Source organism: Pinus tabuliformis, chromosome 2_2 (genome assembly GCF_031772625.1).
Source record: "Pinus tabuliformis cultivar Carrire ecotype Pingquan chromosome 2_2, CPIR1, whole genome shotgun sequence".
Taxonomy (NCBI): Eukaryota; Viridiplantae; Streptophyta; class Pinopsida; order Pinales; family Pinaceae; genus Pinus; species Pinus tabuliformis.
Window position 1 is genome coordinate 269,988,565 of NC_142300.1, and position 576,716 is coordinate 270,565,280.

Consider the following 576,716-nt stretch of genomic DNA (forward strand, 5'->3'; position numbering starts at 1 on the left):
AAGCTAAGGCTTTGAAAAGAGGGCAGAAGAGAAGATAGATTTGGATCTATACCATCTCAAAGAGTACAATTACCCTAGACCAAATTAGTGAAGGCAAGAAGAACGAATTTTTGGGCAATTCATCAAGCCCTAATTACAGAGATAAGGCCAAGGCTAGTGAGAGCATTTGGAGGGCATACAAGCCTTGTTCAAGGAGACCTAAGGGCTAATATAATAGCCCTCTATAGACCGCATTCATTGAAAAAATGATCAAAGCTCTTGGACATCCTTTTCTAGCCCTAAAGCCATATATCTATTCTAGGAGAGCGAAGGTAAAATAAACCTTATTTTTTGAAAGGATGAAAGTATTTTCTACGAGCCCAAGGGAGGTTGCACTTCTTGGTATAAGAGCGAAGGTCAAAATAAACCTCACAATGTCTACAACCTCCAACCAAATTCCTCAATTTCTGTGCAAAACTCCAATCTCTACCCTAGAAAGTCAATATCCAAGGTATCAAAATTCTAAGCTCTAAGATACTCACTCTACACTTGTCCACTAAGGAGAACCGATATCAAATTCAATGGAGGGCTATTTTGAGCATAAGTTATATTCGTAGACCATTGTAAAAAGTGCCAAAGTTTTAAAACAAAGTCTCTTTGAAAAATGAAATCCATACCCAACTTCTGTGCATATATATCTACAGTGAGCATATATAAATACACAGTCTGATCATAAACAAGGAGACAATGAGCCGACCTGTGGAGCCTCCTCCCTTAAACACTAAAAGAATCTCAGTCTTGAAGGAAGAAGTCTTCAAACAGTAAATATGTCATGCACCAGCTCATGGAATAATCCTTAAAGATTTCATCAAGATCATGTAAGCATTGTTTTTATTTTCATACATCTAGCATTATGTCTTCAGTTTGTAATAGGAGAAATAAGCTCAATGGAGTATCAAACAAAGGTATGTATGTCTTAAGGTATGTATAACCTGCTCATTTGATAAGTTTGATATCTTAAGGTTAGTTGATTGTATGATTAAAATATTGCTAATATCTAAGATAAAACTCACTCTCATTCAATTGGTCTCCATCTAACAAATGTTTAGGATTTGTAAATAGTCCAAGATATATATCAATCATTGAGGTAATGGAAATCCTAATCACCATGCTAGTGTACTTGTATATTTTGATTATGCTTGTCAAGAAATATTGTAGGTATATATTAAGAATGGTAATGAAGATGATATCATATTTCAGAGGAAGCCATTCATTAAGGAAAACTTACCAGGTTTGTAAAAGGAGTAACTCAAGGTATGTATAAATATTTATAGTAAATCTTCTTCATATTACAAGGAGCAGTGATTTTGAAATTTATTATATATTACTAACTCTTTCATGTCTAGGATTTTGAATCTTAAAGATTCTTGTTAGGGTGATTAATCATTAGATTTAAACTACCCTCATTATAATGTCTCTTGTCATTTAATCATTTTTTGAAACCCTAACCTTTAGGGTTCACAATAAAACCCTAGCCTCCTAATGCTAAGGGTATGTCGATGTTAATATTAAAACCCTAGTCTACTTAAGGGTTATTGATAAAGTCTAGAACATATGATGAAATCCTATTCTTTTGATGTTTAGGGTTTTGGTAATGTTGTGGTAAAAACCCTAGTCCTTTAGAGTTTGTTGTTAATATCTAGGTTATAAAATGAAATCTTAGATCTTTAGGGTTTAGTGAATTAGGGTTTATGAAAAAAACCCTTGTAATAACTAAAATCTTGGGAATGAAACCCTAGCCTAGTAAAAAATTGTTGTATATCTAACTTCGATGTATTGATGTTTGTAGCTTAGTAGATGTTGATATGAGATGCTAGTGCATGAAAATTAAATCCTAGATAAGAATATGCGAGTATGCTAACTTAAGTATTGATTAATGAAATCTAGGGTTTGTAACAAAACCCTAGTAGAATCTATTATGAATTGTAGGAAACAATATTGAAGCCATAGATGTATGGTTGGATTGATATCTTGATTGAGTTGCTTTAAGTCTTGATGATGGAGTCTAGGGTTCGTGACAAAACCCTAGCAGATTGTTGAAGTTTAGAATATAAAATATGTGACCCTTGCTAAATATGAACCTAACTAGATTTAAGTATTTCATGTCTAAAAATTGAATGGCTTGATGCTACCATTGTAATGACATGATTTTGATATAGTTAAATTCATGCTTCTATATATTTGTATTTCATAGTACTTGCTATTAATTTTTTTCATGTACATAATCTTCAAGATGTTGAAGATGTTCATGATAATAATGATGAACATGATGAAGGAAGCTATAAGAATGATGATGATCAAGATAACCTTGATGCCATAAATCCATTAGATAAATTTTGAGGTCTAAAATGGGCCTCCTAGGGAATATTATAAATAATAAAATAAGATTAGATTACATCATCAAATTTTAGAGGGAATAAAATAAACTACTTTTTCAACTCATATTTTCAACTTATCTCCCGGTTGAACTCAAATTTTGAGCGGAAACACTAATTGGATGCATAATTTAATTCCTCATCCAAGGAGTACCCATGTTGCATACTTTTGATGGTTCATGCTACACAAAAAATGAGAAACACATGAAAAAACATGATTGCAATCACGTTTTTTCATGTATTTCTATTTTTTCGTGTCGAATGAACCATCAAAAGTATGCAACATGGGTAGTCCTTCGATGAGGAATTAAATTTTGCATCCAACCAGTGCTCCTTGTCAAAGAGTAAAACCATAGGGAGATAAGTGGAAAATATGAGTTGGAAAAATTAGTTTTTTTTTAACCTTTTTACTCCAAAAATGGTGAGCCATCCCCCATGGTTGACCTCATCATCTTGAATCATATTGGTTCTTATAAATTTTATTTTGGTTGTACATTTTTGTTTTGAGGCCCATTTTAGACCTCAAAATTTCTCTAACGCTTGAAGAATGTTGAACACTATAACTAGTGTCGGTCTTCATAACTGTATTTAATGAAAATAAAGAAAAGAAATTTTTTTATAAAGAAACCGACTTATTAAAGCATGGGTTTCATGCTTGGGTCAATGATTTTTAAGTCAAAGCCTCCATTGAAGGCTCATAGGTTTTGTCTTGAGTCAATAGAGTCATTGTCATTTTTTATTAGACTCTTCTTTCGATTTGGTATCATGTAAAGAGAATTATTTTTGAGTCAAATGTGTCAATTCTCACCTCCACACCAAGTCGACCCTTTCCTCACGAAGTCAGCTTGAATTAGGGCTATTCGACCTAGCAGAAAGGCTATATATAGAGGCAGCTTGACTCATTTGAAAAACACACTCAATAAGTTCTATCTACAAGAGAAAGAGGCAGAAAAGAAGATCGAAGTTGCAGGAGAAGGAAGAAGTTGGGAAGACTAAAATCGAGTTCCTGGGTATATCTCTCTCAAACATGCGAAGTTTCTAGATTGAAGTTGGACGATGAAATTTTTGAATTAGTTGCAGGTCCGAAATTCTAAAGTTGGGGGTTGAAATTATGGATTCAAGTTGCATTTGATCAGATGATACATGGAAACTTTGACAAAGATCATTTACTAAAAGGAAGGGTTGACTTGGTGATTGGAGGAAGTTTTTGTCTAGGTCTAAAAGGTCTTAGATTGTCTCATCTTGATTTACTAGTGGGAGAGTTGGACTGGGTTTTCCACAAGATAGGGGTTTTCCCTTGGCTAAGTGTCTATATCTTGTGTCCCTTGTTGTGCTTCTTTGTTTGGAATTTGTCTTGATGAAAGGACATAATAAATTGAAAGAAGAACTAATAAGAAGAAAAAAGAAATCATAAGAAAATGTCAAAGTCTAAGAGAAATCTACCTAAAGGACCTAATCTATATAATGCCCTAGATTTCTCAACAAGGAAAATCATGGGTTCCTTAATGATGCAGAGGGGCCAATGTGAGGGGCCCTAGGAACCAGGGTGATGGCCATGATGATAAGGGTAGAGCTCATGATGGCTTTTGCCCACATGCTAAATTAGTATGTCCCAACCATCTTTTGCATTTTATGGTGCATTTCCAGTTGGGAGTGGCCAAATTATGCTTTTAACTTTATTTTTAGCTGCATCAACCTTTGGGGCATCGTTCTAGGCCAGCCCAAAGTGTGGAAAAGGAGAGGGGGACGCTAACTCCTTGTGGACCCAATGGAAAAATGTGGACCCGAATGGGAAACATGTGAAAATGGGTGATAGTGAGGGGAGGGGAGTGATGAATGTGGTGTCAAGAAGTGGGACTACGCAACCAAAATCGGGATTTCCTATGTAATGGCACTCCTAAAGCTAGTAACTAATAAAGGAGATCCCATGGGACTAAGATACAAGGTTAACCACCAAATTGGACAAGGGGGCAAGAGTACAAGCCAAGCCCATTGTTTCCGTTGAATCCCCCCACTAATCCATGTATAGAGGTGTCCATGATAAATAAGAAGAAATTCCCAACTACATAATGAAATCCATACCTTCGGGGTTTGAAGACCCACCTTCAAACATGTGATCATAACAAATGGGCGAGGAATCGTAATGGATGGCTCATGTGGTGGAGATGGTGGCACATCGAGCTATCTGGTGGTTGCAAGGGGCTACTGGTTGTTGACTGTGGACCATCTAGGAGAAAAATTTCTCTTATGGGTGTCACCCACAGGTGGTAGGTAACATTTGGCTCCAACTAGGACATGGGCCCTCAGTAGAGTGCATGAACATACTCGAACGGGGAGGTCATGGGAACACCAACAATCTCTTGGGACCGTACACATGTTACTTTCACATAAAAGACTAGGCACATGTGGCAACATGTTTTTGTGGTATCTTATGATCACTCATGCTTAACATTAGGCCATAAAACCAACAAGAAATAAAATTTATTCTAAATGGAATTTAATCTAAATGCAGCTAATCTAGCATGATAAAAGAATATGATGTTAGTTCTAATGCGACAATGAATATGCAATGCAACCTTCTTTAACATGCATATGATATAATGTCAAGCATCCAAGAAAGGGGTGATACGACTTAACTTGATCAGTTGTGGCCAAAATTCGTCACACATTTAACAATGTAATAATAATCCTCACTGATCTCCCCATGAATCTTGATAAGAATGGGATTTTTGTCAACCAACACAACGTCCCCAAACTTGAAATCCCTTTTAGGCATCCATTCCTTGTTTTTCTTTTGATTTGGCCTTTTAAGGATGCAAACTTCTTGAGAGTGAAGGATACGGCATGGTTTCTCAGCCTTAGGGATCTTGTAATATGGAATTGGGCCTGGTTTTACCACATGAGTCGGGTATAAAGGTTCTCTATAGAGGATGAAAGAGGTTCCATTGGATTGTGGAATGGTGACATATGATAGATCCATTTGAAGTTGACCACCTACGGTAGCACCCCATTTCCTAGACAATGACATGCCCCATATATCAGGTATATCTACAACATCCATGAGTAGTAATATGTCAAGAGTCATAGATAAAGACGCATTGAGATCCTTAATAAGGCCTTCTACTCTATCGGGCTTGGAGTTGAAACCTATACACTTTTTTACCTCCTGGAAATGCTAAGATTCAATTTCTTCATGAATTTTAATGGCATGATGTTTACGAAAGCCCCTGAATCAAACATACAATTATGCATTAGGAGGTTATTAACAGTTAAGGTGAGTAATAATGGCTCGTGCCCAGGTTAGTATTAGAGAGATGTATGTTTTCCAATGTTATGGGTGTGTCCTCTTCTTCAAACCCTAAAGTTTCCCTGGCTTGCCATTGTTGACGTGGGAGTTTCACAAGCTCTTTTAATCAAACTTGCATAGTCATTTGTCCTATGGAAGTGCCTACATCAATATCAAGATCAACCTCCTTACCTTTAGTTTTTTCTTAGGTTCCCTTTTGGGAGGATCCTTTTGGCTTTTGTTCTTTTTAGGAGGATCCTTCTTTGAGGGCTCTTTAGGAGGAGGTTCTTTGGAAGGAGATTCCTTAGGAGGAGATTTTTCCTTGTTAGGTTCCTTTGCGATAGTGGGGGTATATTTTCTCTTTCGTGAATATTGGACCCCCTTAAATCTCCCACTATCATCAACATTTAGGATTGGCTCATCCTTTTCTTCTTTGAGAGTTACTTCACTAATCAAAGGATGATCATATGTGCCACCTAACATAATGTTGAAGGCATGGGAATCTACAATATTAGCTTGCTCATCACTCTCCTCATCTTCACTTTCTTCTTCATCACTTTGCTCACTTTCAGAGGATGATTCTTGTTCCACAACATTAGTTGGGGCTAATGTGTTAGGAACTTGGGAAGAGCTTGGCTTGCCTTCATCATTAGTTTTCCTAGGAAAAGGCTTGTTTTTGGGAATGAAGCTTGCCTTTTGAGCCTTTTCAAGGGTAGTGAACTTATTCATGTAAAGCCTATCCCTTGAGTTCATTTCCTCAGATAGCTTGTCAAGCTTCTTAAGGACCACCACAAGGGTTTCCTCATTTTGGTCTTTGGGCTTATTCTTCTTAGTCTCAACCTTGGCTTTAGGATGCTCATCCACATCCATTTTGGAAATTCTTAGGTTTTTCTCAACTTCCATAACAATCTCTTTGGCCTCAACAAGGGTCTTAGGTTTCTTATCTTTCAATGCATATGTTAGATGACCACCCACAACCTTAATGAATTTTTCAAGGATATTTGCATCAAGAGGCCTAAGGTTATCAAGGATGTCTCTAACTACCTTATCGAATTTTTGGATGAACTCTTTAATATCTTCTCTTCCCCTACTTATGTGGTAAAAATTTTCTATGTTGAAAGTCCCTTGGGCATCAAATGACCATCTCTTCATAAAAACATCTTCAAATTCGTTAGAGTCCCCTATACTACCCAAAGGGAGACTAAGATACCATTCCCTTATCTGTCCCTCAAAGGATAAAGAAAATAACATCATGATTTTGTCTTTGTAATCAATGAATCTAGGGGAGATATTCCAATAGAAGTCATCAATGTGATCATGAGCACTTTTGGTGGCATCTCCTTTGAATTTGGGTGAGCAATCATTACACTTCTTGGGAAAAGGTTCAGGATTGTCACCCAATTTCAAAGGTCCAAAAACACTAGCCCGTTGCCTCTTACTTCTTGAGATTTTCGATTGGTTTTGATTTTGGTTGGTATTGGCTGTGGTCACCATATCAAGAATTGAATTTCCAACCTTTTCAAATTTGGGAAGAAGGTTAATTGTAGTAGGTGATGTAGTTCATTCTCCCCTTCTTGCAACAGCCCTAGTTAAAGAAGGAATGTTGTCACCTTCAAGCAAACTTGGGGATTGGACAATGAATGGAGTCACGATAAGAATGTTTGAAATGTCGTCAATCAATTCTTCAATGATTCTCAAGGGAGGAAAACCTCCTTCCTCCTGAGCAACAACACCAAAAATCTTACTGCTTAATCTAGCAATAGTCCTATGAGGGGTTCCAAAGCGACTACTACAAGACCAAGTGACAATAATGGGACAAGGAAGCACTGTCACCTCAGTCGATGTCCCCTAATCTTTACGCACTTTCACCGATGGAAGGAGTCCCGGTATGGAGGAAATTACTTGAATGATAGGATCAATGGCAAGGTATATTGTGATTTCCTAGGGTCATTCAAAGGAGACAGTCAATTAATGGTTCAAATACTTAGAAAAATTGAAAGGCTCCCTAAGAAAGACCTATGAAGGATTACTTCGGGCTTAGGAATATTAAAAAATGATGAGTGCCTAAGATCAAGACTTCCAAAATCCCTCACTTGTGATTAATTTGTTTATACTAGGATTTAAAGTGAGGTAAGGATGGCTCATTCAATGGAAAGATTCAATTAAAGTGTAAGCTTTAGGAAAAGATAGGGTGACTTTCCACGAAAAACCCCTTGAGAGAAATATTATAAGATACCATGGGTTGAAAGATATACCATGGTAAAGGCTCATCCAATGATCACCTATAGTTAAGAGAAAAGGTTTTGAATGATGAACTACAAAGTGCAAACCTTACAGAAATCCTCAAGTCAAAGTAGCTTCAAGGGTTCCCTCTTGGTGTGATAATTAGGGAATTGATTTAATTGAAATTCCACCATCAGAATTAGTTCAAAATCGAAGGATTCCTAGAGGATACATAAATGAAGAAACTTGTCCAGGCATAATCTTAAAATTCCTCCTCCCTAAAATTTCGCACCAAGCCCTAGAAAATCTCCTTATCCTTAGGGGACAAAGAAAAGAGGAAGAAAAGAGGTGAAGGAATCTATGTGATCACCAAGGATCTGGGACCAATTCCTAACTATTGGGAAGATTGGAGTCAAAATGATCAACATTTAGGAACTTCGCTCTTCAAGGAGGCCTAAAGAAGTAGTTGCTCTCTCTGTGGATGTAGCTTCACAACTTTAGACTTTTATACTTCAATATGCAATATTTGATGGAGTTTCAAGGTAAAAGGTGCACAACCTACCCCTAGGAAAATTCTTTCTTCTCGCCAAGATAAATAACATATGCAATGAGCCAAGATTACAAGTGTTTCATAAATTCACATTAATTTTTTAGGGCACAAGTAAAATCATGACATAAAATTCCATACATTAGACATGAACCATTATGAAATTCGCGTCAAAATATCACTTGTATGACAAAAAGAGTATATCCATCCATAAAATTTCCAAATAGAAGCTCCAAGAGAGATAAAAAAAATATTCAATACATCAAAATGCATTTAATCATCCAAATCATTCCACAAATTGCAGGTCTAAAATCTTTAGAAAGATATATCCCAAATCCAAGTGATGATGAATGAGAGAGAATGCCTCTCTTATATTTATATGATCCTCCAAGGGATTCAAATGGCCTAATTATGCCTAATAATGTCCCTATAATAAAAATAATGTGCAAAATAACATCCTTTTAGTGACAAGCCCACTAAATAACTCCATAATAAGACCAATTAGCTTGTCAAGAGAGTCGAAATGATAGAAAGATAACTAGAAGGGTCGTTGGAAGGTCAAATGAAGTCCCTCATGTGCCAAGATGAGTAGGAGGGATCCAATAACAATGATGAAGGGGGTGGCCCCTTGATCTCCAAGAAAATGACCTGTGGTGCTCCCAAGTGGTTATGGGGGCACAAAAGCATCCTCATGGGTCTCCAACTGAATCGAACAAGTGTGTATCCCATTTGCAGGGGCTGGAACAATGATGCAACCCTCCCTTGTCTCCCATGGTGAGACAAAACCTCTTTTGGGCCCTGGATCAACTAACAAGCGTGTGGTGCAAGTGTGTAGCTAGTTGGGCAAGGTGGTTCAGGTGCATCATCATCATCAAATAAGTCAGACACGAGCGAGTGATGAATGGTGTTGAAGGATCCTATGGCATGGATATCTTCTCTATGTTATAGCGGAGATCCATGGCTCTCAACGCACGACCTACAAATGCCAATATGACCCTCTGGAGGGCTTGGACCTCGTATAGAGAGACCAAACCCCAAGATGAAGACTCATCTACAATCTTGTATAAGATCCAATGTGTCTCCTCATCTTCCAGTAAAACAATTCATTAGTGCAATTGAGCAAATGAGCTTACAAATCATGGAACCAAGTGGGCACTTCACAGTGGCATGTCCTTCCATAATGGGCTTTAGAGCATACAGGTGTCTCCAAGTTTAGGAAAGAAGTTAAACCCCATTAAGTGGTTTCAACTCTAAGGGAGTGACAGGTCCATGGTACATCCGTCATATGGTAGGTGTCATGTGATATGATGATGGAATAGAGTGGGGCATCAAGGGAAGGCTCCAAGCCACATGCCATAGTACAAGGGTAGCTAAGATAAGGGAAGCTTGTTAAAATATGAAATTGTGGTCAAATTCCACCTTGGTTAGCTCATATCATGGAGATGACGATGACATTGAATTCCTCTTTTTGAGAGGACCAAAATCGACCTAAATATCACCTCGTTTGGATAAGCAGAAGTTGGATTTTGAATTTATGTACCCTCACATGCACATTTGGACAGGTCGGCCTCAACATCAAATGGACATTGTTGGACACCCATGGAAGCCTATAAATACAAGTGACCTAGAGCTCATTTGGACATCACCAACCAAGCATCTTCTTCTCTTCTCATTGATTGGTTCGCATAGGTCTAAGGCAAGGTTAACAAAAGAAGTTTGCAAAGGTCCAAGATTACAAGGTCCGAGGCTCACAACTGATCTAGGGTTTCTGGGCTATAGTCGCAGGCTTGTCACAAAGCATTTTCAGCTATAGTCATTGGCACATAGGCATCAAGGGAGCGACTGGGATCCTATAGTCACTCTCACAACCCCTCATGCATGCGACTAGGAGTTTGACTAAAGTTGACCATTGACCGAAGTTATCTACAACTGACCGAAGACTGGAGAAGTTGTCTCTGATATAATCTGACACTGGAAACTTGTTTCTGAATGTTATTGGGTTGTATTTTTGATGATATTGTATTGGGCTCATTATACTCTCTGCTAAACATTTTATGACAATCTAATAGAAGAAGAATTTCAAAGGGTTTCCCCCCTAGTGGGGTTTTTCCCTAGTTGTTGACCAAATCTAGTGTCTCTTGTTGATGTGTTGATTGTCTCCTTTGTCATTGCATTTATTGTTCTATCTTCAATTACTATTGATGAATGGAAATACTAATTGTAATTGGAAACATTGCTAATTGAAGTGTGGAATTGGGCTAAAGTAATTGATACAACATAGAACAATCTGAAAATTAACATGGTATCAAAGCTAACGTGGTGGACAATCCCAAAAGGAGACAAGCTTTGAAGCAATCATCTTTGGAAAGGTGAAAGAGTCGATCTAGTCAGAGTCAAGATGAATTCCTTCTTCAAGAGTGATATGAAGTTGGGTGACTCGTCCAATTTTGTTGCATGGAAAGTTAGGTTGGAGATCATAACTAATAACAATGATGTTTTGGACTACATTCAAGGAAAAGTACCCGAGCCTCCGAAGAATGCTTCTGCTGCTGTAAAAAACAAGCATAAGAAAGGTGAGTTAAAATCAAAGAAAATTATAGTTGATGGTTTACAAGATAATTTACTTGCATGTGTTGGAAACTAGATAAGTTCTAAAGACATGTATGATAGGATAATTGGCATGTATGAGGTCCACAATTTGAATGAAATCATCTCCTTGAAAGATCAACTCAAAGACACCAAGATGAACAAAGGAGAGTCTATGCAATCCTACATAATGAGGATATCTCGCCTTAAAGATCAATTGCAAAGAGTTGGAGAATCTATGTAAGACAGGGAATTGGTGATCGTCACTCTAAGAGGTCTCCCACCTATTTGGGAAACCTTCATTACTGCCATAAGCAACAACAATGTCCTCCCGTCATTTGATGAAATTGTTGGAAAGCTCACTCAACAAGAGTGAAGGATGATATCAAGAGGAAGGATTCAAAATAATGAAGGAGAGCCCATTGCATTCATCACTCATGATAAAAATAAGAAGAAAGGAAAAGGAGATCCATCAAATTCAAGAAAGCCTCCTCCTCGAAATTGAGGTAGAAGAAAGGAATATGTGAACATCGAATGCTACAATTGTCATAAGAAAGGCCACTATGCTCGAGAGTGCCCTGAGAAGAATAATGGACCACACTATAATACTAGAAGAAACAGCAACATGTTCAATGATCAAAGAAGAAGAGATGACCGAAGAAATGACCGCTATGGAAGAGATGAAAGAAGAAGAAGAGATGCTCCAAGTGACCATGAAGGAGATCGTCATCCTCAATAGAAGTAAAAGATTCTCCAGGTATGAAAGTAATGTTGCAAATCAATCTGAATATATTCTTATTTCTGCTCTTACTAGTTCATCTCCTTTGGATTCGTGGGATGGTTGGTTGATAGTGGGGCCACTCATCACTCCCCTGGTTATAAGGAATTTCTCTCAAATTTGGTAGAGAGGGAGTCAAATTTAAAAATCATTCTTGGAGACAACTCCACTCATCCCGTTAAAGGGTTTGGGTCAGTCAAATTTCATTTGAATTCTAGGGAATCTATTTTGCTACGTGATGCGATATATGTGTCTGCGTTGAAGAAGAATTTGGTATCAATATCCGCTTTGGAAGACAAAGGGATGAGGGTTGCCTTCATCAACGGAAAAGTTCTTTCTTGGCATGTTGGATCAAATATGAGAAATGCATTCACATTGGGATCGAGATATGAAGGACTCTACAGGGTCACTCAGAGACCACTACTAGCATTGGTTCATCACACTAATCATCTAGTCTCAGGGATTCCAAAGGTCCAAGATCAACATGATGGAGTATGTCCATAATGTGCTAGTGGAAAGATGACAAGGGTAGCATTCCCCTCTAGCGAGAACAAGACCACTAACATCCTCCATCTCATTCATTCTGACATATGTGGTCCGATGAACATGCACTCTATTAGTGGCTATCTCTACTACATCACATTCATTGATGACTATTCAAGGAGACATGGATATACTATTTGAAGCATAAGGATGAAGGCTTCGAAACATTCAAGGAGTTCAAATCATTGGTTGAAAATCAAGCAGGGAAGAAGATCAAAATATCCAGGTCCAATAATGGTGGAGAATACATGTCAAACGAGTTCATTGACTTTTGCAAGAAGGAAGGTATCAAGAAGGAAACAATTGTGCCATATACTCTCAAACAAAATGGTCTAGCTAAAAGGAAGAATAGGTCTATAGTAAAAGCTACCCGAGTAATGCTCCATGATCCAAAGTTGCCTAAGTTCCTTGGGGTCGAAGCTTCACATGCTGTCGCATATGTTCAAAATAGGGTCCCTCATCACGCTTTGGAAAACAAGACCCCCAAAGAAGTATTTACAGGTGTCAAGACCGACATTGGTCATATCTGCATATTTGGATGTCCCGTATATTTTCATGTGCCAAAAGACAAAAGCAACAAATTGAATGCTACAAGAAGAAAAGGTACGTTTGTTGGATATTGTGAAAATTCTAAAGCATTTAGAATATATATTCCTGGTCAAAGTAAGGTTAAAAATAGCAAGGATGTTACATTCGAGGAAGATGTCGCCCTTGGAAAAGCAAGGGACCTTCCTCTACCTCCTCCTCCTGAGAAAAATGACAATATGGATGGTCCTTTCGTGCTAGAGTCTAAGACTGATATTGTTGATGATCCCATGGAGCCTATGGATCCCTTAGATCCTCCTCCAAGTCATTAAGAGAATTTTGAGGTCTAAAATGGGCCTCCTAAGAAAAATGTACAACCAAAATAAAATTTATGAGAATCAATAGGATTCAAGATGATGATGTCAACCATGTGGATGATTCACCATTTTTGGAGTAAAAAAGTAAAAATATTAAAAAATAATAAAATAATAAAACTATTTTTTTAACTTGTATTTTCAACTTATCTCCCTAAGGTTTTACTCAAATTTCGAGTTGGAGTACTCGTTGGATGCAAAATTTAATTCCTCATCCAAATAATACTCATGTTGCATACTTTCGATGGGCCTTGCTACATGAAAAATGAGAAATACATGAAAAAGCGTGATTGCAATTACGGTTATCATGTATTTCTCATTTTTTGTGTAGCAGGGTCCATCGAAAGTATGCAACATGGGTATTGTTTGCATGAGTAATCAAATTCTGCATTCAATGAGTGTTGTCACTCGAAATTTGAGTAAACCCATAGGGAGATAAATTAAAAATACGAGTCGAAAAAAATAGTTTTTATTTTTTTCCTCTAAAATTTGATGATGTAATCTAATCTTATTTTATTATTTCCACTATTATTTTATAATATCCTTAGGAGGCCCATTTTAGATCTCAAAATTCCCCTAATGGATCCTCCTACTAGGAAGAGAACACTTTCGCTACATGACACTCTATAGGATGCTAAGAAACATGTTCTCGTTAGAAGATCATTTAGAGAAAGTAAGCAGCCATGCAAGTACCAAGGATATGTTGCAGCCATGAGTACTATGATTCAAGCCGAACCTTCCACATTCGAAGAAGCCGTAAAAAAACAAGTTTGGAAATATGTTATGGCCGAAGAATATGAATCAATTATGAAGAATGACATATGGGATGTTCTACTGAGATCGAAGGGGAAATCTGTGGTAACTTCAAAGTGGCTATTCTAGATCAAGCATGGAGTTGATGGTAGCAATGAAAAATACAAGGCGAGGTTCGTGGCTCGAGGATTCTCACAGAAATAGGGAGAATATTATGATGATATATTTGCACCTATGGCTCAATATATAACCATTTGTTCGATAGTTTCCCTTGCCGCAAGTCAAGGATGGACCCTTCATCAGATGGACGTAAAGACAAAATTCCTCCATGGCATGTTACAATAAGAAGTGTATGTTGAGCAACCACGTGGATTTGAAGTAGAGGATCGAAAGACAAATGTTTGTACACTGAAGAAGGAATTGTATGGTTTAAAGCAAGCCCCAAGAGCATGGTATGCCTGCATAGATAGTTATTTGATGAAGCTGAGATTCACAAGAAGCAATGCCGATCCAAACCTCTACTTCAAGATAGTCCAAGGTATGTTTCTTATTTTGGTTTTATATGTTGATGACATATTCTTGACAGGTAGTTAGCCTCTGATGATTGAGTGTAAGAGGGAACTAGCCTCTGAATTTGAGATGAAGGACCTTGGACTCATGCACTACTTTCTAGACCTTGAGGTGTGGCAAAGGCCTGGTGAGATCTTCCTTTCACAAGGAAAATATGTTGTGAAGCTATTGGAAATATTTCGAATGACATAATGCAAGTCCCTACAAACACCGATGGAAATGAACTTCAAGAAGTTATGTGGAGAAGCTGCAAGAAATGATTTGGCGAATCCAACTGAGTACAGATAGTTAATTGGGGCTCTGATGTTCCTAGTGAACACCTATCTAGACATATGCTATGCAATGAATATGTTGAGTCAATTATTGACCAAACCTCTCCATGCACACTGGGTCGTTGCCAAACACATTCTGAGATATTTGCAAGGATCAATCACAATTAGTTTGAGATATTCTACTAGAGATGTTTGACTTCATGGATACTTTGATGCTGACTTAGTGGGAAATGTTATCGATAAGAAGTGTACATCTGGATGTTGTTTTAGTCTTGGATCTGTCATGATATCTTGGATGAGCAGGAAGCAGAAGTCTGTAGCATTGAGTATTATCAAGGCAGAGTATATTTCCACTAGCATGGCTAGCTGTGAAGCAGTTTGGTTGAGGAAGCTCTTTGGAGATCTATTTGAGCAGGTCCTAGACACTACAGTGATATATTGCGACAACAAGAGTGGAATTCGTCTGGCAAAGAATCCTGTATTCCATGAAAATTATAAGCACATAGAGATGTGGTATCACTTCATTCAAGACATGGTGCAGAGAGGAGCCGTTCGACTCCATCATATATCGACAGATGAGCAGATTGTAGATATTCTCACCAAGACTTTACCGAAAGGAAAGTTCTTGGTCTTCAGAGAGAAGCTTGGACTGATGGATGTGCCCCTTCCTGATAAGGGGCATCGTTGATCGAGGACACTGAGCCAACTCTTCCCCCCTGTTTGAGCTCCCAGGGTGAGGAATTGAGATAGAGGGCTCATGGGGTTGAGGGATCTCTGGACAATAGGGTTTCACCCCTATCTGTTACCCATAGGGTTGGAGTAGTAGCTCACCCTATCTTGGTCTTTACAGAGTATACCCTAGTTGGCATCATACCCACAAGCTAGGCTTGTTGGGATTGTCCCTCCCCATCTGGCCAACGGGTTGAGGAGGCTTGGAGGCGTGTGATCCTTACCTCTTGGTAAGTCGGGTATCTCATCCAAGCTAGGATTATGATGCAGGTGTTCTACCACATGACTCTTAAGGGTCATTGCTGGGAAGATCGATAGGAAATAGGATGGGTTGAGTAGTAGCTCCCCTACATCACCTATTGCTCGATATGGGGTCGTAGTAGTAGCTCCCCCATGAGATTTTTGGGTAGTAGTCTACTGAAAGATATTTCTGGGTAGTAGCTCATTGGCATAAATTCTGGGTAATAGCCCGATGGAAAAAGGGTGGTAGCTTTTCCTCCCCGATGGTTCTTCTTTAGATTTGAGAATGTTTCAGTAGATAGAGTTGAGCAAGTATGGGACATACGATGATAGGATGACATATTGATAGATGGACAAATTTCGACAGGTGGAATCTTCCCTAGTTGAGAGGGAGTGTTAAAATATGCAACTGTGGTCAAATTCCACTTTGGTTAGCTCATATGATGGAGATGATGATCCCATTGAATTCCTCTTTTCGAGAGGACCAAAATCGACGTAAAGATCACCTTGTTCAAACAAGCAGAAGTTGGACTTTGAATTTATGTACCCTCACATGCACATTTGGCAGGCCGACCTCAACATCAAATGGACATTGTTGGACACCCATGGAAACTTATAAATACAAGTGAGCTAGAGCTCATTTGGACATCACCAACCAAGCATCTTCTTCTCTTCTCATTGATTGGTTCGCACAGGTCTGAGGAAACGTCGACAAAAGAAGTTTGCAAAGCTCTGAGATTATAGGGTCTGAGGCTCACAACTGATCTAGGGTTTTTGGGCTATAGTTGCAGGCTTGTTACAGAGCTTTTTTCGGCTATAGTTGTTAGCACATAGGCATCAAGGGAGCGGTTGGGATCCTATAGTAGCTCTCACATCCCCTCGTGAATGCGACTAGGAGTTTGACTGAAGTTGACCATTGACCAAAGTTATCTACAGATGACCGAAGACTTGAGAAGTTGTCCTTGATATAGTCTAACACAAAAAATTGTTTCTAAATTTTATTGGGTGATATTGTTGATGATATTTTATTGGTCTCATTGTACTCTCTGCTAAACATTTTATGACAATCTAATAGAAGAATAATTTCAAAGGGTTTTCCTCCCTAGTGGGGTTTTTCCCTAGTCTTTGACCAAATCTGGTGTCTCTTGTTGATGTGTTGATTGTCTCCTTTGTCACTGCATTTATTGTTCTATCTTCAATTACTGTTGATGAATGGAAAGGCTAATTATAATTGGAAAAATTGCTAATTGAAGTGTGGAATTGGGCGAAAGTGATTGATACAACATAGAATAATCTGAAAATGAACAAAGTCCACACTTGGGTGTATGAATGTAGGAGGGACCAATCGTGGTACATGAGTTACCCTAACCTTTGTTTTTTTTACCCTTCTTCATATTCCTTTTGCCTTTTATTGGTTTTTCTTTTGAAACTACTCGAGGCTCCAGGGGATGAGAGCATGATGTAAATGATATAACAATGAATACCCCCTTAAGGTTGGGCAGTTCATTGCCCACCAGGGAGAACTTTTTCCTTGGATTCCATGTTCAATGGTCAATAAAAGAATTTATTTTTTCTCAAACTAAATATCTTAAAGAAATATTGAAGAAATTTGGCATGGAGAACTGTGCACCTATAAGTATACCCATGGTAACATGATGTAAACTCAACAAGGATGATGAATCTCTAGAGGTATAGATCAGATCATGTGTAAGTCTATGATTGGCAGTTTGCTTTATCTAATAGCCTCAATGCCAGATATTGTGCAAGCAATGGGATTAGTTAGCATATTGTAGTCAAATCCAAAGGAAACTCATGCACATGCAGTGAACAAGATATTCAAGTACTTGCAAGGGACCATAGATTTTGGCTTATCGTATCCAAGAAGCACATATTTCACTCTTAAATCTTTATACATATGTAGATTGGGGTGGTAGTGTTGATGGCAAGAAAAGCATTAGTGGAGGAGCACTCATCCTGGGTAGTTGTCGTGTCTCCTAGATCAACAAGAAACAAACCACAATCTCTCTATCCATAGTTGAAGCAAAGTATATTGCAACATCATCATGTTGCAACATATTCTATAGATGAAGCAAAATATCAAGGATCTTTAGGTAAATTATGATCACCCTGTGCCTATTATGTGTGATAACACTAGTGCTATTGATATTTCTAAGAACCCTGTTAAGCACTCTAAGACAAAGCACATCCCCATCAAGTATCATTTTCTCAGAGAACAGGTTACTAATCAGATCTCAAATTAGAGTACATTTCTTCAAAAGAGTAGGTTGTAGATATATTTACGAAACGTCTTCCTAGAGAGAGTTTTAATTATCTTAGAGAGAGGTTGGGAGTGGCCTATCCTTCACTTTTCCAGTAAAAGAATTAGTAGATAACAACATTCCACCACACCATGTATTTTCACAAGGTTCCCTCCAGGAGAAAAGTGTTGTTCATCTACAATAGAATCACAAGGGGGGTTGTACAGAAAGAGCATTTGTTGTCATTGGGAGAGGTAAAGGAAATGATATCAACATAGCGCGAGTAGTAGCCACGTAGCCATCTTCCATTGATGTCAAAGGGGGAGAATAAAAGCTAGCCAACATATATGGGTAGTTCTTAGTTAAATTACATATATGACTAGATTATGTATGGTAGTGTTGCCATCAATGCTGAAGGGGGAGATTGTTGAATATGTGTCATTGATGTATCAACAAGGTATATTTTTGGCTTGTCATTTGATGGATCAACAAGGTATTTCTGTTGTCGCTTTATGAATTTTCAACAAATCAAGGATTTCAACAAATCAGAGTGTGTAGGTGTGCTCAATGCTTCAGACTCTATAACACTAGGGAGTGCATGATTGGTGAGATGATGAGTTGAGAATAAAGAAAATGTTGCAAATTTTGAAACAAACGTGAATTTCTAGGCTTCCCACCGTGGTAGAAATTTTAGGAAGAAAAAGTAGACATTCTACCATTGAGCCAATAATCAAGTATTAAACATCGTACATATTGGGAGTAGGCACGAGGCCTTGTGTTGCAAGGTTGAGGTTAAGTATCAACATGGAAGTGATTGGAGCATGAGCTCAACGTATATTGACATTATTATACTATGATGGGTTGTTCAAAACATTATGTATAATATTTAAGGATGGACTACTTGCAAATAACACCCCACATGAATTTTGAGCCATCAAATTGACATGCGTTACAGAGTGTTCAGTGAGTCATTTATGTGGGTGTTGTGATTGCCAGAGTTAAGTCTTGTCAAGGACCAAGTTAGATTTTGTAGAAGTCTCTTAGCACAAACAAGATGCTTTAATACGTCATTGATTTGGATCAATTTTGCATCCAACATGGATGGGTGTAGCATCCTCCTCCCAAGAATGGTGAGTTGGCTTCTTTATTTGGTTATCCTATTGCCTTTGTCATCTTCTTGTGTGAGGAGTGCTTCCTAATCAGACAACTAGAGTGCTAATTGTTGTGCTGGCAAGAATGGTTCAAAGTTGTAGCAACAACAAATTTGGGAATTACAATAATGAAATGGAAGTATGAGACTTGCCATAACTCCAATATGTCCAGGGTGTGTTGCAACATAATCATCGTCATGAATAGCAATGTCATAGTTGCAACAGTAATGACTGGGGTCAGAGTTGCAACTATGTCAAGCTCAAATAGATGAGTTGCAACACCTATGTGTGGAGTTGTAGTGCTTGCAGGGATCTGCAACAACTTTCTTTGCACCTGCTCAATAGTGTTAGCATAAAAGGTAACAATTTCACTTCGAAATGATAAGAATAAGTATAAAAGTGGCATAAAGGAGAACATTCATACCTTGGCCAAAAATGGGACAATACCATGAATCTATTTGGATTTGAGCATAAAGAAAATATAAATATATGGTCAAGTAAAACAAAAAGTGGGACTATAGGGGTGAATGTGCTAGCAAGAGAGTGTGAGAGACAGAAAACATGTATGTTGTGTGACAACAAATGTAAATATTGAGGAACAATGTGTGTGTGTGTGTGAGGATGAATGTTGTAGATGTGTGTATGCAGGGACAACAAGGTTGTTTGTTGAATGAAACAAGTGAGAGTGATTGTGCCAAGTGGTGTTAATGTTGAGGGACAAAGAAACTGCAGAATAGAGAGCAGGTCAAATTGTAGTGAGCAGAAGATAAAGTGCAAAACAAAGCACAAATAAGATTACAGTGAGCAGAAGTCAAAGTGCAGTGAGAGGGTGAATAGTTGCAGAGTAGATTGTTGTAAAGAGTTCAAACTAGAGAGCGGATTGAGTCAACAATAAACAATATACAAACCAAAGATCTAAAAGGGGATTCTAGTTCCTTGCGGGTGGGTGCTTACAAAACTTTAGCGATTGGTGTCTCCAATAAGTTGGAGCATGAAAATTTGAAAGGGGATTGGTGTTTTCAACAAGTGGGTGGTTGCAAGCCATGCATCTGTAGGTTGGTTCCTACATCCATTTACAAAGAAGAAATTGTTTTGTGGTTTTCTCACATATGTGTTTCCATGTTAAATCTCATATTCTGTGAGCTATTTCAACTTTGTATAGTTTATTTTCCACTCATTTAGATTGTGAAACATATATAATACTAAATGTTTCAACAAGATTTTCCTATTTCTTCGCTAATTTCTATCACTGATTTTCGTATTCATAATTAGCATAGAAATGAGTACTAACATGTCCATATATGATTGGAATGTTTGTTTTACAAATGTACTAATCCTTTATCCTCACTTGATGGTAGCCTCACCTTAAGTTTACCTTTAAAAATATCTTTGCTTCCCTCGTTCAAATAAATCATCAATTTTGAATAAAGGATCTTTATTTCTTATAGTGGTTCTTTTCAACTACGTGTAGGTAATGCATAACCTTAGAGTTCCATCCTTCCTCTTTAAAAATAACACCAATGCTCCCCAAAGAGAAATATTTGGGTGCATATACCCCCTTTCCTAGCAATTTTGCCAATTGCATTTGCAACTCTTTCAACTCTAGCATACCGCTAAGGGCAAAGATTCTAGCGATTCTTGGTTAGGCCATGTTACCGCTCAAACTAGTAGGGGTCCTAGGAGGGGGGTCCTATAGGGCAACTACTAGGTCAAGGGACACAATGGAGCGATAGCCCACTATCACCTCAACTAAGGCTCCCTGTACTTTACGGAATTTCATCGATGGGAGGAGACCGGGTATAATGAGGATTGCGAAGATGAATGGATCAATGATAGGGTGAAATGTGATATTAGAAGCCTATTCACAAGAGAGGTTCAAATATATGACTAGCTTGCTTGGAAAGCACGATGAAAGGCTCTCTAGGAAGGGCTTGGGAGAATCCCAAGGGCTAGGGTTTGAGCATATGACTTATCAAGGAGATTCCTAGACCCTAAGATCCTTGTGGAACTTGGATAACAAGTGACCTTTGTGGAATAATCTTCAAAAGGTTGTGGGACCACACAGGACCAAGTGGACCCAGAATTAGGTCAAGGGGATGGAATTTATCAACCAAGGGTGTGCTTGACCTAATTGAGGGGGGTAGAAAGGGATTAAAGGAGAAATTTTCTTTGAATTTGATGCAATAATCCCAATGAGGTCACTAGCCAAGGGAAACCTAGGGCAAGAAACAATCATCGAGCTAGGGCTTGCAATATCTCAAGATCCCACCATCGGATTTGCTTCAAATTTGGAGGGCCTCTAGAGCAAACTCCAACGCAATTGTGGACCAAAAATCAAAGTATTTGGATGGCTAGATTGTGAGATAAGTGATGCCCTAGGTGACCTATGTAGGCTAGGCCTAGAAAGAAAGAGAGAAGGTGCAAAAAATATGCTTTAAGGTGATCACCTATGGAGGACTAGTGCCTAATCCTTTGGGAGAGATGGAGTGATGGAAGATCAATATTTTGAATTTATTTGGTTTTGTTTAGCTTTTGTTGTGAGTTGCATTATGGATCCCTTGGAAGATCGATTGATTTTCTTGGACATTGACAAAGTTGACCACCCTTGCCTACCACGTGGATGGCTTAGGTGGCGGAGAAGTGGCACAACGAGTTAGTTGGTGGTTGCAAGGGGTCGCTGGCTGTCGGTTGAGGACTGTCTTGGAGAAAATTTTCTCATAGGGATATCACCCACAAAATGGTGGGTAACAGGCCCGAGAGTGAATGGAGGTGCATGAGTTTGGTGTCATTTGTCAAGTTTTGTTTGGATTTTGTTGTCAGTTGCACTGTGGATCCTTCAGACGATCAATTGATTGTATTGGACATTGACAAAGTTGACCACCCTTGCCTACCACCCTTTGTGGCCTCCTAGAGAGTGACTTAGTTCCTCTCCTTGGCAGTTTTGTGTGCTTACGTTTTCTTGCCCTCCATTATATATGGAGTTTGAGATTCTAGAGCATCTCTAGGCATTATATCAATAAATAAATTAATGTCCCTCTTTGGTGTTAATTCAAGTACTATATCTACAAACAAACCTTCAAACTCTTTTGACACTTGAAAATCCATACGATTTGGGCCTCTGGCTTTTGTTGTCTCCATAATATCCATTGCATACAATTGATACCCTTTTCTAATGCTTTTCTTTAACTATAGGATCAAAATCTACCTTATAGAGATCAAAGTTGAAAACCTTTCACTACCCATTCATTTCCTTCTTCAACAAGATAATTAAATATCTTGTTGTTGTTGAGTATGTTGTCATAGATGTTAAAGCGGGTGCAGGTGCAGGGTGTAGAATGAGTGTAGAGGTTGTCATTATTGTCCTCAGTATGCTGACCATCATGGATGAAATGATGCAGTGATGAAACCCTAACTCTAGGGTTTGGATTCTCTGGACAATGATCATACCTCAACATCTGTTGGAGTTTTTGAAGCAACAGATGAGTGAGTTTGCCTTGGAAACCCTTGTCAATCAATTCTACTCATCATGTTGGTTTTGTTTATGTGGAGCTCTTCACAAGTCCTCACAGTTTGTAAGATATGCCCAATGAAAGTTAGTAACCCTGACCAGTGGTCCAAAGCACCAAGGGTTGATGATGTGATAGATTCTCTTTGGCTCTAAGGATGACAATGTGGCAACAATCAGATGGTGTGGTATTTTTAATAATGTGGCATCGCATTATTGGTTGAAATTATGGCATCCATTTATTAGAAAGGGAGGAGATAAAATTAAGTTTCTTTTTGGGGATCAAAATAAATTTAATGATGGACCCTAACTTAATCGTTAAAATTATTTGTTTAAGAGGGAAATTTTGAATTTCAATTCAAATATTTTCCCTCCTTGATGTCATCGTACCCCACCAATAGGTCTATTCGACCTCTATAAATAATGAATGATTTCCCTCCAAAACATAATTTAACCCTATCTCTTTTGAAATATGTTTACAACTTCTATGGAGAATCATTACGTCAGATGAGGAGGGTCTTTGGGTTTTTACTGGAAAAAAGGGTTTCGGTGGAATGTGTTTTTTCACGTGCAACACTTCTGAGCAATGTAATGGACAGATTGATCTTCCCTTTGGTCTAAATTCTAAGGCTTGGTCCCTCCTACATATGCGGCCTTATGAAAATTAAAGACATGAAGACAGATCAATACTCTTGATAAGTTTTCAGTGATTTTCTCTTGGATCTACTTGGTTCTGTGCAAGAGATCAAGGAGATATGTTAAGTCTTGAATCCCATACCAATCTCCTCTCCCCTTTATTTTATCACAACATAATCACTTGGGGCATCTCTAGTCTGGTTTGGCAAGCAAGAAGGTGTATTTTGCCGTGGTTTTTCTATGGAGCGAAGATCATCTTGAAGGTATCACTTTTCCACCAAAGTTTGTGACAACTGTAGACTGCATACCGTAGGCCAAAGGGATTTACTGAGGTCTATGAGTCTATTTAGCGGCATCGAAGACAACAATTTGATTAGGGTAATAGATCATCAATCAGGGTCTTCCAAGAGCAGTGGCATGCCCAAAAGTCTATCTGGATTCAAGCAGCAGAATAACCATCCATCTCAAGAAGCGAGCAACCAGTAAGGCGAAGGTTAGGGAAACAAAGGGAAATTTGGGTGAAGAAAATGTTGCAAGCTTGCCTGAAGCAAATACTTGGGGACAGCAAAATCTCAATTAGCATTGCAAGGGAACCTAGTAGTCTTATAGTTCAAAAAATAATGATCATGTTGATGTTTGGTCCAATAGAACATCTTGATGATTGGTTGTGCATTTCCTAAGGATGAATGCAATTGAAGGCACTTTCACTATGGACTTTTGGCTCTGAGGCAACCCTCCATTACAGAGCCGTAGATATGAAGCTTGATGTGAATTCTTGAGAGTTTCGATGGTTTTCAAAGGACACTAGGCACCTCTGCACAAATCTTGAAGCAGCAAAAGGAAAGGAACATTATCCTGAAGAAATGATGTTGAAGGTGAATTAAACATTGATCCATCATCTGATTTGTTTTGAGGACATTACCTTGTAAAGGTCAAGCTTGGTTGACTATGTAAAAGAAATTCGATCCTTTCTCTGGAGAAAATCAAAGACTGCATTGTGGTCTGGTTAATGCATGCAAAATTGTTCATAAATTGAGTCAAGCAACGTAGTAATCCTACCTAAAGACAAGTTCTGAAAAATTTGGTGACCTGTATGATGAAGCATTGTCCCTTTATACATAAGACTTTCCATTTGAATACCTGAACAGAAACCACAATAGCACATTTGAGAGTTTTGGAAGATGTATTGTAGTTGTCACTGAACCTAAGACAGTTGTTGAGCTTGATGAACATAGGTCATTGTTGTTGATCACTAGTGCTACTTTAGCAGATGTATATGTGATGTGAAATGGTGACCACAACCTACTTATGACAATGACGTAATATGGCATAACATGTAACATTGATGTATTGCAATAACCCTATATGGAAGCAACCTTCATGACAGAGACCTATTGTGACAGTGAGGTTTGGGGCAAAGATCTTTTTGCTTGTGTCAATTGGGACATCCATTTCATATTAACAATGACCTTGTTGGCAGAGAACCAGTGACTGTGTTGACAGAGCTTATGATAGTGAGATCGTGAGGAAGTAATTTTATGACACTCTAACAGTGACCTTCAAATGTGTTTGATGACAACAATAACCTACAGAACTAGTAGATGAGCAACGTGCCCTGACTTGACCATGATAACAACAACCTTGAGGAACATTGATGCAACAATGACCTTCGTAATGACCAAAAACTGAAATACAGGAATCGTAAAAGATTTTGAATACCTACCTGAACTGTTGCCTGCTCTGGTGTAGTTGATGATGCTGCGGCTACTCTGATCCAATTTCCGGGAGACCAATTCCACCCAGCCAGACTCATCAGATCCTGGCTGCTCAATCTAGTAAGCTTCTCAACAGAAGCTCACTGTCCCCCGTGCCCAGAACCTCAGAATACTTAAAGCTCTTCCAATGGTCAATTTTCTTCCTCCTGGTTTTCTCCTGCTTTCTTCTACCGATTTTCTCCGCTCGTTCTCAGCCCAATCTCTATGGTTTTATAGCCTAGGCTTAGCGGTGGCCGCCTTGTACACCAGCGACTCCACCGCTTTCTCCCACGGTGACAGCTTGCCCATCAGTGTGAGTCACCCTCCCGTTACAAGTGTTTCTGCCTTACTTAGGGTTCAGCTTAATTTTAAATATGATGGTGTTCATATGTAGCATTAAGGTATTTTAATGTTTAAACTTTATATATGTGTTATTGTTATTATAACACTATCACGCCTCCATATAACCATATAACATATCCTTTATCACTTTATAACATTTAAATGTACTTTATCATATTTGTTTGTCTTTTGACTTTATGATATTCATGTATACTTTTATTTTATTTATGTTTGTTTATAATATAAATATAAACTTTATTTATGTTTGTTTTTAATATAAACTTTAGAACTTTAGATTAATTAATTATTGATACAATACTTAATCTTTATTCTATTTTATTAATATCTTTTTTTTTCTATTTTTTTTTTTTTAAATTCTGGAGCATATAATATATGTATTTAGAGATGGGTCGTTACATACACTCCCCCTTCAGAAAACTTCGTCCCAAAGTTAGAGTTTTAGGTTTAAGGTTTTAATGGACATGTCTTTCCCTATCCAGGTTCCCAAGCTATTCTAAAATCATCCTATCCTTCCTAATCTCTTCTGCTCCCATCCTATCCATCCTCTACTGGAGTATTCCATGGCGTCAGTTTTACTAACCTACCCATTCATAAACTCTAAGGTGACAGCGTCGGCTACACCGACCTGATTCCCAGTAGGCATCCGACAGTCATCATCACATGTCTAGGGGAGCGTGACTCGCACAGTCCTCCCATGACTCCAGGGTTCGGAGGATAAACGGTGGGCAACACCTCCACCTCTCCCAGTAGAACTTAGGGTTAACACCCTATCATAGAATCAATTAGAGCTTTAATTGTTCTGAGGTTCTGTCATCACGTGGTCATCCCGATAACTGTTTATTATCTGCAATCATACACTTACCCATGCATTCGTAAAATGTGCATCAGCATATTCAAAATAACTCATGTATTATTCACATATGATACTACAATATAACATATTTTACCATATTCTATGCATGTCTTTTGACTTCCATCTAAAATGTATTCACTTCCTGATTTCTATTCCATTGATCATATTGACATGTATAAATAAAACAGATTTACAATATCTTAATTTATATTAGAAGTAAAATCCTTTAACTGTCTTAACTTTCCTTTGAAAACTATAATTTAATAAAATGAACCACATATATCGTTTTGGTATCTATGTACCAACAGAAGTTAAACATATATTATGTCACAAAATTTCACGTTTATCTATAATCATTCAAAATGTTTCTAGCTCTCTGATTGCAGTGAAGTAAAATATATACTAAACATAGTTTAAAGTTCTTCAAAATTGACATAGACTAGGGTATCTTTGACATATGTCCTCTGTATTTTCCCAAGTTGCTGATCCAGGACTATAATTGTCCCATTGGACCTTAACTTGGTCCACTAGGCGGTTCCTGAGCTGTCGAACCCTACGTTCTAGAATACGTAAAGGTTCGACTGATATGACTCCCTCGTCCGATACCTGCAATTCCTTCCATTGAAGGTTATGAGATAGATCAGCTATATAATGTCTTAATACAGAAACATGAAATACATTATGAATTCTATGTAGGTGAGGTGGCAGGGCAAGACGATAGGCAATAGGTCCCACTCTTTCCACGACTTTAAATGGTCCAATAAATCGGGGTGATAACTTTGTCCCTTTTCCGAATCGAATAGTACTTTTATTTGGTTTGATGCGGATGAAAACTTGATCCCCTACTTCATACCTCCTATCAGTTCTGTGAGCATCAGCATAACTCTTTTGTCTATCCTGAGCTTCCTTTAATCGTTGTCTAATTTGTCTTACCTGCGCTTCCATTTCATGGATTAATTATGGTCCTATTATCACTCGATCTTCTAACCTGTCCCAACTTAACGGTGTTCTGCAAGGTCAGCCGTATAAAGCTTCAAATGGAGGCATTCCAATTGAACTGTGGTAACTATTGTTGTATGCGAATTCGACTAAGGGTAAATACTTTTCCCAGTGTGATTGCTGATCCATCACATACATTCGCAACATATCTTCAAGTACTTGATTTACTCTTTTAGTTTGCCCATCAGTTTCAGGATGGTAAGCAGTGCTTAAATTTAGCTGAGTACCTAAGGCTGTTTGTATGCAAGTCCATAATCTAGAAGTGAATCGTGAATCTCTATCGGATATAATCTTCTTAGGTACTCCATGAAATCTGATAATTTCATTTATGAATATTCGAGCTATGTCAGCAACATCGTAAGTATCTCTTATGGGAATGAAATGGGCGTTTTTTGTTAATTTATCCACTACTACCAAAATGGCATTGTGTCTTTGAGAAGTAAGAGGTAGTCCAGTGATAAAATCCATAGAAATGATCTCCCATTTAGACATAGGAATGTTGTGAGGTTGTAAGAGGCCCGCTGGGTGACAATGATCTGCTTTTACTTGCTGACATTCCAAAAATTTTGCAACAAATTGAGTGATATCACGCTTCATGCCTGACCAAAAAAAGAGTTTCTTGGTATCCGCATACATTTTCCCTACTCCAGGATGAGCACAATATACTGCTCTGTGGGCTTCCCCAAGGATAGTATCTTAAAGGTCTTTATTATCAGGAATATACATCTTTCCATGGAATCGTAAGATCCCATCGTTTTCTAATTCATATCCCTCACATTTAGGTTCTTTTACCCTTTTTCCCTCAAGACTCGATCTCACCTTTAAATACCAGCTGTCTTTTATAAGATGATCCAGTACTCGTTGTCCCAAGTCTACTTTAATGGGTATGAGAGAAAATATCCGAGGTCTTCTGCTTAAAGCATCTGCTACTACATTTTCTTTTCCCTTAATGTATGATATTCCAAAGTCATATTCACTTAGGAATTCACTCCATCGCCTTTGCCTGGCATTTAGGTCTTTTTGGGTGAACAAATATTGTAGACTTTGATGGTCGCTTTTAAGTGTAAAACTTTGTCCCACTAGATAGTGTCTCCAAATCTTTAAAGCTAGCACTACAGCGGCTAATTCTAAATCGTGAGTAGCATAGAGTTCTTCATGAGGTTTTAACTTTCTGGAAGCATATGCTAGCACTCCTTTATCCTGCATCAACACTGCACCCAACCCTTGTTTGGATGCATCAGTACATACCGTAAAATCTTTGTCCATGTCTGGGACTCTTAGGATTGGTGCACTGGTGAGTAGTCTTTTGAGTTCAGAGAATGCTTTATTACATTCCTCGGTCCATTCATACTTAACACCTTTACGCTGAAGGGTTGTAATTGGCTTTGCGATTTTGGAGAATCCCTCGACAAATCTCCGGTAATAACCGACTAAACCCATAAAGCTTCGTATCTCATGTGCATTTTTCGGTATTGGCCATTCCATGATCGCTTTTACCTTCTTAGGATTTACTGAAATCCCTTCACCTGATATGATGTGACCCAAATAATGAATCCTTTCCTGAAAGAATGAACACTTGGATAGTTTTCCATATAACTGACGTTCTCTAAGACAGAACAATACTATCTGCAAATGATCTTCATGCTCTTTCTTATTCTTGGAATAGATGAGAATATCATCTAAAAAGACTTGCACAAATTGATCAAGATATTCACGGAAAACACTGTTCATAAGATTCATGAATACGGCTGGTGCATTTGTTAATCCAAATGGTACCACAGTAAATTCATAATGTCCAAAACATGTCCGGAATGCAGTCTTAGAAATATCATTTTCAGAAATCCTTAGCTGATGATATCCTGATTGAAGATCAATTTTTGAAAAGACAGCGGCTCCTTTCATTTGATCAAAAAGATCGTCGATTCGAGGCATAGGGTATTGATTCTTTACTGTAGCTCGATTAAAGTCTCGATAATCTATGCATAATCTTAAAGATCCATCTTTATTCTTCACAAAAATTACAGAAGCGCCCCAAGGTGATGTACTAGGCCGAATATGCCCTATATCCAGTAGTTCCTTCAATTGAATTTGCAATTCTTGAAGTTCTGGAGCTATCATTCTATAAGGCGTTTTAGAGATCGGTTGGGTACCTGGTTTTAATTCAATAGTGAGATTCAGCTCTCTTACTGGGGGTAATCCTGGTAGTTCTTTTGGAAATACATCCGGGAATTCGGCTAACACTGGATATTGTCCTAAGGATGGTCCTTTTCCTTCGCTTACTTCTTGAATTACATAAGCCTGACAACCTTTCCTTAAACAACGCTTCATTTTCATTGCTGAAATGTAGCGTAAAGATACCTTCCTCTTGATTCCTTGAATTTGGATTACTTCTCCTTCATCATTCATGCTTAGAATTCTTTTCCCATAACAGTCTACCAAAGCTTGATGAGCTTCTAGCCAATCCATACCTATGATAAGATCATACGTTCCTAAGGCTGTGACATAAACTTTTAGTTTAGTCGTATAGACCCCTAGATCAATTTTGCATTGGTCCACACCCAAGCCCACGATTTGGAGTTCTCCTGAGGCCATTTCCACTTGATGGAAATAATTTTGTCTATGAGCTGCCAACCCACATTTGTTTAATGCATATGATGAAATGAAACTATCTGTGGCACCAGTATCCAATAAGATTTTGAGTTTTATACCATTGATAATACCTGAAGATTCCACTACAGTGGATTGATGTGCTGCTTGGTCGTTGCTGACTACTGCATGAATTCTATGATTACCTCGATTGTTTGATATCGGTTCCTTTCCAGTCTTATGCAATATATTCGACGAAGCTTTTGGGTAGTCATGTTGAAAATGCGGTCCCCCACATCCCCAACAATTAAGCTGCGTTGATCCTCTTGAATCAGGACGTGAATTTCTAGAGAACGAGCTTCGTCCTCTCATGTTGATTCCTCTCGAATTTCTTCCTCTACTGGCAGTCCCTCGAGATGTCCATGGACTGGTTTTTGATGATTTCACGGCTATAGTGTTTATTGCCATGGGAGCTCTTGTCCCTATATTTCTTGGGGTAAACCTATTACCGTAAGGTGGCCTCGAGCTACCTCCTCTGAAGAAGTTTCAGGGAGTCTTTCCTGGAAATCCTGATTGTAAAGGCCCTGCTGGCCCCATATCTTTTTTGATTCCAAGGTGATCTTCTGCATAATGACCACATTCGATTGCCTCGGCTACTGATGATGGTTTCCACATGCTTACCAAGGCTCTGATGTGAGGATTTAACCCAAATATGAAGCATTTAGCTTGACGTTCATCAGAATCTAAGTAGTGAATGTATTTTACAAGCTCCATAAACCTTATCTCGTACTCTTCCACCATTTTATTTCCCTGAATTAATGTATGAAAGGCTCTGGCTTGTTGTTGTTGAAAGTATGGAGGTAAATACTTTGCGCGGAACCTTTCCTCAAATAGTTCCCAAGGGACATTATCCGATGTAAGGTGCAGCTGCTTCTCCAGATTTCCCCACCAAATCAAGGCACTTTCCTTTAATTGAAACACAACAATTTTTGTTTTTGCCGAAGAAGAATATTCTCTTAACCTAAAACATTTGTTCATTCCTTCTAACCATGCTTCAGCGCGCTCACCTGCTCGACCTCTTGAGAATTCTGGGAGTCTAATTTTCTAAAGCTCCCTAGAAATGTCTTCTTTCGATCTTTTGGGCTCAAAATTATTTGGTTTCGTTGAACTGGTGGCTACATGTTGAAATTCCTCTTTGGTTTTGGCCTTAGTTGATTCTTTTAATGTCTCCAATAAGGCTTCCAAATAATTCATTATCACAGCCAACTCCGGCGCTGGGGCGATTGATGTTGATAATGGTCTTGGTGGTGACGATGGTGATGGTGGTGGTGATGGGGATGATGATGGCGACGGTGGCGGCATTAATGGTGGTGATGCTGCCCGATCACGTCGTCGTCACTCATACGTCCTTACCATTGTAATGGTTCCTAAACACATAATAAATTCTATATAAAAAATTTGAGGTAGACAACCGAATTTAACACATAATTTTCTTCTGCAACTTCACATTTATAAACGGGTATAGTTTTGCTATTTTTATCCGCTAGGCGGATCTTACTGGTACCTAGGTCAAGGAGGGTGGTCTCGCAACCTCCTTGTCCTAATGCGGGGTATTCTATCCTAATATGAATAATGCAGAAGTGTATGGTCATTAGCTCCTAAGGTAAAACATCTAAAGTTTATTTACTAATAGCATCCACAAAATGAAAATGTTAAATGTCTCGTTACAATGTACATCGGTAACATACCCGTCATACCTCAATCTGGCTATTACATTTAAAGAAGGTCATACATATTTATATTATTAAATAACCCTGAGTATATTGACAACGATGGTAAAATGAGAATCCAACAAAGAAATCATGTTTTGATTATTATTTCCAGTTGTGGTAGACAAATTATCTGATGCGAATGATTGAGTAGATTCTTTTTATCTTCACCAGTTAAGAGGTCTACTATCTATGTGACTAAATAATGTATGGGTAATTTTGTGATTTTCTTAATATCATATATATTTTACTTATTAATTCCTTCTATGACATGGTTTAGTATTTAGTATTTACTAAGTCTTCCAAAGGAAGGATGGGGAGGTGTTCTTGTACTCCAGAAGATGAATTAATAATACCAGGGTACTTTATGCATGGTTCTTCAAAAGTTGCACACTGAGAGAAACACCAAAGGAAGAAACTGTAAAATATGTGTTTTGGAACTGTATAGTTTCTTGAACTTATTGGGTATGGGTCTCTCAAATTACACCCCTCTTAGCTGTTCCTTTCAACTGGAACTGGCAATTCTAGGAGGCTATGAATGATCAAACAACATAACAGGGAACCTATCAAGTTAGAATTGATTACTGTCAAGGAACATAAAAAGGAACCTGTTAGAAGGGTTCACTTTCCTTTGGAAGAGGTGTATAACAACTTGCAATGATGACTAGTCTAATGCCTGTCTTGGACAGTTGACTGCATTTAAAGTTGATCTGGCAGAACAGATAACAACCACAATATATGTGTATAGAAAAGATGTAGACTCTGTCCAGACTGGTGCTAAGGTGAATGCATTGGCTCTGCTCACGTAAGTTGGGAGGGAGAGTTAATTGCAATATTATACAAGGCAACTGATGGTCTTGCAGTTTGCTGATGTAATCATTCTTTTTACTATAATATAAGATAGCTTTCCAGACAGAAGTTGCATAGCTAAGGCAGACACACTTGCTCTCTTCCCCTATGATAGTAGAGGGGACAATTGCAATATTGTCTATTTAACTGATGGCTTGCTGATGTAATGCTATTTCTACCTGTAATATAAGATGCATGCTTTCCCCAAATAAGCTTGCATACTTCAAAAGCATATCTTGATAATCCTCAACTTCATTTGACCATGTATTTGACACATTTATCACATGAAGGTTTTGTTTCAACCCTTTATAGGTGTTTCATTTTCAAAGCTATGCATGTTTGCTAACTCTACTTACGAAGTGTCTTTTGTGGCTAATCTTATAAAGTTCGTTCTGGTCCTTACCTCAATTTACAGTTGCTTGAAAATTATCATTTTTCTCTTTGTTCAAATGGATTCACTAGTCAATAGATGATGGCACATACTTTTAAGATGACAATTTCTAGGATACTTTATCTTTTGGCATTTTTCTAGGTATGCACATGCTTATTGGCCCCTAGCATGCAACCTTTATGAACCACTTATGATTTTCACTAGACCTAGTTTTTTTTCTAATTAATTTTTTTTTTCAAAATTAAAAGTATTAAAATAGAATTAATTGTTCTCAAATAATAATAAAAAAAAGAAGGAAAATGTGGCGTAATTCCTAGAGATACAGTAGAGCACAATAAAGGCACAGTTAACCTACCCGCTATCAAAAGATAACAGAAATATACATATATATCGAGCTAACAAAATATATATATATCGAGAAAAGAGGGGCTCAGAAAATAATTCTCAGAAAATTGAGCTCCGCTATGAAAGCAACACGTCTTGGCCAAAATATTAAAGAGGAAATATATGTAAATATATGGATATACAGACAAAGTAAAGAGGGCGCTAAAATTTCAGCAAGAAATCGTGGAACGAAAAGGCATTTTGGCTGGAATTTTAGGCAAGAACAAACATACCTAGAGATCCACACGCTTTAAAGTTTGGCGAAAGGAGCGTGATGCTATGAGAAGATATTTAGAATATATATACATAGAGAACACCCAGTAAAGTTTGGCAAAGGTAATGCAGTGATGCGAAAGCGAAAGGGAAAAAAATAAAATTTAAAAAAAAAAAAAAATATATATATATATATATATATATATATATATAGTCATTTCTCGCTATTCAAAGTTATGAGGAATCATAATAAAATGGAACACAAACTCCATGATACTCTGTAATGTATTACAGGAAAAATTGTATCTATTATTTTTAAAGAAAGGAAAATTTTGTTAATATATATAGATTCATGCATTATGCCAGATCGTTCTCTAGGAAATAATATTCAATTAGAAATACACGACATCGTTGCAAAGTCGACCCAGATTAGGGCATAAATGATAACTAATGAATATCACAAATCTCCCAAATTTGATGATTACAAATAAAATAGATTTGGTCATAGACTATCGTAAGGTAAACATGACAATTTGGCTAACTCTTCAGTCAACCCATGCGGCACCTTTCATTCGATGCCGTCCAAAAGAAGGGGTCCGACCGCTTCCGAGAACTGCTCTCTTGACATTCACTTGCTACTTGAGAGTTACGCTCAGTGGCAACATGCTAAGTCGACTAGCTAGAATTAACTTTTCTATTATGTTGCGTCAGTAAAACCTGGAATTTTAATGAATTTATTTCCATGGTCAAATCCTGGTAGCGCGAAAGTCAGTTATTCTAATGGGCATGTAGCAAAGTCTTTTATTCAAAACGTATCCTTTTACTTTTTCACACTTCTTAAAATATGTTCAAAACCGACAATGACTTTGGAGTGTCCTAAATCTGCCATTATTCGCCATTTGATGTATGATATTGCAGCTAGAAAAGCTTCGACATTAGAGGTGACCGCAACTATCTAGGATTTATGTTGTTTTAAATTATCTACAGAACTTTTGATTATCTTTCTCAGACGGTATTGTGCTGGTATTATTGTTAGGGAACTCCAATGAGAGAAGAAATTGTCACAAATTTGTGAACATTCACAGATACTCTGTGTACTGTCTTTGAGAAAATTCTTCTTTGGATTTGTCGGCGTGGCATAAAAACGTAATCACAGCAATGGAACTAAAAGGAGAGACGCTATAGTAATCTAAATAGCATATGACACAGTTTGCATACTCAGTGATAAAAATACAGTGGGTCTACAATAAGATATGATCTCAACAACCTTGGTAAGGTCTGAGAGTTTGCAAAGAGAGGCGGGTATTCTTCAGACAGGCGGGTGAATACACGTCAAATGACGGCAAAGAGAGGTTGTGCTTCTCACTCTACGCAGACCTTGGTTTTTAATATGATTCTATTTTTAACTACGTTGCAGAATTTGACAGCGCAATTTATATATATTTTCGGTTGTGTAGGGCCTGTGAGGTCCCGAAGGGTTTGAACGACAGCTCTGATACCATGTGTAATGACCAAAAACTGAAATACAGGAACCGTAAAAGATTTTGAATACCTACCTGAACTGCTGCCTGCTCTGGTGTAGTTGATGATGCTGCGGCTACTCTGATCCAATTTCCAAGAGACCAATTCCACCCAGCCAGACTGAGCAGAGCCTTGCTGCTCAATCCAGTAAGCTTCTCAACAGAAGCTCACTGTCCCCCGTGCCCAGAACCTCATAATACTTAAAGCTCTTCCAATGGTCAATTTTCTTCCTCCTAGTTTTCTCCTGCTTTCTTCTCTCGGTTTTCTCCTCTCGTTCTCAACCCAATCTCTACGGTTTTATAGCCTGGGCTTAGCGGTGGCCACCCTGTACACCAGCAACTCCACCGCTTTCTCCCGCGGTGACAGCTTGCCCATCAGTGTGAGTCGCCCTCCCATTACAAGTGTTTCTGCCTTACTTAGGGTTCAGCTTAATTTTAAATATGATGGTGTTCATATGTAGCGTTAAGGTATTTTAATGTTTAAACTTTATATATGTGTTATTGTTATTATAACACTATCATGCCTCCATATAACCATATAACATATCCTTTATCATTTTATAACATTTTAAATGTACTTTATCATATTTGTTTGTCTTTTGACTTTATGATATTCATGTATACTTTTATTTTATTTATGTTTGTTTATAATATAAATATAAACTTTATTTATGTTTTTTTTAATATAAACTTTAGAACTTTAGATTAATTAATTATTGATACAATACTTAATCTTTATTTTATTTTATTAATATCCTTTTTTTCTATTTTTTTTTTTTTTTGAATTCTGGAGCATATAATATATGTATTTAGAGATGGGTCGTTACAACCTTGATGAGTGACAGTAATCTATGCGACGATGATACACTTGAATAAACACAACCATTGACATATCAATGAAATGGATGCATAACAACATATGAGCAGTTGTAAGTTGTAGGACTGTGGTGAAAAAGAGCAGTGGACAGAGGATAGCAGTGGCAGAGGGAAATTGTGGACAAAGGACAACAATAAACAGTGGCAGAGGACAGTTGTGGACAAAGGAAAACAATAAACAGTTGCAACATAGCAGTAGTAACAAAGGTAGCAGTGGATAGAAGCAATGGACAGTGGTATTGCAACAGCGATAGTGGCAGTTGAAGTGGGCAATGTTAGCAACAACAACAACATGTGTTCGTTGGTTGATTGTAGGGGAGGTTGAAGACTCCTGCAGATTGGATCTGCGAACACCTTCAGACTTGGGGAGTTTTATGCTTCCTTCGAGCATAGTTGGTAAATGTGTACGTAAACCATACATAATGTAAAACACATGTTAGAGACAATTCTCTTTGTTTTGTCATAAATGTGATTATGATATTTTGTGTTTGATTAATGCTCTGAAGTTTTTATTGAATCTAAACAACCAATTGTGAAGAGAATGAAACACTGATTCAGCTGCCCACCCCCCTCAATATTTCCAACAATTATGACACTCTAAAATGGCACTTCAACCAATCCATTCCAATGAGAACATCATAAGAACCTAGAAGTAATTAAGTCCATAATTGTATGTATATGCAGTCCATTAATCTTTGCTGGATAGCCCTTCACCTTCTCACTAATTTCCCCTTTTGTTCTAGTAGCTCTTTGAACTAACCAAGGTGTTAGAAAATTAGAAAGGCAAAAAGATTTTCTTATTCTTGATAATTACTTGTGATGTTTCTTATTATTACGATTCTTTATATCTTCTTTATTTTAGTTCATCAAGCAATTACGAAAGCAACAACACATAAGACAATAGACACCAGATGTAGGCACAGTGCCAGGGGAAAACCCCCCTCGAGGGGAAAACCAATCAAGAAGTTGTTCCTTTCAATAGTATTCTTTGAGACTATTCACCCTAGAACAAGACAAGACCTCCCCCCTACACCATGTCAGCGTCACAGAATTTCGACCTCTTTCCAGCAACTTCGACTAGGCAGCAGCTTATGGTAACTAGCAGCATCCGGCACTAGAGAAACTTGGAAGACTTTGATCTCCCAATCCAGAGCTCTAAAAAGAGAAAGAGAACCACTAAAATTTCGATTTCCTTTCCTCATTAGACCTCTCCAAACTCGCATTCACGTCGGCTTCCCGGCAACAGATTTCGCACCTTTTCCCAGGTACAAGAGAACTTCGCACTTCTTCCTAGCTACAAGGGAATTTTGCACTTTTTTCCCGGCTACAATAGAAATCGAACTTGTGTGTGAGAATGATTTTCCAAATGAATTCGATGAGCTTGCTCTTATAGGCTCCATGTGAGGTGGAATAGGGTCCTTAGGTCGACTTGATCTTCTTCTAGGCCGACATGGTGTGGAGGATACATAAATCATATTTGACTCAATACTAACCTTTTTACATGATTCAAAAGCCTAAGAAGGGTCTCTTTAAAAGTACAATAATTCTATTAACTCATAATAAATCCTAGAAGTCCTCAATGGGGACTTTGACCTAAAACATGGTGACTGAAGCATGAAACCTATGCTTTAATAAGTCACAATAATAATAATAATAATTCTTTTCTTTATATTTTGACAATTACATTACATGATGACTCAAGTACATTAATGAAGATCAAACATAGTTACATTTTCCAACACTCCCTCTTAACTAGGGAGGTATTCATAATGTACAAATACAATGGAAGATCTCAAACCATATGAACCATGAAGAACTTTAGGCATCAAAATGCCATGGACTAGATTCCTAACCAAGGCAATCTATCAAGTGGTCTCTCGACAATTTAGGCACCGCAATGCCATGGACTAAGATGGACTTAAGCTTTTAGCCTCTCTAAGTACCATTAGGCTTACTTGCTAACCACCAACCCAAAAATCCAAGTGTGTAACCAAAATAGAGCTCAATAACCAACACCACTTTTCCAACTTCGGGACCCAGACATCAACACAAAGTGTCGACCAGATGTCTCCCCAGGCAATGCTTCACTCACAAAGCCTCAACGCCCCTTGACCCAGCAAATCAAGGATGACCAATCTCTCCCAATCAAACTAATTGGTAACCAACATGCTATCAAAACCTTCGAGAGATTCACCTGTACAACCCCAATCAATAATATACTTTCATATGTACATAATCAAATACAAACCTTCGCGGTCATTCTAGATGTTGCTTCTCAACTCAGTAGGACTATCAACCGAATCTTTGATAGAATATTCCTCAATTATACACTTCTCCTTTCCTACTCCTCATGCAGCAACATATCCTCTGAAATCCATTTGAAATCCATTATTTAATTAAAGCCGAGCTATGCCCTTCCTCTCAACCAGAAAGCATCTCTTCATCCAGACTCCCCTTTAATATTAGGAGATCTCTTCTATTCATGCTTCCCCAAGGAGATCAACTTCTTCTTTTCGTCATCAAAGAATCTTTCATGGCTTCCAACCACTTCATCAGGGTTATTATCATCCTCATCATGCTTATTACATCAACGAGCATCTTCACCAAATTGAAGATTGTGTACCTGCACAACTTAGATAACAAGTACAACCAAATCTATAGAAGCAAGATGCTAGCTATATCAGAATCATAGAAGCATTTCATCTTTATACATATCAAATACCCATACTCAATTACAAACAAGAGACATATACTCTTCAACATCTTTCTAGGGACTTTAGTCATAAACCCTAGACTACTTCATCACAATTTTCATTCCATCTAGGGTTTCAATGTTACTTCCAAAGGCATGACATACCTTACTACAACATATACCAAACCCTAGAAACAATTCAGACAAATAGAAAGCATCCAACAACCTTTCAAAATTCATATGTTAGACTTCTCACTAGGGTTTCATATAAATCCTAGATTTCATACAAAGGAATCAATCAAAACCAATGATAGCATAGTCACTAACATGACCAGCTTCCACTAGGGTTATTTGCAAACCCTAGATTTCCGATCAACCATCAATCCCAACTAAAAACTCAAATTTCAACAATCTTACACAAATCTCAAATTATCATATTGTCATCATACATCAGATATTTTTACTACGACTCAAAAACCCTAGAATTCCATTTTCACAATCTCAACAATCATTATATAAATAGATCTCGGATTATTATATCATGCATACTAGACAAATTTTAACTACTACTAGGGTTTAGCTGCAAAAACCTTAGATTCCCAAATATCATCATCCTAGAATCTCAAACAAGGACTTCCATTAAATCCTAAGACTTATGACCATCAATAACTAGGTCAATACACATATTTAGGAATTCATACATATCATACATAAGCATATCATATGTCTGACAACATTAATACATCTAACCTAGACCAAGCTAGGGTTTCAACCAAAAGGACATATCTATATATGCCTAGATTTCATCATTATGCAAAGACATTCATATGTGTTAGTCAAACCCAACTTCACAGTGGTCAATAAGAGTTAGATACTCAACAATCTTGATTACACTAGGGTTTGATCAGATAAATACACCCATACCAAGGAAAACATTTCTAAGACAATATAAGGGTCTTGCTCACACATTCCACCAAACCCTAATGGTCTAGGGTTTCAACATAGAAACATGGCAAAACCAACATTACCGAAACTTCAAAGGTTCGGGATTTTTGACCTTATCATTCAACCCTAACAAGTCAGGTTTTCCTGATCATACCAAAATCCCAAACATGATATCTTCAAATAACATTTCTCAATATCCCGAAGCAACTTAGGGTTTTGGACATTCACATTTTCATACCCTTCAGATAGGGTTTTCCAGAACCTATCTAGGGTCCTATATAGTCAGTGAAGAATATGAGTGAGGTGGATAGATTTATCAAGAGACAAATCGCCCAAAACAAGAATCATTATGTTTCAATATATCTAGACATAACAATGTTAGTAATAGATTATCAAATGAATAATCCTTTCAATTAATGTATTTAAAGCATACCATTGTTCCTTGACCAATCTTGTCTTGAGAGATCCTCTTTCATACTCCTTGCATATGTTTTCCCTAATCAAGACAATAGAGGGAGAATGGTGATTAGTATTAATATGATTAAAACTTGAATAAGTACATGAAACCAAAAAATGAAAGGAGATTAAATACTTATCTTTGGGAGTTGTTGGGGGCTCCCTCGAAAGATTGAGGGATTCCTACAAACTTATAAAAACAATAAAAATGTCTTTTCCAAAAATATGTTAAAACCTATAAATTCTAAAACATATAAAACAAGATATATAAAACTACAAGCAAAGGACTTAGTAGTGTTAGTCCCTAATGTCGGATTCTTCGGGCTTGACTTTCTTTGAGTCCCCTTCTTCTGCAAAGTTGGCTTGATCTCTTCCTGTCTTCTTATTCTTTGGATTGTTGGGATAGTCACTCTTGTAGTGACCCTTCTTATGACATTGAAAACACTCTATCTTGGACATGTCAACTTTCTTCCTTAGTCATTTTGATATTTTTCCTTTATATTGAGCAATGTAAGCATTTGATACTCCTTCAAGATTGGTAACCATTGAGATCCTTAGTTCTTCTTGACTACACGAGGTCCATAATTCTTCAAAGGTGGGAGCTACCTTCCAACTGTTGAGACCTGTAGCAAATGCACCCCAAGGGGGTGACAATCCTAATAGAGTAGTGATCACAAGTTCTTTGTCTAGAACAATTTCATCAATAGCCAAGAGATCATCCCTGAATCTAGTTATCTTCACAAAGAAGGTCTCCACAATATCTTTTTTAGTCATCTTCATGGTTCTTAGCTCATTCTTCAAACTTGCTACTTGACCAATGTTCTTAATAGTAAATAGCTTCGACAGGGCTTCATACATTTCTTGAGCATGATCGATGTTAGCTATGAATGGGACAAGGTTGTCCTTTTTTTCCTTCTACCATCAGAGTCATGGCTACCAATTCTAATTCCTTGTATTTTACTTTGTCAGAATCACTAGACTCCTCTATGGGCTTCTTTACTTTTTCTCTTACCAAGTTCAGTGCCTTGTTTTTTTCAAAGATTAGGTCAATCCTCTTCTTCCAAGACCTGAAGTTAGAGGCCCCTTCAAGTTTGTTCTCTCCCTTGATTGTGTTGGACATCTTCCTTGAATATAGTAGACTCGTTCCCTGAGATAGTCTCTTTGAATGATTCCTTGATCAAGTGCTTGAGACTGCCTTTTACTTCCTTCTTCACTAAAGCTCTGATACCATGTTACAAAAATAGAAAGGCAGAAAGATTTTCTTATTCTTGATAATTACCAATGATGTTTCTTATTATTACGATTCTTTATATCTTCTTTCTTTTAGTTCATCAAGCAATTACCAAAGCAGCAACACATAAAACAATAGACACCAGATGTAGGCACAGTGCCAAGGAAAAACCCCCCTCAATAAATTCTTCCTTTCAATAGTATTCTTTGAGACTCTTCATCCTAGACCAAGAGAAGACCTTCCCTCCACACCAAGTCAGCCTCCTAGAATTTCGACCTCTTTCCAGCAACTTCGACGAGGCAGCAGCTTCTGGTAACTAGCAGCTTCCAACAGTAGACAAACTTGGAAGACTTCGATTTCCCAATCTAGAGCATGAAACAGAGAAAGATAACCACCAAAATTTTGATTTTCCTTTCCTCCTTAGACCTCTCCAAACTCGCATCCACTTTGGCTCTCGACAACAAACTTCACACCTTTTCCTAGCTATAAGAGAACTTTGCACTTCTTCCCAGCTACAAGTGAATTTCACACTTTTTTCCCAGCTACAATAGAAATCAAACTTGTGTATGAGAATGGTTCTCCAAATGAATTCGATGAACTTGCTTTTATAGGCTCCATATGAGGTCGAATAGGGTCCTTAGGCCGACTTGATCTTCTTCTAGGCCACATGGTGTGGGGGATACATAAATCATATTTGACTCAATACTTAACCTTTTTACATGATTCAAAAGCCCAAGAAGGGACTCTTTAAAAGTACAATAACTCTTTTGACTTGGAATAAATCCTAGAAGTCCTCAATGGGGACTTTGACCTAAAACATGGTGACCCAAGCATGAAACCCATGCTTTAATAAGTCAGAATAATAATAATAAAAATTATTTTCTTTATTCTTTTGACAAGTACATTACATGATGACTCAAGTACATTAACGAAGACCAAACATAGTTACATTTTCCAACACAAGGCTCTATATGTGGGCTAGTTATACCTAAAATAAGAATTTGGCACCAAACTTTTTTTAACCAAACTTTTTTTGTGGGTGTGGCATCCATGTGTCATGTGCTTGTGTGGCAAGTGAGATGATGTCTACCTATATCATTCATGTCCTTGCCTCAACCTACCATGTCAACCAACCATTAAGCTACACACATGTTGCACTTTCACAAGGATTGATATGATCTTATTTGTTTTTTCATACTACATAGCCAAGGGATTTCTCCATTTCACACACACACACACAAGTACTTAATTTTTCTTTTGTGTGTGGGGCCTTGACTCTTATGATGCTCATGGGTTTTTTTCCATGTAGCAGATTTCTTGAAGTCAGAGAGATAGTGAGCCCCACTTTTTTTCTACCCCCAATGATAATGCTTTATACAAGGGATGACATTGTTGATGAGGTCTAGATTGTTGATCTAAATTAATAGGTGTGATCTCAACTATGCACAATAGGTAGGAGCTCCACTTTTGAGTTTTTCCCCAAAAATCGCAGATGAATGAGTCATTATATCATCTCTTGTGAGAAGATTCTCAATCACATTCATCCCCAAAAGAGTTTCCTCGAGTCTTTTCCCTAACCATTGTGAATGATTGTGAGTCATTGATCTGGATTTGTGGGCACAATCCTATTTGTTTGCAACAATGTTGTGCCTTCCACTTTATACTTCTCAAATTGTCACGAGAGCTTGTCAATCATCAAACTATTCCTTGCAGTGCGCTCCCAGCCATTCACAGCAAGACACCAACCATTAAGGTACATTCACATGAATTGTTTAGATTGACTGCTGGCCATTGATCTTGCGTGAGCAATGAAATCCAAGTCATTCATGACAACACATGACCCCTCCATGACATCCTTCCATTAGAACAATATATTTCTTCCTCCATGTCCACAATGGAGCTGGTGATAATGACTCCATGGTTGTTTTGTGGTTCTATTCTAATGCCACCAGCCAATTGCACAGATATGAATGCTACTCAGTAAAACTACCAAAATTGGCCCAACATTGAACTTGCTTGGACATCAACCACACATCCAAACTCATGATTCCTCAAATATTTTTTTCCCAACACTGAGTTTCATTTCATTACTAGCAATCGAAAATTTGTCATCTGCAAATTTGGGCATTTTTATCACTTTTTCACAATTTGATTCAGTTTTGCTAAAGTTTCCCATAATTGAACCATGAATTCAGATTAGTTTCACTTCCATAAAATGCCCACAGACTTGAATATGAACCAGTGTATGAATTGAAGCCATCATCTCATCATCGATGTAGGCCATAGCATTCCTCGGATCTATGGCGGAAGGTTGGAAGCTCGTGACATTTTTTTTTCTCAAGCTTCATTGAGGCTCTTTGTCAAACAATTGACATTCCATTGTAATTTCCATCTAAACACACACATTTCTTGCTCATTATAGCCCAGTGCTACAATCCTTTCTCTGAGACCACTCTATAATGTATTTCGTACTACTCTTGGTTGTTGAGGCACAGACATCAAAATCCTTTCTCTTATGTCACAACTATATTTGTTAGCTATGCACATCATTGTATGGAAATGTCAAATAACAACCACTGATGCATACTGACGTGGAATCAATGCAGCCGTAGAACATCAATCATAAATGAACACATATAATAAAATGCAATGCCAATGAACTACACATAGAACCTATGCAGCAATAAACTTCACCATTTCTAGGAATTAATACAATGGCATGAAGAACAGTGAAATGCTTAACACATACAATACAAGCAGCCCATCAATGCATTTTAAAAAATGAACTAGTATTAATTATCAAAAGTTGAAATTTATCACTAGGCATCAGCATGATGGCATGAATCTATCTTTGGAAGCAACAAGCTTGCCACAGAAACATCAGACTTCAAACCAAAATCCTGGCCGGCATATTGAACCCAAAGATATTTCTTTGGTCTCTGAGGAGGAAGAAGTTGAGAAATTTTTGGAAACTCTGGACCTGGTGGACTTGGAACTTCTTTACCATCCACTGAGTAAACTATGTCAGCCAAAAGTAACCAAACAAGGTCTGGGTCAATGCACGACAAACCAAGCAATGCATTTGTAGCAGCTTGCTGCAACATTTGACTACCACAAGCAAAACCCACACACGAACCAGCTATCTGTTTCAACACTGCCTCTAGAGCACGAGCAGTCTTCCTGTCCCTGGCAATGATTTCAATCATCTTAAAAAAGGCTTCTTGTATTTTGAATAGGGAGCCTTCTGCCATATCTGCTTGATCGGTAGACTTGCTATGCCTTCTAAAAGGAAGCAGCAAAGATTTCTCTGTCTGGAACTCAGCCCTTATTGAGCCTGCACCCATGGATAACAGCCTGAAAAAATGGGATCCATCTGTTTTAAAGCGGCGAATAAAAAAATCCCCTCCACAAACAAGAACCAGATGGCTTATCACACCCATACATCTAACTGCTACCTGTTACCAACACAAACAATAACGATCAGAAGCCTCATCAAGAAGCAGGCAAAAATTTAGAGTACAAATCAAATAAGACAAACTGAGCTGTTTCAACTTTCAACAAGGTTAAGACATCTTCAGGTATCTTGTCATTCACATCTTGTGCTTTAATACAGTCTATCTTGTAATTCACATATCATGTTTCCATGCAAGTGCTAATGCATGTGTGTTGCTATAGAAAAAAAAGAGCATGAGAGAATGTACACTCAAGCATGAATTTCAGTACATGAATATTTAATATTATCAGCTTAAACAAAAGGTACATAAGGTATGAGAGGTGCAGGGGAGTGTCAATATATATAGATATGCTTCAAATAATAATTAGAATGTAATGTGCACGATTTGCAAAATTTGCCTCATGGTTACATATGTATATGAAGCACATGCATGTTGAAAATTGAAATATTTTCTTACAGATGGAGATCTTGGAATGGCTCATAGGCCCAAGTAGGTATTTGTTAGGATGAGAGGTTATTCAAATATTGTAATTGAAGCACTGGGAAACATAATAAGTGGAGGCTTAGAAGTGACCCTTCATATGAAGACTAGCCTCCAAAACCAATCAGGACCCATTTGAGGTCTTAGTTATCATAGCTCCATGTCAACAGAGACCCAAAATGGATGTTGACCAGGAATACACCATTCTCATCATTCCTTGGCATGTATGAGAATTTATATTGTTGGATCTTTGGGTGTGCTGGATTTGTGTGAGCATTATTTCGCATGAATGCATTTATGGTAGAATTGTGAAAGGATGAAGAAAGTGTTGACCATTGAAGTGACATCTGAAAAATTTTGAAGACTCCATGCCCAAAGATATGTCAGAGGCTTCATCCACCATCAGAGTTTTTCAACTCTACTTCTTCTTCTCATCTTTTTCTGTTGTACTCAAATTCCACAAGCCCTGCAAGGACGATGTAAAAGTGATTCTAGTATGATGAGTTGAATAATGTAACAGGCCTAGATATCTTGGAACCTTGTCATCAAGTGAGTTTACTCTAGGAGGTTTTTATCACTTGGTTCATTATTAGGTCCTTATAAGGATTTAATAATTAATTTAGTTTTTCCCTTCAAGCATACCCTCAAAGCTGAAGTGCGGCTTGATGGTGAGGCATTGGGTGAGTCCTAGTGTCTAAGGTCATTGTATATTACCATACTACATCACACAAAAAATTTCATAGAATTTGATTAGGTCTAGGAGTCGTTTTTTAAAATTATTTAAATTTCTCACAGAGCGGAAATTTGAATAAAATCTGAATGTAATATGTAATAAGTGATGTCTAGAGAAGTTGTATGGGGTACGTGTGCTCAAAATTATCTCTCACCCTCAACTTTCTACTATGACACATTTTGAGGGGTAAAAAATAAGTTTTAGACCCTCAAAACCCATTTTGCCTAAGTTTGGTGGAAAATGTGGCAATAAAATTAGCCCAACAATTAAACAAATGGTGATAAATAAATATCCACACATGCTCAAATGATGTGGAAATGAAGTGGAAATGAAATCTAAGGGTCAAAGCTGAGTTACCAAGTGATATGGACTCCACATAAGCCACAAATCAAGAAATTCGAATTTTTTGTGGAGAAGAGTCAAGAAAACGAGTTCCAGTGACAAGATCCACGATTTGAGGAAGTTACCTCGAGCTTCAAGGAGAATTCATGAGTTGCCTTGAGACTGGATTAGAGTGTATTTGAGTGAGGTGGAGAGTGGTCTCCTACCACTCCACTTCACTTTCCCACATGTTCTCTCATCTAATTCGAGCTCCCTCATGAAGGATTGTGTGGGCCTCTAAGGGAGAAATCAAATTGTCACTTGGAAAATTCGAATTTGCATGAAGGAGCCTTGGGATTGTCACCTATTTGTCTTGGGATTGTCACCATTTGCCTTGGGATTGGCTCCCAAACTTCTATATAATAGAGCTATGGGATCTCACTATAGAAATCCAATTGTTACGAACTATTATGCTTGGGGAAGCTCTGCTCTAACGTACACTTGTTATCAGTTGCACTAAAAGATTTTGGGGTTCATTCATGAGTTTTTGTTCCATTGGAGAATGATGATTGGCTCACTATTGGTATAATTTCTTTCGCTCATACTTTGATTTGTGCTCTTTCCATATGCTCTTGTAGATTTCTTAATGTAAACTTATTTTGCATTGGTAATTGATTTAGGAATATGCTCTAGGTGTAGAAATCTGTTAAAATTGGAAACTAGGGCCAAACTCCATGTGGGTCTTCTTATTTATGGCAGCTGATATTTTTCTTGGATTCCTTTCATCGAGAGGTGTAGGATTGATCTAAATATCATCCGATTCCGACATGTATTCATGGAGATACGAATTTATTTGTGTTACTTGACAAATTGTCAAGGTCGGCCAGCAACCAAATAACCCCAACTCAATCTCAACGTTGCACTATAAATAGATATTAGAATAATCCTATCTTAGTGTTTAATGCTCATTTATGTATTTTATTCGGATAAGATCGTCTGTGATCTTATTAGCAGTTTCTTATTAGAAACTTGTTGTTTCTGTAAATACATTTGTATTATTTATTGAGCTTCATTGCTCATTGTAATTCAATTCATTCATTCATTATGGTATCAGAGCCAGGACCCAGGTTCGATTCCCCCGAGTTGGGGGTGTCGGAAGCATCACCACACCTCTATGGAATCTGTAATTTCCACCCTAGGGATCCTAGTTACTGGTCTGGAAAGTTTACCAACACCTGTGGGTTTTGGTGTAATGGAAAACCTCTTCATGGTTAAGGCATCTTGTGAGGCAGTTTGGCTTCGACGTATGCTCACGGATATGCATGTTTCCCAGGCAGGTCCTACTCCCTTGTTCTGTGATAATCAGAGAGTGCTCAAACTTGCCAAGAATCCAGTCTTCCATGAACGAACAAAGCATGTGGAAACCCATTGTCGCTACATTCGACAGCTTGCTGAAGACGGATCCATTCAGTCGCTGTATGTTCCCACAACGGAGCAGCCAGTAGACATCTTCACCAAGCCCCTTGGTCCTAATAAGTTTGTAAAATTCAGAGGGTCTATAGGTGTTGTAAATAGATTGAGCATTAAGGGAGAGTATTAGAATAATGCTATTTTAGTGTTTAATGCTCATTTATGTATTTTATTTGGATAAGATCGTCTGTGATCTTATTAGCAGTTTCTTATTAGAAACTTGCTGTTTCTATTTCTTAGTAGAAACTTCTTGTTTCTGTAAATACATTTGTATTATTTATTGAGCTTAATTGCTCATTGTAATTCAATTCATTCATTGATTAATAGAGGTGGCATTCAAGTCATTTCTCACACACTCATCTCTTGTGATCTCTCTCTCCACTTGTTTGGGTTTTGGTGGAAGGAGAGGTCTAGTAGAGAAAGCCTATACATTGTCCTAGAGGAGACATATAGCGGCAGAGAGAAGACACCTAACCACAGTCAAGGAGGCTTTTATATGATGCAGTCAAGAGGAGGCTCTTCTATGCAGCAAGTAGGAGGCTCTCCTACTTGTTCTTTACATTAACAAGTTATTTAATAACACAAACATCGAAGTATACACAATTGTAGCCTTCACAAATATACAGATCAACAACTGAAATAAACTACGACGAAACAAGGGACATCATTATTTTTGAACAATCGTCCCCGGAAAAACCCAATGTGGGAAAACCGATGCAGCATATATGAGGGTTTTATTATTAAGCAGATTTCTGAAAACAACTAGGGTGCCAAAAATGGTTCACCCTTCAGAGAATATCCTTGGCAGTAATACCTCTATCCGAAGGCAGATATTCTGGCAAATCAGCAACCGGATGAACAATCCCACAGTGACTACGGTTGTTCCTTGTGCTGGACAGCAAAAGCTGCTCCAAGCACTCCTCTAGAACTGCGTCACCCTTTAGGAATTGTGTCACCCTTCTTGTTTGGGTGGTGACTCCATTTATTCATTCATTTAATCCCAGACAAGGAGCCCTCCCTGAATATCATCTACCTCCATCCACTAACTTTTCGGTTTCGCCTTTGGAAACTTTATGAGAGATTCATGCTCAAGTGGCGACTCCACTTCTTCCATTTCTTACAAGAATTTCAGCTAGAAGCTCACTTCTTGTAGATGTTTTGACTTTCTTCAATAGGGATCTCTCTCTCTAATATCCATTTGGACCATCATTTCCGTTAAACAAGTCATCATGGATTTTGACTTGTTTGCTACTTGTGATTTTACTAACATTCAGGGGGCTTCACATGGTTATCCTTGTTTTTTTGGTGAAGCCATTGATGAATTTCCTCCTTTTCAAGGTAACAATGCTTTTACTACCAAGACTCACCTTCGGAATGTCAGCCTCTGTATAAGCAAGTGTCACCCATATTCTAACTATGAAGATGTGAAGATGAAGATTTTCGTTCTCACCTTATCTGGAGATGCTTTAGATTGGTTTATTAAGTTCCCTGATAACACTTTTGATTCTCTACAATCAATCATTGATGCCTTTGAAGATAGATATGGAGAAAAAGAATTGGTCGAAGCAAACGCTGAAGTAAAGGAAACTATAGAAGTTGAAAATAATTTCAAGGAGTTAATTCAAATGGTTAAAGACATACAGTTAAATCAGGCTCAAGTAATCAAGAATGCAGAAGTTAATCAGGCTCAACTTATTAAAGATATGGAACCTAATCAAGCAAGATTAACAACTGATAATGCCAGGGAAATTAATTTTATGCAAAGCAAGTTATTATCCCTAGAGGAAAAGATGATGATCATGGAATTCAATCATTCAAATCAAGTAACTACCATGAAAGCAAGTTATCAAGAGGAAATAAGTTTGATTCAGAACAAATTGTCAACTATGGATGAAGAAATGACCATCATGGGATTCGATTATAATAATTAGTTAGCTACCATGCAAGCAAATCATAAGAAAGAGATAAACTATATAAAAAACTGCTTCATGGGCATGAAAGCAAAGAATGATAAAAGTATAAAGGACATGGAAGTTGGTCAAATATGTCTTCAGAATAGGTTATTGACCATGGAGGAAAACCATGCCAAGGAAGTCAGTGCTATGAAGGTTGAACACTCTAACCAGATGGATGCCATAACAATGGAAAAGATACAGGTACAAAAATTTCAGCATCGGTCAGAGGATGAAAGAAACAAGGAAACATCAATAGATCATAAGCCTCCCTGTCTACTGCAGCAAGCTCCATCTTATTATGAGGAGGTCATTTGTTCCATTGAAAAGTGGCTAATTGAAGGTGACCCAAATAAAATGGAAATTGATAAGAATCAGGTTGATGCTTACATGGTTGATCCACCAGTCATAACAGATCAGGTTCATAAAGAAGCGCAAGTCACAAAAGTCTTGAACATTCCAAATTTTCCATATGAGTGTTTTTTGGATCAAGAAGGAAGTTGTGCGCCGACCACATCACATCAACATCACAGCCTGCCACAAAGAGAATGAAAAAGCATAGAAGAGCCTCTTCTATGGCATTAATATTTAGGCACCTTGTTGGTTTATTAAAGACTAAATCATTGATTTTCTGAGTTATTACAGACCTGATATACATCATTTTGAGGTATGATCTGAGCATAATAAATCAGATCTATAGTGTCTTTGCAGTGCTATAATCAACTAAAAATCATTGGAAGTTAAATGCATTGATTTTCTAGCTTATCTTTGGCATCTTGCATCACTTCTTGATTGCTGATATAAAATTGCAGACCTCTGAATACAAGGTTGCAGCGAAAGTAAATCTCACTTTAGTCTCTAAAATTGGGTAAGGAAATTTTACAATTCATAATCATTCATGATTGAAGTGATTTGGGCTAAATTTTAGTCATTGGTATCTTGTATTGGAAATCATTGGCTAATTAGATAAGTGCTCTGAGTTTCCTAAATTGCTATCATTGTTATCACTTGTTGGTCAATATCTTTGTGGGATTATTGTAAGAAGATCTCTTGTTGGTTGTTGGCACTTGTATCATTGAGCACTTGGTCTTGTTTAAAATTGTCTTTCACTATATTGTTAAGTACTCTTGTTATAAGATAATCAACATCAAGTACTGGAATCACATAAACAATCTTAACTCAAGACTCACTCATGACCTTTGCATATCATTATAGGAATATTCTTGCACCTAATAATTTACCTCCAAGCATAAGCTTGGTTGACAGACATTTAGAACAACCTTTCTCACCTAGCACCTCTTTAGGAGTTAACACGGTGACCTTGCAGTTGTCAGAGCCACAGTCTCTGCAGCACCGGAAGCATCAGGTGGTTAGAATACAAGGGGAGGTATCATTAATCAAGCCTCTGCTTGCTTCCTGTTGGCTTCTATCCCACGACCTACCTTGGAGACTAGTCCCAAAATAGTTAAGAGGAAGAAACCATCTAGAACAAGGATATAACTAAAAGTAACCAAGATTCTTGCATTTCACCTAAGTCTTAGGATTTGCATAGCATATAGGTTAGTTAAGCATTCAAACGACGGTTGTTCATCCCGTCATTTGGTCCTTATTGATATAAAGCAAGTTGACTCCATAAGGCACTAGTCTCATTGATAATTAAATTTAATCTCTAAAAGCTTGTTAAATCAACCAAGTGGCTAGGTCATTCAATCATGTCTCCCAAACTCGTTGGCTGCTAACTTGTCTTTCATTTCTATCTTCCATAGGGACTACCCCCCATAGTTTGTTGTTGGGAGACAACTAGAACGGAGTGGGCGGGGATCAGAGTGACAGCCCCCGCCCTAAATCGTTATCGCACTGTGATTATGCAATCTGAGCGACAGCATGTCCCTCCAAAAATCACTATTTTATGCACACAATTCAGACGTCTAATCACTTGGTGAAGGGATAATATTGTAGTTCAGAACTTCGCTTATCTTTGGAATGAGTTTGGTTCCTTTCAATGTCTTGAGCGAGATTCTTATGAATCCTTAGGACAGAGATATAGTTCAATGTAACTTCTTTGCTATCTTTAGATCAAAACTTCAGAATTTTGTGCCTAGAATTTGGTCCAAGCCACTTATGACTTCGCTCTTGGAGGATGCACTTCTTTGCTATTTTTGTAGCTTCTTCGTGATCTTCAATTCGCCCTTCTTACATAGGTGAACGCTGCTCTAATACTATGTTGAGAAAACTAAGGCAACAAGAATTAGGATTTTTTTTACTTGTTTTCTCTTATTACATTGACATTTCTTGTGATATTAATTTAGATCATCATCATTATTAATATGTGTTTATCATCATCAAGACAATGCCAATAAAGAAGATCACAATGCAAACAAAAACACCACGAAATTAGGCTCTTTGCCAGGGAAAAACCCCTCCATAGGGGAAAACCCCTCCATAGGGGAAAACCCAAAACTTCTCTTTCCTATAGAATTCTCAAGGAAGACTTCCAGACCTTAACCAAGATAATCCACCAAGTGAGGGCCAACCATCCAAACAAAAACTTCCTTCCAAAACTTGGATTACTTTTGTTCACTTGGCCAAAAATCTGAACCAAAACAGTGTCCCTTCCACACGTGTGAGTTTGCTAAAACAAGAAAAGATGCCCAAAACAAAATAAGAAGCCTTCTCTTCCTCCTTGCTGATCTTCTCCTCTTCTTTGCTCTGATTTCCCTTAGACTTCTTCAAGTGATGCAACTTTTTTTAATGCCTTTGGAGGTCGAATGACTCTTCTATATATAGCATCTTGGTGTGGTGCAACTACCTTGTTGTGGAGCCGACTTGGTGGGTTGGTTGTCCCATCACTTGGTGGTTTCTTGTCCTTTTTATATTCAAAATTAATTCTTTTACATTGATCCAAGAGCCCTTTAAGGGACTTTACACCACGACCTTGATCTTGACCTTGTCAAAACCCTAAGGCACTCAATGGGTGCCAAAATTAATAAAATAATCAAACGGCAAGAAACCCGTTCTTCAATTCTTTTGCAAGATATAATTTTTCTTTGACAAGTACATTGATTACATCAAGTCATGGTACATAAACAATTATGAAGGTCAAAACTGGTTACCATTTTCAACACTTACCACTATAGAATGTTAAGTGGAGCTTTTATACTTGTTCTACATGGTTGTAATAAGACAAAAATGCTTGCTATTCAGACCTGTAACTTTAATACTTTTGTATAGTGCAGCAGACAACCAAGCATAGGGCCACTTCAGGGGTCTAAAACTATCCTTTAGTGAACTTGAAACTCAAGGAACCTTGTTAAAGATATTAGTTTTATCAAACAGTTTTCCAATGAGCACAAGAACACCAAATTCCGGACTACTGGTCTGAAAGATATTAAATCTGCAATATGACTAACCCAAAATTGAGCTGACAATTGTGATGGCTGGAAATTGACTTGACCAAAAATAAATATCGGACCTATAAATCACTTTGGACACCCAATATATGATCTAATATAAATAATTAATCAATGAAACACTTGTTTAGATCAAGCCAATGGATACAAAAGATTTAACTTTGTCTTTCACATGTCCCTAGGCAAGGGTTTGCCTCCAAATATTTCCAATTGTTGTAAATTATTTCCAACACTGGTAATTAGCCTCAAAGCACTTGGAAATATGATTAGAATAACAATGCAATGCAAATAGGAGACCGTACAACCCTAGGGTTATAGAATATACTTTTTGAATTTTTTGAAATATAAAATTTAGGGGTTTTTATATTTAGGGCTAACTACACATTTACATAAAAATTACAAGGAAGATCGAGATATAATTTTGTGCATAAGGTGATTGCAAGTTATTGGAACATGGATATGATCCTTCTTCCACAAGAGTCAAGTACGGGGAATTATGTCCTCTCTTGATTTTGTATCCCAAGGTTTGAGGTTTTGGAATGCTAGGTGGAACACCAAGGATACAACTCTAGCATCAAAACTCAAAGAGGGCCTTCCAAGAAGAGAATCCTTCAACCAAGCAATTAACAATTATTGAAGATACGGTTATTTACCTCTATAGGAGAGAAAAAATAATGTCCCAATAGAGAACAATAATATGTTGAATGAATTAGGAAATGATGTGAGATGAACCTTAGACCTGCTCCTCCAAGATTCCTTGGATCAATTAGCTTAGCCTTGCAATAACTTTATGTTGCTCCAAAAATTGCCTTCGAAAATTATTTGATCAGCCAAACAAAAGAAGAGAATTCACATGTACATCCTTTTGTCTCCTGAAAAGAATTCACATTTTTGATAACAAAAGTTTACAATGATTTTCCGAGGAGAAGGTCTATATTAATAGATGAAGCTCTTCAAAATTTCCTCCTTGGTCTCACATAAAATAAGTAACTTGACATCCACAAAATGCTTAGAAGTTAAGTTAAAAGACTTGATTTTTCAAATTTGCATTGAGTAAACCCCAAAAGGAGGCAATATGCTACATGGATAAGGCAAAGTTGGGTCGTTTTGACTCTAAATGACCAAACGTTCCACTTGTAATTGCATGGTTGGCTTGCTTGTAAAATTAGCTCTGCATTGGAGATCCAACGACTTGATTTGACTTTGGTTTGACCCTCCAACGGCTAGGAAAAAGGTGGACGGCTCCTCAAAAAATAGCTCTATTAAAGGCTCAAATAATGCTTATTATCCTTCAAAACATGCCTTAAAAGAAGGCCCATGCCTAAACTATAAGTCAAGGCCCTTCCATGAGGCATGGGAATGACGTTTCAAGGTCAAAAATTGGTCATAAAACCCTCAATAAATAAAGTGGCGTCAAACATAGAAGAAACAAATTTTCCTTGAAGGTGCAACATTCCCTTGGATTCTCTCTTGACTTTGCTTGGAATAATTTTAGGAATGCTTGGAATATTGAAAACCTCCTTGACTTTGCTTATTTTCCTTGGATGATGGATTGGCCTTTCTCCAATGGTTAAAAATATCCAATGGCTACATTACTTCTTTAATATATGCTTGAAATTTGAATTAATTTGGCTTGATAATGCTTGAATTTTCCGTTGGGGGCTTGCTTCTTCATTTCTTCCTTCAACGTCTTGCCTCGAAATGCTTCTTTTGCTTGCTTGAAGAATTCAGCCTCTCTCTCTTCCATGGAATGCTAGTGGCTACCTTGACTTGAATCACTTTGACCCTTTCTTGGAGCAATTTGGAGTTAATACTTGAATAATTAGCCCTTGGGAGCTCTATTTTGCACAATAGTCTCCAACATTCCATTATTCGTCCTTATATTTCTTCTTTGCTCCATCCAATAGCCCCAAAGAGGATGATATCATGCCCACATGTGAATAAAATCTTGAAGAACTTGTCTTGATGTTACTTTGATTGAGTGTTGAGATGATTTGACTTAGGGATGATACTTGCTTGAACTTTGCTCTTTGTCCACCTCATCATTTGCCTTCAAATATTGTTGCTTGCAATGCCACATGGAAACCCCTTTTGCCCCAAAAGTGGGTCCACTACTATAACTAGAGATCTGTGAAGGTGTTCTGACTAATTCGAAAGACAAGTGGTTCATCTTGGCATAGAGAATCAAATGGACACCCTCTTTGCCTCAAAAGACATAGCATAATGCCTCAAGAGACACAAACACATTGGGAAAAGTGAGACTATTAGGATGCATGGCCAAGGCAAAAGTAGAGTGCAAAAATACATAAGACACATGGCACATGTGGGGTAGAGGGTGCACCAGGATCAGAAGGGATAATTTTAGAGAAAAATACATATGGTGATCATCGTTACAAGGCTTTATTGATGCAAGTGCTCCCTTAAACCATGAGTCCTAGTAATGTCCACTCGATAATACCCACACACCATCCCAAGGTATAAAAATACCCATCAAGGCAGGGAGTTACCACCCACCAGAGGGAAGTCAACAATGACATAGAGGTAAACATATCATGAAACAAACAATACCAGGAGTAGCCATGCTTATCCACACCAACAGGAATCTAAGAGTCACTTTCACAAGATAACACACACCCACACGACTTTACAGGGCTATAAGGCACATCCTTTGGGCTTATATGGCATGGCCCAAAAGTGTTAAGGTGCCCCTGCTGAAAAAGGGGTAACAAACGATAACCTTTTTCATTTAAGAAACGGGCATCTTTTTGTCCCTCGAGGCCGTCAACCAATGGATATCGAGCTATCGAACACTCGAGAGCAAACACCCACAGTTATATTGTTCAACACCCACGTCCTAATGGCAATGAGCACCTAGAACCACACATTGTGACCAAAGCCCATATCGAGTTCTGAGTTGTCAAGAAAACTTGAACATGTTTTCTTAAACATTACTCCATGATTCCAAGGGCACGGGATTGCTAAGCCCTCATGTGCTAAACACCATCCCTTGTGACCAAACCTTCTGACGGTGGCCCAAACATTATCAAGAAATCAAGCAATCTAGAGATCTTTTGCAAAAGATCTTTTGCAAAATGCCACCCGAGGACTCTTGGGCTATGGGAGCCCCATGATGCCAAAATTTTCATCGGTTGTTGGCAATTTATTGTCTTTTGAGATTTACCTGCCACCTCATTTTCCTAGCAACCAATCATGGTCTAGCATGTGTCTAATGCCAACAAGTCCTCTGCCACATGGCTCTACTGACACATGCCACGTCACTTATCTTTACACACTTGGCCATCGAAAAAATGCTAAATTTGGGAGACACGTGTCCTTCACTACCACGTCACCTACTCCACCTCGCACATCGTGTCACTACTCTGCCATTGTCCAGCTGGCATATTCCAGGTGTCAAGCTATTGAAAAAATCTTGTCACTTTTGCATACTTGACGTTCCGGGGGCCCAATGGGGCTTTTATCCCTTAGGCACTACTATTTAATTGCTTTATGGCCGAGAGCTTAGCCATGGGTTAATCATCTCGAGTATCAAAGAAAATTCGTGAACCATTGCATTTAAAACCATCTGATACACAGCGTTCCAAAGGAAAGAAGACAAGGGTGGCCCCAAATCCTTTTATCGAATACCACGTGCCCTTGGTGATTTCGCTACCTAACGTCATTTTGGACCCCCCCTACACTTAAGTGTTGGGCATGTTGGGACCCCCCAGAATGAATAAGGAATGCTAATATCATCCACATTGCATTGATGTGTTAATCTGATCTTCATCAATCTCCCAATTCACACCTTAGTCAAGGATTTTCCCTTATGCGTCGAACTACACTTCCCTGCTATTGACATCAATGATAACACATTGTATGTGCTCCCCCTGGCATTGATTGATCCAACTACACTCCCCCTTCTATGTTGACATCAATGAAACACATTTTCCTACAAAATACACTTGCTAGAAATTTAACTAGAAATAAAAAAATTAGTGAAAAATACACAGAAATTTCTACCTTTCAACCAAACTGGGAAAATATCCCACTAAGAAAAGAACAAAAAATTACAACAAAACCTAGATGTTTAGTGTGAAAATTTCTAAATCTAACACATCAGAAACCCCTACTGCAATATCTAGTTTACTATCTCCTACTTGTTCTTTACATTAACAAGTTATTTAATAACACAAACATCGAAGTAAACACAATTGTAGCCTTCACAAATATACAGATCAAAAACTGAAATAAACTGAGACAAAACAAGGGACATCATTATTTTTGAATAATCGTACCCGGAAAAACCCAATGTGGGAAAACCGATGCAGCATATATGAGGGTTTTATTATTAAGCAGATTTCTGAATACAACTAGGGTGCCAGAAATGGTTCACCCTTCAGAGAATATCCTTGGCAGTAATACCTCTATCTGGAGACAGATATTCTGGCAAATCAGCAACCGGATGAACAATCCCACAGTGACTACGGTTGTTCCTTGTGCTGGACAGCGAAAGCTGCGCCAAGCACTCCTCTAGAACTACATCACCATTTAGGAATTGCGTCACCCTTCTTGTTTGGGTGGCGACTCCATTTATTCATTCATTTAATCCCGAACAAGGAGCCCTCCCTGAATATCATTTGCCTCCATCCACTAACTTTTCGGTTTCCCCTTTGGAAACTTTATGAGAGATTCATGCTCAAGTGGCGACTCCACTTCTTCCATTTCTTACAAGAACTTTTGCTAGAAGCTCACTTCTTGTAGATGTTTTGACTTTCTTCAACAGGGATCTCTCTCTCTAATATCCATTTGGACCATCATTTTCGTTAAACAAGTCATCATGGATTTTGACTTGTTTGCTACTTGTGATTTTACTAACATTCAGGGAGCTTCACATGGTTATCCTTGTTTTTTTGGTGAAGCCATTGATGAATTTCCTCCTTTTCAAGGTAACAATGCTTTTACTACCGAGACTCACCTTCGGAATGTCAGCCTCTGTATAAGCAAGTGTCACCCATATTCTAACTATGAAGATGTGAAGATGAAGATTTTCGTTCTCACCTTATCTGGAGATGCTTTAGATTGGTTTATTAAGTTTCCTGATAACACTTTTGATTCTCTACAATCAATCATTGATGCATTTGAAGATAGATATGGAGAAAAAGAATTGGTCAAAGCAAACACTGAAGTAAAGGAAACTATAGAAGATGAAAATAATTTCAAGGAGTTAATTCAAATGGCTAAAGACATACAGTTAAATCAGGCTCAAGTAATCAAGAATGCAGAAGTTAATCAGGCTCAACTTATTAAAGATATGGAATTTAATCAAGCAAGATTAACAACTGATAATGCCAGGGAAATTAATTTTATGCAAAGCAAGTTATTAGCCCTAGAGGAAAAGATGATGATCATGGAATTCAATCATTCAAATCAAGTAACTACCATGAAAGCAAGTTATCAAGAAGAAATAAGTTCGATTCAGAACAAATTGTCAACTATGGATGAAGAAATGACCATCATGGGATTCGATTATAATAATTAGTTAGCTACCATGCAAGAAAATCATAAGAAAGAGATAAATTATATAAAACACTGCTTCATGGGCATGAAAGCAAAGAATGATAAAAGTATAAAGGACATGGAAGTTGGTCAAATATGTCTTCAGAATAGGTTATTGACCATGGAGGAAAACCATGCCAAGGAAGTCAGTGCTATGAAGGTTGAACACTCTAACCAGATGGATGCCATAACAATGGAAAAGATACAGGTACAGAAATTTCAGCATCAGTTAGAGGATGAAAGAAACAAGGAAACATCAATAGATCATAAGCCTCCTTGTCTACTGCAGCAAGCTCCATCTTGTTATGAGGAGGTCATTTGTTCCATTGAAAAGTGGCTAATTGAAGGTGACCCGAATAAAATGGAAATTGATAAGAATCAGGTTGACGCTTACATGGTTGATCCACCAGTCATAACAGATCAGGTTCATAAAGAAGTGCAAGTCACAAAAGTCTTGAACATTCCAAATTTTCCATATGAGTGTTTTTTGGATCAAGAAGGAAGTTGTGCGCCAACCACATCATCATCAACATCACAGCCTGCCACAAAGAGAATGAGAAAGCGGTTTGATCCATCTAATGGCCGCGAGCAGCTTGAATTTCGAATAGGAAAAAGTCCTACCATGTGCAGGATTGGACATGGCACATCCGAGAAACAGCGAACAGATTTGCCTGAAAGCAGGCAAATGCTCAGTATGCACTATATTGAACGCATTTGATGCCATGGGGCATCTTTGTATTGTATTTCTAACCTTATACCCTGTTATTTCAGTATTTCATTTTGTAGTTAGATTTGTGTTTTTCATGTTATTAGGATAGTTAATAAATGAAGAGCTTATATATTTCCTGTGTGTAATGTTATATGATGATTTTTGGATGGATGCTACTTATGTTATATTGTGTGTTGCGTGGATGCAGATTCTGAATTCTCACATTCCTCTGGTGCAGCAACGTGTCCTCAAGTAGAGCCAGATGTTGACCACTATATGTCAATGACCCATAGCAGTACACCCCCCTTTTTCGCAAAAGGGATAGCACTTGATCAATGTGTATGTGTCGTCCAAATATCATCATCAGCTTGACTTCCAGGATTTTATGTAAACCCTTTCTGCATGTGTATAATGTAAATAATCTCAGCAGATCTGTGTCATGTATGTAATGACCTAGGTAAACCTACTTTTCTAGTGACGATCTCCATTCTGGGAGGTTTTTTGTCTCATCGATCCATTCTTGGATGGTCGGCAAAGTTTTCCTCTAGTCTAACCCCAAAGTTGGAATGGATTTTGTCGCTAGGATCTTAGGTGATTCCTAGTGTTCTAAATCGAGTCTAAGTAAAAGTAATTTGGGAATAATCCTAACTATTTGGTTAGGTTATTTTATTACAAATTGCTTGGTCTGCTGGATTATATTTGTGTCGCAGAAATGTGTAGCCTGTGAGGGTCTATTACAAATGGGTTTTCCCCCTTATGATGTAAAAAATATGAAAATCATGATGTAAAGTGTCACGAGTGTTGGAAAAATAATGTATCCCCTCATAAGTTAATAAATTAAAATTTCTGGCCAAAAATTAATTAAAATTCTACGCCAGAAATTTAATTAATTCTAGGTCCTAGGCAAATTGAAATTCTCCAAAGGCAAAATTCATTAGTCTTAAAAAAATAAATTTTAAAAGGTCTCGAGACTAAGGTAAATTAATTATTTTGCTAAATTTTAAATCTTTGATCCCTGAGGGTTAAGTCAAAGTCAATTTTTTGGAGAAATTAACTCAAAAATTTTATTTTTAAGTTAATTAAAATGCATTTAATGAAAATTTTTGAATTTCCCCAAATATTTAACTATTTTGACGGATGAGATTAAAAGAGATTTTAATCTTCATCAACAATCAAGATTGCTTTGACAAGGATCACTCAAACTAGCCGTTGGAGAATTTATCTTTAAATAGGAAGTCATTTGTCAGTTGATCCATTCGACCTTTGAGTCCTGTGCTTAGCAAGAAGCTCTTGTGTAATCTTTTTGGATAATAAAGAAAGACTTTGGGGTTAAGTTTTGCTAGTGTTACTCTTCATGGGAATACTGTAAGATGTGTTGTTTTCATGCATAATTTTTTCTAAAGCCATTGATGATGGCTTCTAAAAATTGATTTCAGTACAAGTATCTTGCTCAGTCGCTGGAGTTTGAATCAATGTTGCATTAATCGTTATCGGGATAATATCGGCGCGAGGAAAAAATGGGAAAAAATCGTAATAATCGGGAAAAAAATAGTTTGGTACAAAAATATTCATTTTTTTCAATTTTTTTAATATCTAAAATTTTTCCTTTTAAAATTGCGCTACCCCGACCCTCCGCGATTTTTTCAAAAAATAGAGTATAAAAAGGGTCCGAGTACTACTCGCGATTTTATCTTTTTGCTAAAAAAATCGCGAAAAAATGATAATATCGCAATTTTAACAACAGTGGTTTGAATAATAATTGAAAATTTGAACGAAATAGCAGGTATCTCTATTTGTCTGAGTTTTATTATTATTTTCTCGCTCTATTTTTAATGGTTGGATCACGTTTTGCAGGGAAATCTTGATTTTAGATCCTCGGGCGTTAGGGGAAGTTTTCAGTTGGACCCGCCAACTCCTGATCCGTGTTTCCTGAAGAGCCCAACTAAATTAGCTTTGGGCTTATCATAATATTTTATTGGTGATAAACGAAGGGTTTCAAGTTAACACCTTTAAAATTTAAAAATCTTTTAATTCATGTGCAACATAATGATAGATTTGGTTGATTAGAGCCTACAGTTTGTAAATTTTGTAATTATTTTTCTAACATGGGTTTTTTTTGGGTTTTAGTTTTTATCATTGTATATGTCGTTTTGGGTGTTTTCTTGTTGTCGTGTAGCTACAAATCTGAGGAAGAAATTTGTGTAGAGTCCAGATCTAGGACCCAGGGGGTAAGATTTGGATCTCTAAGGTTTATCAACATAATTTTGCAGGGATATTATTTAAATTTTTGCAATCCAATGGTTGTAAAATTCTTAGATCTGGAAATTTTCATGAGGATTTCAGGGATAAATCTGAAGCAAAAGTATTCAACATTTTAATCAGAATTTCTGGAAATGTTTTAAAGGGTTTTCTAGCTACCATTTATCTGTAGACTGAATTTTTTCGATCTGCTGGCTTGGTTTTCGATTCGCTGCAAAATTTTGAATTTGTTTTTAGAAAAAAACCCTTCCTTTTCTTCCCTCTTTTTTTGCATGTGTTTTTCCATCAACGTTGCCCTCTCCTCGCATCTGCCTTTTTCTCCTCCGCGTTTTCCTTTCCCTACGTTCTTTCCATCCCTCATTCCTTTGTTGCCTACAAAACGCTACTCCAAAAGTTGCAACCTCTCCTACGACTCCCTTTGCTTTCTCCTGTCGTTGGTTGTCAAAAGCTCCAGCTCTTTTTCATTTCTCTGTGGCCTTCCTCACTCATCTATTCCTGTGTCAATCTATCTGCTCCCTCCATCCGCAGCCACACCAAACCTGCAAATAAAAAACGCAAATCCCTAGCCGCAGTTCTTGTTGCTCCCTCTTGACCCGTGGCTCCTGCTACTCCCTCTTGACCCGCGACTCTCTCCAACGCTGCCTCGACCTGTAGCATCCCATCTCTTAGCTCTCAACCTACGTGCCACCATCGCTTGAGCTCGAAGCTTCTCGCTCCGCCATCAAAGTCTACCTACACACATAGCAAACCAATTCGATTTTCTTTTCTTATTCATTTGTATGAGTTAGGGTTAGCTCTTCCTCAAAATTTCAATTTCATTTTTTTTTTAACTTTGGTTAAATGTTTGATGTTTTATAAAAAAAAAAAATTAAAAAAAAAAAATCTACTTTTTTGTTTAGGTTTCATATTTTTATTTTTTTATTTTGATTTTTTTTATGACGTTGATTTTCTTTTAATTTTTGCCTTTCCTCTTGGGTTTTGATTTTTTTTAAGAAAGCTAAAACTAAAAAATTTAAAATAAAATAAAAAATCATTTTTGTGACTATGAGATTACTAAGGAATTAAATCATAAGAGGACCTACACTTTTACATTTAAAAAATTTAATTTTTATATGGCCTATGGCCCATTAAAAATTTTAATTTATTAAAGTCCTTTTGTTTTTTTTTTTCGTAACATTAAAAATGTAATTCTTCATTTACCACATTAAAGGAATAATTAAATTGTTAATCTAAACTCTAAAGTCCCTTGGTGTCCTTTCGTGGTAGTGATTTTCTCTATTGTCAAGTGCAATTAATGTTTTAAAATCATTGACTATAGCAGAAAGATAATTTTTTCTAGATCTGGGTTATTGTAGAAAATCATTTTAAATCTAGAATCATTATTACTTAGCCTTTAAGTTTCATAATTCTTCATGGCATTTAATTGCTAGAAACTCTTGCATGATAAAGTTTTTGGCGTTGACGTTTAATTATTCATGATCATCGCTTTGCCACATTTATATCTTGCTCTGGATAACTTGTTTTTATTTAGCCTATGGTTAATTGAGTTTAAAGGCACTGGTCTATAATCATTTCTATCTCGTGGTTGTGTCTTATTTTATTAAGATTTATCCATTTCGATTAGCCAAGACTTGTTTACAATTCATCAAGTTGTCCATCTTTTAAGTCTCCCAAAGCATGTGTTCACAGGCTATCCTCATTCATTCATCTTAGGGACTACCCCCTTGACTTGTCTAGGAGAGAGTTTAAATGGAGTGAGTAAGGATTAGAGTGACAGCCCTTACTCTGAGCGTTATCGCAATGCCTAAACACTTTGTGTGACAACAATATTAATACACATTAATATTTTTATTTTCCTAAGTTTAGACTTAGGAACCCCATTTAAAATATTAATTATTTTAATATCTCTTCATCCGGGTGGAATTTCTCCAAACGATTTCTGGGTTTTGGAGATCTCATGTGCCTTAGCCTCTCCACTAAATTTCAGGGCTAGAGCACATTCGATGCTACCAAAAATCAACACTCCCTCTTAGCGAGGAATGTGCTCTAGCAATACTTCACCATAAAAGCATCACATTGATCCTCCGCATTGGTCCTCTATGCTGATGCTAGGCCTGCTGCCTCACATCCACTGCACTGTTGCTTCCTATACTGCTACCCATGACACTGCCACTACCACTACTACATCTGTACTGCAGCTCCCTTTCAACATGTTGCATCATGTTGTCCATAGCACTGCCACTACTAACTGTTGCACTGCAACTCAATTACTGAGAAGTAAGTAACTGACTTCACCCAAACACTAACATCCTGGTCAGTCTAGAAGCCTCATGATACTGAAGCTACCTCTACTGCTAACCTGTGCTCCCTCTGCTGCCACTGCGTTGCTACAGCCTCTTCTGTGCCTCTCGCGCTACTGCAACCTCCATTGCGCTGCTATAGAGTTCTGCACTCTAGCACTGCCTTGTCGCTCCATCACACCTTGCTCCACCCAACACCTGTCATCATGCTACTGTCATTAAGGGCTCCCGTAGCCATATGTGATCCAAGAGTTTGGGCACCTCAAGGATCCTGCCCCTTTTCTATAGTCCTCTTGACTACAACTCAATGTCTCCCCACCTCTTCTCTAGAGGTGCATGAGCACTCATGGCACAATCGTCATTAGTCTCGACATCCTTCTCTACCTTTGCTGGAGTTGCCTTTGAGTCGAAAGCTTCTCCCTTGCCTTTCTTCCTGGGGCACTAAGAGGCATAATGTCCCAACTCCCCACAGTTGAAGCACTTGACCTTGGAGATATCTTTCTTCTTCCTCTTTTGAACCCCCTGTTGTCCCACAGATGCTAGAGTTGCATCCTCCTCCTCCTCTTTCTTGATTCGAACTCCCTTACTGCTACTCCCCGCCTTAGTCAACCTCCTGATCTCTTCCTGTCAAAGAGCTGCCCACATCTCCTCCCAACTGGGGAGAGTCGCTCTGCCCAAAATGCTTTGGACAAACATCTCCCAGTCCTCGAAGACTACATTCAGAGCAGTCCTGACCATAAACTCTGGATCCGGTGTAGACCCCACGGAAGTAAGTTGGTCACGAATTCCTTGCAACCTGAGAAGGAAGTGATCTATCTCCTCTCCTTTCTACATCTGATATGGCCTTAGTTGATTCTCCAATAACATCTTCTGTTGCACGGAAGAGCCCGGTATAAGGTGGTCATGGTCTCCCACATTTCCCTTGCGGTTGACTTCTCAGCAATATGTGGTATTACATGATCCTTGACCCTGTCTAGGATCATGCATTTCGCCTTCGCCATGGCCTCCTCATACTTCTCATTTGCATCAGGGTCAATAGGGACAGCTATTGTTTTCAAGGCATAGTCCTTGATGCAATGTTTATCCAGGATTGCCAGGATCCTGGGCTTCCAAATGACAAAATTGGAAGCCCCGTCCAATCTGTCCTGATCCCTTAATCTGTTCACTGCCATCTCTGCTCTTCTCCACTAGACTCCCTCTAAGTCCTGATTTCCCTCCTGGAAATCCTCCTGCCAACTGTCAAATCACTCCTCTCCAATCCCCTATTATTGCTACAACTCGGATCTAGATTTCTTGGCTAGAAATTCGAGGTAGTGCTTCCCTCTACCTTGGTTCCGTCTCCTTAGACACTGTTCTGTACTAACAGAACCAGCGTCCCACCAGCTCCTCAAATCACAATCTACACAGCTCCCTTAGCCCCGGCAACTGAAGAACTTGAGCCCTTCAGGCTTTGCGCAATCACGGTGTAGGCTGAATCTGCTCCTTCTGGCCAACTGCGTCAATCCTTCCTAGCTGAGAAGGATGGCGTGGCTCTACGTGAGCCTGTTTTGCCCCTCTCTGCCTCTACACTGGCCCTTCTCCTGGCCCAAAATGTTTATAGAGGCTCTGTGTGAGCCTCTGCGTCACCCTCTTTGCACTGTGTCATTCCTCTTGCCTCTTCAGCTCTAGAACAACGTTGTCTCTCAGGACGGTTGCTTCTCTGTTGCAAATTCTCAAATTTCTTTAGTTGGTGTCTTCAATCCTCTTTGATCTGCAATCGCTCTGATAATCTGTGAAAATTTATGAATCTAACACATCAGAAACCCCTACTACAATATATGGTTTACTATCTCCTACTTGTTCTTTACATTAACAAGTTATTTAATAACATAAACATCGAAGTAAACACAATTGCAGCCTTCACAAATATATAGATCTGCAATTGAAATAAACTGAGACAACACAAGGGACACCGTTATTTTTGAACAATCGTCCCCGGAAAAACCCAATGCAGGAAAACCAGTGCAGCATATATGAGGTTTTTATAAGCAGATTTTTGAATACAACTAGGGTGCTAGAAATGGCTCACCCTTCAGAGAATATCCTTGGCAGTAGTACCTCTATCCGAAGACAGATATTCCGGCAAATCAGCAACCAGAGGAATAATCCCACAGTGACTACGACTGTTCCTTGTGCTAGATAGCGAACGCTGCTCCAAGGACTCCTCTAGAACTGTGTCACCCTTTAGGTACTGCGTCACCCTTCCTCGGCTCTACATCAGCTGATCATCTCCTAGTATGCCCCACAAACTCTCCCAGTCTGCCCCACAAACACTCCCAGCACTGCCTCTGAAGCCCTCTTCGACTTCTGCATCAGCCTCTGTAGCCCTCTACGTGTTGAAATTTCTAAGTCTATCCATTAGAAATTCTTCTTGGACTATCTTATTTATTTCTTCCTACTTGTTCAGTTACTTAACAAGTTATTTACCATGTAAACACTGAAAATAAATACAAGTACAGTATCAACACATACAGATCATCAACTGAAAGAAAAACAAGCACAAGTGACACTGTTGTTTTTGGACTAATGTCCTCAGAAAAACCCAATGCGGGAAAACCAGTGCAGCTATCAGAGGGTTTTATTATTAAGCAGTTTCAGAATACAATTTGGGTGCCAGAAATGGCTCACCCAACAGAGAATGCCCTCGGCAGTAGTACCTCTCAGTCGGAGACAGATATTCCGGCTAAATCACCAGAGGAACAATCCCACAGCAACACTGCAGTACTTCTGCTGCTCTCTGTCACCCTGATAGGGACTACGTCACCCTATCCAGCTCCAATCTGCCCCACGAAATCTCCCAGTTCAGCCTCTAGGGTCTACATCAGCCTCTCTGGCCCAGTGCCAACCCAATGTCAGTCTATTTGGCCCAACGTCAACCTCTTGAGGCTCTGCGTCAGCCTCTAGAGCCTTTGCGTCTCCCACGCTGGCCAACCTCAGGCTCTGTGCAGCTCCTAGCTACCTCTGCGTGGCCTCTAGCTGGCTCTGCGTCAACCCTCTCCCAGTGTCTGCGCTAATGCTCTCGGTACTATCTCTGCCTCTCTGCTACTGTATTCATTGGCCCTTAGCTGCAACTCTGATCACTCCTTCAATTTCCTCAGTAAGCCCTGCCCCAAAAAATCGAATTCTTGATCAACTCAATGTGTTCTCCAACTGACCCTCAAGCCTCCTCTTATACTTTTCTTGTTGATCCATCAACGACCGAGATTAAATCTCTAATCAACGGCTAAGATTAGATTTGGCTTGATCAATGACTTTTGGACCATTCTAACTCAATTTTATATTAATTCACATTAATATTTTATTTTTCATAAATTTAAACTTAGGAACTCCATTAAAAATATTAATTATTTTAATATCTTCCAAACTAGTTAGATTCTGCCCAAACCAATTCTGAGTCTTGGAGATCTCATGTGCTATAGCCTCTTCATCAATTTTCGTGGCTAGAGCACATCCAATGCTACCCCAAATCAACACTGCATCCTCTGCGTTGGCCTCCTTAGCCTCTGCAACAACCCTCCTAGGCTCTACGCTGCCTCTTTCGGCACTTTGTTACCTCTCTGATATGTATTCTTCAGCCTTGGATCGAAATCCCTTATTGAACTGCCCCACTACAACTAATCTCTAACTTGATTTCCTCAACAAACCTAGCCCCAGAAAATCGAATTCTTGATCTCTCTTGGTGTGTCTCCAACTGGCCCTGAAGCCTCCTCTTATACTTTTCCTGTTGACGATTCAACGGTCGAGATTAAGCCCCTAATCAACGGCTAAGATTAGATCTGGCTTGATCCTCATTATTTAGAACTTTCTCACCCATATTATATTAATACACATTAATATTTTAATTTTCCTAAGTTTAGACTTAGGAACCCCATTAAAAATACTAATTATTTTAATATCTCTTCATCCGGGTGGAATTTCTCCAAACGATTTCTGGGTCTTGGAGATCTCATGTGCCTTAGCCTCTCCACCAAATTTCAAGGCTAGAGCACATCCGATGCTACAAAAATCTACATTCAGTTCCATTGTACGACCTATACGGCCCTATTAAAACTAGTTGTAAAAACCCTCCCATTGTTGTTTTGCATGGTTTCCCTTCTCTTTTGTTGGGTTGTATGGCCTCCTAAGGTTACCTCTACACTTGCTATGTATGACCCTTCAATTTCTAAGAGTTGGATTAATCTCCTTTTGTTGTTCACATTGTTTCCTCTTTTCTTCTTTAAACTTGCACAATGAGTGAAAAGCCTTCATTACTCTCTCACTTGTGTTTTTCTAACACTGTGTCTTTTTCATTCACTTTCCCTTTCTTTTATAACATTGAGTTAATAACCAAGTCTTTGTAACCCTAATATCTCAATGAGATTAATAGTTGTTAACAGTTATTAGATCCCAATCAAAAATAGAGATTACATCTAAATCACTTATGTAAATACTTTACATTTTATTAGACATTACTCAACTCACTAATAAAAAACTCTTCACTTTAATAATTAAATTTTGATTAAAGTGAATTACAAAATAGAAATGACTTTTTCGTACTACTTCCACTTGTTTGACACTAGACCTATGCAGAATTCTTGTCTGATGCTAAAAACATCAACAACTTCGCTTATAAGTGTTGATGTCAACATCATATTATGCATTCCTAATAGAATGGTATGGCCTACCCAAGAACAAGTTAAAACAACTACCAAAAATGACAATACACTCCACTATGTCGTAGAAGGCTCAGATAGGAAAGGTAATGGAACACTTCAAAGTGATGGAGGTATGTTGGATGAAGTCCTCGACCCATCCAAGCTGACAAGGCTTGGGATGAGATAGTGTTCAAACCTACAGATATGCATCCTATTGCTAGGATAATAGATTCTTACCACTTCGATCGTCCATAACGATAGAAACTAATCAGTCCTTAATGTTGCAGTTTTCAATTAATAGAGCTTCTTCATCATTTCCTTATATAATATGCGGCCATCAACACTAAATATGGAGTTCCAGAGGTGGAATCAATGACCTCCACATCTACATCTTCAACAAGTTGTTCAGTGAGAGTATGAACCTTCTTAGCAACCTCACCCTATGGAACCTTGCACTTATCATCAAAATGCCCATACGTTTTGTGGTAGAAATACTACTTCCACTTCTTTTGTGTCCCAATAGCAAGTGTTGTGCTGCAGACTCAAAAGTCTACCCACCAACAAATAGCTTTTTACACTTGAAATAGAGATCCACAATTTAAAAGAAAAAATGAAAGAAATTTAGTAAAAGGGGGATAAAATCTATAACAAAATGCAATTTATATGTTCAGCAAAAAAAATTTCTACAATCATAGTTCTACAACTTGAAGAGCTTGAAGAAAGATTCCAAGTACAAAGAAAATCCAAAAGAAGACAAAATGGTAAAGCTCTAAAGAGGCATGTTACCCACCAAAAAGTACATAACCCATAGGAGAAAGTTTTTCTCCTCTTTGGATAGTCAACCAACCAGCAACACTATATCAATATGATCAACACATAACATAATGTCGCAATGCTCCACTTCTTGTTCCGGTCAAATTTCTCTCCCATTCGGCATAACTTCTTGAAGGAAGGTGGGTCATCCATCTGACAAGTACTTTAACCATTTTGCAATCGTGCCCTTTCACATAATGTTATAGGCATACTAATATGAACCATGAGGAAAATTGGTTAATTGACTAATCTCAACTATATTGTTGTTCCCTTACTTCACCTGGAAGGTTAGACTTTGACTCTAGTCTAGTGGGACCATGAAGCATAGTTTTACATCATAAGAGTATTTGTATGTAGATGATATATGTATGTGTAAGTAAGTAGTAATTGTATTATAAAAATATGAATGGTGGTTTACATTCCCTCGAACGGTGTGCCTAAATAGGCATTGACTGGTCACGAGGGTTGATTGGTCATGCCTTTTGACCTTTCACTTACATAATTAATTTTATTATTGTTAATTACTAATTAAATTATTATTATTGTATTATGAATTATTTATTCATAACATTGCCACCCGCTTAGAGATGCTTTGTCCTCAAAGCATAACCAAAAGGGTTTTCTCTAGTTGAATAGTGTTGTGATGGACTGGCATCCTTTCGTTCACTAATACATTCATCACGAGTAATTGTACCTTCCTTGGAACTGCGAGTGTTAACACTTTTTAGTTTTATAATGTCGTCCTTGCCAGTTAAACTCCATGAATTGTTCTTTAAGGTTTGTAGTATAGCTTCCTAATTGTATTAACCATTATGCACCTAGAACTACATCCATTTCTTTGAGTGGTAGGGTAGAGAGATTTGTTTGTAGCTCTAGTTCTTGTATTTGTATTGAAATTTTATGACATTCTGTTATTTCTTTGAACTTTTACTCAATAGGTGAAGTCCTTGATTGGGCATATACAAAGACCAAGTTGTTTAGCAAGATCAATTTTTATACAGTTGTGAGTATTACCAGAATCTATAACTATATTGAAATTTATGTCTTTTATGAGTTCTTTGAGCCTTAGGGTTTTAGGACATAGTCTCTTCCTCATGTTTGTTGACAGTACTGTAAGTTTAATGTTCCTTCTTGGAAATTGGCTCTTCTTTCGAAAATGTGGCGGAACGTATTTTGCAGTTGCTTGTTGTTCTTGATCTCCAAATGAGTTACTATTTTCATCAAAGTTTTTCCAATCACATGAGATTGCAGCTAATGACAGTTCCTCAGAATTTGAATCTTCACTATGTAACAACGATTCCTTCATCATGCTCTTGTACTTCAATTTGTTTCCCATCTACTATTTTATAGTAGTGTAGGGATGCGCCTTCACATTTATGGCCTAACATCCAGTTTTCTCCACATTCGCGACAACTTCTTCTTCTTCTTCTTCTTCTTTTTTTTTGGTTCATTACTTGAAGTGTCTAATTCCTTCTCGAATTCATAAGTATACAGTTTCTTGTTAAGGAATTTGTGTCCTGATGTCCATTTGTCTCCACAATACCTACATTTGTTAGTTTCTTTTCTTCCCAAGTGTTGTTGTTGGTCTTCATCTTCCCTGAATGATGACATTCTGAGCTTATATTTTCTCTCAATAATTATCGCAGCATGTCGGGCATCTTTAATGGTTTGGGGTTTATATAATTTTAATTCTTCTCGAATGCAATCCTTAAGGCCACAATGATAAATTTGTAATAGCTCTTCATCTAAGAATCCCCTTTTCCTTATCGCTAACACTTCCCATTCATGTGCGTATTCACTTACCGATCCCTTCTGTTTGAGGTGAACCTATATTTCGTAAACATCATCTTCTTCTTCGTCATGAAATCATTTTAACAAGGCATTTTTTAAATTTTGCCAATTGAACGAGTGAGCTGCACATTTGTTAGACCACCATAGGAACCAATCATACACTCCTACTTCCAAGTAGTTGGATGCGGTCATGACCTTCTCTTGTTCACCTACTGGTGGAACTCCAAAAATGGCATCCATCTTATTTACCCATAAAATGGCACCTTTATGGTCCTTACCATCGTATTTTGGTAACTCTGTTTTAATTTTGAGGTAATCTTTGTCGGAAAAGTTTGTGTGGTGTTGACTCCCTTCAAACAGTATATGCGGTATTTGCGGCTTTTCGTGCATCGATGGAATTTCATAATTTGAAAAAATTCTGCCAATCAATGGGTACGAGGGTTGGTCGGCCAGTCAACGAGCACGAGGGTTGATCGGCCAGTCAACGGGCACGAGGGTTTATAGGTTATCGCGCAGTGAATTGGTTAACGTGGCCCGAGCCCCTGTCTGCGGTATGACTGTCAAGCGGGTTATCACACAGCCTGTCCCTGTGGTATGGTTTTCGTTATCGCACAGTGTGTCCATGTCCCTGAAGGCAACAGAACAGTCAAACACCAAACCGGAACGCAGACTAAGGTCTGACAGACGGGTTGTCTACTGGCTCTGATACCACTGAAAGCATAGTTTTACCACATCATAAGAGTATTTGTATGTAGATGATATATGTATGTGTAAGTAAGTAGTAATTGTATTATAAAAATATCAATGGTGGTTTACATTCCCTCAAACGGTGTGCCTAAATAGACTCTGGCTGGTCACGAGGGTTGATTGGTCATGCCTTTTGACCTTTCACTTACATAATTAATTTTATTAATGTTAATTACTAATTTAATTAATTAATCATTAGATTATTATTATTGTATTATGAATTATTTATTCATAACAGACCATCTTTAAGGCCTTGGGGTTTTAGGAAGCACACTATTGTAGAAGCAATGATTAAAGTATTGTGTCCAAAATAATCCATATTCACCACTTTCGATCTTCCCCTTATTCATCTCCATTCTTCGGGTTGTTGGTTACTGGTCATTGGCATTGGCACCCTTCATTCTCATCCTTAGCCTTAGGCTCAAAAATTTAGCCCTAGAGGTTGATTGAGCTAAAAGAAAGGTAAAAACATAAGAAAGCCACAATGAAATGAAAATGAAAAATGCAAAAGATGGTTGGGACATTTACTTAGCGCGTGGGCAAAATCCTAACATGAGCTCTACCCCCCTCATTAGCCATCACCTAGTTCCTCAAGCATTTAATGCTTCATCCAAAGAAAGGAACTCTTTTATGTCCCAATCCTGATGAGTGATAAACTACTTCATCATAAAGGAGTAACAGCAAAGCTCAAAAGCAAGCTTGGGCTCCTGAGCTATGCACCCAAGTAAAGACAAATCGTAAAGAAGTAAAACGTGCACCATAGGGGTGGAAAAAACAAGCTAAGGAAAGGAGTAACTCATGCCTCCAAGATTTCTCCCTCCTTACATCTATACACTCAAAATGATAGAACCCCATTAGTTGATCACATGGTTATGGCACCTTGCCCTAAGGTCCTTCCCATTCACGAACCATCTGTTGGAAATACTGAGAGGGGGGGGTGGATCAGCGTTTCTTTTCAATTGTTATTTTACCAGTTAAAACATTTATATTCAGAACACAAGATGAACAACAAGAATAAATGTTTTTATTAATATAATCTTTGCAATAAAATAGATACAATATATATATGGTTCCAATCTGTTGCCAAGCACCAACTTGGACTTTTGTGAGGCTCCAACCTCTAGAGCACCAACTCTGTTTTGTCAAGGCACCAACCTTGGACTTAGGAGCACCAACTCCCAGGACACCAATCCTTCCAGTTCTGAGGCACCAACCTCAAGGACACCAATCCTTCCAATTCTGAGGCTCCAACCCCAAGGGCTCCAACCCAATCTTGTCAAGGCATGTTTGATAGTGATTCTCTGCTCCCAAAACTCTTCTTTACTGAATTTTGTCTGTTTACAGCTTCACTGTAGTCTCCATGCTACAGCATCAATGGCAACCAATCTTCATATGAAGAAGTCTTTACAACTCTTCATACTGTCCACACAGAGTCTACAAAAGTTATCTCATGATGATATCAAATAGCCATCATAATCTCTGATAATGTCTCCACACAGCTTTAGTGAGTCTACTATTAGCTGCACTAAGCTCTGATTAATTCATCACAGGTCTGAGTCTTTCACAGGGTAACACGATCAACAGGGTTGCTCATCCTTCGACTGCCTCCTATCCGGCTGGACCTTCATCTTCCTTCTGTCCTGCTGGACCTTCGGCCTCTTTCTATCCTGCTGGACCATCGGCTTCCTTCTTTCTTCCAGTTCGCCAACAACAACTGCATAAAGACAATTCTCTGTTTTCTTATCTTGATACGCCTGACCTTTGGCTTCCCTTTTGCTCACTTGAGCTTCGGCTTCCTCAACGCTCGCTTGACCTTCTGGCTTCCCTCCTCCAGTCGCTTTAGCTTCCTCTGCGCTCGCTTGACCATCTATGCTCGCTTGACACTTTGGCTTCCTGATCCATTGCTTCCTCTGTCTATTCGAGTGTTCCAATACTCACAAGACACATTCAGGAGGAAGAGAGGCCGAAATACAAAGAAATGTTGCTTATTAAAAAATATCAAAGAGGTCCTTTTTCCTTTAATAATATTCATACATTAGACTTCATTATTTACGGAGGATTTCATTGGAGAGACTGTACCAACAGGGAGGTCCCACATGCCACATCACAATCGCAATCGCAATCGACGGTTTGACATCCCTTAGAGACTAGCGATACAACGAATGCGATATTACATTTAGTCATGTTAAATGGTGCATTCGGGTCCATAATATATATCGCAATCGGCAGTCCAACGGTGTCAATTCTTTTGAACATTGCGATTCAACGGATGCGATATTTCAATAGGTCGTATTATAATGTTGCAGCAGGTCTGCATACATATCGCAATCGGTGGTTCGGGGGTGACAACCCTTTATAACTTGCGCTATGAGAGTTCCGATAGGCGGATGCGATATAACAATAGGGCAGTTTATAATGGTGCAGCGGGTCTGCATATATATCGCATCTATATATTATATACTCTTCTGCTCTTTGCTATAACCTGTTCGGGTCCATGTATTATCGCAATCGGCACTTTCAATGTGGCAAGGCTTTACAAGAGTCTTGCGATATGGCAGATGCGATAATATATTAAATCATATTGCAATGGTGTAGTTGGGTCTGCATACATATCGCTATCGCAGTTTTAACGTGACAAGGCTTTAAACGCTGCGATACATAACTCCCAATATGGCAGACATGATATACCATTAGGGCGCAATATAATAGGACCATCGGGTCCGCAACTGTATATCGCAGTCGGGGGTTTCAATGTGGTACTTAATAGAACCCGCCGATGTGATTTCTCTGATATATATATACTGCTCCACTCTTATCTGCTCTTGGCTTGTCGCTCCTATGGCTTCCGATACACTGCTCCAATAGCTCTTCTGCTGGCTTCTCCTCCTGATGCATGTTCCTCTTTGTTCCTTCTCTTTTGATGACTTCTTCCTCTTTGCGGGACTTCTTGGGCATATAATACATGCGATACTCTCGATATGGCTCCTCTTGCTCCAATAGGTCTTCCTTTGGCTTTGCAATGTCTTTCAATAAACTTCTCTGATACCTTCATACCTTGATGGCTTCTGATATCTTTTCTAATATGCCTCTCTTGCTCTAAAATTCTGCAATACTCCTCTGATGTGTTAACTCCTCTGATACTCTGCAATACTCTTAAGCATAAGCGATAGCTTTGATATGCCTCCTTTGCTAACTCCTCCGTTAACAGACTCTTACTCATGGCTTGGCTTTCCTGATGGCTTTGCTCCTTGGCTTCATATCATCATTTAGTATGCTAGAATATTGCCATATTGACATCAATGACAATCTAGGTCAACACCATCATTATCACACACACTTATGGATTGATGGGCTAACCTAGGACATGTCATTCCCTTGGGCCCTGGAAACTCCTAACAGGGATGTTGACCTAATTATCCCTAATAGAAGTGGGGTAACGTGTTTACATGTCCTGAGCCAATTAGACATTTGAAGGTGAGCTTTTGTGCGAAGTATTATTGTGCCCCAAACATAAGGTATTACCCACTATGATGCAGTTATGGTTATTGTCTCTAATGATAGCTGATTTCACTTAATCTTGAAAGGATTTTGTCAAGTGGTGTTATCACAACAACTGAGGCCTCTTGATAGATGATTCTCATCCCATTCAATAGCATCAAAGGTAATTTTACCCAGACCAGAGAGCAGTTTTGACCGTGTTGATGCAGTGTTTGCCACCTAGATGAGAGTGTTGGACTATGAGACGGTTCCGCATGGTATTTTACTCATTTGAGTACCCCTAGATGTTGAAATGTTGAACCACTGAGACTTGGTGTTGGATTTGTTGATGATGTGCCTAGATGGACCCAAGATGCCCTAGTCTGCCATTGATACTATTTGATGGGCATTACTTGTTCTAGGTATTGGATGATGATGGTTATCATTCAGATGATAGGGGAGGGCTTGCACAACAATGATAGGCCCCAACACCTAACTAGTGTGGTGCCATATCACCCCTTTTTCCCTTAGAAGGGTGACGTACGACACTTTGGTGATGACACCATGGTTTTGGGTGCACTTTTGGAAGCATACACAATTACTTTGAGCTATTACTTGGAATATGGAGCACTCATGATCGATTTGTCATTAGTTTGTGGCTTATTGAACACTTATGGAGGGTGATATCAGAGTTAAGGAGCTTATTTTCTCACATGTGTGGGATTTTGGGCATTTATTGTTATGTTTTTTAGCTATATTAAGGTTCGCTTCTAATCTCACACTTACAAACCTGCTTTAGGACTTTACTTGTAAAATTAATGCAAATAAGTGTTGGAAAATGTGGCTAGGTTCGGTCTTCATTTAATGTATTTGGACATTTTGTAATGTACTTGTCAAAAGAATAAAGAAAAGAATTTTTATTATTATTATTATTATGACCTATTAAAGCATGGGTTTCATGCTTGGGTCACCATGTTTTAGGTCAAAGTCCGCATTGAGGACTTCTAGGATCTATTCTGAGTCAATAGAGTCATTGTAATTTAAAAGAGACCCTTCTTGGGCTTTCGAATCATGTAAAAAGGTTAAGTATTGAGTCAAATATAATTTATGTATCCTCCACACCAAGTCGGCCTAGAAGAGATCAAGTCGGCCTAAGGACACTAATTCAACCTCACATGGAGCATATAAATACAAGTAAATCGAATTCATTTGGAGCACACTCTCTCACAAGATGTTTGATATCTCTTGTAGCTGGGAAAAGTGCCAAGTCTAAAGTCACGGAAGCCAAGAGAAGTGCGAGTTGGGTGGAGTCTAAGGAGAAGAAGAAAATCAAAATTTTGGTGCCTCTCTCTCTTTGTTTCGTGCCCTAGATTGGGAGATCGCAGTCTTCCAAGTTTCACTGTTATCGGAAGCTACCTATTGCCGAAAGTTGTTGCCTAGTCGAAGTTGTTGGAAGGGGGTCGAAATTCTGGAAAACTGACTTGGTGTGGAGGGAAATTTTGGTCTTTGTCTAGGGTGAAGAGTCTCAAAGAATACTATTGAAGGGAAGAATTTCTTGATTGGGTTTTCCCCTCGAGGTGGGTTTTTCCCTGGCATAGTGCCTACATCTGGTGTCTATTGTTTTATGTGTTGCTGCTTTGGTAATTGCTTGATGATCTAAAAGAAAGAAGATATAAAGAATCATTCGTAATAACAAGAAACATCACAAGTAATTATCAAGAATAAGAAAGTATTTTTGCCTTTCTGATTTTCTAACATGGTATCGGAGCTTTGGTCAAGAAAGAAAAAAAAGGCAGTCTCAAGCACTTGATCAAGGAACCATTCAAAGGATTATCTCAGGGAAGAAATCTAATATATTCAAGGAAGATGTCTTACACAATCAAGGGAGAGAACAAACTTGAACGAGCCTCAAACTTCAGGTCTTGGAAGAAGAGGATTGACCTCATCCTTGAAAAGAACAAGGTACTAGACTTGGTCAAATGAAAAGTAAAGAAGCCTACAGATGACTCTAGTGGTGCTGACAAAGTGGAGGGAACCCCCAACAACTCTCAAAGATAAGTATCTCATTTCCCTTCATTTTTTATGTATTCATTTAGTTTTGATTATATTAATACTAATCACCATTCTCCCTCTATTGTCTTGATTAGGAAGACATCTGCTATATCCTCAAGGAGTATGGAAGAAAGCCACCCAAGATATGGTTTGTAAAAGGAACAAAGGTATGCTTTAAAACATTGATTTCTTTATAATAAATGCTTATTCATTTGACAATCTATTACTAACATGGTTGTGTCTAGTTATAGTGAATCATATTGATTCTTATTTTGGGTGATTCATCACTTGATAAATCTACCCAACTCCTATTCTTAACTGATTTTATAGAACCTTAGACAGGTTCTCTGGAAAACCCTAACCTAAGGGTATGCTAATATGAATGTCTGAAACCCTAAACTACTTGGGGATATTATGGAATGCTATTTGAAGTTCTTGTTGATGATGTCATGATTGGGGATTTCGGTATGATCATAAAATCTTAACTTGTTAGGGTTGCATGATGTTTGTCAGAGATCTCGAACCTTTGAAATTTTGGAATAGTAGGGTTTGCTGTGTTATGTTATGAAACCCTAGATTTTTAGGGATTTGTTGGGCCTATAAGCAAAATCTTTGTTATGAATGCAAGATCCTAGGAATGAAACCCTAGGCATATATAGATGCGTCCATTTGATCGAAACACTTGCTTGGTCTAGGTCAGTATATGTTTAATGTATTAATGTTGTCTGACATATGATATATGATAATGAATTCCTAGATACATGTGTTGACCTAGTTATTGATGGCATAAGTCTTAGGATTTAATATAAGTCCTTGTCTGAGATTCTAGGATGATATTTGGAAATCTAGGGTTTTGCAGCCAAACCCTAGTAGTAGTTAATTTCTCTAGTATGTGTGATATAACAATCTGAGAGCTATTTATATAATTGAGATTGTGAAAATGAAATTCTAGGGTTTTGGAGTTGAACCTTAGTAGAAGTAAAAATCTCTTATGACAATATGATGATTTGAGATTTGTGTAAATCTGAGTTTTAGTTGGGATTAATGTTTGATTGAAAATCTAGGGTTTGCAATTAACCCTAGTGTAAGTTGGTCATGTTAATGACTAAGCTATGATTGGTTTTGCTTGATTCTCTTTTATGAAATCTAGGATTTGTATGAAAACCTAGTGGAAAGTCTAACATATGAATTCTGAAAGTTGTTAGATACCTTGTAGATCTATATTTGTTTGAATTGTTTCTAGGGTTTGCTGTATATTGTAGTAGGGTATGTTACACCTTTGAAATAAACATTGAAACCCTAGATGGAATGAAAGATGTTATGAAGTAGTCTAGGGTTTATGACTAAGTCCCTAGCAAGATGTTGAAGAGTATATGTCTCTTGTTTGTAATTAAGTTTGGGTCTCTGTTGTATGTAAGGTTGAAATGCTTCCGTAATTCTGATATGGCTAACTTCATGCTTCTATAGATTTGGTTGTACTTGCTATCTAAGTTGTGCAAGTACATAATCTTCAACATGGTGAAGATGCTCGTTGACATGATAAGCATGATGAGGATGATGATAACTCTGATGAAATGGTTGGAAGCCATGAATGATTCTCCGATGATGAAAAGAAGTTGATCTCCCTGAGTTAAGAGGGAGCCCAGATAGAAGAAATCTCCCTGCATTAAGAGGGAGCTTCGATAAAGGAAATCTCCATAATTGAGAGGGAGGGCATAGCTTAGTATTGATTAAAGAATGAATTTCGGAGGATATGTTGTTGCATATGAAGTAGCAAAAGGAAAGTGTATGATTGAGGAATCTTTTGTCAAAGATTCGGTTGATAGTCCTACTATGAAGAGTTGAGAAGCAACAATTAGAACTCGGAGGTTTGTATTTGATTATGTACATATGAAAGTATATTATTGATCAAGGTTGCGTTTTTACATGTGAATATCTCGAAAATGTTGATAACACGCTGGTTACCAATCAGTTTGATTGGGAGAGATTGGTTATCCTTGATCTGTTGGATCTAGGAGTGTTGAGGCTTTGTGAGTGAAGCATTTCCTAAGAGGACATCTGGCCGGCACTTTGTGTTGATGTCTAGGTCCCGAAGTTGGAAAGATGGTGTCGATTATATAGCTCTGTTTTTGGATACACACCTGGATCTTTGGGTTGGTGGTTAGCAAGTAAGCTTGGTGGTAACTAGAAAGGCTGAAAGCTTGAGTCCACCTTATTCCCACTTGGAGAGATTGCCTTGGTCAGGAATCTACTCTGTGGCATTGCAGTGCCTAAATTGTTGAGAGACCAATGGATAGATTGCCTTGGTCAGGAATCTAATCCATGGCATTGCGGTGCTTAAAGTTCTTCATGGTTCATATAGTTGAGATCTTCCTTGTACTTGTATATGATGAATACCTCCCTAGTTAAGAGGGAGTGTTGGAAATTGTAACTATGTTTGGTCTTCATTTAATGTATTTGATTCATCTTGTAATGTACTTGTCAAAAGAATAACGAAAAGAATTATTATTATTATTATTGTGACTTATTAAAGCATGGGTGTCATGCTTGGGTCACCATGTTTTAGGTCAAAGTCCCCATTCAGGACTTCTAGGATTTATTCTGAGTCAATAGAGTCATTGTACTTTTAAAGAGACCCTTCTTGGGCTTTCGAATCATGTAAAAAGATTAAGTATTGAGTCAAATATAATTTATGTATCCTCCACAGCAAGTCGGCCTAGAAGAGATCAAGTCAGCCTAAGGACACTAATTCAACTTCACATGGAGCCTATAAATACAAGCAAATTGAATTCATTTGGAGCACATTCTCTCACAAGAAGTTCGATATCTCTTGTAGCTGGGAAAAGTGCGAAGTCTGAAGCTGGGAAGCCAAAAGAAGTGCGAGTTGGGTGGAGTCTAAGGAGAAGAAGAAAATCAAAATTTTGGTGCCTCTCTCTCTTTGTTTCGTGCCCTAGATTGGGAGATCGAAGTCTTCCAAGTTTCACTGTTGTCAAAAGCTGCCTATTGCCAGAAGCTGCTGCCTAGTCGAAGTTGCTGGAAAGGGGTCGAAATTCTGGGAAGCTGACTTGGTGTGGAGGGAAGGTCTGGTCTTTGTCTAGGGTGAAGAGTCTCAAAGAATACTATTGAAAGGAAGAATTTTTTGACTGGGTTTTCCCCTCGAGGGGGGTTTTGCCCTGGCATAGTGCCTACATCTGGTGTCTATTGTTTTATGTGTTGTTGCTTTGGTAATTTCTTGATGAACTAAAATAAAGAAGATATAAATAATTGTAATAACAAGAAACATCACGAGTAATTATCAAGAATAAGAAAATCTTTCTACCTTTCTGATTTTCTACCAATAAGGTGAGTTATTCCTTGTATAAGGAGAAGAGACCTTACTCCACTTGTCATCATCACACATTCATTCACTCCTCTCTTCAAAAGAGTACGAATTAGTCTCCTTGTTTCGTCTTGCACAACATGTGATCTTTTTAAGGTGCAAGTTTCTTTTGGAGATGATTTTCTGAGATTTTGGAAAATTTTGTAAGTTTACCAACTATGTTCTATGTTTCTAGTTGTACCATTGTATAATTGCTAAATTTACTTGAAATATTGCTCCTATACTAAGTCACCTGACACGGGGATTCGGGACACGTAGGATTCGGGATTCGTGGCGTCGGATTCGGGACACGCTGACCCCCCGGAACAGGACACATTAGGACACGTTATATATTATTTTATTAAAATATATATATATATATATTATATTTATATATATATATATATATATATATATATTAAAAATTAGATATTATCATATTTCTTACACAAATTTTAATTAATGATACAAATTTATTGATTTCAAACATAGATCTTCATCTATAGCTATTAGCATGCATAGTACATACAAAATTCAAATAAATGTCAGTGGTACTGGTCACATAAATGATAAATCTATTAAAAATTTAAATCATGATTCATAATTCATAACTGAAAGACAACTTACAACTACAAGATAGTAAGATAAACACACTGACAACTGTAGTTTTCTCATTAAGTCATCAAATCAAAATGTGTTACATAGGTAGTGTTGGTGCAATGCCAATGGCAAATAGAAATAGAAAATATAAAACAACTACAGGTATCCAAGCCTCAAGGCATCAATCAACATCAGAATCAGCATCACTGTCCCCATCATCATGGTCCCCACTGCTCTCCTCTACATCCTCCTCCTCCCCTGTATCCATAGTCACCTTTGCATCTGCTGGTATGGAGGCTGACCCCTCTAAGTCATCAAATCTAACAAGCTCTAGCACTGGATCATTGAGATCCATGTTGGCCAATGCCAACTCAACAATGGTGTCCAGACCCATATCATCAGAAACAGTGTTACTTGGGAGCGGGAGCGAAAGCGGGGAGCGAGAGCGACATATTCAGAAGCTCTTGGTTTGGTGCTCTTGATTAAATACGAGTTCCATACCCTAATACATGAAAAAATTCAATGGAAACATTGCAATCCCCTAATCCTAAAATCCTGAAAAACTGATAAGTCTGCTGGATTTTGAATGAAATCTAAAATTCTACTTTCTCCATATGAAATCCAATGAGGCCTAGACTTGATTATGAAGCTGCCAAAATGCTCTACTCCTTGCTGCAACAGCACAAATCACTTACCAAATGAAAATATTAATGAGCAAACACGCCCTTTTCATACCCGAGCTGAGCTTAGCGAGTCCTGGAAACCGGACACGTGTCCTAAAATCGCGACACGCCCCTGAAAATCGCGACACGCCCTCGGACACGACGTGTCCGAAATGGACACGACGTGTCCTGTGATTTGGACACGAATCCGGACCGAATCGTGTCGGATTTGCCGGATTCGGGATTCGCAGGGGGTTTAGGACGAATCCGGTTTCCTAGCTCCTATATGACATGTAAGATTGTTTTCTATGAAATTTTCAAGGGAACTCTAAGTTTGCATCCCTTAAATTTAAAATCTCCCCTCACAAGAAGACAGAAAGGTATTAATTGATGTCCTAATCATCCTCCCATTACTTCATCAAGGCCATTCTCAAAGATTTAGCCCTAAGAAGACTCCATTAAGCCATTTAATACAAGGCACTAATCATAATTGTGTTGACCTTCCATCTAATTAATTAAATGTCTTTCTTTTTCCTAGATACCTATGGTTAGGGCCAGTGTTTTATGTGCAAATTTGCTAAAAAAAATAAATTTATGATTGATGCTTATGGTTCCAAAATTAGGAAACACATTAATAAATAATATGATTGTAAAATCTAGCATTATTGCATGTTTAAACCCTCCTCTTCAGGGTTGACGTCATCCATAGATTGCTGTTTATGCATATTTTCAGCCATAAAACTACAATTAAACCCCTAATACTTGTTGTCTATTTGAAGGCGTTGCTTCCTTTCTTGATTATTCATCAAAAGGCCTTTTCCCTTGGCTGTTATATGACATAGTGTACCCTATTATTGAAAATCAGAAAAACCCTAATTTATGACAGTCATCAAATTGGTCTAGGAATAGAGGTAATTGAACTTTGGCATAGAACATCTAGGTCTTCTAAGTCCTGTTGGTACTTTATCCCATCTTATAGACCTCATATCAATCACCTTGAGCCATAATCATTGAATATCCTTTAGGTGAGTTTCGGGAGTCTCCCTTGTTGTCAAATACCACTAAAGAGCAGGAGAAAGGTTGTTGAGGTGATAGTGGCAACCCTTTATCTTGTTGCCATAATGTTTGTAACTTTGGTTCTCCCTAGTGGAACTTTGCACTAGGCCTGCTAGATTTTGCAGCAACAAGGCCCCAATCTTAAAGCTTTGACACTGATTGTTATGCACAAAAATTGAATGCAATACTCACATAAAAGAAAACAATAGATCAAGTCCGAAAGAGGTTATCATGATGTATGCTCATTTGTATTACAGTGTACTATAAATAGAGAGTATAAAATTATGGGAAATGTGATCAAAGTGACCAATTCATATGACCATTGATAAAGTGGGAGAGTGATCTGTTTCGACTAAGTTGCCCAAAAGAGATAAGGAAAAAGTACAAATATAATAAATGTTTACAAGGTCTCATCACATTCCTATGAAGTACAAATAATTCAAAATGAAAATCAGAATGCTTAACAAGATGAAAACATTAATCAGCTATCTAGAGAAGTATAAGTTGTGTTTGGTTAGCATATGGAAAGTTTAGAGGGAAAAACTCTGAGCTCTTTCAGGCTCATCCCACTGATCCTCCAGTTTTATATTGCTGGTAGAATGAAGTTTTTATGAATAAATGCAACTTCAGTAAATTTCAAAAAAATTGAGATGTAAACCACAAAGCTTCACAAAAACAAGGGAAGGTATACAGTACCTGAGATTTTTTGTGTTTAAGGCAAACAAGCAGATAAGGCCATATTTTGTTCATTGCAGGTAAAAGCCTGTTTCCATCGTTCACTGCATCTACTGAATTTATGCTGTCCTGAAGAGTGTAAAAGGAAAATTGTTTTGCTACCCACTCAATCCCTTCTCTAGATTCCGCTTCATTTCTAAGTGCTTCCTCTATCATAGCAAGTGTAGCCATCCCATTCTGCAGCCAATCACCTCAAGTTAATTATCCCTCTTTCATTAACCAATCATCTGACACAGCTTCCATGATACTTTGCAATCTCTTCCAACACCATATTATAGTCTAACAAAATAGCAAAGTTAGAACATCGACAAAAAAATCAATCTTCTCATTTCCATATCATTAGGTGAATATTGGAGCATATATCAAGTATAGAAATCCAATGAAACAATTCTGTCACATTAAGTAACAAAAGAAAAGGGAGAAACTCATTTTCAACATCCATTTGGTGCCTTTTAAGTCCACTCAAACATGAGCAAAATAAAATAGTCGTGTACTCTATGATATATGCTTACCTTAATTAGTACTCATAAAACCAGACAACGGGGTTACTTTCATTCAGTTTCTTCTGATCGGTAACCAATTCCTGATCAGCATAAATCAAGATCTTGGTTCAAAACCCATAATAAATAGATATCCAATCGAAACAGACTTCAAGACCAAAAATTGGTCTTATCTCCCTTTAATCTACTATATCTGTGACCTTATATAGTAACCAGTTTTGACATAACAAAAAAAAAATTAATAGTTGCCAATGAATGCTCACCCATTGGTGAGGATGATGGACTATTTAGTCACCCACAAGGTACATAGTCTTCCCCAACCAAATCGCATGTTTCAAAACAAAAAAAATCCGAGTGCAAATCCTGGACAAATTTGATGGATAGATATTTGTAATATCCCTAAGGAAATTTTACAGTAATAAACAAAGCATGCATAGATAAAAAAAAACACAGAAAATTTGCCCAAATATCAGAACACAAAACAGAGCCAAAAACTGCATTGCTGAGCCATTTTATTTATAAAACATGAAGTTACAATGGGTGCTTGAAAAGTATGCATCTAGGCTTGCCCAAGGCATGCTAGCTAAGCCCAAGTGATGAACATGAAATCCCCCAAGTGTACTGGCTGATCTCCCTTTGGCTCTGTGCTGAAATGCCCAGAAAATGAGTTGTTGGCTGTGAAGAATAGCTGCTAGGGCCTCCTCTGGTGCTCAGAAAATTCTAGGAAATTAACCTCGGGCTCTCCACCAAATATCCACAAAAACCCACGAAGAAATTTGCCGATTGCTGATTTCAGAATTTCGGCCCAATTTCCCTCAATGGCACTACTGCTGGGTAATTCGACCCACTTGATAATCCTGTTGCTGAAAGCTCCCAAACGACTACAATCACCAACACATCTCCTCCCCGGACTCCTCCACAAGTTTCAGCGCAAAACTCCCTTCTCTCCTCAACCCCCATGTGTGACACCTCCAAGGACTATGCAATCCCTGCACTGCTACTGTTGTAGCTTCTCCACACTCACACTTCATTGCCCCCAAATCGAACTAAAAAGGACGAGACTCCCTCCTAGGGCTGGCACTCGAAGTCCACCGAAGCAAGGGGTGAGATTTATGCCCGGAAACCTCTTGTGCTCAATAGCACTTGCAGACTTGGCCTCAGCTCAAGCGTGCTAGTCTAAGAGAAAACTCAGATAATCACGAATGACCAAAAATGCTTGCCTCTTCCTCTTTTTGTCAAAGAGACTCCAAATGCCCATGCGGGCCCAACTTCGACTTCCCCCACCAATCTCCCTCCAATGAGTGCGAGTTTCCTTGTGGGTCGTATTTCTCTATGGGTGGACCCCACTTACCACTAGCATTTCGATTTATCTCCTCCTTCCTCTAATGTTTAGGCTTCCCTTTAGCTCAAATTCATATGGGATCTCTAAACCCACATTTCCTAAGTACAACTGCGAATTTATCCAAAATTTGGAAAAAATGATATCTCCCCTTAGCAATATTGCTAAATGGGAATATCACAGTCCTCCCCGCCAAAACGTTGTTTGTCCTCAAGCAACTGTAATGAAGGATGTTGAAGTATCTGCTCTCCCTCAAAAGTGGCATCCTCATCCGATAGGTTCTTCCATCTAATCAAAAAATTCCTTGATAACCTTGTTCTACAAGTGCCTCTCGCGGGTGTCCAAAATAGCCTTTGGCTCCAGAACTAAGTGCCCCTCATCATCCAAGTGTGGTAGCTTTGTAGCTGTGGTCACCTGCTACCCTAGTGCCTTTTCAGGCATGACACATGAAAAATGTTGTGTACTCGGCTCCCTGGGGATAGCTCCAACTCATATGCTACCTCCCCTACTCTCCTAGTGACTCAGTACGGCCCATAGAAGCAAGGATTGAGCTTCTCGGCCCCCTTCTTCTTGACTAATGACTGCCTGTACCACTGGAACCTCGAGAAGACTAAGTCCCCAACCTCAAAGTGCCTCTCTACTCGGCCCCTTGTCTGCATAGAGCTTCTACTGGTTCTGTGCAGTTTGCAGGTTATCTTTGAGAGCCTGCAAGATATCTTGGCTTTCCTATATCCAATCCTTGGCCCTAGGGGCCTTGCTGTCTCCAAACATCACGTCAGCAAAAGATAATGCATCGTAACCATACAAGGCTCTGAATGGGGACATACCTATGGACATGTGGTACGTGGTGTTGTAGCAGTACTCGCCCAAGTGCAACCATCGTATCCATGCACGAAGCTGGCCCATCACATAGTTACGTAGGTAACCCTCCAGCCATTTGTTAACTATCTGTGTTTTCCCATCAGTCTGGGGTTGATAACTGGTGCTCGGATTGAGCTTTGTGCCCACTAGTCAAAACAGCTCTTGCCAAAATCCTCCCATGAACCAGCTAACACGATCACTAACAATGGTCTTCGGGAGACCATGAAGTTGAAATACCTCCCTGAAAAACAATTTGGTCGCCTGTGAGGCTGAGGACCAAGATGAGATGGCGAAAAAGCGTGCAAACTTCATCAATCGGTCCACCACCACATATATGCAATCGTTGCCCTGCACTGTGGGCAACCCGGTAATGAAATCCATTGACACACTCTCCTATTTCCCCTCAGGAATAGAAGAGGTTGTAGTAACCCAGCAAGGTGTGTCTACTCAGCCTTGTTCCTTTGGCAAGTGTCACACTCCCGGACATGCCTCAAAACATCATCCTTAAGGCCCTTCCATGCAAAGCGCTCCCTGACGGCCCTGTATGACTTGGCAAACCCCTAATGCCCTGATAATGGTGAGTCATGGGCTACTTGCATGATCTTCTCCCTCAACTGGGAGCTGGGCACTAAATAAATCTGGTCCCAGAAGTAAATCACCTCGTTCATCACCCTGTACCGGTCATCCACCACTGCACCGTCAAGGACCTCACATGAAAAACAGTCCTTGGAATACTCCACCAGTAACTGCGCCCTCCAATCAGGTGCAATGCTCATCAATGCAAGGGTAGCTGGCCTCCGAGACAACGTGTCAGATACCACGTTCTGCTTCCCTTTGACATACTCAATGTCAAAGTCATATGCCTGGAGCTTGCTCACCCACTTCTATTGCCTCTCCTGCAACTACTTCTGTTCCAAGAAGAATTTGAGACTGTTGTGATCTGTTTTGACCCAAAACCTGTTTCCCACCAAGTACTGCCTGAACTTGGCTAGCGCATGCATGATGGCTAGCATCTCCTTGTCGTAAATGGAGTACAATCTCTCATGGGGCAGTAGCTTCCAACTCTCGAAAGCTATCGAGTGTCCCCCCTGCATCAAAACTGCTCCTACACCCTCCCCTGATGCATCACACTCAAGCACAAAGGGTTGTGCGAAATCGGGGAGTGCCAACACCGGGCAGCTGCTCATGACCTATTTGAGGCACTCAAAAGCCTCCTGCGCCCCATCTGTCCACTCAAACGCCCCCTTCTTCGTCAAATCGGTGAGGGGAGCTGCTAACTGCGAGAAGCCCTTCACAAAATTCTGGTAGTAGGTACAAATGCCCACAAAACCCCTCAACTCTGTCACATTTTGGGGCTCTGGCCAATCCCGGATGGCCATGATCTTCTCCTCATGGACTCTCACACTATCCTCGCCAATAATGTGCCCTAGATAGAGCATCTCTGTCAAACTGAACTCACACTTGGACAGCTTAGCGTAAAACTGTTGCTCCTCCAAAATACGCAACACTGTCTCTAAATGTTGCAAGTGTTCCTCCCAGGTCCAGCTGTAGATCAATATATCATCGAAGAACACCAACACGAACTTCCGCAACTGCCCACAAAACATGTGGTTCATGCAAGATTGGAAGGTGGTTGGTGTGTTGGTCAGCCTAAAGGCATAACCAAGAACTCGAAGTGCCCATAGTGGCACCTGAAAGTTGTCTTAGGGACATCCTGGTCCCTCACCCTGATCTAGTGGTACCCCGAATGCAAATCAATCTTGGAGAAGAACTTAGCCCCCTCAGCTCATCCATCAGCTCATCTATGCATGGGATGGGGTAACGGTTCTCCATGGTCTTCTTGTTGAGGGCCTGGTAATCTATGTACATGCGTAAGGACCCATCATTCTTCTTCACCAAGACAACTGATGAAGCAAAAGGACTGGAATTAGGCCTGATGTACCCAAGTGCCAATAACTCGTGAATGGCCCTCTCAATCTCATCCATGTATGCCTTGGGATGTTTGTAAGGTGTTGTGATCACGGCCTGTACCCCCAGCTCCAACTCAATAGTATGCTCAAAACCCCGATCAGGTGGTTGCCCGGGCGGTATGTCTCCAAACACCATCAGGTACTTGTCCAAAATAGCCTGTATGTTTGGGTGTGGTGGCTTGGGTTGACCCCTAGCCTCAGAAATCCTCAACTCCACAGCCCACTCAATATCACCATGCCTCAGATCAGCCTCCATCCTGTGGGCTGAAACAGTCTGTGGAGGGTAAGAGTGCATACCCCTCAGCAAAACCAATTTGCCATCCGACCCTGTGAATTCCATCTCCAACTTCCTCCAATCTGTAGTGACTCGGCCAATCGAATAGAGCCACCGAACACCCATCACCACATTGGTGTCTAACACATCTACCACAAAAAAGTGTTTCGTCACTGAATAGTTCACCATGGTGACTGTCAAGGCGAGAACATAGCGAGTGCACTACATGGTTCTATCTCTCGGCACAAGAACTGAAAATCCCTCAAACTCCTTGGTTTTGATGCCCCTCCTCTGAACCATTTGTGCATTGATGAAGTTGTGGTTAGCCCCACTATCCACCAAAACTGAAACATGCTTCCCCTGCACCATGCCCCTAATCCTCAAGGTCAAAAACTTGGGTACCCCTTGCAGAGATGCAAGGACCCTTCTTGCTGGTGCGAAAGGAGCTCCCCCTAGTGGTGGTGGTGTTGGTCCCCTCTCCACATGTGCTACGTTGTCATCTCCACCCACTTAAACTCTACATCGTCCTCCAAGTCACTTTGGAAAAGACCTCAATGTAATGGGCCTTTCCTGCAGTGCATCTATGGTCTGGTGCCCAAGTTTCTTGACATGTGAAACACAACTTCCTCCTTCGGAGGTCCCTCTTGGTCTCCTCATATAGCTGCCCTCACCCCTGGTTGGCTCTCGATGGTGGAGCCATCATGTCTCTTCCCCTCTGCTGGAATCCCTATCTAGGTGGTAACGGTGCTCTAGCCCTGGGTGGGGCATCCTATAGATCTCGGACCCTCCCCACTGTGTGCTGCAAGGTAGTGGGTATGTTGGACCTCACCAATCCCTTCAATGGCTCATCTAGCCCCTCTACAAACATGAATACCCTCCTAGCCTCCGATACGTCAAGTACCATCACTAACAACCTCAGAATGTTATGAATAAATATATAGGAAATAATGTAAAATAATGTAAATGATAATAATCGTAAATAATTATTAGTTAATTAGTAATTAGGCTGAAGAGTCATGTCTAAATGAGACATGACTCTCCATGAAGAGACACGTGCTTGATATATAAGCAAGCCTTTCGTTCTCATTGTAAATCATTCTTGTTCACACATTTTAATATATAATATTTGTATCCTCATGGATATCTTTATATTCCAAGTCTTTTGGAGCAATTAATTTAAAGAAGGAACTTTGTTCGCTTCATTTGGTATCAGAGCAATCGATCCTTTGGCCGCTTCACTGCTGCACAGAGCTCGTTCTCCGATCACCGGCCCTTGGCCATCAATCGTCATCAACCTTGTTGCTGTCATAATTGAAGTGTTTCGCTACACATTGTGAGATTCTCCATTTTCCAGGTCTTTGGCCATTTGATTAAAAAATTAAAAAATAAAAGAAAAAAAGGGAAAAAATAAATAACTACAAAATAGATCATATATTAAAAGAAAAAGAAAAACAAATATATATATATATATAGTAACAACGTACCTGTGGCAACCACCATAATCACCCACGCAACCCACCATAAATGCCGACAACGACGCCCTAACCACCGTAACCCTGTCATCAACCACCAACCAAAGCAAACACAGCTGAATACAATCGCCACTTCTGCGGCACTATATCTTCTGCCGCAGTTTCATAGTCAACCCTTGTCCTACCGCCAGAGCCCTACACATCCACCGTACCGTCATAATTATCGGTCGATTATGTTCTTTGTGTCTCCCTATCAACCGCTGCCCTAACCACGTTTCTTTCGTCTCCTCAACACTATCCACTCCTCTGTCCCGCCACCGATCCACGTTGTCTGCCTGCATTGCTTCCGGCTTCCTATCTGAGTCATTTTGCAACCTCAGAATCATCCGATCAGTTCATCCCATCATTCCAACAGCCTCCGTTTCTTTTGATTCCTTCCAATCAATTCATACGTCATTGCCAAAAGTCACGACAAATCAAAAAGTCGTGGCTATTTGTGAAGTTAATGGCTTATTAGGGAGAAGGGTTATACGTGAAGTGGATTTATTAAAAAGCATGGTTTTATAAAGTGAAGTTACAGATTTATTAAAGAGCAAGGTTTTAGAAAGTTCTATATTATATCAAAAAAGTAATATATAAAAACTTATAATATAGTTAATTATATGGTCGAATCAAAATAACCATTGAATACGTGGAAGATTAAAGAAACTTATATTATTAAACAAAAAGAAAAAATTAGAATATTATTGAGACGTTTTAAGTCTACATATAAGTCTCAATATATAATTATAAGAGGAGAAGGGTTATTCGTGAAGTAAAGAGTTTATTAAAGAAGAAGGTTAGCAAAAAGTACTCAAATAAAAAGAAAAAGGGTTTTGTATTAAAATATATATATATATATATTAAAAAAAAGTTAAGAGGAAATTAGAAGAGTCAAGGCTATTTAAAGGAGGAGAATATTTGGGAAAAAAATATATAGAAAAAAAGGGATTTATTTATAAAAAAAAAGTGATTTAAAAAGTATTTAATATTCAAGAAGCAAAAATGGAGTCTAATACAAAAAAGAAGGCCATAAGATTCCTAGAAACCTTACCCAGAGACGGTAAAGTGCCATTTAACATTAAAGGAACTCTCGCCAGAAAAGATGTTAGTATTTCTATTTCTCCAGCAGAAGATGCAAATTATATAGCACCTAAAATCGCAAACCAACTAGTGATCCCGTAGTCAAATATAACTAAAAAATTAGACTTTTTTCGCAATAAAATATATGATATAGCCAATTTACAGTTAAACATTGAAGATTATACATTTGTATCGCAATTCTCAGTTCAAACCAGTGAAACAGGAATCGCCGATTTTGGCGATTAATCGCGAGTCATAATCTGGTCGGCGGTGAAAAGATCCGATTTGAAACTCTGCGAGTCAACTCGCGTTGACCGAGTTTGACTCGTGGTCAACGCGAGTTTGACTCGCGAGTCTGGCGATTTACCCGATTATTGCCGGTTTCCCGAGTCCCGCCAGATTTCAGTTCCGCGTCCCGCCATATTTCTGTTTAGGTTTACGGGGTTCAGAACTTCAGGTTGTCGTTATTATTAATACATCTTACCTGACGCGCAGACTCGCACAGCCATTCCAGTTCCACACAGCCGCAGACAACCAGTTCGACGCGCAACCATTCCAGTTCGACGCGCAGCCATTCCACGACGCCGCAGAGCCGTCGACGCCGCAGACTCCAGCGCTTCCACTGTCCACGACTCAGCAAACAAGTTTTGTTATTATCCAAGGTTCGTGTCACGTGAAAGGATAGATGATCTGGGATCGAATGTGTTGTTATTATCTTCGAATGTGTTCACTGTTGTTATTATCTTCGTGTGGTTGGACCCTTAGATCCGAGGTTGACACAGTCAACAATGCTATCACTGTTCCATATCCGAGCTTCTACACTTCAATCTGAGCTTCACTACTTCAGGCTTGTCAGAGGGGTATAAGATCAATTTTCCCACAAAACTTATAACAGTCTGAGCTCACTGTCCACTCTTCTGTCCATTGTCCGAGCTGTAATGGAGGCAGTCGATATACAGTAGCTCGAATCAATGTGACATTGTTTCATTGGGTCGGTTTCACATTTTACAATGGATCATATTTATCATTTCTGTGGTACGTAAATACTACAGAGGCTCGTTCACTCCTCACTATGTCTCACATCTGTGTGACTCGCCTTCCATATATATTTTGAGGTTCACATACCCTATGTTATGATTCGCATACTTTATGCTATGACTCAAATCTATGTTATGGCTTGCTTTGGATCCGCTACATACTCCGTGACTCAGATCTCTTTCAGTGTGGGTTGATTAACTACAGCACACATTCATATTCAGTGGTTTGATTTCGATGGCTCACTATGTATAATCTCTGCGATGACAACGTTAATATCTCTGTATTAGAAGAAGACTATATCTCAGTAATGCAAGACACTATCTCAATAACATGAAGTTTCCAATCTCTGCAAAAAGACTATAGTGATTTGAGTAGTCTCCTATCTCGGTGATGCTATGACACATGATAATGATCTTGCTCGCTTATACATAAAGGCAGCTACCTTGTTCGTATGATAGTGGTGATACATGATGTATGATCTATGATATATATAATAGTGATTACAGTACTCTCGACGGCAACGTGATAATTCTATCTCAAAATGACAATGAGGAGGCATGACTATGATTCATATATTACAATGACCTTTGATACAACATGATCGAAACCTTCGTATAGTATTTGATTGAGTAGAAACCCTATATATGACAGTGATCATGATTTATCTTCATGACAGTACTCTAGATAAGTGACAATGATGAATGACATGGCAGAAGATTTGAGGGATGTGACAAATTATGAAAAGAATAAAATGACAAATTTAGGTGAAGATCTGAAAAACCATTACTCAGCGAGGAGAAGCTTGTGGTAGAGACAGAAAAATCATGTAGCAAAGTTAATTTTAAATTTTAGCCTTTCAACAAGCATCTTCAAGAATGCAACTTCAAAGACAGAATGCAGGGTATGGGCAATGAAGAAAAATGCAATTTTGGTCACAATGGGGCAAGAGAAATTCATTAGCTGGAGAAAATTAGAAACTGAAATACTAAAAGTCTAAAACAAGGAAAGTGCTGCAGGTTGCAGCTATAGCAATGCAGTTTCTAGAGCTAATTCTCTTCCTAACAGCAAAGAGAAAGAAAATTCTTCTGTCTTGCATCTGGCATCAGAGGTGGCTTGAAAGTTTGCATTTGAAAACTGGTCTCTACCCATAGCCTGTCTTTAGAATTGTCCCTGTTTTCATAACAGTGATCCTCACAGAGTCACACCTATGATCCTATGATCTATCTATCTCCTAGACTCCTAGTACCTTAGAATACTGCTCCATAACAGTGATCCTCACTCTCCTTTTGCATAATCTCTATAATATATATGACATATGTTTAGTTGACTGTTGTTTACTGACATCTGTCTTCATTTAATTTTTTAAATTTCTAGCATATTTTAAATTTTTGGATCATTTTTAAATTTGTTTTTTTGTTGTCTTTCACAGGAGCCACAAATTAAATAGAAGCCACGACTCCAAATCTTAACAGAAGCCACAAATTAAACACAAGTTCAAAGCAACAACAATGCCGAGAGAGATGGACTTTGCTTGGGCTTATTGTGACAAGATTCCCGGAAAATCCAAGCTCCTTTGTAAATTTTGCAAAAAGGAATGTAGTGGAGGCATTTATAGATTCAAGTTCCACCTTGCACAAATACCTGCCCATGATATAAGTCTTTGCAGCAAGGTTGACGATAATGTCAAATACCAGGCAGCCTTGGCCCTTGAGATGTTAGATCAGCATAATGCCAAGAAAGCAAAGCAAAATACTGAAATAGGAACTCTTGGAGTTGATAATTTTTGTACCACTAGCCCCATGTCACCTCACTCTGTTGAATCCTCAATGTCGTTCCCAAGTTTTCCACACATGCCTCCAAGGCCAAGTCAAACTCAAAGCCATACGAGTCCTTCGACTCCTTCCTTCAACACTGGAGGTGGAAACATAAACACCTTTTGTAAAAATTTCTCATTTCCTACCCCGGTTTTCAGTTTCACCTTATTTCTCCAAAATAATTAAATTCCCTTTCCCATATCCATACATTCAACAATTGGAAAATAAATTTTGCTGAAAACACAAATTCTGGAAAAATTACAAAATGCTGGAAAATGCAGAAATATAAAAATCAGCAAATATAAATAGCCATTTAACACATTTAAACACAATGATTTTTGGCAAGGTGACCCTGTAAAAACCCCCTACAACTCTTGGGGAAAACCAGTTCGAGAGCTCTTTCTTATTTCTGGAAAATGCTTTTTACAGTGAGAAATATTCAACAAAAATTAACAAGTAAACTTTTACAACTTATCTCGTTTTTCATGCCTCACAGCCAACTGGAAAAACTTGCAAACAGCAAAATTTAAACAGCAATAAATGTTGTACGTCCTCCTCAATTTCTGTGCCAATTTTCAGCCTTAAATTCTGCTATACGGCCTGCCTAGAAAATCGTGCAAGCTGCCAGAAATTCTGTTGTACGATTTCCTCGATTTCTATGCCGAAAACTATTGTACGGCCTCCTTGAAAATCTGTTGTACTGCCTCCTTGAAAATCGTGCCAGCAAACTCAAATTTCTGCTCCTCGATTTCTGTGCAAACTGCTGTATGGCCTCCTTGAAAATCGTGCCCAAAAATCTGCCTTTCACTATATGCTAACTCAGCTGTACGGACATGCTGGAATGTTGCCTTGGAATGTGTGCCAAGTTGCTGCCTCCTTCTCCTCCCTGTCCAGAAATCTCCCTTGCTCTCTTCCTCTCCTTCTCCCAATCTGCTCATGAAAGAATGAATGACCTCTTCCTCATTTTCCTCTTTTAATCTAACCCTAAGTGACTTTTGGGTGATCCCTAAATCCAATGGCTGAAATAGATTGAAATCTAGGGCTGAGATTAAATGCTCATTTAAATCTCACTTCCTATTTTTTAATTCACCCCACTTTAATAAAGACCCACTTAGTCATTTATTTCCAAAGTCACTTTTCCTTTCTAATTTTACATTGACTTTATTAAAGTCACTTTAAAATTAGACTTTAGTAACTTTATCACTTAAAGTCACTTTTAAATTAGATTTGACTTTATAAAAATTATAAAGTCACTTTAGGAGAAAAATTAAATTCTTTTGGACACTTTTCCCTAGGCCAAAGATCAAAGCCTTAGGTAACCACCTGTCCTCCGGTACCAAATTTCAACACTCCCTCTTACGGAGGAAGGTGTTCCTCACCACACCCATCTTGTCTCTAAAGTAGTCATGCTTGCCCCGTGGTAAGGCTTTGGTAAGAATATCTGCAACCTGCTCGTCAGTGGGAATATACTCAAGCTTCACAGCGCCCTTCTAAACACAGTCTCTGATGAAATGGTATTTGATCCCGATATGCTTTGACCTGTCATGAAACACTGGATTCTCCGTGAGTTTAATGCAACTATGATTATCACATTAAATCACTGAAGGTCTCAACGGTTGACCAAATAAGCCAAACAACATCTTGTGAAGCCAGATGGCCTCACAACTAGCTAGACTGGCTCATATACTCTGCTTCCGCTAAACTCAATGCTACTGAGTGCTGCTTCTGGTTGAACCATGACACTACTGCCGAACCCAACCCAAAACAGCACCCTGAAGTGCTCTTCCTATCAGAAGCACAACCTGCCCAATCAGAATCATTATAACCTGCCAATCTCACTCCATCCCCCTGCCTGTAGTCCAGACCATAATCCACTGTCCCCTGCAAGTACCACAAAATGTGTTTTGCCGCCACCCAGTGAACCTTCCTAGGCTCACACATAAACTGACTCATCGTGTTGACTGCAAAAAAAATATCTGGTCTAGTGTTGACCAAATACATCTAGGAACCAATCAGCTGCCTGTACAATGTGGGATCCACCAATTCGGAATCCGAAGCATGAAGCTTCTTCCAGTTGGTGATCATTGGTGTCAACATGGGTTTACAATCCTCCATGTGGAATCTGCCAAGGATGTCCACAATATACTTCCCCTGCCCCAGGAAGAAATGCCCCTCCTCCTGCCACACCTCCAAACCCAAAAAGTAATGCATCAAGCCGATGTCCTTCATCTCAAACTCTGCCGCAAGATCTCTCTTGCAGTGCTCTATTTGTCTCTCTGCACTTGTAATGACCAAGTCATCCACATACAGCACCAGAATGAGAGGCTCCTCACCAATCACAATAAAGTAAAGGTTCGGATCTGCCTCACTCTTTGTGAAACCCATCACCTGCAAGTATGTATCTATCCTGGAGTACCAAGCTCTGGGAGCTTGCTTCAAGCCATAAAGGGCCTTCTTCAGTCTGCACACATGGGACTCCTTCCCATGCACCTTAAAGCCCTGTGGCTACTCAATGTACACCTCCTCCTGTATGAAGCCATTGAGAAATGCAGTCTTCACATCCATCTGGTGGATCTTCCAGCCCATCTCTGCTGCTATCGATATAATGGAGCAGATCGAAGTATATCGAGCCACGGGAGCGAAGGTCTCCTCATAATCAACTCCCTCTACTTGGGAGAACCCTCTAGCCACAAACCTCACTTTGAATTTCTCAATGCTGCCATCTGCAGCATGCTTTAACTTGTAAAGCCATCTGGAAGTAACCACGGATTTTCCCCCAAGCCTCGACACTACCTCCCAAACATCATTCTTCATGATAGAAGAATACTCCTCCTACATGGCCTCTCTCCAGACCTGCTGGCTAGCTGCCTCCTCATAGCTAGAAGGCTCAGAGTCAAGGATGCTGGTAACCATTGCCATATAGCTACAAAACCTCTCAGGTGGTCTACTCTCTCTAACCAGTCTCTTAGGCTCAGCAACAGATGTGGCATCTCTCAAGGTGTCCTGAAGCCACTTGGGCTTCCTCTTCCCTGAGCGCACTTCTCCCATTGGAGAATGAAACTCCTCCTCCTCCTCATCATTAGGAGCCTGAACTCCTGACTGTCTGTCTGCTGTCCTCCTGCCTGCACCTGAACCTGTAGAAGTTGAGGTACCATGTGAACTGTCCATCAGTGGACTCCCTAGTGAACTGCTCTGTGGACTGCTCTGCATGTTGCCCGGAGCACCAACCCTCTGGCTCGGTCAGCCACTGCTCACTGACGGACCTGACATCCTCATAGATGTACCTCCGGATCCTCCTGATCCCTGCCCACTGGATCCCTGCGACTAACTCAACTGTTGCTGAGGGTCTAGCTGATCCAGATACTCTAACTCTCGTGACCTCCTAAAGGCCATGTCCTCCTCGAACTTCACATCCCGCCTGACAACAACTTTCCTCTGTGCAGGAATGTAAATCCGAAAGGCCTTTGAGGTCTCACTTTAGCCCACAAAGATACCCTTCTCTGCGGTGGGCTCTAGTTTGGTCCTCTTGTCCTTGGGTATGTAGGAGTATGTAATGCATCCAAAGATATGAAGGTGACCAATATCAGGCTTCTTCCCAGAAAAAGCCTCCTCCGGAGTCATGTGCCCCAAGGCACGATGCGGACTCCTGTTCTGCGAATAAACAGCTGTGTTGCAGGCCTCTGCCCACAAGAACAATGGAAACCCCTGATCATGTAACATGGCTTTGGCAGCTCCTACGATGGCTCTATTCTTCCTCTCTGCAACCCCGTTCTGTTGGGGGTTGTAAGGAACAGTGAACTCCCTCCTAATGCCTACCTCCGCACAATAGTCAACAAAATCTCCAAGGGTGTACTCTCCTCCATTGTCCGACCTGAGGGACTTGATCTTCCGACCTGTCTGTGTCTCCACAAGAACTCTAAACTCCTGAAACCGCTTGAAGACCTCACTCTTGGTCTTCAAGAAATAAATCCAGGTCCTCCTAGAGTGATCATCAATGAATAAAACATAGTACTCATATCCACTCAAGGAAACATGAGACATCCGACCGCTCACATCGGAATGAATCAAATCAAATATCCCAGTCGCTGTACTGTCACTGCTAGGAAAAGGGGATATGGCAAACTTGCCCATCGCACATCCTCTGCAAGTATCAAAGTGATCAATACTGAAATCTGACACACCTGTAGTGATCTCCCACAAAGTCCTCAAGGCTCCATGATACATATGCCCATCCTGCGGTGCCAAATCTCACACAGCTCAGAACTGCTAGCTCTGCTGTCGATACTACTGCTCAATGCCAAAAGTGGCTGGAATGCAAACTTGTACACCTTTGCATGGCGTACACCTATCACTCTAGCTGAATCAGTTGGAGTGCCCCTGGGATACATCAACACCTGTCCTCCCCTGAACAGTACCTCATATCCTCTGTCCTCCAAAGCTGAGATGGATATGAGGTTCTTCCTCATCCCTGGCACATAAAGAACATCTGACACCTTCAAGGGAGGTTTGGACTCCCTCTGAAATGTCAATGTCCCCACACCGACTGCTCTAACAACTCTGTCATCACCGAGTACTACCTCTATATCAGTGCCACTCTCTGAAAGCTCTGAGAAGTACTCACGGACTCCTGTCATGTGACGTGAAGCCCCACTGTCCACATACCAGATACCCGAAGATGCTCCGCTAATCGAGGGAAAAGCATGCTCCCTTTGAACCTGTGTGGCAGGTGATCCTGCACTAGAGGACTCACATGCAGTGAACCCAAACTCCCGGTCAAAACGAACTGCAAATTCCTCAACCTCTGCTGAAGCTGCCACGCTCTGGTTCTTCCCCTTCTTCTTCTTCTTCTCCGGACACACCACTGCATAGTGTCCCATCTTTTAACAATTCCAACACTTCACCTTGGAATAGTCCTTCTGTGTGTTACCCTGTTTACCTTTACCTTTGCCTTTGCCCCCACCATTGCTTGTGGAAGCCTGCTTCTTCCCTTTGCCTTTCTTGCCTCCTGCCGACAGTGCTACATCCCCATCCTGCTCAACTAGCTTGGCTACCCCAAGCTGACCTTTCCTGATCTCTATCTGAATGCAATCATCCTAAAACCTCTCCCATGTAGTAAGGGTCTCACGTGCACAAACCCCATCAGCAAAGTTCATCCATGAACGGGGGAGGCCATTCACTGCAATCCGCACCAACTCAGTGGGTGGAATGTCCTCTCCAACAGCTGCCAACTCATCTCTCACATTAGTAATCTTTGTGAGATATCCAGCTACACTATCATTACCCACCTTAATAATCTTCAACTTCTCCTTCAGGACCATTTTCCGGTTCTCGTTGGTACTCTGGTAGAGATTGGACAATGCTGTGGTCTTTGACTCCGTCTAGAATCGGTCTCTTACCCTTGTTGTTCTTTTTATTATACTCAGCCTACTGAGTAGCATCAGTAGGCACAACAACAGGGTTCTATGTGGTATGCACCATGATGTCCCAGACTTCTGCCTCCTCAAAGATACTTTGCATTCTCTCCTTCCAAACGCTGTAATTTGTATGCCCATCCAGCCTATCCTCCACCCTCAATCCCAATGACATCCTGCTGTCCTAAAACTGAAAAATAGCACTGTTGTAGTAAAGATAAAACTGTTGTTTGTGAAAAATCAGCTTGCTGGAATTTTCTGAGTGAAAAATCAGCAGGCTGTAATTTTCCTCCTTGCTATCCCAAGCTGCACTTCAGCACTCGAGCTCTGATACCATGTAAAAATTTCTCATTCCCCACCCTGGTTTTCAGTTTCACCTTATTTCTCCAAATTAGTTAAATGCCCTTTCCCATATCCATACATTCAACAATTGGAAAATAAATTTTGCTGAAAACACAAATTCTGGAAAAATTACAGAATGCTGGAAAATGCAGAAATATAAAAATCAGCACATACAAACAGCCATTTAACACATTTAAACACAGTGATTTTTGGTCAATGTGACCTGGAAAAACCCCCTACAACTATTCGGGAAAACCAGCTCGAGAGCTCTTTCTTATTTCTGGAAAATTCTTTTTACAGTGAGAAATATTCAGCAAAAATCAGCAAGTAAACTTTTACAACTTATCTCGTTTTCCTTGCCTCAGCCAACTGGAAAAACTTGCAAATAGCAAAATCTGAACAGCAATAAGGAATCTAGTAGAACTCAACAGCAAGGATGATAACCCTATTTAGTAAGTGACACCTATAAATACTCTTTCACCTAGGAACCAATAAATCACACTGACACCCCAAAACCAAACTCTTAATACTCTTTGACCTGTGCCAATTTTCAGCCTTAAATTCTGTTGTACGGCTTGCCTAGAAAATCGTGCAAGCTGCCAGAAATTCTGGTGTACGATTTCCTCGATTTCTGTGCCGAAAACTGTTGTACAGCCTCCTTGAAAATCTATTGTACGGCCTCCTTGAAAATCGTGCCAGCAAACTTAGATTTCTGCTCCTCGATTTCTGTGCAAACTGCTGTACGGCCTCCTTGAAAATTGTGCCCAAAAATTTGCCTTTCACTGTATGCTAACTCAGCTGTACGGACTTGCTGGAATGCTGCCTTGGAATGTGTGCCAAGCTGCTGCCTCCTCCTCCCTGTCCAGAAATCTCCCTTGCTCTCTTGCTCTCCTTCTCCCAATCTGCTTATGAAAGAATAAATGACCTTTTCCTCCTTTTCCTCCTTTAATCTAACCCTAAGTGACTTTCGGGTGATCCCTAAATCCAATGGCTGAAATAGATTGAGATCTAGGGCTGAGATTAAATGTTCATTTAAATCTCACTTTCTATTTTTTAATTCACCCCACTTTAATAAAGACCCACTTAGTCATTTATTTCCAAAGTCACTTTTCCTTTCTAATTTTACATTGACTTTATTAAAGTCACTTTAAAATTAGACTTTAGTAACTTTATCACTTAAAGTCACTTTTAAATTAGATTTGACTTTATAAAAATTATAAAGTCACTTTAGGAGAAAAATTAAATTCTTTTGGACACTTTTCCCTAGGCCAAAGATCAAAGCCTTAGGGAACCACCTATCCTCCGGTACCAAATTTCAACAAAACTCAAAGCCATACGAGTCCTTCGACTCCTTCCTTCAACACTGGAGGTGGAAACATAAACATCTTTTTTGCTCCCCACACAAAACCCGGTTCCCAACCTACCTTGGATGGCACTGGTTGGAAAAAAAATATCCATAGTTAGGCAAGGAAGGCCATTGCTAACTTTTGGTACTATTCTGACATACCTTTCCATTGTGCCAGAAGTCCTTATTGGCAAGCTATGATTGATGCAATTGCTATTGTAGGTCCAGGGTTCAGAGCCCCTACATCAGAGAGCCTTAGGACAGATATGTTGTTAGAGAGTGTTAAAGATGTCATGCTTGTGCTAGCTGAGTTTTGTTCATCATGGGTAGAAACAGGGTGCACCATCATGAGTGATGGATGGACAGATTAGAGGAATAGAACTTTAATAAATTTACTTGTATATTGTCCCGCAAGCACAATGTTTCTCAAATCAGTGGATGCTTCAAACAAGGTTAAGACTGCCCAACTTATCTGTGAAATGATGGAGGAAGTCGTTCAAGAAGTGGGAGAAGAACATGTTGTACAAATTGTCACCGGTAATGCAACTAATTATATGGCTGTTGGTAGACTTTTTGAGATTAGGCACCCCACTATTTTTTGGACCTCTTGTGTTGCCCATTGCATAGATTTAATGCTTGAGGACATTGGTAAGCTTCATTGGATACATGAGGTTGTGGAGAAGGCAAAGTCCATAACCAAATACCTATACAACCACACTATTGTCCTAAACGCTATGAGAATATACACTGAAGGTAAAGAAATTGTTTGACTTGCAGTGACTAGATTTGCAACAAATTTCATATCTTTGCAATCTGTGGTTGAGCAAAAGATAAATTTGAAGAGGATGTTCTTGGGACCTGAGTGGATGGGATCTAAACATTCCAAGACCCTTGAAGGCATCGAAATTGTTGCACTTGTGTTTAATGATGGTTTCTGGAATGACGCCGAAGAGATTATTGCTGTGACGGAGTCCCTTGTTAGAGTTCTCAGGTACTTCAAGTCTTTTAACTTTTTCATTTTTTAAATTTCATTTCGAGCTTCTTTTTATTTACAATGTTTCATATTTCTTTAAATTTGAATGCTTGAACTTTCAGGATGGTTGATGGTGACAAACCCGCTATGGGTAACATTTATGAGGCGATGGACCTCGCAAAGGAGGCCATCAAAAGAAGATATGGGGATGACGAGACAAAGTATATGCCTCTTTGGGACATTATAGATGCACGTTGGGATAGGCAATTGCATTCCCCCTTACATGCTGCTGGGTACTTCTTAAACCCACAATATTTTTATGATAAGAGCAAATTTAATGAGGATGGGGAGGTTGGCAGAGGACTTATGACATGCGTGGAAAGGTGCTTCCCTGATCCAAAACAACAAAGTCGTGTCTTTTCCCAACTACAAGATTATAGGGCACCATCTAAATTGTTTGCCTATACCAGTGCTATAAGACAAAGGTCTAAGATGTTGCCAGGTACCCAGCTTGAAGGCTTCATCAATTCATTAAATTTGTTTAAACTTTATTTTGTATGTTAAATGTTTTATTAAATTTTCTTTTCTTTTTAAGTTTTTACTATTTACTAATTTAGTACTTCTACTCACAAACCCTTATCACTTGCTAAGTCTTTGGTGGCAAAACTTTGGTAGTGATACACCAGATTTGAAGAGATTTGCCATTCGAATCTTAAACCAAGCATGCAGTGCTTCAAGTTGTGAACGCAACTGGAGCATGTTTGAGAAAATACATTCTAAGAAGCGCAACCGATTGACACAAAAACGCTTGAATGACCTTGTATTTGTCCATTACAATCTACGACTTCGCAACAAACAAATACTAGGTGAGACTCGAGAGCTTGAATTTGAAGGTTTCATAATCTAGTTCGTACTTTAAAGTTCAAACTTCAAACTTCAAAGTGAAACTTTAATTCACATTTCAATGTCTCATGATAATGACAAGAATGGATCATTCACCAATCGACCTTGAAGAGATAGATTTGCAAGTTAAAAATGCGGCAGACTGGGTTCAATTAGATGAGCCTCCTCTTTTAAGCCTTCATGACTTGCAGAACTTTGAGAGTCAAGCAAGCGAAGGAGTGGAAGGAATCGCTTCTAGTTCTCACTCTTAAGAGTCTTAGACTCTTAGTTGCTGATTTTTTTCTAATTAGTATGCAGTGTTTTGTAAACTTTTAGAAGCATATGCTTTTAAAGTTCTAAGGACTCAAGACTCAGTGCTTTGGATCATGTTTGGACTCATAACATATATGAGATACTTATTTATTCATGATATTTTGGACATCTATTGATATTATGCATTGTTTGGACATGCCTTTACCCAATATTAATGAAAAATGGTTTTTTTAATTCAATATATGTGTATATTTTTATTTAATGAATTCAACGATTTTTTGCCCATTTTTTGCCCATTTTTTCCCGATCCGATTAAAACTCTTCGCTCTTTTGCCTCGTCGATTTATTGCCGATTCCGAGTCTGGTAACATTGGTTCAAACCCTATGGAACAATCAAGGTGACATTATTTTGGGATCACCTTGGATGGAAACGATAGGATCTGTCATCTTAAATACAAAGAAAAAGTTTTTGAAATTTTCCCACAAGAAGAAAAAAATAACACTCCAAGATGTTACACTGAAACCAAATTCAGTAACATCGGAAGATATATCAGATATTTCAAAAGTAATTTCTCAAGAAGGTAAAAAAATATTACAAAATATGCAAAATGAAATTGACAAAATCACTGTTGACAAAAATGAAGAAGTTTCGCGACTTAAAACCATAGTGAAAAATTACTGACACAAATTAAGAAACTTAAGAAGGATAAGAAGTCATTAGAAAACAAGGTACAACAACTTATCGAGAAGGAAGCATCAAATGTAAGAATTCAAGTTGATGACAAAACAACAAATACCGATCCAGTGAATGTCACAACTCAGGAAGAAGACAAGCAAGTTGAAGAAAAGATGCGCTTGAATGTTGCAGTTCAGATGATAAACACCCCAAGTGAAGTTTTGGTAACGAACTCAACAACATCATCCCCTGAAGTAACTCAAAAAATTTGCACACACCTAATAAGGGAAAGTAAAGTCCCATATCGACATCTGAATCATGAGAGTAGACAACTCAACCAAGCTACGTATCGGGACCATTCAGACCAGAAACAAAAAATTGATGTTTCAGAGAATAATGACGTAAAATCAATCTCGTCTTATGTTGACAAGTCGTTACAAAATTCCAGTGATCACAATACCACACAGAAGATTAATCTAGGATGGTCTAATCCCTTCTCAGTGCGACAATTTTGTTTGTCACTTAGAAAATCATATCAGCTTGTATCGACTAAGATGATTGTTCTGAGACAGAAAGACATTTGAAGCCGAAAAAGAGATCAAGCCTTTTCATTAACAAGCTTTGAGGACAAAGCTTTTTGAGGAAGAAGGCAATGTTATGAATAAATATATAGGAAATAATGTAAAATAATGTAAATGATAATAACCGTAAATAATTATTAGTTAATTAGTAATTAGGCTGAAGAGTCATGTCTAAATGAGACATGACTCTCCATGAAGAGACACTTGCTTGATATATAAGCAAGCCTCTCGTTCTCATTGTAAATCATTCTTATTCACACATTTTAATATATAATATTTGTATCCTCATGGATATCTTTATATTCCAAGTCTTTTGGAGCAATTAATTTAAAGAAGGAACTTTGTTCGCTTCACAGAAACTCTGAGATGTAAGCTCCCCAAAATGCTCCTCCGAGCCTCTCCTATCGAAATGCTCCAGCACCCTCCTAGTGAAATCCTCATAGGTTTCCACTCTGGCATGACCCATCATGGTTAGACCATGGACCAACCAGTCATGGGCTTCCCCTTCTAAATGAGAAGTGGCAATTTTAATTGCCTCTCCTTCCGTCATCTGATTAAGCTGGAAGTAGACATCCCGCTTCTCAACCCATGCTTTCACTGAACTCTTGGATGACCCATCAAAATTCGGGAGGAACAATCTCCCCATGGTGTGTTGTAAATCGGTGCCATGAGTGTAGCTTCCTCCACCTTGTCCCTTTCCCCTGTTATTACCTTTCAGCTAAAAAAAGTCCCTGAAGGTAATGACCTCTCTAAAGTCAGGGCCATAGGACTGATACTCCACAAAATAGTCCCCCATGGGCATCTCCTCTTGCCCTTGCGGCCCTCCAACACCGGATGCTATAAATGTGAGAATAGTGGACTTGGGTGGTGTGCTGGGAATGAGGGGTGTGTTGGGGCCATGACCCCCTTGGTGATGTGAAGCACCAAAGCCCTCACCAATTTGGAATCCCCCTGGAACCCCTTTCCCCTATTGTTAATGCAATTTTGCTGCCTTAGCTCCGCAATTCCTTTGTACAAGTCCTGCATAGCCTTGAGAAGATGTTGGGAAAACTCCTCCTCTTTGCCCCTTCTATCTCCCTCGTTATCCACCATGTTTGGCCTTTCGATCTCTGATTCAGCTATCACTAGATCTGGGGTGATTTGTAGCTACCTCTCTCTTCTTTTGTACCTCTACCTCATGTAAGTTACGTTTTGTTGATCTTCTAGTGTCATAGACTGATGTTGCTCCCCACAGGTTGAGCAAGGTCTATGAGCTTTGATGCCACCGTAATATCTCTAAGGAAATTTTACAATAATAAACAAAGCATGCATAGATGAAAACACATAGAAAATTTGCCCAGATATCAGAACACGAAACAGAGCCAAAAACTGTGTTGTTGAGCCATTTTATTGATAAAACATGAAGTTACAATAGGTGCTTGGAAAATATGAACCTGGGCTTGCCCAAGGCAAAATCCCCAAAGCGTACTGGCATTCACCGGTGCTCAGAAAATTCCGGGAAATTAACTCTAGGCTCTCCACCAAATACCCACAAAAACTCCCGAAGGAATTTGTTGATTGCTGACTTCGGAATTTTGGCCCATTTTGCCTCAATGGCACTGCTGCTAGGTAATTCGACCCACCTGATAATCCTGCTGCTGAAAGCCCCCAAATGACTGCAATCACCAACACATCTCCTCCCTAGACTCCTCCCCAAGTTTCAACCTAAAATTCCTTTCTCTCCTCAACCCCCATGTGTGACACCTCCAAGGACTGCACTGCTGCTACTGTAGCTTCTCCACATTCACACTTCGCTGCTCCCAGATCGAACTGAAAAGGATGAGACTCCCTCCTAGGGCTGGCAATCGAAGTCCACCTAAGCAAGGGGTGAAATTTCCACCGGAAACCTCTTGTGCTCAACAGCACTTGCAAACTTGGCCTCAACTCAAGCGTGCTAGTCTAAGAGAAAACTCAGATAATCATGAATGACCAAAAATGCTTGCCTCTTCCTCTTTTTGTCAAAGAGCCTCCAAAATGCCCATGTGGGCCTAAATTCGACTTTCACCCACCAATCTCCCTCCAATGAGTGTGAGTTTCCTTGTGGGCCATATTTCTCTATGGGTGGCACCCACTTACCACTCGCAGTTCAATTTATCTCCTCCTTCCTCTAATGTTTAGGCTTCCCTTTAGCTCAAAAACTCATATGGGACCTCTAAACCCACATTTCCTAAGTACAATGCGAATTTATCCAAAATTGGGCAAAATCGATATTTCCCCTTAGCAATATTGCTAAATGGGAATATCACAATATCCCTCAAACATTGCACCTATAGAATGCAGCCACTGTCATCGACTCATGTTTCTCAAAGAAAGTTTCAGGTAAAAAAAAGCTGTTTTTTGTTAAAAAAATTATTAATTAAATATAAAATAAAAATATATAAACCATTATCCATTACTTGTATGTCTAGCTGCTATTTTATCAGAAATTTATTGTACCAAACTCAACTCTCTTCAAAACATTAGGAATGTCAGACACATCAGCACAGCTTAATAACTTTAACCAGAGGTAACATAACTTTTCTAAAATTCAATACTTCTTACTCTATGTTTGAAATTTCGAATACAAAGGGATCTTGCAACATGGTCTATACTGACAGATAATACTTAAAAAAAATGATATGCTTAATATCAGCTGGCTGTGCATGGCCCAAGGAGCAAGAAAATTGTACCTCAACTAGATCTAGTGATACCAGACACTCCTCTTGTTCATTTGAACCTAGAAGTGGAATCGATGCAGTCAAGCATGACCCTACAACGCTTCCCACTGACTGCTGATATCTTTTTCTATCGTCCAATATGAGCAAAACCTGTTCCCAGTGTTCCAAAGATGCATCACCCTTGCTGGATCCACCTTTGGAGTCCTCATTAAAATCTGTAACAGAACACAGTCAACTGGTCAACATTTGTTAACCTGGAATTATTATCTTTCACTTGCAATACCATTGAATAAACAGCATAAAGATTAACAGTTTATTAATTATTAACAGAAGATGCAAGAACTGTTAGAAAAAGATAAAAGGATGTTAAACGTTCCTGTTCAAAACACTCAAACAATCTCTACAACACAAACTAATAATTGCAATTATTGGGATCATGCTTCATGTGTAACAAACAGCATCAGTTTACCCCAGATCTTTTACCTGTATTCAGAGAAATATCAGTGTCTCTGTAACTAGAACCTGAAGATATGCTTGAAGACACTACAGAAGATCCTGACAGAAGCTTTTCGTTCCTCTCTTTGAGGAGCTGAATTTCAGATTTAATATGTGATTTATACTCCAAAGATTCCTGAGTTATCGAATGTGTTTCCTGCCTTGATGCCTTCACAATTTCATCCAAAGCCTGACATGCATAAACCAACCAAAACTTGAACACGAATCTCCAATTCTGTTATTAGTGAAACAAGAATCCATCTTTATGTACAACCTAATGACCAGTTACCCAAGAGCATTAACCTTAGAACCATGATTAATCTCACACTTTACATGAAAGTTAGAACCAACCCTATCATGAGAGAAAAATATAGATATTAAAAATAGATATTATTGTTCTTTAACTCATGTAAGAGTACATCTATATAAACACACAATATGGTAATTTATAAATAACACATCATATTGAAACTTGGAAAGAAAGCATTATAAATAAATGAGCAGGAACATTTAACAATAAAAAATGTCGAGCAATTTTCCACCATTGCTTGTATTGGCATCCTCATCATTAGTATCACCTTTGCCTCTACCTTAATCCTCTGGGACATCAGTCAACACCACCCAATTTTGATGAAACTATCCAATCCAAGCTTTAAAATATAGAAAAAAACTTAACATGCCTGATCAATGATTTTGGCTTGAGTGAAGGGTACATTTTTGTTAAGACTGATAGAGGAAACAATCAATATCCCCAACATCAAGGTACATAAAGGGTTCTTGATTAAATGTCAATCCCATACCCTCATACGCAATAGAATCTAAAGAAAATGTTGCAATCCTACCAATCTTGAAATCCTGAAAATTGTTAAGTCTGTTGAATTTTAAAATGGATATGAAATTCTACTTTCTCCATATGAAATCTGATGAGGTTGGAACCACTCTCAAACATCCTGAAACAATTAATGGTAGTGTTAAAAATTTAATACTACCATTAATCGCTAGCATTTTTGGTGCAAATTGACATTGAAACCCTCTTTTAAAGAAAAAAATCCAATCTTAAACGCTTCTAGAAGTCTCCTTACTTCATAATTAACCTCTAATTAGGCATTAAAACCAAAAAATTGGGTTCCAACAATCAAATTAAGGAAAAATCAAACAAAAAAAATTTTGGAAAGATGTACGAAAACTGAAACATCTTTCAGTCCGTATGATACAGTTTCCCACACGTGAAACATGTTTCATACAAATTGAAATGTGTTTCAGTCATGTTTCAGCATTTCAGTACTAAAACGTGACTGATACGAGGGGGGGCAAATTTCCTGCAACATAGTGTTTATGAATGGATCTGTATATATATGATACTGCTCTGCTTTAATGGATTTATGATACTGTAACCATTGCTAATGCATATACATCCTTTGCTTTATCCCCTTGTATCGCTGCTAGTGCAGAATAACTCTTATAAGAGCCGTGAGTACCCGCGGGTCTTGATGGGTTTTATAGCGAGACGGGTCACTTGCATAGAACCTGGGGTTTCTACCCATACCCACCAAAACCTGCATAAAACTTGGCTAACCACATTGAACCCATGAAGCACCGCATATGACCTGCATAAGACCCGTGGAGACCCTCAAAATTCGATCTTTTTTATTTTTAAATTTCTTTTTAGAGATCATGTGGAGGGAAAGGGGAAAGGGAAAAGGGAGGGAAAATTTTGCCGAGTCTTATACAAGTCTTATATGGGTCGTTCCCGAGTCTTATACAGGTCACCGAGTCAATAACCAGACAAATATTATACGAGTATGAGTTGTGCAGCGTGCTACATTGATTGCTCAATGTAAAGTTCTCCAAATGTTGAATAATTGATCATGAGTTAGCAACATCCCTGCACATTTCATGATCTCCATGCCTAAGGTCATCTAGACTTGAAACTCAGGAATTGTACTAAATGACCAGCATTTGTTGGTCAGTCCAGAAGTCAATACAAGTATTCCAGATCTTGGATGGTAAGAACATCAATCAAGATTAGAGGCCAACAAAAGGGTTGATGTAAACAAAGAATACAGTGTTGCAGAATCATGATGCAATGTTCTCCAGCTGATGAACAATAGGTGAGCAACACTAGTCCACATTTCATGGTATTTAAGTCAATCAATGTTCATCTATAAATGAGGCTCTGGAATTGTGCTCCACATCCAGCAATGTTGGTCAATCCAGAACATAATACAAGCTTTCCAGGCTTGGATGGTAAAAACAACCATCAAAATTAGAGGGAGACAGACAAGTCAAACTAAACAACAAAATTGATTACCCTTTGGATTGAGGATCCTTTTCCAACAACACTAATTGAACAATAAGTTAAATCCAATGGCAAGAGAATTGTACATCATGATGGACAGTGCAAGAATTCAATGTTGGCAGAACTCTGACTCAACAATGCCTTGGTCAGGGTCCGAAAAAGTTGACCTAAAAAAATCATGGCCAAAAATATGCAAAAATTTGCTGAACAATAAATATTAAAAATATATAAAATTTTAATTTTTTATTTCAACTCAATTAAAATTTAATATATAAATTTGAAGCAACATCAATGGCATTCCCTCCTTTCCCCTATATCTGCATGATGAGTCAATGCTCTCCCTCCATACAAAAACAACATGTGAAAATGGGAAAATTGAGCCTCAAATCCTGAGTTTATTGTGAGAATAGCATTACCTAGTCCTAAGTCATGCACCTTCCTTGAACTGCAAAATTCCAAATGGAAAAATACCATAGATAACAGAAGCAATGAACTAGCCACAGCAACTAAATTGAAAATCTCAGAAATGCACAACCATTCACATATGAACATGAAAATATGGGCATAAACTCTGAGCCATTGTATTAATTCTGACAAATATGAGTACAATAAATGAGATCAAATGGACCTGGGCTTGCTACAACAAGTAAAACAAAATCCCAAGTGAGAAATGCTAGTGCCCAAGTATCGGAAATGGCTCTGCCAAATAACTTTGCGCTGATCCAGAGATTTACTACCACTGCTGTTGTAGGTGTATTGAGATTTCGGCCCTCAAATCTGCTCCAAAAATTCTGCAAAATTAAATGTAGGCTCTCCACACCAACTCCAACCAAACCCAGAAATATCTCATGGACCCAAGTGGTGGAAATGGTCCAAGGGTACACTGTGCCCTCCTCCAACAATTTTTGTTGTTGGCTGCTGAATAGAACTAGTAATTTTGCCCTTATAAGTGCTCAGAAAATTTTGTAAAATTAATCCTAGCCTCCTCTCACCAAACCCACAAAAACCCAACAAGGCTTTCGGCTAAATCTAACATGCCCCGGTGAACCCCAAGAAATGTGTGTGGCTCCAACTGGCTAGAAAAACACCCTGTAAAAAGAATCCTACTGTAGGAGGCCAAATTAATTCCTAGCAAATCTCCTCCAAACCCTGCAATTCACTCCTCCAAACCTCCTTAGTTCTCCTTCGCCCAAACTCCCCAAATATCCCTGTCAAAATGTATGTGCAGTCGTTGTCCAGAAACACCTGTGCAAACCCTAAAATAGATCAATTTGGCCCTCTAAAATGCAGCACTCTCGGCCCTGCAAATCACCAAGGAAAAACTCGTCCTCCCTATGGATAAATCTCTGCAAATTCTCCAACAAAAACGCCATGCTTTGCAAACTTCTCTTAGCCCTTTGAATTTCCTTTTGTGCCCTAAGAGAAGGACACTCCAGCTGGAAATAGTTTGCAATGTAGCTCCTAGAGAAGCCTTGAGATGGACTCCTTCTTACTCCCCTATGGTGACACTCGAAGTTCACCAAAGGTAGAGGTGGAATTCCCACTTGGAAATTCCTTGAGTTGAACAACATGGTTGTCTTGGATAAGCAACTCAAGAGAACTAATGTTCAAATTGTAAAATGAGTAAAGATGCCAAAAGTGAGGCCCTCAAGTTCTATTTATAATTTGCTGGCCTCTTCTCCCCTTGTGGTCCCCACTCTCTCTCTCTCTCACCTAATTCACACTTGCTTTTCTTTTCTCTCCTCCAAGAGTACAAGTTCCCTCCTCGGGTCAAATTTCTCTTTCTTGTAGCCCCCACATTCCATTAGAGTTGCAATTTTCCCTCTTTCTTCGAAGTCCCAAAATTGGAAATGTCCCATTTCCAAAATTGCTCTAATATGGAAAATAAAAATTGGTGACATGACATTCCTCCTCACCAAAAATTGCTTGTCCTCAAGCAATGCCTAAACAAGCACCCTCTCTTACTGTCAATCACCACTATCATCGCCAATAATACCAAGGTCCCAAATGCACCATTGAGTCATCTCCGATCTCTGCATTGTCCTATCATGAAGGAATCTCTCAATACCAGGATCCCAAGTCATCCTGATCAATGTGAAGCACCCTTGTTGCACTCACCATCCAACTAGGTATAAGCTCCAAAAGCCCTCCGCATACCATCAATAAGTAGAGCATCATGATAATGTAGGACTCTGTCCAACTCTCCATGAAGTTGCTTTACCAAGTAGTCCACCTCATGCACACCGAGAGTAAACTCCTGAAAATACAACCTAATCCCTATGGGGACAAAATCTCTCCCACATGAGCTCCTCCTGATATCCTCCTATTGACCAACCTGCCATGCTAATGAAGTCCCCCACGCCATCAGCGAGTCACTGAAGCCCAATGGAAGATCTGAGTCACCTCCCCTTGTAGCAACGAGCTCATCCCTAAAAAGTGGTTGAGTTGTCAAGTGTTGTCATGCTCGGTTCCCATGCTAATCTCAGAAGGGTGCCACCATGTTGTCGCTACGCCACTCTGACTCTAACAGATTGCCCACCATGCGCACATTGTATCCTCCTCCCTTGAAACTTGATGGCGAAATATCGATGAAGGCCAAGCTCATCTTGCCCAGATATCTCTATGATGTTAATATCTACCCATCCATGGCTAATCCTGATCCTGAGCTGCAACTGGAAAAACCTACCTCGCCATACAATGGAGGCCTCAGCGATCCCCCATGTGTCAACCCCAAAGTGAGCTAGATCACCCTCTGTTATGGTCCTGCACCTCACGAAATGGAGTGTCCTGTCAGCCAAATGAATCCTTGGATCCCATAACCAAAACTATTGTGGCGTAGTCCTAATGACTATTGGAATCCAACAACCTCACATCTCTGCTTCCTTGCACCCGCCATACCACACCATGGGATCTGCTATCCTATCTCCTAGAAGCGCACCCCAATACTGCTCGGAGACTAGACATTCACTAGAAAGAAAGGTCAACCACCTGATGTATATGCTCCTCTGACACCTCAGAGTGCCTTGCCCAAAATGTGTCATGCATCCCCTTAAGTGTGAACTCAAGGTTGTGTTGAAGAATCTAGGGCATGCATAATTAGCGTGATTCTTCGTTACATGATAATAATTTGTGAAGTATTTAAACAATGTTAACTTAGTTTGATGTTTACTTCATTATTAACATGTGTATGTTAGCTTCATCAAACTACTATCAAAAAACAAAAGAGACAAGAACACAAATATTAGGCTTTCTACCAAGGCCAAAATCTCTCTTTCTTGAAGAGGAAAACCCATGCGTAAATTCTTCTTATAGAGATTCCATTGATGAATACCAAGACCACGACCCTTGAGACACTCTGCCTCTCCAAGACTAAGAAATCAATCCTCCTTTCTATTGTTGCTGAGATCATCGTCATTGTTGCACCATTGAAGCCATCACTACAGCATCGTTGAGATCTTCATTGTTGCTTCTTCACCATATCTATGAGATCCATTGAGATCTTCACTGTGATCTCTATGCCTTCATCGATGCACTGAGATCTTCATTATGACAGTCATCATGATAATTGTTTCATCATGCCTTCATTACTGTACTCTAGCTGAGACCATCATGTTGACTGTGAACATGTGAGAATGTATACCAAGACTATAGGATCATTGTGATCTTTTCGAAACAGTGAGACCATGCAAAGACAGTGAGTGATCCGAAGTTCTTTTCATCACACACATACATATACATTGACTGATAGAAATAGATCTACCAAAATGAGATACTATTCCTCGTTGTACTTAGGTTCTTTCTGTCTCATTTATTTAGAGACTGTAATGGTTACTGCAGCTCTTTATTAGGACTGTATCCTCCAAGAAAAATCATCTTTGCGGCTTGTTATTGTGTCACAATAGTATATATGTGTGTGTGTATGTGTGTGTGATTGAGACAACCTCTGACATCAATCTTATTAGGTCGAGAGAGAGTTTCTATCACTATTGTTCTTTGTCTAGACTTCTACATGAGTATCACCGAGACCTTGATATCAAGACTGCTGTGTGAGATCCATTAACACTTTGTCCAAATCTTCGCTGCTCCATTCAGCCGAGATCCTCACAGGTATGCCGAGATCACTAGCTGTGTAATTGTGATATGTCTAGGTAGATCCGTATGCCCAAAACAGAGATGCCGAGAATGTCTAATCCTTTGATCATTGCAGCGTCCACTATACAAGGTTACTCCTGCTCCATTAGGCCAAGGTCAAGACTGCACCTAAACCCCAAACGAGGTGCAATCAAGCCCTAACTGCGGCTCTGCTCCTCCACACAAAATTTCAGAGCCTTCCGAAATTTTCTTGTATGTTTTTCGTTGACCCTTCATGGGTATTTATAGTGGTCATCCCATATATGCAAGCCGACATGAACTTTCAAACCGACGTGACCCTTTCTTCAAGCCGACATGTCATATATTTATTTATTTAATTCATTTTGGAGCCGACATTACATTCCTTTGTTGTTTTGCTTGCAGATTTCGGTGAGCTTGCTCTTGGAGGATTCTTCTTGGTCTTGGAGGGCTGGTTTGACACCAATACATTTTACATAGGCTCTAAAGGAGCTTCTCCATTCATGACATGACTCTTTGACATAACAATAAGTCCTAAAGACATCAAGAAGAAGTCTTTTACCTAGAGACACTTCTTGCTCATGAAACCCATGTAGCAAGATTACAAAAATAATGTATTTCCTTTTATTACATCAAATACAAAGATCATGTCATCATGAAGACCAAACCTTGTTACACTTTCTTCAATAGGGTGGAACATATGCTACATCAGGAGCAAACCATGCAATCCCCAAACTTGTACCTGTCATCTCGTGCCCTGACCCAATGCCACCGCTGAGAAGTTGTTGGGTCCCTATAATACTAGTGATTACCCCATTACTATTGTAGTTGTACCCCTTATTAATATTGTTGTGCCCCTATTGTCCCCATATTGTTATTATTGTGCCCCATAGAATCCCACTATTGTTATTTTTGTGGCTTTATATTATTATTGTTAGGTCGGTTGGATTATATTGTGACTCCTTAGACTCCTATATAGAAATGAGGTTTTGTCATTTGAATCATCAAAGAATTGTTCATTTATGTAATGTAAAGAAGGTTGCCCCCTCGAACAGGCTGAATTCTAAGGCGTTGATCTATCTTTTCTATCTTTTTCTTGAGTTGGTTTCATAACATTTGGTATCAGAGCTTTGGATTCTAGGGTTTCGCTGCTCCAAACAGGTCATCGTGGCATTTTCGCTATAACTTTTTTCTGCGACGTTTCAGAAGCTAAAAAAAAACCCATTTGAGAAGACATCGCACTGAATCTTGGGTCCGAATTTCAGAGCTTTTCGCGCTATATTTGTGGAGATATGATCTGAGGAAGTTGGTATTTTTGCAGACTCCTGAATTACATTCCAAACAGGTGACATTGGGAAAATCGTCATAAATTTCTCTCAGCATCGGATTGAAATTTCGTAAAAAGGTACAGAAAGAGGATGGACTGTAGTTTCTTGTATATATTTTTCAGTGCCAAAGGTCGAAACAGTGACTCGTGGCACGTTGTACAAGTTCGCTCTACTGAACTAGTCTATAATCAGGTCACTGTGGGGGATTTCACATTACTCTTCCTTGGAGAATCCAATTTGGATCACACTGGTGGCATTGAAAAGAGGACACAGAGGGCTACTGTAGGTCACAATTTCAGAACTAGATGATTCGAAAGTACAAAGATACATCAGAGGCAATATCGAGCTCCTACCAAGTGAAAAAAGGTGTGTAGATTTTTTTTAAATTTTTGCTTAAGCTTGGTTTGAAAATTTATTTTGAAGGAATTCAAAGGGCTTAGTAGAGCATTATTATCGGTAACTGATGCCCCAAGGAAAGAAAATGCAAACACTTAGTAAGCAACCTGAAAGCTCTAGCATGACTCATGAAGAAGAGGAAGAAATGCTACATGATATATCAAAATTACAAGACCAGGTGCAACAAATGTTACTCTCACAAAAGCTAATAGAAGTTAAGATAAAGGGCATGGAAGCTAAGATGGACGATTTGAAGATAGATTTGAAGAGAGACATGGCAGATTTGAAGACAGATTTGACAAATTTTCTACAAGAAATACTTACTAATGGTGAAAAGGTAGTAAAGGAAACTCATGATGCGAACAAAAGAAATGTTAATCATGATTTCATAGACTCTAATGTGGGATCAAAGACCCACCATATTCCAAAAATCGATATGAGGAAGTTTGATGGCAAGGATCCCGCAACATGGATATTACAGATGGAGCAATTTTTCGATCTCAATAATGTGCAAAACACACAAAAGGTACGTATTGCATCTTTATATTTGGAACCAAATCAGTTTGTATGGTATGATGGAGCAATTTTTCGATCTCAATAATGTGCAAAACACACAAAAGGTACGTATTGCATCTTTATATTTGGAACCAAATCAGTTTGTATGGTATCAATGGCTTTGCTCTCGTAAACAAATTATCACTTGGGCAATTTTTACAGAAGAATTGACAGCACATTATGAGGATACAAAAAGCAACACTTTTTTTAGCCAATTGATAAGTCTCAAACAAAAGGGTTCAATAATAGAGCACATTAAGGAGTTCCAAAAATTGAACATAAGGGTAAAAAATATTCCAGAGGAGCATAGGATTGATGTGTTCATAAGGACTTTAAAGCATAATATTCAACATGATGTTCGCCTTTGGGAACCTAATTCATTAGAGAAGGCATTCAGATTAGCAAGAAAAATGGAAAGCAAAATTATGGCAACGAGGAAGCATACCACTCACAACTATAAAGATGGAGGTGTTGTTGCCCCTAGTCTTCCACAACCTATAAGGTTGACACCACAACAATTGGAAGAAAAAAGAGCAAAAGGGCTTTGTTATAGTTGTGATAGCAAATACACTAAAGGTCATAAGTGTGCTGAGAAGAAATTATTCTACATAGATTGTGAAGAGGAAGAAGAAATGGAGCAAGAAAGGTCAAAAGAAGAGGATATACTCCAGGAACAAAGCCTAGATAAAGAAGAAATGAATCCGACCATATCTTGTAGTGCATTGGCGGGAATTACCACTCCTCAAACCATCAAGATAGAAGGACAAATCAAGAAGAAAAAGGTAATAGTGTTGATTGATTCAGGAAGTACCCACAATTTTATTCATTGTAAGGTAGCAAAAGAATTGAATTGCTTCTTATATCCAGCACCAAAGTGTCAAGTGATGGTTGCAAACGGAGGAACAATAAATTGCTCTGGAAAGTGCCATAATATCAAGCTATCCATGGGAGAATATGTATTGACTAGCCCAATGCTTTCCATTCCAATGGAAGGTGTTGATGTTGTACTAGGAGTCCAATGGCTACAATCCTTGGGTACAATAGTTTTTAATTTTCAAGAATCTTTCATGAAATTTTCTGTGGAAGGAAAGGAAGTTGACATAAAGGGTATCGCAGGGAAACCGGGAAAGATAATCAGCTCTAACAGTATGACAAAGCTTCTAAAAAAGGAACAAAGAGGTGTAATTGCACAATTATGTTCGCTAGATGTTTCCACATTGGAATCATCTATTTCTCCAGATCTCCAAAAAGTCTTAGACAATCATTCCAAGGTATTTGAGACTCCCAAAAGTCTCCCACCTATTCGTAATCATGATCATGCTATTCATCTGATTCCAGGAAGTTTTCCTCCAAACATCAGGCCGTACAGATATCCCTATGCCCAAAAGAGTGATATTGAACATATGGTTGCAGAAATGCTAGACGTTGGTATAATTCAACTGAGTCAAAGTTCTTTCTCTGCTCCAGTAGTATTGGTGCACAAGAAGAATGGATCATGGCGCATGTGTCCGATTATAGGGAGCTCAACAAGCTCGCTATTAAAGATAAGTTTCCCATTCCTGTCATTGATGGATTACTGGATGAATTGCATGGATCAATTTACTTCACCAAGTTGGATGTTCGTACAAGATATCATCAAATCAAAATGAAGACTGAAGACATTCCGAAAACAACATTTAGAACTCATGAGGGTCATTATGAATTTTTGGTCATGCCTTTTGGCCTTACCAATGCACCTTCAACATTTCAAGGTTTGATGAATTCAATTTTCAAACCATTCCTTAGAAAATTTGTGTTAGTATTTTTTGATGATATACTAATCTACAGCAAGCCTTGGAAGGATCATGTTGAACATGTTGACAGGGTGCTACAACTATTGGAGGAGAAACAATTATATGCAAAAAGGTCCAAATGTTTCTTTGGAGTACAAGAGGTGGAATATCTAGGTCATATTGTATCTCATGAAGGAATTAAGGTAGACCCTAGCAAAATTAAAGCCATTAAGGAATGGAAAATCCCCACATCCATAAAGCATCTGCGAGGATTTCTCAGGTTGACAGGGTATTATCGCAAGTTTGTTAAGAATTATGGGAGAATAGCAACACCTCTAACAACATTATTGAAGAAAGATGCATTTTCATGGACTCCAGAAGCAACAAAGGCCTTCGAACATCTTAAAGAGGCAATGTGCCAAGCACCGGTCTTAGCTACACCAGACTTCACAAAAACCTTTATTGTGGAATGTGATGCTTCATGAAATGGAATTGGTGCTGTTTTAATGCAAGATGAAAGACCCATTGCTTTTGAAAGTCGTCCAATCAAGGGAAAGTTTTTACACAAAGCTATTTATGAGAAGGAAATGTTGGCAATACTCCATGCACTTAAGAAATGGCAACCCTACCTAATGGGAAGACACTTCAAAGTAAAAATGGATCATGATAGCCTTAAATACTTTTTAGAACAAAGATTATCCTCTGAAGAGCAACAAAGTGGGTTACAAAGATGTTGGGTTATGACTTTGAAATCATCTACAAAAAAGGGAAGCAAAATGTGGTGGCAGATGCACTCTCAAGAAAGGATGAGGATGTGGAAGCATTGTTGTGCGCCATTTCTATTATCCAACCAGATTGGATAAACGAAGCAAGAGAGGAATGGAAGAATGACGAAGAAGTGTGGGCACTTATTCGAAAGTTACAACAAGATTTCAGTACGTCTAATACATTTAGCTGGCAAAATGATTCGTTATGGTACAAAGATCGCTTATACCTCTGTAAGAATTCCCAGATAAAACAAAATATTCTTATGGAATTGCACACTTCTCCATTACGACGGCACTCGGGATTTTTAAAAACTTACCACAAGGTTAAGAAGGAATTTTTTTTGGATGGCCTTAAATCAGATATTCAAAAGTTTGTGGCGGAATGTTTGGTTTGCCAACAAAATAAAGTTGAAACAATTAAGACACCAGGTCTATTACAAATTTACAACCTTTATCCATTCCAAACCAATGTTGGGAAGAGGTTTCAATGTATTTTATCACAGGTTTACCCAAGTCTGAGGGAAAGAGTGTCATCATGGTGGTAGTTGACAGACTTACCAAGTATGCACACTTTTGTGCATTATCACATCCATTTAAAGCCAGTACAGTTTATACTGCATTTATGGAAAAAATACAAAAGCTACATGGAAACCCAAAGATTATTAGTGACAGAGATCCCATTTTCACTGGAAATTTTTGGACAGAATTATTTTCTTGTCTTGGTACTCAGTTAGCTCATAGCTCATCTTATCATCCTCAATCTGATGGGCAAACTGAGATAGTAAACAAATGTTTGAAAGGATATCTTCATTGCTTTGTATCTGATAAACAGACACAATGGGACAAATGGTTGCCTCTGGCTGAATGGTGGTATAACACTTCCTTCCATACAGCAAAAAAAATGACCCCATTTATGGCACTTTATGGGTATCAGCCACCATCCATCACATCATATTTAAGAGAAAATTCTAAGGTTCAAGTAGTGGAACATCACATCGAACATCAACAACAAGTCCTCCAACTCTTAAAGGATAACCTCATGTTGGCACAGAATATAATGAAACAACAGGCAGATCAACATCACAGCGAAAGAAGTTTTGATATAGGTGATTGGGTATTCCTACAGCTACAACCATATAAGCAAATGTCCCTCAAGCAAGCTAAGAAGGATAATAAATTATCACCAAAGTATTATGGTCCGTACAAGGTGTTGCAAAAGATTGGTACTATGGCATACAAATTGGAGCTTCCTGCAGCTTCTCGATTGCACCCAGTTTTCCATGTTTCATGTTTAAAGAAGGTTATAGGTGACAAGCTCCCAATTCAAACAATATTGCCAGAACTTGACGAGGAAGGAAAAATTATATTGGAACCGGAAGCAGTCACAGAAACAAGAACTCGATAGCTACGAAATTGATCAATTTCGGAGTATCTTATCAAGTGGAAGAACTTATCCGCTGAAGATTCCACATGGGAGGATGAAAATTTTATACAGAAGCATCCAGAACTACTCAAGCGTTGAGAACAACACTTTTTTGAAGGAGAGGAGCATGTTGGGTCCCTATAATACTAGTGATTACCCCATTACTATTGTAGTTGTACCCCTTATTAATATTGTTGTGCCCCTATTGTCCCCATATTGTTATTACTGTGTCCCATAGAATCCCTCTATTATTATTTTTGTGGCTTTATATTATTATTGTTAGGTCGGCTAGGTTATATTGTGACTCCTTAGACTCCTATATATAGAAAGGACGTTTTGTCATTTGAATCATCGAAGAATTGTTCATTTATGTAATGTAAAGGAGGTTTCCCCCTCGAAGAGGCTGAATTCTAAGGCATTGATCTATCTTTTCTATCTTTTTCTTGAGTTGGTTTCATAACAGAAGTCTCTCCCCTGGTGCATTGAGTTGCATTCAAATATCTAGGTGAGCTCCCTGCACCTTGCTCCCCATGCCCAAAGTGTTAAAGGACAACAGCCAAACCATATGTGCCTACAAGTCATGTAGAGGAGGGATAGGTGTGTGAGTCCCCATGGATACCAACAAATGTCGCTCGTTTATGTCCTCATCAATCCTGGGTGAACTACACCCAAAGGTGTGCCTGGTGTCCTCGTCCATAAGTCTCCTCGGAGGCAACACTCCAAGACCCTGTTGTGCATCACTATATGCCACTACATACCACCGAGTATCCTTGTACTCCTCGACATGCCACTGTACCCTGCGGCCTGTCCCTGTACACCACTATATACCTCGTGCTACTGTTGTACCATCCTGTACCGTCTTGTATCCTGCCTGTGTCACTGTACCTGACACTTTGCGCGTATACTCAATGCGATGTGAGTCGCTCCTACTCCACAACGCAAACCAACATGCTACAACAAACAATGCATCTCCACGCTCCTCTATAGACCACTGCTCATCATTGCATACCAATGTTGCACTAATCGTTATCGGGATTAATTCGGCGCGGGGAAAAAATCGGAAAAAACCATAACATACAAAAATATTCATTTTTTTTCAATTTTTTTAATATCTAAAGCATCTACAACATAAAATAAATACATTGACACATAAATATGATAAAAGAACTAATATATAAGATGTTTAATATCATTTCTAGTGCCACATCACACATAACAGTGAATCATGTCCTAAATAGTAAGTCCTGACTCATGACTCCCAACTCAGCCTCAAAATATCAACAAAAAATATAATAATGTATCTCATATCATGAGTCATAATGTCATATACAATGAAATGAACCAAATAACTAAAGTCTAATACTACTGATTTCCTTTGCCCCTCTAGATGTAGATGTCGGTGGAGTTGGCAGTAGACTCTGTTGTGCTCTAGAAGCTGAAGAACTAGGAGCTACAAGAGGTAGACCATGTCCACTACTGGTGACAGGGCTAGCTTGGCTCACCTCCTCCTCCTCATAACACAAAAAAAAAATCACGATTTTTCATAAAAATCAGGCAAAAAAAAAAAATCATTTTTATCGGTCGATTATATCGCGAAATTTAAAAAATCGCGATTCAACGATTTTATCGTGATAAAATTGCGATTAGTGCAACACTGTTGCATACAACATCAGATGTTAGGGTCTAAAATTCGGTTTGTATGCATCAGGTCGCATCCCTCTGCATAACAGTGGACTCTGCGACATGTTTGTGCACCCATGGGTACCACTGCCTACTGTCGTACCACCCTGTATCATATGCCATAATGCGTGTGCCAACACATCCACCACTCTACTAGTAAGCCCTCCACAACGTGAGTTATATCTCCTCATCTGCCATATAGACCTAAGCGGCTTAATTCCTCACATGCTAACATGAATGAAACTACCGAGCCTATCCTCAGTAGCTCTTGTGTCCAATATACCAGTGAGAGAGTATTGTCTCCATACTGTGGAAAAAGTCCCAATAACATCGGGAACTTGCGATTTTTTCAACTCGTCAATGTTATTGACAAAGTTTTTCACAATTTTTTCAAAAATGAAAAACTCAAGATTTAATCGTTAAACTCGGGATAAAATCAGGGGTTTATCCAAAAACTCGTGAGTGAAGTGTCAGGCCACATATAAGTAAAGAAAAGGGTGACTTTTCCACTCATTTTTCACTCTAACTGTTGATTTGTGGTAGCATCTAATGTGATCTAGCCATGAAAATTGGTGGAGAGGCTAAAGCACATGAGATCTCCATGACCCAGAAATGGTTTGGGGAAATTCCACCCGGTTAGAGAGATATTAAAATAATTAATATTTTTAATGGAGTTCCTAAGTCTAAACTTACGAAAATTAAAATATTAATGGGTATTAATATAAAACTGGGTGAGAATGTTCTAAATGACATGGATCAAGCCAAATCTAATCTTAGCCATTGATTAGGGACTTAATCTAAGTCGTTGAAGACTCAAGAGGAAAAGTATAAGAGGAGGCTTATAGGTTAGTTGGAGACACATCAAGATTGATCAGTCAGTTCGATTTTCTTGAGAGGGGCTTGCTGAGAAAATTCAAAGTCAGCGCAGTGACAAAAGAGGCTGACACAGAGGAAACTAGAGCTACGTAGAGGCAGCAAGAGCCACGAAGAGGAACCTAGAGACTGCGCAGAGGCTGAGGGGCATGTGTGGGTGATGCAAAAGGTCAGAGCGCTGACGTAGAGAGTCGGAACGATGACACAGGGGCTTCAGGAGTGACGCTGAGTCTAGCAGGGCTCACGCAAAGACTAGGAGAAGCGCCGGAAGGATTTTCGTGGGGCAAACTAGAGCTGAGAGGCTGAATATCTGTCTCCAAGAAGAGGTATTACTGTCATGCAACAATCCCTATTGGGTAAGCCAGTTCGGCACCCTAGTTGTACTCAAGAAATCTGCATAATAATAAAACCCTCAGAACAGCTACACCGGTTTTCCCGCATTGGGTTTTTCCAGGGACAATTGTCCAAAAATAACGGTGTCCCTTGTGTGTTTGTCTCAGTACTTTTCAGTTTCTGATCTGTATATGAGTTAAGGCTGCATTTTGTGTTTATTTCAGTGTTTATAGTCATATAAATAACTTGTTAATGTAATAAACAAGTAGGAGAAATGAACCAGATAATGCAGTAGGGATTTCTAACATGTCAAACTTAGAAATTTCGACATGGTATCAGAGCGTTGAAGATCATAGGAGGACTGAAGGCATCAGCGATATCGAAAATATGCAACCGTAACAGTCGTCCCAAGAGACAGAATTGCTCCTAAGCACAAGGCAGCAAAGAAGAAGTGACGCAGAAGGGCCTACGTCATCATTTTGAGCTAGAGAAAGGGCCAACGCAGAGGCAAAGAAAGGCAGAAGAGGCTCACAAAGAGCCACGTCATCCTACTCAGCCAGGTAGGCTTGACGCAGTTGGCCAGAGGAGTGATTCAGCCTTTGTCGGGATTGCGCAGAGCTGGAAGGCTCAGTTTCTTTAGTTGTTGGGGCCTAGGGAGCTGTGGGCAAATTGTGGATTGGGAAGTTGGTGGGGTGTTGTTTCTGTCAAAGCAGAAAAGTACCTAATAGGACAAAACCAAGGTAGAGGGAGTCGCTGTCTTGACGGATTTCTAGCCAAGAAATCCATATCCGAGTTGCAGTCACAAAGAGGATTGGAGAGGAGTGGTTCGACATTTGGTGAGAAGATTTTCAGCAGGGAAATCAGGACTTAGAGGGAGATTTCCAGGAGGGAAGTCGAAACTCAGAGGGAGTCTAGAAAAGGAGCGGAAATGGCAATAAACGGACTAAGGGATCAAGACAGGTTGGACAGGGCTTCCAACTTTGCCTTCTAGAAGGCCAAGATCCTGTCAGTCCTAGATAGACATTGCATCAAGGGCTTCACCTTGAGAACAGTGGCTATCCCAGTGGACCCAATTGATAATGAGAAGCATGAGGATGCAATGGCGAGGGCAAAGTGCATAATCTTGGATGGGGTCAAGGATCATGTCGTACCATATATTGCTGAAAAAAGAACACGACAAAGGAGATGTGGGATACTTTGACAACATTGTATCAAGGCACTTCCGTGCAGCGGAAGATGCTATTAGAGAATTAACAGCAGTCTCAGCATCAGGGGGGCTTCCAGACTGACAAGGATGTCAGAATTTTGGTAGATTAGTTACTTACTTTTCAGTAACTGAGTTGTAGTTAGCAGTGGTAGTGCTATGGGCAGCATGGGCAGCATGTTGAGAGGGATCTGCAATACATATGTAGCAGTGATAGTGGCAGAGCCATGGGCAGCAGTAAAGGAAGCAGCAGTGCAGTGGATGTTGAGCAATAGGCTAAGCATCAGCATAGGTAGCGGTGCGGAAGGACCAGTTTGATGTTCAGTGGTGGAGCATTACTAGAGCACATTCCTCGCTAAGAGGGAGTGTTGATTTTTGGTAGCATCGAATGTGCTCTAGCCATGAAAATTGGTGGAGAGGCTAAAGCACATGAGATCTCCAAGACCTAGAAATGGTTTGGAGAAATTCCACCCGGTTAAAGAGATATTAAAATAATTAATATTTTTAAATGGAGTTCCTAAGTCTAAACTTAGAAAAATTAAAATATTAATGGGTAGTAATATAACACTGGGTGAGAATGTTCTAAATGACATGGATCAAGCCAAATCTAATCTTAGTCGTTGATTAGGGACTTAATCTCAGTCGTTGAAGACTCAATAGGAAAAGTATAAGAGGAGGCTTGAGGGTCAGTTGGAGACACACCGAGATTGATTAGTCAATTCGATTTTCTGGAGCGAGGCTTGCAGAGAAAATTCGAAGAAGTGATCTGTTGCAGCGAGCGGCAGTGAGTACATAGCAGGGAGGCAGAGATAGTGCCAGAGGGTCAGGGCAGTGACAGAAGAGGCTGACGCAGAGGCAGCTAGAGCTATGCAAAGGGAGCAGGAGCCACCCAGAGGTAGCTAGAGACTGCGCATAGGCTAAGGGGCATGCATGGGTGATGCAAAAGGCTAGAGAGTTGACGCAGAGAGTCAGAAGGCTAACTCAGAGGTTCAGGAGTGACATTGAGTCTAGCAGGGCTCACGCAGAGCCTAGGAGAAGCACTGGAAGGATTTTCGTGGGGCAGACTAGAGCTGAGAAGCTAAATATCTGTCTCTGAGAAGAGGTATTACTGTCGTGTAACAATCCCTGTTGGGTAAATCCAGTTCGACACCTTAGTTGTACTCAAGAAATCTGCATAATAATAAAACCCTCAGAATTGTTCCGCATTGGGTTTTTTCGGGGACAATTATCCAGAAATAACGGTGTCCCTTGTGTGTTTGTCTCAGTATTTTTCAGTTGTTGATCTGTATATGAGTTAAGGTTGCATTTGTGTTTATTTCAGTATTTATAGTCATATAAATAACTTGTTAATGTAATTTAGGAGGAATGAACTAGATAATGCAGTAGGGATTTCTAACATGTCAGACTTAGAAATTTCAACACTAACCTTTGCAATTTGAGCCTATGGAGAGAGGAGGTGCTTGTCACTGCCCAAGAGGAGGAGATTTACCAATTTTGTTTCGTGGATTTGTGGTGGCAGAGGAACTCAGTGGTTGATTAGTTTATGACATGTAGATGACTCATGATCATGATCTACATTTACTATATTTTTTGTTGATATTTTGACTCTTGAGACTGAGTCAAGACTCAGGATTCAGGACTTGATTCACTGTTGATATGTGACAAAGCACTAGATTTCTTATACAACTTATATATTAGCTTTCTTTTCATATTTATGTGGCAATGCATTTATTTGATGTTGTGGATACTTTATATGTTAATTTCTTTAAATGAATATTTTGGTAGTTTTTAAATTTTGCCAAGTTTTTGTCAATTTTTTCAAAAACCTCTAGACTTTAACGAACTTTTCAATTTTCGGACCCTTGTCGATTTATTCCCGAGGTCGACTTTTTCCACATTGTTCCATACAATACCCTATCTAGTGGCTTGGCAATGCCACCTCCTCCTACCAACTCTTGCCAAAGGAGGCTAATCATCATACAATCCCATGTATGCCTAACATGCCATGACAGCTCATGAAATCTTCCTACCCCCTGTCAATCCATCCTGTCACTAGTGTTGTCAAGAACGCTGAAGGGGATATGAAAAGGTGTGTGCACCCAACCACCGAGTCCATCACGTGGCTACTACCATCACTTACCGACTACACGATGTGATGGAGAATCCCTCCTGGATCCCAACAATAGTCTAGCTCTCAAGCCCCTTGTTGAAAAGTGTAACTAGGTTCGATCTTCATAATGACATGTAATTGTGATTTTATGTAAGAGATGTAAAGAAGAAAAATAAAATTATTGTAATGCTTGCATCATGGGTTTCATGAGAAAGAGATTTTATTTTTAGTTGAGGCTCCCATTGAGAGCCCTTAGGGATATTGTCATCTAGTCATAAAAGTCTAAAGAGTCATTGTCATGTAATGAAGGCATGTTACACATTGTAAAGAGTCATACTTGTCTTTGTAAGTAACCCTCCAAGACCTTGTCACTAGCCCTTCCTCAAGTCGGCCTACTATGAAGGGATAATTCTAGAGAAGTGAAGTCGGCCTACTCTAAAGGTCATGTCAGCCTAAACAGTCATGAACCATACCCATGCTCAGCCTCATTTGAAGGCAAGCAATTCAGTGAAGAAAGTCTATCATCATAAGTGTGCAAATCATCTAGGGACCCTAAAGGGCAGCGAGAGGCAAAGGAAAGATAGCGAAAGGAAGTGACATCATTGGAGGACTGCTTTGGGGCCGGATTACCCTCACATTGCAAGTTTGAAGTTTGGCAAGGATAGACCGAAGTTTCTAGTCATACAAGGGTGATCAAGTTTGGGAAAGAACTTCGCTCAAGGAAGAGAAAGGAGTCTCCCTTTTGAGGAGACTATTCAAGGAGCAAAAGATCACCTAGGGTTTCGGTTGTAGGGTCGCAGACCTTCAAGAAGAAGCCGAGAATCTGAAGTAAGTCAAGAAGAGGAAGAGCAGCGTTGAAGAGGCTAGTGACTTAATCTTGGGAGGACTCTAGTGTCAAGGTCTTTATCATGGTCTTGGTATTCGTCAATTAAAGGTACTATAAGAAGAATTTCGTTTGGGTTTTCCTCTCAAAGAGTGAGAGATTTTGGCCCTAGCTGACAAGCCTATATACTGTGTCTCTTATCTCTTTATTGTTCATGATATGGTAATTGTCTTGAGGAAAAGAACATAATAATAACTCAAGAAGAGAAGATTCTAATCAAGTGAAAAGACTATCACAAGTAATTATCATAAGTAGAGAAATCACCTATCTATCGATGCCCTAGATTTCTCAACACCCCTATGGTAATCCACAGCCTCTGTTGAACTGTGGCCATGGATGCATCTAACCACCTAGCCAGCTCCACCGAATACCAACTCAATATCTCTAGCCATCCAACCTCGAGAGAGGGATTGAATGCACGAACAACCATACATGGAGCAAGTCCTCCATCCTGCGAATGTTGCACCCTGCGCAACTTGCGTCACCTCTTCTCGCTAGTCTTGCCAATCCATGTGATTTGCCTAGGTAACACGGCCTCTCTCTCACCAACATGCGGAGGCATCCCGACAATGCTGCAAGCCCCATCGATGTATTCCTGAAGAGAATTGTCATTTGAAAATACGACAACTTTGTTGGCTGCCAATGCCCCTGACTGCTCCTCATAGATTGCTGACTCCAAGGATGGTTGCTCATCCTCCTCCACCGTGGGCTCAACATGAGCCACTAAATGCCCTCCATAGATAGCTCATCATGCATAACACCCTCAACAATCAGTGATAGGTAGCTACCGTCTAGAAACTTTGTCTCCGCTTTGGATAACTTTGCGCCTACTGCACTTCTAAAAAATTAGATGTAGGCTCTCCACACCAACTCCAACCAAACCCAGAAATATCTCATGGACCACAATTGGTGGAAATGGTCCCACGGTAAACTGTGCCCTCCTCCAACAATTTATGTTGTTGGCTGCTAAATAGAACTAGGAATTCTGCCCTCATAAGTGCTTAGAAAATTCTGTAAAAATAATCCTAGCCTCCTCTCACCAAACCCACAAAAAACTAGAAAGGGTTTGGGATGAATCCAACATGCCCCGCCCCCTTCTCCAACTGGTTGGAAACACCCTGTAGAAATAATCCTACCATAGGAGGCCAAATCAATTCCTAGAAAATCTCCTCCAACCCTGCAATTCACTCCTCCAAACCTCCTTAGTTATCCTTAGCCCGAACTCTCCAAATCTCCCTGTCAAAATGTTCGCGCAATCGTTGGCTAGAAACCCCTGCGCAGGCCCTGAAATAGATAAATTCGGCCCTCTAGAATGCAGCAATCTCAGCCCTACAAATCACCAAGGAAAAACTGGTCCTCCCTATGGATAAACCTCTACAAATTCTTCGACCAAAACTCAATGGTTTGCTAACTTCTATCAGCCCTTCAAATTTCTTTTTGTGCCCTAAGAGAAGCATACTCTAGCTGGAAATAGTCTGCAATGTAGCTCCTAGAGAAGCCCTAAAATGGACTCCTTCTTACCCCCCTAGGGTGACATTCGAAGTTCACCGAAGATAGAGGTGGAATTCCCGCTCCGAAATTCCTTGTGCTAAACAGCAAGGTTGTCTTGGATAAACAGCCCAAGAGAACTAATGTTGAAATTGTAAAATGACAAAAGACGCCAAAAGTGAGGCCGTCAAGTTACATTTATAATTTGTTGGCCTCTTCTCCCCTTGTGGTCCCCACACTCTCTCTCTCTCCTAATTCGCACTTCCTTTTCTTTTCTCTCCTCGAAGAGTGTGAGTTCCCTCCTTGGGTCGAATTTCTCTTTCTTGTGCCACCCACATTCCACTAGAGCTGCAATTCTCCCTTTTTCTCCTAGGTCCCAAAACCAGAAACGTCCCCTCTTTCCAAAATTGCCTCTAATGCGGAAAATAAAAATTGGGGGCATGACATGAACACAGGATGCCAAATCTGGCTTTTCCTCCTGTAGGCTCTTCCATTAATTCTTATTTGGAAGAGGAAATCATTAAGAGCCACAAATTACAATAGATTTCACAACCTTCTTAATACATAGGAAGTTATTTAAATCCCAAATGTCTACATGCATCTCCATATTAAAAATGCATGAATCATTAAGCAAAGAACCATCAAAGTTCTAATCATTTTAGCTGCATAAAATAGATACAAAAGGTTAAAGCACATAGTACAGAATACCATACTTATCTTTGTAGAAATGTAAAGCAACAATTACCTAGAGGAAATTTACAATCCAGCCATAGAGTCTATAGTAGCAAAGCCAACTCCAAGTTGAGGGCTAAATTGTGACAAGAGCATCTCTCAAAACCCAACCACAAGAAATTGTTGCAAACAATTTGGAGCTATAAATCTCAAACCCTTGCTAGCCACTACCAGGTCAAGGAAAGGCTAAGCTAGCCACTAAGCCATAGCTAGGTCCAACCAAAACATGGCAGACCAATCAAAATTTAGTCAATCCACAAGGATATATTCCTCTTTGTTACCCCTCTTTCAAGAAGAGTGTGTGTGTGTGTGTGTGTGTGTGTGCATTGCAACAATCTTAGACACCATTGTAATCCCAATTTCACAAGTCAAAGCCATGTAACGACCATGCGAGGCCCTATAGACATCCTAGACCCAGTGTCATGTTGAATCAGTTTTCTCATGGTTAGACCATAGCTGGTCCCTTTGAGTTCACTTCAGGTTCCTTTTGTACTGTATAGGATCGGAGGTCCTTAGGTGAGGTTATATTTGCACTCATGGTTTTTGAGGAGCTTTCACTTTGTAGGGGTGATCACTAGTGTAAGGGCTAGTCCACCCACATCGGGTGCACGTATGTCTTTCCATATGGTTATAACTCTATCAAGTTTGTATGTGGCCTTGGCTTTGGTGTCACATCACTTAGATATTTCTCAGATATATTATGTTGAAGTTGTTACTAAGTTTGGTCTTCATAATGTAAATTTATCATTGATATTTTATTATATTTATATTTAATTTTGTCAAAGCATGTTCTTCATGCATAAAGTCAAAGAGTCAAAAGAAAATTTATTTGAGTCATGTCCTATTTGGACATTGAAAAGAAAAAGAATTTGAATTTTTATTTTGAGTCATAAGTCCACAAGATGACCAAGTCGGCCATCCTTGGACAAGTCGATCTAGTCCTCCAAGAGACACCTATTCGACCCTCCGAGACAGATATATATAAGAGGCAGTTCAACCTACTAAAGACACACATTCACAAGACAACAAGAAGTACATCTGAACCTAGTGAAGGAGAAGAGAAAGTTGAGTCAAAGAAGAGAGAAGACGAAGTCAAAACAAGAAGAATATTCCCTCATTTGACCAAATCTTTTACTGTTGCATTTCACATGTGTGAGAGGTTTATTTTCTATGGAAGAAGGCTAAAATTTCTGAGGTAACCACAGGCCAAATTTTGGCCCCTTGTTGCAGATCTGAATTTCAGAACTTTGACCAGATTTGGAGCAATTTTACCAGTATTGACTTCGACTTTGGAGGTGACTTGGAGGGTTGGACTTCGTATCTTGGTGGAAGTTTGGTCTTGGTCTTGGTCTTGGTCTTGGATATCTGTAAAGTTTTGTAGATGTTCTATGCTAAGAGCAATTTCACTTTTCTCACAGCAATCATACATGTAGATAAGCAAAATGCAGATAGAACATATAAGCAGATCTTACAGAAGACAAATCAGAAACAAGAAAAATGTATGTGTTCGTTTCGGCGGTCAACAGGATGCTTCAACCAGCAAAGTCTCCTTTGGTCAGCCAGCCCAGCATATGTCACAACAACCCTCCAGGTAGCTCGTACTTTTAGGATGAGAGAGGAAGATGTGAGTTGTGTTGTGTTCAAATTCTCTCCAACTTTTCCTGTATATATATCCATTAATGAGGGTGTGTGACACATCTGTTGGGCATGTGAGCCTACATTACAAAACTGGCTGACCTTGCACATATAATTTATTAAGAATAATAAATTCAAAATATAAGTTCTGCTCATCGGATTAAGACTATTTTTATATGGATTTTACACCTCTCAGAAAGAGGAATCCAACAAAAATATTAGCCTCTTAATCTGAGCATCAGAACATGGAGTTTGGACCTAGTTGTCCAATTTTAACACTCCCTCTCAACTAGGGAGAACTCCATCTATTAGTGCAATTAACATCGTGAGTCATCCCGCCGAAACTTGCTTTGCTGGCTTCTTTATTTCAGAACAGAAGTAGGTCAGTCACAAAGACATCATTCCCCGACTGACATAATCAGTCCAGAGGTCCCAGACCTCACAAATCTTGATCCCAGATCAAGTGGTTGGACCATGCCATCCTAGATAGAGAGTACGGCAATCTCTGATGCGTCCATCAGTCTTTGCTAATAGTCTCTAGCTTTTCCACACCTCATTGGCCAAATGAGAGGCACTTCCCATGAGCCCTGAACTCAATGGGTAGGATGCATACGGGGCACAGATTAAATGAGTGGCGAACCAGCTCAATAATCACAAGGGTGGGGCAGAAGCATTATGAGTGCTTATAGCTCCGAGAAGCTATCCCCAAAGCCCCCCAGAGCTCCCAGAGCTCATCGTCCAACAGGACCCACATCATAGGGTCTTTCCACGACACCAAGACTCTCACGGAAGGTTAGGAACTTGACCTTCCCCAGGGGCTTAGTGAGAATATCCGCGACCTGCTCATCAGTTCCTATATGATCGAGCCTTACGGCGCCTCGCTGTACCATATCCCGGATAAAGTGGTACCTGATATCAATATACTTGGATCGGTCGTGGAACACAGGATTCTCAGTCATACGAATCCCACTCTGATTATCACAGAGTATTACAGTGGTATCTAGCACATGTTGGAACAGCTCACTAAAGAGCTTCCTCAACCAGACTGCTTCACAACAGGCCATACTAGCAGCAATGTATTCGGCCTCCGCGGTGCTCAAAGCCACCGACTTCTGCTTCCTGCTCATCCATGAGATCGAAGCAGAACCAAGATTGAAACAGCATCCAAATGTGCTCTTACGATCCACCACACTGCCAGCCCAATCGGCATCAGTATATCCCCGGAGTATCACACTCCCGGCAGTGTATCTCAGCCCATGGTTTATCGTGCCCCGAAGATATCTCAAAAGATTCTTGGCACCAACCCAGTGAAAATGATGAGGCTCAACCATCTGTTGACTCAAAGTATTCACTGCAGAACATATGTCCGGACGGGTGTTCACTAAGAACATCAAAGCTCCTATGAGTTGACGATACTCAGTAGGATTGGCCAAGATAGGCCCTGCAGCGCTGCCACTCAACTTCTTAAAGTTGAGTTCCATTGGTGTCGACACGGACTTACAATCCACCATCCAAATCTTTCCAGAAGCTTCACAATATACTTTCCTTGAGAGAGGAAAATCTCTCCAGGTCTCTGCCAAACCTCCAGGCCTAGAAAATAGTACATCAGTCCTAGGTCTTTCATCTCGAACTCAGCAGCAAGCTCCCTCTTACATTGATGAATGAGAGGGTCATCACCTGTCAGGAAGAGGTCGTCCACATACAGCACTAGAATGAGAGGCTTTCCTTCCTCAACCTTAAAGTAAAGGTTTGGATCAGCATTGCTTTGAGTGAAGCCCAGCTTCATCAAGTAACTATCCATCCTCTCATACCAAGCTCTGGGTGTTTGCTTTAACCCATAGAGGGCTTTCTTCAACCTGCAGACATAAGTGTCTCGATCTTGAACTTCAAATCCCAGAGGTTGTTCTACATACACCTCTTCCTTTATTGCACCATGCAGAAAAGCGGTCTTGACATCCATCTGATGAAGACTCCATCCTTGCGTAGCAGCAAGGGCTATGATGGATCGGATGGTGGTATATCGAGCCACAGGTGCAAATATATCGTCATAGTCAATTCCTTCCTTTTGAGAGAAGCCACGGGCAACAAATCTTGCCTTAAACTTTTCAGCACTCCCATCAGATCCATGTTTAATCTTGTAGAGCCATTTAGCGGTGACAACAGATTTGTCCTTCGGTCTCGGGACCACATCCCAGACATCATTCTTCATAATAGCCTCATATTCTTCATGCATAGCATCCTTCCAGACTTGATGCTTGATGGCTTCCTCAAAAGATCCAGGTTCAGATTGTATAATAGTACTCATGGCAGCTAGATACCCTTGGTATCTACACGGCTTCTTGCTTTCTCGGAATGTTCCCCTTGGGGCAGCATGACCCTCAGCATCTTCGAGGGTGTCCCTGAGCCATGGTGGCCTCTTTCCTAGAGAAGGGGAAGGATCAATAGGGTCCATTTGCCCTTCAACATCAGGCATAGTCTCATCCTGGGGTTCTTCCAGATTTCCAGGTCTTTCTTCATGGTTTTCTTCAGATCTAGGAAGATCTACTACTTTCTTCAGGGAAGCATCTTCGTCAAAAGTGACATCATGGCTTTTCCCTTTGACCAGGTACATAGACTCTATATGCCTTAGAAGTCTCACTGTAGCCCACAAACATTCCTTTCTTCCCAGTAGCATCCAGCTTACTTCTCTTTTCTTTCGGCACATGAAAATAGACAGGACATCCAAAAATTCTAAAATGTGAGACATCAGGTTTCTTACCAGAGAAAACCTCTTCGGGTGTTTTGGAGTCCAAAGCGGAATGAGGGCATCGGTTTTGAATGTACACAGCAGTATTTGCAGCTTCTCCCCACAGAAACTTTGGAAGACCATGGTCACATAGCATGGCACAGGCAGCTTCCACAATAGTCCTATTCTTGCGTTCAGCAACACCATTCTGCTCAGGAGTATATGCAGTGGTAGTCTCCCTTTTAATGCCAGCTTCTCTGCAAAAGTCTTTGAACTCATTTGACTCATACTGCATCATGCATCATCATGCTGCTCTTGATCTCATGCATCACTGTGCAGCCCATACATCATGCTGTCCATGATCTACATCATGTTGTCCATGATCTGCATCATGCTGCCCATGCTCATGATCTCATTTATCATGATGCTGCCCATTACATTATTCACCACAGTTGCACCTTTACTGAGATCATGCTTGCTGTACCTTTTGAAGTTGTTACAGCAGCATCTTCCCAATGATGAGATCTATTGAGATCTTCACTATGCTTTTTGTTAGATAGCTTCATTTAGGGCTTCATTATTATAATGACAGTTTCATCATGATTACATAAACACTATATAGAAACTGTAATGATAACTGAGAGATTACCGTTGTGACAACATTTGAGAAGCTCATCCTTAAATTGATGCCGAGACATTACTGCTGAGCTTGCTGTGGTTAAGTGTCTCTATTTACAGCGAGTAACTATCTTCCTTACTGCGGCTACCATTGCCTGAGTGATCTTACTACGTCTTGCTGCGTTGTTTATTTCTTGCATAATTTCCGCATGTATGTTGCCTTCATTTCTTGCGAAATTTGCCAACGAGTATGGTCTCTCTACCCTGTGTATAGATGAGGGAATTACATTGACTGTAAGGTCTCTCTGCATATAAATGAATTACGTTGACCGTGCAGAGAGCGTAGAAATGTCTTGGTGATTGCGTATATATTACAACATATTGATATCTCCATGTCTGCGTAGAAGGAGTCTTCATTAACTACGTAGGTCAACATATTGTGGCTGCGTGCATTTGGCTGTGGCTCCATACGCTGACTTCGGCTTTGTGCATTTGCTGCGGCTTCATGTATAGATTGCATTTTATATGTCTCCATGTACGGTGTTATACACAGCGTATGAGATCTTCCATGTTGTGCGTATACCATGACGCTCAGCACATACATAACATATATTAATGTCTGCGTATACATGACAAATTATTCCCTGCGTACACATTTCCATGACTGCGATATTACTGTATACATGATAGCGTTGAATTTCCCTGTGTATACATGACCTCATTGAATTTCCGTAACTGCGTTATGACATCGTATAACCTCATCATGTACAACGTGTAATCCATCGTGGACAGCGTGAGAACTATATATAATCTCCAGCGTAACAATATCTTTGTTTCCTTTGCCTGCGGATCTTTATGACATGCGTATGTGTCTTCATTGTTAGCAGAGACTGCGTTTACTCCTTCCCTTACTGCGGCTAGGCTCCACTACAGCGTAACGTTGACTGTGGAAAGCATGACCATTGACGCGTTAATATTTCTCATGACGGCATGAAACCAGCGTATCCACTACAACATATAGGTTTGCATGCGTGACTGTAATTTAGGGCCTTTCCTCTGGCTGTATATATATAACCTCAGCGATGTGTACAGGACCTCTGTGACTTATATAATATTGTATAAAACTTCTGCGGCTGATATAACTCTTCTGCAATGCGTACAAGACTTCTGTGACGTGTACAGGACCTCTGCGTGTATATATATAACCTCATGCGATGTGTACAGGACTGTCTAGCGAATAATTGCACAACGTATATATAACTCCAGCTACACCTCAGGACTGTGGAATTTAGACTGCGGTTGACTGTGTCCTTTTATTACTGCGTCCACCATTTATCATACAGCGTGTAAGTTTCTTAAGAACAACGCATATATGTATATATTGTGCTCCATAATATTTCTACAGCGAAGCATATATATATTGCGTTCCCAGCGTATGGCTGCGTGTCATTATTATCTGCGTGTAAGATACTCTATGAACTGTGCTTTGACAACAATGTATATAATCCTTTATGAACAACGCATATGATCCTCTATATAAAGGCATCCATTAACTGCGTTTAGGGCTGCTTAGAACAGCGTATAAGTTCATGACTGCGTTCTCCGTTAGGGCATCATGTTAGGGCATCATACTAGGCCGGTGAAATCTAGTGTGAATCTCCTTCTCCAAAAACCCAAGACGTGGAGAGGAGATCACTTGAAGTGAGTTTGTCTTCACCTCAGCTCTGATACCATGTAAAGTTTTGTAGATGTTCTATGCTAAGAGCAATTTCACTTTTCTCACAGCAATCATACATGTAGATAAGCAAAATGCAGATAGAACATATAAGCAGATCTTACAGAAGACAAATCAGAAACAAGAAAAATGTATGTGTTCGTTTCGGCGGTCAACAGGATGCTTCAACCAGCAAAGTCTCCTTTGGTCAGCCAGCCCAGCATATGTCACAACAACCCTCCAGGTAGCTCGTACTTTTAGGATGAGAGAGGAAGATGTGAGTTGTGTTGTGTTCAAATTCTCTCCAACTTTTCCTGTATATATATCCATTAATGAGGGTGTGTGGCACATCTGTTGGGCATGTGAGCCTACATTACAAAACTGGCTGACCTTGCACATATAATTTATTAAGAATAATAAATTCAAAATATAAGTTCTGCTCATCGGATTAAGACTATTTTTATATGGATTTTACACCTCTCAGAAAGAGGAATCCAACAAAAATATTAGCCTCTTAATCTAAGCATCAGAACATGGAGTTTGGACCTAGTTGTCCAATTTTAACAATATCTCTCATATTGATCTGATTCTATAAGACAAGGATTGTTGGGTTTTCCCCTTGTGGGTTTTGCCTTGGATACTAGCCTAATTTTGGTGTCTTTTGTCTCTTTGTGATCTCTACATTTTCCTAAAAGATTGAACATTTGTATAATTGCTTGATGAAGAAGACATAAGAAGTAATAAGAAGACATCTAATATTCACAAGTAATTATCAAGAAGAGAAATTAGGTGTTAGACTTCATTACACTTGGTTTCTCAACATGGTATCAGAGCTAAGGTGAAGGAAGGAAGCTTGAAGATCATTCTCTTGAAGACATCATTATAGCAGTTATCACTCACTTGAAGACATCCTTGAAGATATTCTTGTAGCAGCTTTCTCTCTCACTTTCAAGTAAGTACTCTTCTATTCTATATGTCTAATACTCCCAATCAAATGGCATCTATCTGCAAGGAAGGAAACAAGCTTGATGGAGCATCCAACTTCAAAGCTTGGAAGAAGAGGATTGATCTAGTTCTTAAAGAAAATGAAGTCATGCAATTTGTGGAAGGCAATGCTCTTCTACCAGATAAAAACAATGCTCAAGAAGTAGCCAAATACAATAAGGGGGAAATTAGAGCTCAAAGAATTCTTTGAGTCCATCAAAGATCATCTCATTTCTTTTGTTTCAAATTTGTCTACATCCAAGGAAGTCTATGACACATTGGTGAAATTATACTCCATCAACACAACCGGTCAAAAGATATCTCTAAGGAATCAACTTTATGGAACAAGGATGTCAAAAGAAGAGAATGTGGCTTCATACTTTATGAAGATATCAAAAATCAAAGATCAACTTCAAGGGCTTGGTGAAACCATATCTGACTTTGAATTTTTCATTTCTGTAACCATTGCTCTACCTCCAGCTTGGGACCATTTTGTAGGAGGCATCTATGCTAGAAAAGAAACTCCAAATTTTGAAGAATTGTGGCTTCATGTGTTTTAGAGGAATCAAGATTGAAGGCTAAAAATGATACTCAACCTAATAATGAAGACTCTCAAGCTTTTGCAGCTAGATCAAGAAAGAAGTTTGGAAAGTTTGGATCTCAACACAAAAATAATGGCAAAAAGTCTCATAGAAACAAGGATATGTCCAAAGTTCAATGTTATGGTTGTCATGAATATGGACATTTCAAGAGAGATTGTCCCAAGAACCCTAAGAATAATAAGAGGAAGGAAATACATGAAGCATTAACAGCTGAAGATGAAGAAGCTCCAAAGAAACCCAAGGTCGAAGACAACAAGGATCTCTATTATTAACATTAATGAAGAATATGGCAGGTGTACATAGCTCTACAATCTACTTTTGTACCAGCATAGAAGATTTTTGGGATTTGTGAATTGTAAGTCTTTTTCAAGGAGATGTAATTTAAGAGGGAACTCATAGCCATCTATAATGGAGTGGCTGAAAGAGAGAATTGATTCATTGAAGTATGTTCCAAAGTTCTTATGAAGAGAATGCTCCAAAGTTCTTATAAAGAGAAGCCTCCTTGAGGTCAAAGCCAAGAAAATTTTGGTTGACTCTATTCAAAAGCATTTGGTTGCCTATATTTCTAATTTGGAACTTCTAAGGAGATATATGATAAATTGGTTGGGATGTTCAAAATGAACAATGCAAATCAAATCCTCTTTCTCAAAAACAAATTGAAGGACATCAAGATGGATAAAAGGGAGTCTATCCAATCCTACTTCATCAGGATCATACAAATCAAGAATGACCTTTTATCTGTTGGAGAAGTTATTGTTCACAAAGAGCTCACTCTCATTGCACTTGGAGGACTTTCAAAAGCACAGGATGTGATTAACACCACCATTCTCAACAATGACAGGATACACAGTTTCGATGAATTATTGGCTAGATGCACTCAAGAGGAGACGAGGATGATGGAGAGAGACAAACCTTCAAATAGAAATGAACCTATTGCTTTCTCTGCTCATGCTAAGAGGAAAAATAATGCTGGTCCAAGGAGAAAAGGTCAAGGATTCAAAGAAGGAAAGGAAGGTGTTGCAATTATAACAGGTTTGACCACTATTCTAGAGAGTGTCCTCACAAGAAGAATTCTCCAAGGGATGACGACAACAACAACAACAATTTCAAAAGAAATGGCAATCAAAGGAACAACAAGTTCAACAATAAAGGAAAGAGGAATGCTCCCACTGCTCTATGGGAAAATAGTCGACCTCCCAAAAGGATGAGAAATTCTAGGTACAAGGAAAGTAATGTTGTAGAAAAACAAAAGGAATTTTATCTTATTTCCACTCTATATATTGCCTCTCCTCCGGATACTTTGGATCATTGGTTGATTGATAGTGGAGCCTCAAGACACTTCACCAGGTACAAAGAGGCCCTCTTAAATTTGATTGAAAAGGAGACTAATTTGGAGATCATACTTGGAGATAATGCCACCTACCCCGTCAAAGGGATAGGTACCGTCACCCATCACTTAAATCAAGGTCAAGTCATTCATCTACAAGAAGTATTGTATGTGCCCGATTTGAAGAAGAACCTGGTGTCTATTTCTGCGATGGAAGATAAAGGCTTCAAGGTAGCATTCATTGATGGAAAGGTATGTATTTGGCAAAGAAACCCTAAAGATGCATTCACACTTGGATTTAGGGTTGATGGTCTCTATCAAGTTGGAGGAAGTCCTTTGGGAGCCTTGACTTGCGATGCTTCACTTCAATCTGAGCTATGGCACCGAAGGTTCGCCCACTTACATTACAAAGCCTTACCTGGGGTAAGGAAGATGGTCACAGGTATGCCTGATTTCAACATGAATCATGAAGGAGTTTGTCAGGGTTGTGCAACTGGGAAACTTACAAGGGGACCATTCCCTTCAAGTGAAAGCCAAACTATCAATATTCTTCAATTGGTCCATTCTGACCTATCTGGTATGTTGCCCATAACATCATTGGGAGGATACTTATACTATGCAATTTTTGTGGATGACTTCTCTCACAAAACATGGATCTATTTCTTGAAGAAGGATGAAGTGTTCAAATGGTTCAGTTCTTTCAAAGCCTTGGTGGAGAATCAAACAAGGAAGAAGATCAAAATATTGAGGGTCGACAATGGAAGCGAATATGAATCAATGAATTTTGCAGAGAGGTTGGCATTAAGAGGGAGACAACCGTTCCATACACTCCTGAGCAAAATGGAGTTGTTGAAAGGAAGAATCGAACAACTATTGAAGCCACCCTTGGCATGCTCCATGATCAAGGTCTACCGAAATTCTTGTGGGGAGAAGTTGCCAACACTGTCGTGTATGTTCAAAATAGGAACCCGCATCAAGCACTGGAACAGAGGTTCGCACGACAGAAGGAGAATTTGCACAAGGTTAAAGTCGTTTCAAACGTCAGGACAATCATGGTGGAGCATTGGGATCCTGGAGGTAAGCTCGTTGTCTTTCAATTCCAGATGTGGCTTTGGCTCAGAAAATTCTATAAATGGTGGCATAACGGTCTTAACTTTTGCAATATGAAAGTGACTGCCTTTGTCTTGATGGTCGTTGGAGCAACGACTCTTTGGTAGAGTCGAGGTAGTCAGGGGATAATTTTGGTTGTGGAAGGTAGCCCCTTCACATAGTCTGGAGAGTGTCATCTTTTGATGAGAGTGTCAATCACTGGTGAGGGTGTCTATTTATGTTTGGTGGAGCAGGGAGAGACAACTGCTGGTGAGTGTGATCAGTTCTACTATTGTGTGTTCAATCTGGATGTTGTTGGGTTCTCCGCTCCTTCTGGTCAATTGAGTCACTGAGCTAGATCCCAAAGAATCTTTGTGAATTGTCCCCCTGAGTTATTTCCCGCAATGAATTACATTCTCCCAAATGATTCAGACTTTGGCTCTTGGGGCTGTCGACACCCACGCTCAGGTAGGTTAGCGAGTCGTTCAGAAAGGAACTGGGAGAAGTGCCCACCTCTAGCTGCTTTCTCCCCACATGGCTGTGGGTCTTGTGTTCGTGAGCACTCCGCTCTGCGGGCGAGCTTGGTTGATCTACAAGGGAGTCTTCATCAGCAGCGTGAGGAAGCATATGAAATGCAAGAGAGGCAAATTGAGAAGAACCAAAAGATACGTCAATTGGAAGATATCTAAAGCCATGTCTCCACCAGCAAAAGCGCCCCCTGGTCTCACCCTCTAACCGTCCTTGTCCTGTCTCCTCCTTTTCAGGAGATCTAGTGCCCTAATCTGGTCAACTTTCCCCACACAATGTAGATGGTTGCACCCCCATGGCCTGCTCACCTCTAACGTCTTTGTTGTAAGGGTGAGGATGGGTTTGATCTATCACCCTCCTCAATTGGGCCAACCTCTCATCGTCCCAATGAATTCTACCCCAGAATTTCTGCATACTGGATTTCCCTTGAGCCATGGGTTTGTCTCCGGTTTCACCCATCACTGTGCACTCATACACAAAGCTTCCATGATCTGCTGGCTAATTTCCCACAGTTGGGCCAAGATCATGTTCTAATACCACTGTAATGTTCCAAACTTAAATAAATAGTGATATGCAAAGCAAAACACAAAAATTTTAAATAATCAGCAAATGCTCATAAAAAATATAGAATTAAGAACCAACCGAGCCATTTTATTAATCAATGGAGCAAGTACAATAGTATGGAGGAATGTGCATGGGCTTGCCTCAATGGCAAGCGTTACAGAACCCAGGTGATAATACAATGATCTCAAATGCTAGAAATGATTGCTCCTCTAATGCTTTGCGCTGCCTAGAAAACTTCACTACTACCTAAAAAGGGACTGCAAAAAACTCCTCCTCCGGTGCTCAGAAAATGATGAAACTTCAGCCACAAACTCATTGGCCAAAACCCACAAAACCCAGAAATGGTTTGGCCTGATTTTGACTTCCCAAAATCGACCCCCAAAGGCACTATTCAATTCCCAACAATTCTACACTGTCTGTGGCAAAGATACGGCTTAAAACCCCACCTCCGGTGCTCAAAAAATTATGAAACATTACATTTGGGATCCTTGTCAAAAGCCCAGAAAGGATTTTGGTTGGTTTAGACTTTTAAAATTCAAACCCCTTGGAGCCCAACCTCAGTTGCAATTGGAAAACTCAGCCTACTAGAAACTGCCTGTAAATTCTCCCAAAAATTCCCCCAAAGTGTTGGGCTGACCCTTGCTATCCAATCCCTAACTTCCCGAGTGAGCTCTTGGCCTAAGACACCTGCTCCTAAGCTCCACGAAAAATTGTTGAGTGGCCTTTGCGTTATCCCCTAGCCCAGCAATTTGAACTGCTGGAATTTTGGTTCTACTGGCTGTAAAAGTTAAAACTCTCTGACAAACAATCTGATCTCTGTTGGCCTCTATCTCCCTCTGCGTATTCTCTAGCTTCCCAGAAATACGCACTCCCTGCTTTGCGCTGGATGGTGGTGCTATGTCACTGCCCTAGAACTCTTGAAATCCTTGTAGAACTGCCTCTCTAGGGTGGGCTAGGATGGGCCCCCGAAATAGAGGTTGAATCTCCCACTTGAGAGATTCGTGGCTAAATAGCCAGGTTGACTCAGCTAAATAGCAGAGTGAACAATCAAGTGATTTTGTTTGCAAGATGTATGAATGAATCCCAAAATGAGAGTTGCTCCCTCCTTATAACTCCTTGGGCCTCCCTTGCCTCATGTGGGCCCCTCCATCCACCTATTCGACTTTCCCTCCAAGCTATTCGAATGGGCCAATTTGAATTCCCATGTGGGTGGCCCCCACATTCCACTAGCAACCAAATTAAGTCAAATTGCCTTTTAAGTCCCCAAGTCAAAAATGACGGGTTCTATTGCTTAGCCAAAATTGTGCAAAATTGTGTAGCAACACCCTGTTACAAATGTGTTTGAGAAGGGACATGACATACCATCCAAAACAAACATCTCAAAATCAAGTGACATAAACATCATTAGGAACAAAAAGCATTAAAGCATCATAATGGAATCTAATGCTAGGGGCATAGAAATACTTCACACAAGACTTACCTTCAAATGTCTTTCTAGTTCAAGACTTGTAAACAAGTTACCTCACTTAGGTTAGGGATGATTTGGTCAACAACCCAATTTGGTGTTTCCAGCCCATAAGGGGAGTGACATGTGCTAGGTAGACCCATCAATCCATAAGTGCATGTGATAATGTAGACATGGAGAGAGAAAGATTTCAGGGAAGATGCCACAACCATGAGACCAATTAATGTAGGTCCAACATTTTGAGTATAATGATGTGAGGAGGGAGCAATTGTAGAGGCATGAGTTACCCCTTTCCTTGGCCTATTTTTTCCACCCCTCTGGTGCACCTTTTACTTTAATGATTTTCATGCAAAGTCTGGGTGAACATTTTGCTTTTTGATTTTCCATTACCCCTTAGAGAAGTAGTAGTTCATTGCTCATCAAGGTTCAGAGATTCCACTGTTCATTTCAGATGAAGTATTAAATTCTTGAGGAGTTGGATAATGGCTAATGAGGGGGGTAAAGCTCATGCTAGGATTTTCCCACGTGCTAAATAAGTCCTAGCCATTTGTGTTTTTACATTTTCTATCCCTTGTCGCTTGATATGTTTTTATCATTCTTTCAACTGCATCAACCTCCAAGGTCAAGTTTTCGGGCCCTAACTCAAGGATGTGGATATAGGGTACCAATCCCAATGACCAATGACAATGAACCCAAAGAATGGAGATGAATAATAGGGAAGGATGGAAAGTTATATGTATGGATTATGATGGACATGTCACGCACTATATCAAATAATGACTTCTATTAGTGCCCCTCCGAAACCATAAGGCCTTAGAGGAGGTCCCCCACTGGGCTAGTATCAATGGCTAACCTCCCAAGTGAAGTGTGGGAAAAAGGATAGAATCAAGAGCAGTCAATCATCCAATTTTCCTTGTGAATCATATTATTATGTCCTTAACATTAAATGAAAGCACACGATTCCTAAAATGGTTAAATTACCCATCGATAGATGACCCATGTTCCTTCAAGAAGAATACTAGAAGAAGAATACTAGAAGGGAGAGAGTATCGACAAGAGCAATATGCGGAAAGCTCTGACATAAAGCTATCTGAAGCCCATCGTAAGATTGTTGGCTGGTTGGCTGTCAAATGAGGAGAAAAAATTTCTCCTATGGGTTACCCACATTTGGTGGGTAACAGTTTCCACATACCACATACTAGAAGAGAGAGAGTATCGACAAGAGCAATATGCGGAAAGCTCTGACATAAAGCTATCTAAAGACCATCGTAGGGTTGTTTCCTAGTTGGTTGTCAAATGAGGAGAAAAAATTCTCCTATGGGTTACCCACATTTGGTGGGTAACAATCCCCACATACCACATGGCACCCACTAATAGGGTCCCACTTGCCTTTATCTTGTTTCCATTGACCTAGGCTTGCCATGTGGCTACTACTAATTGGTGCTCATAAAGACTTTGGCTCACATGTATAGAAGAAAATGTGAAACAAGTCAAAAAAACCTATAGCCACATTTAATCTTTGTCCTTTCACCCTCAAGGGTTGGATCAGAGTGCAAATTGGTTGTCTAACATGCATTGGTACAAACAAAGGCTTTATGGTTTATATATGTTAACACTTTCCCACAGTGTTGTGCAAAAGTCAAAGTCACTATGCAAATCCTTCCTTATCCACGTCCATGGGTTAGTTTTAGGTCCACATCATCACACTAATGTGCCAACTCATAATGTAATCACCACCTATTATCCCCCAATCCAACTACAAACCACCTATCATTGCACGCACATGCCAAGTCATCATCTGATTGCCACCTTGTCAATTGTCGCCACACATATTGGCCCTAAGTCTTTGGTCTAGTGATCAGTTTCAATGTAGAATGTGGGGGAAAATGTGGAATGAGATGTTGGACATAGATAAAGTTTTGTTAATTTTAGGTAAGTTCTATGCTAGAGCAATTTATTTCAATTTTCACAGTTAGCTCAATATCTTTTCCAGATTAGAATTTTCATTCTATTTTGACATGCTTCACAACAATGTAGCTACATAAATGTTGGAAGAGCATGGAGCGATGGCGAGGGAGGAAAATGGCGCACTAAGGAACTATGGTTCCTGACAAACCCTTCCACGGCGCACAGTAGCAAGCAGCTTTTCAAGCCCAAACAAAAATTTTGTCAGGACTTGTTCTGTGATTCTGAACGCAGAGCACAATGAACAGTACGAAGGGGGAGGCATCAGCGCCTCCCCCCAAAGATTATAATCATGAAAACCCAATTGAGAGCAGAACTGAGAATACAGAAAAGCCAGAGGTATGGCCTACGCAGCAGCCGGAGAAGAATGAACAAGAAGACGTGGAATGCGAGAAGGCGGATAAACAAGCAACATTAGGCAAACTAAAGAAAGCTTCATCGCCGACATGCAAGCCTACAGCCACAGAAAGGCCCAAGATCGAGCTACCTAGTCACAGGATCAATGTGCAAATACAATATATGTAAGATCATGCCCTGATTGGCAAATTCATAGGTTACTGGCCAACTGAAAAAGCCCTGCAAGGCTGGATCACCTCGAAATGGAAGCCCAAACGTCATGTAACTCTACAGCTGGGCCCTAAGGGCTTCTTCACAGCCACTTTCAATTGCCTTGAAGATCGGAATCGAGTTCTAGATGGAGGACCTTATTTCTTCAATGCAGCAAGTCTTTATCTACGAGACTGGGTCGAAAGATTCAACTCAGATACATAAGATTTCAACTGGGCGCCAGTCTGGACCCGCATGTACTCGCCTCCACTGGAATACAAGGATGAGAACTCACTAACAGCCATTGGCAATGGATTAGGCGAGTTCATAAACGCAGCAGAGGAAACTAAGATTCGAATATACACATCCTACGCACGGATCTGCGTTTACATGAAGCTGGGCCACGTGCTCCCGGACACTGTAAGTCTTCTGCACGACGAATTTGAATGGATTCAGCGCCTTGACTATGAACATGTACCCTTCCGACGCAGGAGATGCCATGCCCACGGTCACCTCTTTGGTGACTATCCCTTAAACATGCCTCCTAAAACCTCAGAAACTGGAAACAAGTCTGATCCAGAAGGATTCACCAAAGTAGCCAGTAGGAAAAGGCATAACAAAAAACCTCCCTCAGCACCAAAAAACACTGCTCCATCATCTGATCTGCCATCCTCCAGCAACAGCTTTGATATTCTGACAAATCTAGAACAGCCTGAATCAGATACACCTATACCAGCAAAGCCAAGTTCCGTTCCATCCACCCATCTGTCCCCCACACTCACCCACTCTAAAACCAATCATCCTTTGAATGCCTTTTCCGCTGAAAAGCCTGACTCAGACTCGCAACTCAACACCAACCTTGTTCAGCACAAAGCCCTATGGTCGGATAAAATTATGGACATTGATGATACTCCGGCAGAACCTACTCAGCCACCAACCCATCATGAAGGAGGCGGTCAGCAAAGCTTAATGGAAGAAGAACGAGAAAGCTTTGATCTCGGTGAAATAGACATTTTCAGTCTAGAGCAAGTCTGCAAAAGGAAAGAGTTCGACACAATACCGGAAAGACAACTGGAAAATTTGGAAGTAGTGCTCACAAGAGTGCATCAGCATGATACTTTGGGTATACAGCAAGGAGGCAAATGGGATGGGAAACATATCATCAAAGATGGGAAGAAAAGAGGTAAGAAAACAGATCTACAACGTACCATATTAATTGGGGAAATGCTAGTGGAGTCGGGAAGATGCTCCAAGTTGACCAAATACTACCGATCCTTACCTACTAGTCATCCATGAAGCTCATCTCATGGAATGTAAGAAGACTTAATGGTCCTGGGAAGTACAGAATGTTAAAAAACATGATTCAGCAAGAACAACCATACATTGTATTCATGCAAGAAACAAAATGCAGCACTAGCACATTAGAATCCATATTATCCAAAGCATGGCCAGGATGTCAAACGATAACAATCAACACAACAAGTGCCTCGGGAGGGTTAGCCATAGCATGGAATACCCAGCATATATCCTTAACAAATTTCCATGCTTCACACTATTTCATTCAAGCAATGTTCCACCTGATCGACACCAACATACATGGACATTTAACCAATGTTTACTTCCCTCGGGAAAGTACGCAAAAAATTAGGCAATTAGAAACATTGGAGATTCTCAATGCTCCAAGAACTTATCCACTATGGATCACGGGAGGAGACTTCAATATGATCACAAGGCTGGAGGAAAAATTGGGAGACAGAAGAAAGCTGGACAAAGAAAGCAATAACTTCAAAGACTACATTCAACACAATGGTCTAATAGACTTACCCTTTGATAATGGCATCTACACTTGGAACAACAAAAGGGTCGGCACAGATTTCTAATTGCAGACAATTTTGTTCATCTTGGTGGTGATATATGCACCTCTATCCTACCCTTAGCTGGCTCGGATCACTAGCCCATTTCTTTGCAATGGAAAAATCTCAGAAAATCTAACAGAAGACCTTTCAAGTTTGAAGCTTTCTGGCTTACCCACCCTGAGTTCAACACAGTGGTCAAATCAACATGGGAAATTTTCAGACCCAATGGTGGCTCACTCATGTACCAATTCCAGCAAAGACTGAAGCATATCAAAACACAAATCAAAACCTGGAAGCACACCAACTTTGGCAACATCCTTCAAGAGAAAAAAGCTCTTGAGCAGAGCATGACAGAGCTACAGCAAAAGATTATCCTAGAAGGCAAAATAGGGGAATATGCCAGACAGGAACAAATCCTACTAACACAACTAGATGAAAGAAGCAGACAAGAGGAACTGCTCTGGAGACAGAAGTCAAGAATCAGATGGCTAAGAGAAAGGGAACGGAATACCAAGTTTTTTCATCGTACAACTATATAAATAAGAATGAATAATACAATCTCACACATTCAAAACTCATAGGGAGACAAAATGGAGAAACAGGAAGACATAGAGAAAGAGCTCACAAATCACTTCAAAACTATTCATCAAGAGCAGCCCATAGACAGACAGTGTGCTATCAGTGAGATACTTCAGCATATTCCTAAACTCATCACAGAGGAGCATAATCAATTATTGCTAAGACCAGTCACCATCATGGAGGTCGAAGAGGCTTCAAATCAACTGAAGGCTGGGAAAGCGCCTGGACCTGATGGCTTCACGTCCAACTTTTACCATCACTTTTGGGACCTAATCAAAGCTGACGTCTGGAATGTGGTTGAAGAATCAAGGGTAATGCATTGGTTACTTCCTTCGCTCAATGCAACTTTTATCACCCTTATTCCCAAAGTCGCGCAACCAAGCACTCTGGAGAAGTTCAGGCCTATTGCATTATGCAATGTCATCTACAAAATTATCTCGAAAGTCATAGCCAATCGCCTCAAACCGCTCCTCCCTCTTCTCATCTCACCAGAGCAATCTGGTTATGTAGAAGGTCGTCAAATCCTGGATGGTATTATACTGACTCATGAAACCATCCATTCTCTAAAGAAAAACAAACAAGCAGGGATGTTGTTGAAAATCGACCTTTCCAAAGCCTTTGATAAACTCAGCTGGACCTACATAAAACAGATGCTAACGGCCTTTGGATTCAGCCCGACCTGGGTGAGATGGACGATGACCCTAATTTCCTCCCCACTTTGCTCTGTTCTTGTCAATGGGATCCCCTCTAAACTGTACCACCCATCCAGAGGAATTCGTCAAGGTGACCCTCTGTCCCCTTTTCTTTTTATCATTATGGCTGAAGGTTTGGGCCGTCTTATAAAGCATGTCGTTCACTCCCATGATCTAAGAGGACTCTCTGTCCATGGATCCACTGCTATTACCCATCAACAATTTGTTGATGACAATATGCTCTTTGGTCATCCTTCTGTCAGTGAGGCCCGAACCTTTAAAGCTCTTTAGACACATTCTCAGAAGCTTCTGGCACCACCAACACTGCCAAATCTCAAATTTTTTTCTTCCATACTCCTATTCCCACCCAATGAGTCATTGCTCGAATCATTGGATTCTCTCAAGCCAAGCTTCTGTCTCAGTATTTAGGCGCCCCTCTCATAGATTCTGCCTTAAAGCATGCTTCCTGGCATCAACTCATTGAAAAAATGGAGAGTCGGCTCATGTCTTGGACATACAGAACTCTCAACATGGCAAGCAGATTAATCCTGATAAAGGCAGTTTTACAATCAATGCCCCTCTATCTCTTCTCAATTCTCACTGCACCGAAATGGGTGTTGAAGAGAATCAGGAATCTGCAACGCAATTTCTTATGGGGCTCCACAGGTCAAAACAGAAAATGGGCTTTAGTCAAATGGGAAAAAGTTTGTAAGCCTAAAAAGCAAGGGGGTCTAGGCTTACGTGATCCACAACACAGCAATACTTTGATGGGAGCACGGATTTGGTTGTAATGGGTATCCTGTCCACAGAAGCCATGGGCGAAATTATGGACTGCAAAGTATGCAAATAGTTGACCGCAGCAAGAACTAATCAGGTTAACTACCACACTCACAGGATCCCTAATTTGGAACGCGGCCAAGCAACACAAAGAGGTCATACATCAGCATAGCTTCTAGGAGATAAGGGACGGGAGGACCACCCGTTTCTGGACAGATTCTTGGTGACAGAGACCCAAAATTGCAGCACTCTTACCAGGCACCAATCATAATGGAAACGACATTAACCAAGAGGACAATGTAGCACATTTCTGGACTCTTAGCACTGTACAGGGATTCAGGCAATGGAAACCGTTAAGGCAAATAGCACAGCAAGAAACGGAAGCTCATAACATGGAGTTACACAAAGAGCTCACCAGCAGAAGAATCAGAGTCAATACAGGAAGCGATGTTCTAAGATGGGGATATACACCGAAAGGAACATACACCACCAAAGAAGCATACAAGCTAACTAGATAACCGGATTCGTCTTATAGGCCCCACGAATCCCAAATCCATCGTGTCGACACAATTCTCTCGAGATTCATGTCCAAAAACCATGTCACGTTGTGTCCTATTTTGACACGTCGAATCCGACTGCGTGTCACGATTTTGGCAGCGTGTCCTGTTTTCCAGGACTCGTTAGGCGGCAAAAGTGACCTGCACGGGTATGAAAAGGCCGCATTTGGTCATTACAGCCACGCATATTTTCATTTGGCAAGCGTTTTGGCAGCTTAATGATCAAGTCTAGGCCCTACTATTGATATGCCATTCATGGTAATGTTAAATTCTTAAAGTAAAAGTGACATTCTCTTTAATCTTCATTTTCATCCTTTTACTTAAATTTTTAACATTACCATGAAATGACTCAGGATGTTTGAGAGTGGTTCCGGCCTCATTGGATTTCATATGGAGAAAGTAGAATTTTAGATTTCATTCAAAATCCAGCAGACTTATCAGTTTTTCAGGATTTTAGGATTGGGGGATTGCAATGTTTCCATTGAATTTTGTCATGTATTAGGGTATGGAACTCGTATTTAATCAAGAGCACCAATCCCTCTATGTACCTTGATGTTAGTGACATTGGTTGTCGAACTCCTGTATCATGACCCTCCTAAAAATGTACGCATCAGTCAAACAAAATCTTGACTTTACATGTTATGCTTGTTCTATCTGAAGTGTAAAAACTTCTGGATAACAGAAATATATATAGAAAATACTTTTATTAATAAATGAATTACAGATGATGATGATTACAATGGGGCTCCTGGCTTAAATACCGCCATGGACACCCTTTGGGAAAGGGCATGATCTTATGATCGTGCCCTTTCATCTAACTAAACCTAAAATTAAACAATAACCTAAAATAAACTAATTTTTTACATAACATTGCCTTCCTCTCGAAAGAATGCTTTGTCCTCAAAGCATAAGTAACGACGGATGTTGTTGAAGAATGATTCATTCTCCCGGAAAGCGTCTTCTTCGGGTAAGTCCTTCCACTTGATCAGATATTCTAAGATGATCAAGGTCGCACATTTTAAAAGGTCTTGAATTAATCTCTCAAGTTTCGTTTTTTGGTGATGTGGATATCGGTATGGCTTGATGTTAACAGGGTCTGGTCTTGCCTTGACTTCTATTGTATGCTCAATTTCCCTATTAGGCGGCATCTTCATAGGTAGGTCTTGAAATACTTTTCCATGCTTCCGAATCAGATCTTGTATCTCTGGTGATTCTTCTCTGGTCATATTTGCAGATAACATTTCTAATTGATGACATTGTATTGCATAAGCAGGTGCTCTTCTTCGACTCAGCTTCATCATTTGAGATGATGATACAACATGATTTTCTGGTGCTTGGAATCCATGTAGTTTGTACTTCTGACCTCCCCACTTGAATTTTATAAATTGTACTTGATGGTTGGCGGCATAAGTACCTAAAGTTCGTAGCCATTGGATACCTAAGACTACATCTACTCCTCCTAACGGTACTGTGAAAAACGGAGACTCTAAACTGAAGTCTTGAATCTGCAATTTAACCTTATGGCATTTTCCCACCTTTTCAATCTTCTTACCGTTAGCTATCATCAATTTCATGTTTGGTAAGGGAAATGAAAATATATTGAGTCTCTTTGCCATGGTTGCATCTAGAAAATTGTGTGTGCTTCCAGAGTCGACGAGAACCACTACGTTGTTCTTCTTTATGTGTCCTTTTAACTTTAAAGTCTGAGGTTGTGATATACCTGTCATAGCTGATAATGATACTTGTGGAATACTTCCATCATCTAGTTCTGGTGAGAATTCTGGGGCGTCTTCTACGTCATAATCTTCACTGTTTAAATCATTGGTTGCTTCACAATTATATAGGTTCTTTGGTTCTTTTCCTTTAGCACATCTATGTTTGGGGTCCCACTTCTCACCACAGCGTTTACATTTACCCTCTTTTATCCTTTGCATTTCCACATTAGATTTTTCATCTTCACGACGATGTGGTGGAACATATCTTGTATTATTTGAGTCCACATACTGGGGTATCCTTCGTCTTGCATAAGCTTTTTCCGCTGTTGACCAAAATATTGGTTCGGATTTCTTTTCGACTGTTTTTGCTTTTCGTCTTGCTTCTTCTATAGATGTAATATCATGCATCTCAAGTTCTGCTTGTAAATGGGTTTTGAGTCCCGAGATGTATGACTGAATTAGACGAGATTCTGATAACCCAGGTACTCGTGTTACTAAGGTCTCCCATTCTTGAGTGTATTCATCGACACTTCCTTTTTGTCGTAGTTTGATGAGTTTTGAAAAGAACTCTTCTTCCTTTACACCTTGGAATCTTTTGAAGAATGCATCTTTAAATTTCCTCCAGCTAATGACATGTGTTGTCTTTTTCCACCACATATACCAGTTATATGCTTCTCCCTCCATTTTCATGGATGCATGTCTGAGCTTTTTGTCATCGTCAGTGATGTCATATATCTCAAAATATTCTTCTGCTTTATTTATCCATGCAACATTGTTTTTTTCGTCTCCATCGAATTTAGGCATCTCGACCTTTGCCCTTCGCTGGTATGTTGCCACTGGTTGAGCGAAAAAAGGGTGTTGATTGGTAAAGTTATCCCAGAGTTGCTTGTTTGTAAAGACTGTGTTACTCGCTTCTTGGTGGGGTGTCGCTGATTTTTTTGGGGATTCAACCTTGTCATGAGAGTCTGTGGACTTAATTGAATCCGACGAGACGTGTTCTTGATTCTCTTCACCTTCTTTCAGTAGTTGTTCGGGCGTACAATTCGACCTTTTACACAGAACTTTTAGCATTGTTAAGACCTCTTTGAAGTTTACTTCTGTTTGGACATGTTGACTTTCCATTTTTATCTCTATTCGATTTGTCGTATCTTCAAGATTTTTGATTTTGTCCGCTTGCTCCCCCAGCTTGCTCTCGACTTCATTTAATCTTTTACTGACCTCGTCGTGGTTGTTGTTTATCTTTTGCTCTACATCCAACAACCTTTTTTGGAAATCCGCCATTGTCATTGTCGACATTGAGCGGGTTTGCGGAGGCGTGTATTTATTTGCCAGCTAAAATATTTTTCTGCCCTCTTTTTTCTTTTTTAGCTAAAATAAATTGTATACATATAAATTTTAATTAATTAAAATAAATTTAATTAATTAAATTGACATATATATATAACTTTTAATTAATTAAAATAAATTTAATTAATTAAAATAATTTATATATATATATATATATATATATATATATATATAATTTTAATTAAAATAAATTTAATTAATTAAATTATATGTATTATATATAATATATAATATAATTATATATATATTATATATAAATTAATGTTATACACGTTATGTGTTTTGAAAATATATATGTTGGACGATTTTATAAATATTTCGAAATAACGTTATATATATTCGAAAATATATATTGAAATTTCGTTTCTCTTTGACCGTCACGTCCTTTGGTGGGATCACTTCCTGCGGATTTGTTCAAAACCTGTAAGCGGAATTACAGGCACGACGGAATGGACCGAGGGTTTAATGATTTGATGCGGACGGTGTGCAGGGAATGGCGTGTGTAATACAGTCACGTCAATTAAGGGAACACTTTGACTTATTCAATAAAAATTATATCGAATATCACCGCAGGCTGGCTACGGTCAACGGTGGGTGTATGAGACGGACGCAGCGGGGACGGGAAACAGAACAGCGGAAGCGGTGCGGAGGCAAGGTTTCGGGACGATGTTAACGCGGTGTGGGAAGCAGTTGAGGAGTCGCCGTGGGGGAGTCGCGTTTGATCAGGTAGCAGTGGCCCAAGTTTCGGTGGTGGACCACGTCAGCGGAGGATGGGGATGGAATTAGAACAGGTTTGCGCCTGTAAGTATGGGTTGCAGAGGCAGCGGATTGGGACCGTGTGCAGATGCGCAGATGACGGCGGACAACAGACAGTGTGCAGATAACGACGGACACCGAACGGCCAAGCAATACTTCGAAGAGCCGCAGTGATCTGATGGGGACGGCAGAACAGCAGGATGATGGGGACAGCGCTAAGACAGCAGAACAACGGGGTAATGGGAAGACTAGCGCAGTGACACAGTCGGACGGCGGAAGGATAGGGTGTGGGAGCACGACAGTGGAGTTGAATGAGTGAAGGAAACCGTTGGCAGCAGATCAATAGAGCCCGAGGAGCGAACTCGCTCTGATACCAGATGAAGTGTAAAAACTTCTGGATAACAGAAATATATATAGAAAATACTTTTATTAATAAATGAATTACAGATGATGATGATTACAATGGGGCTCCTGGCTTAAATACCGCCATGGACACCCTTTGGGAAAGGGCATGATCTTATGATCGTGCCCTTTCATCTAACTAAACCTAAAATTAAACAATAACCTAAAATAAACTAATTTTTTACATAACACTATCTTATGTTAATGCTTAAAGGGTGATATTAATGACAAAGATCCCTATACAGATACAGAGGTAATGACAAAGATACCTCTGGATATTAATGCTTAGAGGGTGATATTAATGACAAAGATCATGATTTTCCAACAAGACTAAAAAATTAGACATTTCTCGTGTTGGCAAGAGGGCCAAGCATAAGAAATAGATAATAGATTGACATGTATTTGAATTTTGTATGTACTATGCATGCTAATAGCTATAGATGAAGATCTATATTTGAAATCAAATTTGTATCATTAATTAAAATTTGTGTAAGAAATATCTAATTTTTAATATATATATATATATATATATATATATATATATATATATATATATTTTAAAATATATATATATATTTTAATAAAATAATATATAACGAATCCTACATGTCCTGTTCCGGGGGGTCAACGTGTCCGAATCCGACACCACGAATCTTGAATCCTACGAATCCCGAATCCCCGTGTCAGGTGAGTTAGCCAGCTAATGTTCCAAACTCAGGAACCATTAGATCCTGTATGGAATTGTATAGCCGGGATCTGGCCCAAAGCCTCCACCTTCATCTGGCTGTTGTATCATCAAAGAATCCTCACATGGGACAACTTAATCAAAAGAGGATTTCAAAGACCTTCTTACTGTCCCAACTGTCAAAACAATGAAGAAACTATTCAGCACCTCATGGACTCTTGCCACATGGCCAATCAACTCTGGGAAAAGCTCACTTTTAGATGCCAGAGACCCTACAGACTTCTTGAAGATATAAAAGGCACCATTCGCAACTAGACTCCTGAGCCATATAACAGCAAAGTTCTCAACAAGTTGTGGACTATATTGCCCTGTCTCCTTCTATGGACAATCTGGAAGGAACAAAATAAGCGAATTTTCAAAAATGAAAAAACTTCCTTAGAAATCATATGGACTAACTTATGTCAGAACATCAAGGAAACTCTAGCATTGCATCAATGGACAACTAAGGACTTTCCTACCCAGCCTCAGGAATTAAGCATATGGGCTAATTGGAACATCCAGCTCCAACAAGCACAACTGGATTCCAATAGATCTAGCATTACAACTACGCAGCTTTTACATTGGTTACACCCCCCAAAAAAAGTGATTAAGTTAAATTTCGATGGTGCCTCCAAGGGCAACCCGGGCAAAGCAGGATACGGGGGCATATTCAAAAATTATGAAGGCCAACCCCTACTACTGTTTTTTGGCTCCATTGGATGGGATACGAACAATTCTGCAGAACTGGAAGGATTGTGGCAAGGAATGAAGCTAGCTCAATGTTGCACGAAGCGGGAGCGAAGCGGAAGCGCAGAGCGCGGAAGCGTCATTTTCCAAAAATCTAGGAAGCGAAGCGTCCGCGGAAGCGTCTGCTATATATATATATATTTTTTTATATTTTTTTGCATTTATACTCAAAACAAACATCCCAAATACCAAATTAATTGTAGAAGACATGAAAACATGCATATTTTTGCATAAATCAAGATAGATATGGCATCCATGATTCCATTGTAGTTACTAGTATGTACAACAATCATCTATATTCTAGCTATTACAAACATACATCAAATTTTTAAGCATATTATAAAACATAAAACATTTAAACATATTATAAAACATAAAACATAGAGCATATTATGATTTATCTAGTAAGTGAGCAACTGTCAACATTTGTCATGTCCAAAATTCAAATAATAATGTTTACAAAATATGTCACTTGGTCACCGCCAAGCCAAAAAGGTTCAAAATTCAAATTCACAAGTCTACAAGTCTAATGAGTAATCTATGACAAAAAGAAGTAGATTGTGAATATATCTACTAATCTCTCCTCCTTCCACCACGAATAGAACGTGATGGCGGGCCTCCACGTGGTGGCAATGAAGAAGATGGTCCCTGTGTAAGTCGTGGCACTGGAACTGATGAAGAAGAACCCCCTGCCGTTGGTGTTGAACCATGGAACCTAGAAACCAAGGGACCAGATGGGGGTGGGGGTGGTGGCATATCAACACCCGTGTCATCATCCTAGAATCGCTCAAAAAATTCATGCAAAAAAAAAAACACTAGTTAACAAAAAAATTAAAAACATGAATTAGAGAAATGCTTTATAAGGGAAAATTGGAAAATTCATACCACAATGGACATACCTGGATAAGAGAATCCTCTAATTGCTCTAGTCGCAACACTCCATCCTCCAAATTGGGCTCCTCTGGATTCTTGTCCCAAGTCAACAAGTCTTTATTAGACTTTGCATCTTCACAGTAATGGGACAACAATCGCAAGTTGTAATGAACATAAACCAAGCTCTCTGCCCGGTCTAAATTCAACCTGTTCCTTTTAACACTGTGGATGAAAGAATAAGAGCTCCAACACCTCTCTGCAGAAGAAGTGTTTACCACCTGTGATAGCACCCGCAATGCCAAACTCTGTAGAAGTGGAGTACCCCCTCCATGCATGTTCCACCACTCAAGAGCAGAAAAATGCTCTCGATCTTGAATTGCATGCATGCTCCCAAATGGACCAGTGTTGCTCGTATAGTTGCTCACCTGTCTCCGTACCAATGCAGCCTCCTCATTATCAGGGATTAATCTACTCAATGCAGCCATATATTTTTCGTGAACCTCTCTATCTTGGTGTGGTTTTTTCCTGCTTCCCCCCCCAGGTGCTGGTTTTGAAAGCCATGATGGATGATAGTATTTAGGTGTCAAAACATATGCTAATGCATGCAATGGAACATTTAGCATTTCCCATCGGTTTTCCACCTCTGCACGAATATAATTGTACAAGGTGGTATCTCTAGGCTCAACAATGTCTTTAATCTGCCCCAACATGCTATCCATTTGCTCATACACCTCCCCAATTACTGGTCGATCTGAATCTGCAAACTTGATCATGTAATAAATTGGTTTGGTGAATTGCAAAACATATTTAACCTGTGACCAAAAGTAACTGTCAAGAACAGTGTCCTTGACTTCATTAGCACCATCTGTGTCAGTGTTAATTTCATCCCATGTTTCAGCACACACCAGATTAGTTAAAGCTTGTCTCACCCTCACTAGCCGCCTAAAGGTGAGGTAATAACTAGCAAATCTTGTCTTTGCAATTTTAAGCAATTGCAACTTGGAGTAAGTGCCATAGAAGTAGTTTACCCTTGTATGCCCTGTGATGAATTTAATGAGTTGCTTCCCTTTCCTGTAAACCTCAGCAATCCACCCACAATCTTTGTGTTTCACAATATCATGCATCAAAAGGTTCAATGTGTGAACCAGGCACCCAGACCAAAAGATGTGTGGATGAGTACGCTCAATAATTTTTCCTGCTGCCTTACAATTTGCTGCATTATCTGTGATCACTTGAACCACATTATTCGGACCAACATCTTTGATTGATTTCAATAGGAGATCTGCAATGTTTTGTGCAGTTGCACTGATGGAGGAGGAGTCATGAGATGCAATAAATACTGCACCACTAGAAGAAACACCAAGAACATTTATCAAATGTTGGTTTCTAATATTTATCCACCCATCTGATACAATGGATACCCCAGAATCCACCCACTCATGTGTAAAACGTGTCAAAGCTCTTTGAACCTTAGCTTTTTCTCTTTCTAATAACACTGTTCTAGCTTTCTCATAGTTGGGGGCCTTGTATCCTTTTGGGGCTTCATTGATGGCCTTTACCATGTCATGCCAATAGGGAGAGCGAAGCACATTGAATGGTACACCGCAAGCACAAAGAAAACGGACTATCTTTCCATCCACATCATCCCTCCCAGCAACATTAAGGAAATCCCCTATTGTTTTTCTACCTCCAGAGGTTGCAGAAGTACCATGAGGAGATGGGCAACTACCAAATTTAGAGGTTGCACTTGATTCAGAATGAGTTTTTTGTTTCTTGTTTTTTTGTTGTGCAGCCATCTCTATTTGGATGTATTTTGTTCTTTGTTCAGCTGAAATTTTTGGGCAAATTTGTACCCCCACAGAACCCTTTTTTTCATCACTGTCCAGCACCCCACAAAGATGCCTCCTCAGACGGGTATATGAACCACAATATGGTTTTCCTCCATGACAATCATGAGGGCACATCCATTTGTAAGATCCACCACCCTTTCCCCCATCAAGTTTGGTCACATAGTTCCACAAGGGTGTTGTTGTACCTTTCCCATCTTGTGCTTCAGTGTCCCCTTCAAGTTCATCCCCTTCCTCTTCAAACCCTTCCTCCTCATCATACATTGGGTCACCAAGTTCATCCCCTTCCTCTTCCCCTCTATTCCTCACCTTTGCCATCATTAAAACCAAGAGTGGAATGATACATAGAAGCCAAAAGAACACCATCTTGGAATATGGATATAGGTGGTGGACAACCTGTAAATAAAGGAGCAAGTAGAAACAATGGGAAAGAGTAGGAGAGGGAGGAGAAAAATACAATTTTTTTTTCAAAAAAACAAGGGAGTTTGGGGTTTGAACTTACCTCTTTAGCTCTTGTAGATGAAGTCCTCCAAGCTCCTCCTCCTTCTCCTAGCTCCTCCTTCTTCACTCCTCCAAGCTCTCCTCTCTTCTCCTCTCCTTTCCTCTCTTCTCTTCTCCTCTCCTCTCTTCTCTTCTCCAACTCTCATAAACTCAAAGTGAGAAAATGAGAAGAGAATGGGGGCTTTGTTCTTTTCTAAACTCACCCTAAACTAACCCTAACCTCACCCTAACCCACCCCCTCATGCTAAGTTAAGTGAACTTTTTAAAAAAATTAAAAAAAAAACCGAGTTTGATAGCTGACCGCGCGGATTCATATGGAAGCGCGCTTCCGGGCCTCGTGAAGCGTGCGCTTCCGGGCCTGAAGCGTTGCGCTTCCGGAGGCCCAAAGCGCCCTCCGAAGCGCGGATCCGGGCCAACGCTTCCATAATTCCAGGAATCGTGAAAAAAAAAAGGAATCGCGCTTCAGTAAATTTGGAATCGCGCTTCGCCTAGAGGTTCCGGAACGCTTCCGTACGGGACGCGATTCCGGCCTCGGATCCGGGGGGGGGGGGGCGATTCCTGCAACACTGAGCTAGCTGATCAACATAATTTCTATCCCATCATTATAGAAGGGGACACTCAAATCCTAATCAATATGGCCACTCAAATCCAACAAGGAAGCACGGCTTCACGAGTTGGCAAAAGCTGGAGATTAATGGCCAGGCTCGAAACAATAGAGAAATGGATAAAAGATAGGAGAGCAATAACTTTTATTCACGTCAAAAGGGACAATAACAAAGTTGTTGATCTCCTGGCAAACATTGGGGTGGAACAGGACCAAATCCTTCATTACAGCCTTCTCAACATCATAGATGACCATAATCAATTGAAAATTTACACTAACCTGGTGCACAAGAAAGCTCAACCCCCGGATGCGGGTGTTAATGACGGTTATTAAGATGATAAGACGAGCTGACGGCGGGCAGGGTGGCCACATGGCCCTCTGCAACCATCCCAAGGTCACTATGAAGGACATTCATGGCACCTCGCAGGTGGCATTTAGTCGAGGCAAAGCCAATACCTGCATAACCATGGAGCCGGAGCACATTCATGTCACCCTGCCTCTGTTTCACTGCACATGCCCTCTGCAGGCAGGAGAGCCGACTGAGCGAACCAACACTGGGCGCCGATGCTGGAATGTTAGTTGTATTGATTTGGGTAATGGCTTCCACCATTCCCATACAAACCTCTACAATTCACCTCACGTCCTCCAACACTCTGTGACTTCTTCGCAAAGCTCTTCGATCAATTCCTCTTTTGCTCCTCCTGACTCTTTACCTGTTCCCATTTCCACTATGGTCCGCCATAGAATGCGCAGCCGACGCGGTGGCACGCGAGTTGGAAGTTCTCGCTCACCTGATTTGCATAGCCATAACTCCGCTTCCTCTGCCGAAAATCCCTACGAATAGTCTTGCAGGTCAGTGTCTGAATACTAGGAGTGGCAGAGGCAGAGCCGACCTCCACCGTTCAAGACGCGCAGAGGCAGTTGTTCGCACTGCAACCTTTCCTCTGCCTCAGCATCCGGTTCCTCACACAACGCAATTTCGGTTCCGTAGCTCTTTAAATTGCTCAGTTATTGTGGCCACTGTCTCCATATCCATTACAGAAGAGACTGAGCAGCACATTCCCATGACAATTTCCATGGAGGAGACGCACAAAGCCAGCCCAAGCAGGAACAGGGGCAACAACAACGAATAGGAAGGTGATGGAGGTCGGAACAGAAGGCATGGTAAAGCCATTGTTGGCAACTCACATGATGAGATGGGCGCTCAAAGTGACAAGCAGGCAGTGGAGAGCTGTCTGGATGACACGTCGGGCCCGCAGGTTGAGGCAGGAAGCAGGGAGGAAGGCCATCCGGCGGTGGGACGTGGCGAGTCGGACAACCCGGATGACTGGGCGTGTCCAATTGTGGAGGAACCTGCTCCGGAAGACTTTGAGACACGTATCTCATCTGCCAGGTGGCATTTCTTTTAGTTCTTGGTCTAGTTTTGTCTAGTCTTATGTGTCCTCAGGATAATCTGTTGGTTGGATGGTTCAGTCAGGATAAACTGTTGTTTTTAGGGTGGTTTTTTGATGTTGGTTTTGATCGGTTGGTCTCGTCAGGAAAACTGTGGGTTAAATTTGGCTGTTTTTTGGACTTATTCTCTTCTGGACTGGTTTCCCCTTTGTTGGGGCAGTCTCAGACAACTTTCATGCTTGCGGGATGATTGTGGCCGGATCCTTTTTGGGCCAAGAAACTCTGTAACTACTTTTTGTATCATATAAATAGATTAACCTTATTTAGAAAAAAAATATATATATTTTCCAAATTAATAATCACATCAGCATTAAAGTAAACTGCAGATAAAACATAAATATAAATCGCAAAAGACAAGCCAAGGCAAGAGGACACAAGATGTGGCGCTAGCCAGGGACAAACCCCAATGTGGGGAAACCCTTGATCAATTCTTCTTATATGTTCTTCAATAGTTCAGCAGAGAGACAGAGAGATAGTACGCTTACAATAGAAGTCAACACTTTGACATATCTAGATAAGAGCAGAGATCATCTCTAAGAAGATGATACATGAGATCAGTTGAAGACATGCTGCTTCAACTTATTCTCCAAGGTGACTACTTCACCTATCGTTGTGCTGCATTTCGTCATCATGCTGCACCTCACTGCGCTGCACCATGCTGCACCCATCATCACTATGCTGCATCTCATCACGCTTCATTAATCATGATTGTACCCATCGTTGTACTGCATTATGTGCCATTGTTGCACCATGTTGCCATACTGACCTATGTGTTGGCTGCATCTTTCTTGCTTGTTGTCCCTTGCTTGCTTGTTGTCCTTAGCATGCTTGTTGTTGCATGCTAGTTGTCTCTTGCATGCTAGCTGTAACATTGCATGCTTGGTGTATTTATTGCTAAGTACCATACAACTGTCCCAATGTTAGTTAGTTGTCCCTTGCATGCTGCTCTCGTTTGAGACAAATGCTCTGGTCTTTCCGACAGTTCCGACTGTTCCCGGTAGTTCCGGCAATTCCCAACAATTCCAACAATTCGGGCAGTTCCGACAATTCCAGTTGTCCCCGACAGTTCCGGCAATTCCGGTTGTTCCCTGCAATTTTGACTTCTGCACTCTACGTCAGCTTTCCCGCCTGTTCCAGCAGTTCCCGGCAGTTCCGGCAGTTCCAGCAATTCCAGCTGTTCCCAGCAATTCCGGCAATTCCGACAATTTCGGCAATTCTGGCTATTCCCGGAAATTCCAGCTTCTGCCCTCTGCATCAGCTTTCCCCCCTGTTCTGGCAGTTCTCGGCAATTCTGGCTGTTCCCAGCAGTTCCCACAGTTTCGGCTTTTCCCGGTAGTTCCGACAGTTCCCGGCAGTTCCGGCTATTCCCCCGGCAGTTCCGGCTTTTCCCGATAGTTCCGGCTTCTGCCCTCTGCATCAGCTTTCCCGACTGTTCCGACAGTTCTGGCTATTCCCGGCAGTTCCGGCAATTTCGGCTTTTCCCGGCAATTCCGGCAGTTCCGGCTTTTCCCAGCAGTTTTGGCTTTTCCCAGCAATTCCAGCTATTCCCGGCAGTTCCGGCTTTTGCCCTTTGGATTAGGGCAGCTTTATCCCTTAAGATCTCTCTTCCTACTAAATCTCAAAGACAAGTAGAGAGGAAGAGATCCCAAGTGTGTTGAAATGACTTGAAGTCCACCTCTATTTATACTAAAACGTTGAGCACAAGTGGGGTTTATTTGGTTGCTAGCCAACCTTGACGAATTGTCTCATAACACAAATAAATTCATATCTCCATGAATACTTATCGGAATCGGATGATCTTTAGAACAATCCTACACCTCTCGATGACAAAGATCCAAGAAAAATATCAACTTCCATTAATAAGATGACCCACATGGAGTTTGGCCCTAGTTGCCAATTTTAACACTCCCTCTCAACTAGGGACAACTCCATCCACTGATCCATATGTTCGACTGTACTATCTCTGCCATCAGTTCCCTGCACTGCTGAGCTCTGCTCTGTTGAGCATTGCTTTGCTATGCTCTACTCTGCTCTGCTGAACCATGAAGAAGAAGAATTGATCGAGAATGTCTCATACCATTCTCTACTGACCCGAAGTCAATTTCATCTGGAGAGAGTGTGTCACATCACTCTTACTGGCACGAAGTCAGTTTTATTGATCCCAGATCAATATCACAAGAGAGTGTCTCAAACCACTCATACTGATCCCAAATCAGTTTCATTGATCCCAGATCAATGGAGGTCATCCTAGTATAGGGAGTACGGTAGATATATCGATGCGTCTATCGATAGTACTACTATGGTCCCTAACCCCATTTCCCTGCTCATTGATCAGATGAGAGGTACTTCCCATGAGTCCCAGACTGCATGGGTAGGATGCCTCGACAGGAGAACTAATCATCCTGTCCAAAGGAGAACGAATAATCCTGCCCCACAGTCGCCACGGGAGAACTAAACATCCCGGCCCTCAGGAGAACTAATCATCCTGTTTCACAGTTGCCACAGGAGAACTAATCATCCCGGCCCACAGGAGAACTAATCATCCTGTTCCACAGTTGCCACGGGAGAACTAATCATCCCGGCCCATAGGAGAACTAATCATCCTGTTTCACAGTTGCCACGGGAGAACTAATCATCCCAGCCCACAGGAGAACTAATCATCCTGTTTCACAGTTGCCACGGGAGAACTAATCATCCCGGCCCACAGGAGAACTAATCATCCTGTTCCACAGTCGCCACGGGGTATCACAGGGGAAGGTTGAACCTATCATCCTGTACATAGCGCACCACCAGGGGAGGGTGAGTCGCCCTGTGGTCGTATGTTGCTCCAGTAAGTACCCCAAGCCGCACCACCAGGGGAGGGTGAGTCGCCCTGTGGTCGTATGTTGCTCCAGTAAGTACCCCAAGCCCCCAAGAGCTCCCAGAGCTCAATGCATGCAACATGCAGGACCTTATAAGAAGGTCTCTCAATGACTCGGGAAAGTCACAGATTTAACCTTTCCCGAGGCTTTGACAAAATGTCTACGACCTGTACATCAATCTCAATGCGACGAAGCCTCCTCGCTCATCGACTTACCATATCCCAGATAAGACAGTATCTGATATCTATCTATTGGAGCAATCATCGAATATGGGATTCCTCAATAATCGAATCCCCCCTCTGGTTGTCACAGAGAATCACAGTGGTATTCATCATGTGTACAAACAGCTCACTTAAGAGCTTCCACAACTACGCAGCTTCATACGAGATCATACTCGTAGCTATGTATTCGGTCTCGGCAGTGCTCATAGCAACCGACTTCTGCTTCCTGCTCATCCATGATACTGAAGCAAAACCCAAAGAGAACCAGCGCTGAGAAGTGGTCCACTAATCCTCCACACTGCCTGCCCAGTCAACATTCAAATAATCATGCAGCTTCATATTTCCAGAAGTGTATCTCAATCCATGAGAGATTTTGCCCCGAAGATATCTCAGAAGATTCTTAGCACCAATCCAATGAGGCTCAACCAAATATGAGCTCACCATGCTAACTGCAAAACATATGTCCGGACGGAAGTTCACAAAGAACATTAATGCAAATGAGTTTATGGAACTCAGAGGCATTTCCGAAATCTAGTCCGACATCATCACCATATAACTTTTGAATGTTAAGATCCTCGAGGTAGTCACGGGCTTGCAGTTTACCATTCCACATCTGGAATCCAACTCCCTCTTACTTCTACAAGTGAGAGGGTTTGCACCTGTTTGAAATAGGCCGTCCTCAGAAGGTGTTGGTATGAGAGGTCTATCATCCACAACCTTCAAACAATGGTTTGGATCCGCTTCACTCTTAGTGAATCTCAGCTTCATCTGACAGCTATCAATCCTCTCATACTACACCCGGGGAATTTTGCTTCAAGCCATAGAGGGCTTTCTTCCACCTGTATAAGTGAGATTCCTGATCATGAATCTCAAACCCCTTGGGTTGTTCCAAACCTGTGGACGTGCTACATGAGGGGAATGGTCCACTTGTAAGATTTTCCTTTGGTACATCTCAAACATGTACTTTCATGCTCTTTTTGAATTCAGACATCCCTGTCACCATCTGACTCACAGACCTCCGGTGCTATGTGTCAATGGACATGGTCCCCACTGGACTTCCTACAACCCTGAACTCAAAAACATCTTTGAAAATTCTATTTTCAAACACGTACCTTTCCATCGATGAGTGCCACCCTGTAACCTTTGACTTCCATTGCCGAAATGGACACCAGGTTCTTCTTGCGATCAGGTACATAAAAGAGATTCTATAAATGAATAGAGTTACCCTCACTCAATTGAGGAGTAACATTCCCTACACCCTTTCTGGGATAGGTGGCATCGGCTCCAAGTATAATCCCACGATTGTTTCCATCTCTATCAAATTAGAGAGTGCACCCTACTATCCGATGAAGTGCCTTGAAGCACTACAATCAATAAGCCAGATTCCCAAAGAATCTGAAGGAGAGGGCCAATACAAGATAACACTTCTTTATCTTATCAAAAACAACATTTGATTCTTCATACCTGGGGTTCCTTGCTTTCTTTGAAGAGTCGGCCATTTCCTTGATGACCTGCATTACCTGTCATTCCTTTGATCATTGAAGATGTCCCTGGAATGATTGTTATCTTCATCAAGAGATGTGTCTCTACCATTCAGACTCTCCTTCGCCTAATGGCCGAACTTATTGCAACCAAGGCATCTTCCTTTCCTTCCACCCTTAGATCCGGACTTCCCAATGAAGTGATCTTTAGGTAGGCCATCAGAAACTTCCGTTGCGCCATTCTGATAATATTCTCTGCTTCGACTTCACCCTTGGTGAATTTGAAGAGGGATGAGGAATCCATTGATCCTTTTTTCCTTTCCCAACTATCTTCGGTCATTGCTCTTTCACTCTTTCTTGGGCATTGTCTTCACCTCAGTTCCGATACCATGTTAATTTTAGGTATGTTCTATGCTAGAGCAATTTATTTCAATTTTCACAGTTAGCTCAATATCTTTTCCAGATTAGCAATCACATCAGCATTAAAGTAAAGTGCAGATAGAACATAAATATAAATCGCAGAAGACAATCCAAGCCAAGAGGACACAAGATGTGGCGCTAGCCAGGGACAAACCCCAATGTGGGGAAACCCTTGATCAATTCTTCTTATATGTTCTTCAATAGTTTAGCAGAGAGACAGAGAGATAGTACATTTACAATAGAAGTCAACACTTGAAGAAGCATAGATCATCTCTAAGAAGATGAAACATGAGATCAGTTGAAGACATGTTGCTTCAACTTATTCTCCAAGGTGACTCCTTCACATATCGTTGTGTTGCGTTTCGTCATCATGTTGCACCTCACCGCGCTGCACCATGTTGCACCCATCATCACTATGTTGCATCTTATCCCGCTTCATTAATCATGATTGTACCCATCACTGTACTGCGTTATGTGCCATTGTTGCACCATATTGCCATACTGACCTATGTGTTGGCTGCATCTTGCTTGCTTGTTGTCCCTAGCATGCTTGTTGTCCTTAGCATGCTTGTTGTTGCATGCTAGTTGTCCCTTGCATGCTTGTTGTTGCATGCTAGTTGTCCCTTGCATGCTAGCTGTAATATTGCATGCTTGGTGTATTTGTTGCTAAGTACCATACAACTGTCCCAATGTTATTTAGTTGTCCCTTGCATGCTGCTCCCCTTTGGAGACAGATGCTCTAGCAGTTCCGGCAATTCCGGTAGTTCCAACTGTTCCCGGCAGTTCCAGCAGTTCTCGGCAGTTCCGGCGATTCCAGCTGTTCCCTGCAGTTCCGGCAATTCCAGCTATTCCCGGCAGTTCCGGCTCCGGCAATTCCGGTTGTTCCCGACAATTCCGGCTTCTGCCCTCTGCGTTAGCTTTCCCGCCTGTTCCAGCAATTCTGGCTATTCCCGGCAACTCTAGTAATTCTGGATATTCCCGACAACTCCGGGAGTGCCGGCTTTTCCTGGCAGTTCCCAACAATGCCAGCAATTCCGGCTATTCCGGGCAGTTCCATCTTTTCCCGACAATTCCGGCTTCTCCCGGCAGTTCCGGCTTTTGCCAGTGTTTTAAGATTCGGCCGGCTTGGCACCAATTCGGCCGAGTTGGTCCGAGTCAAGGCCTCACCAGGTCGACTCAGCTAGTGAACCGGTTCGGCTAGCCGAGTTATTACCGAGCCGACCGAGTCCAAGCCTACTCGGTCGGGTTGGATGACAGCGGCCCATAGAATAAAAAACAACGATTTTTTTAAAAAAAAAATTGCTTTTGTGGGACTCCAAGGTTTTCACGATGATACTTTAATGGTTTTTTGTCCCTAAATGAGTTTATCTCGTTTGATCTTGAGAGGTTTATTTAGGTGGTATCACATATGTAGGATAGCTTCATTCTTCTTCAAAACCTTCCAATATGTTCTTTGCCCCTTTCTTAAAGCAAACCTAACTTTGTGGCCCCAACCTTGGCCCTCCAAAGATGAGCATCGAGCCTTGAGTTGATTCCACGTGATGCTACACCCCTTGATGAGCCTCCAAATGCTAAAACACTAAACTTAAAAGCTTGGACGTTGGACTATTTGATGATATGCCCAAATGGACTGAAGATGCCCCTTGGCTGGCCTTGACCCTATTTTGGTGGATGGTGCCTTCTTCCAAAGCACAGATGAGGATGGTTATCATTGAGATGACTTAGGAGGGCTAGCACATCCCTCTTTGATGCCAATGCTTACCCTTAGGGGTGCCATGTCACTCACATGTTTGAAAAGGATGACATAGGGTCTCTCCTAGATGACATCATGGTGGAGGATGCACCTTTTGAAGATGTACACATGCACTTTGGGACTTTCTTGGAGTGAGGAACACTCTTGGACCCTTGTATTAGTTCCTTGATGACTTACAATCTATTTTGGAGGATAATGCCATTTCTAGCCTCCTTGGTTATGTGTTTTTGTTTTGATCTCTATATCATCATCATGTATGTATTGGACAGTGCACTGGGTGCCATTTTGATATAATGGATATATTCATGAGCCTACTTTGATCATATGTTGTCTTCTATCTATATTCTAATGCTGTGCGTTTGAAAACATGAATGAAAATCTTTAAAATTATGTTTTTTTATAAAAAAATAAATATTTAATGTATTTTTTACAACGACCGAGTCGATACCGAGTCCAAGTCGGAGTCTGGGTCAACCCTCGGTCGAGTTGGAGTTTTAAAACATTGGCTTCTGCCCTCTACGTTAGCTTTTCCAGTTGTTCCAGCAGTTCCCGGCAGTTCCGGCAGTTCCCGGCTTTTCCCGACAATTCCCGGCAGTTCCGGCAGTTCCCGGCTTTTCCCGGCAATTCCCGGCTTTTCCCGGCAGTTCCGGCAATTCCCAGCAGTTCCGGCTATTCCCGGCAGTTCCGGCTTCTGCCCTCTGGATTAGGGCAGCGTTATCCCTTAGGATCTCTCCTCCTACTAAAACCCAAAGACAAGTAGAGAGGAAGAGATCCCAAGTGTGTTGAAATGACTTGAAGTCCAACTCTATTTATACTAAAACGTTGAGCACAAGTGGGCTTTATTTGGTTGTTGGCCGACCTTGACGAATTGTCCCATAACACAAATAAATTCATATCTCCATGAATACTTATCGGAATCGGATGATCTTTAGATCAATCCTACACCTCTCAATGAGAGAGATCCAAGAAAAATATCAGCTTCCATTAATAAGATGATCCACATGGAGTTTGGCCCTCAGTTGCCAATTTTAACAAGTTTTGAAAGAGAAAGTAGATTACCTCCACTCTCCACCCCAAGCAAAGGTGAAGTGCGGAAGTATGTGGGGTAGAAGCAAGAGTATGAGAACACAATGCAGGAGCAAAATAAACATTGTTGAAACCTTAAATAAGCTAAACTTGATCTCCACTCATCAATAAAACTCCTAATTGCTTAAGTGAAGGACATCAAACTGCTACACTAATGGAATTCCAGACAAGAACTTGAGCAAGTGCTATAGGCATCAAAAAAATTGAACAGACTTGTGGAACTATAAAATAGTTCCAGTGGAAGAAAAGAATAAAATAATGAGTTCAAGGAATGTCTTTAAAAAATGCAAAGCGTGCAAATCAACTCAAGAAGCACAAAATCTTTTGACATACATGCCTTTCTCAAAATGGATGTCAAGTGAAGAAGAGCAAGAGTAGAAAATACAAAAGAAGACGCCAAAAATGAAATAAAGAGAAAATGTACAATGGCAGAGACAAAGAATCAATTCTCAATCAATAACCCATACTTATTAACAAGAGCATGTCACTAGATATTTCTTACCAAATTAAGTTAACCAATAAAGAAAAGATCCTGACAAATATGCGAAAAGTATTCAGCTGAGAAAAGTCATCATCAGTCCATTGTGAACTCCAATTTACCAGTTGAAACAATATAATAAATGAGCATTCTATACACACAAATAACTTCATGAATATAACTTCAGTGAACTCTTGGCACTCAAGATGGTCCTTATACTCGCTCTCTAACATGAAGCCTCACTTATTGAAATCGTGGGGAACTCTCTCTTTAGTAATTTAATGGGTGGATGGGGGGCTATGTCTTGGGATATAAAGAATCTACAATCTGCTTTTACTTACATTTCATTTGTCCATGCATACAGGGAGAAAATTTCTGAAGATGACAGGTTATGCAAGGAAGGATTAACACTGCATAAAGGAACCTAAGAAGTCATTAAATCCCAAATAAACCCATTACTACTCATTTTCATTCCAGGTTCTCATTTCTTTCTGTCTCTGAGACTGTTGAAGATTGAACTTTCTGAATACGATCTAAAATCTGATCCTTTCCTGGATTGTTGTGTAGAACTGTAGTTTTTTGTACTTTTCTAGAGCTTAAGTGCTGATAGTATGTGAATCGGACATCCCAAGGACATGCTATTAAACAAAGATAGTAGTTTGCTGAAAATTGTATTTTTGTAAAGGAGATTAGATGCTCTCATTTCATACCAGACCCATTTTAGGCAGACTGAATTTCCAAACGGTATCTACAATTGTAATTTTCCTATCTTTAACAAAATTACTAGCTCTTTTTCCCAAGGGAAAAGGATAACGTCACAAATATAAATGGAGTACAAAAGGTTCGTCTTTTTCAAAGAACTGCGGTTGGTAACTTCAGAAATCTATTAGAGCAAGTACGAATAGGTATGTCTAAATATTTGCAAACATGAAAAATTTTAAACCACTCTGAATCCTAAATAACATGATAATGACGCATACTATTGCCATGCCCACCATGCTCAAGGCATTTATATGTAAATACAAATCAAACCAAATTCTAAAAAGATGCCCTTTTGATAAAATAAACATCAATGCACAATTCTTGTATCTTTACAAATATGGTTTTAATCCAATTCTTTGTTGAATGAACCATTTCCTTTCTATAAAAAGTATATAGTTATAAAAGATTGTTCATTAGCTACACTAAAATTTCTACTTGGTGCAAGATTCAATACTTTGATCCAGTCTAGCAAGTTGAGATTTAAAGAGTTCACCTTCAATATAGGAACTGTCAAATCAGGATGTTGATGTCGTGCAAGTACCTCAAGTTCTAATGAAATGGAATGTGTCTGTAACATTTGAATGAAAATGTATTAGAAGAAAGTCTTAGAGTAACAAGATAAAACTAAGGAAGAGGAGAACATTAATTGAGAAGTACATTATTGCAGTTAACATGACAAAAAATGCAGAGATTGTACTCATTTCACTATCAATATTTTGTATATAACATGAAACAGCAGCTGCGATAAGATGATATAAAAGTATGTAACATAGAATAGCTGCAACTATTGAATTTGTAACTATGGTCAGTCTTCATAATGTATATTTGGTCACTTGATGTACTTGTATTTATTATTATAAAGCATATTCCAAATGCTAGAGTCAAAAGAAAATGTATCTTGAGTCAAGTTGGCCCAGGCAAAGACACACCCCTTCGGGTAAGGCAGATCACCATATAAAGGCAGCTTGACCTCATTCTTCCACCAGCAACTCACACTCTCTCAAGAAGACAAGTTTTGGGCATCCTAACAAAGATCAAGAAGGCAGAAATGAAGGACGAATTCGCTCTCTTTCTCTCTCTCAAGCTCACATGTGTGGATTGATTCCCTCTCTTCTAGTTCGCAGATTTTCTGGGCAGTTTCTATCACAGAAAGCCAAGTTTCTGAAGCAGTCACAAGAAGCCGAGTTTTTGAAGCAGTCGCAAAAAGCCGAGTTTCTGAATCAACCGCAGAAGGCTGAATTTTGGGGCAGAACAGTAGAGCGAATTGCTAGATCAGATTGGGAGACTTGACTTGGAGGGGAAGAGCAGGTTTGACCATAGGTCTCGGTGTGTCTCTTACTGAAAAGAAGAATTTCTCTATTGAAAAGGTTGCTGGGGTTTTACCCTTGGTGGGTTTTCCCAAGGTAAATCTTGTCTCTTCTTTGTGCATTGTGATCCCTATTGTTCTATTGTTCTTTATGGTTGACATTTTGAAGTGTAATTGCTTAATAATATATTGGAATAGGGTTGTGGGGGAGCGTCTCCCTCCCCTTGAACCTGCTCCCGGAGCGCACTCCCGAAATCGTTCCGGTAGGGAACGAATTTCGAGACCGACCCCAGGAGCGAAATTTTCGCTCCCTAGCCTTTTTTGCAATTTCTTTTTTTGCAGTAACATTCCAAATGCATTTTTTTCAAAGAAACAAATAATTTTTGAGTGGGGCAGCTAATGATCAAGCCTATGGCCCTAGTATTGATATGTGATTCATGGTAATGTTAAATCCTTAAAGTAAAAGTGATCCTTTTACTTAAATTTTTAACATTACCATGAAATGACTCAGGATGTTTGAGAGTGGTTCCGACCTCATTGGATTTCATATGAAGAAAGTAGAATTCTATATCTCATTCAAAATCCAGTAGACTTATCAATTTTTCAGGATTTCAGGATTGGGAGGATTGCAATGTTTCCATTGGATTTTGTCATGTATTAGGGTATGGAAACTCGTATTTAATCAAGAGCACCAATCCTTCTATGTACCTTGATGTTAATGACATTGGTTGTCGAACTCCTCTATTATGACCCTACTAAAAATGTACCCATCACTCAAAAAAATCTTGACTTGACATGCTATGTTTTTTCTATCTTATGTTAATGCTTAGAGGGTGATATTAATGACAAATATCCCTATACAGATCCAGAGGTAATGACAAAGATACCTCTGGATATAATGCTTATCAAGTGATATTAATGACAAAGATCCTAATTTTCCAACAAGACTCAAAAATTAGACATTTCTCGTGGCGGCAAGAGGCCCAAGCATTAGCAATAGATAATAGATTTACTTGTCTTTTCTAGTTTCTAGTAGCTTTTATAACTGTTGACGTTTTCATATTTATTATGATATTTTTTGTAAACAATATATGTCAATTTAAGTTTGAAATTTGAAGTTGGCAATTATAACTCATTGGTAATGAATTATGAATATGATGCTTCGTGAAAGTTGAAAGTTGTTTCATTTCATTTCATTTTATAACATTTCATTTCATGTTAGATATTCTTTGTTGTAATGGTTACACTTAGCTTACAAGTACAACTTTGGTGATCAATGAAGATATGGGTTGGAAAATCAAGGAAATTCAAGAGTAAAGAATACCAAGGGTCAATACCATGGTATTAGCCCACAATATTGAGCAGAATAACGACTATTTGATCTCGTCCAAGAATACCATAGGCTCTAAGTGTTGTTTTGGTCCGAAGTATTAGAAAGGCCAAAAACTATACAAGCAAGAGAAGATCAAAGGGCCACGTGTGCAAGTGAATGGGTTTTTCATGAATACTTCTATCTGAAGTATATTTTATGTTGTAAGGGATATGGTAATGATATGATCTGAAATATCACGTGCACCTTTGGATACAATGTTGGATCAGGATCAAGAAACCTGAAATGACTATGATCTGATATTGAATGGGCTAGATCTGAATGCTAACGCATGTTTTATTCTGTAAATGTTATGATCTGGGTATGACTGAAGTCTCAAATGGGTGTGAAGTTTTAAGTTAGTATTTGCAGATCTATACGTTGGTTTGCCTTGGTGAAGGCGCGTATACACGCCGGTTCAGTACTTCGAAGTAGCGTATACATTATGAGATATGATGTCTGAAGTTGCAGTTGGTTCTGGTTGTTGATGCAGAGTTCTAGGTTTTGCCCTGTGTTCTAGTGACTGTGTTTTGGTGACAGTGTTCTGAATGTTCAAATTGATTGATTGTGATTTGCTTTAGTGTTGATGGTGATTGATATTGAGCTTCAATGTGATGATGGGTCCAGTATGAAAACTGGATGAAACGTGGCCTTCATATTGTGTTGTTATGTATCAGGAGTATCCAGTCTGAAAATTTATGAAACGTGGTCCCTGGAGGAAGAGAGAAGGTCGTAGCCTTTTGTAGGTCGGCGCCTACGAACTAGTAAACATATCGGCTAGTACAAGAGATAGGGGTTGTAGCTCCCTTCCAGTAGAAGTTGGAGAGCGAGAGAAGGTTGTAGCCTTTTGCAGGTGGGTGCCTGCGTACTGGTATGATTTTGCACCAGTACAATATTGTAAACAAGTTTTTCTTATATTAAAAGAAGACAGAGACGACAGCAGCAGGTGGTTTTTCTCCCGCATTGGGTTTCCACCTTAAATCTTGGTGTTCATGTGTGTTGCTTATGTGTGATTGCTTATTCTGTTATTACTGCACATGGTTACTGTTTAAATGGTTAATTAAGTATTGATGCACTGATTAAAGATCAACATATGATGAATTAACTGAATCATAAGTTCACTGGATATATGTTGGTTGCCTTAAGAACAGTTGCGTGCACACGCGAGTTCCCTTCATTGAAGTAGCGTATATAAATCTGATTATGAAAAGAAAAAGTTAGTGAGTTGATAATACTGATTCACCCCCCCCTCTCAGTGTTATTTCCAACACTTTTTATATCTAATTCATCATTCTACATGCTTTTGTTGACATCTATGCATCAAAATATAGATATATATTATATAAAAATTCGCTCCTGAACCAGGAGCTTCTGAAAATGTCACTCCTGCTCCCGCTCCCAAGTAACCTTGTATTGGAATAAAATAAAAGAAGATCAAAATCAAAAGTAATTATCAGTATTTCAGAAATATTGTGCTCGTCTCTTAAAAAATTAACAGCAGCTACCAAATAGAAATCATTTGTAAGAAAATATGGCTCCAAAATGTTCATCAACAAAATTATTTCACATAAGAATGTGAGCACCACAATATTTTTTTGCAAAATAGATATTAAGGAAACCATCCCCAAATTACCAACCACCTTTATCTTAAGTGGTTAGGATTGTTGTCTATAATTTCAATATCATTTTACATTTCCTCTTATAGTGATTGTGTTTCTCCATTCTAGAAAATCCTCCATCTTCCCATCTTTGTTCCTCCCTTGCCATCTATTAGCTACCAAATTGTGCACTCATTTTCCTCAACAACCATGCTTTTCGAAACTCCCTCAATTCTCATAATCAACATTGCCTATATTGTTTCATGGAATGCATCACCAAAGGTCAAGGTTATATTCTTGTAGATTATGGTTCCATTTTCTATTCTCATGGCGTTGGTGGGAAATTGCCATGAGACACAAGAAGAGAATAGTGGCCATTTCATAGTGAACCATTATACGAAGATGAGAAGGGTTTGGAAGGGGATGAAAGTGACAATGAAGGTGGTAAAACTTCATTGACACCCTTTTGGAGGTTTATGACAAAATCGGGAAAGCGGGTGGAACCACTAAAAATTTTATGTAAGCATGATTGTCATCAAGGAAAACATTATACTAATTCAAATACATGTGTCAAGAATGCATCATAAAAAAGCAAAAGGTTCGATCCAATGCATCATCTAGATTTGGTGGCAACACATTTGCATCCCCTCATGCTAGTGGAAGCTCAAGGCATGCAAAGGATGAATCTAAAAGAACAATAGCATATTTGATTGATATTGGTGGTAGGGATGATCTGGATGCAAAAGTGGTGCAATTTCATTATGTTTGTGATGTATCATTCAATGTTCCTCGCTCTCCCTATTGGAGTGATATGGTTCAAAGTTCAAACCATCAATAAAGCACCCCAAGTATGACAAAGCTAGAATTTTGTTATGCAAAACTGCATAGAGCTCTAACATGGTTTACAAATGAGTGCATGAATTGTGGGGTATCCACTGTATCCGACAATCGAACAAATGTTAGAAACCTACATTTGATAGATGTTCTTGGTGTTTCAGCTAGAGGTGCAATGTTTCTTAAAGTGCATGACTCCTCATCAATCACTTCATCTACTCAAAACACTTGAACCTTTGGATGCATTATATTGTCAAGCATAGAGACTATGGACGGATTAATGACTTACACAAGAGAGAGAAGAAACTCATTAAATTTGTCACTAGGCATACAAGGGTCAATTACTTTTATGGAACCCACTTTAGGTTACAAAGGTAAAACTTAAATTTGAAACAACATAGGGGTTAGAAAGGTAAAACTTATGCCTATTCCCTAAAAAAATTTAAGGCATAAGCCAAGAAGAGAAAGAATACAAAGTTGACCCCCAACATTATCTTATCTTATCTTATATTACTACAACATATGATCTCACAATTCAATAACAACATATTTTGGAGGAGGGTCTTTCCTTATATAGATTCTCATTTTAGTAGCTAGTTTATTCCTCTCCTTAATAAATATTGGAGATTGAGCCAATTACAATAGAAAATGATTTCTCTTACAATAAAAACTCACCCAATGGGGGTCGAACTGACTTAAAGAGGCAACAATTTGCTTGGGATAGAAAAAAATTGGCTTAGAAGAGGTAATAACTAGTTGAAAAGGCTTGGAAAATGTGCCACCATTTCATTTGATAAGCAATGACCATCTTTGACTTGGAAAATAGCTACCTTGAGAGAGGTCAAATCCCCACATTGCGACATTTATCTTCTTAGCCTCAACGACTTCCATGAATGGGCCAACGTTTTCCTTATGGAGGTTAATGTTGAGCTTGGAAAGGATAATGTTCACCTTAGAGAGGCCAACATTCACCTTTCTTACAATCTTTGACTTGGAATGTTGCATTTTGACCACCTTACAATTCTCATGTTTTGACTAGGAGAGGTTGAATTTTCTTCCATGGGCATGAATGCTCCAACATAGAAGTCTTAAGATCCACATGCAATGTAGAATATAGCACATGCAATGTTGATTTCACGACTTTTAACCCGCATGACTATGAGGGACAGATCTACCACCTTGGAGGCTAAATTTTGCTTCATAGAATCTCCTTTTGGCCAAAACTCAACACGACATGTCGAGTACACCTGTTGTTGATCATTTTGAGCCACTGTATTTTGGGGTGGGGACCTTATGCATTGCAATCCATGAAGTGCCTCGAGAAACATGAAGTTTTTTGTAAATTGTAACTCTGCCATGTGGAGAAATGAATATACCATGGCCAAGAAATTGCATAAAGACTCTGTAAACATGACCATGTCGGAAAGACATAGGTGCATGTAAAACCATCAGTTTGACAATTGTTACAAAGTCTGATCACTTCTACATATCAAGCAAGTGGCTCCCTTAAATCATGTATCCTAGTAGATTGGAGATCCATCTCAAGGCCCCCCATCATATCCAGGATAAAAAGCTTTGAGAGTGGGATTGTTGCCTCAAAATATAGTAGGCCTTGTGAGGGGACTCACAAGGCTAGGACTAAACCTTATTGCAACAATGAGATAGATTGTCATTGTCACCTCAACAATCTTCTTCGTTGAAATAGAAGTGTTAATGGGGAGAAACAAAGTGATCCTACTAAAGCTTATTTAGAGAGAGGCATAATAACAGTACAAGGCTTCAAAGAAGCAAATCACTCTCAAAGAAAAGCCCTAAAAAAGGCTCAAGACCTAGGGTTTCGAGGTTTTTCGATGGTAATAGGTATTCACAAGGTTAAGGCCCTAGGGAAAAGGTTTCCTATGATGATAATCAGCTAATCCAAGGCTCATGAAACCTCAAAGAAAGTCCTCAGGTTGAGGGAAAAGAAACTAGCGTTTCCCTCTTAGGGAAACACCTAGGGCAAGATATTTTATGTATGAAATTTGGGTGGATGCCCACCAAAAATCACCAAAAATCCTCCTCCCTAAAATTTCACTCCAAGCCCTAGTTTTTCTCCCTAGCCTTACAAGGACCAAATTTGAGAAGAGAAAATTATGGAGAAAATTTAAGGTTGATCACCAAGTGATAGGACAAATGCCTTGTCCTATGGGGATATGGAGTCTAGGATGTTTAAGATAAGCCAAATTCCTTCTAAGGAGGTTGAAATTTGATGCCCTAGCTATCAAAATTTCAACAATTACCCACTTAATGGAATAATGAATTTTAATGGAGAATAACAAGAAGTACTCCACTAGGAACATTACATGTTATAATGAGCAATGCATACAACATTCATCTAGATATTCATCAATAAATTGATCTTCAACAAATTAGGGAACATAATATCAACCTAGAATCAATAGCTCTACGCACTAGGCATTCAAGAAAAAGATATTCAGCAAAAGATTCCACCTACAAGATAATATGCAATATATCCTTCCATTAGACTAGGAAATCGCTCCAAAGAATGTCAAAATCAGCTTCCATATATCAAAATGCATCCAAGTATCTCCAAAATCACCCACAAGAAGCAAGTGTGAATTCTCTAAGAGGTCTGAAATTCACAAGTTTGATGATGAGAGAGATCAAATGATGTCTCTCTAATATATATGTGTGTCCAATGATGTCTAATTCTAGCCTATTAGCCCCTTAACTAATAAAATAATGGGCAAATACTAGGTAAGGCCACAAGCCGACCTTATAGCCAATGTGAAAACATGATAATTAACCATTAGGACGTCTAAATGTCGGCGTCATGTATGTGTCGACCTCCTTTAGGAAAGCGTTGGACTCCTCTAGTGCCAAAATGAGTGTAGAGGGCTCCAAAAATCAAGTTCTAGGGGTTGGCCGCTAGACTTCCATGCAAATCATACTATGGACCCCAGTTTTGGGTTTGGGGCACAAAAGATGGTCTCATGGGTCTCTTGGTGGTGGAATAGTTTAGTTTTGCTCCAACGTTGAGGGCTTTGAGGATGGTGCGAGCCGTCCCTATTGAGAAATCAATAGGGCTACAATTGAAGTGATTTCTCTTAAACTTGATAACTAGTTGTGATGTTCTTTTATTTTCCTTTCTTATTAGCTTCTTCTTCTCTTATTATTATGTTGTTCTTATCATCAAACAACTACCAAAAACATGAAGATCAATAGTACACAAGGACACAAGATGTAGGTTGCTAGCCAGGGCCAAAACCTCTCCTAGAGAGGAAAACCCACAAAAATCTCTTCTCTTCTTATAGATTCTTCAAATGACGAATTCCAAGACCTCTAGACCAAGACTAAGACCCTTCCAAGACCAAGTCAAACCTTCTAGAGGATGTGCTTCTTCTTACCAATTCAAACCAAGTCAAATCTCTTCCAATTGCAGAACTTTGACCCCCAACTTCAGATTTTCGGCCCTTACTACAGGTCTGAAATTTTTGGCCCCCTACAACAACTGCAATTTTCGCATGTGTGAGAGAATTAGGGCTTCTAAGGCTTCCTCCTTCCTTCGCTTGGGTTGCTTCCTCTTTTAAGGCTTGTAGGTGACCAAATTGACTTCTCTTTTACCAATTTCGACCCTTCTCTTGCAACTTGAAAACTTCAGCCTTGATGTTGTAGAAACCCTAGCCTTTTTTCACACGTGTGAGAGAGAAAGAGTGTAAAAATCAGAAAATTTGACTTTCTTCTTCCTTCTAGTCCTTCACTTGCCTTCTTCCTTCTTGTTCTTGCTTGATTGATGAGTGAGTGATCTTCCAAATGAGGTTGAATGGTCTTCTATATATAGCCTTTCCAAATGGATGAATTGCCCTAATTAGGCCGATTTCTCTACTGCCAGGCCAACTTGGTCTTCGAGGGGTAGTTTGACACTTTGAACTCAAAAATAATTCTTTTGACATGTTACAAGATGCCCAGTGGGGTCTTTTACACCTGACAATGACTCTTTGACTTCTTGACTCTTATGAAAAAACCGAGAAGCACTCAATGGGTGCTTGACCTAAAATAAATTGATCTTGAGCATGAAAGCCATGCTATAAAAAAACAATAATAATATTTTGCCTTCTCTTTTACAATATACAAGAATCTAGAGTACAATACATATTATGAAGACCGAACCTAGTTACATATTTCAATAGTCCCATGTCTCAAAGGGTGAGACAAATTTCATTTGGGCCTTGGATCAACTACCAAACCATGTGTACATTGCTAAGCGAGTTGGGGCACGCTAGTCCAAGTGCATCATCTCATGAATAATGTGGGGCAACATGTAAACTATTAGGGGTGCTATAGGTGGCCATGGAATGGAATGATGCTCTGCAAGTGATAAGAGTCCCATGGCTCTCAATGCTCCACCTATAGGGTGTCATAATGCTACTCTAGTGGACTTGCGCCCTAACTAAGTTGCCCAACCCATGATGAAAACCATCTTCAAATCACACACAATGTCCAGTGTTGCATCTTCACCATTAGGTAAAATAATCGTTAATGCATCTGAGTGAACCAAGCTTGCTAATTAAGGGCAAACTGAGACTTCATGAGGGGGAACTTCCATGCAAATCATCCTATGGACCCCAGTTTTGGGTTTCGGGCACAAAAGTTGGTCTCATGGGTCTCCTAGTGGTGGAATAGCCTAGTTTTTCTCCAACGTTGAGGGCTCTAAGGATGGTGTTAGCCCTCCCATGTCTCAAGGGGTGAGACAAACCTCATCTGGCCCTCGGATCAGCTGCCAAACCATGTGTACACTGTTAAGCCGGCTAGGGCATGCTGGTCCAAGTCTATCATCTCATGAATAGCGTGGGGCAACGTTCAAACTGTTGCGGGTATTATAGGTTCCCATGGAATGGAATGATGATCTGCAAGTGATAAGAGTCCCATGGCTCTCAACGCACCACCTGTAGGGTGTCATAATGCTCCTCTAGGGTACTTGGGGCCTAGTTAAGTTGCCCAGCCCATGATGAAAACTATCTTCCAATCACACACAATGTCCAATGTTGCATCTTCACCATTAGGTACAATAATCATTAATGCATCTAAGTGAACCAAGCTTGTTAATCAAGGGTAAATTGACACTTCATACGGGGCTTCCTTTCCAAATTTGAGGCTTTGATCACGTAATAGTACTACCTCCCTAGGTAGGAGTGTCTAATGGACAATCCTATTAGGTGTTCCCAACCGCTATGGGGAAAGACAACTCCCTAGTACATCCCTCAATCAATAGGTGTCATGTGAATAATGATGATGGAAAGGAGGGTATAAAGGGTGTCTGGGCCATATGCCATGGTCAAAAGCGTAGCAAAGACGAGGAAATCCACATTCTAGGCATACAAATGTGAGGAGGGAGCAATCATGGATGCATGTGTTACACCAACCTTTGTTTTTCCACCCTTCTTATTGCCTTTTGCTTTTTCTTGATTTTTTTCTTTGTATTACTACTCGAAGCTCTAGGAAATGAAAGCATGCTTCAAATGATGTGTAGCAGTGGTTACCCACTTAATGGTGGGGCAATTCATCACCCACCAAGGGCTGGGACATGCAAGGGTTCCTTTCCATGATGTGGTAGGGCAGCATTGGCCCCAGGAACCGAGTGATGGCCATAATGATAAGGGGTAGAGCTCATGCTTGGATTTTTCCCACGTGTTATTGTTAACGTTGTTGATTTTTTAGTGCAATCAAGACTAGTAGAATTTTTCAAATTGATAACTACTTCCTATGATACAATTAGACCTCTTTAGAGCATTCCAATCATTAAGCAGTTATACATGAAAAATTTCAACCATTAACTTTTACAGTAGAACAATAGAGATCACAGTAAACAATGAGACAAGAGACACCAAAATTTTGGTCAATGACCAAGGCAAAACCCACAAGGGGAAAACCCAACAATCTTTCCTTATGAGAGAGAGTTCAATTCATCAAAATGTACATCAAAATATTCCAAACAAAATTCCAATCTCTGACCTCAATATTTCCAAAGTCAAACTAGTCAAATGAGAGAGAAAATAGTCAATGTTGGTCCAAGTCAAAGTTTGCAACAAAGGGGTCAAATTTCGACCTGAGGTAGCTAAACAAAAGGGGCCAAAATTCGGTCAAATCACAGCCAACTATACATAGTCAAATTTTGATCAAAGCATAGAAGTTGACTTGTGGTCAACCGTTGGACAACGAACCAGAACAAGAGTAGAACTTCGGTCAAACAGAGTCAACGGACCATTGAAAAACTTGACCTGCAAAACCAGTAAAAATCTCAATCAAACAGAAGAAAATAAACCCAAGTCAACGCTGGTCAAATAGAAGTCAAGAGAGTTGGTCAATGCATAAATATTCTTCCTCTTTTCTCCTTTGCACGTGTGGATAGATCTCCTTGTTTCAGATTGAATGGATGAGATGAGTGAGATGCCAAATGAGTTCAATCAATATCCAATTTATATGAGTGCTAGAAGGAGGATTTTGACCATAGGTTCAAACCCATTCAATGAGTGGGGTCGACTTGTCCAAATGAGGTCGAATTGGTGAACTTAGAAATTCATAATTTCTCCTTTGATTTGCTAATGAAAATACTGACCATAGCTACCAATTTTCAACAAATGTGTCGACCATATTTTGCATTTTATAATTTTCTTTTTCTTTTGTTTCTTGCTTGTGGCCATGGTATGCTTTTTACTTTTATTTTAGTTGCATCAACCTCCCAAGGCAAAGTTTCTTTGTCCGACCTAGATATGTGGACAAGGGGAGGGGGTGTGCTAGAACCCAATGAACCCATGGTCACGTGGACTAGAAGATGGGAGGTGGAGTATAGGGTTCATAATGTATGGAAGGAAGTGATAAGTATGGAATGGGAAAATGGGACCATGCTATCTAAATCAAGGTTTCCCAATTAGTGCCCTTCCTAAAAGCATGGGCCATTAGGGGAGGTCCCAATGGACTAGGATTGAAGATTAACCCCCCATTTAAGGTGAGGGAACAAAACCGCGACCAAAACGCTTCCTTTTTCCAAGTCACCCAATAATCCATGACCAAATGGAAAAACAGGCATAAGTATCTGATTGCACAATGAATAATATACGTTTTGGATCATATTTCCCACCTTCTAACATGTGTTCTTGACAAATGGGCGAGGAAACATATGGTTGATGTAGTTGACGGAGATAAAATGACACATCACATCGGCTACAAGGTAGTTGTCAAGCGTTGTTGGTTGTCGAATAGAAGAAGATGGTTAGGAGAAAATTTCTCCTAGGGTTACCCACATTTGTTGGGTTACATCTAGCTCCAAATGGTACATGAGCTCACCATAGAGCGCATGATCCATGTACTCGAACAAGGAGTTCATGAGAACCTGGGAGGATGAGATGCGGATCTGTAACCTGCACAGCGTAATAAAACTACTGGGAGCATGGGCACTGGGCATACTTTTATCACCCATGTTTTTCATCAAATAATAAATCCATACAAAAAAGAAAATCTATCATAAGTGCAAAATTAATCTACAATGCAACTACTCTAATATGAGAACATGATATGATGATGTTAGCTATGCAAACAAAATATGCAATGCACCTATCCTACTATGCATAACATGTACACCATGCACAAGCTAAGTATAGTCATAGAGCCAATGTAACCGGCACATTATTAGATCAACATAACAAAACTCGCCCCTATAAGCGATCATGAGATGGGGCAACCAAATATCACATCCTCCTTGGAAAGATTGGCATGATGAATCAAAAGGGTGGGAGGTGGGAAAATAAGATGAGCATGAATCAAGGATCATGGATAAGGAGGGAAAAGACGAATCCAAATCATGCCAATGGATCATTTCTTGCAACGAAAGAATGGAGAATTCAACAATCAAACCCCCGAACTTTCAATGAAGAGCAATCTCGAGCATATCATTCTCATCATCATCCTTAGAAACACTCTGGGAGTGATATGATGTGGAAGATCAAGGATAAGATAAGATCATCATCGGCATCATATATTGGATCATTGTCAAAACAATGACCAATGTCCCATTTGCCTTCTTCTATATGCAAGAATTTAGAAATGTCAACATCATACAGATCCCAAGGAGCCATTTCCTTGAGCTTTGCATAACAATCAATAGGGAGTCGCCAAGGTGAATTTAAAATACCTTGAGAGATGCTTGCTTCAGCCAACAAGCATTGACATTGAGGTTTAATGAAGAACACGGGCTTCATTCTTCCAATGGATTCACCAAATAAGCAGTTGTATTTTCGTATGGGGATAAGACACTCTTCATGTCCTCGGCAACAACACCAAAAATGTTACCACAAAATCTAGCAAGCCTTGGAGATGGAAACCCTTCAAGACAAAGGTAAGACAAAGTGCTAATAGTGGGGTAGAGGCCCAATGTCACCTCAACCAAAACCCCTTCTCTTTACGAATTTTCACCAATGGGAGGAGTCCCTGTAAAGGTGGAATCAATTGAAATAGAAGTGTTAATGATGAGGTACAAAGTGATCCTACTAAAGCTCATTCACAAAGAGGCACAATAATGGTACAAGGCTTCAAAGACGCAAATCACTCTCAAAGAAAAGCCCTAGAAAAGGAAGGCTCAAGACCTAGGGTTTTGAGGTTCTTCAATGGTAGTAGGTATTCACAAGGTAAAAGCCCCAAGGAAAGGGTCTCTTATGATGATAATTAACTAATCCAAGGCTTATGAAACCCTCAAAGAAAGTCCTCAAATTGAGGGAAAAGAGACTAGGGTTTCCCTCTTAAAGAAACACCAAGGGAAAGATATCTTATGGATGAAATTTGAGTGGATGCCCACCAAATTGATAGGTTAGGTAGCCTAGACCTATCTCTTGATGTTTAGGCTCTCAAATCACCAAAAAGCCTCCTCCCTAAAATTTCTCTCCAAGCCCTAGTTTTTCTCCCTAGCCTTAAAAGGACCAAATTTGAGAAGAGAAAATTATGGAGAAAATTTAAGGTTGATCACCAAGTGATAGGACCAGTGCCTTGTCCTATGGGGATATGGAGTCTAGGATGTTTAAGATAAGCCAAATTCCTTCTAAGGAGGTTGAAATTTGATGCCCTAGCTATCAAAATTTCAACAATTACCCACTTAATGGAATAATGGATTTTGATGGAGAATAACAAGAAGTACTCCACTAGGAACATTCATTACATGTTACAATGAGTAATGCATACAACATTCATCTAGATATTCTTCAATAAATTGATCTTCAACAAATTAGGGCACATAATTTCAACCTAGAATCAATAGTTCCATGCACTAGACATTCAAGAAAAAGATATTCAACAAAATATTCCACTTACAAGATAACATGCAATATATCCTTCCATTAGACCAAGAAATAGCCCCAAAGAAAGTCAAAATCAGCGTCCATGTCTCAAAATGCATCCAAGTATCTCCAATATCACCCATAAGAAGCAAGTGTGAATTCTCGAAGAGGTTCGAAATTCACAAGTTTGATGATGAGAGAGATGAAATGAGGTCTTTCTAATATATATGTCCAATGATGTCTAATTTTAGCCTATTATCCCCTCAACTAATAAAATAATCAGAAAATAATAGGTAAGGTCACAAGTCGACCTTATAGCCAATGTGAAAACATAATAATTAACCCATAGGAGAGACGAAATTCTGACATCATATATGCGTAGGCCTCCTTTAAGCAAGCGTTGGACTCCTCTAGTGCTAAAGTGAGTGTAGAGGGCTCCAAAAATCAAGGTCTAGGGATTGGCCCCTAGACTTCCATGCAAATCATCCTATGGACCCCAATTTTGGATTTGGGGCACAATAGTTAGCCTCACGGGACTCCTAGCGGTGGAATAGCTTGGTTCTGCTCCAATGTTGAGGGATCTGGGGATGGTGCTAGCCCTCCCATGTCTCGAGGGGTGAGACAAACCTCATCTAGGCCTTGGATCAGCTGCCAAACCATTTGTACACTACTAAGCCTACTGGGGCATGCTAGTCCAACTTCATCATCTGAAGAATAATGTGGGGCAACATGCAGATTATTGGGGGTGCTATAAATACCCATGGAATGGAATGATGCTCTGCAAGTGATATGAGTCCCATGGCTCTCAACACTCGACCTGTAAGGTGTCATAATGCTCCTATAGGAGACTTCGGCCCCATTTAAGTTGCTCAGCCCATGATGAAAACCATCTGCCAATCACACATAATGTCCAATGTTGCATCTTCACGATCAGGTATTGTTACCCACCCCCTGTGGGTAGTATCCATAGGAGAAAATTTTCTCCTAGATGGTCCTCAGTCGGCAGCCAGCAGTCCCTTGCAGCCACCATATATCTCGATGTGCTATTATCTCCACCACTTGAGCCAACCATGTGGTCCCTTGCCCACCTGTTATGATCATATGTTTGAAGGTGGGCCTCCCAACCCTGAAGGTATGGCTTTTCATTAGTATAGTTGAAAAATTTTGTCTACATATCATGGACACTTTTGGGCATGGATTGGTGGGGGGATTCGGTGGGAAGAGTGGGGTAGGTCTGTTCTGTACTCTTGTCTCCTCTACCCGATCTGGTGGTTAGCCCTGTATCCTAGTCTTGTGGAATCTCCTTTAATGGCTATTAGCTTTAGGGTTGGCACTACATGGGAAATCCCGAATTTGGTTGTGTGGTCCCGCTTCCTAACACCATATACACCACTTCCCTCCACTCATTTTAACCCCATTTATCACTTTTCCCATTCAGGTCCACGTTTGTCCACCGGGTCCACAAAGGGTTCGTGATGCAAGAGCATCCTGCTCAGAATATTTATTGTTCATTTGGTTGATTTAGGGGGTGATGTTTTTAATTATTTTTATGAAATTTGTATAAATTGAGTAGAAATCTATGTGTGAGGCTTTTAGTTGTGAAATATTCTCAGCTACGTGAGAATATCAGGGATAATTAATGTGTGTAGATCTCGTAGAAATATTAGGGATTATGAGATCCTTGAATAGGAATTAGTTGAGTGATTTATGGAGAAGATTATGGATTTAGAATAATCCATAACTATATACTTATTTCAATAAATGTAAGCCTAAGAGGAGAGGGAGAGATAGTTTTTGAGATAGAGTGGTAGAGAAAGCTAAGAAGAAGAGAGAACAGATCAAAGCACGAGATGTTCTGTACATATATGTAAATATTGTTATGAATGAAAAGAGTGTTGTGTATAAAGCTTGTTTTTGCGTGATTTTATTATGTGATTGGATACTTTAATCATAGGTTGAATCCTCTGTTAAATACTAGTTTTTGTTGATCGTTGATTGAATGTAGACAGAGATTGAATGAAGAAATGAATCATCATTGATCACAGGATGGATCAATGATGATCTATTACGAGAAGATCGACGGTGTTCGCTGGTGAATGCGCATGCAGCTTAACATAGGAAACAGACCCAAAACGTTATAAGATAGAGTTAGTTGATAAATTCGTGGAGAAACACTGAAGAAGATCTGAGTCGTCCGATCAACAGATCCATAGATCTAACGGATATCGCACACTAACAAGCACTAAAGTTTAACTCTGAAATCAGATGCGATCGTTTATATAACTGAGTTAATAACTCAGTTAATCTGGGCCGTTCGTTTAAAGGAGTCAGATCCGACGGTAGTCGCGTCGAAAAATGCACACGGGTTAATATAAATTTCGGACCCGATGAGTTATCGACTGTGGTTTAATCCAGTTGGAGTCCAGTTGATCATAGCCGTTCGTTCCAATAGAAAGAGATCCACGGTGATCGCATGGTGAAGATGCGTGCAAGTTAATTCAAGAATCGGACCCGAGAAAGTTATAAACTGGGGTTTTATTTCTTTTTGGTTCCGTGGGTATTGAAGTTTTGGCCATATTTCGGGTAAATTGAATAGTTCAGCTATTTTAACAGAAGAACGAAATTTGAAGGTTTAAACGAGAATTTATATTGTTTTGAGTTCGCTAAAGAGGTCGGGGTCCGATAATTTAATTAAACAAAGGTTTATTTAATTTAAAATTCCCGATATGTGTTTCGATGCAGTTTCACCCCATCATTTTGGTATCAGAGCAGAAGAAGATTTTGCGTGAAGTATGATAATATTGCAGAATTGTCAATGTTAGTCTTTATAATTTTTGTGCAGAGTAACAGCAAAGGAAGGTGAGAAGATTTGCAGCAGCCTAGAGCAAGGAGTGCTCATATGGTTCCAGAGGAGAGAACCAGAGAAATGCTAACAGACTAAGCTCAGAGGAGAAAAGCTTGGTGAGGCATGTGTAGCAAGAAGGAGACTTGTTACTGCAGAGGCTGATTGCAGCTCACAAGTTAAAGTTGTTAGAAAGACAAGAAAGCATATGACAAGGAAAATCAGAGGCGCAGTGGAAGCAAAGGAAAAAACAAAGGAGTCACTTTTAGAATTTGATTGAGGTAAATATTTTCTTTTATTTGAGTTTGAAGAATTAGTGAAAATGAACAGAGAGAAACTTAGGAAAGGTTCAAATAAAAGTTAGATGAGTGATGAGAGCGTAGGATAAGTATTGCAGAGATGAGAGCAGAGTTGAATATACTACAAGAATGGTTTCAAGAGAGAGAATGAAGACCGAAGACATGGATGGAGAATAAGGAAACGGGTCAAGTGGAATCTATTGCAACAGAAATGGAATGTTATGTTGATGAACAAACTTGAACAAAGAAATATGACTCATAGCAATTGAGTCACAGCAAAGAGGATTTGCTAAAACCCAGAAATTCCACGGTGGGAATTTGGTGCTTGAAGCATCAAGGGAGACCAAAAGGTCTAGTACTTCTAAAACTAATAGTTTGTCTGTGAATGCAAGTATGATACTAAATAAAGATTTTGTTGCTATAGAGACAACTAATGACCATTGTTATGATCAAGAAGTCTTCTGTGAACCTGAAGGAAATTGGGATGATTGTTTTTCATTCCATGAAGTTGAGTTTGCAGCTCAATTGGAGAAAGAAGCAGCAGACAAAGAGACAGAAGCCAAAGAAGTTGAGACCAGAGAACCTGTAACAAAAGAAGGAAAGGACACCATAGAGAACATCAACTATGTTGATGTGATTAACAAAGAGGAATTACTCTTAGAGCATAATATGCAGAATTTGGTTGACAGTTTGAGTGATGATAATGGTGAACTTTCAAGTTTAGTTCTTACTAATCTCAGCATGACAGAGTTACCTGGCAAAGCTACAGATGCAGGAGGTGAACCAGTTCGAGACTCGTTCAAAATTTGGAAACCAAGAGAATGGGTATTCAAGTTTCCACATGCAGTATACGAGTCTATATTTCCAAAACAGAGGATCCTATTTAATAATTCTCTGAAATACAAAATTCATAATGAAGTTAATGCCAAACTACATGATCCAGTTATTCCTTTGAAGCACCATCTACAAAACAGAGTTTGGAATCCTAGAGGTAACAAGTCATTCAGACTTGTAGCTGTCACATTACTACAGAAAAGTGACAGACCTCATAGACAGGAGTCTATGAATTTTTTCTGCACTGGGAGTCTGATGCAGGAGCATCCTGCTCAAAATATTTATTGTTCATTTGGTTGATTTAGGGGGTGATGTTTTTAATTATTTTTATGAATTTTGCATAAAATGAGTGGAAATCTATGTGTGAGGCTTTTAGTTGTGAAATATTCTCAACTATGTGAGAATATCAAGGATAATTAATGTGTGTAGATCTCGTAGAAATCTTAGCGATTACGAGATCCTTGAATAGGAATTAGTTGAGTGATTTATGGAGAAGATTATGGATTTAGAATAATCCATAACTATATACTTATTTCTATAAATGTAAGCCTGCGAGGAGAGGGAGAGATAGTTTTTGAGATAGAGTGGTAGAGAAAGCTAAGAAGAAGAGAGAACAGATCAAAGCACGAGATGTTCTATACATATATGTAAACATTGTTATGAATGAAAGGAGTGTTGTGTACAAAGCTTGTTTTTGCGTGATTTTATTATGTGATTGGATCCTTTAATCTCGTAGGCTGAATCCTCTGCTAAATACTAGTTTTTGTTGACCATTGATTGAACGCAGACAGAGATTGAATGAAGAAATGACTCATCATTGATCACAGGATGGATCAATGACGATCTATTACGAGAAGATCGATGGTGTTTGCTGGTGAATGCGCACGCAGCTTAACACATGAAACAGACCCAAAACGTTATAAGATCGAGTTAGTTGATAAATTCGTGGAGAAACACCGAAGAAGATCTGAGCCGTCCGATCAACAGATCCATAGATCTAACAAATATCACGCGCTAACAAGCGTTGAAGTTTAACTCTGAAATCGGACGCGATCGTTTATATAACTGAGTTAATAACTCAATTAATCTGGGCCGTTCGTTTAAAGGAGTCAGATCCGACAGTAGTCGCGTCGAAAAATGCACGCAGGTTAATATAAATTTCGGACCCGATGAGTTATCGACTGTGGTTTAATCCAGTTGGAGTCCGGTTGATCGTAGCCGTTCGTTCCGATAGAAAGAGATCCATGGTGATCGCGTGGTGAAGATGCGCGCGAGTTAATTCAAGAATTGGACCCAAGAATGTTATAAACTAGGGTTTTATTTATTTTTGGTTCTGTGGGTATTGATGTTTTGGCCATATTTCGAGTAAATTGAATAGCTCGGCTATTTTAACAGAAGAACAAAATTTGAAGGTTTAAATGAGAATTTATATTGTTTTGAGTTCGCTAAAGAGGTCGGGCTCTGATAATTTAATTAAATAAAGGTTTATTTAATTTAAAATTCTCGATATGTGTTTCGATGCAGTATCACCCCATCAGTTAGCCTCCTCCTCCCCTTGCCCACACCTTGGGTCGAGCCTAGAACGATGCCCCAGAGGTTGATGCATCTAAAATGAAAATAAAAAGCATAATTTGGCCACTTTCAACATGAAATGTACCACAAAATGCAAAAGATGGTCGAGTCACACAAATTTAGCACGTGGGAAAAAGCCAAACATGAGCTCTACCCCTTATCTATGGCCATCACCCTAGTTCCTATGTGCCCTAGATGAGCCCCCTCCACATTAAGGAACCCATGATTGTCCCAACCCATGGTGGGCAATGAACTACCCCACCTTAAAGGGGGTATCTCCTATTGTTATCCTACACATCATGCTCTCATCCCCTAAGCCCCGAGCGATTATGAAGAAAATCAATCAAAAGCAAAAGGCATATGAAGAAGGGTGGAAAAACAAAGGTCGGGATAACCCATGTACCACGATTGCTCCCTCCTACATTCATATACCCAAGTGTGGGATTCCCCTATTATAGCTACCCTTGTACCATGGCATATGGCCTAGAGCCTTCCCCTGATCCCCACTCCATTCCATCATTATATCACATGCCACCTACCACCTGATGGATGTACCATGGACATGTCACACCCTTTAAAGTTTGAAACCACCTAATAGGGTTCTTGGTTAACCCCCTTATTGAGCTTAGAGAAACCTGTACATGTCGAAGCCCACTATGGAAGGGCATGCCACCATGAAATGAACATTTGATTCCATGGTTTGTAAGCTCTTTTACTTGATTATTCTAAAGATTTGTTGTACCGGAAGGCAAGGGGACGCATTGGATCTTATGCAAGATTGAAAGTGGGTCTCCATTTGGGGTTTGGTCTCCCTATAGGGGGTCCAAGCCCTCCAGAGGACCACATGGGCACTTGTAGGGTGAGCATAGAGATCCATGGACCTCCACCATAGCAGAGAGCACTTCATGGATCCCCAAAACCATTCAGCGATTGCTCATGTTCCACCTTTTTGGATAAGGATGATGCACCTGGGTCCTAGATCAGCATGCCCAGATAGCGTCACACTTGTACCACACACTTGGCAGAGGTTCTAAGGTCCAGATGAGGATGTGTCTCACCATGGGAGACACACTTACAAAGGGAGGGCTTATGTCATCATCCTAGCCCTTACAGATCGTTTACAGGCATCATCGATCCACTTGGAGACCCATGAGGATGTCATTGTGCCCCCACACCCACTTGGAGACACCACATGTGACTTGCTTGGATATCAAGGGGCCAACCCCTTATTCACTATGTTTGGAGTCTATCCTCTCACCTTGGCACACTTTGGACTCCACTAGGTCTTCTCAATGGCCCAACGACTGATTATGTTTATTATTTTGCCCTCCTTAGAGGCTTATTTTTGTATTATTGAGCTATCTTGGTGGGTTTGTCACCAAGGGATGTTAATATTGCACATTATTTTATTATTTGGGGCTTAATTAGGCCAAATTAAGCAAATCAAACTCTTTAGGAAGGATATAAATAAAGCAGAGGCTCATTCATTCCTTTCAACATCACTTGTTTTGGATTAGTAGCTCCTTGGAGAATTTTGCATTCCCTTTTGGAGGACAAGTTTGGTTTCATGGATGAATTTTGATGTTTGGATACTATTCTCTTGGTCTTGGAGCTTCAAATTTGTCTTGAATTGACGCTTGGATATACTCATTGTTCATGTAAGTGCTCTTTTTCATGTCTATTCTTTACATTTATCTTGTCACATGAATAATGTATGGGATTTTCACTCTCTAGCTCTGAAATCTACCCTAATTTATTCAAAATAATGGAAGTTTTGGACTTTTGAAGTGTTGCATGTATTACATGTGCCATGTATGATGAATGAATGTTCCTAGAGGTTTAATTTCATTGAATTTAGCTTGATAAGTCATCAATTCTTGTACATCAAAGTATAAAATCCATTGGTAACTGCTCTCATGCCCTAATTTGTCATTTGAAGTTGCTTAAAGGTCTCCTAGATCGGGTTAAGTCTCTCTCCAAATCACAAAATCACCTTGACTCCATCTCTCCCAAAGGCAAGGCACTAATCTAACCATTGGTGATCACCTAAAAGAATATTTTTCTTACATTTTCTTCTCCTTCTAAGACTAATCCTGGTAGGCCACCTAGGGCACCAAGCAAATTTCTTTGTAGCCATCCAAAGCCCTTGATTTTTCGTCCACTACTGTGTTGAGGTCTTCTCTAGAGGTCTTCCAAGTTTGAGGCAAATCCGATAGTGGAATATCGAGATAGAGCAAGCCCTAGCCATAAGATCAATTCTTTCCCTAGGTTGATTTGGGTTAGTGTCCTCACTTGGATCATTGCATCCAAATCTCAGAAGAAAAGTAGTCCTTTGATCCTATTCTCTTCCCTAATAAGGTCAAGCCACTCTTTGGTTGATCAACTCCATACCCTTGATCTAGTTTGGGCCCACTTGGGTTCTTTGTGGTCTCATAACTCTCTAACTCAAATTCCACAATGATTACTTAGAATCCATTTCTCCTCAAGGATGCTTAAGTTTGGAAGCCCCTTGTCAAGGCATATCCTCCAAACCTATTCTCAAGTGTCCTCTTAACCCTTCCTAAAGACCCTATCACCTTGTTTCTCAAGCAAGCTATTTAAATAAGTCTCTCTTGTCAATAGGCTCTAGGAATCACTCTCCATCCATTCATCCTGGTAATTGCTCTTATCGGGTCTCCTCCCATCTGTGAAAGTCCGTAAAGAGCAGGGAGCCATAACTAAGGTGACAATAGGCTATCGCTCCATTGTTGCCACTTGACCTAGTAGTTTCTCTATAGGATCCCCTCCTAGGACCCTTGCTAGTTTGAGCGATAATAGGTACAATAATCATTAATGCATCTAAGTGAACCAAGCTTACTAATCGAGGGCAAATTGACACTTCATATGGGGCTTCCCTTCCAAATTTGGGTTTTGATCACATAATAGTGTTATCTCCCTAGGTGCGAGTGGACAATGGACGATCCTATTAGTTGTTCCCGACCCCTAAGAGGAAAGACATGTCCTTGGTACATCCCTCAATCAATAGGTATCATGTGAATAAAGATGGAAAGGAGGAGACAAAGGGTCTCAGGGCCATATGCCATGGTCAAAGGGGTAAAAATGATGAGGAAATCCACATTCTTGATATACAAATGTGAGGAGGGAGCAATCGTGGATGCATGAGTTACCTCGGCCTTTGTTTTTACACTCCTCTTATTCCCTTTTCCTTTTTCCTGATTTTTTCTCTGTATTACTTCCCCGAGCTCTAGGAAATAAGAGCACGCTTTGAATGATGTGTAGGAGTGGTTAACCCCTTAGTGATGGAGTATTTCATCGCCCACCAGGGGTTATACATGCAAGGGTTCCTTTCCATGATGTGGTAGGGCAACATTGTGCCCAGGAACTGGGTGATGGCCATAATGATAAGGGGTAGAGCTCATGCTTGACTTTTTCCCATGTGCTAATGTTAATGTCTCAACCATCTTTTGTAATGTACGAAGGGAAGTGAAAAGTATGGAATGGGAAAACGTGACCACACTACTAAATTGAGGTTTCCCAAGTAGTTCCCTTCTTAAAGCCACCGACCATTAGGGGAGGTCCCACTGGACAAAGATTGAAGATTAACCCCCATTTAAGGTGAGGGAACAAAACCACGGTCAAAACCCTTCTTTTTCCAGGTCACCCAATAATCCATGCCAAATGCCCAAATGGAAAGACAGGCATAAGCACCTAATTGCACAATGAATAATATACCTTTTGGATCGGATTTCCCACCTTCTAACATGTGCTCTTGACAAATGGGCAAGGAAGCATATGGTTGATGCAGGTGGCGGAGATAAAAATGGCACATCACATCTGCTACAAGGTGGTTGTCAGGGGTTGTTGGTTGTCGGTTGGAAGCAAATGATTAGGAGAAAAATTCTCCTAGGGGTACCAAATTTTGGTGGGTTACAAGACTTACACCTCTTTCTGGTCTTACAATAGTATTATCTATGAAAAAACTGTAGGGTACCTTCTGGGAGGTAACATACCCAAAATCTATTTAGAAACAAGTCTCTCTTTCCACCACCACATTAAAATATAAACTTTATTCATTGATTTTCTATTTTAAAAAACTAAAATATATCTTAAAACATCACAAATCATATTGTTTCCTAAGTCTAAAACTCATTTCCAACAATCAAAATAATTTGGATTTAGTGTCTATTAGGGATTTCCCCCTTATGCCAGAGAAGAGTCAACCTAAACAAAGTGAAGGTCCTACTGTGGTGACAATGGTCTACCCCTTTTTACTACCCCTAGGATTTTACTTGTTTTGGGGACTTCATCACATAAAGTAAAGGTGCCAGTAACATGGCCTATGGCCATCTCTGCATTAAACTCGTGGTTCGATCGATTTCCCTACCTTGACTTATGGACAAAAATATGGTCGAGATTTTTTTATTTGCAAGTATGACAACCAAATTTGGCTCACCAATTAAGTATCCAAAACACTTGGACAATAAACATATCCATTTAGAATAAATAAATAATATATAAATGTATGGGTAAAAATGATTTGATATTGATATGTTATACAAATGATGGCCCTGTTTTATATATATATAGAGAGAGAGAGAGAGATAGGTGAGAGTGCAATTTAAGATGTACTTGTATTAAAAAATAATGCAATTTAAGATGTCCAAAGTGTGAAAGATTATTTAGTTCAGAAGAACATCAAGGCAATGAGCAGATGCAAAAAAAACGATTAAAAAAAGAAATCGCAAAACTTCAACAAAAGAAAGAAGCATCAGAAAAGAAATATAAAGATCTCAAAGATCGGTTTTGTTAGCACTTGAAATTTCACCTCAAGCTGAGAAAGGTAAACCTCTAGGCAACATCAAACCATTTAGCCTCGTAGCTAGCCCTACGGGGCAGGAGAAGGCTCTCTCCGGTCTATCTCGGTAAAATCTTCAATAGATGAGATGACCAATAAGGTAACACTGATATTAGGCTAGTAAACTGATCAAAGAGGTTGATTTGGGGTTTTTTGGGTTTTTGGTGGCAAATTGAGGAGAGGGTTTTTTTTGGGTGCAGGGATTGGACACAGTTTCTGCAGGGGGTTCCTTGGGGCGAGGTAGGAGACAGTGATGATGCCTTTAACTGAGGTGGATGGTCAAGAATGAAAGATGAAGAGCTAAAGAGAGCAAACAATAACTTTGAATTCTCTTTAGACAGAAGAAAACATTGAAATTAAACAAACTTAAAAGCAGAGCATGGCAGGCATGAATTCTTACTTTATCACTTCATTTGTTTAATGTGCAGAAGTAAAAGAAAGGAAATGAATCACATAACAAGCTTACAAGTACATTGAGAAACACACCATCAACACATGAGTCCACAAGAATCCCAAAGAGGACTGCAAAACCCTGGTCTTCCTTAGCCAAAAATTGCAGAGATACAGTCAATAATACAATGAAAGCTTCTCCCTCAAGAGTCCAACCATGAAAATGAGCAAGAAAGTACATAATATAGATGATCTAACCTCTTTCCCTGCCTCCATGGGTCGATCTCACTATCCTAGGAGCTGTTTCAACCACTTCTAAACTAAGCACTACAAACTAGGCAGTCAAAACAACTTGCCTCTATAAACTTGGAAACCAATTCATTCATTTAATATTTACCCTTTTCATGAATGAATGTTCTAGAAGTGTTACATAAGAGTAAAAGTGTCTAAAAAGTACAATAATTACATCAAAGAGAATCACATTTCATCTCAAAAAGTCAAACTGAGTCAAATCTGCGTTTTCTGGGTTGTACAGTGCATTTCTGGACAAAACTGCCTGACAGGTCGCGCGCCCCTGCCTGACGGGTCGCGCGCCTTTGGAGCCATGTTTGGGGCACTTGCAGGTGGCCAAATTGAGCAAAAGTGGGCTTGTTGGAAAGGTCTGTGAGTCTACTTTCCAACCCAACTGGAATTTCTGAATTTGGAGTTCATTCCCCCTGTCAAAACTCAAATCTCCCAAGACTGCTTTCTGCAATTCAAAAAAGTGGCAGAAAGTCAATTTTTGCATGTATTTTGACTTTCTGGAGGCCTAAAACTTCACCAAATCTCAAGTCCATCCATGAGCATATGTAACTTTGCATGACAAATCTGGAAATGCTGAGTTTTGGTCAAAAGGAGTTGCCCTGATGTAGGGTCGCGCGGGGGGTGAGACCCGTTAATGGGAAAAACCTGCAAATTGCCAAAAAATGCCAAAATTCACCCAAAATTCTCAAAATTTCTTGGGATTTGTGCTGTGGCTGGGCTATTTAGTGCCTTGATCCTTGAGTGAAGCCTCAGCAAAGATACGGAGGGGCTTTGGCCTCTTTCTCCTTTTCAGTGCCTCGGTCAACTGCCTTTGAAACATTTTCATCTTTGCCTTGCACACATGCATTCTTGCCCAGTAATGGTTCTTCATGTTCCTTAGCAATCTCTTCTCTTGGTTGGCCTTAGCCAACAGCCTCTCCAAGTGTGCATTGACCCGGATGAGCATGGACTCCCTCTCAGCAGGCAATAAGTCATCGGGCCTCCTTCTGTTCAAGTTTCGGTCTCCTCTAATCCTCCATAGCTCATCAAGGACTTTCTCATCCTCCAACTGTTTGTTGCGCTGCTCCAGGTATGAGATTGTCCATTGTGCTCCCTCTAACTTCCTCTGCAAGGCATCATTTTCAGCTCTGAGATGCTGAATGATCTCCTTTGCCTCTTGGCTAGGAGAACTGGTCTCAAGATCCACAAGCTCAATATCTGGAACTCCTGATGGCCCCTCATGACTCATGGGCTGCTTGCCCCTCCCTGGTACCTGTGCTGGTGAAGAAAGCGAGGCCCCTTCCACCTGATGTGGAGATAACACTCGCTGAGCTGATGACGAAGGCGAGACCCCTTCCACCTGCTGTGGAGATAGTACTCGTCGAGCTGCTGCAAATAAGGCCCTTGGGCCTTTCTGATAGGTAATCAGAGGTGAGGAGCTGACATGTCTAGTGACAGGGATGTCATGCTGCTGAGATGGTCCTCCCTCCTCGTGAACAACCTCGGGATGTGGCGAGGGTGGTGCTGTGAAAAACTCCCGAGAGATGAACTCCTCCCATGAGATACCCGGCTGAGTCAACTGATGCAATACTACAAGCTGAATCAAACCATAATGGTATAGGCTCCTATACTGTTGTGCCGGGCTCTTCCTCTGTAACATGGGCACCATCCTCTGAATGTTCTGATAGAAGAAAACCGGGATGTTCATCATCCTCACTCGAGTGAAGTGCATCATGAGGCGAATATGATATGAATATACCTGTGAAAATCTGCCCTCACAGGTAAAATAGTGCATAATGAGCCTCATCATGGGAGCATACTCGCTCCTGAGAAACCTGAACGGAAACACACCTGCCAAATGTCTCATGAATGGTGGCCGGACAAAAGGCTCAAAATGAACATAATCTAGCACCTTGCGCTTGTTCCACACCTCCCCAACATTAGGTATCCCTGTGGCATGTGAGATCACCTCAGGTGTCAATGTAAAGTTTACCCCTGCAAGGTTGACATGTCCATCATGCAAGTGTAAGACAAATAGGCGAGCCAACTCTCTATGGTGCTGAATCCGTGAGATCCTCTCACAAAACTCATAGCAAGACATATACTGAAAACATGTGACTGCCATAGGACAAGCCTGTAACTCTGCTAAAGAAGTGGGCTCCTCTCTCTTATGATGTCCACCCTTACCACCCTTATGAGGCCTCCTCTGTACCTCAATCTCTGAAGCTGATGACTGGTCATCACTTTGCTCATAGGTTTCGGTTTCTGACATGTTTAAAAGAGCAAAGTGGACAAAATGTACTGCTGCTTCTGCTTTATAAAATGCTGATTTCTATGCTGTTTCAAGGGGACAAGGACATGAGGGAAATGTTAGGGGAGGGACCTTTTTACAAGGAATTGGGAATATATGAATATAACAGGGAATTTAAGGAAAACATTGCAAACAATTATTGCATATAGGAATACATGTTTATAATCAAGAATATTGGGAAATCATTTGCAAAAATCACTGCATATGGGAATACATGTATAGAAAGTGAACATATGGGAATATGAATACATGCATTAACAGGGGAAGATAGGGAAACATATTTACAAAACTCTTTACATATTCACCAACAAATTCTTGTGTTTACACATGCATATGGTGCAGCAAGATTAGGGTTTGAGTTTTTTGATGCTTTGGGAGAGGGGTAGGGTTTGCATTTTTAGTGATTAGGGAGAAGGGAGGGTTTGCATTTTATTTATAAAATAGTATGGGAAAATACAAATGTGAGTGGAAAGGGGAAGGAGGGAAACAATTACAAAGGGAAAAAACCTTGAAACAACACAAACCCTAGCACATTTTAACCATTAATATTGCAATCATATGAAGCCTCTTCCACTTGCACAATTTGATTCTTAAACACAAGCATGAGGGCCTTCAATCATAACCAACAACCAAATTGAAGTGTAGAGGGCCTACCTCAAACAACTTGAAGATTTGGAGGGAGTTTGAGCGATTTTGAGTTGAGTTTGCAGGGGAAACGTTGACGGGTCGCGCGCCTTACCCAACGGGTCGCGCCCGTTACAAAACAACACTGCTAGATGCTCGCTGACGGGTCGCGCGCACCTGACGGGTCGCGCGCCTGTCTTGAGCCCGAATTTGACCAGATTTTGCCCAAAGCTCTTGGATACTTGCTCACTCGCACTAGAGGCTGAGTTATTCGACTAGAGGTTGTACAGGGACTGCACAGGAAGCTTCAGAGTAGCAGATCGATTTAGCTGAGCAGGGGATCAATTCAGCGTCCAGAGACCAGGGAAATTTTCTAGAGGGACAGAGGATCACTTCCAGCAGCAGCAGCAGGTAGGACGTCAGACTTAGAGGCAGATTCCAGGAGTGTGAGTTACAGGTTGCACAGCATCTACGCAGAGGATTGCGCAAGGGTTTTGGACGACCAATTTTTTGAGTGGTGTTGTGACATGATTGCTAGTGGGGGAGGGAGAAATTCCCTCAATAATATTGCCAGATTTTATTTCTAAGGATTGCGAAGTTTTGACATCCAGATGTACTTAGATTTTCACTGTCGCATAATAATAGAACCCTCATCTTCTGCACCAGTTTTCCCGCATTGGGTTTTTACGGGGACAATTGTCCAAAAATAACGGTGTCATATTTTTGTATGTGTGCTCTATATTTCTCAGTTCTTGCATTTTATTTTCCACAGCATTTTTATGGCGAAGAAATTGCAGTATGATTAATTTATTATTTTGTCGTAACAAAACAAACTGCATAATTAATCCAGTTAGAAGAATTAAGTTCCAGTAGCTGCATTTTCAAAGAATTTCACAATGTTCGCTTTTATGAGTTGTCTAGCTATAAAATATGTCATTGTAGCAGCTAAAAACTACATAGAAAAGATTAGTAGCACCAAATCACTGAAACTATGTTGTGTAACCAATGGATTAGGTCTACACAAAAAAACAGACAAAATATGGCATTATTTTATTACTTGGATCACTGGTTAAGGGGTTATGACTCAAAACCAGTGTGGAAAAAGTCTGCAAAAAATCCCGATTTAATACTAAAAATGCGATTTTTTATACTAAACGATTTAATCCCCCGACTTTTTGGCGACTTTTTCAGAAAGGAAAAAATCGTGATTTAATTGTTATACTCCCGATTTAATCGGGTGTCAACCCAAAAAGTTTTCCTCCCTCCCAGGCCGCGGATAAAGAGGACGCAAAGGCGAAAATGATATAATTTTCTCCTGTTTAATCTTAAGGCAGAGAGTGGAATCTTTCAAACATAGCCCTAGAAATTTGGTGATAACGTTGTGTTGTGCAATTTGTTTTGTTGTTGAATCTTAATTTCGAGCATTATAGTTGGTTGGTGTTACTGAGAAAATTAATTGCTTGGTTGTTATATTCTGTTGAATGTTGAAACATATACGGTTATTATTGGTTTGCTCTTGCTGGATGTTATGTCTGCAAAACAATAGGGATCTATATGAGATGTGCAAAAAAATACAAAGAAGAGACATTAGCCAAAGGCTAAGCTATCAGAAGGCTGCTATAAGAAACTGAGAAGACTATGAAAAAAAAGTGCATACCTACCTCGACGAGCATGATTGTGAGACATAAGAGAAAGAGGACAAGGAGTATCCAGACTAGCAAGCAAGGAAGTGTAAATAGCTGATGAACATTCCCAAGAATCAACACTGTTATGATCATATTTTTTGTGGATAATGTTGAAAAACATTGGTGATAAAATGCACTTAGAATGCAGACTACAAGAGTGTAACATCCTTTTAGTGATCGAATTCACATGTAAAGAATGACATTGTAGTAAAACACTGAAAACGCCTCTAAACTATGACTTCGAATCTAGATGTTAAAAAAAATAAAAATAAAAATGAATAATTTTGTGTTTTTTTTTTAATTTGCCGACTTTTTCAAAAAACTCCCGACTTTAACAAGTTTTTCAACTTTTGGACCCTTGCCGAATTAATCCCGACTTCGACTTTTTCCACATTGCTCAAAACAGCATGTCCTGTGTAGCATATCGCAAAATCTGCAAAAAGCACAGGGACAGCAATCTGATTTGGTTATGATAGCCACCCTACAAGAGCCATAGCATTTCCAGATGATTACTCTAGCAGCGGAGAATGTATGAGGATGAATATAGAGGCTTTTGGGCCTCCCCTCAACCAAAAGGTGACTGAAAAGTGAATTTCCAGCTAGCTAGAAATTACTTTTCAGACTCTAGGTGAAAACACTCTTGGTTTGCACATCCAAAAACTTTCAGAATTAATATTAACACTAAAGTATGGCTGCAAATGATGGAAACTTACTCTAAATATGAAAAATAACGATTATTTAACACTATAAAGTAAATAGCAAGGTTCTAGGTCGGTTTTACTTGGAGGGCTAAAAACCATGTTGCAAATTACAAATCCCACTTGGTACAGCCTTGAAAATTTCAAATCTGCATTGCCAAAGGCTAGAAACAAGTGTAAATACTAAAAATATCTTGAAAATAAACCTTGTACCTTTTCTTGGTAAGATCTAGAAATTAATTATGTTTTCCCCAAGATATAAGCTTGCTAATAGGATAGAACAATAAAAACCAGCAAGCAATAGAACCCTAAACTAATTGCAGAAAAAAATAGAGTTTTTTTTTTAAATAATAGTGGTTGTTGTGTAATACCTGTGTCATATGCCTCACCTTTGCCACAATGTGAAGTCAATATTCCCTTAAGTCGATATAGCTGGTTTATTTCAAGGGAGGGAGTTTGGTACAAAATGGAAATCGCCCCCACTATAGCTTAATCCTCTTGATGACTTTCAAATCTACTTAGGAGAGGCCTATCCTCAAAGTGGCATCACCAACCTTCAATCTTTGTGTGTGGTAAAATACAAAATCCCAAAACAAGTTGAAGCTCCCTCAAGAGACGACTCAAATCCTTGGATCAATCTGCCTGCAAAACCAAGAAAACCCAAGTGGGGTTGCTCCCTAATTGCCTCTATCCACATGGCTAGGTAGCCCCTCAATGGCAAAAATCATTAGTCTTAGCATAATCTTATTTTTAGTCAAGAAGAATCAGATTTAATTAGCCCAAAAACAATATATCAATAAAGACAATAATTATCCCACACAATGCAGAAATAAAATTTACACAAGGGTTTGCAAAATGTCAGTTCTGAATTTTCTATTATGATAGCACTTATCTCAATTAACGACAACACAATGAGGGGAGGCTAGCCTTTTATGGAACAATTTGCAATAGCTAGATAATGGCTAGATTTGACTCCACCTCAAAATTACTAGTCATCCACGAGTTTGGAGACTTAATAGTTTTTTCATAAAATATTACAAATAATTTTTAATTCACCCATTAGGGCATCGACTTGGACAAATTTCCACAATCTAGCTCAAAATTCCCTTTGCTCATGGTCCATGATGGTCAATAGTCAAAATAGGAAACAATAGCAGAACATTCACTTGGTCACCCTTGAAAAATTCAACTTGGTCCCTTGGAGGAGAAATTCATCTTCTAACGACTAATTTCTTGGTTCATTTCTCAACTAATTGGCCCACAACAACTAGTTCACCCTCGAATGGCTAGTTGACTTCATCAATGACAATTTTTTCCCTGACTTTTCGCTTTAGAAATTCGATTTAGCCACATGGAAGTTGGATCTCCAATGCCCTTGACTTTTTGACAATTCTGACACATGGGTATACTAAAACCAACCTGGATGTGAAATAAGTATCTCTTGGAATCTTCATATCTTTCCTAGGATTGCCACATTATCAGCTACATGTCATGTCATCATGCCTTGTCCTGAAACTCTAATGCCCTTGGGAATTTGGAGAAACTAAGGCATGGGTTTTGTTCCTCTCATTTTGTAGACCAATTTTGACATATTTGATGCCCAATTCTATCAAGATTTGCTCCTATTATGCCTCCAAGAAATCTATGTTACCACATCATCACGCCCAAGTGGATCTCTAACACCCTTGAGGATTTGCAAAATTTGAAACATGTTTTTTGTACCTCTCATTGAGCAGACCACTTTTGATGTATGTAAGTCACAAACAACCCAATGTTGCCTCTATTATATCACCTAAAAAATTGTTTTGACCTACGAACCAAGTTTGACCAAGTTGTAACTAGCCACTACCTTCTATGATTGGAAAATTTTGGTGTGGCATGGATTTGTCTCTTCAAAATAAAAATTTTGGAGACCAAGTTGATATTTTGACCACCGACACCACTTTGCACTAGGAATCATAAACTACCTTGAGAAACGTGAAAATTTGTCAAATGAGACTGCAATGCTTTGAGAGTTGTCAAGAGGAATATTGTACCAAATCCAAGGTTTTTCTTTTAAATAATAGTGGTTTTTGTGTAATACTTGTGTCGTATGCCTCACCTTTGCCGCAATGTGAAGTCAATATTCCCTTAAGTCGATATAGCTGGTTTATTTCAAGGGAGGGAGTTTGGTACAAAATGGAAATCGCCCCCACTATAGCTTAATCCTCTTGATGACTTTCAAATCTACTTAGGAGAGGCCTATCCTCAAAGTGGCATCACCAACCTTCAATCTTTGTGTGGTAAACTACAAAATCCCAAAACAAGTTGAAGCTCCCTCAAGAGACGATTCAAATCCTTGGATCAATCTAACTGCAAAACCAAGAAAACCCAAGTGGGGTTGCTTCCTAATTGCCTCTATCCACATGGCTAGGTAGCCCCTCAATGGAAAAAATCATTAGTATTAGCATAATCTTATTTTTAATCAAGAAGAATCAGATTTAATTAGCCCAAAAACAATATATCAATAAAGACAATAATCATCCCACACAATGCAGAAATAAAATTTACACAAGGGTTTGCAAAAATGTCAGCTTTGAATTTCTATTATGATAGCACTTATCTCAATTAACAACAACACAATGAGGGGAGGCTAGCCTTTTATGGAACAATTTGCAATAGCAAGATAATTGCTAGCTAATGGCTAGATTTGACTCCACCTCAAAATTACTAGTCATCCACGAGTTGGAGACTTAATAGTTTTTTCATAAAATATTACAAATAATTTTTAATTCACCCATTAGGGTGTCGACTTGGACAAATTTCCACAATCTAGCTCAAAATTCCTTTTGCTCATGCTCATGACGGTCAATAGTCAAAATAGGAAACAATAGCAGAACATTCACTTGGTCACCCTTGAAAAATTCAACTTGGTCCCTTGGAGGAGAAAGTCATCTTCTAACGACTAATTTCTTGGTTCATTTCTCAACTAATTGGCCCACAACAACTAGATACACCCTCTAATGGCTAGTTGACTTCACTAATGGCAATTTTTGACCTGACTTTTCGCTTTAGAAATTAGATTTAGCCACATGGAAGTTGGATCTCCAATGCCCTTGACTTTTTGACAATTCTGACACCTGGGTATACTAAAACCAACCTGGATGTGAAATAAGTATCTCTTGGAATCTTCATATCTTGCCTAGGATAGCCACATTATCAGCTACATGCCATGTCATCGTGCCTTGTCCCAAAACTCTAATGCCCTTGGGAATTTGGAGAAACTAAGGCATGGGTTTTGTTCCTCTCATTTTGTAGACCAATTTTGACATATTTCGTGTCCAATTCTATCAAGATTTGCTCCTATTATGCCTCCAAGAAATCTATGTTACCACATCATCATGCCCAAGTGGATGATCTCTAACACCCTTGAGGATTTGCAAAATTTGAAACATGGGTTTTGTTCCTCTCATTGAGTAGACCACTTTTGATGTATGTAAGTCACAAACAACCCAATGTTGCCTCTATTATATCACCTAAAAAATTGTTGTGACCTACGAACCAAGTTGGACCAAGTCATAACTAGCCACTGCCTTCTCTACTTAAAAAATTTTGGTGGCATCGATTTGTCCCTTCAAACTAAAAATTTTGAGACCAAGTTGACATTTTGACCACCGAGACCACTTTGCACTAGGAATCGTAAACTACCTTGAGAAACATGAAAATTTGTCAAATGAGACTGCAATGCTTTGAGAGTTGTCAAGAGGAATATTGTACCAAATCCAAGGTCACTTATAGACTCAATAGACCTTAACCATGTGGAATGACATAGGTCCACCTTGACGTAGGTTGGATTGGCCGACACACTGATGATCACCCCTACAAATGCAAGTTCCCATAAAGCCATGATTCCACAAGTGAGATCGCCTAAGTCCCTCCAATCATGTATAGTACGAGAGTAACTTGAAGTTAGATTTCAAGGGACCAACCACAATCCAACCAAGACAACAAAATAAAGACTCAATGACAAAGGCACAAATCTAGGATATCTAATGCAACACCTCACATGTTCTTTACATCGCTTTTGACTTGTGACCTTGGCCTTACAATGGTGATGAAAAATGTTGCACTGATATATGTGTACCCCTGCTGACATGCAGGGTAACACGACCTGACATAGTTCAGAAACTAGCAATGTGTATGAAGTCCATTTTGCAATGAAATTTACGCAGTTAATCATTTCCATAGATCCAAAAATACTAATATTTGGCAACTAACAAGGCATATGTTACAACAAAACCTCCTTTGTGCAAAACAAATGAAGTTTTGTCAGCGAATGTTCCACTGCAAAAAGCCCCATGCTTAAATGAAAAGAGTGAAGGGAGCTCTAATTGAATAGTTTATATGGTATAATACTTGCTAAGATTTTGCAAATGGGGTAGCAAGCTAAGTGGGCTTGATTGTGGGGAAAACTCCACAGTTAAGCACGCATGAGCCAAAGGAGTCTTTGGATGGGGACCTCCAGAGAAGCCCTGTTTACTGGGTGCAAACCTTGCAGGTTATAATTGATGCTATGTGATTTATTTCGCTAGTACCAATCCCACTTCTTCACCTCTGTGAGCATCACCCAATGCAATGAGTGCTATGTGAACTATTCAAAATCATGAGAAATTTGGTCAGTTGAGAGCAACACTCAGCCCCAACACTAAGCCATAAGCCACAAGCCTGCTAATCAAGATAGTATAATTAAAAGATTTATAGAAATGGATAAATCAACAATAAATACCATACTAATTAAGTATTACACACAAACAAGACCTTTTATTATATGGCAATTCAATGCATATTTATACATCATGTACTACTGTAATCATCACATTGTTGTACATCTTGCACAAGTATATCTTATTACACAAGTCTATAATGCATGGACATCCTTCACAACAAGGTTCATGAAGACACTGTTCACGTCCTTCTAATTAGGACTTCCAAATAAGGATTTCCTAATGAAAACTATACAATGAGGATCCCATATAATGACCTCACAACATAACTCACAACTCATGAAGTTTTCATCAATGTAGTTGGAACCCGTCAATCCAAACCATAATCAACAGATCCAAACCAGTTCACACTAGAGAGGGGTGTAACCAATTGTTGAACCAGACCAATAGTTCAATCCTGTCCCAAAGAGACTGGTTTTAATTTGGAATGACCCTCAAACACTGGATTCCACCTGCATGCCAACATGCCTAAAAACTCAAAAAAATCAAGCAAACATACAGGAAAAATGACCTCACATGCTATATACATGAAAAAACTTTAGATATTTGGTTTTTAGTGTTTGGATATATATATGCACACACGTGTCACATACGCACACAGTTGACCACTTCTTCAACCCAACTTCCCAGCTAAGATCATACATCTAAGGTCAGTAAAAAGGTGGGAGCAACGAGGCATCTCCTAAAACAACACCAAATGAAAAACGATAATAAGATCTAAGAAGGGGCAAGAGACTAGCCACTAAAAGAGTAAAAAGAGGTTGTAGAACACAATCACATCCCAGAACTGTTTTCCCCAAAACATTTTTGCAGGGCAGTATCATCATGACACATTATCATAGAGATTTCATATTTATTCTCCGTATAAGAAAAGATATCATTGACGGCAAAGACCTATGATATAGCATGGGTACAGTGCTATACCGGCTCCACAAGTAATGGCAAGATATCATGGGCTGCCCCAATGGAGGAAAGCACAGCGGCAAGTATGTTAGGTGCATGAGGATAGAGGGTTACATGACGTAGTTGACGACATAATGAATCTATTATATAATCTGCATTTGCCACCACCAAATCTTTTACCTGCTTGCAAGAGGAAACGATAATCAGGTGCAAATAAGTAAATATAAAAACGTAAGGAAAACTACATAAAACATGAAATACCCACCGATAGATAACCAGCAGATTCAGATAACATTCTCAAAGCAACATCTGCAGCACTACAGATGTGATAATTTGAACAGGTAAGCTTCTCCAACAATAGGTAAAGGGAAGAATATAAGAACCCACTGGTTTCAAAAGATGTGTCAAGTGATATTCCAAATACACCAAATCCTTCTAGTATAACCTGTATGAATGACATGAATACTTATAATATCAGAGTTAATTGAGGCAAGGGGAAAACAAAGCATTGCTTCAAGCATATCAATATACAGAAAATTGTTTCATTGCAGAGACAGGCTATTTTCAATGAAACAAAATCTGGGAAGCCAGAACATAAAAAATGTACCTGTTGTAGCATTGAGGTGTCATGGAAAAAATGCCAAGGCAATTGTTGATTGGTAGAACCCTGTCTCAAGCCAGGTGAGGAAAAATCTATTGGAAGATCCCAAATTTCAGAAGAAAGGTATTCATGCAATATGATACCCACACACTCAATAACATGCTGATTCATGCCTGTTCCTTGGTCCATTTCCCATTTTTGTAAAGGATGCGGAATGTGTTTTGATGAGTTATTCTTTAGATCAGACATGCTCTTATCTGATGTTACTGCCATTCTTCCCATACTCCTTTCTTGGGGTCCGTTGGTGCTCTTAAAGAAGCTAAAGTATGTGTCTGTCGACCTGTTTGATGCACCATAAATCATTTCATTTAAAACACAAACTGCTGTACCTGCGGCACGCAGAACCTGACCTGATTCAGGTCTGTCATACCATGTACACCAATCTTCACCTCTGTAATCTTTTAAGCGCAACTCAGAAATGGTGTGACGAAGAGATTCCAAAGGTATCTCTATCAGAATAGACAAAGATAATGTATCTGTGCAACCTAACCATGAAGAACATGGATTAAAACATGGGAAAGTGAATAATGGCAAATTTGCAATCAAAACAAACACTTCCGTTAAAAGAAAAATCTACAAACAGAAAGCTGAGTACCATACCGGAAACAGCAGATAGAGCAGCGAGCCTTAATATGGCCGCAAGCAATTCATAAAGTTTATGACCACCAGCATGGGTAAACCAAGGAGGCATATGGGGGAGCCGACCATTTAGAGTCAAATCCATCAAGTGTTTTCCCAATTCTGGCCTTTCTGAGTGAAGAATTTGAATGCCTGAACTGTTAACAGATGATTTTGATTGAGAATCCCTATATTCCTTTGTAGTAATGTCAGAGCTGAGCTCTGAGATTGCAGGTAAATACCCTACAGATTGTATTTTATGATGCACTAGCTGGTCTATAGGGCCTGTAAATGCTGAGGTATGGCTCAAGGACTGTCTCATAACCTCCAAAAAATGACTTACTGCAGCCTGCATGAATTCAGAGGCAAAGCTAATTAAAATATTGTGTTTTAAAGCAGATAATCATAAAACATTAATCAAACCTACATCACAAAACATCAAATCGCGATAAGCAATGTTCATTATTCATGGAAATTGAGAACTGAGTGTAAAACTCACTGCCAAGCAATGTTCATTATTCATGGAAATTTGAGAACTGAGTGTAAAACTCACTGCCAATCACACTGCAATTATTACTTGTCTGAAGTGTTAGAGCTATTTAGTGAATAATGATCATCTAGATTATGGAGTTGGGCATATTAATAAATTTACTTTTGACTTAGTATAACTCATGCTTAGTGTTTGTATTAATGAGTTAAATAACATTTTAGTAATTTTAAGGCACGTGTGCCTAAGGACTATAACATAGGGTTTCTGTCATTCCTTTACGCTTAAAGGATATATGCTCTCTCGATTTCACATCTAAGAAGTATCTCTCTTCCAAGTGCTTTCAAGTTCTTGGTTTCTTTGTGTTTGGTTTCTTTGTGTTCATTTTCTTTTCGTTATATGAAATTCTAAACTATAACTAACCAAACTATTTGTTCCTGTTTGATACAATTGATGCAATAAATATCTCTTATAATTACTGGCATGTACGACAATAGAAAAACATTCATCATCGTTAACCACCACTGAAATGGATGCAGAGGACATACTCTTTTAGATGGTGACTAAGAACATACTTCCTTAATAATTCATTTCTCCCATATCCCTTTCACATCTAATAATAAAGGCTGAAGAACCAAAGCATTATGCCTGTAAAAGGCAGCAAATACCTATGAATATGATAGAATTGAAAAACAGATTTGTTCTCCCCGTCTCCTTCAGACTTGCTTCTAGTTCGAGCATGCTTTGACATGTTCTTGCTATGACTTTACCTCTGCAATCATCCTGTATTTCTTACTTTTACTATGTATTTAGCTCTTTTTCTGTTGTTGAAAGCGTAGCTATAGGAGCTGCTTATCCACTCCGACTACATATTCACGGTGGATGTACCTTTTAGAACCAATGACCTACTTTTGTAGGTCATTGATTGGAGATTAATCAAATTAGCCTGCTTTATCTTAACTAGAAGATTCATAAATTAAGTATATATATATATATATATTGCGAACATAGAAATAAGATTCTGATACAAACAACTCAAACCAGACCACAAAAAGATTCCAAATGGGCTAGGAACATAAGATAATTTTATTAATGTCCACTCAATGACCACAAAAGTAGTCAATGGCACTGAAGAATACAACCAGTATGAATACAATGTGGGGTACAAGAGACTTCAATGTTGGAATTGTGGAGGAAACCACCTACAAAGGGATTGCACTCAAATATAGAAGCAGAATGACAAAAGATTATACAACGTGGAAGGGGCAATGATGATGAACGACACGGATTAGAGTATGCCTCAGATTTACGCCGCATTGGACAATCGACGAGCAGATCACCATGCCTCAGTCATTGAGATGGAAGGTAAGATCATTAATCAATCAGTTTCAATTTTAATTGATCTAGGATCTAACCTTAGTTATATTAGTCCTAAAGTTGTACAAGACTGCACTATAAAAAAAAAAGAGCATACCTTGCCATGGATGGTTTAGTTGGCCACAAGGGCAAGGAAGAAGGTGATAGAATTAGTGGAGTCGTGCCATTTAGAACTGGACGGCATGCTTACAACAACAAACCTCAACATCCTTCCGTTGGGTTCGTATGATATTGTTAATTTTTGGTATGTTCTATGCTTAAGAGCAATTTACTTCAATTTCTTTATTAGCCCAATATCAATATCCAATTTAGCAATCACATCAGCATGATAGTAAAATGCAGATAGAACATAAACATAAACAGTAGAAGACAAGCCAAGACAAGAGGACACAAGATGTGGCACCAACCAGGGACAAACCCCAATGTGGGGAAACCCTTGATCAATTCTTCTTATATTCTTCAATAGTTCAGCAGAGAGAGATAGTACAAATTTACAAATCTGATAATTTATGACAGCAGCAGAAAAACCCTAACCAAAAAAGTCAACGCTGGTCAAACAGGGCAGAATTCTTCCTCTAAGCAGCTCAGTCAAACCCAGTCAACTTTGGCCTCCAACAGCAAACCCAAACAGTCCAAAACAGCCCCAAAAAGTCCAGTCAAATGCTGGTCAACGAAAGTCAAACTGCAGCCAGATCTAGGGCAGTCAACGCTGGTCAAATGGGAGGTCAAATCACATCAATTTCAGTGCCCAGATCTGTGGCCTGCCAAGCAGAAGCTGCCACACCTAATGCGCAGTCAAAAGAAGCTCAACGCTGGTCAACGCAGCCCAAAACAGCAGCCTCTGAAATTCGGTCAAATTGGTCAACGCAGCCAAACAGAAAACGTCCTCCTTCCTTCGCATGTGCGAGAGAAAGCTACCAGATTTGCGTACCCAATCAAGTGAGGAGAGAGAGATGAGTAAAGATGAGATGATGAAAGAATGACTTGAGGTCTCCTCCTTTTATATGCAACATTAAGGATGAGCTAGGGATTAAAATGCCTGTTTTTCTTGCTGGCCGACCTTGACAATTTGTCAATAATACAAATAAATTCATATCTTCATTTTTACATGTCGGAATCGGATGATCTTTAGATCAATCCTACACCTCTCGGAGAGAGGAATCCAAGAAAAATATCAGCTGCCATAAATAAGATGACCCATGTGGAGTTTGATCCTAATTTTAACAGATATATTAATTAGTATGGACTAGCAGGCAGGCCATAGGACAAAGGTGGACTGTTACAATAAGTTGTTGTAATGCCTTGATGAGGAAGCCAAGGGAAGAACGTTGTGAGGAAAGAAGAAACCTATTTCTGTGAAATAGATCTCAACATTACAGGCAAAGAAGTGCAGTCGAAAAGGGTGTACTCTATTCATGACTCAAGTGAACATTGTAGAAAAGGACAACAAAACCGAACTTGAGAACCACCCCATCTTACAGTAGTACAGTGATGTATTTCCATATGAGATACTAGGCAATGTTGCAGGAAGCAGGGACGAAGCGGGGACGTTTTCTGGAAGCGGGGACGCGGAAGCATCATTTTCCAAAAATCTAGGAAGCGAAGCGTCTGCTATATATATATATATATATATATATATATATATATATATCTTTTGCATTTATACTCAAAACAAACATCCCAAATACCAAATTAGTTGTAGAAGACATGAAAACATGCATATTTTTGCATAAATCAAGATAGATATAACATCCATTGTACATTAATGATTAATTATTCAAGCATCAACCATTTAGATGCATCAACCATCTAGAATCTAGATTCTTCTCCTCTTGTCTAGCCTTTGCCTCTACCTCGATTGTCTAGGGATATTAGTCAACATTGCCCAATTTTGATCAAACTACCTAATTCAAGACTTAAAATATGGTAGAAAAAACTTAACATGCTTGATCGATGATTTTGACTTGATTGAAAGGTAATTTTTTGCTAAGGGCGTGCCGCGTGACAAAGGAGTTCAACAATTAACACCACCAACACTAGGGTACATATAGGGCTTGGTGCTCTTGATTAAATGCTAATCGCATACCTTCATACTTAATATAATCTAATGAAATGCCACAATCCCATTGATCCTGAATTCCTGAAAATTGTTAAGTCTGCTGAATTTTGAATAGGATATGAAATTCTATTTTCTCCATATGAAGTCCAATGAGGCTGGAACCACTCTCAAACATCCTGAGTCATTTCATGGTAATGTTAAAAATTTAAGTAAAAGGATGAAAATGAAAAATAAAGGAGAACGTCACTTTTACTTTAAGAATTTAACATTACCATGAGGAAGCATCTGCTATATTTATATTTTTTTTTGCCTTCATTCCTCACCCTAACCCAAGGTGGACCCACCCCCAACAAGCAAACTCACCTAAAATTTAAAAAAATAATTGAAAAAAAAACGATTTTCTAAACGCTTTTCCGGAAGCGTACGGGAAGCATATGCTTCCTCCTCCGAAGCGCCATGCTTCCGATGCCCGAAGCGCCGTAGGAAGCGCGTTTCGGCGCTTCAAAAGCGGCGCTTCCATACCACGCTTCCGAATTTCCAGGAAGCAGCAAAAAATTCGAAAGTGCGCTTCCGGCCAAGCTTCCTAGGCGCTTCCGTACAGGACGCACTTCGAGGCTTGGAACCGGGGGGGGGCGCTTCATGAAACATTGATACTAGGGTTGCCACCTAAAAGAAACATTGATTTCTTTGTCGAGCTAATTCCTAGTTCAGTACTAGTCTCTAAGACACCCTATCGCATGAGCACCATTGAATTGATAGAATTGAAACTGTAGCTAAAGGAGTTGTTGGATAAGGGGTACATCAGACCCAATGTGTCACTATAGGGAGCATCGATTCTGTTTGTGAAGAAGAAGGATGATACATTGCCGCTATGCATCGACTACTAGAGGTTGAATAAAGCAGCAATAAAGAATAAATATCCATTGTCAAGAATCGATGACCTATTTGACCAGCTAAGAGGAGCTACCATATTTTCAAAAATTGACTTAAGATCTGGCTATCACCAAGTCAAAATCAAGGATGAAGACATTCATAAAACAGTATTTAGAACGAGATACAAGCACTACAAGTTCATGGTGGTGCCATTCGGACTTACAAATGCACCAACCACATTTATGTGTCTCATGAATAAGTGCTCAGCCAATAACTGGACAAGTTTGTTTTAGTATTTTTGGATGATATTCTGGTCTACTAAAAGACCAGAGAGGAGCATGAAGAGCAATTAGAGGCAGTATTATACTTACTAAGGAAACACAAGTTATATCCCAAGCTCAATAAGTGTGAATTCTTTAAAACTTAGGTTCAATACTTAGGGCACGTAATCTTCACAAGAACATGTGGTTGTGGACCCCAAGAAAATCAAGGCCATCATGGAATAGCCCAACCCTAGAAATGTCACAGAAGTTAGATCAATTATGGGGCTAGCAAGATATTATCAGAGATTCACCCAAGACTTTTCAAAAATTGGACACCCAAACAGCTCTGCAGAGTAAAGGGGTAAAGTTCCAATGGACGTCAAAGTATGCAGTCAACTTCGAGCAACTCAAGTATCTGCTCACGCAAGTGCCCATCTTAAGGATTGTTGATCTCGAGAAATACTTTTTAGTTTGCACGAATGCTTGTAAGGAAGTATTGGTCAGAGTACTAATGCAGGAGGGACATGTAATTTGCTATGAATCTAGGAAGTTAAATGACCATTGTTTTCACCCTCTGCAAAATTTGTTTCCAGCTGTCAAAAGGGTGCAAAAGAGCAGAAACATTTGCAGCCATCTTCCAAGTCACGGAAGCACTCAAAGCTAAATCGGACACCCTCCATTGTGTTGACGAATCTAGGGCAATTAGGTGTAGTGTGATTCTTCTTGACTTGATAACAATTTGTGGAGTCTTTTTAATTTTCTTGTTAGCTTAATCTTCTTCTTATTATTATTAATATATGTGTGTGTACTTCATCAAACTGCTACCAAAAGCATAAGAACAAGAACACAAGATGTTGGCTCTCTGCCAAGGCCAAGGCCTCTCTTCTCTTAAGAGGAAAACCCTTCGGTAAGTTTTCTCTTATTGAAGCTTCTTATTGATCAATGCCAAACCCTAGACCATTGACTAGAATATCCTCCAAGCAAAACTCAAGTCCTTCCTCCTTTATGCACTTTGTTCCCCAGTACTTTAGTCTTCCTTCTTCCGGCACTTTGCTTCCTGGCACTTCGTCCTTCTTCCAGCAACTGATGGTAGTCCTTGTTAGGTATCTTCTATAAGAGATATTCCTCTTTATTCCTTGGTAGATTCCTTTACATATGAAGAGTGTTTTATTCTTACTCCAACCGAGCCCTTTCTTGAGATGTAGTTGCAGACTTAATATGGCAGCACTGCAACCCTAATTTCTCGCACGTGTGGGAGGTTTCCCCTATACTTTGGTTCCTTTCTCCTTTGCTTGAGAGACTCTCTTCTTCGCTTGAGTAGGAGGCCTTATAGGCCTAGGTTACTAACCCAAACCATGAGATATATGTGATTGTTATCTTGCTGCTGTAGTGACTATAGATTGTTCTCTATTTCCCACACGTGCGACTGTTTTTCACCCTAAAAACAGTCCCTTCAACTTCGGATTAGGTCTCTCCTTCTTTGCTACACTAGAGGCTCCTTCTACTTCGTCTTTCTTTACCCTTTTTCGGTCTTCCTTGCTCACTGATTTCAGAGAGGAATGCTTGACGTTATAGTGGAGTGGATAGCCTCTATATATAGAGGACTATCCCTCCTTTTAGGCCGACTTGAAGACTATTTGTAGGCCAACTTGCTACCTTTACTTCGGATGGCTTCTTTGGAGGTGTCTTTACTTTGGAGGAGACTTGACTTTGCTTGGAGGGTTATTCTTTGACTCTTATACAAACATATACAAGGAGTAACATGCCCTTAAGGTCTTCAACATTTTCTTTTGACCATTTGACTCACCTATAGCACTTTAACATGTGCTAGACCTATTTCAATGAGCAAGAAACTCATTGACATATATTAGAAAAATAATATTTCTTTTCTTGAATAAATACAAATATCAAAAGTACATTTATGAAGACCGAACCTAGTTACATTTCCTTCAACACATTGGATACTGCTCGAAATTAGCTTTCCAAATAGGATAGTGCTCGAAATTGGATAGTGCTTGGTATGTGGAAGTCCCAGAATGGACTCTGGAATCAAAAGCTAGAGCAGATTGAAGTTTCCCTTTGAAAATCAGAAAACAAGTAGAAAATGCCTGGGTGTAATATCCCAAGTCCCGACATATCGGCGATCCCACAAATCGGAAGTCCCAACATATCGGAGGTCTAGAGCATATCAGCATATCGGCAATCAACGGGTCCAAGCCATATCGGCGATCTGCAATCGGCGTTTTCAAAGTGTCCACCTTAACAAAGTTGCGACCAGTGAACATCGATATTGTTAAAGCGACAAGATTGTGCCTTCAGTGTTAAAGCATCGCAGAGGGCCTAATGCAGGTTAACAAAGGTTTCAACGTAAAACCAGAGCAGGACTCGACATCTTCTCTCTCCTCCAAACGTGGCAACATCAAATTAGTTTCGATAAGGGACACATGTTGAGCAGAGATTGGTTCCAATAAATGACGCGTGGTGGCACACGATGGGCTCCGATTAATGACACATGGCGACATATGATTGGTTTCGACGAGGGACACATGGTGAGCAGAGATTGGTTCCGATAAGGACACGAGGCAGCTGACATCAGCATGACGCGACAGTATGATGGAAACGTGTCATGCTGATTCAGCGTTTTGAGGGTCATAAGGGGCCAAAACATGGTGACATGTGTCACCACTCACAAGGCGACACGTGGCAGAGCATGACATCAGGTCGCAAATCAGCGATCGCAAGTTGAGGAATATTGCTACATCAAAGTAAAACCTCTGATTGCGATCCACCGATAAAGGAGCTTCGATCTAAGGGCTGGCCCACAGTCACGAGATGTTAAAATTGGCAACTAGGGCCAAACTCCATGTGGGTCATCTTATTTATGGCAGTTGATATTTTTCTTGGATTCCTCTCATCGATAGGTGTAGGATTGATCTAAAGATCATCCAATTCTAACATGTATTCATGGAGATATGAATTTATTTGTGTTACTCGACAATTTGTCAAGATCGGCTAGCAACCAAATTACCCTAACTTATCCTCAACGTGGCATTATAAATAAAGGAGGTCTTCAAGTCATTTTGGGACACACATCTCTTGTGATCTCTCTCCACTTGTTTGGGTTTTGGTGGAAGGAGAGATCTAAAGGAGAATATGTTTTCATAAAGGGAGGGAGATCTAGCCTTACCCTAGCCGCAGTAAGGAAGAGACTTAGCCGCAGGTAAGGGAGAGATTTGGCCGCAGTTGAAGGAGAGCTCTAGCAGCGTTAAGGAAGAGATAAATCCACAGACTTAAGGGTGCCCTAGCCGCAGTCTAAGGAGGCCTAATTAGCAGCAAGTAAGAGGCTCTATACACAATCCATGAAGGCCCTAATCCACAATCATAATTTGCCCTAGCCGCAGTCAAAGGAGGTTCCAGCCACAGCAAATGGAGGTCTCAAGCAACTGTCAAGTAGTGCCCTAAGCCACAGTAGGAGAAGCCCTTAATCCGCAACCAAGAGACCTTAGACGCAGTTAAAAGGGAGGCCTTAAACTTCAGTAAAGGAGAACCCTTAGACGCAGTCAAGGAGAGACTCTTAACCACTGCAAGAAGGGGTCTTATCACTGCATGAATAAGTTTGGAAGGGCAGCACGTTTGTTGTAGATAACAGCGTGATGAAATAAGTAGCTCATCGTATGTTTTGCTAGGTAATGAAGCCATTGTCATAAGTTGAAAAGCTAAATAGTATATGCGGATTAAATAAGTACTGACAGCTAGCCAAGTTCTTATAAGCTAGATACTTTGATGATGCTTCTGAGTTGTTCGTTGGAGGTTGATAGGCCTATCTTGCTGCTGAGCTAGGCCACGAGCCATAGCTAGTAGCAAAGGTTGTTCAAGGGTTGTCTAAGGGCTGCATTTAGGATATCAAGTCAGAATTGGATAGCATGGCAATGATGGAGTCTCACCTCAGCCTCTGAAGACCTGTATTGTTGATGCCCTAAATCCTGAAGCAGTGACAGCTAGTGCAGCAAGCAGTCAACAGTGTTTTTGGGAGCTATATTGAGTCAAGGGTTGACCATGTTTGGCTCAGTTTGATGAGCATCCTATTGGTGCCATATGAATGATCTTCAGAGGAAGATTTTGTCTAGTTTGACCAGCACTGACTTCTCTGGTCAAGGGTTTTCTACTGCTATCATAAATATCAGTTTTGTATATTTGTACTATCTCTCTCTCTCTCTCTGTTGAACTATTGAAGAATATAAGAAGAATTGATCCAGGGTTTCCCCACATTGGGGTTTGTCCCTGGCTAGTGCCACATCTTGTGTCCTCTTGTATTGGCTTGTCTTCTACTGTTTATGTATATGTTCTATCCACACTTTACTATCATGTTGATGTGATTGCTAATCTGAATATTGACATTGGGCTTATATGAAAAATTGAAATAAATTGCTCTTAGCATAAAACATACCTAAATTTAACACGAGAGGAGTCAAAGAACCAAGAGGCTAAACCAAAGGGGGCCAAGGGACATCGAAGCTCATGTATTGTAATGTTTTAAGACTAAAAGTCTCGATGCAGTGAATTTTCAATAGTATGGTAGAGAGCTTTGAAGGCGTAATGGGTCGGCAACTGAGATATTGAATGAAGGCATGGAGAAGTTGCAAATCGATATGGGCTAATCCTGTAGAAGCCCCTGCAACAAGAAACCAAGGACTACATGGGCCGCCAAAATGAATTCGACTACTTCATTGCAAGTCTTCGGAGAGTAAATGGAGGTATGGGACTCGGGAAGACTTAATGGCTCAGCATGGAGCTCCACTCAGATACACAATGAAGGACTACTAGGTCGATCTCCACTTCTACTCTGTAATAAGCAACAACAGTTGATCGCTACTAGCTCCAGAGAGTGGTGAAGTCAGGCAGTTAAGGCGAAAGCGACAGGTGAACCGACCGAGCAGTAGGGAGTCACATCATGGCAGAGACGTGGCTTGATCAAGGGCAATCCCAAGAATGTCATAGGGATATTTTCCTCCATCATCATTCAGTTTCCCTTGTTTCTATTTTACTGTAATTTTTGTTTATTCTATAGTTTTTATGTATTTTCAAGAAAAGAATCGAATCCTTTAGAATCATTTCGGGCAACATGGTTGTCGCACGTCGAGACCACTAATCAATCGGACAGCTGGCCCTTGGATGAGATATTTTGTAACTGTTGATTCAAAGCTCCCCCTCTCCTTATAAATAGGGGGAAGAAACACTTAATAGAGGTTCCAGAATTCTGCACCTAAGGGGTCCCAATTCTGTGATTCCACTTTTGGTTCTATCTGTCTGTTCAGAAGGGACTTGAGCTATGTATTGCTAAATGTAAATGGACTGGTAAATGGGACTCATTTTGAGGATTAATGAAACTCTTTGGTGATTCCAATCATGGCAATGCGCAGTATGTTTCCTTCTTTGTATATCTCACTTCATGTATGTTTTTCTCTCCGAAATAGTGTAATGAAGTTGTCGGTTTCTCTCTGATTCATAGATGTATCTAGGCTGCTAAATAGTGAGCAGTACCTGTGTATAAGATGGATTTACTTGTGTTAGTTTATAACCTGCAGTACCTATATGAGCACATATTTACTTATGTTGTTTGTTGATAAATGTATCCATGAGGCATAGAGCATGAAACCTTAATTTGCGCTCCACTCTTTCTGCTCTTTCATCTCCTCCCTCTTCCATATTTTTGTCGGAACATCGTTGCTTAGGATTTTGTATTGTAACCAGCCCTATGCACCGAATTCCCTCCTTTCTTTCTTCCTCTTCATATTACTACAACACCAATATTAAAACTGCCTGTTGTTGTGTGTCGGCCACCAGAACCAGACATTTCTCTTTGAGGTTGGCCTGATTTACCCCCTGAGCATTTGGATCCATGTATTGGCTTGAGTTTACGTTAATGAAGGCCTATTGAAACCAATGTTGTGAAAAGCGCGAGCGGGATTAAATCGGCGCCGGGAATAAAGCGGAAAAAATCGGAAAAAGAGGGAAAAAAGCGGAAAAAAGCGGGAAAAAAGCGTTTGGTACAAAAATATTCATTTTTTTTTCATTTTTTTTCAATTTTTTAATATCTAAACCATCTACAACATAAAATAAATACATTGACACATAAATATGATAAAAAAACTAATATATAAGATGTTTAATATCATTTCTAGCGCTAAAATCACACATAACATTGAATCATGTCCTGAATAGTAAATCCTGACTCCTGAGTCCCAACTCAGCCTCAAAATATCAACAAAAAATATGATAATGTATCTCATCATGTCATAATGTCATATACAATAAAATGAGGTCTAATCCTATTGATTTCCTCTGCCCCTCTTGCGAGAAAATGCCACAGCTTTCCCTTTCCCTCTAGATATAGATGCTGGTGCCTGTGCTGGTGGAGATGGCAGTGGAGTCTGATGTGCTCTAAAAGCTGAAGAACTAGAAGTAGGAGCTATAGGAGGTAGACCACGTCCTCTACTGGTGGCAGGGGTAGCCCGAGCAGGTGGTGTCACCTGGAAACATTACAATCTCCCAATCCTGAAATCCTGAAAAACTGATAAGTCTGCTGGATTTTAAATGAAATCTAAAATTCTACTTTCTCCATATGAAATCCAATGAGGCTGGAACCACTCTCAAACATCCTGAGTCATTTCATGGTAATGTTAAAAATTTAAGTAAAAGGATGAAAATGAAGATTAAGGAGAATGTCACTTTTACTTTAAGAATTTAACATTACCATGAATAGCATATCCATACTAGGGCCTAGAATTGATCATTAAGCTGCCCCACTCAAAAATTATTTGTTTCTTTCCAAAAAAATTGCATGAAAAAACCCAAATGACCAAATGAAAAACCAAATTTTTTTTTATAAAATCGTGCTGTCCTGGCAACCCAGCGCTTTTTTCAGAAAAAAGCGCGCTTTTTTCGAAAAAATCGGCAAAAAAAATTTTAGCCGCTTTTTTCCCATAAAACGCGCGATTAAATCGGCTTAGGGAAAAAAGCGCGATTTAATCGCGCTTTTAACAACACTGATTGAAACAAGCCCCCCTTTATTATCTTTTCAAACTACGTGACAATTGGAGTGCAACAAAAAGCCCCATTGATAATCTTCCAAAGCACTCCTCTCTTCAAGATGTCTTAGGCACTGATCTACAATCAACCCAGAGGCTATCTCTAGGAAGCTTTCTATATGTCCTGAAGCACTTGTGCTACAGGTGGTAGAAAAAGTGACATCTTTTTGGGGCCGTTGTCGGAGAACGAATCAGAATATTTTTCCCTTGGTACAACAATTTTTTACATTCCCTCTGTTAGGTGAGAAAGGGAAGTGTGGGTTGAAGATCTCTCACCTTGGCGACTCCACTTTTAGAATTTCAATCTTATGGTACACATCATGGCGACTCCACAGTCTGAATTTCAACCCCCTTCGATTTATGATTCATATGATTCAAAGGACGATGAGGTGGTTACAAATTGTCAAAGGGATCTACCTACAAACAAGTGGGGAGAAGGCTTTCAGCAGCAAATTTTTCAAGAAGAGCCCAAAGTTGAAGGACCAAGCAGATTCTGCGACTGCCTGTTGCAGAAAGATTCATGCCAGGAATTCTCAATAGATTCTCCAATCTATGACTCTTATAATTCAGACAATGAAGAATCTATTGCAGATTTCCAAGAGGGTTGGCTCATCAACAAATGGGCAACAAAATATCAACAACAAGTTTTTCTTGAAAAATCTAAAGTTGAGGAGCTGAACAGTATTTGTGGCTGCCCTGACCAAGAAGATATTGGTCAACAGACTTTTCATGAAAATAAGGCAGCTGCAAATTTTTCTCGTCAGTTCTATGACCCTGAAGCTGACTACATGACAACATTCTTAAGTCAGCAACAGAGGTTGTTTCTGGAGCATGTATCAGGTTTTTTGTTTGAAGATTTTTCATGGTGCATGCTTGTTTTGATTTTCAAATTTCAGCAGCATGGAGGCATTAGGTCTAGCACCCAAATGTTGACCTGGTACCATTGGAGGGTTGAACTCACTTAGGTGAATTGATGCCCTATACGTAAATAGGAATTGTATATAAATAAGCTCACTAGTTGAGCATTTAGTTTCCAGTTGTTAGAATTTTTATTTCTGCATTTCAATGTAATGAGGAAAGGACTCCCTGCAAATAAAGTTCCATGGAGATTTTCTGGTTGTATAAGTGCATTATAATTTTTTACTCCATGCCCAATGGTGAAGGCTCCTGGTCTGCAGGTTCTCAGCACCTTGCCAGCAAGGCACTGTCCCCAGGTGGAGCCAATGTTTTCACCCTCTGCAAAATTTGTTTTCAGTTGTCAAAAGGGTGCAAAAGAGCAGAAAAGTTTGCAGCCATCTTCCAAGCCACAGAAGCACTCAAAGCTAAATTGGACCCCCTCCATTGGATAGTGCTCGGAATTAGCTTTCCAACGGTATGTGGAAGTCCCAGAATGGACTCTAGAATCAAAAGCTAGAGCAGATTGAAGTTTCCCTTTGAAAATCAGAGAACAAGAAGAAAATGCCTAAGTGTAAAATCTTGGGTCCCGACATATGGGCAATCCCGCAAATCAAAAGTCCCGGCATATCGGAGGTCTAGAGCGATATCGGCATATCAACAGCCAGTGGGTCCAAGCCATATCAATGATTGGCAATTGGCGATCAACGTTTTCAAAGTATCAACCTTAACAAAGTTGCGATCAGCGAACGCCGATAGTGTTAAAGCGTCGGGATTGTGCCTTCAGTGTTAAAGCGTCGGGGAGGGCCTAATGCAGGTTAACAAAGGATTTGAACATAAAACCAGAGCAGGATCGGGCCTCTTCTCTCTCCTCCAATGGGACGTGTGGCAACATAAGATTGGTTCTGATAAGGGACACATGGTGAGCGGAGATTGGTTCTAATAAATGATGCGTGACAGCACAAGATGGGCTCCGATTAATGACACATGGCAACATATGATTGGTTTCGATGAGGGACACGTGGTGAGAAAATATTGGTTTCGATGAGGGACACGTGGTGAGCAAATATTGGTTTCGATGAGGGACACGTGGTGAGCAGAGATTGGCTCCGATAAGGACATGGGACAGCGAACATCAGCATGACATGGCATTATGGCAGACACGTGGCATGCAGATTCCACGTTTTGAGGGTCATAAGGGATCAAAATAGGGTGACATGTGTCACCACTCACAAGGTGACACGTGGTAGAGGATGATGTCAGGTCGCAAATCTGTGATCGCAGGTTGAGGAATATTATTACATCAAAGTAAAACCTCTGATTGCGATCCGCCGATAAAGGAGCTCTGATCTAAGGGTTGGCCCACAGTCACGCGAGGAGTCAAAGAACCAAGACGCTAAACCGAAGGGGGCCAAGGGACATCAGAGCTCATTTTATTGTAATGTTTTAAGACTAAAAGTCCCGATGCAGTGAAGTTTCGATAGTATGGTACAGAGCTTTGAAGGCATAATGGGTCGACAACTAAGGTATTGAATCACGGCATGGAGTAGTTGCAAATCGATATGGGCTAATTCTGTAGAAGCCCCTGCAACAAGAAACCAAGGACTACATGGGCCGCAGAAATGAATTCGACTACTTCGTTGCACGCCTTCAGAGAGTAAATGGAGGTGTGGGACTCAGGAAGACTTAATGGCTCAGCATGGAGCTCCACTCAAATACACAACGAAGGACTGTCAGGTCGATCTCCACTTGTTAAGTTTAGGTATGTTCTATGCTTAGAGCAATTTATTTCAATTTTCATAGTTAGCTCAATATCTTTTTCAAATTAGCAATCACATCAGCATTAAACTAAAATGCAGATAGAACATAAACATAAATCGAGGAAGAAATGCCAAGACAAGAGGACACAAGATGTGGCGCTAGCCAGGGACAAACCCCAATGTGGGGAAACCCTTGATCAATTCTTCTTATATGTTCTTCAATAGTTCAGCAGAGAGAGAGAGAGATAGTACATTTAAAACAGAAGTCAACACTTCGACTTTCTAGATAAGAGAATTGATTATCTCTACATGAGATCAGTTGAAGACATGTTGCTTCAACTGATTCTCCAAGGTGACTCCTTCACCTATCATTGTGTTGCATCTCGTCCATGTGCTGCACCATGCTACAACATCATACCATGTTCCTGAGTTGCACCATGTTGCTCCACTGCTGAGTTGTACCTCATCACGTTGTACACAACTTGCTGCTCTTAATCATCATGTTGCACACATCATGCTACTGCACTAGCTGTCACTGCTTTATGAGATAGGTCATCAACATTCAGTGCTCTTCCTTCATACAGTCAACAATGCAGGTCTTCAAGGTGAGGCTCTACCACTTGAGCGATCCTTAGATCAAACTGTGTTGCTGGCTATGGCCTACGGCCTAGCCCAGCAGCAAGTTAAGCCTATGATTATTGAGTCCAACAAGATTGACTCAATCTGAATATACACAAGGACAGTTTTCTTCATTGTAATGACAACCTTATAAATTGTCCTCATGAACAACCTCATCACTGCACTGTCACCACACTTCTATGACACAATCTTTGATGTTGTCATGATGACTGGTTAGGGCACTTCTTGATTGTAGCTTAGGGATCCAAACAGCCTAAAACAACAACCTCTAGTTCCTCCTTATTGCAGATTCTACTGCCCCTCAAGAATAACATTAACTTGCCCAAATGGTCCTTAAATAGGCCACGCTGTCACCTACAGCAATGTGGCATTATGACAATTGCTTAGATGATTGTAACAGGTTTCTTAGAGCTATGTATAAGGTCTTCTTGCTGCGGAACAAGGGCTGCACATAACAGTGGCTAGGGCATCATCCTAAATTGTCTAAGACCTTTCCTTGACAGCGTTTAGGAGGAGCTTCTTCAGGCAGCATATAGGTCCTCCCTTGACTGCATATAAGTCCCCTTGAGGATTGCGGATTAGGGCTCCTCAACAACAGATAGATTAGGTCTCTTTTGATAGCGTTTAGTCCTCCTTTGTACAGCGTATAGAAGCCTCCTTCAACTGCGGATATAGGGTTGTATTTAGACCTTTTTGCTGCGTAATAGGACTTGCGGTAGGGCTCCTTCCAACTGCGGTTATGCCTTTTTTGTGACTGCAGCTAGGGCTTATTAAGGCGTTCTTTATACAATGTATAAGGATCCTCCTTGACTGCGTCTATAGCGCCTGCATCTAGATGTCCAACATATAGATCTCTCCATGGCTGAAGCTTGATCTTCATTAGAGTAGCGTAGAGGTCTCCTTCATGACAGCATATAGGATAGGGCATCCTCTAGGGCAGCGTATCCTCTTTAGGTCTCTCCTCCCACCAAAACCCAAAGACAAGTGTAGAGGAAGAGATCACCAAGAGGATGAGTGTCTAAATGACTTGAAGTCCTCCTTTATTTATACTAAAACGTTGAGCACAAGTGGGGTTTATTTGGTTGTTGGCCGACCTTGATGAATTGTCCCATAACACAAATAAATTCATATCTCCATGAATACTTATCAGAATCAGATGATCTTTAGATCAATCCTACACCTCTCGATGAGAGGGATCCAAGAAAAATATTGGCTGCCATTAATAAGATGACCCACATGGAGTTTGGCTCTCGTTGCCAATTTTAACATTACTTCTACTCTATAACAGGCAACCACAGTTTATCGCTACTAGCTCGAGAGAGTGGTGAAGTCAGGTAGTTAAGGTGAAAGCGATAGGTGAACCAGCCGAGCAGTAGAGACGCACATCATGGCAAAGACGTGGCCTGATCAGGGGAAATCCTAAGAATGTCATAGGGATATTTTCCTCCATCATCATTAAGTTTCCCTTGTTTCTATTTATTGTAATTTCTGTTTATTCTATAATTTTTATGTATTTTCAAGAAAGGAATCGAATCCTTTAGAATCATTTTGGGCAACAGGGCTATCGTGCGCCAAGACCGCTAATCAATTTGACAGCTGGCCTTTGGATGAGATATTTTGTAACTGTTGATTCAAAGCTCCCCTTCTCCTTATAACTAGGGGGAAGAGGCACTTAGTAGAGGTTCCAGAATTCTGCACCCGAGGGTACCAATTCTGTAATTCCACTTTTGGTTCTATGTGCCTGTTGGAGGGACTTGAGCTATCTATTGCTAAATATGAATGGACTGGTGAATGGGACTCATTTTGAGGATTAAAGAAACTCTTTGGTGATTCCAATCATGGCAATGTGCAGTATGTTTCCTTCTTTGTATATCTCACTTCATGTATGTTTTTCTTTCTTCGAAATAGGCATAGAGCATGAAACCTTAATTTGCGCTCCACCCTTTCTGCTCTTTCATCTCCTCCCTCTTCCATATTTCTGTCGAAACATCATTGCTTAGGATTCTGTATTGTTACTAGCCCTCTGCACTGAATTCCCTCCTTTCTTTCTTCCTCTTCATATTACTACAATGCCAATATTAAAACTGCCTGTTGTTGTGTGTCGACCACCATAACCATACATTTCTCTTTGAGGTTGGCTAGATTTACACCCTGAGCATTTGGATCCATGTACTGGCTTGAGTTTACCTTAATGAAGGCCTATTGAACCAAGCCCCCCTTTATTATCTTTTCAAATTGTGTGACAATTGGAGTGCAACAAAACGCCCCATTGATAATCTTCCAAAGCACTCCTCTCTTTAAGATGTCCTAGGCACTGGTCTACAATCAACCCAGAGGTTGTCTTTAGGAAGCTTTCTATATCTCCTAAAGCACTTGTGCTACAAGTGCTAGAAAAAGCAACAATAAGCATGACAAAAATTATGTCACCCATGACTTAGAACTCACATCCATCATTCATGCATTAAAAATGTGGAGGCATTACTCAATTGGGCAAAAGTTTGTATTGATGTCAAATCATGTGGGGCTGAAATAATTATTCGACCAACCGAAATTGAATGGAAGGCAAGTCAAATGGTTAGCCCTCATCAGTGAATTTGACTTTGAGATCAAGTACATCAAGGGTAAGGAGAACAAGGTGGTTGATGCGCTTAGCAAAATTCAACAAGTAAACCACATGGCAACCAGAAGTTCTTGTGATTTAGCTTCAGGGAAAAGATTAAGTAAGCTTTGGTATAGGATGAACACTTCCAGTACATACAAGATTGTTTGCAAAACAAACCAAATATACCTTTGAGTGAGAACTACATGCTCACAAACGATGGGATGCTAAAATTCAAAGACCGATGGTATATACCCTGCGTGGACAGCTCGATTAAGCTCATTCTGGACAAGTTTAATAAAAGACCATATTTAGGTCATCCTAGATATCAAAAAATTATTACTTTTATCGAGAATATGTATCATTGGTCGGGTATGAAAAAAAGAAGTCATGACGTACATTGCCAAGTGTTTGGAGTGTCAACAAGTTAAGGTGGAATGTACGCATCTAACTGGACTATTACAACCAATTCCAATCTCGAAGTGGAAGTGGGAATTCATATCCATGGACGTCAAGACAGCACGATGCCATCATGGTGGTGGTGGACAAGCTGAGCAAGGAAGTTCACTTCATACCTATTAAGTCCACAAACAAGGCCATTGATATTGCACAAATCTTCATGGAGGATGTATTCAGGGTGCGTGGCATACCTAAGATAATCTCATATTAGGATGCCAAATTCACATCCAACTTTTGGAAAGCACTATTAGCTAGTTTTGGAACTTAGTTAGCATTCAGTACAGCATATCATCCTCAGACTGACGGGAAAACCAAGAGAGTGAACAAGGTATTAGAAGACGTGCTAAGAATGTACATTATGCACCAGTGAAAGAAGTGGAAAGAATTTCTTCCCGTAGTTGTATTTGCACATAACAATGCCTATCGGGAATCATTAAAGATAAGCCCTTTCGAAGCTCTATATGGCAAGAAGTGTAATACACCCATTAGCAAAGATTGTGAAATTTTTATCTACTGCAGCTACTGGAAATTATTCTTCTAACTGAAAATTTAATTATGCAGTTTATTTGCTACGGCAGACAACGAATAAAATCACAACTGCAATTTTCACCATTAAAATACTGTGGAATATAAAATACTGGTAACTGAGAAATTCTAGCGCACACAAGAATTTTGACACAGTTATTTTTGGACAATTGTCCCCGGAAAAACCCAATGTAGGAAAACCGGTGCAACAGATGAGGGTTTTATTATTATTCCTTAGCAGCAATTCTGAGTACAATAATTTAGATGCTCAACTGGCAATCTAATTTGAGGAAAATACTGGCAAAATCTAGAGAGGAATTTTCTCTCACCCCATAGTTATTTTTTGCCTCTGAAATCACCTCCCAGCATCTGCCCTAAGTCCCCTGCGTCACCCTCTACATAGAGCTTACGCTGACCCTTGAGAATTTTGGTCTGTCTTCCTTTGCCTCTTCCGGAGACTCTAAACCTTCCTCCCAAAATGTTGTTTCCCTCCTCTTCCACCTGCTACTCACCCTCTGGCTTTATCTTCTCTATTGAGCTACTGCCACTGAGAAAATCGAACTGCCTGGGCAACTGAGTATATGCTTTGGTGTGTTCCCCATCACCACATCGATCTCCTCTTATAATCCATTGTTGGAGCACCAACGACAAATATTAAAACTTTATCAATGGCTAGGATCATCTTTGGATTGATCTGTGAGAGTTTCTAGATGATTTTCACCTTTTCTCAATTAATACTGATCAGTGTTACTTGGGAGCGGGAGCGGGAGCGGGGAGCGGGAGCGGAAGCGGGAGCGGGAGCGACCATTTTCAGAAGCTCCCGGTTTGGGAGCGAATCCCGGAGCGATTTTTTAAAAATATATATATTTTTTATATTTTTTAATTTTTGATACATATATGTCAACAAAAACATGTAGAATGATGAAATAGACATAAAAAACATAAAAAAACATAAATTGATCATTGAACCATATCACATCAATCATCTAGAAATTATAATCGTCATCAACCTTAGTAAAATAATAAATTAAAATAACATTCAATTCAATAACATTTATCATCATTGATCACCAAAGTAACAAGTTGTACTTGTAAGCCAAGTTTAACCATTACAAGAAGTAATATCGAAGATATTTCTAAGTCCTAACTTCTAACTGTTAACATGATATGAAATGTTAAAAATTTATAAAATGAAACATGAATAATGAGATGAAATGAAACAACTTTAGTCTTTCACAAAGCATCATATTCATAATTCACAATCATTACCAATGAGTTATAATTGCCAAGGCCCAACTTCAAACTTCAAATTTTCATTGTCACAGTGATATAATGTTTACAAAAAATATCATAATGTCATAATGATATGAAAGAGTCAAGAGTCAAGAGTCAAGGACTCAAAACTCAACACTGAACAGTGAACAGTTATGAAAACTAAAGTGACAAGTCTAATAGAAACTAAAAAAGACAAGTAAACTGTAAATCTACAAGTGGCCCTTGCCACGAGAGTCTCCAGGAGTATAAGTAGGTCTTGGCGGTCTTCTAGGAGTCTCCCTCCCAGACCGACGACCAGAACTAGAGCCTCCACGCGAGGGTGTCGATGGAGGTGGCGACAGCAATGGAACAAGACTCGGGCCCCGAGAACTGCTACTGGATGGTGGAGGTGGAGGTGGCATGGCTGCTGCAGCTGCTTCAGCTTCATCCCGTACAAGCTCATCTTCTAGTTCTTCCATATGTACAATGCCATCCTCTAAATTGTCGTCCTCAGGGTGACTGTCCCAAATTTTATATGTGGGATCTTCATTAGCCCGATCACAGTAATGGCTCAACAACCTCAAATTGTAGTGCACATAAACCAAGCTTTCTGCTCGGTTTTCGTTGAGCCTGTTTCTTTTCACATTATGTATATAACTGTAGGTGCTCCAACACCTCTCTGCAGAAGAAGAATTTACAACCTGTGCAAGAACTTTCAATGCCAATTTTCGCAAAAGTCCGTCGCCGCCATATGTTTCCCACCATGTGAGAGAATCAAATTTATCTTTGTCGTCCATTGCATGGAAGTTACCATACAAACCACTGCCAGTGAAGTATCTGCCTATTTCAAGGCGCACAGCTGCACATTCCTCCCTGTCAGGCACCAACTTTTCTAATGTATCCAGATATCCTTTAGTTACCTCTCGATCTAAATGGGGTTTGGTCCTAACACCACCCCCTGCTGCAGGTTTGCCCAACCAAGAATCTGAGTAGTATTTTGGCGTAAGGATATACGCCAAGCAATGTAGTGGAAGGTTAAGCTTTTTCCACCGTTCACACACACAATCGTGAATCAGATTGTACAAGTCGGGATCTCTGTTATTAACAATGTCTTTTATTTCCCCCAACATGGTATCCATTTGCTCATACACCTCGCCAATCACTGGTTTGTCTGTATCTACAAACCGAATCATGTTATAAATTGGCTTGGTGAAATCCAATACCTGTCTCACAGCTGTCCAAAACTGCCCATCAAGAGCGGCCTCCTCCACCGTTTCAAAACCTGCAATGTCAGCTACATTTGTAGCCCTTTCCTTTAACACCTGCCAATTTGGACTTGATACCATGCTAGCTAAACCCTCTCTTACCTTCAAAAGGCGCCTGAAGGTGAGGTAATAGCTACCAAATCTAGTCCTCACAATCTTCAGCAACTCCAATCTCGAGTGACTGCGGAAAAGGCCATGGGTATTGCTATGATTTTTAATAAATTTTATCATTTTTTTTCCTCTCTTGTACAAATCCCCAATCCATTGGTATTGTTCATTTTTGTTTTTGACAATATCATGCAACAGAAGGTTCAATGTGTGAACCAAACATCCAGACCAAAATATGTTCGGGTATCTATCCTCAATAATTGCTCCCGCTGCCTTACAATTAGGAGCATTATCAGTGATGACTTGGATGACATTGTATGGGCCAATACGCTCAATTGTTTCAAGCAATGCTTCTGCAATGTTGATAGCGGTCTTGAACTTGTCTGAGTAATCATGTGCAGCTAGAAAAATGGGACCACTTCGGGACACAGCAAGAACACTTATCAATGGCTTGCCTTTTACATTTGTCCATCCATCAGATACAATGGACACCCCATTGTTAGTCCAAGAACTTGTCATTTTATTCAAAGAATGTGATATTTTTGCTTTTTCATGATCAAGGCCAACTGTTCTTGCCTTGTCATACCCAGGGCTCTTGTATCCTTTAGGGGCATCATTTATGGCAGAAACCATTTCGTGCCAATAAGGTGAGCGTAGAACATTGAATGGTATCCCATTTGCATAGAGGAACCTGTAAATTTTTGAATCCACATCATTCCTACACCCCTCATCAAGGAAATCTGATATGGTTCTACGGCGTAAAGATGATGACCCTGAGCCTCCATGTCCATATCCACTGCCTTGGGAGGATGCTGAAGGAGTTCTTTGTGAGCTTGGTTCAAAGAAACCCCTTGATCTTTTTGCTTTGTATTGGGCGTCCTCCTCTTCCTTTATGTATTTGGCTCTATCAACTGTTGACACCGCGTCGCAAGTTCTGATTCCTATTTGTTTCTCTCCATCCCATGCCCTTTTCCCGCAAAGGTGTCTTCTCAAACGGGTGTATGAGCCTGTGAAATCAGTGTTGCAATGGGGGCAATGAAATTTAGTGGTTCCACCCCCTCTCCCTGTTTCAGGCCTCTGAACATATTTCCACAATGGAGTTTGGTCTTGTTTAGTTTTTTGACCCTCATGTTCACCCTCCACATCCTCCTCACTGGGGTTTTCACCTATTTGACTTCCTCCGGCTTCTTCATCCACCTCTTCAGTTTCAGGCCCCCTCCGTTTCCTACTCTCCACCACCATAATAACCAGAAAGGGGACCAGGAAGAGGAAAATGCCAATAAAAATGCTCAGGTCCATCGTGTTTGATGTTTGTAGGGTTTGAGTCTTGAATCTGCAAATTAATTTAGTTTATTGGGATTAATTCATTTAATTTATTAATTTAATTTAAATTAATGATCTTTAAACTCAAACAGGTAAATGAAACTAACCAAATTAACTACCTAACCAGCTAAACTAACTAAATGATTAAGTTACTTACCTCTGCAAGCTTGCTCCTCGCTCCTCTGCACTTGCTCCTCGCTCCTCAGCTCTGGCTCCTTGCTCCTCAGCTCTTGCTCCTTGCTCCTTTGCTCTCAAACTCAACCTCAATCTCATTAGAATGATTTTGTTTTGGCCCATTGGGCTTATAAATCCAAAAAAATTTGTTTAATTTTTTGTTTTTTTCGGGTCCGCGGATTTTTTTTCCGCTGAATCGCGCTCGGAAATTTAAAATTCGCTCCCGGAGCGTTTTTTAATGCCCGGGAGCGATCAGGGAGCGATCGCTCCCGGGCATTAAAAAGCGCTCCGGGAGCGCGGGAGCGATCGCTCCCTGAAGCGCTCCCTCACAGACCAAGGAGCGCAAATTTTTTTACGGGAGCGCGCTCCCGAAAATCGCTCCCGTCCGGGAGCGATTTGGGGAGCGCGCTCCCGACCCGCTCCCGAGCCGCTCCCGCCCGGAGCGCGCTTCGGGAGCGGGTTCGTAGGGGGGGGGGCCGCTCCCCCGCATCACTGATACTGATTAATTAAACATATTTCCTAAGTTTAGACTTAGAAAATATTTAAAAATCGGGTAATAATATAATTGACACACTTCTAGGCGGAATTTCTAGAAACGATTCTGGGTTTTGGAGATCTCATGTATTCTAGCCTCTCCACCAAATTTCATGGCTAGAACACATCCGATGCTACAAAAAATAACAATCATGTATTCTGAACCTCTTCAGTATATTTGTAGCGTATCTTCCTTGTCCAAGGAAGATCTCCCCATTCTTCTGAAACAGTACCCGGAGGTACTTTTCCTATCCACTAAACTGCCTGCCCAATCCACATAATTTGACATAATCTCCTCAGGTATATCTTAACCCATACTCAACTGCGCCATTCACATACCCTCAAAATGTGCCTCGCTACATGAGAGATCCAATAAGTTGTCTATACAAGGTGGGGTCGACATCCTTGTCATCTAATGCATCTATCTTCTTCCAGTTGGTGATCATGGGTGTAGACATGGGTATGCAATCCTGCATTCTGAACCTCTTCAGAATATTTGTAACGTATCTTCCGTGTCCAAGGAAGATCTCCCCATTCTTCTGCTATACTTCCAATCCTAGGAAATACTGCATCGACCCCAAATCCTTCATGTCAAACTCTGCTGCTAGGTTCCTCTTGCAGTCCTCTATGAGCCCTGATGATCCTGTCAAAAAGAGATCATCCACATATAAGACTAGAATGAGTGGCTCACCCTCTACCATCAAATAGTAAAGGTTGGGATCTGCGTCACTCTTGACGAATCAGATCTTCTGCAAGTAGCTATCAATCCTACCATAGCATACCTTGGGAGCTTTGCTTGAGTCCATATAGATCTTTCTTCAGTTTGCACACATGAGTGTGCCTCTCATGTGTCTTGAAACCCTCTGGCTGTTCTATGTACACTTCTTCCTCTATCACCCCGTTCACTGACGGATAGAAGTGTATCTGGCAACTGGGGAGAAGCTCTCCTCATAATCGATCCCTTCTCTTTGTGCATACCCCTTTGCCACGAACCTAGTTTTGTATTTCTCCACACTATCGTTTGCAACATATTCGATCTTGTAGATCCATCTAGAACCTACAACTGATCTTTCATCTAGCCTTGGCACTACCTCCCAAACATCATTTGTCGTGATAGAGCTATACTCTTCTACCATGGCATCTACCCATACCTGATGTTGTGCGGCCTCCTGAAAGCTGGAAGGTTCTACAACCTGAGCTACTAATGTTTGGTACCTGTCAGGTTGTCTGCATTGTCTTTCGTTCGTCCTAGGAGTTCCAATAAACTCCTATGCATCTCTCATGTCTGACGAACCTCTCTGCTGGCTCGACCACTAGTCGTGGGAGGTTCAACCATCTCCTCCTCATCTTGCTTCTGCTGCTCCACCTGCTGAGAACTCCCCGGATTTCCTGGACCTAAGGAAATGTTGGTACTGATCAAAGTACTCTATCCTTGTGACTGTCCCCTTGGCTGCCCTTGCTGCTGGACCAAATTAGCTTTCGCTGACTGATTCTGATCACCTGCAGGCATCTCACTAGATCTCCTAAAAGCTCGGTCCTCCATGAACTTCACGTCTTGCCTTACTACAATCTTCCTATTGCTAGGAATGTAGATTATGTATGCCTTTGAGGTTTCGTTGTACCCAACGAAGAACCCCTTCTCTGCAGTCTAATCCAGTTTGGTACGTTTATCATCTGGCATGTGGCAATAAGCAATGCTGCCAAAAATTCTGAAGTGGCTAACTTTTGGTTTCTTCCCTGTGAAGACTCCTTTTGGCGTTTTCTTCCCCAATGCTCTATGAGGAGTCTTGTTCTGAATATATATTGTTGTGTTACATGCCTCTACCCATAGAAATATGGGTAGATCTTGGTCATATAACATAGCCTTTGCAGCTCCAACAATGGTTCTGTTTTTCTGCTCCGCTACACCATTCTGTTATGGATTATATGGAGTTGTCCATTCTCTCTTGATAACTTCCTTCGCACATAAATATGTGAATTCTTTATCAATATATTATCCACCATTATCTAAGAGAAGCATCTTGATCTTCTTCCAAGGGCATTCTCCACGAGAGCTTTAAACTCTCTGAAACGATCGAAGACCTCATCTTTGGGCTTCAATAAGTAGATCCAGGTTTTTCTGGAAAGGTCATCAATAAAGGTGACGACATATTCAACACTGCTGAGAGCTCTAGTGGACATTGGGCCACAAATATTTGAATGTATAAGTCCTAACACACCATCAGCTCTACTGTCACTTCTTGGAAATGTTGCCTTAGCATACTTCCCAAGTACGCATCCTTTGCACACATCATCGTGTTTCGTGCCAAGTTTTGGATGCTGAAGGAAATGTAACTAGGTTCGATCTTCATAAATGTACTTTTGATATTTGTATTTATTCAAGAAAAGATATATTATTTTTATAATATATGTTGACGAGTTTCTTGCTCATTAAAATAGGTCTGGCACATGTTAAAGTGATATAGGTGAGTCAAATCAGTGTTGATAATATTGGTGTCGGCAAAATATCGACGAGGGTCCACAAAACATCTTATCGGCAATATCGGTGAAAATATTGGCAAATATCGGCAAGCATAAAAAATGCATAATATATTCATTTTTTTCATATTTTTAAGCATATAAAGCAATAACAACATGAACTAAACACATTGGCACATAAATATGAAGAAAGCACTAATATATATGATGTCAAACAAAAATGATACACGAAAGGCGATACCAAATCCTGCTCATCACTGATAATTGTCCAATCAAGGACTCAAATGTGGAGAACCAATACAAAATAACATCACATATATAAAAGTACCTCATCATCATGAGTTATAAACTTTTATATAGCAAAACAAATAAAACTAGTAGCTATCTATCTGAGACCAGTGCCCTCTCCCTAGCAGCTATCTTTTTGTCTTGTTCAGATGCTTCAAGAGCTTTTTGTATAACCTCTGCACTAGAAACCATTCAAAGCATTACATCTGCATCATGTGCAGGGAGTGTAGCCAGATGGTATTTCAATCACGTAACCCCTCCTGACATCTTTGTCCCACACAATTTGCATGATAGATATGCCTGATTTGCCCCACCAAAAGGCTCCCCATACTCCCAAAATGGGTCCAAGGCTTTTGGCATATTTCACATTTGTAGTGAACTAATTCAAACCTAGGGCACAAAAAAAACAAAAAATTGGCATTAAACCCCCCAACACAAAAAATAATAAGTAATAACCACCTCATTTAAAAAAATTTACTACATTATTTGCAATGTGAATGAAAAATGGCAATAAGCGGATGCATAAGAAAGTTGAAAAAAAAATGAAGCTTGGTGTCCAAATATGGAGAAAACCCTTGCATTGGCTCATGGGCATGAAAATCATAGCAAATGGAAAAAAAACAAAGAAACAAAATGTTGGTAGGCAAAGAGGCAAGCAAGCATAACCCTAAATTATGAAAAAATCATTAACATCGGGGTTTTAAGAACATACCTGTTAATGGAAGAAATGAAGTTTGTCGAATTGTTCTTCAATCTTTGATCCACAAAAAAATCTTAGTCGGTGGTGATAATCGTTGTTTGATCCTCAATCCCTCCTTGACAACCACCACAAAACTCTTCCCCTTCCTTCTCCAACACTCAGAAACAGAAATGAGGAAAAAAAAGGCAAATTTCCCTTTTCCTAGTCGCGGCCTAGCCTGCTCAGTGATATTTTATATCGTCGCGCGATATTTTGCTGAGATATCGGCAAGCCAAAATATCACGATATTTTCTCAGCAATATTTCAGCTCGCCGAAAATATTGCGATATTTCCAATATTCGGTGATATCTCGCTGATATTATCATCACTAAGTCAAATAGTCAAAAGAAATCCTTGAAGACCTTAAGGGCATGTTACACCATGTATATGTTTGCATAAGAGTCAAAGAATATCCCTCCAAGCAAAGTCAAGTCTCCTCCAAGCATGTGACACCACCAAAGAAGCAATCTGAGCTATATATGTCAAGTCGGCCTGCAGTCTTCTAGTCGGCCTACAAGTCAGCCTCAAGGAGGGGCAGTCCTCTATATATAGAGGTTGTCCACTCCCTCATAACGTCAAGCAAGTACCTCTGAAATCAGCGAAGTAAAGGGACAAGAAAAGGGTGGAAAAGAGCAAAGGAAATGAGCCTCTAGTGCAGTGAAAGAGGAAGAAATACTGAGCCTTGGAAGTTTGTTCTAAGGCTAGTTACAGCCACACGTGCAAGAAAAGGAGGGTTGTCCCTGCAGTTATGACAGCAGCAACTCACAGTCAACTATCTCTCATTGTTTGGGGTTAAAACTAGGCCTACAAGGCCTCCTACTCAAGCGTAGAAGAAGGGTACTCAAGCGAAGGAGAGAAGGGCCTACAACATTAAGTAAACCTCCCACACGTGGGAGAAATTAGCGCTGCAGAACAGTCATACCAATCTGTACCTATACCTCAAGGAAGAAGCTCATTTGGTCAAGAGGAAGGAAGGGATCATCACAAGGAAGGAGTCTCATCATAGACCAAGAATAAGTGTCTCTTCTAGAGCAAGTATAACAAGGTTTACCAACAGTTGAAAGAAGAACAAAGTGTCAGAAGAAGGAGGACGAAGTGTCGGGGAACAAAGTGCCAAAAGAAGGAAGTGTCGGGGAACAAAGTGCAGAAAGGAGAAAGGACTTGACTTGTACTTGGAGGACATTCTACAAAAGGGTCTAGGGTTTGGCTTTGATCAATACGAAGCTTCAATAAGAGAAATTTACCAAAGGGTTTTCCTCTCAAGACAAGAGAGGTTTTGGCCCTGGCAGAGAGCCAACATCTTGTGTTCTTGTTCTTATGTTTTTGGTAGTAGTTTGATGAAGTACACACACATGTATTAATAAGAAGAAGAAGAAGATTAAGCTAACAAGAAAAATAAAAAGACTCCACAAACTGTTATCAAGTCAAGAAGAATCACACTACACCTAATTGCCCTTGATTCTTCAACATTGGAACCCCTGTTACTGTTTCTCTGAGCATCCTGAGTGCTCCATGGCGTAGATGTCCGATTCTCCTATGCCATAACTCATTCAACTCCTTCCCACTGCTACTGTCATTGCCTATCAGTCCCATTAGAGAATCGATCTATAACCAGTATAATCTGTTACTTAAAACTCCAATTTGTCTTAACTTTTTCCAGCTCGAGTGTTTGACATACACTTTCTTCCCTATGAGGTGAATATCATACCCCTTATCCTGTAACTAGGATACTAAAATCAAGTTCATACCCAATCCTGACACATGCAATACATTTATAGCGTTGGTGCTTACTCCTACTCCCTCTAAAAATCTATTGTACCTCTCCCTAATAGAGTACATTTTGTTCAGTTTCCCATAGTAATCTGGAAGTCCATCTGCTCCTCCTTCTAGCTAGATAAATATTACATAACCCCTGTCATGTGAGTTGATGCCCCATTGTCTATATACCAGACACCTTGTGAAGTTGATCCTGATAAGCAAGCAAATTCGTCCTCCAATCTGGAAGACAAATCTGAAGTCTCTTGAATATTAGTTCTATCCATGATTGTGTTGAAGAATTTATAGTGTGTTGTTCATCTTTTCCACCCCGACGATGGCTCTTCTCTAGCGAATTGCTGCAAAAACCCTCTGCGCCCAGCTAGAGATCTACTCAATGAGAAAATTTGAGTTGCTCCCTTTGCCTTTGGAATCACTTTCTCTGGAAGGATCGAATTTTTCTGCCCCTCTCAGAAAAAATATCAGTCTTCTCGAGCAATTCGACCTTCTGCCAAAAGGACTGTGCTGCCCCTTGGGAATTTCAGCCTGTTGCCTACACTGAGCAGAAAAATTCCTTCTTTTCGCTTCTGAGCTCTCCGAATAATCAATTGTGCTCTGATACAATGTGAAATTTTATCTACTGTAGCTACTAGAAATTATTCTTCCAACTGAAAATTTAATTATGCAGTTTCTTTGCTACGGCAAACAACAAATAAAATCACAACTACAGTTTTCACCATAAAAATACTGCGGAAAATAAAATACTGGAAACTGAGAAATTCTAGCACACACATAAGAATTTTGACAGTTATTTTTGGACAATTGTCCCCAGAAAAACACAATGCGGGAAAACCGGTGCAGTAGATGAGGATTTTATTATTATTCTTCAACAGCAATTCTGAGTACAATATTTTAGATGCTCAACTGCAATCTAATCTGAGGAAAATACTGGCAAAATCTAGTGAGGAATTTTCTCTCACCCCACAACTATTTTTTGCCTCCAAAATTACCTCCCCATCCTCTGCACTGAGCCCCCTGCATCACCCCTCTATGCAGAGCTTACGCTGGCCCTTGAGAATTTCGGCCTTCCTTCCTTTACCTCTTCCGAAGACTGGAAACCTTCCTCCTAGAATGTTGTTTCCCTCCTCTTCCACCTGCTACTCACCCTCTGACTCTATATTCTCTGCTGAGCTACTACCACTGAGAAAATCAAACTACCTGGGCAACTAAGTATCTACTCTGGTGTGTTCTCCATCAGCACATCGATCTCCTCTTATAATCCACTGTTGGAGCACCAACTGCTAAGATTAAAACTTAATCAATGGCTAGGATCATCTCTAGATCGATTCGTGTGAGTTTCTAGATGATTCTCAACTTATCTCAATTAATACTGATTAATTAACCATATTCCCTAAGTTTAGACTTAGGAAATATTTATATATCAGTTAATATTCTAAATGAGACACTTCTAGGCGGAATTTCCATAAATGACTTCTAGATTTTGGAGATGTCATGTATTCTAGCCTCTCCACCAAATTTCGTGGCTAGAACACATCTAATGCTACAAAAACTAATAGGGATGACCTAGTGAACAAGGTAACTCTCAAACCTAATGCACTAAAGGAGATAGAACAAGAAGTTATTTGTATCAGGAAAAATTTTAAGGCAACACAAGACAGACAAAAGATCTATGCAAACCAATAGAGAACGCATAGGGAATTTCAAGTGGGAGATCATGTGTATCTTCGAATTAAACCAAGAAATAGCTCACTGAAAGTGAGGTTTATACTAAGTTGGCACCCAGGTTTTGCAGACCATTTCAGATTTTGGAGTGGGAGCAATGGTTTATAGACTAGCCTTGCTTCCCACCATAAATACACATGATGTGTTCCACATATACTCATTGAAAAAGTATGTGTGTGATTCTAATCATGTGATCGATTGGTCTGTGATACAGGTGGAGCCCGATGGAGAGTTTCAACCTAAACCTTTGTGTATCTTGGACCAAAGGCAGACCGTACTTTATCACCGAATGATAGAGCAGGTCAAGGTGTAATGGAAGCACTTTGGACCCGATGAGGGAACCTGGGAGCATGCAGAGCAAATGAAAGCATTGTACCCTTTTTTGTTCAATACATAATTATGTAAAAAAAAGTTTTATAAAGCTCAAATTTTGTTTTGTTACCTTTTCCAGTTTTGTAAGAACACCAGAGAGGGTGTCCCCTTAAGGGGGTAGGGTTTGTAACACCCCTGCATTAATTATGATCTTTATAAACATTTTTGTGTAATTGAGCATCTTAGCACAATACTTGATTATTGGCAAAAACTTCGTTTTAATATAATAAAATTCATAACTCGTGGAATTCATTCTTATTTCGATCATGGTGCCAATTTGTGTGAATACTTTATTTAATATTAATCATGTTTCAACACTAATTAATGCCACTTTAAAATGGGCATATATTTATGCTTGAAATGAATTAACTATGGATTAGAGTTTTTAATTAAATTTTAATGTTATAATTGTTAATTAACTAATAATTATAATATTAGTAATTAAATATTTATTTGATTAATAAAATTCAAGCAAGGACACAAGCTAGAGTCTGAGGGGGCGGGGCTGACATGAACCGCCATAACCATCCCGTCTAATTTAATGTCAACCCCTAGGACTGAAGGAGTCACTAGAATCTAACCTAGGCATTAATGCAAAGGTGGTGCCATTCCAAATAGGTGCCTACTTGTGAATTGAAGAGGTTACATATTCAAGAAGGTAGTGCAAGGGTAGAGTGTGCCCTGTCAGCCACACTCGAGAGGCAACTCAGGCAAATATATATACACATGAGCAATTGTAACCGGGGGTTTGATTTTAAGTATTGAAGAAGAATTCATGACAAAAAGACCCTACACAGTGAACAACTCACAAGGAGCATCCATCGCACTTTATTGTCATTGTACATTTCTTCGCCCTTATCTAGTATTGCCAAGCTTGAGCATGGAGTGAGGTGTAATTAATGTATTGGGTGCTTGCTAGGAGATGACAAACTACTGGTGCTTGCTAGGAGATGACAAACAATTAGTGCTTGCTACCGCTAATAAACAACAATGCTTGCCTCCAGTTGAAAAACCACCTGTACAAGAGTCACCGATGCTTGCCGGGACTAATGAACATTGGCGCTTGCTACGGTTGATAAACCACTGTGCTTGTCCCTGGGTGATAAATCACCAACAACTGACATCATTCCTATAGCTCAATAGGTGAAATGCCAGATAATTTCTAACTCTCAGACTCTGGACCTGGCACGAGGGTGGCAAGTTACGAGACTGAACTACGTCACTCCCTACAGTTGGGAGGAAAACATGATGTCCTTCTCCAGTTTCCTATGGGACTTTATTTGCACAAATAAGTAACCTAACCGACCATTACTTCTCCACATTGAATTTTCAAGTAATTATCTTGTTGTGTGAAATACGTTGGGAATGGCAATGTCTTAAATTTTGGGCACGTTGATTTATGTTGACAAATCAAATTTTAACTATCAGAATCCAGTAATATCGTTATAAATTTCTAATTTTAATGAAAACCATTTGTGTGGAATATCATTACATGTGCAAGTTGCACGAGCAGGGGTGTATGCATAAACGAGTCAGCCATACCTGTATTAAAATGGTATTTTCGTTATGTATAGGCTATAAATTTTGGCACATATTTTAATGTTATCGAGTTAACAGATGTGAATGTCGCAAGTAACCTCGGAAAAGTTTGACCTTGATATAATTAACCTAGTTCCTAGACTTCTTAGGTGATTCAATGTTCATAAGTTTTGATGCGACATGCATGGGTATATGTTAGCTCAACCTAGAACAGAAGTATCAATGTTTACAATCTGTTTATATGCATTAAATACATTCCCATCAGTCCAGGACAAGGTTTTCGACGAATACCTTTTGTTCATATGTGTTGTGTACAGTATTGTCGGCCTAGGACAAGGATCTCAATGAATACCCTTTATGTTCATTTGTGTTGTATACATTCCTGTCAGCACAGGCCAAGGATCTCGACAAATACCCTTTTGGTTTATCAACCTTGTATACATCCTCGTCGTCCAGGCAAGTTACGAAGGCAATGTGCTTATGTTTTATAACATATCATCGTTTGTGTTTACATTTGTTTTGAATATTAACATCGACCCAGAGAGAGGTGTCAAACAGCTAGGTTAGGCTTATGTGGTTGTATATATGTATATCCCCGTGGCTATCTAACCATCACCAAGTCGTCGACCAGTTGGGTTACGTTTATATGGTTGTATATATGTATATCCCTGTGGGTATTAAACCATCATTGGGCCCTCGAGCAATTGGGCTACATTTATATGGTTGTACATATATATCCCTGCTGGTATTAAACCATCATCAGCCTAGACAAAGGTGTCGACCAACTATACGCTTATATGGTTGTATGTATGTATGTGTATCTATATATGTGAAAATTCCTAGGTCGAAATCCCTACTGCAGTAAACTGATGTTACTCCTCCTACTTGTTAATACATTCAAGCTATTTACGGTGTTCTACTGTAAATATCAAAGTAAATACACTGCAGCCTTCACTCTTTAATTATTATATGCGGAAACAAGAAATTGAACAAGAAAGAAATAAACAACACATCTACACAGTTGTTTTAGACAAATGTCCCCAGAAAAACCCAATATGAGAAAATCGGTGCAGCTGAGGGTTTTATTATAATGCAGTAATAATTCTAAGTACAATTCGTTGGATGCCCAACTGGCTATCCTATACAGAGAGAAATTGGACAAAACAAGTAGTGAGATGCTCTCATCCTGTCACTCGAAGACTCAGACTCTGATCTCACTGAAACAAAGGCTATGCGTCCCTTTTGCGCAGAACTGCGTCAACCCCACGCAGTCTCTGCATCACCTCTGCTAGGGACTGCGTTGCTCCTCCTTCGGACCCTCTGCTAGCCAAAAACTTCGATTTCCAACCTCCTGGTCTCACACCCCGGCTCCCGACTTTTGAAACTCGATTTCCTCAACAAGAATTCGATCTCCCTCTAGGCTCTGCACTGCCACTGCGTGGGCCAGCGTCAGCCTCTCCCTGGACGTCGTTTTGTCTTCTTTGTCTTGTACTCTCTGGACCAGGAAAACTCCTCACCAGCTACTATCTCTGCCCCTCACTGCAAAATATCACTTCGAAATTCTCTCCGGCAGCTACTCTGCTTCAGAAAATCGATCTTTTGATCTTCACTCGATGTGTTCTCCAAGTGCCCATCAAGCTTCTTCTTATAATCCTCTCGCTAATCAATCAACGGCCCAGATTAGATCATATCAATGGCTTAGATCATTTTGGCTTGATCCTCATCTTCTTCTAGAATTTTCACCCACAATTACATTAATACTCTATAATTATTTTAATTTCCTAAGTTTAGACTTGGGCACCCATTAAAAATAATTAATTATTTTTATAAAACTTTCTCTGGGTGGAATTTCCCAAAACGACTTCTGGGTATTGGAGAATGCATGTGTCTAAACCTCCCTACAAATTTTGAGACTTAGAGCACATCCGATGCTACCAAAAATCAACAATATATATATATATATATATATACCCCGTTGGTATTAAACCATCGTCGAGCCCATCGACCCACTGGGTTACATTTATATGGTTGTATACATGTATATCCTCGTCGGTATTTAACCATTGTCGACCCAAACGAGAGTTTAATTTCCGCAGCATGTTTCATTGCGCATATTGATACATGCTATAGGTCGTTTATGAACATCCTGATACATGAAGTGGCTTTCATGTCTGTGTGTATGTTGGTTTTGTATAAATGAATCGACAAGTAGTTCACATCATCGGAAAATTCTCAGAGTTGGGCACAATGATTATGTTAATAACTATTTCCATATGTTGGTTTTGTATAAATGAATCGACAAGTAGTTCACATCATCGGAAAATTCTCAGAGTTGGGCACGATGATTATGTTAATAACTATTTCCACAAATCCTTAGATAAACAAAATATCAATGACCAGTACATTGTTAGGCGTCAAGAACTTTGAGTTAAATATGCCAGCAGCACCCTTCCACGGCCCTTATTGTTGCAAGAGAGTGGTAGGTAGGGTTACTGGTACACCCCTTTCCCAAAAAACCAGTACAACATAGTTTTAATGGTCACCTGCTTGAGGCAGTATTCCTTCTTTTTCCAACTATTTCTCATTATCTCTGCCATCTCAAGGCCATGCATTTCACTTCTTGCTCTGAAAAGCCTTCAATGCTTTTTATAGAACTTATGAGGAATGAACACATTACAGTGACAAGATATGCAAAATATTTCTCATTCTCTTACAGTATTTCTAACTAATGAATGTGTTTTTCTTTAATCCTATCAAACACACCTTAAAAGTTCACACTTTTTTCTTGCTAATCATCTTGCGCATAGCCATTTACGAAAAATATGGTAAACCTGTGTTTTAAGACCCTGGACACTAGAGATGGAAGTATGATAAGATAGCTTGTGAAAGCTGGTGGTGCAATGCCCATGTTCATTTTTAAAGTATATGTTGATTAATCAATTGGGTCTGGCTTAAATGGTAGAGAGAAGAGATTGTTGTCCTCCACGCCAAGGTTCAAATCCCACTTGTGACTTGTTCACTCTTTGTGAGCCAATTTTTTGTCGGGGCTGGCAATGTACAAACAATCTCATTCTCACCTATGGGCTGGAGGGTGGGAGCATGGCAACATGGGAAAAAAGGATATATATTAAGTACACTACTCCTATAATGCATATTTTCATTTGACACGAATTGAGAACAAACTTTTAGCAAATAGAGCAACAGTTTCAATCCTTTACACATCTGAAATATCATGGGGCAGATGACCACTTACCGGTGAGTGAAAAAGATGAGAGCTCACACCCTCAGGACCAGCAAAATACATGGCTGAGAGCAATCTACGAGCATGTATTAATGCCACAGTTTCATCTCCTGTAAATATTGATTTTGGTAATCTGTCGATAAGCCTGACATGAAAATGCAAGGAGATATTAAGTCCTAAAACATGCAACGAACAGATTATATTTCTAAATCACAAGGTTTATATATCATAGAAAAATAACAATTTTCCTTGGATACAAAACACCTGTTGAAAACTTCATTTAGTTCATTTCCTTGCATAAATCTCCCATCGGATAGGAATAAGACAAGAAATTTCTGAGCAGTTGAAGCCACAGATTCCCAATCATCACAAGCTAATGCAAACAAACACTCCTGCAAACAAACAAACAACCAACCAACTGAATTTCGGATCATGATCATCCTTTCCAGATAATAACTAGATAAGCCAATTCAACTGACTCCCCAAACAATAAGGTTGGTACTAATCATGCAGTTTGTGAAATTTTGAAATGGAGATATTTAATTAACAACAATCGGATGGATTGCAACCTGTGTGACAAGCAATATGCCATACTACTGACCTGACCAAGCTAAGAGAAACAGGGACCTCAATCACTTAAAATTGTTGCTAGTGATAATAAGATAAGATAATTATATTAATATTAGATGGATGACCACAAAAGTAGGTCAATGGGACTGAAGAGTACAATCAGTATGAATACAAAGTGGGAGTGCAAGCCGAACTCCTATAAATTCCAAAAATAATATAAAGAAAGAAGCCTACATAGGTATAACATCAGAACATATGTATAAAATCGTGACAAGGGTATGATGTTACAAAATAATAAGTGAATTTGGACAACTCAAGAACCTATAAAGAGAGAGAAAGAGAGAGAGAGAGAGAGAGATCAAACAATAAGGTCAATGATGTCAAGGTCTCCTAAGTCTGATGGCCAAGAGCAAGCAGGGCGAAGCCAATAAAGAACTGACCATAGAGAGATTCTTTTGTATTGACTGCAAAATCTTGGAGACAATATATAGTCAAGGCCAGTCAATAAACACTCAACAGAAAGATCAGACTACTAATAAATATTAAACAACCCATGTGGAGTTGAATTTGCCCATAATCGGCCCAAAGAATGAGATAAGATATGAGAAGATATTTTCATTAATGTCCAACAAATGACCCCAAAAGTAGGTCTATGGGACTGAAGAGAATACAACCAGTATGAAACCAATGTGGGAGTGCAAGCACACTTCCTAGAAAATGCTGAAAATAACATAAGGAAAGAAAGAAACAAGTGATAGTGCTGCCACGACACACATATTGAAGATAGTGGCCTAATACAAAATAAACAATAGTCTACCAAAAAATAATGAGTGAGATAGGAGGATTTGGCGATGGAGCTAAAGATGTCAAGGGATTTTGAGTCTGATGGTCGATGGTGAGGGAGGCAAATTAGGCATTGGCTCCTTGTCGAAGTCCCCTAGAACTAGCAATGGGTCCGACCGTATGATCTTGGGGTAGATGTAGAAATGAGGGATACTCCTAGCATCTGAGCTTGAAATAAACAAAAAACTCTAAATAGATCTTTAGCCACTCCAATGGAACTAAGAGGTAATCGAATGAATTGGGGTCACCCTGCTCTAGAACTATCTGGAATTGGTTCCTCTAACGTTCTAAGGGCATGCGAACTGATGCACAGCTCAACATCACTGAACTAGTCTCAATGGTATCCATTGATCCCTTGGAGGAGGACACAGAGAAGAGATCTGAGATCTCACCCTTCTATTGTCTGGTACAATGTTACTTGGGAGTGGGAGCGGAAGCGGGGAGCGGGAGCGGAAGCGGGAGCGGAAGCGGGAGCGGAAGCGGGAGCGGGAGCGACCATTTTCAGAAGCTCCCGGTTTGGGAGCGAATCCCGGAGCGATTTTTTAAAAATATATATATTTTTTATATTTTTTAATTTTTGATACATATATGTCAACAAAAACATGTAGAATGATGAATTAGATATAAAAAACATAAAAAAGCATAGATTGAACCATATAACAACAATCATCTAGAATTTATAATCTTCATCAACCACGTCCGCAAGTTAGTAACATACAACATATTGAGTCTCATGATTCATCAATCTTAAAGTTTCAAGCTTTCAAAATTCAATATATAACATTTATCATCATTGATCACCAAAGTTGTACTTGTAAGCTAAGTGTAACCATTACAACAAATAATATCTAACATGAAATGAAATGTTATAAAATGAAACGAAATGAAACAACTTTCAACTTTCATGAAGCATCATATTCATAATTCATTACTAATGAGTTATAATTGCCAACTTCAAACTTAAATTGTCATATATTGTTTAAAAAAATATCATAATAAATATGAAAGAGTCAATAGTTATAAAAGCTACTAGAAACTAGAGAAGAGAAGTAAATCTATTATCTATTTCTTATGCTTGGGCCTCTTGCCACCACGAGAAATGTCTAATTTTTTAGTCTTGTTGCAAAATCAGGATCTTTGTCATTAATATCACCCTCCAAGCATTAATATCCAGAGGTATCTTTGTCATTACCTTTGTATCTGTATAGGGATCTTTGTCATTAATATCACCCTCTAAGCATTAACATAAGATAGAAAAAGCATAGCATGTCAAGTCAAGATTTTGTTTGAGTGATGCGTACATTTTTAGAAGGGTCATGATAGAGGAGTTCGACAACCAATGTCACTAACATCAAGGTACATAGAGGGATTGGTACTCTTGATTAAATATGAGTTCCATACCCTAATACATGACAAAATTCAATGGAAACATTGCAATCCCCCAATCCTGAAATCCTGAAAAACTGATAAGTCTGCTGGATTTTGAATGAAATCTAAAATTCTACTTTCTCCATATGAAATCCAATGAGGACGAAACCACTCTCAAACATCTTGAGTCATTTCATGGTAATGTTAAAAATTTAAGTAAAAGGATGAAAATGAAAATTAAAGAAAATGTCACTTTTACTTTAAGAATTTAACATTACCATGAATAGCATATCAATACTAGGGCCTAGACTTGATCATTAAGTTGCCCCACTCAAAAACTATTTGTTTCTTTCAAAAAAAATTGCATTTCGAACATTACTACAAAAAAAAAAATGCAAAAAAGGCAAAACGCTCCCGAAAAGGCAGGGAGCGAAATTTTTTTTAGGGAGCGCGCTCCCAACCCGCTCCCGCCCGGAGCGCGGATCGGGAGCGGGAGCGAGGGGGGGGGGGGGGGGGGGGGGGGGGGGGGGGGGGGGGGGGGGCGCTCCCCCGCAACACTGGTCTGGTACACCCTAAATTTCTTCCCACTGCTTAAGGCTTTGATCTAACAAATCTACATGAAAGAATGAGGTGATTGTCCTGGTTGTCCCAACTCGAGGCATGCAGTGCAGGAACTGAGATCTATGGGTGAAAATCTCTCTGATATTGGAAAATCAAGGCATTTGTAGATTAATATTGATTTTCCTTACTTGATAATTACTTGTGATATTTGTTGGCATTTTATTATTATGTTTTACTTCTTCATCAAGCAATTATCAAAACATGAAGATCACAAAACACAAGATATAGGCTCCACGCTAGGGCAAAACCCCACAACTAGGGAAAACCCGAACAATCCTTTTCTTATAGAATCAGATCAAAATGAGACCTCCAAGACCCAAATACCAAATCCAAGACTTCCTCAAGCCCCAAGTCAACCCTCCAAATAAGACGACGTCTACCAAAGTCAACGAAAGTCAACCTCTTCACAACCTACTTTAGTAAAAGTCTCGGTTTTGCACCTCCAGGTCTGCAATTCAACCTGCAACTTCGGTCCCTACAACTCACACAGAAAACCCCAATCCGCTCGCACATGAGGACAGAAAAGATATATTTTTAAGCCTTCTTCCTTGCTTCGACTTTTTCCTTCTTCTTCTTGACTTTTTCGCTCTTCTTTCTTCTTGTCTTATTGCAAATCAAACTTGTGTAATGTGTGCTTCAATAGGTCAAAGCCTCTGGCTATATATACAACTTTTAAGAGGTCAAATTAGCCAACTTCTCCTTGGCAAGGCCGATGTGGTCTTGGGAGTCAAAATTGACTTTATAGACTAAAAATAATGTTTCTTTCTTGATACGAATTGCCCAAAGGTTCTTTTACATATGACAATAATCCTTTTGACTCATGAAAAATCCTAGGAGCATGAAATGCAGGGTTGACCTAGAAGACCATTAAATGGAGCATGAAACCCATGCTTAAGTAGAATTATTTTTCTTCTTTTACATAAAAATACGAATTGATACAAGTACAAAGATATATATGACGACTGAACCTAGTTACTTTTCCAACACTCCCTCTTAACAACGGAGATATTCATAATGACTCAATAAGTCTATCTCAAGTTGAAATATTCTCATAGGAAGGGATCCAGATTTATAAGCATCAAAATATATTCATAGCCAGCATTGTTACATTACCAAGGCCTTGACAGGTACACTCTATATTTCACAAGATCAAAGCACAATGCTGGGAAGCATTCCATGGGACACCACACCACCTCACCGACGTACATACTCCACCTCAGATACCCAAAGTATTGTGAAAATTCGAGAATCCCACCCGAATCTACTACTGCAGCAATTGATTAAACAAATTATTTATCGCGTCCTACAGCAAATATCGAAGCTAATACAACTGCAGCCTTCACTTAATTAATTGATTTGCTCAAAACAAGAACAGAACAATAGAGAAAGGTACACACAAGTGACACAGTATTTTTTGGACAAATGTCCCCGAAAAAACCTAATGTGGGAAAACTGGGGTAGCAGATATGAGGGTTTTTATTATTATGCAAAAGTATTCTGAATACAACTCTGGATGCCCTCTCGACAATCCAATTACAGAGAAAATCACTTGGCAAGAAAGACTGGTGAGATTACCTCACTCAACACTGTTGATCTCGGCTGATCCGGCAGCTGAACTGCGAGTTCCCCGGCTACTTCTGTGTTGCCCCTGTGTGGACCCTGCGTCAGCCTCTAAGTCATTGCATCAGCTCAACTAAGAATCGATTTGCCTTCAAGAGCCTTTTCCAACCCTCCCGGCTCAGAAAGGTCAGCTCCTTCAGCAAATTTGGACCTCTACGCTGCTCTCTGTGGGGCCTGCATGAGTCCTTCCTCGCTCTGCGTCACCCTCTCTACCCTTTCTGCTGCCTCCTCTGTGTGTCTTTCTGCCTCTCTGCTGAGTATTCTTGGCTCTGGAGAAGATCCTCCAGCCAAAACTCTCTTTGCCCCTCTCTGCAACAGCTCATTATCGAAATTCTCCCGACAGTTGCTCTGCTTCAGAAAATCGAACTTCTGAGCTCTCTTTGTGTCTTTCCAATAGACCCTCAAGCCTCCTTAAATAATCTCCTCGTTGACATTCAACAGCCGAAATTAGAAGCTAATCAATGGCTAAGATCATTTCTGCTTGATCCTCGTCTTCTTCTAGAATTTACACCCACAGATTATATTAATACCCTTTAATTATTTTATTTTCCTATGTTTAGACTTAGGGTCTCATTAAAATTAATTAATTATTTTAATAAAACTGTTTCTAGGCGAAATTTACCAAAACGCTTTCTGGGTTCCTTGGAATACATGTGCCCAAGCTTCCCTGCAAAATTTGAGACTTAGAGCACATCCGATGCTACCGGAAATCGACAAGTATGGCATTCACTAGACCATTTCCCTCAAGGAAATGCCTGTCCATCGAACCATTCTTATCCAAGTCCATGTACTTGACTTAGGCTCTCCATCCTAATCCATCATGGTACATGACTCTTGAATGTAAGTCTGGGATGCTTATACAATTCATCATTCTCCTTATCCATGTCCATGTACTTGACTTAGGATATCAATCTTAATCTGTCACTATACCTGACACAAGGAGAACCATCATTCTCCCTATCTATGATGCATGCACTCGACTTAGGGCGGTTAGTCCTAGCCTAGTACATGACATAGGGAGAACCAGTGTCCAACCTTACTCCTTCTCAACCTGAGAGGAGAAATTCATGCTCACTCCCTCTCAAACAAGGAGAATTCATCAACAGGCCTCTTCTTGTGTCAGAAGCACTCATACTTCCCTTACATCAGCTACCTGTTATAAATGTAGCTTCCTCAACCAACCCTCTTATCACTGAGTTTGCTCTACTTGCAACTTCTTGAACTAGGGATCCAAATCTGTAAAGTCCCAAGCAAAGAAAATTTGGAGCAACCCCTTCAGATAAAATTTCTACTCACAAACAAAAGATTACCATGTAAAATATGACATATAAAACGCATGCAATTTCTATAACATGATAAGCAGAAAAAATCTCAGCTTTATTATAATATATGAACTGGGGTTTTACATGTTGGAATAACAAAATAACTGAGATAGCTTGCCGTAATAGATCTACAATAATGCCACAATGGGCCTCCCAAAACAACTGAAAAACAAATCACTATAACTTGTGAACCCTGAATGGTTCCACCAAGGGAAGAGATGGTCGCTCGCCCACTCTCAATGAATCACCCGAGGGTTTCCATCCTGAGGCTACTACTAAAGTAGAGAACCACATTCTCAAACCTCTCCATAAGAAGAAATCTCAAATCCAAGATGTCCCAAATGATCTTCTCCTGCTCTTTTTATAGATCTGATGGATAGATCTCCAAGCCTCTAGAAGCATCTTATTTTATTATTTTATTATTATTCTAGAAGCTCCTCCATTGAGTTTATCAAGTGACCTTTTAATTTTATTTTATTTCACTTAAGTCACTTTTGGCCCCTTTTCTCCAATTAATTATTTTTCCTTAATTAAATGACTAATTATAGTCATTTTTAACTAAGGAAACTGGCAAATCGCCCACCATACTCTCTTTGGCCATCGGAAGTATCTTCTTAGCATCTCATCCTGTAGATCTTCCCATTTTTGTTCCAACGAGCTATTACACTGAGGTGTTCCATCAATTAATCTCCCCGGAATGCCACCTCGAGCATAATTAATTAAGTTACGCCAATAATAACTCCGTTTTACAAGAATTATCAGAAGGTCACAAAACCAAAAACAAGATGTGTAGAACTTCTCATAATGATGAATATGCCCAGCGAATGCCAACGGACCCCATGAAAACTCCTCAAAACTCCATCGGAACCCCTGATGACATAAACCTGCTCCATTGACCTGGCCATCCCCTGCACTGGAAATCCACCTTGGTTGCACTATGAAGAAGAATAAATATGGGGACATGACAGTCCTCCCGCCCCAAGATTGTTTGCCCTCAAGCAATCCAAATTTGTGGACCAATCTGGTGGCCCAATGCAACTGAGACCCGATGCCCGGATCCCATACACACCACTGGTCCATGTCATGCCTCCAAGCTATCGAAACCTGACTGGATCCTCCAATACCTAGATCCCGTGTCCATCTCTGACTCAACCTGCTACTAGCAGATCCACCTGGATCCCAATGCCACCAAGAAGGAGCATCAATGCTCCATGGCTCCTATTGTGCTATAGCTTCGGCTGTGAATGTTGCCCCACCAACTATGTACCACCTCATCACCTCTCTCTAACCCAACCTTGGGCATAGGCCAAGGTCATCCCCACTCTGCTGATGCAGGGCTAATGCTATGGAAATACATCTGACGGTCCATCTCCCACTTCTCCCTAAAACATATAGTTACCTCCTCATCTAAGTGCCCCTGTTGTACTGTGCCCCGAACTAAGGTTGATACTCCATCAAAAGGATACCAACTCATAATCTCCCGCCAATCTAATGTATGGACACCTGTGCAAGGGATACGTTTGTTATGCTGAAACTGGTCCACGCTCAACTCTTGAGGATCTACCCAATCAATCAAAATATGTCCAAGAAATTTTGTCTTCCTCTAATGGGAAGAAGTGGGCACACTGTGCTGCAAGCCCTATCTATATACGCCTGGAGAGGGTTGCTCCCTAAAATTCCTGCGGCTCTACCAGCTGCTTGTGCATCTACCCACACCTCATCAGTGGGTCGGCCCAAAGGTTGATGTACCACCATCTCCAACAACTCCTGTCTTGTACTAGCCTCCCACAAGACTACCCTATCAATCTCCAACATCTCCCGAGGACAAGTGCCTGCAAATACTGCCTCCCTGGAGGCTCCCTACACATTTGTCTTCTCCACCCTAATGGTTGGCCCCAAGGGTGTCTGCTCCTACTCCATCATGGGCACAACATGAGCCACTAGCTGACTCTCCAACACTGGCCCATCTCGCACACTATGTGTGTCATCTATCTCATGCTCCTCTATGTGCTCCCTATGTTGAATCATCAGTCGCTCATCTGCTCTCGAATCTCCTTCTCTCATGGGAAGAATCAGTTGCTCGCCATACTCCTCTACCACACATGGTTGCACATCTGTGCTACTGACATCAACTACACATGATTGCTTGTGCTCCTCAAAAGTATCATCATATGAACCCATGGACTCGTCCAAAGAAGAGTCCTCACCCTGAAAGTCAGAAGGAATCTCCTCCTTCTCTACCTTTGTCATCTCCCCAACATCACTCAAGCATGAGTGGTTAGGTCCCTTGCAGATAAAGCAAAGTCCCTTCCTCCTCATCTCATTCCTGTTGCATGATCCCCCAATCCTGCGCTGCTCCTCCCTGGTCAACTGTCCCCTAAACAACCCAATGTTCTGCTCAACCAACCTCTTGGCTAGTTCATAAGCAACAGGTGAGACCAACTGTCCTCTCCTCCAAACGGACAGCAATCAAGACTACAACTCCCGGCAAATAGCATCGTGGCCGCTCATACATGATGGCAGGATGGACTGCATGTGTGCTACGACTGTGTCAGAATGATGTTTCCTAATGCTGAAGAAGCATTGGAACATCTGTAGGACCAAGCAGTCACACTCTAGATCAAACATGATCTCATAAGTCCTAGTCATGGCCATGCCTCCTAAAATCTCAAGCTTCTTCCCAAAGGTAGAGCCTGCATTGTTGTCAAAGTCTCGGAAAGTTTCTATCAACAGTTTGAAACTCTCCTCATAATATCATCATTGTAAGGAGCCATGCGGGCGGTCAATCTCATGATGTTATTGAGACAAGATGCAACTGAAAGTCTAACCCCTTCAAAAGGTTCCTCCAAGAACTCGTGTTGTATGAGAGCAAGCATGGTTGGTTTTAGAGCCCAAATTAGTTTCTTCCCTTCTAACTGGCTCACTTTGGAAAGGAGTGCATCTAGTTCATCTAGTTCATCAAGTTTGAAAAGAATTTTCCATGTGACCCTCATGTGCTTCAAATCTGTCCCAAAAGCAAAAATCTTGTGTCTTGTTTCCTGCCCCTCCTGCACATGTCTTGTCTGATTTTTCTGAAGAATGACATAGAGCCCCTTTGAGAAAGGTTTGCTATTTGTTGTTGTTGGTTTATTAAGGGAGTTTACAAAAGCTTCATCCATGTTTTAGTCCAATGAAGTCAAGTGCATCACACAGCTTTGACTGATAGCTCAATAGAAATACCCAATAGTAGCTAACTCAATACATAGACCTTACATTCAACTCAGCAATAGATGGACAATTATATCAGACCTAGTGTAGCAAGAAAGACAACAGACTCTAAGACAATACAGTGCATATAGCAATACAAGGTTGCTATACCAACATACAACTCAAGCTGCTAAACCCTAACAGCCACAACTTATTAGCAACTCAAGGTAATAGTAGCATACAGCTACAACCTGACCCAATACACTCAGACTTACTCAAAGACTGACATTTACTCTTTTTCAGACTTGACACGTGAAGCATGTTTTGGTTGTCAATCATTCACAACTCAATCCACTAGACAGATTGTCTCTTACAAGGTATAATGATAACTTTCTTGTGCATACTCTATCACCCATAACAAATCTTACACAGGCCTTATGAAAACTACCAGAACTTCAGACACTCTGACTCAACAATATATCAAACCTCCAATCCAAATACAAGATCAAAACCAGACCTTCGGCTCAGAAATACAACTTGCAAGCATGCTTCTAAACTAGTAAAAAGGTAATGACAATAGTTCCAGAAATGAGCAGACTTGAAATTAATTTTCAACACATTCATACACAACATATATGCATAAATAAGAACCTGGAAATTTCGACTACAGTGTTTAACAGGTTAGCGCCGACACCATCAGTATATTCAACTTCATGAAGGATTTGAGACTGATATAGAATTGTTTGTGATCGACTTGGCTCCTCAAATAAGAAGCTACAGGAATAATACACTCGGCCTCTGCAACTTGAGCTGTTACAGGCATATAAACACGACCTTCAGATTTGGAACACAACCTGCCCGTGGCAACCTCTCACCCATACGCTACAGCCATTGTGTGATACGCTTCCCAGAGGGAAAGGGAACTCAATCAGCATATCCCTAACTACTATTCAAACTGTTCCACAAATGAGATGAACCGAACTATTGGAATCTTCAGACTACTGCCACGATGGGTGCAGCCACATTAAACTGGAAACTCGTCCTCTAAATAGACTAGACACTCGATTCCCAAGAGATTTCAGCGAGGCACCTTGACTCCTCAATTAATACTTCAGAAATTCGTACTCTTCAATCAAGAAATAGCAAAAATAGGAATTTGTTGTCAGTCGCTCAGGAAGAATGAGATCTCACCCTTCACTATGATCAGAAAGTGACCACCGAAAACCAGCGGATAGTTTCCTTTTGAATGGTATGCCCGATCAATCAATTTAGACAGAGAACGTTTGGCGCAAAGTGATTTTAGCTCCACGGCATCCCTACTAGCGACTTCATTGAAATGACCGCATCGAACAGGGAATGTCTTACAAATGGCGGCTTCGAATTTTCTTACAGCCTCAGCAACAACAATTTACGTAACAACGATTCAAATGTCAAAGATCTCAGCGTCTCTGCTTATTGCACGACAGCATTCAAAGCAGAATCGACAATGTTGATTTGGGGTAGCATCGGATGTGCTCTTGCCACGAAATTTGGTGGAGAAGTTGGGGCACATGAGATCTCCAATACCCAGAAAGGGTTTGGGCAGATTCTAAACAGTTCAGGAGATATTAAAATAATTAATATTTCTAATGGAGTCCCTAAGTCTAAACTTAGGGAAAATAAAATATTAATGTGTATTAATATGAAATTGTGTTAGACCCGGATGCGGGTGTCAATCCCAAGCACTAGAATGATAAGACGGCAAGGCGGCGGACGGGCTGGCCACATGGCTTCCTGCAACTTCCCCCATGCCACTCTGAATGGCATTCATGGCAACCTACAAAAACCCTTAAATGACTGCACAGGCCGAGGCAGAGCCAATTCCCACATTGCCCAGGTGAGTATAACCATGGAGCCTGCGAATTTCTCTGTTATTCCACCCCCCCAGTTCACTATGCTTGTCCTCCGCAAGCGGGCGAGCCTAATGTGCGCACCATCACTGGTAGCAGATGTTGGCTTTTAAGTTGTTTAGATCTATCATCTGGGTAATGGTTTCCACCATTCCCACACCAATCTCTACACTCTTGCTCAGAACCATAATTCCTCTGTAATTTTCCCGCACCACTCCTCTAAAAATTCTTCCACTATCCTTGCTGCTTCTCCCCCTGTCACCATCCCTTCCATGGTACACCATCGAATGCGCAGTAGAAGAGGAGGCACAAGAGGTGGTAGCTCGCGTTCTCCTGCAATGTCTAGTCCCGACTCAGTTTCCCTTGCCTCCTCCGCTGACAGCCCCAACTCGAGCAGCTTCGCGGGGCGTTATCCTGAGACTCGAAGTGGCAGAGGCAGAGCCCTGATCCAGGGTTCTAGTCGTGGCGATGCTTCTCTTTGCACTATTACCTGCACCCTTCCTCTGCACCCTACTACTCACACCACGCAATTTCGCTTTCGCAGTGTTCTGAATTGCCCAATTATCGTTGCCACTGTCTCAATTATCTTCACGGAGGAAATTGAGCTGCCAGTTCCTCAGACTAATCTCGTTGAGGGGGAGACCGGATCTGGCCCGAGAAGCAAGAGAAGGGACAACATTGTTGAAACGGAAGCTGATGAAGCTCGGACTACCCTGCATGGCCAAGCAGTTGCTGGCAGTCAACATGTTGAGAAAGGCAGGCTCGGTTACACGCAAGCTGTGGGCTATCGCAGCAAAGACACGTCAGGCCAGCAAGTGGGAGCTTGCAGCACTGAGGGAGGCCAACCGGTTCATGGACGTGGCGAGTCGGACGAGGATGATGACCCATACAGGTATGCGTGTCCGGTCGTGGAGGAACCAGCCTCGGACGACTGAATGCCATGTGTCGCGTTGTTAGGTGGACGTTTTTTGTCATGTTGATGGTTCTGCTACTGTTCAGTTATGTGTCTCTTGGTCAAGATTATGTTTTTAATTTTCCTGTGTCCATTTTTGGGGCTACAGGACTATGTTTTTGGTTCTACTGTGGTAAAACTAGTTGGACTCATACTTTTCCGGACTGGTTTCCCCTCTGTTGGGGTAGTGAAAAACAGTTACTCTGGATGTTTGATGAATTTTGCTAGGATCCTCTGTGGTCGAGCCTCTTTGTAACCTTTTTTTGTATTATATTAATAGATTAATGTTACGTAGAAAAAAATATGAAACTGTGTTAGAATGGTCCAAAAGACATGGATCAAGCCAGATCTAATCTTAGCCATTGATTAGGGACTTAATCTCGGCCGTTGATATGCCAACAAGAAAAGTATAAGAGGGGGCTTGGGGGTCACTTGGAGAACACACAGATGATAAATCATTCTATTCTCTAGAGCGGGGTTTGCTAAGAGAGATAGAATCAATGATCGGAGTTGCAGCTGAGGGGCATTGAGTACAGAGAGGCAGAGATAGTGTCGGGAGAGCAGCGAAGGAGCCAGAGAGAGCGACGCAGTAGCAGCCAGGGCCACGCAGAGCCAACTGGGAGCTGCGCAGTGCTTCAAAGAGGCCAGCGTTGTTGACGCAAAGGGCCAGAAGGCTAACGCAAGGCCTCCTGAGGCTGACGCAAGCCCATTCAGGGTGACGCAGGGCCAGCGCTGGGCAGAGAGAGGCTGACGCAGTCCAGAAAGGCAGACGTTGGGGTTTCTAGGGCAGATTGGAGCTGAGGAGCTGCCGGAAGGTTTATCCGGGGTTTCAGCTGGGACATTTGTCTCAGACTGAGAGGTACTACTGCCAAGGAAATTCTCTGTTGGGTAAGCCGGATTTGGCACCCAAATTGTACTCTGAAATTGCTTAATAAGAAAACCCTCAGATAGTTGCACCAATTTTCCCGCATTGGGTTTTTCCAAGGACATTAGTCCAAAAATAACGGTGTCATTTTGTGTGATTGTATATGTTTCCTTCAGTTGATGATCTATAATATGTTGAGCATGCACTAGTGTTTATTTTCAGCATTTACATTGTAAATAACTTGTTAAGTAACGGAACAAGTAGGTAGGAATAAATCAGTAAAGTGCATGGAGGGTTTCTAACTGGTAGACTTAGAAACTTCAACAGACAAGGCTTTGGTTGCAGCAATTGTTGGCATGTGAGTCCTTGCTTTTTGGTCTCAAGAGAATGTGGTCAACTTGGTCTCTACATCAAATATGAGAGTGATCACAGCCTCAACGCACGTGGTTTTATTGTGATTACAGACTCCAGCAATCGCAATAGTCGACAGCTATGCTTTATCGTTGCCCCAAATCGAAGCACTCGATTTCAGAAATGTTTAGTGCTCAATTCAACAGGCTCTCGTGATAATTAATTCGGGCTCCAAACGACAACCCTTCTCTGCCTAGGCATGAAGACTGATGCGGCTACCCTGTATATGGCTCTGTCCCTTGCGATGTAGCCACTATTTCGAGCCTGATCCAACTCACAACCTTGGCCAATTGTTCCTCTATTGCATGCGCAAATCATCATCAAAGTTTGACCCATGCACAGTTGTATGGCATCAACACTTATCCAAACTCTGGGCGAGACAACAAATCGGATCTTAATCTAAAAAATAAACTCTCGGCCCCACCAAAATCCACGCCCAACACCGGATCAATTAGCGCAATCACAGTCTACGCTGACTGAAGCATCTCGGTCCAATGTGATATTCCGGCAAATTGGAAACAACCACGATTCAACACAAAACTCGTATCCTAAATATAATAAATTTGGCCTATCAAATGAGACATATATAATGTTGCTCGACCAAGTTACAATTCGATCTGCAACAGCAGTTTGACACAGTTTGCACAAATGGAGGATTCGATCTGCCCACTGACGATAATACTCAAAAATGCAAGTATTTAAGTTTACCAAAGATGAACCTTTGGTCTTTCAAGCTCAAGATCACCTACAAACTCCACTAGATCACATGCAACAATCAATATTCTAGCACTGCGGCAACTTGATTTTAACCCACAGCTGGCCAAAATCATGGCTCTAATACCACTGTAATGTCCCAAACGAAGAAAATTTGGAACAACCCCTTCAGATAAAATTTCTACTCACAAACAGAAGATTACCATGTAAAATATGACATATAAAATGCATGCAATTTCTATAACATGATAAGCAGAAACAATCTCGGCTTTATTATAATATATGAACTGGGGTTTTACACACTGGAATAACAAAATAGTTGAGATAGTTGGCCTTAATAGATCTACAATAATGCCACAATGGGCCTCCCAAAACAATTGAAAAACAAATCCCTACAACCTGTGAACCCTGAATGGATCCACCGAGGAAGAGATGGGCACTTGCCCACTCTCACTGAATCACCTGAGGGTTTCCGTCCTGGGGCTACTGCTGAAGTAGAGAACCACATTCTCAAACCTCCCCACGACAAGAAATCTCAAATCTAAGATGTCCCAAATGATCTTATCCTCCTCTTTTTATAGATTTGATGGATAGATCTCCAAGCCTCTAGAAGCATCTTATTTTATTATTTTATTATTATTCAAGAAGCTCCCCCATTGACTTTATCAAGTGACCTTTTAATTTTATTTTATTTCATTTAAGTCACTTTTGGCCCCTTTCTCCAATTAATTAATTTTCCTTAATTAAATGACTAATTAAAGTCATTTTTAACTAAGGAAAATGGCAAATCGCCCACCATACTCTCTTCGACCATTGGAAGTCTCTTCTCAACATCTCATCTTGTAGATCTTCTTGTTCCGGTTCCATTGAGCTATTACATTGAGGCGTTCCATCAATTAATGTCCCCGGAGTGCCACCTCAAGCATAATTAATTAAGTTAAGCCAATAATAACTCTGTTTTACGGGAATTATCAGAAAGTCACGAAACCAAAAACAAGATGTGCGGAACTGCTCATAATGATGAATATGCCAAGCGAATGCCATCGGACCCCATGAAAACTCCTCAAAACTCCATCAGAACCCCTGATGACATAAACCTGCTCCACTGACCTGGCCATCCCCTACACTGGAAATCCACCCTGGTTGCACTATGAAGAAGAATAAAAATGGGGACATGACAAAATCTGCCTCCTAACAGTCCATGATCATGTACTTGAGGTCTTCACCAATTGCATCCTGAATGGTGTCCAACACTACTTGCTGCACTGCACAGCTTCCTTCACTGCTTTCAGCCTTGAAGATAGTCCATCACACAGATCCTTTAACCAACTGATTATCACAATACAAGGTTAGCCAATCCATTGTTCAGTCAAGCTACTCCCACATGCTGCCATCTAGGACTGTTAAGGCTCCTGTTTTTGGCCTTTCGGCCCCTTCAAACTTGCTACAGGACCCTTGGCCCTTTTGCAATACGCACAAGGAATGTGACCTGTTTTACAGAGAAATATACCACCAAAAACTCACACACGAGACTCAGAAAACTCTCCCAAATGCTCAGCATGTTCCTCTCCTTGAATCTGCCCAAACAGTTACAAGAAGTAGCCCTAAATTCGTCTCCTTCTTCTCTTTGCTGAGCTTCAAGGTCTGCAGCCTAATCAAATAATGTTTTCCTCATGAAAATGTTGCACTTGGATATATCAGATTATAGCCTCCTTAGTAGCCCATTTTGTCCTTCAAGCTTGGTCTTCACATGGACTAAATCTCAACCTTAGAAAGAATGTGTTACGTATATCACTGAAGGTGACCCACATGGTCTTGCTTAGAGAGAGCAATTTGGATCTCATTGTAATTAGAGTAGCATCATATCATATGCATTGTTTTTTAAAAAAGACAACACATATTACTGTTGTAACTTTGCATCAGACCTCGGGAGAATGTTTGCATTAAGCTCAACGAATCACAGAGATGAATATAGAGTGAACCATAAAATTTCGGAATATGCATCACAGAACCTTTGGATCTGACCTTAGACTGAACTATTTATCATAGGAAACTTCGGATGATACAAGTGTTTTGTATCACAGTCATAGAACCTTGCATCAAAATAAGAGACTAATGCATCATTTATGAGGAGAACATACTTCACTGTTTTAGGCTTGAATCAGAATTTCACACTAGAATATAACTCATATAGTAGTCATTAAAGCAACTCGCCCATTAGACTTGGATTCTCAGATAAGGATCTCAGATAAACTTGTCTTGATTTCAAAGGGAACTTGGATTACTTGTTATGCCCAGAACAGAGACTTTTATATCAGCCCACAGTCAGACTCGTATCAGACTTTGGATCTTTCTTGTAATATATTTTCTTATAGTGCCAACAACCTGTGATCTTCGGCCTCCTTCACCAACCTTAGCTTTGATACCATGTTGGAAAATCAAGGCATTTGTAGATTAATATTGATTTTCCTTACTTGATAATTACTTGTGATATTTGTTGGCATTTTATTATTATGTTTTACTTCTTCATCAAGCAATTATCAAAAACATGAAGATCACAAAACACAAAGAACACAAGATATAGGCTCCACGCTAGGGCAAAACCCCACAACTAGGGAAAACCTGAACAATCCTCTTCTTATAGAATCAGATCAAAATGAGACCTCCAAGACCCAAATACCAAATCCAAGACTTCCTCAAGCCCCAAGTCAGCCCTCCAAATGATCTTCTCCAAATAAGACAATGTCTACCAAAGTCAACGAAAGTCAACCTCTTCACAAACTGCTCCAGTCAAAGTCTCGGTCCTGCAATTTCAGGTCTGCAATTCAACCTGCAACTTTGGCCCCTGCAACTCACACAGAAAACCCTAATATGCTCGCACATGTGGACAGAAAAGATATATTTTCAAGCCTTCTTCCTTACTTTGACTTTTTCCTTCTTCTTGACTTTTTCGCTCTTCTTTCTTCTTGTCTTATTGCAAATCAAACTTTTGTAATGGGTGCTTCAATAGGTCAAAGTCATTGGCTATATATACACCTTTCAAGAGGTAGAAAAGGCTTCTTCTAGGCCGACTTCTCCTTGGCAAGGCCGACTTGGTCTTGGGAGTCCAAATTGACTTTATAGACTAAAAAATAATATTTCTTTCTTGATACAAATTGCGCAAAAGGGTCTTTTACATATGACAATAATTATTTTGACTCATGACAAACCCTAGGAGCATGAAATGCACGCTTGACCTAGAAGACCATTAAATGGAGCATGAAACCCATGCTTAAATAAAACTATTTTTCTTCTTTTACATAAAAATACAAATTGATACAAGTACAAAGATACATTTGAAGACCAAACCTAGTTACTTTTCCAACAATATAGGTCTGAACTCATAGTATAGGGGGCATCTAAAAAGGAATGTTGAAGAGACATTGTCCATGGATATAAAATATAAAAATATTCCATGACAACCTAATTTTCTTTTTCTTTCCACTCTAAGGATTGAGTTATAGTAATATTATTCAAAATTGCTTCAATAACAATATTAGAGGAATATTGAATAGTGTATTACAATAAATGGGGCCCTCATTGATTTACAATAATACTTTCCACAACTACTTCAATAACAATATTAGAAAATATTGAACACATTTGCAGGAATGGACTCCTCCCAAAAAAAATTTATCAAGTCTCGTGCAAGGAAATTGAGTATCCTAGCTATCCATACCATCCCCAATTAAATGCTTGAAAAACATATTTAATGTCATAGTCGAAGAGCTCTTAACTGCTTACATTTCTTGTTTGTAGTATAGATAAAATATCACAGATGTAAATTTTGGACAGCGAGGGAGAAATTCCTTAGCTTATTACAAAATATTATTTAGCTTTATAAAAGGAATTTGAGTCGCGTTCAATCTATTGGAGGGAAAAGTAGTAAAATGAAAAATTTGAAATTGGTCAAGGTCGGCCTCAAGTCGGCTACTGCTCCAACTGACGTGTCCCTTCAATCTCACAATCAACTATAGATGAGCCACCAGTTGGAATGAAAATCATGTTAGTCTCTTGGGCATGAAAATTTGAATCTCTTTGAAACTTTGCTTGGTCTGCAACTTCAGATGGGTTAGATTATTCTGAGGATTCTCGCATCTTTTATGGTTACAGTTTCTCGCTCTTATGGTTACAGACTCTCGCACAGCGACAGAACTCTCATATATGTTACAGCACTCTCGCATTGGCATTCATTGTTCTGGATTATACTCTCACTTGGCATCTCTTTGTTCTGGATTATACTCTCGCGTCTTATATGGTCTCGCATCCCTACATTGGATATTGAATCTCGCACCTCTGTGATCTCACTTTGGATATTGGCCTCGCATCTTTGCACTGGATACATGCTCACGCTCTTTGTTGGATATGTTCTTGTATTGTCAGAATTACTCTCGCATCTTTGTTTGTCTCGCATTGGTTTGATTCACATTGTAGTATGGGCATCAATGTATGCCTTTGTTTTCTGCAATTTGATTGGCGTCAATACACAGTAGGTATGACTTTGTTCTTTGTGATTTAGTTGACATAGACTTGTTGAAATTTCTAAGTCTGACTCGTTAGAAATCCCTACTACATTATCTGGTTTATTTCTCCTACTTGTTTATTCCATTAACAAGTTATTTATAAATATAAATACTGAAAATAAACACAAATGCAGCCTTAACTCGTATACAGATCAGCAACTGAAAAATACTGAGACAAACACACAAGGGGCACCGTTATTTTTGGACAATCATCCCCGGAAAAACCCAATGCGGGAAAACTGGTGTAGCAGTTCTAAGGGTTTTATTATTATGCAGATTTCTTTAGTACAACTAGGGTGCCGAAATGGCTCACTCGACAGAGATTGTTATACGGTAGTAATACCTCTTCTCGGAGACAGATATTCAGCCTCTCAGCTCTAGTTTGCCCCACGAAAAATCCTTCCAGCGCTTCTCCTAGTCTCTGTGTTAGCCCTGCTAGCCTCAGCTTAGCTCCTGAACCCTCTACGTCAGCCTTCTGACTCTCTGCATCAGCTCTCTAGCCTTCTGCGTCAGCCACGCAGGCCCCTTAGCCTTTGCCCAGTCTCTAGCTGCCTCTGCATAGCTTCTGCTACCTCTGCGAAGCTCTGGCTGCCTTTGTGTCAGCCTCTTCAATCACTGCGCTAACCCTCAGGCACTACCCCTGCCTCTCTGCTATGTACTCACTGCCCCTCGCTGCAACAGATCACTTGTTCGTATTTTCTCAGCAAGCCCCGCTCCAGAAAATCGAACTGACTGATCAATCTTGGTGTATCTCCAACTGACCCTCAAGCCTCCTCTTATACTTTTCCTGTTGACTCTTCAACGGCCGAGATTAAGTCTCTAAGCAATAGCTAAGATTAGATTTGGCTTGACATGTCATTTAGAACATTCTCTCTAATCGGGTGGAATTTCCCCAAACCATTTCTAGGTCTTGGAGATCTTATGTGCCTTAGCCTCTCCACCAATTTTCATGGCTACCACAAATCAACACTCCCTCTTAGCGAGAAATGTGCTCTATTAATGCTCAACTACTGAACATTACACTGATCCTTCCACACCGATACCTGTGTTGATGCTTGGCCTGCTGCCCAACATCCACTCCACTGCTACTTCCTGTGCTGCTGCCCATGACACTACCATTGCCACTGCTACATCTGTACTGCAACTCCCTCTCAATATGTTGCCCATGCTGCCCTTAGCACTGCCACTGCAACTCAGTTACCGAGAAGTAAGTAACCGATCTACCCAAAAATCTGACATCCTTGTCAGTCTGGAAGCCTCCTGATGTTGAAGCTACCTCTGCTGCTATCCTGTGCATAGACCTTTGTGCATCTCGCACTGCTGCAACCCCTTTGTGCCTCTCGCATTGCTGCAACCCCTTTGTGCCTCTCGCAGTGTTGCAACCCCGACTACGCTGCTACATACCTCTGCACTCTAGCACTGCCTTGTCGCTCCATCACATCTTGTTTCTACCCGCCATCCGTCATCTTGCTACTGTCGTTAAGGGCTCCCGTAGCCGGATATGATCCAAGAGTTTGGGCACCTCAAGGATCCTGCCCCTCATATTCTGTAGTCCTCCTAACTACAGCTCAATGTCACCCCACCTCTTCTCTAGAGGTGCATGAGCACTCATGGCACAGTTTTCATCAGTCTCGACTTCATTCTCCGCCTTAGACGGAGTTGCCTTGGAGTCGGAAGCCTTTCCCTTGTTCTTCTTCCTGGGACACTAGGATGCATAATGACCCAACTCCCCACTATGGAAGCACTTCACCTTGGAGATATCCTTCTTCTTCCTTTTCCCCTGCTATCCCGTAGATGTTAGGGCCGCATCCTCCTCCTCTTTCTTGATTCGACTTCCTTTGCCACTACTCCCTCCCTTGGTCAACCGTCTGATCTCTTCTTAACGAAGAGCTGCCCACATCTATTCACATCATGGAAGAGTAGCTCTCCCCAAAATGTCTTGGACAAATGTCTCCCACTCCTCGGAGACTGCATTCAGGGAGGTCCTCACCATGAACTCCTGATCCGGCGTGGCCCTTATGGAAGTAAGTTGGTCACGAATCTCCTACAATCTAAGGAGGTATAGATCTATCTGCTCCCCCTTCTGCATATGATACGACCACAGCTGATTCTCCAATAGCATCTTTCGCTGCACGGAAGTGCCCTGATACAATGTCGTCAAAGTATCCCACATCTCCTTTGTTGTGTTCTTTTCAACAATATGTGGTACGACATGATCCTTGACCCCATCAAGGATTATGCACTTTGCCCTCGCCATTGCATCCTCATACTTCTCATTATCAGCTAGGTCGACTGGGATAACCACGGCTCTCAAGGTGAAGCCCTTGATGCGATGTCTATCTAGGACTGCCAGGATCCCGGCCTTCCAAATGACAGTTGGAAGCCCCGTCCAACCTGTCCTGATCCCTTAGTCTTTTCACTGCCATCTCGGCTCCTCTTCTGGACTACTCCCTCTGAGCTTCGGCTTCCCTCCAGGAAATCTCCCTCTAAGTCCTGATTTCCCTGCTGGAAATCTTCGAACCGCTGCTCTCCAATCCTCTTTGCAACTGCAAATCAAATTTGGATTTCTTGGCTAGAAATCCATCAAGGTAGCGACTCCCTCTACCTTGTTTCTATCCCATTAGGTATTGTTCTGCTTCGACAGAAACAACACCCCACCAGCTTCCCAATCCACAAACTGTCCACAACTCCCTAGGCCTCGACAACTGAAGAAAATGAGCCTTCCAGCTCTGCGCAATCACGGCAAAGGCTGAATTACTACTCTGGCCAACTGCGTCAAGCCTACCCGGCTAAGTAGGATGCGTGGCTCTTCGTGAACCTCTTCTGCCTCTGTGTTGGCCCTCTCTCTGGCTCGAAATGATGACACATGCCCTTTGCGTCACTCCTTCTCTGTTGCCTTCTGCTTAGGAGCAACTCTGTCTCTCGGGACAACTGCTACTGCTACAAATTTCCGATATCACTAATTCCTTCAGTCCTCCTATGATCTGCAACGCTCTGATACCATGTTGAAATTTCTAAGTCTGACTCGTTAGAAATCCTACTGCATTATCTAGTTTATTTCTCCTACTTGTTTATTCCATTAACAAGTTATTTATAAATATAAATACTGAAAAAAACACAAATGCAGTCTTAACTCATATACAGATCAACAACTGAAAAACACTGAGACAAACACACAAGGGACACTGTTATTTTTGGACAATCGTCGCCGGAAAAACCAAATGCGGAAAAATCGGTGCAGCAGTTCTAAGGTTTTTATTATTATGCAAATTTCTTTAGTACAACTAGGGTGCCGAAATGGCTCACTCGACAAAGATTGTTACACGGTAGTAATACCTCTTCTCGGAGACAGATATTCAGCCTCTCAGCTCTAGTTTGCCCCACGAAAAATCCTTCCGGCGCTTCTCCTAGTCTCTGTGTCAGCCCTGCTAGCCTCAGTGGAGCTCCTGAACCCTCTGCGTCAGCCTTCTGACTCTCTGCGTCAGCTCTCTGGCCTTCTGCATCACCCACGCAGACCCCTCAACCTCTGCGCAGTCTCTAGCTTCCTCTACGTAGCTTCTGCTGCCTCTGCGTAGCTCTGGTTGCCTCTACGTCGACCTCTTCAATCACTGCGCTGACCCTCAAGTACTATCCCTGCCTCTCTACTATGTACTCACTGCCCCTCGCTACAATAGATCACTTGTTCGAATTTTCTCAACAAGCCCCGCTCCAAAAAATCGAACTGACTGATCAATGTTGGTGTATCTCCAACTGACCCTCAATCCTCCTCTTATACTTTTCCTGTTGACTCTTCAACGGCCGAGATTAAGTCTCTAATCAACGGCTAAGATTAGATTTGGCTTAATCCATGTCATTTAGAACATTCTCACCCAATTTTATATTAATACCCATTAATATTTTAATTTTCCTGAGTTTAAACTTAGGAGCCCCATTAAAAATATTAATTATTTTAATATCTTTTTAACTGGGTGGAATTTCCCCAAACCATTTCTGGGTCTTGTAGATCTTATGTGCCTTAGCCTTTGCACCAATTTTCATGGCTAGAGCACATTCGATGCTACCACAAATCATCACGACTCGCATAATGAATGATACTTTGTCTATAGTCTTGCATCTATACAATGGTTACAGTCTCGCATTGGGTTGATTCGCATAACGATACAGTTAGCATTGATATACAATATGTATGGTTCGCATGGCCCAGGTATGTGGCTCGCACAGCCCAAGTGCATAGCCCGCTCGCTTGGCCCAGGTATGTGGCTCGCATGGCCCAAGTATATGGCTCGCAATGCCTGGTTGGTATGGCCCACCATGCCCAGTTGGTATGGTTCTTCTACATTCAAATTTGCATTCTTTAAGTTAAGTGACAATATGTGAATAAGGTTATATATCAGCTTATGCAACAGTGATATGCCAGAAGCCTTCTTGGACTCGTTTGATTATCAAAAGTTAGTTCACAATTGAAGTTGTGAACTGACTTCTAGTGGCCCTAGGAGGCCTAATGTAATATCTCACTATGGATGTACTTTGTATCTCAGCTGAACAATTGATGAATATCTAATATAAGAAGAAGAATTGAATTCCGTGTTTTCCCTCTTGTGGGGTTTTGCCCTAGTCTCTGACCAAATCCTGGTGCCTCTATTTGTGCATTTTTTCTCCTATGTTCTACTGCATTTCTAATGTTATCGTTCTTTCTACATAATTTTTAATGATGTGATGATGTTATGGGATGAATGCTTATGTAAATGATGAAAAGTACAAAAATGAAATTATTAACAGCAAAGAACAATATAGCCATAAGAAAACTTAACAGATACCACAGAAATGCACAATACATTTCTTAGAGCATGTGTCCATTATTTTCTTCCTAGATGCAGTAGACATGAGCAGTATGGCTAACATCTCTGATTTCTCGCAATTTTCCCAAGTTTTTCAGGTCCAAATTTATGCTACCCTAGCCTAGGGGAGGATCCCTACGAGTAAATACAAGTTAGACCATTAATCTTAAAGAATGTCTTTCTTACCTTATATCTGACAAAAGAAAACTAGTGATTTGTGTCAAGGCTTAAGACAAGCATGTAGACTGCTTATCAAATCACTGGATCAAGATTCAACAAGCTTTAAATGATATTTTGATTAAAGAAGTGTTCTTGCATCATGCTAGAAAAACATCAAACAACAAGTATGGCATGTGACAGGGTTAAGCTTGCTATCTCTCAAATGTGCCCATGTAGTGAATGGTTATTATGCTGATGTGTTTGCAAAAAAGAAAGAGGTGTCAAAGTTCATACTTAATTAATGACTTGAAAAGAGATTTGGAAATGCCAGAGTATTAACTATGTTCTCATTCACCATTCATCCTTATGAATTAAATGGATTAGAGTTAAGTTATGAACATGTAACCATGAGATTAAGAAAATTGATGAGATATAATGTCATTTAACCCATTCCACATTCTCCAGATTTAAGAAAATTGTTTGTGTCAATTCAATATATGCCAATGATTAAGTAGTGTTACTTGCCCCAGTGCTATCATATTTCAGACCTAAGACAGCAAAATATTAGAGATTTATCAACCATTAATTGTAACATGCTGCCAAGAAACTGAAACATGCTTGTGTGTAAAAATTTATTGCTGTTTTATATCAGAGTTTAAGGCAGATTTCCATCACAAATCTTCAGTGAACCATGGATATTTTTAGAGCATATTACCTTGTTACCAAACCATGGATTGAATCAATCATTTGAAGGATTGTTTGAAGTATCTTTGATCATGAAAATCTCAACAGTAGTTTACTCAGATAATGATATAGATAAAACTAGCTCAAACAGTGAATCATCCAACCAAAACTTGCATTAATTTGGTACTTATATAGATCAGTGAATGAATTATCTCAATTTCCGAGCCATCAATCACACATACCAGCAGTAAAGGGTCAAGACATCCATCATTTAGAAGATACTTAAGATGTTTCAATCCAGTTAAAAGGACCATCTATTTGGTCAAGTGCTGCAATCACATATACCAGCAGTGGACAAGGGAAATAAAATGTATCATAAGCAAATAAATAAAAGGGTTAATTTGGAAGTGTATGCCCACGTTCATCATCAATATAAAGACATTGCCTCAACACATTATCAAATAAAACCAAACATTAAAACCCTTAACCACAGATTTTTCCACCACAAAAAGAAGGCTCAAAACATGCTAGTCGTTTGCTCATCCACTTGATAATTACATGAAGTATAGCATCAAAGGCATTTTCAAACAATTACATGAGAGTTTGAGAATGTAAACAAACTTGTATGGCATTTTCAAATAATTATGACTTGCAAAGTTAGGAGGAGAAAAGTTGCAATATTGTTTATGACACAATCTTTCATTTGAAAGGACCTTTGCACAAATGTTTAAGATTATTTTATTGTGAATGACCATATTTTGATGAAACTGGAAAGTAGTTTTTGCAGTAAAACACAATGACACAAGATGGTCCTCAAAAGCAAAATCCCTTCCCTACATCAATGTTTAAACAGCAATTAGTCGACCTCCAGATAACACAAAACAAACAAGTCCAAAACGCCAAAAGGGAAAAAGTGAACAGAATTCATATATGTTGGTTACCTATAATGTAGATAGCTACAACCACTGACCTGTGTAATAAACAGTCACTTGGAGTGCTGAAATCATGATTTTCAATTTTGCAAATCAATGAGACAAATATAGTGATGCATATAATTAAACTGTAAGTCAACTAAAAAAGGTTGTACAGAAATATTCTACTACTTACCAAAAGCATTGGTTTGATCCTCTTTAACGTGTTATTGCAACTTATCAACAATGCTCCAGCAGCCTCAGCAATCCCATGCCTAACTACTTTTGCTGGGTGAGCACATAACTGATGCAAAAGAGAAAATTAAAAAATGGCACGATATGTGAAAGCATGAAAGACATCTGAAGGATAAAATCAACAGAAATAGATTGGCCTCTAGGTTTAGCAATTTCAAAGCAAGTATGGCACCTACAGTTGGAAACGTCGTAGATAGAAGACCATCTACACGTTTTGCTGTCTCCTCCAGCCATTTCTTATCTCGATCAACACGGAAATTTGAACCTTTTGCTCCTTTTCCATCTTTCTGCACTTCAACAACTTTTTCAGTGTTTTGTTGTAACTCTTTATGATCTAAAGCATGATCAGGGACTTCATTAGCTTCTTGAAGAACTTTCTGAGCTTGGGTCTGTGCAGATAAATATCGAAGAGCATCCAAGGTTGACTCTGCTGACTGAGGTTTTCTTGCAAAAGGTCCCGATATAGCCTCATTATAAACATCTGCAACTCCCTCCTCTAGTTGGGTTGTATTGTTCTGATCTCCAAAGGATACGACTAAAAATTCAGCCAAACCTTTAATGGCTTGTTCAATTGCCCCAATACTTCCAGCTGCACCTGAAGTTACTTGGAAGGAATCAGCTGTAATGGATTTTGACATCCGCAAGCACTTTGCCAAACCACTAACAATCCCTGGCAAAAAGAAAGCCAATGCATCTGCAGTCCCAACCTGAGAAAGAAGGAAAATGCAGAAGTAAGAAACAAAATACCTTTCAGTAAAAAAAAATAATAATATAATTTCTGCCTCGTAAATAGTCAATCAATATCATATAAATATCAAAATAAGCAAAATCATCAGAGTACTTCTTTGTTAATATCAAAAGGTCATTTTACTACCTTGGATATAAGTACTCTAAGAGTTGAGATAGAATCGGTACGAAGTTTCCCACTTCCTCGATGACCTCTTGTAGCTTCTGCTTCTGCAATCTACAAGTCAAATTATTTGTCTTATCATCTGATAAAAAAAATCTGCAAGTGCACCATGTACAAAAGCAGTAGACATGTTTGTTTACACAGGACCCTATGCTTCACTAGACTTGAGCCTCTATGAAATGGACAAAGATAATTACTCTTCACAATCTTAGCCTGACGCTTGAAGAAGTGATTTCAACAACATAAAGAGATAAGATATACAAAAATGTTGGTAGAAGTGGAAGAGAGAATAAAGACAGGTCAGAAGAAATAATAAACATCATCACAAATATTCAGAAACAAAGTCTGATTATACCTGAAGAAGTAGTGATAGCAAGTGCCCTACTGCTGCAGATGCATCTTCTGACTGAAGAAATGCAACTAAACACTCTCCATTACTAAATGCTTCTGTTTGCAGATCACTTAGAAAAGAGTCCTTATTCTGGAAAGGTAACTCCGTATTGGAAAAGAAGAAAGGTGATGAGGGAATTAGTTTACATGTGCATGCTTTACCCAAGCATGGCTTTAGGCCAAGCAGTACTTCCCTTAAGCACTTGACTATCCCATGGCGAAATTCTTCAGAAGCCTCAGATGGTGACAGCAAAGCTCCAGAGGTTAACTTCCTTATTATCATTGACATCTGATGCATAAAGTGTCAATTTCAGATACTTCTAGGATAAAAGACAGTAAAAGATTCTTCTTAAAAGCAAAAGAGAAAGAAAAATTGAAAACCCCCTTTTGTTGCAGAAACAGAAGAAGCCTATTGAGTATCAAGAAATCTCTGGTATATTTATTGCATTTCACTGTCTGCTAGACATTCTCAGAAACATTAAGAACAAAAGAATATACACTGTAATTTTATTGTCCAGCTTACAAATTGCCACATGTTATTCTATTGATAATAAGGTTAAATATAGACTTGTAAATGTGTCAACTTCAAGAACTTTGACAATGGAAATCTGCACATTGCTCTGAGATTTAAACTGGCCACGCCGCCACCCATAAGACAAATAAAAGATTTAAACTACAAAAAAAAAACAATAAGTATTCACTGAAAATGCAAAACTTTACAGTATTTTAACTGGCCCCGCATGAGGCAAATAAGCAATTTAAATAAAACAAAATCATTCGCTGGAGATGCCAAGTTAATTTGTAATCAAGTGTGGAGCCAAGACAAGTACTCTTTTGAGACTTTATGTCCTTAGTGTAGATAATTGTTTTTTCTAATTTTGCTTCAATACAAATTCAGTAACTACTAAACTTATAGAATTGTTATTGTAATAACACCAAAATGCTGACCCATTCGATATTTATTAATTTTGATATATCAATAAAGAGGCTACTTGCGTAATCACCATGAAAGGCCATTTGCGTAATTTTTCTGAAAGCAGCCTACCCAGCATCCAGACGCAGCCAGATTCAGGACTTTTCAGAGAGAGAGAAATGAAAAGACTAAAATGTTTTCGTTAACATCTGTAACCCCAAATAGCATATGGAATCACATTGGAAGCCAAAATAAGAACACTGTGGTTCTTCCATTTATTATGGGAAAGGTCCTATTGGTGTTGTTGTCATTGATGGCAAAGGAACAGCAGGAGCAGCAAGGTATGTTGCAGTTGATGATTAACAGCAAGATAGGTCTTTGATGTTATTGATGCATGCACAGTTGATGTTGTGATGCATGTGAGCAGCAAGGTAGAACAGAGAATGTTGAAGAGAGGTGCAAGGCAAGGCAATGTGATGCATTGAGTTATGCTTATGTTGATGCTATGTTGTGAAGGAGTTGTGATGATTGTTATTGAACTGCTTGCATATGCTTATGTTGTTATTGAATTGTTCATTACTATATTGTTGATCACTGTTATGCTTGATGGCAAGGCATGTCGAGCTGATTGCACAGTTAATGTATGCACAAATGAACAGGTATTGTTATGCCTTGGACGTGAGCAGCTTGCTTTCATATGTTGTTACTGCATCTTGAGGTGATTGCATGTTGATGACGTTGCATATATTGTTATGGCAAAGGAACAGCAAGTCATGCTAGATATGGTTGAGTTAATGGCTTCGTTTTTATGGTTGCAAAGCTGCTTGGTATGCTTGTTGTGTTTGGGTGCAAGGTATGCTAGATATGCTAGAACTATTGACAGCAAAACAAAGGAGCAGCAAAGTATCATGGCACAGTTGGTGTATGCACAGTTGTGTGAAGAGGTGCATTGAGTTATGCTTGTGTTGATGCACTGGTTATGGAAATGTAGTTGCATATATTGAGCTGGTTTGTTATCAGAGATTGTTATGTTGCAGAAATTGTTGTGATGCAAGGCAAAGGCAGATGTGTGCAAAACAGGGTTGCAGAGATGTTGGCTTGCATATGTTTTATGTATAAAGTTCATTAAAAGTTGATTAGGAATTTGGTTGTTGTAATCTTTAAAGGTGGACTATATTAATGCATGCTATTTGAATATGTTGAAATTTATTGACATGAAGAATATGAATGCATGTTATTTAGATATGTTGAAATTCATTTTATGTATTTTAATATTCAAGAGTTGAAACAGTTTTGGAATTGAAGAGACACTCTTGGAATGCAAAGAGACAAGTTTTGGCATTTCAAATTCATGTGTGTGGAATACTAACAGCCATCAAAGTTCATTTATAAAATTGTGTGAGGTTGGAGGGCTGAATAGTTAGAGAGTTTGAGAATATAAGAGCTTATTTGAGTTGTTTATTACCTGGCACATATAGAGTTGATGTGAAGCAGATTTGAGGAGAAGAAGAAGTAGAAACACAGATGCAGGTCTGCAAATTTATAGACCAGCTAACCAGCTCATTGTTTTCTTTATGTATTAGGGGACTGTAGTCTCCTTTCAAGTTGCAGCTTGATAAATAACAGGTTGGAGCCTGTTGAGGTAGGAGCCTCCTGTGGGTTGTAGCCTGCAAAAAATTGATGGGAGTTGGAGCTTCCTTGCAAGTTGAAGGTTGCAGAATTCAGGTAGCAATCTCTTGTAGGTTGGAGCCTACAGAAAATCAGATGTAATAAGGGAATAGGAGCTTTCCTTTGCATCATATGTGTTGTTGTTATGTGTTGATGTGATGTTTTGGTTTATATATTACTTCTTGTTCAAATATTAAATCTGTTGTTTATAATGTGTTAATTCATTCATTTAATAGTTCAGTTAATCAGTTAAAAGAAAAGAAATTCAATGTCCATGAATGTACTAAACTGATTCACTGCCCCCACCCCCTAGTTTAGTTAAGTTTCCATCAATTGGTATCAGAGCAAGTTCCTTTTGTGTAAGCCTAACAGCTGGAAGCTAGATCTGGTTCAGTCATGGCCTATCCAAATGCACCTATATTTAGTAAAGCAAACTTTCATGAATGGAGAGATAAGGTAAGAGCAGCACTAATTGCTTCTGGACCTGGTGTATGTAAGCTTGTATGTGATCGATACAATAAAGATGATTCCCCCTCTACTCAAGGACAACAATCGAATGCTAAGGCAAAATGTGCAATGTACAACAATCTTCATAATAAGGATCTTGATACAGTAATAGATTTAAATTCTGCAAAAGAAATATGGGATAGATTTTAGCTCATGCATGAAGGAGATACCAGTAGCAGCAATGTAGAAAAGGAAGAAGAAAAAGTCATGTCAAAAGGAAACCATCCAATCAAATGAGACCTATGCAAGTATGCATGTACTTGATGGTCATGAAGAAAAGTTAGTTGAAGAACAAATCAAGCTTGACTCAGCCTTGGCCGAAATAGACAAACTTGCAAATGAGAGCAGAGATCAAAATTTTAGTTATTGCAAATATGTGATGAAAGAGAATATGAATTCAAGGAGGAAATTATGAACCTTAAGACACAACTTGAAGAAGCAAAGAGAATAGAAGACATGATGAACAATCAGCTGAAGGAAAAAGAGGTACAGTGTGAAAGATTAGAGGTTGAGATTGTCTCAGCTAGAAGTGAGCTAGCTTAAAAGGGCAGACTGTATCGAAAGCTAGAAGAGAAGATTGTATCCATGAAGAACTCAGAAGAGAAGATTAGTAGCACAAAGGGAGCCATCAAAGAAGATAAAACAACTCCCAGAATACATGTACAAGAAGCCATTAGTAGAATGATTAAAAACAAAGGCAAGCAGCAAAATCAGGATGAGTTGAGCAAATTTGGAAAATCTCAAAGGAGATTCTTTGCTCTCTTAAAACATGTCAAAGCAACAAGCAAGCAGAGAAGACAACCATTCACTAGGTACACAAATCATTTCTATGGTTATTGTTATTTGTGCAATGGATTTGGACATAAGGCGATTGAATGCAAAATGTGTGCAAAGGAAAACATGAACACAGAAAGACACACACCATTTCCTCCATTTCTTGGTCATATAAGGTGCTATTTGTGTAACAACCTTGGCCACATGGCCAAAGATTGCAAGATGCCATGTACCCTTAAGAAATCTAGGCAAAAGATGGAGACCACTGCAAGCAGACCAAACAATGAGTCAAAAACAAATGTAGACAACATGAGACAACCCACTAAAGTGTGAAAGAGTAAGAAAAATGAACATTAGTTGACTTCAATGACAAATTGAAGTCAACATGGTCTCAAGGGGAGCTGCTCAAGAAAGAAAAGTAGCCATCCAATTAGTATTAAAGCAGTATCTTCTGGCGAGAGCAGCCCCAAGAATGTCTTGGAAGACATAACAATTATGAGAAAAAATGTAGGATTAGACTTGGAGCTTTACTTATGGGCAGCGTAATAATTGACGATAGGCCACGACAAAAACAAATGGTGTCCTTGAGAAAGGTTTAAATGGTTGTTATAGCTGGAGAAAATCCTAATCGAAGTGCTAAGAACATTGACAAGATAGTAAAGGCATTTTATTTTTGAGCTAAAATTAAGATCAAAACCATTGAAGGATAGAGTGGTATTGGAGATCCCCCAATCCAAAGAGAAAACGCTCAAGGAAACAATGAGCACCACACCACCTACACAATGCATTCATCAGAAAAGTTAGAGTATTACCAGTAAAAAGAAGAAAAAGAACAAAACTCAAGATATTCAAGTCATTATAAATATGTAGATTTTCAAATCACCACTCCGTTGAATATATTACAGAGAGCAAATAAAAGCTTCTAAGGATGATGTTAAGAGTAAAGAGAAATATTCTAAAAGAAAAGGAGATGAGAAAAAGCTTGATGAAGTACCACGATATCCAAGATTTTCCTTAACATAGCAAGGACTCTAAAGTGTATTCAAAGGCACTGTAGAGAGCATATGCAAAAGAAAAAGGGGTCAAAGTCTTAAGCTTCAATGAAATGCAGTGGATGCAAAGGGTCTGGCATGAAAATCTCTATTAGGCTGTTTTTTTTAAATCATTTAATCTACGACACATACAAGTTTACAACATGAAGGGCGATTTTTCTGAACGAGACCCAAAGTGAAAAGGTTCTTACTATTCATCTTTTCAAATAAGTGCGCAAGACGAAGATAAAGGGACATTACAAAGACCTCAAAGGTCATTTAACACAAATCCTAGTATTATTTGCAAAAGTTTCCTGAAGACAAGGCTTCCGAGATTAGGATATGTTTACAAAAGGTTTTCTCATCCTGTCGTCGATTAGCACAGGCTCCCTTTACATTATGAAAAGCAGCACCTCAACATAGCAACCTAAAGAGAAGAAACTAAAATAATCTACAACTTCTCAAAATACCCATCAACAGGGCTTAAAATGGTATCCTAAATACTCTGATCAAATGGCATATAAACTAGTGATTGTAGTGTCTCCATACAGGATCAAACGAAATGCAGAAGTTTTGACAGCATAAATTCGATGGGATCTGGAGGTGGAAAGAAAGAAGAAGAATGAGGTTCATATAGATGGAATGGACAGGGAAGTTTGGAGATGTGAGAGAAATCACTCCTCAACACTTGCACTCACAAAATGTTAACTCAAAACCCAAATATCGGATCTTTATGACTGCTGCAATCACAAATTATTAGAGATAAAATGTCAATCCCTTGAAGAAACCCTTCTTTGCAATGAGATCTAGCCCTTGTAAGGCTTACGGCCTTCTTAATGCTTGCAAAATAGGTCTCAAACACTAGAGGGCCTTTGGAAAATGATTTTCTTCCCCAATCTGAAAATAAGCAACCTACAAAAATGGGCTCAAAAAACCTAGACATCTAGGGTTTTTAAGGGTTGGAAATTTCAGAAGTTTACTCCTTTCTTTGATCCCTTGAGAGATTTCACTTGTACAAATAAAAAGAAATTTTCCCAAGAAAAACACAATATATACAAAAATAAAATAAAAACCCCAAGAATTTCTCATTAAAACCATTTTTTATTAACTCAAAAATGATTATTTTGAGCTAATTTCCTCAAAAATTTCACTGACTTAACCACCAAGGTCCAAGGGTCCAATTTTTCTTGAAATTTCCAATATTCCTTTGGTGGGGAACCTCCAAAAATTAATTTCTTTTAGACCCATGAATTTTTCCACTTCGAAAATTAATTTCTCACATTTTAATTTTTTACTCTGAATTAATTAATTTTTTGGCTTATGATTTAATTTTATTTTTGCCAGAAAAATTAATTAATTGGCTCGTGAGGGGATTAATTATTTTTCCACCCTCTAATATTTTAGTCATTGCGTCTAAGTATGAGGGACCATGCACTAAAATATTTTTTACATAAGATTTTACAAATTCAACCCTAAAAGGTGGAATACCCGTTTGCTATAGACCCTCATAAAACTTACTCAATTCTGCGACACAATATGATCTAGTAGACCAAGTGATTTGTTATAAGATAATTTAGCCAAATAGCTTAAATTATCCCCAAATTTGAGACTTAGAGCACATCCGATGCTATCAGAAATCAACACACATATTTCGGTAGCTCGTATGGATCGGATATCATTTCAAAAGGCTAGAGTCTTGAAGACTCGCATTAAGAGTTCTAAGATTGCTACATCTGATGGATCTCTAAGGTTCGCAATTTTGGGTTCACAATGTTTTGGTATGAGGGTATTATTATATGTTGACATACTTTAATGTATGGCATCGAGGAATTATATCTTACAACGCATTGACACAGAGGCATGTTCTCTCAAGCAAATCGCTTGATTTATGGTTCACACTATATCTTGTGGATTACATCGCATGATGCAGAAATTCATACAGTGGCATTAATTCTATGGAAAATACTCTGGCATCACTTGGAGCTCGATATAAAATCTCAAGTAATATCATGGAATTTGCTCGATCTATGTATAGGCTCGACTGAGGAAAAACTCGGAACTGGCTCGATATCTGTGGCATCATGTTGGCCTATAGTTCATTACGTAATTGTGATGGCCTAGATCTATGGCTCGATGGCTTGCACAGAGATATAACTATGGTGACTTGTTCACAGGCGGTGATGTCTCATAGGTTTTGTGTCTACGAAAGATTACAGTACAGCAAAACTGGTTGTGTGTGAGTGTGATCTGAAGTAGATGATGGTCACACTGAGGATGAACTACAATAAATGGTCTCGTTGTTATAACAAATAATAGAGTAATGACATAACAATGAGAAGAAAGGATCTATTATTGAATAATGATGACATATAAAGCACGAATATCACTATGAGATGTGATCATCATGAGGCTGACTTACCATCGACTTTTGATAAATAAATAAGAATTGTCGAGGCTCTTATGACTCTGTTAACATTGTTGGAAAGTAACTATGGTGACATGCCTTTGATTTATACAACTATCAGGTAGGATTATGATCTACAGAATATATGACAATAAAGGATTTTGGTTACAGTACAGTGATAGTGCTGAAAATCATGATCCATGATGACATTGATAGAGGTATGACTATGGCAAGCACTGAATGGCCTGTCAATTGTTAACTACGTTGGTTAATGAATAGTATTATGGATAATCTCCAAAAAGTGTGATGATCTAATTCAACAAAGGATGATACCAATGAAGTCGACATAGAGCTCTGGAGGATAATTGATGGGCAGATGATTAAAGATTTTAAAATAGGCTCTATGAATGGAGTAGTTTATCCTTGAAGCAGTTTTGGACAAAGCTATTCAAAGCACTTGTGTTGAAGAATTGGAGAAGGACCGAATCCTTGAAAAGCATGGTAGGAGGTATGTATAAATATTTATGTGCATTCCATGTTATAGGATTATGGTAATGGTCATTAGAAAGGGTTTGTAAGGCAATTAACATTTTGCAGCATACTTTGCATGATAAAAATATAGGGTTTGCAGATCTTACATTTTTAATGTTTTTGGTATCTAGAGTTCGTAAACCCAAAATGGGACTTAGATTAGAAAACCCTAGAAAGTGAAAACCCTAACCCTTATTGGTTGTTCCCTCTAAGGAAACACTAGCTCTTGACATGTAGGGTTTGAAGATTCAATTTTGAAAGGATAATCTAAGGTATGTAGTAAAACCTTAATAAGGGTTGAATTGAATAAACCTTAGGGCTTGAAAGTCAAAACCCTAGGTCTAATGTTTCTGCTAGAAGTAAAAACCCTACCAAGGGTTAGGTCAAGAAATATAAGGTTTGTAACTAGAACCCTATAAGTATACCCTTTTGAGATAATGTGGAAACCCTAGATTGACAAAATTGACATCATGCTTTTCTCTTTGTATATTTTGCTTGGTTGTACTTGTCAGTGAAAATGCAGGTACATGATGTAATGTTCCTAAACAGGAATGTAACTAGAACCCTATAAGTATACCCTTTTGAGATAATGTGGAAACCCTAGATTGACAGAATTGACATCATGCTTTTCTCTTTGTATATTTTGCTTGGTTGCACTTGTCGGTGAAAATGCAGGTACATGATGTAATGTTCCTAAACAGGAATGTAAGTGATATACAAAGCATGCAAACAATCCAACAATCAGAAAAAACGAAATATACATTAAGCACCCATGGAAACACTAGAAATAGAGAACTGTTGAGCCATTTTATTACTTCTTCAGGAGCAAATACAATAGTAAAATACAATGGTGCACCTGGGCTTGTCACAATGTACAAGCATGACAAAACCCAGGTGAGAAATTGTTGAACTGAAGGCTGCTACAACTGCTGCACCAAACTGAACTACAGTAGCCCAGAAAACTACCCTGTTTGCTGACTTCGAAGGGTTGGAATCACTGCTTCCCGTGCTCAGAAAATCATGAGATTTTAGCTCCTTGCTCCTTGGCCTAAACCCAGAAATACCCACGAAGGAATTGGCCAAATGTTGACCTCAGAATTTTCGCCCAAATTCCTCTTAGCTCTTCTCGCTGCTAGCTGAGTTGGGACCCCTTAGATCTGTCCAGAAAATTCTATAAATTTAGGAGTGTGATCCTTGCCCAAAACCAAGAAAAACCCAGAAAGACTTTCCCTTGGTTCCAACCTTCAAAAATTGACACTTCACAGCCTCCTCCAATTTCAAATTTTGTTACTGTGACTGATTCTGTCAATCTCTGCTCTCCCAACTCCAGCAATCCTCATCAAATGGCCCTCCAAGTGATCTCCTACTTCTCTCGACCAACTCCAGCTCTACAACTCCTTCCTCCAACTCCCACGTGAGCCTAGTGATGGCTCTCTGTGCAGGCCTCGGTAACTGTAAATCGAACTACTGGGATGTTGGCTCTGTTGGATCCAAACTCGCAAGAAAGGTTGGCCCTTTGCTTCTCTCCCAATCTTCTAACTCTCCCGGCAAATGCTTGATCACTGATAGCTCCAAACTCCCCTTGCGTAATCTCCAGCGAGCCAGAAATACGCACTCCCAGTTGTGGTTGAATGGTAGTGTGGTTACACACTCCTGGAACTCCTGTAATACTTATGGAACTGCCTCTCTAGGGTAGGCATGGATGGTCCCTCGAAGTAGAGGTTGAAACTCCCGCTTGAGAGATTCGTGGCTAAACAATCAGTTGACTCAGCTAAATAGTAGAGTGAACAGTCAAGTAATTTTGATTGCAAGGTGTAAGAATGAATCCAAAATGAAAGTTGCTCTCTCCTTATAACTCCTTGGGCCTCCCTAGCCTCATGTGGGCCCCCCCATCCACCTATTCGACTGTCCCTCCAAGCTATTCGAATGGGCCAATTCGAACTCCCATGTGGGTGGCCCCCACATTCCACTAGCAACCAAATAAAGTCGAATTTCCCCCTAAGTCCCTAAGTCGAAAATAATGGGTTCTCTTCCTCCGCCAAAATTGTTCAAAATTGTGTAGCAGCACCCTGTTACAAATGTGTTTGAGAAGGGACATGACAGTCCTCCCCTCCCAAATGTTGCTTGCCCTCAAGCAACCTCACAGCTGGGTGCTCCAAAATGTGCTCACCCTCCCAAGTGGCATCCTCATCCGGCAAGCTCTTCCAATGCACCAAAAATCGCTTGTCCTCAAGCAATGCCTGAGCAAGCAACCTCTCTAACTGTTGCTCCCCACTGTCACTGCAAAATGTGCCAGGGTCCCAGATGTGCCACTAGATCGTGCCTGACCTCTGCACTATCCTGATATGGAAGAATCCTTCAATACCAGGATCCCAGGAAATCCTATCCAACATGAAGCTCCCCTCGCTCCACTCACTATCTTGCTCGGTGAAAGTACCAGAAGTCCCCTGCTCCATCAGTGACTCGCTAAAGCCCAATGGAAGATCTGTATGATCTCCCCCTACAGTAGTCGATGCATCCCTAAAGGTTATTGAGCTGTGAAGAGCTGTGATGCCCCAGTTCCCTGCTAGTCCCAAAGTGGTGCCACCATGTTGACGTTGCACTACTTTGACTATGTCATACTCCCCATCGTGCGCAGTCAGTATCCTCCTCTCCTAGAACTCGATGGTGGAATACTGAAAGAGGCGAGACACATCCTGCCTGGGCATCTCCATGGCACCCAGGCCTACCCATCCAAATCTAACTCCGAACCTGTGCAGCAACAGAGAATGTTTGCCTCCCCATATGATGAAACCCTCTGTGAACCCCCATGTGTCATCCCAAGAGCGAACTATATCACTCTCTGCTACGACTTCGCCCATCACGAGTGATCTATCAATCAATTGAATCCCTGCGTCCCATAGCCAGACCTGCTGCGGCATAGCCCTATCAACTGATGGAATCCCTCTGGCCCTCATCTCTAGTCCCTGCATATGATCACTATATAGGCTCCATATATCGTGGGCTAATATGATGCATGCTAATTTGCCCTGTGTCTACCACTGTGGAGTACGGATGATCAATGGAAGCCACGTGTGCCAAAGAGCTACGCCCTGAATGGAACCAAAAGATGAGTATCTGATACTTGTAATCGACTCAAGGTATGTGGATCCCTCTTGTCCCTGCCAACCATCTCCCCTGGGTCTGCCATCCGCCCTCTCAATAATGTGCCAATATAAGGTCTGGATCCCGAACACATATCGGGAAATTACCTTGGTCGTAACCGCTATCCTCTGCTCATGCTCGGTCCCGACATGCCATGAGAAAAGTGTGACACGTCTCCCTCGGGACTAGATCCCTAGACGTAGGCTTGCTGATGAACGATATGCCACCCCTATAAATGATCACCTCATCCCCCAACCTGTGGTTGTCAACTGACGCACCAACCCAACACCACTGCTGAAAAGTCTCCCCCCTAGTGCGTTGAGTCTCACCCAAATATCTCGGGTGAGCTCCTCGTCCCCCATGGCTCATGCCCAAAGTGCAGAATGTCGACAGCAAAATCGACTGCGCCTGTGAGGGATGTAGAAGAGGGTCAGGCGTGTCAATCCCCGCTAATACCATCAAGTATCACTCATCTGTGTCCCCATCAATCCTTGGTGAACTACACCCAAAGGTATGCCTGGTGTTTCCGTCCAAGGGTCTCCTTGGAGGCGACACTCCATGACCTCGTTGTGCAGCACTATACACCCTGCATGCCACCGATCATCCCAATACTCCTAGACATGCCACTGTACACCATGGCCTACCCTTGTACACCGTTGGATACCCTCGGCTACGACTATGCCATCCTGTACTGGCCTGGGTCCTGCATGTGTCACTGTACCTGTCACTCCCCGCATGTACTCAATGCGATGTGAGGCACTCCCACTCCACAATGCAATCCAACATACTATGACACACCACCTTGCATCTCCATGCTCCTCTGTAGGCCCCTGCTCCTCACTCCATAGCCCCGCACACCACTGGATGCTATGGCCTAACGTTGGGTCTGTATGCATCAGACTACATCCCTCTACATAACATTGGACGCTATGACATAACTCTGTGTAGTCTTGTGTACCACTGCCCACTGTCGTACCACCCTGTAACATACAGTATCCTGCATGGGCCAAAATATCGACCTCTCTGCTAGTATGCCCTCCATGATGTGGGCTACATCCCCCCATCTGCTCTGAAAGACCTAAGCGGCCCGACTCCCCACATGCTAACGGAAATGACACTATTGCGCCTATCCTCAATAGTCCATGCATCCCATATGCTAGTAAGAGAGCACTCTCTCCATACAATGCCCTATCTGATAGCCTATTGATGCCACCTCCTCCTACCAGCTCCTGCCAGAGTAAGCTAGTCACCCTGTGACTCCACGCACCGTCAATATGCCAAGACAACTCATGAAATTTGTCTGCTCGCCTGTCAAACCATCCTGTCACTAGTGTTGACTGGGGCTCTGATGGAGATCTAAAAATGTGGGTGCGGTCAAAAGTCAAACCCATCCCATAGCTACTACCATCTCTATAATGTGATGGAAAATCCCACCTGGATCCCAAAAATAGTCCTGCCCTCAAGTCCCTCTGGTAATCCATGGCCTCTGCTGACATGTGGCCATGGATGTATCCAACCACCTAACCTGCTCCATTGAGTACCAGCTTAGTACCTCTCGCCATCCAATCCCAAAGGAGAGATCGAATGTGTAATCCTCTATGGAAGGAACAAGCCCTCCAAGCTGATGTGGTATCATGCTCAGCTCAGTCCTACTAACCTATCCACCCCCTCGGGTACGTCTAGACAACTCGGCCTCCCTCAATCCAATGCATAAGGGTGGGTTGATAACGCTATAGACCCTGCCAGTGGGCCTCTGAAGTGAATTGTGCTGAAAACCCAATGCGTGACCTCTATGCTGCCCCTCATCAATGGCTAGCCCAAGGGATGGTTGCACATCCTCCTCCATCACGAGCTCAACATGAGCCTTCGACTGCTCCTCCATAGACAACCCAATATGCACGATATGCTCACCAGTCAGTTGTAGGCGACTGTCGTCTGGCAACTCCGTCATAGATCTAGAGGCCTTTGTACCTATCGACTCCTCAACAACAGTGGAGTTGTCTTCCGACACCTCACCAACCTGTGGTGCATTGTTATCACCTGAGAACTCGGTCACAACCCTGAATACCTCATCAATGGATGACGCCTCATCAATGGGTGTATGCTCAACTATCTCTTTGCCAACCATGGCCCCTTCAACTACTCTTGCATCCTTTTTCTTAATACTTCTCATCATCACTGCAAATCCTATTGAATCTCCATTAGTTTGTGCATACCCCTTAGTTCACAGAATTCCCAAAAAGAGAGGGACGCCTGAATGCCATGACCCAATGATTGGTATGCCCTCCAGTTTTCCCCCAATAACTCCACATCAGTTGCAATCATGTCCGGATTCCCAACTGAGGAATGAATCAACTTCTTCCCCACATCAATCATCATTTGTTGTATCCTCACCACCTCATTCCAGGTGACTACCATGTTGTTTGATTCTAATCTTTCCCATAGGCTGAGCCAAGATTATGGCTCTGATACCACTATAATGTTCCTAAATAGGGATGTAAGTGATATACAAAGCATGCAAACAATCCAACGATCAGAAAAACGAAATATACATTAAGCACCCATGGAAACACTAGAAATAGAGAACTGTTGAAAATACAATAGTAAAATAGAATGGTGCACCTGGGCTTGTCTCAATGGACAAGCATGACAAAACCAAGGTGAGAAAATGTTGAACAGAAGGCTGCTACAACTGTTGCACCAAACTGAACTGCGTTGCCTCAGAAAACTACTCTGTTTGCTGACTTCGAAGGGCTGGAATCACTGCTTCCTGTGCTCAAAAAATTATGAGATTTCAACTTCTTGCTCCTTGGCCTAAACCCAGAAAAAAACCCACGAAGGAATTGGCCAAATGTTGACTTGGAATTTTGGCCCAAATTCCCCTTAGCTCTTCTAGTTGTTGGTAGAGTTCGGACCCCTGTTTGACCCCTTAGAGCTGCCCAGAAAATTCTATAAATTTAGGAGTGTGATCATTGCCCAAAACCCAGGAAAAGCCCAGAAAGAGTTTCCCTTGGTTTCAACCTTCAAAAATTGACCCTTCACAGCTTGGCCCTCCTCCAATTTCGAATTATGTTGCTGTGACTGATCCTATCAATCTCTGCTCTCCCAACTCCAAAAATCCTCCTCAAATGGCCCTCCAAGTGATCTCCTACTTCTCCCGGCCAGCTCCAGCTCTACAATTCCTTCCTCCAACTCCCACGTGAGCCTAGTGATGGCTCTCTGCACAGGCCCAAGTAACTGTAAATCGGACTGTTGGGATGATGGCTCTACTGGCTCCAAACTCACAAGAAAGGTTGGCCCTTTGTTGCTCTCCCAATCCTCTAACTCTCCCGGCAAATGCTTGATCACTGATAGCTCCAAACTCCCCTTGCGTATTCTCCAGCTAGCCAAAAATACACTCCCTGTTGTGGCTGAATGGTAGTGTTGTAACACACTCCCAAAACTCCTGAAATACTTATGGAACTGCCTCTCTAGGGCGGGCACGAATGGTCCCCCGAAGTAGAGGTTGAATCTCCTGCTTGAGAGATTCGTGGCTAAACAGTCGGTTGACTCAGCTAAACAGCAGAGTGAACAATCAAGTAATTTTGATTGCAAGGTGTAAGAATGAATCCAAAATGAGAGTTGCTCCCTCCTTATAACTCCTTGGGCCTCCCTAGCCTCATGTGGGCCCCCCCATCCACCTATTCGACTTTCCCTCCAGGCTATTCGAATGGGCCAATTCAAACTCCCATGTGGGTGGCCCCCACATTCCACTAGCAACCAAATAAAGTCAAATGATGGGTTCTCTTCCTTAGCCAAAATTGTGCAAAATTTTGTAGCAGCACCCTGTTACAAATGTGTTTGAGAAGGGACATGACACATGATAAAGGAAGCAAGATGATGAGCATGATGGAAAGAGGGAACTGTAAGGACGCTGATGGACATAATGTTGATGCTTCCAGTCGACGTTATATGGAGACAGAGCATGCAAAGGAATGTTGATTATAGAGGGAGCTAGTAACCGAATTTGACATGATGCCTACTAAAAAGGTTATTATGATCTGGTAACTCTGATATCAATGATCCACTTGGGATATGACTTGGCTCCTTGGGAAAACATATTACAAAAGCATGTGAAGAGGCTGGAAGGAGAGTTCGTTTAACGATCAACATAGATATGATCTCCTGAAGAAAAAGAGAGAGTTAGCAATGACAACTCCAAGGAAGAAGCTACTATAGCTTGCTTATCAATTCGCCCTATTGGCACTTTGATTGAAAACGTGATTTTTGTACAATATGCGGAAGGATGTTGATCAAATAAGCAAAATTTGATAACCTCACAACAGGCCATCATAGTAAGGTAATTATGATATTGATGTCTTGGTATTGGTTTTCTAGTTGGTATATGGTTTTGCTACATGGAAGAATGTTGAAGCAATGCATAATGGCAGTTGAGGCAAATATATCTACAACTATTTGTTTTGAACTCAATTCATTGAATACATGGATTAAGAGAATGGCTTTGATAATCCTTAGAGGATTATGTGATCAAGATGTCTACATCATCTTGGAATTGAGAGGTAGTAGTACAAGAAGATAACTCAATATGTATGTTTCGATGACAATTAAGATCACTTTCATGATTGGAGGGAGCTATGATTAGCTATACATCGATTGGCACAATATAATGCCTTTGTTGATGATGACTAGAGGAAAGTGATACGAAAGATGCCTTTGTTGATGATGACTAGAGGAAAGTGATACGAAAGATTGATGCCCTGAAACCTGTCAACAAATTGGCTCCAAAAAGATAAAAGCTCTATATGATGAGATACAAACGAAAAGGAAGAACCATGCAGCTGCTCAAAGATCCCCATGAACAACTAGTAGTTGACGTATTTGTTACCCACCACTAGTGGGTAACCCCTATAGGAGAATTTTTTCTCCTATATTTGTCTTCAGTCGGCAGCCAACAGCCCCTTGCAACCACCAGATAGCTCAATGTGCCACCATTATCTGCCACCTGAGCCAGCGATTATGTGCCCTCGCCCATCTGTTATGATCGTATGTTTGAAGGTGGGTCTTCCAACCCTGAAGGTATGGCTTCTCATTATGTAATTGGGTGTTTATGCTTGCTTTTCTTGGACACATTTGGACATGGATTAGTGGGGGGATTAAGCAAAAAGAATGGGCTTGGATTGTTCTCTTGTTCCCTTGTCCCAACTTGATGGTTAATCTTGTATCCTAGTCCAGTGGGATCTCCTCTATTGGCTACTAACCTTAGGAGTGGCAATACATGAGAAACCCTGATTTTGGTTCAATGGTCCCGCTTCCCAATACCACATATATCACTCCCTTCCGCTCATTATAACACCTTTTCACATTTTTCCCATTTTGGTCCACATTTGTCCATTGGGTCCACAAGGAGTTAGCCTCCCCCTCCCCTTGTCCACACTTTACATCAAGCCTGGAACAATGCCCCGAAGGTTGATGCAACTAAAAAGAAAGTTAAAAGCATAATTTGGCCTCTTATAACAGGAAATGTACTACAAAATGCAAAAAATGGTCAAAACATAAGAATTTAGCACGTGGGGAAAAGCCAAACAAGAGCTCTAACCCTTATGATTATGGCCATCACCATGGTTCCTAGGGCCCCCATGTGTGTCCCCTGCATCATTAAGGATCCCATGATTGTCCCAACCACTGGTGGGCGATGAACTACCCAACCTTAAGGGCGTAATCACTGCTTTATCATACACATCATGCTCTCATCCCCTAAAGCCCCGAGCAATTAAAAGAGACAAAAAATAATAAAAGGCAAAAGGCATATGAAGAAGGGTGGAAAAAAAGGGGTCTGGGTAACTCATGTACCATGATTACTCCCTCTTGCATCTATACACCCAATGTGTGGGCTTCCCTTTATTAGCTACCCTTGTACCATGGCATGTGGCTTGGTGCCTTCCTATTGCCCCACTCCGTTTCACCATCATTTCACATGACACCTACCATTTGACATATGTATCGTGGACTTGTTACTCCCTTAGAGGTTGAAACCACCTAATAGGGTCCTTTAATAGCCTCCCTTATTGGGCTTGGTGACACCTGGACACTCGAAAGCCCATTTCGAAGGGCATGCCACTATGAAGTGTCCCTTTTTGCTTTTGGTTAGCAAGCTTATTTACTCAATTACACTAATGGATTGCTGAACTGAAAGGTGAGGAGACGCATTAGTTCTTATGTAGGATTGCAAGTGGGTCTCCAGTTGAATTTGGTCTCCCTATACGGGGTCCAAGCCCTCTAGAGGGTCATAATGGCACTTATAGGGTGAACATTGAGAACCATGGGCCTCCACCATAACAGAGAATTGATTGCCACACCATGGGATTCGTCAGCAACACACATTGCTTGTTCGTGCCCCAATCATACAAAGATAATGATGCACTTGGACCATGTTGCCCAATCGACTACACATTTGCACTTGACACATGGCAATTAATCCAGGATCCAGATGGGGTTTTGTCTCATCTGGAGAGACACAAGAGGGCAAGAGTCATCATTCTAGCCCTTATTGATGGAGCATCGACATGTTTGATCCAGTTGGAGACCCATGAGACCATCGAATGTGCCCCCACAGCCATTTGGGAGCACCACAGGATGTTTTGCTTGGAAATCAAGGGCCACCCCCTTGATCATCAATTTTGGAGCCCTCCTCTTCATCATGGCACATTGAGGACTCATCTTGGCCTTCCAACAACCCTTTGCACCATTATTTTATCATTTCGGCCTCATTAGGAAGGCTTATTTTACACATTTGAGCTATTTGGTGGGCTTGTCACCAAAGTTATTGTTACTTTGCACATTAAAACATTTTTAGGGGCTTCATTAGGCTAATTAGTCCATTCGAACTTGTGAGAGGTTCATATAAATTGAAGGAGAGCTTTATTTGTAATTCATCGTCATTTGGATTGGGATTTCTCTTGTAAAAAGAATTTAGACCTGCAATTGATGGATGAAATTGGTAGTTTTTGATGCATTTTGATGTTTGGGATTTTCGCTATCTTGTCTTGGAGCTTCTATTTGCAAATGTGATGGATGGATATACTCGCATTATCTTGTAAGTGTTGTTTTGATGCTATATCTTTACTTTGTTACAAGTCTAATGTATGGAATAACTTGCCATAATCTTACATGTACCCTAATTAAATGTGAATTCATGAAAACACTGGGATTTTGAAGTATTGCATGCATTACACATTAGATTATGTGAATGAATGTTCCTAGAGGCTCGTTTTGTTTTTTGCATCCTCGAATCTCCATCAACCTTTTCCAAACAAAGTGTAAATACCTCTTGTAACGAAGTTGTTGCCTCTTTAGGGTTAGCAAACGCTGCATTGGTCTCCTCATAGAGTGAAATTCTTTCAAAGGAAATCTTGACTCCATTTCTCCTAGTTGATAAGGCATTGGTCTTAATCCTAGTTGATCAACCTGAAACCATTTTATTTTTCACCCTTTTTTCAATTTTATGCCCTAACCCTAGAATTTCAACTAGGACCTAGTGTGAATTGAATTAGAGAGGTCACCTTGAGGAGTGAGTTGGTAGGCTACTACACTGTGGTTTCCTCTACCTGCCCTCAAAATTTGAAGCAATTCCTATGGCTATTTTGAGAAAAATATCAAGCCCTAACTCTAATATCAATTATACTCTTAAGCTTCTTTGGTTAGTGGCATTCCCAAGATCATTTTCTCTTGAAAACTCAAAGGAAGTTAATCATTCTAGTGTCCTTTCTCATCCTTGCTTGTCCTAGGAATCTCATTGGAGATCATCCCCCTTCTAATCATTGCAAATCCTAGGCCTTGCTTGGATTTTTCCATAGGCCTCTCCAAGTGGTGTCAAACCCTTATATGGTGGTCATTTTACAAAGCCCTTAGAGAGGTCTTGCCTCTTAGGAAGCCTTAGGTCTAGGAGTACCCTTTGTAATTGAATAACTTTTCCTCCTAGGTCTAGGTCTCTTCATAAGCCTTTCTTGGAGAGCCATTGGCTTCCCCTTTATGCAATTGAGACATCATTTGAACCTCTCCTTTGAATGGGCTTCGAAAATCACATCACACTTACCATTGATCCTATCATTCAAGTGATTTCCCTTATACCAAGATTGCTCCCATCGGTGAAAGTCTGTAAAGAGTAAGGGACACTAACTGAGGTGACAATGGGTCTGTGTCCCAATGTTGTCATTTGGTCTAGTAGTTGTCCCTTAGGTACCCCTCCTAGGACCCCTGCTAGATTGTGTGGCAACATTTTTGGCGCTACTGTTGGGGAGGAAACAGGTCTACCTTCCTTGTGAATCATTGAGTAATTTATTCATTGATGACAATATAAGTATTCCTTTGGCAACTCCATTCATTGTCAAAACCCCAAGTTTGCTTGAAGAAAACATCATTCCTCCTATAACTAGGGTTGCTGCAAAAAGAGGGGAGAGAACTCCATCACTAACCTTCTCCCTGAATTTGATAAGGTTGGCAACACAACTTCCAATATGGATGCCAATACCAATGCCAACCAAAATCAAATCCAACCCAAGATCCCAAGAAGCAAGAAGCTCCTTTCTAGTGTTTTCAGGCATGTGAAGTTGAGTGATAACCCTCAGCCTTTACCTAAGAAGTATCATGAATGGTTACCCAAGTTCAAAGGAACAATCGATCAAAATGCCAATGACCATATAGAAGATTTCTTCTGGGCACTTGTCCCAAGAGGGATTGAGGATGATGATGTGATACTAATGTTATTTGCTTTATCCTTTGAGGTGCCTGTTAGGGAATGGTATCTTAGTCTCCCTCTGGGTAGCATCGATGATTATGAGAAGTTTGAAGAAGGCTTTAAGAAGAGATGGTCATCTGATGCCAAGGGGCTTTTAACCTTGAAAAATTTTACCACATCAAAAATAAAGGCAATGAAGATATTAGGGAATTTATCCAAGTGTTTGATAAGATTGTTAGAGATATTTTGGATGATCTTAAACCTCTTAATGCCCTTATACTTGAAAAATTCCGACACCTAACATATCGACTAAAGGATAAGAAGCCCAAAACTCTTGCTGAGGCCAAGGAAATTGTCATAAAGGTTGAGCAAAACTTGAATGATTCTAAAATTGAGATGTTTAAACATCCCAAGGCTAAGGTAGAATCTAAAAGAAGTTTAAGGATCAAGTTGACGAAGCCCTAGTAATGGCCCTTAAAAAGCTTGACAAATTATCTGAGGACATGAACTCTAGGGATAGGTTATATATGAACAAGTTCACCACTCTTGAAAAGGCTCAAAAATCAAGTTTTGTTCCCAAGAATAAGCCTTTTGTTAGGAAAGCTAATGATAAATGCAAGCAGGGTCCACCCCAGGTTCATAACAGTTTGGCTCCAACCAATTTTGTGGAACAAGAAGAATCATCTTCTGAAGACAAGCAAAGTGATGAGGAAAGTGAAGTTGAGGAGCGCGGTGAGCAAATGAATATAGTTGAAACCCAAGCCTTCAACATCATGTTAGGTGACACATACAGTCATCCTCCGATTAGCGAAGTGACACTTAAGGATGAAAAGGATGAGCCTATCGTTAATATTGATGGTGGTGGGATATTCAAAGGGGTCCCATACTCAAGGAAGAATGATAAGAACCCTTCCACAAGCTCTAAAGAATCGAAAAAGAAGGAACCTCCTCCTAAGCAACCTCCTCCAAAGGAACCCCCGAAGAAAGATCCTCCTAAGAAAGATACCATCAAAAAGGATCCTCCTAAAGGGGAACCCAAGCCCAAAAGCAAAGATAAGGAAATTAAACTTGATATTGATGTAGGCGTTGTTGTAGGAAAGATGACCATGCAAGTTCCTATCAAAGAAATTGTCGACCTCCCATCCCAAAAATGGTGTGTAAAACAAGCTTTAGGGATTGAAGATGTAGAGGACCCACCTATCACATCGCAAAATATACACCTCTCTAACACCAATCCTGGCCATGAGCCATTTTTGCTCACCTTAGCCATTAATGACCTCCTCCTACACAACTGCATGCTAGATTTTGGGGCTTCCACTAACATCATGCCATTAAAAGTTATGAAGCAACTCAATCTAAATATCACTCGTAAATACAAAAATGTGTGTGGATTTGATTCTAGATTTGTTAATGTTGAAGGCCTCATCAAGGATCTTAAAATATCATTAGCCTTGAATAAGGACATATCATTACTCATGGATGTAGTAGTTATCGATATACCTGATGTGTGGGGAATGTTATTGTCCAAGAAATGGGGTGTTATATTGGGAGGTCAACTTCAAATTGATTTATCCTACGCCACTATCCTACAGCCTAATGGAATGCTATTTATCCTCTATAGGGAACCCCTATACCCGACTCATGTGGTGAAACCAGGTCCTATCCCATATTATAAGATACCTAAGACTAAGGAACCGTCCCCTATTCTTACCTCTCAGGCAGTCAGCATCCTTAAAAGACCGAATCAAAAGCAAAGCAAGAAATGGGTGCAAAAACCTAGAAAGGAATTCAAGGTTGGGGATGTTGTGTTGGTTGATAAAAACCTTATCCCTGTCAAGATTTATGGTAAGGTTGGTGAGGGATATTATTACATTACTAGACTTGATGATGAACTCTGGTCGTAGTAGGTCAAAATAAGTTGTATCGCCCCTTTCCTTGATACTTGACATTGTATCATATGCATGTTAGAGTAGAATGCATTGCATGTTGATTTTTGCATTAAATTAACATCATATTATGTTATCATGCTAGATTAGGTGCATTTAGATTAAATTTGCATTTAGAATCAAATTTTATTTCCTATTGATTTTAAAGACTAACAAAATCATGGACAATAGAAGAACGCCATAAAAACATGTTGCCCGTTTCCTTAATCTTTGATGTGCAAGTTTTTCTTGGACACATTTAGACATGGATTAGTGGGGGGATTTGGTGGAAAGAATGGGCTTGGATTGTACTCTTGTTCCTTTGTCCCAACTTGACGATTAATCTTGTATCCTAGTCCTATGGGATCTCCTCTACTGGCTACTAGCTTTAGGAGTGGCACTACATGGGAAACCCTGATTTTGGTTTTGTTACCCACCACCTGTGGGTGACCCCTATAGGAGAAATTTTCTCCTAGACTCGTCTTCAGCCGGTAGCCAGCAACCTCTTGGAGCCACCAGATAGCTCGATGTGCCACCATTCTCCGCCACTTGAGCCAACCATTGTTTGCCCTTGCCCATTTGATATGATCGTATGTTTAAAGGTGGGCCTTCCAACCCCGAAGGTATGACTTTTCATTACACAATTGAATGTTTATGCTTGCTTTTCTAGAGCACATTTGGACATGGATTAGTGGGGGCATTCAGTAGGAAGAATGGGCTTGGACTATACTCTTGTTCCCTCGTCCCAACTTGGTGGTTAGTCTTATACCCTAGTCCCATGGCATCTCCTTTATGGGCTACTAGCTTTGGGAGTGGCACTGCATGGGAAACCCTGATTTTGGTTGTGTGGTCCCAATTCCCGACACCATATATTTCACTCCCCTCCACTCATTACGATCCTTTTCACACATTTCCCATCTGGGTCCACATTTGTCCATTGGGTCCACAAGGTAAGAGCCTCCTCTTCCCGTTTTCCACACTTTGGGTCGGGCCTAGAACGATTCCCCTGAGGTTGATGCAGCGAAAAAGAAAGTTAAAAGCATAATTTGGCCACTTACAACAAGGAATGCACCACAAAATGCAAAAGATGGTCGAGACAAAACTTTAGCACGTGAGCAAAAGCCAAACATAAGTTATACCCCTTATCACTATGGCCATCACCCTGGTTCCTAGGGCCCTTATGCGTGCCCCCTGCATCATTCAAGGACTCATGATTATCCCAACCCCTAGTGGGCGATGAACTGCCCAACCCCTAGTGGGCAATGAATTGCCCAACCTTAAGGGGGTAATCACTGCTTCGTCATACACATCATGCTCTCATCCCCTGCAGCCCTAAGCAATAAAGGAAAGAAAAATTAATAAAAGGCAAAAGGCATATGAAGAAGGGTGGAAAACCAAAGGTCGGGGTAACTCATGTATCGTGATTGCTCCCTCCTACATCTATAAACCCAATGTTTGGGCTTCCCTTATTATAGCTACCCTTGTACCATGGCATGTGACTTGGTGCCTTCCCTATTGCCCCACTCTGTTTCACCATCATTTCACATGACACCTACCATTTGACAGATGTACCATGGACTTGTTACTCCCTTAGAGGTTGAAACCACCTAATAGGGTCCTTTAATAGCCTCTCTTATTGGGCTTGGTGACACCTGTACACTCGAAAGCCCATTTCGAAGGGCATGCCACTATGAAGTGGCCCCCTTTGCTTTTGGTTAGCAAGCTTATTTACTCAATTACAGTAATGGATTGTTGAACTGGCTTAGAGCCTTCCCCCTTGCCCCCACTCCATTCCATCAACATTTCACATGACACCTGCCATTTGATGGGTGTACCATAGACTTGTCACTCCCTTAGAAGTTGAAACCACCTAATAGGGTCCTTTATTAACCTCTCTTGTTGAGCAAGGTAACACCTATACCTTCCAAAGCCCATTTGGAAGGGCATGCAACTATGAAGTGCCCACTTTTTCCCCTAATTAGCAAGCTTATTTACTCAATTGCACTAATGGATTGTTGTACTGGAAGGTGAGGAGATGCATTAGATCTTAAACAGGATTGTAGGGGGCTCTTCCCCTCGGATTTAGCCTCCCTATATGAGATCCAATCCCTCCAGAGGGTCATAATGGCACTTGTAGGGTGAGCATTGAGAGCCATGGGCCTCCACAATAGAGTATTGATTGCCATGCCATGGGCTTCTTTAGCACCACACATTGCTTGTTCGTGCCCTAGTCGTATAGAGGTGATGATGCACTTGGACCACTTTGCCCAGTCAGCCACACATTTGCACCTAACACTTGGTAGCTAATCTAGGGGTTTTGTCTCATTCAGAGAGACATGGGAGGGCATGTGTCATCTTCTAGCCCACAATAATGGAGCATCGACTTGCTATTGAGCCACTGGAGACCCATGAGACCATTGATTGTGCCCCACAACCACTTTGGAGCACCACTGGATGTTTTGCTTGAAAATCAAGGGGCCACCTCCTTGATCGTCATTTTTGGAGCCCTCCTCTTCATCATGGCACTTAGAGGACTCATTTTGGCCTTCCAACGGCCCTTTCTATTCCATTATGCACTATTTCGGCCCTCTTAGGATGGCTTATTCTTCACTTATTGAGTTGTTTGGTGGGATTGACACCAAAAGGGTTGTTATTTGCACATTAAAATATTATTAGGGGCTTAATTAGTCACATTAGGCTAAATTGAACTTCTAAAGGTTCATATAAATAGCCTCATTTGTAATGGATCATCACACTTGGGATTTTCGACCTTTCTATTAGAGAATTTTGGCCTGCACTTTGTGGAGTGATTTGGATGATTAAATGCATTTTGATGTATGGAAAATTTTCGCTATCTCTCTTGGAGCTTCTTGTTGGCAAGATTGTGGATGGATATATTCTTCTTTGTCTTGTAAGTGCAATATAATGTTATATTTTTGTTTTAATGGATGTCTAATGCATGGAATTATTTTCTTATGGTGAAATAATGTGCCCTAATTAATGTGAATTAGTGGAATCATTGAAACTATTGGAGATTTTTGCATGTGTTACTCATTGGACAAAGAATGAATGAATGTTCCTAGGGGATAATTTGCATTTGCATCCTTGAAACTCCATAATAATTGCCATCGAAGTGTAAAAGTCTAAAGTTGTCGTGTAGTTGCATCCATAGATAGTGAAGTTGCTTCTTTAGGCCTCCTTGAAGAGTGAAGTTTGCCAAATCGAGATCATTTTGACTCCAATCCTCCCAATTGCTAGGCATTGGTCCTAGATCCTTGGTGATCACATTAACTCAACAAAATATCATTCTTTCACCTCTTTTCTTCGTCCCTCTAAGGATAAGGAGATTTTCTAGGGCTTGGTACGAAATTTTAGGAATGAGGAATTTTGGGATTCCGTCTGGACAAATTTCTTCATTTGTGTCTCCTCTAGGCATCCTCCAGTTTCGAACAAATTCTTGCTGCGGAATTTCAAATAAATTGAAATTGACTTGGGGATTTCTTGAAGGTTTGTGCTAGTAGTTCATCATTCAAAACCTTTTCTCTTAGTTGTAGTTGACCATTGGATGATCCTTTACCTCGGTATATCTCTTAAGCTAGGTATTTTATAGTATTTATCTCAAGGGGTTTTCTGTGGAAAGTCATCCAAGCTTTCTCCCAAAGCTCACACTTTGATTGAATCTTTCCATTGAATGAGCCATCCTTGCCTCACTTTGAACCCTAGTATAGACATATTAATCACAAGTGAGGAAAATTGGAAGTCTTGATCTTAGGCACTCATCATTATTGAACATTCCTGAGCCTGAGGTCTAGTCATCCTTCATAGGTCTTTCTTGGAGAGCCTTTCAGCTTCTCGTGAAGCATTTGAACCATTAATTGAGCCTCTCCTTGAATGGGCCTTGGAAATCATTTTACATCTCATCATTGATCCTATCATCCTAAGTGATTTCCTCCATACTGGGACTCCTCCCGTCAGTGAAAATTCGAGAAGAGAAGGGGACATAGATTGTGGTGACAGTGGGCCTTTGTCCTAAATTGTTGTTGTTCCCTCTAGATTTAGCCTATTAACTAGGCTTGCTAGTTTGTGCAACATAAGGTTGCATGGTCCCGCTTCCAGATACCACATATATCACTCCCCTTCGCTCATTATAACCCCTTTTCACGTGTTTCCAATCTGGGTCCACATTTGTCCATTAGGTCCACAAGGAGTTAGCCTCCCCCTCCCATTGTCCACAATTTGGGTCAGGCTTGGAACAATGCCCCAAACGTTGATGCAACTAAAAAGAAAGTTAAAAGCATAATTTGGCCACTTATAACAAGAAATATACCACAAAATCCAGAAGATGGTCGAGACATAAGATTTTAGCACATGGGAAAAATCAAAACATGCACTCTACCCCTTATCATTATTGACATCATTATTGAATATGTCCATTTTTCACCCTGGTTAACAAGCTTATTTACTCAATTGCACTAATGGATTGTTGTACTAGACAGTGAGGAGATGCATTGGATCTTATACAAGATTGCAAGTGGGTCTCCAATTGAATTTTGTCTCCCAATACGAGGTCCAAGCCCTCCAAAGGGTCATAATGGCACTTATAGGGTGAGCGTTGAGAGCCATGGGCCTCCACCACAACAGAGCATTGATTGCCACGCACATACTCAAAACCTATTTATAAAGGAGATCCTTAAGCCCTATAATTCTTGTGGAAACTTGGGTCCTAGGTAATCTTTGAAGAATTAACCTTGATAGTGCATAGGACCAAGTGGACCCGAGGTTAGGTCAAGGAGATAGGATTTAGCAACCAATGATATGCTTGACCTAATTAGGGAGGGGAAAGGGATCAAGGACTAAATTTTCAATAAAAAGCAATGCAAGGATCCCAGTGAGGTTTCTAGCCTAAGGGAAACCAAGGGTAAGAACTAGTCTTCGAGCTAGGGCTTGCGAGATCTCAAGATCCCTCCGTTGGAATCTCATGAAATTTGGAGGGCTTCTTGAGGACACACCAGCGCAGTTGTGGACCAAAAATCGAAGTATTTGGATGGAAAGATCATGAGATAATTGATGCCCTAGGTGACCTAGAGGACTAGACCTAGAGAAGAGGAAAGGGGAAAAGGAGAATAGGTTTAAGGTGATCACTTTTGGGTGGACCAGTGCCTAATCCTTTGGGGAGATTGGAGTCAAGTAGAATTATGACTATGGACCCTTGAATTGTCTAGGTCAAGGAGGCCTCAAAGACAACTTTGCTTGGCACTAGGGCAGCAACAAAAGCAGCTTCCACGACTTTATACTTTGTTTTGCAAGGTAAATGGCTTTTTAAGATGAATTTTAGTAATGAAACATCCCTAGGAACATCCATTCATTATACATGGCCCATACATGAAGCATTCACTATCTAGAAACAAAATTTCCACAACTTCGCATAAGAGATGCAGCAAATAAGCCCTAGTATAGCGAAATCACAGAAACAATGTATGTGACAGAATTAGAAAAAAAGAGTAGCATTAAAATGTACTTACATGTATAAGAATATATCCAACCATCCAAAAAAAACTTTCCATCAAGAAGCTCCCAAACATATGAAAATTATCCAACATCAAAATTCATTCCATGCTCCAAAAATTCGTCCTCCAAGAAGGATAGCGAAAATCTCTAAAGAGATACTAGTTCCAAATCCAAGTGATGATGAGAAATGAACTCTCATCATTTGTATTTATACACTCCTAATGAGTTTGATTTAGCTACTTGAGCCTACATTAGCCCTTAAAATAAAAATAATGTGCAAATAACTAACTTTTGGTGACAAGCCCACCAAACTAGCTCATAAACAAAATAACAAGCCTCTCAAGAGGTCGAATGATCAATAATACATGTTGTTGGGCCCTCTAAGAGGCCTTATGAAGTCTATAAGTGCCACAACGATGAATAGGACTTCCAAAAGTAATGGACAAGGGGTTGGCCCCTTGTTCTCCACATAATAAACCTGTGGTACTCCCAATGGGTGTGAAGGCACACAAGTGACCTCATGGGTCTCCAAGTAAGTCAAAGATGTCTATAGACCACTTGTAAGGGCTCAGATGATGGTGTAAGTGATGCCATATCAGCATACAAGTCCCAAGTCATCTGCCAAGTGTATGGTATAACTGTGGGGTTGGCTGGGCAAAGGTGAACAAGGTGCATCTTCCTCGTCCATTAGGTGAATCTCGAGCAATCTCTGAACATCTTTGGGAATCCATGGAGTGTTGTCTATTGTTGTGGAGGCCCATGGCTCTCAACACACACCCTACATGTGCCAATGTAGCTCTTTGAAGGGTTAGGACCCCATAAAGGGAGACCAAACCCAAAACGAAGACCACCTACAATCCAGCATAAGATCCAATGTGTCCCCTAGCCTTCCAGTACAACAATTCATCAAGGAAATCGAGTAAAAGAGCTTACGAACCATGGAAAACAGATGGGCACTCCATAATGGCATGCCCTTCCATAGTGGGTTTTGGCATGTGCTAATGTCTCCAAGCTCCAAATGGAGTTAACCTAGTATCCTATTAGGTGGTTTCTACTTCTAAAGGGGATAATATGTCCAAGGTGCATCCTTTGAAGGGTGGTGGCACGTGATAAAGAGATGAATGGAGTAGGGGATGAAAAGGGGCAGCGCTAGGCCACATGCTGGGGTACAAGGGTAGCTAATAAAAGGGAAACCCACACTTGGGTATATAATATATAGGAGGGAGCAATCGTGGTACATGAGGTGCCCCGACCTTGAATTTTCCACCCTTCTTTATATGCCCTTTTCCTTTTATGGTTTTTCTTTAATTGATTGCTTGGGGCTCAAGGGATAAGAGGATGATGTGTGAAATATAGTAGTGGATACCCCCTTTAAGGTAGGGTGGTTCATTGCCCACCAGGGGTTGGGACAATCATGGGTTCCTGAATGATAAAGGAGCCTCATCTAGGGCCTGAAAGAACCAGGTGATGGCCATGATGATGGGGTAGAGTTCATGTATTGGCTTTTGCCCACGAGTTAAATGTGTTTGTCCCGGCCATTTTTTGCATTTTGTGGTACATCTTCCTGTTGAATGTGGCCAATTATGCTTTTACCTTTCTTTTCAACTACATCAACCTCCGGGGCATCATTCCAGGCCCGACCCAAGGTGTGGGCAAGGGGAAGGGGAAGGCTAACCCTATGTGGACCCAGGTGGGAGAAATGATGAATGGGGTTATAATGAGTGGAAGGGGAGTAATATATGTGGATGAGGGAGTGAGACCAGGCAACCAAAATAAAGGTTTCCCATGTAGTACCATCCCTAAGCCCAAAGGTCAGTAAAAGAGATCTCACGGGACTAGAGTCTAAGGTTAACATCCAGAAGAGGTCTAAGGGACAAGAGCACAGACCTAGCCCCCTCTTTCCATCAAATCCCCCCATTAATCCATGCCCAGAAGTGTCCATGATAAGTAGACTACAATACTCAATTACCAAATGACAAGGCATACCTTTAGGCTCGGGAGGCCCACCTTCAAACATACGATCATAACAGATGGGTGAGGGACCACATGGCTAGCTCAGGGGGCAGAGAAATGGCACAACAAGCTAGTTGGTAGCTGCAAGGGGTTGCTAGCTGCCGGCTGAGGACCATCTTGGAGAAAAAAATTCTCCTAGGGATATCACCCATAAAATGGTGGGTAACAAGTCCATAGCAGAAAAAAAAAAAAAAAATACAATGCAAGACATATTCAGGGCCCAAATATAACTTTGCATTTATTAGGTTACCACATGCACAAGAACACTGAAAAGACTCCCTCTTTCTCTAAATGTATGTCTTACATCTTCTTCATCATCATTGTACCACAATGCACCCTTCCCTCGAGCAAAATCACTGATTCGACATGTTAAGCTTTTTTTGCCTTATTTTAATGCTTAGAGGGTGATAGTGATGATGAGGATCCCAATATGGGGAGGATTTTGATGACATGTAGTTATTTGTTATACCATGATTTTTTTGGACTCTAAAGGTCATTGAGAGCATCTTTGTTGTTGTAGTTTTGGATCAAAGATGGATTTCACTTAGTGTTATTTTGGCTATATGCACCATTACTTGCTATATACTTTAGAAACCTAGTATATTTGTGTATAATGATTTCGATTCATATGGATGCACTTGAAGAAATGTGTTTTTTTTGCAAAATTTGAATATTTTATCTATTTTTGGTTGATTGGTTTTGTGTTCTATTTTTTTTCTCTGATTTCAGTCAAGTTCACAGTTTTTGGGTCGACAAGTTCGATGAACGGTCCAGTTCTGATAACATTGATCTCAACAAATGTCTAGACAAATTTATAAGATATTCAAAAAACTAATGAATGAGGTAACCAAAGGGTCAAATGACATGTTTCTTGTGATCAATAACAACCCACAATTTCCAGTTTGCAGAATGCTACCCACCAAAATGGGTAACCCCATAGGAGGAAATTTTTCTCCTACATTTGACAGCCAGTCGGTCATCCAAATAGCTAGCAACCCCTCCCAGTCGCCATTAGATGATGATATGCCATGTGCCTCTGCCATTTCCATTAACCATGTGCCTCTCACAATCTGCCATTGACACTTAGATGAAGGTGGGTTGTTATTCAAAAGGTACTTTGATCATTTTGCAATCAGGTGGTTATACTTGTTTGTTTTCAGCATTTAGTATGGATGATGGGGTGATCTGGATGACTGACAGATCTTGACCATAATTTTGTTCTCTCGCCTTACCAAGGGGGGTTAATCTTTGACCCTAATCTAGTGGGACCTCCCTTAAGGCACTTTGGGTTATAGGAGGGGCACTATTTGGAAAGTTGCGATTGAGATAGCGTGTTCCATTTTCCATACACCATGCCTAACACTTTCCATGTCACATTACAAGCCCAATATCTCACCTCCATTCTTCAGGTACAATTCGTTGTTGGTTTTTGAGAATTTGGCACTCATATGTTCACATGCCTTGAGTAGGGCCCAGAAACTTTTCCCTGGGAGGTCGATGCAGCTAAAAGAAAAGAAAAAGCATATCATGGCCATAATAAAACGAAGAAAGAAAATCAACATGCAAAAGATGGCAAGGTCATAAAGATTAGCATGTGGGAAAAAGACTAGCATGAGCTCTATCTCCCTCATATGGGTCATCACCCGATTCCTGAGAACATGATGCTCCATTACATCAAAAGAAGGAACCCTTGCTTGTCCCCACCCCGATGAGCGATAAAATAACTCATCTTAAACGGCTAATAAAACTCCTACATCTTAAAGAGCAAGCTCTAACCCTTGAGCTATAAGTGGTAATACAAGGAATAATCAAGAAGAAGTAAAAGAAGCACAAGAGGGGTGGAAAAGTCAAGCCAAGCTAGTAACTAATGCATCTAAGAATGCTCCCTCCTCATATCTATACACTCACGATGTGGACACCCCCATCAGCTAGTCCCTTTGACCATGGGACTTGACCATGAAGTCTTCTCCCCTCCATGACCACATTATTATACACTAACACCTACCAATTGAAGAGTGGACTAGGGAGATATTACTTCCCCTCAGGGACTAGAAGCACCTAATAGGGTTGACTATTAGCCACCCTACCAAGGGAGAAAACGCCTTTGCGAGGACTTAGTCCTGATTTTGGAAGGTGATCTTCGTTTGAAATATTAATATGCCCTTAACATTCGACTTTGGTTCACTTAGAAGCATTATTGATCTTAGTCTCTGGTGGATGGTTGCTTTCACTAGAATCCATGTTGTTTTTTTCAAGTGGATCACTACAACCTAGGCCTTGAGGGCACCCACTCCACAGGTACCCAGGCCTTTTAGAGAAGTACATGGCCTAGCCGGGTGCAGTGTTGAGAGGCTGGAGCCTCCTGACAGCACTAGCAGATGACACATGTCCTAGACTACCTTTAGGACCCAAGATGTCGATCTACTTTGACCTAGTTTTGAGGATTCTTCATGATGGCACCACTGGACCCAGTATACCCCCAAGCCGGCCTTGACACAACCTGATGGGTAGGAGTTGATTCAGAGCCCAGGTGACGATGGATTCCAATTGAGAGACTAGGGTGGGCTTATTGCATTAGAGGAATCCCTAATGTTGGAGGGAAGGAGGCCTTATTTGACAGTTGGAAAGCCATGGAGACCACTTGATCGTGCCCCAACTACCCTTGGGACCCCACAGGAGATGTTGAGGTGGATTTGAGGGCCGTCCCTCAAATTTTGGATCATCCAAGGATCTACACACCTTATAACACCTCAACACACCTTAGCATGACATTTGGAGTCTTAATTAGGCATGACATCAACATTTTAAGAGGCTACAGCTCACACATGTGGGCTATTATGTCTATTTTGTCATTAGAAAGAGGGTTTGATTGTAGCCCAAGTTCATTTAATGATCAAACTTGTTTTTAGGGGCTTCATTAAGCTAAATTAGGAGACCTAAACCTCATATAAATAGAGGTTAGGCTCATTACATTTTCATCATCATTTGTGATCAAATTTTAACCTTTAAGAGAATTCGGCCTAGCTGAATTATATCTTATATCTTGTGGAGATGTGATCTATTGAGGATTTTGCTTATGGAGCTATTCTTTAATATTGGAGATGTCATTTTGGAGCAATAAAGGATTGGTTCATGCATTCTATCTTATAAGTGTACCTTGTATCTGATAAATCTTTTTATTTTGAGGCTATTGTATGGAATGGTTAATTATCTAGGGTTTCTATGTGCTAGTTGTCAAAAAATATGGAATCTTAGTAACTGTATTGCATGCATTACCCACTTATAGAAGTTGTATGGCAATCCCATGAGTGAACCTTTCAACTAGCTCTCCTCATTGAATTTGGTTCCTCACAAAGATGATAGCTGGGGTTTGAAACCTAGGGTTTCTTATTCCCTTACTCCTTGATGAGGTTTAGCATTTTTTCTCCTAAGTTAGGAATCCCATTGACTCTAGCCTTGTGATCCTTTTTAAGCCTATTGACCTTGCTTATTCTCTAACCCTAAGTCATGTGGTTACCCTAACTAATACTCTTGGAGAATGTGCATTGCCCTAATTGTGCTAGATGAGCCTTGTTCTTAAGAAGAGCATCACTTATTCGCCTATTTTTGTCACCTTTACCCCTTGGATTAGATATATCCTTTAGGTGCCCTAATATAGGGAAGCCTCCCTAGTAGTGAAAGTCCACTAAACAACAAGAGGTAGTGGCGGTGGTGACAGTGGGCCATGTTACCGCTCAAACTAGTAGGGGCCTCGGGAGGGGATCCTAAAAGGACAACTACTAGGTCAAGGGCAACAATGGAGCAATAGTCCACTGTCACCTCAGCTAAAGCTCCCTGCTCTTTACAGATTTTCACCAATGGGAGGAGACCCGGTATGAAGGGAATCACTAGATGAATGAGTCACTGAAAGGATAAAGAGTGATTCCTAAAGGCCTATTCACAAGAGAGACTCAATTTTGTGGTTTGCTTGCTTGAGAAGCAAGGTGCAAGGCTCTCTAAGAAGGGCCAAGGAGATTTCAAGGGCTAGGGTTTGCAAATTAGACTTGTAAAGGAGGTGCCTAGTTCAAGAAATCTTTGTGAAAACTTGGATTCCAAATGGTCTTTGTGAAATTATCTTCAAAAGGTTGTGGGACCACACGGGACCAAGCAAACCCAAAGTAAGGTCAAGGAGGTGGAATTGATCAATCAAGGGTATGCTTGACCTAATTGAGTGGAAGAAGGAAATCAAAGGAGGCATTTTCAATCATTTTAGTACAATGATTCCAATGAGGTCACTAGCCAAGGGAAACAAAGGACAAGAATCAATCTCGGAGCTAGGGCTTGAAATATCTCAAGACCCCACCGTCGAAATGGCTTCAAATTTGGAGGGTTCCTAGGAGACACAACAACACAGTAGAGGTGAGGAGATCGAATTTTTTTGATGGGTAAATTGTGAGAAATGTGATGCCTTGGATCCCCTATGGAGGCTAGCCCTAGAAGAAAGAGGGAGAGGTGATAAAGAGAATGTTATTTGGTGATCATCTATGGAGGGCCAGTGCCTAATCCTTTGGGAGAAATGGAGTCAAGGAGATTCCAATACTTGCGATGATTTCACTTGGTAAAGGAAGCCTCTAGAACAATTTCGCGTGGCAATTAGGGCATGGGACAATTGCTTCAAGGTCTTTATACTTCGATATGAAATATGTGATAACTTATCAAGATTAAAGTTCAACAAAATATATCTAGAAACATTCACTTATTCAAATATGGCCCATGACATGATGCAACACGATAAAAAGACAAATTTCCTCTATTTCGCACAAGAAAAGCAGCAAATTTCAGCCTAGTATAGCGAAATTCCCCAGCAACATGCATGTGACATAAAAAAAAAAATGATAAAATAACATTAAAAGAGCACTTACATCTGAGAACAAGTATATCCAATCATCATCATATGCCAACATAGAAGATCCAAACATCAAAATTCATCCATCCATCCAATTTCATCCTCCAAAAAACATAGCAAAAACCTCCCAAGAGAGAATGATCCAATCCACGTGATGATGATCAAATGATTCCATCACACTTCTATTTATACACTTCCTAATGAATTTGATTTAGCTAATTAGGCCTAATTTACCCCTAAAATAAAATAATGTGCATAATAACAAAACTTTTTGGTGACAAGCCCACCAAATAGCTCAATAATGTAAAGATAAGCCTCTCAAGAGGGTCGCATGATCAACAAAGTGAATCATTGGGACTTTGAGGAGGCTTGATGAAGTCCAAGGGGTGCCATGATGTTAAAATTGGCAACTAGGGCCAAACTCCATGTGGGTCATCTTATTTATGGCAGCTGATATTTTTCTTGGATCCCTCTCATCGAGAGGTGTAGGATTGATCTAAAGATCATCCAGTTCCGATAAGTATTCATGGAGTTATGAATTTATTTGTGTTATAAGACAATTCGACAAGGTCGGCCAGCAGCCAAATAAACCCCACATGTGCTCAACGTTTTAGTATAAAAGGAGATGACTTGAGAGTCATTTCTCATACACACTTCTATCTTGATTTCTCTCCACTTGTCTTGGGTTTTTAGTGGAAGAGAAATCTAGGAATGGAAGCCTTAGACGTTGGAGGATTGAGGCTACCCTAGCCGCAGTCAATAAGAAGAACGTTGTCCTAATCTAGAGGACGCAGTCAAGTGAGAAGCCCTAACGCTACAAGGAGGACAGCCCTAGTATCTACACAGTCTAGAAGAAGAAATACGTTGCCTAAGCACTAACGCTATCAAGAAGAAGCCCTAGCCTATACGCTGGCCTCTACGCAGCCAAGAAAGAGGCTGCCCTAGACAGCGTGAAGAGCTGTGTGGACAGCGGAGCCTTAGCCGCAGTATGAAGGGTCAAAGGGACAGCATGGAGGCTGCCCTAGACAGCGTGAAGGGCTGTGGTGACAGCGTGGTGAGAAAGAGCAGTTTTGAGGGTAAGTTAAGGGTTGTTCCTAGTGCATATTGTTGGGCAGATTAGGCCGAGGAACAACAGGGCAGACTAGGCCGAGGAACAGCAAGTGTGGAGGTCGAGGAGCAGCGTGGCAGTTCTGGAAGAGAAGCCGAGTTGTTGTAGGTGCAACGGATCTGTTTTAGGGCTTCACAAGTATTGTTTAAGGGCTGGATTGAAGGGTTGTAAGGCCGCAAAGCCTAAGGACAGATTGACGCTGTTTTAGGGCAGTGTGGTGAAGGTTTGGAGGGAGGTTGAAAGCTACAGCAACTGCTGTGTGAGGCCGTAGCCAACAACTAGATAAAGGGTTGTAGGGTGATGCCCTAACCAGTGATGCAGTGCAGTAGTGCAGCATCATGGACAGCAGTATGGCAAGGCTATTAGACAGCAGCAAAGGTATGCTAAGGCAAAGAGCATGGACAGCATGGCAAGCAAGCAAACATGGAATGGCCATGTCACTAACAGTGGGACAACATTATGCTAAATAGGACAGTTGGCTACATGGTGCTGCTAACTAGTGTAGCAAAGTAAATGGGACAACAAGGTGACTAGTGCAGCAAAGATGCATGGGACAGCAGGCTACATAGCGCTACAAAAATGCATGGGACAGCAAGCAAACTTGGAATGAACAGTGGGACAGCGGTACAGGACAACAGTGACTAGCATGGTACAGCAATGGATAGCAGTGCAGCATCAGATGCAGCAATATGAAGTGTACAGCATGGTCATGAGGTCCAGCATTGTGATGATGGGTGCAACATAGTGCAGCACGGTGAGGTGCAACATGATAACGAGATGCAGCACAATGATAGGTGAAAGAGTTACCTTGGAGAATCAGTTGAAGCAGCATGTCTTCAACTGATCTCATGTATCATCTTCTTAAGAGATGATCTATGCTCTTATCTAGATAAGTCAAAGTGTTGACTTCTGTTGTAAATGTACTATCTCTCTCTCTCTCTCTCTGCTGAACTATTGAAGAACATATAAGAAGAATTGATCAAGGGTTTCCCCACATTGGGGTTTGTCCCTGGCTAGCGCCACATCTTGTGTCCTCTTGTCTTGGCTTGTCTTCTGCGATTTATGTTTATGTTCTATCTGTAGTTTACTTTATTGTTGATGTGATTGCTAATCTGGAAAAGATATTGAGCTAACTGTGAAAATTGAAATAAATTGCTCTAAGCATAGAACATACCTAAAATTAACAGATGATGAAGAAAAGGACCTGACAGCTGTTGTTGGAAGGAGAGTGCAACCATTGTGGAGTTTTGAGAGATCCGGATCAGCATAGTAGCAGAATATTTGGAGGTCCACCTAGCTATCATCTTTTTTATTTTGTCTCAGATATTTCCAGTTGTACTATGCATGCTATATTATAATAAATGAAGCTGAGCCATTCCTTGTGCTGCATTTTCTAATGTTATTTGAGTTTCTGGGTTTACTTCTGCAAATTTACAATATATTTGTCATGCTTGTATAATTTATGGGTTCCTATTTGCTGGTGCATTTTGGTGTAATTTCGTGGGTTTTGAGCAAAAATGTCGTATAAAATTTTACAAAGAAAATTCTCAGAAAAATATCACAAAATTTCGGAAAGGAACATTAGTGATACATGCACCAGCTAGCCTGAGGGTTTTACTGCAGATCAACCATGGGTTATTTTTGAAAGGCCAAGCTCAAGGGTTTCAATTGCAGATTGTTGGAAGGTTTTATTTTTGAAGGTGACAAATTTTATTTGGTGGAGTCATCACTTTGTTGCAGAAGAAATTTCTTTAGTAAACACCAAAAGACTATGTTTAGTATGAGGAGACCAAATATTTTATTTCATTGGCCAAATTTTTAATGTTTTCAGAAGGGGCAGTGAAAAATAATATCTTGTGTCAAAGATTAATTATGAGAGAAGCAGCATCCATATATTTTCTTTATGGTGGCCGTAAGCCAAATATTTATTTAAAAAGAAAAGGCTGTGAGAAATTTTAATTGAAATTAAGTTTTGCCAAGGTGCTAAGTTAATTGTGCGATCGTTTTTGTGGGCCAAATTATTTGGCCAAAGTTAAATTTCAATTATGCTATGAGGGCCAAACTTTAAGCGTGGAGTAAACTATTTTGAAAGACTGTTAAATTAAGGTGGCCAACATTTAATTCTTTTTTTTCAAAAGGGTCGAATTGCCAACGCCAAAGGATTTCTACAGACTGTGAGCAACACAAAGTCGGCGCCAATTGCACATGGAATCACGAATTGCCTTCCCTGAGATCAAATATGGTCATATGCAGTCCAGATTTTGTTATTGAAGAGCAGAATTCAAGCCGAGATTATTTTCTGGGAAATTGAGCACCATTTTTCTCTGAGGGCCGAATTTATTATAAGGAGAGGTTCATCGCTGCCAGAGTATCCTTCAGAAACTAAGTCACCGGATTCGTCCTAAACCCCCTACGAATCCCGAATCCGACACGATTCAGTCCGGATTAATGTCCAAATCATATGACACGTCGTGTCCGTTTCCGACACGTCGAATCCGAGGTCGTGTCACGATTTTCAAAAGCGTGTCGCGATTTTGGGACACATGTCCTGTTTCCAGGACTCGCTAAGCTCAGTGAGGGAAAAAAAAGGGCGTGTTTGCTCATTAATATTTTCATTTGGCAAGTGATTTGTGCTGTTGGCAAGTGATTTGTGTTGTTGCAGCAAGGAGTAGAGCATTTTGGCAGCTTCATGATCAAGTCTAGGCCCTAGTATTGATATGTTATTCAAGGTAATGTTAAATTCTTAAAGTAAAAGTGACATTCTCCTTAATCTTCATTTTCATCCTTTTACTTAAATTTTTAACATTACCATGAAATGACTCAGGATGTTTGAGAGTGGTTCCGGCCTCATTGGATTTCATATGGAGAAAGTAGAATTTAAGATTTCATTCAAAATCCAGCAGACTTATCAGTTTTTCAGGATTTTAGGATTGGGGGATTGCAATGTTTCCATTGAATTTTGTCATGTATTAGGGTATGGAACTCGTATTTAATCAAGAGCACCAAACCAAGAGCTTCTGAATATGTCACTCCCACTCCCGTTTTCGCTCCCGCTCCCAAGTAACACTGTTCCTGATGATATGGGTCTGGACACCACTGTTGAGTTGGCATTGGCCAACATGGATCTCAATGATCCAGTGCTAGAGCCTGTTAGATTTGATGACTTAGAGGGGTCAACCCCCATACCAGCAGATGCAGAGGCGACTATGGATACAGGGGAGGAGGAGGATGCAGAGGAGAGCAGTGGGGACCATGATGATGGGGATAGTGATGCTGATTCTGATGTTGATTGTTGCCTTGAGGCTTGTATACCTGTAGTTGTTTTATATTTTCTATTTCTATTTGCCATTGGCATTGCACCAACACTACCTATGTAACACATTTTGATTTGATGACTTAATGAGAAAACTACAATTGTCAGTGTGTTTATCTTACTATCTTGTAGTTGTAAGTTGTCTTTCAGTTATGAATTATGAATCATGATTTAAATTTTTAATAGATTTATCATTTATGTGACCAGTACCACTGACATTTATTTGAATTTTGTATGTACTATGCATGCTAATAGCTATAGATGAATATCTATGTTTGAAATCAATAAATTTGTATCATTAATTAAAATTTGTGTAAGAAATATGATAATATCTAATTTTTAATATATATATATATATATATATATATATATTTTAATATATATATATATATATTAGTAAAATAATATATAACGTGTCCTGTTCCGGGGGGTCAGTGTGTCCGAATCCGACACCACGAATCTCGAATCCTACGTGTCCCAAATCCCCGTGTCAGGTGACTTAGTTCAGAAACTGTTTCAATGTTCAGACTTGTCTCCTTGGAGCCACAATTTCTCCATTATCAGCTTGTCTATAGGAGCGAACGCCTCAGACCTCAGATCATATTTCTTCTGAAGATTATGAGGGACGCTGGTGGCTTGCATTTGTATTATTAGTGGATATTTTGAGTTGGGTTAGAAGGAGAAATTGTGATTGAGTTTGGGTGTATTAACTCTTGTAGCTGCCTGCATAAGCTATTATATTAATAAACTCTCTTGCTGGAACGTGCCATTAATAACATCATCACTGCCTTCATTCCTGAAAGGACTGATATTCACAAGAAGTCTTGCTGAAGAAACATACCACGGGCTGCTATAGATCAAGTTGTTATTACTATCAACCATAGATGATGCTGCTGTTTGAGTCTATTTGAATTACCAGATCAGATTTTTGTGGGTCAGATATTTAGTACGCTGAGATCTCTGTTCTTAAAGCCGATTTGGTATTCCAAGTTGTTGCAGCTAACGATTGAATTTTAGAAGTTCCAGATCATTCTCAAGTTCCAGAGCATTTGTTTGTATCTTGGCGTCTGAGTGAGTTTCCTAGCGGGAGGACACGTTGGCACAGGCATATTTATTTCCAATATCTAGTTGCGACCATGGACCACTCTCTCGCTGGCTGTATCGTTTTGGAGGCTTGCATTCATCCCTGGCAGCATCATGAAAGGAGATCTTTCTGTGGTGTGTACCCAATCTACTGCAAAATTATCCGGGAATTGTGTGCCAACTCAAGGACCAAATCTGGGTGATTTTTGCTGGAGTACAAAGGTTGCCATAACAAAGGAGCATTGAGGAGATAAGCTAATAAATCAGGTTCCAATTTTTTGCTTTCCTGACTGCTATTAAACTGTGTATTTTCCAAAACTTGCTTTATGTGGTGTTGTGTGGGTCACTGTGATAATAATTTACATGGATATCAGCTATATGCAATTTCTGGGTATTGAATATATCAATTTGAATTCCATGGAGGCTACATTTGGGTGCATTTTATTCACTGTGTAATTTTTTTCTGAGATGCTAATTGTAAGAAATCACCTACAACAGTGCACAATTAAACTGTTTGACAGAAGGCAACAGTGAGAAATTTGAAATACGAACGCAAAAGTTGTTAAAACTTCAAGACTATACAGGAGGAGAATTTTACAGTCAACAAACTGTTTGCTAAAATACTTCACTGAGAAATACAACAAACTCAGAAAACAGTGGCCTCATTATTCCTAATGTTCTTGTCATCATTGGGTTAAACCATGGAAGAACTCTTAAACAAATTGAAAAGATTGAACAATGCAGAAGTTAGTTCTGTGGAACACCATGGACCCAAACAGAACAACAGACCCTTCTCTAGGAGAGTGCACAATATGCTCCAACAGAATCATCCGAGGGATTTACAAAAGGAGAAAGAAGTGGGGAATTGGCTTTTTGTAATTGGATCAGATTTAAAAGTTGGAAGATCAGGAGATGGCCTCACATTGGAAGAGCTGGGATTCTATCTTTCCAAGGTGGAACAATCTGATTGGAGTTTACTCTGGAGCCAGCTATGTTTGCATTGGTACACACCAGATTGTTGGAGCATCCAGGTGAGAGAGTCAAGCTTATAAGTGCCTCTTGTTTCAGTGATATTTTGAGGATAGTAGTGCCCTTTCCTCCCTACAATGATGACATCATGAAGAGGGTCTTTCAATTGATTGTAGAGTGCTATTCAGGGCTGCATGACACAGAGCTCCAACTTTGATAGAAGGTGTGTGATCCTAAACACTATGGCCAAATCAATTCCCATGTAGTCATGCTTGATCTAGAGCATGATGATCTGATCCTTCAGATGTGTCAATTCTTCTTCACCAGCATCAGAGTGCAGCATCTTGAGGAGGTAAAATCCATCATGCGAGATATCTTATCTTCATTGCTAGTTGAAGGTGATGTCATCCGCAAACAGCTGCAGGCAAAATTGTTAGCCATCCGGAGGAAGACACGGGTTGCCTCACCAGCTGCCTATGAGCTAGCCAAAGGGATGGTTGAGCAAAACACGAGATTCTTCAGAAGACAGCTCACCCAGGAGGAGTTGACGACGATGCAGGATACAAAGATCCAACATGTAGCAGGAATGAGCAGAGAAGAAAGGGTCTTTGCTTCATTTGCAAGGAAACATGGGGGCCTAACCACTCATGCTTGAGTAACATAGAGGAGATGACAGAGGGAGATCAGGTGGAGATTCCTTCTGACTTTCCGGATGAGGATTCTCCATCTATAGTAGAGTCCATGGGTTTTTACGAGGATACCTCTAAGGGGCATGAGTAGACAGGTTGTGGTGTTGACAGTAGCCCAGATGTGCAACCACGTTTGATAGAGGTGTATGATGAGCAGTCGATAGACCCCATGAGAGACATTCAAGGAGATGAGTCACCCATGGTGATTCAACATGAGCAGCTTATGGTAGGGGATGAGTCAGATGAGGGGGATGATATGCACAGTGTGTGTGATGGGCCATCTGTGGAGGGTCAGCTAGTGGCTCATGTTGAGCCCATGATGGAGGAGGATGAGCAGTTGTCCTTTGGGCCAGCCATTGGCAAGGAGCAGACAGATGCGCAGGCAACTAGTGGGGTTGTCAACACTTGTCATCAGGAGGTGCTAGAGCCCAACAGGGAAATGCAAGAGATTGGTAGACTAGAGGAGCACAGATATTCAAGTCAGATGAGTGGGGATATTCTAGAGATGGTGGTGCATCCATCTATAGGTCTACCCATTGTTGAGGTGCAAATAGGTGCAGTGGCAGCCAATAGAGTTGTAGTATCTATTGGTCGCAGCGCTCTTGAGGAGTACATATATAGAGCTTGTGACATGCCCACCTTTATCCTTCCGAGAGAGAAGGGTAAAGTTTTCCTTGTTGATTGATCGATCAGAGTGACAGGAGTTGAGCATGGACCAACATCCACCTAGCAGATTTGTTCTATACACAAGTGTCCATTCTTCTCATGAGCTGGATCGGCGGGAGATCATGAGTTGGTACCCTCCTGATGGGGTGATAGTTCTAGTCAAGGACATAGTGCAGTAGGAGCCCTTAGATGTGAGGGATACTGCATGTTTTAGTTGGCAATGGGATGCAGGCCGACAACTCTTCAGCATTCCAGCCCAACATCAACAGAGTAGGATTGGCATTGGTTTGTGTCAGGGGTTGGATTGGAGAGAAGTGATGAGTTGGTATTCGATTGATGGAGCAACATCTACAGCCAAAGACAGGGCATAGTTGGAGCCATGGGATACGGGTGTTGATGATTGGCCATGGTGGCATTGGGATCCAGGGGGATCTGTTGATGGCAGGACGAGTCAGAGTTTAGTCTGGGATCCGGGGATTAAGGGATCTGTTCATGGTTGGGTGGCACGAAGGCATGGTATCACCCAGTGGTTTGTATGGGATCCAGGTATTGGTTCTCAGCTACACAGGACCACCAGGTTGGTCGACAGATATGGATTGCTTGAGGGCAAGCAATCTTGGGGCGGGAGGATGTTCCTTTTTTTGGTTTCCCTTATGGCGTGGTCGGGATGGACTTCCATGGTTGGAGGCAGCTAGGTCACAGGAGTAGGTTTACTCCATCAGCAGACCCAAGAGCTTTTGGAGGGGCTTTATGGGGTTTTGAGGAGTTTCTTTGGGATCTAATGGCATTTGCTTGGCATATTCCATCATTCGCACAACTTGCCTTTTTTTCCATTGCATTCTGACAACTTTCGTTAAACAGGGTTATTATGGAGCTTAACTCAATTAATTACGCTTAAGGTGGCATTACGGGAGGAATACTTGACGAAACACCTTAGTTTAATAGCTCGTTGGAACTAGAACGAGAAGATTTACAAGATGAGATGGTGGGAAGTGACTTTTAGTGGCCTAAGGAGGAATGGTCGCTGATTTACCATTTTCTCAAATCAAAAAGGTATTTTAATTAAAAAGAAAGGAGAAAAAAGGTACTAGTGATTAAAATAATAATAAAGTAAACGATTCTAGAAGGGTTCATCATATCTATAAAAAGAGGAGGAGGAGACCATTTGAGGACATCTTGGATTGTTGATATTTTCTATTAGTGAGGTTTGGAGAACCTAGTTCCCAACTTCTCTAGCCCCAGGATGAAAACCCTTGGGTATGTTGTTGAGTGTTGGACGAAAACCCAACTCTCTTTGAGGAGACTTCATCCAGGAGTTTCATAGAGCTTCAAGGATATTAGAGTGAGGATCATTCGGGTCCACAATTAGTGCTTCATCGTCTTTCAATTGATTCAGTAGCAGTTGTTGTTGGAAGGAGAGTGCAACCGTTCTAGAGTTTTGAGAGATCCGGATCAGCATAGTAGCAAGATATTTGGAGGTCCACCCAGCTATTATCTTTTTTATTTTGTCTCAGATATTTCCAGTTGTACTATGCATGCTATATTATAATAAATGAAGTTGATCCATTCCTTGTGCTGCATTTTCTAATGTTATTTGAGTTTCTGGGTTTACTTTTGCAAATTGACAATATATTTGTCGTACTTGTATAATTTATGGGTTCCTATTTCCTAGTGCATTTTTGTTAATTTTAGGTATGTTCTATGCGAGAACAATTTATTTAAATTTTCACAGTTAGCAATCACATCAGCATTAAAGTAAACTGCATATAGAACATAAATATAAATCGCAGAAGACAAGCCAAGACAAGAGGGCACAAGATGTGGCGCCAGCCAGGGACAAACCCCACAATGTGGGGAAACCCTTGATCAATTCTTCTTTTATGTTCTTCAAAGTTCAGCAAAGATAGAGAGAGAGATAGTACATTTACAATAGAAGTCAACACTTTGACTTTTGATATCTGCATGAGATCAGTTGAAGACATATTGCTTCAACAGATTCTCTAAGGTGACTCCCACCTATCAGAGTGTTGCCTTTCATCCATTTGCTACACATAACCGTGTGACAGCATGCTGTACTATCACATGTGTTGAACCTTGATGACTGAGCTGCTCTCATCTTCATGCTACTCATCATGCTGCATCTTCCATGGTCTTATTCATCATCACGCTGCCCATGCTCATGATCTCATTCATCATCATGCTGCCCATGCTCATATCATCATGCATCATTATGCTGCCCATACATCATGTTGCTCTGATCTCATTATGCTGCTCATGATCTCACTATGCTGCTCATGATCTCATACATCATGCTACCCATAATCTCATACATCATGCTGCTCATGATCTCATTATGCTGCTCATGATCTCACTATACTGCTCAGGATCTCATACATCATGCTGCCCATAATCTCATACATCATGTTGTTCTTGCTATCCTTCTGTTGCTTCATTATTTAGTTCATATACATATCAGCCTTAGCTGCTTGCTATGGCTTGCAGCCTAGCAAAGCAGCTAGGCTATAGTTCCAGAATCCTCCACGCAGTCCCATTATTTGCTGCATATAGGGTTTGTCCATTGACATCGTTTCGGGTTGCTAGGACAGTGTATTATTGCCTCCATTTATGACTGTGTTTAGGGCTGTTTGAACAGCGTATGATTCCTATTGACTGCGTATAAGAGGAATCCATGACTCTGTATGGATATGACCAGCGTATAAGTGTCCAGCGTATCACTCTCTATATGACCAATGTATATAGAGTCTTCGTAACCAACGTATCACTGTCTATATGACCAGCGTATATATGACGGTCTTCCCTTACTACGGCTAGGTGACTATTACGAGACTGCGTTCAGATGACAGCGTGGAAAGTGTCTTCATGACAGCGTATCTCCATGCTATGTGTATATATATGGCTGCGTATGAAGTGTTTCCATGAACGTCTTTGTTACAGCGTGTCTCCCATTACAGCGTATGACTTACTGCGATATAGGAGCCTCCTTGACTATGTAGACTAGGGCCTGCGTATAAGACTTTTAGACAGCATATAAGGGCCTGCGTAGAAGGCTTCTTGGACAACGTATTAGGTCTTTGTTTGTTGCGCAGATCATCCTCATATTCCTGTGGCTTAATGCGGTTAGGGCATCACCTTTGGGCCAGCGTATCTTCATTGTGTCTCTCCTTCACCAAAACCCAAAGACATGGAGAGGAGGCTCTGCTGGCTCTGCTCTGCTCTGCTGGCTCTGCTCTGCTCTGCTGGCTCTGCTCTGCTCTACTCAGCTCTGCTGGCTCTGCTCTGCTCAACTCAGCTCCGCTGGCTCTGCTCTGCTCTGCCCTGCTGGCTCTGCTCAACTCAACTCTGCTCAGCTCTGCTAGCTCTCCTCTGCTCAGCTTTGCTCTGTTGAACCTTGAAGAAGAAGAATTGATAGAGAATGTCTCATACCATTCTCCACTGACCCGAAGTCAGTCTCAAAGTGCGTACCACTGGTCCCAGACCAGTCTCAACCAACCCAAAGTTAGCGTCATAGTGGGTACCACTCCTACTACTGGTCCCAAACCAGTATCATCAGTCTCAGAGAGTGTACCACTGGTCCTAGACCAGTCTCAACCGACCCAAAGTCAGCCTCATAGTATGTACCACTCTCACTGGTCCCAGACCAGTCTCAACCGACCTAAAGTTAGCGTCATAGTGGGTACAACTCCTACAACTAGTCCCAGACCAGTATCATTGATCCTAGATCAATGAAGGTCATCCTAGCATAGGGAGTACGGTAGATACAGTGATGCGTCCATCGGTACTACTATGGTCCCTATCCTCATTTCCCTGCTCATTGATCAGATGAGAGGTACTTCCCGTGAGTCCCAGACTGCATGGGTAGGATGCCTCGACAAGAGAACTAATCAATCCTGTCCTCACTGTAGAAATTTCTCATTTCCCATCCTGGTTTTCAGTTTCACCTTATTTCTCCAAAATAGTTAAATGTCCATTCCCATATCCATACATTCAACAACTGGAAAATAAATTTTGCTGAAAACACAAATTCTGGAAAAATTACAGAATGCTGGAAAATGCAGAAATAAATATCAGCACATACAAACAACCATTCAACACATTTAAACACAGTGATTTTTGGTCAAGGTGACCCTAGAAAAACCCCCTACAACTCTTGGGGAAAACCAGTTCGAAAGCTCTTTCTTATTTCTGGAAAATGCTTTTACAATGAGAGAAATATTCAGCAAAAAATCAGCAAGCAAACTTTTACAACTTATCTCGTTTTCCGTGCCTCACAACCAACTGGAAAAACTTGCAAACAGCAAAACAGAACAGCAATAAATGTTGTACGGCCTCCTCGATTTTTGTGCCAAATTTCAGCCTTAAATGCTGTTGTATGGCCTGCCTAGAAAAGCGTGCAAGCTGCCATAAATGCTGTTGTACGGTTTCCTCGATTTCTGTGCAGAAAAACAGCAATACAGCTGTATGGATTTCTGCCTAAAAAAGCGCGCCAAGATACAGCCACTTGCTGTATGGCCTCCCTTGAAAAACATGCCATCAAACTTCAGACTTTTTGCTCCTCGACTTTTGTGCTAACTTGTTGTACGGCCTCCTTGGAATCTGAGCCAAAACTGCATTACAGCCTTTCTAGAAAATCGTGCCCAAAACCTGCCTTTCACTGTGTGCTAACTCAGCTGTACGGACTTGCTGGAATGCTACCTTGGAATGTGTGCCAAGCTGCTGGCTTCTTCTCCTCACCGTCTAGAAATCTCCCTTGCTCTCTTGCTCTCCTTCTCCCAATCTGCTCATGAAAGAATAATATGACCTTTTTCCTCCTTTCCCTCATTTAATCTAACCCTAAGTGACTTTTGGGGAATCTCTAAATCCAATGGCTAAAATAGATTGAGATCTAGGGCTGAGATTAAATGCTCATTTAAATCTCACTTTCTATTTTTTAATTCACCCCACTTTAATAAAGACCCACTTAGTCATTTATTTCCAAAGTCACTTTTCCTTTCTAATTTTACATTGACTTTATTAAAGTCACTTTAAAATTAGACTTTAGTAACTTTATCACTTAAAGTCACTTTTAAATTAGATTTGACTTTATAAAAATTATAAAGTCACTTTAGGAGAAAAATTAAATTCTTTTGGACACTTTTCCCTAGGCCAAAGATCAAAGCCTTAGGGAACCACCTGTCCTCCGGTACCAAATTTCAACATTCACAGGAGAACTTATCATCCTGCTACACAATCGCCATGGAGAACACATCATCCAGGCCTCACAGGAGAGCTAATCATCCTGCTACATAATCATCATGGAGAACACATCATCCAGACCTCACAGGAGAACTAATCATCCTGCTACATAGTCGTCATGGAGAACACATCATCCAGACCTCACAGGAGAACTAATCATCCTGCTACATAGTCGTCATGGAGAACACATCATCCAGACCTCACAGGAGAACTAATCATCCTGCTACATAGTGGTATCCAAACAGCTCACTGAAGAGCTTTCGTAACCAGATTGCCTCTCAGGTAGCCATGCTAGCAGCAATATACTCTGCCTCGGCGGTGCTCAAAGCCATCGACTTCTGCTTCCTGCTCATCTAGGATATCGAAGCAGATCCCAAGGAGAACTAGCACTGAGAAGTGCTCTAGTGATCCTTCATACTGCCTACCCACTCAGCGTTTGAAATATTCCAAGCATTGTATGTCAATCCATGAGAGATTGTGCCCTGAAGATATCTCAGAAGATTCTAGGCACCAATCCAGTGAAGCTCAACCAAATATGAGCTCACCATGCTAACTGCAACACATATGTCCGGACAAAGGTTCTCCAAGAACATCAACGCGAATGAGTTTATGAAACTCAGAGGCATTTCCCAAATCTAGTCCGACATCACTACCATGTAACTTCTGAAAGTTAAGATCCTCGAGGTAGTCACAGGCTTGCAGTTTATCTTTCCACATTCGGAATCCAACTCCCTCTGTCTCCTACAAATGAGAGGGTCTGCACCTGTCAGACATAGGTGCCGGTATGAGAGGTCTATCATCCACAACCTTCGAGTAATGGTTTGGATCGATTTCACTCCTAGTGAATCTCAGCTTCATCAGACAGCTATCAATCCTCTCATACTACGCCCGAGGTGTTTTGCTTCAAGCCATAGAGGGCCTTTTTCCACCTGTATACACAAGATTCCCGATCATGAATCTCAAAATCCTCGGGTTGTTCCAAACCTGTGGACCTGCTGCATGAGGGGAATGGTCCCCCTCATAAGATTTTCCTTCGGTACATTTCAGACATGTACCTTCATGCTCTTTTTGAATTCAGGCATCCCTGTCACCATCTGACTCACAGACCTCCGATGCTGTGTCAATGGACATGGTTCCCAGTGGACTTCCTGCAACTTGATACAACCCTGAACTCAAAAACATCTTTGAAAAATATATTTTCAAACACGTACCTTTCCATCGATGAGTGCCACCCTGTAACCTTTGACTTCCATTGCTGAAATGGACATCAAGTTCTTCTTGCGATCAGGTACATAAAAGAGATTCTATAAATGAATCGAGTTACCCTCATTCAATTGAGGGGTAACATTTCCTACACCCTTTCTGGGATAGGTGGCATCAGCTCCAAGTATAATTCCATGATTGTTTCCATCTCTACCAAATTAGAGAGTGCACCCATCTATCCGATGAAGTGCCTTGAGGCACTACAATCAATAAGCCAGATTCCCTTGACCCTGGAATGATTTGTTTATCTTCATCAAGAGAAGTGTCTCTGCCATTCAGACACTCCTTCGCATAATGGCCGAACTTATTGTAACCAAGGCATTTGTCCAAGAAATGGGGTATAATTCCATGATTGTTTCCATCTCTACCAAATTAGAGAGTGCACCCATCTATCCGATGAAGTGCCTTGAGGCACTACAATCAATAAGCCAGATTCCCTTGACCCTGGAATGATTTGTTTATCTTCATCAAGAGAAGTGTCTCTGCCATTCAGACACTCCTTCGCATAATGGCCGAACTTATTGTAACTTATTGGCCCATGCTCATATCATCATGCTACTCATAATGTTGCCCATACATCATGTTGCTCATGATCTCATTATGTTGCTCATGATCTCACTATGCTGCTCATGATCTCATACATCATGCTGCCCATAATCTCATACATCACGCTGCCCTTGCTATCCTTCTGTTGCTTCATTATTTAGTTCATATACATATCAGCCTTAGCTGCCTGCTATGGCTTGCAGCCTAGCAAAGCAGCTAGGCTATAGTTCCAGAATCCTCCACGCAGTGCCATTATTTGCTGCGTATAGGGTTTGTCCATTGACAACGTTTAGGGCTGCTAGGATAGTGTATTATTGCCTCCATTTATGACTGTGTTTAGGGCTGTTTGAATAGCGTATGATTCCTATAGACTGCGTATAAGAGGACTCCATGATTGTGTATGGATATGACCAGTGTATAAGTGTCCAGTGTATCACTATCTATATGACCAGCGTATATAGAGTCTTCATAACCAGTGTATCACTGTCTATATGACCAGTGTATATATCATTGTCTTCCCTTACTACGGCTAGGTGACTCTATTATAGGACTGCGTTCTCCATTACAGGACTGCGTTCTCCATTACAGGACTGCGTTCAGATGACTGCGTGGAAAGTGTCTTCATGACAGCGTATCTCCATGCTATGCGTATATATATGGCTGCGTATGAAGTGTTTCCATGAACGTCTTTGTTACAGCGTGTCTACCATTACAACGTATGACTTACTGTGGTATAGGAGCCTCCTTGACTGTGTAGATTAGGGCTTGCATATAAGACTTTTAGACAGCGTATAAGGGCCTACGTATAAGGCTTCTTGGACAGCGTATTAGGTCTCTATTTGCTGCATAGATCATCCTCATATGCCTGTGGCTTACTGCGGTTAGGGCATCACCTTTGGGCCAGCGTATCTTCATTGTGTCTCTCCTTCACCAAAACCCAAAGACGTGGAGAGGAGGAGACCACACATGAAGAGGATGTGTTGCAAAATGACTTCAAGTCCTCTTCTATTTATATTAATATGTGGATGATGAATAGACACGTCTATTGGGCTTTTGAGCCTACTCAAGTTGCTGGTCGGCTTGATAATAATTCCATAATCAAAATAAATTCATATCTCCATAAATACTTATCGGAATCGGATGATCTTTAGATCAATCCTACACCTCTCGATGAGAGGGATCCAATAAAAATATCAGCTGCCGTAAATAAGTTGACCCACATGGAGTTTGGCCCTAGTTGCCAATTTTAACAATTTTGGTGTAATTTCGTGGGTTTTTAGCGAAAATGTCGGCATAAAATTTTATAAAGAAAATTCTCAGAAAAATATCACAAAATTTCGGAAAGGAACATTCTAGTTGAGGTTTAACACGAGGAATTCCTGTGTATCAAATTATGAATCTTATCCTAATGAATTGAATGGCCTCTTCCACATGTTTCATTATGACGATTTTCAACCAATCACGGAAGGTGTCACAAATGCCTAAGAGGAGTTTGATGCCCATCTAGAGGCGTTTGTTGGCAACCATGATGTAGTAAAAATTGAGGAATGTCCTCAACCCCTTGTTTCCTTCAAAAAGGGTATTTCCTTCATGTTTGACCACAACAATCGTATATGTAACATTAAGCACAGTAATGGAGAAAAAGAGGCATGTGCTTTTGGTTACAATGAAGATAATCATCAGCCCGATTTGAAGAAAGAGTTAATTTCCCCACTTGAAGAAAAGGGACTATGGTTCTTCCCAAAATATGAAAATTCGACCTTACCTTACACCTTATATAATGATCAGGGACATGTGAATGTGGATGTATTTAAGCCATTTGCATCAACCATGTGCCTCTCACCATTCGACATTGACACTTGATGAATGTGGACTGCTATTCAAAAGGTACTTTGATCACTTTGCAATTGGGTGCTTATACTTGTTTCTTTTGGGCATTTAGTATGGATGACGAGGTGATTTGGAAGGTTAATCTTCGACCCAAGTTTAGTGAGACCTCCCTTCGGGCCCTTTGGGTTATAAGAGGGGCACTATTTGGAAAGTTGCGATTGAGATAGTGTGTTGATTTTCCCTATACCATACCTAACACTTTTCGTGCCACATTACAAGCCCTATATCTCACCTCCATTCTTCAGGTACAACTTGTTGTTGGTTTTTGGTGATTTGGCACTCATATGTTCACATAACCTTGAGTAGGGCCCAGAAACTTTGCACTGGGAGGTTGATGTAGCTAAAAGAAAAGAAAAAACATATGATGGCCACAATAAAACAAAGAAAGAAGATCAAAATACAAGAAGATGGCCAAAACATAAAGATTAACACATGGGAAAAAGCCTAGCATGAGATCTACCTCCCTCATATGGCCATCACCTGATTCCTGAGCACATGATGCCCCATTACATCAAAAGAAAGAACCCTTGCTTGTCCCAACACCATGTGCGAGAAACTAACTCATCTTAAAGGAGTAATAAAACTACTACATCTTAAAGAGAAATCTCTAACCCTTGAGCAATAAGTGGTAATACAAGGAATAATCAAGAAGTAAAACAAGCACAAGAGGGGTGGAAAATTCAAGCTGAGTTGGCATCTCATGCATCCATGAATGCTCCCTCCGCACATCTATACACATAGGATGTGGACATCCCCATCATTTGGTCCCTTTGACCATGGCACTTGACCATGAAGTCTTCTCCCTTCCATTACCACATTATCATTCACTAACACCTATCAATTGAAGTGTGGACCAGGGAGATTCACTTCCCCCTACTACATCTTAAAGAGCAAGCTCTAACCCTTGAGCAATAAGTGGTAATACAAGGAATAATCAAGAAGTAAAAGAAGCACAAGAGGGGTGGAAAATTCAAGCTAAGTTGGTATCTCATGCATCCATGAATGCTCCCTCCTCACATCTATACACTTAGGATGTGGACACCCCCATCAGTTGGTCCCTTTGACCATGGCACTTGACCATGAAGTCTTCTCCCTTCCATTACCACATTATCATTCACTAACACCTATCAATTGAAGTGTGGACCAGGGAGTTTCGCTTCCCCTTAGGGGTTGGAAGCACCTGATAAGGATGACCATTAGCCACCCCTACGAAGGGAGAAAACACCTTTGCGAGGACTTGGTCCTGATTTTGAAATGTGATATTTGTTTGAAGTATTAATATGCCCTTAACATTCAACTTTGGTTCACTTAGATGCATTATTGATCTTAGTATTCGATGGATGGTTGCTTTCACTAGAATCCATGTTGTTTTTGTCAGGTGGATCACTACAACAGAGGCCTTGAGGGCAACCACTACATAGGTACCCAAGCCTTTCAGAGAAGTAAATGGCCTAAGCAGGTGCAACGTTGAGAAACTAGAGCCTCCTGACAGCACTAGAAAATGACACATGTCCTAGAGTACCTCCAGGACCTAAGATGTCAGTCTACTTTAACCTGGTTTTAAGGATTCTTTGTGATGACACCACTAGACCCAATATACCCCCAAGCTAGCCTTGACACAACCTGATGGGTAGGAGCCGATTCAGAGCCTAGGCGAGGATGGTCTCCCATTGAGAAACTAGGGTGTGCTTGTTGCATTAGAGGAAGCTCTTACGTTGGAGAGGAGGCCTTATTTGACAGTTGGAAACCCATGGAGACTACTTGATGGTGCCCCCCCTGCCCTTGGGACCCCACAGGAGACAATGAGGTGGATTTGAGAGCCATCCCTAAAATTTTGGATCCTCCAAGGATCTATATACATTTTGACACCTTAGCACACCTTGGTATGGCAATTGGAGTCGTGATTAGGTATGGCGTTAGCCTTTTAAGAGGCCACAACTCACATGTGTGAGATGTTATGTCTATTAAATATTTTTTCATTAGCTAATGGGTTGTCTTGTAATAGAAGTTCAATTAACAATCAAACTTGTTTTTAGGGACTTCATTGGGCTAAATTAGGAGACCTAAACCTCATAAATAGAGGTTAGGCTCATTTCATTTTCATCATCACTTGTGATCAAATTCGGCCCTCTTAGAAAATTTGTGTTGAAAATTAGCAAGAAAAGTGATTCCTTGATTTGTGCCTTAATTCAAGGAGTCAAAGTCGAGTTCCTTCCTTTTGCGCATGGTTGAGTTCCTAAAATTTAGGAGTTTCCCTAAAAATTAGGAGTGTGTGAGGTAGTTAACTAATGTGTTGAAGTTGAAGGTCGAGTTTTGATCTTCTAGTGTGAGTTAAATTGGGAACTGAAAGCTTAAGCGAAGTTAGCCTCCTAAATTTTAAGAGGATCCAGTTAACTAGTTTTGTTGACTTTTGTTAACTAGAAAGGCTCCAATTCAATTCCTTAATTAGAAAACTCACTAATTCTAACCATTTGAAATGCCTTTAAAAGGAGGAACAGAAGCACAAGTTTAATCATTGTTTTGGTGAGCACAAGTTGGTGAGACCAAGCAATAGGAAGCACAAGTTTGTGCGTGGAGCTTGTGAGAAGAAGAGTGTGCAAGAGAAGCTTGTGCACAGGTTGGTAGAGGGCAGCAGAGATCAGCAGTCTTGCAAAGGTTTCAAGCTTAGATCAAGCAGGAAAGAAAAGTGTGTCTTTCAGATAGAAACAATTATTTTTGTAAGAGATCAATTGCTCAGTTTTTCTATCAATAAAATTCTCATCAAGCAAAGGGTTTTCCCAGTTGGGTTCCCTAGTAAAAAAAATTGTGTCTTGAATTGTGTGACTGTGTTTTATTTATGTTCCTAACTCCACTGCAAATTGGCTAGAGAAATTATGTGTTTGTAAGAAAAGAAAATGTTTTTTAGATTGTTCTTAACGGCAGATCGGAATTTCATGGAAATTCTACATGGTATCAGAACTTGGATCAGAATATAAATAGCACATCAAAAGAGAAAATTCTTCATAGAGAAGGGGCATATTGTCTGAGATAGCCACATCCAGTATAGAAGTCAGTTCAAAAGAAGAAGAATGTGAGTTCTGGGTCTTTTTTGTGTTTTGAGGTAGACCAAGTTTAGGGCATAGCTGGTAGATGCCTGAGGATTGTTCTATGTAGGTTTTGAAGTGCTAAATCTCTTAAGAAATAGGCAGCTTTTTTGTCCATGGAATGGAAGGAGGCCGAGCTCTTGAAGCTGAGTTTTTGGAGGGCCTTTAAACCTTACAAACAGTTGAAATAGTGAATGAATTACCACAGAAGGCAATGCATGATATGGCTTGCTTAGAAGAGAGGATAATGCAGTTCTGGAGTGAATTTGAGGCCAAGTTGAAGGGTTGTAGCAGCTACTACAGGTAGTCCTAACCAGGGCCAAGATCCCAGAAGAATAATGCACAGGCCGAGGGTTTCAAACAACTGGAAGGAGTATATATGCCATTCTAAGTTGATGTATTTTGCAAGGTGATAATCTAGGTTGGATAGTATTTGGCATCTTAAGAGCAGTGAGGAGGGTTGCTAGCAGGTGTCAAAAGGAGTCCTAAGTGCAGACCTGTGAAGGACTATTAGGTCTGCTAGGAAAGGCAATTTTAGAGGCCCTAAGTATGGTTCTTGTGAAGGACTACAAGACTATTAGTGGGCAAGTTTTTAGAGAGCCGCCAGGGGACGTAGGATGGATTACCAAGGGTTGAGAGTAGATCACTGTCTAGAGGGAGCATCGAACTTCATAGCTTGGAAAGGGAGGATCACGATAGTGTTGGAAGATAATGGGGTAGGAGAGTACATCAAGTAGGCAATAACACCACCTCAAGACCCCCAGCAATTGACCCAACATAATAAGAATGATATCAAGGCAAAGAGGATCATTCTAGAAGGGGTCAAAGATCATATAGTGCCTCATATCCATGAGAAGAAGACAACATATGAGATGTATGATACAATCCTAAAGTTGTATCAGAGTACCAATGATACCAGGAAGCTTGCTCTTAAGGAGAAGTTGAGGAGTATCTGGATGAGCAAGGATGAGCCCATCGTCCCATATTTGTCAAGGTTGTTCCAACATGTTGTTAGTGGGAGAGAGAACTTCCCAAAGTGGGAAAGGTTTTGGACTGACTGCATACAGGAAGAGATCTGAAGAGGAACCATAGAAGGGAGATCAGTTATGACAGAGGACGAGGAGAACTGTGCCCTGGCAGGCAAGGGTAGCAAGGCTAAGGGCAAGAAGGGCCAAGGAGAGGTTGGGTCCAATGAGAAGGGCAAGAAGAAGGATCTAAGTAAGATCAAGTGCTTCCATTGCCATGAGTTTGGACACTATACTTCTAAGTGTCCTAGTAAGAAAAAGGGGGCAGGGAAGGATCATGTTGTTGCATCAGCGAAGTTAGATGACTTTCCTGTCCAGTTCGAGAAGGATTTATTGTTGATAGCTTGCATGGAAAGCTCAACAGATAATAGTATGTGGTATATTGATTCAAGAGCTTCCTTCCACATGACCGGGAACAAGAAGAGTTTTAGCCACCTGAAGGAGAAGGACATGCAGGTTCAGATTGAGCTAGGAGATGATGGTCAGTATGTAGCTAGAGGAGTTGGTACTGTCAACTTTCAGAGGGAGTCAAGTAATTCCCTTCATCTCAGAGATGTTCTTTATGTTCCAGGATTGAGGCAGAATCTTGTTTCAGTAGCCACCCTTGAGGACAAGGGATATGATGTCATCTTCAGCAGAGGTAAGGCGTACCTCTAGCACTTAGCTTCTGGATGTAAGAAGCAGATAGGTGTGAGGGTGAAGAATCTCTACAAGTTGCAGGTAGAGACAGATGTCGCCTTGAGCAACAAGGCAAGTAGAGCTTAGAGTAGAGATGTGGTGGTTGAGCGAGAGCAAGATAGAGCTCTCAAGATGGAGACTCAGTCAGTATCTCAGTTTCAGTCTAAGCTAGTTGGCAGTTGGGTTGACCAGCAGAATGATGATGATGAGGACCATAGCCCAGGGTGAGTGGAGGCAGCCACTCAATTTGAGACTTCCAATATAGGGAGAGTTTGAGGCAACTGGGCAGAGGATTTGGTTAAGGCAGATCATAAGAGAGTTGAGTCTTCCAGCATCAAAAAGCAAACACCCTGATACACAAAGCACATGGCACTTATGACTAAAGTGATGGAATCGCAAAGCATGGTGGGAAAGAACATGTCCTCAAAGCAGGTTCTGCAAAAGAAAGCAAGGTAGCCTTCTAGTTTAGAGGGAGCAGTTGCAGCAGCAGAGAACTTGGTAGTGTTGGAGACAGATCAAGGTGGACAAGGTTCTTCCAAGAACACCTTCCTCACTAATAGGGAGTGTTGAAAATTAGCAAGAGAAGTGATTCCTTGATTTGTGCCTTTATTCAAGGAGTCAAAGTCGAGTTCCTTTTTTATGCATGGTCAAGTTCCTAAAATTTAGGAGTTTCCCTAAAAATTAGGAGTGCATGAGGCAATTAACTGATGTGTTGAAGTTGAAGGTCGAGTTTTGATCTTCTAGTGTGAGTTAAATTGGGAACTGAAAGCTTAAGTGGAGTTAGCCTCCTAAATTTTAGGAGAATCCAGATAACTAGTTCTGTTGACTTTTGTTAACTAGAAAAGCTCCAGTTCAATTCCTTAATTAGAAAACTCGCTAATTTTAACCATTTGAATTGCCTTTAAAAAGAGGAATGAAGGCACAAGTTTAATCATTGTTTTGGTGAGCACGAGTTGGTGAGACCAAGCAATAGGAAGCAAAAGCTTGTGCGTGGACCTTGTGAAAGGCAGAGTGTGCAAGAGAAGTTTGTGCACAGGTTGGTAGAGGGCAATAGAGATCAGCAGTCTTGCAATGGTTTCAAGCTTAGATCAAGCAGGAAGGACAAGTGTGTCTTTCAGATTGAAACAATTATTTTTGTAAGCGATCAATTGCTCAGTTTTTCTATCAATAAAATTCTCATCAAGTAGAGGGTTTGCCCAGTTGGGTTCCCTAGTAAAAAAAATGTGTCTTGAATTGTGTGATTGTGTTTTATTTCTGTTCCTAATCCCACTGCAAATTGAACAGAAAAAATTTGTGTTTGTAAGAAAAGAAAGTGTTTTTCATATTGTTCTTATCAACAGATCAAAATTTGGTGGAAATTCTACAATTCAACCTAGCTAAATTGTATCTTGTATCTTGTGGAGATGTGATCTATTGAGGATTTTTTCTTATGGAGCTATTCATTGGTATTAAAGATGTTATTAACTTATTTTGGAGCAGAAATGGATTGATTCATGCATTCTATCTTCTAAGTGTACCTTGTATTTGATAAAAAAATTTATTTTGTGGCTATTATATGGAACGGTTAATTATGTAGGGTTTCTATGTGCTAATTATTGTTGAAATCTTAGTAATGGTATTGCATGCATTACCCAATTACAAAATTTGTATGACAATCCCATGAGTGAATCTTTCAACTAGCTCTCCTCATTACTCCTTGCTAGAGTTTAGAATTTTTTCTCCCAAGTTAGGAATCCCATAGACTCCATCACCCAAGGTCAAGGCACTAGCCTCGGCCACATTGTTGATCACACCTCAAACGTTTATAGACTCACTCATCTCTACCCTAAACCTTAATTTCGACCTCCTAAGGAAAGTCGATGGCTAGGGTTAGGGCATAAATTTCAACTAAGGTGAACAACATTGCCTTCTGGAGGGATTCAACACTTGGTTGTGAGGTATTTGCCTCAAAATCAAGCTCTTTAGTGGTTGGTTCATCCATTTTAGGGCTGACATCTCTTGCCCTGGGTAAATCGTGCCCTAGTTTTTCCCTAGGCTTCAACTTGAGGCTTTTTGAAGGCTTCTTGTGCCGTATATTGATCATATACATCTATTATAAGCCTTTTCATGGCCTTATGATCCTAGATAAGCCTACCTTGCATATTATCTATCCCTAGGTCATGTTGTGCCCTAACTAGGCCTCTTGGAGAATGTGCATTGCCCTAATTGTGCTAGTTGAGCCTTGTTCTTAAGAAGAGCATCCCTCCTTGGCCTATTTTTGTCACCATTAACCCTTGGACTAGATATATCCTTTAGGTGACCTAATATAGGGAACCGTCCCTTGTGGTAAAAGTCCACTAAACAGCAGGAAGTAGTAGCTGTGGTGACAATGGGCCAAACCTCACATTGTTGTCCCTTGGTCTAGTTCTTGTCTTGTGAGCTCCCCTCACAAGACCTGCTAAATTTTGAGGCAACACATATTACTTCACGTGTTTCCCAAGCTTCTTAAGACCTGTCTAAATACAGTAGCACATCCGTGCAAATTGTAACTCCCTCAATGTCAAAAGGGAATTCAAAAAATTCCTTATCAGAGATGAAAATGCTGGCCATCTCTTTGAACAGAAGATTTTTCACTCACCAGCTCTTAGAATTGTCTTCAGTTGTCATGGACTAGATTTATGATCCCAATAAAGATCACAGCATGGGTTATACCTAGCCCAATACCAATTAATATGCATCTCATTACAAGCCTACAAATCATGAGATATATCATGCAAAGGAGATATTCAGAGAGAAAAACTTCTGTCATTTTAACATTCAAATTTAATATAGCAGAGACATCATTGATGCAAAAACTATTTAATTCAACCCATAGGGGAAGCCTTTACTCCTAGAAAAACTCAAACCTATGGATGACAAAAAGTTATATAATTCCTGACAGGAAGAAATAAAGGTAAGCTTCTGCAGAGGAAAGTTAACAGCATAACTAAATAAGCTAGCATTGACTCCTAGCTACATAGTTGCATGTGTACAAAGCATAAATTTACTGAGCAGACACATTATTTGAGCCAAACCCAAATACTTTAACTTGCAAATAAACTTCACTCAACATAAGCAGTTTCAAACAAAACATACTTTAAATATATATCAAGAATAGGATCAGATAAACTCCATAAGCCAAAATATCTATGAAGGTTACACTATCTTAGGTTTTAAAGAGCAGTGATGTAGACATGCAACTTGTGACCTCCTGGTAGGCAATGTTAAGCCTATAAGGGTTTGCTTACTTCCATCACTCACAAGCATATATAAGACATTTGATAGTTACCTGATCTATTGTTGTTAATGTGCATCGCCGCAGCAGCTCCTCTAGACACAATAAAACACCTTCAGCTACACTATCGCTAATCATGAAAAGTGTACCATCTCTTCTTGAGCTATTTACAGAATCCATGTCTTTGGTTGATCTGCAAGCTATGGAATCATCTAAAAGTAGCAGCAGAGGCAAGAGGATGTATCTGTAAAAATGAAAGTAACATATATAGTAGTGTCAGTATAACATCAAGCCCGGGATCATGTACTGTCTAGTTTTGCTATGAGCATGAGTGACAAAACAAGTGCTAAAAATAGGTCAATCCTCTGTCAAAACTTTAAAGATAAGAAGAGAAAGATGAGCAATAATCAAATTTCACATCAAAAATCCAGTTAGAAATAGAACAAATACACCAGAAAAGTACTAAAAGTCAGGATGGCAAATACTTACTCCAAGTTCCATAAACAGAAAGCCAAATTTAATGTTTCTACTCCAAGTTTCTGTAATGTACTATTCAAACTACCCAAGGGACAACATAGTAGCCTATTTAACACTGAAGGCTATAGTCATTTGTAAATTGGGAAACCATTATTTGATGTTACTTAGGTCACATTAGATAATGATAGTTAATTTAGGGAAAATTGTTGAATATGTAACTAGGTTCACTCTTCATAATGTCATATGTAATCATTATTTTATGTATTTGATGTAATGAGAAAAATTAGTTTATTATTATTGTTCTTGAGGCATGGGTTTCATTCTCAAGGAAATTTATTTTGTAGGTCAAGCTCCCATTGAGAGCTTCTTTTGCTTATGAGTCATTTTCATGTATGAAAGACACTTTTAGGACATGTTACATATTGTGAGAAAAATTATTTGAGTCAAAATCAAGTCAAAGGACCCTCCAAGACCTTGTCAAATTGCAATGAACAAGTCGGCCTAGAGACAATTGCAAGTCGGCCTCAAATCATGGACAAGAAAGCCTATATAAGGAAGGACTCGGCCTCATTCAAGGAAACACTTCACTCACACAAGTTCGATCACAAGAAGGAAAAAAAGTGCGAAGGAGAAGACGACAGAGGAAGAGAAAATCGAGCTTTTGGGATTGTTTTTGGGCTACTTCTCTCCACATGCGTGAAGGAATAAGGGTTCATGCTGCTGCAATCAAGCCAAGTTGCAGAAGTGAAGTTGGGTCATCAAGAAGAGCTATTTTGCAAGCTGAATTCTCTAGAAGAGAGAATCTACCCAAGCAAAGGAGAAAGGAACAAGATCACACCATCATTTCGCACACACGCAAGGGTTAGGGTTTTTGCAGAAGATTTTTTCTTGCCAGGTCAAAGTTGTAGAAGAATCTGTTGGGGAGGTCAAAATTGCAGAAGAAGCTGCTAAAAGTCAGAAGTTGCAAAAGTTGCTAGAAGCAAAGTTTGACTTGGTCTTGGAGGGTCTTGGTCAAGGGTCTAGGTCTTGGAATTGGTCAATTGAAGATTCTATAAGAACAGGAATTCTTGTGGGTTTTCCTCTCAGTTGGAGAGGTTTTGGCCTTGGATGATAGCCTACATATTGTGTCCTATTGTCTCATTGTTCTTTATGCTTTGATAGTTGTTTGATGATAGATAATAAGTGAAAGAAGAAGCTAACTAAGTGAAGTAAAAACACATCACAAGCAATTATCAAGAAGAGAAATCACCTACCTTGCTGCCTCTAGATTTCTCAACATGGTATCAGAGCTAAGGTGACAAATCAAGGAAGGGAAGCTCAAAGAAGGACACTCAAGTACTGAAGCACTAGAAAATCATCAAGAGCATCAACCATCAAAAGGGACCTCTCATCTCAAAGGCACTACAAGGACAAGGATTAAATCATCATCTTGAAGAAAGTAACTAGAAGAAGACCTACAAACCCTAGTTCGTTCAAAGAAGGATTCTACACTTAAAAGCATTCTTGGGAACCTCGCTCAAGAAAGGGAAGATCTTAAAAACCCTACCTCCACTAAAAGAAGGACTTTGAAGCATCTTGAAGTTTACACATCCAAGGGAAGCAAGAGAAGGCGTTGTCATCATCATCAAGAAACCAAGGTGATCTCCCCCTCTTTGAAGGATCACCTTTTGAAGGAAGACATCTCCATCAAGAAGTCATCCTCCACTATCAATATCATCATCAAAATCAAGAAGGCAATGAGTTGAAGATATTGTCATCAAGGAGTATGTTCACAAGTATTTTTATGTCCACATCTGAATCTATCAAAATGTCTTTTTGCAAGGAAAGCAACAAGTTGGTTGGGGCATCAAACTTTCTTGCATGGAAGAAGAGGAAAGATTTGATCCTCATAGAAAATGAAGTCGTGAATCATGTTAAGGGCTCAATCACTAAACCTCCAGAGGAAGAAGCTCAAGCTCTTGCAAAGTACATGAAAGGGGAAGTAAGGGCTCAAAGGATTTTCATAGAATCCATTAAAGATCCCCTCATACCCTATGTATCAAAATTAGAAACATCAAAAGAAATATATGACAAACTTGTAGAATTATTCTCCGTAAGCACTACAGGAGAAGTGATCTCGTTAAGACAAGAACTCTACAAGATGAAGATATCAAAAGAAGAAGGAATAGCCTCATACTTTATGAGGGTGGGTGTCAGAAATTAGAGACTAGCTACAAAGTTGGGAGAAATAATGTCTGATAAGGAAATGACAACTATAGTACTCAATGCACTACCAGAGGAATGGGGAAACTTTACATCAAGCATTTATGGAAAGAAAGAGGCTACCTTGTTCAATGAACTATGGTCACTATGCCAAATTGAAGAAACCAGGCCAAAGGCAAAAAGTGATGTAGGATCAAACGAGCAAACACAAGCATTTGTTGCCATGGCAAAGAGAAAATGAATGTTTGGAAAATTTGGTCCTCAGAAAAGGAAGAAGAATATGGCGAAGGTTCAATGCTAGCTCAAGAGAGATTGTTCCAAGCTCAAGAAGGACAACAACAAAAGAGGAAGGGAAGAAGCCCATATCACTGAGGAAGTGGATGAAGCTGAAAAGAATAAATCAAAGGAGGAGGAAGTAAAAGATCTCAAATATGATTGAGATAATCTTCTCCACTTGGTTCATTTCAAGTTTTGAAAAGTATAGCTTTCATAGTTGAAAGCATTAGAAGCATGATAGGATGCATCATTTTAGGAGATGGCATCATAGCATATGAAGGAAGCAAGAGCTTATGACGTCAAAAGAAGCTTGAAAGATAGTGAAAGTCAAAGACTATGGCAGTCATCATTAGAAGGAAGTAGGTAACCTCATTAGAAGGATAAGTAGTACTTATGGGTAGAAGGAAGTCATCTAGTGTAGAGCTCATCATACATCATTGGAAAGGAGCATTTGCAGGATGAGGATAATCAAGATCCTCCATTAGAATCTTCATTAGAAGGTTCATCTCTTGGAAGAAGCAAGTGTCTCGCTAAGAATACCACCTTGGATGGGATTCACTATTTGGAAGAATGATGATATGATGACAAAGGAATGCAGCATGTCAAGATGATTGAAGTACTTTCGATCAAGGGAAAGAAGTTGTTGAAGTTTGTCTAGATGATCAAAAGAAGAAAAGAGGTATGTATGCATATGTTTAATAAATTAGGTCATGTCATCATATAGTTGCAAATAGCATGGATGGATACTCTATCTCATGAGTATGATCAAAGGAAAGGGTTCTCTTCTAGAAATGCATAAAGGCATGGTTCACATATTGACTAGATGAAATCAACATAATATGTCCTCATATGAAATATGAGGTGGTTGACAAAGATGAAGGAACTATGATTGGAAATTCCTGGGAAGCAATATGTGAATAAAGAAAAGAAGAGATTGTGAAATATGCAATTATGGTCACCTAGAAAAGGCAATCAACATCCAATGATTAGAAGAATTGGCCATGATATCTCCATGGGAAAGATATGAAGACTTTGGGAAAGTTTGAAAAGAAAGAAGACCCTTGACAATTGAATATCTTGGAGATGTGTCAATATGTATGCAGGATGTTGATTTTACAACAAGTAGATGTCATGATGAAGGGCCATCACAAAAGGTAATTTTTTATTTGATGTTCATTTTTTATTTTTGAACAATATCTGGATGGGCTAATACAGGGCTACCAAAAGGGAGGTGTGGATGTCATCTACAACTGGTACTCATGTAGAAGGATGAAAGATCCTGAAGGATACATGATGTAGAAAAAGTAGTTGTACGAGGAAAAGCCAAATATGGTCTAATGGATCACTTTCCGGTGAAAGGAAGGATGACATGACTGACATAATTCGAGAAGGAAAGTGATGGATAGATGGTCGAAGAAGTTCCAAAAGATAAAGGCTCCATAATATTGAGAATGAAACTCATGACATCGAATGGAGGAGCTCTACAAGCAGTTGAAGTTCCCATGATCTCCACCAAAGAAGAAATAGTTGCTACTGAAAACAGGTCCCTAGTTAAGAGGGAGCCTAGAAGCAAGTTTCTAATTAAGAAACTTCGAAGCAAGTCCCTAGCTAAGAGGGAGCTTGGGTACATTCCTTCATTGGAATGGGCATATCCTCCCTAAGTTGAGAGGGAGAGATAGACACATCATTATTGTCTTCACTTGGCAAGAAAGAATGGAGGATTGGGTAAGCATCTAACATCCGATAGTCTTTGAGGATGTGGTAGTGTTAAAATTGGCAACTAGGGCCAAACTACATGTGGGTCATCTTATTTATGGCAACTGATATTTTTCGTGGATCCCTCTCATCAAGAGGTGTAGGATTGATTTAAAGATCATCTGATTCCTATAAGTATTCATGGAGTTATGAATTTATTTGTGTTATAAGACAATTCGTCAAAGTCGGCCAGCAACCAAATAACCCCCACATGTGCTCAACGTTTTAGTATAAAAGGAGATGACTTGAGAGTCATTTCACACACACTTCACTCTTGATTTCTCTCCACTTGTTCTAGGTTTTAGTGGAAGAGAAATCTAAGAGAGGAAGCCCTAAAACGCAGAAGGTAAAGGAGTCCTAGTATGAAGCCCTAGACGCAGTCTCTACAAGCCCTAACACAGTCCTAAGGTGGATGCCCTAACACAACCCTAAGAAGGAGGATCTACGCAGCAATGGAGGAGGTCTTAGTAGCCCTAGATGCAATCCTAGCAAGCCCTAGCCTATGACAGCTCTACGCATCCATTTGTGGAGGAAGAGAGCTCGTTGAAAGAGGATAATTCCCTGTGGTAGCCGCAGCAGGAAAAGGTAGGGACAGCGTGTAAAACGAGGACTGTTTTGGGTCTATTTCAAGGGTCCAAAGTGCTGGAGAAGGGGCCGAGTTCCCTTGCTGGAAGAGTCGCAACCATAGGACAGTTTTGACGGCACTTTGGAAGGGTGCAGATCCATGGAAAGGCAGCCGCAACCCTACACAGTCTTGTTGTAGGTTGCCACAATAAATCACAGGCAGGTCGAAGGGTAGACAAGGGCTAGGGCAGCCCAGAATTGAAGCAGCCAACCTCGGCCCCTCCAAGAAGGACAACCGCATCTCTTGGGAGTGTTTTTGGGCACAAAAGAAGGTTGGTTAAGGACAGTTGTGTGCCCTAACCAGGCCTAGTTTGATGCAACCAAACAGACCTCAGAACAGTGAGCTGTAGCATGCATCTTAGGTGCTTGGTGTGTGTGCAGCTAAGGTCTGTGGCAGGCCACAGGCCTAGTCACTCCTAAACAAGTCAGCATGGAAGTGTTAGGGGCTGTCATATGCCCAGAATAGCAGCATGAGGAGGCAGCCATGTTAAATGTATGTTTTAAGCATGATTGTTGGGTTGTTGTAGGACAATGGGACAGCAAGCAATCATAGGAGCAGCCATGAGTCATGACTAACAATGGGACAGCAATCAATCATAGGAGCAGCCATGACTAACAATGGAACAGCAAGCAATCATAGGTGCTAAGCATTGGAACAGCAAGCAATCATAGGTGCTAAACATTGGAACAGCATGTGTGACAACAAGTACATGATGTAGTAAGTGATGGGTACAGTCATGATTAGGTGAAGCATGATAGTTGTGGCAGCATGGTGCAATAATAACAATGGGACAGCAGTGGCAGCATAAGGTGTAGTAGTATGATATGTGCAGCATGGTTATGAGGTCCAGCATAGTGATGATGGGTGCAGCATGGTGCAGCACGGTGAGGTGCAGCATGATGACGAGGTGCAGCACAATGATAGGTGGAGTCACCTTGGAGAATCAGTTGAAGCAGCATGTCTTCAACTGAGTTCAGCTATCTCATGTATCATCTTCTTAGAGATGATCTATGCTATTATACGTCAAAGTGTTGACTTCTGTTGTAAATGTACTCTCTCTCTCTCTCTCTGCTGAACTATTGAAGAACATATAAGAAGAATTGATCAAGGGTTTCCCCACATTGGGGTTTCTCCCTGGCTAGCGCCACATCTTGTGTCCTCTTGTCTTGGCTTGTCTTCTGCGATCTATGTTTATGTTCTATCTGCAATTTACTTTAATGCTGATGTGATTGCTAATCTGGAAAAGATATTGAGCTAACTGTGAAAATTGAAATAAATTGCTCTAAGCATAGAACATACCTAAAATTAACAAGTAGGGCATCCAAGATAAGATTAGTCGTAAAGGATCGATATTCTTTGAGGTCTGGGAATCCAAGATAAGAATAAGTCTGAGAAGGACATACCCTGTATACACCCGGGTGGGGTGTGTTCCTTGAGAGACAATGATGTTGGTGTCTGTAAATCATTGGTCTCACCAGCATTGTGCTCTGATTTTGTGGAGAGATAGAGTTGTTAGTCAAGGCCTTGCTATGTGACAATGCTATTTAATATAATTCTATACAGATAGGTTACTAATCCGACTCTTCTTATGTAAATTCTTCAAATTGAAAATGTCCAGGTACATTGTATGGATTATGAATACCTCCCTAGTTAAGAGGGAGCGTTGAAATATGTAACTAGGTTCAGTCTTCATTATGGCATATGTAATCATGGTTTTATGTATTTAATGTAATGAGAAAAATAAATTTATTATTATTGTTCTTGAGGCATGGGTTGCATGCTCAAGGAAATATATTTTGTAGGTCAAGCTCCCATTGAAAGCTTCTAGGGCTTATGAGTCATTGTGATGTATGAAAGACACTTTTAGGGCATGTTACATATTGTAAGAAAAATTATTTGAGTCAAATTCAAGTCAAAGGACCTTCCAAGACCTTGTCAAATTGCAATGAACAAGTCGGCCTAGAGACAGTTGCAATTCAGCCTCAAATGATGGACAAGAAAACTTATATCAGGAAGGACTCGGCCTCATTCAAGGAAACACTTCACTTAAACAAGTTCGATCACAAGAAGGAAAAAGAGCGCAAAGGAGAAGAAGACAGAGGAGGAAGAGAAAATCGAGTTTTTGGGATTGTTTTTGGGCTACTTCTCTCCACATGTGTGAAGGAATAAGGGTTCATGTTGCTAGAATAAAGCCGAGTTGCAGAAGTGAAGTTGGGTCATCAAGAAGAGATATTTTGCAAGCTGAATTCTCTAGAAGAGAGAATCTACCCAAGCGAACGAGAAAGGAACAAGATCACACCATCATTTATCACACATGAAGGGTTATGGTTTCTGCAAAAGATTTATTTTTTTGTAGGTCAAAGTTGCAGAAGAATCTGCTGGGGAGGTCAAAATTGCAGAAGAAGCTGCTAGACGTCAGAATTTGTAGAAGTTGCTAGAAGCAAGGTTTTACTTGGTCTTGGAGGGTCTTGGTCAAGGGTCTAGGTCTTGGAATTGGTCAATTAAAGATTCTATAAGAAGAAGAATTCTTGTGGGTTTTCCTCTCAGTTGGAGAGGTTTTGGCCCTAGTTGATAGCCTACATATTATGCCCTATTGTCTCATTGTTCTTTGAGCTTTGATAGTTAATTGATGATAGAGAATACTAATAATAATAAGTGAAAGAAGAAGCTAACTAAGTGAAGTAAAAACAAATCACAAGCAGTTATCAAGAAGAGAAATCACCTAGCTTGTTGCCCCTAGATTTCTCAACAAAAATGGAGGGAAACTTGCAATAAAAGTCAATTTGGGGCAAATGAAGGGAAACTTGTTAGTCACTCGATTAAAATCGGGAGGAGAAAACCCCGAGCGGAATCTATAAAAAGGAGAGGAGATTCATTACGAGCATCATGGATTGTTGTTATTTCTAATTTTTGAGTTGAGGCTCTTGGAGGATTTTAAGACCCCTTCTTTCTTATTGGTTTTGGTGGTGAATGAATCCACCCTAGCAAATCCTTCTACCTTTCTGGTTACATGGCCAAATTTTGATTGTTGGATCATCTTTCTGAGGCAAAACCAAGGCTGGAATCTCCATTTTTGAGGTAGCGAGGGTTGGATTGATCACTCTGTGGCAGCAAACTATCTTTGAGGCAAGAGAGACTTGTAATTAATTGTCTGTGGCAACGAACTATCTCTGAGGCAAGCGAGAACTGGTAATTAATTAATTGTCTATGGCAGCGAACTATCCCTGAGGCAAGCAAGGACTAGTGTTTTGATTGTTTGTGGGAGCAAGGGCTAGAATCAACCCTGTGAGGCAGCTGGTCATTGTTCTGAGGTAGCAATGAGGCTGGACACTCTTTCTTTATGACAACGAGGTTGGAGACTCCTTGAGATAGTGGAGGGTTGTATTTAGTTTGTTGAGGATGCGAAAGACCAATACAGGCCTGCCTGAGGTAAAGGGAAACTAAGGGTAAATTCCCTGTAGTAGAAGAATCCGAGAGGCTATTTCTAAGGCCATGGGTAGCAGCTAAGGCAATTATAGTGCGAAGCAACCATCAAGACCAATTAGTGTGATTTGTGACAGCAGGGCTGAGATAGGACCCTAACCTGTGATGGATTGCTACAATCTAGTAAGCTATGTTTATGATGTTATTTGTGGATCTATGTGAGTTTGTAATTGCTTGTTGAAACGGCCCTAGTTTATAAATGGTTGTTTGTAGTATCAGTTAATTGCCTAAATTCCTTACTATACTAATGTGTATCCAATTATAAGCACCATTGTTTCAAAAATTAATGAGTATTGTAATGTTGTTACGAAATACAATTATTTTTTATTCATTGGAAATCTTAGCACGGAATTAATCTTCCAAAGAGGGACGTTACAGTGGTTTCCGAGTTGTACATCTTGTCAACCTGTGAGCCTATAATCTCTGGAAGCTCCCAGAGGACAAGGAAAACATTATAGTCAAGAAAAATAAGGGTACCCACCACTCATTCATGTCAAACACGGAAGAACAACCACCAGAAACGAACCCCTTTGACATCTTTAGGGAGCTAGCAAGAAGGCAGCAATAGATAACCCAACAGATGACACAAGGGCAGCAGCAGATAGCTCAACTGATGGCACAAGTACAACAGCAGATGGCCCAATTTTTTACCCAAATTGTGGCAAATCTAAACAATGCAGGTAACAATGCTACTAATGGATCTAATGGAGCTAGCAGAAATTTTTCGGAAGGAAGCAACTACCAGAAGTAGCAGAATTTTTTCAGAAGGAAGCAACTACCCGAGCTAGCAATAGTTCTTCGGGAGGAAGCAACAACCATAACCCTGGTCCCTTTAACATCTCTGCACAAACTAACACAGGGGCAACCAGTAGAAGGAACCCTAGACCTCTACTACCCCAGTTTCTAGATGGTCGGGGAGCAGTAAACCAAGGACCTACAAAACAAAACAAAGATTTTCATAATATTTTTGGGAGTATGTGTCACTAGGAGAAGATGTTCGAGTTGTCGTGACCTTTACAGAGTTCAGTAACATGAAGTACAGAAATAGGCCCCTGAATCATAACAAGGGCACTCAGCAGAATTATGACCTATTACACAAGATTGGGAAGTTGTCCATCCCCTCTTTCGATGGGTCATCAAGTACTAGCCAAGGTCTTGGGTACAAAAGTTATACACCTACTTCCAACTTAACCCAATGTTGGAAGCAGAGGCTATCAAGTTCACCACCTTGCATTTGGAAGGAGAAGCTCATGAATGGTGACACCACAGATTGGGCACCCTAGGACATGCCAACATTACTTCTTACGTGGACTTCACACAAAGATTGATAGACCATTTTGAGAGGAAGGATATAGAGATACACTTCAAGGAGTTAGCACAACTCAAGCATGTTAGTACACCAAATGCCTACATTTCATAATTTTAGCGAGTGGTTGTTATGGTGACAAACATCTAAACAAAGGTTGATCATGCTCTTCACAGAGGGTTTAGTCGAACCACTGTGTGGTTGGGTCAAGGCCTTCAAACCCACAACCTCACAAAATGTCATCACTACGACACGAGACATGGAAGATGTTGCACCTAAAGACTAAATTTCCATCCAAACCACTCATCACTTAGAAGAACAAGGATAAGTATTAAGAAGCAATTCCAGAGGGAGTGGGCTAGGAAGGACAGGTTGGATGACGAAACTCGAAGCAAGCTAAGAAGGAAGAAACTTTGTTTCACTTGCAAGGAGCCATGGAAACCAAGTCACAGATGCTTGAGCAAGGGGAGGGTCCACTATAACGAGGTGATGTCAGACAACACGACGAAGAGGATAAAATGCCAGCACCAAGAAGTGAGCCTAGTAGTTCAAAGTGGGAGCAGTCGCATGAGGAAGCTAAAGGGAATGACAGACCTTGAACAAGAACTAAGGGTGGTACTATCACCATTCTTTCTGCAGTCCCTAGATATTACACCTTCAGGATGAAGGGGGTCATACAGGGACAACGAATCATAGCTTTGGTCAATGGCGGAGTAACTCACAATTTCATCAATGCAACTTTGGTGGCGAAGAGAGGTATTCCCGTAAAAGAGTTTGAGGGCTTTAGCGTTGTGGTGGTTGATGGGTACAACATGACATGCACGAAAATAATTCCACACTTGAGCATGACACTAGACAACTACACATTCACCGATGAATTCAATGTAGTAGATCTTGCAAACACCAATGGTGTATTGGGGGTACAACGGTTATACTCGTTGGGAAATTTGTTAAAGAGTGCAACTAGGGGCTAATACCCCTTCCTAGAAGCCTTATATATATATATATCTATATATATATAATGAATAATTAACTAATAATTAGTGTTGAAGAGTCATGTCTCTAAGGACATGACTATTCGTTGAAAATAACCCATACTCATGTAAATAACATATTTACCATAAGTTACTACCCACCATAATTTAAGCAAGCATTTGCGTAAAAGATGGGACAAGGAAAAAGATATAAATAAATATACTTACCAAGAGTTACTACCCACCATTATTTATGAGTTCTTCAACACTTTAACAAATATGGGTAAAAGTGTAAATATGCAAACTCACTAGAATTTAATTTACAAAGATATGTGATCCAATTTACAAAGAGACATGTCTCTTGTGTTATCTTGAGTATAAAATTCACTTGAAACTTTTAATTGTACACAATTTCACTTATCATCCCATATCTTCTTGAACTTATTGTTGATGTCCTATCTAGAATTACTATCAGTGACGATCTAAAGTGAATGCTACTGAAGTTTTAATGTAATTGCTATTGGAAATCTGAAGTAAAGTTGTTATTGGACTAATAAGACATTGAAGTAATTGTTGCAAGCATAGAACACGCCATAAAATTTAACATAGTATCAGAGCCCGGGTGAAGACAAGCCTAAGGAACAAGGGAAGCAATCATTGTTGAATAATTGTTGTTGTTAAACAAAGCCTATTGGAACAAGTCTCCATGGCTACTCACTCTTATTTCAAGACAGAGGATAAGCTCAATGACAAATTAGATTATCATGCCTAGAATATGACTCTTGATTTGACCTTGAAGGAACATGAAGTGTTGGATTATGTGCACCGGAAAGTGGTGGAGCCTCCTTCAAACACACCTGCTCCTACCAGAATGAAGTATAGAAAAGGTGAGGTCAAAGCTAAGATCTTAGTTGACTCCATTCAAAAGCATTTAATCTCTTATATTTTTGATCTGGGAACTTCCAAGGAAATGTATGATAAGTTGATAGGGATGTTCAAAGTCAACAATGCAAATCAAATTCTCTTTCTCAAGAACAAGTTGAAGGATATCAAAATGGACAAAGGGGAGTCTATACAAGCATATTTCATGAGAATAACTCAAGTAAAGAATGATTTGCTATCTATTGGAGAAGTTATTGTTGACAGGGAACTCACCCTTATTGCACTTGGAGGTCTTACAAGGCCATGGGAAACATTTGTCACCACCATTCTCAACAATGACAGGATACCTGGTTTTGATGAGCTATTGGCTAGATGCACTCAAGAGACAAGAAATACCAAGTATGATGAAAATAATGTTGTTGAAAAACAAGATGAGTATTATCTCATTTTTGCTTTATCTACTACCTCTCCTCCGAACACCTTGGATCATTGGTTAATTGATAGTGGAGCCTCAAGGCATTTCACTAGATATAAGGAGGTTCTCTCAAATTTAGTTGAGAGGAAGACTAATCTAAATATTATTCTTGGAGATAATGCCACCTACCCTGTGAAAGGAATAGGAACTGTTACTCTTCACTTGAACTATGGTCAAACCATACATCTTCAAGATGTTTTGTATGTGCCCGATTTGAAGAAGAATTTGGTATCTATTTCTACAATGGAGGACAAAGGCTTCAAGGTAGCTTTCATTGATGGAAAGGTACGTGCATGGAATAAGAACTTTAGAGATGCTTTTACTCTTGGGTTTAGGGTTGATGGTCTTTATCAAGTTGGTGGAAGTCCTTTGGGAGCTTTAGCAAATGACACCTCTATTCAATGTGAGCTATGGCACTAGAGATTTGCTCACTTACATTACAAAGCCTTACCGAGTGTAAGGAAGATGGTCATAGAGATGCCCAAATTTCATATGAATCATGAAGGAATTTGTCAAGGTTGTGCAGCAGGAAAACATACAAAGGGACCATTCCCTTCTAGTGAGAGCAAGACAATTGATATTCTTCAATTGATCCATTCTGACATGGTTGGTCCTTTGCCTGTGACTTCATTGGGAGGATACTTATACTATGTGATATTTGTGGATGACTTTTCCCGCAAAACTTGGATTTATTTCTTGAAGAAGAAGGATGAAGTATTTAGATGGTTTTGCTTTTTCAAAGCATTGGTGGAGAATCATACAAGCAAGAAGATCAAGACATTGAGAACTAATAATGGAACCGAATATGAATCTAATGAATTCAATGACTTTTGCAAAGAGGCAGGTATTAAGAGGGAGCTCACTGTTCCATACAATCCACAACAAAATGGAGTTGTCGAGAGAAAGAATCATACAATTATGGAAGCCACCCATGCCATGATTCATGATCAAGGCCTACCGAAGTTTTTATGGGGAGAAGCTACGAACATTGTTGTGTACGTTCAAAATAGGAGTCCTCATCAAAGCTTGGATTTCAAGACACCTAAAGAAATCTTCACTGGTAAGAAACTTGATGTTGCACATTTTAGAATCTTTGGTTGTCCTGTATATTTTCATGTACCAAAGGAGAAAAGGAACAAGTTGGAAGCCTCTGGGAAGAAAGGTGTATTTGTTGGATATAGTGAAGATTCAAAGGCATATCGAATTTATGTACTTGGTCAGAGAAATGTAGTAGTAAGTAGAGATGTTACCTTTGATGAAGACTTTGCCCTCGGAAAAGCAAGGGATCTCCCCATCACAAGGAAGGATGATGATGTTGCTAAAAGTCAAGAAGAACCTCTGATGGATGAACCTATGCCCAATGTTGATGGCCCAATGGATCCACTTGATCCACCTCCTTGTGATCCCTCTATCTCAAAGAAAAGACCACTATGGTTTCAAGATACACTTCAAGATGCAGAAAATCATGCTACCCCAAGAGGAACTTTTCGAGAAAGTAAGAAGCCTACCAAGTATCAAGGATACTTGGCTACCATGAGTACTATCATTCAAACTGAACCTTGCACTTTCGAAGAAGCTGTGAAGCACCAGGTATGGAAAGATGTTATGGCTGAGGAATATGAGTCAATCATGAAGAACAATGTCTAGGAAGTGGTGCCTAGACCCAAGGACAAGTTCGTAGTCACTTCGAAATGGATCTACAAGATTAAACATGGAGTTGATGGAAGTGCTGAGAAATACAAGGCAAGGTTCATGGCTCGTGGCTTCTCACAAAAGGAAGGAATCGACTATGATGAGATTTTTGCTCTTATTGCCCGATACACCACTATATGATCCATAGTTGCTCTTGCTGCAAATCAAGGATGGAGCCTGCATCAAATGGATGTCAAGACCGCATTCTTACATGGCTCACTTAAGGAAGAAGTCTACTTGGAACAACCTTAGGGGTTTGAAGAGCAGGATAGAAAAACTCATGTATGCAGGTTGAAGAAAGCCCTCTATGGGTTAAAGCAAGCCCCTAGGGCTTGGTATGAGAGGATTGATAGCTATCTTATGAAGTTGGGATTTACAAGGAGCTATGTTGATCCAAACTTATACTTCAAGGTTGAAAAGGACATGCCACTTATTTTGGTCTTATATGTTGATGATCTATTTCTGACTAGTGCAAACCCTCTCATTTATCAATGTAAGAGGGAGTTGACTTTTGAATTCAAGATGAAGGACCTAGGATTGATGCATTACTTCTTAGTCTTGGAGGTCTAGCAAAAGTTAGGTGAGATTTTCCTTTCTCAAGGAAAACATATTAGGAAGTTGTTAGAAAGATGTGAAGTGGTGGACTGCAAGTCTGTGATTACACCAATGGAACTAAATTTCAAGGAGCTATGTGGAAGTGTTGTTGGTTTCGTTTTCGAAAATCCTACCGAATATAGACAACTTATGGGAGCATTGATGTTCTTGATGAACACACGACCAGACGTATGCTTTATTGTTAATATATTGAGTCAATTTATGGTTGAGCCTCATCATATACATTAGGTTGCTACAAAGAATCTTCTAAGATATCTTCATGGTACTATCAACCATGGACTGAGGTACACTGTCAGGGATCTGAGATTACATGGATATACTAATGTCAATTGGGTTGGCAGTGTGGTGGATAGAAAAAGCACATCTAGATGTTGTTTCTCTTTGGGATCCGCTTCCATCTCATGGATGAGCCGAAAACAAAAGTTTGTTGCACTAAGCACTACTGAGGCTGAATATATTGCAGCTAGTATGGCTTGTTGTGAAGCCATTTGGTTGAGGAAGCTCTTCAGTGAGCTATTTGAGCACATGTTGGATACCACCATCATTTATTGTGATAATCAAAGTGGCATTTGCCTTTCAGAGAATCCCATGTTCCACAACCGATCCAAGCATATTGATATTAGGTACCATTTTATTCGAGATATGGTACAACGGAGAGCAATAAGGCTTCAACACATCAAGACAGATGAACAGGTTGTTGACATCCTCACAAATCTTTTGGGAAAGGCCAAGTTCTTAGCCTTCAAAGAGAGACTTGGAGTTGTGGAAAGACCCTCCCATGAGGGTCCTAGTTGAGTTGGAAATTGAGCTCTAGGAGCTCCTGGGGGCCTGGTGTACTTCTTGGAGCTACATGAGCACAGGGTGAGTAGTTCACCTTCCCCTATAGAGTACATAGCCCAGCATGTGAGAATAGGATGAGTGGTTCACCTTCCCCTATGGAGTACATTATATGAAAACAAGGTGAGTGGTTCACTTTCCCCTTTGGAAACCCCAGCATACATCCTACCCTTGTAGTCTAGAACCCTTGGGAAGTACCTTTCATTTGGCCAATGAGTTGGGAAAAAGTGGTTAGGGTTAATTAGTACTACCTAAAGACGCGTCAAGTACTACTGTATTCCCTATGACTAGGATGCATGATGTTTAACAACTTGATGACTAAGGATCAAGCCTAGTTGGGGTTCTATCCCTAAACATGAGGACTTACCTCTGTCCTTTTGGCAAGAGTGGCAGGGTCTTGTCACCCACCCTCTTTCAATCCTTTCTTATTGGACTATGATATCAATCTTCAGCAAAGGCGAGACAAGTTGCAAAGATGACACATGATGGACACGATGGCATAGCAATGGATGAATGTTGACAAGTGGAATTCCTCCCTCATTGAAAGGGAGTGTTAAAGAGTGCAACTAAGGGCTAATTCCCCTTCCTAAAAGCCTTTTATGGATAAAAAAAAATTATATATATATATATATAATAACAATCCTAAATAATGAATAATTAACTAATAATTAGTGTTGAAGAGTCATGTCTCCAAGGACATGACCATTCATTGAAAATAACTCATACTCACGTAAATAACATATTTAACATAAGTTACTACGCACCATAATTTATGCAAGTATTTGCATAAAAGATGGGATAAGGAAAAAGATGCAAATAAATATACTTACCAGGAGTTACTGCCTAGAATTATTTACAAGTTCTTCAACTATGGGTAAAAATGTAAATATGCAAACTTACTAGAATTTAATTTACTAAGATATGTGATCCAATTTACAAAGAGACATGTCTCTTGGGTATCTTGAGTATAAAATTCACTTGAAACATTTCATTTTACACAACACTTATCATCTCATATCTTCTTGTACTTATTGTTGATTTCCTATCTAAAATTACTGTCAATGACGATCTAAAGTGAATGTTATTGAAATTTTAATGTGAATTCTATTGCAAATCTGAAGTTAAGTTGTTATTGGGCTAATAAGACATTGAAGTAATTGTTACAAACAAAGAAGATACCATAAAATTTAACAAAAGTTCTCAATGAACTACCAAGTAATGGAGATGGAATTCAAGGCATCAAACAGAAGCAAGGTAGTGTTGAGAGGTATGTCCAATGGCGGTCCTCAAATTGTATCAACTAATAGATGGAGGCTATATTCAGGCATGGAGATGTAGCTTGCATAGCAGAATGTTTGATTATGAGTCAGAAGTCGCTAGATAGCAGTCAACAGTATCAGGCTAATATTCAGTGATTGTTGAATAAGCATGACCAGGTTTTTGCATAGATTCCCCCAAGGAGACCTCCTGACAGAGGATTTGAGCACAACATAGAGCTAGAGGAGAGGAAGGGGCCAAACCCGTGATCACCACACCTTACAGGCATCCAAAGAAATTCAAGGATGACATAGAAAAGGCCATCAAAGAACTACTAGCCATGAGCCACATCAGACCTAGTTCGAGTCCATTCACCTCATCGGTAGTTTTGGTGAAGAAAAAGGATGGCACATGGAGGATGTGCATTGCCCATCGAGCCCTAAACCAAAAGACCACCAAAAACAAGCACCCCATCCCCAGGATCAATGAGTTGTTGGATGAGTTGCATGGAGCAGTGTATTTCTCAAAGATTGATCTTTGATCAGGGTATCATTAGATCCGAGTCTGGGAGCAGGATGTGCATAAGACAACCTTCAGGTGCCACTATGGGCATTTTGAATTCTAGGTCATACCATTTTGGTTGACTAGTGCACTAGCCACCTTTCAATCATGCCTAAACCACATCTTCAACAAACAATTGAGAGAGTTCTTATTGGTTTTCTTTGATGACCTCCTCATATACAGCAAAACATGGGAAGAGCACTTGGGACATTTGGATGAGATTTTAGGTATTATGAATGAGCAGTCACTTTATGCCAAGGCCTCAAAGTGTGAGTTCGAGATGATCGAGATCCTTTATCTAGGGCACGTGATCACTGCACAAGGGGTACAACTACATCAGGAGAAGATACAGACCATACTGGATTGGCCCATACCAAGGAACCTTATTGAGTTGCGAGGGTTCTTTCAGATTTGTAGCTATTACAGATGGTTTGTTAAGGGATTCTCTCAAATAGGCACACCATTGAAAAACTTGATGAAAAAAAGGGTGTTCAGGTGGACAGAGGAGTCTCAAAGGGCACTTAACAAGCACAAAGAGGTGATGAGCTCATGCCCAATGTTGGCACTTCTTGACTTCAGCCAACCCTTCATATTGGAGTGCAATGCCTTGAGTAAGGGTATAGGAGTTGTGTTAATGCAGAATAAACACTCGATAGCCTTCAAAAGAAAAAACTCAAGGATCCTTAGAAACTTTATTCCATCTACGACAAAGAGATACTCACCATTATGCACACTTTGACGAAGTCAGACAGTTCTTGGTAGGGGGCAGGTTTGTGGTCAAAATAGATCACAACAGCTTGCAACACTTCCTGGAGCAAAAGGACCTAAATGAAAGATAGCAAAAATGGGTAAGTAAGATTCATGCCTATGATTTTGATATTGGTTACGTGAAAGGCGAGAAGAACATTGTGGTTGATGCACTTTCCATGAAACCAGTCGTGTTTAGTGATGAAGATCACAAGAGATTGGAAAGCCCGCCTCTTGGTAGAATATACCAAAAGCAAGTTTGTTCGTGAGTTGATGGACAGTCTCATCTAGGATGACAAGTACATAATGGTAGATGAGGTCATTTTCTATAAAGAAAGGTTATATCTGGTCCCTGAATCCACACTCAAGGAGAAGATATTGAAGGCCACACATGGCACACCACTAGCAGGACACCAAGGGTTCTTCAAAACTTACATGCATATCGATGGACTTCATCACAGGTCTACCCAAGGCACAAGGCAAGGATTACATCTACGTAATGGTTCACAGGTTGACCAAGTTCACACATTTCTTTGTGATTTCAACAAATTATAAGACAGCACAAGTCGCGAAATTGTTCTTCAAGGAGGTGTTTAAACTCCATAGGCTGCCTAAAAATATAGTTAGTGATCGAGATCGCAAGTTTATCAATGCATTTTGGCAAGAGTTGTTTAGATTGGTGGCCACAGAATTGACCCCTAGTAACAACTATCGTGGTCAAACAAATGGTCAGAAAAAATAAAAATAAAAAATAAAAAAAATTGTGAATAGATGGATTGAGCCTTTGAGGGGTATCTACATAACCATGTGTCATGATAACAGAAGGCATGGATCAAATGGTTACATCTCGGGGAGCACTGCAACAACACCACTTATCATCTATATGTTGGGATGACCCCATTCAGGGCACTATATGGGTACAATGCTCCATCATTTGTCGATTTGGCATTTGGGGATAGTAGGGCTCCAAAAGCCAAAAGATTGGATACAGGAGAGCCAAGACATCCTTAAGGTCCTTAATAAGAATCTGCAAACCGCCTAGAACCATCAAAAGATGTATGCAGATACGCACAGAGTGGAGCGTAGCTTTGAGGTAAGAGACTTAGTTTTCCTAAGATTGCAGCCATATAGACAATCTTCACTCAAGAAAAGTGGTGCAGAGAAACTAAAACCAAGATTTTATGGGCCTTACAAAATAATCAGACAAATTGGTGAAGTAGCATATGAGCTGGAGCTAGCGAAGGGAAGCAAAATTCACAATGTCTTCCATGTGTCATGCCTTAAGAAGGTTGTCGGTCAATCAGTTACTACTTCAGTTGAGCTACCCCCTTTGGATTGTTGAAGAAAGTGTAACTAAGTTCGGTCTTCGTAATGACATGATCTTTGTATTTGATGTCATAAAAGAAAATAAATTATTTTTGTAATCTTGCTACATGGGTTTCATGAGCAAGGAGTGTCTCTAGTTAAAAGACTTATTCTTGTTGTCTTTAGGATTTATTTATATGTCAAAGAGTCATGTCATGTATATAGAAACTCTTCATGAGTTTATGTAAATATGTACAAGTCTTCTAAGTTGTCTAACAGCCCTCCAAGACCAAGATCAATGCCTCAAAACAAGCCTTCTGAAGTCTACAAGAAAAGCAATAAATAAATGATCATGTCGGCTCCAAATAAATGATTTAAAATATATAATTATGTTATGTCAGCTTGAAGCAAGAAGTCACGTCGGTTCATAAGGTAATGTCGGCTCAATTATATGTGCACAACCACTATAAATACCCTGTTGGGGTATAAATGAGTAGGACAGAACTCGCATAGAGGAGGAGTCGTAGTCAAGGCATGAAGCCGTAGAGAGTCGCAGTCAAGAAAAGGAGCCGCAGTCAAGGTCATGGAGCCGCAGTAAGGAGGATGAGGTCTAAGGGTTCAGCTGTCTCCTCGGATGGGTTAAGGAACAGCAGAACTAAAGCCTATCCATTATCGGCATGGGAATCTCGGTATGACAAGGAGTAATCTTGATCTTGGTGGCACTCCTGTAGCAGACTAGTCATTGGACAGCAGAGATAGATCTATTCTCTCGAATCAATGAATATTATGTCAAACGTTATCTCCTCTATATATATTGCAGTCTTGCCATGACCTGATGATGAGATAAGGGTTTGATGAAGAGATCCTTGGCATACGTGTCATCACAGTATTCAGATCTAGAATAAGGCAGTCTCAACATGCTTCGAGGAACAGTGACAAGGATCATAGTCTTGATCCTGACTTAATTGCAATCACAGTAATTATAGATCATGATCATATATATATATATATATATATATATATATATATATATATATATATCAGTGATCTCATTGACTCAGAGGATCTCAGTGCAGCAAGTGATCCTGGTGATACTATTGTAACAATGTAAAGGCATCTATGTTGCAGCAGTGATGAAGGTCATGGTATTGCAGAACATGATGGTGATGATCTCTGTGGTGCAGCGAAGATAATGATCTCAGCATTGAAATGAAGAGGATTGATGGCTTGGTCTTGGAGAGGCAGAGTGTGTCAAGGGTCATGGTCTTGGTATTCATCAATGGAATCTCTATAAGAAGAATTTACACATGGGTTTTCCTCTCCAAGAGGGAGAGGTTTTGGCCCTGGCAGATAGCCAACCATTTGTGTTCTTGTCTCTTTTGTTTGATAGCAGTTTGATGAAGTTAATTTACACATGCTAATAATGAAGTAAACAATCAATCTAAGATAAAATTGCATTAACACTTCACGAAGAATCACCTTAATATTCCTGCCCCAGATTTCTTCAACATGGTATCAGAGGAATGGTTTCAGCAGTCAAAATAAGGGCAGAGAAGAGACATTCAAGAATCAAGACATCAAAGCAGTTGAAGATCTACATGGCAGAATCAAACCCTAGTCATGATCAAACCCTAGATCAGAGATCAGTATGCAGCAACAAGGGTTTCAGATATCAACAGTCTTCAGATCTCAATAGCAGTTTTGACAAGATCATCCACAACTCAGTTTGGATCCTTCTGTAGATATCAGATCTGAGAATGTATATGAACAGTACTCAAATCATAAACTATTCTATGGATCGTGGCAAGCAACTTCAATTCAATATGTATCAGCAATTTGTTGGAGGGAAATCTAAGGATCTCAGCCAATATATCTACTTCAACTACTGCCAACATGATCAAGGTGAAGACTACATCTTCACAATCAAGTAAGTACCTTTTTCATAATCAAATTTTGTTTTATGACTTCATGATTGCAAGAAGACCTACATATTGGATGGGTCATCAAGGGTCTTGCATGGAATAAGAAGGATTATCATTATCCTTAGAGAAGTCAGTACATCAAGGTTTCCTTTGAAGCCATAAGGACTCGTAAGGTTCTATAAGGCAAGAAAGGAAGCATAAGTAGAATGCATGAAATATTAAAGGATATATTATCTGAAAAGCAGTAAAGAAGAGTGAAGAGATATCTTCATGAGATCTCAGTCACGAGTTCTGAGAAAAATGATGAGAAAATAAATCATCATTGACATTGATAGTGATAAGCAAGGTAACAAATAACCATGAATAAGAAGGTTACCTCGATCAACAATTTGTGGTCTCTATGTTAAATAGAGAAAGACAAAAGACTCAGATAAGCAAAGGAAAGGTTGACAAGATAGAAAGATTACCTGACAGGTGGAGGAAGCTGAGGAAAGGATCAAGGAAAGGAGGGAGTAATAGATCTCAACTATGAATGAGATGGTATCCCTCTCAAAAGGATCCTATCAGAAATCCCTGCAGATATGAAATTAGTAAGAAGATGCATCATGGCATCATGGAAGCAAGAGCTCGTATGGAATCATGAAGAATATAGCTCTTGGGAATCTCGTTGTACATTGAAGGAAGGAAGGAAGTCATCCAGGTCAAAGGAAGCATTTGCTAGATAGGGACATACTAGATCCTGAAGGATCTCTGATAGAAACTTTAAAGGAGGATCTTCTAGTCTGGGAAGGCAGCAAATGTTTCATTAGGATCTCCAACTTATGGAAATCATGAACTAATGACATGATGAAGCAATTCCAGGATTGAAGATCCGTTCAATCACGGAAGCTGCCGGAAAATACCAGAAGGAAAATAAGGTATGTATGATTTGTATTTGCATTGTAATGTCATGATATGTGGTTGCAGATAAAATGGATCAAGCATGATCAAAAGAAATAGATCTCCTCCTCTAAAAGGATGCGGAAAGACATAAGTCAGAGTAGATGAAATCAACATAATATGTACGAGGAAATTGATGACCATTGAAGAACTATGAAAGCTCCTAGGAATGAAAGATATAAGGATGGAAGAGATTGTGAAGCATGCAACCATGATGAAGGCAGTCAACATCCAAAGGATCAGGAAGACTTGACCAGGAAACCTCCCAGAATGATGTGAAGACTCTGATGGAAGTCTGAAACGATGAGGACCCTTGACAACAGATATCATTGGGAGATGTGTCAACATGTATGCAGGATGATTGATGCCTACAAGAAGATGTCACTAGAAGAAGGCCATCACCAAAAGGTAATATGTAATTTGTTTTGGTGTCTGACTCTTGGAAAAGTCTGGGTATGTGTGCAGGATCAAGGAAAGGAGAGTTGTGAAGGATGTCACAACTATGTACCTTGTGATCCAGAGCAATCACTATTGAAGAAGAGTGAAGACAGATGAGCTTATGAAGGAAGCCCCAAATATGAAGCCAAGGAGGACACTTTCCGGGAAAGAAGGAATGACATGATGGAGGAAAGTGATGGATGGTTGACCCTACATGTGAAGAAACTGATGACATCGAAGTCTTGAATCATCAGTCAACTAGAATACCCTATAAAGCACTGATGATAAAGTCCCTGGGTAAGAAGGAGCTCTGGAAAGTTCCTATGAGCAATGGAACTCGAGCAAGTTTTTGATTAAAGAGAAACTTGGAACTCGTCCCTGGTTAACAGCGAGAGTTAGACACGACATTCTTGTCTTCAATTTGGAAGAAAGAATGGAGGATTGTGTAATCATCTGGCATCCGACACTCTTTAAGGATGTGGTAGGGCATCCAAGACAAGATTGGGCAAGAGGACTGATATTCTTGAGGGTTGGGAACCCAAGATGAGAATAGTCCTAGTAGTGCATACTCAGAGAACACCCGAGTGGGTATGACCCTAAGAGAGACAATGATCATGTGTGTCTATCAATCATTGGTCTTGTCAACATTGTGTGCTCTGATCTAAGTGACAGATAGAGTTGTTAGTCAAGGCCTTGCTAAATAGAAATAATGTTGGTTGAAATGATGCTATAACAGATGGATTGCAAATCTGATTCTTCTTATGAGAAATTCTTCAGATTGAGAATGACCAAGTACCATTATGAATATCTCCCTAGTTAAGAGGGAGTGTTGAAGAAAGTGTAACTAGGTTCGGTCTTCATAATGACATGATCTTTGTATTTGATGTAATAAAAGGAAATAAATTATTTTTGTAATCTTGCTACATGGGTTTCATGAGCAAGAAGCGTCTCTATTTAAAAGACTTCTTCTTGATGTCAATAGGATTTATTTATATGTCAAAGAGTCATGTCATGTATATAGAAACTCTTCATGAGTTTATGTAAATATGTACAAGTCTTCTAAGTTGTCTAACAGCCCTCCAAGACCAAGATCAATGCCTCAAAACAAGCCTTCTAAAGTCTGCAAGCAAAGCAATAAAGAAATGATCATGTCGGCTCCAAATAAATGATTTAAAATATATAATTATGGTATGTCGGCTTGAATCAAGAAGTCACGTCGGTTCATAAGGTAATGTCGGCTCAATTATATGTGCACAACCACTATAAATACCCTGTTGGGGTATCTGCAAATGAGTAGGACGGAACTCGCACAAAGGAGGAGTAGCAGTCAAGGCATGAAGCCATAGAGAGCCGCAATCAACAAAAGGAGCCGCAGTCAAGAGGAGCCGCAGTCAAGTGACGCCGCAGTCAAGGTAGCCGCAGTCAAGGGAGCCACAGTAAGGAGGATGAGGTCTAAGGATTCAGCTGTCCCCTCGGATGGGTTAAGGAACAGCAGAACTAAAGCCTATCCATTCTCGGCATGGCAATCTCGGTATGACAAGGAGCAGTCTTGATCTCAGTGGCACCCCTGTAGCAGACTAGTCATTGGACAGCAGAGATAGATCTATTCTCTCGGATCAATGAATATTATGTCAAATGTTATCTCCTCTATATATATTGCAATCTTGCCATGACCTGATGATGAGATAAGGGTTCGATGAAGAGATCCTTGGCATACGTGTCATCACAGTATTCAGATCTAGAATAAGGCAGTCTCAACATGCTTCAAGGAACAGTGACAAGGATCATAGTCTTGATCCTGACTTAATTGCAATCATAGTAATTATAGATCATGATAATATATATATATATATATATCAGTGATCTCATTGACTCAGAGTGTTAGGACCTGCGGTCCGTGCGACGAGCAGGGTGACTCCACCGTGCGAAGGACGTGCGAAATATGAAACGAAACGAGCCAAGAAACGAGTTTATAAGGTGTTGGACGAGTTGGGCGGGCCGACCCTCCTCTTGGGCGAGACAACACATGTTGAACGAGTCGGCTTGGGCGTTTGGTGTGGGTCGGTCGGGTGACATAACCTGCCACCCGCCCGTATATATTGGAGGGCGTTTGGAGGCAAACGACCATCATTTGATCACACGAGTTCGAACAAGGAGTTCTGCAGTGCGTGGATGAGCCCGCACGACGGGCGGAACTCGGGTGTAAAACTCGTTCAAGAAAGTCGTTCGAGAATTCGTTCGAAAAGTCGTTCGAGAAGTCGTTCGAGAATTCGTTCGAAAGGTCGTTCGAGAAAGTCGTTCGAGAAAGTCATTCGAGGAAGTCATTCGAGAATTCGTTCGAAAGGTCGTTCGAGAAAGTCGTTCGAGAAGTCGTTCAGGAAAGTCGTTCAGAAAAGTCATTCGGGCAAAACTCGGGCGAGGTCGTTCGGGCGACCCAGGCGAGGTCGTGTGGTGACCCGGGTGAGGTCGTTCGGGCGACCCGGGTGATGTCAGGTGGCGACCCGGGTGAGGTCGTTCGGGCGAACCGGGGGAAGTTGTGTGGCGACTCGAGTGAACGAGTTGGTGAACGGGTGGACGTGTGGAGGGCGGCCAGGCGAGGGCACACCGTGCACGCTGAAACGAAGAATCGTGCGGACGGGCGACCGGGTGAGGGTGCGTCGTGCACGATGAAACTGTGGAAACAGTGAAGTGTTGAGATTGTGAACGGAGGTGTGACTCGTGCAGAGGCACCCGTGTGTGGCGACTTGGTTACGACGAGGCACGCCCAAGTTGGGCAAACAACACGACCGTGCGAATAGGTGAACGAAGGTTTGGTGAGTCGTGCGACGACCGTGCAGAGGCACCGACGAGCTGGGCAACCGAGTTTGCCGAAGTTGAAAATTGGCTAAGTGTAAATTTGGGGTTTCCCAAGATTTAACTTGTACTTTGTAAAAGTGAAGATTATATATATATTGATTCGGGCATACTCATATTGCAGGAAGTTGCCCCTCTCTTTATACTGTTGTGCATTTCTCTTGTATTATGTTGCTTATGTGAATGTTATGGGCTTTCACTTGTATAAAGGAACACATTAATAATACTTGGTTGCGAAACACAAACTAAGTAGGATAAGTGGAATGTTAGGCGTAGTCTACAATCGTAAGTATTGGTGAAAAGAAAACGATTGGTAGTGCCGCACCTCGCTATAAGCGGTTGAAAGACTACCGCAGGTGTAGGGGCGTGACAGGTGGTATCAGAGCTGGTCCAAGTTTTGCAGGAAACTTGGTGAACTGAATCAAGGAGCTGATTCTACGAAGACCGAAGACTTGGAAGGAAGTTCAAGTTTTGCAGGTGACAGGTGGAATATCAGGGTGATTCAGGTGAATGGTGAAACAGGTTTAGCAGAGGTGAAGCTTTGTGCTTGGACCAAGTTGAACGACAAGGCATGGCAGGTTTGGAAGAATGCGAAGGGAAGCTCTTGCTTACCTTATACAGGTTGAAGCGGTTGAAAGAAGAGAACCCCCAGATTCGAAAGGAACTTGAAGTCTTGGAAAAGAATGTTGAAGACGAACTTCTTCAACATGGTTGGACAATGGAGCAAGATGAAGTTGCAGATTGTGCTAACAAGGACGAGGAAGCCGTGATAGTTGAAAATGTTGCAGATGTGACAACGATGGAGGACGAACTTGAGGTTGATCAAGTTGGACCAGGATCATGCAGTTTGCAGACATGGTGGATGAGGATACTCATATGGAGGAACCTCATGATGATGATGATGATGTAAGTACTATTGATACTTGTATTTCACTTCAGCATTTGGTAGATGGACCGTATGCAGGGAAGGGCAAAGTCAATTTGCCGATGCAGGGGAGGATCCTACCATGGATGTCTATGATGAGACCTTGTATGGAGAAGCAAGGATTGTTGACTGTTGCAGGACTTGTTGGGGTTGTTTGTGACCTTATGATAGAAGGTACAAGGGCCCGTGACAAGGGAGGAACATGATGATCGTTGCGGAGGATTGGGTCATGCTTTAGCCACATGGAGAATTGGCTAAGTGCCCGGCATGACTCATGGACAGATTGGAGGGCACACACTTGAGGCATGATGATGCTTGGGTGGACTTCTCATGGCCGAGACCAAGAGCAAGTCTTGGTGGAACCTTCAGTGGGGGAGCTATGATGGAAGGGACTCGTGATGATGATGATATGGTTGGGTGACTGAGTTCACTAGACCGAAGATTGCAGACTTGGATGAGGATGACCGATTGTTGTGATGGGTCTACTTGGTTGGACTACATGGGCAACTTAGTCATGGACATCAAGTTGGAGACATGGAGCATGGCAGTCTTATGCAGGGACATTATGCAAGAGCACTTGTAGAGGTGTCACTTATGGGCATCCAATGAGGAGTGCCAAGGCAGGGATGTTGTGCAAGTGGATTTGCTGGTGTGACATGGAGACTTATTATTTATGAGCCGATGGAGAGGTTGTGCACTCTTGTACAACAAGGCCATGGACTTGGATGGAGTTGTGAGCAGGCTATGGAGCATTCCTACTACATGGAGAGCTGAGGCATCTTGCAGAGACCTTTGGGCCGAGACTTGTATGCTTGCTGAGATGTTGGTTGGAGATGACTCATGGAGCTCATGATGACATGAGGTTGTGACTTCCAGGGAGACTTCATATATGGTGGACTTGGAGGATCTGATGCATTGAGGAGCTGAGGTCAGAGACTTTGATGCAGGATGGGGTGCATACTTTCAAGTACATGTATGGGAATGGCTTGAAAGAGTGACTTGATGTGGAGGATCGATATGAGACACTTTGGAGTGATGGAGTTACGACGATGATGATGCCTTGGTGGCAACACTTGGGCATGGGTTGAGCCGAGACTTAACCACTTTTGACACATGGGAGCTGATTGATCTATGATCATGGGCAGCACATGGATAGATGAGACAGGTGTATACTTGTTTCTATGGCAGACTTGAGGGATGGCACATTGCAGATATGATGGAGGTTGCTTCATGGACCTGGATGTGGCACATCGAGAGTCGAGAGATGATCTCTTCACTTTGAGGAGATGGATGTTTTGCAGATGGATGATGATGTTGGGGTAGATGTGGCTGATTTCATGCGGCACATTAGTACCAGACATCATGGACAGCATGTTGCAGATGAGATGAGGGCTACTTCATGGACCTGAGCATGGCTTACACTTATATGGAGATGGATTCTTGATCGAGTTGAGGATGTGACGGGATGTTCTGAGAAACAGCTGATGATGGCATGAGGATGTTCACTCTCATGGTTTGAGCGTGACAGTTGGACTGATCACCCGACTAGTTCAAACATGGGGTCCGGAAGTGTACAAAGATGTGTTAGCATTTGTTGGAGTATCATGGCAGCAGTTCACATGAGGACGACACATGACGGGGTCGACACGAGATGTTGCAATGGACATGTAGATTGAGATGGAGGGACCAGCCTTCCACGATGGGGAGCAGCATGTGGAGATTGCGATGAGATGGTCGATGGTCATGGATTGAGATGATTTCCGATGTATGACATACCGATGAGGTGTATACCTTGGTATGGTGATCTTGGTGACAGATGGTTGCCGGGATGAGATATTGTCGAGGACGACAATGACTTCCAGTGGGGGAGGATGTTAGGACCTGCGGTCCGTGCGACGGGCAGGGCGACTCCACCGTGCGAAGGACGTGCGAAATATGAAACGAAATGAGCCAAGAAACGAGTTTATAAGGTGTTGGACAAGTTGGGCGGGCCGACCCTCCTCTTGGGCAAGACAACACATGTTGAACGAGTCGGCTTGGGCGTTTGGTGTGGGTCGGCCGGGTGACATAACCCGCCACCCGCCCATATATATTGGAGGGCGTTTGGAGGCAAACAACCATCATTCAATCACACGAGTTCGAACAAGGAGTTCTGCAGTGCGTGGATGAGCCCGCACGACGGGTGGAACTCGGGTGTAAAACTCGTTCAAGAAAGTCGTTCAAGAATTCATTCGAAAAGTTGTTCGAGAAGTCGTTCGAGAATTCTTTCGAAAGGTCGTTCGAGAAAGTCGTTCGAGAATTCGTTCGAGAAAGTCGTTCGAGAATTCGTTCGAGAAAGTCGTTCAGGAAAGTCATTCAGAAAAGTTGTTCGGGCAGAACTCGAGCGAGGTCGTTCGGGCGACCCGGGCGACCCGGGCGAGGTCGTTCGGGCGACCCGGGCGAGGTCGTTCGGGCGACCCGGGTGAAGTCGTGTGGCACCCAGGTGAGGTCGTTCGAGCGAACCGGGTGAAGTCGTGTGGCGACTCGGGTGAACGAGTTGGTGAACGGGTGGACGTGCGGACGGGCGGCCGGGCGAGGGCGCACCGTGCACGCCAAAACGAAGAATCGTGCGGACGGGCGACCGGGTGAGGGCGCACCGTGCACGACAAAACGGTGGAAACAGTGAAGTGTTGAGATTGTGAACAAAGGTGTGACTCGTGCGGAGGCACCCGTATGTGGCGACTTGGTTACGGCGAGACGCGCCCAAGTTGGGCAAACAACACGACCGTGCGACAAAGTGAACGAAGGGTTGGTGAGTCGTGCGGCGACCGTGCGGAGGCACCGACGAGCTCGGCAACCGAGTTTGTCGAAGTTGAAAATTGGCTAAGTGTAAATTTGGGGTTTCCCAAGATTTAACTTGTACTTTGTAAAAGTGAAGATTATATATATATATTGATTCGGGCAGACTCATATTGCAGGGAGTTGCCCCTCCCTTTATACTGTTGTGCATTTCTCTTGTATTATGTTGCTTATGTGAATGTTATGGGCTTTCACTTGTATAAAGGAACACATTAATAATACTTGGTTGCGAAACACAAACTGAGTAGGATAAGTGGAATGTTAGGCGTAGTTTACAATCGTAAGTATTGGTGAAAAGAAAACGATTGGTAGTGCCACACCTCGCTATAAGCGGTTGAAAGACTACCGCAGGTGTAGGGGCGTGACACAGAGGATCTCAGTGCAGCAAGTGATCCTGGTGATACTATTGTAAAGGCATCTATGTTGCAGCAGTGATGAAGATCTTGGTGTTGTAGCAGTGATGAAGGTCATGGTATTGCAGAACATGATGGTGATGATCTCTGTGGTGCAGCGAAGATAATGATCTCAGCATTGACACGAAGAGGATTGATGGCTTGGTCTTGGAGAGGCAGAGTGTGTAAAGGGTCATGGTCTTGGCATTCATCAATGGAATCTCTATAAGAAGAATTTACACATGGGTTTTCCTCTCCAAGAGGGAGAGGTTTTGGCCCTGGCAGATAGCCAGCCATTTGTGTTCTTGTCTCTTTTGTTTCATAGCAGTTTGATGAAGTTAACTTACACATGCTAATAATGAAGTAAACAATCAAGTTAAAACAGAATTGCATTAACACTTCACAAATTGTTATCATGTTAAAAGAAGAATCACCTTAATATGCCTGCCCCAGATTTCTTCAACATGCACAAGAAGGGGTAGTTAGTATTAATTCCAGAAACTATCATGGCTGTCCAAGTGAGGAGGCTGAGGGACATGATGATCTCATAATATCTTATCAGGTGGAAGGATTTGCTGGAAGAGCACACCACGTGGAAAGGACAACAAATATTGCAGCACCCAAATTTGCAATTGCTTGAGGACAAGCAAAGTCAGGGAGGGGGGACTTCAATGTCCTTCAAATTAAATTGCCAAAGGGAAGACATAGTAGCCAAGGGCGGACATAGAAGCTGTGGGCCATCTTTTTGTTTGTTGTTTTATTGCACAGAAAATATGGCATGTTGTTCTACAAGTCTTGGGCATTAGAGAGAATCTGGATCAGACCTCCTTTGAGAACTTTCTTTATTATTGGGTGGAGAAGGATAAAAATCTGTGCTCACTTCCTATTTCTGTTGCCTGGGGCATATGGTTACTCAGAAACAGGCTTATCTTCAAAAATGCTAGTATATGCATTCTACTCCAATCTTCCAAGATTGTTTTACTCTTCAGGGAATACTTCTCAATTCAAAACAGAAAAAATCCAAGAAGGATTCAATCCCCACAAATCTCTCTTGATCTGCCTGTTGGGTTCTTTGATGGAGCTACTCACGGAAACAATTGTGGAGGAGGGGGATTTATTAAGCTGTCTCGGAACAGATCTGTGCTTTTCAAAATTGGCCTACGAAATGGAACTAACACCAAAGTTGAGCCAATAGCGGTTTGGGCCCTTATGATATTAGCAACTAAAAAATATTAAATGCATTCAGATACTTCGTGATTCCAAATGTGTTATTGAATGGTTGACAGGTAATGCCTAGTTGGAGGTGAAAAATCTTGCTGCTTGAAAACACAGAATTGAAGAGACAAAAACACACTTTCAGGAGATCAGTTTTCATCATATTTATAGAGAATTCAATATGACAGCAGATAAGCTCTCAAAAGTGCTCTCACTTTGGACCCGGGATGCATACTCTATGAAGAACTTGATAGCGGCACTGTCCAAAGTGTACATTCCATTCCAATAGACTACATGGATAACTCTAAACTTCCAGCATACTTGTAGACAGCTCTTATTCCTGCCACACCATTCCACCTCAACAGATCAAGGCAGAACTACTTTTCTCCGCATAGTAGACTTCAGATTTTTGTCTCTCAGACTTTCTAAAGTTATCAAAACTTTTTTGAAACACATGATGTATATATATCGTCCTTATATCAGTTTCTGTTCCAGTATATCAGTTTTTTTCAGTTCTGTACAGCATATTAGTTTTATGTCAGTTTCTGGTAGCTGTATATAAGTGATCACTTTAGTCAGTTATAAGTTTTTTTGATCTGTGTTGCTCTCTCTAGCAGCCTTTTGTTAAGAGCTGGAAATTCAGATTATCTGCATTGCCATTTACTTCTTTTTATTCACATGAATAACAAAAAAGTACCTCTTTTCTCTGAAATATATTCAAAAAAAAAATAGGCTATAGTCATTTATAAAAGGGAAAACCATTATTTGATGTTGCTTAGGTAACATTAGAAAATGATAGTTAATTTGGGGCAAATGGAGAGAAACTTGCAATAAAAGTCAAATTTGGGGCAAGTGGAGAAAAACCTGTGAGCCACCCAAAATTAAAATTAGGAGAGAAAAACCTCAAAGGAAATTTATAAAAGGGAGAGAGGAGACCCATTGTGAGCATCATGGATTGTTGTTCTTTATAATTTTTTGGCTGAGGCTCTTGGAGGGTTTTCATACCCCTTCTTTCTGATTGGTTTCGGTGGTGAAAGATTCGACCCTAGCCAATCCTTCTACCTTTCTGATTACAGGGCCAAATTCTGAATGGAGAATCATCTTTCTGAGGTAAAACCAAGGCTGGAATCTCCATTTCTGAGGTAGGGAGGGTTGGATTGATCACTTTGTAGCAGCAGACTATCTATGAGGCAAGTGAGGACTTGTAATTAATTGTCTGTGGCAGCGAACCATCTCTGAGGCAAGCAAGGACTGGCAATTAATTGTCTGTGGCCGCGAACTATCTCTGAGGCAAACAAGGACAGCTGTTTTGATTGTCTGTGGTAGCGAGGGTTGAAATCAACCCTGTGAGGCAGCGAGGAGGTTGGACACTCTTTCTCTATGACAGCGGGTTGGAGAATCCTTCCTGAGATAGTGGAGGGCTGTATTTAGTTTGCTGAGGCTGTGGGAGGCCAATATAGGCCTGCCTGAGGTAAAAGGAAACTGAGGATCAATTCCATGTGGCAGGGGAAGATTGAGAGGCAATTGCTGAGGCTGAGGGTAGTAGCAGAAAAGGGTACAAACATAATGCCGCAAGGGTTTAGGAGGGTGCCAGCTGATTGGGGTCTGAAGCAGCTAGGGCAATTGCCAATGTTTTAAAACTCTGACTTCGACACCGACTTGGCCGAGGGTTGACTCCGACTCCGACTCCGACTCCAACTCGGTATCGACTCGGCCAGCTCAATGACTCGGTCGTTATAAAAAATACATTAAATATTTATTTTTTTATAAAAAGAACATAATTTTAAAGATTTTCATTCATGTTTCCAAGCACACAGCATTAGAATATAGATAGAAGACAACATATGATCAAAGCAGGCTCATGTATATATCCATTATATCAAAATGGCACCCAGTGCATTGTCCAATACATACATGATGATGATTTAGATATCAAAACAAAAACACATAACCAAGGAGGCTAGAAATGGCCTCTACAACAAAAGTAAATTGTGACCAGTACTACTGGCTAGTGGCGTCACCGGCTACTGCTAGAGGAGCCAAGATCATCTAGATCAACCTCTGGATCAGAGTCAGACAAGGGGCCCCATGGCTCCTCCTCATCATCATCTCCAACTGCAACTGTAGAAGTGGTAGCACTAGCAGGCTGTGCAGCAGCTGCAAGCTGAGATAGACGAGATATGTGCTTCTGTCGTGGCTCCACAGAAGAAGCGCCTGCAACTGGAGGACTTGGGGCTGGCCCTGAGGCTGGTACAAATGGATCAAGATCTGCATTCAACTGAACATTATGTTCGAGTGTTGCCTCCACCTGTAAATCCAAATCAAGATCCTCATCAGAATCAAACTCTGCTCGATGACTCTCCACTACCCAATCTGATGTTGGATCAATGTCTTCCAACACAATGGGATCTGAATCAGGTCTTTTGTTCAGCAATTGGTTGCGTCTGAGCCAGAGGTTGTATTGGACATAGACTAGATCATTTAACCGTTTTTTATCCAAACGGTTTCTCTTCTTTGTGTGAATCCTCTCAAAGACAGAGCAATTGCGCTCACACCCAGTAGCACTGCAAGTTTGACTCAAAATACAAATTGCAAACCTCTGCAATTCAAGACAATGGCTACCAAAAGCCTCCCACCATTGTGCTGCAAAAAACATAGGAGTGTAATGAGGTAGCTCAACAAGATTACAAATTATATCCAACTTTCAAATTATAAACGATTTAACGAAATAAGTATTAAGAATTTGAAAATTGAAATCTTTGTTTACCTAGCTCATCTACTTCCCTTGCAATCTTTGCTAGGTTCTTCCCAAAGGTACCTGAGGCACTATTGAAGGTTGTGGCCTGTCAGTGTATCTCCGGCTGATCACACTCCAATGGGATCATGCGATCAATGCAGTCAATCAATCATCTCTAACCTCTCCCTTCCAAGCTCCTGTCGCCTTAGCTTTATAATGATACCGTGGGTTCAAAAAATACCCAGCTGCATGTATAGGGCGATGGAGTTGATTGTTCCATCTTTCATCAATGATTGCCCAAATGGGCCCATACTTAGCCACTTTATCCGTGTATGCCCTCTTTATTTGCTCCTTTGCTTGATCCATAGCCTCATAAATGAAGCCCATAGCCAATCTTTCCCCATCCACCAACCGCAACACCTTAACCAGTGACTCAGCGAGCTTCACAATCTCTGCTGCCTTTCTCCAAAATATTTCTTCATTAACTTTATTTTTCAATTCTTTGCCTTCCAGTTTGTGAGACCACTGGCTTTTATTCCATTCTTCACTGGAAAAAATCTTTTGCAAGTTTCTATGTTGTGAAAGCATAAATTGCAATGTCAAAAAATGAGTAGCAAATCTAGTGATGGTAGGCCTAATAATATCCCTGCCCCCTGTGTGTTTCCTCATCAGGCTCAAAATCCATGAATGATTGTAGATAAATTTTGTTATGCTTTTGGCATGATCTACAGTGTTTTTGACCCAATCTAATTTGCCAATATCCTCAAGCATGAGGTCTATGCGATGTGCAGCACATGGGGTCCAAAAGATGGTTTTGTGCTTTTCCTCTAACAGTTTACCAGCAAGACATTATCTATGATGACTTGAACAACATTAGCCACCCCCACCTCCTCAACAACCTCATCCAATAGCTGAAACAACAATTGTCCATCTTTTACCTTATCAGATGCATCAACTGATTTTAGAAACATGGTTCCCTGTGGGCAGAAGATAAGAAAGTTTATGATGGTATAGTTTCTTTGATCAATCCATCCATCTGACATGATGGTACATCCTGTTCTTGCCCATGAGTCCTTGAAATCTTTCAAATACTCATTAATGGAGGCAATTTCTTTCTGCAAACGATACCCCCTTAGCTCATGCATAGTAGGGCCTTTGAAGCCTTTTCCAGCAGCATGTATGGCATCAAACATAGGCTCATAATATGGTGAACAGGAAGCATTGAAGGGGATATCAGCATCATACCACCATCTAGCTATGTAGTCACAAGCAGTCTCCCTCAATTCTTTCTTCCAATGGTCATCTAAAGTGGGTTGCAAATGACTTCTACTAGGTTGAGGACCATGTGCATCTGATGGAGAGGAGGGAGTGAAATAACTTTTGATATTCATATCACCCTTTTTCATTTTACCCTTTCCCTTTTCTTGAATAGACTCAAAAGAGGGAGGAACATATCGAAAGGGGTTGGATGCATCAGTACAAGGGATAGAGGAAGAACCCTCAAAATCAAAATGGGGGTTGGTAGCCAAAATTTTTTGTATATTCCTCTTCCTCCCAATTTCAGCCTCTAACTCTTTTTGCCTAGCCTTATCATCTTCAAACTTCTCAAAGCTGGCTAACAAATCCTTCCTAATCTCCCCAATTTCTGGTGAGGTACATGGAGTAATTTGGCCTCTAGTCCCCGCCAAGTGTTGTTTCAGCCTATTAATGCCCCCATGACCTTCCTTAATTTTCCTATGGCAAAATTTGCAATGCATTTGACTATCAACCATTTCAACATATGCCCAAGCAGCATCTTTCACTCTAAGTGCCATTTTTTGACTTGGAAATGAAAGCAAACAATTTGAAAATGAAAACAAAACAAAAAACATTGATTCAATGTTCATTTCTTTCACAAAAAACACTCTTTAGATTTCTAGATTTTGACATAAAATTTAATAAGCAAAAACAGATATTACAAGTGAAAAAAAATACCTCCAGGCACAAACTGTCTCCTCAAGCTTGCTCCAAGAAACCAACTCCTCAATGCTGCTCCAAATGGCTGCCCAAGAAGCTTCTCACTCCAGGTACAATGCTTGCCCAAGACTCCTCACTGCTGCTCCAAAAACAGACTCAACAACTCTTCACAGACTCTCACTGAAATTCTCACTCAAATGCATGAGATGGTTGTGAGAGAATGAGAGGGGTTGAGTGGGTTAAATAGGGTTTAGGAGAGGGGAATGGACCCCAAAGACCAAATAGGCAAACTATAAACCGGTTTGGAGTCCCCAAAATTTTATTTTTTTTAAATCGCAGTTTTCCGGTTTCTGTGGGCCGTTGTCACTAACTCGGCCGAACCGGCCAGGTTAATACCGAGCCGCCCGAGTTGTTAGACAACTCGGCCGGCTCGGTATTAACTCGGCGGGCCGAATCGAATCCAAGCCGAGTCACAAAGTCAAGGCCTGGCTCTGAACAACTCGACCGAGTCGGTTCCGAGCTGGCCGGTTTTTAAAACAGAGGCAATTATAGTGCAAGGCAACCAAGTGTGATTTGTGACAGTAAGGCTGAGATAGGACTCTAATCTGTGATGGATTGCTACAATCTAATAAGCTGTGTTTTTGATGTTATCTGTGGATCTTTGGAAGTCTGTAATTGCTTGTTGAATCAACCCTAGTTTATAAATGGTTATTTGTAGAATCAGTTGATTCCTTAAATTCCTTACAATACTATTGTGTATCCAATTATGAGCACTGTTGTTTCATAAATTAACGAGTATGGTAATGCTGTTATGAAATACAATTATTTCTCGTATTCATTGGAAAACCCAACTCAGAATTGATCTTCCCAAGAGGGATGCTACAGTTTCATGCTAAAAAACATGTTTCACTGGATACCTTAGGTTTAAACCAGTGATGATAATATCGACGAGATATCGCCGAATATCGGAAATATCACGATATTTTCGGCGAGCCGAAATATCGCAATATTTCCGAGATATCACCAATATCTCCGCAAAATATCACGAGACAATATAAAATATCGCCAGGCAAGCTAGGTCGCGGCTAGAAAAAGGGAAATTTGCCTTTTTTTTCCTCATTTTTGTTTCTGGGTGTTGGAGAAGGAAGGGGAAGAGTTTTGTGGTGGTTGTCAAAGAGGGATTGAGAATCAAACAGCGATTATCACCACCAACTAAGATTTTTTTGTGGATCAAAGATTGAAGAACAGTGAGACAAACTTCATTTCTTCCATTAACAGGTATGTTCTTAAATACCCCGATGTTAATGATTTTTTCATAGATTTAGGGTTATGCTTGCTTACCTCTTTGCCTACCAACATTTTGTTTCTTTGTTTTCTTTCCATTTTGCTATGATTTTCATGCCCATGAGCCAATGCAAGGGTCTTCTCCATATTTGGACAGCAAGCTTCATTTTTTTTTAAACCTTCTTATGCACCCTCTTATTGCCATTTTTCATTCACAATGCAAATAATGTAGTAATTTTTTTTAGGTGAGGTGGTTATTACTTATTTATTTTTGTGTTGGGGGGTTTAATGCCGATTTTTTGTTTTTTTTGTGCCCTAGGTTTGAATTAGTACACTACAAATGTCAAATATGCCAAAAACCTTGGACCCATTTTGGGAGTATGGGGAGCCTGTTGGTGGGGCAAATCGGGCATATCTATCATGCAAATTGTGTGGGACCAAGATGTCAGGAGGGATTACACAATTGAAATACCATCTGGCTAGACTCCCTACACATGATGCAGATGTAATGCCTCGTATGGTTTCTAGTGCGGAGGTTATACAAAAAGCTCTTGAAGCAATTGTTGAACAAGACAGAAAGATAGTTGCTAAGGAGAAGGCACTGGTCTCAGATAGATAGTTGCTAGTTTTATTTGTTTTGCTACATATAAGTTTATAACTCATGATGATGAGATATTTTTATATATGTGATGTTATTTTGTATTGGTTCTCCACATTTCAGTCCTTGATTGGACAATTATCAGGGATCAGCAAGATTTGGTATCGCCTTTGATGTATCATTTATGTTTGACATCATATATATCAGTGCTTTCTTCATATTTATGTGCCAATGCATTTAGTTCATGTTGCTATTGCTTTATATGTTTAAAAATCTGGAAAAAAAAATGAATATATTATGCATTTTTTATGCTTGCCGATATTTGCCGATATTGCCGATAATATGTTTTCTCAACCCTCGCCGATATTTTGCCGATACCGATATTATCAACACTGGTTTAAACATCTTTTTTGTTTCTTCCGTCAGTGACATAGCTGATTGTTTATTGTTAAGAAAAGGGGTACCAAGGAGGTGTTTCCTACTGCATTTACCTTTTTGCCAAGGAAAACACTTTATAACACCTTTTTAGCAAGTGACTTTATGTGTTATGTTAAAGTCATGTTATAAAGTCACTTTATGTGGTACTTTATGTACTATGTACTTTCTAATATTAAAGTCACTTTATATTTTTAAGTTGACTTTATGTGGAGAAAAAGTACAAGGTACAAAAACAACTTAAAGTGACTAGGGAGTTCATTAATGAGGGGACCACATGAAAAAGGGGGTCAAGTGAGGGAATGATCTCCACCATTGATCTAGAGGGTTGAGATCTAATCTTAGCCCTTGATCAAAAGGGTTAGGATTCTCCTATCTAATGAAGCTAAAAAGGGAGAAAAAGGTTAGGGCTCCTTTCATTCTCATGTGCATTACTGCATTTGTGAGGAGGAAGAGAAGAGCTAGAGAGGAGGAGAGAAAGCAGAGACTGCAAGTTTGCTACTAAAGGAGAGACCAAAGTACAGCAAGGAGAACTCAAGCACATGCCCGAATTCCTAGGAGGATTTGTTGCACGCAAATCGAGAAAGGTTCTGGAAGCTACAGTAATTATTTTCAGCATAATTTTCGAGGAGCTCAGGGTACATTCCCAACGCAACTTTAGAGGCAAATCTTGGTCCAAAAATCAGGGAAAAGGGAAGAAGTTTCCAGCATGAAAATTGAGGCACCTACAACAGTCTTCAGCATGCAAAACAAGGAGGGATTCCTCATCTGTTTGCTCAGATTTCTAGGACAGAAATTGTGTTAAATTATGGTATGTTCTATGCTTAGAGCAGTTTACTTCTTTTCTTCTTATTAGCCACAGATTAGCAATCACATATACATTAAGTAAAGTGCAGATAGAACATTAAACGATCAACAGAAAACAAGCCAAGACAAGAGACACAAGATGTGGTGGCTAGCCAAGGACAAACCCCAATGCGAAGAAACCCTTTGATCAAATCTTCTTTTATCTTCAATAGTTCAGCAGAGAGAAATAGTACAAAATCAGAATTTTGTAATTTTATGTCAGCAGCAGCAAACCCTAGATAAGGTCAAACGAGTTGAAATTGACCTCCAATATGCTTGGTCAATTCCTAGTCAACTAGCCCTCGAACAGCCTGAAAAAACAGCCCTTGAACAGCCCCAAAAACACAGTCAAACTGTTGTTCACTGAAGTCAACCTGCTGCCCAAAACTAGGGCAGTCAATGCTGGTCAAACCTGTGGACGGATTGCCTCGATTTTTGTGCCAAAATCTGTGACCTGCCTAGGAGAGGCAACCACACCAAAACTGCACCCTTGATGAGTCAATGCTTGGTCAACGCAGGTCAAAGAGACCTTTAGCAGTTTCAGTGTCCCCCTTTCAGCGTCCTCCTTGTCCTAATGCGTCCTCCTTCTTCCCACGTGTGAGTTGCTCCTTTTATAACCCAAAGCTAAGGAGAGAGAGAGAAGAATGAGTGAGATGAGATGATGAGAAAATGAATCAACCTCTCTTGTATTTATATGATTCACTGGGCATGTGTGCCACACTTTTAACTACTGGCCGACCTTGACAATTTGTCAAGTAAATACAAATAAATTCATATCTCCATCAATACTTGTCGAAATCGGATGATCTTTAGATCAATCCTACACCTCTCGACAAGAGGAATCTAGGAAAAATATTAGCTGCCATAAATTTGGTGACCCACATGGAGTTTGGCCCTAGTTGCCAATTTTAACATTCCCTCTCAACTAGGGAGAACTCCATTTGCAATTCGTCTAACCATCGCTACTATCCCAACCATCAAATGCACTACCTGCACTGCTTGGCCCTGCTTTGCTCTGCTCTGCTCGAACTATGAAGAAGAAGAAATGATCGAGGATGTATTATACCATCCTCCACTGACCTGAAGTCAATCTCAGAGTGTGTCATACCATTCTCACTGATCCCAGATCAATGGAGGTCATCCTAGCATAGGGAGTACGGTAGATACAACGATGCGTCCATCAATAGTACTACTAATGGTCCCTAACCCCATTTCCCTACTCATTGATCAGATGAGAGGTACTTCCCATGAGTCCCAGAGTGCATGGGTAGGATGCCTCGACAGGAGAACTAATCATCCTGTCCACAAGAGAACGAATCATCTTGTCCAACAGTCGCCACAAGAGAACTAATCATCCAGGCCCACAGAATCCTACAGTTGCCACGGAGAACTAATCATCCTGGCCCACAGGAGAACTAATCATCATGTTCCACAGTCGCCACGGAGAACTAATCATCCTGGCCCACAGGAGAACTAATCATCATGTTCCACAGTCGCCACGGAGAACTAATCATCCTGGCCCACAGGAGAACTAATCATCATGTTCCACAGTCGCCACGGAGAACTAATCATCTTGGCCCAAAGGAGAACTAATTATCCTATCCTACAGTCACCACGGGGTGTCACGGGGGAAGGTTGAACCTTTCACCCTGTACATAGTGCACCACCAGGGGATGGTGAATCGCCCTGTGGTGGCATGTCGCTCCAAGAAGTACCCCACGCCCCCCTGGAGCTCCCAAAGCTCAATACATCATACTCGACCCTCATAAGAGGGTCTCTGAACGACACCAAGTCGTTCTCGGAAAGTCAAGAATTTGACCTTTCCCAAGGGCTTCGTCAAAATGTCGACAACCTGTTCATCTGTACCAATATGTTGGAGCCTTATTGCTCCCCGCTGCATCATATCCCGAATATAATGGTACCTGATATCGATATGCTTGGAGCAATCATGAAATACGGGATTCTTTGATAAACGAATCCCGCTTTGGTTGTCACACAAGATCACGGTGGTATCCAATGTAAATCCAAACAGCTCACTGAAGAGCTTTCGCAACCAGAAAGCCTCACAAGAGGCCATACTAGCATCAATATACTCTACCTCGGTGGTGCTCAAAGCCACCGACTTCTGCTTCCTGCTCATTCAGGAAATCGAGGCAGATCCCCAACAGAAACAGCACCCAAAAGTGCTCTTTCGGTCCACCACACTGCCTGCCCAATCAGCGTCGGTATACCCATGTCTCACATCTCCAGCAGTGTATCTCAACCCATGAGTGATTGTGCCACAAAGATATCTCAACATATTCTTGGCACCAATCCAATGTGAGTGGTGAGGCTTAACCATATGTTGACTCAACGTGTTGACTGCAAAACATATATCCGGACGAGAGTTCACCAAGAACATCAATGCTCCGATGAGTTGACGATACTCGGTAACCTTTCGTAAAACAGGTCCAACAGCACCACCGCTTAACTTCTTGAAGTCAAGCTCCATCGGGGTAGTCATGGGCTTGCAGTCCACCATACCGAATCTCTCCAATATCTTCACCACATAATTTCCTTGAGATAGGAAAATATCCCCTGGCTTCTACCAGACTTCTAGTCTTAGGAAATAGTGCATCAGTCCTAGGTCCTTCATCTCAAATTCAGAAGCCAACTCCCTCTTACATTTGTGAATGAGAGGGTTTGCACATGTTAAAAAGAGGTCGTCAATGTAAACCACCAGTATGAGAGGATTGTCATCTTCAACCTTAAAGTAAAGGTTAGAGTCGGCTTCACTCCTAGTGAATCCCAGCTTCATCAAGTAGTTATCGATCCTCTCATAGCATGCTCAGGATGCTTGCTTCAGCCCATAGAGGGCCTTCTTCAACTTGCACACATGAGATTCTCGATCATGAATCTCAAATCCTTCGGGTTGCTCCACATAGACCTCCTCTTTGATCGAGCCATGCAAGAATGCGATCTTGACATCCATCTGATGTAAGTTCCATCCTTGCGAAGCAGCAAGGGCTATGATCGAGCGAATGGTGGTATATCGGGCAACAGGTGCAAATATCTCGTCATAGTCTATACCTTCCTTCTGAGAGAAGCCACAAGCGAAAAAACGAGCCTTATACTTTTCCGCACTTCCGTCAACTGCATGCTTTATCTTGTAAAGCCATTTCGAAGTGACCACTGCTTTGTCTTGGGATCTGGGGACCACATCCCAGACATCATTTTTCATGATGGACTCATATTCCTCAGTCATAGCATCTTTCCATACTTGATGCTTGACAACTTTTGTGAATGACGAAGGCTCATTTTGGATGATCGTGCTCATGATGGTCAAGTATCCCTGATACCTGGTCGGCCTCTTACTTTCCCCGAAGGTTCCCCTGGGTGCAATGTGCCCTTCAGCATCATCAAGTGTCCCCCTAAGCCATGAAGGCCTCTTCCTAGAAGAGGAAGGCTCTTGCAGAGGGGGATCAATAGGATCCATAGGTTCTTCCACATCGGGCATCGTCTCATCTTCCTTTTCCTTGGGTTCCCTGGTGTTAGCTTCTTTAGATCCCCTTTGAGTAGGCAGATTGTCAACTTTGCTAAGAGCCATATCTTCGTCAAAGGTGACATCATGGCTAATCTTAATTTCCCTTTGACCAACCACATAGATTCTATAGCCCTTAGTGTTTTCGCAATAGCCCATGAAGATTCCTTTCTTTCCAGATGCACCCAATTTGTTCCTCTTCTCCTTCGGCACATGAAGATATACCGGACTTCCAAAAATTCTAAAATGAGACACGTCAGGTTTCTTACCAGTGAACATCTCTTCGGAGTCTTGGAACCCAATGCTTGATGAAGGCATCGGTTTTGCACATATATGGCGGTATTCGCAACTTCGGCCCATAGAAACTTCGGAAGTCTTTGATCGTGAAGCATAGCACAGACAGCTTTCACAATCATACGATTCTTCCTTTCCGCCACACCATTCTACTCAGGAGTATATGGTGTTGTAGTCTCCCTCTTAATGCCAGCCTCTTTGCAAAAGTCATGGAACTCATTGGATTCATACTCAATCCCATTATCAGTCCTTAAGATCTTAATCTTCTTTTCGGTTTGATTCTCGATCAAGGCTTTGAAATGACGAAACCAAGTGAATGCTTCATCCTTCTTTTTCAAGAAGTATATCCAAGTCTTGTGAGAATAATCATCTGTAAAAGTGAGGTAATATAAATATCCTCCCAAAGAGTTCACATGCATCATACCAGATATGTTTGAGTGAACCAACTATAATATATCAGAGGTCTTGCTTTGGCTTGAGGGGAATGGTCCCCTTTTGAGCTTTCCTTCGGCACATCCAGGACATACACCTTCTTGCTCTACTCAGAACTCGGCCATCCCTGTCACCATTTGTTTGCATTGGGTAGAGCTTTATAATGAAGGTGAGCAAACCTCCAATGTTATAGTTTGGACTAAAGTGATGTGTCACAAGACATGACACCCAGCGGACTTTCTCCGACCTGATATAATGAATCGACTTGAAACCCAAGAGTGAAGGCTTCCTCAAAATTATTTTTCCATACACGTACCTTGCCATCAATGAAGGCTACCTTGTAGCCTTTGTCCTCCATTGCCAAAACGGACACCAGGTTCTTTTTGAGATTAGCTACATATAGGACTTCTTGCAAATGAATTGTATTACCCTGATTCAATTGAAGAGTGACATTCCCTACGCCTTTCACAGGATATTTTGCGTTGTCCCCAAGAACAATTTTCAGATTGGTCTCCTTTTCTATTAGATTGGAGAGAGCTTCTTTGTAACCAGTGAAGTGCCTTGAGGCACCATTATCAATAAGCCAATTTCCCAGCAAGTCTGGGGGAGCAATAGTAGAGAGGGCCACTGGTAGACAATATTCATCTTGCTTATTGTTAACATTAGATTCATACCTGGAGTTTCTTGCCTTCTTGAAGGGTTGTCCTCTTCCTTGATTTCCGGTGTTTCTTTTGCCTCTGCCATTCCTTTGATTGCCTTGAGAGTGATTTTGGTCATTGTCATGGTGTGAGTCCCTTTTATCAAGGCACTCCCTCGCATAGTGGCCCATTTTGTTGCAATTGTAACATTGACCTTTTCTTCTACCCTTTGGTCTAGCCTTTCCTTTGGATTTAGCCCCAAAATTGTTTCTTCTTTTAGCATGAGAAGAAAAGGCAAAGGGATGGCCTTTAAGTGCCGGCGTTTCTTGCTTTTCCATCCTTGTCTCTTCTTGAATACATATAGCCATCAATTCCTCAAATCTTGGGATGACATTATTGTTGAGAAGAGTAGTCCTGAATATATACCATTCAGGTGGTAGTCCTCCAAGAGTTGTGATAGTCATTTCCCTGTCAAAAACTACTTCCCCAATAGATAGAAGATCATTCTTGATCTCAGCGATAATTAAGAAATATGCTTGCATACTCTCATCTTTGCCCTTCTTAATTTCTTTCAGCTTATTTCTAAGGAACAGAACGTGATTTGCATCATTAACTTTAAATAAACTCACCAGTCTATCGTAGATTTCCTTGGAGGTTGTCAGCTCGGAAACATAGGCCACCAGGCACTTGTCAATAGAGTCCCGAATGATCTTCCTTGTTTTGACTTCTCCCTTGGACCACTTGCTTTTGGCAGCAGTGGATGTATTTGATGGAGGCGCAACAATATTGCCTCTCACATGGTCCAACACTTCCTGATCTTTTAAAGTCAGATTGAGAGACATCTTCCATCCGTGATAGTCAAACTTCTCACGGAGCTTGTCTTCAGCGGGGAAAAGTGTTGAGGATAGCCTTGCCAACCTTCTCTTCGGTGATTGCTCTTGCTCTTGCTCTTGCCTGGGCTTTGTCTTCACCTCAGCTCTGATACCATGTTAAATTATGGTATGTTCTATGCTTAGAGCAATTTACTTCTTTTCTTCTTATTAGCCACAGATTAGCAATCACATATACATTAAATAAAGTGCAGATAGAACATTAAACGATCAATAGAAAACAAGCCAAGACAAAAGACACAAGATGTAGCAGCTAGCGAAGGACAAACCCCAATGCGGGGAAACCCTTTGATCAAATCTTCTTTTATCTTCAATAGTTCAACAGAGAGAAATAGTACAAAATCAGAATTTTGTAATTTTATATCAGCAGCAGCAAACCCTAGATAAGCAAAGTCAAACTTGGTCAAATGAGTTGAAATTGACCTCTAGTATGCTTGGTCAATTTTTGGTCAACTAGCCCTCGAACACCCTGAAGAAACAGCCCTTGAACAGCCCCAAAAACACAGTCAAACTATTGTTCACTGAAGTGAGGCAGTCAACGCTGGTCAAACCTGTGGACGGATTGCCTCGATTTTTGTGCCAAAATCTGTGGCCTGCCTAGGAGAGGCAGCCACACCAAAACTGCACCCTTGATGAGTCAACGCAGGTCAAAGAGACCTTCAGCAGTTTCAACGTCCTCCTTTCAGAATCCTCCTTGCCCTAATGCGTCCTCCTTCTTCCCACGTGTGAGCTGCTCCTTTTATAACCCAAAGCTAAGGAGAGAGAGAGAAGAAAGAGTGAGATGAGATGATGATAAAATGAATCAACCTTTCTTGTATTAAATGATTCACTGGGCATGTGTGCCACACTTTTAACTGCTGGCCGACCATGACATTTTGTCAAGTAAATACAAATAAATTCATATCTCCATAAATATTTGTCGGAATCGGATGATCTTTAGATCAATCCTACACCTCTCGACAAGAGGAATCTAGGAAAAATATCAGCTGTCATAAATGAGGTGACCCACATGGAGTTTGGCCCTAGTTGCCAATTTTAACAAATTGTCTGCTGAAGCACAAATTTCCAGGGGCGATTTTCTGGTCTATCAGGCCCAAATTTTGTGGATAGAATTCTGGACAGAGGGTACAAATTTCGAGGCAGAGTAGTCAATCCTGTGGCATGCTTTTCAGTGCAGAGAAGCGCTGACCTGTGGCACGATTACAAGGCTGGAAAGTTCAGACAATGGCGCGAGTTTCAAGGGAGAGATAAGTACCCTTGATGTTCATTAAATGCTGTAATAACTTCTCTGAGAAAAGCAAAATAAAATCTCCCGCAAACTGGTTTTCCCCTTGTGGGTTTTTCCAGGGTCAAGTTTGACCAAAAATAAGAGTCTAAATTCTATGTATGCTTGTGTCTATTTTTTTTGTATCAGCTGAAAATTGCAAAAGAAGTAGAGTAGTCCTGTAATGTTCCTTTAAAATTTGCATTAAATTTTACATATCAGCTAACATGTGGGGCTGTGGGCATTAAAACAAATGCAAAGAAATTGAAACAAGGGAGGGCTACAGTGAAACCTTAAATTTTCTACATTTTTGCCAGTGGCATCTGTAAAGCTGATTAAACATGCTACAGATTTTATTGGCCATGCAACATCTACATAAGGAACTGACCATAGAAAGTTAGTATGTAGAGGATCGCCAATGCCAATGAATGCCTGAGTCCTTAGAGTGGAATGAAAGAGTGTAGTGATTTATTTGTTTGTAAATTTTCAGACAACGTTACCTCATCCAACCAGCGTTCAACCTTCATGTTAGAATGTCAATGCTTATGCTCTAATCTTTGATGGAAGCCTCTCAAATGGTCAAAATGTTAAAATTGGCAACTAGGGCCAAACTCCATGTGGGTATACTTATTCATGGCAGCTGATATTTTTCTTGGATTCCTCTCGTCGAAAGGTGTAGGATTGATCTAAAGATCATCCGATTTCGACATGTATTCATGGAGATATGAATTTATTTGTGTTATGGGACAATTCGTCAAGGTAGCCAGCAACCAAATTGCCCCCACTTGTGCTCAACGTTTTAGTATAAAAAGAGGTGGTTTGTTAGTCATTTGCACACACACTCTTCTTGTAATCTCTTCCTCTCCACTTGTCTTTGGATTTTGGTGGGAGGAGAGATCCTAAGAGACAATGATGCCCTAATGGAGAAGGCTCTACACTATCATGGAGAAGCCTAAACACTGGTATGAAGCAAGCACTAATCGCTGTCCTAATGATGCCCTAAACGCAGTCATAAAGGCAGAATGCCCTAGCCACAGGTCTAAAGGGAGTTTATGCAGCAGAGGAGAGAAGGTTTTGTGCAACGCATTCTCAAAAGAAAGACTCGTTGGAAGGAGGGAATGTCTTAAGGGTCTGAGCTTGCTGTTTTCGGGGTCCGAGTTGCTGGGAGAGGGGCCGAGGTCCCTTGGAGGAAGGCCGAGGAAGGCCGAGACTGCTGAGAGTACTGCAGAATGTTTTAGGGCCAGTATGAGTGTTGTTTTGGTGGGCTGTAGGTGAGCTGCAGCCAGCTGAGGTAGGCCACAGACCTAGCCTCCCAAAACAGGCCTAAATTTGGGTTGTTAAGGGATGGCAATTGCACAGAACAGCAGCCCACCAAGAAGGTGTACCTCCTGGCCTATGCCGCAGCAAAGAGGGGGTTGTCAAGTCGGTTTATGAAGGGAAGTTGCAGCACGCACTTGCCCTAACCAGGACAGCAGTACTGCAGCAGAATGGGAATGTGCGTTGGATCCACATTCTTGGATCAGTTTGGATCAGTCTACATTGCAGATTGTTGGGAGCCATTTGTTGGAGTTGCCTTGGGCTTGAAGGAACTCCAACTAGGAGCAGATCCCGATATGAAGTGATATTACACATGCCCTCCCAACATTGATGCCCTAAGTTCTAACCTGTCCATGACCACATTGCGAAGGTTGTCCCATCTGCTGTTAGAATGCCCTTCTCAATCCAGCAATGTGGCAATCAGAGAATCCCCTTACTGTGAACTGATGTAAGTACAACAGCATGGTATAATAAGATGTGACAGCATTGTAATAAGGTGCAGCATGTTGAATGCTGCAGCATGATGAAGGGCATAGTGATGAAGTGTATCATAGCGTAATGATGAATGCTGCAATGAGGTGCAGCAATATGATATGATGGGACAGCATAGTAATAGGGTACAGCAGCATGAATGTATTGAAGTGCAGCATGAAGGATGCAGTGTGTGTATGATGGGTGCAGCATAGTGCATGCATAGTGCAGCATGATGAGGTACAGCTTAGTAATGGTGCAGCATGGTGGAGCACAGCGATGATGGACATGGTATGATGGTGCAGCACAGTTATAGGTACAGCAAGGTGATGGAATCACCTGTGTCCAGATCAGCTATCTCATGTGACATCTTCTTAGAGAGATCTCTGCTCTTATTTTGATAAGTCAAGATACTGACTTCTGATGTATATGTACTATCTCTCTCTCTGCTGAATTATTGAAGAACATATAAGAAGAATTGATCAAGGGTTTCCCCACATTGGGGTTTGTCCTGTCTAGCCCCACATCTTGTGTCCTTTTGTCTTGGCTTGTCTTCTGCGATTTATGTTTATGTTCTATCTGCATTTTACCATCATGCTAAATGTGATTGCTAATCTGGAATTGATATTGAGTTAATGTGAAAAATTGAAGTAAATTGCTCTCAGCATAGAACATACCTAAAATTAACACAAAACCAACCACCATACCCTTTCGTTGCTCTATGGCACCTCTGTTAAGGTCAATTTCTTGTCTGCTAGGATTCTCAAATGGCATCAAATGTTTGTGCAGTGAGTACCAATCAAGGTTATATGTTTGTTTGAGAGACAGAATGGATATCATCCTTGGAACTCCCAAAACACCTTTTCAGTTGGGTATTTTTCACCTTTAAGTTCAGTTTCTAATATCTATTTCATAAATTGGGCACGTGCCCTATTTTCGTACACATTATATGAGAATTCACTGCATACTGTGAGTTCTGGTCGTGATAACCAGTTACATTTCAGTCCACTGGGCTAAGGCCAAGCAGCAACTTGAAGTAGTTGTTATGATAATGATCCAGGTTCAAAACTTTGGTGGGCATGCTCTTTTTTTGAATGGGGTTGAACATTTTTTAATATATGCATTATAATATATAAAATATATGTTATATCAAAAAACACTCCAGGGACACTTTGCTCCCAGGTATTTTGGGGAGGGGAAAGTCTTAAATCTAGTCGGAATTATTTAGGATTGACTGGGGTCGCAGATATATCAGACGTTGACATTGCATAATCCAGTTGTAGTAGGGGTGTTTACGAGTGCGGAATTCATTTCTGTATTAAAAACAGCAATATCATCAATTTAAAATCGCAATTGCAATTTCAGCAAAAAATTGCCTAGATGGGATTCCACTGACAGAAAACCGGCAAACAGGAGAAAGTCAAAATTTTGGAACGTTTAGAATTCTTAAAAACAGCTGGTAGAATCTGTTAGAATAAAGTCTATTAAAATTCACTATTAAGCTCGGATTCTGTAGAGCGTCCTGGTTCTGTTAAGAATAAAGTCAACAAAATATCACTACAGAGCTCGGATTCTGTAAACCAAGAACTTGTCTTTGTTGAGTTTTAAGTCAATGAAATATAAGCTTCGTTTCTGTAAAGCTTCTTGGCTCCGTTAAGAATAAAGCCAACTAAATTTCAGTATGGAGCTTCGATTCTGTAAAGCAAGCATTTGTCTTCGTTCAGAATAAAATTTCACTATTAAGCTTAAATTCTGTAAAGCTGCTCGGCTTTGTCGAGAATAATTCAACATTAATCCTAGATTATGTTAAGCTGCCCTCCCTGAAAAGAATAAAGTCATCTATTTTACTAATTTTTTTCATAATTTAGTGCCTTCTTAAAATATCTGGATACGAGATTTATCCACACATACTTCAACTGCGCCAACACTGTTGAGCTTCGATTTTCTAGGTGAATTCAATCGATGCAAAATTGTCATCAGTTGGCAGAAAGTATGATTATGAGTTGATTACATCATTGCTGGCTTCAGTGAGAACTAGCCTTGCCTGAAATTTCGTGCTTTGTAAACTTTGCACAATGAAATAAAGAAAAGAAGATTAATGAGGGATACTTACTCAAGACATGCTTGTAAGCCGAGAGGTGGAGCCTCTCGAACATATGCAGTCAACGAATGCAGCAGCTGAGGCCTATTGTGGCCCGGCTCGCGCAAAAGGAATAATTCAATGCACAGAGGCTTCAGCTGTGAGAAGACCTTGCTTCTAACGTCATCTTCGTTTTCATTCGGTTTCCTGTCACCGTATTTTCGTTTTTCTTCGGACCGCTCCATTGAACCTCGAATAACTTCCAAATGCTTCCACTGTTAAAAAGCCCTTCCGTGACGACAAGCCTCGAACAACTTCCAACTATTCCACGATCAAACAGCGCTTCCAAATTGAACCTCGAACAACTTCCAAATTCTTCGAAAATTAACTCCCTTCCCGTGACAAGCCTGTTTCTGCCGAAGTCCTATATTTACGTGTTTTTAAGGGAACGGTTCGCTTCGAGCTTTCGGCCCGCCGAAACTCCAAAAAACCAATTAAGTTACCCAATCTGATATTTAACATAACAGATTTTTAACTTTCAAAATTGTTTCAGCAAAACGGCTTCTCAACAAGGCAGCCCGAATTTGCTTGTCTGGGGAGACCTGTCTCTCAGGTGGAGCACTCTCCCCTAACAATGTATCATGCTAAAAAGGTGAAGGCCAAATCATAACATGAAAAACGTAAAAGACCACTACACGGTATCGATAGGTACACGAATAACTTTTAAAAGTGTGTTTGTATATATATAAAATGAAGTATGAATAATATAATTGTTTTATATAAAGGGTTAGTGTAGATAGTTAATTAATATGTTCTTTTATCTTGAAGCGACTCTGCGCTACAAGCGCATAAGGAGCATATGACGGGACAGGAGTGTTGGAGGGGGCATATATATTTTGTGGAGAGGCATAAATAAATGTATTATTTTATGATTATTATTTTTAAAATGGGATATATCAAAATGGGTAGTGTTGTAAGATTTTGAAAAAAAAAAATTGGGTTTCGAGTATGTTTTAATTTATTTATTTATTTATTTATTTTATTTGTTTACAGTTCTTTTTTCTCAAATGTAAGGAAACAGGTTAATGGTCCAAGACTTAGAGGCGTCTAGTAGGAGTGAAGGCCTACCCCTTTTATGGGCCACCAACTAGTAATTCCATGGTGTGTGGTTTTCCTTGAATAACATTGATGAGTCAGGCTACTTTTGTGAATAGTAGCCAATGATGGTTGCCCCCAGTGTTGGTTTTACTATTGAGTTATGATAGGTTTTCCCACTATGTTTAAAAAAAGATTTGAAATTTTTTATGTTTGGTTTAATATATTTATATTATATTATTATAAATTTATTTATTTTTAAGGATGATAATCCGTGAGGTTGTTTGGAAGAGGTTTATTAACTCTTAACTTTGCCCCTTACAAATTTGGAGGGTTAAAGACCAACCAATTTTATTAGGCTAAAGGTTTAGAGACAAATGTTGATATAGGTGGGGGGTTGGTTCCTAAAGAAATTGGTAGCATGTTTGATTCAGTGGTTGCTCAGACACAATTTTGGCATAAATTAGAGAGAGTTGGTATTTTTATTAGGTTCCCTATTTTGTAGGAGATAGAGTTTCGGGGATGGTACAATAATATTGAACCTCTATCCAATGGTCATCTACCCTTCTAGCCTTATCATAAGGCCAACATGTCCCTTTGTAGCAATTTAACTTTGGTAGAAGGGAGAAGAAACCATGCTCCCAAAAATTGATGTATGAGACATTTTTATTGGTCGAATAAGGGATATTTTCCATTGCTTTATTTATAAAGATGTGCACACCTTGTTCCCTTTTTAATTCAAATATATATTTGTAAAGGGAACACCTATAAGTAAACATAATTCTCACTCACTCCAAGGGCTAACAAAATAAAAAGAAACAATACTAAGTTATTCTAGCATTGCTGATAATATAGGAGGCTCTGTATGATAGTAGACAAAACAAAATAATATTCTTTTATTATTGTTTAACTAATGACCCAAAAATTAACCAGTAGAAATGGAGAAACTTGTCTTAATATCCCTACAAAAGGTAGCACCTCTAAATGCACTAACATATAAATTTGGTTACTAAAGCAAAGAGATTTCTTCATTGTTACTTGTCTTGTCTATAATACCCCCAATTTGGCCCTCATGTTGTAATTGTACATGTTGATGAAAAGAGTATGGGGGGTGAAGACTCCATGAGAGGGAAGGGTGAGGAGCCTAAAGGGCTTAAAAAGGGGGCTTAGCTAGGAAAATATTATCTTTGCTCCTTGCCTAAGTTATAAACCCAAGAGATATATATCCTAAATGAAAAATGTAGCCTAAGTTCTAAAAGTTAAAGGGGCTAATGTTGAAATACGCTATGATATAATTCCCTAAACCATCTTCATGTCTTTTATCCAAAGTTTCCAAGGTGGGAAAAGTGGTTGCATGGATGTCATGTGTGAAGGGAAGGGCATGCATACTTAAGCCCAACGTATAATGGAAATTAAATCATTCTACTTTTACTTTGTCATGCTTTCCATGATCTTCATGTTGCTAGTGGAATGTTAGGTGACAATTCCATATACTTATATCATATTGTTGAATTAAGTTGAGGACGAGCTAGGAAAGCTCCATATCCATGTTTTCTGTAAATCCCTTGAATTTTAGATGATTTTTATTAGGGATTCACTGCACAATTCTCATTGGGTTTCCTTGAGGAAGGCTAGAGCCTTAGAAAAAGTTGCTTGGGTGCTTTCCCAAGGTGTGAAGCCTAGATTGTGCTTGGAGACTCTTAAGTGAAACTATAGTTCCTAGAGCAATGATGCTCAGAGACTTCTTATTTGACCTTTGTTGGATATTTGGAAGGGAAGTGGGACAACATTGGGGACTATGGTGCAAATAAGGAGGTACACTTCCTTGTGTTATGTAGGTTAGTGGGGAATGGGAGATTGTAGGATGGAATTGTTGTTGGAGTTTGGTACCTTGGCTAGAGAACACATGCATTATTTATGAGACCAAAATTAGCTTTGTTGAGAAACCAATATGCTAGCAAATTAAGGTTGATTTCTCTTACTTGATAATTGCTTGTGAATATTTGTTGGCTTATTGGATCTTTTATTATGTTCTCTTCATCAAACAATTACCAAAACATGAAGATCACAAGAGACAAAGAACACAAAGATGTAGGCTCCAGGCCAAGGCAAAACCCCACAAAGGGGAAAACTAAAACAACTCCTCTTCTTATAGAATCAAATCAAAGTGAGAAATCCAAGACCCAAAAACCAAGACCAAGACTTCCCACAAGACCCAAGTCATCCCTCCTTCAATCCTTTCTCAAGAAAGTCAAATCCAACAAAGTCAATGTTGGTCAACACCCTTCAAATCTGATCAAAATCTAGATTTTCGCCCCTGCAATAGATCTGAATTTTTTGGCCCCTGCAACAATCTGAAATTTCACACGTGTGACAAAATTAGGGCAGAATTAGGGTAGAAATATCGATTTCTCTTTCTCCTTTGTCCTTCGCTCTCTCTCCTTTGACTTAGGCTCCTTCTTTCTTGAATTTCACTAGTTTTTCTTTTCTTCTTCGCACATAAATCGAATTGGTGAATTGCTGCTACAATGAGGTCGAATTTTTCTCTATATATACACATCCAAGAGGTCGAATAGGTGCCTTTCTGGTCCGACTTGTCCAAGCAGGACCCACTTGGTCTTATGGGTGACAAATTGACTCTTTTAACTCAAAATAAAATATTTTATTTTCTTACAAATAGTCCAAATGAGACTTTGACCCATGAAAAATTTTCCTGCGACTTAATAAACCCTAGAAGCATGAAGAACATACTTTGACTAATGAAAATAATAATAATAATAATTTATTTTTCTTCTTTTGCATTTACATTAAATATATAATGACACAAGTACAATGATAATTATGAAGACAAAACCTAGTTACATTTCCAACAAGATTTACGTAAGCTATTTCCTTGGTGTAGTTATAGCCCCAACTTAGGAGTGACCTACTGCTTAGAGAGTTGGAACAATGAAGTTTATAGTTGGGATGAATGTTAAAGGTTTGTGACCAATTGGTGGATTTTTAAAAGATAAGTACATAGGGCTTTGTTCTTTGTGATTATATTAAATGTTGTGATGTTAAGTTTTAATATTATGAATTATATATCAAGTATTATTGTGGTTTGTATGCTATATTTTATGCTTGAAATGTAATTCTATGTGAAATTACTAGATTTATGGGCAAATTCAAAAGGAAGTTGAGAAATTTCTTAGTATCCCACCAACTTAGTAGGCATTGAGGTGGTGGTTGCACACATTACATCATCTATTATAACACATTCAAATTCCATCCTAAGACACCCTCATCTTGTTATATGTATCAAAGGTTTTTTCATATACCCAACATAATACCCAAATATGAACTAAAAGGAACTTAGAGATAGAACCTCACATTGAATTTGAAAAATTAAACAAATTCCTAAAGGTTAATGTTATAGCCTCCTTTAGCCCCCCAGGGCTAGCTCAATTGACTATCGTCGTGAAAAAGAAATGTTATTGTAATAACCTCTGGTTAAAAGTTAATAAAGGCAAAAGAATAAGACGAAGGTCACGGGACATGTATTCCAAGCTGAATGTTAGGAAAAAACATCCTAATGGGTGTCACTTCAGTTTATTTATGAATAAGGAAATTGGAAAAGTCATTGGCAAAGGAAAAGATGCATTAACTGGAATTTTATTTATGAAAATAAAGGAAAATAGGAGAAAAGGGAGATGAAAGGTCACAAATTTGCATGAGAGGGAAATTGAAGGAAAAATAAAGGAAAATGAAGAAAATAGAGGCATCAATAATAAAAAGGCTTATGAGGATCAGTTCACAACTTTTTGTCAGTTTGGCTTTGGAATTAGTTTCAGAGAGATAAGAGCACCAAGAGGAGAAAGCAAGCAAGCAAATGAAGGAAAAGGAAGAACAAGGAAAGCAAAGGACAAGCAAGGAAGGTTGGATCAAGCAACTTCAGCAGGAGGATTTTGCAGGTAACAGGTTGCATGTGTGATTTCCTAGTTGATGTGTGAATGCATGGTACATGCATTGGTTTATTTGGTTCATTTTTTGTCATTGGCATGGGCTTTACCGAGTTTGACAATGGTTTCATCCTTACCTTGCTATTTCCAGATAACCATGGTGTGATGGGATCTTTTTTCGGTTGAGATTTGGATTGCCAGAAGGTTTTGGAACTGAGTGAGGTGGTCTCAGGAAAATTCCTAGGGGTTGGGCATGGAGATGGTTAATCTCCGGGAAGCCCTCGACGGGCGGGTGGAGACAGGAAAATTCTTCAAGGTAATGGTGAAGAAACTCTGAGGCATCCAAGCTTGTTTTGGTTTCGTGATCTCTTGACTGGTTTTGGCAAGATCGCGATAGCCTGGGGGTGGAGATGGTTTAATCTCCAAGAAGCCCTAGTTGTTTTATGTCTTGAGATCCCACATTCATGCTTGGAATATGGCACGTGGGTGATTGGTTGAAAGAAACATTTGGTTCAACCCAATTTATGGCCGGGTGTTACATGGAAGGCCATGACTTGGTTGGCTTTTGCATGTGTTAATAAGTGTTATTTTCCTATTGTGTTCTATGAGCACTTATACTTGATATTATGATGATTTGGTGGTTTCTATGTCATGGTTAATAATATGGTTATTTGTTGGTTATAAATATGGATTTGTTATGTGTTCTAGCTATGGATTGGTTTAGGATTTGATAAGTATTTGATGGTTAATGAATGCATGGGCTAACAAGTGTTATTGTAGCTATTATGAGAGGGCATTAGAGCTTCTCGGTGATTCTCAGATAAGTTTCAAACTCCTATGATTAGAAGTGCATTCATGACCTGTAGATCACATGTTCATTATATGTTTGCCAAAATGACTATCATGGTTAGGCCAGGTTAGTTCAAATTCTTGTTCAAGTTTTGTATGTTCCATGTTGTCTTTATGTGATTTGTCATTTTGAGAAGTCTCAGGTTGTTTTGGGCAGGGGTTTGGAATTGTGGCTTAGATCTCGGTACCGCATGCACTAAATTGAGCAATTTAGGTCACAAGAAGGCTTGTGAGTGTGGTTGGATGCCTTCAATTGCATGCAAGCAGTGTCAAGGGTGTGGTTGGGAGTCTAAGTCATTGAAACAAAGTTCCAGTTCAGGGATTGACCACCTAGGGTGTTTCTTCAGCTCCTGGGTGATCAATGGTCCCTGTACGATGTCAGTTTGTGGTTAATAAGTCTCAATTGTAGGCCCCACTTCCTTAACCAAAGCTAAAAGGTCGGGTCATATCATAGTGGCACTCTATTTCACATTTACCCTGAGGGCTTGTAAAAGCGAGTAAATGTGGGAGGGGGTGTTACAGATTGGTATTAGAGCATGGTTCAAATACTTTGACTAGATGGGCTAGATGCATGTCATTATGCATGCATTTTCATGGTTATGGTTTGTGTGCATGAGGTCATTGTATGCAGTTAGTGTTATCATGCATGATGTCGACATATTGATATGATTATGTATATAAACGTATCGTGTTAATCTAGACTGATTTTGCAAACGAGATAGCCTCCCCTGAACTTGACTGAGGTATGTTGATTATGTTTATATTTGGTTATCTGACATGGTATGTTTGCAGGGAGATTTTTGCAGGAAGTAGAATATCAGTAATGACTAGCAGAATGGTGGATTAGAGTTCATGTGACTCTCCTTATAGATCAGGTGGGCAACACATAGATGAGTACTTTCCTGACATAGTAGATACATTGATAATTCTAAAGACAGAAATCAGAAGTTGTAAGGTGGATAATAAAAAAATCATTCAGTCACATGAAAGACTTTCCAGGGCTCAGGAAAAACAAGCAAAGGTTAATGCAGTCATCCTTTAGAGTTTTTCAAATTTTCAGAGACAAGGAAAGCCATGGCTAAGTTATGGATAGGAGGACAAGACTAATGGGGCATATGGTAACGGGTCTCATTGAGGGCACAGGTCGGGCAGGGATGATGTAGTCAGAGATGGTAGGTTCTCAGATATACCTTACAGTAGAGGTAGTGGTTATGGGTTCTACTATAGTTCTAGTTTAGACATGTATCATGGTCATCATCGCTATCATCGCTATCATCCTTTCAGGAGGAGTGAGAGGGGATACTTGCCTAATGAGTTCAAGAAGGCCAAGCCTCCCACATTTGATGGAGAGATGAAGAAAGCAAAAGATGCAGAGGCATGGCCATTTAGGATGAAGAAGTTCCTTGAGTTGCATGAATACACAAAGAACATGAAGGACATGATAGTTATTTTTAGTCTCAAAGGGAAAGTGAACATTTGGTAAGAAGATGTGAAGCGTGTTAGAGGCATCATGGTAGAGGAGTTGAGTTGGCATGAGTTTAAAAGACTTTTAAGGAAGAAGTACTTTTTAGAGAGATACTATGATTGTAAATACAAGGAGTTCTATGAGTTGAAGATGGGATCTATAACAGATGAGGAGTACATGACTAAGTTCCTAGATTTGTTGTGGCATGTGCCTTATCTCAAGGATGATAAGGCAATGGTTCAGAGATTTATCAGTGGACTGTCATTAGCATTCAAGGATCAGAATGACTATGATGAGCCTCAGTCACTAGAGGAAGTCATTATGAAGTTGAAGCATTGTTACGAGCAATCGAAGCGTAAATCCGAGTCTAAGCAGGGTTGGAAAGGGAATGATAAGACTAAAGGAAAGTGGCCAACGAAGCGAGCAAGACCTCAAGATGCAGGTGAGAAGGAAAATTTTGCTCTTTATAAGAAGTTTAATGCATAGAGAAGGGACATGGGTCTCAGCCTAGAGAGTAGCAAAATAAGGGTAGTGGTAGAGAACCATTGCAGTGTTGGATTTGTGGTAAGGATCATTACAAGAAGTATTGTTCGTTGTATCAGTGTGGTAGATCTCAGATCTGTAATGATCAGGATGCACAGATAATTGGGGATGTGGGCCAAAGAATTCCTCGGATCTGTGCAACATTTGAGAATAAGCAGGCAGATCACCAGACATCCATTATTGAGATGGAAGGTAAGCACCGTGCTCGAGTTGTTTCCAAATTGATTGAAGCTAAATCTAATTATAGTTATGTTAATCCTGACCTAGTGGATAAGTGTATTTTGAGAAAAGAAGTGCAAGCAGAGCCTTGTTTAGTGTAGTTGGCTACATGTATTAAGAAAAGAGTTCATCATTGGATAAGAGCTTGTGCATTTGAGTTGAATGGTATACCTGCATTGGCGCATCTAAATGTGCTTCCATTGGGATCATACATTTTGTTTTTGGGTATGGATTGGTTGTTCCTTCACAAGACTAAGGTGGATTGTTATGAGAAGGATATCGAGTTCTTGGATGATGATGGAGAGAAGAGAATCTTGCAGGGTAAGAAGAAGCTTACATCAATAAGAATGGTTACAACTATGCATGCAAAGCGTAGTTGCAAGAAGGGGCGTTTATTGTTTACACTGCAGGTTTCCAATGATAATGGTAAGGATGTTGACAATGTAGAAGTCTTGAAGATGTATCCAATATTGTAGCAGTTTTAGGATGTATTCCTAGCAGATATTTCAGAGTTGCCTCCTCATAGGGAAGTGGAATTTTCTATTGAGTTGGTACTAGGAGTAGCACCAACATCAAAGGAACCTTACATGATGAACACTCCAAATTTAGTGGAACTGAAGTTGTAGTTGAAGGAAATGCTTGACAAGGGATACATTAGGAAAAGTGTGTTGCCTTGGGGTGTACCAATGTTGTTTGTGAAGAAGAAGGGTGGTACTCTCAGGTTGTGTATTGATTACAAACAGTTAAATAAGGTGAAGATCAAGAACATGTATCCATTATCTGTAACACCCTCCTCCCACATCTACCCAAGCAACTAGCTAGCCGAGGTAAACATGTGACGAGAGGCCACTATGATATGATTCAACCTCCTAAGTCACATTAAGGAAGTGGAACCGATGGAAACACACCATACATACATTAATCATCAGCTACGGGACCCTCATGAACCAATCCAATACTTTATACAAATTGCCTTGCAGTCCCACTAAGATTTTGGACAATTTAAGGCGCAGTTTCTCCCATGCTATAAGAATGAGTGCGACCAACAACTCAAAGTCACTCTCACAGGCTTACCTGCCAACGACTAGAGACAAAAATTGTCAGTGTTATGCCAGCGACTCCGGGATTTGAGCCACTTTTTCATGCCCAAAGCCTAGGTCACTGCCCATAATTGAACCATCTCTTCAAATCAGTAAAATAACATGGAAATGACAGTATTTTAAGACCTTGACTGGACCCCTACTAGCCATGACAGACATTTCATCAAACATATTGCAAATGTGTAATCTACAGGTGTAGTTAACAGTTCTGAGCATAGGGGTCTCATACTTAGTTGAGAATCACTAAAAACCATTGATGTATCAACACATCGACTGTCATTCCATCCATTAAGTCATAGATACATTGTTCATTCAACTACAAGTAAAAACATGAGCAAAGCCATACATGGATGTTGTCATAAAACACATACATAACCAGCATAATAGGGATAAAAATACTCATGAAAGTATAGTTATATAGGCCACATACAATCCATCAAAATGCTCATCGAAATACAAGGAGAAATAACCTTTCATTAAAGATGAAAAATCCAAACCTGGGATGGGACTTCCATGTTTCCACCCGACCGTAGAATGGTTGAGCCAAATCTCTCTTTAGTCAGTCACCCTCGTGCCATATTCCAAGCATGAATGTGGGATCTCATATAACACATCAATAAAAACTCATCAAGGGCTTCCAGAGGCCATCCACCTCAACCCATCAAACAATGATTCCACCTCATGGTCGAACATCACAAAACCATCAATAGATTGGTCTCCATCCAAGCCTTCCAAAGCTTCCATAGCATTTGTCCAACCAAGGCTTCTAGGACTAGTAACTCAACCCACATCTTATACATGGCTTCCAGAGTGTTTGTCCAACCAGGGCTTCCAGGACTAATAACTCAACCCACCAAGGGATTTCAAAGTGTTTTTCCAACCAAGGCTTCCAGGACTAGTAACTCAACCCAAGTTGTTACAGGGCTTCCAGAGCGCTTTTCCAACCAAGGCTTCCATGACTAATAACTCAACCCAAGCTAAGGAAACATGAGAACCAACCAAAACAAAACAATGAAAGTAAACCCACAATCACCATGGCTATCTAGGAAATGGAAAGGCTAGGCAATCCACTGTCAATCTCAGCTATCCTCCATGCCAATGACAGATCACAACCAAAAATCCACATGCATATACCATGCATGACAAAACTAGTGAAGGAAACATACATGCAAATCGGTACCTGCAAGCAAATTTGATGTAGCTGCTGATCCCGATGCCCTTTTGTGCTTTCTTGCTCTTCCTTTGTCTTCTTTATCAAAAAATCCAAGTATGCCACACCCACCAAGAGTGCTCCAAGAAAACTCTAAGTGTCCAAGAGTATGAGAGAGAGAGAATAATGAGAGATCTCCAAAACTGAACTGGAAAAAGGTTACCAATTGATCCTCAAAATCCTTTTTATGAATGAGGCCTCTATTTTCTTCATTTTCCATTATTTTCCTTCATTTTCCTCCTCACATGCAACCTATGACCTTTCACCTCCCTTTTCTCCTAATTTCCATTATTTTCATAAATAATTGTGCCTCCATTTTGCCTTTCCAAAGCCTTAGCCATTTCCTTTTCCAATTTCCTTAGACATAAACAATTACAAGTGATCCCCATCACTAGGATTTTGCCCAATATTCAACTTGGAATAAGTGTCCCATCATCCATGGTTATTATTTTTCCTTTATTTACATTTATTACATGGAATTTTCACCAGGGTTGTTACAAAACCCTCCCCCTTGGGGGACACTGATCTCAGTGTTTAGTCACGCATATACCTTAGCAACCTGCTAAAAGAAGTCATACTACTCATGGAGCTTTATAACACAGCTCGATGTAGTATTTACAATGAAATATCTGCTCAAAAGAAGGCATCACGACAACATGATAACATACTGCATAGTGGAGCTTTATAACGGAACTCATTACGATATTTACAATGATCATCTTGTTGAGTACCAACACACATGATATCATAACATCATGATAACATAACCACATGATAGCATAGTAACATGACAACACAATAACAATGACATAACACCCATACTGCATAGTGGAGCTTAATAACATAGCTCATGGCGGTATTTACATCAATATACATGTGTACATATAACAAAATTACCAAAAATATATACCAAAACATATACCAAATCATATACCAAAGCTTATATCAAAACATACACTAAACACCATATATAAGCATATATCAAAACATCATATAGCATATACCAACCCATCATAAAGCATATATCAATCACCATAAAGCATATACCAAACCACCATATCGAAGTTGCTTTGCCTCAACCAACAAACAAGGGAGGATACATAGCCCGCATCTAATCTGCCATCTCCCATGTAATTCATCGGGCCTAAAGTGCTTCCATTGCACTTTAACTTGCTCGATTGCTCAGTTTCGGAGCATGAGCACCTTTTTCTGCAATATACACTGAGGCTTTGGCTGTAATTCTCCATCTGGTTCCACCTGCAATACATACCATCCAATCACATGATCAACATCCTTAACATACTTCTTAAGCAAAGACACATGGAAAACATCATGGACTTTCACTGTTGGAGGAAGTGCAAGTCGATAGGCTACTGGCCCAATCCTCTCAATGATACTGAAGGGTCCACAAAATCGTGGTGCTAGCTTAGCACATGATCCAATCCACAAGGAGCTCTTCTTCAATTTGATGCACAAGTACACCTGTTTCTCGACCTAGAACTCCTTGAACAACCTATTCCTATCTGCATAACTCTTTTGCCTATATTGTGTTTCCTTTAGATTCTTCTTGATCACCTGCATTTCTTATTCCATGTCTACCAACATCTCTGGTCCAATCAACACCTTGTTAACTGGATCACTCCAACTGATGGGAGTGCTACAACTCTGCCCATACAAAGCCTTAAAAGGACTCATCCTCAGTGACTCCTGATAACCGTTGTTGTATGTGAACTCTACCAAAGGGAGATATTCTTCTCACTTCCGATGTTGATGCATCACATACATTCTTGACATGTCCTCTAATATCCTATTGAACCTCTCTGCCTGTCCATCTATTTGCGGATGATAAGTTGTGTTGAAGGCCAACTTTGTGCCTAAACTTGCAAATAACTCCTTTAAAAACTTGTATGTAAACTTTGCATCCCTATTTGACACAATCTTCTTTGGAACACCATGCAGTCTAACCACATCTCTAATGAATACATGTACCACATCACTAGATGAGAATGTAGAATTAACCGAATTGAAGTGTGCAACCTTTGTTAATCTATCTACAATGACCACAATGGAATTATGTTGTTTCACTGTCTTCGACAACCCGGTGATGAAGTCCGTGGAAATAGATTCCCATTTCCACTCTGGAATCGCAATCGGTTGTAGCATTCCACCTGAATGTTTACACTCTGCTTTCACTCCCTGACAGTCGAAACACCTCGCCACAAACTTTTCTACATCCCTCTTCAAGTTTGGCCAATAGTACAATCTGTTCATCGTTGTTAGTGTCTTCTGATAACCTGGGTGACCTGAATAAGTTTTCACATGACACTCTCTCAATATCACCTTCTTGAGTTCACTATTATCCAATACATATATCTTGTCTCGGAACCTGACCAATCCATCCACTATAAGACAATAATCCATACTCTGTGCACCTGCACCTTGCTGCAACATGTGCACAATCTCCATATACATAACATCCTACTGACCTGCTTGCAAGATTCTATCTTGTAAGTCTGTCCCATAGGAGCTCATGATTGCCAAATCATGTACATGTACCCATCTGCTGAGAGCATTTGCCACCCTGTTCTCTTTACCTTTGATGTACTTGATCTCGAAATCAAACTCGTTGATTGTGGTCAACCATCTAGCCTGCCTGGCGTTCATATTCAACTAGTCAAACAAATACTTCAACCGAATGTGATCACTCATAAGTACAAATATCCTACCAAGAAGATAATGCCTCCACATCTTCAATGCATGTATGATCACTGCTAACTCCAAATCATGTGTCGGGTAGTTCTGCTCATTCTCATTTAGTTTATGGGACTCATAACATACTACTTGTCCGTCTTGCATAAGGACTCCACCAAGCCCTCTATTGTAAGCATATGTGCATACCACAAACTCTTTGTCTAGATCTGCAATCTGTAACGCTGGTGCATGTGTCAAAAACTGCTTAAGTTTCTCAAAGCTAGCCTCACATTCCTTAGCCCATCGAACTTTTCTTACCTTTCCTTTGCAATGATGTAATGGGATAAGAAATCTGCGAGAAGTTCCTAATGAACCTCTTGTAATATCCTACTCAACCCATGAAAGATCTTACCTCATCCACACTCTTAGGAGCTACCCACTCCATGATGGCCCTTATCTTTTCTGGGTCTACTGCAATTCCCTCCTTGGAGACAACATGCCCCAAGTAGTGTACCTCAGTTTGAAAGAAACCACACTTGTTGAGCTTAGCATACAACTGATGCTCCCTCAACAACCTCAACAACGCTATTAAATTCTCGGCATGCTCTTCCTCTTTTTAAGAATATAGAATTATATTATCAGTGAACACAGTAATAAACTTATCCAAATATGGATGCAACACACTATTCATTAAGCACATGAATGTAGTTGGATCATTATTTAAGCCAAATGGAACAACAAAAAACACACAATGCCCATACTTGGTCCTGAACGCAGTCTTGTAAATGTCCTCTTCTTTGATGCGTAGCTGATGGTATCCGGATCTCATATTGATCTCTGAGAACACTGCTGCTCCCTTCAGTTGATCGAACAAGTCATTAATCCTTGGCAAAGGGTACTTGTTGTTGATAGTCACTTTGTTCAACTGCTTGTAGTCAATGCATAATCTGAGAGTACCATCTTTCTTCTTCACAAACAAAACCGGTTAGCCCCAAGGTGATACACTTGGCCTAATGCACCCCTTGTCCAACATTTCCTTCAACTGTGATTTTAACTCAACCAACTCAGGTGTGCTCATTTTGTAAGGTGTTTTTGATGCTAGAGTTGCCCCTGGCACTAACTCGATAGAAAATTATACCTCCCTGTGAGGTGGAAACTTTGTAACGTGTTCAATAAATACATCCCTAAACTGTTGTAGAACCAGATATCTGCTCAACACATCTATATCCTCAACTTCCTTACTAGAAATGTGTATTTCAAATAATGTACACCCTTTCCTACGACTACACTTTGCTTGCATAGCTGTCACCATCCTAATTGATGTGGCTTTCTTCTTACCCTACAAGACTCTTGGTTCTCCATTGTCATCAACACACTCAATAGTTTTGACATAACAATCTACCTTGGTTCTATGAAGATACAACCAGTCCATGCCCAACAACATATTGTATGAACCCAATGGTAATACATTCCAATGTGTTGTGGTAGGCATATCATTCAAGTCAAATGCACAAGCTCTTACCCAATGATGAAATTGTTTCTTTGTACTTGTAGCCAACTGTACTAACCAAGATTGTGCATGAAATTCCTTACTCAAACCACACTTATCCACCAAGTCAAGACTAACATAACTATAATTAGATCTAGGGTCAGTCAAAATAGAAATAACTTGATCACAAAGCTTACCGTCCATCTCAATGATAGATGCCTGGTGTTTTGCTTGTTTGTTGTCCACTGCTGCATAGTTACATGGAACACTCCAACCAACATCCCCAATGGTCTGCCCCTCCTGTGCACTGTATATCTGAGGTCTACCACCCTGATTTTTCGAACAATCTCTCCTGCGATCTATCTGATGTATTGAACTTATTAGGTGGTGCAACATTCTCCTTGTTACCTGTATCCTATGGTTGTACTCGCTTCTTCTCCCATTTTCCTTTGTTCTTTGCATTACCTTTCCAGTTTGGTCTAGTCTCAATTCTACACTTCAATTGTTCATAGCAATGCTTTAGTTTTCGGATGGCCTCCTCCAATGATCTAGGCTCATCGAACTCAATCCTATCTTTGAATGAAACTGGTAACCCACTAACGAATCTCTGAATCTTAGCCTTCTCCTCCTTGAGGTAAGGCACATACCTCAGCAACTCCAAGAATCTTCTAGTGTACTCATCATCTGTCATGGATCCCATCTTTAGCTCATAGAATTCTTTCGCCCTGTCATCAAAGTATCTTTCCGAAAAATACTTCTTCTTGAATAGCCACTCAAACTCACTCCAAGTCAAATCTTCCTCATTTATACCTCTGACATTCTTCACGTCTTCCCACCAAATGTCTGCTTTTCCTTTGAGACTGAATGTAGCCACTCTAGCTTTCATGTTCTCTGAATAGTCATGCAATTTGAAGAACTTCTTCATGCCTAGCAACCATGCCTTTGCATCTTGTGATTTCTTTACCTCTCCATCAAAATTAGGTGGATTTTCTTTCTTAAACTCATATGGAAAATACCCCTTATCACTCCTCCTATAAGGATGATACCAATGACGATCATAGTGCTTATCTGAATCAAAACTAGAATCATACCTGTGTCTATCCCTTCTCCTATCCAGAGTGTCCAACAATCTACCATCTTTGATTGTGTCATCTCTATCTGATCAGTGACCACCATGCGATCTACTACCATATGCCCCATTGGTTCTATCCTCCTGCTCATGGCTGATTCGAAGCAGTCCCTGTCACTACAATTCTGACAAGCTCTGAGGTAGCATTTACTTATGCTAACTTTTCTTGTGCCTATATGATTATGTCATTATCTGCCTTACAACTCCTTTTTTCTTCCTTTAAACTTCTCGGTGTCAATGCTAAATCGGAAGAGTTCCCAAAACCATACTGCTCTTCTGATTCATAGGGAGAGTCTTTGTAGTTAACCATCTCACTAGCCATTTGATATTTCTTCCTGCAAGGTATATCATGTCAGCTAAACCAAATCACAAGAAACCAACGTACCATAACATAGCTCGGGGAGGATACCTTGTCTGCAAGATTAACAAATTAGTGTGATACATGTATAAAATAATCATGATAGCATATAGAAACATAAAACATAAGCATATTACCATCCAACCATCATTCTAGCTAGGATTTAGTCATCAATGCATGACCTCAACAACAACACAGACCACAACCTCATGCATAACAACCACCATCATTACATCACTATACACTTGACCACATGCAAACATGAACATGCATAAGTAATGCATAACCATTCACAAATATGCATAAACACATATGACCAAGCATGACTAAACAATATTTGAAATCAAACCTACAAGAATGATACATGCAACCAAGCATACAAGAATGTAACCAAACATGCAAGAATGTAACCAAGCATACTGCAACGATACACGTAAGTGACATAAATTGTCATGTAACCAGTCATACACTCACATCAATGCATTCCTCAAGCACACCTCAAATTTCACATGACGACATTACTACGACCATGAACAACATCATGCAAATGCAACAACCACATGGAATGCAAGTGTGAGAGATACACATGAAACTAACATGCATGCATGACCAACACATAGCCCATCTAGTCCGAGGGGTGAACCATGCTTTGATACCACTCTGTAACACCCTCCTCCCACATCTACCAAAGCAACAGGCCACTATGCTATGATTCGACCTCCTAAGTCACGTTAAGGAAGTGGAACCGACGGAAACACACCATAAATACATTAATCATCAGCGACAGGATCCTCAGGAACCAATCCAATACTTTAGACAACTTGCCTTGGGGTCCCACTGAGATTTTGGAAAATTTAAGGCTCAGTCGCTCCCATGCTATAGGCATGAGTGCAACCAACAACTCAAAGTCGGTCTCACAGGCTTACCTATCAGTGATAAGAGACAAAAACTAGCAGTGCTGTGCCAACGACTCCGGGATTTGAGCCACTTTTTAAGGCCCAGAGCCCAGGTCACTGCCCAGAATTGAACCATCTCTTCAAATCAGTAAAATAACATGGAAATGATAATATTAAAGCAAATACTTGTTTAAGACCTTGCTGTACCCCTACTAGCCATGATAGGCATTTCATCAAACATATTGCAAATGTGTAATCTACATATGTAGTTAACAATTTGAGCATAAAGGTCACATACTTAGCTGAGAATCGCTAAGAACCATTAATGCCTCAACACATCGACTGCCATTCCATCCATTAGGTTGTAGATACATTGATCATTCAATTACAAGTAAAAACATGACGAAATCCATACATGGCTGCTATCATAAAACACATACATAACCAACATAATAGGGACAAAAATATTCATGAAAGTACAACCATATAGACCACATACAATCCTTCAAAATGCTCATAGATATACAAGGAGAAATAACCTTTCATCAATGATGCAAAATCCAAACCCGGGATGGGACTTCCACGTTTCCACCTGACCGTAGAATGGCTGAGCCAAATCTCTCTTCAACCATTCACCCCTATGCCATATTCCAAGCATGATGTGGGATCTCATATAACACATCAATCAAAAATCATCTAGGGCTTCCAGAGGCCATCCACCTCAAGCCATCAAACAGTGATTCCAACTCACGATCTGACATCACAAAACCATCAACATATTGGTCTCCATCCAAGCCTTCCAGGTCTTCCAAAGCGTTTGTCTAACCAAGGCTTCCAGGACTAGTAACTCAACCCAAGTTGTTACAAGGCTTCCAGAGTGTTTGTCCAATCAACGCTTCCAGGATTAATAACTCATACCAAGCTAAGGAAACATGTGAACCAACCAAAATAAAACAATGAAAGTAAACCTACAATCACCATGGCTATCAGGAATGGAAAATCTAGGCAATCCACTGTCAATCCCGACCATCCTCCATGTCAATGACATATCACAACCAAAAATCCACATGAATATGTCATGCATGCCAAAACTAGTGAAGGAAACATACATGCAACTCGGTACCTGCAAGAAAATTTTACGTAGCTGCTGATCCCGATGCCCTCTTGCACTTTCCTACTCTTCCTTTGTCTTCTTGCTCCAAAAATCCAAGTATGCCACACCCACCAAGAGTGATCCAAGAAAACTCTAAGTCTCCAAGAGTATGAAAGAGAGAGAATAATGAGAGAGCTCCAAAACTGAAATGACAAAAGGTTACCAATTGATTCTCAGAAACCTTTTTATGAATGAGGCCTCTATTTTCTTCATTTTCCATTATTTTTCTTCAATTTCCTCCTCACATGCAACCTGTGACCTTTCACCTCCCTTTTCTCCTAATTTCCATTATTTTCATAAATAATTGTGCCAAAATGCCATTTTTCCTTTCCAAAGCCTTAACCATTGCCTTTTCCAATTTCCTTAGCCATAAACAATCACAACTGATCCCCATCACTAGGATTTTGCCGAAGCTACGGCCTTCCACGTACCACCCAACCATAGATTGGGCTAAACCAAATCTTTCTTTCATCCAATCACCCTTGTGCCATATTCCAAGCATGGATGTGGGATCTCAAGACATAAACCAACCAGGGCTTCCCGAAGATTAAACCACCTCCACCCTCAGTCTACCACGATCTCACCAAAACCAGTCAAGAGATCAAAAAACCCAAACAAGCTTGGATACCTTAGATTTTCTTCACCCACTTGTTGAGGGCTTCCTAGAGATTAAACCACCTCCACCCGCAACCCTTGGGAATTTTCTTGAGACCACCTCACCCGATTCCAAAACCTTTCGGCAATCCAAATCTCAACCGAGAAAAGAACCCCATCATACCATGGCTATCTAGAAATGGAAAGGCAAGGTTGAAATGATTGTCAAACACAGAAAAAACACATGCCAATGATAACAAATGAACCAAATAAACTAATGCATGTATCATGCATTCACGCATCAGCTAGGAAATCACACATGCAATTTATTACCTGCAAAATCCTCAGATTGAGGTTGCTTGATCTAACCTTCCTTGCTTTTCCTTTTCTTCCCTTATCCTTCCTTTGCCTTCCTTTGCTTGCTTGCTTGCTTTCTCCTCTTGGTGCTCTTCTCTCTTTGAAATTAATTCCAAAGCCAAACTGACAAAAAGCCCCATCACTAGGATTCTACCCAACATTCAGCTTGGAAGAAGTGTCCCATCATCTATGGTTATTATTTTTCCTTTATTTACATTTATTACATGGAATTTTCACCAGGGCTGTTACATTGTCGCATATTGATGACTTGTTTGATTAGTTGAAGGGAGAAACATTGTTCTCGAAGATTGATTTGAGATTGGGATATCATCAGGTATGCATCAATGAAGAGGACATCTACAAAACTTCTTTTTGAACCAAGTATAGGCATTATGAGTTTGTTGTGGTTCCTTTTGGTTTGCCTAATTGTCGAACTACTTTCATGTGTTTGATGAATAATGTGTTGCATCATTATCTGGACAAGTTTGTGATAGTATTCAATGATGACATATTGATATATTCTAAAAATGAGGAAGAGAATGTAGAACCTCTGACAACAATATTGAGACTGTTTAGAGAGCATCAATTGTATGCCAAGCTTAGTAAATTCAGTTTCTTTCAGGAAAAGTTCATTGCTTGGGACATGTTGTTTCCAAAGAAGGTATTGCGGTGGACTCGGAAAAGATCGAAGCTATCATGGAGTGGGCAACTCCTAGGAGTATGGATGAATTTAGATCATTCATGGGGTTCACAGGTTATTATAGCCAGTTCATCAAGAACTTCTCACGGATTGCCTATCCTATTATATCCTAGTAGAGGAAATGAAAGAAGTTTGAATGGACAAAGGAATGTGAAACTAGTTTCAAGCAATTGAAGCAATTGCTTACAAATGCTCCAGTTTTAAAAATTGTAGATCTAGATAAAGAGTTTTGGTGTGTACATATGCTTTCAAAAGAGGACTTGGTGTGGTCCTAATGTTGGAGGGACAAGTGGTATGCTACGATTCAAGGAACTAAATGAGCACGAGCAAAAATATGTGACACACGATCTTGAGTTAGAACCTATCATTCATGAATTGAGGATGTGGAGACAATATCTTCTTGGCAACAAGTTTATTCTAATGAGTGATCAAAGTGGGCTAAATTACTTGTTTTACCAACCTAATTTGAATGTTAGACAAGCTAGATGGTTGGCCACAGTTAGTGAGTTTGAATTCGAGATAAGGTACATTAAGGGTAAGGAGAACAAGGTTGCATATGCTCTTAGCAGACATATGGATAGACAACGGGATTCTGGAGAATATGTTTAGGATGTATGTTATGCGCCAACAAAGGAAGTGGGAAGAGTATCTTCCACTAGTAGAGTTTGCGTACAATAATGGATATCAGGAATCCTTGAGGATGAGTCCATTTGAGGCACTTTATGGGTAGAGTTGTAATACTCCCATCAGCTGGAATGATCTAGTGAATAAGGTATTGATTGGACCAAAATTTTGGCTAAGATGGAACAAGAAATGCAAGTTATCAAGAAGAATCTAAAGGCAGCACAGGACAAGCAGGAGAGCTATGTAAATCATCACATGGTATTGAAGGAGTTTTAAGTTGGGGAGCATGTGTACTTTCGCATCAAGCCCAAGAAGAGCTACTTTAGGATCGGGCCATGTGCCGAGTTGAAACCTCAGTATTGCTAGCCTTTAGAGATCCTTGAGAGGATTGGGCCTATGGCTTACCGACTTGCACTGCCTCTGACTGTGAAATTCCATGATGTTTTTCCTGTTTCATTACTTAAAAGATATGTGAAGGGCATTGATCATGTGATTGATTGGTCTGTATTGCAGGTGGAACCTGTTGAAGCCTCAGATTTCTGCTGCTCCAACATGGGGGATAACCACTTGTTCCGGACCTTAAGACAACTCCTTTTCCATTTGAAGTGGTGGCCCCGATTGGGGATGATGGGACTAGTTTCCCAGTGTGGGTTTTAAAATGAGAGTGGATGGTTTTCAAGTGATTGCAATAATGATAGTGATAACTAAATGGCATATTCTATCATGCAAATCCCTCACTAACTTAATCTAATATAAACCCGAGTATTTCTGTGTGATATGCGATCTAAAAAGATATGTATTTGACATGTGATAATAAAGATCAATCACGCGTTAAACATAGGTGATAACGTGTAAAGATAATTTCTTTGACTAAATAGTTAGTCAAAGAAATGTATAAACTATATCGGATATATCTGATGACTATATATGAAAATAAACAATTTCAGCTAGGCATCATACAGTAGTGCAATTTACGCTTAACAGAAAGAACATATCTCATATACAATTCATGAAAATGAAGTGTTATCACTAATTAAATAGAAACATAACTAATCATATAAGATAGAAGTACCATATGTGTGAAGTTCTGCTCATTTGACTAATGACATAGATCAACTCCTTTCTTTAGATAAAATTATCTTCCAAGTATACAATAGTGCATCAACAAAGGAAAGTAGTCTAGTATTTAAAAGAAACGACCGTGTTCCATAATTTCATCAAAGCATTCACAAACTTACAGAAGTGCATTCTTTGCAAATGTTTTTGATAAAATTATGGACCCTTCTCTAAATGCATGAGAAGGGTATAAATACTATTCTAACTAATGTTCAAAAGTAGATTAGACAAAATTTGAGGAGGTTTCAAACAACCTTCCTCCTAACTACTTAACTAAATCTAAAAATAAAAGTGACTTGATGAGCAGAGGTTATGATGATGACTTGATGTCTTCCAGCTTCTCTTTTAAATCGCATATATCGGCCATCGGTTTGACTTGAGGAGGTTCCCCAAACTATGTTCTGATGTGTCCTACGAAAATAACATCTGTGAGAGGTGGTAGCATCCACTGAGTTGAATGGAGTGGGAAGTTGAGGGTCATGATTTGGCTGTGTGGCTTGACAAGGTATTGCCAATACGCCTCCCAGTCAGTCTTTGTTAACTTTGCGATCGCTTCCCTTTGAATTTCCGCTCTTTCCTTCCAACTTTTATGCAAGTCATTTAAATCGGGCAGTGTTTTCGGGTTGCCTTCTTTCACCAGGTTGGTGGCATACAAAGTGTGGTTTACCGCTTTTACTATGTTCTTCAACACCCCAGCTGCTCTTGCCACTGCTAATTCAGCTTGTTTGATCCTCGCATCCCAATCCGTGAATAGAATGTCCTTATGTGTCTCCTCGATCTCAGGCAGATTATCCCTCCTTCCCTCTTCTATTTCTTGCCACTCAATGAATTATGAGATTCTTGTGTTTAGATCAGTAAATTCAGTTCTTTGGTCAATCGCCTTATCCATTAGCTAGTCATTGGTGATCAGATAAGGAGCGATATGTGACATCTTTTGGCAAAAATTTTCTTACTGTTTTAATATGAGGGAATTTAGCTCTAGTGCCTCTTTGATGAATTCCTTGACAGTAGGGACATATTCATATTTTTCCATGGCCTCTTGTAATTCTTGAACTTATACGTTCTTTGCAGAAATGGAAACACTCATAGCAAGCAATTTATCAGTCGAAAACCAAAATGAACATGAGAACTGACTTGTAACATACTTGGGTGAATGATCATGAAGGTTACACAATTTCAGCTGGGAGGTTGGGAAACCGATTTTCAAGACTACTCAAGGCACAGTCTGGGCTACTCGAAGATTGGATGACTGCTGAAACTGCACAAGGCACAATCCAGTCTGGCTACTAACTGCTGGGATTGTGCAATGCGCAATTCCAGCTAGGAAGGACTACTGGCCTAGGGACAGATCTGTGCATTTCTTGGGCCAAGCAACCACTGTCCTCCAGAATTGTGCAAAACAGTCCTGGAGGCTAGTGCTAGGCAGGAATGCACAAATATGGAGAGGAAGGTGAGCCTTCCTTTCCCAGACTGCACAATGCAGCCTTGGTGCAGGCAGAGCTCGTGCCAAGGTTGGCCTAACTCGTCGACGGGCGATTGAAAGAAAGTAAGTCAGTGGATGCATGGCAACATTAAGTGATAGCAGAAGTGATTGACAGTGCATGCAAAACATGAATGAAAGATTCAGAAAATAGATCAACATGCATGTGGGTGAGGCAGATCGCTGGTTGGACGAACGTCCATGCAAAACAGTTTCATGCATGCGATAGCAGTGAGATAGCAATGAAAACTGAAATAGAGCTAGGACAAGCTAGTATATATGTAAATGACAACAAGCGTTCAGAGAAAGAAAAAAAACAGTACTCCTACAAGTGAAAACACAAAAAGCGACAGAAATGCAGCACAAGGCATGGGAAGCAGGCTTACCCCAAAACAACTGAGCTGAATGTGCTAACTGCTCCTAGATGTGATGTGGGATGTCAGAGCTACAAGGTTGATGTGGGAAATGAGATCTATAGCGTTCAATTGATGATTTTTTATAACATCGAGGTTGTGACACGCATGCCATGAATCTAGGGGAAGCGACACTTGGTGGGAGGTTTCAGAATTTCTCCTTGCATGTAACTTCCAATTGTTAAACATAGATCCTTGAAATAAGGGATGCCTTTGCATGCTGCCTTCGGAGAAGCAACCCATGCATGCAAGTCTATTTTTCTCAGTCTGGAAGGGAATCGATCAACTCAATTGCACATGCAAGAGACTGCTCGACTGCTGGAGAAAAAATGCGCATTTCTAGCTGGGAGCTGGGCTGGCTGCCCAGAGATTTGCACAATTTCTAGGTAGAGCAGTTGACTGCTGCCGAGATTTGTGCAAATCCTGGGCTGAACAGTCTGCTGCTAGGAAAATTTGTGCAAATCCTGCTAGGAGGGTTGGTTGGTAGGATTGTGCAATCTTGGAGCCCAACAGGCTGTCAGAGAGGATTGTACAATTCCTGGAGGGAAGGCTCGTTGCCCTCCAAAAATGCGCAATTTTCAAGGGGAAGCTGCACAACCTGTAGCTGGACCAAGTTCGGGTGAGCAACCTGTGAGGGGAATGGATCAACTGTGATCGACAGGTTGCCTTTGTGCGAGGAAAACATTGAAGCTTGAGTACTTGATGAAGCAAGACAAAGCACTGTGCAAGGTTGTTAGGGAGGCTCCAAGATAGGCTAAGGAAAAATTTTGGAGGGTGGTTGTAACCGCCACAATACTTGGCGATACACTGGTAAAACTCCAACTCTCTGCATATACCTTGTTCGTGAAAATCAAGTCTAACACCTCCGGAAGTATTGTTCAGTTCTTAGCTCATCTTGGTTTCACACTAACTTGATTGTAAGATGTAGCATCTGCCAAGCCCTTGGTCGATTGACACACATTCCAAGCCAAGGAAACATAGTTGTTTCGATTGGGGTTAAGGGGTATATAGGTGCACAAGCAGTATAGTCGTCAGAGTCTTAGTTTCATCTCTGGTGTTGCTCCACTGCCAGTAGGCCTAGACATACCCTGGTGGAGTCACATAGGAACACAAGCATGGCTCCGCTGCCAGCGAGCCTGGTCAGTACCCCAACGGAGTTACTTGCATCACCTCCCTGCACAGGAAGCCTTTCTCTTCTTTCACCTTATTCATTTTTCATTTTGAATTTTTGACTTTTCATTTTTTCATTTTTCACTGTGCATAGCACTTATTCATTTCAGAGGCGGAAGAGGGATCCTGACTTATTGAGAGCAGAAGAGGTTGTTCTAGCAGAGAAGTAGTTTATTGTATCTCTGACGTGCCTATTAAGGTTTTCCCCCTTACCTTACTCTACTTGACTGAGCTGACAAGGGTTAACCCAAAAACAATCGACTAGAGAAGGTGACACTAGTTAGTGCGCAAGCGTTGTGTTTACACCAAGGTTCACTTTGAACAATACGTATTTTCCTTTGATGTATCATGGACTAAAATTAACAAGCTCATCACATAGAGGCAAGATGACAGATAACCAAGCAGTAATAGCTGTACAAGCCCTCTTGTACTTTACCTAGCTTGCTTCAAGGGTCATACATGGTTTCATGCAAGACTAACCTACGAATGAAACAAGTGAACGAACTAACAATCAACAAAGCAAAGCAAGAGTAGAAGAAAAAATGAAAGCGAAGCAAGTAAACAAACAAGCAAGCAAACAAACAAACAAACAAAGCACATAAGAAAACAAGCATCCAAACAAACAACTGAAAGCAAACACTACTCCTACTCCTACACTAACAGTACATGGGCCTGATCACGTGAAGTGATACTTCCAATGCATCCACCGGCACATTGGTAGCCCCATGTTGGTGAAGGCTTGGTCCGCGAGAAACCCAGTTGTGCGAATCGGCAAGCAAGAGAGATATAACAATGAAGACAACCACACTTCATGATTCAAAGTGCCCACGGGACATAAGTGAGTGCATGTGCATGACGAGCAATCTGCAAACTTATCATGGTGCTGTGTGACACTACGTGCAACTTTGAAGCATAAGCACACTCTTGACTGTGACTGTGACATGCAAGCAAACGAAAGAATCAAAGATAACTTGCATCCCGCACGAGTGCTTGCAATGCAAGACTCCTCCAATGCTTGAGCAATGGGGTTGTGTAGTTCGAGTGGAGGAAGTAAAATATGAGTGTTGGATTGATCTTGAGTGCATACAAATGAGTGATGAGGAGCCTTGAGTGTTTGAACAATTTCCTGATCAGAAGCGAAACCAACCTCAAGACAGCGAGGGCCTGACATAACCATCTGCTCGGGCTGAAGTGCCTCGACGGTCTATGGGGTTTCGACTTTGTTGAAAGATGGAGCTTCATAGACTAGTGGCTTAGACGGATTAACAATGAGTGAATCAACATTGTGATCAGATGATGAGTGAAGAGATCATGACAACCAAGATCGGAAAATTCAGGATGTTGGTCGACATCCTCATGGTTGGATGAATCACACACAGGGGTAGATGAAAAGCAAACAAACTCATCCTCTGTGTTCCCAGAAAAGACAGATGAAGGATCAAGTGGATTTTCAACGAGTAACTTATCCTCTCCATTGTCGAATGATGGACTAACATTCGGTGAGTCTTGCGAGTGATCAATAATGGGTGCATCCATGGATGAAGATACACATGGAAAATCATGGATGGCAGGTTCACCAAAGAGGTTAGGAAAGAACAGAGGGGACTCAGACAAAAGGGAGTCATCCTTCATCGAATGTTGATGTTCAAGCTCCCACTCACACTCTTCATGAATGACAACGCATGTTGGTTGTGCAACACTGACTTTGCCAGTGGGTTGTTCCTCATTCACAACAAATGGAGAGTCCGAAATGGACGAAAACAAGACAACATCATCCAGAGGAACACTTGAGTGCGAAGATGAAGGTCGAAGAAAAGAATTCATATGAGAACTCGAAGGATTCACAACCAAATCTGAATGAAAATAGATTGGAGTGATGTTGGGAGAGTGTGAAGGATGAACATGTGTGTGAGCATGATCCTCAACATCACTAGGCAGTGGTGGAGCTGCTAAATGAGAGGGAGGTGGACAGTCAGTTGAGACAGTGCCCGCTCCCACATGAGATTGCACAGTTCCATCAATGAAGAATGTTGGGCGAGGCTTGATATCAAGTTTCCTCTTGGAACGGGGTAGATTTCTTAAGGAAATACTAAGCAAATTTCATTTGGCTCTTCGGAGCTTGAAACTACAAGTCACGAAAGCACTGCCAAAAATCAATAACGGATTCATGCAGAGCCCTTCATTGTTATAATAGTTTCCAGTCAAGATAGTCTGGATCAAAATGATAGAACGTGTCTTCAATGAGATCATAGAAGTTTTCAAATGAGTGCACGGTGTGAGCCATAGGCTGAGCACCCAATGAAATGGAGATTCGTGAAGTGTGTATGCAAGCAACAAACCAACCTGTTCGTCCGAAAACTCATCTTCCTCATAAATCATGAAAAGAAAGTTATATAAGTGCTTAGGCCAGGCCACTTCGCCTTCACCATCATATGTGTGAGTGGACAAGAGATCGAAAAGCTTCCTTGAGACAGAGACATCTTCACGATTCGAAAAACATCTCGAGGGAAGAAGAGTGCAAGACTCCATGAAAGATATGCAAAGGTTTAAAACTAGATGAGAGGACACAACTTGTCATCAGGCCCTCCTTCTAGTGCCAGAAAGATTGACGGTGCTGGACCCATCAACATGTCAAGGGGATCTCCCCGGTAAGAAGTCCCAATTAGACCTCAGACCGTTTGGTGTAGGAGTCCTAGCAGTGGGTCGTAAGGTAATGCCTTGACCGCGATGTCGCACAGAGGCAAATAAGATAACTCTGTCAGCAGTGAGGGTGTGACTAATGCAGTGAGTCAAGGAAGGTGTATGAGAGGTTCCAACACTTCGAAGGGGGAAGGAGGTGAATGTGAGTTCCAAGTTGAAAGGGATCAGTCCCAACTCAGCTAGGAACACACAACACAAAGGACATGCACAGCTTCCGGCGGAGCAATCCACTCGGATGCGATAGTCACATCATACAAGGTAAGATAAGACGTACAACACTCACGGATCAGTCTGAGACGAGTGTTACAGTTGTTATAGCAAGGTTCAAGTGAAAGGTATGTTTGATGTCCGACAAAGCAGTCGACACAGATGGTGACAAAATTAACAACATATGCAACACATTAACAACAAGATTCATATAATTGCATGCAAATTAGTTCATACACAAGTACATAAGTTAAACAAAACATATCATTAAAGCAACCAGAGCAGTCCAACTACAATAACAACATATGCATGAAAATGTGTTGGCTCTTATTATATAAAGAAGTGTATGTCACAATCATACAATACATCCATGTAAACCTGCTTGCCCCAACAATGGAACATTACAGCCACATCTGCCTGCTCCTCCAAGGGGATGTACTAGTTATGTGTAGTGGAGAAGCCAAGGCGCGTTACAATACTGTCCAAGCCTTCTTCAAGATAGTCTTAGTAGAAGCTTGGATGACCAAAATCCTATACAATGAGTTATGAGGAACTATTTATAGCAAAGGGTGGGGTGACCCTTGACATTCCCCTTTGTGACAGTTCAACTACCCTCATGACTCTTCACCTACTCTATGATTGTTACATCCAACTGTTGACACTTGACTTACACTTGACATGACTCAAAATTATAATGCACATGTACTCATGTGAGACAACATGTCTTGAGCAAGCCTTGCAAGACATCACTGACACTTGGTCCGCTGTGGTGAGACCAACTCTTTGACATGCTTATGATGGTGAAGCTAGTGAGCTGATGCCAAGCTTGGTCATCCATGATGGTGTGCATGCACCTCATGGCGACATCTTGTTGAAGCGAAATCTTGCTTTCGTTGCAACCAATGCATTGGTTCGACCCCTTCATCCAACTCATCTCCTAACATGCACATGGTCTTCTTGGGTGCACTGAACCAGTAGCGTACTGATGAATAGTGTCCATGCCGATCTTCAAGTGTGTGATGGTGGTCATGCACATCAATTTGCCGAAGTACCCGTTCGGCTCCAGTTGGACTTGTTTCTTATCTTCGCCTTGGTGAGTGTGTTGAATGGGTTGGATTGCATGCATGCACACAATGACATGCATGCTGCTGAATCCCTTGCATGCGATCAACCACACTGCTCACCATGTCTGCTCCGTGTTAGCTGCTAGGATGGATCTTTAACTTGTCTGGACGTAGTTTCATCCATGAGCGCATGTTGTGCCCACTGCTGTTCCTGATCCTGCGAAAGCTCATTCATCTGTCTGCACAACTTCATGTTCTTCCTGAGTTGCTGCTTCAACACATGCAATTCCTTCTTCGTTACATATTATGCCTTTGCATGATCTTCATGTCACGCCGTCACTCCATAGATGGATTCTCCAAAGTTTCTTTCATCATCAATGGACCTACTTGAGCTTGCAACCTTGTTTCGCCTTCATGTTGTCAACAACCCTCCTCTTGCATTCATTGCATTTGGTATGTTTTCTTCAGCTGCTGTTCATGATGCTGCTTGTTGTGATGTTTCCGCTTGATGTCCTTTTCTACGAACATCTTAATGTCTTCGTGAGTAGGCAAGCTCATAGACACTTGATCGACTACATCCCCAAGCATGCTCTGAACGGTGTCCTCATCTCTACTCTCTTGGAAACCATTGTACCTGTACTGCTGAGAGGTAGATGAACACCTGCGATACCTGGAGACATGGCAACACTCATAGCAAGCAATCTGTCAGTCAAAAACCAAAATGAACATGAGAACTGACTTGCAACATACCTGGGTGAATGATCATGAAGGTTGCGCAATTTCAGCTGTGAGGTCGGGAGACCGACTGCCAAGATTGCTCAAGGCACAGTTTGGGCTGCTAGGAGACTAGCTGACTGCGCAATGCACAGTCCAGTCTAGCTGCTGACAGCTGGGATTGCACAATGCGCAATTCCAGCTGGGAAGGACAACTGGCCTAGGGACAGATCTATGCAATTTCTTGGGCTAAGCAACCACTCTCCTCCAGAAATGTGCAAAACAGTCATGGAGGCCAGTGCTGGGCAGGAATGCGCAAATATGGAGAGGAAGGTGAGCCTTCCTTTCGCAGATTGCGCAATGCAGCCTTGGTGAAGGCAGAGCTCGGGCCAAGGTTGGCCCAACTCGCCGACGGGTGACTGAAAGCAAGGAAGTCAATGGATGCATGGCGACACTAAGTGATAGCAGAAGTGATTGACAGTGCATGCAAAACATGAATGAAAGATTCAACAAACATATCAACGTGCATGTGGGTGAGGCAGTTCGCTGGTTGGGTGAACGTCCGTGCAAAACAATTTCATGCATACGACAACAGTGAGATAGCAATGAAAACTAAAAAAGAGCTAGGACAAGCTAGTATATATGTAAATGACAACAAGCGTTCAGAGAAATAAAAAAAAATAGTACTCTTACAAGTGAAAACACAAAAAGTGACAGAAATGCAACACAAGGCATGGGAAGCGGGCTTACCCCAAAACAACTGAGTTGAATGTGCCGACTGCTCCTAGATGTGATGTGGGATGTCAGAGATGCAAGGTTGATGTGAGGAATGAGCTCTGTAGCGTCCAATTGATGATTTTTGATAACATCGAGGTTGTGACACGCATGCCATGAATCTAGGGGAAGCGACACTTGGTGGGAGGTTTCAGAATTTCTCCTTGCATGTAACCTCCAACTGCTAAACATAGATCCATGAAACAAGGGATGCCTTTGCATGCTGCCTTGGGAGAAGCAGCCCATGCATGCAAGTCTATTTTTCTCAGTCCCAGAGGGAACCGATCAACTCAGTTGCACATGCAAGAGACTGCTCAACTGCTGGAGAAAAATGTGCATTTCTGGCTGGGAGCTAGGTTGACTGCCCAGGAGATTTGTGCAATTTTTGGGCAGAGCAACTAACTATTACCCAGACTTGCGCAAATCCTAGGTTTGCGCAAATCCTACTGGGAGGGTTGGCTAGTAGGATTGAGAAATCCTGCAGCCCAAAGGCTGTTAGAGAGGATTGCGCAATTCCTGGAGGGATGGCTAGTTGCCCTCCAGAAATGCGCAATTTTCAAGGGGAAGCTGCTTAGCCTACAACTAGACCAAGTCCAGGTGAGTAGCCTGTGAGGGCAATGGATAAACTGTGATCGAAAGGTTGCCTTTGTGGGAGGAAAACACTGAAGATTGAGTACTTGACAAAGCAAGACAAAGTGCTAGGAAAGGTTGGTATGGAGACTCCAAAACAGGTTAAGGAAAATATTGGAGGGTGGTTGTAACCGCTACAACACCATACAAATAAATTTTGAGCAGCAGGAGTTAATTTCCAAATGTAGGAGAAAAATTGATAAGCAAAGGACAACATTGAAGACAAATCCTAAGGAAGCAACAAGAATGATCAAAGTGTTGAAATCCAAGACTAAACAAGAGTTACAGGAAATCAATGTTTCAGATAGGACAACTACTATTTTGGAAATTAAGAAAGTCCTACAAAAGAAGAATTTACTGACACAATTGGAAACAAAATGTGAAACTTTGGACGTTGTTGTCCGAAGGTTTCGTTCCAAATTCAATGTGTTGAAAAAGAAAAGTTTACCAGGGTTACTATCATTAAATGATCAATTAGTCAAATTGGAGGATTATTGTGAAAAGTTATATACTATTGCAACAGATAAAAGTCAATTTGCAGGGATAAAAAGACAAATTACAGGGAAAGAGTTTCTGGAAGCCTTGAACTCTAACTTACAATCAGACATGAAGTTGGGGACCTTTTTCTCACTAAACCGAATTTTGAAAGATATACCGAAGTTGATGAGATATTTAGAAGGATGGTAAATCTGGAGATATTAAGTGAAGAGAGGTGGGATCAACTATGTGAAATAATTGAGTAACTTTTTTATCCTAATAAGAAGACAACACAACATCTTTTGGAGGGCCATTCATCAACAACTCCCAGCCTAATAGGGACACATCATCCAACAGTTCACTTTTCCTATTTTCCTTCAAGCTGTTTTTGTAATTAGTCTAGGATATTTTGTGTAGTATCTAAACTAGTATAAATAAATCTCTTCTACGAGTTATTAAAGGTTGCACCCTTGCATAAGAACTTTGTAAGAATTCAATGTACACAACTTTTTTGGATCACTAATGATAAAGCAGAGGATTCTGAATTTTGTTCCATACAGTTTCGTTTCTCTTGTAAGTTTTTCCAGTGTATCTTTCATTATGTATTCTACATATGCTTGAGTTTTATAAAGATAACTAGGTAAGTGTAACTGTGTTTTAGTTATTCTTAAAATTCCTTCTGAAGTTATAATCATTAAAGAGAATGGGTTACTGAACTATCTGTTTAAGTATCTCCCTCTAAATCATTAAATTGTCAGTATCTTTATAATCTTAAGTATATTTTGTTTAAACTTTCAAACATTGGTTGAAGGTTTTCCTACTTGTGATAATTTAATTTTCTATCTGAAAACTAAAGTAATCATATCCTCTTACTATTTCTACTTAACATCAATAAAAACATAAATCACTTTGTGGAATTAAATAACAACCCTCTATTTATTGGTTAGTATTATCCAAAAGGTTAAACACCACTGTTATAATTTGTTTCATACAATGATCCTCCAATTAAATCAAAACCAACAAAATATCATAGATGCTTTGACATAATAATTGACCAATATTATCTCAGAGGTACAACACCCTTGAAGTCTCTCTTTGCTAATATATAACCAAACTTCGTCACCAAATTGAAATTTGTGATCAATCTGGTGTTTGTCATGCCTTGCCTTGTAGCTGCTTTGACTTTTCTCAAGCTGTTCTTACACTGTATGATGTATCAACTAAATTTTCTCTATGAACTTCCTTTCCTTATCGATGTCACTGTGACCTTCGACAGCAACATCTTTCTCAAAGATGAAGTCCAATGGCGATCTTGGCAAGTACCCATAACATGCCTCAAATGGCGATGTGTTTGTGGAAGAATGCTTTGCCCTATTGTATGCATGTTGTATCTAATGCAACTGTTCATCCACAACTTGGGATGTTTGCTGCAATATCCTCTAAGAAGATGAATAACTGTTCTATTGACCACCTCTGTTTGTCCATATGTTTGTGGATGAAAGGTTGTACTATTCTTCAATTTTGTGTCCATATTTCCCATAAATTTGACCAAAAATTCCCAACAAATCGAGAATCTCGATCACTTACAATAGAAGTAGGAAGACCAAAATGAACCCAAATGTTTTGAAAGAAAAGATGAGTTGTTTGTTCAACTGTAATTTTCTTTTTACATGGTGTTAGTATGCACATCTTGCTGAACCTGTCTACAACTACATACAAGTAATCATGACCTTTCCTTGATAATGGAAGACCTCCTACAAAATCCATTGAGATACTCTCCCATGGACGTGAAGGTACCAGAAGTGGAGTGTATAAACCAAGTTTCCTATTACTAGGTTTACTTGTAGCACATAAAGAACATCCTCTTATGAAATGAGAAACATTATCCAGCATGCGTTGCCAATAACAATACCTTGGAAGATTCACTACTGTCTTTCCTACACCAAAGTGTCCAACAATCAATTAAGTGTGCGCCTCTCTTATGCTACTGTTTCTTTCTCCCTCTGGAATACACAACCTACCCAAGTGATACAACAAACTATTATGTACATGATAATCCAACTCTTCTATTTGGCTCAAGCTTGCATATACTTCTTGAAAGTCACTATCATTTGCATATTGTTCTATGTAACTTTCATGCAAAACAAAATTATGCTTGAGTATAACAAAGGAATTTACAATAGGCCTTGAAATCATATCAACTACCTTATTGTAAATTCCTTTTTTATACCTGATAACCAAATGAAATTGTTGCAGAAAACCCATCCATTTGAAATGGCATGACTGCTGCAACTTTGACTGTGACTCTAAATACTGCAACGATTGATGGTCGGTATGGATGATGGTCTCCTTCCGCATCAAATAGTGCTTCCATTTTTAACACTTTGTACCAATGCATAAAGTTATTTGTCATATGTGGGATAGTTAGTTACAACTCCATTGAAAATTTCAGAATGAAATGAAATGGGCTTACCATGCTGCAATAGAACTACTCCCATGGCATAATCGCTTGCATCTGTTTGAATCTCAAATGGCTGTCTAAGATTCGGAAGTGCTAATACCGGTGCTGAACTTATATTTTTCTTCAAAGCATCAAATGATTTCTGTTGTACATCTCCCCAATGGAAGACTTTCTTGACACTTGTCAATGCATGTAGTGGAGCTATAATGGAAGAAAAATAAGCAATAAACTTTCTGCAATATTGTGCTGCCCCCAAAAATCTTCTTACCTCTGTAACTGTATTGGGCTTGGGCCAATTCAGAATGACCTCAACCTTAGAGGGGTCTATCTTCAGTTCACCTCCTCCAACAATGTGTCCCAAATACACCAAAGAAGTCTTACCAAATTCACACTTCAACGTCTTTAAAAATAACTGTTCTTTTCTCAAGACATCAAGTACTTTGTTTTCATGCATGACATGTTCATTTCTTGAATTTCTGAATATGAGGATATCATCTAAGTAGACAATGAAAAAATCATCTAGAAATGGTCTCAATACATCATTCATTACTCTCTTGAAAGTAGCTAGAGCATTTGTAAGAACGAAAGGCATAACAAGCCACTCAAACAATCCTTGTTTAGTTTTAAATGTAGTTTTACAAAAGTCTCCTTCAGCTATCCTAACTTGATGATAACCGCTTCGTAAATCTAACTTACTGAAATATTTTTCATACCTCAACTGATCAAGAAAATAATCAATTCTTGGTAGTGGATAACGATTCTTTATCGTGATTTTATTCAGTGCATGGAAATCCACACACATGCGCCAAGTTCTATTCTTCTTTGGCACCAAGACAATGGGCGAACCACATGGCGAAGTAGATGGGCATATGATACCTTTGCTCAATAATTCTTGGATTTGCTTTTTGATTTCCAAACTCTTCATAATAGAAATGCGATACATGCCAATGTTCAGAAGTGGAACATCCTGTTGCAACTGAATCTCATGCTGAATTCCCCTCTTGGGAGGTAATCCCTTTGGTTCCTGAAATATCTCGCCATGATTTCTTACCACATCAAACAAATCAGATTTCAATTTATCATCACAACCTTCAAAAGATTCATAATCAATATCATTCTTTTTCTTGATCATGAGAAGCACAAAATTTTTACTTGCATTTACTAGTCTCTTCATCTACCCTGCATTAACCAAAGAAATGTTCAACTTTTTGCAATGGGCTCTCACTATGTACTCCACCCCATTATTGAGCAATATGTATTTGTTGTCATGGTGAAAAATACTGCTTTTCTATCATACAAATAAGGACTACCCAAAATGATTCCTGAGATGTCAAGTGGAACTACATCTAACTCAAATTCATCAATGAACTTTTTAGTAATGGCGAACTGGAATAAACACTTCCTTGTAACCTGTAAATTTGCATTGTTTACTATCTAACCCAATGGATATGGCTTGTGATGAGGTGCAGTTTCAAGGTTTAGTTTTTTAACCAAGTATTCTGAAATCAAGTTTGATTGTGACCCACTGTCAAATAATGCATCAATCTTTGTATGATTTGAAATCACTCTAACATGAAACAACTCTATTCTTGATTCTTCATTTGGAGTGTGTTGTAGCTGCTACATCCACCCTCCAAAACTTTCCTTAGCCTGTTTTGGAGTGTCCTTATGAAACTTAAACAACACTTTGTCTTGCTTCATCAAGTACTCAAGCTTCAAGTTTTTTCCTCGCATAAAGGCATCCTGTCGTTCACAGTTGATCCATTCTCCTCACAGGCTGCTCACCCAGACTTGGTCCAGCTGCAGGCTGAGCAGCTTCCCCTTGAAAATTGTGCATTTCTAGAGGGAAACCAACCTTCCCTCCAAGAATTGCGCAATCCTGTCTGGCAGCCTGCTGGGCTCCAAGATTGCTCAATCCTACCAGCCAACCCTCCCAGCAGGATTTGTGAAAATTTTCCCAGTAGCAGGCTGTTCAACCCAAGATTTTCGTAAATCTGGGCAGTAGTAAGCTGCTCTGCCCAGAAATTGCACAAATATCTTGGGCAGCCAGCCCAACTCCCAACCAGAAATGCACGTTTTTCTCCAGTAGTCGATTAGTCTCTTGCATGTGTAGTTGAGTTGACCGATTCCCTTCGGGACTGAGCAAAAAAGACTTGCATGCATGGGCTACTTCTCCCAAGGCAGCATGCAAAGGCATGCCTTGTTTCAAGGATCTATGTTTAGTAGTTGGAGGTTACATGCAAGGAGAAATTCCAAAACCTCCCAACAAGTGTTGCTTCCCCTAGATTCGTGGCATGCACGTCACAACCTCGATGCTATCAAAACTCATCAACCAGGCACTGCAGAGCTCATTCCTCACATCAACCTTGCAGCTCTGACATCCCACATCACATCTAGGAGCAGTCGACACATTCAACTCAACTGTTTTGGGGTAAGCCCGCTTCCCATGCCTTGTGCTGCATTTCTGTCGCTTTTTGTGTTTTCACTTGTGGGAGTACTGTTTGCTTGATTTATTTGAATGCTTGCTATCATTTACATATGTACTAGCTTGTCCTAGCTCTGTTTCAATTTTCGTTGCTATCTCATTGTTGTCGTATGCATGAAACTGTTTTGCACAGACGTTCACCTAACTCGCGAACTGCCTCACCCACATGCATGTTGATTTGTTTACTGAATCTTTCATTCATGTTTTGCATGCACTGTTAATCACTTCTACTATCACTTATTGTCACCATGCATTCACTAACTTACTTGCTTTGAGTTGCCCATCGGCGAGTCGGGCCAACCTTGGCCCGGGCTCTTCCTTCACCAAGGCTGCATTGCACAATCTGGGAGAGGAAGGCTCACCTTCTTCTCTATATTTGCCCATTACTTCCCAACACTGGCCTCTAGGATTGTTTTGCACATTTCTGGAGGGCAGTGGCTGCTTGGACAAAGATATTGTGCAAATCTGTGCCTAGGTCAGCAGTCCTTCCCAACTGGAATTGCGCATTACGCAATCCGAGCATTCAACAGCAAGACTGGACTATGCATTGTGCAGTTCTAGCAGTTAGTCAGTTTCCCAATAGCCCAGACTGTGCCTTGAGTAGTCTTGGCAGTTGGTCTCCCAACCTCCCGGCCGAAATTGCGCAACCTTCATGATCATGCACCCAGGTACGTTGCAAGTCAGTGCTCATGTTCATTTTGGTTTTCGACTGATAGATTGCTTGTCGCGAGTGTTGCCATGTCTTCAGGTATCCTAGGTGTTCATCTGCCTCAACAGTACAGTTACAATGGTTTCTAGGAGAGTAGAGATGAAGACACCGTTCAGAGCACACTTAGGGATGCAGTCGATCAAGTGTCCATGGATTTGCCTACCCACAAAGACACCAAGTTGTTCGTAGACAAGGACATCAAGATATGACAACAACAACACCACAACGAGCAACATCATGAACAACAACTGAAGACAACATACCAAATGCAATGAATGCAAGAGGAGGGTTGTTAACAACACGGAGGTGGAACAAGGTTACAAGCTCAAGCAGGTCCATTGATGATGAAAGCAACTTTGGAGATTCTGGCTATGAAGTGACGATGCGACATGAAGATCACGTGAAGGCAAAAGGTGGAACAAAGAAGGAGTTACATGTGCTGAAGCAGCAATTCAGGAAGAACATGAAGCTACACAAATATATGAATGAGTTGCAACAGGAACAAGAACAACAGTGGGCGCAACATGCACTCACGGATGAAACTGTGCCCGTACAAATTAAGGATCCATCTCAGCAGCTGACATAGAGAAAAGATGCTGAGCAGTGTTGTTGATCACATGCAAGGGATTCAACAACATGCATGTCGTTGAGCACATGCATGCAATCCAACCCATTCAACACACTCACCAAGGCGAAGACAAGAAGCAAGTCCAACTGGGGCTGAACATGTACTTCGGCAAGTTGATGCGCATGACCACCAACGCACACTTGAAGATCTTCACGGACACTATGTATTAGTGTGTTTTCGGTTCAACCATACCAAAGAAGACCATGCGCATGTTAGCAGACGAGTTGGATGAAGGGGCCGAACCAATGCACCAGTTGCAATGGAGGCAAGAGTTTGCTTCAACAAGATGTCCCCATGAGGTGCATGCACACCATCACAGCCAACCAAGCTTGGCATCAACTTACCACCTTCACCATCACAAGCATGTCATAGAGTTGGTCTCACCACAGTGGACCGAGTGTCAGTGATGTCTTGCTTGGCTTGCTCAAGCCATGTTGTATCACATGAGTACATGTGCATTGTAACATTGAGTCATGCCAAGTGTAAGTCAAATGTCCATAGTTGGATGTAATATTCATGGAGTAGGTGAAGAGTCATGAGGGTAGTTGAACTGCCACAAAGGGGAATGTCAAGGGTCACCCCGCCCTTTGCTATAAATAGTCCCTCACAACTCATTGTATAGGCTTTTGGTCAGCCAAGCTTCTACTAAGACTATCTTGAAGAAGGCTTGGACAATATTGTAACGTTCCTTGCCTTCTCCACTGCACGAAGCTAGTACATCTCTTTGGAGGAGCAGGCGGATGTGGCTATAACGTTCCACTATTGGGGCTAGCAGGTTTACATGGATGTATTGTATGATTGTGACTTACACTTTTTTATACAATAAGAGCCAACACATTTTCATGCATATGTTGTTATTGTAGTTGGATTGATCTGGTTGCTTTTATGATATATGTTGTTTAACTTATGTACTTGTGTATGAACTGATTCACATGCAATTATATGAATCTTATTGTTAATGTGTTGATATGTTGTTAATGTTGTCACCGTCCGTGTCGACTTCTTTGCCGGAAATTAGAAAGACCTTTCACATGAACCTTGCTGTAACAACCATCGCACTCGTCTCAGATTGATCCATGAGTGTTGTACGTGTTATCTTACCTTGAATGATGTGACTTCCGTATCTGAGTGGACTGCTCCACCGGAAGCTGTGCATGTCCTTTTGTGTTGTGTGTTCTTAGGCGAGTTGGGGCTGATCCCTTTCAACCTAGAACTCACCTTCACCTCGTTCCCCCTTCGAAGTGTTAGAACCTCTCATACACCTACCTTGACTCACTGCATCAGTCACACCCTTGCTACTGACAGAGTTATCTTACTTGCCTATATGCGACATCATGGTCAAGGCATTACCTTACGACCCACTACTGGGACTCCTACACCAAATGGTCTGAGGTCTAATTGGGGCTTCTTACCGTGGAGATCCCCTTGACATGTTGGCAGGTCCAACATTGTCAACATTTCTGACGCTAGAAGGAGGGCCTGATGACAAGCCGTGTCCTCTCATCGAGTTTTGAACCTTTGTATATCTTTCATGGAGCCTTGCACTCTTCTTCCCTCGAGGTGTTTTTTGAATCGTGAAGATGTCTCCATCTCGGGGAAGCTTTTTGATCTCTTGTCCATTCACACGTATGATGGTGAAGGCGAAGTGGCCTTGCCTGAGCACTTATATAACTTTCTTTTCATGATTTATGAGGAAGATGGGTTTTTTGACGAACAAGCCAGTTTGCTGCTTGCATACACACTTCACAAATCTCCATTTCATTGGGTGCTCAGCCTACCGGCTAACATCGTGCACTCTTTTGAGCACTTTTATGATCTCATTGAAGACACGTTCTATCATTTTGATCCAAACTATCTTGATCGGAAACTATTACAATAACGAAGGGATCCGCATGAATCCATTATTGATTTTTGGCAGCGCTTCCGTGATTTGCAGTTTCAAGCTCCGAAGAGCCAGATGGAATTTTCTTATCTTCGGGACATGTTCGGGTATTTCCTTAACAAATCTGCCCGTCCCAAGAGGAAGCTTGATATCAAGCGTCACTCAACATTCTTCATTTATGGAATTATGCAATCTGATGTGGGAGCGGGTGTTGTCTCAACTAACTGTCTGCCTCCCTCTCATTTAGCAGCTCCACCACTGCCCAGTGATGTTGAGGATCATGCTCACACACCTGTTCATCCTTCACACTCTCCCAACATCACTCCACTCGATTTTCACATAGATTTGGTTGTCAGTCCTTCGAGTTCTCATATGCATTCTTTTCTTCGACCTCTGTCTTCGCACTTAGGTGTTGTTTCTCCAGATGATGCTATCTTGTGTTCGTCCATTCCAGACTCTTCACTTCTTGTGAACGAGGAACAACTCACTGATGGAGTCGGTGTTGCACAACCAACATGCGTTGTCATTCATGAAGAGTATGAGTGGGATCTTGAACATCAAAACTCGGCGAAGCATGACTCCCTTCTGTCTAAGTCCCCTCCATTCTTTCCTAACCTCTTTGGTGAACTTTCCATCCATGATTTTGCATGTGTATCTTCATCCACGGATGCACCCATTGTTGATCATTTGCAGGAATCACTGGATGTTAGTCCATAATTCGACAATGAAGAAGATAAGTTACTCGTTGAAAATCCACTTGATCCTTCATCTGTCTTTTCAGGAAACACAGAGGATGAGTTTGTTTGCTTTTCATCTACCCCTCCTTGTGATTCATTCAACCATGAGGATCACGACCAAAATCCTTAATTTTCTGATCTTGGTTGTCGTGATCTCTTCACCTTATCATCCGATCACGATGTCAATTCACTCATTGATTATCTGTCTAAGCCACTGGTCTATGAAGATCCATTTATCAATGAAGTCAAAACCCCACAGACCGTTGAGGCACTTCACCCCGAGTTGATGGTTATGTCAGGCCCTCGCTGTCTTGAGGTTGGTTTCGTTTCCGATCAGGAAATTGTTCAAACACTTAAGGCTCCTCATCACTCATTTGTATGCACTCAAGATAAATCCAACACTCATATTTTACTTCCTCCACTCGAACTACACGATCCCATTGCTCATGCATTGGAGGAGTCTTGCATTGCAAGCACTCGTGCACGACACAAGATATCTTTGTTTCTTTCGTTTGCTTACATGTCACAGTCAAGATAATGCTTATGCTTCAAAGTTGCACGTAGTGTCACACAACACCATGATAAGTTCGCGGACTACCCGTCATGCACATGCACTCACTTATGTCCTGTGGGCACTTTGAATCACGAAGTGTGGTTATCTTCATTGTTATATCTTTCTTGCTTGCTGGTTCGCACAACTGGGTTTCTCGCGGACCAAGCCTTCACCAACATGGGTCTACCAATGCACCGATGGCTGCATTGGAAGTATCACTTCACATGATCAGGCCCATGTACCATTAGTGTAGGAGTAGGAGTAGTGTTTGCTTTCAGTTGTTTGCTTGCATGCTTGTTTGCTTACGTGCTTTGTTTGCTTGTTTGTTTGCTTGCTTGTTTGTTTACTTGCTTCACTTTCATTTTTGCTTCTGCTCTTGCTTTGCTTTGTTGATTGTTAGTTCGTTCACTTGTTTCGTTCATAGGTTAGTTTTGCATGAAACCATGTATGACTCTTGAAGTGAGCTGGGTAAAGTACAAGAGGGCTTGTACAACTATCACTACTTGGTTATCTGTCATCTTGCCTCTGTATGATGAGCTTGTTACTTTTAGTCCATGATACGTTGAAGGAAAATACATATTGTTCAAAGTGAACCTTGGTGTAAACACAACGCTTGCACGCTAACTAGTGTCACCTTCTCTAATCGATTGTTTTTGGGTTAACCCTTGTTAGCTCAGTCAAGTAGAGTAAGATAAGGGGGAAAACCTTAACAAGCAAGTTTGAGATACAATAAACTACTTCTCTGCTAGAACAACCTATTCTTCTCTCCATAAATCGGGATTCCTCTTCTAACTCTGAAATTAATAAGTGCTATGCACAGTGAAAAATGAAAAAATGAAAAGTCAAAAATTCAAAATTCAAAATGAATAAGGCGAAAGAAGAGAAACGATTCCTACAGAGGGAGGTGATGCAAGTAACTCCGCCGGGGTATTGACCAGGCTCGCCGGCAGCGGAGCCATGCTTGTGTTCCTATGTGACTCCACCAGGGTACTGTCCAGGCCTGCTGGTAGTGGAGCAACACCTGAGATGAAACTAAGACTCTGACGACTATACTGCTTGTGCACCTATATACCCCTCAACCCCAATCGAAACAACTGCGTTGCCTTTGCTTGGAATGTCTGTCAATCGACCAAGAATCTAGTGGATGCTACATCTTACAACCAAGCTAGTGTGAAGCCAAGATGAGCTAAGAGCTGAACGATAGTTCCATAGGTGCTAGACTTTCTTTTCACGAACAAGGTCCATTCAAAGAGCTGGTGTTCTACCAGTGTGTTGCCAAGTGTTGTAGCGGTTACAACCACCCTCCAAAATTTTGCCTTAACCTGTTTTGGAGCCTCCATACCAACCTTACACAACACTTTGTATTGCTTCGTCAAGTACTCAAGCTTCAAGTGTTTTCCTCGCACAAAGGTAGCCTCTCGATCATAGTTGACCCATTCTCCTCACAGGCTGCTCACTCGGACTTGGTCCAGCTGCAGGCTGAGCAACTTCCCCTTGAAAATTGTGCATTTCTGGAGGGAAACTAGACTTCCCTCCAGGAACTGAAAAATCTTGTCTAACAGCCTGCTGGGCTCGAGGATTGCTCAATCCTGCCAGCCAACCCTCCTAGTAGGATTTGCACAAATTTTCCCAGAAGCAAGCTGTTCAACCCAGGATTTGCACAAATCTGGGCAACATTCAGCTGCTCTACCCAGAAATTGCGCAAATCTCCTAGGAAACTAGCCTAGCTCCCAGCTCAAAATGAGCATTTTTCTCCAGCAATTGAGCAGTCTCTTGCATGTGCAGCTGAGTTAACCGGTTCCCTTCGGGATTGAGCAAAATAGAATTGCATGCATGGGCTGCTTCTCCCAAGGTAGCATGGAAAGGCATCCCTTGTTTCAGGGATCTATGTTTAGCAGTTGGAGGTTACATGCAAGGAGCAATTCCGAAACCTCCCACCAAGTGTCACTTCCCCTAGATTCGTGGCATGTGAGTCACAACCTCGATGTTATCGAAACTCATCAACCGGATGCTACAGAGCTCATTCCTCACATCAACATTGCAGCTCTAACATCCCACATCACATCTAGCAGCAGTTGGCACATTCAACTCAGTTGTTTTGGGGTAAGCCCGCTTCTCATGCCTTGTGCTGCATTTCTGTCGCTTTTCATGTTTTCTCTTGTGGGAGTATTGTTTTCTTGATTTATTTGAACGCTTGCTGTCATTTACATGTATACTAGCTTTTCCTGGCTCTGTTTCAGTTTTTGTTGCTATCTCACTGTTGTCGCATGCATGGAACTGTCTTGCACGAACGTTCGCCCAACCCAAAAACTGCCTCACCCACATGCATGTTGGCCTGTTTATTGAATCTTTCATTCTTATTTTACATGTACTGTTAATCAATTCTTCTATCACTTAGTGTCGCCATGCTTTCACTGACTTACCTTGGTCTGGGCTCTGCCTTCACCAAGGCTGCATTATGTAATCTGGGAGAGGAAGGCTCACCTTGCTCTCCAGATTTGCGCATTCCTACCTAGCACTGGCCTCCAGGACTGTTTTGCACATTTCTGGAGGACAATGGCTGCTTGTCCAAGAAATTGCGAAAATCTATCCCTAGGCCAGTAGTCCTTCCTAGCTGGAATTGCGCAATCCCAACAGTCAACAGCCAGACTGGACAGTGAACTGCGCAGTTCCGGCAGTCAGTCCGTCTCCCAGCACCCCATAATGTGCCTTGTGCATTCTTGGCAGTCGGTCTCCCAACCTCTCGGCTGAAATTGTGCAACCTTCATGATAATGCACCCAGGTATGTTGCAAGTTAGTAATCATGTTCATTTTGGTTTTCGACTAACAGATTGCTTGCCGTGAGCGTTTCCATGTCTTCAGGTATCCCAGGTGTTCATCTGCCTCTCAGAAGTACAGGTACAATGGTTTCCAGTAGAGAAGAGACGAAGACACCGTTCAGAGCACACTTGGGGATGCAGTCGATCAAGTGTCCATGGACTTGCCTACCCACGAAGACACCAATTTGTTCATAGACAAGGACATCAAGATATAACAACAACAACATCGCAACGAGCAACATCATGAACAACAGTTGAAGACAACATACCAATGCAATGGATGCAAGAGGAGGGTTGTTGAAAACTCGGAGGCAGAACATGGTTGCAAGCTCAAGCAGGTCCATTGATGATGAAAGCAACCTTGGAGACTCTAGCTATGAAGTGACGACGTGACATGAAGATCGCACGAAGGAAGAAGATGGAACAAACAAGGAGTTGCATGTGTTGATGCAACAACTCAGGAAGAACATGAAGCTGCATAGACAGACGAATGAGTTGCAACAGGAACAGGAATAGCAGTGGGCGCAACATGCACTCATGGATGAAACTGCGCCTGTACAAGTTAAGGATCCATCCCAACAACTAACATAGAGTAGACATGGTGAGTAGTGTTGTTGATCACATGTAAGGGATTCAACAACATGCATGTCGTTGAGCGCACACATGCAATCCAACCCATTCAACACACTCACCAAGGCGAAGATAAGAATCAAGTCCAATTGGGGCTGAACATGTATTTCGGCAAGTTGATGCGCATGACCACCAACACATACTTGAAGATCAACATGGACACTATGCATCAGTGTGTTGCTGGTTCAACCATACCCAAGAAGACCATGCACATGTTAGCAGACGAGTTGGATGAAGGGGCCAAACCAATGCATCGATTGCAACAGAGGCAAGAGTTTGCTTCAACAAGATGCCACCGTGAGGTGCATGCATACCATCACGGACGACCAAGCTTGGCATCACCTCACCACCTTCACCATCACAAGCATGCAATAGAGTTGGTCTCACCACAATGGGCCGAGTGTTAGTGATGTCTTGCTCAAGCCATGTTGTCTCACATGGGTACATGTGCATTGTAACATTGAGTCATGTCAAGTGTAAGTCAAGTGTCCATAGTTGGACATAACAGCCATGGAGTAGGTGAAGAGTCACGAGGGTAGTTGAACTGTCATAAAGGGGAATGTCAAGAGTGACCCCACCCTTTGCTATAAATAGTCTCTCATAACTCATTGTATAGGCTTTTGGTCAGCCAAGCTTCTACTAAGACTATCTTGAAGAAGGCTTGGACAGTATTGTAATGCGCCTTGGCTTCTCCACTACACGGAGCTAGTACATCTCTTTGGAGGAGCAAGCGGATGTGGCTGTAACGTTCCACTGTTGGGGCTAGCAGGTTTACATGGATGTATTGTATGATTGTGACTTACACTTCTTTATATAATAAGAGCCAACACATTTTCATGCATATGTTGTTATTGTAGTTGGACTTCTTCGGTTTCTTTAATGATATATGTTGTTTAACTTACGTACTTGTCTATGAACTGATTCACATGCAATTATATGAATCTTATTGTTAATGTGTTGATATGTTGTTAATGTTGTCACCGTATGTGTCGACTGCTCTGTCGGACATCATACAAACCTTTCACATGAACCTCGCTGTAACAACCATCGCACTCTTCTTGAACTGATCCATGAGTGCTGTACGTGTTATCTTACCTTGTATGATGTGACTACCGTATCTGAGTGGACTACTCCACCGGAAGATGTGCATGTCATTTTGTGTTGTGTGTTCCTAGCCGAGTTGGGATTGATCCCTTTCAACCTGGAACTCAGCTTCACCTCCTTCCCCCTTCGAAGTGTTAGAACCTCTCATACGCCTTCCTTGACTCACTGCATCAGTCACACCCTTGCTACTGACAGAGTTATCTTACTTGCCTTTTTGCCACATAGCGGTCAAGGCATTACCTTACGGTCTGATTGGGACTTCTTACTGGGGAGATCCCCTTGACATGTTGGCAGTTCTAGCACCATCAAAAGAGTGTTGGTTTGACAATGTGATGAACTAGTGCTTGCAACAATTTCTTTTCCTTTTGTAACCATGGCTGAAATATTGGTCTCATCACCAGAATCTGAATGAAAGTCATGTTGTGTGGTAGCTGTCGTATTTTGTTTTCCCTTATTGTTTTGTTTCTTAGGCCTTAATTTGGAATGCAGTTTCCAATAGTGGGTTTCATCATGCCCCCCTTTGGAACAATGTTTTCATGCGATTTTCTCTCCTTCTTTCTTCACACTTGCATTCCTCTTTCCCTTCCATTTTGCACCATTTTCTTTATCCTTACCCTTGAATGGCTTCCTCTTACTACCCTCTTCCTGAATGTTCTTTCCTCTGGATTCAAGGTGCATGGCTTGCACACATACCTCATCTAAATTGATTGGATTAAACATAAGGATAGTATGTTTCAAATAGGAATGTAAACCCCCAATATATGTCAACAATGTGTCTTGGGAATTCAAATTCACTCCTAATAACAGAGACCTTTTCCTAAACTCCTGTGTATAATCTTGGATTGTTGGGCCTTTAAGCTGCCTAAAATTTTGCCAACTCATAATGGCTTTTTTCATATAGGCTAAAGGATAAAATTGTCTTCTAATTGCAGAAACAAATTCAACCCAAGTGATGGATATCTTACCATGGATTCTCATTTCCTCTTGAGTCTTTGCTTCCCACCAAACTAGTGCACCTCCTTCTAGCCTCAGTGAAGCCAACTTGATGTTTATGTCATCTTATTGAAGGACTTGAATTTTTCAGTATACCTCCAACCGTCGAATCCAATTTTCCAAATTTTCTGCATTCACCTCTCCATTGTATATGGGAAGTTTGATTTTATGTCCAATTTCAGTAATGGAATTTTTCCTTTTGGGGTTTTGGAACGAGTATGGGTAGTTTCACGGTGGTAGTGGAAGATGATGCTATGTGAGATGATGGAGATGATGAGGATGGTGGAGATGGAGGTGGCTTTCCACCATTCCCTTTGGAATCCTTCTTCTCATCTTTTTTGTCCTCTGAGATTCCTTTTCCACGTGGAGGTTTAGAACTCTCTCCAACCATTCTAGTGTTCCTATCTTCATAGAGGACTTTAGCCATCTCAGTCAAAGTGTAGAAAGCTTTCTTGAATTCTTCCTCTTCTGTAGAGGGACCTTCACGCTCTCTTTCTCCAGGCATAATGGCTATGGATCCAGGCTCAGAAATTTGTATTGATTGTACCTCTTCAATCTTAATTGAAGGCAAAACTTGAGGAGCTTCAAGTGCAACTAGAATTGGAACTTTGGGTGGTGGAGATTGTGGCCTTGTGGCTCTCCTTCTTCTGGGCATTACCTCAGGAGTTGCAACCAATAACTTCCCTTCTACTTTCTGCAACTTTAACCTTGTAAGAATCACAATTTTGCAACCATTAAAACCCTAATTTCACTAACTCAATCAATCAAGCAATTGAACCTTGGGCTCCGATACCTACTTGATCTGTTTTTGTACGATTAGTTTTGTTGTGCTAATAACAATTATAGATTTATAAACATGTGCTTGCTTCTTGATTTTTGAGCTCAGGTTTCCTTAGCTGTTGGTGCTTATAAACATGTAAATTTCCCTATGTTAAAGAAGACATTCATGAGCAAAATAGCTTTAGAAATGAATAATGAACAACAAACATGTACAGTGCAGTAAACCATCAAAGATACACATTAACAAAGAGTTTTGATGAAGGAGTTGCCCCCTCCTGGGCTACATCTCCTTGGTCCAACTTCCATGTCTTAGGCATCTATATTAGCACAATGTGGAAAAAATGCTGTTTACAAAGCTCTATGGCTCTTGATACCTACACCAATGTATTTATAATGTCCAAATTAGCCAAGAACACTTCTTTCTGAGCTCAATTTGGTCGAAAATTTCTCAAGATATGTTGGATTCAATATTTCCCTAGGAAACCCCGCTAAATCTAGAGAGACTCCAGTTAAGTCCGCAAAAACTGGTAGTTTCGCTGAATTTGCTGCGCCACCAAATCTGCCACCAACTTAATCTAAAATTTAAGTGGTTTTAATTAAGTCTTAAACAGAATTAGTTTAATTTAAACGTGATTAGCGCTAAGCGCTTATCCATCCATTGGCCCTTGGTCGCGCACTTGTGGTTGCATGGGGTGGGGGCTGGGCCGCAGGGTTGGCTCCCACCACCCCCGCCATCGGACTTAATTGCAACGTTAAATACAAGTTTGCGGCAATGTTTTTCAAATGTTCCGCCGGTGGTTCAATGACAAAGGCCTGGAGTTCAGGTGGGGGAGGTTATGGGTTCAAACCCGCCTCCACGCAACCCATATATGTTTTTCCATATGAAATATATCTGCCATGTGAAATATGCGGACCTTTGACCATAATCCATATTTGATATGCACCATTAGTTTAATATGCGTATTTAGGATTAAGGTTTAAATTTAATGTATATTTGATAGTTACTGTTTAATATTAAATATATATATATAGTTAAAAACTATATAATATAAATAATAACTATATATAATAATATTTAAATAAAAACAAATTCAAATTCTACAATATTTAAATAAAAACAAATTCAAATTCTACCTTGGATTCAACTAGGCAATTTCACCTTCTCACAACCAAACTGGCGAATCCGGAGGTGACACTTGTAACAACCCCATTGGGCGAAAATTGAAGAAGATCTCCCTTGCTGACTGGACTACTCACTGGACTGCCATGTCATCATTCTGTCCAATCTTGCAACTTTTTTTAGCTATTTAGGAAAACGAATAACAGGCCTTTTCTCCTTCATCCAGACTCCGTTTTCAGTGAAATGAATTGCGTTGTCATCGTCTTGACGAAACAAATGCAGTCGTTTAGTTTTCAAGCCAATATGAGAACTTTTATTTTTGAGCTAAATATTGAGCACCTGATCATTCCTCTCCACTAGAAGCCTTTTGGACCCCAAAAGATATTATAAATTTTTCAACAAGTGAGGGTACAAATCCCTCACCTTCTTGTTCTGCAACCATTTGGCTTGAGAAGGATTTTGTCCCTTGAGTCCCACTCTAAAGTATTTGACATCCCTCTCTTTGAAGTTCTGGTTCTTTTGTCAAGTATGAGATCTTGCTGAAGCTCATCTAGATATTCTGGTGAAAAATCATCTATTGATGGCAGTTGAACATGCTCTCCTTGATCATCAATCAAAGGAGGCTCAAATAATCTCAAATTCTCAACATTAACAACAAAGTATATTTGCATGTAAGGAGGCAAATCAAGCTTGAATGCATTATTACCAATCTTTTCCAGAAGTTTAAAAGGACCATAACGGATTGGTTTAAGCATTTTACCTTCCCCTTGAAGTCTCGCTTTGCTAATATATAACCAAACTTCGCCGCCAACTTGAAATTTGTGATCAATCTGGAGTTTGTCATGCCTTGCCTTGTAGCTGCTTTGACTTTTCTTAAGATGTTCTTGCACTGTATGATGTATCAATTGAATTTTCTCTATGAACTTCCTTGCCTTATCGATGTCACTGTGACCTTTGATAGCAACATCTTTCTCAAAGATGAAGTCCAATGGCGATCTTGGCAAGTATCCATAACATGCCTCAAATTGCGATGTGTTTGTGGAAAAATGCTTTGCCTTGTTGTATGCATGCTGTATGTAATGCAACTGTTCATCCCACAACTTGGGATGTTTGCTGCAATATCCTCTAAGAAGATGAATAACTGTTCTATTGACCACCTCGGTTTTTCCATCTGTTTGTGGATGAAAGGATGTACTCTTCTTCAATTTTGTGTCCATCATGTCCCATAAATTTGACCAAAAATTCCCAACAAATCGAGAATCTCGATCACTTACAATAGAAGTAGGAAGACCAAAATGAACCCAAATGTTTTGAAAGAAATTATGAGCTATTTGTTCAGCTGTATTTTTTTTTTTTTTACATGGTGTTAGTATGCATATCTTGCTAAACCTGTCAACAACTACATACAAGTAATCATGACCTTTCCTTGGCAATGGAAGACCTCCTACAAAATCCATTGAGATACTCTCCCATGGATGTGAAGGTACCGGAAGTGGAGTATTTAAACCAAGTTTCCTATTACTAGGCTTACTTGTAGCACATAGAGAACATCCTCTTATGAAACTAGAAACATTATCCAACATGCGTGGCCAATAACAATACCTTTGAAGATTCGCTACTGTCTTGCCTACACCAAAGTGTCCAACAATCAATGAAGTGTGCGCCTCTCTTATGATACGGTTTCTTTCCCCTCGTGGAATACACAACTTGCCCAATTGATACAACAAACTGTTATGTGCATGATAATCCAACTCTTCTATTTGGTTTCTTTGACTCGAGCTTGCATATACTTCTTGAAAGTCACTATATTGTTCTATCTAACTTTCATGAAAAACATAATTATGCTTGAGTATAACATATGAATTTACAATAGGCCTTGAAAGCATAACAACTACCTTATTGTAAATTCCTTTTTTTTATACCTTATAACCAAATGAAATTGTTGTAGAAAACCCATCCATTTGAAATGTCGTAACTGCTGCAACTTTGACTGTGACTGTAAACACTACAATCGTTGATGGTTGGTATGGATGATGGTCTCCTTCCCCATCAAATAGTGCTTCCATTTATTAACACTTTGTACCAATGCATAAAGTTATTTGTCATATATGGGATAGTTAGTTGCAGCTCCATTAAAAATTTCAGAATGAAATGAAATTGGCTTACCATGCTGCAATAGAACTGCTCCCATGGCATAATCGCTTGCATATGTTTGAATCTCGAATGGTTGTCTAAGATCTGGAAGTTCTAATACTGGTGCTGACCTTATCTTTTGCTTCAAAGCATCAAATTCTTTTTGCTATACATCTCCCCAGTGGAAGACTTTCTTGACACTTGTCAATGCATGTAATGGAGTTGCAATGGAAGAAAAATTAGCAATAATATTTCTCCAATATTGTGCTGCCCCCAAAAAGCTTTTTACCTCTGTAACTGTATTGGGCTTGGGCTAATTCAGAATGACCTCAACCTTAGAGGGGTCTATCTTCAGTTCACCTCCTCCAACAATCTGTCTCAAATACACCAAAGAAGTCTTACCAAATTCACACTTCGACATTTTTAAAAACAACTGTTCTTTTCTCAAGACATCAAGTACTTTGTTTACATGCGTGACATGTTCATCTCTTGATTTGCTGAATATGAGGATATCATCTAAGTAGAAAATGACAAAATAATCTAGAAATGGTCTCAATACATCATTCATTACTCTCATGAAAATAGCTGGAGCATTTGCAAGACTGAAAGGCATAACAAGCCACTCAAACAATCCTTGTTTAGTTTTAAATGCAGTTTTCCAAATTTCTTCTTCAGCTATCCTAACTTGATCATAACCACTTCGTAAATCTAACTTAGTGAAATATTTTTCATACCTCAAATGATCAAGCAAATCATCAATTCTTGGGAGTGGATAACAATTCTTTATCGTGATTTTATTCGATGCATTGGAAATCCACACACATGCACCAAGTGCCATCCTTATTTGGAACCAAGACAATGGGAGAACCACATGGTGAAGTAGATGGGCGTATGATACCTTTGCTCAACAATTCTTGGATTTGCTTTTTGATTTCCAAACTCTCCATAATAGACATGCGATACATGCCAATGTTTAGAATTGGAACATCCTGTTGCAGCTGAATCTCATGCTGAATTCCCCTCTTGGGAGGTAAACCATTTGGTTCCTGAAACATCTCGCCATGCTTGCTTACCACATCAAACAAATCATATTTCAATTCATCATCACAACCTTCAAAAGATTCATAATCAATATCATTCTTTTTCTTGATCATGGAAAGCACAAAATTTTTACTTGCATTACTAGTCTCTTCATCTGCCCCGCATTAACCAAAGAAATGTTCATCTTTTTGCGATGGGCTCTCCCTATGTACTCCACTCCATTCTTGAGCAATATGTATTTGTTGTCATGGTGATAAAATACTGATTTTCTACAATACAAATAAGGACTACCCAAAATGATTCCTAAGATGTCAAGTGGAACTACATCTAACTCAACTTCATCAATGAACTTTTCAGTAATGGCGAACTTGAATAAACACTTCCTTGTAACTTGTAAATTTGCATCGTTTACTATTCAACCCAATGGATATGGCTTGTGATGAGGTACAATTTCAAGGTTTAGTTTTTTTAATCAAGTATTATGAAATCAAGTTTGATTGTGACCCACTATCAAATAATGCATCAACCTTTGTATGATTTGAAATCACTCTAACATGAAACAATTCTATTCTTGACTCTTCATTTGGAGTGTTGGTTTGGAGTGTTTTTAACCATCGCTGAAATCTTCGTCTCATCACCAGAATCTGAACCAAGGTCATGTTGTGTGGTAGCTGTCATCTTTTTTTTTTTCCCTTATTCTTTTGTTTCTTAGGCCTTAATTCGGGATGCAGTTTCCAACAGTGGGCTTCATCATGCCCCTCTTTGGAACAATGTTTGCATGTAATTTTCTCTCCCTTATTTCTTCACACTTGCATTCTTCTTTCCCTTCCATTTTCCACCCTTTTCTTTCTCGATACCCTTGAATGGATTCCTCTTACTACCCTCTTCCTGAATGTTCTTTCCTCTAGATTCAAGGTGCGTGGCTTGCACACATACCTCATCTAAATTGTTTGGATTAAACATAAGGATAGTATGTTTCAAATAGGAATGTAAACCCCCAATATATTTCAACAGTGTGTCTTGGGAATTCAAATTCACTCCTAATAACAAATCCCTTTTCCTAAAATCCTGTGTATAATCTTGGACTGTTTGGCCTTTAAGTTGTCTAAAATTCTTCCAACTCATAATGGATTTTTGCATATAGGCTAAAGGATAAAACTGTCTATTAATTGCAGAAACAAATTCAACTCAAGGGATGGATATCTTACCATAGATTCTCATTTCCTCTTGAGTCTTTTCTTCCCATTAAACTAGTGCAGCTCCTTCTAGCCTTAGTGAAGCCAACTGGATGTTTATGTCATCTTCTTGAAGGTTCTGAATTCTACAGTATCCCTCCAACTGTCGAATTGAATTGTCCAACTTTTCTGCATTCACCTCTCCATTATACATGGGAAGTTCGAATTGTATGTCCAATTTTAGTAATGGAGTTTTTCCTTTTGGGGTTTAGGAATGAGTATGGGCAGTTTCAGTGGTGGTAGTGGAAGATGATGATGTTTGAGATGATGGAGATGATGAGGAAGATGATGAGGATGGTGGAGATGGAGGTGGCTTTCCACCATTCCCTTTGGAATCCTTCTTCTCATCTTTTTTTTCCTTTGAGCTTCCTTCTCCATGTGGAGGTTTAGAACTCTCTCCAACCATTCTAGTGTTCCTCTCTTCATAGAGGAATTTAACCATCTCAGTCAAAGTGTAGAAATATTTCTTGAATTATTCCTCTTTTGAAGAGGGACCTTCAGGCTCTCTTTCTCCAGACATAATGGCTATGGATTCAGGCTCAGAAATTTGTATTGATTGTACCTCTTCAATCTCAATTGAAGGCAAAACTTGAGGAGCTTCAAGTGCAGCTGGAATTGGAACTTTGGGTGGTGGAGATTGTGCCCTTGTGGATCTCCTTCTTCTGGGCATTACCTCAGGGGTTGCAACCAATAGCTTCCCTTCTCCTTTATGCAACTTTAACCTTGTAAGCATCACAATTTTGCAACCATTAAAACCCTAATTGCACAAACTCAATCAATCAAGAAATTCAACCTTGGGATCTGATACAAACTTGATCTGCTTTTGTATGATCAATTTTTCTATGCTAATAACAATTATAGATTTATAAACATGTGCTTGCTTCTTTCTTTTTGAGATGAGGTTTCCTTGTTGTTGGTGCTTACAAATAGGTAAATTTCCTTAAGTTAAAGAAGACATTCATGAGAAAAATAGCTTTAGAAATGAATAATGAACAACAAACTTGTAAAGTGAATTAAACCATCAAAGATACACATTAAAACAGAGTTTTGATGAAGGAGTTCACCTCTCTTGGGCTACATCTCCTTGGTCCAACTTCCATGGCTTGGGCCTCTGTATTAGCTAAATATGGAAAAAATACTGCTTACAAAGCTCTATGGCTCCTGATACCTACACCAATGTGTTCAGAATGTCCAAATTAGCCAAAAACAATTTTTTCTGAGCTCAATTTGGTCAAAAATTTCTCAAGATATGCTGCATTCAATTTTCCCCTAAGAAACCTCACTAAATCTGGAGAGACTCCAGTTAAGTCCGCCAAAACTAGTAGTTCCGCCGAATTTGGCGCACGTCCAACTTAATCCAAAGTTTAAGCGGGTTTAATTAAAGCTTAAACATAATTAGTTTAATTTAAACGTGATTAGCGCTAAGCGCTTATCCATCTGTTGGCCCTTGGTCGCTCGCTTGTGGTTGCATGGGGTTCCCACCACCCCCGCCGTCGGACTTAGCTTCAACGTTAAATAGAAGTTCACGGCAAAGTATTTCAAACGTTACGTTGGTGGTTCAACGACAATGGCTTGGAGTTCGGGTGGGGGAGGTTATGGGTTTAAACCCGCCCCCTGCTCAACCCATATATGTTTTTCCATATGAAATATATGTGTCATTTGAAATATGTGGACCTTTGACCACATAGTTTAATATGCGATTTAGGATTAAGGTTTAAATTTAATGCGGATTTGATAATTAATGTTTAATATTATATATATATATATAAAAGCTATATATTAGAAATAATAATTATATATAATATATAATAATATTTAAATAAAAAAAAATTCAAATTCCACCTTGGAGCCAACTAGGCAATTTCACCTTCTCACAACAAACTGGCGAATCTTGAGGTGACACTTGTCACAGTGCCATTGGGTTAAAACTGAAGAATATTCCCCTTGCTCACTGGACTTCCATGTCATCATTCTATCCCATTCTACAATTTTTTTCGCTGTTTAGGAAAACGAACAACATGCCTTTTCTCTTTCATCCAGACTCCGTTTTCAGTGAAACGAATTACGTTGCGATTGTCTTGATGAGGCGGACGCAGTCATACATTTTTCAAGCCAATATGAGAACTTTTATTTTTGAGCTAAAAACTGAGCACCTGATCAATATATTCCATATTTCATAAAAGGATTGGTCCATATTTTATAGCAAAAAATTATTTTTTCATAAAAATTGCAATTTTTTTTTTTTTTAAATTGTATAAAAGCTTTAAAAAAATATGGTCTTACAAAAATATTGCCACACATTTTATTGTCGAAATTTTAAGAATCATCAAGAATCATCAAGATTTCTATACTTCAAAATAGTATGAAACATTAATATTTTACTTAGTACTAAAATTTAAGACTAACACTGTAAAATGTTACCACACCATTGTTTAATAAAAATAAATAAAATATTTAAATATAAAAATTCCACAACACTAAAAGCTTTGACAAAAATGTCAAATGTGAACCTAATATACTTTTTGTATATATAATTTTAGCATAACATTGTTAAAACATAAAATCACCTAGGAAAGGCAACTAGTGTTATCCCATGCCTCTTTAATCTTTTGCTTTTTTAAAAACCAAAACGTCATCACGGATCTTCTGAAAAAACATCGATTATTTTAAGTATAGTAATCCAAACCAAATTATATTGTAACATATTGCCTACTAACCCTAGATCAAAACAAAGGTTAGAAAAGGGAAATTATTGTGAAGCCCTGCCCCCAAAGTCGAGTTATGGAGGTTTTGTCTAATTTTTTAACTTCTTTCAGCTTTATCAAAACTTTTAACTAATGACATCGTTGTGTTTGTTTTTCTAACAATATAAAGTTTACCCCGATCTGACATTTGTATTAGAAGATATGGTTGTTTGAAGCTAACTTATCACATAGTGCCATGACATTTAATTTGCTACATGGCGCCCACGTGGCACCCATGTGACTAACCCATTCGTTTTCCGTGTCACCACCCAAGTGGTAATTCCACACAGTTGTTGACCCGTTCATACTAGGGCCACATATTAATCCCCTTTCTATGGTCCACATGGACCAATCCACACAGACACACACAAAATATTTATTCAAATGGGCGTGGGTGTGGGCTCTTTGTGGCCACCTCATCCTGGGAATTGAATCCCAACTTGTCTCAGCATTACCCCCCATGAAACCTCCGCGAACAATCTTCTGGGCTACATTGGCAGTGAAACTCTACGTTTTGGGCTTGGCTTTCTCCTCATCCAGAAAATGAATGTGTACATGCAACACAAGATTTTCCCCATAGAGTGGGCCCCACAAGCTAATTCATCCCTGTTATAAAATAAAAAAAAAGGGCAGAAATATTCTCTTATGTTGATAATGACTTGCGATATTCTTGTAGTCTTATTAACTTTATTTATGTTCTTCTTTTATCTTCTTTTCATCACGCAATCATCAAATAAAAAACATGAAGATCAACAACACCATATGTAGGCACTCAACTAGGGCTAAAAGCACTCTATGGGCGAAAACCCAGTCAAACTCTTCCATTAGCAAATTCAAATTGAGATAGACCAACACCTTCCTCCTCCACCAAGTTATCCTTCAAACTATTCTTCTAAACTTCAAATATCAACTACAACAATACTACATCACAAACATAATTTCAGCCGTATTGCTTCAGAATCTTAGCCCAGCTTCAAGTCTGTAATTTCGGCCCTCCCGCAACTTCATAATTTCGGTCTTGCAACTAATTCATTAATTTTGGCCCCTAACTTCAGTCGAGAAACCCTAACAAACTTCGCACGTGTGAGAGAGATGCCTAAAAAAGTTTGATTTTCTTCTTTCTTTGATTAGGTCTCCTTGTCTTGCACTTCACTTTCCTTTTCATTCTCTTTCTCTATGAAGATCTAACTTGAGTGAGTGTGTCCAAATGAATCAAGCTCCCTCTATTAACACTGCTTCCATGAGGTCAAATTCCCTTGATGAGGTCGCCTTGTCCTTCTTTGAGGCCAACTTGGTGGAGGAGGCCTAAGTGACTTATTTAACAGTAAAATAAATTTCTTTCTTGAGTCAATAAGCCCAAAGAGGGTCTTTTACATAATGACAAGGACAAGGAATCTTGACACAAATTCTAGAAGTTTGCAATGGAGGATTTGACCTATTAACCATTGACCCAAGCATGAAATCCATGCTTCAATAAGTCAATTTATTTTACAAAAAAATATTTTTCTTTCTTTTGACAAATACATTACTTCATGACTTAAATAAAATTATGAAGACCGACACTAGTTACATTTTTCAACACTCCCTCTTAACTAGGGAGGTATTCATAATTATATATATATATATACAGAGGTACATGGAAGATCTCAAAATGATATTCTCTATGAAGAGTCATAGCACATGCAATGCTACAAATTAGATACCTTACCAGGGTACTCTAATTGAGTGGGACTAAGGTGTACTCAAGATTTAGCCACTCTGGGTACCATTAGGATTTTAAGCTCTAACACCAACCCATGGATCTAGGTGCGCATCCAAGATCAAAGCTCCATGACCAATGCCACCCTCTCTATTTCAATATCTAGATATCAACACATAGGCTGACCAGATGTCCTCCCAAGCATCTTGTCGCCACAAGATGATTTATCTCTCCTAATAAGACATATCCACCAATCCAAGCATGCTTCAAATATTTGACCTTTTTGTTGAGAGATCTTGCACAATCACAACTCCAATCAGTAATAAACCTTCAAATATATATACAAAAAACACAAACCTTCAGGGTCCTCAATCATTCTGATGTTACTTATATCATCATCAAGTTATCCAAATACAACTTGTCGGAATCTTTCTACTTTCATTTCTCCAGTAACACCAAATACAACCTAAGTAATTCTCAAGTTTTTTGTTTTCAACTTCATGAATCATGATCATATATTTGAATTACTTTCATTCATTCTTTCTTCAAATTATTTACTTATGAATATCATAATATGCCCCCCTCTTCATTGGGGATATATACCTTTTATTATATCCAAGCTCCCTCTTAACTCAACAACTTCCTTATTTTATAATATTGGAGAGACTACAATATTTCAAGGCTTTCTTTATTTCTCATGGCATCAAGGTCATCTTGATCATCATCATTCTTATAGCTTCCTTCATCATGCTCATCATTATTATCAATTTCAATTTCGAACATCTTCAACATCTTGAAGATTATGTACCTGCAAAAAATTAATAGTAAGTACAATTAAATACAAATATATAGAAGCATGAATTTAACTATATCAAAATCATGTCATTACAATGGAAGCATCAAAACATTTTAGTTTTAGACATCAAATACCTAAACCTAGTTAGGTTCATATTTAACAAGGGTCACATATTTTATATTCTAGACTTCAATAACTTGCTAGGGTTTTGTCACAAACCCTAGACTCCATCATCAAGACTTAAATCAACTCAATCAAGATATCAATCCAATCATAGCACTATACATCTAGGACTTCAATATTATGTCCTAGAATTCATAACAGATTCTACTAGGGTTTTGTTACAAACCCTCAATTTTATCAACAATCAAGTTAGCATACTCACATATACATATCTAGGATTTCATTATCATGCACTAGCATATCATGTTAATATATACTAAGTAAACCTAAGATACAAACATCAATACATTAAAGCTAGATATACAACAATTTTGAACATGCTAGGGTTTTAATCATACATATGAATATACACCTAGGGTTTCATTCCTAGGATCTTACTTTAGTTATTGCAAGTTTTTTTTCATAAATCCTAACAAATCAAATCCTAAAAATCTAGGGTTTCATTATATAACCTATACATTAGTAGTAAACCTTAAAGGACTAGGGTTTTTACCACGACATTATCAAAACCCTAAACATCAAAAGAATAGGGTTTCATCATATGTTCCAGAATTTATCAATAACCCTTAAGTATACTAGGGTTTCATTATTAATATTGACATACCCTTAGCATCAAGAGGCTAGGGTTTTACAATGAATCCTAATGGTTAGGGTTTCACAAGAATGATCAAATGACAAGAGACAATATAATGAGGGTTGATTAAATTTAATGATTAATCACCATAACAAGAATATTTATGATTCAAAGTCCTAGACATAAATATGTTAGTAATGTAAAGAAAATTTCAAAATAAGAATGATCATACCTTTTGTATGAAGAAAACCTTGTAACAAAACTTGTAGTCTAAGACATACCTTCAGTTGTTCTTTAACAAACCTTGTAGAACATAAATTCTTGAAGGGCTTCCTTTGCAACAAAACTTCTTTTGTGAATCAAGTATTTCCTTGAGGTCTCCTCCATAACCTTAAATGTGTAATCTGCAAACTTTTCTACTAATGAAAATATAAGGAAAAAGGTTATTAGTATACAATACACACAAATCTTGATGTGAGGAGGAAACCAAACATGAAAAATGAAACAAATAACAATATGCTTATCTTTTTGTAAAATGGTGAAGGCTCGATTTTAATCTAGTTTTAGTGAGGGATACCTACAACTTATCAAAACAATTCAAAAGGTTCTAAAATGATATATTAGATCTATGAATTATATAAAAGAAAAACATTACAAAACTTAAAGTAGAAGGATATGTAAGAGATAATATCCCTAAGAGACTTTAGCAAACAAGTCTTTGACTTTAGATTCTTGAGTCTTGTTTTTATTGGGTGGAGCTTCATCGACAAGATTTGCATGTTCTCTTTCTCTCTTCTTATTTCTTGGATTTTCAGGACATTGAATTTTGTAGTGTCCCATCTTATGACAATGTTAGCATTTAATATTTGATAGATCAACCTTATTCTTTGGTCCTTTGAACTTCTTGTATGTTCCCTTCTTCTTGTGATGAGCGGAGTAGGCATTTGAAGTGTTGTTTTCTTCATCCTCCTTTTTTTCACTTACTAATGAGATGCAGGCTTCTTCTTGACTGCATGCATTCCACATTTGTTTAAGGGTTGGAGTATCTTTTCAACTACTAATTCTTGATGCAAAAGAGCTCCAAGATTTTGGTATACCTAGTAGTGCAACAATCACGAGTTCCTTTTATGGTACAACTTCATCAATATATTCGAGTTCATTTCTTATTCTAGAGATCCTTACAAAATAGGATGATACCGTGTCATCTTTATTGTCCTAACTTCATTATTGATATTAGATATCTGACCAATGTTCTTGATGGTAAACAACTTGGAGAGGGATTCATACATTTCTTGTGTAGAGTCTATATTGGATATGTATGGGATTAGACCTTCATTCACTGCATCTACTATTAGATTCATGGACAAGATGTCGGTTTCTCTGTACTTTTCCTTTCCTGCATCATCGATAGGTTTCTTTACTTTTCCTTGAACAAAATCTCCTACCCCCGCCAATAATACTAAATGACCGCGATTAACACATAAACACTGAGATTTACTATTTAAAGTGTGAAAACAAAGAAAATACCCGATTAAGTTTCAGAACACAGATACATAGAGGTAAACGAGAGTCTTCATAACACACAGTTGCACACTGAATCAATTTCTTCAATATAATAGTAGTTACAGAGTCTTGGCCCTCTCGACTCAATTACAACAATTTATCTGACCTCTGTCTCAATCTCAAAACCCTATATATCACTCAACTCTCACCTCTCACTCAATTCTCAATCATCTCAGCTAATCCCTTTCCATTACATTTTTTTCTCTTTTATGAGTCAAATCCTATTCTAACTGTACTAACAACTCGATCTCTATTTTAATCAATCTAACAATCAAATCTCTATTTTTAAGCTCTATTACACACCTATGCTAACAACTTATCCCTTAGTCTAAAATAAGACAATTTCTAATTATTACAATAATGAAGTAAAGATCATTTTCGAGAGATCCAACCCTCTCTACCAAAACTGACTTTTGAGCACTCAGGTCAGTGAAATTCAACTCATTTAGCCACAACATGTTAACAAACCATCACATTGTTGGCTAAGTCCAGATGCTCCTGCATCATATATTTAGATACATAATTAGCTATAGAAAATGATAGCATTGAATCCATGTAGCTTGTAAAGGTAAAAAAAAATTATTGATATATTTGCGTTGGGCATTTGGCTGGATATGTTCAGAGGTGGGGGAAATATTAGGAAAAATGTAATTATTACATTTTATCTAATATTTTTCCTAACTCCATCCACATTTTACTAGGTTATATTGGGTAAAATATAATATTACAATATTACGTTTCACCCAATATTTACCCTCAACTAGTCCACTTCTTATTCTAATTTTTCTTTATATTTGAAGTTTGAAAGTAAACAAAATCAACTATAAAATTAGCAGGGGTGAGCATAAATATTGAATAAAATCTAATATTTAGGTTAGGTAAAATGTAATAATATTACATTTTAGTTAGTATTTCTCCCACCCCTGGTGACTTTTTATTGGGTGGGGTGGTAATAAATATTGTAATATTATATTTTATCCAAGATTTCCCCTCACCCAATTCATTTTTTATTAAAAAAAATATTTATATTTGAGGTTCATAAGTAAACTTAACTCTTATGTAAACATTTGATCCCAATATAGTAGAGATGTTGTAATCTTTAACATTTTGACTTGGTAAAAGTAAAATGAAATACATAAAAAAAATAATAATAATTATAATTAGTTATAATTAATAATTAAACCAGCCTAGATCCATCTTAACTTCAGATCTACCAACGACCGAGAGGGCCTATTTAAGGGGGAAATTAAACTAGCCTAGATCCATCTTAGTTTCATGTTATATTTAGATACATAATTAGCTGTACAAAATAATGGCATTGAATCCATGTTACCTGTAAAGGTAAAAAACAATGAATGCTCGACATTTGTCTGGATATGCTAAGAAGTGGGGGAATGTAACATTCCCTGGTAACCTCACATGAAAATGTATGGAGTTAGATTTTTTTTACATAATTTACCCAAAGGTAGCTATCCAAATTACTATTCCAGATTCCTCATTAACCATTAGATGTAATCTTCATCATTACATAGAATAACTTTAGTAAGGCAATAATAAATTACATAACCATTAACAACCACTGTTGTAGCATATTAACATAAACTTTCTGATGTAACCTTGCATTAATTCCATGATTATTTTAACTCTATTAGTTAATAGTATTCTTGACAATATAAACGTCACATCATGCAAGGAATCAACGTCATAAAAATGGGACAACATGCAACCACATCATTATACACCGATATAACCTGGAAACCCCATAGGGTGAAAACCAACAAACGATTAATTTTATGATTAAACGCTCGTGACGGTGTTTACCCATCACTCAATGGTTATAAGGGAGTCCATCCATTTACCATTATTATAAAATATTACAAAGAATATCATCTCAAAAACAACATAACTAACTATAAGAAATTACAATCATCATGACATCATTTACCCACAAATCTCCAATCTTCATATCTTTGTGGCTTGGTTGTTCCTTCAATGGACCATCTTGCAGCTCACACTCATCTACATGGACCATTAATTATTTACCTTCCACCATGTTAAGCATAACCTTTCCTGCCATTGTTGTCGTCAACATACGTTGATATCATGATTACATAAAGTATTAATCAACCAATTCATAAATCTATACTAGATGATGCTCCACCATCTATTCATATACATTCATGAAATGTAAGCAAAATATCGCGACATGCTTCCTTTAACAACACTGCATATGCACTAGTTATAAGCATGTAACCATCAAAGCATGTCTATAAAATAAATACCACATTAACTAATATTTCCTTTACACAAGCACATGTTCTTGCAAGACAAATCACTACAACTGTCCAGACATTCCTTTAAAGGAAACTAACACATCAGTTATGATCTTTGTGCATGCAAATTACATAAATTTTATCAAGAGAACTAGCCCTTCAACTATTGCTTTTGGTGCATTCAAATGTGTAAATAAAGCTAACACAACGAATGTTGTTCCTATGCGAATGCATACACTTTCCAAAAGAATGCTTAACACAATAGAGCATGCAAACACATGTTTTCTTTTTGAGGAAATCTAGCACAACAGGGCATATAAAAACATGTTTTCTTATCCATAAAACTAATGCAGTAAAACATACCAACATTACCCATATATATATTCCAAGGAAACCAACACAGTACTATGGTTTTTGTGCATGTAATTCATCTTTTTTCCCAAAAATATTTTCCAATGTAGGCTAACACAACATGCTATCATTTCCCACATACAAATGTATATTCTTTCCAACAAAAGCTAATACAAATCTTGCATGCATATACATGATCTTATTCCAAAAGAAACTAACATAATATTTATGATAGCATAAAAGTAATCACATATAATTTTTTTCTAAAGAAATATAGCTCAATAGTTCTTCTATCCATGCGAAGAAGATATCTCTATAACACAATGACTATTCTTTGTGTATGCAAGAGCTTATCATAATAACTCTTTTTTAATGTATGCAACACATATTCCATTTTCTAGAATTCTACCATCATTAACTATTATTTTCATGTAAACAAATACATACTTCTTTTTCAAAAAGAAGTTAATATAACGCCATTTCTCTATCTTTCTATATGCAAGTTTCTCATGCTTCTCTTTCAATAAATTACCACAACTAACCATATTTTATGCATAAAACCCTTTTATGCACCTAAATGAATAAATCAACACAATTCCAGACAATATTTTCAAGAATATCTACATAATTATTAGATATCATTTTGGGATTCAACTATGTCAAGTAAGTCATTCATCTATGACCATTTCCATGAGAGGTAGTCGTAACTGACTAATTTCTCATGATTTTTGAATAGTCCACTTAGCACTCATTGCATCGGCTGATGCTCACAGGGGTGAAGAAGTGGGATTGAAACTAGTGAAATGAATGACATAGCATCAATCATCACTTTTGGGGCTTGCACCCGGTAACCAAGACTTCCGTGAGGTCACCCATCCTAGATTGCCTTTGGCTCAAGCGCGCTTAACTGTGGAGTTTTCCCCACAATCAAGCCCACTTAGCTTGATATCCCATTTGCAAAACCTTAGCAAGTATTGGGCCTCATGAACCATTCAAGAAGAGTTCCCTTCACTCTTTTGAATTAAGTATTGGGGGTTTTCACATTGCATTATATTACATATCATTTTGGGATTCAACTGCATCAAGTAAGTCATTCATCTATGACCATTTCCATGAGAGGTAGTCGTAATTGACTAATTTCTCATGATTTTTGAATAGTACACTTAGCACTCTTTGCGTTGGGTGATGCTCACAGGGGTGAAGAAGTGGGATTGAAACTAGTGAAATGAATCACATAACATCAATAATCATTTCCTGGGCTTGCACCTAGTAACCAGGACTTCCCAAGAGGTCACCCATCCTAGATCGCCTTTGGCTCAAGTGCGCTTAACTGTGGAGTTTTCCCCACAATCAAGTCCACTTAGCTTTCTACCCCATTTGCAAAACCTTAGCAAGTATTGGGCCTCATGAACCATTCAAGAAGAGTTCCCTTCACTCTTTTGAATTAAGTATTGGGGGTTTTCGCAGTGCATTATATTAGATATCATTTTGGGATTCAACTGCATCAAGTAAGTCATTCATCTATGACCATTTCCATGAGAGGTAGTCGTAACTGACCAATTTCTCATGATTTTTGAATAGTCCACTTAGCACTCATTGCATCGGGTGATGCTCATAGGGGTGAAGAAGTGGGATTGAAACTAGTGAAATGAATCACATAGCATCAATCATCACTTTTGGGGCTTGCACCCGGTAACCAGGACTTCCCGAGAGGTCACCCATCCTAGATCGCCTCTAGCTTAAGCACGCTTAACTGTGGAGTTTTCCCCACAATCAAGGAAAAATTTGTTTTCCTGATGATACACCCTCAAGGAAGGAAGAAGACGGTGGCCACGACCTCCACGCAGGGCCCGTCCGCATGACAACTATAGATGGACAAGGTTGTGGAGGAGTATGAAGACATCTTCACCTCCCCCGTAGGGGTTCCTCTGCACTGTCAGGTCTAGCACTCCATCGATCTGACCCCAGGTGCGCCGCGGTCCAATGGACCACTCTATCGGTGCTCTATTATGGAGAACGATGAAATCAAGAGGCAAATTCAGGAGCTGCTGTAGAAAGGTCACATCCATCTGAGTTCATTGCCCTGTGGTAGCCAATCGTGTTGGTACAGAAGAAGGATGGGACTTGGAGACTCTGTATTGACTATCAGGCACTGAACAAGATCACTGTTCGTAATAGGTACCTGATCCCACGGATTGATGACCTCCTGGACCAACTGAAGGGGGAAAAATATTTTAGCAAGATTGATTTGAAGTTAGGATATCACCAGGTACCAATCGAACCCTCTGATGTGTGGAAGACTACCTTCAAAGCCAAGGAGGGCCTTTTCGAATGGTTGGTTATGCCTTTCAGATTGACGAATGCTCCTGCAACCTTCATGAGGTTAATGGATGACATCTTGTGGCCATTCACCAACTCATTTGTAGTGGTATACCTGGATGACATCCTGATCTTCAGCCAGAGTTGGGAAGAGCACCTCCACCACATTTGACAGGTTCTCCAAACACTGCGGCAACACAAGTTATGTGCTAATTTGGAGAAATGCACTTTTGGCATGATCCAGGTTCAATATCTGGGATACATTATCGATGAACAATGGGTGCATGTGGATCCAGCCAAGATCCAAGTAATTTGAGATTGGCCATCTCCAACCACTCTGACAGAGCTCTGTAGCTTTCTAGGTCTTGCCAACTTCTACTGCAGGTTCGTGTTGGGATTTTCTCATATCACTTAGCCCTTGAGTCAAGTCACCAAGGGAGGAGCGAAAGTAAAATTCTTTTGGTCTGAATCTCAATAGAAGGCATTCACAGAGTTGAAATATCGCCTCTGCTCAGCACCAGTGCTCGCATTACCAAACTTGCAACAACCATTTGAGGTCGAGATAGATGCCTCTGACTATGCTATTGAGGCAGTGCTTACTCAACACGGGCATCCAGTGGCATAGCACAGTGAGACACTTTCAGACACAGTCCGGAAGTATCCCACTTATGACAAAGAGATGTATTCCATTGTGCAGGCCTGCCGACAATGGAAGCATTACATTTTGGGGAAGGAAACGGTCATCCACACAGACCACTGACCTCTGTAGTTCATACAGACCCAAGGGAAATTGTAGAATGATCGCCATGAGAAGTGGTCCACATACCTACAACAGTTCCATTTGAATATAAAGTATAAGAAGGGCATCACCAATAATGTTGCAGATTGCCTCAGTCGACCACCGATCACGGTGTTAACCACCGTGCTCAACTCTTGTGGGCACCAGACTTCTGATTGGCCACTTCTCTACAAAGCGACCCAAAATTCGGCCACACATACCAGACACTCTTGGAGGGTCAGCATGTTCCAGATTCTCACCTCCAGGATGCCTTGTTATGCCACCTGGGTCACCTTTGTTTTCCTTTAAGCGAGCGTGCCAAGATGATTTGGGAAGCACACCACAGTAGGGCTGCTGGGCATTTCGAGGTTGAGAAAATGGTGGCAGTACTGCAGAAATATTTCTATTGGCTGAATATTCGACATGATGCCGGGAATTACATTAGATCATGCATTGCTTGCGCCATTACCAAACCGACCAACAAGAATCAAAGCCTCTATACCCCGCTGCCTACCCCTAGTCGAGCTTAGGAATCCATCTCCATGGATTACATGTCAGGCCTTCCTTCCACTAAGCATGGAAATGACTGTGCTTTTGTGGTCGTTGACAGGTTCTCGAAGATGGCCATTATGGCATCCTGCAAGAAGAATATCACAACAGAAGCCACTGCTAAACTCTTCTTTGAATGAGTGTGGGTTCACTTTGGGATCCCACAGTCTATCATCTCAGATCGAGACAACAAGTTCCTCAATACATTTTGGTCCAGTCTCTGGTCGATACTAGACACCAAACTCACTAAGTTCACAACCTTCCATCCTCAAATTGATGGCCAGAAAAAGGTTGTCAACAGGATGATCGTACAAATTATGCGCATGTTTAGCTCAACATTCCCCCATTCTTTGGCCTGCACCCAGTGTTCAATGTGGACCGCCTTCGACCATACTTTCCACCATTACTAGACACATTCGACATTGCAGAACAGCTCACACCCACAAAGTTGAATACAGATTGCATGGAACAAGCTGCAACTGATCGGATCATGCACACACATATCAAGCACACTCGTCAGCAGAATATCCAACTGTATCGAGTTGTCAAAGCAGACCAACTCCTTCGCCAGGGCAGGTGGCTCACTGGGGACCAAGTTCAGCAGAAGTTTCCTCATCTCATGGAGGAACTCAACGCAATGGGGACCATTGCTTCCTAAGGGGGGAGGAATGATCCAGGTGGATATTGGTGGCCACCCACTAATTCCACTTAGACCCCCACCATTGCTTCTTTCAGTTTTTTCAGTTTTCTTAATTGTAGCACAGTTTACTATTTTTAGCAGTTTTTCGGGTCCTAAACTTCCTGAGCTGTTTTGAGGCCCTAAACGACGTTTTTTTTGAAATCTACCGCCAGCAATTTTCTGTCTAAAATCATCTTTTTCTTCGTATTCCTCGGAGAGATCTTTCCAATGGGTTATCATGCGTGTCAAACAGAGATAATATGACCAAGTCGCGACCCTGAGAAGTTGGTTGTCCAACTCACCCCAACGAGGCCCATAAACTCTTGGTGTTACATCTCCTCGAGTTAGGGTTTTGGTTGTTTAGGGTTTCCTCTTATTGTTCAATAATAAAAAGGCCCTTGAGCCTCATTGTAAGGGAGTTTAGAGGCATGTAGCCGCCACATCTCTTCACAGAGATAAGCTACCATCGCCCTAGTTGGGTTATCTCCATTTCTGTTTGTAAGCGTATTTCAGTATTTTACATTAATGAAATGAAGTATTATTTCCACCGCATCTCTATGTTTATGGTTATCTTTGTAATTTGTTTCATTCCTGTTTAAATATGGATCAGGTAATTTCCTCCAATGTATTACAAGATATGGTCAGATTCATTTCTTGATGCTCGATGTGATCTTTCACTTCTTGAACATTTTTCTCCTTGATATGTCCTTCTATCTTGATAGTTTGAGGAGTGGTAATTCGGCCAATGCATTACAAGATATGGTCGGATTCATTTCTTCTTTTTCGATGTAATATTTCACTTCTTGAACCTTTTTTCTTCTTGATATGTCCTTCTATCTTGAGAGTTTGAGGAGTGGTAATTCTTGCCAATGCTTTACAGGATATGGACGGATTCATTTCCTCTTTCTCTAGGGTTGGTTCTTGGTGTATATCCTCTTCTTTTGATGTTTCTTGATCCTTTTCTTCCTCCTCTTCATAATCTATGTAAAATAATTTCTTCTCAGCACACTTATGACCTTTAGTGTATTTGCTATCACAATTGTAACAAAGCCCTTTTTCTCTTTTTTCTTCTAATTGTTGTGGTGTAAACCTTGTAGGTTGTGGAAGGCTAGGAGAAAAAACACTTCCATAATTATAGTCGTGAGTGGTGGGATTCCTTGTTTCCATAATTTCGCTTTCAATTTTTCTTGCCAACCTAAATGCCTTCTCCAATGAATCAGGTTCCCAAAGACGAACCTCATGTTGAATGTTATCCTTTAAAGTCCCTATGAAGACATCAATCCTTTGCTTCTCTAGAATCTCATTCACCCTTATATTAAAATTTTGAAATTCCTCAATGTGCTCTGCTATTGAACCCTTTTGTTTGAGATTTATCAATGGGCTAAAGAAGGTGTTTCTCTTTGTATCCTCATAATGTGCTATCATTTCCTCCGTGAAAATTGACCACATGACAAGTGGTTTACGAGAACAAATCCCTTCATACCATAAAAATTGATTCGGTTCTAAATATAAATATGAAATACATAGCTTTTGTAACAGTTGCACCTCATGTAGATCAAAATATTGTTCCATCTGTAGTATCCAATTTAACGGATCTTTGCCATCAAACTTCCTCATATCGCCTTTTCTTGATTTTAGGAGCTCGATATTGAAACGATTGTAACTATGTAATTTAAGATATCCAAGTTCTGAAATGGTATCATGTAGCAGCCCTCTGAGTCCTCTCTCTAACCCCACAATTCTGACCAATATTGGATTATGCAAGGAAGAGTTATGTCAAATATCCCATGATGTCCTGATTATAGACTAGTTAAGTAGAGTGAACTTGTACTAAGTTCCACGTGTCACTGTTTCAACCTTAGGACCTGAAACTGATACAAAAAAAACTACAGTCCATCCTCTTTCTGTAACTTCTTACGAAATTTCAATCTGATGCTCAAAGAGAAAGTTATGATGATTTTCCCAAGGTCACCTATTTGGGATGTAATTCGGGAGCCTACCAAAACCCTAAATGTCTTGGACTGTATCTCCAAAAACATAAGAAAACAAGATTTGAAATTCAGGCTGGAGCGTCACCAAGTTTTCAGCTCAAATGGGTTTTAATTTTAGAGTCTGAAACTTTGCAGAAAAACAATTATAGCAAAAATTCCACGATGACCTGTTTGAGATGGAATTTTGGAGCTTGCAAAAACTCTAACTGCCTTAGATCATATTTGTTGGGCAACGGATCCCCCCATAGCATGTTTTTGGGGCTTAAAGCCCGAGTTTTGGTTAATGTAATGTAAAGACCCCGCAAAATGTGAGCGCGAAGCGTGAAAGTCTAGGGTTGTCCACCCTAAAATAATGTAATTTAATATAGAATGTGTCGGCCTACCCATGGTCTGCGGACCATGGGATTGTATAAATAGAGCGAGGCTCTAAGGGTAAAGTTAGTCTTAGCTTTGAGAAGAAATATGGGTTTTTGAATGAGGAATTCACTCTGAGTCTGTAAGTCTAAGTCTTGGGTCGTAGTAGTAGTAAGAGGCTCTGTAGCTGAGTGCGTAGAGGCCTGGTAGAGTCCGCAGCTGTGTGCGCGGACCCTTGTAGCTGAGTGCGCAGGGCGGAGTTGGGATTGTACTTGGACAACGAATTAATAAAAGATAAGTTGATTCTAGAAATACTGTGTGTTTATACTCCTGTTATGTTTATGCATCTCTTTACGGTTTTATGATTGCGGGCACTAGTTATAAATGTTGAATGATTAATGAGAATATTGGGCCCACATAATTAAGTCAAGATCTATAATAAAAGCACAGTAAGGATAAAGGATCTAGACATCACCTTCTCACGCTCTTTATAGAGCTGCGCGAAAGCAGTCGCACAAGAGGCAAAGAATAGATGGCTGCGCGGAGTAGCGCAAGGGCGCAGGATCGGGTGTACGAACTTCCCAGACTTCATCAAGACATCCCTAGGGTGCGGAAACCTGGTTCCAGCACCCTCCCATACTACCTCGGGTAAGACCTCAGTCCGCGCACCGCGGACTGTTGCCGAAAGGGCTGGTAGTATCGGGATTTGCTTGGCTAAACTCATTGCTAAACCTGGGTCAGGCCCCACGTAGCCAACAAATGGTTCTGTTGCCGAATCGGGATCTGCCTAAGGGATGTCTGATGTCGTGCCATTGGAACCCCACAAAGGAGGAAATTGAAGAGTGGTTGTATAAGAAGCTTAACGAGTTTGTGACACAGGAAAATAGAACTACACAAATATCCGAGAAGAGGTGGCTAGATCGCTACATATATATGAAAATTCATGAGATCTTCTTCTGTCCTTCCTTTCTGAACTGTATGAGTGGATCAGGAGGTTAGCTGATAGCTAGGGAAGGTATAAGCTTGATCAACTGATAGTGTGGACTCCAGAATTAGTGCGTAGACTAAAGACATCAGAAGATAAGATTGTGCGGGCTGTGGACTATTGGCTCGACCAGATAATAGGAGGATTTATCATTGAATTTGTGATAGACACAACCGTGAAGCAGAGCGACATTTTCTCAAGGGACCGCGAGGTAGGTACATTAAATCCCTGAATACTTGGATTAAGATGCTATTATGTGAAAAATGGGTGATGCGAATACATTAATGTTTGGAACGACGCAAAGCGGAAGGATCTACAAAGGTAGTGGGGAATTAGGAAACAATCCCTTGATTTCACCTTCGCAAGAGAGCGAGGAAGAGCTCACTCGGGTCTCTACGAGAAGTGCAGTCAGTTTGATAAGGTAGTGCATTCCACCTCCACCACCCCCATAGTTCAGCATGGCAAGCACGATCAAGCTACCCGTATTCAAAAGAGTAGGAAATGAGGATCCATATCAGTTCTGGTTCATGGTAAGAGCAGTGTGGGAAGCACAAGGGGTCACAGATGACAACATTAAGAAGGCTACATTGGTGAGCGTGCTAAATGATCGCGTGTTGACATGGTATGTCAAGCATTCCAATGATCACCCAAATGCAAGAATAGTGGAGATCCAGAATGCGTTGAACAAAGAATTTAGCCGGTTGAAATCAAAGATGCAGTCAATCATCGGATTTAAAGAGATCGCGATGATTCTAGGCGAGACCCCGTGGGATCTGAATCAGCGGCTGGAGAGTACGATCCACGAGGCTAATATGACACTAACGGATGCGCAACACTGTGCATGGTTTGTGGCGTCTTTGACACCACAACTGAGGACGGTGATGTCACAGCAAAAGCTTTCAACCCAGGCCGAAGCGTTGGAAATGGTGATGAGGTTGCATGAAACACTAATAAAGGATCCAGGGCTAGGAGTTCAACAAATCCACGTGCAGCTACAGAGTCTCTATCTGGAAATGCAGAGCTTGAAGCAAGATAGGGCACCACAGCCAGAGGTGCATGAGGAAGTATGGTGTATAAAATGCAAAGGTCAGGGCCACGACAAGGATTATTGTCCAGTATTCGTGAACTACTTAGTAGGAGGGGGACCGATGCTGTTGAGACCAGAAGCACACGCAGGGCCGAGTATGACCCCTGTGTTATGGTGCGCGATCTGTCAGATAGGAGGAAAACACACAATGGACAATTGTCATCTATTGCAGAAGTATACACAGACTCCGCAGCAGCTGTTTTGTAATTTTTGTAGATCGGTGGGCCACGACGAGCATACTTGTTGCAGCTACGAGTTGATGATGGAGAGGACCCCCGCCTATAGAATGCAGACAGAAACACAAGGCCTCGACCCAGCCACAGGGATGGCACGCGCTGGATTTCAGGGCCGAGGTCGAGGACGAGGAGGAATGGGGCTAGGAAGGGGCCGCAGACAGTTGATTTGCTACAATTGCGGAGGACCAGGACACTACGCCTGCGATTGTACTAATCCAACGAGAATGTCTTGTTCATATTGCAATCAGTTTGATCATGAAATGATAGATTGTCCTACGTTGATAACATAGATGCACGAGAAAGGGGTACTCCAGTCCCCTCCGACTCAGAATATCCAAATGATGAAATCTGAACCCCGCGACGAAGACCCCAACGTGAACATGATGCTCAGAAGTGGCACGACCACAGGGGAAGATAAGGGGAAGTAGCCTGAGGAAGATACATGGGTTCGCAAGGCTCCTGCAAAGGAACCTGAATTTGACTTAGAACACGCAAAGGAGACATTTATGGAAGCCAAGAAGAGCTTCGCGAAGGCCTCTACTTCAGGTAGTAAGGATCAACCAAAGCCAAGAATGGATCCTTCTATGCTTACTACCTTTTTAGAGACATGCATGAAGCTGTTGCGCAACAATAATGTAGTCAAGGGACTACAGGAGTTGATCACCAGGTGCGCAAGATCAGGGGAGCCGCGCGTAGTCCGGAAATTGGGAAAGCATGCCTTGCGCACTGGGAGGGAAATGAGATTGACGACACAAATTGGAGAGTATGAAATGGATAAGGTAATCTTGGACCTGGGGTCCGACGCGAATGTCTTACTTAAGCAAGCCTGGGAACACATGGGCAAGCTCGCGTTGCAGTGGTCCCCTATTCAATTACGAATGGCAAACCAACAGAAGATCGTGCCCATGGGAAGGTTGCAAGGAGTGACAGTTGATATCAAAGGCGCGAGCACGTAGACAGACTTTGAAGTAATAGAGATTGTTGATGACAACAATCCTTATCCCGCGTTGCTAGGAATACACTGGGCCATTGATATGAATGGTGTCATCAACCTGAAGAAGCGGAAGATGTTATTCGAAAAAAAGTCGCTACGCATAGTAGTTCCACTAGACCTAGTCGAAGGAGGGTGCTACACTGAACCTATGCGTGACGGTGACAATAACGATGAGCTAGATTGCATTTACCAGATAACGACACAAGACCAGGATCGGGTGAACCCGACTGCAGATGGAAGAATCCTGTGGGAACGCGATAGTTCCTGTACTTCGGATTCAGATGAAGAAGTAGAACATTGGCAGAACCAGTTGCACAAAGTGACAACGCTGAATTGCAACATGATGATTAGATCACTGCGGTGCGTGATGACAGAAGCAAGGGAACTGCCAACATATGATGGAGTAACATCGGTGGATGAATTCCTGGACAAATTTGAAAGCACAGTACCAGAACAACAGTGGTATGATGCGCTGGAATGTGCACTGCGCGCAACACCTACACGAAGGTGGAGTACACATCAGAAGATTATTGGAAACTGGCGCGAATGTAGAAGACGGATGTGCTTACGGTTTGTAAGTCCTCAACGTCGAGCGAGAGTTAGGAAGCTAGGACGAAGCAACTTGCGCGCCCACCTGTGTTGATGGGTGCAGACGCGTACTGTGCAAGCACATCCCAGACTAAGGATCGAGAATAAGAACTCGACGTGGCAGCAGGAAAAGTGATGCATGCCACAAATAGTCCACATCGGGGCATTCACAAAGCTATGTAGAATCATGAACAAAGTTTACTAGGCAGAATAGACTGATTGGGACTTGCGTGTGCCAGTGGTCCAATGGGCCTATGGGGCCATGCACAAGAACCTGAGCGCGGGAATGATTGCTGAAACGACGAGCAAAGTCGAGGTCGTAGCTTTGGGAAAGAATCCTCACGCAATAACTCCCATAATTGGTACACCACGTGAGGACCAGAGCGAAGAAAGTATGCAGCCGTGCGAGGACGAACATATGCAGATTCAAGAAGCCATTCAGCGAGGGAACGTTGAGCTTCGCGAACTCGGAAAAGATCGGGTATGACTGAAGCAGGAAAGGATATTAGTGGACGCAGATATCAGAAAACTGGAGACCAAAATCATGCAAACATGTCACGTCGACGGAAGGACAAGACAAGATACGGGCGGCCATACCACCGCATTAGAAGAGGATCGCTGAGAATCTCTAGCTCTGCTACCATGGCTGCAACCGCACCTTATCAAACAAAGGAACCAGGGGAGCACACTACATAAGGAGGAACGCGAGACGTTGACTGGTGCGAGGGTAACTAAGGGAGGCCCGCAGACTAGGTTGAAAGGTGACTTGAAGCCTCGCACCATGGGTGCGACCACCTGACTATCTGTAGGAAGCACAGTCTCAGCGTTGTAAGCAGTTGAAAGAGAGCGCGGGACTATAAAAGAGTCTGTATGGGAGCTGCGCGACAAGGAGGTTGTGTGCAGGATCGGTATGTCACAAGGGTCACGACCAGACATAGGGAGCCACGCTGCTGCGCGGATAGGCTGGGAGGTGACCGTTGGTGTCACTATTCATGACAAGAGGTCCAATTTAAGGCAAAAAGGAGTGGGCGGCGGGCAATTAAGACAGGAATTAAGAGCTAGATTCGGGACGATCTGCCGCCAAGAAGGTATTAATGACTCAGAAGTGGAGGGAATGGTCGAATTCAAATTCAAACGATACTATAAAATCCCTTGGGCTAGCCTTGAGGCAACACTTGGTTGTTTAAGATTTGAGCCAGTATAGAGCATTGAGCACCAAGCACTCTTGCCACCCTTGAGTATGCGACTGAACGGATCCAGTGTAGATACGATGACGGCTGCGAGAACCAGAGTGCGATTCGCGGAAGTTACCCCAGAGCCCCGTATGATCCAGGAGGAGCCTGGAGAGGCGGCAGCTGCACTAGAGGTTCCAAAGTCACCACGCACGCTGCGACCACAAAAAGACAAGCAAACAATGGGGCTAGTTCGAGTATCACCATGGAACCCACGGTTTAGTAAATTGTCAATGGCAAAGAAGGGCAAAGCTGTCACCCTTGAAACAAGGAGGATGAGGAAGATTTGCAAGCCCTGATCGCCCAAATTGAAGCATAGGATGATGAGGCAGATAATGTCTCCCAAGTGCCTTCGGTGATAAAGTTACCCCCCTACAGCCCCCCATGGAAGGGGAAAGCCAAGATACCAAAGGACTTGGAGGCCATGAAAAGTGCGCTTCAGACCCAACTCCTTCTGGATGAAATAAGGTTTTAAGGTCCGCCGATGGGATGGGTACCTAATATGAAGTTCGAAGACTGGGACCTCACAGACAGCGAGAAGTTCCCACAGTTGGCCGTGGAGAAATTACTGAAGAAGAAATGGTTACGCGGTGTGGAGAGGGCTGGGTTACTCCATTTGCGATGGATACCCCACTACCACCGTGCACCCATCACAATTTTTGTCATCCGGCAGCTGCTGTGCCTAGTACATGATGGGTATCTTTGGCTAGAGGAGCCGATTCCCATCACGACCGATTTAATTCACCAGATTTCTCGGCTGCCCATCAAAGGAAACGACCCCACAACCATAGCAGGAAAGAGCAGTGACTTGGCCCTCGCAGAAGCTATGAAGGCCAAATATAAGATGGAGAAGAGGAAGTGAGGGTACGTAATAGTAAGCATCAAGGACCAAGGGGTGCACGTAGCCACCCAGCTGCTGGCCGGCAAGTTAATGAGGAAATGCCGTGCCGACGAAGTGCCAACATCTGTAATTGCGTTGGTAGAGCAATGCGCAGAGGGGGTCCAGTTCAACTAGACGCAGTTCCTCTATGACGAGTTTTTGACAAACTGTAGAGAGGCACAGGAGCAGGGTAAGACCTTCCACTATGCGTGGTTGCTCTTATCCATCCTGTTGGTTGTAGGGGAGCTGCCGGAAGATGACTAGTTTCCCACGCTTGAGGTTGATGTACCTGAAGCCGCGAGGTACACCTCGCTCTAGGCAACGAAAGAGACGATGAGGATTCGTGAGATAAAGGTGTTTTGGATGTTCGTAGAAGTGAGCATACGAACACGGATCAACCGAAGGCCACGCTTGTCCCCTACAGTCCATAACAGCTTACAGAGCGCGGCAGAGTTCAAGGTAGATATGCACAACCTATATATTCGGGTGCGTAATGATCCCACAGGAACATGGGCAAAGCTCCCATTCATCGCAACAGATGATGAAATCTTTGCGGTAATGGAGTCCTGGTCCCTGGAGTGGCGCACCCCAGACTTGGCAGAAATGGAAAAGATTGCAACACAGCAGTGAAAGAAGGATACCAAGCTGCGCATCGCGCAACTAGCGGAGAGAAGGAGCCAGGAAGAAGAAGTGGCCACGTAGCAGAAGGCGACTGAGGCAACAGTGGCAGCATAGATGGAAAAGACCACAACCGCGCCCACCAAAGAGACCGAGGAAGGCTAGGAAATGTCCATAGAGCAGGACATACAGGCGGAGGCTGAGACAGAGTAACGCACAAACCCTGCACCAAAATCAACCCAACTCAAGAGGTTGCGCATCCATGAGAAGCCAGCCTCGCGGAAAAAGACAAAGGAAACAAAGACCTCCGCCAACCCAACCTAGCTCACAGAGGGAGCCCTTCTTGACATTGTCGAAACAGTTCGCGATGTCACTAAGGATGCTTTTGAAGAATTAATGATAGAGCAGACAACTGTGTTGAGGGTGATCAGAGCGCAGTTGGAGGCATTATAGGTGCGGCCCCAGGAATGATGGCACCACATGTTGTGGCAGGTACATCCGAAGCCGAGCCGATGTTGTGCGCCCACACCACAAATAATTTTTTATTACCAGAAGGCGCAGTCTTAGTAGCCACGAGGGTCATGACAAGTAAAATAAAGGGTTGGGGGTTGAATTTGGCCACCCTTCCCAGAGAAACCCTATACCAACTACAGGATGGGGTAATTGCTAAGCTTTGCACCAGGGAGGGCCATGCCCTTTAGGTCTTGAGTGAGCAGAAGTTAAATTTATAACAATTTAGCTTGTAGTGCGACAACTTGGTCGCACAAACCCAGGTATTGGAACAAGCCGTGGAAGAGGCCTGTAGCAGCATACTGGAGTTGGCCGTGCCGGCGGTACTCCCAACAGCAGAAAAGATTCACCAGCTAGCGACTGGAGCCCGCAAGGCCCAGGAAGAGGCCACGAAGGTTCAATTGGAGCTGAACTTGCAGATCGCTGAGCTATGGCTGAAGGCGCAACCCTCTACACCCCCGGAAGTCAGAGAGCAATGCCACCACGCCATTTAATCAAAGGTTGGAAGCAATAAAGCACGCTGTACAGGACTGCACGGGATTGTTGGATCAGTCCCTCTTCACACTCACCTCACTGTAGGAAGATCCAACCATACAATGTCTGGAGACAGAAGCATGGCAGTTACAACAAACATATGACAATATCAGGGAGACCGCACAGGCAGTTGCCCTTACTCAGCGACTTGCCAAGATGTAGGAGGCCCAGGCTCTAAAGGAATAGGTGGACGCCACACACCAGAAAGAAGAAGTGGTTAAAGCACACATCCAGCCTTGGCCTGAGGAAGCATTCACGGTCATCGCCACGATTGAGGGAAAGCTGGCATAGATGCAGGATACATATGCGTTAAGGAAAGAAGCTGCCCCTGACAACGATGCATCGGAGATTCGACCACAACTGATACAGTGGACGATGGAAGAATGTGCTGCGGACGTAAATGAAGTGCAAAAGTTGTTGGATGGACTCTGTGCGAAGATCACCGCACCAGCCGAGTGACTCAGGATGAGTCACGATGATTATGTTGGGGGCCTGTTAGGCAACAGACCCCCCCATAGCATGTTTTTGGGGCTTAAAGCCCGAGTTTTGGTCAATGTAATGTAAAGACCCTGCAAAATGCGGGCGCGGAGCACGAGAGTCTAGGGTTGTCCACCATAAAATAATGTAATTTAATATAGAATGTGTCGGCCTACCCATGGTCCGCGGACCATGGGATTGTATAAATAGAGCGAGGCTCTAAGGGTAAAATTCAGTCTTAGCTTTGAGAAGTAATATGAGTTTTTAAATGAGGAATTCACTCTGAGTCTGTAAGTCTGAGTCTTGGGTCGTAGTAGTAGTAAGAGGCTCTGCGGTTGAGTGCGCAAAGGCGTGGTAGAGTCCGCAGCTGTGTGCGTGGACCCCTGCCACTGAGTGCGCAGGGCATAGTTCGGATTGTACTTGGACAAAGAATTAATAAAAGATAAGTTGATTCTGGAAATACTGTGTGTTTATACTCCTGTTATGTTTATGCATCTCTTTACGGTTTTATGATTGCGCGCACTAGTTATAAATGTTGAATGATTAATGAGAATATTGGGCCCACATAATTAAGTTAAGATATATCATAACAACACAGTAAGGATAAAGGATCTAGACAACACCTTTTCGCGCTCTTTATAGGCTGCGCGATAGCAGTCGCATAAGCTGCGAAGGATAGACGGCTGCGCGAAGCAGCGCAAGCACGCAGGATCGGGTGTGCGAACTTCCCAGACTTCAACAAGACATCCCTAGGGTGCGGAAACCTGGTTCCAGCACCCTCCCATACTACCTCGGGTGAGACCTCAGTTCGCGCACCGCGGACTATTGCCAAAAGGGCCGGTAGTACCAGGATTTGCTTGGCTAAACTCACTGCTGAACCTGGGTCAGGCCCCATGTAGCCAACAATATCTCCGAAAATATAGCGAGACAAGATCTGAAATTCGAAACCGAGGTTCAATGAGATTTCCTCTAAAATGGGTTTTGTTTTTAGCTTCTGAAACGTCGCAAAAAAACGTTATAGCGAAAATCCCATGATGACCTGTTTGGAGCAGCGAAACCCTAGAATCCAAAGCTCTGATACCAAATGTTATGAAACTAGCTCACAAAAAGATAGAAAAGATAGATAAACACCTTCAAAATAAGCCTCTTCAAGGGGGAAACCTCCTTACATTACAAAAATGAACAATTCTTGGATGATACAAATGATAAGACCTCCTTTCTATATATAGGATTCTAAGGGGTCATAATATAATCAGAGCCGACATAACAATAATAATGTAAGAGCACAATAATAACAACAGTGGGCTTCAATGGGGCACAATAATAACAATATGGGGACTACATGGGCACAACAATATAATAAGGGGGTTGTATTAATAACAATAAGGGGTTACACTAGTAGTATAGGGACCTAACAATTATGTTTTGAGATCACCCTTATGTCAAAAAGTTATATTCTCCTCTTTTCGTCTGGAGTTTCATTTTGTGAGTTTGAAGAACCAGTGCTAGCAATGGATTCTTTTCCTTTTAACCCCATGGATGTGATTTTAGTTTCATCACCTGAATCAGATCCCAAATCCTGTTGAGTGGTTGCAGTTGTTTTTTGTTTTCCCTTGTTGTTTTTCTTTGGTCTCATTTCAAGATGAAGCTTCCAACAATGAGCTTCATCGTGACCCTCTCTGGAACAATGTTTGCATGTAATTTTCTCTCCTTCTTTTTTGATAGACACATTTTTCTTTGCCTTCCCTTTGAAAGCCTTTTCCTTTCCTTTACTCTTAAATGGCTTTTTACTACCTTCTTCTGGGGTGTTTTTTCCTCTTGCCTCAAGATGAGTGGCTTGCACACACACATCATCTAGATTATTGGGATTAAACATTAAGATAGTATGCCTAAGGTAACTGTGTAAACCCCCTATGTACTTCAGCAATGTGTCCTGTGATTGCAAATCTACACCTAACATTAAAGACCTTTTTCTGAATTCTTGGGTGTAATCTTGCACATTTTGACCTTTAAGCTGTCTAAAGTTCTGCCAATTCATGATGGATTTCTGCATATAAGCTAGAGGGTAGAATTGTCTTTTGATTGCAGCAATGAAATCATTCCAAGAAATTGAGATCTTACCGTGTTTTTTAATCTCCTCTTGGGTCTTTGATTCCCACCATACTAGTGTTGCACCCTCCATTCTCAAGGAAGCTAACTGAACCTTGATGCCATCCTCTTGAAGGTTTTGAATTCTGCAATAGACCTCCAACTGACGAATCTAATTATCAAGCTTCTCTGCATTCACTTCACCATTATACATGGGCAAATCAAATTTAACATCAAGTTTTAAAAAAGGTGATTTACCAGTTCCTTTTGAAGTATGATGATGAGTATAAGTAAGGGTTGTGTTAGTGGAAGAGGGTGAAGATGGTTGTGAAGAAGAAGATGAAGAATATGGTGGAGAGGGTGGAGGTTTGTCTCCATTTCCATTATCTCCTCCTGAAGAGCCTTCTCCTTTGGGAGGTTTGGAACTTCCCCTTGCAACTTGGTATTCCTCTCTTCATAGAGGACCTTCACCATCTCTGTCATATCAAAGAAATCCTTTATGAAGGTCTTCTCATCTTCTGTCATGTTTGTGGGTTCTCCTTCATGAGACATGATCTCTGGAGTCTCAACTGCAACTTGAGGATGAATTGGTGTTGGATATTGTGGCAACCTTGCTCTCCTTCCCCTTGACCCAACTTTAGCGCTTCCAACTATCTTTCCTTCTCCTCTTTTGAGTTTTAACATTGTAAGCATGACACAAACTTACAAACAATTAAGTCCTTCTTTCATAAATAAAACCTAGTGCTTTGATACCAAAATGATCTGATTTAGAATATTAGATTCTTGTGCTAATATCCTCCTCAGATTATAAACAAAATGCTTTCATTGTGCTTAAGGATTCATGAATTTTTACAAGTGAAAATGAGTTTTTATGTTAATTTTATGAGCAATGAAACATAAATAAGAGACTGGACAATAGCATAAACATGTACAAAACATCATCAAAAACACATTACAACAAGAACATGATAAAGGAGTTCACCCCTCTTGGGCTACGTCTCCTTGGTCCAACTTCCACCGCGTGAGCCTCTCTATTATGCTCAAAAGTGTAAAACGATGTGTTTACAATGCTCAAATGCTTCTGAAACTTTCTCCCATGAAAATGTCACAAAATGGCCATCTAACCCATTTTTGCATCCAATTTGGTGGAAAATTGAAGAAGTTATGGTCTCTCCTAGTTTTCCCACTATTCGCTCCACAAATTGCTCAAAATCCGGCATGATCCTACAAATTAGCTCCAAAAAGCGATAACTTAGCGAAAATTTCGCCGCACAACAGTCCATATTCTATCGACACCGACTGTCCCATCGCAAATCGCAATCGGCGAGAACCAATGGGCTTATGGTTTGTGAACATGGCGGGGCAATGTGCGATTGCGATATGGCGGACCCGACGAAACTATTAACCGAACTCATAAACTTATCGCATTCAGGATCCTTTCACAATTCACAATCGGTGGAGTACTGACAATCTTATATATGCGAGACTCTTTTTTTTGCAGTGTGCAATTGCGATTATCACGTCGTAACCCTTCCCTACTTGGGGGCCGATCGTCACATTGCAACTACCGGGGCTGATTCTTTAATGCCTTTCCGCCTGCCCTGTTGCAATGTGCGATTTCGATTATCACATCACACCCCGGCTTGTTCCGGGGCCGATTTTTAACGCCGAACCATTTGCGACATGCGATTTGCGAAATGCAGGGGCTAATGGCGGTCTGCCACTTTGTGCTTCCCTATTCGCTGAAGAGCCCTGTCACATCATCTTTTCATGCCATCTGTCCAAGTCAAACTTGAACTTTGACTTGCTCTAACTTCTTCATACAATCTCAGATTCGAGTGCCGTTCACACCGTTGGAATCAGGATGATGATCTCTTCAATCTGAAGCTAAGTTTATAGACATTCTGACACTTTGAGTTTCAAGCCTAATTTTGAGGACCTAATCAGTATACGAATTTTTGGTCGTTACATTGGAATCAGATCCATGTTTGGTTGATCACCAGGCCTTTGGACATCAACCTATCGTCAACCTTGTTGTCGTCATGATTTAGGCATTTCACTAATCTTGGAGATTCTCCATTCCACCGGATTCGCCGTTAGGCCTTTGGCCATTAAAAAAAATTATATATAAAAAAAGAAACAAAGAGAGAAAAGAAAAGTATATAATATATATAATTAAAAAAATGTTTATATATAAAAAAAATCGAAAAGAAAAAAAAAGTTATATAAAAAAAACAAAAAAAACAAAAAACAAAATATAAATAAATAAAAAATACCTGCACTTTACCTTGCGGGCATGTAGAGCAATCCATAATAGGATCGGACGCATCAGCCGACGCCACCCTCTGCAGTGCACACCATTATGTCTACACTTGCTGGGTCCACGTCCTCCGCAATCATCCAACTTGCTGCCACACTTGTTATTCTATCCAATGACAACCGATCAAACACCACGGGGCACTGCCTTATCCGCCTCGCCAAGTCCGTCGTCCCCATTGTGTCGTCTTGTTTCTATCCATTGACTGCCCCGAAATATCCCCACAAGCTCATTCTCCCACCTTAGCCACTGTCATTTTCCCTTGCCGCCGTTGTCTTGTTTCCTATTGTTAACCCTGCGTTTAATCCCTCCCTTCACATCTCCCTGTCCCTGCTGCAGGCCTCCGTCCCTATTGATCACACCGTTAAACTCTATTTCCCCCGCGTCGGCTTAGACCCACACCACGTAACCCTCTGCACTCATCGTCCAATGTTAGAAAGGATCACGTCTTGGGCTGCCGTGATCGTGGCTGTGGCGTCACGTTCTGTGGCTGGGCATTTCGTGGCTGCCGAGCGTTGTTATGCGTTGGAAAGAAACGTGACCAGGCATCACGTCCCTTGGAATCACATTTTTTTTATATTAATTTAATTAAATTATAAAACAATTAATATTTAAAAAAATAATTAATTAAAATCAATCAATTAATTAAATTATTAAAAAAGAAAAAAAATATTGAAGGATTAATTAAAGGAAAAAAGAGGAGGAAAAAGAAGAAGAAAAACGATTAAAATAAGAAATAAAAAAAGAGGTTATCATTAAACCCTAAGCTCTTCGATGAACACAAAAGAAGTCCATTTTTGAAGAACATATCAGTGTCGTTGACAAAAAATTATCAATAAACAAAATGGAGCCTAATTCAAAAATGATGAAGGAAGGACGATTTAGATGGAGTTGAATTCAAAAAAGTCATATATGCATTGGAAATATTTAAAATAAAATAATTTTTTTTTTAATAATTGAAATACATTAAAAAAAATAAATAATTGAAATTTATTATTAATATATATATATATATATATTTTATAAAATTACTTTTAAAAAGATTATTTAAAATTTATATTTTAAAAATTTATCACTGAAAAATTTATAATAATTAAAATTTTATTATTAAAAAATATTAAATAAAACTATATAAATAAAATTTTAAAAAAAATATTTAAAATTTTGTATTTTAAAATTATTTAATTTATTTTTTTTAAATTAAAAATTATAATTTAAAAATTTAAAAATTATTTTTTTTATTAAAAAAAAAAAATTATCCTAGGCGGTCAAGGGCCAATTCCCATAATCAGCCCTCGGCCAACCGGGAGACGAGGTAATTTTTTTTATTTTTATTTTTATTTTTTATTTTAATTTAAAATTTAAAATTTATTTATTTTTAAATAAAGTTTTAAAATCTTTAGATTTGCTTAAATTTTTATGTATATTTGTTTTCAATTAAAAAAAATTATAGGATTTTTGAGTAATGTTTTCAATAATTTTTAATATTTATATTTTATATTTTTTTACAATGTTTATATATATATATATATATATATATATATAAATAAATTTTTTATGTTTTATAATTATTTTTTAATATATTTTTAAATAATTTTTTGTAAATGGGTTTTAATTGTTTTATTTTATATTTGATTTTTTTTTTTTTTTTACCATGTCTATATTTCTTAATAATTTTTTTTATTTTATATATATAATATAAAATATTTTTTTTTAAAATGATTTTTAAATTTTTTATTTATTTATTTTTAACTTTATTATATATATATATAATTTTATTCAATTTTATTTATTTGCATTTTATCTATATATATATATATATATATTTTTAAATTTTTGAGTTAATTTTGTTTTTTTACAAATTTTATGTTTGTTTTGGTTATTTGTTTGTTTTATATATATATATATATAGTAAGTGGTTAATGGTTCAAAGATATATATATATATATATATTTTATTATGTTTGATTTTGTTTTGGTCATTTTTAATCTTTTTTGTTTTAATATATTGTTTATTTATTATTGGTTATTTTTTAAAACTTTTTGTTTTAGTTTTAATTTTAATTTTTTTTCTATCTTTTACTTTTTGTTTTGTTTTGTATTTATTCATTTACTTATTTATTATTATTATTATTATTTGTAGGGTTTTTGTCGATCATCAACTAGCAACCCGACCTCATTATGTGTCAATTTGATAGTTAATTTTAAAGTTATCGTTATAATGGACAAGTCTGCCCCACAATGTATCAATTTCATGGCAATAAGTCGAGTTCGCCTACATCACATGTCAATTTGATGGTTGATTTTTAAATTTTTGTTCCAATGTGTCAAGTTGACCTACGCTAAGATTTTAAAATAACTATACTTTTAGCATTTAAAAAAAAATTACTCTTGGTATAATAACTCTTTTATTTAGGTGTTCATTTTTAAAGATTTTTTAGTCATATAATTTTTCGATAATGCCATGGTTGAAATATATTGAAAACTTAAGGTTTTTTTGTAGTCGTGAAATTTGGTTTGAATTCCATGGTTGAAGAATTGTCAAAATTTTAAGGTTTTTCTAAGTCACGATATTTTATCTTTAATGATATGGTCGAAAACAACTTTAAGTATTTTATCATTAATGTCATGACTGAAAATTGTTTGAATTTTAAGGTTTTTCAGAGACATGATATTTTATCTTTAATGCCATGCTAGAAAATTGTTGCAATTTTAAGGTTTTTTGGAGCCTTGATATTTGATCTTTAATGCCATTGCTAAAAAATGTTGAAAATTTACTCCAAAAAAATAAAAAAAAGAACACGTTATTCCAGCATCAACACAACACTTTCTGATTTCAAGGTGTTTTTTGCACCAAACAAAATGGCTTTGATTGTTTTTTACTGTTATTTTAAAAAAATATTGAAAATTTACTCTGAAAAAAAGAAGTGGTGATGCAGAAGCAACAATTTTTGTTTTCGGGTTGTTTTTTCATGTTTTTTTTACTAGAGTTCTTGTTTTGAGGTAATAGTTATTGTTTGGTCGGTAACTATGTTGTCAAAGAAACGCGATGATGGACAACTTTTCCCAGATCCTTCGACAGATGCCCACAGGCGCCACTCCTTCAAGGTACAAGTAAACTTTGAAATCCCATATTTGAAGGCTAGATAGATGTAGACGCCGTAAACATATGGTTAAATCTATTGGAAGGATATTTTTCAATGCATGATTTTTCCAATAGGGAAAATATCACTTTTTCACTCCTCAAAGCTGCCTCCCATATCAAGGACTAGTGGGAAACCTATTGTGAATAAAGGGATGAGAGAGAACCCTCATTGTTTTCAGTCGCATTGACTTGGAATTCTTTCCGAGAGGCCATCAAGGAAGAATATTACCCCATGGGGAGCTATGACGATAAGTACATATAATGGGCTATGTTGCGACAACACATGGATCAAGATGTGCTCGAGCTCACAAATATTTTCCATACCCTGCGTACAAAGTTGGGAATTAAAGATTCAAAGAAACAACTGGTGTTCAAGTACTGTAGTTGTTTGCACGAATACATTCATGAGGAAATAGAGTTCTTGGACATCTCCTCGCTTGGTGCAGTATACTGATACGATACCAAGATTGAGTAGAAACTCTAGTAGAAGAAGTGATACTTCTGATCTGCGAACCTGTAGCAGAGCAAAGGCGACCCTAAGCCACTGAGCAAAGGGCATAATTAGGCTGCGACCCCCCAAGACAACTCCTCGAAGCCGCAACCCAAGAATAATGGGAAGATGAAGAAAGACAACGACAAGTGGTGTGAGTTCCATAAAAATCCCACTCACAACACGAATGAAAGTCACGTGAAGCAAGCGTCAATGGCCGAGATAAAATACTCAGAGATGGATGCATGCTCTGATTTTGAGCTAGAACTCGACAAGGGAAAGCAGATCATTGACGCAGAAGCCACTGCGATGGTAGCGACCACCAAGCTCTAAAAGGCGAAACCTAAGGATTTATAAGAGGGGAAGCACCTCTTCCACTCACAGATGTGGGTAAAGGGTTCACTCGTGTAGTTCATCATTGACATCGTGAGCCAGAAGAACCCAATCTCAGCTAAGGTCGTTAAGAGATTGAAGCAATGAACGACGTTGCACCCACAACCGTACACCATTTGGTGGCTCTACCAAGGGCGAGATCTCCATGTAATCCATCAGTGTCACTTGCCTTATAACATTAATCCCTTTGCAAATGAGGTATTGTGCGATGTTGCTCCTCTAGGAGTCTGTGATGTTTTATTGGGTTATCCATACCTATGGAAGCATCATGCTGTATATGAATATAGACCTCATTTTGTTATTGTTACTTTGGGTTAGAAATTGTACATGATACCAGAGGTAGCGCTGCCTACTGCCTTTTCTTTGATCCATGCTCAACAATGTATTAAGATCATTTCCCAGACCGGGAAATTTGTCTTCGTTATGATTCTCCCTCATAGTAAGAGGAATATTGTGGCCACATCCACAACCTTTAGATAGGGCTCTTCCGCACGACAATAACAAATGGACAAGGTTGTGGAGGAGTACAAGGACATCTTCACCTCACCCACAGGGGTACCCCTACACTGTCAGGTCAAGCACTCCATTGATCTGACCCCAGGCGCGCCGCTACCCAATGGACCAATCTATCAACGCTCTGTTTTTGAGAACGATGAAATCAAGAGGCATATTTAGGAGCTATTGAAAAAATGGCACATCACGCCAAGTCCATCACCCTATGGGAGCCCCATCGTGTTGGTTCAGAAGAAGGATGAAACCTTGAGGCTCTGTATTGACTATCGGGCACTAAATAAGATCACTGTTCGGAATAGGTATCCAATCCCATGTATTGATGACCTTCTGGACCAGCTCAGGGGGGCCAAATATTTCAACAAGATTAACTTGAAGCCTGATTATCACCAAGTACCAATCGAACCCTCTGATGTGTGGAAGACTGCTTTCAAATCTAAGAGGGCCTTTTCAAATGGTTGGTCATGGCTTTCGAGTTGATGAATGCCCCCACAACCTTCATACGATTGATGGACAACATCTTGCCTCCCTTCACCAACTTGTTCATGGTAGTATATCTAGACAACATCCTAATATTAAACCAGAGTTGGGAAGAGCACATACACCATATTCAACAGGTCCTCCAAACCCTGTGAAAACACAAATTGTGTGTCAATTTGGAGAAATGCATTTTTAGTATGACTCAGGTTCAATATTTGGGGTGCATCATTGATGAGTGGGTTGTGCATGTGGACCTAACCAAGATACAAGTTATTCGGGATTGGCTAGCCCCAATCACTATGACAGAGCTCCAAAACTTGTTAGGTCTTGCCAATTTCTATTGCAGGTTCATGTTGGGATTCTCTCATATCACTTGGGGTTTGAGTCAAGTCACCAAGGGTAGAGTGAAAGCAAAGTTTTTTCGTCCGAATCCCAATAGAAGGAATTTTCTGAGTTGAAGCATCGCCTTTGCTCTACGCCAATGCTCACATTACTAGACCTGCAACAACCATTTGAATTCGAGACAGATGCCTCCGAATATGCTTTTGGTGCCTTTCTTACCCAACAAGGGCATCTGGTGGCATATCACAGTGAGACACTTTTAGATACAATTTGAAAGTATCCCACCTATGAAAAAGAGATTTATTCCATTGTGTAGACCTGCTGAAAATGGAGGCATTACATTATGGGGAAGGAAATAATCATCCACACATATCATCGACCCCTATAGTTCATACAAAAATAAGGAAAGTTACAAAACTATCACCATAAAAATGGTCCACATATCTCCAACAGTTCCATTTGAACATCAAGTACAAGAAGGGAAACACTAATAATGTTGCTGACTGTCTCAACTGACTGCTATTTATGGCGCTGACCACTGTTTTTGACTCTTGTGGACACGAGACTTCAGATGGCCGCATCTTTACAAGAGTGATCTAGAATTCGACACCACATACCAGATGCTCATAAAAGGTAAGAGAGTTCCAGACTTTCACCTCCAGGACACACTGTTATTCCACTTGGGACATCTATGTGTTCCTTTAAGCGAGCGTGCTAAGATGATTTGGGAGGTTCACTACAGTCGGGTCACTGGACATTTTGGGGCAGAAAAGATAGCGAAAATGCTACAAAAGTATTTTTATTGGCTGAACCTTTGACAAAATGTTGGGAAGTACATATGATCCTGCACTTCCTGTGTTATTTCCAAACCTACAATCAAGAAGCAAGGCCTGTATACTCCTTTTCCTACTCCTCGTCGGACCTAGAAATCCATCTCCATGGATTACATGTTAGGCCTACCTTTACCAAGCATGCTAGGAATGTGTTTTCATGGTCATCGACATGTTCTCTAAGATGGGCATTCTAGTGGCCTGTAAGATCACAACGTAAGCCACTTCCAAATTCTTCTTTGAACGAGTATGGGTACACTTTGGGATCCCATAGTTCATTATCTCAGATCGGGATAGAAATTTCCTAATTACATTCTGGTCAAGCGTCTAATCATTGTTGGATACCAAGCTCACTAAGTCCAATACCTTTTACGCCCAAATTGATGGCCAAATAGAGGTTGTCAACACGATGAAGATGCACATCCCGTGCATGTACAACTCAAAGCATCCCCACACATAGGATGAAATCCTCCCCTATGTCCAACACAACTACAATAGAACTCTCCACAACTCAATTGGACACAACCCCTTTCAGGTGGGATTGGGATTCTAGCCACTATGTCCCATTGATGTTGTCATACTGCTTGTAGCTACTCAGGAAGATTCGGCTCATGTTCAGTCCGAAGCTAACAGAGCTAACAACTTCATTGGGCACATTCAACACAACCATCATCAGGTCCATGAAATATTGGATAGAGTAAATGCTAAGTACAAACAACGTCATGGCCAACATCAGGTGCCACATAAGTTCTAGGTAGGCGACAAAGTTTCATTACATTTGTAGAAGGAGCGCCTCATTGGGGCCCACCTCAAGCTTCACTCGCTCTGATATGGGCCTTATACCATCACTAAGGCTATAGGGGACAATTCTTTCAAGCTAAAAATTCCACCATTCCTTGGCCTGCACCCAATATTCAATGTGGATCGACTACGTCCATATGTTCCCCCATTGCTTGACACATCCGATGTTGTTGAGTAGTTGACACCAACAAAGCTCAACCCAAGCTGTATCGAACATGCCAAAAGTGATAGGATCATGGACACACATATCAAGAACACTCGCCATAGAGGATCTATCTATATCAATTTATCAAAGCAGGCCAACTCCTTCACCAGGGCAAGTGGCTCACTAGGGACCACGTCCAACAAAAAATTCCTCACCTCATAGAGGCTCTGCATGGAATGGGGATCATTGCTTCCTAAGGGGGAAGGATTGGTCCAGGTGGATTTTGGTTTCCACCCACCTATTCCACCTAGACCTCTAGTCGGTTTCATCAGTTTCCTTGATTATAGCACAATTTACTATTTTTAGTAGTTTTTTGGGTCATGATCTTCTGAAGTTGTTTTGACCCCCTAAATGAAATTTTATTGAGGTCCACAACAAGCCCGTAGCTGTGGACATAGGTAGGGACCTACCAAAAATCTTATAGTACTCGAAGAGCCCTTTCTAATAAGGTATCGTACATGCCAAACGAAGATAATATGACCAAGTTACAATCTGGGGAAGTTGGATGCCCAAATAACCTCAACAGGGCCCACAAACTCTTGGCATTCCATCTCCTAGGGTTAGGGTTTTTGTTGTTTAGGGTTTCCCTTTGTTGTTCAATAATAAAAAGGCCCTTGAGCCTCATTGTAACATAGTTTAGAAGCATGTAGCTGCCACATATCTCAAAGATAAGCTACCATCACCCGAGATAGTTTATTTCCATTCTATATACAAGCATCTTTCAGTTATTTGATATTAATGAAATGAATATTTATTTCTGTTGCATCTATGTGTTTATGTTTATATCTGTATTATGTTTCATTATTGCATAAGTCTAAATTAGTGGTATCAGAGTGAACTTCTCTTTCTCTATTTTTCTTTGCATGTCCCCAACGAGGTCGAGGTATAAGGAGTTAGGGCTTAAACAAGTTGAACCTTTGCAAGACTAGCCTCGCAAACCCCAAAAACCTCCCATGGTGGAAGAAAGGAAAGACGAGAGAGTAGGAGAACCTTTCAAAATATTGCTCGAAGAAGCCCTCAAGTGACAAAGGAATGTAATGATGGAAAACTTTTCCCAGATCCTGTGGTGGATGCCCACATGCGACAAACTTCATCTGGTAGCCACTCTCGAGGCGCCATTCCCTTCAAGGTACAAGTCAACTTTGAAATTCCCATATTAGAAGGCCAAATAGATGTAGACATTATAGATATATGTTTAAATATCTTGGAATGATATTTTTTGGTTCATGATTTTTCCAATAGGGAAAATATTACTTTGCACTCCTCAAAGCCGCCCCTCATGTCAAGGAATGGTGGGAAACCTACTGTGAACATAGGAAAGAGAGAGAACCCTCACTATTTTTAGCCTCACCCACTTGGAATTCTTTCCGAGACGCCATTAAGGAATAATATTACCCCGTGGGGAGCTATGAGGATAAGTACATACAATGGAATATGTTGTGACAACAAAGGGATCAAGATGTGCATGAGTTGACAAATATTTTCCATACCTTGTGCACAAAGTTAGGGATCAAAGATTCTAACATCTAGTGCTCAAGTACTGAAGTTATTTTCACAAACACATTTTGGAGTAAATGGAGTTCTTGGACATCTCTTCACTTGGTGCAACATACCAATATTCTTCCAGGATTGAGGAGTAATTCAAGCAGAAGAAGTGAGACTTTGGATCTGTGAACCCGAAGCATAACAAAGGCACCCTAGAGCCACAGAGAAAAGGGCAGAGTTAGGCTGTGACCCTCCAGGACAACTCCTCGAAGCCGCATGCTAAGAATAATGGGAAGGTGAAGAAATACACAAATTGGTGTGAGTTCCATAAAATTCCCATTCACAACATGAACGAATGTTATGCGAAGTAGGCACTGGCGGCCGAACTAAAAGACTCAGAGATAGTTGCATGCTCTGATTTTGAGCAAAAACCCGGAAAGGGAATAGATAAGGGAAATTAGATCATTGATGCTGAACCCACTATGATGGTAGCCACCACCAAACTCCAAAAGATGGAACCTAAGAATCCATATGAGGGGGAGTGCCTCTTCCACTCACAGATGTGGGTAAAGGGTTCGCTAGTGCAGTTTATCATTGAAAGCGGGAGCTAGAAGAACCTGATATGAGCCAAGGTCATTAAGAGATTGAAGCTGACAATGAAACCTCACCCACAACCATACACCATTGAGTGGCTCCACCAAGGGTGAGATCTCCGTGTCATTGAGAAGTGTCGCCTGCCTTATATGATAAAGCCCTTTACAGACGAGGTATTGTGCAATGTTAAACCTCTAGAAGTCTGCTTTGTTTTAATGGGTCAACCATACCTATGGAGCGTCATGCTGTATATGAATCTAGACGTCGTTATGTTATTATTACTTCGGTTCAGAAATTGTACAAGATATAAGAGGTAGCATCGTCTATCGCATTTTCTTTGATCTATGCTAAACAATGAAATAAGATCATTTCCTAGACCGAGAATTTTTCCTTCCTTATGATTCGCCTTTAGAGCAGAGGAATATTGTGGCCACATCCATAGCCTCCAGACAGGGCTCCTCATCATAGCAGCAGCAGATGGACAAGGTCATGGAGGAGTACAGGGACACCTTCACTTTACCCACAGGGGTACCCCTACATTGTTAGGTCAATCACTCTATCGACCTAATGTCGGGCACACCACTAACCATTGTACCAATCTAGCGATGCTCTGTTCTAAAGAATGATGAAATCAAGAGGCAGATTCAGGAGCAGTTGCAGAAAGGGAACATCAGGCCATGCTCATCATCCTGTGGGAGTCGATCGTGTTGGTACAGAAGAAGGATGGAACCTGGAGGCTTTGTATTGACTATCAAGCGGTAAATAATATCACTGTCCATAATAGGTATCCGATCCCATATATTAATGACCTTCTGGACCAGCTCAAGGGGTCCAAATATTTCAGCAATATTGACTTGAATTCTGGTTATCACTAGGTACCAATCAGACCCTTCGATGTGTGGAAGACTACCTTCAAATCCAAGGAGGGCCTTTTCGAATCGCAGGTCATGCCTTTCGGGTTAATGAATGCCCCTGCAACCTTCATGCGGATGATGGAAGACATCTTGCAACCATTCACCAACTCATTCGTGGTAATGTATCTGGATAACGTCCTGATCTTTAGACAGAGTTTGGAAGAGCACATACACCATATTCGACAGGTCCTCCAAACCTTACGACAACACAAATTTTGTGACAATTTGGAGAAATACACTTTTGGTATGACCCAGGTTCAATATCTGGGGTACATCATTGATTAGCGATGTGTGCATGTGGACCCAAACAAGATACAAGTTATTCAATATTGGCTAGCCCCAACCACTCTAACAGAGATCCGAAACTTTCTAGGTCTTACCAATTTCTATCACTGGTTTATGTTAGGATCCCTCATATTACTTGGCATTTGAGTCAAGTTACTAGGGGAGGAGCGAAACTACTTTTTTTTTGGGTCTGAATCCCAATAGAAGGCATTTGCAGAGTTGAAGCATCACCTTTTCTCTACACTAGTGCTCACATTACCAAACCTACAACAACCATTATAAATTGAGATAGATGCCTCCGACTACGTTGTTGCACAATTCTTACCCAATAGGGGCACCCAATGGCATATCACAATGAGAAATTTTCAAATACATTCTGAAAGTATCCCACCTATCATAAAGATATGTATTCCATTATGTAGGCTTTCCGACAATGGAAGCATTACATTATGGGGAAGGAAATACTCATCCACATAGACCATCGACCCCTGCAGTTCATACAGGCATAAGGAAAGTTACAAAATGATTTCCATAAAAAATGGTCCACATGTCTGCAATAGTTCCATTTGAACATCAAGTACAAGAAGGAAAGTACCAATAATGTTGCATGCTACCTTAGCCAACCTCCGATTATGTTGTTGACGACTATTCTCGACTCTTGTTGACACGAGACTTCGGGATGGCCACATATTTACAAGATAGTGGAAATGCTGTAGAAGTATTTTTATTGGCCGAACCTTCGACAAGATATTGGGAAGTACATCAGATTTTTCACTACCTTTGCCATTGCCAAACCTACAATCAAGAAGTAAGGTCTGTATACTCCTCTTCCTACTCTTAGCTGACCCTAGGAATTCATCTCCATGGATTACATGTCAGGCCTACCTTCTACCAAGCATGACAATGACTATGTTTTTGTGGTCGTCAACAAGTTCTCTAAGATGGCCCTTTTGGTGGCCTACAAGAAGAGAATCACAACAAAATCCACTGCCAAACCCTTCTTTGAATGAGTATGGGTACACTTTGGGATCCCAAAGTCCATTATCTCAAATCAAGACAATAGGTTCCTGCGTACAGTCTGTTCAAGCCTCTGGTTGTTGTTGGATACCAAGCTCACTAAGTCCACGACATTCCGCCCCCAAACTAATTACTAGACATAGGTCATCAACATGATGATCGTGCACATCCTGCACATGTACAACTCAAAGAATCCATGCACATGGGATGAAAGCATCCCCTATGTCCAACACATCTACAACAGAGCTCTCCACAACTCAACTGGACATAACCCCTTTGAGGTGGGATTGGGATTCCAACCACAATGTCCGATTGATTTTGCCATACCACTTGCATCTACCCAGGAAGATTCGGCTCATGTCCAGTATGAAGCTAACAAAGATAACAACTTCATTGAGAACATTTAACACATCCTCCAGCAGGTCCATGACATATTGGATAAAGAAAATTCTAAGTACAAACAACGTCATGACCAACATCAGGTGCCACAAAAGTTATAGGAGGGTGACAAAGTTTGGTTACATTTGCAGAAGGAGTGCCTCGCTGGGGCCCACCTCAAGCTCCACCTACTTTGATATGGGCCTTACACCATCACTAAGGCTACAAGGGATAATTATTTCGAGCTCAATAGTCCACCATTCCTTGGTCCATACCCAATATTCAATGTGGATCGACTGTGGCCATACGTTCCCCCATTGCAGGGCATATCTGACATTGCTGAGCAATTGACACCAATAGAGTTCAACCCAAGCTGTATCAAATAGGACACAACTAATAGGATCACGGAAACACAGATCAATAACACTTTCTATCATAGGATCTATCTATATCGAGTTGTCAAATTAGGTCAACTCCTTCAATAGGTCAAGTGGCTCACTAGGGACAAGGTTGACTAAATAATTTCCTCACCTCATAGAGGCTCTACACATAATGGGGACCATTTCTTCCTAAGGTGGAAGGATTGATATAGGTGGATTTTGGTGGCCACCCACCTATTCCATTTGGACCTCCAATCGGTTTCATAGTTTCCTTGATTATAGCACAATTTACTATTTTTAGAATTTTTCAGGTCCTGAACTTCCAAAGTTGTTTTGACTCCATAAACGATATTTTTTTGATGTCCGCAGCAGGCACATAACCATATGCAAGGTCCTACCATAAATATTGTAGTACCCTAGGAGAACTTTCTAACCAGGTATCATATGCGCCAAACGAAGATCATATGACCAAGTTATGACATTGGTAATTTCGCTGCGTAAATTACACTAGCAGGACCTACAAACTCTTTGCGTTCCATCTCCTAGGGTTAGGGTTTTGGTTGTTTAGGGTTTCTATTTGTTGTTCAATAATAAAAATTCCCTTAAGCCTCATTGTAACATAGTTCAAAGGCATGTAGCCACCACTTCTCTTCTTAGAGATAAGTTACCATTGCCCAAGCTAGTTTATTTCCATTTTGTACGTAAGCATATTTTAGTTCTTTGATATTAATGAAATGAAGTTTATTTCCACTACATCTCTGTGTTTATGTTTATCTCTATATTTTGTTTCATTCATGCATAAGTCTGGATTAGTGGTATTAGAGCGGTATGCTCGTTCTCTATTTTTCTTTGCATGTCCCCAACGAGGTCAGGGTATAAGGAGTTAGGGCTTGAAATGGTTGAACCTTTACAAGATCGACCTAGAAAACCCCAATGACATCCCATGGTGGAAGAAAAGAAAGACGAGGGAGTAGGAGGCCCTTTCAAAATATTGCTCGAAGAATCCCTTAAGAAGAAAAGGAACATGATGATGGAAAATTTTGCCAGATCCTTCAACGGATGCCCACAGATGACGCATCTTCATCTGACAGCCACTCTGGATGCACCACTCCCTTGAAGGTACAAGTCAACTTTGACATTCCCATATTTGAAGGCCAGATAGATCTAGACATTATAGATAGATGGTTAAATATGTTGGAAGGATATTTTTTGGTTCATTACTTTTCCAATCGGGAAAATATTGATTTTTCACAGCTCAAAGCCGCTCCCCATGTCAAGGACGTTGGGAAACCTACTATGAACAAAGGGACGAGAGAGAACCCTCATTGTTTTTAGTCACAACCACTTGGAATTCCTCCCGAGACATAGTAAGGGAATAATATTACCCCATGGCGAGTTATGAGGATAAGTACATACAATGGACTATGTTGTGGCAAGATCAATATGTGCATGTGCTGAAGAATCTTTTTCGTACCCTGTGCACAAAGTTGGGTATCGAATTTTATGAGAAATATTTGGTGCTCAAGTACTGTAGTTGTTTGCACAAATAAATTTAGGAGGAAATGGAGTTCTTAGACATCTCCTTGCTTTATGCAACATACCGATATGTGGCCAATTTTGAGAAAAAATTCAAGCAAAAGAAGTGAGACTTTGGACTTGTGAACCCGAAGCATAGCAAAAACACCATCAAGCCACAGAGCAAAGGGCAGAGTTAGGTTGTGACCCCATAAGAAAACTCCTTGAATTTGCAAGCCAAGAATAATAGGAAAGTGAAGAAAGACACCGAAAAGTGGTGCGAGTTCCATAAAAATCCCACTCACAACATGAAAGAATGTCACACAAAGCAGGTGTTGGTGGTTGAGCTAAAAAACCCAAAGATGCATTCTCTAATTCAAAGCCAAAACCTGATAATGGAACCGACAAGGGAAATCAAATCATTGATGTTGAACCCATTGTGACGGTAGCCACCACCAAAATCCAAAAGGAGGAACCTAAGGATCCAGAGGGAGGGGAAGTGCCTCTTCCACTCGTAGATGTGGGTAAAGGGTTCACTGGTGCAGTTCATCGATGACAGTGGGAGACAAAAGAGCCTAATATTAGTCGAGGTTGTTAATAGATTGAAGCTGGAAATGACACCGCACCCATAGGAATACACCATTGGGTGGCTCCACCAAGGGTGAGATCTCCATATCAGCCAAAAATGTCGACTGCCTTATAGCATGAAGCCCTTTGCATATATTATATTGTGCGATGTTGCCCCTCTGGAAGTATGTAATGTTTTATTGGGTCAACCATACCTATGGAAGCGTCATGCTATATATGAATCTAGACCTCATTCTATTACTATTAATATGCGTAAGAAATTGTATAGGATACCAGAGGTAGCGCCGCCTACCACCTTTTCTTTGATCTCTACTAAACAATGCAGTAAGATCATTTCCTAGACTGGGAAATTTGTCTTCCTTATGATTTTCCCTTGGAGCAAGAGGAAGAATGTGGCCACATCCACAACCTCTGGACAAGGCTCCTCCACAGGACATTAGCAAATGGACAAGGTCTTGGAGGAGTACAGGGAAATATTCACCTTACTCATAGCTGTACCCCTACACTGTCAGGTCAAGCACTCCATTGATCTGACCCTATGTGCGCCGCTACCCAATGGACCAATCTACCGATACTATGTTCTGAAGAATGATAAAATCAAGAGGCAGATTTAGGAGTTATTGTAGAAAGGGCACATCAGGCCAGGTTCATCATCCTATGGGAGCCCAATCGTGTTGGTACATAAGAAGGATAGACCTCGGAGGCTCTGTATTGACTATCAGGCACTGAATAAGTTCATTGTTCGTAATAGGTATCCAATCCCACAGATTGATGACCTTATGGACCAGTTCAAGGGGGGAAAATATTTCAACAATATTAACTTGAAGTCATATTATCACTAGGTACCAATCGAACCCTTTGATGTGTGGAAGACTACCTTTAAATCCAAGGAGGGCCTTTTCGAATGGCTAGTCATGCCTTTCAGGTTGATGAATGCCCCTGCAACCTTCATGTGGCTGATGGATGAGATCTTGTATCCCTTCACCAACACGTTCATGGTAGTATATCTAGATGACATCCTAATCTTTAGCCAGTGTTTGGAAGAGCACATACGCCATATTCAATAGGTCCTCCAAACCCCACGACAACACAAATTGCGTGCCAATTTGGAGAAATTCACTTTTTCTATGACACAGGTTCAATATCTGGGGTACATCATTGATGAGAGAGGTGTGCATGTGGACCCAACCAATATACAAGTTATTCAGGATTGATGAGCCCAACCACTCTAACGGAGCTCTATAACTTTCTAGGTCTTGCCAATTTTTATCGCAGGTTCGTGTTGGGATTCTCTCATATTTCTTGGCCTTTGAGTCAAGTCACCAAGGGCGAAGTGGAAGCAAAGTTTTTTTGGTATGAATCCAAATAGAAGGCATTTGTTGAGTTGAAACATTACCTCTGCTCTGCATCAATGCTCACATTACCAGACCTGCCGCAACCATTTGAAATTGAGACAGATGTCTCCGACTATGCTATTGGTGCAGTTCTTACCCAACAGGAGCATCCAATGGCATATCACAGTGAGAACTTTTAGATACAGTCCAAAAGTATCCTACCTATGAAAAATAGATATATTCCATTGTGTAGGCCTATCGACAATGGAAGCATTACATTATGGGGATGGAAACAATCATCCACACAAACCACCGACCCTTGTAGTTCATACAAACACAAGGAAAGTTGCAGAATGATCACCATCAGAAATGTTCCACATATCTGCAATAGTGCCATTTGAATGCAGATAATCTTGCATACTGCCTCAGCCGACCACCAGTTACGGTGTTGACCACTATGCTCGACTCTTGTGGATACGATACTTTGGGATGGCCACATATTTATAAGAGTGATCCATAATTCGACACCACATATCAGATGCTCCTGAAAGATAAGAAAGTTCTAGGATTTCACCTCCAAGACACATTGCTATGCCAACTAGGACACTTATATGTTCCTGCAATAGAGCATACCAAGATGATTTGGGAGGCACACTACAGTTGGCCTGCTGGACATTTTGGGGCAAAAAAGATAGTGGCAGTGCTGCAAAATTATCTTTATTGGCTAAACCTTCAATAGGATGTTGGGAAGTACAACAGATCCTACACTACCTACGCCATTTACAAACCTACAATCAAGAAGAAAGGCTTGTATACTCCTCTTCCTACTCCTAGCCAGGCCTGGGAATCCATCTCCATGGATTACATGTTGGACCTAACTTCTATCATGCATGGCAACAATTTCATTTTCGTGTTGGTCAACAGGTTCTCTAAGATGGGCATTCTGGCGGTCTACAAGAAGAGAATCACAATAGAAGCCATTTCCAAACTCTTCTTTGAATGAGTATGGGTACACTTTGGGATCCCACATCCATTATTTCAAATCAGGACAACAGGTTCCTAAGTACATTCTGGTCAAGCCTCTGGTCGTTGTTGGATACCAATCTCACTAAGTCCACGACCTTCCACCCCCAAAGAGATGGCCATACATAGGTCGTCAACAAGATGATCGTGCACATTCAGCGCATGTACAACCCGAAGCATCCATGCACATGGGATGAAAGCCTCCCCTATGTTCAACACAACTACAACAGATCTCTCCACAACTTAATGGACACAACACCTTTAAGGTTGGATTGGGATTCGAGCCAATATGTCCCATTGATATTGCCATACCACCATCAACTACTCAGGCATATTCGACTCATGTCTAGTTTGAAGCTGACAGAGCTAATAACTTCATTGAGTACATTCAACACATCCACTAGTAGATCCATGACATATTGGACAGAGCAAAGGCTAAGTACAAACAACGTCATGACCAACATTGGGTGGCACACAAGTTCTAGGTGGGCGGCAAAGTTTGGTTACACTTGTAGAAGGAGCGCCTTGCTCAGGCCAACCACAAGTTTCACCCACTCTAATATGGCCTTTACACCATCATTAAGGTTGTAGGGGATAATGCTTTCAAGCTCATCATTCCACTATTCCTTGGACTGCACCTAATATTCAATGTGGACCAACTGCATCCATATATTCCCCCATTATTGGGGACATCCGACGTTGTTGAGCAGCTGACACCAATAGAGCTCAACCCAAGTTGTATCAAATAAGCCATAAATGATAGGATCATGGACACATAAATCAAGAACACTCACCAATAAAGGATCTAGCTATATCGAGTGGTCAAACCAAGCCAACTCCTTCACTAGGGAAAGTACTCAGAGAGACCTTTCTGACAAGGTAGTGTATGCACCAAATGAAGATCATATGACCAAGTTATGACCCCGGGAAGTTGGATGCCTAACTAACCCCAACGAGGCCCACAAACTCTTGGCATTCCATCTCCTTGCTTGGTGCAACATACATATATGATGCCAAGATTGAGCAAAAATTCAAGCAGAAGAAGCGAGACTTTGGACCTGTGAACCTGAAGTAGAGAAAAGGAACCCCCAAGCCACAGAGCAAAGGGAAGAGTAAGGCCGCGAACCCCCAGGACAAATCCTCGAAGCCACAAGCCAAAAATAATGGGAAGATAAAGCCTTTGCAACATCCTTTTTCCATTGGGCTAATTGTTGTGCATCGGATTGCTGGGGTTTTGCAATATCAGTTTTAACATATTCTAAAACAACATTGTCATTGAGCATTGCTTTTATTCGATCATTCTAGGCTATGAAATTCGAGCTACCCTCTAAGGCATAATTCCAATCTTAGTCCATTGAAATATCTCTCGATCCTAAAGAAAAACTGCTACACTAACGCTGCCAAATTGAAATTCCTGATAGGCAAGTTCAAAATACTCGTTCTAATGTGATTTCAGGGATATGATACCGTGTAAAAATTTGATATAAATTGCAACTACTCAAGAGTTCAAACTGAAAAAAAAGAGACACAATTCTACTCTACTGATCTGTTGAATGGAAACCACAATTTATAACAACACCCATAAACATCCAATAATAAAAATCACAAATACAAAATGATTTCTAAGGGAACCCAATTGGGAAAAACTTGTCAAGCCTCCTTGCATTAATCATATTAATAGATAAACTATTACAATTGCTAGCTCCCGCTTTGAGCTCAACCTGCAAAAGAATAACTGTTCTCTCTGCTCAATGAGAAACTTTGGAAAACATTTAGACAATTATCTTCTCACCAAGCCTCCTATTTCCTTGTTCAAATCCCAAGGAAATTAGCCCCTAAAAATAGGAATTTCCTCCAAATTTATTGCGCACCCAAGGATTGATCTTCTTACTCATGCAATACCTGTACACTCAAAACTAGTCTACAACTGATGTTACACTACCTTGTTATATCCAATTTAGCCAAGGAACCCGAATTCCTTGTGTGCACTAGTTATTTTTGGGCTGATCAATAAGTTAACTGATAGATCTCTGAGTTAGACTGCTGTACCACTGCACACTTGACCTTCAATTGACTCTATCAATAATTATAGGCTAGTTAACTGAATACAACTGAAAATAACTGAATTGGATTACAAAAGTTTAGAAATCACACATGCTTAACTGAACTCCAATCCCTCTAACTTGAATTTAGTGAGATGACTAAGTGAAAAGAGCCATGTCACACTAGTTAACTGCCTCAAAGTTGTCCTGTTGATGTGGAAATTTGATTTACTCAATTTGTCTATGAATAAAGTCAAATTGAGCCTTTCTTGCTACATTTTTTCAACAACACGGATAAGGAATTTGGTAGACACTGATCCTTATTTTAGGTCAGACTTATCTTTCGCTAAGCGAAATAATTTTCTGATGGTTCTATGCGGCTTGAATACAGTCTTAATGTTCTTTTTGGATAGAATATTGGCAATGATATCGATGGTTCCTTTTATGTAAGGGATAGAGAATTGGCCAACGTGTAGGGAGGGCTTAGAGTGGTTGGATTTGGGGTGAGAGGTGGCTTGGAATGATTTATTAATTTGAGAGGTGGAGTAGCCATTTTTTTTGAAATCTTGGTTCAGGTGGGATTTTTTCGAGGGAAGGAACTGGGGAACGAAGATTTTAAGGGTATGAGAGATGAGGGTTTTAAGGAAACCTGATTTTTGGGAAGGGTATTGGTGAGCATGGGCATAAAGATAATGGTTAGTATGGGTCTTTTTCTGGTAAACTTGGTGGGTAAGGGAGCCATCAAGAAGCTAGGTAACAAGGACATCAAGGAAAGGGAGGGAATTATTAGATTCTATTTCCATAGTGAATTGAATATGGGGTGAAATGCTATTGAGATGGGTGAGAAAGGCATGGAGGGCTTGAAGGCCATGCTGCTATATAATGAAAGTTTCATCAAAAAATATAAACCAACATTTTGGCTTGTGATGCCATGAGTTTAGGGCTTTGGTTTTGAAATATTCCATATAGATATCAACCACAATTGACAATAGGGAAGATCCCATAGTTGTCCCTTCGGTTTGCTCATAGATGTTGCCTTTGTAAGAATAGAAATTGAATGAGAGAAAAATATTGATAAGGTGGAGGGTTTCATCATCAAATTTTTAGATATTAAGGCTTCAGAGACAATAATTTTTGTGAATAGGGAGACCACATAAAAACTAACTAAAATTTCATTTTCGTCAAGGTGGATGTTTTTGGTTTTATGATTGAAGTATGCAAAATATTTTATAGAAGAGGGGGTATTGGTCACAATTTTTTAAATCTTTGTTGCTAAATACCAACCAATTACGTGGGTTGGGGATCCAATGGTGCTAATAATAGGTCTAAGGGGGACCCATGACTTGTGTTTTTTGGGCTGAACATAGATTTTAGGGGTTTGGGGGGCATGAGGGATGATACGTTGCTGAATGGTATCATCGATAGAAGAGGATTTTATAGCCTTAGTAACATGATGGGTAATGGAGTTAATGGGATATTTCAGAAGAATTTTATAAGAGGAGACAATATCAAGTAATTTGGACTCATAACCTTGAGAGTTCATTACTATGGTGGCATTGCCTTTATCAGATTTAAGAATAAGAATGTCAAGTTTATCATTGATGCGCTTGATGGAAAGGGATTCTTCCTTAGATAAATTAGGTTTGGGAGGTTTGACACGACAAAGAACTCTGCTACAGTCTTGCTGAATTTCTTCAACAATGTGAGAGGAGATACTTTGAGTGATTAATTCGATAAAATAAAGGATGTCTCCATTTGGGATTTGATGAGGGGCAAGGGAATAATTGAAACCTTTTTCTAAGAGGTGAAGAGTTGAGGAATCAAGTTCAAGGGATGAGATATTAACCACAACGGAAGGCTGAGAAAAGTAGGGTAGGGTAGTAGTGGGATCAAGGGAAGATATAAAGGAGGAATCAAAGGGAGAGAGGGAAATTTCCGAATAATTATGATTACTATTAAGACAAAGGGAGTTGTTATTATTCTTAGAAGTTTTATTATTATTAATTATATTGGGTGAATAATTATTATTGGGAAAATTATTGTTAAAATGGAATATTGTTATAAGAATTATTATCATTAGGGGGATAATTTACATTAACAAAGTTATTAATATTATCAAATAAGTTATTATTATTAGAATTTGGCGTTAGTATCTTGGTATTAACCTTATTAAGGGAGGAGTCAATAATATTTTTATTTTTCTTATTTGTGTTACTAATATTCTAAGTAGTAATATTGATGTTATTATCAATATTAGGAGCACTATGATATTGTATATTGTTTACGTTATAGAAAATACAATTGTTATTGTTATAGGGAGAAGAAGAATCAACGAGAAAATTAGGTTTAGGGTTGAGGGGACGGGAGGCCCATGAATAAATGGGAGATGACAGAGAGTCAGGGATTCGATCCACAGTTTGATGGCTATGATCAAAGAGAAGGATGTCAGGTGAAGAGGAATGGAGCTCAAAGCAACAATTACAAAAGGTCAAATCCAGGTCAGAATATTTGATGATAGGGAGATGTGAGAAAAATTGCGTAGAGAATTTGGATGGGATGCTTGAAGTGGCTCTAGTAGAATGGGAGTGAGGATGGCTTTTAGAGGACGCTGTTGCTGGAGGGACATTGCAGGCTTGAAAAGTCACCTTAACAAAGGGTCGATAAAAGAGGTAGATAATAAAATTGATGCACTTTCTAGTTGTGCAATAGAAGAGATGAAGACATGCCCTGATGATGGGTGGAATGTCCACTTGAAATGTCAGACACAATTCATTTATGAAGGATTCAAACAATATGAATAGCTATGGAAATATCCACTCTCAAATTTCTAACCTCTACGAAGAGGCTTATCTTAAAGTTATAAGGTAATTTGAAAATATCCACACAAACCTACAAAAGTGTGTTGTTGATCTAAACTTCCTCAAATGTTGTCAAGATTCTTGCATTATTCCTTCATTTACTAGGGTTAAATCTCATCATAAGCACAAATATTTAACGCGAGTCCTCAACAAAACTAGCGCGGTGATCCTTCGTGCTGAGATCCATATTTACAGGTTTGAGTTAAAAAAATTATCTCATCAAATTTATTCTTTGCACTTCAAACTTTCTTCTCTCATTCATTCTGATTTATGGGATGCTATTGAGATTAGATATTTTATTTCATCTTTTGCTGTATTTGAATCTGAACCTCTTTTTTTTAAATTAAAAAATTAAATAACCTTGATTCAAGACAATTAAGGTTTTATGTTTCTTCTTTCTCAAATTATAGTGCTAATTCCTTGGTCTCAGCCAACTGTTCCAACATCAATGATTCCATCTCTCTCGGCCTTTTTAATTCTACTCTTGAATCTATTTACGACCCTCCCCAATCTACCTACCTCAACTCTTAGCATGTCATCGACTCTTCTATCACACAACCAAAAAACACATCAATTTTATTGCATACCTCTTTCAATTGACCCTCTGTTTAGGCGCCTTTCCAAGCTTGTGCTATCCCTCAAATAAAATCATCCTCTGAAAGCCATCCTCACTCCCATTAAACTAGAGCCTCTTCAAGCATACCGTCAAAATTCTCTATGCAATTTTCCTTGCATCTCCCTGCCATCAAATGTTTCGAGTTTGATTTGACCTTATGTAACAACTACTCCGAGCTCCATTCCTCTTCACCCGAAGTCATGCTATCTGATGATAGCCATTGAACTGTGGACCAAATCCCTTACTCTCCACCATTTCCCAATTATAACTGTGCATCCTGTCCACTCAACCCTAAACCTAATTTGCATGTTGATTCTTCTTCTCCCTATAACAATAACAATTGTACTTTCTACAATGTAAACAATATCCCTAAGATACAATATTATAATTGATCTGAGCTTAAACAGGAACACAACAAATTACAGAGATAACCATAAAACAGATATGCAGCGAAATTAATACTTCATTTCATTAACGTAAAATGCTGAAATATGCTTACAAATAGTGATGGAAATAAACCATCTAGGGTGATGGTAGCTTATCTCTGAGCAGAGATGTGGTGGCTACATGCCTCTGAACTGTCTTACAATGAGGCTCAAGGGCCTTTTTATTATTGAACAATAAGAGAAAACCCTAAACAACCAAAACCCTAACCCGAGGAGATGTAACACCAAGAGTTTGTGGGCCCCATTGGGGTGAGTTGGACAACCAACTTCCTGGGGTCGCGAATTGGTCATATTATCTCCGTTTGACGCGCATGATAGCCCATTGGAAAGATCTCTCCGAGGACTACGACAGAAAAGGCAATTTTTTGACAAAAAAATCATTGGAGGTAGATTTCCCAAAAACCGTCGTTTAGGGCCTCAAAACGGCTCCGGAAGTTTAGGACGTGAAAAACTGCTAAAAATAGTAAATTATGCTGCAATTACGGAAACTGAAAAACTGAAAGAGATAGTTGTGGGGGTCCAAGTGGGATATGTGGGTGGCCACCAACATGCACTTGGATCAATAATACTCCTAATATTGATGATAAAATAAATATTATTACTTACAATATTAATAACACAAATAAGAAAAATAAAAATACCATTGACTTCTCCCTTAATAAGGCTAATACCAAGATACTAATACTAAATTTTATTAATATAACCTCCCCTAATAATATTAATAAGTTATTCGATAATATTAATAACTTAATTTGTGTAAATTCTCCCCCTAATGATAATAATTCTAATATTAATACCCCCAAACAATAAATTTCCCAATAATATATTTTCTCCCAATATAATTAATATTAATAACTTAATTAAAGAAAATCCCCCCCCCCCCCCCTAACTATAATAATTCTAATAACAACAATAATTCTAATAATAATACCCCTCCTAACAATAATTTTCCCAATAATAATTATTCTCCCAATATAATTAATAATAATAAAACTTTTGAGAATAATAACAATTCTGGCTATCTTAATAGTAATCAAAATCATTCGAAAATTTCCCTCTCTCCCCTTGATTGCTCCTCTATATCTTCTCTTGATCCTGCTACTACCCTACTGTCCTTTTCTCGACCTTCTTCTGTGGTTAATCTCTTATCCTTTGAACTTGATTCCTCAACTCTTCACCTCTTAGCAAAATGTTTCAATTTTTCCCTCGCCCCTTATCAAATCCCCAAGGAAGACATTCTTTGCTCTATCAAATTAGTCACTCAAAACCTCCCCTCCCACATTACTGAAGAAATTCGACAATATTTTAGTAGATTTGTCCATCATGCCAAACCTCCCAAACCTAATTCATCCAAGGAAGAAGCCCTTGACATCAAGCACCTCAATTATAACCTTGAAATTCTTATTCTTAAAGCAGATAAATGTAAGGCCAATGTAGTAATAAACTCTCAAGATTATGAATCCAAATTAATTGATCTTCTCTCCTTCTCCTTTGTAAATTTCTTCCCAAAAATCCCATTACTTCTATTACTCATCGTATCACTAAGGCAATAAAATCCTCTTCTATTGATACTTCTATTCAGTAACGTCTCATCCCTTATGCCCCCCAAACCCCTAAAATCTATGGTTAGTCCAAAATTCACAAGCGACGGGTCACCCTTAGACCTATTATTAGTGCCATTGGAGCCCCAACCCACAAACTTGGTTGATATTTAGCGACAAAGATTCAACAGTTTGCGGGCTCTACCTCCTCTTATATAAAATATTTTGCAGATTTCATTCATAAAACCAAAAACATCCACCTTGACAAAAATGACATTTTAATTAGTTTAGATGTTGTCTCCTTGTTCACAAAAATTCCTATCTTTGAAGCCTTAAACATAATATCTAAACTAGTTGACAATGAAATCATTAACCTTACCAATATTTGTCTCTCATCCACTTTCTTTTCTTACAAAGGCATCATCTATGAGGAAACCGAAGGGACAACTATGGGTTCTTCCCTATTGCTAGTTAAGGATTATATATTTATGGAATATTTCAAAACCAAAGCCTTAAAATCGTGGCATCACAAGACAAAATTTTGGTTGATGACAGTTTCATTATCTGGCATCATGTCCTTCAAGTCTTCCATGCCTTTCTCACCCATCTCAATAGCATTTTAGCCCATATTCAATTCACTATGGAAACAAAATCTAATAATTCCCTCCCTTTTCTTGATGTACTTGTTACTTGGCTTCTTGAAGGCTCCCTTACCCACCAAGTTTGCCAGAAAAAGACCCATACTGATCGTTATATTCACGCTCATTCTCACCACCACCCTTCCATAAAATCAGGTGTCCTTACAACCATTATCTCTCGTGCCCCTAATATATTCACTCCCCAGTTCCTTCACTAAAAAAAATCCCACCTGATCCAAACTTTCAATTCCAATGGCTACTCTGCCTCTCAAATTCATAAATCATTCCAAGCCACCTCTCACCCTAAATCCAACCACTCTAACCCATCCCCTCACATTGGCCAAGTCTCTCTCCCTTACATAAAAGGAACCACCAATATCATTGCCAAAATTTTATCCAAAAAGAACATTAAGACCGTATTCAAGCCACATAGAACCCTCAGAAAGTTATTCTAATGAACTAAAGATAAGTTTGACCCCATGTAAGGATCAAGTGTCTACCAAATTCCTTGTTCATGCGATAAGTACTACATTGGCCAAACATGCCGCCTGGTCACAACCCTCCTTAAGGAGCACATAACAAATAACAACCATCATAGAGTGACTAAGCTTGCCATAGCTGAGCACTCCCATAACACCAAACACCTTATTTGCTTTGACCAAGCTTGAATCCTAGGTTGTATCATTTTCATAATACTCGTGTCATTAGGGAAGCTTTAGAAATTGGAAAACACCTCGATAATTTCAACAGGGAAGATGTTTATAAACCTAGCCACTCTTTGAAATCGACAATCCATATTTTTACTCTATAACCCCCCACCCACCTTTTATCCAAATTCTTTTTATACCTCCCCTTTTACATTCTCCCTCCCTCCCTCTTTTATATTCTTATTTTAGTCATTCTTTTATATTAGTCTTTTTTAACTAACCCCCCCCCCCCCCCCCCCCAACCCAATATAAATTTCAATATTATATTGTTCCCATATATATATGTGTGTGTGTGTTAAAAATAAAATATAATCTTATTTATCTCTTTATCTAAACCCCCACTGTTTTATATTATTTTATTATTTCTCTAATTTTCACTATTTTTGACCTTTTATTAATTTCTCAACTTCCTTTTTAACCTATTTATCCTTTCTTTGGCCTTTTATTTTACCCTTCTTATTACATTTGATATTTTATTACCTCTTTTGATCATTCATCTCATAATTAAAAATCATTTGATCGTTCATAGTTTATTTTAATATTTTACACCTTTGTGTCTATTAATCTAATATTAGGGCTCTCATTTACTTAAATGTTTAATCAACACTCACTCTTACCATCTATTTTATTTCTATTCCCTGTGATGGGTGTAGTGTCCACCCGAAACGTCGGATAGGGAAAACATCTACATATTTCATCTCTGAAAGATTCAAACAATATGAATAAATATGGAAATATCCACTTTGAAATTGTAGTACTGTGGTCAGATGTTCTTCATGCTCCTCCTTGGTCTTCGATTAGACCAAAATGTCATCAACGAAGACTATGATGAACTTATCCAAATAGGGGCGTAGCACGTTGTTCACGAGGCACATAAAAATTGTAGGCACATTGGTAAGCCCAAAGGGCACTACCACAAATTCATAATACCCATACCTTGTTCTGAAGGTTGTTTTATGGATTTCCTCATCCTTTATACACACCTGATGATAGCCCGATTTAAAATCAATCTTCGATAAGACTACTACTCCTCTCAACCAATCAACTAAATCACCAATTCGTGACAATGGGTACCTATTCTTGATGGTCAATTGCCAGTAATCAATGCACAACATGAGTGTACCATCCTTCTTCTTAACAAATAGAATTGGTGCTCCCCCTGGGGCCATGCTTGGCCTTATGTAGACCTTGTCCAACATCTATTTGAGTTGTAGCTTTAGCTCAACTAATTATGGAGTGCTCATTCTATACAAAGCTTTGGATGTTGGAGCCGCCCTTGGCTCTAATTCGGTGGAAACGTTGACTTCTCGATGAGGAGGAAAACTAAGAATTTCTTCAGGGAATACATCTGAAAACTATTGTAAAACAAGGTATTTCTTCAGGATATCACTGTCATCATTTTCGACACTATGATTAGCTTCAACATTGCGGGATATTTTCATCAAAAATAAAAGACATCCTTTTTTGCAACTTCTTTTGGCTTGCATAACTGAAATTAATTTCATCGAAGTGGGTTTTTTTCTTTCCACGAAATATTCTATGCTTTCCAGCTTCATCTAGGCATTCGATGGTCTTCTCAAAGTAGTCGACCTTGGTTCGGTGCACATATAACTAATGCACATCAAGCAATATTCTATATGCATCAATGGCAGTACATTGAGGTTTTCAATTGTCAGCATCCCATGTAATTCGTTTGGGTAAGCCTTCACCCAATATAAAGCCATTGTTTTTATCCCTGTGGCCAGTTGAACTAGCTAAGACTCATAGTGTGCTTCCTTCTTTAGTGCAAATTTTTGAACAATAGCGGGACTGACGTAACCAAAATTTGAACCAAGGTCAATCAAAATCAAAATGTTTTGGTCATGGAGAATACCTTCCATCTCTATAATCGTTTCTTGATGATGAAATTGGCGATTACCCACTATTGTGTAAATTCTGGGTATACTTTGAGTGACGTCCCTGAAATCTTTACTTCCTATGAATTGTACAGTGTTGGACCAATATACTTGTGTTGTGGGAAATCTTTCCTTGTGTGATTTTCTCCACAAGTCCAATAATTATATGGACCCTTCGCATAACTCTCAGCTTCATCTCGAGTAGAATGGCCTCTACTGGCAGTGTTGGACTTTTGCTAGATTTCTTGGTTAATAGGGGCCACACTTGCTCCCCTCCTTGCCTTTTGCCTTTTTCCTTTGAAATTGGCATTTCCATTGGATTTCCAATTTGTTTTATGTTCATGCATGTGTCTAGACTACTCTTAGCAATGGTTTAATTTGCATCCTCTAATGTCTTGGGATCATCAAATTCGATCCTATCCTTGAAAGAGAATGGCAGTCTAATGGCATACCTCTAAATTTTTGCTTTCTCCTCCTTAAGGGAGGGAACATACCTTAGAAACTCTAGGAATTTGGTGTTGTACTCGTCATCTTTCATTTGTCCCAATATGAGCTCATATTACTCCTTCGCCTTGCTGTCAAATTATCTCTTAGATAGATATTTACTTATGAAATACTTCTTGAACTCCCTCCAAGACAATTGTTCTTCCCTTATTACCTTTACATTTTTCAATGCTTCCCACCATATATCAACCTTTCCTCTTAGGTTGAAATTAACTACCTTTTCCTTTAGGTTTTCTGAATAATCATGGATTCAAAAGAACTTCTTCATTCCCAACAACCATGTTCTGGCATCCTCTGATTTCCTCATTTCAACATCAAAGGTAGGACACTTCACATTTTTAAACTCCTTTGGTATATATTCTCTTTACCTTCTCCCATGACGATGAAGATGATGATAGTGATGACAATGTGGCCTTCTATAAATGCCCTCATACTAATGCTCATGGTTTCTTGACTTCATTTTAAGAGTACTTAACATAGTGGCTCTTTTCACAGTGTCTTCACTAGACAACTGAAGCTTGTTTCTAGATCTGCTCTCATTTTCCCCATTGGTTCTTTATTCTTGTACCAAAGGACTTTGTACGTCTCTATGGCTGGTCCCCAACTCATGTTGCATCTGTCTTTGCAGGTCTGATGAGCTTTGTAGTATGAATGCATTGACTTCAACCAAATTTTCTTGTGCTCTAACAAGTCTGTCATTGTCAGCTTTACAACTTCTTATTTATGCTTTTATGATTCTCAATGTGTACATACAATCAAGAGATTCCCCCCCCCATTAAATTGATATTTCCTCTTCATGTCCATGTTGTGATTGGTCAGAGCTATATTGTACCATTTTAGTATTCTTTGCTTGGCCAGTTGTTTCTAGACTGCAGCACCCTCTACTGTTCACATGGTCCTTAAAATTCATCTCTTTGAGCCTTACTATCTTTTATGTGGTGTCATAAATACACACAACTATTATATTTTTAACAAAATTCAACTACATAATAAACACCATCACCTTGGCTTGTTGATGGAAATCTGCGGTTGCAAATATAGGTGCAACAATACACCTCAATTAGTGCATTAACATCAATAAATCATATATATCATCCATACTATGCCACATGTAAATATCACAATAAAATATACCAAGAAACACACATAATTGATGTGTAAATAAAAATATTTCCAATGCTTGACATGAGGCTTTAAGGCCTCATTGGATCTCCCAAAGTCGAATGCAAAACCTTCGCTTATTAGTTCCGCGATGATGCCCTTCCAGTCCAAGTGTTGAGCCTGAAATATTTGATACCACTCTGTAACATACCCCCTGCTAACCCCAACCCAAAACAAAAGTTTGAAAGGGGTAGTTACTGTGATGACCTGACCCCCATGGTTCAATTAAGGAGATGGGGTCTGAATTTTTGACTCTTTTTTGACTTTCTTAAAACTTGTAACCAATGACATTGTTGTGTTCGTCTCATTGATATATTTCCAACGATATAAAGTTTACCTGAATCCAACATCTGGATCAAAAGATATGGCCATTTGAAGCTAACATATCACATAGTGCCACCTCATTTAATCTGTCATGTGGCTCCCATGTGACTATCCCAGTCATCCGCCATGTCACCACTCAATTCGTCATTCGACACAACTACTGGCCTGCTCATACTAGGGTCACATATTAACCCCCTTTCTATGGTCCACATGGACCAACCCATATGCGCGCACGCACACGCACACACACACACACACCACACACTTACACACATGCACACACACACATAATATTTATTCAAATGGGTGTGGGTATGGGCCCTCCATGGCCACATCACCCTGGGAATTAAATCTTAGCTGATCTTGACACTATCCCCACTGAAAACTCTTGGACAATCTTCTTGGCTATGTTGGTAGTGCCAACGCTACGTTTTGGGCTTGACTTTCCCCTCGATTGGTAAATGAATGTGTATCTACCACAAAAAATTGTCCCCACAGAGCATGCCCCACATGCCAAGTCATCTTGAGTAACAAATCCCGAGAGTTTTATCAGGCTCTACATCCAAATATTCCAGGGGTTATGGGCATGGGGTGTCTTCATCCTTCATCACTCTTCCCACGTAGACGGGGTCCCATGTCCCAACCATTCATGACTTCCTAGCTATATGTGAGTTGGAGGGTTATCCCCGCTTTATGCGTTGGGAAACAGACCCCATTGCCATCTCATCCTAGGAATTTGACCCCAGGAGTTCCTCTTGGCACTTGCTCTGGATCTTCTGGGGATATTTATCTAGGGTTCATCCGACAACCATAAACACTTGCCATCAAAAACCCAAATTTATCCCTCTTAAGCACTAGGTCACTACGCCTGGTCACAATGTTGATTGGGGGTGGGGGGGGGGGGTTAAACCAATCCCTTCCAGCACCCCGTGTTTTGGAATTTAAAATAATTCCTAGCCCCACGCTTAGTGACTTTTTTTTAAATGCATAAAGTCCTTTTTTTTAGGGCTATTCCTTAAGAGCTTCTAAAGACCTCAACCCAAACTATGAATACATGTATATTTAGATCTATACCAATGTATCAAAAACTTTATTCTTCTTGAGCTTATAACTAAACACCAACGAGATATGTAGGCCAGTAATACAGACCTTCATGCTCAACTCATTAATTTGAATTCAAGCTCAGAATAAACTTAGGAATTGAAACATTCCTTCAACATAATGATAGATATTATAGAAACATACCCATCTCTTAATACACATGTCATTTAAATGAATTTATAGACTTGGATGATTGCAGGAATTAAACCATTCCTGTAAAATATTCAAGGAACACTTCTGCACAGGAATCACATTCCTTATTATCAACAGGTGCTAGTTAATAACACAAAGACCAAATATTCCAACGGGTCTACACAAATGAATTACCCATTTATAGAGATTTCAACCCCTTCATGCACATGCAGGTTTAAGCTATTTCAAGATTAGTACATCCACAAGTAATGGACCATATCAAAATATATTTACATTCCTCATTTATGCAAGAACAACACTCCTTAGTATTACCATAATATTATTTCCATGAAAGAAATAGAGATGTAATAGCAAAACAAGCACAAAACACGAGAGTGCACTTATCTTGTAAGAGTTATGGAAATTGAGAGTGGGACTCTAACTCTCCACCTAACCATAAGCAAGCTACAACCATAGTTACTTGTAGTTGTCACCCCTCAGCCAAATTCCAGTGCTTGAGGTGGAGTGATTCTTAAAAGGAATTTAAACAAACAGAGCAACTGAAATAGGATGCCACACGACCACATTGTATTCATCCACTAGCTACACATGTTTTTCACCCAGTCCTTTCAGACATAATTAACATCCATGCCAGGATACCATAGTGCAGAGAGCCTCAATTCATTTTTAGGAGAAGAGAGTCCACATTAAGGAGGTTCATCACTGGATAAGTTACTGTTGGAGCATATAAGCCACTTTTACTAGGTAGTTAATCAGTGAGAGAATGCACCAGTGCTGTCAACACATGGAGGTTCCTCAGCTCCAAAAGTACTCGTGTGCTTCTCTCCTAACAAGTGGTTCATAATTCCACAAGATTCTAGTGGTTCTCCAATCTTAAGGAAAACCACTTCTCTCCATAATGTGTTTCATCCAACATCCATATTTTTGGAGGTTCCTCAACTGGTTCACTTTCTCCAGAGCTCGATTACTATCAATTTTTGATCATTTCTCTACTAAATCTTTTACTTTGCATATGCATGAGAGTCCCTTCTCTGCCTCTCCACTGCACAAATGCGAATTCTTAGTTCTCCCTCATGCATACCTATTTTTTGTGCCTCCCCACATACCAACTGTCTATCTCTTTCTAATGCTCCACAAAATCAAACTTCCTTGGACAATGCAACCCATGCCGTCTTCAATATCTTTCATCCTCTTCTTGCTTGCCGTTGGGGCTTAAAGGACACCTAGGCATATCCTTGTATTTTTAGTTAAAATTAATGCAAAGTTAGTTCATTTAAGCTTCTCAGCCAACCCAAGGTTGATGCATTTACATTTTCCATTTCCTTAAGCAATCTCCCTCCCCAAGAAACTGGGATTCGTGTCCCTTCTCTCAGCGTTTAATTTAATTACAATTTATTTACAAAGGGAAAAAATATTGACCAAAAAATGTCACCTATTTCAAACAAAAATTACATATTCATAAATAAAATTTCAATATTCAAAGATAGAATTCAATGGAGAGTATGGTAAGAAGGCTTTCGAAATAAAGTCAAAAACAGAGGAACCTCTAAATAATACACAAGTATCAATGCAAAAGTTTACATTTGATTTCCTAAATTTCCATCATACATAAATAAAATGAAACATTGCCACATTTTCCTAGATTTCACCACATTCATAAAACAAAAAGAGACTTTAATGATAGGCTAACCGTGTTGAGATATTAAAAGAGTGTTTAAGCTTTAAAGGGACAAGTTATAAGTCCTATTGATACCATGTCGACATAGTATAGGAAGGAAATAAAGGCGAAAAAATACCTATAAATGATTCATTGAGGATTAATAAAAATTTTATTAATTATAATTCTTAAATTATGCTATCAATCAAATATAAGAGGGGATTTTGATTTACAAGCTAACCATGTTGAAATTTTAAAATACTATTTAATCTTTAAGATGGACGAGCTACAGATCTCATCGACATCATTTTCCATTACATAGCTGGACCTAAAAAAAAATAGAGTAGTTTACGTAATACCAAATTCTTATGTCTATTTTTGATGTATGAATGATCCGAGTGATAAGCTCATCAAAAATATCTCTATAACTATAAGGTAGAAAAGAAAAATGTAACACATTCCTTTCTTTCTTGGTTACTTCTAGATACACGATACTAAGGAACTACAAGCAAAAGCACTACAAATGGAACAAAATATATAACAATATTATGGATGACACTTCATAGATACCTAATTTTAATAGAGACTAACTCATGCATTGCTTACAAAGCTTGAAAGGATATAAACTATTTATTTTTTGAGTTTATCCAAGCATGTAAGTTGTTACACCATAAGTACAACCAAAAGATAGGAAAATAGAGGCAATATAGATTCTAGATCTTAAAAACATAGTAATCACATACTCTAAACAACGTTGCACAACATTGAAAGTGAACTACGTGAACAAAAAAATCAACATGACAAGCATAAAATATAATCTAGAAAATAAGTTGATAAATTTGAAATAGATCCAATTCAATTTTTTTATTGTTTCATCAAGCACACATGTTTAGGCCTTCATATAGATTGTAGATAAAATTACAAGTACTCCTTTGGTACAAGAAAGCATAAATAACTTAGAAGTTTGAGATCCATAAACACAAGACAAACTGCATTTATTGTTAAGGGTTTGCACATTGCTATGTTGTTAGGAAATCGAAAGATGTTTTTTAAATATTTTATTAAGTGAATTTTTTGGAATTGCAAAGTTCAAAAGTTCAAATTACTCTATAAGTGTCATGACCACTTTCAAAGTTTTTCCATCTATTTAGCAACTTTGTCTAGTGTTAGCATGGACAAACATTTTTGAGACAACTTGTGCAATTGGGAGATTGCCCTTGAATTTTTTTGTGTATTTTATTTGTAGGACATATTGAAAAACTCTAGAAAGCATTGATGGAGGATTGGATTTTGCATTGTACATTCATCCAACCCATCTTCCTTGTTTAGGAGGCATTGGACAAGATATTCAAAAGTGCTCATTGTGTTCTCCTTGCAGATTGTGCAATGAGGTAAAATATGAACAACTCATTTCTCAAGTTTATTCTAGAAAGGTTCCACTAGAAGCATGAAAGCATTGTTGGTTCTTAATACATCTTGAGCCTACATTAAAGTAATAAGAGCACATCGATGGATGTTGGTGTTGTTCTTGATACAGCATGTAATGAAAAGCAACAACTCAAGAATAACCATTGAGGAACAAAACATAGTTGAATTAAATGGAATGTGAAATTGATCTATTTCAAGACTTTTGATTACACAAAAACTGCCAACTATGTTTTTTCTACATCATCATTTAAAACTGCAATAGATGTTGTTGATCAAACAATGATTGATTTGATAACCTCTAGGGCCATTTCTCACAACATTTGAAAGAGTTACATGGTTAATATTTCATATTCGTAGTTGTTGAATTTGGAGGCAAAATTATTTGTTTCTTTAGGTCATTTTTCCTTGTATCACCATCCTTCATAGAGATCCCATATTACTTGTTATTTTGATGCCATGCAATGAAAACTGATCCAGTGAAACCAACAAATAGCATATGTGTTGGTGGATGTCAATAGGTAGGATACAATGGTGTCCGATATATGAATATAGAGCTGACAAACTTGCACAATATTTTAAACTAAAACACCTAAATTCAATGGGATATAGACAAGGTGCATCAACTCTCTCATATATTTGATTATCTTTGACTTCAAATATTTCTATGCATATACTCATATCGCAAGAGAACTATGGAAAAACATTAGTAATGAAAGAAATTCCCATATTCATTATTATAGTAATTTGGGTATCTCCATCCACTAGGTCAACATGAACATGTTTTAGTTTGCTAGTGAATTTTAATTTTCATTATGGGAAGCTCCATGTCATGTTAAAGCATCAACTTCAAAAGTTTTTGTGGTTCTTCTGGTACATATCTCAACTATGGAATATGATGGAAATATGTTCATGTATAGGGTTGTGGGAGGGAAGGAGAGGAGGGCATGGTATAAGTGAAAAGTCTACAAAAGTCAGAGTCTATGAATGCCAAAAGATTGCATGATAATGAAAATGAGATTACTAATTTGGAGTTTGTTTTTTTGTAAATTATAAGCTACCGACAATGGTATTATATGGATCCATCACTACCATGTGAGTGTTAGATTGCAATGGACATCATGATAAATGGAAATCGATAAAGAAATGCATTATAGGATAAAATATCAAAAGACAAAATGTGATTAATGCAATACAATATGCAAAGGTGCTAAGTATCCAATATTGTTACCCTTGAGTGATTTGCATTTGAGATTGTTCTCTCTATATTTGCAAGAGCTTGTACTCTATATATATCGAGGTCCCTTTTTCCTTGTTTATTTTCTTTTCCAAATATAAGAGAAGGGATGATAGAGAGAAATGATGGCTAGGGAACTGTTGCCACAAAATCTAGCAGGCCTTGGAGAGGGGAACCATACAAGGCATAAACTAGACCAAGAGACAATGATGGGGTAGTGGCCCACTGTCACCATAGCCAAAATACTTGCTCTTTACAAATTTTCATTAATGGGAGGAGCCCATCAGGAAAGAGATCACTTATGATAGATGTTATAAGGTTAATATGTAAGATGACCTCACTAGGAACTCTTAAAGAAAGGCACAATTTATGTGCAAGCCTCCACAAGGAGACAATTCACATTCTATGATGAGACCTAGGAAAGAAGGCACAAGACTTAGGGTTCGATAAATTTGATGGGTGTTGGAATTTCCAAAGGTCAAGGCTAAGATAAAAGGTTCCAACAATGTGTACTAGCAACACCAAGGCTCATGAAACCTTCAAGGAATCCCTTAAGTTGAAGCAAGTCAAAACTAGGGTTTCCCTCTTAGGCAAACAACCAGGGCAAGAGATTTTATAAATGAAATTGAAGTGGATGCCCATAGAAAGGATATATTTTGTGGAAAATACTATCCCCTTGATGTTTAGGCTCTCTAACCACCAAAACCCTACTTGCCTAGGGATTCACACCAAGCCCTAATTTCCAAGCTTGACCTTGAAAGGGCTAAATTAGGAGAGAGAAAATATGGATAAGAATAAAGTTTGATCACCAAAAAACTAGACGAGTCACTTGTACCTTGGGAATATGGAGCCTAATATGAGATAAATTAACCAAAAATGTTCCTAAGGAGGCCAAAATTTGATGCCCTAGCAACAATATTTCAAGCATTTACCTATGTAATGGAAAAATCATTTTTAATGGGAGAGATTTGAGGAGTTCACCACTAGGACAAATTCATTACATGTTATGTATGAGTAATGTATGAAATATTCATCTAGATAGAAATTCAATTAATCATAGAAAAATTAGGGCAGAATTTAACATAACGTAGAATCAACAATTCCAAACATTAGACATTAAGAAATAGATATTCAACAATTTATGCACTTACAAGATGACATGCAAGATTTTCATCCATTAGACTAAAGAATAACTCCAAAGAATATTTAATTTCAACTCCAAATATCAAAATTCATCCAAGATCTCCAATACATCCACAAGAGAACAAGTCTAAATTCCTCTAATGAGGCCGAAAATCCAAAGTCGTGATGATGATAAGTTACAATGATAGGTTTTACTTATATGAGGCATACAAATGCCTAATTAGCTTGCTAGCCCCTTCAAATCATAAAATAATGGGAAAATACTAGCTTAGGTCACAAGCTGACCTAGTAGTCTTTGTGAAATAAAATAAATTGCCATAAGTGCAAGTCAAAACACTAACATCATGCTAGTGAATGCATCCTTAGGGATTATGTTGAGGAGCTTGAGTGCCTTGACTTGTTTAAAGGCCCTTTAAATTCACCTTCTAGGGGATGGCCCCTAGATATTTGTCAAAATCATCTAGTGGACCCTTTTTTTGGCTTTGGGGAACATAATGGGTCTCATGGGTCTCCAAGTGGTGAATATGCTTGACTCTGCTCCAACGTTGAGGGCACTGAAGATGGTGCTATCCCTTTCATGTCTCAAGACATAAGATAAACCTCATTTGGGACCCTAATCAACTACCTAACCCCGTGCTACTGTTAAGCCATATGGGTGCATGCAGGTTTAGGGGCATCATCCCATGAATGATATAGGTTAAAGTGTAGGAGCTCTGTGGGTGATGAAGGTTCCCATGGATACAAATGATACTTTACAACTGTCTAGAGTCCCATGTCTCTCAAAGCATCTCCCGTGGGTGTCAATATGTCCCTCTGGAGGACCTAGACCCCAATTAAGTTGCCTAGACCTATAGATGGAACCCCATGCTAATTACACACAATACCCAATGTCGTAAATTTCACCATTAGGTACATTTAATCATTATCGCATCTAAGTGAACCAAGCTTGAAAGAAATGAGAAAATTAACACTTCATATAAGGCTTCTCTTCCAAAATAAGGGCCTTAGTCACATAATGGTGTTACCTACCTAGGTAGGAGTGGTTAGTAGACTATCCTATTAGGTGTTCTCAACCCCCAAGGCAAAGTGGCATGTCCTTGGTCCACCCTTCAATCAACAGGTGCCATGTGAATAATGCTGGAATTGAGGGGAAAATACTTCATGGCCACATGCTGTGGTCAAAGGGAATGACTATGATGGAATACCTCATCCTAGGTGTATAGATATGAGGAGGGAGAAATAGTGGATGCATGAGTTACCTTGACCTTTGTTTTTCCACCCCTCTAAATGCATTTTAATTTTCTTGATTCTTCTTTGTATTACTGCTCATAACTCAAGGAATGAAAGCTTGCTTTGTATGTTGCATAATAGTTATTACCCATTTTAGGATGGGGTAGTTCATCACCCATTAGGGTTGGGACATGCAAGGGTTCTTTGTCTTCTATGAGATAAGGAAACATTCACACAAGAACCAGGTGATGGCCTTATGAGTGAGGTATAACTCATGTTTGGATTTTTCCCACGTGCTAATTTGTAAGTCTCGACCATATTTTTCATTTTGATTTGTATTTTATTTTTCTTGTGGCCATCATATGCTATTTATATTTCTTTTAAATGCATCAACCTCCCTAGGTACATTTCTAGGACCTACCCAAGTATGAGGATGTAAGATTGAAAGTAGTAAGTATGGAATAGGGAGAAATAAGGCTACACTATCTCAATCATGGCTTCCCAAGTAGTAACCCTCCTATACCCATTGGTCCATTAGGGGTGGCCCCACTGGAATAGGATTAACAATTAACCCCCCATTTAATGTGAAGGAACAAGATCACAAAAAAGACCCTTCTTTCTTCCAAGCTACCCCATAATCCATGTCAAAATTCCCAAATAAAAAAAAGTGTAAGCACTTGATTGCAAAATGAATAAAGTACCTTTTGATCAGAATCCCACCTTCCAACACATGCTCTTGGAAAATGGGTGAGGAAACCTATGACTGATGTGGGTAGCAGAGATATGGATGGCACATCACATCGACTACGTGGTGGCTATAAAGGGATCTTGGGTACCAACTAAAAGAGATGAATAGGAGAAAAAATTCTCCTAGGGGTCACCCACTTTTGGTGGGTAACATGAACAATACAAGTTCATACAATTTTTTGTAGAATTCATGTGGAATTTAGTGATGCAAAGACTGCATCATGATCATGCTAATACGTATCTAAAAAATGGATATGATAATCTTCAATGTGTAGACTTTTCCAAATGTGATCAATAACAAGCTTTGGCCTAGGAGTATGTTTGCTCAAAATTTCATGAAGGTATTGTGATTTCACGTAATCAAGTTGATGTGTGGTTTTGTTTGAATTTGCATATAGGTTGATATTGAAGTTGACAATGGTTCAAAATGGGAAATTTGTGTGAATTTATTTTGCATTTGTTGTTTAAATTGTGTTGGTTATTGCAACGCATACAAATAAAGGAACATATATATTCATAATGAAAAATGGAATATGCACATATATATATGTTGACAGTGCTAGACATGCCAACATGTTAGGGGATCTCCCCAGTAAGAAGTCCCAGCTAAACCTCATACCATTTGGAGTAGGAGTCCCAGTAGTGGGTATTATAGTAGTTCCTTGACCACGGTAGTGCACAAAGATAAGTATGATAACTTTGTCAGAAGCAAGTGTGTGACCTTGCAACGAGTCAAGTGAGACGCATGGGGATTCTAACACACAGAGGGGAAAAGGAAGTGTGTCCCTTAGAAGCCTGTAATAGTACGCAACCTGAAAGGAACACATGAGCGAAATGATATCACAGGTTGGAAGCGAAATAGTCCACAATCCAAAGTGACGGGTTAATACAACAACACGTCCTCAACAAGATTCATACAATCACATATACAATAGTTCATACACAAATGCATAAGTGAAATAACATAAATTTACAATGTAACCAAAATAGTCGAACTACAATAACAACATATGCATGAAAACGCGTTATCATTTATATTATTAAGTGAAAGTTCCATCCATACAAACACCATTGACAACCACTAGCCCCAATAGTGGAACATTATAGTCAACACCGCCTGCTCCTCCAAAGAGATGTACTCGCTCTATGCTGTGGAGAAGCCAAGGTTTGTCACAATACTCTCCAAGCCTTCTCTAAGCAATGCCTATGTAAAAGCTTGGCTCCCAAAAGTCTAGTCTATGAGTTGTGAGGTTCTATTTATAGCAAAGGGTGGGGTGACCCTTGACATTCCCTTTTGTGACTCTTCATCTACCCTCATGAATCTTTACATTACATAGTGACTGTTCACATTCCACTAATGACACTTGGAATTTCACTTATAACATATTAAAATAATATACAATTTCCACATATACCTATGTGGGACAAAATAGGCTAGAGACAGCTTAAAAAGACAAAACATTATGACCCCGGAGTGTGGGAAAAGACCAACTCGAAAACCTCCACTTGATGCTACTCGGTCACGTACTGATGCCAAGCTTGGTACTGTGTTGTGATGTCTTGATGTTGTCTTGCTGAAATTAGACTCTCACCTCCATGGCATCCGAGCATCTAGTATTGGAACTCTTGTCCGTCTCATCCTGAAACTTGCACAACGTTGTCCTGAGTGTGGCTGTACCACCAATGTACTTTTGCATGTCGTCTGCGCTTAGTGGCAAATAATCACTGGTGGCCTCGTGCATCAACTGCTCCATGTACTTGTTGACCTCTAACCATACTTGGTTCTTGTGCTTAGTTTGGGTGAGGGAACCTACATCTGTTCACTCTCTTCTTTAACTGCTGGTTGTTCCATCTCATCAACCTATATTAGTGTTGTTTCTCTGTCATTGTGCCTTGCCTTTGTTCTTATTCCTGTTTCTTCTTCTCAACTCCTTTTCTTCCTTCGGCTCTCATTCTACTTCCTACGATCTCAGTTCTACTACCTGCAAGCTCTGCTCTTTTCTCTTCCTCTTCTCTGCTGTCTGTGTCCTGTGATTCCTTTTGCTTCTACTCTCAAAGTTGCCTACATGAAGACTAAATGCGCTTTCACTTTGCAACTTTGTCCTCCCTCTATTATGTCAATGATTTCCTCTTTCCCTGATCTTGTACAAGCTTGCTGCTTTCTACCACAACGGCTGGTTTTGCTGCCATGTTAGTGTTGATTCCTTTTCTGTAAATAGTTGGGAATCTACATATATTGGTAAGTAAATAGGTGCTTGCTCAATTGCTTCCCCGATACTGCTTTTAGTGGTCACTCTTGAAGCAAGTCCCTTTGGTGCCATGGTATAATGACTGTTGGAGAGAAGCACTTCATGAGTGTGGTACCTATGGGATAGAACGAATACTCATGGCAAGCAAACATTAGCTCTTACAAATCTAACTTTACAACATGATCAAGCAACAACTAGGGCATATGATGAGAGGAAATGCGCAGTTTTGACTAACAAGGGGTGATTGACTGACTGTGGGAACTGTGCACTGCATAGTCTTGACAATCAGTGTGGAAGCCTGCTGACTAGAACTGCGCAATGCGCAGTTCAATTTGGGACAGGGCCTGAGAGAGACTGCACATTGTGCTATCTCAGTGACCAAGCTGGGAGACTGGCTCTTGGAAATATGCAGTGCGCAGTTGGAGCCAACCCAAGACAACCTCTACGCAATTCCAGAATCCAAGGCAAAGGCCTTGAGCTGCTAGATTGCGTAGTGCATGCAAGTGAATGTGAGACCCGGGTAGGGGGAGCCCATATCTGTCCATGGGGAGTGTGAAAATAGGAAGATCTGAAGGATGATGTAAGGATGAGTGTAGATATGAATAGATGTAGATGTATGCATGTAAGACAAGTGCAACAGTGGATCAAACTGAAGGAACACGAAACATGCGAAGGGAGTTGCCGCATCGATGACTGTTGGTGGAAAAACGGGAAAACTCATGCGACACTTGGGGAAGGTGTATAACTTGAAACAAATCTTCTATAAGCTAAAGCAATTTAAAAGGCCAACGATCATTCAAAAAAATGAGCGAAACAACACTCTCACAAGCTAAACAAACAAAAGCCACAGAAAAACCGGCAAAAGGAAATAAAATAAAAATCACCTCAAAAAGAGATGACAATGCTCCGAAGGTTCCTTGATCTCCTAGGGAAGCTAGATCTTGATGATTGAATGCATAAGTGAGCTCTAGAGGTGCCCATTACATATATTTGAGCAAATGGAGTTCATGACGTGTATGCTTGAGATCAAGGACAAAAGCGACACTTAGCATAAACTTCTAAAGATTGAAATATGTCACCTTTAGGAAGCTAATAATAGATTCCCTACTTTCCAAGGATGCTTTTCCTCTTAGTTTTTTTCTTTCTGGGAACACTTCCATGCAATGCTTGGAAATATTGTGCAGTTTTGGGGAGGACCGAGCAACTCTCTAGTTCATGCACTGATAGTTTCTGAGCATAGTATGGTTCTACGCAATTTCTAGGATGAGTGGCTCTGGGTTGTCTCTCAGGATTTGCACAATTTCCCAGCTGAAGGCACACTGTCATCTAGATCTGCGCAATTCTAGAGTTGAATGCTCACTTTCTGGCTTGGACTGCTCTACGCAGTTTTCCAACCGAAGACAAGCTTCCAGCTGTTCTACACAATTTTGGAGCCGAAGCTCACTACTGGGTTGCACTGCGCAATTCTTGTGAGCAAGGCTCACTACTGGGCTGCATTGCACAATTCCTAAGAGAAAGGATAACTACCCTCTAGGACTACGCAGTTTTCCAAGGCAGTGCAAGAACTAGATGCAACTAAGTCGTAGGGTCATCTTATGGTTAGACGACAAAGCAAGTAATCAAACACAAGTTGTAAAGTGAAAGATAAAACTCAATGAAAGAGCAAGTAACTGGGAAGTGTAAGACAAGTTGTTGAGATTTAAGGAGGGAGGATCCAAAACGAAGCAAAGGAAAAATTTTGGATGGAGGTTGTAGTGGCTACAACATTAGCGACACACTGGTAGAACTCCAACTCTCTGTATGGACCTTTTCTCGTGTAAAGCGAGTCTAACTCCTCCAGAATTATTGTTTGATTCTTTGATCGTCATGGCTTCCTCACTAGCTTGAGTTAAAGATATAGTCCCCGCCATACTCTTGATCGGTCAACACACATACCAAACCAAGTCAACTAAGTTGTTTCAATTGGGGATGAGGTATATATTGATACAAAAGTAATGTAGACTGCTAGAGTTTAAGTTTCATCTCTAGTGTTGCTCTGCTGCCAGTAGGCCTGGACAGTACCTTGACGGAGTCACTTCAGGAAAAAAAGCATTTCTCTGCTGCCAGCAAGCCTGGGTAGTACCCTAATGGAGTTACTTGCTTCACCTCCCTGCGCAGGAAGCCTTTCTCTTCTTTCACCTTTATTTTATTTTTTTAATTTTTTGCGTTTTTCAAAGAACTGTGCATAGGAACTTATTTAGTTTATGAGGCAGAAGAGGGATCCCAACTTATTGAGAGCATAAGAGGTTGTCCCTTTAGAGAAGGATGTTATATATACCTCTGACATGTTAAGGTTTCCCCCCTCACCTTACTCTACTTGACTGAGTTGACAAGGGTTAACCGAATATAAAAGAACCGATTAGAGTATGTGGTACTAGTTAAAGTGCAAGCGTTGTGCTTTCACCAAGACTCACTCTGAAAAGAATGTATTTTCCATCAGGGTATCATTAACTGAAAGAATGCAAGGTCTTCACAAAGAGAGGGAATAGACAAATAACCAAATGTTGGTAGTTGTACAAGTCCTCTTGCGTTTCACCCAGCTTGTCTCAAGAAGCCAAGCACGGTTTGAAGAGAAGCTAAACCTACGGGTGCAAAAGAAACAAACAAAGCAAGCAAAGCACAGAATTAAAATGAAAGCAAAGCAAGTAAGCAAAGAAATACATGAAAGCAAAGAAAACAAGAAAGCAAAGCAAACAAAAAAGAAAACACTACTCCTACTCCTAAACTAAACAGTGCATGGTCCTACTCATGTGAAGTGATATTTCCAATGCAACCACTGGCGCATTGGGTGGCCCATGTAAGTGAAGGCATGGTCGTCAAGAAATGTATTCAGACAATCCAATACACAAGAAAGATAAAACAATGAAAACCAACACGCTCGAAGTTTGAATGCGTCCATAGAAAAGAAAAAAAGTGAAAGCACATGACAAACACTCTACGACCATACCATCATGTGACAATGCACCGTGCATAAACAACAAGCATGTACACTCTTTTGACCTTGACATATGAGCAAACATGCATAAAGAAGACAACTTGCATTTTGCAAAATGACTTGCTATGTATGACTCCAATGCGTGAGTGATAGGATCGTGAGATTCTAGTGGAGGGTGTAAGATGTGCAGATCAGATTGATTTTCAATGTGCATGAGAGAGTGATGAGGAGCCTGAGGTGGTTCAACATATTCTGATCAGGAGCAGAACTAACCTCAAGACAGCGAGGACCTAACATAACCATAAGCTCGGGTTGAATTTGCTCGACAATTTGCAGGTTTTCCACTTTGTCAATAGGTAAATCATCAAATACTGGTGGCTTAGAAAGATCAAAAACAAGTGAATCAGAATCGTGATCGAATGAATGAACAAAGAGATCACGACAACCATGATCAGAAAATTCGAGATGTACATCGACATCTTCATAATCTGATGAATCGTATAGAGGGGTTGATGAGAAACATAATTTTTCACCCTCTGAATTTCCAGAAAGAAAAGATGATAGATTGGGTGGGTTCAGAAAGGAATATTTGTCCTTTTCGCAATCAAATGATGGATTGACATCTTGTGCATCCTGTGAATGACCAGAAGTGGAAACGTCTAGGAATGAATTTTCACAAGACAAATAAAAATGGTAGGATCACGTAAGATGTCAGGATAGAGCAGACGAGGTGCAGAAAGAAGGAGGCCATCCTTCACCACGAGTTCTTCTCCATATTCCCACACATACTCATAAAAAATGACAATACAGGTTAGCTGCTCAACACCAACTCTGTCCACAACTTGATCCTCATGAACATCACATGTGGAGTTCGGAATGGATGAACACAAGACACCAAAATACAAAGGATCAATAGAACGAGAGGATGGAGGTTGAGAAAACAAGTCCTTGTGACAACCAATAGACTTCCAATCGAAACCTACACAGATATCCGTAGCAGGTGGGGTGGGAGGAGGTGACAGTTCAACAGATTGGTTCACAACTTCTCCCACCTTGTCCTGCGGGGCTAGAGATATTTGATGAGGAGCGGATGGCGGCTCACCTGTGACAACAATCTTGTCCATCTTAGATTTGGAAGCTCTAGCACTGATGTATGATAGGAGGGGTTCGAATGATTCTAACTCGTGAGGATTTTCATATATGTGAAGAAGATAATGAAACTGTTCCCTAAGAAATTTCCAATCAACTTCATCTTCATGGATTTGAAAGGAAAGATTCATGAGGTGCTCCCAAAATTGCGCAATAGATTCATTAGGTGCTTTCCATAATTACAGATTTTTTTTTTATTGATTTCTTTATGATCATAATGATAGAAAGCACATAATAACTCATCAATCATGTGATTATAAGAGTGAATGGAGGCTGTGGGAAATGTGTGATACCATTTCTTGATGTGCCTCTCGAACGTGTAAGAGAACAACCCAAAGGTAATTTCATCTGAGGGGACTTCATTCCTATCATAAAAGCTTGTGAAGCCAACTCCATGCCTTAGCAGGGTTGCTCCTCCTTCACAGTCATACTTAAATTGTGACAAATCATCAATGATGTCCTCCGACTCTTCGAAATCATTTGCATGAGAGAAACATGCCAGAGGTATGATTTTAATGTAAGTCATGAATGATGTGCAGAGATTTAGAACATACTTTGAGGACTCATCTTGTCATCTGGCCCTCCTTCTAGTGCCAGAAATGTTGATGGTGTTGGACCCGCCAACATGTCAGGGAATCTCCTCAGTAAGAAGTCCCAACTAGACCTCAGACTGTTTGGAGTAGGAGTCCCAACAGTGGGTAGTACAGTAGTGCCTTGACTGCGGTAGCGCGTAGAGGTAAGTATGATAACTTTGTCGGAAGCAAGTGTGTGACCTTGCAGTGAGTCAAGTGAGATGCATGGGGGTTCTAACACATAGAGGGGAAAAGGAAGTGTGTCTCTTAGAAGCATGTAATAGTATGCAGCCTGAAAGAAACACACGAACGAAATGACATCACAGGTTGGAAGCGGAATAGCCCACAATTCAAAGTGATGGGTTAATACAAAAACACGTCCTCAACAAGATTCATACAATTGCATACAAAATAGTTCATACACAAATGCGTAAGTGAAATAACATACATTGCTAAAGTAACCAGAATAGTTGAACGACAATAACAACATATGCATGAAAATGTGCAAGCTCAGTTATATTATTAAGTGAAAGTTCCATCCATACATACACCATTGACAACCACTAGCCCCAATAGTGGAACATTACAGTCAACACCGCCTACTCCTCCAAAGATATGTACTCGCTCTACGCTGTGGAGAAGCCAAGGCTCATCACAATACTCTCCAAACCTTCTCTAAGTAATGCCTAGCAAAATCTTGGCTCCCAAAAGCCTGGTCTATGAGTTATGAGGTTCTATTTATAGCAAAGGGTGGGGTGACCCATGACATTCCCCTTTGTGACTCTTTGTCTACCCTCATGACTCTTTACATTACATCGCGACTCTTCACATTCCACTAATGACACTTGGAATTTCACTTACAACATATTTACAATAATATACAATTTCCACATATACCCATGTGGGACAAAATAGGTTAGAGACAACCTAAGAAGACAAAACACTATGACCCCGGAGTGTTGAAAAATACCAACTCGGAAACCTCCACTCGATGTTACTCGATCATGTACTGATGCCAATATTGGTATTGTGCTGTGATGTCTTGATGTTATCTTGCTGAAAGAAAACTCTTGCCTCCATGGCATCTAAGAATGTGGACTTGGAACCCGTGTCCTCTCGTCCTAAAACCTGCGTAACATTGTCCTGAGTGTGGCTGGACCACCAACATAATTCTGCATGTTTTCTGTGCTCAGCCGAAAGTCATCACTGGTGGCCTCGCTCATCAACTGCTCCATGTACCTGCTGACCTCTAGCCAAACTTGGTTCTTGTGCTTAACTTTGGTGAGAGAACCTACATCTATTCACTATCCTCTTCAGCTGCTAGCTGTTCTAGCTAATCAAACTGTATTAGCACTATTTCTCTATCATTCCACCTTGCCTTTTTTTATTTTTCCTTTTTCTGCTTCTCAACTCATGTTCTTCCTTTGACACTCGTTCTGCTTGCTGCGATCTCATTTCTGCCACCTGTAAGCTCTTCTCTTTTCTCTTCCTCTGATCTGCTGTCTATGTCCTGTGCTTCCTTTTACTTCTACTATCAAAGATGCCTTCATGAAGACTAAATGCACTATCACTCTGTAGCTTTGTCCTCCCTCTATTATGTTAGCAATTTCCTCTTTGCCCGATCCTGTACTGGCTTGCTACATTCTGCCACTATTGCTGGTTTGGTTGCCATGTTAGTGTTGATTCCTTTTTTATAAATAGTTGGGCATCTGCATATATTGGCAAGTAAACTGGTGCTTTCTCAACTGCTTCCTCGATACTTCTTTCAATGGTCGCTCTTGAAGCAGCTCCCTTTGGTGCCATGGTATAATGACTACTGGAAAGAAGCGCTTCATGAGTGTGGCACCTGTGGGACAAAATAAACACTCATGGAAAGCAAACATTAGCTCTTACAAATCTAACTTTACAACATGATCAAGCAACAATCAAGGAATATGATGAGAGGGAATGAACAATCTTGAGTGACAAGGGGTGACTAATTGACTGTGGGAACTGCGCACTATGCAGTCTCGATAGTTAGTGTGGAATCCTGCTGACTGGAACTACGTAATGCGCAGTTCAGTCTGTAACAAGGCCTAGGAGAGACTACACATTATGCTGTCTAAGTGACCAAGCTAGGAGTCTGGCTCCTAAAATTGTGCAGTGCGCAGTTGGAGCCAACCCAAGACAACCTCTACGGAAATCCAGAATCCAAGGAAGAGGCCTTGAGCTACTATATTGCACAGTGCATGCAAGTGAATGTGAGACCTGGGCAAGGGGAGCCCAAATCTGTCCATGGGGAGTGTGAAAACAGGCAAATCTTAAGGATGATGTAATGATGAGTGCAAATATGACTAAGTGTAGATGTATGAATGTAAGACAAGTGCAACAATGGATCAAACTGAAGGAACACGAAGCATGTGAAGGGAGTCACCGCATCGGCGACTGTTGGTGCAAAAACGGGAAAACTCATTCGACGCTTAAGGAAGGAAATGTATAACTTGAAACAACACTTATACAAGCTAAAACAAGTTAAAACGCCAATGGTCATTCAAAAAAACGAGCGAAACAACACTTTCACAAGCTAAACAAATAAAAGCCACATAAAAAGCAACAAAAGGAAATAAAATAAAAAATCACCCCGAAAAATGATGAAAATGCTCCGAAGGCTCCTTGATCTCCTAGGGAAGCTAGATCTTGATGATTGAATGAATAAGTGAGCTCTATAGGCGTCCATTAAATAGATTTGAGCAAATGGAGTTCATGACGCGTATGCTTGATATCAAGGACAACAACAACGCTTAATAGAAACTTCTAAATATGGAAATGTGTCACCTTTGGGAAGCTAATAATAGATTCCCTACTTCCCAGGGATGATTTTCCTCTTAGCTTCTTGCTTTTTGGGAACACTGTCATCATTGTTCGAAAAGATTGCGCAGTTCAGGGGAGGACTGGGCAACTCTCTTGTTCATGCACTGACAATTTCTGAGTACAGTATGGTTTTGTGCAATTTCTGGGCTAAGTGGCTCTGGGATTCCTCTCAAGTTCTGCGCAATTTCCTAGCTGAAGGCCGGTTGTCAGTTGGCTCTGCCCAATTCTAGAGCTGAAGGCTCACTTTCTGGCTTGGACTGCTCTGTGCAGTTTCCCAGTTGAAGACAAGCTGCTGATGGTCTGCGCAATTATGGAGCCGAAGCTCATTACTGGGTTGCACTGAGAAATTCTTATGAGTAAGGCTCACTGCTGGGTTTCACCGCGCAATTCCTGAGAGCAAGGCTGGGTTCCCTCTAGGACTATACATTTTTCCAAGGTAGTGCAAGAACTAGATGCAACCAAGTCACGGGGCCAACTTGTGGTTAAACGACAAAGAAAGTAAGTAAACACAATATGTAAACTGAAAGATAAAACTCAATGAAAGCACAAGTACTTGGGTAGTGTAAGATAAGCTACTGAGATTTAAGGAGGGAGGCTCTAAAACGAAGCGAAGGAAATTTTTTTGAGGGTGGCTGTAGCTACTACAACAATATCTATTAAAAATATTTCAACCTTGTGCAACGACAATTGCCATGTTCCTTTCCGTAAGGGATGTTATGGATATAATACACTACATTTCAATCAAAATTTTCAAATTAGTTATTTTGCAATGGAGAGTTTTGATACGTTGCATCGAAACAATGGATATTAATAATCATTATGTTATCATTAAGGAGAACATCATTAATACACGTTTGCAAACCATGTGTTCAAAGTTACAATTGACAAAGTGTGTATACATGAGAGTGTTTTTGAAATATTTTCTAATTTTCAAGATGCATTTGTTGTAAGGTGATCCACCTTAGATGCTTGTTTTTGCTAACATGGAAATAAATTTTTGTTACTGGGAAGGTATAATGAATCCATGCTTTTGACATGCAATAATTATGTGCACACGAGGCTACGTGTTCTTATTCCAATTGGATCAAATGAAAGTTTATCTAAAGTCAAACTTTGAGCCATACCAATTGTCCCAACAAAATACTGATAAGTTGAGAATTTCTTATGTAATATCATTCCAAACTTGTGTTTCATGGTTGATAGTGGTCTTTAGATGCATAGTATTGATGTTCAAGTTGGCAAGATGTCCTTATAGTTTTTGGGATTTAATTCTTTGTAATTGACTAGTTTTTATTTCTAAGAAATGCATCGATAAAATATTTTCACGTTCATTTGTTTATGTGTACATTTTTAGTGTCCTATTGATAGTGATAAGTCCACCCACTATGTTATAATTTCCAACATAGAGCTCATCCAAAACATTTTTCTTTAACATTGCTTTTTATGGCAAGGCTATCATGTTCTCATAAGGACAAATACGAACCAATATTTTTTCCATTGCTTGGGACATGAATTATTGGTTATGCCTCTACGCATCTTTTTTACTATAAAATTGGAAGGGAAATAAATGGTTGAATGGTGGTGGCCTATTACAACAAATTTTTATGCAATCTATGTCTTCATCATTTTGTTGGCTCTATAATTCTAATTAGGAAGCACAAAAACCATTTATCTCAACACATTGTGGTATGTAATTGGTAACACTATTTTTTTTTGCTATTATTTGTATGCTTTCCTCTCTTTGTTTACTACTAGGTCTTGAAAAATAAATCGATATTTTATGGTTGTGCTTATTAATATGATATTGACAGCATCTGATTGTGAAGATGGGTTAAACTTTATCTGAAATAATGAATTACTCATTTGGTAGAGGAATGTTGCACCTACCAGAAAGACTTCATAAACAAAAAGCAAATGAAGTTGAAATCTTGAGCAAGTATATTTATCTTTTTACTATTTAGTGGAAGAAATTGTGACTTGTTGAAAGGCCCATGAAATGAAAACTGCAATGTAACCTCCTACATTAAATTTTACCTTACCTATGTACCATGTTATGATTCCTTTTTATATACAAAGGGTTTGATTCCAAAATATTGTCATAGAGCTGCAACAAATGTTGGAAAAATGGTTTTGGAGTAAATATTTTATCAATACCTTTCCTTCATGTCAAACCAAAAAGAGCCATGTGTTTGGGTTCTTTTTATTTTTTGTTGGTTACATATTTTACAATCCTTGATTGTCAATTGTTTAATTGCCATATTATGTTATATATTCTACATTTTTTAATACATGTGGTTATTTTAGAGGTTGGTGAGGTCCTTGTATTAAAATATTTATGCCCTTTATTTTTTGGAAATATTATATGTTTAAAGCAATACTCACCCTTCACAATGCTTACCTATATTTGGAATGCTATAATGAGAAATATCTTATTGGTATGTACTTTCCTATAGCTTAAATCTCTTGTTTTAGTGAAATTATTCCATCATTAGGTTGGCCCATGTTTGGTTGTTCTATAAATGAACTTTTGTTAATTTTATTGGATTGTGGCTCATCAAGATGATAGGGACATACAATATTAAGCAATCCTATTAGTAATTGTTAAGGACTTTATGTTCAATGTATTCGACATATCAAATGACATATTCAATGTCACCATGTTTTCTTTTCTTTCCTTTTGTTGTGTATCTTTCCACAAACTTTGCCAAAGTATGTGCTCAAAGGCTTCAAGTTCATCACACATAATGGACAATAATTAATGGGTAGGTGAAATCTTCTAAGTAATCATTATTTCACTCTAATTCTTTAAGATTCCTTAATTTGAGTGCTCTTTTACCTTTAGGATAAGTGTTAATAATAACACATTTCCTTGAGCAAGTGCAATACAAGCTAAATAGTTTGTGTTTAGATGATTGCTACAACTTTAGTGATAAATTTTGAAGTCTACCAATTGTTGTTGTGAGATTGACATATGCCTTTCGATGATCCTCACATATACATTAAAATGTTGATGTCATTATCCTATCAAGTTTTTTCATCCAAGAACTGCAATATGTTGTTTCAACATACAAGTGGAGTACAAAATATGCATTCATGTTCTTATTTTAGAAGTTGGGAATATGTCAATAAAGACTATTAGTCCATATGTACTTCGGTTTCCTTTGTATTAGGGTTATTGATTAATTCAAACAACATTTAAGTTCATGGATATAATGCGTTTCTATGAGGCTAGGATATCAAGGAAGCTGTTGAATACAAATGTATTATCATATATTTCATTTGATAAACTATCAAAATATTAGAGTTGCATTGGCCTGTGGATTTTTAATTGTTAATTTGCATGGATTCCATTAATTTTGTTTCTTCCATTGGTGGGACATGGAGATTCAACTTGGTTTCACCTTCTCTTTTCTTTTCAGCAACTTCTCACATGATGATGACATTGAATTATGATCTAGGTAAGATTTTATGAATTGAATGACATGTATGTATCCACAAATTTTTGTGTTAGTATTGGGATTTGTTTCATAAATTATTCACTCATAATAATCCATGGCCATGTTGTCTTCCTCTATTTTGAAATCACGGAATAAAGGAATTGTTTCTAATCCATAAAAGTAGTTGTAGCATTGAGAAACTAGTTGGCATAGATATTTATTCTATGTTTTGGTATGACATACAAGTTTGGAAAAATCCAAATAGATCTTCACCTTCAACTCCTTATGTAGCATTTATTCCAATGCCTAGGTGGCTATTAGATTCCAATTGTGTTAGCTTATTGATTACCATTATTTTTTTATGCTTCTAAAAGAATCAAAGAATATGGATGGTCCTACTTGTCATTCCATACATATAGATTATTTCATAAACACCATACATAGTAGCATAGTGATTTTATTGAGGTCCATGTAACAAATATGTGACCTGAGGATGCAATCAAGATTTGGTTTTGATTTCACATCCTTAATTAACAATTTCCTTATTTTAAGTTGTATTTTATTATTATAATCGAAATGCAACTAAGCATTTGACTTGGGATAATGTGAAATTCTTTATAAAATGAATTTGTTAGATACTAAATTAAATCATTGTCTTTGTATAACAATTTTGATCCAAATTTAAACAGGAACGCAATAAAATACAGAGATAACCATAAAGACAGATATGCAGCGGAAATAATACTTCACTTCATTAATGTAAAATACTGAAATATGCTTACAAACAGTAATGGAAATAAACCAGCTAGGGCGATGGTAGCTTATCTCTGAGAAGAGATGTGGTGGCTACATGCCTCTGAACTGTTCTGAACTGTGTTACAATGAGGCTCGAAGGCCTATTTATTGTTGAGAAACAATGGAAAACCCTTCACATTCCAAAACCTAACCCTAGAAGATGAAACGCCAAATTGTGGGCCCCGTTTTTGGGTAAGTTGGTACATCAACTTCCCGGGGTCGCGAATTGGTCGTATTATCTCCGTTTGACGCGCATGATAGCCCGTTGGAAAGATCTCTCCGAGGACTATGACGGAAAAGATGATTTTTTGGAAGAAAAATCGCTGGCGGTAGATTTCCCAAAAAACGTCGTTTAGGGCCTCAAAACGGCTCCGGAAGTTTAGGACCCGAAAAACTGCTAAAAATAGTAAACTACGCTATAATTAAGGAAACTGAAAAACTGAAAGGGACAGTTTTGGGGCTCCAGATGGGATAGGTGGGTGGCCACCAACATCCACCTGGATCATTCCTCCCCCCTTAGGAAGCAATGGTCCCCATTGCGTTGAGTTCCTCCATGAGATGAGGAAGCTTCTGCTGAGCTGGGTCTTTGGTGAGCTGTTCTGCAATCTCTGATGTGTCCAAAAATGGTGGGAAGCATGGTCGACGACGGTCCACATTGAACACTCGGTGCAAGAAAAGGAATGGAGGAATGCTATGCTTCCAAGCATTGTTTCCCGTAGCCTTGGTTCTAGTGTAAGAACCATGTCGGAGTGGTCTGAGTTTCTGATGGGTTCTGGTAAGGCGTTCTTTCTGCAGATGTAACCAAAATTTGTTGCCCACTTGAAACTTGTGTGGTACCCCTGTGGGTGAGGAGAAGTTGTTCCTGTGTTTTGTCATGACCGTATCCCTTTGCTGTTGCTGCTGTGTGGAGGAATCATTTGCGGGGGTCATGGATGTAGCAACGATCTTCCCCTTACTTTGGGAGCGAACTAGACAGAAAATGAATTTCCTAGTCTGGGAGATGAGCTTTCTTCCTTTCTTGGCAGTGATCAAAGAGGTGGCGGTAGGTGGGGTTACCTCCGGTGTCCTGTATAATGAATTATCCAAAGAAATAATGACAGCACGAGGCCTTGACTCATACACAGCATGTCGCCTCCACAAGTATGGCTGGCCTAATAGTACATCGCAAACATCCAGAGGTGTAACATCACACAATACCTCGTCTGTGAAGGGCTTGATGCTGTAGGGAAGGCGACACTACTGGCGAACTTTGAAATCTCGTCCTGCATGAAGCCACCCGATACTGTATGGCTGTGGGTGTGGTGTAGTCGGTAGGCCCAACCGCTTCACGACCTCTGCTAAAATAAGGTTCTTTTGGCTGCCATTGTCGACAATAAATTGCAGCGACGAACCCTTCACCCACATCTGTGAGTGGAAAAGACATTCCCCCTCCTCTGGTTCTTCAGGTTCATTCTTCTGGATCTTGGCGGTGGCAACAGTGGCGCTGGGATCCACATCAATGATCTGCTTCCCTTTGCCATTCCCCTTGTCGGGTTCTGGCTCAGGGTCGGAACATGCATTTGATTCGGAAGCCTTCAATTCGGCCACCAATGACTGCTTGGTTTGACACTCACTTGTGTTATGAGTGGGACTCTTATGGAACTCACACCACTTTCCTGTGTCCTTCTTCGGCTTCATGGTGTTGTTCTTTTCTTGCGGCTTCGACGGGTTGTCTTGGGTCACCCCGCCTTGGCTTTGTCCTTTGGTCTTTAGATTTGCAGATCCAAAGTCTCGCTTCCTCTGTTTGAACTTTTGCTCGATTTTGACAGCGTATCGGTATGCTATGCCGAGTGAGGAGATGTTCAAGAACTCCATCTCTTCCTGGATGTATCTATGCAGGCAGCCGCAGTATTTGAGTACCAGATGCAGCTCAGAATCTTTGATACCCAACTGTGTGCGAAGGGTATGAAAAATGTTTGTGAACTCCGGCACATCTTGGTCTCGTCCCTGCTGCAGTGTGGTCCATTTGATGTATTTGTCCTCATAGCTTTTGACAGGGTAGTACTGCTCCTTGATGGCATCCCAAAAGTTATTACAAGTGGGTGCGGCTGAAAATAGTGAGCCTGTACTTTCATCCTTCTGCTCGCAGTAGGTTTCCCACCAGTCCTTGACATGGGGGGCTACTTTGAGAAGAGCGAAAGCAATCTTTTCCCGATTTGAAAATTCATGAACAGAAAAATAACCCTCTAGCAGATTTAACCATTTATCTACGACATCTGTGTCTATTTGACCCTCGAATATGGGGATTTCAAAATTAACTTGTACCTTAAATGGCGTGGCGTTTCCAGAGTAGCTGCTGGAAGCTGATGCGTCGCCTCTGGGTAGCTGCTGAAGAATCTAGGCAAAGTTGTCCATCATCGCGTTTCGTTGTCGCTCGAGGGCTTCTTCGAGCAAGATTTTGATAGGATCTCCTGCCCCCTCATTTTTCTTCTCATCCGCCATGGGAGGTTGTCGAGATTTGCGAGGCTGGTCTTGCAAAGGTTCAACCAGTTCAAGCCCTAACTCCTTATATCCCGACCTCGTTGGGGACATGCAAAGAAAAAAAACAGAGAAAAAGTAGACCGCTCTGATACCACTGATCCGGATTTAAACAGGAACGCAATAAAATACAAAGATAACCATAAAGACAGATATGCAGCGGAAATAATACTTCACTTCATTAATGTAAAATACTGAAATATGCTTACAAACAATAATGGAAATAAACCAGCTAGGGCGATGGTAGCTTATCTCTGAGAAGAGATGTGGTGGCTACATGCCTCTGAACTATTCTGAACTGTGTTACAATGAGGCTCGAAGGCCTATTTATTATTGAGAAACAATGGAAAACCCTTCACATTGCAAAACCTAACCCTAGAAGATGGAATGCCAAATTGTGGGCCCCGTTTTTTGGTAAGTTGGTACATCAACTTCCCGGGGTCGCGAATTGGTCATATTATCTCCGTTTGACGTGCATGATAGCCCGTTGGAAAGATCTCTCCGAGGACGACGACGGAAAAGACGATTTTTTGGTAAAAAAATCGATGGCGGTAGATTTCCCAAAAAACGTCGTTTAGGGCCTCAAAACGGCTCCGGAAGTTTAGGACCCGAAAAACTGCTAAAAATAGTAAACTGCGCTATAATTAAGGAAAATGAAAAACTGAAAGGGACAGTTGTGGGGCTCCAGATGGGATAGGTGGGTGGCCACCAACATCCATCGGATCTTGTGGGGAGGCCCCCAAGATCTAAAAGATTGAAATGGATCTTGGGAGGAGAGACCCCCAAGATCTGAAAACTTGCATTTCCAGAAAAAAAATAGGAGAATGCCCAACAAACAAAACCACAAACAAACTTTTATTTAAAATAATAATGAAAATAAACCAGCTAGGGCGATGGTAGCTTATCTCTGAGAAGAGATGTGGTGGCTACATGCCTCTGAACTGTTCTGAACTATGTTACAATGAGGCTCGAAGGCCTATTTATTGTTGAAAAATAATGGAAAACCCTTCACATTCCAAAACCTAACCCTAGAAGATGAAACGCCAAATTGTGGGCCCCGTTTTTGGGTAAGTTGGTACATCAACTTCCCAGGGTCGCGAATTGGTCGTATTATCTCCGTTTGACGCGCATGATAGCCCGTTGGAAAGATCTCTCCGAGCACTACGACGGAAAAGACAATTTTTTGGTAGAAAAATCGCTGGCCGTAGATTTCCCAAAAAAACGTCGTTTAGGGCCTCAAAACGGCTCCGGAAGTTTAGGACCCGAAAAACTGCTAAAAAAAGTAAACTGCGCTATAATTAAGGAAACTGAAAAACTGAAAGGGACAGTTGTGGGGCTCCAGATGGGATAGGTGGGTGGCCACCAGCATCCACCTGGATCAAATTTCTTTTCAACAAGACCACAAGGTGCAAATAAATTGGCAATTGCCATGTTAGGAAGTAGTATCTAAAGCATGGGATTCAAAGTTCAAATCCCCATGGGTCAAGCCAAAAAAAATAAAATTGCTATTCAACAATTTTTTAGTATGCAAAGTTCTTTCTAATATCATTTCATTTTATTTTCCCATAGAAATGTGTAGGGAAACTCATCTCCTATTGAGTATTTGTCTTAAAATACTTAATGACAAGTAGCATCAATAGCTGTGAAGTTTATTTGTTTATTTCAAAGATCATATCTACTACATGAATTAATAAAACCATGGATTAATGATTTGGTTTTGATTCATCATTTTTTTTTTTATTGTTAGCATTATTATTACCAACGTAGATACAAATTAGATTTAGATTAATCATGCATTGAGGATGATCAAACTCCTTGAAGTGCAAATATTTCCTCAAGTTCTTTGCATCTAAAAAAAATTTTTCCCCTTGAAGGACTTCACCCCTCTTTTAGCATGATAGATTTGGAGTTAAGATGGGTTTATGATGGTTCTTAGTGTGTGTGTGTGTGACACGTCCCAACTCCATGTTAAGCACGACAATAATTACACATCTACCTCATACGCACTATTGAAATGTTTGAACCATAAGATTTTTTTTTTTATACTTTAAATTGTCTGAGGACCCAACTATAGGTCCTCTAACTAATACTACACTCATTCAAATTAATTTCGCTAATTTTCATAACAAGGAAAATTCCAGGTTTATAAAACATCATAAGCATGAACATAGATTAATTTAATCTACAACATGTATAACTTGTAACAACTTACATAACTAAAATAGATGACTGATAATACTTGTTCCAATAGCTTAGTTGAGATTCTCCTGAGCTCCATGCTCCTCTTGACTACCCGACTGGATTTTCCTCCCAGCCAACTAGGAAGTAATTCCTAGCCCAGGAAACCTCCACAGGTTCCTTAGCCCTTCGAGCCCAAGTCCAACCAGATGTAGTGTGTCCAAGTTTAGCAAACACTCTCTAGATCCAAGTTTGATCTCCCTCCTCTTTCTCCACATCCCTCCTCCAAAACAAAATCCTCTCAAACAGAACCAAACCAAAATCAAGACCAAGGATTCCCCTCCCCTCTCATCATCCTTCCCTTTTTATGCCTCTTCCTCCCATCCACCTCAACCACCTATCATTAATGTCATAACTACCCCCTCATCCTTTCATTTGACTTTTCTTACCATATATTCTCCCAAGTAAATTTGAGAGAACATTTTGGGGATAAGATATGGATATTTAATTTGGCAATTAATTGGGGAAGACCATATCTTCTTCCAAGTAAATTTGAGAGGACATTTTGGGGATAAGATATGGATATTTAATTTGGTAATTAATTGGGGAGGAACATATCTTCTCCCAGTGAGATTTTGAGAGGACATTTTGCGGATATGGATATTTAAATTGGAATAATGGAAGGAGATAATATCCTATCCAAGAATAAATTTGAGAAGACAAGTTGGGAATTGAATAATAACAATAATAAATTTTATATCAAAAAAATTACAGTTTCCCAAATGAAGGTATTTACTAATATTTCTTGATAATTATAGGTCAATATTTTTGGGTAATTTAAACACTAATAAAATTTGCATGATAAGATTAAGTGGGGCATTACATACACCCCTCCTTCAGAAAACTTCGTCCCAAAGTTAGAGTGAAAAGATACAAGGAGTTCGAAGGCATAAAAAAATAGAGAGAGAGTTATAGTAGTAAAATTTAATAAGTCAGGCAATGATACCACTTCCCATCAAGAGTCTCCAACTAATATATATCCTCCTATCCTTCCTAACCTACTTTCGTTCCCACCCTATCCATCCTCTGCTGTTATATACTATGGCATCAGCTATACCAATCTAACCACTGATAAAACCAACATGGCGGAAGCGTCGATTATATCAACCTAACTTCCTCAGTAGGCAACTGGAAATCATCATCACATGTCTAGGGGAGCGTGTCCATCACTGCCCTCCCACGATTCCAGGTTTGGAGGTTACACAATGGGAAATACCTCCACCCCTCCTTACAATTAGGGTCAACACCAACTGGAAATCGTCATCACACGTCTAGGGAAGCGTTTCCATCACTTCCCTCCCACGATTCCAGGTTTGGAGGTTACACAGTGGGAAATACCTCCACCCCTCCTTACAACTAGGGTAAACACCCTAATATGGACCACACTACAGTGCTGGTTGGACTTGTCATCAAATAATCCAGTCTTGTAGTCTTGCCACCTGTCATTTACATTTTACCCATGTCATAAGAGTGCATATCAAGTAGATACCAAATGTAATAGAACAATGTACATCATACCTTTCCTCATTGGATGTCTCGACCTTCCCCAATGGAAGAGTAGATCTTGGTTATCATACGGTTCTTTCCAATCTACAGGTTAGTTCTCATCCATGCATATATATATATATATATATATATATATATATATATATATATATACAATAAAATAGGTATAGATACTTGATCTTAAACATCATGTTATTTAGTCTAGTATCCACATGTCAATTTTGTAGTTCATACTAGAAATAAGTCTTACATTAGATAAATCATAATTTCACTAAGTTATTCATTAGATAAATCATATCCGCTTAAGCCATACATTAAACAACAATAATTCTGATAAGTCATGCACTAGATAAATCATAAACAAGTAAGTCATACATTAGGTCATACATCAAACATTTCAATCACCAATACCTAATCCATCTAATGATTTATATAAGTAGTTTCACTTGTTCAACTAAATGCATCAATATCACATAGCGTTCATAAATAAATAACATGGAATTGCAAATAGAGCCTTAGCATAGGTAGCTATCTAAGTCAAAATGGACATCATAAATGGTCAAAAGTGAGGGGTAATTGCGACATATAGTCTCTGTGTCCTCCCGGATAACAGATCTTGGGTTAGGCTTGTCCCCTTTGTATCTTAACTTTGTCCATTGAGTGATGCCTGAGCCATCGAACCCTATGGTATAATATGCATATTGGTTTGATCATTATGGTTCCTACATCTGAGACCTATAATTCCCTCGAGTTGAGTTTGTGGGATTCATAAGAAACATAATGTTATAGGGCAGATACATAAAAACATCATGAATTTTATGCAAGTGGGGTGGTAGTACAAGACAACAGGACACTGGTCCAATTTTCTCTTTGATTCTAAAAGGTCTTATAAATCGAGGTGGTAACTACATACCTTTCTCAACTGAATAGTGTTAGGAATAACTAAAAAATAAAATAAAATAAAACTCGGTCCCCCCCTTTAAAACACCCTAAGAGATTGTGTAATGAGGCTAGGACACTCTCCAATATAGTAATAAAGAAGCTTCCCAAACCAAGAGAACTTATATGATACAATGTGAAAATAACATACCAAGTGACCAAAACCATGGGTGTCAATGTAAAAGATCACCCAATCAAGATCTGAATGCCTCGAAATGCATGAGAAGATGCCAAATAAGGGGAGTGACTTCCTCTATCAATAAAATAACTACTCACAACATGCCTCATCCTAGCCCAAACTATAAATATCCATTGGCATTCTTCTAACAAACCACAACAACTTTTCCCTGTCATCAAGACATCCACCAAAAGGGACATCAATTATGCAACAAAGGGTGGGCGTACTACTTCAAGGTTCACCAATCAAAATCACGAAACAATAATCCAAGTGAAACCTTATGAACGCTTGCAAACATGCCCAATAATTAATTCACTATGTCAAGGAGCAATAATTAACCAACGATATTTAAGGAAACTCTTCGATGATGGATATCCCTCATCATAACTGTGCTAAGGGTAAATCAAATGTTTGAGCAATGTTATTCAAGGCCCTCAGTCACATTTCAAACACCATATGTGCTAGATGCAAGCCTCCAAACAAGAAATGATGATGCCAACCACGACCATAATGTGCATTATCTAACATGGGATATCCATAATAAGTCATAGTAACAAACCCCCATGGTTATGTGATTTCAAGGGAAACGACACTGGGTAAGTGCGCATAAGAACAACTTTCCTTAAGACACCTCAACACTCACCTGAGGTGATCAACAATGTCATGAGGGACGTGTCAAGGAGAATGTAAGCACAAACCATGAATTCCCTAAATAAAAGCATTAAGCTCCATCGAATAATCCTTCAATCACAAGATTAGTATAAAGATGATGTTAATTTATAGTCACTTATATAATCACCTTGGGTAACAAGATATGAAAAATAAAATTAAAAAATCAATACTCCACGTGCAACATTCCTGGTTAGGGTTAATAAACACCATCTAGCACTCAACCTTGATTTAAAAAGGAATAACTCTTTATTCAATATTGTGAAAAAAATGATATGGATTAGACTAATAAAGCAACTAATGTAATAACATGATGCCAAAGGCTAGGGAGATGAATGCCATTCACAATATTTATATCCTTTTTATATATAAATCCTTCATCAAGTGTGACTTATGGAACTCATGAAGAGTTTCTAGCTCAATTGATAGTTTCCAATTGATACCAAGGAAATCCATAATGTTTTCCTTGCAAGAAACAAGCACAAATATGCATGTGATGATGAGTACACATCAACCTGCAAGTCAATGAAGGGTGTTCAAGTGGTCAATGGATTGAAGTATACGATAACATGCAATACATCTAAGGTTTCTTATGTTTTAGACACAGAAGGCTTCTTATTTCGTAGGAATAATAAGAAGAAGAAAATCACAACACAGAGCAACTTTGGTGATTATGATATGGCTTCTCATTTTCACGGTGATTTAAAAAAAAAATCAACGATTTTATCAACACTGGTCCAAAATATGTTGCTTTGTACTCATTGTTCTCTCTCCATTGGAAACTATGTTAGCAAAATTTACTTATTAGTACCTAATCTAAAGGTAGTTGCTCAAGTGGAAAAATACCGAAATACTCTGACTTAGCACTGTTTGGAAGTTAAATTTTGTTTGATATCAAGACAACATTGGAGAATTTATATTACTAGGATCTATAGTATGAAAGTCTTGTTGTTTAAATCATGTTATGATATAAGACTTTTTGAACAACGGGAAGCTGATAGCCTTTTTTACTTTTGGTATCTCTGATGTAACTCTGCACTCCCAGGCACATATTTCTTAAAATAATATTTTCAGCTACTATTTTAAAAAGAGAAAACACCTTTTTTGCAGTTTGCTTCTCCACCTTGCACATTTTGCTTCTCCCATTGTGGTATTCTTAATAATAAGAGGGAGATATTGCCTAAGTACTTCGACCTTTGCATCTGTAAGTGGTAATCAACTTGATAGCCCTTTCCATATGCAAGAATGGTTCACAAATTTCTTGGCACAGAAGGACCAAGGAGGCCCATACCCCTAGCTCTCGCCCACCTCTATGCAGCTGAAACAAAGTTTCTAAAGAGAGGATTTTAACAACAATACTTCACTTAGAATGTTCCTTCACAGAACAAGGAAAGCCAGATAAACCTTGTTTGAGCAAAGGGAATTGAACCATCAACTTATCCTCTCAGCTACTATAAATCTCAAGACAGATTATTCATCACAAACAGATGAAGATTTCAAGAATATAGTTCTCATCTCTCTGGATACACTGCTTGACAACATCTACAATGGCCAAAACCCAATGATTATTGAAGAGCAAACCCTAATTCAACCTGTGAGACACATTGAAGAGAGACGAAGACAACAAGCAATACACAACCAATTTGGGTTTCGACCTTCTGATCTGAGGTTATTAAGTGATATGTATGCTATTAAATTATACATACAAATATCTGTAATGTGTAAGATCCTATCATTTATTTTGTCCTACTCTGAGTAGGATAAGTATTGTAGATATCTTTGTCTTTTTTAAATGTCTGAAAAGCTTAGAGATTTTTGGAGATGGACACAGTTTTGGAGTCCTCTGGACTATTTTGATTATGGCAGCAGATAACCATAACAAATGTGCTCTGTATTCTTCTTCATAAGAGCCTCTTTTCCTCTAAAAGAGAATGCACTCCAAACTTATATCAAAAGTGTTGAAAACAGAGTTAAGTAAAAACTACTCATAAACTTAAGAAAAATAAGCACCCTTGCAAGATCGATTCCTTTGTTAGAGCACAATATAAAGGCAAGATTCCCAACAAATTTGGAAGAAAATAATGTTGCCATGTGAAAAACTCTGAGAACGATGTCTGGCTTTTTGATGGATTTAATGTTGCCATTGATAGGCAATTCAAGAAATCGGCTTCGACGCCTCCCATAGCACCAAGTAATGTTGTATTCTGTGATGGTTATAATCAATGTGCTTTCTTGACTGCTGATTACAGGCCTTCAAGAGTTTCTACAAGGCTTGAGTAGAAAACTCTTAAAGGAACTCATGAACTTCGAAGTCAAATCGACAGCTGGTTGAAGGACGACGATTTGAACTTCTGTAAAATGAGCAATAAGGATTTCATCTCTCTACTGCAACATGGTAAATTTCCAAGATATGATGAATACTAAAATTTCATGAAAATTCTCAATGCTTTCATGGTGGAAGCCCGAGTAGGCGTTTCTTTTGAGTTCTCTATGGGAGTAATTTAGGAGAGTGTTGTTGCCTGCTTTCTGAAAATTCTACCAGAATACTTTAATGGAGCACAATTTTTGACTCCCTTGGGACTGCATCCTTACAACATCATGAAGTATTATGTGGCTTTGGTTCTATTGATAGGTTTGATCAACTGCACAGAGAGTTAAGTAAGATCTTAGCAGGCAGGTATTGTGATAAGAAACCCATATTATTTGGATCGAAGGTTAAATTTACTGGTGATTATCATGCTGGTCATATTTATAAGATTGAAGGGCCCCAGAATGTGAGTGGGCTTGCTAGATATGGAAGAGAACTCATTTTGAAATGTTCACATCCAAAGGAGACATTGAAGGCCACACTACTGCAATTCAACGATGAAGAAACATCTGAAGCTTGATTTTCATCTTCAGGTGAGAAGATAAAATTGAGTAATAAAGGTACTAAAGGGCCAAACTATTGCAATTCAACAAAGGAACACCTGTGGCATCATTTTCATTTTCAGGTGACTGGGTAAAATTGAGTACTAAAGATTCTAAAGGGAGCGTAGAGGGAACCTTTGAAGTTGTCAGTGACAGTTCCATCGTTATTCAAAATTGGGTGAAGTCTCTGATTCCTAAGAAATTGCAGTGTTTGGGTAGAAACATCAATTTTGTAGCATTCCTGGTTACCAAAGAAGCTAGTGACTAACATATGCCTTCAGTTGAAAAGTCTCTCATTGAAAAGATTTTGACAATAGAGAACTTAAAGAGTGTTGAGCACGAACTACTAGATGGTATTTGCAAGCTTTTCAAACAATTCGAGTCAACAGTTGCAGCTCCTCTTGATCAAGCGGTGTGGGTCACACTCATATATCATAAACAGGCCGAAACACTAATTTCACATCTTTATAAGACATCCAAAGAAGAATTCGTAAAAAACATTGAAGCCATGGTTTGGAAAGAGTTGCGGAGTACTCTTCAAAATAAGTTTGAATCTAAAGGCAAAGAAACTGTAAATCTGCTACAAGAAAACTTGCATAGAGAGGGAGGCACATTCCTTTCAAAAATTAAGTGGGACATGTCGGTGATCACATGCAAACTTGTTTGCAGGTCCATCGAGGCTTGTGAAGTTAAGAGTATTTGGTATACTTGTTAGGATATTCCGACACATAGGAAATAGTTAAGTATAACTTGGTCTAGTATAGAGTTAGGTAAAGTGTGTTTCTTTACTATGTAATTTTGTAACTTACAATCCGACCGTCACGATATGTTCTAGAAATGAAGTGATCTGACGGTTCATTCTCTCCTCGGTATTACTGACACTTGATCCGTGGCTTAATACCTGATTGGTCCATGATCTCTATTTAAAGAGCACAAAGGGTCATTTGTAGGGTAACCATTCATGAGAGAAGCTTATGTAAATTTTCATTCTTTTATTAATAAATTGCCTGAAGTGGCTGCGTTGGCTCAGGCCGTGGACTGTTTCCCTCTTTGAGGGTTTTAACCACGTTAAGAATACTAGTGTATTGATCTGTGATCTATTTGTGAGCGGTGTCCTTTGGTGTTCTGTTTGAGGAACTTACCCTGTAAATTCCTACATGGTATTAGAGCTATTTGAGGGCCGCATCCGTTGGTGATCCAAATCTGAAGCCGGTAGAACTGCATCCGACTGTCGTTTCCTAGATCTACTGTTACTGACTACTTTCGGGCCGAGAGGACTACTCTATTATGTTAGGAGAATTTGTTCCAGTGAGGAACCCCTTTTGTTTGACGCGAAAAGGTTTCTGGTAGCCTTAGCTATGTCATTTTTAAGATCTGGAGGTATACAATGTTTATTTGCAGTTTTTAGTTATTTTCTCTCTATTTATTTCGGTTTATTTAGCTCTTGGTTTTTTTTATTACCGGATCTATACCTTTCATTTTTGCATATGATCTTTTCCTCGTGACTCTATGCGATCTGGGCAAATCAAAAACAGAAAGGAAATATTTTTCTCATGCGTATGCTCTTTTTCGCCGTGCCTTAGTGTGATCTTGGAAAATCAGAAACACGCTAAAGCTGACTTAAAGCTGTAAGGTTTGCTTTTTTTTTGTATGTCTGTGTTGGGTTTTGTGTTTTTTGTTTTGTAGGCAAAAGAAAGAGCTTTCTCAAGTAAGCACGCACCCCAAAGCTTCAGTGACTAAAAAAAAACAAAAAAAAACAAAAAAACCCTTCCTCTTTTCCAAAAATTACTAACCTTTTAATCTAGCTCACTTGTTCCAAAGCTACTTTATGAGAGTAGAGGTCTTGAGTTCAAGTATTTCTTTATGTTGAGCTAATTAGATTAAAATAACATTATCATTCATTTCTGCACATTCTCGCACTTCGTCGACATCTTCAACAACTTTTCTTCAATAAGCTATAACTTCTTCATCCGGAAGCCGTTTTTTTTTAATCAACCTAATTTTTCAAGATCTTTCCACTGGAACACTTAGTTTCAACACCTATAACTTTATTTTCTATTAAAATGGAAATTCCATGCCAAGTGATTCTTGAAAACACCAACTACTTCCAATGGTGGTCCTACATTGTGGATTTACTTAGAAGTAAAGGTTTTTACAGAATAGCCTCAGGCCAAGAAACCAAACCGAAATATGAAGATAAGGCAGCCAAATGGGAAAATAGGCAAGATCAAGCATGTGGGTTGATAGGGATGTCTATTTCTCCAGACCTTAGATTCCATATTGCAGAACTTGATACTCCTAATGAAGCAATGAAACATATCAATAAAGTTTTTGGAATTAAAAATGAACTTAGAGCCCATCAACTCGAAAATGAGTTGCTTACATTGGACCCCAATAATTTTTCTTCCATTGAAGATTTTCTGTCCAAGTTCAAGACCCTTAGACTTCTCTCAGAAGGTGTTAAGGTTAAGAAAGAAGATGGTAACCTTATCTATTCCATTCTTACTAAGTTGGGACCAGCCTACTCTATGTTTGTTTCCACCTTTCATTCTACAAGAGAAGCCTTAATTTCTCAAGGAGAAGACTACAAGTCCCCTTCCTTTGATTCCTTTTGTGATTCTTTAATAAGAGAACAAGAAAAACTCTTACACCTTGGTCTTCTTAATCTTGGAAACTCTTCTAAGAAAGCCTTAGCTACCCAACAACAACCAAATTCAAAGAATTCTAAGAAGTCGTATCCTAAAAAGAATGGTCTTAAACCAAACAAGGGTCCTAAGAAATTTCAGCCTCAAAATGAAAAAATCATTTCAACAAAATGATAAGGCAAATAAAATAAAAGGGAAGAAGACTGATAGACATTGCCACTTTTGTAATCGAGATGGCCACTTAGAATCCAAATGCTTTAAGAAAATGGAAGCCTTGGAAGCAGCAATGAAGAAGCATAACATCCATTTGGAGCACTCTTCAACTTCAACTTCATCTTCAGGAATAACACTTTCTGCATGTGGTTGTCAAACATCTCGATCTAGATATGCACTAAATGTATCTTCTTCTTCTAATTCTCATGAGTGGCTCATTGATTCTGGAGCCTCTTATCACATGGCCAAAAACAAAGCCATGTTTTCTTCTTTAAATGATTGTAACACCAAAAGTATATATGTTGGTGATGATAGATCTCTTAGTGTTGTAGGGACTGGAACTGTTTATATAGACAATGGTCAATTTAATGATGTATTATGTGTTCCAACCTTATCCTACAACCTTCTATCTGTATATCAGATAACTCATTCAGGTGAAGGTAAAATCGTTGAATTTTCACCTCACAATGTTGTAATTAAGGACCTATGAGATCCTAGACAGATTTTAGCTACTGGCATTGCTGACAATTCTACAAGGTTGTATAAGTTTAACAACTTTGGGTCATCAAATCTTCCTTTGGTATTTGTTGCTCATAATGATGAAGTGAGAAAACTTTGGCATGAGAGATTTGGTCACTTAAACTATCACTCCCTTCATAATCTATGTAAAGAAAATATGGTGACAGGTCTTCCAATGGTATCTTGCAGAGATGGTGTTTGTTTCGGGTGCGTACTCGGAAAACATCATTGGGATAGTTTTGAAAAACATGCCTCTTGGCATGCCTCAGCCCCTTTACAACTTGTGCATAATGATTTATGTGGTCCACTTCTAGTTGTTTCATTCTCTGGCTACAAGTATTTCTTAACTTTCATTGATGATTTCTCTAGACGCACTTGGGTATACTTCTTAAAACTCAAGAGTGAAGTATTTAGCATGTTCTTGGCCTTTAAGGCCTTTGTTGAAAAACAATCTAGACATCAAATTCTTAAGCTAATATCTAATAATGTTTGAGAATATGTTAACATCAAATTCATCAACTTTTGCACTGAGAATGGTGTTATCACTCAGGTTGTTCCCTTTGACTCCTAAGGGAATACGGCCGAGGTAACCACAGACCAATCTTTGGATCACAGGTCCTAGCCTACCTGCAATCAGAGAGGGCTCTCTCTTTAGGATTTAGCTTTGTTTTAGTAATGTTTAGGCTAGTTATAATGCACTGAATTTTGTTCAAAGTTTTGGTTGAATGATATCTTCTAACAGCTAAAATGTAATCTTCAGCGGTTTCAGTCCATTGGGCAATGGAGTCTGTGATTATGTGTTGTTTGGGGTATTGAGTGAGAGTGATGGAACTGCAGGGCCATATGACTACTCATGAAACAATCTTCAAATTGTGGAATATGGACTGTTTCCAGTCAGTGAGAAGGCAACTAAGAATCTTTCACTAAGCTGGTGATGTGGAGGAATGAAATATTGATCAGGAGCAGATTAGAATTCCTGAACAGTATTTACTATGAAAGATTTAGTATGAAGGTGAGAAATTAAGAATTACACATTCATAACTAATTCTGAAGAAAACATTCATAACAGCATAAATTGAGTTTAGGGTGTTCAATGAACAAATCCTGAACTATTCTTTTTCTCTACTGCTAAACCTATGAAACATACAGCATAAGTGGATTATGAAAGAGCGAAATACATAATAAGATGGTTCAGAAAACTTATTGTGACATGAAATAGCGTAGGAATCCTGTAGCAGCAAGAAAGCACACCACAACACTTCAAACAACTCAGAACTTCAGAAATTCCATTAGCTTCCTGTATTAAAAGTCTGAAATTACAACATAGCTTCTCCAGAAGAAAAATCAACAACCCCAATAAGTTTATGCGTGGGGATATATATACAATCGTTTTACAAAATATCTTAACGATGAGTCATTTGCTCAATAACTGCCTTTACCAACTTTCAAAAATGGCAGATACAATAGTTATTGCTACTTTAAATGGACAATGAATGACTGTTCAGTTCTGTTAGAAATTTTTTGACTTTTGGAGGCAACTGGGTTGGTTGGGTGCTTCATATTGATTCTGAGTAATACGCCCTTTACTGCTTTGTCGTGGTGCGGCTATCTCAGCCTCGTCATCTGCATCTGTAGGCATCTGCTTTGGTGGTCGAACTTGATTGCTGAGTTGGCCTTTTCAATTGCTTTCCCAGTCAGAGCAAATATATTAATTTTCTAAAAATGCTGACTTGTGATAGAAATACAAAAATATGGTGAACAACCTGTTTTTTCACAGCAGTGTTTGTATCATGCCCGTCCACCATTCCTGTGTAGGAAATTGGTGTCTTAGGATTATGCCTAAGGTTTCATCTGCCTCAGTATATTTGTAGTAGTTTGGAGGCACTTCAAAAAGATGTTTAATCTCATTCACAATAAAAAACAAATTCTCTAGTTTGTCATAGAGACTTTGCCCAGATGGAGGCCCTGTTTCCTCTGGGGCACTTGCTGCTGCAGTGATTTGATTTGTGGCATATGTATTGACCCTCTTGGCATAGTTTTCATGAGATAGTAACCTTCCTGCACTGGTTACTAAGCTGGGAAGACCTCTGTTATGTAATGCTGTAATTTTATCAATGAATTTGTTCACCTTTGTTTGCATTTCTTGACACCTTCTATCCAATGTTTGTACATGATTTCTCAAAGTGAGCACTCTCTTCACTAGTAAAATGGTATCAGTTCTGTTAGTGATACCCATTGCTGCCAGCTGAGGGCCAGTGTGATTGTTAAGGACATTGATCATCCTATTGGCTATTTCAGGCATATTGCCTAGAGATGCCCTTGCTCTTTGATTTTCTTTTTGGGCCCTGCCTATGAGATCCATATGTTCATGGATAGTTTCAATATATTGCCACTGGTCTGTAATAGATTGACCAATATTGGCCCGCAGGATTTTCTTGATTTCAACTACAACCTTATCAAGAGAGAGCTCTTTCTCCAGTTCCTTTATTCTTTTCTCAAGAGCCCTTACCTCTCTTGTTTTTTCAGCTACACTCTGCTTTGATTTATCATACTTTTCTTCAATGGCAGCCAATTTATCCTTGTTCCCTTGCAGTTCAGCCATCTGTGCTTCTAAAGCTTCCAGCTCCTTCATCATGTTCTGCATGCTTAGGCTGGGTCCCTGATTTGGTGCTGTTGTTGGCGCTGATACTCCTGTAGTTGGTGCTGATGTTGAAGGGCCTGCCTCTGATGTTTGTCTTGTGGGAGGACCTGCTGTAGTAGTAGAAAGTGGCACACCTTCAGTGGATGCAGATGTCTGTGCTGGCTACATTGGTGCCTCACCTTGTCTTGATTTTAGTGCTACATCTAATGCACTCTCTGTTTCCATCAATCTCTTGTATAAACTTAGGAGTAAAGCAACTACATCCTGATCCTTCTTTTGCTCTGCCACCTCTCTAGTTTGAGGGTGAAGGGTAGCTGGCAGATTGATATGCTTTCTCATAGCTGCTATGTCTTCATCTCTTTTCTTTAATAATGCCTGCACACCCTTAGGGTCCTTTGGATCATGACCCAACTCTATAATGATCTCTTCCAAGGACTTGATTCTGTTACCCTTGGCTTGAGATGATGCCTTCTCCAATTCCAGTTGAGCAGCAGTGTTGTGTAAAGAATTTTGTAATTGGTGTGCCACTAGGGTCTTATTAGCTAATGTGGAATATATCATTTCCCCGGTTTGCCTGTGTAGCTCAATCTGATCCAAGGGGTGGATGTCTTTGGCAAAAATTTCCAGATTAGTTCTGATATAATCGGTAGCTGTTTGAGGTTGCTGCATAGTAGGCCTGAAATGACTAAGAGTCATTTTTTGTTCTTGAATGTCATAAGCAGGCATTAATCTCTGCTGATTAGTTGGTGCCATTTTTAAGAGATGGTTGTAGATTTGGTGTTTGAGGGGCTCATTCCTTTTCTTGATATCTATGAATTGCTGCTTGATGCTAGATTCCACCTTAGATCGCTGCCTTGAAGAGCTCACCTCTGTCCCATGAGGCATGTCCTGTCCTTGCTGTAAGGAACTGGCCGATGTTTCAATGCTAGGAGGGGGCATATTATCAATTGGTCTCTCTGGTAATTCCTCCTCTGAAAAGGGGTTTAGCCTCTGTCTTTTTTCTCCTTGCTGGTCCGTTGAAGTAGTAAGAGGAGTGTCCTCTTGCCTATCCCTTTTCCTTGTTCTTTCCTCATTAGCAGGTGTTTGTAAAACTGATGACTCAACTGTTACCTCCTGCCTTGGAGGGATTTTCTCTTGTGTTTGTTGTTCTGTGGAGGCAAGTTCCTTGGCTGTACTTTCCTGCTGCTCTACTTGCTGCTCCAAATTTGGAGGTGACTCTTCTTGCTGCACTATTTTGCCTTTAGCCATGTCTGCTGCTGTATCAGTTGTTTTGGCAGGCTGCTGGGGAACGGTGGATGAAGAGGCAGCTTCTCCAAGATGCTGAGGGCCTGAAGACCAAACCTGTCCAAAATATTCCAAGTCAACTGCCTTTTCTAAAGTTTTAATGGCTTTCTTTGCTATTTCTTCTTCAGTATAATCTTCCACTAATGTGCCTTCTTTCCACTCTAATTGGTTAGCATATTTTCAACTTCTGGAATGCTAATGTGGTCATATGTAGCAAGCCTATGCTTGATTCTTCTGAGGCTTATGAAATGGTTAGGGTCATAGGGTGCCCAATAGAAGCTTGTCTTGAGGTGGAGGGCTTTTAGCATTTGGTCTGCCTCATCCCAAGCTTCTTCCCTCTTATTAAAGATGAATGGACCCAATTGATGCTTAATTTTCAGCTATGCCTTCTTGTTTCTGCTATGGAAGTGAATCATATCTACATTGCCGAACTGCCTGAAGTATTCTAGTGCAAAGAGTCTCATGGGAACATACTTTGGTAGCCTGTATGGTGCTAAATCACAACCATATATCCTGATCACTGTATGGTATCGGTAAAAGTACCAATCCCCAATGCTATAGTTCTTAGAGAGCTGGAGGATTTTCTGCATATCATCAGTGAGTCTAGGAGGAGGGGAACTCTGCAGCAGTGACAAGGCTGGATGAATGAATAGGTCAATAAAATCACAGTAGTTGTATGGTGAGTAATGAATATGATGGCAGATTGATGTCCAGAACATTACAGATCTTCGGTTTCCCTTTGCATCTAACTTCTTGAGGAAGACAGGGAAGCTGTCAGGCTGATTGTACAATATCAAATGATATATATAGGAGGTGTATTTGAATACTCTCTCTCTCTCCAAGTTCATGAGCTGTTCATGAATTTTGTTGGCTATAAATATAGCATAGTCATACTGGACAACAGGGGGCTATCCTAGGGTAAAAATGGATAGCACTACCAGTGTTGTCTCATCCACAAACTCACTGGTCTTGAACCCTAGGATGGAAGATATGATGTCTACCAGCAATCTCTCTATGTCATTGAACTAGTCATGCAGATAAGGGGGAGGCTGTCGGGGCTGGTACTCTAGACGCATAAATAATTGGCCAATTCTTGTAATTTGTGAGTTGGAGAGCTTGGCACCCTGCTCTAGCAAAAGCTGCATAGTAAGAGGAACCAGTGGCCTTGTAGGTTGAAATTGTAGCATTTGGTTGATGGCTTCAGGAGTAATATGGAATAAGACAGAGCCTGAAGGACTCAGAACAACTCTTTGATTGGGGTCATAGTTTGTGCAGCATTGGTGAATCAAGTCAGGGAACTCATTGACCTGAGGGAGATAGTAAATTGGCAAATTGGATTTCCAGATTCCCAGGAGGTCTGTACCATCTCTGTGCTTCTTTCTCAACTCACAAACTATTTCTATGTGGTATGTGATGCCCCTCTCTACAGTTTCTCTCATTTGATAATCTCTGTCAGCAAGGGCTAACCATTCCAAGTTCTTGTGTGGGGCATTTAATGGGGCAATGTTTAATGCCACAGGGGTCTCCATGGTTAACTGATACTTGGAATTATATTTGAACTTGCTACTTGGGCACAGCAATACAGAGCAGTGGATTTCAATGATCAGGGCAATTTTTTGCAGAGAGAACAAGGTAAATTGGGGTGAAACTGAGTTGAAATGCTCCTGGGGGAGATTCAACGAGCAAATGCTGGGATTGAGAAATGCTTTTTCGCTGAGTTTGTCTGGCAATGGTTTAGTTTCGCAAATGCGCCATAAGCTGTGAATTTGTGGTAATTTGGCACAATGGGGGACCTCTGTGGGTGAACTTGGGATTACAGTGTGGAAAAGAAACTCTGGTTATTGAGGATTCCTAGCAACTCCTGCGTTTTCCCTCTTTTCTTGTTTGCTTCGGTGAATTATGCAAAAACTAAGGCACGCAGAGGGAAACTGATAAATACCTGGGTGCAATATGACAATGGTGTTGATATACAGGTGAATTCACGGCGCCAGCAGCAAGGGAGCAGTCTTCAGAGTTGGCAGACAAGCAACGTAACCACTCATGCAGGAGTACAGTGAGTATTTTTGTAAATAACGCGAAAAAATGACTTTTTGGGCAAAATAGGGAAAATTTGGCCTTTGGCACCTTTTGTTGGATGACGTCAGCATGACATCATAGGTGGGGTCGGGTACGGAATGATGACATGGCGGCCGGTGAGCGGCTCTACGTGGATAGATGACATGGCAGATAGCTCGGAGCAATGGAGGATCGGGCGGTAATGTGGTGCTGAGGCGGCAATGACGTGGGGGTGACGTATGGTGGAAATAGGAGGGCGGTAAGCGGTAATATCAGACCGCTCATGGTACGTGTGTGGTTTTGGCAGGAGGCCACCTGACAAAATCCAGAAGCGACACACGTCCGAGCCCTGATGTCACCCTCTGACAAATTTCGGGCGCTAACGTCCAGGCATCGGGGGTGGTCCGATATTGCTGTGGGCCGTCGGATGGGAGGGCCCGGATCTGACGGTCGACGAGCTGCGGAGGTGATGGGTGGATACGGCGGGTCCCGGCGGGAATTTTAATAATATTTTTTGTTTTTTGGGTGGGCGCCCCGAAATATGTACTTTGGAAAATCGGACAAAAGTGGGTTTTTTCAACAAGGTTTTATACAATGGCGTGGATAATGCACTGTGATGGGTTTGCAAAGCGGATAAGGGTAGGAATAGGTTATTAAACTAACCAAATGTTAATTCAATCCCTGACTTTAAATGAACCAAATACAACAAAACCTTTGATTTTGTATGATTCTCCAAACTTTGAAAATATGGCTATAATGCCAAAAGGGGGGGTATTTACATATTTTGTGGGCTTTTTTCACAATAGTGCTATAGTAGTAGGGGAAAAAAAAAAGGGGAACATAGGGATTTAGATAATAAAGTTAGAAGTCAATGTGCATCGGGGATATGAGAGATTGGAAGTGAGGAATAGAAAACTAAGTTTAGTGAGTAAACTTAGGTTTTTAGGAGTTGATGGAGGATGATTTTACACAAGAAATGTGGCTTCTTTTCGGAGAAGAAAGTGAAAACTTGTCATGAAATTTCCAAGAAGAAATACAAGGAGGATTATTTAGGAAAATCCTGAAGTCCTCCATGGGATGTTAGAAAGAGAGTCTTTGGGGAAAAACAGGGGGAGTTAGACATGCTTCTCTACTTTGCCTTCAAAATGCTGCATAGATACCTTTGCAACTGCTAACATATGCCTTCTTGATCAAGGCCAAAACTGAATAGGATCAGGATTCTGCAACTTTTGGCTACCTACCCAACTTAGAACCTATCATTTTTTGTTACTTCAGGGAGGGTGCACTTAGACTTGCAAACCCCATATGCTCTTTTCTTTTTGCTTCCCTCCTATCTAAATCTACCCTTATATCTTCCAAGGGTCCAGATTAAGCTAGTGGGCTCCTTCCTCTCTTTATCCAGCTAGTCATCTGTCAATCTTGAACTTTTTGAACAGGTACTCATTACCTACTCTAAAACAAGCAATTTAAAACATGGCATGGCCCAGCTTGAACTGTTGAGCCATACATCAAGATAGCAGTGGCATTTTGATTGGCCACTTTCCTGGTCTTTCTTTGGGGTTCATTTCAATTCTTTTTTCTTTTGACCATTTCATTTTCTTGCCTTTTGATTATTCTTTTAAGGCATACCCTCTTTACATTTTTTAACTTTTTGCTTTGTCCACAAAAATGGAACCTTTGTATCATCAAAGATGATCATTTTTAGCACTTCCACTGTCAATCATGAAATATGAAACCCTATTGGTATAGGAGGCTAACAAATGGAATTCAAATGCAACATACTGTTCCATATACTCCACAACAAAATGGTGTAGCTGAAAGGAAGAATCACACCTTAAAGGAAATGGCTAATTGTACGCTTCTATCTAAAGGACTTAGTCTTAATTTTTGGGCAGAAGCAATTAACTGTGCAAATTACATAATAAATCGCACTCCTACTAAGGTTTTAAAGAATATCACTCCAGAAGAAGCATGGAGCTCAATTAAACCAAATGTAAGTCACTTTCATGTTTTTGGAAGTGAAGCATGGGCCCATATTCTAGATGAGAAACATAAAGCTTTAGAACCTAAGAGTGAAAAATGTATTTTTGTTGGATATTCTGAAGATGTCAAAGGATATAGAATTATTCCACTTAAGTCCAAAAATGTTATCATTAGAAGAGATGTAAAGTTTGCTGAAAATATATCGGCCTATGAGCCTGTTTCGGTGGATGTGCCACCTCTCTCTATCTCTTCTACTTTTGAAAATGTTTCTTCTTCAGATGATGAAAGCGAGGATGACAATCCTCCCCCACCTTCTCAGGATCCTCCTTCATCTCCTCAGCTTCCAAAATGGGTCCATGCTACTCGGGATGCCGCAGGCGCTCTTGCCGGTGATCCTACAGATCAATGATGTACATGTTCTTAGTTCGATAGAGCCTCTTCTTTACTGGCTTAAGCTTTAGCTAATTATGATCCTAACACCTTTGCAGAAGCTTTAGGCCATCCAAATTAGGATGCAGCTATGAATGAAGAATATCATTCATTATTGGCAAATGATACATGGGATCTTGTTCCTCTACCAAAGGGATGAAAAATTGTTAGATGCAAATGGGTTTATAGAACCAAGTATGGACTAGATGGAAAATTTTATAAACATAAAGCTTGTCTTGTTACGAAGAGTTTTTCACAAGTTGAAGGCATTGAATATACTGAAACCTTCTCCCTTGTTGCCAAAATGAACTCTATCCGCCTTGTTCTTTCCCTTGCTGCCTCTTTCAAATGGGAAGTCCATCAGATGGATGTTAAATCTGCCTTCTTGCATGGAGACTTGCATGAAGAAATCTATATGGAACAACCTACTGGATTTATACAAACAAACTCCAGCCTTGTATGTCTGCTTAAGAAATCCCTTTATGGTCTCAAGCAAGCTCCTCAGGCTTGGTATGCCAAAATGGATAGCTTTCTTTTAGAAACTGGTTTTCTAGGTGTCATTCTGACAATACTGTCTACACCAAGAAAGTGGGCAAGTCTCTTATGATTCTTGTTCTTTATGTTGATTATCTTATCCTTACTGGTAGTGATCCCAACCTTATAAACCATGTGAAGTCCAGCCTTAAGAAGAAGTTTGAAATGACAGACTTAGGACACTTGCATTATTTTCTTGGTCTTCATGTCTTGCAATCCAAGGAAGGTATTTCCCTTTCCCAGTCCAAGTATGCCTGTGATCTTCTACACCATTTTCACATGGAAGATTGTAAGCCAGCCCATTCTCCCTTTTAGTTTGGAGCCAAACTTTCAGTCACTTGTACTTCCCCTGAAGTTGATGCTACCTTATACTGTCAACTTGTAGGAAAACTTTTGTATCTGACCCATACTCGTCCTGACCTTTCCTTTGCTGTTGGCCTTATTGCTCAGTTTATGCAAAACCGACATGAAAGCCATTGGAAAGTAGCTAAAAGAATACTTCGTTATGTTCAAGGTACAGTTCAGTTTGGGATTCATTACAGTGCAGAAGCATCTCCTCTATTGGTTGGTTTCACTGATTCTGATTGGGCTGGTGACCCTGATGATCAGAAGTCTCTGCAGTTTATGTGTTCACTCTTGGTTCAGGACCTATTACATGTGCTTGCAAGAAACAAAGTGCCATTTCTCTTTCTTCAACAGAAGAAGAATATCGTGGTGTCGTAGAAGCTAGTAAGGAGGCCTTGTGGCTTCATCAGATCCTATCAGTTTTGGCTTTCAGTAGCAGCATCCGACTACACTTTGGTGTGATAATCAAAGTGCCATTAAACTATGCAAATATCCAGTCCAACATCAACGCAACAAACACATTGAACTGCACATGCACTTCATCAGAAAGCTCATTCATGACCATGTTCTTGAAGTGAAATATTGTTCAAAAGATGATCAATTTGCAAACATATTTACAAAGGCTCTCACAGAGGAAAAGTTTACTAAACTTCAATTTATGGTTGGAGTTCAGGAAGTTGTCACTAGGGGGGATAGGCTCTAGTGCCTCCTTCCTTCTCCTATTGTGTCATATTTGTACATCCTTCAATCCTATCCCAAGTTGTTCTTAAGGGGGGATGTTAGGATATTCCGACACATAAGAAATAGTTAAGTATAACTTGGTCTAGTATAGAGTTAGGTAAAGTGTATTTTTTTACTATGTACTTTTGTAACTTACAATCCGACGATCACGATATGTTCTAGACATGAAGTGATCTAACGGTTCATTCTCTCCTCGGTATTACCGACACTTGATCCGTGGATTAACACCCGATTGGTCCATGATCTCTATTTAAAGAGCATGGAGGGTCATTAGTAGGGTAACCGTTCAAGAGAGAAGCTTATGTAAATTTTCATTATTTTATTAATAAATTGCCTGAAGTGGCCGCATTGGCTTAGGCCGTGGACTGTTTCCCTCTTTGAGGGTTTTAACCATGTCAAGAATACTGGTGTATTGATCTGTGATCTGTTTGTGAGCGGTGTCCTTTGGTGTTCTGTCTGAGGAACATACCCTATAAATTCCTACAATACTTATTATGAACAGGTTGTTCTGAAGGTTTCAATTGAAAGACTTGAGAAACCGAGTATTGCATGGAAGATTTCTGAGCTGATGCCAAGGAAAAATGATTTGGAGGAGTTAAGCTGAAATGTCGAGTATCAGATCACTCCTACATGCACTAATCAATTTGAGTTAGTTACCCTTGACCCTGAGATAGAACGAATACTACAATTGGTGGTCCTCAAGTCTGGGCACTTGTTGGCGTTCATTAAGAATTTGGCTGATCCATGCCTGTATGTTTATAGCTACTCGTGCATGGGTTCAAGGTTAGATGGCATAAATCCTATTCGAAGATTCAGGAGGGGTTACGATTTATTGTCTTTTGATGAAGGTACTCGATTTGTAGCCCTATATGATAAGCTAACCTCTAAGGTTGCAGTACACAAGTTTGATGATACTTTCTGCAAATTATATTGGATAGGGGTAGACGTGGATCTCCATAAATTTTCTGGTGTGGGAATCTTAACCTGCATGCATCTAATACTAGGTAAAAGGGAATTGATCCTGATTGATGATACAAATAGGGTCAGGGTGGTGGAACTCCATTAGCAACCGATGATGAAACCTAGGCTACTAATTCTTCCTTCACCTGTTTCAGTAGCTCTTGTTTCTGTGGATGGATCATTTTTATTTGTCTTTGGCAAGTCAGACAACAATGATGAAATAGTAGAAGCTATTCACTTTTATGTTGTGGTGGAGATATATGTCTTGGATGATGTCATGAGCTACTTGAGGACCATTCCCCTAAACAAAAGAGTCAGAGATTTGGGAGAGCTTCAAGTGAATATTGTAAATTTTAGATTACAGAGTCATCTTGTTTTCTTTAGTGCATCAGTTCCTTATAGCATTTCTTCCCACATATTGAAAACTATTTCAACAAAGGAAGTTGTCCAATTGCAAGCAATAGAAAGTACAGAAAACAAGATAGTTCAAGTGCCCGAAGAAAGAAGAATTTCTAGATCTTGTCCCCAATTAGAGTATATATACCATATTTTTGATAAGTTTGCAACTAGTCCCGCACTCTTCTGTGAAGATAAGAAGACTGTTTTTATCAATGTAATATCAAGAACCAAATGAATTGATACAAAAAGTAATGAGGATGCCTGTAAGAATTCCTTGAGAACTATTCTTCAAAATCTGGAGAAGGAAAAAGGTAAATATTTCTCAAATACAGAGATTCAAATTGATGTGAAAAGATTTGAACCATGGATATCTGGGGATTCAGTTCATCTAACGGGCTTGGTAACCAAGGCTATGGGAACATGGATTCGCAGGCTTGCATGCCTTGTTCCTATCCAAATATCCCGAGCATAAAACAATGGACTGCTTGCTCTCAAGGATGGGTTTAAGATGCCACCAGAACTGAGTTATACAGACAATTTATCTCTGACAAATTTGATAACTTTTGGCATTTATGACACAGTTCTTAGTAACTGTGAGGGCGAGATTATGGTCATATCATCCATGGGTAAACAAAGCAGTGGGAAATACTATTTATTAAACCACTTTTCAGGGTCTCTTTTGGATGTGGCAGGTGGAAGGTGTACCGATGGAGTGTGGATGGCTGTGAGAGTAGCAAAGAAACAAATCTATGTCATGCTGTACCTTGAAGGACTGGGTAGTTTTGAGTGGACAGAACAAGAAGATATGCTACTATCTGTTCTTAATGCATCCATAAGAAATTTAACAATCTTCAACAAGAAGGACTTCCATTTTGACAAAGAGACAGAAGTAGTCTTTGACCGCTTCCAGAATTGGATCAGCCTGGTTAAGCAATACAAGGAGAAAAATCTCTTCAAGGGAATTTTCTATTTTTCCATCAAGGATGTGGATAGCTCTGATGTATACTATACAGGCTTCATGATTTCGATAACGACATTTTGGGATCACACTATTATGCTTTGAGACCACTGTGAGAAGGAGTTCCATGTTGGTTGTTTAAGAAAACGGGGCATGGAAGATTTAAAAGAATTACCGGAGGGTGAATGGTTCTGCTCCAATGATTGTACAAAAATTCATTTTTCACTACAAGAATTGGTTTAACATGGACTAGAAAGCCTACCTTCTTTTATAATTGAAGAGCTGATGAAGAAGCGATGTGATAAGGGTCTGGAAGAAGTTTCTAGTGCCAATAATTTGGTATGCTCGTTGACCCAAAAAAAAACAAAGGTAATACTCATTTGCCATCATTCTCGCTTAAACCTTATCCTCTTCGACATCTTTGAAATCAGGTTACCAGATTATAGTCGAGCAGCTGATTGCAGGAAGCAGTTGATGAAGATGGCAGCCGATTCTCAAGTTGCAAAAACCAAAGAGTTTGTTCCTTACACGAAGGAAATTGGCCATGAATATCTCAAAAAGTTGATCCTAAGATAAGGGGAATCGTGGCAAACACCATTCTCCGGAGATGAAGTAGAAGGTGAGCTTTCTTACACACACATGAATTTGCTGATTGTCGAATGATTTTTTTTCTCTACACAATAGAAAATTACCAGGAGGAGGTTTATATGGCAAAGAAGGAGAAGAAGGAGATTAAGGTGCACTGAGGTTTATATACGCATGATTGTATTGTGTTGTAGTACATTACATTAACACCCTTTTGGATGGAACACGTTTTGATTCTAGCTTAGACAGAGGAACCCATTTCAGATTTAAACTCAGCCAAGGTCAAGTTATAAAGGGATGGGAACAGGGCATTGCAAGTATGAAAAAAGGTGAAAATACCATATTTACAATACCTCCAAAGTTGGGGTATGGAGAGTTAGGGTCTCCTCCCCTCATTCCCCCAAACGCCACAATCCAATTTGAAGTGGAAATGCTCTCCTGGGCAACTGTTAGAGATGTCTGCAAAGAAGGAGGCCTTCTCAAGAAAACTGTGAGGGATGGAGAGAGATGGGCATACCCTAAAGACGTCGATGAAGTTCTAGTGCCAATATATCCTGGTAGCTTCTTCATGGAAAGACAAGGGACCCTGACAATAGGGTGCTACTTTCAGAGGTTGCTGCTATTTTTGCTGAATGCTTTGATCCCATAACTGACACTGTGACAAGCCGAGATTTAATCCCTTCAATGGTCTACATTAAAAGCATGAAGGCTCAGGAATTTTGAGGGATGTATTGTGAAGTTTTGACACCAATGAATTTAAAAGCAAGGAAAGGTCAAGTGAAGATCATAGAGAGGCTATGAGAATGGTTTTGGATGGACATTTCAGAGCTCTTGGCAAAATAGATATCCCCTACTCATGGTTGCTTAGATGAAGGAGAGCCACTGTTAGGCCTGAGATTTTGAAACTGGCTCTAATACCACATGTGAGGACCCAACTATAGGTCTCTAACTACTACTATACTCATTCAAATTAATTTCGCTAATTTTCATAACAAGGAAAATTCTAGGTTTATAAAACATCATAAGCATGAACATAAATTAATTTAATCTACAACATGTATAACTTGTAACAATTTACATAACTAAAATAGATGACGAATAATACTTATTCCAATAGTTTAGTTGAGATGCTCATGAGCTCCATGCTCCTCTTGACTACCTGACTGGATTTGCCTACCAACCAACTAGAAAGTAATTCCTAGCCCAAGAAACCTCCATAGGTTCCCTAGCCCTCCGAGCCCAAGTCCAACCAGATGTAGTGTGCCCAAGTTTAACAAAGACTCTCTAGATCCAAGTTTGATCTCCCTCCTCTTTCTCCACATCCCTCCTCCAAAAGAAAATCCTCCCAAATAGAACCAAACCAAAACCAAGACCAAGGAATCCCCTCTCCTCTCATCATCCTTCCCTTTTTATGCCTCTTCCTCCCATCCAGCTCAACCACCTATCATTAATGTCATAACTACCCCCTCATCCTTTCATTTGACTTTTCTTACCATATCTTCTCCTAAGTAAATTTGAGAGGACATTTTGGGGATAAGATATGGATATTTAATTTGGTAATTAATTGGGGAGGACCATATCTTCTTCCAAGTAAATTTGAGAGGACATTTTGGGGATAAGATATGGATATTTAATTTGGTAATTAATTGGGGAGGACCATATCTTCTCCCAAGGAGATTTTGAGAGGACATTTTGGGGATATGGATATTTATATTGGAATAATTGAAGGAGACCGTATCCTATCCAAGATTAAATTTGAGAATACAAGTTGGGAATTGAATAATAACAATAATAAATTTTATATCAAAAAAATTACAGTTTCCCAAATGAAGGTATTTACCAATATTTCTTGATAATTATAAGTCAATATTTTCAGGTAATTTAAACACTAATAAAATTTGCATGATAAGATTAAGTGGGGCATTACAAATTGCTTTACACACACACACACATTAAAATATTTTTTTGTTATTAATATTTCTTTTAAATTCCATGTGCTAAATCCATGTTGTACATGTAGGAATTACTTATCTTCCTCATATTGGGTTGTAGAAAGTGTATTTCGATGTGATTAACGTCTGCCTTGACCGCCCATTCATTTTTTGCTTCAATAAGCATGATTTGTAAACTATCATGGATATTCCACTAGAATACGTCATCGCAACAAATCTAATATAATAAATAAAATATATAATATGAATGCTATTTTTCCCTTAGATCTCATATTCTTTAATAGTTGTATTTTCTCTTATATGAATGAAATAAATAAAATGCAAGAAAGAGAGAAGAAAAAGGAGAACACATACACACACCCCATCCAAAATAAACACAAGTTTTCCCTTGGGATACCCTTACGGGAGAAAACCCAGCTAGAAGGTGAGGTTGTTTGGTTTTCTTCCCTTGGTATGGAATTATGCAAGTACAAAGGAAGAGGTTCTCTCTATGGAGTTATCTGAGACACGTGGCCTATAAAGTTGACATAGAATTGATGGCCTCCAATATTACTACGACAATGTTGTGCTCCCGAATGCCTTAGGTTTAAATTTCAACCCGGGGTTCATACAAACTTAAGAGATGTCTTGCCCTATATTCACAAGCCACACTCCTCCTCAGTACTTAATGTAGCTAATAATATATCTAATGAAATAAAATGTCCCTTAGATGATTAAGTGGAAAGGGGGAATCAACTCATGGCCAATCACTCAACTAAAGTAAACTCCTATCACTAAACTCCTATGCTAGATACTTCATTAATGATGTCCTTGGCCACAAAAATCTCAAGTCCCCTAATAAAAGTTACAAATGTATTCTCCTCAATCTTTTGAAAATTTAAGGTAAATTCCTTAGCCACCTCATCATCATAACTCCTTAATTTTTTGAAATACTCCATCTAATGGTAGCTTTCAAATATCTCCAAAACCTTGGGATTTTGGTATACACATACACACCCCATCCACAATAAACATAAGTTTTACCTTGGGATACCCTTATAGGAGAAAAACCAGTTAGAAGGTAAGGTTTTTTGTGTTTTTTCCCTTGGTATGGAATTATGCAAGTGAAAAGGAAGAGGTTCTCTCTATGGGTTATCTGAGACCTGTAGTCTATAAAGTTATTATAGAATTGATGGCCTCCAATATTACTGCAACAATGATGTACTCTCGAAGGCCTTAGCTTTAAATTTCAACTTGGGGTTTGTACAAAATTAAGAGGTGTCTTGCACTATATTCATAAGCCATACTCCTCCTCAGTCCTTCATGTAGCTACTAATATCAAGTGTACCTTCGATGATTAGGTGTAAAGGGGGAATCAACTCATGGCCATTGACTCAGCTAAATCAAACTCATATCACTAAACTCCTATGCCAGATACTTCATTGATGATGTCCTTAGCCATGAAAATATGAATTCCCCTAATAGAGGTCACAAATTTATTCTCCTCAATCTTTTGAAAATTTAAGGAAAATTCCTTAGCCACCTCATCATCATAACTCAATTTTTTGAAATAACCCATCTAATGGTAGCTTTAAAACATATACACAACCTAAGGGTTTTGGTATACACACACACACACCCCATCCACAATAAGCACAAATTTTACCTTGGATACCCTTACAGGAGAAAACTCATCTAGAAGGCGAGGGTATTTGGTTTTTCTCCCTTGGTATGGAATTATGCAAGTGAAAAGGAATATGTTTTCTCTATGGAGTTATCTATGACCCGTGACCTATAAAGTTGCTATATAATTGATGGCCTCCAATATTACTGCAACAATATTATTCTCTCGAAGGCATTAGCTTTAAATTTCAACTCGAGGCTCGTACAAACTTAAGAGATGTCTTGCAATATATGTGCAAGCCACATTCCTCCTCATTCCTTAATGTAGCTACTAATATATATAATGAAAGAAAATGTCCCTTTGATGATTCGGTGGAATGGGAGAATCAACCTGTGAATAGTCACTAAGCTAAAGTAAACTCTTATCACTAAAATCCTATGCCAGATAATTCATTGATGATGCCCTTGGAGATGAAAATATCAAATCCCCTAATAGAGGTCACAAATCTATTCTCCTCAATCTTTTGAAAATTTAATCCAAATTCCTTATCCACTTCATCATCTTTTGATGGTGCTGGACCCGCCAACATTCAAGGGATCACCCCGATATGAAGTCCCAACTAGACCTCACACTGTTTGGTGTGGGAGTCCCAAACAGTATGATGGCCTGGTTGCCATTGTCTTAAGGATTTTCCTCAACTCTTTCTTGTCAGCACAAGAGAGTGGTTTTCTTTGTCTTCAAGAAGTAAGGTTCACGTGCTTGGTGAGTGTAAGCATACGTGTGTCAATAGTTCTTTCATTGTGAGGGGAAAAAGGTGAATGTGAGTTCTAGGTTGAAATGGATCAGTCCCAACTCGGCTAGGAACACACAACACAAAGGAAATACATAGCTTTCGATTGAGCAGTCCACTCAGATGCGACATCCACAACATAAAAGGTAAGATAACATGTACAACACTCAGGGATCAGTTTGAGGCGAGTGCAATGGTTGTTACAACAGGGTTCATGAGAAGGGTCTGTCTGATGTTCGACAGAGCAGTCGACACAGACGGGACAAAATTAACAACATATACAACACATTTCCATTAATAGATTATGCATTACAACAAATGAATCAGTTCAGATGTAGAACACATGGTTAAAGAAACACGCATTACAAGTGTTAAAGATCAGTCTTACAACAAATACAATACATGTGTGAAAATGTGCTGGCCTGTTGACATGCTTCTGAATTAAGTGAAAGTTCCAAGACACATCGTTACACCATACATCACTAACCCCATCATCGGGGCATTTGAGCCACTACTTACTCCTCAAAGAAAAGATTATAGACTCTCTTAGCTATGTGGGAGGAGTTGAGGTGAAAAGTCCTTTCATGTACAAATGAGGGGGGTATTTATAGCCAAGGGTGAAATTGACCCTTGTGGCTGTTCGACTACCCTCATGACTGTTCGACTTCCATGACTTTCCGACTTACATGACTCTATGTTCAACAAGTGGGTCTCTTGGACTTCCATATTACATCACATTGATTGACAACAAGTCCATAGTGGAGATGTGGGCAACATGACTCATGACTTGACTTGACATGACTTGACAAAATAATGCTAGTACATTCGTGCTGTTGCTGGAGTGGAGGTGTTGTGGGGAAAAGTATCCGATGCGGATGACCCTATCCCTACTCTAAAGGTGACAGTCTTTAGCAACAACTGAAAGTAAAGTTTTGATGATTTCCTTTATGAAAGTACAGAGAGAATGAAGAAAGATTAACCAACCTGGTGTCTTTCGCTTAGTCGATCCTTGTCCTCTCTCTTTGTCTCTTGTTCCCAGCTCCTTGCTCTCTTTGCCGGTCCAGCTACACACAGATCCTGCACAAAACAAGAGAGCAAACTACAAGATACAAGTACTCATAACTGACGCATGGATTAGAGTGAATCAAATATACATGTAAATACAATACATCAATGCAATACAAGTATATAGGAGAACATGCAAAACTTTATTGATAGAAGTAATAGGGTTCTGAGAAGGTTACAACCAATGATGGCTCCAATCCAGCAGCACCTCCCCAGCAGCAAGAACTCTCTTCTTCACCTCTAGTAAAACAATCACCCAATAGCTCTAACTGTAAACCAACAGCACCTCCTTGCTTTACACAAAATTCCAGCCTCCCTAGACCTCATAGAAGAGCTCTATATATAGGAGAGAAGAAGAGAGGATGAGTCAGCTTGAGACTGACATGAAGCTGCCTTGTGTCCTCTCCCTCTTCAGTTAAACTTCAGTCCTTGAGTCCACTTGGAGATCCTTGCTTACACATGGTGATCAAGTACCTCTTACTCATCACAGGGCGAATCTCATGAACCAAGTGTCAGTTTGGAAGCTTCCTGGGCAGTTGACACCTTGCAGGATGACTGTGCCACTTGGCCAATCTCGCCCAGCGTAGGTAGCCTTCATTAATCTTGACTTCCAGCGCAGGTACAAGGAGGGACAGTTGCATTCCAGCGCAGAAGCTCAGTGGAGCAGCTGACATGATCCAAAATAAGCCTGTTTTGAAGTGTTTTCAGGTGGAGAACTGATTGGAAGTGCTGTTGTTTGATGACCTTGTTCTTTTAGGGGTAAGAACAACATGTTTAGGGACTGAGGATCCCTGTGATTATTGACATTTCATGCTCCATGATGCGAGGCACAAAAATGTCTATAACAGTTGCCCCCTAAAGTATGAGGTCGTTTATCGGGTGAAATGCTTTATCTAGAGGGTCCGAAGTTCATTCCAGTGCTGAGGAGGCGCCCTGTAATACAATACAATACAATACATTATTTTTCATTCTATTTTCATGATCTAGCTGAGGCGGGCATTCCCATGCTCAGCTTTTATAAATACATTTTGGTACATATGACAGACGATCGTCTGAAGGTAGACTGATAATTTTCTGCTGAAATTATCATCCTTTGAATAGGATGATCATCTGTTGCAATGATGTACATGACAAATGCTTTTATATTTCCTGAATATATATCGCAGCCCGGATGGATGAAACTAGATCCGGGGTCTTCAAACTCGTTCGATCTTCACTCTAAGTACAAGTCGATCCATGTGAGAATTGCGCTGAAGTCGAACATGGAAAGACATCGCTTGATTACCGGTCAATAATGAAAACCGTTAACAAGCGCGAGAGGAATCACCAATAATGACGATGACCCTCAAGGTACTGCAGTACAATTCACGTGGCGTGAATAAAGGACTTGGCGTCGAACGCCACGCAAAATCTTCTGGTCGAAGGTCATTGATGTATACCTGTCGCCGGAAGTGAGAAACTTGCCATTGAGGCATGCAAGCTTCAAAGTACTGATGGGGGTGTTCCTAGATCAACTTCTTGGATAATGAGCTGAAGTCGACAAGAAGCGATCCGTCAAAGGAGGGCCTTAATGAATCCCACAGCAATGACACGGAACGGAGCTAATGACTTTAGTGGAGGTGAAAACAAACTGTGACATATGATTCAGGGTGGCGATCATGAATGGATGAAGGATAATGTATGGCAGTGGATGGGACACGGTTGACACTTTCAGAATGACCCCTCTTGAACATATAACAACACTGATGCGATGGATCGGTAACATTACCCCAAATGTGGATGGTTTGGCGAGGACCATGGTGATGAGACCGGTGAATGAAACAACCCAACCCGATGTGGTACGGAGGAAAAGTGTCATGTTCAAGAGTGACTTGCTACCATTAAACTTTGATGTTCTCCCAATTTTTCCCCAATCATTTCTGACCAGTACCTCTTTATTTTTGTCAAGCTTGAGGAGGATAACATATGCTTGTTCTATAACCTGCCCTTCGGGCAAGCCCATCGCTATGATTTAACGAGCCTAGCGATAGGGAAACTCGTTCTCGTCTAAAGACAAGTTTGTCGCTATTTAATCATTTTAACGAGTCTAACGACAAAGAAAACTCGGTCCTTTTCATTTTTAGAGAGTCTGAAAAGGTACGGAAAGTCAACTCCATAATTCCTTTTTCGTCAGCAAATCCCTTAAGTCCGAAAAAGTATAAAACAATACAGAAGGGATGGCTGTTCGGTACTTTTAACGAGCCGAACAAGACAAGCGCTCGATCCTTTTGTGCAATAATCCCTCAGGTCCAAAAAGATTAAAATTTAGAGGAGGGATAGCGTTCCGGTCATTTAACGAGCTGGAAGGCCAAAACTCGGCAAACTTTTCATATTTTACGAGTCAGTGAAAAGAGCTGAAAGAAGACTCGTCTTTTGAGGAACGAGTGATAAACAGGGATAGCAATTGATTCCAGGTACAAATTGGAATTTTCCAATCACGGCAGTGTCACAAGGATGGCTAGGTGAAATCACTCTTCGCAGCTGTTTCTCAAAAAGAGGTAAACACACAAATGGAAGTGAATGATCGGCCAAATGAACAGTGGAGGTGATGGATGAAAACACGATCAAGGTTCTTATGGCTAATGAATTTACGATCTCAAAAGGTTATTTACCGGTTCATTTTTTCATGAGCTTGAACTCTGGGGGAAACTTTTGCTCACACTTTTCTATTTTTTAACGAGCATAAATTCAGTCATAAAACTGCTCGAATTTGCGTTTATTTTTTAACGAGCATGAACTATATGCTAAAACTGCTCGATATACCAGTCATAAAAAGAACGCCTCCCGTAAGGACCAATTTTTATAGAGCTTATGCCTTACCACAGCTATGCTCACTTTTGGCAAATTTTACTTTTGCCCCACAGGCTTCTTTCATGCAAGTTTGGAAACAGCTAATCTTAAAACCAGATAAATAACCGCCCCTAGCTTGCACTCCAGAAGGTTTGCATGCCCCCAGGTATAGGATAGAATTTCGAGGCTGCCCCTCCTCTCCCCTACCTCTGCTTTTCTTTGGGTGTTCACAGTTACTTGTCATCTTGCCAATCTAATGTTAACGATACTTGTCTTCTCGTTATTCTAAGGGGTCTTACGCAGTACTCAGGCTTCCCGTCGGCCCACTTTTAACAAACAGCTATTTGTGACAATGGAAGAACACTACTCAAAGATAAAACATTGGTATTATTGAGGGAGGCTTGCCTCTTTCTTATTATTCCAAAGACGGTTCGATTTGCTGCCGCAAATCAATCTCTTTCTTTGGCGATGTCTATCATTGGGTTGTCCAAAGATGGTTACCCTCTGTCACAACAATATAGTCCCCTACTTTGTAGGCTGCCCCTGCTTATCCTTCAAAACATATGTTTTAATGGGCGAGGCTTGAATTCAAAGATGGTTACTATTCGTCGCAATAAGGGAATTCCTACTTGGGCATCGCCCACTTTTTTAGACAAAGGTGAATGACTCTTTTGCCAAACACATAACTTTAACAAAAGAACACTATTCCAGAACAACCCCACTTCCTTCCACGGACGGGGTACGGACTAGTCATATTCTTCTGCGGAAATTCTTCCTTATACCCGGGGTTTCTTCTGCCCGAAGCAGACCAGGGTGCATGCCCCCTGGGTTCCAGTCTTTCTTTCCGAATCACTCGCACTCATCGGGAAGAAGGACTGGGGGTGGAGGCGAATCTTGAGTGAACAGACCATTTAGGAATGGTATTTGACTATTTGCGATGCGAGATCCCGGAAATGAAAGTTGGTCTACGAGCTTGACCACCCTTCCTTCGTGTGGAAAACACATTACTCTAAAGAGTGAGGAGACTATCGCTCCCATGCAATAAATATAGTCGCGTCCAAGGAGTAGGTTATAATCCAAGGGTCCTTGAACTACCAACACGTTCATCCTGACGGTCTTCCCTTTCAATGTAACAGGTACATCGGGGAGGATCCCTAATGGTCGACTGGTTCCTTTATCAAAACCTGAGAGATTTCTCAACTCAGGTAAAAGCGCTGGGGAACCCAGTGCTTTCCAAGCAACAGAGGAAAGGATACTCACAGACGCCCCTTCATCAATGATAGTACCAGCCATAATCATTCTATAGATCTGGACAATGATTCTGAATGGTGTACTGGCTGGTAACCGGGGTCTGCCTAGTTGATTCCAATCAAAGGATACAACCAGGTTGCTTGGTGGTGGGACCGAATATACGGCCGGATATGACTCTGATGATGTTCCTTCCTGCGATAAAGGAATGGGCGCATTGCCCTGATGCTCATCGGAGTCGGTGCTGATGAAAAGAACCTGGATGGTGTCATCCTTATTCTCTTCAGTGAGGGTGTCGCATGAAGATGACTCTTCGGCGACAGTGTCATTTGAAGACGGGTCTTCAATGACGGAGTCATTGGACGATAGAACCTCTGAAGGAAGAACCGGGCCAACTGCCGTATCGACCTTTAGACTTTCGTCTGGTCTGGATTCAGTAGGTTCATTCTCAACGACCGACACTTCAGCTGACCACTTGAGCGGGTCAACTGGATTTTCAACTATCGAGGGATTAGGCGCGAGTTTTTGATATCCAGGAGGAAGTCGCAACGGTGAAACCGGGCGATCTTCCAAAACTCTCTTTGCCTCATCTAAGAATGGACATTTGTGGAGGGCATGACTGCCTTCACACAATAGACAGGGTGATCTTGGTCCCCTTCTTCGTCCTTCACTCTCGCTAGTTGACGGAATGCAATCAACATGACAACCAGAGGTTGATGCTACCGGATTGTGCAACCTTGGGGACCAGTCCCTTAGTATCCGGGGAATACAAGGACAATCACGATGGAAGTGGATCCCTTTGCAAATGACACATGGCGATTTAGGCCCGGTCGGTGCAGTGTGTGGGTTTTTGTCAGCTTTCCTCTGCTTGCCCCCAGTCGCCTTCGCCAGAGGCTCCTTCTGCTTCTTTTCTCTCTTCTTCTTTTCCTTCTTCCCCTTGGGAGGCTGACTTTTGCCAGCTCTACCTTGCGAAGATGAAGGATCAGAGGAAGTATCATAAGAAGTGGAAGGCTGGTGGGTAGTTCTAGATTGTTCTGACTGTTGATTCGACTGCTCAGGATTAGTGGCGATTTGGACTACATTAGTTGAAAAGAGCCATACAGGGAGGCCGATTGTCAATCCTGGAAGTGACAATGTAGCCATATGAGGCGCACCAACATCTCCCCAAGAGGAGAAGGGATTTGGACTTCCGCCAAGGTTACTTCCTTGGTTGGTGGGCTCCATACTTTTCAACTGAAAGATCAACGTGGGAATAACAGGTGATTATGTTCCGCTTAAAATAAATTTTATTAACGACGCTTTTAGACACAAACTTGCTTTTTCATGTTTTAAGAGTCGAGAAAAAGCTAAAGATGACTCTAGTCGCCTTCGATGTATTAACGAGCCCGAAGTGACAAATGCTCGGTTGGACTTTTTCAGTTATAGAGTTTGAAAAAGGCCAAAAGAAACTGCTCTGGAGATCTAGGCAGAGGGTGTGCCAAACCTTTCGCGAAACCACAGAATACGTTTTACGGTACGGGTGGTCGATCTTCGTGAATGCTGTGTTCACTGCATCGCGATCAGTAGGGCGGCCGACACGGTTTCCTAAGGATAAAGGATAAAAGCCTATAGGGGTCTCCCAATATACGCGACGGTACGCGGGAGCACAAGTCCGTGTTAGTGCCACCGACTCTCAGGAGGAATCACCCACCTTCGTAGAGATCGACAGTCACTATGTTTAACGACGCCGGAACACGTCTCTACCTAGACCTCTAGATGTTTGCGTTAAATTCCAAAGCGTTGTTATGTAAATTGAGTTTATTTTAATGTTGATCTTTCTTAACAGTTTGCCTTTCAGGTTCGCCACGAGATGTATATATACAACTTCCTATATGCAATCTAAGAATGAGAAGCAAATCTTTTCAATCTTTCAACTTTGAAACCTTAATCTACTTGAGGGAAAAGAAAGACACAACTTTTTCCACAGATCAAAGAACACACACTAAAATGCACATCTTCCTAAATCGTCAAGCATACAGTCAAATGCAAAATGCACAATGCATGTATTTCTTTTCGTTATCCTTAATGTTGATGCTAGACAGAAAGGAAACTGTTGTATAATTTTGAATCTAATTTCAAGTAGAAATAAACAAGCTTGTCCACAATCAAAAAGACACCTTATGATAGACTTGTTTAAAACACAGGAAATGTATAGATTCAAACCATGAAATGAAAAGCAAACAAACTCAAACAGCCATGAACAGTAATAAAACTAGCTCTTAAGATCACAAAGACACTTTTACAGTTCAGGATCTAAGAGGCCAAAGCTATACTGATTCGCTTTTCACAATGGGAAACTGTAACTGAAACAAGAAATACTGAAAGAACATTCACAGTTTCATCACACAACTGAGGCGGAATAATGTCAAGGAGAAGTGGTCTACAGCAAGTACAATGACCAGCAAGCAATCAGCTAAAAAAACAGTGAAAACAGGGCCAAGACACAAAGGGAAAGCTGAGCAAGACAATGGCTAACTGGACCAGCGCAGGTTCTAGTCTGCCAGTTTGACTCTCAGCGCAGTTCCCGAAGGGAGCACCTGCGCTATAATGCAGACTGCCTGTGGACAGCTTGCACTGACACACGAGAGTTGCGTCTGCAAAGAATTCCGGGTCATAAAAAGCTCAAAAATGCACTGTTTTTGCTGAAATAAAAAGCTATAGGTCAAGTACAGGCTAAGGGATGATCAAGAGGATGAAGATCTATCACAAAGAGTAAAGAGTATTTTGTAGATTAGCTCTTTAAATCTTGAATTTGCTCAGCAAATGAGCAAGAGTAGCAGTCCCTCTACTTCGCTTTTGATATAGTCAAAAGCTTTTCGATTTGGTACTCTTTTCTTCAAGAAATGAATAGCAAAATACTACAAACACCAACAAGATACTAGGTTCCCCAGCGGAGTCGCCAGTTTGTTGTGGGGAAAAGTATCCGATGCGGATGACCCTATCCCTACTCTAAAGGTGACAGTCTTTAGCAACAACTGAAAGTAAAGTTTTGATGATTTCCTTTATGAAAGTACAGAGAGAATGAAGAAAGATTAACCAACCTGGTGTCTTTCGCTTAGTCGATCCTTGTCCTCTCTCTTTGTCTCTTGTTCCCAGCTCCTTGCTCTCTTTGCCGGTCCAGCTACACACAGATCCTGCACAAAACAAGAGAGCAAACTACAAGATACAAGTACTCATAACTGACGCATGGATTAGAGTGAATCAAATATACATGTAAATACAATACATCAATGCAATACAAGTATATAGGAGAACATGCAAAACTTTATTGATAGAAGTAACAGGGTTCTGAGAAGGTTACAACCAATGATGGCTCCAATCCAGCAGCACCTCCCCAGCAGCAAGAACTCTCTTCTTCACCTCTAGTAAAACAATCACCCAATAGCTCTAACTGTAAACCAACAGCACCTCCTTGCTTTACACAAAATTCCAGCCTCCTTAGACCTCATAGAAGAGCTCTATATATAGGAGAGAAGAAGAGAGGATGAGTCAGCTTGAGACTGACATGAAGCTGCCTTGTGTCCTCTCCCTCTTCAGTTAAACTTCAGTCCTTGAGTCCACTTGGAGATCCTTGCTTACACATGGTGATCAAGTACCTCTTACTCATCACAGGGCGAATCTCATGAACCAAGTGTCAGTTTGGAAGCTTCCTGGGCAGTTGACACCTTGCAGGATGACTGTGCCACTTGGCCAATCTCGCCCAGCGCAGGTAGCCTTCATTAATCTTGACTTCCAACGCAGGTACAAGGAGGGACAGTTGCATTCCAGCGCAGAAGCTCAGTGGAGCAGCTGACATGATCCAAAATAAGCCTGTTTTGAAGTTTTTTCAGGTGGAGAACTGATTGGAAGTGCTGTTGTTTGATGACCTTGTTCTTTTAGGGGTAAGAACAACATGTTTAGGGACTGAGGATCCCTGTGATTATTGACATTTCATGCTCCATGATGCGAGGCACAAAAATGTCTATAACAGGAGGTCGAGCTACAATGCAACTAAGTGATGGATGTCTTCATGGTGTATCATAGCTTCACCTTCGCATGGCGAAGTGTGTGAAATCTTTGATGGTCCTTGGTTCGCTTGATGAAGCTCTAGCATGTTGTTCCTTGATTTCATGTTGGAAGGCTTGGCAAGCTCACTTGTTCGTGAAGGTGCATGTTCGTCGCGTTCGTCTGCATCACGTGCTTCGTTCATTCATCTGTTGGTGAACCTGCCCATCTGCATGCGCTCCCCTCATTCATCTCGTTCATCGTCTTGACATGTTTGTGGGTGTACCTGTACCTGGAGTCACTCATGACGAGACGACATCAAATCCAAAATATCCTAGTCTACCATGACACATGATCATTCGGATGCGGGCAGGAGAGGCAGCAACGCTGTGATGCAGGATGATGGCTCTGGGAAACTGCTGATGAAAACTACGTAAGAGTCACTGAGGAATGGAGGCAGATGATCTGAGTTGATAGTGACTATTTGCAAGGTCTGGCTTGTCTGGGAGGCAAAATTGCAGAAATTTTAGTAGGGAAAGTCCAGGTTGCAGGAGGGTAGGGTAGGCATGCTCTACGCATTTTCCAGAACAAATAGTTAGTAGGGGTTGGACAACCAAATTTGTGTAATTTTCCAGAGGAACGGGTCGGGTTGCATGAGGGGTCAATAGGCAGGTATTGCGCAATTTTTCTGGGGAACTTCTTGGGAGACTGGTAGCCAGATCTACGCAATTCCCAGAGGAAACTGCCAGTTGGTTACTGGGGTCACTGGCAGCCAGATCTGTGAAATTCCCAGAGGGAACTTCCAGTTGGCTGCTGGGGTCACTGGCAGCTAGATCTGTGCAATTCTGAGAGGGAACTTCCAGTTGGCTGTTGGGGTCACTGGCAACCAGACTTGTGCAATTCCTAGAGGGAACTTCCAGTTGGCTGCTTAGTCATTGGAAGCAGATTCTGCACAATTGCTGGAGGGAACAAGAAGTCTGTTGCTGGATGGGAAAATTACATTTAGGTTAGGAGGCTGGCCTGCTGATCATCTTTGCGCAATTTCTGAGATGAGCTGACTGATGGGCAAAAGGAGGCCTACTCATGAGCACTACACAATTTTTGAGATGAATAGCGGGTCGACTGTCTGGGTCGCCAGCATGAGTGTTGATTGAATTGCTTGCGGATAACACATCTTGAAAGAACTAGCTTGGTGATTTTGCACTGTTCTGGTTGATAGTCGATCGAGTCGAAAGCAGGGTGATGGTTTGGCTATCAGTGAGGAGTCTGGTCGTTAGAACTTCAACAAAGATGACTAAGTGTGTGAATAGTCAAAAGATGCATAAGTGATCATACAGACACACACTCGCATGACTTGACGATGAAATGACCAAACCATCTAGATACACATGTTCAACATGAATGATTGATGGTGCAAGCTACAAGCGCGACACTCGTGATTGATTGTTCATGATCGAGACGATTCTTGCGTGACAATGAATGTGACTCCATGTGTGAGTGCGACAGATGCTTTCATGGCGAACACATCAAACACATATGAAACAAAGACTTTAAGCATAACTAGAACACGGTCGCAAGCATGACTTAGACATCAACATGCAAAGACTTGAGTGCAATGAACAAGCAAGGCGAATGTAAAGACTCACACGGGCTCACGGAGTGAACCTGGGTGTGTGCAGTCATCAAGTGAAACTCTTCAATGGAGGTTCCGAAATTGATGCAGGCCAAAATTTTGGAGGGTGGTTGTAGCCCTTACAACACTTGGCGACACACTAGTAGGTCTCCAGCTTCTCTATTTCGGTTCATTCCTAGCACAGGGCCTTGGTCTTTCGGGAAGTATTGAATCGCTGTGCAGGTTACTTCAGTTTCCCAATTTACCCCATGGACATACATGGTTTACCCTTGCCAACTCAGTCAAATAAAATCAAAAGTTCAGCTTAGATATCAATGTTTCAAATTCGGGAAGGGTAGTTTAGTTCGCGAGTTGAAGATTTTCAGAGTATAACTTCTCATCTTTGGTGTTGCTCCACTTCCAACAGGCCCGGGCAGTGCCCCGACGGAGTCACATAGGAACACACACATTGCTCCACTACCAGCAAGCCTGGTCAAGACCTCGGTGGAGTTGCATGCTTCACCTCTCTGCGTAGGAAGACTTTCTCTTCTTTTTCCTTTGTATTTTTTAAGAGAACTATGCATAGGCACTTATTTATTTTTGGGGCGGAAGAGGGATCCTGACTTATTGAGAGAAGAAGAGGTTGTTCCTTCAGAGAAGCATGTAAGGCCTATGACATAGGTTTTCTCGTTTAGATTTTCCCCCCTCTCCATTTCTACTAATTGGATTAGCTTCAACACACAGAGCAGAAGGATGAGTACAGGCATGGGGTTTCACAGTGTGGACACAAGTTCACGGTTGGACCAAAGCTTCCCTTACAAGCGGTTCGTATTTTCCGTCTAGACTTCATCGACCAAAGGTTATAACCAAGCACAAAGAAAATGGACACAAGACTAGCCAAGTGCTGCAGAGTCACAAGCCTCTTCAAATTCCAGCCACATACTCTATTCAAAAGCCAGAACATAGTAGTTGGCAACACTTATTTCCAGAAACAAAAATAGTAATATATCAAACAAACAAAATGTACGTGAACAAAAATAGTAATCAGAATAAAACAAAGCAAAAGCAAGGATAATAAGAAAAACAAACCAAATGAAACAACAAACAGCAAGTAAACTATGTACAAGGCATGAGCGCGACCCGAACTATTGAACTAATGTTTGAGGACTTGGCCATTTGAGAGGAAGATCGTCAATCCTCCCATCAAGTGATTGCAAATGATAGGCGTGAGCCAAGTTTCTCGTGGACCAGTGCCAGTCCACCAGGCTCCGCTACCGGAACCTGGTGGCATTCCAGAAAAAATTTAAGTGAAGACAACAATATTGTCTCAGGTATTGTGTGTAGCATGGGCTCAGATGATGGCACGAGGTAAGTGTTTTGGGAAGGGTTCAAGTTTCTGAAGTAAATGCATAAGCAGATCTTCCCATATTTCTTATGTGGAGGATTTAAATCAGAAAACCAAGTGTGATGACGAACTTTGCAAATAATCCAAACACTTAAAATGTTAATCAATCTATTCAGTGAAAGGAGTACAAACAACATGTATGTGTTACCTGTTCTTTGCTTTAGTGGCTTGTCTTCTCCTTTACCTGGAATCTCATGTTGGATTGTTCGCATGTAGTGGGTACTCAGGTCATCATCTACTCGTGCAGGCCCATCCTGGTACTGTTCAATCAAGTGGTCAACGATTGGTCGCTACTGCAGTGTGTAACTTGTATCGAGATTAGCCATCTTCAGATCATGGTGGATCCCCAAGTTGCTCTGTTTGTTCATAGTGTTGGTCTTTTGTGTGTTCAACATGAGTGCTTCAACATCATTGTTTGTGACTCTGAACTTCAAACAACTCGAAATTGTGCATAGTTCCTTGTTTTGGATGACTGAGATGCACTTGATCCTTGAGTCATCATGCGTTCCTGATTTATCAAGACTCATGGTCCACAACTTGTCTGTACATGGACCGTTTGGTGTGCTGGTACTGTTGCTACTACCATTGTTGCTACTACTGCTACTATTAGAAAAACAAACTGTACAAGTTTCATTATCATTAGTTGGGCGAGGAAGGAGTCCCAACTACTTGTCTGATGAGGTTGGGGTTGGCCGTGTAAGATAACACTCCAATGTCTTTTCCAGGAAACAATTGCCAAACATGAGTTCTGCAAATGCCAATGGTTCGTTCTCGCCATTAAGGGGAGTGACATTGTGTTTCATATACCTCTCGGATAACACCCAGATTTGGTTGCATTTTCCCTTGTATAGAATCCATAGGTGAGACCAGTCTGTAGCAAAGTATCCATCTAGCTTGTTGGACCAGTCACTGCTGAGCAACAAACCATATGCTTTTGGCATGTCCACAACAATTATGTTGATGCATTGGTGGACTCGACTGTCATGGGATAGTCGGATGATCACATCTCGTAGTTCACCAATGGATGGTACTGATGTTATGTCAAGTTGGATGATTCTCGCGGATGTTTTGCTCCATCGCGCATTGATCTTCTCAGCAATGGAGAGAGGCATGACTTTGGCTGCCATGCCAGAATCAACCAAACAATTGTGGACATTGTAGTTGAAAACTTCGAATGAAAGTAGGAATGGGGGGAAAACTGAGTTTTATTCTTCCATCCGAAGTGTATTGAGCACATTGGATAATGATTCGGGAGGTGTGCATGCTCCCTTGCTGGTAGAGGCCGCGCTGTTTGTTTCCGTTTGTCCCAATGCACGCAACATGATATCTTGTTGGCTCTAGACTTTGGCTAACTCGAACAGACTAATTTTTGCCCAAGTTTTCTTCATGTTGTCGACTATGTTGTAATCCAGAGGTGGTAGACTCACTAAGGTGTTCGGGGTGGGACGGATGCTTGTGCTGTCTAGTGGATTGTTCTGCAACTTGCTGCTCACGGATGTTTTCTTATCCATCGCTGTCTTCCCAGACTTTCTTTGTGTTTGTTGCTTTGAGGCATCTGGTGGATCGACCTTCTTTATCGGTCATCTCACTTTCTCTTGCATCTCCTCAAGTGTCGGGGGAGCCCCTTTACTCCTAATATTGTAGCGATCATTTTTCTTTTGGGGCTGCTTCTCAGTGTTCATCTTCGAGACTACTTGCGAGCACTGATATGCGTTCACCAAATGCCCAGGAATTGATGCTTCAACATGTGCAATGCCTTCATCATAATCTTTGTCATCCGACTGCTTTTGCATATTGCTCTCTGCATCGAGTGTATGATTGTATACCGAGTTTGCGACTCGCTTCCAGTTCGAACAAAAGTTCTCGGGGTGATGTTCTTCGTGGAACAAATAGAACTCAGGATCTGCACACTAATCAACATTGAACACAGAGCTCTGCACATTTTCTTGAGCGGACCAGTTGCTACCTGATGAGTTGCTTCCCTGTCTCTGTCTAGGTAGATAACTCCTTGCAAATGTGTCCGTTTTCCGTTGTTTAAGCTCGGACACTTCAGTTGTTAAGTTCTTGACGAGGCGAGTGAGGGTTTCAATATCATTTGCTTCCTTGTCTCTACCCTTGCTCACCATCGCTTGGGACTTCCTGCTCACGTCTTTGGAGTCCTTTGTTGGTTCATCATCCTTGATGAGTCCAATCGCGCGCAAGTATTTTTCGACAACAATAGCCTCTTTGCAGTTTTCCAAGAGTGTTGGTTTCGTAGCTCGCTTGATGAACTGCGCAATGCTGGTCAGCAGTGCAGACGTGTAGTAATCAACAGTGATGGAGTCATGAGGTTTGGTGTCCACTGCAAATTTTTTCAATATGTGTGTAAACCTCTAGTTGAAATATTTTACCTTTTCTTTCCCCTCCATCTTCAGGCTACCCAATTATTTCAGTAACATAGTTGGGGTCTTGTCATCAGCAAAATTTTCAAGGAACATGCGTTTGAATGCACCCCAGTTCTGTATGGAGTTTGGTGGAAGGTTGTGATACCATGCAGCTGCACGACCGTCCAAGGTACATGGGAACAATCTACAAGCTACGTCGTCATGCCGTACCTCAAGGGTCTGCAGCTGCAGGTAGAAGTTGTCCAAATGATCTTCTGCCTTCACTGTGCTGTTAGGGTTGAACTTGATGTTCATTCTCTCCATTCGCTTCGGCATCTTGTGTAGAACAACCAGGAGAGCCAATGGTCCTTGAGTCATCCATTCAAGATTTGGGTCAGCCATCTCTTCTTCTTCTTCATCCTATTCCTCTCTTTCAGAGTCTGATGGTTCTGACTTTGAGTCTGTTGGTTCGTCTCCACCTCCACCTCCTCCGCTGCCTTCCCCTCTACCTCCTATACCAGAGTCTGATCCCAATATCACAAGAGTGTCTTGTTCGCCTTGCTAAAAGACCAGAGGTTCCTCTCCATCTTCAATAGCTTCTTCCAAACCTTCAAGTGTGGCAAGGACCACTTCTTCCAAGGATGACACAACAACTTGTTGAGATTGCAACAAGATGATGGAGCTTAGTGAAAAGAGTCGCCTTCACTAAGTGGGCCCGCAGGCTATTTTTGGCGCAAGTCTATTTTTAGACTATGTCTATTTTTAGACATATGGATCATGTCTATGGATTGCAGGTTGCTGTTTATGGATGATTGATCAAGTTGGGAAAAAAATAGATGGACTTCTATTTTTGATGAAAGTGTGAGTGATCACAGTGTGAGTGATCAAAGTCTATTTTTAGACTAGCTGTCAAAAATAGAAAAGTCAAATATTATTATCTCACAATAATATTTGGATTATAAACTTAATCTTATTCTCCTGGAGCACTTCAGTTTGAGCTACAGAGGTGGCACATGCAGCTGTCAGAAGGAAATACGCTTTTCTTATGAGTCAGTTGAGTTGTTGCATGCATGACTTCAGTTAGAACTCAATCAGTTGAGTTTGGTGGAGTTGATTGTGGAGTTGATGGAGTTGTGTTCAGTTTAGCTTTGTTAAACTGGTTGTATTTAGTCTAACTGGCAAATAGACTAGAGATGAGTTGGGTGAATTAGTTATTAATTAATTCACAAGTTATTAACTCATAATACAACTAATGAATACATCAGTTAACTCAGTTGCATGTCAGTGCATGTTCAGTTCAACAGGGACAGGTGGTAGAGAATCAGATTGCTATCAGTTGTGACTATAGTTGTGCACCAGATCTTGCACAATCGAGGGATTGAGTATGCCAATGAGTTTTCTCACGTATTTTCCCACATTATAGCTTGTGCTCACGTCCAACAAAGTGTGAGTGACTATTTTGCAGGTGAAAAACGAGTTTGGTGAGCCATTCTCATCAGTTCTTGAGCAGGTATTGAGCAGTGGAGGCAGGCAAGCAGTGGAAGAGATTTGGAGATCAGATCTGAGCTGTATTGTGTGTAACAGAGGTGGAGATACTTGTGAGAAGTATTATGCTGTGTAATGTTACATGACTCAATCATTAATATACAGATAGTTGGGGTTTTTAGCGAGATGCTTTCCCCGGGATACATACTGTGTTAATGTGTGAATGCTCTTGATGTTTTATTGTTATTGATGCTGCTATATTGATGATCAACGTAGAGGAGCTTATGTATTGTGTATGTTTTCCGTAATAGTACATGATCAGGATAATCTCCATTGAATATGTGTTAAATTATTCAAAATTTCTACACAACTCCTATAGGAGTGGCTTTTGACTTCTTTGATGCGTATGGAAGGTGTTGTATGCCTGGGATCAGTCTGACTGCTTTCACAAAATGGCGAGAGATGGGACAAATGGAGTGAAGGTATTGATATGGAATATCATGTTCAATTCTGGGAGGTGAGGATTAACCAACTGTAGATTCACGTGTAGGTGAGAGGGAGTGTGGATTACTGCCTTGACCAGATGGTTGATGAGTGAGTGTGAGGGGAATTTCAGCCATGTACAACTGGCTGCTCTCCTTCTAGCGCCAGAAATGTTGACGGTGCTGGACCCATCAACATTCAAGGGATCACCCCGGTATGAAGTCCCAACTAGACCTCACACTGTTTGGTGTGGGAGTCCCATCCGGTATGATGGCCCAGTTGCCATTGTCTTAAGGATTTACCTCAACTCTTGCTTGTCAGCACAGGAGAGTGGTTTGCTTTGTCTTCGAGAAGTGAGGTTTGCATGCTTGGTGAGTGTAAGTGTAATTGTGTTAATGGTTCTTTCAATGTGAGGGGAAAAAGGTGAAGGTGAGTTCCAAGTTAAAAGGGATTAGTCCCAACTCGGCTAGGAACACACAACACAAAGGACATACACAACTTCTAGCTGAGCAATCCACTTGGATGCGACAGTCACAAAATACAAGGTAAGATAACACGTACAACACTCACAGCTCAGTCAGAGACGAGGGAAATGATTGTTATAGCAAGGTTCATGTGAAAGGTCTGTTTGATGTCTGACAGAGAAGTCGTCACGGACGGGACAACATTAACAACATGTACAACACATTTCCATTAATATATTATGCATTACAACAAATAAATTAGTTCAGATGTAGAACACATGGTTAAAGCAACATGCATTACAAGTGTTAAAGATCAGTGTTACAACAAATACAATACATGTGTGAAAACGTGCTAGCCTATTGACATGCTTCTGAATTAAGCGCAAGTTCGAAGAGACATCGTTACACCATACATCACTAACCCCGTTAGCGGGGCATTGGAGCCACTACTTACTCCTCAAAGAAAATGTTACAAACTCTCTTGGCTATGTGGGAGGAGCTGAGGTGAAAAGTCCTTTCATGTACAAATGAGGGGGGTATTTATAGCCAAGGGTGAAACTGACCCTTGTGGCTGTTCAGTTACCCTCATGATTGTTCGACTTCCATGACTTTCCGACTTACATGACTCTATGTTCAACAAGTGGGTCTCTTGGACTTCCACATTACAACACATTGATTGACAACAAGCCCATAGTGGAGATGTGGGCAACGCGAATCATGACTTGAATCGACATGACTTGACAAAACAATGCTGGTACATTCGTGCTGCTGCTGGAGTGCATGTCGATCTACAATGCAATTAAGTGATGGATGTCTTCATGGTGTATCATAGCTTCACCTCCACATGGAGAAGTGTGCAGAGTCTTCGATGGTCCTTGGTTCGCTTGATGAAGCTCTATCATGTTGTTCCTTGCTTTCATGTTGGAAGGCTTGACAAGCTCACTTGTTCGCGAAGGTACATGTTCGCTGCGTTCATCCGCTTCGCATGCTTTGTTCGTTCATCCACTTCGCATGCTTCATTTGTTAGTCCGTTGGTGAACCTGCCCATCTGCATCTTCTCCCTTCATTCATCCCATTCATCGTCTTGACATGTTTGTGGGTGTACTTGTACCTGGAGTCACTCCTGACGAGACGAAATCAAATCCAAAACCTCCTAGTCTACCATGACACATGATCATTCAGATGCGGGTGACCGGGAGAGGCAACAAGGCTGTGATGCAAGATGATGGCTCTGGGCAACTGCTGATGAAAACTACGCAAGAGTCACTGAGGGATGGAGATAGATGATCTGAGTTGATAGTGACTGTCTGCAAGGTTTGGCTCGGCCGGGAGGCAAAATTGCACAAATTTTAGGAGGGAAAGTCCGAGCTACAGGAGGGCAGGGAAGGCATGCTCTGCACATTCTCTGGAATGAACAATCAACAGGGGCTGGACAACCAAATTTGTGTAATTTTCTAGAGGAACGGGCCGGGCTGCATGAGGGGTCAACAGGCAGGGATTGCGCAATTTTTCTGGGGAACTGCCCGGGAGACTGGCAGCCAGATCTATGCAATTCCCAGAGGGAACTGCCAGTTGGCTGCTGGGGTCACTAGTAGCCAGATTTGCACAATTCCCAGAGGGAACTACCAGTTGGTTGCTAGGGTCATTGGTAGCCAGAATTGCGCAATTCTCAGAGGGAACTACCAGTTGGTTGCTGGGGTCACTAGCAGCAGAAACTGCGTAATTCTTGGAGGGAACAGGCAGTCTTCTGCTGGGAGCTGCTAGCTGGGAAAATTGCATTAAGGCTGGGAGGACGGCCTGCTGATCATCTCTGCATAATTTTTGAGATGAGCTGAATTATGGGCAGTGGGAGGCCTACTCATGAGCATTGCGCAATTTTTGAGATGAACAACTGGTCGACTGTCTGGGTGGCCAACATGAGTGCTGATTGAATTACTTGCAGGCAACACAACTTGAAAGAACTAGCTTGGTACTTCTGCGTCGTTCTGGTTGATAGTCAATCGAGTCGAAAGTAGGGTGATGGTCCAGTTGTCAGTGAGGAGTCTATTCGTTAGAAGTTCAACAAAGATGAGTAAGTGTGTGAATAGTCAAAAGATGCATAGGTGAACATATAGACACACACTTGCATGACTTGATGACGAAACAAGCAAACCATCTGGATACACATGTTCAACATGACTGACCGACGGTGCAAGCTACAAGTGTGACACTCATGATTGATCATTCATGATCGATATGAGACTTGCGCGATAGTGAATGTGACTCCATGTGTGAGTGCGATAGATGCTTTCATGGCGAACGCATCAAACACATACGAAGCAAAGACTTTGAGCATAACCAAAACACTGTCGCAAGCATGACTTAGACATCAACATGCAGAGACTTGAGTGACATGAACAAGAAAGGCGAATGTAAAGACTCACATGGTCTCACAGAGTGGACCCGGGTGTGTGCAGTCATCAAGTGAAACTCTTCAAGGAAGGCTCAAAAATTGATGCAGGCCAAAATTTTGGAGGGTGGTTGTAGCCGCTACAACATCATCATAACTCCTTAATTTATTGAAATACTCCATCTAATGGTAGCTTTCAAACATCTCCACAACCTTAGGGTTTTGGTATACCCTAATGGTATCAATAGGTTCCCTTCAGTGGAAACCTGCTCCCATTATAAAATGCTACATGAAAGTTATCATAATCTTGTAACTGAGTTTTTTTAAAATTTGAACTAGACAGAGTTTTAATTATGGATATATCTGATTTTTTTCTTTTCGTTTTGATTAGTTTAGGAGTCACTATCTGAGTTGGGAGGTTATATGCTCCTGGGTTGATCCAAATATTAAGGGAATTTATAGTCTAAGTTCAAATGTATAAGTCATATTTTTATGTAAAAGGGAACATGATAGATATGTAATGAATGGATAAAACCTTAATTAAAATTGACTCTATTAACAAGACACCTTATAAGAAATCAATTGGAAGAGACTGAATGTCGAGAAGGAGAGGTCCAAAATTGGCCTCATTGCATGTAACGGTTCTTCTTAATGATATTTTTTCTCCAAATCTCTCTCTCTTTGGTATTTTTTGATGTATTTAGTTCTTGCATTTTTATCAATTTTCTTGTGATTAGTTTCATGGTATATTTGTATGTTTTATCTCCCCCTTTCTCAATATTCAAGCCTCCTAAATATTAACACCCAAGATTTAGATTAGTGGTATCAGAGCAGGTTATGTCTCTATGGTAATAAGGGTTTTAAGCATATTTTAGTTTCAAAATTTTGCACTAATCTCCAACCTCCCTTTGACACCTTTAAAGTCCATTTGCTAGGCCATGCACTTTAAGTATCACAGTTGGTCCATGAACATTACAAGGTTTTCTACACCCTTAGATCTTCATCCACCATTGTAGGAGAATTTTTACATGAATTCAATACATACATTGATCTATAAGACAAAGGTTTCATGACCTCTACAACAACTCATGTTTCTTTACAAACCCTTGGAATCCTTTGTGGAACTATGCATTTGGTATTATCACATTCATTATTATTATAGATTTATACAACCATGCCATAGATTAAAAAATTTCTATGTATCGTATAGAATCTCACATTCATTGTTATTATAGATTTATACAACCATGCCACAACTTAAAAAATTTATGTGCATCATATAGAAGCTTGGATCTCATTTCAGCCATTTCTTAGCTTGCCCACAATGGTATGGTTTCTATAGAAGTACAATAATGGACGGAACATCGGGCATCAATATTTAACTAACTTCATGTAGGTTCCATGACATCTATATAGCACTTTAAAATGTGTGTAATAGTTTATTTTAAAGTATTTTCCATTATCTCAAATGAATTTTTACAAAATTCAGTTTAGCTTCCTTGTTTGAGATATATCATCGATTGTAGTCACGCATGTATGTACCTTGAGTTTCAGGAATGGTTTTCTCACTCCAAATATTATTATAGAGCAAGTATCTCATATCAATGGAAAATTCTCTTCAATACCTTAAATATGTCTTTGACAAAATTTGATTTCATCACCAATAATAAACGTTATCAACAAATTTGTAGCAAGAGTTCCATTTCCTAAAATATTTAAGAAAAACCACTGTTTTGGTTCATCCACAAACCCATGGTTATGGGTAGACCACACAAAACCCTTTTGTAAGCTTGTCATTTCCAATTTAGTTATGGGTCATCCAGAAACCCATGGTTATGGGTAAACCACACAAAACCCTTCTCCAAGCTTGTAATTTCCAACTTGGTTATGACTCATTGATAGACCCATGGTTATGGGTTAACCACATAAAACCATTATCTTCATTGGCACTTGACACATTGTAATCATGATGGTTATGGGAGATCCTCAAACCCATGGTTATGGGTTAACCTAAGAAAACCCTCCTCTTCATTCGATCACAACGTATTGTAATTAATGCGGTCCTTCATTTTTTTAGCATGGGTGAATGATGAGGACCATCATTTTTTAAGGGGGGAGGGTTGACCCAAATCTTAGGAGGGTTTATAGTCTAATTTCGGATGTATAAGTCATGAAGTCATATTTTTATGTAAAAGGGAAATTGATAGACATGTAATTGATAGAGAAAACCCTAGTTAAAGTTCTCTATCAATAAGACACCTTATACAAAGACAATAGGAAGAAAGTGAAAGTTGAGAAGAAGAGGTCCCAAAATTGGCCTTATTGCATGTAATGTTTCTTCTTAATGGAAGTCTTCTTCTCCAAATCTCTTTCTCTTCATATTTTTGTGATGTATTCAGTTCTTACATTTTTATCAATGTTCATGTGATTTTTCATTGAAAATATGTCTCTCCCTCTCTTGGCATTCAAGCCTCTTGGATCTTAGCCCCCAAGATTTGGACCATAGGTGGGTTTATTTTCACACTATGGCATTCCCTTTTGTATATTTTGTTTCGAAAAGGTGCTGATCTTTCAATTGAACCTAAATCTACCCACACACTTCCTTGTAATTTCTATGCAAAGGAAATGCAATAAACATAACGTAATTCATATTTAAAATGTAACTCGACAATAATAAAGAGTTGAAAATCCTATGACCAACCTTTGTAGAACAATATCTCACAATTTTTCATTGTAGTGTCAAAGTTGGTTACAACCCTGTCATGTTCTATTCCTATAACATGTAGAGTTCTATGGTATGAAACTTTGTAGTCTTGGGAACCCTATAAATCGAGATCAAAGATGCAATATAGAGTAATGAGTTTTCTTAAAGACTCGATATGTCAAGTTTCCCTCCCTCTAAAGGTGGTAGACCGGCGATTGGTGCACTCTCCATAATAATTATGATGTTATTCTTTTTCATATTATGTAGGGATATCATAAGTGGGAGAATTTGATTTCATTATATTATGAATTTACATTAAGTTAGGGATTTAAGGTTTCTGGATTATTTTATGGAATTGGCTTTTACCTATCATTACTTTGTGGCTAAAGTTAGTGTTTTATAGAATTATAAGTTATTGCTTTTGGCAAGAATTTGTGATTTTTATTAGAAGACCTAGTTTTGATAAGAATAATCAGCTTAAGTTTTAAATGTTGTTGTTTTTTGGTAATTACTTGAGTAGGTTCATTATGTTAGTTTCAAAGGCAAAATTGTTTCTAGGAAAAACTTTTTTAAAAACTTAGGGACACCAACCTTTTATAAAATTGTGTTAGTGAAGAAAAATGGTAGATGGGAAAAATTACTAAATTACTACTTTTAAATAGAACCAAAAGGGTTTCGGGATGCATATGAGCATTTGGTTCCTACCAAGGACTAGATTACACCAATTAAGATGAATAATAAACATACCAACTCCTCTACTCTCTTAACTTAATTTCTTATTATCCTTATCGCAGACATGGTATTACGAATTCAATTTTGCTTTGAATGCATATTAGTTCATCTTTGACCAAAAATTTATGCCATTATGCATTCAATTTTTCTTTGAGTGCATATTAGTTTGTATTTGACCAAAAAATTATGCCACTTATGATAACTTAACATTAGGAATTCAATTTTTGTTATTTTTTATTTTATTTAAATTTATTTATTTGCAAGGTGATTGATTGAGGTCTTATTATGGACTATTTAGTAACTTCCATTTATATTAGTTACTATTTTTTTGTTTTTTTGTTTTGTTTCCTTTTTTTCTATTATTTCTATTCTGATGAATTTTATTTTTTCCATATTTTCAATTTAAGATGACTGACTATTATATTAAAAACATATATATATATATATATATATATATATATATATATATATATATATATATATATATATATATATATATATATATATATATATATATATATATATATATATAAACAAAACATACACACACACACATATTAAAGTGTATACATGTTAATATAAACAATATTAGTTAATCATATTTCTTAATTTTTGGTGATGACATTCAACAATACAATATTTTATTAATTGTTCTATTTTTGTGATGAAATCTTTATATTTTTATTGTTTTTTAGTTTAATTAAGCTATATTTAAGCTAAGTGACAGGTACTAGATACTATGTTTCCCTTTTTTGGGAATGGCAAGAGATTATATGAGTTCTACAACAAATTAAAAATGGGAATTAATGACTTTTTGCATTCATTAAATTAGATAAACAAATTAGTATTATTAGAATCTTTACTAATTAGTGTTATTAAAATATTTATTGTTGAATTTATTACTAACCTCCATTCTAAAGAATTAAAAACAAGATTTTTCAATAAATATAGTTAATAATAATAATTAATAAATTTTATATACATTTTTTTTTTAATTATGTATATAAACACCCAAATTTTTATGGTCATCCCCAAGGAAAAATTAAAGAGTCCTATGCTTGGGGATTTAGAACATTATCCAATATTTAGGGAAAATATTAACCTATAATATAAAGAAATAAATTGCATAATATAACATTTTCAAAATATTAAGATATGTTCTAACAAATTATTCTATTTAAACATCCATGGTAGTGTTACATATCAATTCTTCCATCAAATTCATCAATATATTCATGTTCAAACTAATTCTACCCTCACCTTCCAACAATCACTTGATTAATATGACACAATCCAAATCATCTTATCCAAGTGCATCAAATGAAGGTATATCCTCTTACTTGATCCTAACATGCCATGGTTGTTTGGTCCTTGCCTTGCTATCTTGGTTTGTTATCATGGTTGAAAAATACAAGTCAAATGTTTCCTTAACATTTTTAGCTAAATATTCCTCCACCTACATCTTTTTACTTAGATCTAAAACATCCTCCTTAGCCAAACATACATCCATCAACATAGCCACCACTATCATCAAATGTCCACTATGACTCTAAGCATAGTGCACCTCTTTTCCAACACCTTCACTAAACCAATATTCATTGAAGTTTAATTGAGATATCCCGCCAAAGTTCCATATTCAAGTCACTATTTAGGACCAACTCATCTAAGTATTCTACTACAAGCCTACTTGATTCATTGACTAGTTTTATCAACCATGGACAAATATGTCATTGATCCAATAAGTGAAAGAATAATCCTCATGGTAGGGGAAATGACTATATTTTGGTATAAAAGGATGACCAAACATCCAATTGAGGCCCTAGGAATTACCTTTTCCTTCCTTAGGAACTCTTTCCCAAGAAAAACCTCAAAGTCATCCATTGGCACAATGGCGAAACTTGCAATTGCACACCAATATTTAAGCTTCAAGGTAACTCCATTAGCTGTAACAATGACCTTTTACACCATTGATTTTATTACTTTTAAGGATATTTGTGCCGACTTAATTTGAAACCCATGCTCTCCTACAACATCTTCCTTCATGAAATTGTGGCATTCTATCATTTAGTAATATTGGAACATTGTAAAGGATTGTAACATCTTACTCCTATATTGATGTGGATTTCACCTCTAACACAACACCAAATACCTGCAAAACACCAATAGATGGCTTGTCCACTTAACCTGCTATAAACAACTTATTCTTCATTGGAACATTCTTTGCATAATGATCCTTCACACAAATCTAACATCAAATAGGTTTATCTTTTTCCTTAGGAGAATATGGATTCTTGAACTTGTCGTCACTAGTCTTATTATATGATTTTTCCTTCCATTTTTACTCCTTCTCATTCTCTCTATGATGCTTCTCTTCTTGAGCATCACCATCTTTCTCTACCTTATTGTCCAAAATATAGTCTTCTATAGTGATGGATATTGCAAGGTCTACACATTTTGGTGCTATAGGTAACTTTATGCCTAAGGTGGCAGTCCATTCATAAAATCGAACAACTTGAATTCCTATGACATATATTTTCACTCCAAAATAATTCTTGAAAATTCCTTGATATATGATTGAATATCTCTTATGTAATTAAAATCCAACAACTAATTATGTTTGATCTCGGACTGGCCCTAGACCAAACTAAATATTTAAGACATTTTTCATCTCTACCTAGTTGTTCTATTTCTATCACCTTATAACATATCTAATGCAAGTCAAACTAAAATGCCTAACATTGACTATATTTATCATAGACCACTTGAGTTTTTGGACTTAAGGAACTTGATTTACACTTGAAATACAAAAAATCCAAATATAAAGATGACAAGACATTGAAACCAAAATAAAAGCTCAAATGACATAAAATTTTAAAGATCATGAGAGAACACCAACAACATAACATAAACAATGGCACAAAATAAAGAATTACATAGTACATAGAGATTTTACTTGGAAACCCGTAACTGGGAAAACCAATCGACCTTTCAACTTCATTGATCTTATATTCTCAACCTAATATTACAAATAGTTACAATGAATGTTGAACTTGGTCCACACCTAATACCAATGCATTCATACATCACTTAATCTATAATGATTGTGAAGATTCATCATCTCTCATCAACCTTACATAATTCCATATTTATAGGCACACAAAACTCTAATTCAAAGCATATCAAATCAAAATAGGTGGATAAAGATCATTAACTAAGATATTAGGAATCATAGGATTCATAAGCATGTTTTGGCTAGTCTCAACTATAGTTATTTCCATTTTGGCCACTAGTTAACCCCCAATGTAATTCAACTATACATGTATGCCCAACCACAATCCCCGTGACTCATGTTGTCAATTATCAACTTATGTGGGCTACTCAAGTACCCTTCAACTTTGATTGAGGTAACTAATCTTGATTTGACCATTAACTTGTCTTCCCATTGACTTCACATTAACAATCCTGTCGACCTTTTGTCCCTAGTTGACTATCCCAAGTAGACTTATTGAGGTTCATTCCTAGAAATATTTATTCACCAAACCATCAACTAATTGAACTCTAGTAAGCTGATATTACCTGCAAAGAGTACACCACCTTAACATTCTCCCACTTGTTTTCTTGTTTGCATGAGTTATTAATACCATGCCTTTAATGAAATAGGACCCTTAGGCCCAACTCCTCACTATACTAAGAGAATTTACCAACATTCATTTACTTTGTTAGAAAGTATGAAAAATTCTTCATCATGTGTACTTTTACCAGTAGCACAATGTCTCTAAAAAAATTGTATTTTACATCAATATGTTATAGTCTTGAATGGTAACCTATGTCCATTGCCAATAAGAATACACTTTGACTATCAAAACCTATGCTTATTGGTTGCTTATCAAACACACTCTCTAAATACAACTACCACAACTAGACTACTTTCCTGCATGAGTGGCTACCATGTATTCAACCCTTATCATCAATAATTCCACAACCTATTTTCACTTGTTCATCCATCTGATATCTCCTCCAAACACACATATCCATTGGTCAACCTTCTTCTATCTAGATCATCAACCTAGTCAACATTGACAAATCCTTGAATAGTTGTTTCATTATCATTCTTAGGTCCTTCATGGTATCAAATTGCATGATCACTTGTGATACAAAAATACTTGATTACTCTTTTTACAATATACTGGTGCTATTTTCCAGGTGTTGTCATGTACCTTTTGTCACCAATCAAAATTTGTACTTCTAAACAAGACGCATTCCCCTCAACTTTTACTTGAACACCTAGTTGTAACCAATAAGTTTCCTTTGACCAAGTAATTTCACCAAACCCCATATCTCATTCTTATGCAAAAAATCCATTTCTTCCTTCATGATTTTCAACCAAAGTTTACCCTCTTTCCATTCAATTTCATCCCCATTTGAGCTGGGTTAATTCTCAATGGAAAGTAACAAAAAATAGACTAAAATTTACCTAGGGTATACCTTTCAAATTATTCACTTACTCGACTAGAACTCGTTATAAAAAAAGTTTGTAATTCCATCTCTTCATATGAGTCACTTTATTTTGACTTCAATTCAAAAAACAAATTGCATTTTACTTCTTCTTTTATGGTGTCTCTTCAATCATGGAAGTACACCTAATTTCCTTAAATATTAGATCTTGACTGTAAATTGTTTTCCTTGTCACTGAAACCCATAACTTATATCCATTTATTCCATTTTTGTAGCCAATGAAAATGCACATGACTTCCTTTTTATCTAGCTTTCTCCTCCCCTCCTTTAGAATGTGGAAAAATGCCTCTATCCAAAACCATTAGAATGTGCGAGTGATGGATATTTAATAAACCAAAATTCATATGGAGTTTTATCAAACAACATTGACGATGGAAACCTATTCACCAGGTAACACACATTAATGACTTCCTCTTCCTATAAATATTGTGATAAACCCACACTATTGAACATGTTCCTTACCTTTTCAATAATTTAAATATCCTACAAAGTGTATGGATAATTTTTTTGATGTACTATCCCATGTAATTTATAAAACTACGCAAAATATTTTCCACTAAATTCACCTCCATTGTTAGTTCTTAACATCTTTATCCTCCAACCTATGTAATTCTCATCAAGAGATTCTGACTCTTAAAACTTCCTGAAAACCTCATAATTTTTCCTCATGAGATGCAACCAAGTCATTCTGTATAAATCATCATTGAAGGATACATAATATATGGAGTCACCTAGTGACTATAATAGTATTGGCTCCAATAAATAACTATAAATTGGCCCCAAAATTCCTTCTTCCCATGTAGCTCCATATGGGAATCTAACATGACTTTGTTTTGTATAAATACAACATTCATGGAGATTGAATTCTAGAGAGTTTTCAACCAAACATATTATCATACCTTTTCTTTGCATAGTTTTAAGTATCCAATGTTTCCCATTCTTAGATGCTAGAACATGGTTTAGTTGACTACACAAGAGGTTGTCCCATCAGTTTCAGAAACAAATATATTGCTACATCCACATGGGTCACTGTGCCCCAATAACTTGTCTCAATCCAAACACCTCTCATCAACACCATTACTCCATGAATAATTTTGCATGAATCCTTTTCAAATATAGTATGCACACATGCATCGCCCATTTTACTAAAAAATATAAGGTTTATATCCAAAGATGCTATATGTAGTACCCCTGGCATGCTCTACTCCAACCTTATTTTAACACTAATGAAACTCAACCTGAAACAACCATCTTGGTTTTTGAATCATCCCCCAAGTAGAAATCCCCTCTATTATATTCTTCATACTCATAGAACAACTCCTTGTGTGGTTTCACGTGATAGGATTCTACTGAGTCATTCAACCATGCTTCATAATTTGAATGCGTACTTGTCAATGCTAAATACACATTTCCTCCTTCATCTCATAATATACTACTAAAGCTAAGTAGCAATTTTTATATGTTTGGTATATACTACTACTGGGATGTTTTTCATTTGGATAGTAGAGATGTGATAAGATTATGAATTAGAACAAGTTAGATTAGAGAGTATGTACACTGTCTATGATGTTCCTTTGTTTCTTGGGGATTGTGGTTGACCTTGATTATGATGTGGTCATGAGTTACTGGAAATACTTAGATCTTATGTTGCTATTGTTGTTGGTTATATTACTTGGATACATTACTTATTTTGCCACACATTAATATATTATAGAGTTTTCCAAGTTGTGGAAATCGTAAGAAGATGACACATCCAGTTGGATCATCTCATATGTCTTTGGTGTTCTAGTGGTTTGTATTAACTCATCTGTTGCTAGTGATGGTTTTACTGTTCACTGATTTGTTGCTTGGAGCTAGAGTTGGAGCTATATGCTTCTGTTTAGTTGAGCCTCATGATGATACAACGCTTTCATTGATGAGGGGGACTTGTATGTTCTAAATAAGTTTTATTTACTATTATAGTTAATGGCCCGTGAGGACCTTAGATACTATAGAGAGCCTTAATTGACAACACATTTATATTGCTGCTGAGATTCTAGATTATGGTTGAGGTGTTGAAAGTAGCCATGCGTTAGCATGTGCTATGGTATCATACTTGCACTGTTGGTTCATAAAGAACATATTATTTCTCATGGTGTATCTTTTAACCCTATACATAAATTACGCACAAACGAATTCTTAAAACAAAAAATAAACAATGGCGAGAACATAAAACAAATATACACAAAGATTTCCCGTGGATCCAAAAACCTAGACTACTAGATTGACTTTTCATTATATTCCTTTCAATGTTACAATACATATATATACATGTCGAAGCATTCATAAACCCAAATCCACTAACCTTGGATTAGAACATAACCATAGTTCCCTTGACTAGATCTATAAAATACCATGGGCAGAAAACCATCATGCCCAAAACCATGTGTAAAAACTATGCATAAAACCAAGGATAGGTTTGCCCACCATCTTTGGGTATGCGCCCCATCCTCAGGTCTGCCCAAATATTATTAGGTTGGTGTGGAAAGAATATAACACAGACCAACATTATCCCACTTGTTTTTTTCTTTCCACATAGGGGGTCGTAGGAGAGATTAGTAATTGGTCCATGGTTGCAATGCCCATTGTTTCTCTACACCAATAAAATTTCTCAATCCTCAAAGAATTTGTCAATGCATCTACAACATTCTTCAAAGTGTCCACCTTTACCAGAAAAACCTTTTTGTCTTCAACCATATCCCTCACAAAATGATACTGATCATTAATGTGCTTTGTCTTCGAATGATAAACAAGGTTCTTTTCCAAGAATATTGCACTTTGGATATCACATCTATCCTTATAGCTCATTGTACCAACCCCATACTTGAACAAATTCTCTGCAACCAAACTGCTTCATTTCTTGCATGAGTGGCTACCATGTATTCAACCTCTATAGTTGAAAGTGGCACTACAAACTATCTCTTTCTCATCCAATTGACTACTCCTCCAAATAGGTTAAACACATACTCACTTGTAGATCTTCTCCAATCTAGATCTCCAACCAAGTCTGCATCAACAAATCCACTTATGTACAAAAATCTATTCAATACCGAGCTTCCTTGGTAACACAAACCATAATTACTGGTGCCATGCAAATACTTGAAAACCTGCTTCACTGTTGTCCAATGCTCCTTCCCTGGTTTTGAAATAAACCTACTCAATACTCCCACTACATGTTCAATGTTTGGTCTAGTACAGACCATTACATACATTAGGCTACCAAATGCACTCGCATATGGAACACAGAACATCTCCTCTTCCTCTTCTTGTGTCTTGGGACACTGTTCAACAGATAAATTTACATTGACAAGAATAGGTACCTTGAATGGTTTACTATCTCGCATATTAAACCTCTACAATATTGCTTCAACATACTTTTTTTGGTTTAACCAGAGGTTCCTCTTTGCTCGATTTCATTTAATTTCCATGCCCAAAATATAATTTGTATCACCAAGATCCTTCATGTCGAATTTGGAGGACAATTGGGTCTTCAAATCCTCGATAATTTCTTTATCATTTTCAATCAACAACATATCATCCACATATAAGACCAAATAAATAACACGGTCACCAATTAATTTAAAATGCACACAATGATCCACTTTGCTCCTGGGGAAGCCAAGTCCCTGTATATATGTATCAAATTTTTGATACCACATCCTTGGTGACTATTTAAACCCATATAAAGACTTTTTTAACCTGCATACTAGTTCTTTCTTACCCTTCACCGCAAAGCCTTTAGGTTTCTTCATGTAGATCTCTTCTTCCAGATCCTTGTGAAGAAATGCTCTCTTCACGTCCATCTATTCTACCTCAAAATAAAAATCAACAACAACAAATAAAAGTAATATAATAAAAGTTAACTTGGAAATAGGAGAAAAAATATCACCAAAATCAATTCCTGACACCTGGGAATAACCTTTTGCTACAATCAAGCTTTGTATTTCTCCATCTTGCCTTCTGCATTAATCTTCTTATTAAACACCCATTTAATACCAATGGGTTTTCTTCTAGTTGGTAACTCCACCAGATCCCAAGCCTTATTTTTTTCCAAAGATGCCATTTCATCAACCATGGCCTCTTTCTAGAGTTTTCCATCCTCTAAATCCACCACCTCCCTGACAATTCTGGGATCATCATCAATAATAGATAAAGCAAAATTTAAATAGAAATAAGATGGAATATACCTCTCTGGCTTCCTTCTCTCTTGAATTTATCTTCTCAAAACTGGAGTTTGTGGCTCTTCCTCTTCTGGTTCCTATTATGCTATAGAGTTTGATTCTTCCTCCTTCAATTTAAACTCTATATT

The 576,716-nt window shown here is 40.0% G+C and overlaps 1 protein-coding gene across 4 annotated transcripts; it reads right to left on the reverse strand.

The window, feature by feature from the left end:
• Positions 1-43,958: 43,958 nt before the first annotated feature.
• LOC149192347 (ARM repeat superfamily protein) lies at positions 43,959-380,145 on the reverse strand. Of its 4 annotated transcripts, none has more exons than XM_089404557.1 (17): positions 379,466-380,144; positions 329,734-329,923; positions 270,789-271,112; positions 270,398-270,487; positions 269,700-270,230; positions 269,465-269,572; positions 244,018-244,145; positions 243,766-243,898; positions 207,900-208,266; positions 207,246-207,775; positions 206,904-207,083; positions 206,660-206,818; positions 170,644-170,718; positions 107,933-108,134; positions 107,462-107,664; positions 83,842-84,057; positions 43,959-44,726 (listed from the first exon to the last, which is right to left on the reverse strand). In XM_089404557.1, the coding sequence occupies exons 1-17, from the start codon at positions 379,675-379,677 to the stop codon at positions 44,091-44,093; spliced, it is 4,284 nt and encodes a 1,427-aa protein (XP_089260683.1). In that variant the 5' UTR covers positions 379,678-380,144; the 3' UTR covers positions 43,959-44,090. The 4 variants fall into 4 exon arrangements, with proteins under 4 accessions (XP_089260683.1, XP_089260682.1, XP_089260684.1 ...); XM_089404556.1 differs by having other exon boundaries at positions 43,960-44,726; positions 207,246-207,784; XM_089404558.1 differs by lacking the exon at positions 43,959-44,726 and adding an exon at positions 50,087-50,216 and having other exon boundaries at positions 207,246-207,784.
• Positions 380,146-576,716: the final 196,571 nt, after the last annotated feature.

What these genes read in the sequence shown, in the direction of transcription:
- LOC149192347 (XM_089404556.1), bottom strand. Translation starts at nt 379,677, where the DNA reads ATGGAGCGGTCCGAAGAAAAACGAAAATACGGTGACAGGAAACCGAAT. An exon ending in TATCTACGACGTTTCCAACT is followed by an intron (nt 269,573 to 269,699) that starts GTAGGTGCCATA and finishes CTTTTGCATCAG; the next exon opens with TTATGTGCTCACCCAGCAAA. An exon ending in TGCCATTACTTGTGGAGCCG is followed by an intron (nt 170,719 to 206,659) that starts GTATAGCACTGT and finishes CAAATGTTACAG; the next exon opens with ACACATTCCATTTCATTAGA.